Source organism: Coccinella septempunctata, chromosome 1 (genome assembly GCF_907165205.1).
Source record: "Coccinella septempunctata chromosome 1, icCocSept1.1, whole genome shotgun sequence".
NCBI classification, from domain to species: Eukaryota; Metazoa; Arthropoda; class Insecta; order Coleoptera; family Coccinellidae; genus Coccinella; species Coccinella septempunctata.
Genome location: NC_058189.1, coordinates 219,986 through 740,510, shown reverse-complemented (window position 1 = coordinate 740,510; position 520,525 = coordinate 219,986). Strand labels below are relative to the sequence as shown.

At 35.6% G+C, this 520,525-nt stretch overlaps 6 protein-coding genes, 3 long non-coding RNA genes and 1 other non-coding gene across 17 annotated transcripts; 6 read left to right on the top strand and 4 right to left on the bottom strand.

Annotated features, from left to right (window-relative positions):
- The first annotated feature begins 2,722 nt into the window (after positions 1-2,722).
- Positions 2,723-3,286, top strand: LOC123321676. Its single transcript, XR_006538906.1, has 2 exons — positions 2,723-2,840; positions 3,041-3,286. It is a non-coding gene; the product is annotated as an uncharacterized LOC123321676 (long non-coding RNA).
- Positions 3,287-34,146: 30,860 nt separating this feature from the next.
- LOC123316792 (discoidin domain-containing receptor 2-like) lies at positions 34,147-355,220 on the bottom strand. 6 transcript variants are annotated; one of them, XM_044903031.1, is made up of 15 exons: positions 354,998-355,220; positions 313,081-313,229; positions 195,757-195,862; positions 149,276-149,507; positions 121,078-121,225; positions 96,036-96,212; positions 82,936-83,078; positions 76,062-76,269; positions 58,998-59,329; positions 56,535-56,628; positions 52,271-52,919; positions 48,304-48,396; positions 40,197-40,335; positions 39,398-39,547; positions 34,147-35,427 (listed from the first exon to the last, which is right to left on the bottom strand). In XM_044903031.1, the coding sequence occupies exons 2-15, from the start codon at positions 313,214-313,216 to the stop codon at positions 35,275-35,277; spliced, it is 2,760 nt and encodes a 919-aa protein (XP_044758966.1). In that variant the 5' UTR covers positions 313,217-313,229; positions 354,998-355,220; the 3' UTR covers positions 34,147-35,274. The 6 variants fall into 6 exon arrangements, with proteins under 6 accessions (XP_044758966.1, XP_044758982.1, XP_044758958.1 ...); XM_044903047.1 differs by lacking the exon at positions 354,998-355,220 and adding an exon at positions 350,449-350,609 and having other exon boundaries at positions 52,271-52,808; XM_044903023.1 differs by lacking the exon at positions 354,998-355,220 and adding an exon at positions 350,449-350,608.
- LOC123316825 lies at positions 68,546-70,464 on the top strand. Its single transcript, XR_006538099.1, has 2 exons — positions 68,546-69,054; positions 70,364-70,464. It is a non-coding gene; the product is annotated as an uncharacterized LOC123316825 (long non-coding RNA).
- On the bottom strand, positions 310,821-311,282 carry LOC123316830. The gene is made up of 2 exons (XR_006538100.1): positions 311,085-311,282; positions 310,821-310,866 (listed from the first exon to the last, which is right to left on the bottom strand). It is a non-coding gene; the product is annotated as an uncharacterized LOC123316830 (long non-coding RNA).
- A 33,700-nt stretch (positions 355,221-388,920) lies between the features above and the next one.
- Positions 388,921-406,693, bottom strand: LOC123313351. The gene is made up of 5 exons (XM_044898212.1): positions 406,467-406,693; positions 402,365-402,730; positions 397,039-397,150; positions 395,685-395,866; positions 388,921-389,219 (listed from the first exon to the last, which is right to left on the bottom strand). The coding sequence occupies exons 1-5, from the start codon at positions 406,525-406,527 to the stop codon at positions 389,146-389,148; spliced, it is 795 nt and encodes a 264-aa protein (XP_044754147.1). The 5' UTR covers positions 406,528-406,693; the 3' UTR covers positions 388,921-389,145.
- A 7,519-nt stretch (positions 406,694-414,212) lies between these two features.
- Positions 414,213-425,609, top strand: LOC123313126 (serine/threonine-protein kinase PRP4 homolog). Of its 2 annotated transcripts, XR_006537723.1 has the most exons (8): positions 414,213-415,527; positions 415,592-415,897; positions 417,864-418,096; positions 418,349-418,617; positions 420,945-421,321; positions 424,307-424,526; positions 425,183-425,293; positions 425,351-425,609. XR_006537723.1 is itself a non-coding variant. In XM_044897855.1 (6 exons), exons 1-6 carry the CDS (start codon positions 414,370-414,372, stop codon positions 424,508-424,510), a joined length of 2,547 nt encoding a protein of 848 aa, XP_044753790.1. In that variant the 5' UTR covers positions 414,213-414,369; the 3' UTR covers positions 424,511-424,688. The 2 variants fall into 2 exon arrangements, 1 of the variants encoding a protein (XP_044753790.1); XM_044897855.1 differs by lacking the exons at positions 425,183-425,293; positions 425,351-425,609 and having other exon boundaries at positions 424,307-424,688.
- A 20,183-nt stretch (positions 425,610-445,792) lies between these two features.
- LOC123313136 (zinc finger protein 502) lies at positions 445,793-470,515 on the top strand. 2 transcript variants are annotated; one of them, XM_044897879.1, is made up of 3 exons: positions 445,793-446,137; positions 462,139-462,990; positions 468,797-470,515. In XM_044897879.1, exons 1-3 carry the CDS (start codon positions 446,050-446,052, stop codon positions 469,762-469,764), a joined length of 1,908 nt encoding a protein of 635 aa, XP_044753814.1. In that variant the 5' UTR covers positions 445,793-446,049; the 3' UTR covers positions 469,765-470,515. The 2 variants fall into 2 exon arrangements, with proteins under 2 accessions (XP_044753814.1, XP_044753805.1); XM_044897870.1 differs by having other exon boundaries at positions 462,139-463,074.
- On the top strand, positions 457,430-457,502 carry Trnav-cac. Its single transcript has one exon. It is a non-coding gene; the product is annotated as a tRNA-Val (tRNA).
- Positions 470,516-486,925: 16,410 nt separating the features above from the next.
- On the top strand, positions 486,926-500,147 carry LOC123314835 (forkhead box protein biniou-like). The gene is made up of 4 exons (XM_044900219.1): positions 486,926-487,971; positions 497,993-498,073; positions 498,844-499,179; positions 499,860-500,147. Exons 1-4 carry the CDS (start codon positions 487,416-487,418, stop codon positions 499,877-499,879), a joined length of 993 nt encoding a protein of 330 aa, XP_044756154.1. The 5' UTR covers positions 486,926-487,415; the 3' UTR covers positions 499,880-500,147.
- A 17,123-nt stretch (positions 500,148-517,270) lies between these two features.
- On the bottom strand, positions 517,271-518,898 carry LOC123316401 (fork head domain-containing protein crocodile). Its single transcript, XM_044902464.1, has one exon. The coding sequence runs from the start codon at positions 518,635-518,637 to the stop codon at positions 517,552-517,554; it is 1,086 nt and encodes a 361-aa protein (XP_044758399.1). The 5' UTR covers positions 518,638-518,898; the 3' UTR covers positions 517,271-517,551.
- Positions 518,899-520,525: the final 1,627 nt, after the last annotated feature.

The following is a 520,525-nucleotide window of genomic DNA, read 5'->3' as shown; positions in this document are numbered from 1 at the left end:
ATTCTCTATTGAAGCATCAACTGTTAGGTTTTCCGATATCTACAAAACAACTTCTATGCACTTCATATCCTCGGACAGTAGTAAAACAACCTGGTTTTTAGACAGAAGTGCAAATAGGTCATTTTAGGGGGTCTAACACCTCGATCATTATTGACCCAAAAATCGAGATTTTACAGATAGAGTTTTTGTGCTAGGGTGGAAGCCTAGGCAACGCTGATTATAGAACTTGAAATCCCAATTTAATCAGACGAATATAAAAGGACTTATCGCTGATTGAAATTTTCAGTTTTTGAAAAATGTCTTTTCGAAGATTTATTTATTTATTTATTCATTCAAAAAACATGGGTACAAATAGGAAATATTCCCATAAAAGACCCACAAATACATTCACATAATTGTAAATTATAAAAAAGTTGAGTGGTGAACAGTGAACAAGGGTGCAATCTAACAGATCAACTGCAGTAACAAAAAAACATAATGATCATTTATCTCTTATCTAATAATAGGTATTAACACAGCTGAGAAATATTCTTAGTAGTTTTTTTAAACGTTGTACTCATTAAACGATTCACACATTCTGCGAACTGGTGAATTCTTATCGAGATTGGTGTCTCTTAATCTATGGACGTTATACATTGGATTCCAAATACTACTGGCAAAATTTAGCCTACTATGGATGAAAGCGTAATAAAATGATTTAATAGCATCCTCATCATCGAAATTTTTACACATTCTACACAAGAAACCTAAAGTTCTACTGCACGACGAAATGAAGGTTAAAGGATAGCTTCTTGTCAAAGATCACGCCTAAGTCCCTGACACTGTCTACCCTAGGAATATTCGCATTATACAAGTAGTACTGAAACCCAATGCTCGAAGTATTTCGTGTGAACGATATAACCATACACATTTCCGAGTTCACTCCAATTTGTTGCGACAACAATACTCCAAGAAGGCCTCAAGGTCCATCTGCATCCTCACACAGTCTCTAACACTCAATATTTGTTCGAAAATTTTCAGATCGTCTGCATATAAGAGTATACGGCAATATTTGAGAACATGCCTTAAGTCGTTCAAGAATATGAGAAAAAGCACAGGCCCAAGATGTGATCCCTGCGGCACTCCCGATGTTACCACAAATTTGGAGGATTTGTAACCATTCACCGAAACAAGTTGTGACCTCTTATACAAACCAACTCAACAGGTCACCCTGAATGTCTATATCGGAAAGTTTGTGAAATAGGGGATTGTGGTCGACCCTGTCGAATGCCTTACTAAAATCTGTGTAGACACCGTCAACTTTTGAGATCTGTTATCCAAAGCCCTCACGATAAATTCTGTATAAATAACTAAATTTGTTTCGACTGATCGACTGCTGTTCTTGTATAACACAGGCCAACAAAATGAAAAAAAAATTAGTGCTGGAAATCTAACATCTGATTTTAGATGTTTTTAATGTGCTGATTCCAAAAATGCCACCAGATTTTTTCTATCAGCTCTAGTTTCTGAGATACACGTTACAGGTTAAATGAATGGCGCCTTTTTATTGACAGTTCAAAACGTAGTTAGAAATGTGTTCTTTTACATAACGGTAACAAATATGGCTCAACTCCTATTGGTCATTCTACTACCATGAAGGAAGAATAGCATTAGTTTTGAGAAAAATTAAATACGAAGAACATCAGTGGTCAATTTGTGTTGATTTAAAAATGATTAACTTCCTCCTTGGACAGCAGAGTGGTTATACAAAATATCCTTGTTTTTTGTGCCTTTGGGACAGCAGAACTAAAAATGAGCACTGGGTTAACAAAAATTAATACCATATCAAGCTAGGCCTAATGAAGCAATTTGTGAAGGCTTTAAATCGAGATGGAAATTGTTTTGGGTATTTGTCACGTAAATTTCCTGGCATTAGCACGGAAAAACTAAAAGCTGGTATATTTGATGGTCCTCAAATAAGGCAACTTGTTAAAGATCCACAATTCACCACATCATTGAACGAGACTGAATCTAACGCTTGGAGTTCATTTGTTCAAGTAGTACAAAATTTTCTTGGCAATCATAAAGTAGAGAATTACGTAGAATTAGTGGAAACTATGCTTTCAAATTTTAATATTCTCGGCTGTAACATGAGTATAAAAGTTCACTACCTCCACATCCACCTAGATCGTTTTCCAGAAAACTTGGTGATTGTAGTGAAGAACAGGGGGAAAGATTCCATCAGGATATTAAAACTATGGAAGATCATTATCAAGGACGATGGGATAGCCACATGATGGCGGACTACTGCTGGAGCCTTCAGCGAGACTGCCCTAGTAAACTCCATTCTATAAAATCGTATAAAAGAAAATTTTTATGTGATTAGTGACTAATGTAATTATGTAAATTAAGTTTTTGCAATAAATACATAAATCCATGTGTCTTTGTTTTTTTTAACTGTCAATAGTAATATTATATATTATAACAGTTATAACGTAAATTATATACACAATTTTTTTTAAAAATCTCAAAAACTAGATCTGATAGACAAAATCTGAGAACTTTTTTACATTCTGCATCCAAAAATTACTCAGGAACAGTTGAAAAATCGCAGGCACCAAAATGTGTGTTGGCCTGTGTAATTATTGGTTTTAGATTAAAATCTAAACGAAAAAATGAGTGAAAAATTTAACGACAATTCAGGTGATTATCCCATGTTCATTATTCGAAAATGATTTTTATTATGGCAATAAATCTGATTTAATGAGAGTGGCGAATATATTTTTCGAATTTCATGAAACTTTTATTGAAAAAATTCTCATTAGATAAGTTCAGTCATTATGATGAAGTTCCTCTTTCATGTGAGTAGTTTCGAATAAAAAATAATTTTCGAAAAATATGGTCTGATTCTTTTGAAGTTCATAATTTGAAATGAATATTTATCCCGAAGATGGCCTTCTTATGAAAGTTTGCATAGTGATCTATGGGATCTGATTTTTTTTATATGTACCATCTGGAAGAAATTTCATCGATATTTTTCAGTCACCTTTCCTATTTATAGGTTCTTCTCATTGTTCTCTTGGTGTATGATTTGGCAGACGCTTGTTGTTGTCGGAATCCCCCAGTTAATGATCCTTTTATGGTGGGCGATGGACTGTCTCCTGGTCCTCGATGTGATTAGACCAGAAAATGTTATACAATCATGATATATGAGTATATGGACGGAACGAAAAATGATATTTCGAATGAATTATACAAAAATCTATTTGTAATAAGATAAAATTGCTTAATAAATGTTAAAGACCCATCCTTGAGTTAAGGTTGCTTATTTTGTTTCCTAAGTTCAACCCAGCGTGGTGTAAAAAATAATATGATTACCTGAGTGCCAGAGCAAGAAGAAACATGCCTGTTTCACCGAGATTCTGAAATGGTATAACTCACTCTATTTCTATTACAATGAGTCAAGACAGAGTGTGATGTAAGTCTTTTTTTTAATTTTTAGCATCTGAATAAAGCAATTATTCATAAGAAGTTGTGAAGCATCTAGTAGAGCTCCTGATGCCCACTTTGAACACTTTTTGAAAAACTCGATTCAATAAAACGATATTTTAAAATTGGTTTTTTTCTCTCGTATTCTGTCATTATCAAGCCCTATAGTTATAAAGTTAATAGTTTTTAAGCGAATTTCAAGTAACGACGTGAACTTTAGCACTTTTGTAATTAAGAAAAAAGCTTAAAATTAATTTCTATTACATTGAGTCAAGACCTTTGTTACAAAAATGCTAAAATATAATTTATAACTTGAAAATATTGATTTTACAACGTTGGAGTTCAATAATGAAAGAAAACGAGAAAAAATAACAATTTTAAAATATCGTTTCATTGAATAAAGTTTCAAAAATTATGTTTGAATTGGCCACCAAGAGTTTTGATACATGCTCTATAGTCTACACTTTCCTATGAATCATAGCTTTATTGCATATCAACAATTTTAAAATGAGTATCGTTTCATTGAATTAAATTTCACGAAAGATGCTCTAAGAGGCCACCATGAGCTTCAGTACATGCTCTATACCTTCTTATAGATTATTGCTTTATTCTGATTGCATTTCTCATTTTAGCTACTAAAAATTTTAGAAACAGTGTTCACATTAAACTAGGCCTCAACTGATTGCAATAGGAATTTATTTTGTATTAAATGCTGAAAATACAGAGAGTTATACCATTTCGGAATCTCAATGAAACGGGCATGTTTATTCTTGCATTGGCTCTTAGGTAACCATATTATTTTTTACACCGTGCTAAGTTGAACTTATGAAAAAAAAAAAAACGGAAAAGTTGAGTTAGACCGTTTCTTCATGCGCCTCAAAAATAATGAATTACATTCGATAGATCATCTATCCAGGAATCCATGAATACTATCCAAAAAACAGTTTGAAAAATTTCCTTCATTTGGAGTTTTGCCTGCAAAACGAGTGGCGAAGGGTGTAATTCTCTTGAATTTTCGAAAATCTCCGATATCTCGAAAACCAAGCCACTTTTACTGAACGTAAAATATATTTTTCTGAACCGCCATAGAGTCCTCTACCCTCAGGCTCCATATTATCCATTCATTACGCCACACCCTGTATATGTATTCCCTTAATCGAAAATGTGTGGGATGGTGTCAAACTTGCTAATAATTCAAGAATAATGGAATATATATATAATCTTTCAGCAAGCCGAAACAATAAAAATCAGCTATAATATTTACAAAAATCAGTTTTTTTGAATTATCTCCTTTCCTGCGTTTCAAATTGTTTTCGCATTCATTATGAAAGTTGTAGAGCATAACATTTTCTACAAATTTTGTCCGAAGAAATTTTTTTTACGTCTGAACCTTTTCGAGATATATGGCGATGAATGTACATTAGGCTGGGTTTCTACATTGACCTTGGCATTTCGCATGTGTGGCTTAGCTCCTCGCCCTTATCGGCCTATAACTCGAAAACGGCCGAGTAGGCAAAATTGCTTCAGACAAAAGTTGTATAGAATTTTATTATCTACGACTTTCATAATGAAAACAGAAGCGATGAGAGGTACACGAAGGGAGATATTTTTAAAAAATGCCTTGTTATCATCTTCAAAGTGTCAGATTAATTTTTTTTTACCATTTTCAACTGTTCAGTACTGCCACCCACACCACGCAAACTGTCAGATTAACATGAATTTATTATCAGAGACACATAGGGCATATTGGCATATACAGTATTTTAATCTAACACGCTCGAGTATGTTTACCTTACGATTTTTTTACATCTCTGAGAACCTGCAGACGCTCTCCCCACGTCTGAAAGTGCATATATATATCATGGAACCATTTTTTTTTCTACCATATTATCCACTACCATCTTATCCATTCGGTAACCACGATGCTCGGGTAAATCCTGATTTAGCATCGTCGGCTCCCCAACTAGAAGATTGGGGCTTGTGAATATCGTCATGAATCATAAATGGTGTCCTATGAGTATTCTTCAGGCCGTCTAAGATGAGGAATTTCATCAGGATATTTTTTGAATTTTTACGATAAGTTTACGAGGTAATTAGAAAATATCCATTACCTTCAATCCATTTGCATTATAGTACCTAATCAATATTAAGTGGCTAATTAAAAATCCAATTGAAAAACAATAATTGGATTAGTATTTCATCAACGGTATAAATTCAATTGAAAATAAACAAGTGGGTGAGTCGTCTACGTTCGATTGAGATCAAAATGTCGAATTTTATTTTCCACGTAAGTATATGAATTTTTCTTATCAAATCCTATTTTTCGTCTATTCTTTTTGGGACAGGATAAACTGAAATGCATTCAAATAGCCAAATGTGAATAATCAGTTCTTATTCTTATTCATGTATAATGAACCCCTGAATTTATGCATGATGAATAAATCTATAATAAATAAATGAATAAATATTAACAAGTTTCCAAAAACTTTGGTTTAATATTTTGAGTTATTAACACACTCACAAAATCGTTTAATTTTATTAGTTCTCCCAAATCTCATAATCAGGAGATAATTCCATATAATGGATGAAGAAATTAGTAAAGCTTCATTATTTACTTTGACCAAACTTAGTTAGCCAGATTTATTATAGAAAAATGCATTTTTTTGGTAACCATTGTTGACGATATCTGAACAGTTCATCTCAAAATAATCATCAGATAATTGTCCAAACAAATTTATTACTTCTGAAAAATCAAATCACATTTCAGGGACTCTTCATTATCCTTCTGTCCAGCTACCTGTTCACTCAAATTTTGGCATACTATCCATCGGACCTTGAGATTGAAATTGATACAGCGCCAGGATATGGGGGATATGGTGGATCTGGGGGATACGGGGGATACCGGGGATGATTTTTGATTTTTTGCCAAGGCATGTAAAACATCCAAACAATGAATTCAAATGATAAAAAACAATAAAGTTTTCCCCTTAAATATTAATTATCATATTGTCTCAACAACCTATGGATGCTTTTCCTATTTGGCATTATTTACAGAATTAAAACTATCTGAACAATTTTATACAGCAGTCTATATCCTTCTAAAATGATGAGTTAGTTTTGAAGAGTTCGTTATTTCTTTCATGAATGAAGTCATGAAGTCGACATATTCGAGTTTTTCGAAAATTAAAAAAAAAAAAATCACACCGTTTGCCACTGTTCTTCGTAAGTATTCCTAGATAGATGTGTTATTGAATGTAATTCATGATTTTAGAAGCCGATGCATAGTTTTTTTTTCAAACAGATATCTTACTAGAAATTTTCATATTTGCCATAAACATGAACATGAATACGAACAACAACATAAAGATGTTGCTACTATACTTCATTCAAATTTATTTTAGCAGTCGGTTGGCCATGAAATAATTTTCTCAAGTTTTTGTAACTAGAACGGAGTAAGGTTGGCACTCATGAAATGTCGTTAATATCATAACGCCGTGGCCACAACTAATATCAATTTTTATTACGAAAATTCGAAAATGCCGAAAGTGATTGAAAAAAGAGACAGGGTTTCAGGAAGTGCTTTTTAGAATTCAGGTCCGCTCATTCAAATAGTTATACCCTGATATTCTAAAATCCACAATACGTCAGACGATAGCGAACATATTCAATGTAAGAGAATTTATATAATGTTTCATCTGAATCTAAACGACTTATATTTCAGCTGAATATTTCCACAATCAGAAAAATTATGACAAAGAATTTCCTTCTATTGGGAGACCCAAAAAAGTGGTGGCATTTGGGAATTTTATATTTGAGTGAATTAATGCGAAAAGTTCACTACAGGATTTTCGATAAATGTCATCGGATAATAAGTTCCCTTAAATGGATTTTTCTGTTTTTCATTTGACTTGTCCTATACAATGTAAATGTCTTAAGGTACTAATTAATACCTAATTATTATAATTACATCAATGTATTAAGATGAATAGCCACAAATACGCGCAAGTTGCCCTGTTACTGTTTATTCATGTGAAATTTTTGTTCAACAGTGAAGTTGCATCTTAACTTGAAACTTCCTTCAACTCCTTTTACTTATATTGATGCAAGATGATTTTTGTTGAAAAATTTAACATTCTTGTAATTATCTGTTAATTCCTTCGGGAGATACCCATTGCCAACCACTGCATCATATGCATTTCATCTTCGGGTTAATATTTTTGAAATCTACAAATGTTGTAAGCCAAAGAAGATAACGAACATCAACTCTCCTCAAGCTAGTGCATATTATGATATTATACTGATCTCTTGTATTTTCCATGCAAATAACTGGATTTGGTATGCCTTCAATCAGTTTGTATAAACTTCAATTATGTTCGTCACATATTTTCCGAAGAGATTCGACATTGTGATAAAAGACGTAATAACAGAAACTTTTACGTGGAACGGGCAACATAGCGTTGATTTAAAACCCAAAAATGTTTTGACAAGCTTCATAACCCCACATTTTCGTACTATACAGAGTGAAATGTGTCAAATTTCCATGGCCAACCGACTGCTAAAATAAAGTTGAATGAAGTATAGTCAATTTTTGGGCTTAGTTTAGACAGGAACCAGAAGAAATAGAAAATGTTGGAAGAAATTTTTCCCTTTATCATAGGAAAACAGTCCCAAAATTTTAAATGTCAGAAAATCAATGTTCACTTCCTAGTCTACTGAGTGCAGAAACATCAAATGCCCATGAATATGCTTAATTCAACGGGTTATTGGAAATTAAACATCTATTTTCAACAATATATAGAAGACCAATTGCCAGTGCCCAACTCATCAGGTTCCTCATGCTCATTTGTAGAGCGAATGCCTCATTGTGCTCAATAAGGGGGGAACCAGAGGCGCAGAACTTATGAGAAAATTGAATAACAGCGAAAACAATCCCGACAATGCTTCCCCAGTTGAACTTCGCCATTATCCTAATTATAATTCATAATGCCAGCAATATTTTTGCATTTGTTCTGGCTAATGAGAAATAGGGAGTTCAAAGAAATAGGAATCACGAGATAACTGAACCGGCAGATTTCGTCATTTCTATTAGAGGAATGGTTTGTGTATTTTACGCCCTAATCAACATGGAGTTGAACTTGGCCCATTGTTTGAGACAGCGAATATGGTATCAGGGATAAGTTCTTGATAGGGTGATGATTGTCTTCCATCTGAAATTTTAATGTGCATCCTGGTTCTTTATTTGCTTTGTTCCACTGGAAAATTTCGCTAAACTTAAGTTATTTCCCCAAGACCCAAACTTTCAGTCGATTATATTATCATCTCACAGGATATTTGAAGATTTTGTTGGAAGGCTTTGTTAAAAATCAATGAGAACTAACATGAGTATGACGTTCATAGTAGGTACTGGTCCAGTTCGATGAGTCTCCTTATTTTAGCAATGATGATCAAGGAAAACTTGGAGATTGTCCAAACCTCCTGTTACTGGTGAAGAGATATTATTACGTATATTCGAATATGCAAGTTTTTAACATAATTTGCGATGTTACAGTGATTAAGACTTTGTATGTAGGCATGTCGGACTTCAACTTCAGAGGATTCCGCACTATATTTGAATGGAAAATGGCTTTCGGTTTTCTTCGACTTCCCCGACAAAAGTGTTCATGGGCACAAAAAATAGTAGATATGCCTATACTCCATTCACATTTATTTCAGCAGTCGGTTGGCTATGAAATAATTTTCTCAAGTTTTTGTAACTATATAGAATGGAGTAAGGTTGGCACTCATGAAAACTCGTTAATGTCATAACGCCGTTGCCACAACTAATATCAATTTTTATTACGAAAATGCCGAAAGTGATTGAAAAAAGAGACAGGGTTTCAGGAAATGCTATTTAGAATTCAGGTCCGCTCATTTAAATAGTTATACCCTGATATTCTAAAATCCACACTACGTCAGACGGTAGTGAACATATTCAATGTAAGTGAATTTATATAATGTTTCATCTGAATCTAAACGACTTATATTTCAGCTGAATATTTCCACAATCAGAAAGATTGTGAATGAAGAGGATGACGAAGAATTTCCTTCTATTGGGATACCCAAAAAAGTGGTGGCATTTGAGAATTTTATGTTTGAGTGAATCAATGCGAAAAGTTTACTACAGGATTTTCGATGAATGACATCGTAGAATAAGTTCCCGAAAATTGATTTTTATATTTTTCATTTGACTTATCCTATACATTGTGAATGTCTTAAGGTACCAATAAATACCTAATTCTTAATATTATATCAATGTATTAAGATGAACAGCCACAAGTACGAGCCAGTTGTCCTGTTAAATGTTTATTCATGCGAAATTTTTGTTCAAAGGTGATGTTCATCAGGAATTGAAACTTCCTTTAATTCCTTTTACTTATATTGATGCAAGATGATTTTTGTTGAAGAATTTAACATTCTTGTAATTTTCTGTTAATTGCTTCGAGAGATACCCATTCCCAACTACTGCATCATATGCATTTCATCTTCGGGTTAATATTTTTGAAATCTACAACTGATGTAACGTATTCAAACTTCAGCCAAAGAAGATAACGAACATTAACTCTCCTCAAGCTAGTGCATATTATATTATACTGATCTCTTGTAATCTCCATGCAAATAACTGGATTTGGTATGCCTTCAATCAGTTTGTATAAACTTCAATTATGTTCGTCACATATTTTCCGAAGAGATTCGACATTGTGATAAAATACGTAATAACAGAAACTTTTGTAGAACGGGCAGCATAGCGTTGATTTAAAACCCAAAAATGTTTTGATGTTCTTTCGGTGAAACCGTTTGTGAGACAAAACTAAAAATCAAATTTTTTCATGGTTTTCTAACAGTATGCATCTTATAAACCAAGCTAATTCAGAAAAATGACATGGGAGAAAAGTGTTTCTTTTGATCTCAAGAATCTAATGTTAAAATATTTGTGAAAGTCAAAGACTCGCCCTGTATAGGAACCAATGATGAGACCGTGGGGGAAATAAAAACCTATTTGTATGTTGATAATGCCAATGCTAGCACAAGAAAATAACTTTGAGGATGTGTCTGACGGAATCAAAAAAGCCATGAACAGGATTAATGGTTGGGGCTTGGTCTAGTACTGAATAGGATAATATTATCGTCTTCAACAATCAATCCCATTATTGATCCCAATAAATTGATGTTATGAATATCAACGAAACTTTTATATTTTCAATGGAAATCATGGGCGTAGAGAGGTAGTGGCCAGGGTAGGCACCATGCACCCAAATCTTGGTGATAGCCCGCCACATATATTGAAATCGACCATATTTTTGCGAGCAAGAAAACAAAGAATTACGTTGAGCTGATTTCTGGCTGATCCAATGATGACAATTTATTAAAACTGTACGCAAGCGATATTTCGAATATGGGAACAAGTCCCCCATTTGATGATAAATGATGGTTGTTATGATAGATGATATCAACTACTATGTTTGTCTAAAGTTCCACCAGGAATAGTTTCAAAGTTCCGAATCCCAAAGTTGAGTACAATCCCCTCGTCTTGCTCCAAATTGCGCAACATATACAGAAACAAATGACAGGCCAACCGCAGGGGATGCGATGTTCTCACAAAACATTGTAGATGATTGGATTGAAAGATGTTGTTGTCAAGCGATTGATATTATTCGTAACTAAATCGTTACTTTCAGCATTCCTTGAAAGCGAAAAATTTTCAAGTGGGAAAAAAATTTCCTCTTCTGAACAACATTGTCTCAAAAATTGTGTGATATTTTCTTGATTTTCACTAATCTTAAAGTTTATGTAGAGCATAGTGGTAAAAGAAAGGAAAGGATCATGTTCTATATCTCCCTTGTGACAATAGTGTCACTCCTTTTGACCAGAAAGTTGTATATACATATGTTAGATTTAATAAAACACGTGGTTGGTACTTTTTATTCACAAAGTAAGATGGCGGTCGGTTATCTAGCACGTGGAGGTGCTCTAACAAAGGGTCAGGTACAAAGCGTACCGCCCGGCAAGGTAGTTCAAGTAATCGTGTGCTCGGCCTGTGCAAAAGAGAGAGCAGGTAACATTGGAGCACAGAGTTCACAGAGCATAGGTTCTATACTCTTATTCTTCCTTCGACATTCGTCGTCGGACATTATCAGTATATTTTAAGGGGGGTCAAATTAACATTTGCTAACACATATATCTTACTCTCCTATCCCAACATAAGTACAAGGAATTAACGGACCATCCTGTATATAAAAAAATTAATGTCAAGTAATTTCCATCAAGTTTGTGGAGTTCATCTAAGTTCAATTGTACGCTCAATTATCATCAGGGAAAATAACAGTGGTTAGTTCAATATTGATCGAATTGAAATATTTTTTGTCCGTCCCTGTTATAGAGCAGAAAACGAAAAACTATAACAGGTGAAAATCACCGTGACATTGAAAAATCATTGAGAAGTCGCATTCCAACAGTATACTTCATTCAAATTCATTTTAGCAGTCGGTTGGCCATGAAATAATTTTCTCAAGTTTTTGTAACTAGAACGAAGTTAGGTTGGCACTCATGAAATGTCGTTAATGTCATAGCGCCGTTGCCACAACTAATATCAATCAATATTACGAAAATTCCGAAAGTGATTGAAAAAAGAGACAGGGTTTCGGGAAGTGCTATCTAGAATTCAGGTCCGCTCATTCAAATAGTTATACCCTGATATTCTAAAATCCACAATACGTCAGACGATAGCGAACATATATTCAATGTAAGAGATGTTAGATCTGAATCTTAACGACTTATATTTCACTAAGCTGAATATTTCCACAATCAGGAAGATTGTGAATGAAGAGTATGACAAAGAATTTCCTTCTATTGGGAGACCCAAAAAAGTTGTGGCATTTGGGAATTTTATGTTTGAGTGAATTAATGCGAAAAGTTTACTACAGGATTTTCGATAAATGTCATCGGAGAATAAGTTCCCTAAAATGGATTTTTCTATTTTTCATCTGACTTGTCCTATACAATGTAAATGTCTTAAGGTCCTAATAAATACCTAATTATTATTATTACATCAACGTATTAAGATGAATAGCCACAAATACGCGCAAGTTGCTCTGTTACTGTTTATTCATGTGAAATTTTTGTTCAACGGTGAAGTTGCATTGAAACTTCCTTCAACTCTTTTCACTTATATTGATGCAAGATGATTTTTGTTGAAAAATTTAACATTCTTGTAATTATCTGTTAATTGCTTCGGGAGATACCCATTGCCAACTACTGCATCATATGCAATTCATCTTCGGGTTAATATTTTTGAAATCTACAAATGATGTAAGCCAAAAAAGATACCTCTCCTCAAGCTAGAGCATATTATGATATTATACTGATCTCTTGTATTTTCCTTGCAAATAACTGGATTTGGTATGTCTTCAATCAGTTTGTATAAACTTCAATTATGTTCGTCACATATTTTCCGAAGAGATTCGACATTGTGATAAAATGCGTAATAACAGAAACTTTTAGGCAGAACGGGCAACATAGCGTTGATTTAAAACCCAACAATGTTTTGACAAGCTTCATAACCCCACATTTTCGTACTATACAGAGTGAAATGTGTCAAATTTACATGGCTAATCGACTGCTAAAATAAAGTTGAATGAAGTATACATAGGCGTTTTGTCAATTCTCGAAATTGAGAAAAATTCTGTGACGAAAACTGCGTTTCATCTTTGACACCCTTTCTCGAAAACTATACTCCGTTCACTTTTCTTTTAGCACTCTGTTGGCCATGGAAATTTGACACATTTCACTCTGTAAACTACGAAAATGTGGGGTTATGACGCTATGACAAACTAACTGTATAATTCTGGTATTTGTACTTAGTACCGCCCAGCTTTGGATAAGATAAAATGTTGCTATAACCATAATGAAAAATATTTATAAAATGAAGTAACGAAATTCCTGCACATCCTGCTTCCGCCATGACCCCGGCAATATTATCATGTCCCCAAGAATATTACCTTCATAGTTCAGAGCCGCTTCGCTGGCCAACGTAAAATAACTCGGGGAATTTGCAGATTCCTTTATCGGAAAGGAATTCCTATAGGAGCAGCACCCTTTCACCAATATGAAAGCAGGAGATACAACTAGGTTTAATAGTAGATTGTTGTTTGGAATGTGTCCTGGATAATGTACGAGCGCTTGTAGTAACGGCGTAATTTTGAGGAGGAATTTCGGAAGTTGAGAACGGACGCTAAATATAATATATTGTTTTGAGTCCCGGCGACGATTTCTCGCACCATTAAATCGCAGCTCTGCGGTCCGTGTCGTTTAGTGGCATTACGCTGGGAAATCGATAAAGACCAGGTCAAACGCCAGATTCGGAATATTGATATTGTAAGGGTTATTCCAATTACTTTCCGAAATGGTCGTTTTCGTGATTCTACACACTACCCAGCCACAACATCATAATGGCCGTTCAAACTTAATAAAGGCTGTTTTTAGTGTTTTTTTTTAGAATCAGACGAAATACTTGAGACAGAATGTGAATTTTTTCTTTCATCATGTGCATAACTGACAATATCACTTAGGCCCGTAAGATTAATGGTAGTTTAAACCAAGAATGAGGGTTTAAACTTTGGATAACGATTATTTCTTAAGATCAAACATAGTTAATCCATCAAGGATGGTTTAAACTATCGATTAGTTTAAACCTTCGGGACGGTAGGTTTAAACCATCCAAAAGGGATTAAACCCTATATATTCTATGAAACTATTTTTTACCTGCTTCTATAAAGTTTTTTGAAGTTTCTTGTTTGTTTTGATTGAAGAAATTGTGTTTAGGTTTGCGTTGCTGGTTAAAGAATTATTGAGTTCAATGTTTGAGAATGAACATGGAATTGGAATATGATGATTGGAAGTGATTCGAATTCAGATATTGAAATCTTGCACGAGCTGAATGATTTCAATAAGTATCATGATAGACCATATATTATCCGTGATCAAGAAAATCATTGGGATACATGGGATGATATCGAATTCGATCTCCAAAACTTCTGCAAGAGCAATTTTTAGTGAGATTGAGAAAAAAATAAGCCCACCTCAAGGTGAAATATCAACATTCAATTTCGTATTTTGTCTCTCTTGCAATCCATATTCTGAATTGCTATATGTTCAAAAGCAATTCCTTATTTCCACTTCGAAATGTGCCTTTCGTTAGATACCTACTAAATATAGATATTTTCAGAAACGAAGCACTGAATGCTATGTATCAACCATAGGTTTTACCTCACACCTTAATAATATAACAATAATAATGCTGATACACAGATCGCAACAGAATAAACTGATCGCTGCAGTCTGACAGAAGCACTGATCTAAAGATTAACACAGAAAACTAAGAAATGACAATCAATGAATCACAATTAGTTCAAATAGCCAACTATTTTGACAACTGCACAGGATTAGTTAATCTATTCTCATTTCGTACTTGATCTTAACACGACGGTTTAAACCATAGATTAACTTTAATCGGAGATTTCTTAATCGGAAGTTTAAACTACGATTAATCTTACGGTCCTTAGTTGATCAGCGAAAGTATGTGATCCTCCCTCAGTCCTATTATACAGAGTGGTCAAACGAAAACTTAACACTTCGATTTTCTGGCTTTAAAATGAAAATCACTCGGACCCGTTTCTGACTCGAGAAGGAACAACTTTTCCGCTCTTTGCATCCCCGTAACTGCAACCCCCTAACGGGGGTGAGTACAAACCGTTGATTTCGAATAAAGCCTTCAAATAGATATCAGCCTGTAGGATGAAATTCTAGAACAGGTCAAGCAGTTCAAATACTTGGGAAGCTTCATAAATACTAGGGCTAACCTAGACACGGAAATACACAACGGCATCAATTCGGCAACACGGGCATTCTGGAAGCTAAAAGACAGAGTTTTTCAAAATCACGACCTCAATCAGAAGACCAAGCTGTTTACAAAGCAGTGGTCCTCCCAACGCCCAACAGGCGACATATTAAACAGCTTCAACAAACGCAACAACGTCATCTAAGACAAATAATGCACATCAGATGGTTCCGCAAAGTTTCGAATCCAGTAGTGTTGCAATGCGCGAGTTGTCTAACTAAAGTAACGAGGGCCCGACTGAGTTGGAGCGTCCACATTCTGAGGATGCAAGACACAAGACTCCCCAAAATAGCTCTGTATGGTGAATTCACAGAGGGAGCTCGAAAACCAGAAGGCCAGTATAAGCGGTATAATTTCTCAATTACTAGCTCAAGAAAAGGGTATGTTTTTAGTAACCCTTCATATATTCTAGAGAGTTCTTAGCGAACTCCTCGATTATACATGAGAAGTTGCGTGATTCATTATAAATAAAAAACGCAACAACGTCATTTAAGACAAATCATCAGATGGTTCCACAAAGTTTCGAATCCAGAAGTCTTGCAACGCGCGAGTTGTCTAACTCAAGTAAAGAGGGCCCGACTCAGATAGAGCGGCCACATTCTGAGGATGCAAGACACAAGACTGCCCAAAATAGCTCTGTATGGCGAATTCACAGAGGGAGCTCGGAAACCAGGAGGCCAGTATAAGCGGTTTAAGGATATACTGCATCAACCCCTAAAATCATGACTGGGAACAACTAGCGTTAGACAGGTTATAGTGAAGGTCTTTGGTCCACAGTTATAATGGAGACTCGAGAAGAATACAGCGACGGCCAGATCTGGTTGGTGACTGTCCATGCCCGAAATGTAGAAGGATCTGTGGGTCACGGTTGGGTCTTTTCAGTCACAGGAGGGCACACAGTTGCAAGTAGCCCTAAGAAATTATAAGTTTGTTCGCAACGATAGTTTTCTTCTTGTTTTCTTTTATAGATTTATTCTTTATAGAGCAATGAGTGAATGAATGGGGATTAGGAGTGTTGCGATACTAAAATGACAGGTGAAATAGTGGAAGAGTACTTACTTTTGTGATGATAAGTTTATTAAATGTTGGAAATGGCACTATTCACTCCTATGTAATAGGAGTAATATAATTTCTGCTCAAAACATCCATGTACATTATTCAGGATTTCTTGTGTAATTTGACGGCATTCATTAATGATTCGAGTTCGCAAATCATCAAATGACTCAAGCTGGGTAGCGTAAATCTTGGATTTCACGTGACCCCATAGAAAAAATTCCAGTGGAGCCCAATCAGGTGATCTGGGTGGCCACTCAATATGTCCCTTCGATCCAGGCGTGAAGAAAATTTTCATCTAAGAACAGACACACCGGTTAAACGAAATAAGGTGGTGCGCCATCTTGTTGAAAAATTATCGTTTGATGGTCTTCTGCATTCCCCAATACATGCACGAGAATTGGATAAATAGCGTTCTCCAATAGATCTAAATAAATTTGGCTATGGAGATTACCGGATATAAGAGATTTCCATGAAAACCCGCCCAAACATTTAATCTTCCTGGAAGCTGAGTATGTACGTCACGAAAAAATCTTGGATTTTCATCTAACCAATACCGACAGTTATGCCGGTTTACAATGTCGTTAAGGCAAAATGAACACTCTGAACCCGATTGTTGTGCGTGAAACACCAGATACATCGGACAAGTTCCTCATACTAAGGGTCAGATCCATTGCTACATGACCCAAAACTACCACGTCCCTGGTTTCGTCTCTGCACCCTCTTTTTGTTTCCGACCGAACCAGTAGCGTCAAATTTGGCAACCAGTTGCATAACGAAAGCAGCGGATACATTTTGTCCAGGATGTCGTTCGTTAAATAAAGCAGTTGTTATTCGTGCAGAGTCGTTATTTCTAAAAAATAATCTCCATCATTTTCACCTTTTCCTCTACGCAATACAATATTTTGATTTTACTACAAATTTACAATCGCTTTGACACACTTGTAACGTTCTTCAAAATTCACGATAGACTAAGGTAAATCGGACATATGGTCCGTCTACTTTTTTAGACTTTTTTGTAGAATTTGCTAGAATTTCAAGAAATCAAGGTGATTTCATAAAATGGCGATATTTCTATAGCAACGCATTGTTGTATAGGTATCTGAAAAGTGGCGAAGAGGCCCTGAGGTGTGTGACCTAACAATCACCTCGGCTTAAAAAAAACTATGTGAGGCCCTTCAATTTGGGCAAATTCTTCGCCAAAAAACGAAAATTTTTGGCTGCCTTACATTCACCTGTTCAACAAGAATAGATTGAAAAAAAAAAAAATTACCTTGTGACAGTGGAATATAGGCGAAGTATGAGAGTATAAGGCCTTACTTTTCGGAATGAAAATCTATTATAATTAGCCAAACTTATTTGTTGCTTAGTTTATTACCAGCCCTTTTTGTGTCAATGTTTCAACTTTTTGGGGTAGGTACCTTTTATGCAACGTACTCGTAATTCATTCATCACAAGTTAATTAAAGTTAATGATAAATATATATACTTTGATGATTGGTTATCGAGTCAAAGAAAACAATGTGGATAGATTCCACTGCCTACGATACAAGGGATTAGCGCAACCCCGAGATTTTGGTCCACTGAACGGACGAGTGAGAATAACGATCTTTGCGTAGTGGGCGGTCACTTTGATTATCCATGTGAAGTTACCTAATGGAAAACGGGCAACTATCGTGAATTTATTGGGTACTCGAAAGTCGATTAGCATACGAATAAATTTATCGTTATTTTTGATGAACGAGTCTGTGTTCCACGGGATCTTCCTCGGGTCATCTTCTCAAGTGTCCGACGGAAATTACCTTATTCATACAGGGTGAGTCTTTGATTTGTTCATATATTTTAACAGAAAGTTCTACATGACGTTTCAAGAACTTTTCTTATTCAACATAAAAAATTGGCCATTTCTCCTCTCGATATAGGGTCGATTTATGCTGATATTGATGACAATATCTCTAGCCCTTTCAATTCGAAAACGTGAGGAAAGTTGCTTTCTACACAGCCCACATCTCAGAAGGGTGCATATTTGATCCCATGTGTCTTCGGACAAGGTATCACCTCCTGTATTTTCCCCGCATCTTGAGTAAAGTATGAAACCATTCATACATACCGGGTGTTTTCATAGGTGAGGCTTTTTTGTTGAAAAACTGTAGAACTCATCACAATAAGTCGTTTAACCAAAAATTGTCTATATAAATTATCCAAGATGGCTGAGATACAACCCCTAGAAGTTCGACAAAATTTCAATTCAAGTACGGGACTGTGGAAGGTGACTCCGAAACAGAACATAAATATATGGCTGGACAATGAATGGTTCAGTACCAAGTTCATCGGATTAGATGCATCAGGTCTCTTTTGAGAGAATCGTAATTGTTGCATTGTGCAATTTAAGGTAAAAACCTTTTAACCTCAGGACTAAACCTGCATTGTACAGAGTTTTTAAACGTATTTATTGTTTATAAGGAAGAACATTGAATTATGGAGACCTAATAGGACGTTGCTCGAGAAGAGTTAATGTTGGTTATCTTCATGGCTAAATGTTGAAGGCGTTATATTGGTTGTTGAATCAAAAAAATCAACCCAAAGATGAATTGCATATGATGCAGTGGTAGGAATGGGTATCTCTCAAAGGAATTAATGGATAATTACTAGAATATTGTATTTTTCAACAAAAATCATCTTGCAATCTCCCAATAGAAGGAAATCCTCTCATCCTATTCATTCACAATCTTTCTGATTGTGGAAACATCCACACGACGGTCTACAACCGGATATGGCCGCCGCGTCGCCGTATCCTTCTCGAGTCTCTGTTATAACTGCGGACCAAAGACCTCCACTGTGACCTGTCCAACGCTAGTTGTTCCCAGTTATGATTGACATTAACTGATTTTAGGGATAAACCGCTTATACTGGCCTCCTGGTTTCCGAGCTCCCTCTATGAATTCGCCATATAGAGCTATTTTGGGGAGTCTTGTGTCTTGCATCCTCAAAATGTGGCCGCTCCATCTGAGTCGGGCCCCCTCTTTACTTGAGTCTCAATTGTTGTACAACTAGCACGCTGCAAGACTTCTACATTCGAAACTTTGTGAAACTATCTGATGTGCATTATTTGTCTTAGATGACGTTGTTGCGCTTGTTCAAGCTGTTTAATATGTCGCCTGTAGGGCGTCCAGCTTTCGCTTTCGTGAAGAAGCGTTGGGAGGACGACTGCTTTGTAAACAGCTGTCTTGGTCTTCAGATTGGGGTCGTGATTTTGAAACACTCTGTTCTTTAGCTTCCAGAATGCCCGTGATACCGAATTGATACGGTTGTGTATTTCCGTGTCTAGGTCAGCCCTAGTATTTATGAAGCTTCCCAAGTATTTGAATGAGCGACCCTCAGCTCTAAACACCACCTCCTGATACTCTGTTTTCCCTCTTTTTCGATAGCTTTCGGCATTTTTCAGTATTAATTAACATAAGTTGAGGCAACGTCGTTATGATATTAACGACATTTCATTTGTGCCAACCTTACTCCGTCCAGTCGTGAATGATAGGTTGCCCGACCTGGGTTTGCCAGGCGTTTCTTGTCTCAGTTACTAGCGACGCCTTGCGGGTAGGAAAAAAACTCTTCGTCTTCTAATCGTCATAATAATTTCATCATCGGACGCTCCGAAAGTTTTCTTTTAAAAACAAATATCGCCGCAGTTATTTGTCATCTCTATTTTTGTGAAATAATCTACTTTAATAAAACAAGAGTGATATTGAGCAATTTTCAATGGAATACCCTGTGTCCTCAGAAAGGTGGAAGCCATGAATAAGCTTGTACGGAAGGAAGGTTGGTTCCAGTGGAGATTCGCCTAGGTTTCTTCCTAAGCCCTGAGGGGTAACTAATTGCATTTTCACCTGTTCAGTTGCTTATAGGTAGATACCTATGATTTGAAATGGATAATATTAATTCGAATTCTGCTTGCAGACTGCAGTGCATATTTATTTGAACATGAAACAGATTTTACGATTTTCACAAAAGGAGTTTTTGAACCAAGACACGCGTTTCGCTATCACAAAACCATCTTCAGGTGGGTGAAGTAAACGAAACACGTGTCGTGATTTGAAAACTCATTTTTTGAAAATCGTATAATCTGTTTTGAGTTTAATTATGGATTTTCATCAAGTATCGTCCACATCAATTCATTATATTTTTGTTTCCTGAGATATTTCCGTTGCCCAACTTACTCCTATGGTCTACTAGCCCAGCTCCTCCCAACATGAATCATTATTATTTTTCTCTGAATGTATTTTTGAATGCACGAAATTATTAATGTTTATGCAGTATTACAACATTCTGCATCTTTAATACTTTAATTGAGTTTCCTTAGGGTGAGTAAACGATTGCAAACTTCGCTTACTTGACATCTCCGACACGGCTATACTCCTTCGTCATCTGTTCAAACTCAGCATCAGATATCGGGCGTTTCTCCGAAATTAAATCCGAAAATTCGATCGGATAACACGGTTGATGACTCTGTTACTGCTCCTGTGGAGCCGGCCGAATCATGTTGGTCTTCAAATGGTAACAATGAGTAATATATTATAGCGATATTAATTTAAAACGAGTCAGTTATCTCTGGCTGCAGACATCTGAGAGACGATGCGAACCTATCGCCGCATCTCTAATTTCCTTTTTGCATATCGTTACGAGGGAAAATGCCAGCAGAATCCATCATAACGATAATACTGTTGCCTCTCACCATTAACGGAGCGTGCTGGGGGGGTTGTTACGGCGCACTATCTCGCGTCGAAATTATTAATCGACGGACGTGTCTCTTATTTTTCGTGTAACGCCCGATCGTCGTAAGTTTTGAAGTTATTGTGATAAGGGCCGACGAAAGAATAAGCAATTTGGATGGTTGAGGTATTTTCGAAATTTCCTGTTGAGTTGTGATAACCGGCTTCGGGGATGTTTTTAGTCGAATTGAGGATGCTCATTAATAACAGGTTGTTTTATAACTATTTTCCCATTGCATTCGCAGATTGTTTGCACTCCATGAAGATAGAGTAGATTTAGAGTTTTTTCTTTGACTATTGAAGAAAACGTTCTTTTTGTGAGTGAAGGAAAATTTCATCAATCCCTTGATGCATTTTCGTACCGATTTCCATTAAAAAAATAAAGAGTACTACCTACAAACACTCTGTGAACGGTGACAATTTCACTACTACCAAATCAGACATGTGTAAATAAATGGACTGAACATACCCACTTCTATCTGTGGATGAAATACTTTGGAGAGTAGAGAGAAGAAGAACGATCGATGCTTTGAAACCAGGGATTATTTGTCCCCTAAAATATGTACCAATAGGTATACTCCATTCGCTTTTATTTTAGCACTTGGTTGGCCATGGAAATTTGACGCATTTCACTCTGTATAGTACGGAAATGTGGGGTTATGACGCTTGTCAAAACATTTTTGGGTTTTAAATCAACGCTACGTTGCCCGTTCTACGTAAAAGTTTCTGTTATCACGTATTTTATCACAATATCGAATCTCTTCGGGAAATATGTGATGAACACATTTGAAGTTTATAAAAACTGATTTAAGGCATACCAAATCCAGTTTTTTGCATGGAAAATACAAGATATCAGTATAAATATCTTAATATACACAAGCTTGAGAGAGTTAATATTCGTTACCTTCCTTGGCTAAAGTTTGAATACGTTACATCAGTTGTAGATTTCAAAAATATTAACCCTAAGATGAAATGCATATGATGCAGTGGTTGGGAATGGGTATCTCCCGAAGGCATTAACAGATAATTACAAGAATGTTAAATTCTTCAACAAAAATCATCTTGCATCAATATAAGTAAAAGGAATTGAAGGAAGTTTCAAGTCAAGATGAACTTCACCTTTGAACAGAAATTTCACATGAATTAACAATTAACCGGACAACTGGCGCGTATTTGTGACTGTTCATCTTGATACATTGATATAATAATAATAATTAGGTATTTATTGGTACCTTGAAACATTTACAATGTATAGGACAAGTCAAATGAAAAATAGAAAAATCAATTTTCGGGAACTTATTCTACGATGACATTCATCGAAAATCCTGTAGTAAACTTTTCGCATTAATTCACTCCAACATAAAATTCTCAAATGCCACCACTTTTTTGGGTCTCCCAATAAAAGGAAATTCTTTGTCATCCTCTTAATTCACAATCTTTCTGATTGTGAAAATATTCAGCTGAAATATAAGTCGTTGAGATTCAGATGAAACATTATATAAATTCTCTTACATTGAATATGTTCGGTACAGTCTGACGTATTGTGGATTTTAGAATATCAGGGTATAACTATTTGTATGAGCGGACCTGAATTCTAAATAGCACTTCTTGAAACCCTGTCTCTTTTTTCAATAACTTTCGGCATTTTCTAAATGAAAATTGATATCAGTTGTGGCAACGGCGTTATGACATTAACGACATTTCATGATTGCCAACCTTAATTCGTTCTAGTTACAAAAACTTGAGAAAATTCTTTCATGGCCAACCGACTGCTGAAATAAATGTGTATGGAGTATACCATGGGCATTTTCTTATGCCCATGCTCATCCCCAAATTTTTGGTACTGTTGAATCTGGAAAATTATCGATGATATCGATGAGTTTTGAGTGTCGACGAAATAGATGATGTTGAAAGCATCCTCCATTTTTTCCACGCACCTCTTTTGTTGATGGAGACCGTTCCATCCTGAACACGTGAGGATAAATTTGTTTTTTGCATGATTTATAACATCCAAATTCTTGCGGTGTCCTTATCACCCCTGTACACGGCCCGATGAGGCATAAAATAGGTTTTGTTATCGTCATTTTAGCCCCGTGCATGTTTTGCCCTATCAATCATTGTGTTTCCATAGCGCTATCTCATTCGCAGGCTTTACGACTGCTCATAAGTTTTCCCCTCATTGTCTTCAACATGTTGAGCGGTGTTAATACAGCCGCGTGAATAACCGTTTTGTATAGTTGCATACTAAACATCGATTATCCTCTCTGCCGAACCATTAGCCCTTGGACTTCCCAGAATTAGAAATTTGGCCCAAGAGTAATAACTGTAACTTATATCTCTGAGGGGGAGATGCATGATATGGGATTTTGGCCGAGTATAAGCCATTAAATTATTGCTATTAATTTCACTCATTCGGAATGTTTAGTGGAGTTGGTTATCCTTACGAAAAACTATTTCGGGATTAGGATTTTCGGGATGAAATGAAATTTGCTCCTAAGATACTTATTGTGAAAATTCTAGTTATAGTGGCTAACCTGTTGTAGTTAAGTTCGGACGACCTAAGATCTTTTTTAACATGGTAACTGATTAGATTTCGTTTTTCCAATTTTGAGAATATGTTATAAATTTCGTTTTTTCTACTGTAGGTAGCGCGTATTTAAAAGGGTTAAGAGGTAAGCAGATTTACGAAGATATGCTTAATACCCTTGGTGATCAATGTCCTTCGTATGCGACCGTGAAAAATTGGACTGCAAGCTTCAAAAGAGGTAAATTTTCTATTGAAGATGATGACCGATCGGGAAGGCCAGTTTCTGTCTCAGTCCCCAAAAATATCGATTCAGTTCATAACATGATTTTATCAGACCGTCGAATTGGGCTAAGACGGATATCTGAAGCACTGAAAATTTCATACGAACGCGTTCATCATACAGTTCACGTCAATTTGGACATGAGAAAATTGCTGCAAAATGGATAACCAAATGTTTGAATGTTGACCAAAAGCGTGCAAGGGTAGAAGCATCGCGTTCGATCTGTGCTCTATTTGAAAACGATGTAGACTTCTTAAACCGAATTGTTACTATAGATGAGACTTGGTACATTTCTACGATCCAGAAACAAAGCAATAATCGATGGGATCGCGACTCTCTGGTTCTCCAAGACCTAAGAAGTTTTATGTCCAAAAACCTGCTGGAAAAGTTCTTGCTTCAGTTTTTTGGGATTTCCATGGAGTAATCATGATTGATTTTTTGGATGAGGGTAGAACAATAACCAGAGATTACTATTCGACATTACTGACTCCTGTACGGGAAAAAATTTAAGAGAAAAGACGCGCAAAGCTATCCAAAGGTGTTTTGTTTCTGCAGGACAACGCCCCTGCACACAAATCTCATGCTGCCATGCAAAAAATTCGTGATTTAAAGTTTGAATTACTAGAACACCTCCCTTATTCACCAGATTTGGCTCCATCCGACTGTCATCTCTTTCCTCAACTGAAAAAAAGTTCAAACGAGGAGGTAATAAAAGCAGTGGAGGTCTGGTTTGCAGAACAAGAAAAAAAAATTGTTTTTTGGAAGGTCTAGAGACGTTCCAGGTTCGCTGTAATAAATGTATCCAATTAAGAGGAGAATAAGTTGAGTAATAAAATATTTTGACATTGAAATTTTGTTTGGTTCTATACTAGGCTAAGAATTTTTTAATATATCCTCTGATAAGCGATTATTGGTGTTTGAGATTTCATTAGTTTCGAGAAAGAGCGTAGAGATTTCATTTCTTCAACATGTAGTCGTTCAGTGTTTTTTGTATGGACAATCAAGAACTACAGTTAAGAATTCGCTGTTGTTTAACAACCACCTTTTCTTCTTGGAAAAACCAAATCTCAGATGTCTGGACGGATACAGCAAACAGTTTTATGGCAACTTTAGCAATATATCTAATATAAGGCTGTATTGGAAATACGTAATGTCAATTGTAAGCATGTATGAAGAAACAGAAATACAAGAATCTATTTGAGCCTGTTCTTCAAATATTCTTCACGAACACAGTGAAAACTACGTTTCCGTCAACTCAATACAGGTTGACATACCTACCTTTACTATTGATTGACATAATTAGAGAAGATATACCAGATGCTCGTAGTCCTTACACCAAATTCAATCTACTCAAATAAAAACGGAAACAATAATTGTGTTATCAACATGTTATATTGATAACATCGTTATTTGTGGGGAGCACTTAAGTTAAAATTGAAAATTTTTTCATTTATTCATTTTATCTATTCATTTCCTTCATCCTATTTTCTATAATTTATTCATTTTTTTACTCAATTATTCGTATACTTACTTAGTTTCCTTTTTGTGTAGGTTGTACTCTCCTTATGTACCAGTGGTTCGTGAAATAGCTTATTATCACAACCAATTGAGTAAACAATCAATATTGAATATTGAATTGCATTATAGAATTATGAAGAGTTTCACCCTAGTGGCACCAGCTAGGTTATATTAAGGCTTCCATCTTATTAGATATTGATCTATTAAAAAAAAAACTATTGCCACATTTATTTTTTTTCTTCTGTGATAATGAAATCAGCCTGATAGCATAATCTATCCTACAGATATAAGCTCCTATAAGTGAAATATCGAAGTAATTTGGTTTGCATATTGGGACATGTACTTGAGTAGAGAGGAAAGAGGAAAGAGGGCTTATAAAAAAAGGATTTTTGTTTACTGAATACTGTTTATTGAATGTACATAATATTGTATAAGGCATGAAAATTGCGGAAGATGAAAGAAAGCGTTCAGCTTACAAAACTACAACTAATCATATTATCATTCTTACTATTGCCACTAACTATAACTGGAAAAATATCAACAAATTCTGACAAGGTAAGCATGAATCCAGATAATTATTTCTAGGTTGAAAGTCCAGGTACTTAGGTACAATCGAAAAATGATCCCCAATTTCGAACTCATCCACAACAGCCGTGTCCAAATCGAAAAAAATGATATGCTCATTTAATTTGATATCATAAGGCAACTACGGTGTAGTTTACAAAAATCGGTATAGGCTCTAGCGAGGTTGAGGAAAGAACAAAATTTGTGAAAGTCTATAAATCTGAGCATCTCGAACGAGTATATCACCAGTCGATTGATCGAAGAGTAATGGAGATACCAGAAAACTTTAGATTTTTTGTGGTTAACATCTTTTTTACAAGAACGAATCTTGTCAGTGAAATATTATCAGAACCACAGATGTCCTTCGAGGAATAAGAACGAATTACAGTACTTATAATTAGTACAAACAGTGCGATTCGTAATGGAGTGGTATATTTTTTTGACTGCATTCAGATGCTGAACTGAAAAACAGGATTTTCATAATGGTAAATTATTTAACCAACTATCAAATAGCATCAAATATCCTTCCAGTCTGCATGGCAAAGCTTGGTGCCCACAAAAATATTAATACATGGGTAAATATTGTTGGATCAGAGTTAAAAGTGACGACTGCTTCTTTCGGGTTCATATGGAAACTTTCACATTTCTTTATGAGCATTATCAGCAATTTGAGAGGAAACTACAGTCTTCGTTATGCGCGAAATTTCTTATTCCATTTTCTATGTTTCCTTTTTTGTGGAGAACATTATCACAAGATATCAAAAATGAATACAACTGTTTCATAAAGGAATAATGGCGATTCTCATACTGACAGATGAAATAATGGATAAGTAAGTTACTACGAAATAGAATGGTATTGAGAAATTAGAAACAAGAGACAAGTCCGCAAATATTTTGAACGTGGAGAAAAATTTCGATAATTTTGATATGTAACAGAGCATATTAATATAATTGCCGCATGAACTGCAAACGACAAGTGACTGCAAATAGGTATTCCAGTCGTATAGAATGTTTGGGGGTAAAACTATAATAATATTCTAGGAGCTGTAGATAACGCAGTGGGGAGAATAGCTCTAAAGGTGGAACAATAAACCTTAAAAGGCCGCAGTAGATATAAAGTACCTTTCAGTAGAGTACAATATCGATGGCTCTGTACCATTTGAAAATTCTTATTTCATATTTACGTACTTTTGAGTATTGTATATTCTCTCTATCGCAATACAATCGAATAACATTTTATCGTTATGTACAAACAATGTGGTCCCAAATACCATTTTTTCTCCTTAAAAAAATTCTTTTTATGAAGCTCGAAAATATGAAGAACCGATGCGTTCGCCAATTTGCAGCGCACACCATTGAATTATTTATCTGTTATCAACATCATATCTCATCTCTCATCAGGCTCATACTAGCAGTGTATATGCCCCATTTAGTATTTTCGAGAGTTTTTTTTTCATTTAAAATGTTACAGAGCTATCAATACAAGGTATATACACGGAATTTTTGATATTGAAAATCTCAGATCTCTTACATATCAAAACTGCGACATGTTTCATAACACAGGATTTTTTTCAAACAAAATTTGCGTATCGTACGAAAACATGTCCAGAGATCAATTTTTTCCTAATATAAACAAGGATTCTGATATGTTTCATCTAATAATTAATGGGACGTTAATATTTAAACTAGGTTTACTACTTATCCACTTTGTTTATGTGAAAATGGTAAATGTTAAAATATAAAGGGTGAGTCTTTGGCTCGTACAAATATTTTAACAGTAAGTTCTTGGGGTCGAAAAAAAAACTTTTTTCTTCACCATTTTCTTCTGAATCGGCTCGGTTCAAAAGATACCAAAAAAATGTTATTTTCAGTTTTAGTTTACCACAATTTGTATACAGGGTGGAGCGTAATGAATGGATAATATGGAGCCTGCGGGTGAAAGGACTCTATGGCAGTTCAGAAAAATATATTTTATGTTCAGTAAAAGTGCCTTGGTTTTCGAGATATCCAAATGAAGGAATTTTTTCAAACTGTTTTTTGGATAGTATTCCTGGATAGATGATCTATCGAATGTAATTCATTATTTTTGAGGCGCATAAGTTCAACCTAGCGCGGTGTAAAAAATAATATGGTTACCCGAGAGCCAATGCAAGAAAAACATGCCCCTTTCATTGAGATTCCGAAATGGTTTAACTCCCCGTATTTTCAGCATTTAATACAAAATAAATTCCTATTGCAATCAGTTGAGGCCTAGTTTAATGTAAACACTGTTTCTAAAATTTTTAGTGGCTAAAATGAGAAATGCAAGTAGAATAAAGCAATCGTCTATAAGAAGGTATAGAGCATGTACTGAAGCTGATGGTGGCCTTTTAGAGCATCTTTTGTGAAATTTAATTCAATGAAACGATACTCATTTTAAAATTGTTGATATGCAATAAAGCTATGATTCATTAGAAAGTGTAGGCTATAGAGTATGTATCAGAACTCATGGTGGCCAATTTTAACATCATTTGTGAAACTTTATTCAATGAAACGATATTTTAAAATTGTTATTTTTTCTCGTTTTCTTTTATTATTGAACCCCAACGTTGTGAAATCAATATTTTCAAGTTAATTTCAAGTTATGAATTAAATTTCAGCATTTTTATATTATAACAAAGGTCTTGACGCAATGTAATAGAAATTAATTTTTAGCTTTTTTCTTAATTACGAAAGTGCTAAAATTCACTTTGTTACTTGAAATTCGCTTAAAAACTATTAACTTTATAACTATAGGTCTTAATAATGAAAGAATACGAGAGAAAAAACCAATTTTAAAATATCGTTTAATTGAATCGAGTTTTACAAAAAGTGTTCGAAGTGGGCATAAGGAGCTCTACTAGATGATTTACAACTTCTTATGAATAATTGCTTTATTCTGCTAGGAAGTCACATTTCAGTTGCTAAAAATTAAAGAAAAAGTCTTACATGAAACTCTGCCTTGACTCATTGTAAAAGAAATTTATTTTTTATGTAATGCTGAAAAGCGAGAGTTATATTTTTTCGGAATCTCAATAAAACGGGAATGTTTTTTCTTGCTTTGGCACTCATGAAACCATATTATTTTTTGCACCACGCTAGGTTGAACTTAGGAAAAAAAATAAGCAAAACGGAAAACTTGAGCTAGATCTTTTTTTATAAAAAACTGTTCATGCGACCCAAAAATAATAATTTACATTCGATAGATCATCTATCCAGGAATACTATACAAAAACCAGTTTGAAAAAATTCCTTCATTTGGAGTCTTGCCTGCAAAATGAGTGGCGCAGGGTGTGATTTTCTTGAATTTTCGAAAATCTCCAATATCTCGAAATCCGAGGGACTTTTACTGAACATAAAATATATTTTTCTGTAGCGCCTTAAGGTCCTCTACCCGAAGTCCATATTATCCATTCATTACGTCACACCCTGTATGTTGGATAAACTCATATCTATCTATCTATCTATCATTGCCGAATTGGAAAAAATGGTACAGGAAAAATGTGATTCTCTGGACTTCAAGAATCTAGAGTTGAAAAAATATTTGTGAGAGTTAAAAACTCACCCTGTATTACATAAACATACACTTCGGGTATGACTGAGGTTTTGAAAACAATTGTAAGTGCTGATCAAATCTCTGCGAAATGCGAACGTGTGGAAGAAGTCTGATAAAAAGAAAATTCCACGAGGATAAAATGAAAAATGTAGATCCTGAAATAATACAGAAATAACTGAACCACGTCCACCGGTTGGAAACCACAGACGAAACGAAAAATAGTTCGGAATGAAAGTATTTAGCGTTTCATTGTGGACGTCACGACCCCAGGAATGAATGACCCGCGCATTCTACCGTCAAGGTACACAAATAATAAAAGTGAGGATTTTCATTTCATCTACTTTCATGGCGGATTGCCTGCAGGGAAATCACGCTCGTTGCGTGGGGAGTGTTGGAGCTTTTTGTTCCGCTCTAAATTAGTGGCGCTACTCGGCACGATTGAGTGGAAATAATAACGGATCCTTGATGACACATGCAGATTGCAGAATGCATAACCATCGAGGTTACGTATTCATTTCGTGGATATTGCGAAAGTTTCTCGCTGCAGCTTGGTGTACACACGAGCCCTCCGAACGAAATGAGAGATTTATTATTTCGCTTTATTCATTATTCATGGCAGGCTCGTTGCGGAGCTTGAAAGTTGAATGATGCCGATTCGAATTTCGTTCGAGATGACGTTCACAATCACAATTTTACTGTCCGCGGCATTGTTCGATTTTTAATAACGAACGTTTCAGTGAATTCGTCATCCCATGGACTCAAGGGTTGTTAGCAGCTATGTGTTAGGACACATACGACTTTACGAAGGCGTAGAAGGGCCAAGGAATTATTTTTTTTCCGCAAATCGCTAGGAAATCATGACATGCCAGACAAAATTTCTCAAAGGAAAAGTCAAGGTTTTCTAACTATCAGGAAATATTTATTTTCTTACTGTGAGGAAATGATGTTTCTTTACAGTTGTTAGTGTTCTACATAAATGATTGAAGACACGTTATCTATAACTAAATATTTGATACTTTGTAAATCTCGATGCATTGCAGAATGAATTTTGAAGTCAGTTTGTTATATGAACCCCCGGTTTCACAAAGCTTGATTGGGGAATCAACGCTTGATTGACGAATAAACGTCAATTTGTTTTCAATCTATAATTCAGTCACGAGCATTCAGAATATCATTCTCGCAGCAAATTATGATCTATATACATCCATTAAATGATTCTCAATTGATTCTTCAGAATATTCAGAAATGCAATGATTTCGTTTTGGAAATGGAGTGACAATGTCAAATCATTCATCGGGCAATGAAAGTTTTGTGAAACCTGCGGTTACAGTTATTTGACAAGAAGTATGCCATCACAACATTTTCCGAGAAAGAACTCGTGCTTCTACTCTTGCGACAGTCCATAAAACGTTTTATGTATATTCGTACTTTTCTCTTGGTTTTTTTGGCAATAATTCCAGTGAAGCAGTATCTACCAGCTCTGGAGGAGTCCCAGAAATGGATAATTCGTCATCACTTATCATTTTACACTGTTTTGTTTTCGAAAACACCAGCAATTATTAAATTTATATGCGTCAAGTTTGACAATTCAACATTAATACGTTTCCATAGTAACGCAACCAATTTCATTACGAATTTCAGAGCACCATTCATCAATGAATGAAATAATCCGAGATTTTTTCGGAATTAATTAATAGCTGTCGAATTTTGTCGATTTGCGGAAAAATAGTATGTTTAACTCGTTGGAAAAGCCACATTCCTGGACGACTGTGAAGTTCCTCGAGATATAAGTTGGGATTATAACCTATAACTTTCGAATTTAAAGCAGTCGTACCATTTCTTCGGGGTTATGAACATGTTAGAATAACCATACAGAATACAGAGTATTTTATCAAACCCTTTTTGTAGGAAGTGAATGAGGCCACCACGCTCCCCAGGCATGACACCTTCAGATTTTTTCCTCTCGGGACATTCAAATTTGTTTATCTATAAAACACAGACCCAAAATGCAGAGGAATTGAAAGTAAGAATACGCACAGCATGCTGCTAAACTCAAGTTGAAATTCTCAAAAACCCAATTTAGGGAAAAACAGAATAATGGAAATTTCCGCATGTGGTCGAAATGTCTGGATATAGTTGTTAAAACTTGATATGTATGGGAACCCCTTTTCACTCTGAAGCCTCTTAAGTTGTATCTGTAAATGGTAGCAACTAATTTTTTTGCGTGAAGATATCATGCCCAAATAGGTAACGATAGCTAATAGTAGAGTGTTGGTGGGATGAACATTTTGAGAACAGCAATTCTTCTTTTACGAACCGAAAATTGGTTCATGTCTCCATAACCCATGGGAGAGTTGAACAGAGGGAGACAAGGACTTGACCATAAGTTTGTTTATCAGGAAAAACATTGAAAGAAAACAATTTCCAATGACGAACGATTGTCTATGTCAAGGTTTTCATCATCAGATGTATCAGCGTATGAAATACATATTTTCTATCTCAGAGTCACTCTCATTTATTTCCGAGATGTTTTTTACTTTTCTGAACCTTTGTATATTTTTATGTTTATTTCTATTATTCAGTTTTCTTTTTTGAAGCAATCTATTGTCTAGGTTCAGTGCGGGAAACTTGGACCATTTATTATGTCTCCCGACCATAGCTTGGGTCAATGTTTTTTTGAAACTTTTTCAACTTTTATTAAAAAGGATCATCGTTTGTAAAACAACATTAATCAATCAATAAAACTGAATAACACCACGCACCTATTGAACTTTTCAGACAGTGTAAAAAACAAAAATTATTCAATTTCCTACTTCCTAACAACAAAATCACATTCAACCCTCTCACTCCCGAACTGTTCTGATGGCGGCCAAAATGGAGCCTCTACAAGTTGTGACTTGTTACGAATATATCACAAGCTGTTTACGATATAGGTAGCGCTAAATTTGAATTGAAATATTTGAGGTGGTTCAAGTCTCCTACTTCCTTCCGGACTCCCCCTAGTGAGTTTAGGTGAATTTTCCTCGAATTGATGAACTCAAGATGGTGGTTATTCCAAGATGACCGTTGATGAGCTTCGGGTCAAGGCTATCAACTATATTTGAAGCAAGAGATTATGAATCTCTTGTAGATTCTTAACTTTTGCTTGAAAGGAGTTTAACGTTTAAGTGAATATTGTTAATTTTTTTATAAATCGATATGTAACCCTCTGATTTTGTAGACTTCTTCCTACTGAAGATACTATACTTAAATGTAAGTGCATTATAATACCAGAATATTGAAAAGGTATGTTTACTTCATATTTCGCTGACTACAGGGTGACAATTTAAAAACTTGCCAGGCCAATTATGTCGCGACATAGATGTTTCAGAGAAAATGCCGGAACAGGTCAATTTTTATTCGGAGGGTGACCTATTTTGACCAAAATTGTGAGCCGAAATCTCCTCAACACTAGGTGTAGGGGCTATCACCCCTAAATTCTTAATAGGGAATAGGGGGTGAGATTTACCTCAATTAAAAGATCATTTGGCCCTCTACATGAATACTATGGTTTGCAAATTTTTATTGAGTCCTTAGAGTAGTTACAGGAGGTGACAATTTGAAAACATGCCAGGCCAATTATGTCTCGACAAGTAAGTTTTCAAAGAAAAGCCGGAATAGGTCAATTTTTGAAGGAAGGTTGACATATTTTGAGCAAAATTGTAAGCCGAATTCTTCTCAAACCTAGGTGAAGGGGGTATCACCCCTAAATTCTTTATAGAGAATAGAGGGTGAGCTAAACCTCAATTGGAAGACAATATGTCCCTCTTCATAATACTATTGTCTTCCAATTGAAGTATAGCTCACCCTCTATTCCCTATTAAGAATAACCCAAGATTGAGGAGATTTTGGCTTACAACTCTGCTAGAAACATGTCCGCCCTCCGAATAAAAATTGACCTGTTTCGCCATTTTCTTTGAAAACATCCTTGTCGAGACATAATTGGCCTGGCAAGTTTTTATAAATTGTCACCTCCTGTAACTACTTCAAGGACTCAAAAAAAATTTACAAACCATAGTATTCATGTCGAGAGACAAGTTTTCTTTCAATTGAGATATAGCTCACCCCGTATTCCCTATAGAGAATTTAGGTGTGTTAGCTGATGCACCTAGGTTTGAGGAGATTTCGGCTTACAATTCTGCTCAAAATATGTCCCCCTACGAATAAAAATTAACTTTTTCCGGCATTTTCTCTGAAAATATCCTTGTCATGACATCATTGGCCTGGGAAGTTTTCAAATTGTCACCCTGTAGATCTCAAGATTCCCGGATAATTCAATCTGTAAAACGCGTGAAAATTTTTTTTTGAGGTTATTTTTCTGATATCTTCTTCAACATACAATTGGTGATATGCTCTTCGAAACCTTGTTGCATGAGATGAAGAAAGTTGCTGTCCCCTTGCCTGCTCGATATTATTTACAAATGAGGACCAATTACAGTTTATTTAACTACTATTACATAGTATATTCACTATTTCCGAGAAAGGATACATTATGTTCGATATTTTACAAAACTGTTACAACTTGACTTTATTATATTCAATAATAGCGTTAACCACAAATCAACCATGATATACCTATACATCAGTTTTGAATCTCGTCACACGGTAAAGACACATTCATCTTCACGAAAACTGGGGAAAACGAACGCGGAGGTCAGAATCATCATAATCCATTCATCTACGAGTATTGGTACACAGTCAGTTTTTTGAGTGATTTTCTAATGATTTTTCTACATCGAATTTATAACCTGCTTACATTGAAAAGGTATTCATTTTTTATCAAATCAAATCTGTCTCGATAATGATTCTTGGTTTTAATCGGTCATTTTGAATTCAAAATTGAGATTATCATTTCCATCCTCATAAAGTGAAATTATCTTACCAGCACCGAATTTGAACTCCCGTAAAATCTGAGTGCTTCTTTCAGGTTCGAGAATCCGTATCCACAACACTCAAGCTACCCAGCGACTTACCCTGTATGAGCCTATTCAGATCCACATATAATATCGTCGAAATGATTGTGATATAGCTGCTGTTTCCTCGATATTAAAAATAAAAAATTCCAGCCTCTCATGCAGAGTCCAAATATCGATGGAAACACTTTCTTCTGCTCACCGGAACAAATATTTGATATTTTCCGAAGAGCACCTGTAAAAACACCCGTTGCCACTGCTCCAGAGCGAATATTTGTTGTGCTATACATGTAATAATAGTGATGAGGACCATTATTAAAATTGAGAATAACAATTCTTGCATTGCACTTTCGGGGATTCAATAAACGTCAACTTCATCGGTGCCCTATTTACATTTCGGCGTTTTTTTACTTAATAGTCATTCGCAATCACAAATTCACATCTGCCGGTGGCGCAACACCACGAATACTATAAAAAACTGTTCGGATCACAATTTCAACAAATATACAATAAAAACAGCTTCGCGCCAAGAGTTCATGTCGACCGATGCAACATATAACCGAATAACCTACTGATATGCCGCTATTACTTAAAATTATCGTTTTATTGTCGATGAAACATATTGTCGTTGCGATGATGACTCAATGAAAATCGGGATTGTAGCCCAGTATTTTCTTCTGGAGGAAAAGATTTATTTCCCGGAATTTTGGCCTGTCAACGTCGTTGCGTTGCCAGCACTCGCACATGAGTTCGTATATATCCTTGGGACAGTTCACCGGGACACCGAGCAGGACCTGGAATACAAAAAAAAAACATTATTTAACAAAGTGCAGACAGACGTAGATTTATCTTACTCGTTTGTGGAAAAAAGCGGGAAAAGATTGTGCAGTTTAGTGAGAATTTAACAGAAATCGACAACCTATACTGGATTCATATTTATTTCAGAAGTCGGTTGGCCATGAAATAATTTTCTCAAGTTTTTGTTACTAGAACCGAGTAAGGTTGGCACTCATGAAATGTCGTTAATGTCATAACGCCGTTGCCACAACTTATATCAATTAATATTACGAAAAAGCCCATAGTGATTGAAAAAAGAGACAGGGTTTCAGGAAGTGCTATTTAGAATTCAGGTCCGCTCATTCAAATAGTTATACCCTGATATTCTAAAATCCACAATACGTCAGACGGTAGCGAACATATTCAAGTAAGAGAATAGAGAATTTATATAATGTTTCATCTGAATCTAAACGACTTATATTTCAGCTGAATATTTCCACAATCAGAAAGATTGTGAATGATGAGGATGACAAAGAATTTCCTTCTATTGTGAGACCCAAAAAAGTGGTGGCATTTGAGAATTTTATGTTTGAGTGAAGTAATGCGAAAAGTTTACTACAGGATTTTCGACGAATGTCATCGTAGAATAAGTTCCCGAAAATTCATTTTTCTATTTTTCATTTGACTTGTCCTATACATTGTAAATGTCTTAAGGTACCAATAAATACCTAATTATTATTATTATTATATCAATGCATTAAGATGAACAGCCACAAATACGCGCCAGTTGTCCTGCTAATTGTTTATTCATGTGAAATTATTGTTCAAAGGTGAAGTTCATCTTGATTGAAACTTCCTTTAATTCCTTTTACTTATATTGATGCAAGATGATTGTTGAAGAATTTAACATTCTTGTAATTATCTGTTAATTCTTTCGGGAGATACCCATTCCCAACCACTGCAACATATGCATTTCATCTTAGGGTTAATATTTTTGAAATCTACAACTGATGTAACGTATTCAAACTTTAGCCAAAGAAGATAACGAACATTAACTCTCCTCAAGCTAGTACATATCATGGTATTATACTGATCTCTTGTATTTTCCATGCAAATAACTGGATTTGGTATGCCTTCAATCAGTTTGTATAAACTTCAATAATGTTCGTCACATATTTTCCGAAGAGATTCGACATTGTTATAAAATACGTAATAACAGAAACTTTTACGTAAAACGGACAACATAGCGTTGATTTAAAACCCAAAAATGTTTTGACAAGCGTCATAACCCTACATTTTCGTACTATACAGAGTGAAATGTGTCAAATTTCCATGGCCAACCGACTGCTAAAATAAAAGTGACTATAGTATAGCAAGACAAATTCACTAATTATACAGGAAGTTTTAGAAGTTAAGGCATTTTTTCGAGGTCATCAAAATGAGTCATTTCACCAAAAATTCTCTATACGCGGTGAGTCTTTGGCTAGTACGAATGTTTCAACAATTGATTCTTGAGGTCAAAAGAAACACTTTTTTCCCCTACCATTTTTTCCGAATCCGCTAGGTTTAAAAGATACAGGCTGTGGAACATCCATAAAAAAATGTTATTGTTAGATCTCACAAACGGTTTTATCGAAAGAAATGAACTTCGGAATATTTTTTTTTATTTGATGAATCTTTTTCGAATACAAGATATCACCCACGTATTCCAGTTTTCTCATTGTGACTATTACGTACCATAAAAATATCAAAAAATCAAAAAACCCAACTCATGAAACTGAGTTGAATGCTATCTTATGATTATTCGAACATTTATTAAGATACAAGGAATCTTCATATTATCTCGTATAATGCGCCGTTTTCGAGTTATTTGATGTTGAAAAATTAAAAAGTATCTGTGAAATTTTAAAAATTGGGTACTTTGGCTACATACAACACTGCTTAAAAGATCCACAGGCGTGTAGTGTCACAGATTTAGCTAGTTATTCTGGAGGTAATTTTGTTTTTCCAGGTGTGGCTTATTATGCTCATTATGAAAACTTCAAATGGCTATATCTTTTTATCAGGGCCGAATAGGAAAAAATGGTATAGGATTAAAGTGTTTCTTTTAATCTCAGAATCTACTGTTAAAATATTTGTACCATTCAAAGACTCACAGTGTGTATAAAATATCCAAGATGACAAAATTTCATTGAATTTCAAGTACGGGACTGTGTAAGGTGACTCTGGCATCGGGAAACCGAAACAAAACATAAACATATAGCTGGACAATGAATGGTTCAGTATCAAGTTCATCGGATTAGATCCATCAGGTCACGTTTGAGAGAATCATGATTGTTGTATCGTGCAATTTAGGGTGAAAAAAATGTAGAAAATTGAGGCAGTTTCTTGAAAGTGCTTATGCAAAACATGAACATATGGTTGAACAATGGATGGTTCAGTCTAATCAATTACTGGAATCAAATTACTGAAAAAAATAAGTTGTATCTTGCGATTTAGGTTGAAGAAAATTGAGACAGTTTATTGAAATTGCTTAGGTTGACAAAGTATTGTCTCCCAGTTCATCCCATTTTAACGACGATTGTTGGAGGATTCGAAAAAGAAGAAGATTGTAATGACCATTGTGAAAAAATTTGTGAATAATTTAGACGAATATTATTACTGAGATTTTGAACTAATACCTATTCTATTTTTTTACACTTATTCCTAAGTATTTGTCTGTCAGTTGGTATCGAAGTGAGCCATTTCATAAAATCGTTGAAGTTACTAAATAATGAAAAAAATTCGATAATCCTATGTAGCTAAACGAAACCAATTGTTGATCAGTCATCATGAGATAAGCTTTCCCATTGATTTGCGATAATTCAGCTAACAAACGGTCTAGTGTCGTATTAGGAACTTTTTCAGTAATCATTTTCAAGTTTTTTTTCAACTTTGTCATTTTGAAAGTTTTCTACAGGTGATTTTTGGTGAAACGCTTCAATTTGACCAGTTCTACCTTCTGTTAAAAAAGCCCCACCTTTAAATACACCCTGTATGTCATTGTAAAAATAAAAATAGAGTCTTCTATGATGAATAGTTATCAAACGATCATTGCTTGTTATTAGTACTAATCATAAAGAAGTATAGAATGAAAGAAAATTAAAATGGTGAGAACAGATTGCTTTTTAAGTATATTTTTGAACTGTTGGTGAAAAATCGAACAAAGTTTTAAGAAATTCTCCAGTTAGAAAGTGATGAATACAATGTTTTTTTAGTAATTCTAGTAATTGTTTTGCAGCTTCAAGAATCTTATCTTATCTGAAGGTCCATTGTTTCGAGAGCTATCGACTATCAGGGTCAAAAAGTGGAAATCATCCTGCAGCCTTTTATATCATCACAAAGTAAAGGGCTAAAGGGCATTCAATTATTTTGATATTGCAAAAAATAATCATAAAAGACTCAGATTGTTTTCAAGAGTTTTCATAAAATTACCGGCTTCAGAACAGTGGTAATATCTAAATAGATAGTTAGCTTCTTATTTCCTGTTCTACAATTTCCTTTTGATTTGAAGCCTGTTGAAATCGAATATCATCACCTTTATTTCTTGTATATTGTTTCGAATAATCCAATTTCTAAATTGATCGTTAAAAAACATCCTCCTGATATTGAATTTTCACACTTAAATATTACCTACAGAGGACGAAAAGAAATTTTCGTCAATTATAATTTAATCCTCCATTGATAGGTGTTCATACCCCTCTTATTGGAGGATTAAAATGTTGATGGACCATTAAATTATTTTTGAACTTCATTCAATTCGGCGTAAATTCGATTAAAAGAATCTAGAGCATAGAAATTTACGTGGAAGTTGTGAAATAGAGATAGTTTTTGAGTTCAATGATCCTCACAATAATGGGAAATTACTTCAATAAATTCCATTCGAAAGTTGAAGAAAAAAGTGGACATCGAAGAAAAAATCTAAAAAAATATGATAAAACTACTCACCGGTTTGTCTTCGTCTTCGTAATATCTAGTCACATTCTCCATCACCTCATCGTTGCTCAGTTCTTCGAAAGGCTGTTCTCGAGCGAACGTCAAGATCTCCCATAACGTTATTCCAAAGGACCAAACGTCGCTTTTACTCGAGAAATGACCCTGAGAATTATCGCACATTTTAGTTAATGAAGTCGAGATAAATGGTGCAGAAAATTTTCCGGTTTAGAGGATATGAAAACATCAGTATGACGGATAGTCGCCATCATTGAGCGGAGGATCCTCTGATAGAGTGATATTTGAAGTGCATACACCATTTTGTGAATAATAAATGATGGAAGTGTTTCTGAATATTCTCATTAATCATGATAAAAATCTTGAAAAAGCTTTAATGCCATACTTTTCGGATTCTGACTGTTTTTTCTATACTTCCTGCATGGCATATACATATTATTGGACTGCTCTGAAAACGTTCAATGATGTTTTCAATATCACAAGCAATCGAATAGATATTGAATAATTTTTTATTATCAAGAAAAAAACGTTCTGAAGAGATATATCGTTTGATATCAAACTGTACCCAAAAATTATATGAAGGTCCAGTTGTCCAGTTTTAGTTCAAGAATAGGCATTTGAAGATTACAATTTGTCAAATAAAAAACACATGGAGTAGGAGCTCAAGACCATTTTATAATATCTATTTTGACAGATTTCTTATTTGGCTTAATTGGTAACGATATCATTGATAGTAACCACCCAATTTTACTAATGTATGAGATACATATGGAAATATAAAAAAGTTCTAACTTACCGAAATAACACTTTCCCATGCCATCCAACGTAAAGGCAGGAGAGATCCTGCAATCTGACAGTAATCGGAACTGTAGATTTGACGACATGATCCGAAATCGGAAATTTTTATTTCGTACCGTTTTCCGACTAGGCAGTTCCTGCAATAAGAAGATTAATTATTAGATAAAAGAGTATATACGGCAAAATAATATTGTATGATAACATGTAAATTTCCCTATATATGATTGTCTAATATTTAGTGGAGAATGAGATATATATAGATATATTCTTTTGAATGAGATGATAATCCAAACTTGGAGATATACACGGTGACTTTTTTACTCGTACAAATATTTCAACAGTAGATTCTTGAGGTCAAAAGAAACACTTTTTTCCTATACCATTTTTTCTGATTCGGCCCTGATAAAAAAGTAAAGCCATTTTAAATTTTCTCAATGAGCTGTGCCATCCTGGAAAAACAGAACTACCTTCAGAATATAACTAGCTAAATCTGTGACACTACACATCTGTGGATCTTTTGAACAGAGTTGTTTTCAGCCAAGCTGGAAAAGTTCTTGCTTCAGTTTTTTTTTCTATGGAGTAATCATGATTGATTTTTTGGATAAGGGTAGAACAATAACCGGAGATCATTATTCTACATTACTGACCACTCTACGGAAAAAATTAAAGAGGAAAGACGCGGAAAGCTATCTAAAGGTGTTTTGTTTTTGCAGCACAACGCCCCTGCAAACAAATCTCATGTTGCCATGCAAAAAATTCGGGATTCAGGGTTTGAATTACTAGAACGCCCCCCTTATTCACCAGTTTGGCTGCATCCGACTATCATCTCTTTCCTCAACTGAAAAAAAAGTGTGAAATATCGTAAAGTTTCTTCCAACGAGGAGGTAATAAAAGCTGTGATGGTCTGGTTTGAAGAGCAAGAAGAAACATTTTTTTGGAAAGGTCTAGAGACGTTGCAGGTTCGCTGTAATAAATGTTAAAAAATTAAGGGGAGAATATTTTGAGTAATAAAATATTTTGAAATGGAAATTTTGTTTGGTTCTATAGTAGGCGAAGAATTTTTCAATATACCCTCATATATCTATCTATGTATTTAGGACATTCTTAAAAACGAAAATTTAATAGCAAATTCCACTGAATTTCACTGGAATATGATGAAACCGTCGAAAAAATTTTGAGGTCGAATTTTATGGACGCTTAAATTCAACATATTTTTCTCAATTGCAAACATAATTGCATCGAAACAACCAAGACACACTAACATCAGGCACGTATTTATCTGAAATTACAAAAGTAAATCAAGATGCAGATACAGTTTTTGAATAGTGATTCACAAGATACCTACAACTTACCCTTAACTAATTCGCACGATAATCAAAGATGGAACCCTATTGAACTTCGGAAACTATGTATTGAAATGTTGGTTGAAACTTGCCGAGCAGAATCATAAAACAAAACATCAATTGCTGAATCATCCTTCGAACAATAAATCTGAGAGATTACCTCTCTCGCGCTCTGATCTAACTATGTACATCTCTTCCTTTTGTTCATCACAAAACAAGACTGAGAACGTCCATTCAACCGAGAGGAATTCAACGTTGAAGAGCAAACGTACACCATCTAACCTTTCGCCATTTGGCCACCAATAAATTAATTTCCTGGCCGTATTGTGCGCTATAAACATTATTAGCGACCAAACTCCGCCATGTTGCAGATTGGCTCAGTCCCTTCGGAATTCCTTTTCAATGCACAATATCGGATTCCTGTTCATAAGTCATTGAAGTTCTGCCTGAATGCACATTAACATGCAATACGACCATAATATTCCAGACTATGGCCGTTCTTGTGAAGGAGATATTGTCCGGCTTACAGTCAAAAAGATGAAATATCCTCTGTGAAGTGGAGTCCAACTCTAGCAGTATATTTCTTTCGATCCTGTTCGATATGCATTCGAGATATAATTCGCAGACTAATGCATCCCACGTTAGATATTTTCCTATTTGATTTACGGTTTATATGTATTAGGTATACGAGGATATATTGAGAAATTCTTAGCCTACTGTAGAACCAAACAAAATTTCAATGTCAAAATATTTTATTACTCAACATATTCTCCTCTTAATTGGATACATTTATTACAGCCAACCTGAAACGTCTCTAGACCTTTCAAAAAATATGTTTCTTCTTGCTCTGCAAACCAGACCTCCACAGTTTATATTACCTTCTCGTTGGAGGAAAATTTACGACCTTTTCACCTTTTTTTCAGTTGTGGAAAGAGATGATAGTCGGATGGAGCCAAATCTGGTAAACAAGGGGGGTGTTCTAGTAATTCAAACCCTAAATCAGGTAATTTCAAAATTAAATGAATCAACGTTTCTTTGCAGTCTCTGTTTCTGTGTGTTGACAATTAATGTCAAACAAAAGCCACAACTCAGAAGATTTTTTGAAAAATAGATTTTTCGTCTGATGAAGGAGTCTGATATAGACTCCGAAACGTTACAGAATTATAATTTCAACGTTATTTATTTTGAGTTCATTGTCAGGCAACAATTTTTTCTAGTTAATTTGCTCCTGACAAATTAGTGCAAGAATTTACGCAGGAGCAAATCGTCGATTTCATTTTTAATTGATTTTGTTTCAGATATTGGGAGTGAAAACCCTAAAAAGTTTATGAAGAAACATGAGATTTGTGTGCAGGGGCGTTGTCCTGCAAAAACACAACACTTTTGGATAGCTTTCCGCGTCTTTTCTCTTTATTTTTTTCTCGTAGAGTGATCAGTAATGTCGAATAGTAAGTAGTTCTACCCTTATCCAAAAAATCAATCATGATTACTTCATGGCAATCCCAAAAAATTGAAGCATGAACTTTTTCGGCAGATTTTTGGACACGAAACTTCTTTGGTCTTGGAGAACCAGAGTGTCGCCATTGCATAGATTATTGCTTCGTTTCTGGATCGTAGAAATATACCCAAGTCTCATCCATAGTGAAAATTCGGTTTAAGAATCTACATCGTTTTCAAATGAGCACAGATCGAACGCGATGCTTCTACCCTCGCACGCTTTTGGTCAACATTTAAACATTTGGGGATGCATTTGGCAGTAATTTTTCTCATGTCCAAATTGACGTGAACTATAATACTATGATGAACGCGTTCGTATGAAATATTGAGTGCTTCATATATCCGTTTTAGCCCATTTCGACGGTCTGATAAAATCATGTCTAAACTGCATCGATATTTTCGGGGACTGACACAGAAACTGGCTTTCCGATTGGTCATCATCTTCAATGGAAAATTTACCTCTTTTGAAGCTTGCAGTCCAATTTTTCAAGGTCACATACGAAGGACATTGTTCACCAAGGGTATTAAGCAAATTTTGGTAAATCTGCTTACCTCTCAACCCTTTTAAATAAGTACTGGTACTTGATGATGGCTCGATACACCAATTTTTCGATTTTAACAATTTCGGTGGACATCTTCTTTCTTTTAATTTACTGAGTAACTCTGGTTTGCTACTTTGACCTCAAACTTCACACTGACACTTCTAATGACTTATTGTTCGTTGCTATGGTAACGCAATATCTTTTTTATGCATGGAACTGGCCTAGGCTAACTAGATATCAATACATCCTCGTAGAGCAAATAGCCATTGTTTTTGTTGCTTTGATAAACATAGGGACTGATCTGACAGAATTAGACCTTAAAATATTTGTGTTTTTGTCTCTTTATTTGGATAAATCTTGTACAATTTGAGTTTATTTTTCCCGGGGAAAATTTTCTGTCTCATGTGAAAACCTATACTGCAATTTTAATTATTTGAAATAGTTTTATGTCAATTGCTCCCAAAAAATTAGCGCAAGCATCGCATATTCAAGGTTTTGCTACATATCGGTATACAAGGTTCCCCAGTTACAAAACCATGTTTTTTGTCCATAATCAGCCAAGGGGTTTAAGGTTTCAGCTGTGGCCTGGAATCATCAAAGTCCAGTTTTTGTCAGTCTAGGGAAACTTGAGAACATTGAACATTTTTCGAAGAACTTGCAAAAAGATGGGGTAGAATATAACAAAAGATATCCCAGATTTAAGTTTGCAATTTTTGATTGAGGCCATCTCGAAGATGATAATCTAAACGTAGACGGAAATAAGCTCAGGGAATTGTTCGGAATTGATTCAACGTATTCGAAAACCAATATCTACAAACCGAACTTTCGGATATCTAACAATGTTTACGAGAAAATCGATTTTTTTGTTTTTCCTCATTTTATTTTCGAGGTTACCTTGCAGAGCTTTGTGAAGTATAATTCTCTGTTGAAGCAGAAAACTGTTTGATTTTTTCGGAATCTGCAAAACAACTTCTATGCACCCCATATTCTAGGATAGTAGTAGGAAAACCTGCTTTTTAGGCAGAGTTACAAATAGGTGCATACAGCCTTCATCAAAACTGATTCGAAGACTTGATGATAACTTGTTCTCCACTTGCACTGTGACAAACATAAACTCTGCGTCTAAAATTCTTTGTTTCTTTTTGTGGAGGGTCACACTCGTAGTCAGAAATCTTTTTAGTATTGAAAAAATTGATAATATTCCACATCTTGCTTTTGACCGAGGGTCCAATCCTTCTGCTCTTCAGTTGTTCGAGGAACGCTACAGGACCCTTATATTGGGTAATCATCTCCCATAGATATATCATTGGTTATTCATTAGAAAAAAGGAAAAAAACGAGAAAGAAATTCAAACGTTTTTTGACACTACATGCAGACAAGACTTGAGAATCTTTTTCAACGAAGTAGGATTATACAGGCGAAAAATCCATTAACCGTGTTCCAGAATACAATATTCTATAGGATGAAAATTCCTCCGTGTCTTGGAATTCCACGAAATCAAGTCCTCAGCTACCTCTTTGTCTGGCAACCGCATTTTTAAAATTGATGCGAATTTGAGTCCATATAGACGGCCGGGTACGCCGTTTTTGTTCATCCCCCAAAGTCGCCGTTGTAAGTGGTGGAAAATATATTCGACAAGGGAGCCCTAAATTCAACTTCAACCGGGAAATAAATTATCATTTCGTTCCTTAAAAGGTTCATGTATCTACGTGAATATTCTGACTGACGTAAAAGGCCCTAAATTCGTGCTGGCACGGCGTGGAAAATTACGGTTTTATTCTACGCTATCGGTGGGGGATTATTGGTAATGCATTTTTAATAATGTTGGAGGTTATAGATTCCCCGTGTCGATAAACGTGTCTTTGTCGTAATCGATGTTTCGGGAGTTTGGAGTGTGGAAGCTTAGCAGCGTTCGGTTTTGTCAATCAATATACTCTCAGCGGTCTGAAACTCTTAACACCAAGAAGATGTGGAATTTTTTTTAAAGAATTTTCAATCAAGATATTTATATGACTGAAATTTGGAAATATATGTTAATTACCATTTTGTCGATTCTCTTGAGGCATTATCAGATTATCGATTTTCAAAAGATTATTGATGGCCAAAACAGCATCCCTACTTTCTTACCTTCTTTTTTTTCAAGTTATAAGTGAAAACTCATTTTTCGGCTCTTCGTATTGGTGCCTTTATTTCATAAAATATCAGTGATATCGAAATACAGATGTTACATTCTACAATTTTTCATGTAGAATGCAGTGGCGTAGTCGAAGATTTTTTTCCGTGCGTCACTTCAGTGATATAGTGGTAACTTTTATTTTTTCAAATATAAACTCTATGTCATTTTTACAAATTCCAATCCCACATTTTTTTCTGATTCAGAATATATAATATATGTCGTATCTATAATTGTTCTTCCAATAAAAAAACTCAAACACTAGTTCGGTCAAGTTGGCAGGTAATTTTCATTGATAATATGAAAATGAACTTCATGCTCCTATGATGTGTCAGGTTATGAGACATTTTGGAGATCAATTTCATTCCGGATATTCGAGAAGATATTCAGAAATGAGGAAGTTATAAGAATTTCCAGGACTACTTCATATTTACCAATTAACCTCTACTAGTAGTGGCACAGCCTTATTTGTGAAGGTGTTTGAGAAGGCTGTCGTACTAGTATTTAGATTATCTACTCGTTGGAAAGGTTTTGGAACATATTCAGTTGAATCCAGGTTTATGAAATTCCCTGAAAGTGATTCATTCCATATTGAGAAATTTTTCATCCTTTCAAATATCCATAATGAGAGTGATCTCCAAAATCTCTCATATTGTCATATTGTCATTTGTAAACGTCAGTTTCCAAAAACACAATATTAATCAAGAAAGTTTATTTTATCAAGTCACTAACTTGTAAAACTGACAGTTAACTTGCAAAATTTTTTACAAGTTAGTAGTATTATTTACATTAGAAAATTTTGTTTTATCGTCATATATGTTGAAAATCATGGCACAATTGATATTTCCAGTAACACCGATTTTTGATGATGAAAGAGTTGATACTGATGATGATGAACCATCTGTTGACTCAGAAACTGCTGAACTCGAGGACTGCAGAACATTTGTACTCTCCTTACTACCAAATAATTTGCTAGACATTTCGATTTTTTTGTTGACCGAATCATCGACATACCTCATCGCAATTTCGGTGCTCTTCCACCCTCCTGCACGATTTGGTGCTAAAATATCTCCACCCGAATCCGCAACCATAGTGGCTCCAGTTCTGCGAAAAGAGTGGCCGGTGTATAACTCTGGGTCTTTTAAACCTAAATATTTCGCTATTTGCTTTGGGACACCACCAATAGTGTGCTGGCCAACATTAAGGGAAATGCACTTTCCACATCGGCAACATCCAAAAATCCCAAATATTGTTACAATTTTCGCCAGCAACCACTGTTCATCAGGAGCATGTAAAAGAAATTGTTCAGCCTCTTCTTTACTTAATACCTTGGCCTTTTTGGCGTATAACGCTCATTTTTTCGTTTCAGAAATGCTATTACCTTTTGAAATCTGCAAATGACAACATAATTTTCAATAAATTTTCTTTCATTTCCAAGCAGCTTTTCAGCATAGACCATTTTGCCCATAAAGTATTAGGGCTGAATCTAGCTGATAGTTGATTCAAGTAGACCAACAAAACATCTTCAGTTACCCCTATCACAATATTTTTGTTTTGCCACTTTTTGAAGTCGTATTATTGTCGCTCGTACCTTGAAGCTGATTTTGCAGGTAATAACTTGAAGCTACACTGCTGGCTGCCTCAATAATTTCTTTTGGTACATTCATTTTCGCTTTCGCCAAAACAAATGTAAAGAAAAATAAACAGACATGTTCATGGCAACGCTTCCATAGCTTACGACGTTTGCGACAAATTATTGAGATTTTTTTGGAATTTATCTAACCTTTTTACAAATGAGAAACAAATAAAATATAAAACAATACACCCAAGGTAACGGGTTTTACTGGCTCAAGGAGGTAACTGACTCGCCTGCGGCTCGTCAGTTATATCCTCCATTCGCCAGTAAAAACCCTCTTACCTTGCTAGTAATGTTATATACTATGAAATCTGAATAATAAACCTAAGGAAATCCACTAAAGGCAAAGTCTGTATCATTCACTAACCTGACACAATTTAGGAGCCTAAAGTTCATTATCATATTATCATTGAAAGGACCTGCCAACTAGATCGAACTAGTTTTTGAATTTTTTTATTGGAAGAACAATCAGAGACACGACGTATGTTATATATTCTGAATCAGAAAAAAATATGAGCCTGGAATATTTAAGGGTAACACAGGGTTTATATTTGAAAAAATGAAAGTTATCACTATACATATCACTGAAGTGGCGGACTGAAAAAAATCTTTGACTACGCCACTGCATTCTACATGTGGAGAAGCTCAAATGGTCGAAATGAATGTAGTGAATATGACTTCTCTCAGAATACTGAGTAGTACTGCTTGACGAATATGGCTGGCTATATTTGTTTGTGTTGGTTTTATTAAGCAAATAGTGTCATCGTGAACAGATATTTGAAATTTTATTTACGACATCTGAAAAAACGGATATCATCAATGCTGTCCATATTCCACATTTTTTAGTGATATTATGTTCATATAAATATAGTTGCAAGTTTCACTCATACAATTTTTTTAAGAGTTGGACTTACCTAGCAGCTAAGTCTTTATGCACAAAACGCTGTGATTCTAAGTACTTCATTCCAGCGGCAATCTGTGTTGCCATGTAGATCAGGCATGATAAACTGTGAAAAAAAAATCAATTCAGTATTGGGAATATACTGATGTGGAACTATAGGAAGGGAAGATGAGATTCAGGAATACTTTACTCTCTACTTTTATAATATTCTATAAATTTATCAAATTTTTTCAAATTTCATAAATTCATTTTGAATGATTGAAATCAAATTAATTCATGTTTTTTTCCTTTTCATAAAAAATGTTCTCAGTCCAATTCGATGAATGTGGGCAGTTATAACAAGTCAATTAATAATCAAATTTTGTATTATGATCTGATATGTTGTTTCGTAGTAAATTGATGATGTTTAATTTTCTTGGCAGAATTTTATTATTAAATACCTCCTGTATTATCTGTGAGATATTGAGTCATTGATTACGTTTTGAAAATATAGGTACAGCAGATTTTAAAACATTTATGAAGAGACTAGGAACGCAAACATAATTATTGTGTCATGATTACAAAGTGAATTGAGTTCGTTGTTTACCACACTTAGCCGCTAATTAGTGGGAAATCCTGTGATGACAAGTTATTTGCGATTCCACTTTCTACATCAAAGAGATCCTAGACCAGCGGTCCTCAACATTTTTCGCCTCGAGCCACATTTGTATGTTTTGCGAAACTCCATTCTAAAGGGTTACATGAGCAACGCAAAAAGCTTCGCTCATGGCTGGTTGAATTATATTACTCTAACTTCTATCCACCTATCTAAAATTTTCAAACGGTGGCGACGTATAATTTTGTCCACAAACACCGTTCATTTTAGAATATGCATTTTATAAATATTATGAAGGAGTCGATACATTGCCACGAAACGTGGGTCCGAGCTGAGGATGTTTTCACTTCCGAAATGATTTGCAAATAATTCAATATTCAACAGAGTTGAAGCCTGTTCCTCTTAGCAAGACAATGACGTCACAGAGCGGGCACATCAGCTTAGGGAGCACAGAAAGCTCTTGGAAACGTTCACAAAACTAGGGCATTTCTGAAGCTTGTGTTGTCTTCTTGATGTTTTGCCAGGTTGTCGATCTGCTCGATTTAATAGTATGTAAGCATATGTTTTTCATTCGATTAAGATGTCTGAAAACATGGTTTATGTACTGATTAGATTTTGTTTCTGAGAATAATATGGAATAAGTTTCGTTTTTCCCACTGTAGGTAGCGCTGTTTATCAATTGACACAATTGGTGTTCTACCCGCTGTGAAAACTCGAAGGGAACAGAAAGCACTTAGGGATGAACTGCCGTTCCTTTTTCCTAACTTGCCAGTGTAATCTCTACTATTAGTACGATTCTCTGATGGTGTGAAAACCCGGGGGGAGCAGAAAGCACTCAGAGGTGCACCGTCGTGTTTCTGTGCCGACTTTCTCGAACCCTATCGGTGTTGAGTTCCAAGTTCATTGCCTGTTGAGTGTTGGTTCTGGCTGGAGAACAAATCCGTAACGCCCGTGGCGCGTTTGAGATCGGATCCCCGTTTTTTTCCGGTCAGCTCATTCCGTGAAATCATCTTTTATCGCACTGTGATTTATTTCATATCTCTGCAAATCGGTGGATTCTTGGAGTTGTGTAATAGTGTCTTTCTTTGATAGAACAACGAATCGAATAACATAGTGGCACCGCCACGAAACAAATCTCTTATTCTTGGTTTTGTCAAATGTCATTGGATTCAGAAATTGACTAGTGCGTACACCATGTTTTTAGACATCTCACATTCGATATGAGAATTGTTGTAGGTTATTTGGTTATTTTTGATAATTTAGTTGTTGATATTGATACCTCAAAAGAAATTGTTCTATGAAATTCTGAAAAAACCTACATTCATACCTTTTAAGCTTTTTCAATGGGTTTCCTTTAACCAATTCGCCATTATCTATTTCAAAGGAATATGTACTAACTGACAAAGAAACTGCAACACCCAGAAGAGGCTGTTTAAATTGAAAATTTTTTTGTTAAAACATAAATAGTAGACATGAAGTACAGGTAGATTGGGATAGTAACCCTCAACAAGAAATAGACCATCTTCTTGCATCAATGCCAAGACGAGTTGGGGAGTAAATAGATAACAGCGGTGGACAAACACATTATTTACAAATTTAATAAAAAAATTTGTACACCCTTCGTTTTTTTTTTCAAATTTTTATCATTTACTGATTGCTATACTATCTATGTTTCACCAAAAAGATTTAAAACTTAAACAGCTCCTTCTGGGTGTTGCAGTTTTTTTGTCAGTTAGTACATACTTGGGGAGACTTGTGGAGAATGAAATTTTGAATGGTTTTCAAAAAGATTTTCGTGGAAAATATTACAGAATTATGGTTAAATATTTCAAACGTCAAGGAAAATGCTGATAAACTTTTTGAAGACCCATATTAAGGAAATAAATATACAGGGTGAAAATGAATAGTTACTGAGAAATTCGAGGGATGATTCCTTGTGAAAAAAAGGTTAAGGTCTTCTATACAGGGTGTTCCTAAATTGAACGTACAAACGAAAAGGGGAGATTCCTCAAGTGAGTTTAAGAAAAAAAAGTCCCATAAACATGGGGTCGCAAACGTTTCGTTTTCGAGATACAGAGTGTTGAAATTTGAATTTTTTTCAAGTTTTTTTCTCATAGATTCTACACTTCACAAGATATTAAACTGAAATTTGGCATAGATATTACATTTTAGAGTTCTCACCACGTGACATGGCAATTTAGATAGAAGATCTACAGGGTGAAATTTTTTCTGGAACACTGCCACCTGTTCTTCTGCAGAACTTTTTTTTGGTGAGCAACTGTTAATTTGAAAAAATGTAAAAAGAAGCTTTGTTCTTATACTAAACTTTTCGGTTTCTTATAGTTTTGTCGTATCTACCAACGATTTCGAGAAAAAAAATGTTGAACGATTCTCTCGAAATTCTCGTAACTATGATAGAAAGGCCAGTTTGTAATCTGTGGTGAATGAATCATCGCTACAGATCAGGAAAATTTCCATAAAAACTGACACTGAATTCATTCACCACAGCTTACAAAGTGGCCTTCCCATCATGATTTGGATTTTCACGAGGATTTCGAGAGAATCGTTCAAAATTTTTTTTCTCGAAATCGTTAGTAGATATGACAAAACTACAAGAGACCGAAAAGTTTAGTATAAGAACAAAGCTTCTTTTTACATTTTTTCAAATTAACAGTTGCTCACCAAAAAAAAGTTCTGCAGAAGAACAGGTGGCAGTGTTCCAGAAAAAATATCACCCTGTAGATCTTCTATCGAAATTGCCATGTCACGTGGTGAGAACTCTAAAATGTAATATCTATGCCAAATTTCAGTTGAATATCTTGTGAAGTGTAGATACTATGAGAAAAAAACTTGAAAAAAATTCAAACTTCAACACTCTGTATCTCGAAAACTAAACGTTTGCGACCCTATGTTTATGGGACTTTTTTTACTTAAACTCACTCAAGGAATCTCCCCTTTTCGTTTGTACGTTCAATTTAGGAACACCCTGTATAAATTTTTTTTGGGCAATCCCTTCCTACAGCACCTGAAAGGCACTTTTTAATTTATTCCTTAGAAACCAGAAAACTGGTAGAAATAAAATCGAGCAGACATTTTGGTGAAGATGTCATTGCCTTGCTGAAATACGTAGACTATACTGCCCAACTCCTAGTCATTGTCCTTCAACTTTTGGCAAAATATCTCTTGTTCCCCTTACTGCTCGACTTGCCAACAATTTCGCGATCATCAATCAAAGAAAAATGAATTATCCGCCACTCCACGTTCGGAATTACTCAACCTATTTAAGGCACACTTTTAGCGTAACAAATACCCCGCCGGGCCATAACGTGTGAGAGCTGCGTCTGACGCAATAAATCTCGGGATTCGGACTCTTAGCCTTACCAACCTTAACGTCCTCGCAGTCGATGTCGGAGATTTCGCAGTTTCCGCCACGTGATCTTGTAAAAACTGACACAAATCACCGTGCGGCGTGTACTCGCGAATGGCGCAAATGGGCTCGGAGTCCAGACATGCCCCCAGCAGCCTCGCTATATTTGCGTGTCTCAATCTCGACAGTACGTTTACTTCCGCGTTGAAATCTGTTCTGTAGCATTCGGCGCGGAGGGTGTGCACCACCACGAACTTGGTGTCGCCGCGATGCCACCCGACGTCCCTATAGCTACCCACTATCTCGCACAGGTGGATGTCGCAGAACTGGCTCACGCCGAACTTCTCCACTATGCGTAACTGATCGCGGGGGAAGCTCTCGATCTCCGACAGGTTCGTGTCCCAGAGGTCCTTCGGCGTCGGGGGCAGTTTGACCAGCTGCTTCTGCTTCAACACCTCGTAGCCGCCGGGCTGCTGGTGGCGGGACAGGGTGTTCAGCGGGCTGGACGCGATGCTTCCCACGGTCTCGTATTCGGGCAGGGCGTCGTCCAGTTGGTCTGCAAGAAAATTCAGAGAGGGTCGTGAAGAGCGTTTTTTCTTTGACGGGGTGGTGTGTCTTTGCGGCGACGCCTGCGGCGGGAATTCTCTGCAAACCAGATCTGGAACATCTGGAATTGAGCGATAAATCGTACTTAGTTCATCGGGTACATTCACGGACGTTCGGCTACTATACTCCATTCACTTTTGTTTTAGCACTCGGTTGGCCATGAAATAATTTTCTCAGACCCGTTTGCACCAAACGCACTTAGTGTTAAGTGTCCCTTAAAATGAACCCTTAACTTAAATTACGTTGCACCAACTGTTAAGTGACATTCAAATGACTAAAGCTAGCCTTAAATTTAAACTCCCTTCATTGACCACTTAGGTATTTAAGGGCGAGATTCTAACCTAAAATAATTTGTTGAACTCATAAACTGGCTGCAGAACTGCTGTGGTTTTTCTGATAACGTCAAGTACCTTTTATTTGAAGATCCATTTCATTATCAATAATAATGCTAATTCAGCAACAAAAAGTTGTCACTCTTTGATAATAATATAATAGTTTACTTGACACTGACTGACAATAATGTTAGGTTAATGAAATGACAACGATCATCTTCAACCGGCCAACCAATGAAATGGCTTTATTGGACTAGAATGAAGTTGCACCAAAATAAAAAACTGAAATATCACTAGATATCAAAACTTAAGGGCCCCTTACTAAAGATTCTGTTAAGACGCAGTCGTGCAACTGGAAATAAAATTAAGCGTTCATTAACTTTAAGCTACGCTTAGTTAAGTACTCATTTTAAGGGGGATTGGTGCAAATGGGCCTCAAGGTTTTTGTAACTAGAACGGAGTAAGGTTGGCACTCATGAAATGTCGTTAATGTCATAAAGACGTTGCCACAACTAATATCAATAAGGCCCGTTTGCACCAATCCCCCTTAAAAGGAGTACTTAACTAAGCGTAGTTTAAAGTTAATGGACTCTTAAGTTTATTACCAGTTGCACGACTGTAGCTTAACAGAATCTTAAGTAAGGGGCCCTTAAGTTTTCATATCTAGTGATATTTCAGTTTTTTATTCTGGTGCAACTTCATCCTAGTCCAATAAAGCCTTTTCATTGGTTGGCCGGTTGCCGATGATCGTTGTCATTTCATCCACCTAACTTTATTGTCTTGTCAGTCAGTGTCAAGTGAACTATTATATTATTATCAACGAGTGACAACTTTTTGTTACCAAATTAGCATTATTATCGATAATGAAATGGATTGTCAAAGAAAAGGTACTTGACGTCATTAGAATAACCACCGCAATTCTGTAGCCAGTTTATGAGTTCAACGAATTATTTTAGGTTAGAATCCCGCCGTTAAATACCTAAGTGGTCATTACAGGAGCGCTTAAATTTAAGGCTAGCTTTAGCCATTTAAATGTCACTTAACAGTTGGTGCAACGTAATTTAAGTTAAGGGTTCATTTTATGGGACACTTAACACTAAGTGCGTTTGGTGCAAATGTGTCTAAATACAACAACCATGCCGAAAGTGATTGAAAAAGAGAGAAGACAGAGTTTCAGGAAGTCCTATTTAGAATTCAGGTCCGCTCATTTAAACAGAAGATAACCCTGATATTATAATATCTACAATATATCATACGGTAGCGAACATATATTCAATGTAAGCGAATTTATATAAAGTTTCATTTGAATCTAAACGACTTATATTTAAGCTGAATATTTCCACAATCAGAAAGATTGTGAATGAAGAGGATGACAAAGAATGTCCTTCCATTGGGAGACCCAAAAAAGTGGCGGCATTTGAGAATTTTATTTTAGGGTGAACGAATGCGAAAAGTTACTACCGGTAGATTCGGGTGACTTGGGACAGTCCTGTTACTTGGAAGATTTCTTTGTTTCTTACCATTTATGAGTGAAGGGACAAACTTATAAGATTGTGTGGCGTCTTTTCGGTTAGTTTAACAATCAATTCCTGTTGAGTTTGCCGTGACCAGAGCGTTTGAATTGACAGGAAAAATTAACGAATTCAGGAGAGTAAAAGCGCGTTTTTTTATGTCCCTCATACTTTCTAGTGTCCTGTACATGTGTTTCACTTTGTGCATGTGTAATTTTTCTTCTAGATACGTGGGATATTAGATATGTCATGAAACAAGGTTGTTTACAAATCAAACGGCAACACGGATCTCATTCATTCATTTTGTTGTTTCATAGGTTGACTTGGGACAATGCCGAATAGATACAAGCGGCGCATTGGCAGTAAGAAATATGCCGATTCTTCGCAGAATATTATTATTTACGTTATTTCCACAATAAAATCACCAATGAATGAAAGAAACCAAAGCTCCTTTGTTTTGTTCAGTTTTTTTACATTTGAGTTGCACTATATATATTTACTTGTAATAGGGGTTTATCATTTAATTTCCTTAACGAATTTCAACCATATAATTACAAATTCAAATTTTCCAAAACTATACACCGTCCCCAGTCGCCAATTTCATTGGAGAGTTGAGAAATCAATAGATTTTAACCAAAGACTTGATGCTTCCGAGCGAGATTTGTTCAAACAGGGCGCACGGATGCAGTCGAACATGTTTCATTTTTGGAACAGGATAATTCATCATAATTTGGAAATCGTTCTGGGGGAACATTCCATTGTCCTCCATGTTCGTGTCAACAAATGAGGCGATTATTCAGTAGGGTAGGTGGTGGACAAATAAAATACCTCGTTGTGCACACAAACTGCCGTTCCAAGATATACTCCCTAGCTTATTCATCATCGTTTATCTTTTCAATGAAGCATGATGAATCAGCAGTTCGTATCGCGGCCATTACCATCTGTTACACTGCTCCCCGAATTTTGGGGAAATCGTAAATTTTAATGAATGTGAGGTTGATGACTCGAACTGAAACTCCGTTAGCTAACACAAAAATGCAATATCGCCATGCTATTATTTCAACAGAATTTCATTACAGAGAAGTCATCTGATAACCTTATGTTTTCCCCAAAAATCGAACTCTCATTGTTTGGTATCATAGGTGGCAAATGAGACATCGCACAGACTGAAATAATCTATTCTTTGAGATCTCTGACATAATTAAGTCAGTTAACTCAAAATTAATAAAAACTGCATAAAATGTCTAGAAGATCTGCTTCATGAATCAGGAAATTTCCTCCTGAGTTCTAAGGAACATTAAATGCACACTATTGAATTCGACTGGGAGTTGATGCATTTGGACAAAAATGAAATGAGATTAACCCCGGGTTTCATAAAGCTTGATCGGGAAATCAGCGCTTGATTGACGAATGGATGTCAATTTGTTTTCAATGGATAATTAAGTCATGATCATTCAGAATATCATTCTAGCATTAAATTATGACCTTTATACGTCCATTCAATAATTCTCAATTGCTACTTCTTCAATATATTCAGAAATGAAAAGGTTTCAGGGATTTCATTTCAGAAATCGAGTGACTGTCAAATCGTTGATCGGGCAATCAAAGTTTTATGAAACCCGCTGTATGTTTTCGAAGGATGATTTAATAAATGGACAACTAAGAATTGAACTGTTTAGGTATCTATAGCAATTTGTTCATATATTACGTTGAGGACTATCGACAGGATAAATATACTTATGATATTCTTGGAGGATAACATCGGATATCCTCACACATACACACATAAACATGCGACACTATTAAGGTGCTGTTTGTGACTACACTACTCACCAGTGAAATCTCCTGAATTATGTTTCTTCGAATAGAAGCTGGGCCTGAAAGTTGTGGGAAAAAGCGAAGTTTTATCGTTGGTTTCCAACCGCATCTACAAAAAAAAAATCAGATCTGTAGATGATAATAGTGATTGTCATATGTTCCTCTTCACAGAGGAAGAAAATGTACTCTTTTGTGGTACTCGACTATCAGAAAAACGGTCCTATCTGTACTCGTCAGTGGAGAGTATACTCCATTCACATTTATTTTAGCAGTCGGTTGGCCATAAAATAATTTTCTCAAGTTTTTGAAACTAGAAAGGAGTAAAGTTGGCACTCATGAAATGTCGTTAATGTCATAACGCCGTTGCCATAACTAATATCAATTTTTATTACGAAAATGCCGAAAGTGATTAGAAAAAGAGACAGGGTTTCAGGAAGTGCTATTTAGAATTCAGGTCTGCTCATTAAAATAGTTATACCCTGATATTCTAAAATCCACAATACGTCAGACGGTAGCGAACATATTCAATGTAAGAGAATTTATATAATGTTTCATCTGAATCTAAACGACTTATATTTCAGCTGAATATTTCCACAATAAGAAAGATTGTGAATGAAGAGGATGACAAAGAATTTCCTTCTATTGGGAGACCCAAAAAAGTGGTGGCATTCGAGAATTTTATTTTATGTTGAGTGAATTAATGCGTAAAGTTTACTACAGGATTTTCGATGAATGTCATCGTAGAATAAGTTCCCGAAAATTGATTTTTCTATTTCTCATTTGACTTGTCCTATACATTGTTAATGTCTTGAGGTACCAATAAATACCTAATCATTATTTTTACACCCAAGTATTCAAAATAAACAGCCATAAATACGAGTCAGTTTTCCTGTTAATTGTTTATTCATGTGAAATTTTTGTTCATCTTGACTTGAAACTTCTTTTGATTCCTTTTACTTCCATTGATACAAGATGATTTTTGTTGAAGAATTTAACATTCTTTTAATTATCTGTTAATTCCTTCGGGAGATACCCATTTCCAACCACTGCATCATATGCATTTCATCTTCGGGTTAATATTTTTGAAATCTAGAACTGATGTAACGTATTCAAACATTAGCCAGAGAAGATAACGAACATTAACTCTTCTCAAGCTAGTGCATATTATGATATTATCTTGTATTTCCATGCAAATAACTGGATTTGGTATGCCTTCAATCAGTTTGTATAAACTTCAATTATGTTCGCCACATATTTTCCGAAGAGATTCGACATTGTGATGAAATACGTAATAACAGAATCTTTTACGTAGAACGCGCAACATAGTGTTGATTTAAAACCCAAAAATGTTTTGACAAGCGTCATAACCCCACATTTTCGTACTATACACAGTGAAATGTGTCAAATTTCTATGGCCAACCGAGTGCGAAAATAAGAGTCCATGGAGTATACGTATCACCATTCATCACGCTGTATCCTACATTGCTTGATTTTGGCTGTTTCTGATACTTCTGCAGTACATAAGTGGAAACCGCTTCACGATATCTTCAAGATATGAAAAAATTGTAATATTTTATCGATTTATATCATCATAATCAGCGTTGCCAAGGCTTCCACCGTAGCACAAAATCTCGATTTCGAAAATTTCAATTTTTTGGGTGAAAACTGAGTAGGGGTTTAGGGCCCCCTAAAATGACCTATATACTTGCACTTCTTCTAAAAACCAGATTGTCCTACTAATGTTCAAGGATATGATGTACATAGAAGTTGTTCTGTGGATTTCAGAAAACCAAACAGTTCATGATTCAATAGAGAATTGCACTCCAGAAAGCCGTTCAAAGTGAACTCGAAAATGAAAAGTGGAAAAACGAAAAATTCGATTTCCTCTCAGACAGCGATAGATATCCGAAAGTTTGGTATGCAAGTATAGGTTTTTCAATACCAGTTGAATCTATTCCGAACAAATTTGTGAACCTATCACCCTTCGTTTAGATTTTCATCGTTGAAATGGCATTTTTACAAAAATGGCAAATTTCAACTACCTACCCTCGAAAAATTCCCAAAAAGATGGTGCCAGTTAAAACTTCTTCAAGACCGAATGGTTGCACCGAGGGGGATGAAATTTTGAAGTTTATTATGAGAAGAGTTGCTCTTTCAGAATATGTATAGCGTTGAGACCATAGACAATGTTGAGACCTACGAAAATTTTTCTAGGAGATACGCGTGCCAAAATCCGATCTTGGAAAAATTCCCAAAAACATGAAGTCAGACTTCGTCAAGACCGAAGGGTTGCATTGAAGTGGATGAAAATTCGAGATTCATTACGAGAAAAAATGCTCTTTCAGAATATGTACATGGCGAAGGGCCTAGGGCACTTATTTCCGTGAAACACCTACCTATATCCAATATTCTCAACTACTGACGAGCAGTTTATGAAAAAGCGAAAGCGCGAAATACGTGTCCATTCCAGCAACCTACCTTCTCGTTTCCTATCGGCTTATCCTCCACCACCGGAGGTCTGGAAACACTCGAGGTCTCCTTGAGCCTATAATTCCGGAAAATGATAAACCCGATCGCCGCCAGCAGTATCATCATGGCGACAATCACGGTACCGATAACGAAAGCGATATACTGGAACCCCGTCCCCTCGTTGAACTTTGGCTCGCTAAACGTCGTCGTGTTGTTGCTATGGTACCTCGTGTGCAGCCTCTTGCCCTCGTCCCTTTGCGGCGGATATTCCTTTGAATTGTGGAGCGAGGTTTGATTCGCGCCGTTCTCAGGTTGTTCCGTGGAATTGTTCGTGGCAGGCTCTGCAAAAGACAACTAATTAAGATTTCTGTGGGTCTGAGCTCATGAAACGTTGCCGCCTGTTTCGCAGGCCACACATTACACAACGGGGTTTCGGGTTATTAGGGGAATCGAGACCGGTGACATCTCTAAGCGGATTATCTCTATAGCTTCATTTAATCCCGCCATTCGTTAGATCTGCCGCTGACAACAGGTGTGTTTCAAATTGTTTTGAATGCGCGAGACGTAGGGGTGAGTAGGTACAACCGTTTCAGTTTCTGAGCACTGAGGAAAATTGTAGCTCTAAATCAACAGAGATTTATTTAATGACGAACAAATTTAAAAATTAAAACGTCGTTCGAAAAAATTCGTCGTCAAGTAGGCATTCATGCATTGTTGCATCCCGTTACCGGAAATAAATCTACAAAAAGACTTACAGCGGGTTTCATAAAACTTTGATTGTGCGATCAACGATTTGACAGTCACTTGATTTCTAAAACGAAATCACTGAAACCTTTTCATTGCTGTATATATTGAACAAGTATATTTAATGGACGTATAAACATCATAATTTGATGCGAGAATGATATTCTGAATGATCATGACTTAATTATCGATTGAAAACAAAACAAATTGTCGTCTACTGTTGGTCAATCAAGCGTTGATTCCCTGATCAAGCTTTATGAAACCCGAGGTTATACTTTTTTAAGGCTAATTGCGACTGTGTGCCTTCCTGTGACTGAAGAGACCCAACCGTGACCTACAGACCCTTCCACACTCCGGGCATGGATAGTCACCAACCAGATCTGGCCACCGCTGTATTCTTCTCGAATCTCCACTATAACTGTGGACCAAAGACCTCCACTGTGATCTGTCTAACGCTAGTTGTTCCCAGTTATGATTGGCATTAAATGATTTTGGGGATTGATGCAGTATATCCCTACCGTTCATACTGGCCTCCTGGTTTCCGGGCTCCCTCTGTGAATTCGCCATACAAAGCTATTTTGGAGAGTCTTGTGTCTTGCATCCTCAGCTCCATCTAAGTCAGGCCCTCGTTACTTGAGTCTCAATTGTTGTACAACTCGCGCGTTGCAAGACTTCTGCATTCGAAACTTTGTGGAACCATCTGATGTGCATTATTTGTCTGAGATGACGTAGTTGCATTTGTTCAAGCTGTTTAATATGTCGCCTGTAGGGCGTCCAGCATTCGCTTCCGTACCACTGCTTTGTAAACAGCTGTCTTAGTCTTCAAATTGAGGTCGTGATTTTGAAACACTCTGTCCTTCAGCTTCCAGAATGCCCGTGATGCCGAATTGATACGGTTGTGTATTTCCGTGTCCAGGTTAGCCCTAGTATTCATGAAGCTTCCCAAGTATTTAAACTGCTCGACCTGTTCTAGAGTTACATTCTCCAGGCTGATATCTGTTTGAAGGCTTTCTGACAGACTTACCAGGATTTTGGTTTTGTCGATATTGAGTCTAAGGCCTAAAGCTTCGTATATATGTTTATAAGTGTCCAACATTATCTGTAGATCCTCTGAGATGCTAGCGATAAGTGCGCAGTCGTCTGCATATTGAAGTTCAGCGATAAACTGTGTATGGGTTTTTGCTCTGTGGCGCTTCAGGTTTAGTAGGCCTCCATCAAATCTGAATCCAATACCTCTTACAGGCATACTCATGTCAGCAATTATCCAGACACCTATGGAGAAAATATTGAACAGTAATGACGCGAACTCGCATCCTTGTTTTATTCCAGTGTTGGAAGCAATGGTCGGTTGTAGAGCCTTTCTGCTGTATTCTAGCGGTGTTGTTGGTGTGGAGGCTTTTGCACACTGTTAAGAATTTTTCTGGTACTCCAAGGCGTCCCATGACTTTCCATAGCGCTCTCCGATTCACCGAGTCGAAGGCCTTACTTAAATCGATGTAGGCTGTATAGATCCTTGATTGTTGTTCACGGACCTTCCCTTGCAGCTGTCGCAGTGTAAAAATTAGGTCCACCGTACCTCGATTTGGTCGAAAGCCGCACTGGGATTCAGGTAATAGCTTTTCTAAGAGTGGAATCAGATGATTAGCCATCATAGAATTTTACCGGCCCCACTAAGTAACGATATGCCCCTGCAATTGTTCCAATTTGACGTATCGCCTTTGTTCTTATAGAGGTTGATAACTTAAGCGTCTTGTGGCACATCTCCTTGTTCCCAGATCTTGAGGAATAGTGTTAGGAGACTATTGACAATGTCTTCGTCCAGGGCTTTGAATATCTCCGCTGAAATGCCGTCTAGACCAGGTGACTTATCATTTATCATATATCTTATTTTTTGTCGCAAGTAGGCTACATTATATGCTCCTCGGTTTGTCGAAATCTACAAGCTACGATTGTAGAGGATGTTTCAGTTTATTTTCGTGCTCGACTCCAGAGGTTCATTATTGGAAATGATGTACCGAAAGGCAGTTCAATATGTTGCGCTTTTCCAATAAATGTCATCATACAACATCATAAGACGAATGTTTCATCGATACACAGGAAAGAGGGGAAGCAGTCAATATGTCTTTCGAAATCGTTGCAACCCCTAATCGAAACTCAGTGACATATCTGAGGAAATTGAATCTGGTAACATCTGCAGGAGGATTATCCTCATATAGCTTAATCTGGAGTCTAGGGTCCTCATTCATCTCTCATGCGACAGACAACAGGTGCTATAGGGAGCAATATACGAAACGGAGGACTGATCAAAATAAACTTTGCTATGACGAGCAACGAAAAACAAAGCACTGCAAGTAGGATGGGGATGGGAAAGGTTGATATTCTATATGGAAAGTTCAGCATGTCAAGTGCACGATTTCGATTTTGTGAGAAATTCTCTATCTGTGTTTCGAAGCCATTTGTGGAAATGAAGTTACTTAAAACACTCTCTATTCTCAACGAACTCTTGGAGATCAGATCACATGAAAAGAAGTACAGGCTTCAAGATACTCAACTTCAGGATGGGAGTTTTTACAGCAGGTGATGTAATAATTGATCACCTTTTTTGTCCCGTTCAAATGGTCTGACTCTTATATGTTTAGAACTTTCGCACTATAAGGTGTATTATTCTCGTCTTTTTTCATATTTCTTTTCTTTTTTGTTTCAGATACTCCAAGATGAAGAAGAAAAGAAAATATTTCGATTGAATGAAAAATATAATAAATCACAATAAATTTTTATACATATTTCAAAAACAAAATTTCATATATTATCATTAAATATGAGAATCATTGTCAGACTAGTCGATTGCTAGAATAGAAATAAAGTAGTGGACCATGTACGTATCATTGGGCCACCCTGTATGTATTTCTCATACAATCAATTCATTTTCGTCCATTTTTGTCACCTGGCATATTGTTTGACGTTTAAAAAAACTGTAGGTATTATGCCTACTCTCTATACTACCGAAAATCAATAATGAATTCTGTATACTTGCGTTTGAAATCTTTAAAAATTTGTTTTTTCCCATCACTTATACAGATTCGAAATTAATTCTTGCCTTTCCACGTTATGAGAATTGATGTTGTTGTTGGCGTTTTCCTATATTTTATGTCAACGATAGTTTCAACCTAGTTTTTGATTCTCTATTGGAATAACATTTCAAAAGACGCAGTTGGCTATCAACAGAAGCCGTAAGAAAAATTCAATTTTACTAGAACCGTGAACAGAGTTTCTAAAACTTCCAAAATACAAATAAAATGCTTGCCTCACAATACACAACCCATCTAAGTGCCTCCATATATGCATCACATAAATATTATACTCTCTTTCACTCCGATAAATTTTAACCTCGCAGTGAAATGAGTTGAAGATAGGCATTACACGTACTCCATACACAGCGACAAAATATGCTCATTGTTGTATATGGTCGAAATCTCGGGAAGCAGGATTCGATTATCGAATATTTATGGGTAATATACACTGAATCGAAGGAAACGCAACGGCACTAGGTAGGTAATATTCGGTGCAGCTACGATCTATAAACACGGCGGTTAACGAATAGTTTCGATTTCCGTCAACTTCGAATATATCGCCCTATTCATCATAAACGCTGTTTGTTCTATTTTAAAAGTGTTTCTAGAGGAGAAAAGTTATAGGTTGATAAGTTGAATAAATACATACCCCAATACAGGGTGAGTCTTTGAATCGAACAAATATTATAAGAGTAGATCAAAATATGCTCAAAATATATCTACCTCCGGATGAAAATTGACCTGTTCCGGCATTTTCTCTGAAAACATACTTGTCGTGACGTAATTGGTCCGGCAAGTTTTGAAATTGTCACCCTCTGTATTCATAGGAAAACAATACGATATGAATTAGTTTATTGTTCCAAACACTGAAGACACCAATCTGCAGTTAGAGGCTCAATTCAAGAGTCAAGTTAGAAGCAAAGTACTGAAATCATAAATAGAAAGAATTTGACGACATTCCATAAGTGAGTAATAATATCCCAAAATATTTTGCTTCCGCTTAAGTTCACTTTATAATTTTTCGAAGCTTCAAATTCAGTTATTCTATTTTCCATTAACACCATCTTCACGGTCTTAGATCTAACTGACGTTATTCACAGTCACAGCAAGAATTATTATCACCCAAGAACTTCCAGCCTATTTGTATGGCTCTGACGCACGTGGCTGCATTTAACAAGAATGCAGCACAGCGTGAAACAACCAACCATTTTCGTCTACTGTCTTCGGGACCCACAGCTAAAATCGCATTACATTCAAGGGAGGGTTATTATTTCGAATAATGGATGAATCTTTAATGGAAGCGGCCCAACTTTTGTTTGATTTTTCGGTGAAAGACCAACAGGAGTAATTGTTCTCACCATTTAGTGCATTAAAAGTTGTACGGTTGAGTTTTGAAAGTTGGAGGGAGCACTCATTTATATTTCGTTAACTCGACGAGGAATTGAATTGTACGTTTACAATTTCTTGTGTTAGAGGATCCAATGTGATGGAGAACATATATAAATATTTGACTTTTGTGAGTGTTTTATTTCACAGTCGACCACAGTCAACCCAGAGGAGGTTGGCAAAGGACGTTTTCTAGATCTAAATTTGAATTTGCTTTATTTAATATCGAATAAAATTGGTCTGTTCGATAAACGAAATAACTAATAATTCTTTTCACTTAAAACTAGGACAATTCATTTAGAACACAGAAGTTATGTACATTAACGACCATCAAGTTAAATTTATTTCTGTACCTACTTTGGAGAATTACCAATAAACCAATAAGAAGTGTAATTCATAGATGTGCTTGCGACTGAATGAGTGATTCCTAAAATGCGCTGCCTTCCATCTATTTGCGATGATATCACGCAAAAATTTTCTCCTTGCACTGACTAGATTTTATGTAATTCTAATCTATGTTCTCAATTAGCAGGCTCCGGTATGGTTCATTACAATCGATATAATCACAAAATCCAGGACTTCCCAATTAATGTTGAATCATTAAATGCATGCCATATTCTAAATCAACAATTGCATACATTGCTCTCTATTTCCTAAGTTCTATATTCTGATAAATAATACAACCTTCTATCTATCATGGCACGTGCATCGGTCATCTGACTCCACTTATTATCCAGATGTTATAAATACTGGGGATACAGTTGAACTTCCAGCGAATAAGGTCATAAGTGAAGAATAATTAATTTGTAAATTTCGAGTGAATGTATTATTTTCGCCAAAATACATAAATAACCATTAATGTATTATTCATATCATTTCAAAACGAATGGGAAATACAAAAATTGGTGATACAATGTAACGTAAATACATGACAATTTACCCAAACTTGCGTTAAACGAATTTTGCCAGTTCACGAGATACAGAGTGTGACAGATATTATTATTATAGTTGCCTAAACTGAAAACGAGAAAATTCTATAATTCGACAGAAGCCTAGAGTTATCTCGGCGAACTATGTATTTAAAGATGGATAAATAGCAATTCTGAAAAATATAGAAAACTTTGATAGCAAGTACCTATCTCGAAAACGGATAAGACTTATGATATCGAGTCAGGGTACATTTCCTAACAAAGATGGGCTGTTCTTTTATAGTGGGTTCATGAAGAGTTCCTAAGATCTAAGACCTAAGAAATTGACCAATCTAATGTTCACGTGACTGTCATCTGCTGATCAGATTAGTCTATTTCTTAGGTCTTAACTCTTAGAGCTTGTCCAGATGCGGCGAGAAACGCGCCATTCACTACGCGCGTATCATTTCATGTTGCGTCCACATGTAGCGTTTGTCTACGAGTCAAAACGCGAGTTTCCAGTCCAGTATTCCCTATTATTGAATCCTTGGTTTTCAGTGTGGATGGTTTTTTCTCTTTTGAATTACTTCCTTCACAGAATATTTCAACAATTTCTTCCCAACATGTATTTTTAGTAGGTATTCATCGATTGGAATATTCCGGAAATTCCATATCCCACAACAGAATTATCTTTTTGCAATTCTGACATATAAAGTGGCACTTTTTAGAACTCATTGACGTTTGAAACGTAATACAAGAGACCGATTTGCTGAATATTTTGTAAATGAGTCAACTGCCCTGACAAAATCAAATGGTTTAATAATTTATGTATTGTTCCTAGTACCGCAGTACATTTTTATTCCGTATAATCCTACTTTGCGCACTATTAAAAATGGTTTACTTATCCAAAGCTCTTTTTCCTCTTCTGAATCACCTTCTTCAGAAAATCTATAAACAATTTCTTTCCAACATTTTTTCCGAATACGATTGAAATATTTGGGTGATTCCATATCCCACAACAGAATTTCCCTTTCAACTTCATCGATAAAAAGTTCAATATCGTTATCGAGTTCCATTTCGAAATTTCACTTAATCCGTCCTCACGCAGCAACCAACGCATGTGTACTGGACGCTACCATTGAGACCCTAGTATCTCGACACGCGCGTAGAACGCGCGAGTCGAGATCCCTGCGATTGCTTGCGTTGAACTTGCGATTTTATTGCAGGCGCGTGTGCATGTGGACGGGACCTACTGTGCTCTAGTATCTCGACACGCGCGTTTCGAAACGCGCGTAGTGAATCGCGCGTTTCTCGCAGCATCTGGACAAGCTCTTAGTAACGCTGCAGCAGCGTTCATACATGTATGAATCCACCCTAAAAGTGGGTTTACACAGAATGCCTTAAAACTGATACCTAGAAATGAATCAATAAGATTGTTCCTTTCTCCGCATAAACCAACCATCAGTTTTTGCATAGATTTGTTTTTTTTTCAATGTAATCATTATAGCAATATTTCATTTTTTTAAACTTTCACAGTCTACAATTTGGTAGGTATCTAAAATATTTTCATGTGTAGTATTACCTGTTTCTCGATATCCTTTTGGTTTTGACCCTGTATATCAATATGAAAAAGTAGACATCATTATGTTTGATTAAATTTTGATGTTCGTTCATCCAACGAGGAAATGAAACATTTGTTTCCTCAAAGCAATATTGAATAAAACTGCTTGAAATAAATTTAAAACTACTATACTGGGTGAGTCACAAATATTTTAACAGTAGATTCTTGAGGTCAAAAGAAACACTTTTTTTTATACCATGTCATCCGATTCAGCAGTGATAAAAAGATATAGCCATTTTAAGTTTTCACCCCAGGAAAAACAAAATTACCTTCAGAATAACTAGCTAAATCTGCGACACTATATTATATATCTGTGTATCGTTTAAACATAGTTGTATTCAGCCAAAGTACCCAATTTTTCAAATTCCACAAATCCTTTTTAATTTTTGAACATAAAGTTACTCGAAAATGGCACATTATATACGAGAAAATATGGAGAATAGTTTTATTTCACAAAACGTTCAAATATTCATTAGATAGTGTTCCAAGTTGAGTTGGGATTTTTGAATTTTCGGTATTTTTACGGTACGTAATGGTCATAATGAGAAAATTGGAAGACGTAATAGTTATTTTCCTATCAAGTGCGGAAAGTGATACTTGCCCGCACGAAACTGCCGTTGCCCGAACGATGCGAAGCAGAGTTCGGGTAAGCAGTTGAGTGCGGGCAAGACACTTTACGCAAGAGTTAGGAACAATATTTTTTCTACAAGCGCTTGAAAGATATAAATATATCCATTTCACGAAACAGATCATATCTCATTTGATTAATTCATATATAATGACAGACGTAATTCTGCATGTCATTACTATGGGTTTCTCATCGTTGACGTTCTATGCATAGAAACATGATAGAATTCAATTTATTCTATAAGATTTGCGTGCAGGAAAAACCCCTGCTAATCCATTCCCGCACGCATTTGCGTGCGGGAAAGAAATAGCAGGCGTTTTTCCCGCACGTTTTGGGAAAGTGACTCTTTGCAACTTGGAATGCGTGCGGGAAAAAGAATGAACGCGCACGATTGTAGAAAAAGGATATTTTATGTTCGAAAAAGATTCACACAATAAATGAGAAACTATATTCGGAAATTCATGTAATTCGATAGAACTGTATGTGACTTGCAATTTTTTATGGTTTTTCAACAGCTTGTATCTTTTAAACCATGCAAGTGTTTCTTTCAACCTCAAGAATCTACTGTTGACATATTTGTACGAGTCAAACACTTTTCCTGTATGTATGTTTGAAATGAGAAAAATGTTGAATGAGGTAAATCACATATAGTGCATGAAACATGTTTTTGTTTTCTGAAAAACTGGAGAAAATGTTCAGAAATATATTTAAATCGTTTAATTTTGAGACGAATTATAATTTGCAGAATTTTTTTTTAAATCGTTATTTTTACTTTCCATTCCTTTAGTCGATATTTTTTTCGTTAGTATATTTGTATAGTCTATTACAATGAATAATTTAACAATACCCAAGGAACTCGAAGCATCTGAATCTTTATCAATGTTTTCTGATTGTATATTGAAAAAATTTCCATTAATACTGCTGTACAATTATCACGCTAGAATTATACAAACTTAGCCGACTGAAGTAGCCGACATCCAATATCCCAGCGAAAAAATATCGCCTACTCCTTTCCATCCCCTCATTCCTAATTCCCCTGGAGATCTTTGTGACTGATTGTTATTAAATTTCGACTGAACTCAGCGTCCATACAAAATACAGGAAATTAAGCACCCGTCTGCGAAAAATTCCCCAGGCCATGCAAAAACGGAGTCAAACATCTCCTCAAACTGGCTGTATCCTTCCTCGCGGACGTTTTTGCGAACGGACCTCCTCTCATCAATTCTTTTTCTACTTTGAAAACATAATACGACTGGGATAAATTAAACGTTCCAACAAAAGCGAATTAATGGAAATAAATCGAGTTCGGCTAGTCTGGAGATTAATGACTATTTACTTTGGGCCAGAACAGTCAAGTGTTTAACTTGGAGGACCTTGACGGGCCGTGGCAGTATAACATTAGTTTGGCCGTTCGAGATGGGAAGGATCACTATTCGTCAGAAGTTCGTTGGTGCAGTTTCATGATTCTCACACTTACGTACATATCAGCAAGATGAAGATTTTATTTTTTATCGTTCTAGCGATATCGCTTCAATTCGTTCTGATGGGAGTTGAATGCCAAAAAAAATTCAATGTGTCGGATAACAAGGATCATGTTGTGATGAACGTTAGGGACGCCCCTCTGAGATGTCCCGAAGGCACAGTGATGACTTTCAATAACCAATGCATCGAACCCTTTTGAAGTTGACAAACGTACACTAGGTTTGAGGTGAGTTTCGCAATTTTAGTCTTAGATTTGAATGAACTGTCTCCGTCAAGTGCACAGGGTTTTTTACACGACCAGATGAGAGTTTAACAAGGTGTCCATACTGTTCATTGTGTACAAGCATTGGGTATTGAGTCAAAGGTACAAGTTAACATCATCACACATTTTTTCAGAGGGAGACTTATTTGATGAAGTTTAAATATCTCCAAATGAAATAAAACATTTTTTTTAACGTTTTATCAAGAATAGTTCAAGTCCCCATAAATATTCAAAACTTTCAGGGTGAAAGCAAGATCAGTTGAAATATTCATTCAATATACAGGATCAGTTTTTATGACTTGTACAAATATTTAAACAGTAGATTCTTGAGGTCTGAATAAACACTTTTTCCTATACCATTATTGCCGATTGGGCCCTGATAAAAAGAGAGAACAAGCTAAATCCATGACACTACACATCTGTGGATCTTTAAAACAGAGTTGCATTCAGCCGAAGTACCCAGTTTTTCGAATTTCATAGATACTTTTTTATTTTTGAACATCAAATTACTCGAAAACGGCGCATTTTACTAGAAAATATGAAGAATACTTTTATTTTAAAAAACGTTCGAATATTCAGTAAACAGCGTTCAACTTAGTTTCAAGAGTTGGGCTCTTTGAATTTTTGGAAGTTTTGTAGTACGTTATGGTCACAATGAGAAAACTGGAAGACTTGGGTGATATTCTGTTTTCCGGTATCCATTTCATTCGATATAACACTAAAAACGTAGATAGAGGAAGGGGAAGATAACGTAAACAACAAGAAAAGTGTGTCCAACATCTCTATGTTATTGTTGACATTTACTGTGCATCTACTCCAGGTTTGTTTACGTTTACCCCAATATTTGAATGTTTATTATCGTATTTGTGTTCGATGTAATAGTGTTTCGTGCGTTTTAAGACTTGAGTATCAAGAATTTCGGTGTTGAAATGCCAAGAAATTGTGTAATTTGTGGAAAATATGCCGAAAAAGATAGATTCGGATTGGGGTAAACGTAAACAAAAACAAGTTGATGTTGGACACAGAGAGCTCTCCTTCGTAGCTGCGCAATGCGGTATCTTCTCTTCCCTCTATCTACGACTTAAAATAACATTTTTTCATGGTTATTCAACAGCTTGTATCTTTTGAACCGAGCTGATTCGGAAAAAAATGGCAATGGAAAAAAGTGTTTCTTTTGACCTCAAGAACTTCCTGTTAAAATATTTGTACGAGTCAAAGACTCACCCTGTATATCTTCATCGAGAATTCATATTGATCATCATTCTTTTTTCAGGGCTGCAACAACTAGTACTGTGATGGTTCAGCCGAAACTTATGAATCTACTGATTCGCTAGATGGAATATATTTTTGTATGAGAATAAACGTTACATCGAATTGTTTGTTTTTTAACTTTCCTTAAAGTTCCCTCCGTTTTGTTAGGTGAGTACCAGAGTACCACTGCCATCTCGATTTGTTTTTACAATGGCAGTGTGAGTACGTTTCAGAGTTTTTAAGTAGCTTTTCCAAGTTGCTTGATTATCATAAATCTTTTTTGACCTCTCACTTTTATAGGGTAAGCTTTCTAATGCTAAAAAATGATTTAATCAGTTTCACTTTGAGAAATATTTCTCCTCCTCAGAAACAGAGGGTTAATGACAAGAAATATATGTAAGTAGATAATGTTGTGTGAATTCCGCTCAAATGAAATCATCGAAAAGATTTATAAACTGAAAAAAAAACGAGAATATGAGTAATGTGAATTAATTCTTGTGTTTCAGTACAATGGAATTTTTTATTATTATTTCTGGTGTTCATGTTGGGAGAGAAAGATCAACCATACATAGTGTTGAATCTTAGACTCGTACATGAAAATATTTTAATAGTAGATTCTTGAGGTCAAGAGAACCACTTATTTTTCATACCATTTTTTCCGAATTCACTCGGTTTAAGAAATGCAGGCTCTTGAATAACCGTAAAAAAATTTAGTTCAATCTCACAAAGGTTTTATCGAATAAAATGAATATATAGTAGATAGTTTTTCATTTATTTGATTAATCTTTTTCGAACACAAGGCATTAACATCGTCTTCCACTTTCTCATTATGATCATTACGTATCATGAAAATACAAAAAATTCAACGAACCCAATTCTTGAAAGTTGGACGCTATCTAATGAATATTAGAACGTTTTGTAAAATAAAAGTATTCCTTATATTTTCTCGTATAAGGCTCCGTTTTCGTGTCATTTGATGTTCAAAAATGGAGAATAATAAAACTCTGTTCAAAAGATCCACAGATGTGTATTATCACACATCTACCTTGTTAGTCTGTAGGGAATTTTGTTTCTCTAGGGGTGTCATAGCTCATTATTATTATCAGGGACGAATCGGAAAAAATAGTATAGGAAAAAAGTGTTTCTTTTGACCTCATGCGGTCAACTGTTTCTGGGATAGAGGGCAGAGAGTGCTCAGACCTGTAATGCAAGATCAACTGTGAATCTCTGCGCCTTATTGCTTGTATTTACTTATCAAATCATTAACAATGATTTGAAGGGGATTACAACCCTATCCTAAAACAAAAGTGATGACGATCCATGAATAATAATCCATCTGTTGCTGCGTTTTCTGTGAAGTCTCCTCCATTGTAAATGTTCGAAGTGATTTTTTATGTGCTCCACAAAGAAACAGTTTACTCTGATGAATTAGCATGATCTTGGGTGTAGTATGTAGAAAGAAGTCTCTTCAGTCTCTTTGCCGTGGATCGTATTGAGTAAGGCAAATAATCTAGTGACTCATTATTTGCTCAAACGATTCAACGTCGTTTAACAGCTTTACGACGAGGGTGTTTTCATGACAACATGAAGTCGGTATGGCGTGCAAGTTAAAAGTTTTCCTCACGATTCACGAAGCGAAATACCAATATTTCCATGCGCTATAAACTTTTATTATTGGTAAAGGAAAAACTCTTTTTATCGAACTTATAATGATGCGAGAGCAGAGATTCACGCATCGTCGGTTTTCCAACTGAAAATATTTTTAGTTCATTCAGATATCGTGATCGGTGGATGACTTGTTCGTCTGTTCGCTAATCTGATTTTCTTTCACGCGATGTCGTCTGTCTGTGCATGTACCTACACGAGATTATATTTGGAATGAATTCGGGAAATGTATTATTACAGGAAAATGCCAAAAACGTACCTTTTCATGGAGAGATCAGGCGAGCTACATGATCATTTCAAAGTTGCCAAATGCGAGGATTTATTGAGAAATTCTTAGCCTACTATAGAACCAAACAAAATTTCAATGTCAAAATATTTTATTACTCAACATATTCTTCTCTTAATTGGATACATTTATTACATCGAACCTGCAACGTCTCTAGACCTTTCAAAAAAAAATATTTCTTCTTTATCTGCAAACCAGACCTCCACAGCTTTTATTATCTCCTCATTGGAGGAAAATTTACGACCTTTTAAACTTTTTTTCAGTTGAGGAAAGAGATGATATTCGGATGAAGCCAAATCTGGTGTATAAGACGGGTGTTCTAATTCTAATAATTCACACTCTAAATCACGAATTTTTTGCATGGCAACATGAGTTTTGTGTGTAAGGGCGTTGTCCTGCAAAAACAAAACACCTTTGAATAGCTTTCTGCGTCATTTCTCTTTAATTTTTTCCCGTAGAGAGTTCAGTAACGTCGAATAGTAATCTCCGGTTATTGTTCTACCCTTATCCAAAAAATCATACATGATTACTCCATGGCAATGCCAAAGAACTTAAGCAAGAACTTTTAGGTCTTGGAGAACCAGAGTATCACCATTCCATCGATTGTTGCTCTGTTTCTGGATCGTAGAAATGTACCCAAGTCTCATCCATAGTAACAATTAGGTTTAACAAGTCAAAGTCGTTTTCAAATCGAGCACAGATCGAACGCGATGCTTCTACCCTTGCACGCTTTTGGCCAACATTCACACATTTGGGGATCCATTTTACAGCAATTTTTCTCATGTCCAAATTGAGGTGAACTATATACCTAATGAACGCGTTCGTATGAAATATTCAGTGCTTCAGATATCCGTTTTAGCCCAATTCGACGGTCTGATAAAATCATGTCAAGAACTGCATCGATATTTTCGGGGACTGACACAGAAACTGGCCTTCCCGATCGGTCATCATCTTCAATGGAAAATTTACCTCTTTTGAAGCTTGCAGTACAATTTTTCACGGTCGCATACGAAGGACATTGATCACCAAGGGTATTAATATCTTCGTAAATCTGCTTACCTCTTAACCCTCTTAAATACAGGTACTTGAAGATGGCTCGATACTCCAATTTTTCGATTTTCACAATTTCGGTGGACATCTTCTTTCTTTTAATTCATTGCGTAGCTCTGGTTTACATTTTTAGTTTTTTCTCGGAATATTCGACATTTCGACTAATGCAACGATTTGATGAAAAATATATTCTGAATTTGATAAAAAGTCTATAATATCAGAAACGAAAAAATAGAAAAAAAATTTTGAAGTATTTATCTCCATACCCTGTATAAACTGAAAGTGATCAGGATTCAAGACTATTTTAGTACAGTAGATGATGTCGAACAAAATGATAATCCCAATTTTCAGATTTCAAATATGTCCAGTTCTCCAGAGACTTCTAATAGGCAGTCGAACTTGGGACATCCTGTACATATCCAACTTTACACGCCGTATAATTCGTGCTTAATTAAGGATTATTAGATCGATATTGTCGAAATGCTCGGGCGGGCTAAATGTAAGTAAGACATTGCATCGGTACAAGAGAAAAAAAAGCAATATCTCCATATCGATGGGGAGATGTACATAAATCTCCTCAATCCATTTTTATCACAGGTCTATTTCATCGGAATCGCTCCTCTAGCGTCGACAACACGATCCTCGTCATATTTCTTCGGTGAAAAACAACGTGAGCTCCGATCCCGTTCTCATGAGTATTACGTTCTGTTCGGATCCAACACGTTCTGCAGAAATATTCTGATCTCTGAGATTTATTCGCCTTTCTAGAAAAGAAATCATCCTTCGAGTACCAATCCGTTTCATACCATTTTCGCACTGCGATGTAGGATAATTGGAAATTTGTTTGTTGAACTACGATTCATATTTCTTGATCAATAATGTTGCTTCCATAAATTCAGTTTTGAAGTCTCATCAAAGCCAATGATTTCCATTGATACAAGGAGGAGGTCAAGAGGAGATAACGTGAAATTCGTAAATTTCATCATCCAATCTGAGAAAATAGACTCAACATTTACGAATTGAAAAATTTTTGAGTGCCTATGAATAACAAACTGTTATTGAGTCGAAAAAGGTCTTAAACCATTGGCTCGAACAAGTAACCCTGAAATTTGACAGCATAAAACAAGCTCATTGATATGGATACCTAAATACGAGGATGTATTGATATCTATAGTTAGCCTAGACCAGTTCTATGCATAAAAAATATTGCGTTTCCATAGCAACGAACAATAACTCATTAGAAGTGTCAGTATGAAGTTTGACGCCAAAAAAGTAAACCAATGTTACGTAATAAATTAAAAGGAAAAAGATGTCCACTGAAATTGTGGAAATCGAAAAATTGGAGTATCGAGCCATCATCAAGTACCTGTATTTAAAGGGGTTAAGAGGTAATCAGATTTACGAAGATATGCTTAATACCCTTGGTGATCAATGTCCTTCGTATGCGACCGTGAAAAAATGGACTGCAAGCTTCAAAAGAAGTAAATTCTCCATTGAAGATGATGACGGATCGGGAAGGCCAGTTTCTGTGTCAGTCCCCGAAAATATCGATGCAGTTTATGACATGATTTCTTCAAACCGTCGAATTGGGCTAAAACGGATATCTGAAGTAATAAATATTTCATACGCACGCGTTCATCATATAGTTCAAGTCAATTTGGACATGAGAAAAATTGCTGCAAAATGGATACCCAAATGTTTGAATGTTGACCAAGAGCGTTCAAGGGTAGAAGCATCGTGTTCAATCTGTGCTCGATTTGAAAACAATGTATGCTTCTTAAATCGAATTGTTACTATGGATGAGACTTGGGTACATTTTTACGATCCAGAAACAAAGCAACAATCGATGGAATGGCGACACTCTGGTTCTCCAAGACCTAAGAAGTTTCGTGTCCAAAAATCTGCTGGAAAAGTTCTTGCTTCAGTTTTTTGGGATTGCTATGGAGTAATCATGATTGCATCGTTTTGGTAAGTGTAGAACAATAACCGGAGACTACTATTTGGCATCACTGATCACTCTACGGGAGAAAATTAAAGAAAAAAGACGCGAACTGATGTTTCGTTTTTGCAGGACAACGCCCCTGCACACAAATCTCATGTTGCCTTGCAAAAAATTCGTGATTTATGGTTTGAATTACTAGAACACCTCCCTTATTCACCAGATTTGGCTCCATCAGACTATCATCTCTTTCTTCAACTGAAAAAAAGTTTGAAAGATTGTAAATTTACTTCCAATGAGGAGGTAATAAAAACTGTGGAGGTCTGGTTTGCAGAGCAAGGAGAAATATTTATTTGAAAGGTCTAGAGACGTTGAAGGTTCACTGTAATAAATGTATCTAATTAAGAGGAGAATATGTTGAGTAATAAAAAATATCCTGACATTGCAATTTTGTTTGGTGGTATAGTAGGCTAAGAATTTTTGAATATACCCCAGTAAGTCAAAATCGTAAAAGTGGATTGGTGAAAATCTAAATTGCGGCTGATGATAGCACGTTTCATTCCCTTTCCCTTCTGAATTTAGATTTTCATTAGTGTATTTTCATGTTTTCAAGATCTGAAAAGAGTGTTTATTTGAAGAGCACTATCTTCAAAAGACTGATATAAGATACCACTGGTACTCCCCAGTAGTTCCTGCGGTTATGAGCATTCCATCAATCGAAAAATGTTTTAAATTCCATTTGGTATGGAAAGTACAAAAATAACATTGGGTAGTACTTACTCGAATCGAAGGAAACTTCACTGAGCAAAATCCATCTGGATGCGAAATATAGTTGCAACTTGACCCATTTACCGATGCGATGATGAAGCTTGATCGTGACATTTCTGGCGTGTTCTAACACCAAATCCGGCATGTAAGAGAAATGAACGGCTTCTCCATCGAAGACGTTGTTTTCGACGCTGAAGAAAACTTTGGCATGCGAGAAGACCTGTGTGGAGAAAGTAAACAATTTAAAATAGAGAACAACTAAATAATGCCGTGGGATTCACAGGGTGGGCAAAAATTCGATGGGATTGAATGACAGCTATGTAACCGTAAGAGCTAGGGAGAAATGGATGGCACCTCTATCATAGGCTTTCCATGTCACTGGGTATATTATGCCTAGAATTTCGGTCCCCACTCATAAATTGATTATGTGGAATATCCATAACTGATGACCCGTAAGGAATAACTTCATAAGTCACCTCTGGATTCTTGATTTCACGACTGCACGGTCTGGCGGTTTCGAATAAAGCCGAAATAATTCATTTCCCTCGTGAAATACTACCTGTTCGGAGTCAATAAGATGCAAGTATGTTTGCGCTATATGGAAATTTTACGATCGTAAGCGAAAATCGATTCAATGTCTCCAGAAAGTTGGCCGTACCAACCCGATTCTTCCGGCTCGTTGAACATCAAACAATAAAATCCTGGTGTTCGGCAGGATCGTATCCTGGAATTGAGGTATCACATGTTCCGAAAAAATACCGAGGGGTACATTGTGTCTAGTACGAAGTGACTCCTGCATAATCAGTCATCGTTATGACTGCCTAATGAAACGAAGATAAATGAATAGGCTCTCTAGAAATCTGGTAAAAGTAGGCAACGTTTCAAACCATTACGGAAGGTTAATATTATCCAAATTGATTCATATCATGATGGAGAACTGAAAAATGATATTTCCCTTGATCTACCATACCGGGAGAGTTGAAATTTTGAGTAAACAAGTCACCGACAAATATCAGAGCAGAGTTCCAGAACATTCAGAGCAGTTACAGCTACTTTGAAAAGAAGTTTGAACTTTCATTCCACTTCGAGAGTTTTAGTACCCATTCGATATCTCTGGACTACTAAAAATTTCAGTTTTTTTTCCGGATATACACTAGAATCTTTAATTACCCCTTTTCCTTCTTATGATGAGTCATTTATAGAAACTCGTGGGATATTTCAAACGAATATTTGAATTGAGTTATATTTTTATCGCAATCTCTGCTAAGCGCGGAGATGCGAGTATTTCATACATATTTTGGGCAGAATGAATTCCTGATGTGGGCTGAATGGAACGTATTTCAAGAAAAGCTCTTTGCTTTTATCTCTACGCCAGCTGTTGCGAGTAAATATTAGTTGTAATTAATTATTCGGACGTTCACATGGGGTATTTCAATCCGGTTTCGCTTTTTGTAGTCTGGAAAGGTGAAATGAGTATATTTTTGAACGAATTTACTGCTTTATAGTTAGTATATAGGATACCTGGGAAAGAATGCGACAAACGGAAAGCATAAATAGCCCCGTCATCTAGGTGGATTCACATATCAAAAGGTCCTAATTGCAGGACTTTTGTTTAGGTTATACATGGTGCTAATCAGCACTGAAACAAGAGGTCGGGGACCAACTCCTTCAGAGAAATTCACCGAGTTAAAAAAGATCTCTAGAAATCATTGGCCTCTTTATTTTCTAATTTTCACTGGAAAAACAAAACGTTTGCCAACAACATTTCTGCTGAATCAATAAAGGATAGGTAATGGAAGATTTTTCATAGGATACAGAGTGAATTAGTCCGAGATTTATTGAACTTTGAAATTTCACTTAACATCTGATCAGGTTCAGGTATCACCCTATATTAGGTGAGCCCAGATATTGATGATGTTACTGGCCACATCCGAAGTCTATTGTCTCTCGGAACACTGATAGTACTGTTCAGCAATATCGGAACTACCCCTGTATATCCTTAACGGAGACTGTCTGGCAATGGCAATTGAAGACTCTTGATGTGAGTCCACCTTGATGTCCCCAGTTTATGGTTGCCCTTAGTTCATTCTTTCTGGGACACATTGTATATAGAAGTAATGGAAAAATGTCATCTCCTATCTAGATCCAAGCAGTGATGGTTGAGTTCAGTATCTTCACCCATGTTAATCAATGAAATAAATGGTGCTATTGCAAAATGGCGTATGCGCTGGTCTAAATAGTCTAGATAACAAGGAACGCTTGATTCTAGTGAGCTTTATAAGTCTGCGCCAAAAAGATTCGGTGCAAAAAAAAACGAAAAAGAAATTCAAGAAACTTCTGATACTTCATTCACAATTGTGTTCTTTATGTTCAACAATAATTTACTGAAGTAATTAGCGTGTCTACTCGTATTTTCCTATTTTCAATGAATAACCAATGATATATCTATGGCAGATGATTCCCCAACATAATGGTCCTGTAGGCTTCTTCGAACAACTGAAGAACAAAATAATCATCACCAACTTAGTCGAAAAACACTCCCCGTCAAAAGCAAGATTTGGAATATTATTAATTTCAATACTGAAGGGATTTCTTATGATGAGGGTGATCTTTCACCAAAATCAACAGAGAATTTTTGATGCAAAGATGATGTTCTTCACAGTAAAATTGAAGAACAAGTTATGTACCTATGATTTATTATTTTTTCCTTAGTTATCATCAGCTCTTCGAATCAGTTTGACGAAGGCTGTATTATTTACTTTTTCTGCTCTGTTTTAATGTTTCATACATATCTAATTAAGAAATGGAGAGAGGATAAAGAGATTTTTATGTCAATGGGAAAGAAGTCCTATACCTACTATTAAAGCTTATTCCATAAACAAATTTATCATTATCACACTACCCCCGGAGAGACAAGGTTTTTTAACTGAGGTTTTTCCCTAAGCTTTTGTACCATAAGACGTATTGTATGGTACCCTGTTATTCAAACCTCTGTTAAAACTCATACATTTGCTATATTGTTTGATAACTAAAAATATATTGCTGACATTCTAAAGAATACATTCTTCACCTTTTCCCAACTCACACCCTCAAAGAGAAAAACGGTATCATCAGCATGAGATATTCTCGTCAACTGTCAACAAGGAATTCATATACAGGGTGACAATTTGAAAACTTCCCAGTAAAATTATGTCACAAGAGAAAATGCCGGAGCAGATCAATCTCTATTCGTATGGGGACATATTTTGAGCAGAATTGTAAGCCGAAATTTCCTCAACCCTAGGTTCAGGAGCTAACACCCCTAAATTCTCAATAGGGAATAAGGGGTGAGCTATACCTCAATGAAAGATCACTTGACCCTCTACATGAATGCTATAGTTTGCAAATTTTTATTGAGTTCTTGAAGTAGTCACAGGGGCTGACAATTTGAAAACTTGCCAGGCCAATTATGTCTCGACAAGGATGTTTTCAGAGAAAATGCCGGAACAGGTCAATTTTTACTCGGAGGGGGACATGTTTCTAGCAGAATTGTAAGCCAAAAGCTCCCCAATCTTAGGTGGAGGGGTATTCACCCCTAAATTCTCAATTTAAGGTGAGCGGGTGAGCGATACCTCAATTGGAACACAATAGTATTATGTAGAGGGACATATTGTCTTTCAAATGAGGTTTAGCTCACCCTCTATTCCCTATGAAGAATTTAGGGGTGATAGCCCCTTGACCTAGGTTTGAGAAGATTTCGGCTTACAATTCTGCTAAAAACATGTCCCCCTCCGAATAAAAATTGACCTGTTTCGGCATTTTCTCTGAAAACATCCTTGTCGCGACATAATTAGCCTGGCAAGTTTTTAAATTGTCAGCCTGTAGATTATAAACAGTAGCATTCATAATGCTGTTGCATGAAAGTGTTGCTTCATGAACTAGTCAGTCGAAGATTTCATCTTACAAGTGAAATGGGCGCTTTATTGAATATTTATTCATAAAAACTGAAAAACGTCCCCTTCTCAGGAGAATGACATCGTGCAACATGAGAACTTGAAACTCGCTGATTTACGAGTTGAATTCTGCGATGTTACCACCTCGAAACGGACGTTTTGCCCGAGACACGACTGACTCCGATGACGCAGACCAGGAAGCGATGTACGAACATATTAAAAAGGAGAATTTATACCTATTTCGTATTCGTCGGGAAGTTCAAAGGCTCGGAGTAGGGAGACGTCCCCTGTTGAATTCTTAATTTAGTTCCACCCTCAAGTAGCTGGTCGGGTTAATTTGGCTGAATATAAAATATAATTGGCCACCATTGTCTCTCGCCTTGCTTAAATCAATATTAATGTTTTGAGAAACGTATTATATTCCTGACTATAACCGCAAGGATGGGGAATATTGAATTTATCATTCAATCTTCGTGGCCCATTCAGGTTACTTATGGGAGCTTTCCTTTTCTTCGTCACAGCCACTGTATCTTATACAGGGTGTCTGTAGATAAATGCGAAGGACTCAAGGACAGTGATTAAAATTAGCAGAGGTCGTTCATATAATTTTTTTTCAAAATCAAACTCCATTCCAAGATGCAGTCTTTAAAAATCGTTGACAAGTTGATGGTTTCTAATTTTTTTTACGGTTTTCCTTGTTAGGGTTCAGTTGATGCCTTCAAAAACAAGGACTAGAAACCCCCAATTAAAGATATCATAAATGTTTGCTGGAGGTGTCATAAGTATATCCTTCTTTCATTAATTTAATAGGTATACTGACGAAGAAATAGATGGATTATGTCGATATCTTTGCTCTACAAACCCCATAGTCAACTTTACTTCCTGTAAAAGAATATTAAGTCAACTGAGAACCCTATCTACTATCTGTTCCACAGGGCCTGTGTATTGTTCTATCGCTGCCTATAGCAATAGTATATAACATTACTAGCAAGGTAAGAGGGTTTTTACTGGCGAATGGAGGCTCCTTGAGCCAGTAAAACCTGTTACCTTGCGTGTATTGTTTTATATTTTATTTGTTTCTCATTTGTAAAAAGGTTAGATAAATTCCAAAAAAATCTCAATAATTTGTCGCAAATGTCGTAAGCTATGGAAGCGTTGCCATGAACATGTCTGTTTATTTTTCTTTACAATTGTTTTGGCAAAAGCGAAAATGAATGTACCAAAAGAAATTATTGAGGCAGTCAGCAGTGTAGCTTCAAGTTTATTAGCTGCAAAATCAGCTTCAAGGTACGAGCGAGAATACGACTACTTCAAAAAGTGGCAAAACAAAAATAGTGTGATTGGGGTAACTGAAGATGTTTTGTTGGTCTACTTAAATCAACTATCAGCTAGATTCAGCCCTAATACTTTATTGGTAAAATGGTCTATGCTGAAAAGCTGCTTGGAAATGAAAGAAAATGTCCCTGTTCGCAGGTTTGTTTTCCTTAAAAAATTTATTGAAAAAATGAGCGTTATAAGCCAAAAAAGGTCATGGTATTAAGTAATGAAGAGGCTGAACAATTGCTTTTACATGCTCCTGATGACCAGTGGTTGCTGGCGAAAATTGTAACAATATTTGGGATTTTTGGATGTTGTCGATGTGACGAAATTCTCTCCTTAAACATGAATGATGTAGGAGATATGGGAAAATACGTTATTGTGACATTGCGGCAAACAAAAAATTTAACAAGAAGATTCACCATAACCGATGATGGGTGCAGCTTCAAGCTCTGCATGTTATACAGAAAATATGTGAATCTTCGGCCTCCTGGAACAGAAAGTCTGAGATTTTTTTCGACATATCGACATGGAAAGTGCATTTCCCTTAATGTTGGCCAGCACACTATTGGTGATGTCTCAAAGCAAATAGCGAAATATTTAGGTTTAAAAGACCCAGAGTTATACACCGGCCATTCTTTTCGCAGAACTGGAGCCACTATGGTTGCGGATTCGGGTGGAGATATTTTAGCACTAAAGCGTGCAGGAGGGTGGAAGAGCATCGAAATTGCCATGAGTTATGTCGATGATTCGGTCAACAAAAAAATCGAAATGTCTAGCAAATTATTTGGTAGTAAGGAGAGTACAAATGTTCTGCAGTCCTCGAGTTCAGCAGTTTCTGAGTCAACAGATGGTTCATCATCATCAGTATCAACCCTTTCATCATCAAAAATCTGTGTTACTGGAAATAACAACTGTACCATGATTTTCAACATATATGACGATAAAACAAAATTTTCTAATGTAAATAATACTACTAACTTGTAAAAACTTTGCAAGTTAACTGTCAGTTTTATAAGTTAGTGACTTGATAAAATAAACTTTCTTGATTAATATTGTGTTTTTGGAAACTGACGTTTACAAACGAGAAACAAATAAAATACTTTAGAGCTTTGTCTTGTGAACTTTTTATTTTTACTATGGGTCAGCTGTTTTTCCTTTGTTGATTCCTTTATTACAATTTATTCTCGTCTTAGCTTATTAGTATAAGGTTGCTGGTAGTTTCTATCCATCAAAAGTGTTCAAGCAGTGAAAGGAACTGAGTGTGATGTCGACAAATTTCCCTTCACACAAATCTCCATCAACTGGTTTCATTATTTTCATAAATAGCAACCGTCGTCGAAAATAATATCACTCACGGTTTTTTCATTTATTCGAATATGCTCCCTAGTCCCCGTTGGCTGAATTAGACGTTGAGCACGAACGGGGTTGTAATTTGCATAGGCCGAGTCATGAAAGTTTTCGGTGGAAATATATGTCAAGTGATTTACTTGAATAACGATAGCGCCCCAGCTATCGCGCCCCATTGAACCTTCCTCGCTTAATTAAGGTAAACACTGGCGAGATAATGACTGACCCTTCGGTGCTGACGCGGATGCGAGAATCCGAGGTTCATGAATACTTCAGAAATTCTTTACCTGCACGTCCATGCTGAAGAGATTGTTCGTGTGAAGATGGACAGCTGAGAAGTTCCTGACGACGTCGAATTCGAACAGTATTTCCACAGACTGGCCCGAAGCTGATCCAATGGAGTCGTTGCGCCAGCCGATCCATTCGTAACCTGTAAAAAAGACGAGGCGTCAAATTTCTGCAGAAAATACACTGATCGGCAAAAAACTTGGCCACCTAAAATTTGGCTGAAGTCCAAGAACTTTATTTTTCTTCGATTTCAATTGTTTCTACTTTCTTCTTTTAGTTTTTTTCTTTCCTTTGATTTTCCGCGAGTGCCTGAAACAAAGGAGGTAGGTCCCCGTCTGTACCCTTCAGTTTCTTTGTTAGACCTACACCGGTTACCTCTTTGACTTTGACACTGCTGTACTGTATCGCTTTCTGTTGTATTTTATTGTTCTTTACCCTGTTTCGCGAGTCTGACTTTTCCCTTCGCTATCAGTCATGGTGCGCAAGCCCTTGGGGTACTGAAGGGAAAGTCCCGTCAACCCCCTTGTCCGCGTTCCGCGTCATAAGTGTTGAATCCGAAATCTCTTCTTTTCTATCAGTCATGGCGAGTAAGCCCTTGGGGTAGAGAATAAGAGATACCGCCCGTAGTCAGTGAAATCCCGTAGTTGCGCATAAAATAGACCTTTTCTTCGCTATCAGTCATGGTGCGTTATAGCCCTTGGGGTGGCGAATAAAAGTCTCGAATAGATCCACCCTGGTTGTGTTTCATTTCTGGAGAAATACAACTACCTCCCGATACCGTATAGCAAGTCCTTAGTATTCATTCCGTCAGTTCTGGTTGGCGCATTTTATTGAACCTTTGATTTTTCACTGCACCTGGTATAAACTTTATAAAGTGCCCGTGACCGGATAGAATTTCCCAAATGTATGTTCGCTTATAGATTCGCTCATATTTCATACCTACACATATATCTCCCTTGTACATATAATCAGTTTCCGAAGGTGTGAATAAACTTTTACATCATTTGATTTTGACTTCTTCGTTATCGCTACCACCCTAGATAACAGCGAACTTTGTCTCCGACTAGCAGCTACTCTGGTAGGTTTGCTATTCTTCCTAATGTAAAGAATAGCTGGCGCTCGAGATAAGTTTTCTCCGAGGTAACCACGTTACACTACTCTCAGTTAATAACAAAGAAATGTTTCAGTTTTTATCTCACCTTGATATCTGTATTTTTTTTTTGAAGATACACATATTCAAATAAAAGCCTATTATTGTATCAGGGAAAAATTTAATTTGTGTTGTTTTAATATTCAACAGTATTGTTATTATTATTTGAACCGGGGTCGTTGTGGTTCGGTCAGCCTTTCAGGAACTGCGACCACGTAGATCTTTTGTTCTCTTCCCTACTCATTCATAGGAGCCCAAGGAGGCCGTCAATGATGTTGATAAAACCGACAACATCTTTGAGGGCCTTAGTCGTTACCTCGTGAGTATCCAGGACCGGATTCCCCATATGAGTAGTTTTTAGGTCCGCCAGCTCTGGACACTTGCTTACCATGTGTTCAGCTGTTTATGCTTCTGATCCACAGAGCCTACAAGTCTCATCTGCTGACTTTCCCATACGGTACAAATGATATTTGTACCGACAGTGCCCTGTCAGCAGTTCCACCATCACCCGGAGCTCAGCTCGTGACAGCTTCAGCAGCTTTCTGGTGTAGGTCGGTGAAATCATCACGATTTTCTTTGACTGAGTAAGTCCAGGAGTGTTCATCCAGAAGGTTATTCTGTTGTTCAACTGCCATTGTTGGACCGCTGCCTCATATTGGTATTTTCCAAGCCCAAACAACGGCTCAGGCCCAGCAGGTGTTAACCTTGATGCCCATTTTGCAAGTTCATAGGCTTTCTCATTGCCTTCAACACCAAATAGTAGAGTCACTTTTTTGTCTCTGATCAGTTGCTTTATCGTATTACGCCACTCCCATGTCAGCAGAGATCTCTGGCAGTGTGTTTCCAGGGACCCCCAGCGTGGCCTGGCTGTCCGTGGTGATATAGATATGCGCCCCTTTGAGGTTCATTTTAAGACACTTCTGAGAGCATACGTAAGCAGCCAGTGTCTCGGTCTGTAAAATAGAGAGTTCACTCCCCAGTGCTTTATGGATGCTCAGTTTAGGTCCATATACGCCAATGCCGGTGCCCCTTTCTGATTTTAATCCATCAGTAAACCACGTGCATGACTTTTTGTCCAAACGATTTACGAAACTTATTGCACTAGGACGGTTAACTATGACCGTTTCAAAGGGCGTTTCGAAATAGAAGATGGTTGGCATGACATCCTATGGTTTTGCCAAGAGTTTTGAGTCTAGTTGATTCAATATCCTCATATGTCCAACCCAGTTTCCGGGTAGGAGATTCTCGTTAAGGGATATTCTTATTGGTTCCAGAAGGCTACATTTCCTCAAATGGGGGGTGTAGGGGGAGGGCAGATCAAGTATGGCCTCAAGCGCTGCTGTAGGAGCTGTGTGCATAGATAGCTCCCGTAACACCAACACAGGACAGCCTTTGCAGTTTCTGCAGCCAGTTGCGTGTGGTGACCTCTTCGGTTTTTGACCACCATGCTGAAGACGCATAAGTGACAATATAGGGATTACTACCGCAGTGTATAGTCACAGTAGCATTTTCGGCTTCGTGCCCCATGTCTTTCCAAAAAGTCTTTTCCAAGCCCACATGGTCGCCGTGGCTCTGGAAAGAGTCTTATTCCATGTGCTTTCTCCAGTTGAGTTGGCTGTCCAGGATACCACCTAGATATTTGCACTCACTGGAGAACTTTAGAGACTGGCCGTTCGGGACAAACGCTCTGAAATCGAGATTTCTTTTTCTTGTGAACGGAATCAGTGTTGTCTCCGAGGGATTGACAGTTAGCCCCTCCTCTTTGCACTCTTTCGATAATCCTAAGAGCGGTTTGCATTTGACTGCTCAGTAGAACTTCATGCTTGCCTCTAAGGCCAGGCGCAAATAGAAACGCAGGTTAGTGAGGTGACGCAGCGTGAGTTTTTGTAAACATAGAAAAGACCAAGACCGCGCAAATAAAGCGTGACAGTGACTTGTCAGATAGTACGTGCATCGCAGGAAAAAGCTGCGTCACCTCACCAACCTGCGTTTCTATTTGCACTGGTACCTCTTCAGAAGACCGTCCGTGACCAGACTCCACAGCAAGGATGATAGTACCTCTCTTTGAGGGCATCTCCGGCACGTCAACAAGGTCACTTCAGTTTTCCCCAGGTAGGCTGTGACAGTTCGCCCTTTCAACATACCTGTTATCCACTTAACAGTGAAGGGTTCTATCCCTTTCCGTTCAGCTGCATCACATATGGAAATATGTAGGATATTATCAAACGCCCCTCCAATGTCTCCAAACATTGCAAGCAGAATCTCCTTTGCTGCAAGGGGTCTTTTACCTCTTCAAGAAGATGGTGAAGGGCGTCTACAGTAGTTTTACTCGCTGTATAGGCAAATTGTTATGGAGCTTTAAATTTCCCCTTATACTCTTAATTATTTTCTCCATGGTTTTCAGGAGAAAGGAAGTGAGGCATATGGGTCGATAGGATTCAGGCTCTGGGGAGCCTTTCCGACCCACTTTGGGTATAAATACTACCCTTGCTTCCCTCCACGATTCTGGGATGTAACCCCTTGCATAGCTGGCCTTGAAAAGTTCAGCTAGGGGAGTTGTAATAAATTCAACACCATTCTGAATGATGGCTGGAAAGATACCATCCATGCCAGCTGATTTGCAGGGCTAACAGCTCTTTAAATAAAGAGTACAACAGTAATTTGAAAGAAAAAGAGAAACGTAATTGGCATTTTTCTATATTTCACGCAATCGCCGAGACACAGAGTGTGTTTTGAGGTTTTCAAACAAACCTTGTTGTTCTGGTCGATCCGAAACGACAAGCTCATAAATTTCGAGATAGGACCGATGAAATGTTTTGTGGAAATCAACGTGATTCTATAACTCGCTGATCTTGATACGGAAGGTCCGAAATTAATATCCTGAATCGGTGAAATACGTTACGCACTTCGCTGGATATGTATTGCCCGAGTCGGACAAAACTCAGTTGAATAAATCACCGACGATGGCCAATACACAAATATCAACGGATTTATCCCATTTCGAATCGACGTAAACATCAATCGTTCGAAAGGCCCGGTAATCATGAAATGAAAATACAGGGGGAACCTTGAAATTAGGATATATGGAAAGCGTGATATTCTACTGATTAAGTTACTTTTTGGATTTCTGGGTCAATTTTTGCTAATTGTAGTTGAATCGATGGAAATTTTGAAGCGAAATTTCACTATTAGATAGAACTCGATAAGATTTTCAACATGAGGTTATCACAAGACTCCTCGTCTCTATTTAAAAGCAAGGAGTTGTACTCAACCCCGTTAGGGGGTTGCATTTACTGGAAAAGTTGTTCCCCCTTTAATCAGAAATTCACGGGTATGACCGATTTTCCACATTTTCATTTCGAAAACGGAAAATCGAGGTGTTAAGTTTTCGTTGAACCACACAGTATGTAGGCGTTCATCATATATAGTCCGCGTCAATTTGAACATGAGAAAAGTGCTGCAAAATGGATCCCCAAATGTTTGAATTGTGACCAAAAGCGTGCAAGGGTAGAATCATCGCGTTCGATCTGTGCTCGATTTGAAAACGATGTAGACTTCTTAAGCCGAATTGTTACTATGGATGAGACCTGGGTACATTTCTACGATCCAGAAACAAAGCAACAATCGATGGAATGGAGACACTCTGGTTCTCCAAGACCTAAGAAGTTTCGTGTCCAAAAATCTGCTGGAAAAGTTCTTGCTTCAGTTTTTTGGGATTGCCATGGAGTAATCATGATTGATTTTTTGGATAAGGGTAGAACAAAACCGGAGATTACTATTCGACATTACTGACCACTTTACGGAAAAAAAATGAAGAGAAAAGACGCGGAAAGCTATCCAAAGGTGTTTTGTTTTTGCAGGACAATACCCTTGCACACTATTCTCATGTTGCCATACAAAAAATTCTTGATTTAGGGTTTGAATTACTAAAACACCCCCCCTTAATCTTCAGATTAGGCTCCATCCGACTATCATCTCTTTCCTCAACTGAAAAAAGTTTAAAAGGTCCTAAATTTTCTTCCAACGAGGAGGTAATAAAAGCTGTGGGGGTCTGGTTTGCAGAGCAAGAAGAAACATTGTTTTTTAAAGTTCTAGAGACGTTGCAGGTTCGCTATAATAAATGTATCCAATTAAGAGGAGAATATGCTGAGTAACAAAGTATTTTGACATTGAAATTTTGCTTGATTCTATAGTAAGCTAAGAATTTTTCAATATATCCTCGTATGTACCATTAAAATATCTTACATTAGTTGCGGTCGATTTCAGTTGCATCATATTACACTTGTGTGTGATATAGACACCGCATTACGACTGTGGTTGTAACTTGTAACCGATTACTTACCGTGTGAGTGCTACGATGCTTTTCCCTAATATGTAATTCGCCAATCTTCACAGGTGTACCCGACAGTTTGTGGTTGGAATGTGGTACGTGTTAGCATTGAGTATTCAATTAATTCTCAATTTATTCCCCCAGATAAAAATGCTCTCTCGACATAGCAAAACTAGTGAATCAGTCTACGAGGATATATTGAAAAATTCTTAGAATACTTACTATAGAACCAAACAAAATTTCTATGTCAAAACATATTCTCTCCTTAATTGGATACATTTACTACAGCGAACCTGCAACGTCTCTAGACCTTTAGAAAAAAATGTTTCTTCTTGCTCGGCAAACCAAACCTCCACAGCTTTTATTAATTCCTCGTTGAAAGAAAATTTACGACCTTTTAAACTTTTTTTCAGTTGAGGAAAGAGATTATAGTACGATGGAGCCAAATCTGGTCAATAAGGGGGATGTTCTAGTAATTCAAACCCTAAATCACGAATTTTTTGCATGGCAATATGAGATTTGTGTGCAGGGGCGTTGTCCTGCAAAAACGAAATACCTTTGGATAGCTTTACGCGTCTTTTCTCTTTAATTTTTTCCCGTAGAGTGCTTAGTTATGTCGAATAGTAATCTCCGGTTATTGTTCCAACCTCATTCAAAAAATCAATCATGATTACTCCAGCAGATTTTTGGACACTTCTAAGGTCTTGGAGAACCAGAGTGTCGCCATTCCATTGATTGTTGCTTTGTTTCTGGATCGTAGAAATGTATCAAAGTCTCATCCAAACTATTCGGTTGTACGCTTTTGGTTAACATTCAAACATTTGGGGACCCATTTTGCAGCAATTTTTCTCATGTCCAAAGTGACGTGAACTATATGATGAAAGCGTTCGTATGAAATATTCACTGCTTCAGATATTAGTTTTAGCCCAATATGTCTGATGAAATAATGTCACGAACTGCATCGATATTATCTGACACAGAAACTGTCCTTCCCGATCAGTCATCATCATCAATGGAAAATTTACCTCTACGAAGGACATTGATCACCAAGGGTATTAAGCATATCTTCGTAAATCTGCTTACCTCTTAACCTTTTTAAATACAGGTACTTGATGATGGCTCGATACTCCAATTTTTCGATTTTTACAATTTCAGTGGACATCTTCTATCTTTCAATTTATTGCGTAACTCTGGTTTACTTCTTTGACCTCAAATTTCACACTGACACTTCTAAAGAGTTATTGTTCGTTGCTACGGTAACGTAATATTTTTTTATGCATGGAACTGGTCTAGGCTAACTATAGATATCAAAACATCCTCATATAAACTCGATGTGATGGAAATTTTTCAGTTTTTCCAATTCAAAAATGAGAAACGATGAAACTTATTGTTGATTTTATCTATCGTGATATCTGTGGCATAGAACGCTGAAATACCTACCCGTTTGGAAAATGAAAGGCTTCGTACGTTCCCTCATAAACGTCGACGTCCTGCTGATACCTCCTCATAAAAACTGCGTAGCGAAGAAACGGCGATAAGTTCGTAGCAACAAAGTCGTATAATAAAGTCGGGGGAAATGAAAATCAGGTGTACGGTGCGGGGAACACATACGGCTTCATACATTCCCCGATGAAATATGCGATATGGAAGGCAGAAACGGGACAATGTAGCAGGTAAATGGAGTGAGAATCTTGCCAAGTTTCATATTCGCCTGCAATCTATCGAACGGTTGACGTATCACCGGGTTAAGTGACTGATATTACAAATATTGGGATGGATAGTTCCAATAAGTAGGAAGAGATTCAAAGCTAATTGGAAATATCAGACTGTATCTACGTCGAGATGGAACATTTAATGAAAATCTGAGAGTAGTTCGATATGATGAGTTCGTTCCAACTGAATGAGCCTAAATACGGTGTGATCCAACGAAAACTTTACACGTCGATTTTTTCGTTACTTTAAAAATAAAAAACCCCAAGAACTATATACTTCATTCAAATTTATTTTAGCAGTCGGTTGGCCATGAAATAATTTTCTCAAGTTTTTGTAACTAGAACGAAGTTAGGTTGGCACTCATGAAATGTCGTTAATGTCATAACGCCGTTGCCACAACTTATATCAATTTTTATTACGAAAATGCCGAAAGTGATTGAAAAAAGAGACAGGGTTTCAGGAAGTGCTATTTAGATTTCAGGTCCGCTCATTCAAATAGTTATACCCTGATATTCTAAAATCCACAATACGTCAGACGGTAGCGAACATATTCAATGTAAAAGAATTTATATAATGTTTCATCTGAATCTAAACGACTTATTTTTCAGCTGAATATTTCCACAATCAGAAAGATTGTGAATGAAGAGGATGACAAAGAATTTCCTTCTATTGGGAGACCCAAAAAAGTGGTGGCATTTGAGAATTTTATGTTTGAGTGAATCAATGCGAAAAGTTTACTACAGGATTTTCGATAAATGTCATCGGAGAATAAGTTCCCTAAAATGGATTTTTCTATTTTTCATTTGACTTGTCCTATACAATGTAAATGTCTTAATGTACTAATAAATACCTAATTATTATTACATCAACGTATTCAGATGAATAGCCACAAATACGCGCAAGTTGCCCTGTTACTTGTTTATTCATTTGAAATTTTTGTTCAAAGGTGAAGTTCATCTTAATTGAAACTTCTTTCAATTCCTTTTACTTATATTGATGCAAGATGATTTTTGTTGAAGAATTTAACATTCTTATAATTATCTGTTAATTCCTTCGGGCCCAAACAACACACTTCCGTCTAAATGACATCTCATTTATGTCAAAAGGGATCTAAAATGATCTTGCTCTGAGTTATGATCAAAATTAGATTATCTAAATAAGACGTTTTCTATGAATGATGTTTTTGAAATTTTTTTTAGATGTCTAGTCTTATGCCTGGCAAAATTCTTATGTCCGTAAGATATCTGAAAATAGATTAGTTTCCAAATATACATCTAAAAAAGGTTTATCTAATATCTTATTGTATTAATCGCGAAAGAATCACTGGGCAGACAACTAATAGATATGATATACCATTCCAATATTAGACATCAATATCTGACTTTATTAAGACATCTAGATTACATATAGAGAACATCTAACTAAAATGGTCGAAAACCAGTGACCAGATGAATATCTTTCAGATATATCATTTTGTATCGTCTATGAACATTAGAATTCAAATTGTACCAAATATCTCGATTAATATCTTCAAAGAAGACCATATATTGAAAAAACGTTTATTGGATATCTTAATTTTATAATAATGATGAAATTAATTTTCAGACGGGAAATAGATATCATATACTATATCGATATGACACATCAATATCTGACTCTGTTTAGACGCCTAGATTACATATATAAAACATCTAAGTAAAATGGTCGAAAAACAGTGAACAAATAAATTTCTTCTAGATTTGTCATTGCTAGATCGTCTTTAAACTTAACGATTCCAAGTGTCCCAAATATGTCGATATAAGAAGTCAATGTCATCTATTGAAGTGACTTCCGAAATTAATTATTCATAAACCATATTTCTACGATAGTCAAAAAATTTTGGACTAATCAACATCTTCCTAGTGTATTTTTCAAATTCATATTGTGTTTTATCATCTAAGTATCAATGCTAAAAAGCACATGTAAGTCTAAGTATTCGTATTCTTACTGATGGGGATGTTTTTCTAGGAGACTTAGTATCAGGATATTGAAATTTGTGAAAATTTTCATATGATAAAACTGATTGGACAATTTTTTCAATATAAATCGAGTATGAATATTGGTACCTGTTTCAAAAACAATAATGGTGAAGAATGATTGACACCTAAATTCAATATGTTAAATATGAACTTTAGAACGAAATTATTGATTAACCCAAGATACTCTTGAGAGTCTTGAGGAAAAAGGATATTTTTCCGAGTTTGCAGAAAATAGATGTTTGGTTGAAGGTATTCGATCGAGAGATATGCGATGAAAAGGGCTAGACAAGAACTACGATCGGGTTGGATCGCTTGGTGGCGAACTCTTATCGCAATTCGCAAGAAGCCGCGAACCGGCCATGGGCCAATAGAGTTAAAGTTCATAGTGCATAGCCATTTGAACTTGAACATTCAACATTTCCGTTAGTATATACAACCCTTCTTTGTAAGAAGGTCAAGTCGGCTAGTGATTGTGTTCGTTTTTTGATTAGTGATTTGTGCTGTAATAATTGAACAAGGTGAGTGCAATTTCTACTTAGGGTAGTTACAGCAGGTAATCCCTTCAGACATTAATCAAATTGCTTGAACATAGGAAAATACTATTTACTTCGATATGGTATTAGTTTGGATTTGTGCTCTCTGTTAAAAATGATATCCAGTTATCGTTTTCAAATACTTACCTGAATTTTTGGCTACAATAAATTGAAATATACGTAGATTTAAAATAGAAATATATTTCATAGATCAATCGTCTAATAAAGTCTATTAAATGATATTTTTTAGATAACCATTGACAAGTCAATACTATTTTGTTAGATAGGTACTATTAATGGTACATGGTACATAAAATGCGCTCCTCTGAGGAATATCAATCTGAAATTTGACGAATAATCGAATATACAGAGTTTGAAATCTTCGAGGAAATGTTTAGATGTTTTTTAGATCATTTAAGAATTCGAATATTTTTTCGTATTTCGATGTTCGAATTGAAAATTTTGTATCAATTAATCCATAGGAGTTCATTATACAGCAGCATTTTCTATTTCTATGTAGAATTTACTTGGTGAAGAGGGTTATCTGAAAAAGTCTAATGATAGACATCTTCTAGACATCGATTCAGAAGTGAATTTTGAATCACTTCACTCAGAAAACTCTTGCTGAATAATGTAACCCTTATTATAAGTACTAACAAAACAGGATTCAATCTGAAATTCGACGAATAATTGAATATACGGAGTTTGAAATCTTCGAGGAAATGTTTGGATGTTTTTTAGATCATTTAAGAATTCGGATGTTTTTTCGTATTTCGATGTTCGAACTGAAAATTTTGTATCAATTAATCCATAGGAGTTCATAACAGCAGCGTTTTCTATTTCTATGTAGAATTTACTTGGTGAAGAGGGTTATCTGAAAAAGTCTATTAATAGACATCTTCTAGACATCGATTCAGAAGTGAATTTTGAATCACTTATTCACTCAGAAAACTCTTGCTGAATAATGTAACCCTTATTATAAGTACTAACAAAACAGGATTCAATCTGAAATTTGACGAATAATTGAATATACGGAGTTTGAAATCTTCGAGGAAATGTTTAGATGTTTTTTAGATCATTTAAGAATTCGGATGTTTTTTCGTATTTCGATGTTCGAACTGAAAATTTTGTAACAATTAATCCATAGGAGTTCATTACAGCAGCGTTTTCTATTTCTATGTAGAATTTACTTGAAGAGGGTTATCTGAAAAAGTCTATTGATAGACATCTTCTAGACATCGATTCAGAAGTGAATTTTGAATCACTTCACTCAGGAAACTCTTGCTGAATAATGTAACCCTTACTATAAGTACTAACAAAACAGGATTCAATCTGAAATTTGACGAATAATTGAATATACGGAGTTTGAAATCTTCGAGGGAATGTTTAGATGTTTTTTAGATCATTTAATAATTCGAATGTTTTTTCGTATTTCGATGTTCGAATTGAAAATTCTGTATCAATTAATCCATAGGAGTTCATTAGAGCAGCGTTTTTTATTTTTAAAAAATACTACAGGGTATCAAAAGAGTACCGAAATTGAATCCTATTGATTTATAATTTGTATCTCCAGGTTTTGGTTCATCGCTTTCTTTTCTTCAAAAGATTATTTTTTGCATATTTTCTCAACTTGTTATTGATATTCAATAAATAGCTATTTGTAATTTATGTTGCTTCCAGTGGCTGTATATGTTCTCTTCGAAAGTGAAACGCCAGCAGACTTAAATGATGCTGTCATAAAACGGGGGCCATTCAAGACTGGTTATGACTAGCCAACGGTACGAATATGAGAGGAATAAAAACAAATAGACAATAATTTCATCTATTTATATTATGTTTTTTCCAATTTTATGAATTATGTGTTATGTTTTTGAATAATATTTATTTTTGTTTTTTTTTATTATAAATATATTTATTCATCAGAACCTGTTTTTTCTCTTCCAACTCCCATACGAACTGTCAACCATTCCGTATAAATATGAACTCGCCCATCACTAATCTATAGATTCTCAAGTGGTCAGATTTTATAGATATGATTCTGAGATGTGGATCTTGAATCTATGGAACGTCCATTTTCTTTCACATGGACCCTTCTTCGAAACATATCTTGTGAAATAAATATGTCTAGTTGAGAGGTCATTAATATCACGTTTTTTAAATTATCCTAATATAATTCGAAAGTTGACAACAATTAGAGGACAAAAACTGTACATACAATACAAGGTCATTCTAGAAATATCTAACAAACGTTCATCTTTGATCATCTAAAATAGGTGAGTACTAACACCATCTTTTTCAATAAAAATTTCCTCTAATAGACATCCGATTTCTTCAACGAAAAAGACAATGCTCCAAAGTCTAAAGAAGATCTTTGGTGCTACATGATTTAGATGTCCTGATTGTCCATGTTTTTCAGATCATCTATATATTATCCGATTTTTGATCGAAGAAAAATGTCAAAAATCTAATGATATATAAACGTTATCGAATGATATTAATAAAGTACATCCTCAAACGTCTATTATATATCAAACAAAATACCAAATCAGGATAATCTCGAGAATATCAGAAATCGTACTTGTTATAGAGACAATTAGAATTACGTCGAATAGACGTCTAAAGAAGTGATACTTTTCAACGTAAATCTCGCGGACATTTTTCCGTCGAATCTAGGTTAAAGGTTCGATACTTTCTGATGTTTTATAGATCATCTAAAAGTCTATGAGGTATGGTCTATAAAATGTTTTAAATATGTGTGTGTGTTGTTTGGGGGAGATACACATTCCCAACCACTGCATCATATGCATTTCATCTTCGGGTTGATATTTTTGAAATCTACAAATGATGTAAGCCAAAGAAGATAACGAACATTAACTCTCCTCAAGTTAGTGCATATTACGATATTATACTGATCTCTTGTATTTTCCATGCAAATAACTGGATTTGGTATGCCTTCAATCAGTTTGTATAAGCTTCAATTATGTTCGTCACATATTTTCCGAAGAGATTCGATATTGTGATAAAATACGTAATAACAGAAACTTTTACGTAGAACGGGCAACATAGCGTTGATTTAAAACCCAAAAATGTTTTGACAAGCGTCATAACCCCTCATTTTCGTACTATACAGAGTGAAATGTGTCAAATTTCCATGGCCAACCGACTGCTAAAATAAAAGTGAATGAAGTATAGTTTCAATAATTACGATTCTTTTTGAATGAACGAAAGCCTCAAAAGTCCTACAGTCTACAGTCTTAAAAAACAATTGTGCAATTACACACTGAATTACAAGTTTTATCTTTCACCCTTAGTGGAACACCCCTGTGAAAATAAGCACGTTTTCCGTTCGACTCACCTTTGCCATATCCCGTCAGGTCAACTCTGAAATTATCCTGACCGACGTGTCCGTCCACGAGCTGTCCCAGTCCCTGGAACACATGTCCAGCGTCCTCTAAGCCGTCGTAGGTCTCATCTCTGAGATCGAGTTTTCCCTTTCTGGTACCCTGGGGCATGCTGTAGCTCAGGATGCCATCTGGAACGGAGAGAAAATGTTATGACGTGATTGTATACGAAATAGCTTTTTCGACTTTGATTCGGTCATGTAGAAACATGATGGCGCAATTTGCGTCCTCGCTGTCACCATGAAAACGAAGGCGACGTTTTGAGGGTCTCGGTCATCGGGGGTACCAGCATTGAAATTTTACGGGTGGATTTATCATGAGTTAAATTTATTAGAATTGGGGTTTCTTTTCTCACCTCGATGTGAGGGTATAACGGTGTAAAACGCAGGAAACTGCACACGTGGATTTTCAATCAGTCAGTCTTTAAAAATTTCAGAACGTGTGATAACCTTTCATTCCCTTTTAGGCCCCTAAAGATGGTACCGGAAAACCAATTCTTAATTTTTTCTTAGTATCATAAATTCGGGTGAGTTGGGACGATTGTTGCATTCAACTTGTCATATTTTCAAAACGGTGACCTATTTTTATCTGAAAAAGAGGTTCGAATATGCTTAATGACTCAGACTATTGAGTAGGATATATACCATGCTTCAGAATTCGGATATAAATTTTGAAAAAATAAAATATACTTGTCCCAAGTTACCCACCGATTTGGGAGGCTTGTGACACAAGTTGAAATCTATTTATTTCTCAACTCTCAAATGAAATAGGTGACTTGGGACGGTATATACTTTTGAGAAATTAGAATTTGTGATTATATAGTTGAAATTCGGTAAGGAAATTAAATGATAAACCCCTATTACAGAGAAAGTAAATATATAGCAACTCAAATGTAAAAAAACTAAACAAAACAAGAGAACTTTGATTCCTTTCATTTTTTGGTGATTTCTTTGTGGAAATAACGTGAATAATAATATCCTGCGAAAATCGGCATATTTCCTGCTGCCAATACGCCGCTTGTATCTATTCGGCATTGTCCCAAGTCACCCTATGAAACAACAAATTAAATGAATGAGATCCGTGTTGCCGTTCGATTTTTAAACAACCTTGTTTCGTGACATATCTAATATCCCAATATCCTACGTATCCAGAAAAAAATTACACATGCACAAAGTGAAACACATGTGCAGGAAGTATAAGGCCCATAAAAAACACCCTTTTACTCTCTTGAATTTGTTAATTTTTCCTGTCAATTCAAACACTCTGGTCACGGCAAACTCAACAGGAATTAATTGTTAAACTAACCGAATAGAAGCCACACAATCTTATAAGTTTGTCCCTTCACTCATAAATGTTAAGAAACGAAGAAATCTGCAAGGGGGGTAATTGTCCCAAGTTACAGGATTGTCCAAAGTAATCCGAATCTATCGGTACTTCATCAGAAACCTTACAGAAATAAAATTGAGTGGACATTCTATGGAATCATATAGGCAGGCAAAAAAAAACTTGTAGTTCCCCTACAATATAAGCCTTATATACGCCCACTTATTGAAGTTATGTTCGAATATAATTCCAGCCTATACGACTCACTCTACGTATCTGTTGATAAAAAATTTCCCTTCCTCGACAAATTACAAGATATTTGATCAAAATGAATCAAGCTATCAGAAAACTAATATTTCAATGGTATATTATGAAAAAACTTCCTTGCGATTCAAATTTCAGGGGTGGGTTTTCTACTTCCTGCAATTATAAGGGAATACCAAAAAAAATTATTTCCTTCTGCTGAATTTTATTCGCTATTTCTGTTAGAAGAAACCCATTAAAAATTATTGTATAGATATTCGTCCATTTCTTTTTTCTTTTGTCAAAACTGCCGGACTAGATTCTCCTCCAAGTTCAATTCAATTGTCAATATTATTTTCATGCAGTATAGCAATACTGTTTTTGTAAAGAATCCTGCCTACTCAGTTGGAAGCATTTCATGCAAAAATATGATGTGTATTTTAGGAGCTTAAATAAATTCAGTCGAAAGTTATAATGTTTCTAATATAGGTATGGCTGATTAACTCAAGGTATGGGTAAAAGTTAACTACTCAATTAATGATATAACAAAATCTTTTAGACCCGTTTATTATTTATTGCTTTCATAATTATTAGAAATAAAAACAATATTTCCGTCAGGAATGAATTAATTAATACAATAAAGTGAAAAAATAATCAGAATCTAACCTCCTCTCTGGATACAACTGAATCGGTATTGAGAGAAGGCCATGGCTGATTAAAAAAATACTGAAAATAATTTAAATTCTACAAAATCGATTCCAATAGGTATTAGGAATGAATTGTTGTTCATTGCATTTCTTGTGCTCTTCTCTTATTATCTTTTCTTGTTGTACCACAGACACATGTTCCTTTGGCATTGCAATGTCCACCACCTACGTATCCTTTTTCAAGACAGCTGATGCCACAATTGAAATCTTCACATGTTGATTGCCTGGATAATCCAAGGAATCTTCCTGAAAAACGAGTAATAAGAATATATCCAAATATTCATTGATTCATTGATTGTAATTATCATGTTACAATGAATCATTATTATTATTAGTTTCCTTGATAAACTAGAGCCGACCAACGTTATTCAAATATATATTTTATGTTTGAAAAATGAAATCCTCTAATCTCATAGAATAATACAAAAATCATTATCCTACCTGCATCATCCTCGGGTGCATCAGACCACGCACTAGTAGCAAAGGTAATTAGTAGAAAAAAAGTCGATACGATGAAGACACACTTCATTTTGAATTGAAGAAAATCGATGTAACCTGAATGAAAATCGACGGGTGTATCCGACGAATTTGTTCATGAGCGAACATTTGTATGCAGTTGTTGTGATTCATTCGGTCCGATAAATAAATAAACAGTCTATGATATACAATAATTTCGATCGAATTTCGGCTAAAGTAGTACTTAGAATTTCGGAATATAAACAATAATGTTATTAATCGCTGATATAGTTCTTCTATGATAGTGACCTAGAAATATAATACACAACCTTGAATATCTGCACTCTCTGTCTTATCCTAGTCGACGAAATCATTTCGATAAAACAGAATTCTTTGAAATCAAAAGATGCTCGAGATTTGAACATTGCGAATTAATTGATGAAACTCAGTCAAAAAAATTCCGTGAAATAATTTAAATCGAACTCCACATTCCAGGTCCAAGGTGATATTTTAATTAATTGCGAAATTTTCCAGTGGAAGAAAAAAACATTTTATATTCGAATGTTTTGAATGAATATCAACCTAAGAGAATGAAAGTCTGAATTATCTTCCATGTCCATTGATGGGAGGAAAATGTTTATGAAATTTGAGCGGTTATTGAATTCAGTCACAAGATTTTTGTACCCTACAAATATGTGATGCGAAAAGTTTACATTCAAAATTCATTTAGTATTAGTGATAAGGGTTCTAAAGTTGTGAAAAATGTAAGCACAATGAAAATAAGTAGATAATATAACCTTTACTTTAATAATCTGTAATCCAAAAAAAACAAATTTTCAAGCCACTATTACTTCTGAACTTCACCTTGTAGTGAACTAACGAAGATGTATTGATATCTAGTTAGCCTAGACCAGTTCCATGCCTAAAAAAAATATTGCGTTTACATAGCAACGAACAATAACTCAACAGAAGCGTCAGTATGAAGTTTGAGGTCAAAAAAGTAAACCAGAGTTACGCAATAAATTAAAAGAAAGCAGATATCCACCGAAATTGTGAAAATCGAAAAATTCGAGTATCGAGCCATCATCAAGTACCTGTATTTAAAAGGGTTTAGAGGTATGCAGATTTACTAAGATATGCTGAATAACCTTAGTGATCAATGATCTTCGTATGCGATCGTGAAAAATTTGGACATGAGAAAAATCGATGCAAAATTGATCCCCAAATGCTTGAATGTTGACCAAAAGCGTGCAAGGGTAGAAGCATCGCGTTCGATCTGTGCTCGATTTGAAAATGATGTAGACTTCTTAAAACGAATTGTTACTATGGATGAGACATATGGATGAGACTATGGGTACATTTCTACGATCCAGAAACAAAGCAACAATCGATGGAATGGCGACACTCTGTTTCTCCAAGACCTTAAAAGTTTCGTGTCCAAAAATCTGCTGGAACAGTTCTTGCTTCAGTTTTTTGGGATTGCCATGGAGTAATCATGATTTATTTTTTGGATAAGGGTAGAACAATAACCAGAGATTACTATTCGACATTACTGACCACTCTACGGAAAAAAAATGAAGAGAAAAGACGCGGAAAGCTATCCAAAGGTGTTTTGTTTTTGCAGGACAATGCCCCTGCACACCATTCTCATGTTGCCATAGAAAAAATTCTTGATTTAGGGTTTGAATTACTAGAACACCCCCCTTATTCACCATATTTGGCTCCATCCGACTATCATTTCTTTCCTCAACTGAAAAAAAGTTTAAAAGGTCGTACATTTTCTTCCACCGAGTAGGTAATAAAAGCTGTGGATGTCTGGTTTGCAGAGCAAGAAGAAACATTTTTTCTGAAAGGTCTAGAGACATTTTTACATTTATAATGTCAATATATTTTATTACTCAACATATTCTCCTCTTTATTGGTTACATTTATTAGAGCGAACCTAAAACGTCTCTGGACCTTTCAAAAAAATGTTTCTTCTTGCTCTGCAAACCAGACCTCCACAGCTTTTATTACTTTCTCTTTGGAAGAAAATTTAAGAACTTTTAAACTTTTTTTCAGTTGAGGAAAGAGATGATAGTTGAATGAAGCCGAATCTGGTGAATAAGGGGGAGTATTCTAGTAATTCAAACCCTAAATCTCGAATTTTTTGCATGGCAGCATGAGATTTGAGTGCAGTGGCGTTGTCTTGCAAAAACAAAACACCTTTGGTTAGCTTTCCACGTCTTCTCTCTTTAATTTTTTTCCGTAGAGTGGTCAGTAATATCGGATAGAAATCTCTGGTTATTGTTCTACCCTTATCCAAAAAATAAATCATGATTACTCCATGGCAATCCCAAAAAACTGAAGCAAGAACTGTTAACTTTTAAGGTCGAACGCGATGCTTATACCCTTGCACGCTTTTGGTCAACATTCAAACATTTGGGTATCCATTTTGCAGCAATTTTTCTCATGTCTCATTGTCCAGGCTACTAATCTTCGAATTCAGTCGAATGAGTTTTATGGTAAGAAAGTATTCTGTGAACATGCCGAAGACTCAGCCTGTATATGGAAAAATACAGTCTGAACTTCGAATCGTCTTGATTCCGTGCAGACCATACCTACTTGGCAAAATCCATTATGATAAATATTCTTGGAACTATTTTAGCGTGGAATTTTGTAATCATCGATTCCCTGACACAATTCAAGTTGGAAAAGAGCGAAATGTTATCATTTTCTGCATTTATCGAAAACATTCACTACTTCATGCGAAACGATGGGAATTCGAAAATGAATCATCCGCTGTATGATACTCGATTTTATGTGGACTGTCACAAATTTCCAGAACCAACTCGCTCAAAAACATAAAAGGCGATATCGAATCAGTAAATAATTATTTATCTATGGATATCAGCTATTCCATGATAGAATGTCCCATTAGGGCTGGCCTGGCACTTGTGACTGTCGCACAATGGTTAACGATAATACAAAACGTTGTGATTATTCTCCCGTATATACCATAGGCATCAACTCAAAAACTCTCCTATGTGACCTATATTATGCCAGCTGAATTGCGTACATCAAACTGGATTTTGTGTTAGTTGCTGGATTATTCGCTTTCACGAAGTGGAATTGGCTGTGACTTTTTTGCCATTCCAGGAAATTTCGGGATTTTTGTTTGAGTCCATTACAGGTTTTATGATTGGTTCAAATAATGAATTGGACTGTCGTTGTTCATTAAATTTAGCTAGAAGGTTCATTTATCCAGCGTGAGTGGATATGTGTGAAATATAGATACAACGACTAGAAATTCGTGAGGATCATCGGTACACGAGGATATATTGAAAAATTCTTAGCCTACTATAGAACTGAACAAAATTTCGATGACAAAATATTCTTCTCTTAATTGGATACATTTATTACAGCGAACTGCAACGTCTCTAGACCTTTCAAAAAAATGTTTCTTCTTGCTCTGCAAACCAGACCTCCACAGCTTTTCTTACCTCCTCGTTGGAAGAAAATTTACCACCTTTTAAACTTTTTTCAGTTGAGGAAAGAGATGATTGTCGGATGGAACCAAATCTGGTGAATACGAGGGGTGTTCTAGTAATTCAACAATTAAATCACGAACTTTTTCCATGACAACATGGGATTTGTGTGCAGGGGCGTTGTCCTGCGAAAACAAAACACCTTTTGACGTCTTTTATCATTAATTTTTTTCCGAAAAGTGGACAGTAATGTCGAATAGTAATCTCCGGTTATTGATCTACCCATATCCGAAAAATCAATCATGATTACTCCATGGCAATCCCAAAAAACTGAAGCAAGAACTTTTCCAGCAGATTTTTGGACACGAAACTTTTTAGGTCTTGGAGTTCAATTTTTCACAGTCGCATACGGAGAGCATTGATCACCAAGGGTATTAAGCATATCTTCTTAAATCTGTTTACATCTTAACCCTTTAAAATGCAGGTATTTGATGATGGCTCGATACTCCAATTTTTCGATTTTCACAATTTCGGTGGACATCTTCTTTCTTTTAATTAATTTCGTAACTCTGGTTTACTTTTTGGACCTCAAACTTCACACTGACACTTCTAATGAGTTATTGTTCGTTGCTATGGTAACGCAATATTTGTTATATGCATGGAACTGGTCTTGGCTAACTAGATATCAATACATCCTCGTATTTCCCCTTCAGTGTCGTCAAGCATTCAAATACATGTCCACCACATATACGAACTACTAAAGGAGTGAATTCCCTGTAGAACTGCATAAGGATCGCGGTGAAGACTTGTTTCCTTTGAGGCTAACCAAATATGTACTCGCAGGTACGTACGTCAAATCTGCAATAAGAGGAAATAAAAAGTGCGTCCGGCACGAGTAACAAAAATGCGATTGCTTCGGTTGCAGCAGTACCTAGAGAATCGAATATGTTGATGGAGGCGTGTATGTCGGGAATATGCTCCTGGGAATAGCTTTCCATATTCGCGAGGACGATCTTGGCGGTATTCGAAAGAATTATTATTGTATGAGTCTCTGACGGGCGGCGTTATTCAATTCCAGAACGGCGAATCGAAAATTTGTGTCTGAAGATCCAGACATATTCAACATTTTATCACGGGTAGTTAAACATTGATAACCAATTTCGTCACGTACAGCGGCGAACGCAAATTTGTTTACAAGCAATATAAAATCAATAAACCGGTCCTGCGAAAGTTTCAGCGAACGTTGCTATTAATATTCAACAAGTAAAAAGAGGGAAGAGCGGAGTAAGCCGGGTCTGTTCGACACGCTGACGGGATAACTTTGTTACCCATGCAGGCCGGCAATTTTTGTCCAAAGGAAAAGGGGCTTTTCACAGAGGAGTTGGAATAGTTTCCGTTGCATTATACAGATCTCGGAACAAGAAGAAATGCGGCCGACGGAACTTTGATGTGTCACACACCCTTTCAGCGGGGTGAAATCATATGATTCTGACGGGAAAAGGTGCAGATAAATGTGCCTGCGGGTGCATGAAGAAACACAGAAAGCATTTCAGGATGCCTCTTTCGGGGCGGACGCTTGAAATCCTCCATCAAAATGGGGGTTTATGGTAGAAAGCCTTGTTCACTAGCGTGTAGTCTTTGGCTCGGTGTTCAAGTTACTTATTCAAGACCTTCTAGAGATAGAGCTTGCAACGTCGCAAATTACACATACTGTACGTCCGTAAAAACACCTCCTCGTTTAAAATTGTATCTGCTCCATTACGTTAGTCAAATTTTTTACAGTGCGATTTGCTCATGGTCAACCTTTTCTTGATTAGGTCAAATTTCAGTTTTACGAGGATATATTGAAAAATTCTTAGCCTACTATAGAACCAAACAAAATTGTAAATAAAAGTTTTTCATGCTTTTACACTGCGCAAAAAAATTAACGCACATTATGGAAATCTCAAATTTATTCTACAACTGAAGGTGTTCTCAATGATAATTATGTTTATCAGAATTATGCATGCATATGTTATCCACTTTCAACGGTTTTATTCAATACAGATGTTTTTTCCCAGCAGGAATAAAAAAATATGATATTATCAGATTTTGAATGTATTGGCTCCATTCTAAAATCAGTTGTTCTCGATCAATTCTAGTGATCAATAGTTTTTCTTTCGTTTGATTTTCTACACTCGATCGCTATGCAACGCGAAACACGCAATTTGACCCAAGAGGAATGTGCCCAAGCGGTAGTTTTGCGAGAAGAAGGGTGGACATACACAAGAATTGCAGAAAGGTTTCGAGTTTCCCATACAAGTGTGTCCAGAATGTTGCAGCGATTCAGGGAGACAGGTATGAATAAATATGATTTAAGGCCTCGTGTCGCGCCAAGAGGCCCAGCTCTTACCCCAGCCCATCGAAGGGCGCGTTTGGATTTTGCGAGAGAGCATATCCATTGAAAAGAGGCCGATTGGGAAAAAGTTCTCTTCACAGATGAGTCTAGATTCTGCCTCTACCATTGTGATCGACGTTCACATGAAAGATGTGCTCAGTGCAATTTCCTGAATACTACTGGTTTCGGGGGAGGATCGATTATGGTATGGGGTGGAATATCTTTGACTGCTCGCACAGACCTAGTGGTCGTTGATAATGGAGCTATGAATGCTGATAAGTATATAAGGAACATTCTTGAAGAGCATGTGGTGCCATTTGCCCCATACATTGGTGAAAATTTCATTTTTATGGACGATAATGCCAGACCCCATCGTGCGCGCATCGTTCAGGAGTACCTTGAAGAGGTTGAAGTCTCTCGAATGGAATGGCCAGCAAGAAGTTCAGATCTCAATCCGATTGAGCAGGTTTGGGACAACCTCAATAGAAGGCTGAGTAGTTCAGAAAATCATCCAGCTACTCTTAATGACTTAGGAATCCAACTCGGAGAAATCTGGGAAGGATTAGATCAGAACATTTTAAGATCACTCATTTTGAGTATGAACCGTCGTTGCCGAGCTGTAATCAACGCAAGGGGTGGAAATACCAAGTATTAAATCACTTATCAGCATTTCAGTATTTTGAAAATTGTTCATTTCTCTTCTTTCACATAAGATTCGGTGAAATCGTGAATTTTTCTTCCATTTAATGTGTCTTGTTTCATTCAAAACCTTCCCGAGAGAACATAAAAAATAAGTCATAAAGTCAATGTAGAGTTAACTTTCATTAAAATTGAGATTATCAGAATGTGCGTTAATTTTTTTGCGCCGTGTATGTTTCAGTTCTCCAATCATGAGCAAATTTCCGGAGAGTTGTAGGATTTTTCTCGTGCTGTATTCTATTATTGAAAATAATTGGGAACGATCAACTCCTTGCACATAGCACAGATTCACGATCAGCACTTATCGTGACAAGGAAGGGAGGGATACTTAGCCCCATTCTGGCTTGATGTGAAATGATGGACTTTGCTGCTGGTGTTCAAAACTCACAAAGGGAGTATATATACGATAACTTACCTCGTTTAAAACGGAAGAGCTCATCATGGGGCGTATAAGCGCCCCACAGCACTCGCACCTGTGTCCCCCATCGTTGGATTACTAATGGTAATTAATAATCCCCCCACATCGTACAAATAACTATATCATTAATCACTGTTAGTCAAGCCCACGCTTATGGAAATCCATTCTTCGGCATGAAGCAAACAGATTGTACCGCTTAATTTATTATGAAAAAGGGTGGATATTCGAAATAAAGAGAGAAGAGGGCGATGCATCATCGCAGCATCTCCGGGACCGATCCCGCTGAATCTGATCGTTAAGCTCAGGTGAAGAGATCCTGAAAGCATGGAGGATATTCAATAATTCGGGATAATTCGGGAACTCTGAGCCTGGACTTCCATTCATTCTACCTCATCCGACCAGCGGAGCTTTTTTAATTTTTTGTCGATTACGGTGGTGGCGGTTGAAGTACTTTGTATAATATAGAAATTCTGAGCACATCGCTAATTCCTTTCAGGAACTTCGGAAATGTAAAGAGTACAGACTGAGTAAAAAGTAACGCACATAATTCACATCTTCTGTATATACTACTTTGTGGAAAAATGCTCAAAAAGTTCAATTTCCATTTGACATTACGCAACTTCTCATGTATTATTGTGGAGCTTGTCATGCACCCTGTACGGGTAGTTGAATTTTTGTAAATGGTAACTCTATAACTTTTCGCGTCAGAAATGGATATATTTCCTAAAACTTTTCAAGGTTTTCAGTCCCAATCTCTGGAACAAAATCGATTAAAAAAGTGAAATAAACGATTTGCTCCTGCGTAAATTCTTGCACTAATTTGTCAGGAGCAAATCAACTAGAAAAAATTGTTGCCTGACAATGAACTGAAAATAAAGAACTTTGAAATTATAATTTTATATTGTAACGTTTCGGAGTCTATATCAGACTCCTTCATCAGACGAAAATCAATTTTCGAAAATCTTCTGAATTGAATCTTTTATTTGACATCAATTGTCAATATATAGAAACAGAGACTGCATAGAAACGTTGATTCATTTAACTTTGAAGATCATATTGAAATATGATCTATTCCTACCGAAGAATTTGCCGAATTATTATTTTGATCCAATAAAATACACGTAGACTCTTTAATCTTTCGTTTATAATGGATATACCTTTCGTTATCGACGACGATTTGGTTTTTCTATTAACCCTGTTTTATCAGAGCCTAATGGTAATAATAGGTATGTTTCAAAAATGGTTGGATGAAATTGCAGCTGAGGGGTTGAAGTAAAGCCCACTCAATAATCCATAATTTAAAAGATTCAAAGAGCTCGTAAACTAGTAAAATAAGGTATTTTTATCATCTTATATGATCCAACTCCACCTCAAAGATAAATATATGATGGAGACTATTTGTGTGTATTTCAATCCGAGGGCTTATTGTTCCCAGAATCGATGGAATATTTTAACTTTGAATATTCCAAATTGAAATTTCCAGTCGCAAGACTACCTATATCTACAGACATACAGACCGGGCATACGAATACCTATTGATTGAACGAAAAGTTCGTCTACTGCTAGACACAGAAATCAGTGATGAGTTATTTTTGAGGAACTGATGCGGAAAACATTCCTTTGTATTAAAACTCGAGTTAAAATGAAATTAGAGAGGGCTCAACTGAAACTTCTACCAAGCCCAGGTGCTCATTTATATTTTGTTTGTCTTTCTTCATAAATTTTAACCAATTTCCCCCTTTATTGGCTACTCCCCATGTAACCCAGATGTAAACAATCCGACCTATTTAAAAGATAATATGCCCGCAAAATTATCAATAACACTTAATCCTTTCAGATTATCCCTAGTTGCGTATCCTCCTACGAACACCGGGGGTTGATAGAATCTCATTATGAAGGGACAACGAGGGGTAGAAATTAATAAAAATTTGAATACCTAATGAGTCCAACGAATAATTTGAAACATATCAGCGCAGACAAGAAAAATTGATAATTCATGCAAGGTGGTCCAGAATAACATACATTATTTTCTAGAGCTGGTAGCACGCTTTTCTGAAACTGAATAAGGTTTACCCCAACTCACCTCCCTTCGAGGGAAGGGTGGAAAATACACTACGCTGTATTCGTAAGGGTTGGAATGGGTGGTGACATAAAATGAATTATGCTATAGTGCCTTATCATCACTCATTGCGGCATAAAAAATCGTTTGGGAGATATTCAATAAGGTTTTCAATTCACGGTCCTGATAGTTCATACAACAGCAGTTCTAGAACGTCTGTGATTTTTGGATTTGCCAAGAAGAACCCAACGACCACCGTGTCAAAAAAGTTCTTACTTCTTTTGGCGTATTTTCCAACTGGGTAACATATTGAAAATCTACTACTAAAACATGCTATTAAAAATATGCAGAATTCATTAACAAAAATAGATAATAATAAATAAAATGATTTCAGATAAGTAACATCCATTGAACAACAAAACTTATGATACAAATCGAGCTAGCCAAGCACCATGGTCGAAAGTATCAACAGGTGATGGTCCTTTCAATCGATGCCAGTAGTCGCTACTGGGTATGAATATATCCGAGCGCCACCTGCTAGTAAACGAGGTCCAACAGATTTCCCAACTCTCAGAGTGAAGATGGTAGCATGTAGCAATTTGCTACGAAGGTGAAGCTTTTTTTGACACAAGGTAGAACTCATTAAAATAAGTCGTTCAACCAAAAATTGTCTATATAAAATATTCAAGATGGCTAAGACATAACCCCTAGAAGTTCGACAAAATTTCATTGAATTTCATGTACGAAACTGTGGAAGGTGACTCCGGCATCGCAAAAACGAAACAAAACATAAACATAGGGCTGGACAATGAATGGTTCAGTACCAAGTGCATCTGATTAGATACATCAGGTCACTTTTGAGAGAATCATAATTGTTTTATCGTGCAATTTGGGGTGAAAAAAAATGTAGAAAATCGAGGCAGTTTCTTCAAAGTGCTTATGTTAGTTATTTTGAAAAAGTTCTATGATGTTTCCCCATTTCATCCCATTTTTACATCGATTGTTGGAATGTTCGAACAAGAAGATTGTGATGCCCATTGTGAAAAAATTCTTGAATAATATAGACGAATTTTATTGGTGAGATTTTGAACTATTATTCTAATTTTTACACTTGTGTCGTAAGTCTCTTCTGTCAGTTGGTATAGAAATGAGCCATTTCATAAAATCGTGAAAGTTACTGAAAAAAAATGAGAACAATTCGGCAATCCTAAGTTTCTATTTTCATTACCACGTAAATATCGAACGAGCCAATATCCTAAACGAAACCACATGGTCGAATCAGGAGATAAGTTTTTTCTTTGCGATAATTCAGCTTACAAACGGTTAAGGATCGTATTAGGATCTATTTCAGTAATCATTTTCAATTTTTTTTCAACTTTGTCATTTTGAAAGTTTTGTATAGGTGATTTTTGGTGAAACGCTTAATTTTGACCAGTTCTACCTTCTGTTGAAAACAACGCCTCACCTTCAAATACAACCTGTATAAAAATTTCACCATTTTTATTACTTAGTAGCAACTATTCTCTTTATTCACGAAACTGTTTCTAATTTTTCGCTTCTAGCCTGTGCTAATATGCCACTTTCAAAAGGTCTGTCCATTTCGATTCCTAAATTTATGTCTGTTTGTTCCTTTATTTTGTCTCGTAGGTTCCAACCCTCGAAGCAGCGCATGTTGTCGGAAACAACAGCCTATTTTGACCGTTAGGCGGTAAATCCATCAAATCAGAGAACGGCCTCAAATTTGTGACGTTCGGCCAAATGGCTATAGTTTTTCGGGCGCTGAATGCTAAACGGTTTCGCGTTCAGTGTCTACGTAATGGTTGGAAATTTCTAATTGAACGATTCTCAGAGTTCCAGTCACAATGGAGCGAGATTGTTCAGTTCTGTAGTAATGAACGCCTTCCTCGAACAAGGGAACTATTGTGTCATCCGTGAAACACCCCATTTGTTTTCGGATTCAGTACGTTAGCGAATTCAGCATACATTCTGTTTCAGAATAATTCATTGTTGCTGAACAAACATACGTCTTTCGCGAGCTCCGCTGTGGAAAAAGAATGAATTCCGAAGCATAGCTGTGACACCGAGGAAAATTTTTCGGTGTCATTGTACTGGGTCGAATAAAATCTTCGTGAATTGAAAAAATTTCCATAAGTGGAAAAAAAGTATTCGAGATTCATTATTTCAATGTAAAATTATGAGTGTCACTACTTTCAGGAATAACACTGCGCAAAAAAATTAACGCACATTCTGAAAATCTCAATTTCAATGGAAGTTAACTCTACATTGACTTTATAACTTATTTTTTATGTTCTCTCGGGAAGGTTTTGAACGAAACAAGACACATTAAATGGAAGAAAAATTCAGGATTTCACCGAATCTTATGTGAAAGAAGAGAAATGAACAATTTTCAAAGTACTGAAATGCTGATAAGTGATTTGATACTTGGTATTTCCACCCCTTGCGTTAATTACAGCTCGGCAACGACGGTTCATACTCAAAATGAGTGATCTTAAAATGTTCTGATCTACTCCTTCCCAGATTTCTTCGAGTTGGATTCCTAAGTTATTAAGAGTAGCTGGATGATTTTCTGAACTTCTCAGCCTTCTATTGACGTTGTCCCAAACCTGCTCAATCGGATTGAGATCTGGACTTCTTGCTGGCCATTCCATTCGAGATACTTCAACCTCTTCAAGGTACTCCTGAACGATGAGCGCACGATGGGGTCTGGCATTATCGTCCATAAAAATGAAATTTTCACCAATGTATGGGGCAAATGGCACTACATGCTCTTCAAGAGTGCTCCTTATATACTTATCAGCATTCATAGCTCCATTATCAACGACCACAAGGTCTGTGCGAGCAGTCAAATATAATCCACCCCATACCATAATCGATCCTCCCCGAAACCAGTAAGTAGTATTCAGGAAATTGCACTGAACATATCTTTCATGTGGACGTCTGTATACAAGGGAACGTCGATCACAATGAAAGAGGCAGAATCTGGACTCATCTGTGAAGAGAACTCTTTCCCAATCGGCCTAGCTCTTCCCAATGGATATGCTCTCTCGCAAAATCCAAACGCGCCCTTCGTTGGGCTGGGGTAAGAGCTGGGCCTCTTGCCGCGACACGAGGCCTTAAATCATATTCTCTGAGGCGATTTCTTATTGTCTGAGTGCTAATTTGCACCTCATGAGTTTGCTCAAGCTGAATTTGAAGAAGGCGAGCGGTTGCAAACCGTTGTCTCAACGAAGAAACTCTCAAGTAACGTTCTTGAATGGCAGTTGTTACCCGTGGTCTACCCTGTCCTGGTCTTCGGACATTCATACCTGTCTCCCTGAATCGCTGCAACATTCTGATCACACTTGTATGGGAAACTCCAAATCTTTCTGCAATTTTTGTGTATGTCCACCCTTCTTCTCGCAAAACTACCGCTTGGGCACATTCCTCTTGGGTCAAATTGCGTGTTTCGCGTTGCATAGCGATCGAATGTAGAAAATCAAACGAAAGAAAAACTATTGATCACTAGAATTGATCGAGAACAACTGATTTTAGAATGGAGCCAATACATTCAAAATCTGTATTGAAGAAAACCGTTTAAAGTGGATAACATATGCATGCATAATTCTGATAAAAATAATAATCATTGAGAACACCTTCAGTTGTAGAATAAATTTGAGATTTCCATAATGTGCGTTAATTTTTTTGCGCAGTGTAGATTTTAAATAAACTCTCTATCAAATGATTACATCAATCGATGTATTACTGTGACATTCTCTATATTCACCATAATAAAGGAACAGTCTACTCCTCATGTCTGGTACCTGGAGGGCTCCACTGAAATTAAATCTAGGTACCTACTCGAAAAACACAACCCCCATTTGTACATAAAATAATTCGGAAATTTCCAGGCGAACAAACCAAGTTTCAATTATGTTGACTGTATGTCTGGGATCATCACAGCAAATTGTCCTAATCAAACAGGCCCAAGGCAAGATGCTGCTCTTTATGTACCTATGGGTCTACTCTTCGTGTATTACAGGGCCTGAAGAATTCGATTTTGCCAAAAATCAGTTTGCTCTCTTTCCGCAGCGAAGCTTATTTGAAGGAAGCCGCCATGTGGTCTATGAGTACATTTCAGGGAAGATCTGATAGTGGTTCATCGAAATTAAGATGTGAATTAAAGGTGAGGAAAGTAATCTGAGAAAGAAAAATTCTTCAAACATAAACAATGTTTATATTTCACTATTGATTTCTTCTTGGGATCGAAAAATGTTATATTTATTTATTCATTCAGGTAGAACAAGATAATGTCTGATATTTACTAATAAACATGTATTTTTTATGAGTCAAAACGTCTATCCGAAATAACCGATGAACGGAAGTACGATTGATACGATTTTTAAATATCGAACTTTCGTAATCAAGGTCAACTATTTATTGATTATTATGTTTACTTATGAATCGAATGTGATGTGTTTATGACATCAAATTTTGATGATTCCTAATTTTATTGTCAATCGATCAATCTTACGTTACCAGATTAGAGTTTCTGTAATTAGTGCATTGTCCCAAATATTTCCCATTTATAACATTGGCCCTAATTGATTCAATAACTATTTTAATTTTCTGCATTCGAAACTAGCTTACGTTATTCAGCTATGAATGTATGGTATCTCCACACCATAAATTGATTATGAGGTCATACACCGTAGCTTCCCATGAAGCGACAATATGAGCACAAAAAAAAAACATCTTAACGCGTATTTTTAAAACACTATTAGATTTCATCCTCATTATTTCATTAGTCCTTTCAAATTCATTAGATAATTCACATTAATGAAAATGCTATTGGCCTAGAAACATACGTATAACATTTCTCTGCTTTCAAGCTCCACCGCTTTTCACCGTTTTTCAGAAGATTGTCGTCAATATACTAACTGAAATTCAATCAATCAAAAGCGTCACACAGTTCGCAATTCCATTTCTACTACAGCCAGAATAACCTGTGGAGAGCCGAGAGGCCATCTAATGATTATTCATGGACAACCTAAGTCCTCCTTTGAGAGGAGTCAAAACGAGAAACCAATCAGTCATTTGTAGCAGTAATTCCTCTTTGTTAGGTCGATTTTGAATCGAACCTTAGTCACGCAAAGTGACCCATCTACAGGACAATAAAATTCATTGAATTTCCATTTAAATCAGGTCGTCGTTCAAACCCAGCTCCGGACTGCGTTTTGCATAGAATGAAAAAATTTAAATTCGTATAGGAGACGGTTTCTTTTGGCGCGAAAGGAGAACTTTAATTTAGTCCTCAGGTTTGAATGATACGAATTTTGCCAAGTAGAAGCATTGTTTTATGGGGAAACTCCGCACTGTTCTCTGCCAAGGACTTGATTTGCATTTATTGCATCGAGAAGATTGGTGGAAGTGAGTTTGCCACTTTTTGCGTCTGGAATTTCTGTGGAGGTTTTCTCACTAATAAAGTTATTGGCCAGCCAATATTTCAAGGATTTGTGAGTTATTAAAGTGACATAAAATTTCATCTTCAAAGCCACAAAACTGTTGCAGCTTAATACGAGGATGTATTGATATCTAGTTAGCCTAGATCAGTTCCATGTATAAAAATATATTGCGTTACCATAGCAACGAACAATAACTCAATAGAAGTGTCAGTGTGAAGTTTGAAGTCAAAAAAGTAAACCAGAGTTAAGCAGTAAATTTAAAAAAAGAAGATGTCTACCGAAATTGTGGAAATCGAAAAATTGGAGTATCGAGCCATCATCAAGTACCTGTATTTAAAAGGGTTAAGAGAGAAGCAGATTTACGAAGATATGCTTAATACTCTTGGTGGTCAATGTCCTTTGTATGCGACCGTGAAAAACTGGAGTGCAAGCTTCAAAACTGGTAAATTTTCCATTGAAGATGATGACAGATGGGGAAAGCCAGTTTCTGTATCAGTCCCCGAAAATATCGATGCAGTTCATGACATGATTTTATCAGACCGTCGAATTGTGCTGAACGGATATCTGAAGAACTGAATATTTCATACGAACGCGTTCATGATATAGTTCACGTCAATTTGGACATAAGGAGAATTGCTGTAAAATAAATGTTTGAAAGTTGACCAAAAGCGTACAAGGGTAGAAGCATCGCGTTCGATCTGTGCTCGATTTGAAAACGATGTAGACTTCTTAAACCGTTAGTATGGATGAGACTTGGGTACATTTCTACGATCCAGAAACAAAGCAACAATAGATGGAATGGCGACACTCTGGTTCTCCAAGACCTAAGAAGTTTGGTGTCCGAAAATCTGCTGGAAAAGTTCTCGCTTCAGTTTTTTGGGATTGCCATGGAGTATTCATGATTGATGAGGGTAGAACAATAACCGGAAATTACTATTCGACATTACCGACCACTCTACGGGAAAAAATTAAAAAGGAAAGACGCGGAAAGCTCTTCAAAGGTGTTTTGTTTTTGCAGGACAACGCCCCTGCAGACAAATCTTATGTTGCCATGCAAAAAATTCGTGATTTAGTGTTTGAATTACTAGAACATTCCCCTTATTCACCAGATTTGGCTCTATTTCTTTCATCAACTGAAAACAAGTTTAGAAGGTCGTACATTTTCTTTCAACGAGGAGGTAATAAAAGCTGTAGAGGTCTGGTTTGCAGAGCAAGAAGAAACATTTTTTTTTGAAATGTCTAGAGAAGTTGCACGTTCGCTGTAATAAATGTACCCAATTAAGAGGAGAATACGTTGAGTAATAAAATATTTTGACGTTGAAATTTTGTTTGGTTTTATAGTAGGCTAAGAATTTTTCAATATATCTTCGTATATAAAACCAATGTTACGCATTTCTAGAAGAATAATCGATAGGATACTTCTATGTGCATGACTTTTAGCATTAGGTCACTTGAAAAAATTGTTGTAACGTGCAATTGAGTTTGAAAAAAGTGTAGAAAATTGAGACTGTTTGTTGAAAGTGTTTATAATGACAGAGTGCTATTATTGTTACTCTTTTTCATCCCATTTTTAAGACAATAGTTGGAAGGTTCGAACAAGAAGAAGATTGCGATGACCATTATAAAAAAATTAGTGAATAATTTAGACGAAGGGTGAGATTTTGAACTAATATTTTATTTTTTCACACTTGGTCCTCAGTGTTTTTTTGTCAGTTGATATCGAAATGAGCCATTCCATAAGATCCTTCAAGATATTGAATAATGAAAAAAATTCGGCAATCCTAAGTTTCCATTTTCATTCCCACGATTTTGAAATATTGAAACATCCTGTATTCATTCAAGTGAATTCATAATTTTTATCTTACATTTATGGATTGAATACATCTGGTAGAAAATTTGCTGACTTCATAAAATTTCAGTAAAACCAACCATAAACCATGATTTTAGTTTCGGAAACTGTGTTTCTAATCTATCCCTGATGATTTAGAAGAATTTTAAGCTTAAGTTTCCTCATGGCCAGTTTTATAATCTCAATCGGTTTGTTTCTCGTTATTTTTTTCAGTTAAATAATCCGTTCAACTTAATTTGTGGATCTGTGCAGGCTCTATACCATATGGAATTAGCGGTAAGGATTCCTCAAAGAGTGGAATCAGCAGTATCGACTCAATTGAAATTACCTGAACACGGTTGTATTCGATTACAGGCATGTCACGTTGAGATGTTCTCTTTGTATTCCGGTTTGCTAGATACTAGGTCACGTAATGACGGAACAACCAAAACCAATTAGATCCTGCACAATTCAGATGCGAATTCAATTTTTGCAGTGCGAGATGCCCTTCGATAAGAAATATTTCAGCTTATTTTGTAAACAGTCTCATCTTTCACAATCCACTACTACACGACTACACCGTATCTTATACACCTGCTATAATTATTTCACGTCAATAACATAATTCTTTTACATTCGCGAAGATTAGAAATGCAGCAAATGATCCAGAGTTTCTGTCAGTTGATTTTCAAATCACGCCAAACTTTATTTTTGTATTGTTATGCGTACATGTATGAATATATTTGAATAAAATTGCGGCATTTCCAATGCGCATATATTATTTCTCTGAATTTCTTCAGTGCGAACTTTTATGGCCGGAACTACCAATCTACGTCTTCAACCGAACGCTTTTGAAGAAAGGTGATGATGAAACAAAGGGAAACCGGTTGTCAACGAATAAAGAACCGTTCGAAATATCTCAGCTTCGGTTGAATGCATTTATTCATTGAATTTCAATGAGGCGGTTCACCATTTTCTCCACTTAAGGGTATTTATGTTTCCAATTGTGAATCAGGGAGGGTGGAATTAAATGTCATGCTCGGCATGAAAGATTCAGATTGCCCGATATAGAAAAGAAAAAATGGGATTTATTATTCCTTGGGGTGGCTTTCGTGGCCACGTTTAACTGGAAATTATTTATAACGATAATGCGATTTCCCATTTAATTCAACATCGTTTTTAATTCGATTTCTTTCCAGGTTTCCTAATCAGTTTTTTTTTATTGATGCGTCATAATGGGATTATTTTCTAGTTCTTGATATTCTTAATGATATTAATTCATTTCACTGACTTCGCATGACCATTATTCATCATATTTTTGTAATTCAAAAACGAGCAATAAGATCCATTACAAAAATGAAAGCTAAAGAAAGTTGCAGAGGAGTCTTCAAGAAACACAAAATTCTTACAATATACGCTTTATACATCTATGAGTGCTTGATATTTGTCTCACAAAATACCAGCGAATTCCAAATTAAAAAAAGGCATAGTTATCCAACGAGAACCAACGACATCATGTATCCAATTCATAGACTTACACTCACAGAAAAAGGTACACACTACAGATGTATCAACTTTTTCAATAACCTACCAAATAGGCCACAAAAACTAAGACCACATAAAACCTTCAAGCGAGAGCTACGAAAGTACCTTATTGATTCAGAACCCTATACATTGCAAGAATTTCTGGATTCAAAGTTTTTTCTTTTTGACACAATTTCATGCAGTTTTCATGCTCCTCGAGAATGTAACTCTTAGAAATAAAGAAGCTTATTTATTTATTTATTACAATATTGCATTGGGTGCAAAAAAGACACGAAAAGTGCGTTTTATGGTTTGTTCCAATTACGAGGGATGTATTGATATGATATCAAGTTAGCCTAGACCAGTTCCATGCATGAAAAAAATATTGCGTTACCATAGTAACGAACAATAACTCAATAGAAGTGTCAGTGTGAAGTTTGAGGACAAAAAAGTGAACCATAGTTACGCTATGAATTAAAAGAAAGAAGATGTTAACCGAAATTGTGAAAATGGAAAAATTGGAGTATCGAGCCATCATCTAGTACCTGTATTTAAAAGGGTCAAGAGGTAAGCAGATTTACGAAGGTACGCTTAATACATTTGATGATCAATGTCCTTCGTATGCCACCGTGCAAAATTGGACTGCAAGCTTCAAAAGAGGTGAATTTTCCATTGAAGATGATGACCGATCGGGAAGGCCAGTTTCTGTGTCAGTCCACGAAAATATCGATGCAGTTCATGACATGATTTTATGAGACCGTCGAATTGGGCTAAAACGGATATCTGAATCAACGAATATTTCATACGAACGCGTTTATCATATAGTTCACGTCCATTTGGACATGAGAAAAATTGCTGCAAAATGGATCCCCAAATCTTTGAATGTTGACCGAAAGCGTGCAAGGGTAGAAGCATCGCATTTGATCTGTGCTCGATTTGAAAACGATGTAGACTTGTTAAGCTGAATTGTTACTATAGATGAGACTTGGGTACATTTCTACGATCCAGAAACAAAGCAACAATCGATGGAATGGCGACACTCTGGTTCTGCAAGACCTACGAAGTTTCGTGTCCAAAACTCTGCTGGAAGAGTTGTTGCTTCAGTTTTTTGGGATTGCCATGGAGTAATCATGATTGATTTTTTTGGATAAGGATAGAACAATAACCGGAGATTACTATTCGGCAGTACTACGGAAAAAATTAAAGAGGAAAGAAGCGGAAAACTATCCAAAGGTGTTTTATTTTTGCAGGACAACGCCAATGCACACAAATCTCATGTTACTATGCAAATAATTCGTAATTAAGGGTTTGAATTACTAAAATTACTAGAACACCCTTCTTATTCACCAGATTCGGCTCCATCCGACTATCATCTCTTTCCTCAATTGAAAAAAAGTTTAAAAGATCGTAAATTTTCTTCCAACGAAGAGGTTATAGAGCTGTGGAGGTCTAGTTTGCAGAGCAAGAAGAAACATTTTTTTCTGAAAGGTCTAGAGACGTGGCAGGTTCGCTGTAATAAATATATTCAATTATGAATAGAACATGTTGGGTAATAAAATATTTTGACATTGAAATTTTGTTTGGTTCTTTAGTAGGCTAAGAATTTTTCAATATATCCTCGTATATTGGATTTTATCTCCTCACCATCTGAAACATGGTCTTCGTATGCTGAATTTTTTTGATTCTGATAAATTGTGTATGATTTTTAATGCAAGAGCCATTATTTAAATCAATAATTTTTTATTTGCATTCAGATGTTAGAAGAGACGAACACATAAATGTCCAAAAAATTCAAAATATTTATCATGAAAAGATCAAGTGAGAAATATATTCAACATACAATATCAGATGATATTCTCTAATCATCTCCCCAATACAATTGAAATAACGCTCGTAATTTTCCATCAAACCGCACCGTGGTTACGGTTTGATCAATTATTACTATTCCGGCCCTTTGTTTCGTATTGTGCGTATTGGTTAAAGCGTACACGTCAAATATATCATATTTCATAATCCGAACACGCAGCTGAGCCTCCCGTAGATGTTGTTTTATGAAGCTGATTTGTATGGGAGATACGCGTCTGCAGCGCCGTGTAGAGCACATGAGCCCCGAAAGATTCTGCATGTCTGGTGGGTTTAGCGGATCAGCCTGTCCTACATTGACCTTATCGGGGAAGGTGGGTGTATGTTCGATAGGTCGCGTACTACGTTTACATGTTGAATTCCGCAATAATTTGAAACTGTCACAAATACGATTAAAGGATTTAAAGATAACAACAACTGATGTGTATGAACCAACCAATAAAACGAAACCTATTGCAGGGAATTCGAATCTACGACAGGTTGGGTTAGAAGTCACTGGTTCGGAATAAAATGCAGAAATCTACAGTTTGTTTCACACATAACAGGATTAATTACTTTAACTTCTTCGAAGGCCAAGGCAGAAAACAAACAAAATTTGGAACTGCAGTTTTTAAATGTTTGCCTCCGTACCATACCCCATAGAGAATGGGAAAGGAAAAAAGTCTTTCTTTTGACCTCAAGAATCTACTGTTGAAATACACTGCGCAAAAAAATTAACGCACATTATGGAAATCTCAAATTTATTCTACAACTGAAAGTGTTCTCAATGATAATTATTTTTATCAGAATCATGCATATACATATGTTATCCACTTTCAACGGTTTTCTTCAATACAGATGTTTTTTCCCAGCAGGAATAAAAAAACATGATATTATCAGATTTTGAATGTATTGGCTCCATTCTAAAATCAGTTGTTCTCGATCAATTCTAGTGATCAATAGTTTTTCTTTCGTTTGATTTTCTACACTCTATCGCTATGCAACGCGAAACACGCAATTTGACCCAAGAGGAATGTGCCCAAGCGGTAGTTTTGCGAGAAAAAGGGTGGACATACACAAGAATTGCAGAAAGGTTTGGAGTTTCCCGTACAAGTGTGTCCAGAATGTTGCAGCGATTCAGGGAGACAGGTATGAATGTCTGAAGACCAGGTCAGGGTAGACCACGGGTAACAACTGCCATTCAAGAACTTTACTTGAGGGTTTCTTCGTTGAGACAACGGTTTGCAACCGCTCGCCTCCTTCAAATTCAGCTTGAGCAAACTCATGAGGTGCAAATTAGCACTCAGACAATTAGAAATTGCCTCAGAGAATATGATTTAAGGCCTCGTGTCGCGGCAAGAGGCCCAGTTCTTACCCCAGCCCATCGAAGGGCGCGTTTGGATTTTGCGAGAGAGCATATCCATTGGGAAGAGGCCGATTGGGAAAGAGTTCTCTTCACAGATGAGTCTAGATTCTGCCTCTACCATTGTGCTCGACGTTCCCTTGTATACAGACGTCCACATGAAAGATATGTTCAGTGCTATTTCCTGAATATGTACTAATGGTTTCGGGGGAGGATCGATTATGGTATGGGGTGGAATATCTTTGACTGCTCGCACAGACTTAGTGGTCGTTGACAATGGAGCTATGAATGCTGATAAGTATATAAGGAACATTCTTGAAAAGCATGTAGTGCCATTTGCCCCATACATTGGTGAAAATTTCATTTTTATGGACGATAATGCCAGACCCCATCGTGCGCGCATCGTTCAGGAGTACCTTGAAGAGGTTGAAGTCTCTCGAATGGAATGGCCAGCAAAAAGTCCAGATCTCTATCCGATTGAGCAGGTTTGGGACAACCTCAATAGAAGGCTGAGAAGTTCAGAAAATCATCCAGCTACTCTTAATGACTTAGGAATCCAACTCGGAGAAATCTGGGAAGGATTAGATCAGAACATTTTAAGATCACTCATTTTGAGTATGAACCGTCGTTGCCGAGCTGTGATTAACGCAAGGGGTGGAAATACCAAGTATTAAATCACTTATCAGCATTTCAGTATTTTGAAAATTGTTCATTTCTCTTCTTTCACATAAGATTCGGTGAAATCCTGAATTTTTCTTCCATTTAATGTGTCTTGTTTCGTTCAAAACCTTCCCGAGAGAACATAAAAAATAAGTTATAAAGTCAATGTAGAGTTAACTTTCAAAAATTGAGATTTTCAGAATGTGCGTTAATTTTTTTGCGCAGTGTATTTGTACGCGTCAAAGACTCACCCTGTATAAATGCCCATTCGTTTCGAAAAAAAAACCTTACACAAACTGTGCCACTGTAGTCCAAAACATGTAGTACAACGGCTCATTATTTTATTGTAATATTAATCAATATTATAGGCATTACAAACGGCAGGTGCGGAATTGGGGTAGTTAGTAACACTAGTGTTACTAACGCATACAGTAATGCGATTTAATACAACTGAATTTCACAAATAAAAGGAGAATCGAACTATAGACAAACTCGTTTGGAATGAGGTTGCCTAGCAACTTTCAATTCAACTCGTTGATATTTTTTTCGGAATAATTCTTTCACTCACCCTTCCAGGGGCATCCCACCACTTCAACACGCATACAAACTGTCCGTACGTGCTCGCTGTAGGGAAGGAAACGTATCTTGGATGCGATTATCGGAGGGTCCAGTTTCTGTTCCATAATAGTGTTGGTATTCGAGTTTCCTTTCAGCAACTGAAAAAAAAATGGTCCCATTAATCTACTCTTCCACGTCTCATGGAAAATTCAGGTTGATGAATGAGGATTGAGAAGTGTCTACTTTGTAATCTAGATACAGGTGGTCCAAAGAGAACTTGGAGGAGTATTTCGATAACTAATTTTTAGGATAGTTTCGAGTACTATCTAACCTTAAAGTTTCGTTTCAAAATATACATCGATAGTGAAATAACTGCGAAAATAGTTTAAGAGGCAATGTGAAATTTATCTGGAGAATATTATTCGTATCTGACACATTTCAAAGGTATTTATACTCCATTCACTTCTATCTTAGCACTCGGTTGGCCATGGAAATTTGATACATTTCACTCTGCATAGTACGAAGATGTGGGGTTATGAAGCTTTTTATGAATTTTGGGTTTTAAATCAGCGCTATGTTGCCCGTTCTACGTAAAAGTTTCTGTTATTACGTATTTTATCACAATGTCGAATCTCTTCGGAGAATATGTGACGAACATAATTGAAGATTATACAAACTGATTGAAGGCATACCATATTCAGTTATTTGGAAGAAAAATACAAGAGATCAGTATAGTATCATAATATGCACTAGTTTGAGGAGAGTTAATGTTCGTTATCTTCTTTGGCTAAAGTTTGAATACGTTACATCAGTTGTAGATTTCAAAAATATTAACCAGAAGATGAAATGCATATGATGCAGTGGTTGGGAATGGGTATCTTCCGAAGGAATTAACAGATAATTACAAGAATGTCAAATTCTTCAACAAAAATCATCCTGCATCAATATAAATAAAGGGAATTAAAGGAAGTTTCAAGTCAAGATGAAATTCACCTTTGAACAAAAATTTCACATAAATAAACAATGAACAGGACAACTGGCCCGTATTTGTGGCTGTTGATCTTAATACATTGATATAATAATAATAAAATTAGGTATTTATCGGTACCTTAAGACATTTACAATGTATAGGACAAGTCAGATGAAAAATAGAAAAATCAATTTTCGGGAACTTATTCTACGATGACATTAATCGAAAATCCTGTAGTAAACTTTTCGCATTAATTCACTCAAACATAAAATTCTCAAATGCCACCACTTTTTTGGGTCTCCCAATAAAAGGAAATTCTTTGTCATCCTCTTCATTCACAATCTTTCTGATTGTGGAAATATTGAGATGAAATATAAGTCGTTTAGATTCAGATGAAAAATTATATAAATTTTCTTCCATTGAATATGTTCGCTACCGTCTGACGTATTGTGGATTTTAGAATATCAGGGTATAACTATTTGAATGAGCTGACCTGAATTGAAGGGTCTGATGCAATAATCGGCTATGTGCGAAATCTCAAATATTCAGTATTCACAAAAAACCTTTCACACAGATATTTCACGGAGAATTGTTGAAAAAAAATTTGTCAGATCATCTTTGGAAAGCCAATCAACATGTTTTAATATATTTTTTTGGAATATTGAATTCTGAATAGAAAGAAGGAAAAATAAATGTTAGCCGTTTATTGTACCCAAAATAAATTTTATTTTTTTGAAGCTTAAAAAACTTATCTCAAATGTGAGGAAAAAATTATTAAATAATGGAGAAAAATTCCAATTTTTTCGAAATTAAGTATTTCTCACCACGTAGCGGCACTTTGTAAAAGTAAAAAACTTTTTTCGATCTACATTCTGTGCATTCAAATACATAAATATTTGAGATAAAAACGCAATATTTTCCACATGGTCGTTCAAAGCTGAGAAAATTATTCGATACGCTGCTTCTAAAGATTGTTTATTTGGAGCAATAAGAGGCTCCGGGCTTCACACAGCCGCTTTTGACATCAAAGGATTTCTTTTTTCTTCAAGATATTGAGATACACAGACTGCTCTTGCACCAATTTTTTACATATGAAACTCATTTTTGACCAATTTGGCGTTTAGCCGGTTTTTGTACCAACCCCTTCAATTCTAAATAGCACTTTCTGAAACCCTGTCTCTTTTTTCATTCACTTTTATTTTATGTTTTATGTTTCATTTCTGCAGGGAGCAGAAATTTCATTTTCGAATGATGATCCATTTGTAAATAATCGTTAAGATCAACGAAATCGCCAATTTCTGATACTTTCACGGTTGAATCTGCTCTGCAATCGATACGAATGCCAATAACTCATCCACATGGAAGATAATTTTCGCAACAGTAATTATGGGGGAGCGGAACGTTCCCCCAGATTCCGATTATGGCTCTTAGTGACGGAGATATGAAGGCATGTCTGCAAAGCCTTCCACCACCCATTGATATCGTCTATACGAGTGCCACTTCAACCTACGCCAGTCTCAATGGAAAAGTGCGTTTTCAATCCATTCGTCTCGCATTATTCCGGATCATTGAGTCTCGACGCTCGTTACGAATCTGGCGTCGTCGTTACTCGTTATGTATGTCTTAAGTAAAACATAGAAGTCCTGGAGAGTTCCAGGATATGACTAAGGTAATTGGACTAAGGTATTGGAGGGTATGACAATTGGTACTTATGGAAAAGATTTCAGAATTCAATTAACACAAAAATGGGCATCCCGAAAAATAAAATAAAATTGTGATTCTCATCCCAACAGTATCGTTTTTTCTTCGAATCTGATGATTTTAATTTGTCGAATTATCCACTTCAGTTTTGAGCTGTGTATACACGGTGTCTGTGAACAAATGCGAAGGACTTAGGGAGATGATTCCTCGATGAAAATAAGCAGGGGTAGTTCCTATAAATTTTTTTCGAAATCGATCTCCCTTCCAAGATACAGCCTTTGGAAGGCGAACACGAGTTGACGAGTTTTAATTTTCTTTTGGAGGTTCTAAAAAACACTGATTCTAAAACTATACATAATATGAAGCACTAAGTAGATGTTACTCGCACAGTTTTTTTAGATTTCATAACATTATTATTAGGGGTTGAAAATAACAACCCCTCATTATTTTCCCTCAAAAATTATTTTCGTGGGATAGTTTTTCGAAAAATAAAATTCTCTTATGGTTTCCCATTCAATTCTTGAGAAAAAGAGTCTCCTGCAAAATTTCGATACAGTTGATACTTTTCTCGGAATAAATAAAAACTTACAAGCAGTTACATAGAATGACTACGTCCCGCTAAAATACATGCATCAACTCTGCCTCATAGACCTTCGTATACTGCTTGTAAGTTTTTATTTATTCCGAGAAAAGTATCGACTGTATCAAAATTTTGCAGGAGACTTTTTTTCTCCAGAATTGAATGGAAAACCATAAGAGAATTTTTTTTTCGAAAATCTATCCTACGAAAATCATTTTTGAAGGAAATTCATAAGGGGTTGTTATTTTAAACCCATAATAATTTTAATGACGAAGCCAGAACATTATAAACGAAAGATTAAAGAGTCTACGTGTATTTTATTGGATCAAGATAATAATTAGGCAAATTGTTCGGTAGGAATAGATCACATTTGGATCAATTTACTAAAGAAGGAACTATCATCCGGTAATTTCAAAACTAAATCATAAATGCATCAACGTTTCTATGCAATCTCTGTTTCTATGTATTGACAATTAATGTCAAACAAAATGTACAATTCAGAAGATTTTCGATAATTGATTTGCGTCTGATGAAGGAGTCTGATAGACTCCGAAACGTTACAATATAAAATTATAATTTCAACGTTCTTTATTTTCAGTTCATTGTCAGGCAACAATTTTTTCTAGTTGATTTGCTACTGACAAATTAGTGCAATTTCGCAGGAGCAAATCGTTTATTTCATTGTTTAATTGATTTTGTTTCAGAGATTGGGAGTGAAAACCCTAAAAAGTTTCAGGAAATCCATAATAATGAAGTCATGAAATCTGAAAAAATTGTGTTTTGTTCTAGTTTCTTCAAATTTTGAAAACATGTACATAATTGTTTCAAGGAAAATTAAATAGACCTATTTCATCTCAATTCTTCCACTGGAGCATTCAATAACAATTAGCAAGCGATATCAATTTCGAAAATCACTTATGCACATATACAGCCTCAATTTTTTCTGGAAATGACAAGAAGGTAACTTAAAAATAACAACTGAAATGGTCTGCAGCTATAAAGAAAGGAACCAATGTAATAAGCAATTACTAATATTGAAATAATTATGAATTGAATAGTTTTGATAATTCATCATTGAAAGTTACTTCAAATCACTTTCAGGAATCCAAGTTCTTAAAAACGTTAAACGTTAAAAATTTGTGCAGTGAAACTGTCTTCGCGGAAATTTAAAGCACACATCAGTTCAGTTTTTTGTGGTCTTTCCACATATTAGAACAGATATTCACAATTTCTATTTACAGGGTGTTGTTTCGAGGATTCAAACGATTCATAATTTTTTATCAACCCGGACCTGGATTATCCTTGCGGTTAGTGCATGATACGATTGAGCTTTGAAAAAGAAACACGTTTGCCAAATATGAAGAAAAAATACCGGGTGATTCGCCTGATATGGCCTCAGGAAGCAACGAACAGAATTCATAAAACATCCTATATCTCTGAACTCTCTGGCGCCCACCATTACTATGTATAAGTAGGAAAAAAAAAGCCTTATTATTGTTGAATCTATTTATTAGAAACTACAAACTCCTGTCTCCTCGACTTGTTTCGATGACTTTTCATCATCATTTTCAAGAACTGAGAACTAGACAGGGCGCAGCAGCCTAGAACAATTCTCCAATTGAGCCGAATTCGACTTCGAGAAATTGTTTTGAAGATGTGCCTTGGTCAATTTGGCTCAATTGGAGAATTGTTCTGCACTCTGTCTAGTTCTCAGCTCTTGAAAATGATGATGAAAAGTCATCGAAACTAGTCGAGCAGACAGAAGTTTGTAGTCTCTTATAAATAGATTCACTAATGATGAGGCTTTTTTTCCTACTTATACATCCCATATCTCGGATAAGAAGACAGTGAGAGCCAATTAATGTGGTATCTCCAGAACAACCACCTCGGTGCTACCTAGTAACTCCATTTCCCCAAAAATGGAAGATTTTACGTGAAAGTAGAAGGAGAATGCTCCACAACAAGAGATATAGAGGCTGGAGTACCCCAAGAGTCAGTACTTGGGCCACTTCTGTACAACATATATATTCACGATATTCCGAAGAATCCAAGAACTATGCTAACGTTATATGCTGACGACACAGACATAGCAACTCGACACCGCAACCCAGAAGTAATAGAACGAGTTCTACAAGAAACGTTTGAAGAAACAAATGACTGGTGCATAAAGTGGAAAATCAAGCTCAATGGACAAAAGAGCAAAGCAATATTACTACAGAAGAGAAGACTGCGACTCACAACGAATCTAGAAGTTGACGGCGAAGAAATCGACTGGAAAAATGAAGCCAAATATTTAGGAATAACGCTTGACAAAGGACTTACTTGGAAAAGTCATATCAAACAAGCAATCGACAAAACGAAAGCAGCGATGAATAGACTCTACCCTTTAATAGGAAGAAGAAGCCACATGTCGAAAGAGACAAAATTGAAGATAATCAAAGCCGTTGCTAGGCCTCAACTGACTTAGGGATCAGTTGCCTGGGGCTTCGCGGCAAAGAGCCACATCAAAAGAATTCAGGCCACTGAAAGCAAGCTGCTACGATGTGCAATAGATGCACCTTGGTTTGTCAGGAATAGACAGATTTATAGGGACCTAAAATGGGAAACCATAAAGGAATTCATGAACTGAAAAGCAGAGAAAAACAGCGAAAAACCATCCGAATCACGAACTCAGGAGACTAGTGGACTACGACCCAGAGGAAGACAAAAAGAGAATGTGAATTTACCGAAGGAGACCAAGAGATCAATTAAAAAGAGATTAAAATAACAACAGAAATTTATTGAGAAATTCAATAAAGTGTTAATCCAATAGAGGATAAACACATAAATCCCAGCACGATAGTGTGCGAGAAGAAAACCGACTAAGAGATGAACGGTTTATAGGCAGATGCCCGGAATCAATATTCAAGAAGCAGTTGAGGGTTTTTAGTGGGTCTCGAGCTCAGAAGAGTGAGAATCCCCACACTTGTTTCCCCTCAGGAGAGGATAGCTCGTCTGACTTGCAGATTTCCCCCCTGCTACACAAAAAAAAAAGAAAAAAAAATTCCATTTCCCAATGGAACACCATGTATCATCACATTTTCCAAGGTTTACCGGACACCCAGTATGTATTCCTATCGAATCCGATTCGCAAAATCTTCGAGACACCTCAGGACATCCGATGCAAATAACTTCGAACACGGACACGACGACGTTCCAACGATGCCCCCTTCGCTGGGGTGGCTTAAAATCGGCTAAGAAAACAACCAGCAATCTGATCAAGCGGCTTAACGACGGAATTTTCGAGTTGCAGGGGGACCGCGCCGCGCGGCCATTAGAGGAATCATTTCGACACTGCGTAATTGGAAACCACGAAAATAGAGAAATCTAATCCCCATAACGAATTAAGTCGACGCAATGTGTCGCACCCGATGCTGACGGAGGCGACGAAGCGTGGACTGCATCCCCGCGCGGTGGGATTCCTGGAGAAGTCACGCCAAGGGAGCCGGGCACTCCGGGCAGGCAAGGGTGGCAGGCAGTGCACGCTCGAACGGACACACGGCGATGTTGCCGAATAAAGAAGCATTTACGTGATTGAAGTGTTTAGATGGACGAAATGGGGAACGGGTCACTCGGTTTGAACGCAATCTCGATCTGACATCTCGAATCCAGTCGGCATCGGGTGAGATGGAAGGAATTCTTGGCGAACGGTCTTCCGACTGAAATTTTTCGTCGGAATTGGAGGAAAATGCGCTGGTAGTTCAGGGTCAAACTTATTTGAAAGAGAAACAATTCTTAGCAGAATGTGGTTTATCGGTAAACTTGGTGAGAGTTCCGAAACAGGAGTACTTAGGTAGATGTGTTTGAAGGTCATGAATGATTTTTACGGTTTCCTACTGAACTACGAGGATATATTGAAAAATTCTTAGCCTACTATAGAACCGAACACAATTTCAATGTCAAAATATTTCATAACCCAACATATTCTCCTCTTAATTGAATACATTTATCACAGCGAACCTGCAACGTCTCTAGACCTCTCAAAAAATGTTTCTTCTTGCTCTGCAAACCAGACCTCCACAGTTTTTATAACTGGTGAACAAGGGAGGTATTCTGGCAATTCAAACCCTCAATATTGAATTGTTTGCATGGTAACATGAGATTTGTGTGCAGGGGCGTTGTCCTGCAAAAACAAAACACCTTTGGATAGCTTTCCGCGTCTTTTCTCTTCAATTTTTCTCCGTAGAGTGGTCAGTCTTGTCGAATAGTAATCTCCGGTTATTGTTCTACCCTCATCCAAAGAATCAATCATGATTACTCCATGACAATCACAAAAAACTGAAGCAAGAACTTTTCCAGCAGATTTTTGAAAACGAAACTTCTTAGGACTTGGAGAACGAGAGTGTAGCCATTCCATCGATTGTTGCTTTGTTTATGGATCGTAGAAATGTACCCTCATCCTTCTCATCCATGGTAACAATTCGGTTCAAGAAGTCTACATAGTTTTCAAATCGAGCACAGATCGAACGCGATGCTTCTACGCTTGCACGCTTTTAGTCAACATTCAAACATTTGAGGATCCATTTTGCAGCAATTTTTCTCAGGTCCAAATTGAGCTAAGTCCTCCAGAAAGCCTTCAACAGATATCAGCCTGGAGGATAAAACTCTAGAACAGGTCGAGCAGTTCAAATACTGAAGCTTCATAAATACTAGGGCTAACCTGGACACGGAAATACACAACCGTATCAGTTCAGCATCACGGGCATTCTGGAAGCTAAGGGACAGAGTATTTCAAAATCACGACCTCAATCTGACGACCAAGACAGCTGTTTACAAAGCAGTGGTCCTCCCAACGCTTCTTTACGGAAGCGAAAGCTGGACGCCCTACAGGCGACATATTAAACAGCATGAACAAACGCAACAACGTCATTCAAGACAAATAATGCACATCAGATGGTTCCACAATGCAGAACGCAGAAGTCTTGCAACGCGCGAGTTGTACATCAAATGAGACTCAAGTAACGAGGGCCCGACTCAGATGGAGCGCCCACATTCTGAAGATGCAAGGCACAAGACTCCCCAAAATAGCTCTGTATGGCGAATTTACAGAGGGAGCTCGGAAACCAGGAGGCCAGTATAAGCGGTTTAAGGGATATACTGCATCAATCCCTAAAATCCGTTAATGCCATTAATAACTGGAAACAACTAGCGTTAGACAGGTCACAGTGGAGATCTATGGTGCGCAGTTATAATGGAGACTCGAGAAGAATACAGCGGCGGACAGATCTAGTTGGTGACTATCCATGCCAGGATTGTAGAAGGATCGGTTGAAATCTTAAAGAAAAATTACTATTGATGAATATACTAATTTCGTAAGTACCGAGTGGGAGAGGCAAGAGGGGAAAATCAGCTGATATAGAGGTTTGGGAAATCTCTTTTTCTTCGAAAACCGCTGCAAGTCTATGTCCAAGAAAAATGCCAAGCGAAAGACGAACATCCGGAGCATGAGCACCTACTACTCTCGAGTAAGGAAACAGATAGGAAATAAGAAAGAAAAGCCTCAGAAATTCGAGATTTTGCAACGCGAATGTAAACGCATACAGCTTCGCCTAGGGCCTGTTGTCGTTTCTTATAGTTTCGGGAGGAGTTTTATTATTCCTGAGAACTTACCCTCTTTTTTATACGAAATCAACCTGGAAACGCCTACTAATAGCAAGAAAATCATTCTCCATAACCCATAGCAGGATCCGTAATCCACATTCGAGCGCAAACTATCGAGATACATTGAGAATGTTGAAAAATTCGAGATCACTTCGTTCGGTTCACTCAAGTTGATAAGGTCAAACTTTTGCAGAAAGCCAAGCGAGATCAACACATCAGCTGACATGTGCCTTACCTCAATCAGCAGCTGAATCCTTCTTATTTTCACTACCCAACATTTTTTTCCCATGCCTTTTATATATAGTAAGTTCAAAATGGACCTATCTTTAAAAAGTGAGAGATTTGTTTCGTAAACAAAGATCAACACTTCTTGTAAATTTATATGATTTCACAGATTCTTTCTTGCAAGAAACCTAGGAACTATAATGTCAAGATTGAATTGATCGAGTTTGTGAAGGAGGTAAAAGAAACGAAACATCTATTTAAAATGAATTGATGTTCGAAATCGCATTTAATCTGTAATATTCTAAAGATTGGAAAAGGATTGAAGGAAAATTATTCAACGTATACAAGTTGCTTTTGCATTTTTCCTCCTTCCCCAAGACCAGATCAGCTTCGAAAGAAACAGTGTCGTGAGTAGGGACGATATAAGGTCTTCTTATATCGTTGCGTGATTCAGAACGTGAGAGGACATAACTGGTATTTAGTTTGGGGCCGTGCGTGCTGTAGGACGCTAGAGTATCGGAGTCGCTAATAGGAAATCTTCATGTTCATACTCGAAATGGGAATAACAGTTAAGCCATGCTCTAATTCTCCTTCGAATTGCTAGTGGTTAGAAGGAATGGACGGTTCACGTCATCTATAGGGATTCACAGTGCGAAGAGACGTATATGGGCAGATGAAGCCGACTTGAATGATCTAATCCTGCTGGTTCTGTATCGAAATATGGGATTGGAGCTTTCTGTTTTTGATTGTACGTATATTTCATTCACTTTTATTTTAGCAGTCGGTTGGCCATGGAAATTTGACACGTTTCACTCTGTATAGTACGAAAATGTGGGGTTATGAAGCTTGTCCAAAAATTTTTGGGTTTTAAATCAACGCTATGTTGCCCGTTCTACGTAAAAGTTTCTGTTATTACGTATTTTATCACAACTCTTCGGAAAATATGTGACGAACATAATTGAAGTTTATACAAACTGTTTGAAGGCATACCAAATCTAGTTATTTGCATGGAAAATACAAGAGATCAGTATAATATCATAATATGCACTAGCTTGAGGAGAGTTAATGTTCGTTATCTTCTTTGGCTTACATCATTTGTAGATTTCAAAAATATTAACTCGAAGATGAAATGCATATGATGCAGTGGTTGGGGTTGGGGTATCTCCCGAAGGAATTAACAGATAATTACAAGAATGTTAAATTCTTCAACAAAAATGATCTTGCATCAATATAAGTAAAATGAATTGAAGGAAGTTTCAAGTTAAGATGAACTTCACATGAATAAACAAGTAACAGGGCAACTTGCGCGTATTTGTGGCTATTCATCTTAATACATTGATGTAATAATAATAATTATAGGTATTTATTAGTACCTTGAGACATTTACATTGTATAGGACAAGTCAAATGAAAAACAGAAAAATCCATTTTAGGGAACTTGTTCTCCGATGACATTTATCGAAAATCCTGTAGTAAACTTTTCGCATGAATTCACTCAAACATAAAATTCTCAAATGCCACCACTTTTTTGGGTCTCCCAATAGAAGGAAATTATTTGTAATCCTCTTCATTCACAATCTTTCTGATTGTGGAAATATTCATGCAGCTAAAATATAAGTCGTTTACATTCAGATGAAACATTAGGTATATAAATTCTCTTACATTGAATATGTTCGCTAGCGTCTGATATATTGTAGATATTAGAATATAAGGGTTACTTACTATTTGAATGAGCGGACCTGAATTCTGAATAGAACTTCCTGAAACCCTGTCTCTTTTTTCAATCACTTTCGGCATTTTCGTGATAAAAATTGATATTAATTGTGGCAACGGCGTTATGACATTAACGACATTTCATGAGTGCCAACCTTACTTCGTTCTAGTTACAAAAACTTGAGAAAATTATTTCATGGCCAACCGACTGCTAAAAAAAAATTTGAATGAAGTATATGAATGAATAGTGCCAGAGAGGTGATGTATAGCTTACTTATCTTCTCTATATGAGAATGCATACATGTCCATTTCTTCTTCTAAACCTATTCTAATAAGGTAGTTCCAGAGAAGGCAGTGCTCTGTAAAAAAGGCAGTGAGTAGGCGTAGCATATTTTAACTGACATTCTGAATCGCTTTATATACCACAGTTTGAAGTTCCGAAGTAATTTCTGTGAGGAATATTCCGCCAGTGTTTCTCTTTAGGTTTCTCCCTTCTCTTGAAACTATAACATGTAGGTGCTTTTTCCTAGACCTTCTACGATGAGGTTTCGAGCCAATAGAATACCAATCTCATTGGCAAATGCCTTATAATCGACATGGAGTAACATCGGAAAATTGTTGGTAGATATGGCAAAGCTTTCCAGAACAGCTTTGCATGGTTGGGTATTGAAATATTAGAAATTTTACTACACTTCATAAAAGATAAGTCAGAAAAACATAGCCAAACTACGTACCTCTACAGAGACCACTTTTTCCTGAGATTGCTATTGATTCATCACTAGTATTCGTGTCCTAACTTCTCGAAATATTCAGTAATAGCTAGTGGCTAAGAGGACTGGGGAAATAAAATCCTTTATGAGATGCCGACGTTTCGACCTTTATTTCTGGTCTTTATCAAAGCTAAAAATAGAATTTACAGCTTTAAAACATAGGGCGTAACACAATGTCATAAAATCTTTACAATAAAAACAATATAAGATAATATAGAAAGCAAGTCAACAAACGGCAAATTGTTTTATTATAAAGATTGTAAAGATTTTATGACATTGTGTTACGCCCTATGCTTTAAAGCTGTAAATTCTATTTTTAGCCTTGCTAGAGACAGAAATAAAGGTCGAAATGTCGGCATCTCAAAATGTCGGCATCTCATAAAGGATTTTATTTCCCCAGTCCTCTTAGCCACTAGCTATTACTGAATATTGCTATTGATGGTATTCTATCTGAGATATCTGATATACAAGATCTTGAAAGCACGTAAGAGAAAATTGTATTTGTCGAAAACTACAAAAAAGGGAAGACCAACATATCGATTGAAATTTATTCTTTCAGAAAAAATAAGAAGAATCGGTTTGAAGTTCAACATACGAACTGTTTTTAAAACGCAAAATGATTTAAGATCTATATTAACAAAAACTAAACCTTTGAACGAAAAACAAAAATCAAATAATTGTATTTACAACATACCCTGTATTTGTGGTAAAACATATACAGGTGAAACGTCCAGACCTCTAGAAATAAGAAAACGCGAACATAAAAATAATATTAAAAATAGAGAAATTATACGATCACAAATCGCAGATCACATTTGTTCTAATACGGGAGACCACATGATGGATTGGGACAACACTAAAATTTTAATGACGGAACCAGACCATTTTAAACGAAAAATTAAAGAGTCTACGTGTATTCTATTAGATCAAGATAATAATTTGGCAAATTGTTCGGTAGGAATAGATCATATTTGGATCAATTTACTAAAGAAGGAACTGTCATCTGGTAATTTCAAAATTAAATGAATCAACGTTTCTATGCAGTCTCTGTTTCTGTGTGTTGACAATTAATGTCAAAAGCCACAATTCAGAAGATTGTCAAAAAGAGATTTTTCGTCTGATGAAGGAGTCTGATATAGACTCCGAAACGTTAAAACTTAGAATTATTTCAACGTTATTTATTTTGAGTTCATTGTCAGGCAACAATTTTTTCTAGTTAATTTGCTCCTGACAAATTAGTGCAAGAATTTACGCAGGAGCAAATCGTTGATTTCATTTTTAATTGATTTTGTTTCAGAGATTGGGAGTGAAAACCCTAAAAAGTTTATGAAGGTGATGTATAGTTTACTTATCCTCTCTATATCAGAATTCATACATGTCCATTTCATCTTCTAAACCTATTCTAAGAAGGTAGTTCCAGAGAAGGCAGTGCTCTGTAAAAAAGGCAGTGAGTAGGCGTAGCATATTTTAACTGACATTTTGAAACGCTTTATATATCGCAGTTTGAAGTTCCGAAGTATTTTTTGCGAGGAATATTCCGCCAGTTTTTCTCTTTAGGTTTCTCCCATCTCTTGAAACTATAACCTGGTTACGAGCCAATAGAATACCTTCTTGCAATCTCATTGGCAAATGCCTTATAAAATCGATATGGAGTAACAGCAGAAAATTGATGGTAGATATGGCAAAGCTTTCCAGAACAGCTTTGCATGACTGGGTATTGAAATATTAGAAATTCTACTACACTTCATAAAGGATAAGTCAGAAAAACATAGGCAAATTACGTACCTCTGCAGACCACTTTTTCCTAAGATTGCCATTGAAGGTATTCTATCTGAGGATAGATCACCTGCTGATCCTGAGCCTTTCTGTGTGCTTACCAATATAAGGCATCGGTCCAACAATCGGAGTTGAACAAAAGAATTACCCTCTGGAGAAACACTCCTGGACTTACTCATACTCAGTCAAAGAAATTCGTGATGATTTCACCGACCTACACCAGAAAACTGTTAAAGCTGTCATGAGCTGAGCTTTGGGTGATGGTGGGACTACAGACAGGGCACTGTCGGTACAAATATCATTTGTACCGTCAGCAGATGGGATTTGTAGGTTCTGTGGATCAGAAGCAGAAACAGCTGAACACATGGTAAGCAAGTGTCCAGAGCTGGCGGGCCTAAGAACCACTCATATGGGTAAACCGGTCCTGGATACTCACGAGGTAAAGACTAAGGCCCCTAAGAATGTTGTCGGTTTTATCAACACCATTGAATTGACGACCTCCTTGGGTTCCTATGAATGGAAAGGGTAGAGAACAAAGAAGATCTACATAAATTTTTCAATGTATCTGGTGTTGCAAACACAAAAATCGTTAGAATCTGAAAAAAAAATTTAAAACTGTTAGACATATGACGAGTTCAGAGCTTTGCTATAAACCAGTCTGGTTATGAATTCGAACAACCGCGCCAAAACTCCGGAGTTAAAGTCACAAGATTCTTCATTTTTATAATTCACAATAACGCCTTAAAATCCTCCTGTGTTCTGCAAGCTGCTCGAAACAAATCACCCCCGCCAATACCGAATACGTATTCAGATTCATACTGCCATTAATCTGTTTCAATTCAACTGCTGTTCTGACACGTCGATTATAACCCCGTTCGTTCTAAAATCCACCCGCTCCCTCTCGTAATTCCTCAATACATGAATCCAAGATGACGGATATAATAATCCCGTTTTGAAGGACCATGCCGCCGAATCAACCCCATCCAGAAGTTATATGTCAGGGAAAGTCCTCATAATTCGAGACTTGCGAGTCAGTGCACCGTCTTGTTGAACGTTTAAACTCGCTCAAAGCACGTCTTTCATTAATTGCGACCTAATATTCTTGGAGATATGAAAATATTGATCTGCCGCCGGTTACCGGATTGGTATCGCCCCTCTGAGGCTTCGGCTAAGACTCTTGTTTCGAAATTGTTTGACGAACGAGAGGGGATTACTTTATAGGTAATACGGTCGGGGAGAGCTCTAGTGATCTTGATGGGTCCTCACTCATTAAAATCGAGACAGGGCGAATTATTCAAATGTCGAATAAATGTGGCCATAGTTTACCTTACATGAGTTACGCTGCATAAAGTTGTATGAATCAGCCTATATGAACTGAAGTTTAATTTTTTCTACAAAAATGCACCCTCAGTTTAAATTAACTTTCTTGTTTTGATAGTTAATTGGCATAGTTTTAATTTCAATTCAGAATTCAAACATCGTTCGAAACTGTAAACATTCCGGACAGTTTGTATTCCTTTTTCAGTTCTGAAAAACGATGTGGCATCGTGAAAAACATCCTGAATTGGGAAATAACCGAGTTTTTTTCGCTGTTAACGATAAGCCAGAGTTGAGGCATTTTCATCGAAGCGAATTTTTCCTATTTTCGGCACATGGGAGACATTCCATTTCTGGCTGGCGTGCAAACCCGTTGGGAGTCCCGTGCGAAAGCAGTTCTGTTGTACATTCCATAGTTTAGTCAGTTGAGTGCCTCTAGGAGACATGTGTTTTCTTCCTGGAGCAAATCTCCATTTAGTCCATTTAGCATCGTAAGGCTCTTCTAAATAAAGACTTATGTACAATATTGAAGTGAGCAATTATTAAATAATTGTCTGCATGCCGTTATATTGTCATATTTTTTCATTCTAGATTCCTGAGGTTTAATGAAGTAATAATGTGAAATGGCACTTTCTCAAAATCGATAAAATCGAATTGTTGTCTAGACTCTGGAGAACCATAAATTTCAATGTGGAATACCCCAAATGAATGCTCATAACCAAAGACGAAACATTGTTATGTTATCCGTCCCCCAGATGGGCTTTCGTTAATTGAAAGCTTTTTACCCGACGAAATATACATAACGAGCAATCCGACTGACATGTTAGGAAGTCGCCATTGGGACAAAAATTAATTATCGTTGTATAATTTTCACGTAACCTAATACGATGCGATACTCTGTGGCTCCCCATTACCTCTGGATGAATCGAACAACCCCTCCGCAACCTTGCCATTCTATTAGAAGCCATGTTTTGCGGTGTATCCTTTCAACCTATCGAATACCCTCGCTGAAGACATTGCGAGTATGGTTTTTCAGTCATGTCAACTGAAATAGGAGACGGTTGGGGTGGATTGTGTCTCGTTTTTTATTCATCCGACAGAAATCTCTAAAGATAACGGATTTACTGCGTCAAAAAAGCATCAGGAATCGGTCCAAGAAAACAAAATATGACATATATTATTCTTCCTAATTTGTTGTTTTCCCTTCAAAGCTAAAGGAATACCCCAATAATCAATTTTTTCCACCTGAAAAAAATATTCTTCAGAAGTGAAATGGTATATTATTTCATAAGGAGATGTGGCTAGTTAAGGTTTTCATCTTCTACACAACAACACATTTCTCTCTGGTGGAGGAAAAATGAAGCATCGTTGACATAGCAACATTTTTCTCTCCGGCGAAAAACTTCTCGATGATCTTGTCTGTCAAAATATGACGTTGTTATTGTACGTGGAAAAAAAACATCTTTCGCCGACCTCAACAATAAATGATATTTTATGAACTAATTTCCAAACGAAGTTTTTTTCGAAGGCAATTATTTTTCGTCCGCGGACACTTTTCGTCCGTAATTTCTTTTCGTCGAGAGAACGAGAGCTGCCGCTGAGTCATTTTCGTGAATCTACGATTCGATGAAAACATAAGTGCATGTCACAATAGCTATCGTTTGCTGAGTGAAATTATTTCTATACGAAATCCCCTACATTTTACCAGAGTGACCAAAAAACTTGATTTGAAGATTAGTGAATCATGAAAAATTAATAGTGACAGCGATATGGATATCAGTAACACTACTCCAGAGCTGAAGGAATTTGTAAATATACGGCATAACTCTTACTTTTATGAAGGTATGTGTAGTCGACGAAAAAATGTAATATAGGTACACCTCGGCAAAAAAAAAACTGTCTATATTGTCTCGCCTACTTGCTAGCCTCAGCTCAACTATAATTGACAGTTTTTCGACCTTGGTATACGAGGATATATTGAAAAATTCTTAGCCTACTTCAGAAGCAAACAAAATTTCAATGTAAAAATATTTTATTACTCAACATATTCTCCTCTTAATTGGATATACTTATTACAGCGAACCTGCAACGTTTCCAGACCTTTCGAAAAACATGTTTCTTCTTGCTCTGCAAACCAGACCTCCACAACTTCAATTACCTCCTCGTTGGAAGAAAATTTACGACCCTTTAAACTTTTTTTCAGTTGAGGAAAGAGATGATAGTCGGATGGAGCCGAATCTGGTGAATAAGGGTGGTGTTCTAGTAATTCAAACCTTAAATCACGAATTTTTTGCATGGCAACATGAGATTTGTGTACAGGGGCGTTGTCCTGCAAAACAAAACATCTCTGGATAGCTTTTCGCGTCTTTTTTCTTCAATTTTTTCCCGTAGAATGGTCAGTAATGTCGAATAGTAGTTTTCGGTTATTGTTCTACTCTTATCCAAAAAATCAATCATGATTACTCCATGGCAATCCCAAAAAACTGACGAAAGAACTTTTCCAGCAGTTTTTTGGACACGAAACTTCTTAGGTCTTGGAGAACCAGAGTGTCGCCATTCCATCGATTGTTGCTTTGTTTCTGGATCGTAGAAATGTACCCAAGTCTCATCCATAGTAACAATTCGGTTTAAGAAGTCTACATCGTTTTCAAATCGAGCACAGATCGAACGCGATGCTTCTACCCTTGCACGCTTTTGGTCAACATTCAAACATTTCGGGATCCATTTTGCAGCAATTTTTTTCATGTCAAAATTGACGTGAACTATATGCACGATGAACGCGTTCGTATGAAATATTCAGTGCTTCAAATTTCCGTTTCAATCCAATTCGACTATCTGATAAAATCATGTCATGAACTGCATCGATATTTTCGGGGACTGACACAGAAACTGGCCTTCCCGATCGGTCATCATCTTCAATGGAAAATTTACCTCTTTTGAAGCTTGCAGTCCAATTTTTCACGGTCGCATACGAAGGACATTGATAACCAAAGGTATTAAGCATATCTTTGTGAATCTGCTTACTTCTTAACCCTTTCAAATACAGGTACTTGATGATGGCTCGATACTCCAATTTTTCGATTTTCACAATTTCAGTGGACATGTTCTTTCTTTCAATTTATTGCGTAACTCTGGTTTACTTTTTTGACCTCAAACACTGACACTTCTAACGAGTTATTGTTCGTTGCTATGGTAACGCAATATTGGTCTAGGCTAACTAGATATCATTACATCCTCGTATAAAAATATTCTCGAGATGATATAGTTTTGTGGCTACTCCATTATGATCCTTTTTGCGGAATTCTCATTGAATTTTCGCGTCTATCCAACAAACAGAGTCGTAAAAGGCACACCCCGATAGCTACTCGTTATCTCCGCAAGATATACTGTTCAATCACTGCGAAAACAATATGATATTCGCCCTTACAGATGACCTTCGTCTTTTATGTACTCCCGTGGAAAACGACAAAATCAATATAGCTACCTACCTTGCGAGCGAAGTAGAGCCTTCGTGTAAGAATATAATAACTAGTAACTTTTCCGTTTATCACGGAACCCGGGTCGCATATATTTTAACGTGCATTTATACGTATGGCTCCTGAAATAAAGTATTGGATGCAGTCTGTACACCTCTAAGATATTGAGATATTGAAATTTTTATTGCACCTATATTTAAGGCTATAGAATTTTTCAGTACCTATATGACGCTACCTGTTACGTAGTGGAATATTTTTCAAATCATCTATTCAAACATGTTCTTAAGTGCTAAATCTTATGGAATGGTGTATCAGCCACATGACACATAACATGTTGATTTATACAGGGTGTTTTCAAAGGTGAGACATTTCTTTAAAAAATATAGAAGTCATTAAAATAAGTCGTTTAACCAAAAATTGTCTACCTATATGAAATTATTATTATATATGGCTGGACAATGAATGGTTCAGTACAAAGTTCATCGAATCAGGTGCATCAGGTCACTTTTGAGAGAGTCATAATTGTTGTATCGTGCAATTTAGGGTGAAAAATAAAGTAGAAAATCGAGGAAGTTTCTTGAAAATGCTTATGTTAGTTATGTTGAAAAAGTGCTATGTTGTTTCCCCATTTCATCCCATTTTTACGACAATTGTTGGAATGTTCGAACAAGAAGATTGAGATGCCCATTGTGAAAAAATTCGTGAAAAATTTAGACGAATTTTATTGGTGAGATTTCGAAGTATGTATTATTCTATTTTTTACACTTGTGTCCTAAGTAAGTCTCTTCTGTCAGTTGGTATCGAAATGAGCCATTTAATAAAATCGTGTAAGTTGAAAATAATGAGAATAATTCGGCAATCTTAAGTTTCTATTTTCATTATCACGTAAATATCGAACCAGCCAATATCCTAAACGAAACCACATGGTCGAATCAGGAGATAAGTTTTTCCCACCGCTTTGCGATAATTCAGCTAATAAACTATATAGAGTCGTATTAGGATCTTTTTCAGTAATGATCTTCAATTTTTTTTTTAACTTTGTCATTTTGAAAGTTTTGTATAGGTGATTTTTGGGGAAACGCTTCATTTTGACCAGTTCTACCTTCTGTGGATCTTTTAAAAAGAGTCGTATTCTGCCAAAGTACCCAATTTTTCAAATTTCACAGATACATCTTCAATCAAATCACTCAAATACGGCTTGAAACTTAGTTTCAAGAGCTGGGTTTTATGAATTTTTGGTATTTTTATGGTAAGTAAGGGTCATAATGGGAAAAACTGGAAGATGTGAGTGATATCTTGTGTTCGAAAAAAATTAATCGAATAAATATATTCCCAAATTCATTCCATTCGATAAAACCGTTCTAGAGAACTAAAAGTAATTTTATATTAATAAAATTCACAGGGAATTGGACAATAGTTTATTCTCAAAGTTGTACTTATAACATCGCCGACGTTTCGGCGATGTGAATTTTATTAATATTAAATCAACATGGACATGAACTATGAAGAATAAAAATAATTTTTATTATGGTTTTCCAACACCCCGTATCTTTTGAACCGAGTCGATACGCAAAAAATGGTAAAGGGAAAAAGTGTTTCCTCTGACCTCAAGCATCTATAGGTACGATCAAAATATTTCTACAAGTTAGACTCACCCTGTACCTATAATGCATAATTGAACTTAGATTCGTGGATTAAAAATTAATTTTCGTGAAAATCGTACACTCAGTCGGTTTTAAGTCCAACAAGATTGAAAAATGAAATTAAAAAAAGTTGTAAAAGTATCATCGTTTACTATGAAGGCCCAGCATTCACATGAACATGGATTCAGCAAAAACTCACAAAATAGACCGTTGTCTAGAAACAGACATTGAAAATGTGCTTTTATTACCTGTCATCAGTTCAATGTTTGCTTTCCAACTAGTCAGAGAATGTCACAACATGTATCTTATATCTATATGTGAGGGAAATCGAAAGAAAAAGTTGAAAAAAGAAGTTTCTTTGTTCCGCAAAGACAAATATACAAATGAGCATCATGAGAATTCTCATATACACTCATTTTTCATTAAATCCAAGAACAAGGAACAACGAGAACGTTACTGATGCTAAAAATCCCATGGTAGGGATAATTGAAAAGTTATGGCGAGAAAGTTGTGAATTTACAGTTCTTTGGACGTAATATGAGCCACCCGAAAAAACTTTCGGCTAACGTCGTACACGTAAATCATAATATTATTCCGAAAACTGCGAGGGAACTAATAACCCTCCGGAGTCTATAAAGTGGAAAAACGCAAAGGAAGAGGCACTTGGGGACCGCGCGACTCTAATGAAACATAGGTGTTTGTTGATGCTTTTATAATAATCTCGCATAATTCGGTTTCAGAAATAGTCTGCTCGAAGATACATCCACTTTTTTAAGGATCGATATCAAAGCAGTTCTTTCATCATCAGAAACAGATAAAAATAAGCAATCGAAACTTATTGACGGACTGGGGTTAGTTCAAATACACTGCGCAAAAAAATTAACGCACATTCTGAAAATCTCAATTTTAATGAAAGTTAACTCTACATTGACTTTATAACTTATTTTCTATGTTCTCTCGGGAAGGTTTTGAACGAAACAAGACACATTAAATGGAAGAAAAATTCAGGATTTCACCGAATCTTCTGTGGAAGAAGAGAAATGAACAATTTTCAAAATACTGAAATGCTGATAAGTGATTTAATACTTGGTATTTCCACCCCTTGTGTTAATTACAGCTCGACAATGACGGTTCATACTCAAAATGAGTGATCTTAAAAGGTTCTGATCTAATCCTTCCCAGAGTTCTCCGAGTTGGATTCCTAAGTCATTAAGAGTAGCTAGATGATTTTCGGAACTTCTCAGCCTTCTATTGAGGTTGTCCCAAACCTGCTCAATCGGATTGAGATCTGGACTTCTTGCTGGCCATTCCATTCGAGAGACTTCAACCTCTTCAAGGTACTCCTGAACGATGCGCGCACGATGGGGTCTGGCATTATCGTCCATAAAAATGAAATTTTCACCAATGTATGGGGCAAATGGCACTACACGCTCTTCAAGAATGTTCCTTATATACTTATCAGCATTCATAGCTCCATTATCAACGACCACTAGGTCTGTGCGAGCAGTCAAAGATATTCCACCCCATACCATAATCGATCCTCCCCCGAAACCAGTAGTATTCAGGGAATTGCACTGAGCATATCTTTCATGTGGACGTCTGTATACAAGGGAACGTCGATCAGAATGGTAAAGGCAGAATCTAGACTCATCTGTGAAGAGAACTCTTTCCCAATCGGCCTCTTCCCGATGGATATGCTCTCTCGCAAAATCCAAACACGCCCTTCGATGGGCTGGGGTAAGAGCTGGGCCTTTTGCCGCGACACGAGGCCTCAAATCATATTCTCTGAGGCGATTTCTTATTGTCTGAGTGCTAATTTGCACCTCATGAGTTAGCTCAAGCTGAATTTGAAGGAGGCGAGCGGTTGCAAACCGTTGTCTCAACGAAGAAACTCTCAAGTAACGTTCTTGAATGGCAGTTGTTACCCGTGGTCTATCCTGTCCTGGTCTTCGGACATTCATACCTGTCTCCCTGAATCGCTGCAACATTCTGGACACACTGTTATGGGAAACTCCAAACCTTTCTGCAATTCTTGTGTATGTCCACCATTCTTCTCGCAAAATGAGAGAATGAACGAGGGCAACCAGCCCATCGAATCAAATGTTTTATTCAGTGTATAATGACGAATTGGCGTAATTTCTAGGAATATCAGTCATTAGTATAACCCATATTCACCATTCTCCTAATCCACTTTCCTATCCAATTAATATTCGAAGCTACGTTGACAAGACAAATTTCCAAATGCAATTTAGTGAATTCGGTTAAATTCTATAATTAACGTAGATTCCACGAACACTTCGATATTCAAATCATCCATTCTATAGCCTATCATTATGGCCGTAATTCTGGAAAAACCGTTCTCAGTTCATGAAAAGTTGCGAAAGAAATAAGATACTCTGATCGATTATCAATTACGTTAGCAACCAATCGGAAGTTCGGAGAGTCGAAGGTTCGAAAAGTTTTATTGAACCCTTGAATATATAACGAAAATTGGGAGGTTCGTTCCTGACGATTCGTTCGCGAGAAATGAATTATTCGATATTTTATTTATCCGTTATGAAATAGACCACGGGATATTCCCGCATACGAAAATTGGAACTTTTTGTTCTACATTGCGAATGAATGAATTATTGAATTGTTTTTCTACCATTAAAATCGTTATTCTAATTTTTCTTTTCTTTGGTTCGAATCGAATTTATCAATATGCAACAAGGATTATTACTCCTTATAATCGATTTACTATGCTGGGAATTCCCACGTGAAGTTCCTTAATGGAATAATAATAAGTTAAGTGTTTTGGATAGAGTTGAAATTTCTACTCTATTATTTAAAATCCAAAATGAGTCAATCGAAGCTAAGATTACCATCACCAGATGGCACTATGTTTATACAAGATTTCTTCTACTCGTCATATTCTGGCTGATTGATTTCTCTATCCGTATATTTTAACTGTAGATTCTTAGGGTCAAAACAAACACTTTTTTCCTTTACCATTTTTTCCAAATCGGCCCGGTTTAAAAGATACAGACTATTGAAAAACTCCATCTCATAATCGGTTTTATCGCATGAAATCAATTTCGGATTATACTTTTTCATTTATTTGATTGACCTTTTTCAAACACAAGATATCACCTACGTTTTTCAGTTTTCTCATTATGACCATTCGAAAAACTCATCTCTTGAAACTAAATTGGAGGCTATCGAATGAATATTTGAACGTTTTGTAAAATGAAAGTATTCTTCATGTTTTTTCGTATACTGTAGATACGGGTGACTTGGGACAGTCCTGTAACTTGGGACAGTTACCCACCTTGCAGATTTCTTTGTTTTTTATCATTTATGAGGGAAGGGACAAACTTATAAGATTGTGTAGCGTCTTCTCGGTTAGTTTAACAATTAATTGCTGTTGAGTTTGCCGTGACCAGAGAGTTCGAATTGACATGAAAAATTCACGAATTCAGGAGAATAGAAGCACGTTTTTTTATGGCCTTATTACTTTCTAGAATCCTGTACATGTGTTTCACTTTGTGAATGTGTAATTTTTTTTCTGGATACGTGGAATATTGGGATTTTAGATATGTCATGAAGCAAGGTTGTTACAACTCAAACGGCAACACAGATCTCATTCATTTATTTTGTTGTTTCATAGGGTGATTTGGGATAATGCCGAATAGATACAAGCGGCGCATTGGCAGCAGGAAATATACCGATTTTTCGCAGGATATTATTACTTATTTATTTTCACAAAGAAATCACCAAAGAATGAATGAAATCAAAGTGCCTTTGTTGTTATTTTTTTCACATTGGAGTTGCAATATATTTACTTTCGCTGTAATAGGGGTTTATAATTTAATTTCCTTACCGAATTTCAATCATGTAATCACTACTTCTAATTTTTCAAAACAATACACCGTCCCAAGTCACCTATTTCATTTGAGAGTTGAGAAATCAATAGATTTTAACTTGTGTCCCAAGCCTCCCAAATCGGTCGATGACTTAGGACAAGTATATTTTATTTTTTCTAAATTTATGTCCGAATTCTGAAGCATGGTATATATCCTAATCAATAGTCTGAGTCACTAAGCATATTCGAACCTTTTTTCAGTTAAAAATAGGTCACCGTTTTGAAAATATGACACATTTGTTTTCCAGGGGTGGCACAGTTCATTATGGAAACTTAAAGTGGCTCTATATCTTTTTATCAGGGCCGAATCGAAAAAAAAACTTTTAAGAAGAAAGTGTTTCATTTTATCTCAAGAATCTACTGTTGAAATATTTGTACGAGTTAAAGACTCACTCTGTATAGAAGAGTGGATAAATATCCTCGAAATGGCAGAATTATTCTTGGCCAATGATTTCTCAAGGGTGATCCGAATTCAATGTTCATGCTTTGGTGATTAGAGTCAATATATTGAAAGAATCTGATTTTTTTTGCTCTAAGAAAAGCTTATTTAGTTATCTGCATACCTACAAGAGATCAGTGTTCAAGTATATTCATTTTTGCTTTGACACAGAGTATTAAATTATTCACACATAACATGCAGATGCTTGAAAATGGTTAATGTTGGTTATTCTTTAGGACTAATGGTTGAAGACGCAGCAGCTTCATCTAGGATCACAAATCTGATATTTTCATCTAAACATTTATATTGTGAAAAATTTCGCAAGAAACTAATTCTGGCTGTAATCACATGCTTTTATTTACATATAATTTTGTGTTTTCTCTGTATATTTCACAAAACTCACCTTTGAAAAGCAAACACGGTTGATACTCAAGATACCTGCCTTTTTAATAAACAATAAAATATCCTAGTTATAAATTTTCAAAGTAGCAAAAAATTGTCTACTGAAAATTAGTAACTCGATGGTTTGAGCTAGCTTTAGAGGCTCTTTCTTTTTGGACTTGCTCAAAACCTAAGTCTGAGATGTCTTTATCGACAGCTTCTCACTCCAAGAGGATTTCGATATAAAAATGATCGAAGTGATTTAATATGGAGATTGGACCACGAAACAAATAGGTAGAACATCAAAGGAATTGTAAAAGTAGAATTATACCACCCTAATCTAGATTCCTATACCCACATTGGGAATTTCGTTGATCCCTCTGTAATTTTCAACACTGAAGAAGCTGCAGAGTAGGAATGTATGGAAATTTCTTTCCACCCCATACCACAACAGGCATCAAATGAATGCTTCACGGTTTTGTGAACTGCTCCATCATAGCTGTGAGTTGTGCCTTCAATGGAATTCCATTTAAACAACGCCACATTCATAAGCCCAGCCCTCAATAGAATTCCGTTCGTGTTACAAAGGGTTACCTTATGAATTTTAGCTTTCATATTATCACCTTCACATTGTTGTTGTATTTGCTAATTTAACCTATGCTCCGCAAATTACGGTCTTTTGTTGGAAAAACAAATATTGATCCCAATCAACTGCTAGAGTGGAAAATCGAATTTTCAATCAAGAATTGAAAATTCGGAAGGTATTCTAGAATTATGAGGTTATCCATTTACTGTTATACGTTTGGCTTTTCTGCAGCAGACAGCGAAAAATTATTTTGTTGAAAAGTATGGAGGTTGAGATATGGATATTGGTTCTAATTGCACTACACAATAATTGAAATGGATATTTGAGAGCAAACTTGTTTTTCCACTTGAATTAATTTTTCAGCAATTCTATACAGGTTGGTCAAAATTCGATGTCCACTGAGGGGATCTTGAGAACTATAGGAGCTAGAAGAAAACAGAGCTCCTTTTTGAGAGAAACAAAGAATGGTGAAAACCGTAGCCTCCTACGATTCTTCGTTTCTGAATCATTAACAAAACATTAGATTTCGACGATTTTGAAAAGATCTCATAAGTTTTTTGTCTTTGAAGCTACAGATCTGAATCTGGAACCTTCTACAGGCACTTTTTTAGGTACAATCCACTGACCAGCTCAAAATATTTTTTCATTTCGAATCAAAATATAAAATTTGGTTGTAGCTTCAATACAAATTAAGATATCGTGAAGCGGTTTCCACTAATTGACTTTTCACTAAAATTGAAGCCAGGACTCGACTCAACGTTTTTACCTATCTAGTCCGGAAATAGTAGGAACAGTCAAAATCAAGCCATTTCGGATACCCTGTACATTGGATGTTGAAGAAAAATTTCAATCAGATAAACTATTCTCAAAAAAAATTAATTTCAGAGAAAATATCACCTCTTATTATATCGAAAAAATATACTATAATATACAGTGTTTTCAAAGATGAGGCTTTCTTTTGACAGAAGGTAGAACTTTTCAAAATAAGTCGTTTAACCAAAAATTGTCTGTATAAATATCCAAGATGGCTGAGATACAACCTCTAGAAGTTCGACAAAATTTCATTGAATTTCAAGTACGGGACTGTGGAAGGTGACGGCATCCCATAAACGAAACAAAACACAAACACAGGGCTGGACAATGAAGGTTTCAGTACCAAGTGCATCTGATCAGATGCATCAGGTCACTTTTGAGAGAATCATAATTGTTGTATCGTGCAATTTAGGGTGAAAAACAAAATGTAGAAAATCGAGGAAGTTTCTTGAAAATGCTTATGTTATTTTTGTTGAAAAAGTGCTATGATGTTTCCCCATTTTTACGATGATTGTTGAAATTTTCGAACAAGAAGATTGTGATGCCCATTGAGAAAAAATTCGTGAATAATTTAGACAAATTCAATTGGTGGGATTTTGAAGCATTAGGTACTCTATTTTTTTACATTTGTGTCACTTCTTTCAGTTGGTATCGAAAGGAGCGATTTCATAGAATCGTGTAAGTTACTAAAAAATAATGAGAACAATTCGACAATCCTAAGTTTCCATTTTCATATCGAACGAGCCAATATCCTAAACGAAACCACATGGTCGAATCAGGAGATAAGTTTTTTCCCACTGCTTTGCGATAATTCAGCTAACAAACGGTCTAGGGTCGTATTAGGATCTATTTCAGTTATCATTTTCAATTTTTTTTCAACTTTGTCATTTTGAAAGTTTTGTATAGGTGATTTTTCGTGAAACGCTTAGTTTTGACCAGTTCTACCTTCTGTTGAAAAAAAGCCTCACCTTCAAATACAACCTGTACAATATCATTAGGTATTAAACCCCATACTCAATGATAATATATAGGTACTTGAATCAATTGCTCATCAAAATTTTAGCCCCCTCTTCTGGTCAAATTACCACGAGCCACCACTGGTGTGAAATTATTCTTCTTAAGTGTGATTGTGTCCATCGTGTGAGTCCCAATAAACCCAATAGAAGGATGAAAAAGATTTTTCGTTTCGAAAGATTTCCATTCTCAGAATTTGGTACTAACTTTGAAACTCTAGTTCGAAGAGGTCTAACAGTTCAAATACTTGGGAAGCTTCATAAATACTAGGGCTAACCTTGACACGGAAATACACAACCGTATAAATTCGGCATCACGGGCATTCTGGAAGCTAAAGGTCAGAGTGTTTCAAAATTACGACCTCAATCTGAAGACCAAGACAGCTGTTTACAAAGCAGTGGTCCTCCCAACGCTTCTTTACAGCTTGAACAAAAGCAACAAAGTCATCTAAGACAAATAATGCACATCAGATGGTTCCACAAACTTTCGAATGCAGAAGTCTTGCAACGCGAGAGTCGTACAACAATTTAGACTCAAGTAACGAGGGCCCGACTCAGGCGGCCACATTCTGAGGATGCAAGACACAAGACTTCCCAAAATAGCTCTGTATGGCGAATTCACAGAGGGAGCTCAGAAACCACGAGGACAGTATAAGTGCTTCAAGGATATACTGCATCAATCCCTGAAATCAGTTAATGCCAATCATAACTGCGAACAACTAGCGTTAGACAGATCACAGTGGAGGTCTTTGGTCCACTGTTATAATGGAGACTCGAGAAGAATACAGCGACGGCCAGATCTGGTTGGTGACTATCCATGCCCGAAGTGTGGAAGGATCTGTAGATCAGGGTTGGGTTTCTTCAGTCACAGGAGGGCACACAGTCGCAATTAGCCCTAAGAAATTATAAGTCTGTTCGGATCTGTAAGGATCTGAAAACTTGGAGACGCCCCTAAACTAGTAATCCTGAGTATAACAGTCTTGTGAGACAGAAGACTATTTTGTTCATTCAATTCTTATTAATCCTTAAATTTCAAATATTCCCGAAACTCAAGGCAGGTAACTGGCACTGAAAATTCAAAATATGTTTACCCGTATCCCTGTTTCTGCCTTCACGTAACAAACCGAACCAATATCGACGCTTCCTTTTATTCAAATGTTACGTCAACAGCGTCTCTCCCTTCCCCCATATTCGAATTAAACCCACCGCCTTATTATTCACAATATCGGTTCAGTTCAATCCGAGAATAAAACCAATCTTACCTCTCTTCCCGATCTGTTTTTCCACCGCTTCCATTCTACTAATCCTGGCCTCCAATAATCCACCATGTACTCTTCGGCGTACTCCCTACCCTGCCCGTTGCCATACCTCCCCTGTGTTCTGGTTTCCGTTATTACATGGAGTTTTTCCAGATCGATTTCAAGGTATTCCTTGGCCTCCCTGGAAATTATATTTCTGGGACACCAGGCACCTCCGTTTTTGTTGTTGCGTAGCCTGAAACAGAGAATAAAACCGTAAGTCTACTTTGATGTCGCAAAACAACACTAGAGGACAGTCTGAAGGGTTTCACGAGTTTCGCTGAATTAAGTACGTAAATGGGGGGAATAATGAAGCATGAAATGTGAGATGGAACTTTGCTGGGATTATTATATCCCGAAAAACATTAGAAGTCACTGGAAACGTCTTGCCAGATTTTTTACTTTATATAATTTGGAACATGGTTGGGGGCATTGTTCTCAATGTTGGCTTTGTTCTTGTGATTTTTTGCGGAGCGGTTCTTTTGAAGGCTCAATTTCTGCTAATTGACGTAATGAAGTATTTATTTTTAATTCATTTCAGACAAGAGTCCTTGGGAAATGGGTAAGTAAAGTAGATGTGAGTAATATGCACTAAATACCAAGTTGAAGGATTTCCATGAATTATAAAACGAAATTTGCAATCATGAAAGAATATTCGAGAGGATTAAGATAAGTTCTTCCAAGGTAGTCAAGCAAGTAAAGTGTATATTAAAGTATTGATATTGGATAGGTGAAATATTTCAGGAGTCCTGAAAGATAAAAGGTTTCCTTGAAAAAGAAAGGAAGTTCTACATTTCCAGCTTTATTTCAGCGGCGCAATCTGTTGACCATTTCATTTGAGTACATCGGCCAACACATAGACGTGAAAAAAACTCTGAATTATTCAAGTAACGCTACTATTATTATTCATTATTGAGAAAACAACAAAATATCGTTAGGAAATACATTTTCTCCTAGTTTTATAGCAACGTTACCACATCACGTTGATTTTGGTTTGTTACACGTAACAACTATCCTCTTTGTAACCAAAATTCTACGGAGAAATAACGTTTCAAATTAGTTTCGAAATAACTCTATTGAGATACGAATTCTAGACTCTAAAACAACATTTTTCTTAATTTGTTGTGGTTACTGATTTCGAACAGTTTCATATTCAACGCTTACGCTATGTTTCTTCTATTATTGCTAAGAAGTAGGGGAAATGCGGACAAAATTAAATACAGTTTTGGTTTACATTTATGAATTTTCAATAATCGCATCGCAATAACAATTTCGGTAGTGAGTGCAAACATTGATCCTTTTTTTTCAAGCTTTGTGAGCTAAAAATTGAATTAGACCACAAAACTAAGACATGAAATAACTTTTTTTGCCTTTTAACGAGATCCGTTTTGTCCGTAGTGTAAGGACAAAATGAGATACTGCTATTTAATTGGCCTTGTGGTTTCACCATCGTAACTTTTTTGAGCATTATGTAATGTTTTGGTTTTTCTCTTTCTTGAATGGTCTAACGCAGATTCTTTAGCTTTGTTTTTTTAGAAATAGAAATTTGGGGTTTATGTTAGTCGTTAAGTGCAAAAATTGCAATGTTACCCCCTTTTTACATCTAAATTTTACTATGTTGTTGAGTTCGTCATCAACCGAATCTTAGGCCAATAGCGCTGATAGTAAAAACTTTGGAGAGTAGAGGGTAGGAGATCGCCGTACTAAAAATGTGTCTTCAAAAACGGGGAAAATAGGAGGCGCTGTGATCGCTAAGTTGATCGATAAGGAGTGGGGATTTAAGCGTCAATTTGAAATGAACAGCCTTAATTTTATTTCAGGTTATGTGTCATCGAAGATTTTTCTGATGATTTTTCGGATACGTTTCTTCAAATCTACGATAAATATGAATTTTTTGAATTATATGCAATAAAATACAGTTCATATTATAAAGGGGACTAAGTAATCAGCTTGATTCCGTCATAATAAATGACGAAATCATTTAAATTCAAAAGAAATCACTGATCAGAAAATCGATATCAACATATGTTTATCATTGTTTATTGAAAACAGGATATGTTAGTTGGTTTGACATAATCTTCAAAATTATATACATTTGCAGTGAGGAGTAGAACATATCAAGACAACTAAAGGTAGCAATCTCAGATTTAAGACTAATTAGAGTAGATTCTGTTTCCAATGCTCAGCTGAGAACCATTATGAACCATATATTATGTTATGCCAACAATCGGTTCGATATTCAGCATACAAACTGTTTTAAAAACGCAAAATGATTTAAGATCTATATTAACAGAAACTAAACCTTTGAACGAAAAACAAAAATCGAAAAATTGTATTTACAACATACCCTGTATTTGTGGTAAAACTTATACAGGTGAAACGTCCAGACCTCTAGAAATAAAAAAACGCGAACATAAAAATAATATTAAAAATAGAGAAATTAATCGATCACAAATCGCAGATCATATTTGTTCTGATACGGGAGACCACATGATGGATTGGAACAACACTAAAATTTTAATGACGGAACCAGACCATTACAAACGAAAGATCAAAGAGTCTACGTGTATTCTATTAGATCAAGATAATAATTTGGCAAATTGTTCGGTAGGAATAGATCATATTTGGATCAATTTACTAAAGAAGGAGCTATCATCCGGTAATTTCAAAATTAAATGAATCAACGTTTCTCTGCAGTCTCTATTTCTATGTATTGACAATTAATGTCAAACAAAAGCCACAATTCAGAAGATTTTCGAAAATAGATTTTTCGTCTGATGAAGGAGTCTGATATAGACTCTGAAACGTTACCACATAAAATTATAATTTCAAAGTTATTTATTTTCAGTTCATTGTCAGGCAACAATTTTTTCTAGTTAATTAGCTCCTGACAAATTAGTGCAAGAATTTACGCAGGAGCAAATCGTCGATTTCATTTTTAATTGATTTTGTTTCAGAGATTGGGAGTGAAAACCCTAAAAAGTTTATTAAGAAAATTTTCCAAGAATATCCACTTTTAAACCAAGTAGTTTTATTGGTTAGATATTCATATTCAGAAGAGTCTACTTCTCACTTCTCTTTCGATTTCGTTTATAATAAATCCATCATCTTTTTTTATATCTTCATCGCAAAAGTGCACTTGACACATAAATTGATTCGGAATCGAAAGGTAAAGTTTCATTTCAATTTTCTTTAAAAAATGCACTCTGAAATTTTATCTCTTCTCCTTTTCTTTTCGATGCCAAACCACTCTTACACTAGCGCACGCTTCAACATTTCATCATGGTCATATGTTGTTCTCTTATCAAAAATCGAAAATAATAATATTCTAATCATCTGTCAACACTTAGCCAACTTCAAGTAGTTTAAATCAAAATTTCGCCATCCTGTGATCGCCAGCGCGTCTATTGGCAAAAACATGAACTACTTATTGGTACATATTTTAGGGGACAAATACTCTGTGGTCTCAAAGCAGCGATCGTTCTCCTTCTTTCCTAGTAAAAACTAATCTTTTCGTAATTTCAAATGAGAGCGTACTTATAGCTCTAAGAAGAACTGGAAAAAGATCCTACGTGAACGATGCACAGAGAAGATGCGAAAGCAGCCTTGGAATTATGATTTTCGCGCCCTGTTTATTCGTGGTTCGAAATTCCATTTCCCACAATAAAATGCAGATTTGAAGGGGCAATAACGCCAATTATTGGAAATATTGAACCCCGTCCTCTTCGGCATATCCTATCCGATCGGTCCATATGATTCTCCCTGAGAATTCCGGGTATTTTTGTATATCGAACAGCAGCATCCTTTCATATAATTCTCGTCTAAAATTCAAGTCACTTGACTGCAAAGATAGGGAAGTGGTGAATTTATATTCATGCCGTCGCTTCGCATTCAATATTCCCTGTATTGACGAAAAGAAACGCTCGAAGCACCCTCCGCGTGAGTGATGGATTAGTTTGGATACAGGAAGAATGTGGCGCCCATTTGTGATGTAATACTCGTTCTGAATTATTTGTCGCGGCACTTCGGGCCCATTTTACATCATTGTACACACTGGTGAAGGGATATTCAACTGATAAGGAGTCCTTCGTGTTCAACTTACCGAGTGGTATATTAGTTTTCCGCAGATCGTTAGGAAATTTTGACAGTCCAGACAAAATTTCGCAAAGGAAAAGTAAAGGTCTCCCAGCTGTTAGGAAATATTCATTTCCTTACTGTAAGGGAATGATATTTCCTTACAGATTAGTTTTCTACATAAATGATCGAAAACACGTTGATTCTAAGGAATTAAAATCTCGATGCACTGCAGAATACATTTTGAAATCAGTTTGTAATATTTTCATGTATTTGAGTGTTAACTGCGCAAAAAAATTAACGCACATTATGGAAATCTCAAATTTATTCTACATATGTATTGGCTCCATTCTAAAATCAGTTGTTCTCGATCAATTCTAGTGATCAATAGTTTTTCTTTCGTTTGATTTTCTACACTCGATCGCTATGCAACGCGAAACACGCAATTTGACCCAAGAGGAATGTGCCCAAACGGTAGTTTTGCGAGAAGAAGTGTGGACATACACAAGAATTGCAGAACGGTTTGGAGTTTCCCATACAAGTGTGTCCATAATGTTGCAGCGATACAGGGAGACAGGTATGAATGTGCGAAGACCAGGACAGGGTAGACCACGGGTAACAACTGCCATTCAGGAACGTTACTTCGGAGTTTCTTCGTTGAGACAACGGTTTGCAACCGCTCCCCTCCTTCAAATTCAGCTTGAGCAAACTCATGAGGTGCAAATTAGCACTCAGACAACAAGAAATCGCCTCAGAGAATATGATTTAAGGCCTCGTGTCGCGGCAAGAGGCCCAGCTCTTACCCCAGCCCATCGAAGGGCGCGTTTGGATTTTGCGAGAGAGCAATGTTATTTTGATTTACCCTATGCACATTGTTGAGTCCCAAAGGATTAATAAAATTATTGTATTCTATTCTATTTTTTTCATATCCATGGGGAAGAGGCCGATTGGGAAAGAGTTCTCTTCACAGATGAGTCTAGATTCTACCTCTACCATCGTGATCGACGTTCCCTTGTATACAGACGTCCATATGAAAGATATGCTCAGTGCAATTTCCTGAATACTAGTGGTTTCGGGGGAGGATCGATTATGGTATGGAATATCTTTGACTGCTCGCACAGACCTAGTGGTCGTTGATAATGGAGCTATGAATGCTGATAAGTATATAAGAAACATTCTTGAAGAGCATGTAGTGCCATTTGCCCCATACATTGGTGAAAATTTCATTTTTATGGACGATAATGCCAGACCCCATCGTGCGCGCATCGTTCAGGAGTACCTTGAAGAGGTTGAAGTCTCTCGAATGGAATGGCCAGCAAGAAGTCCAGATCTCAATCCGATTGAGCAGGTTTGGGACAACCTCAATAGAAGGCTGAGAAGTTCAGAAAATCATCCAGCTACTCTTAATGACTTAGAAATCCAACTCGGAGAAATCTGGGAAGGATTAGATCAGAACATTTTAAGATCACTCATTTTGAGTATGAACCGTCGTTGCCGAGATGTAATTAACGCAAGGGGTGGAAATACCAAGTATTAAATCACTTATCAGCATTTCAGTATTCTGAAAATTGTTCATTTCTTTTCTTACACATAAGATTCGGTGAAATCCTGAATTTTTCTTCCATTTAATGTGTCTTGTTTCGTTCGAAACCTTCCCGAGAGAACATAAAAAATAAGTTATAAATACAATGTAGAGTTAACTTTCATTAAATTTGAAATTTTCAGAATGTCCGTTAATTTTTTTGCGCAGTGTATATGTTGTCAGTGAACTTGTGAATTGTTTTCAATTGAAAAAATTTTCTGTAAATTCCTTCTTTCATATTTCCATTTCCATCAAGTGAATAGTGACTCAACTATTCCAAAAATCCGTCAATTTCGTACAAATTCTGCGAAACGGTCGTTAAGAACTCACGCATCATCGAGAAAACTTCCCCGCCAGCTTCTCCCAGAAATTTCACGGGGATTTTACTCTCTAGTAATGGCAGCAGCGCCGAAACTTTGAACATAGGTTCTGTTGAAACTGAAAGTTTGCTACTGAAAGCTATAATCTCACTTCGTTTCCATGAACATGACTTGTTCCTGACCTTTTGATTAGTTGAATGGTCCTTTCATGAAAAGTTTCAGATTGTTCTTCCCAAATTAGTTAACAAAACAGTTAGAATATGGAGTACATTCCCTTGTCGAGGGGTTGAGTGAATGTGCAAAATGAGTTTGGGATGTTGATGTTAACCTGGTTAAGAAAATCTGGTTGAGTTCAACTGATTCGTTTCGGATGCAAAATGATTTATGATAATATTCTCAAATCTCGAACTAGTCAGTTCAATAGAGGCTGCAATCAGTTGATTCATCAATACACTGAATGAAATCTCAGTTTTTAGATGGCCTTTCTCAAATAGAGAAGAAAAGAAATATTCATCCATACACTCAATCATACACTGCGAAAAAAAATTAACGCACATTCTGAAAGTCTCATTTTTAATGAAAGTTAACTCTACATTGACTTTATAACTTATTTTTTATGTTCTCTCGGGTTTTGAACGAAACAAGACACATTAAATGGAAGAAAAATTCAGGATTTCACCGAATCTTATGTGAAAGAAGAGAAATGAACAATTTTCGAAATACTGAAATGCTGATAAGTGATTTAATACTTGGTATTTTCACCCCTTGCGTTAATTACAGCTCGGCAACGACGGTTCATACTCAGAATGAGTGATCTTAAAATGTTCCTGTATAATCCTTCCCAGATTTCTCCGAGTTGGATTCCTAAGTCATTAAGAGTAGCTGGATGATTTTCTGAACTTCTCAGCCTTCTATTGAGGTTGTCCGCAACCTGCTCAATCGGATTGAGATCTGGAATTCTTGCTGGCCGTTTCATTCGGGAGACTTTAACCTCTTCAAGGTACTCCTGAACGATGCGCGCACGATGGGGTCTGGCATTATCGTCCATAAAAATGAAATTTTCACCAATGTATGGGGCAAATGGCACTACATGCTCTTCAAGAATGTTCCTTATATACTTATCAGCATTCATAGCTCCATTATCAACGACCACTAGGTCTGTGCGAGCAGTCAAAGATATTCCACCCCATACCATAATCGATTCTCCCCCGAAACCAGTAGTATTCAGGAAATTGCACTGAGCATATCTTTCATGTGGACGTCTGTATACAAGGGAACGTCGATCACAATGGTAGAGGCAGAATCTAGACTCATCTGTGAAGAGAACTCTTTCCCAATCGGCCTCTTCCCAATGAATATGCTCTCTTGCAAAATCCAAACGCGCCTTTCGATGGGCTGGGGTAAGAGCTAAGCCTCTTGCCGCGACACGAGGCCTTAAATCATATTCTCTGAGGCGATTTCTTATTGTCTGAGTGCTAATTTGCATGAGTTTGCTCAAGCTGAATTTGAAGGAGGCGAGCGGTTGCAAACCGTTGTCTCAACGAAGAAACTCTCAAGTAACGTTCTTGAAAGGCAGTTGTTACCCGTGGTCTACCCTGTCCTGGTTTTCGGACATTCATACCTGTCTCCCTGAATCGCTGCAACATTCTGGACACACTTGTATGGGAAACTCCAAACCTTTCTGCAATTCTTGTGTATGTCCACCCTTCTTCTCGCAAAACTACCGCTTGAGCACATTCCTCTTGGGTCAAATTGCGTGTTTCGCGTTGCATAGCGATCGAGTGTAGAAAATCAAACGAAAGAAAAACTATTGATCATTAGAATTGATCGAGAACAACTCATTTTAGAATGGAGCCAATACATGCAAAATCTGATAATATCATCTTTTCTTATTCCTGCTGGGAAAAAACATCTGTATTGAAGAAAACCGTTGAAAGTGGATAACATATGCATGCATAATTCTGATAAAAATAGTTATCTTTGAGAACACCTTCAGTTGTAGAATAAATTTGAGATTTCCATAATGTGCGTTAATTTTTTTGCGCAATGTATCTGGATAACTTGAGAATATAAATCGGGATCTTCTTCAGTATTTTATATCTATTTGTCGAAAATTGATCACGATAGTTACTGTGTATTCCTTTTTGGACTTTTCTTGACTTTTATTTTTTTGTTTCGACAATAAAACGACTTTGGAAATTTCGATAGTTCAGGTAAATCTCCCTTTGATTCTTATTGCTTCTTTCAAAGTCAATGTTAATTTCAATAATTTCTTATTGAATTTCTCAGAGTTCCAAAGATTTTATTGATAAAAAAACATCTTTTTCGTCTACCTCAAAAAAAAATTATATTTTGCGCACTAATTTCTGAACGAATAGTCGGCTATTTTTCGTCCGCAGACACTTTTCCGTCCGTAAACACTTTTCGTCCGCCGTCGTCACTATAATGGTACATGAATGCCTGTGAAGAGATCTTCTACTTCCTATGATTTCTCTAAGATGTTCATACATCAGTGATTTCCCAAATGCAAACCGCATCATAGTGATGTGTTCCTGTCAAAATAAGGCCACAAACTCAACTTACAACTCAGAAAAGAACCCCTCGCATCAACATCAAAGACATTCCGTGAATAATTCGATTCCATCCATCCATTTCAATTAACCCCAATTTTCCCATTCTCATCACATCTCCATGAAATATGGTGTGAATTTAAATTGCTATAATAAATTACTTAAGGCGGATAAATCAAATCTAAGTTGCGGGCTGAAAGATTGCCGGGGGATTTGTAAACGCTGTCAACGGAGAGTGAGGGCACAAACAGCTTTTAATTCCCCCACATTCATAAGTCGATCAATCAAGCGTCTACGCCTTGATGATGCGAATCTTCTTGTTTTTGTTTCTGACGATTGAATTTTTTGACGCATTTTAATGGCAGCGTCGATTGGCAATGAATGTAAGCAATGGTTGTTTAAACGAGCATTTGTATTCAACATTACCTAAAATGAATTTATTTTTCGTGAATGAATTGATGTAGCAGAGACTTGATGAAAAAATACATAAATGAACTAAAAAAACTGAAGAAGGATTTTTACTAAAGAAGAAATTTTTTGACTGTTTGGTTCAATTCTTAGTACACTGCGCAAAAAAATTGATGCGCATTCTGAAAATTTCAATTTTGATGAAAGTTAATTCTACTACATTGACTTTATAACTTATTTTTTATTTTCTCTCGGGAAGGTTTTGAACGAAACAAGACACATTTTTCAAAATACTGAAATGCTGATAAGTGATTTAATACTTGGTATTTCCACCCCTTGCGTTAATTACAGCTCGGCAACGACGGTTCATACTCAAAATGAGTGATCTTAAAATGTTATGATCTAATCCTTCCCAGATTTCTCCGACTTGGATTCCTAAGTCATTAAGAGTGGCTGGATGATTTTCTGAACTTCTCAGCCTTCTATTGAGGTTGTCCCAAACCTGCTCAATCGGATTGAGATCTGGACTTCTTGCTGGCCATACCATTCGAGAGACTTCAACCTCTTCAAGGTACTCCTGAACGATGCGCGCACGACGGGGTCTGGCATTATCGTCCATAAAAATGAAATTTTCACCAATGTATGGGGCAAATGGCACTACATGCTCTTCAAGAATGTTCCTTATATACTTATCAGCATTCGTAGCTCCATTATCAACGACCAACGAGCAGTCAAAGATATTCCACCCCATACCATAATCGATCCTCCCCCGAAACCAGAAGTATTCAGGAAATTGCACTGAGCATATCTTTCATGTGGACGTCTGTATACAAGGGAACTTCGATCACAATGGTAGAGGTAGAATCTAGACTCATCTGTGAAGAGAACTCTTTCTCAATCGGCCTCTTCCCAATGGATATGCTTTCTCGCAAAATCCAAACGCGCCCTTCGATGGGCTGGGGTAAGAGCTGGGCCTCTTGCCGCGACACGAGGCCTTAAATCATATTCTCCGAGGCGATTTCTTATTGTCTGAGTGCTAATTTGCAACTCATGAGTTTGCTCAAGCTGAATTTGAAGGAGGCGAGCGGTTGCAAACCGTTGTCTCAACGAAGAAACTCTCAAGTAACGTTCTTGAATGGCAGTTTTTACCCGTGGTCTACCCTGTCCTGGTCTTCGGACATTCATACCTGTCTCCCTGAATCGCTGCAACATTCTGGACACACTTGTATGGGAAACTCCAAACCTTTCTGCAATTCTTTTGTATGTCCACCCTTCTTCTCGCAAAACTACCGCTTGGCCACATTCCTCTTGGGTCAAATGGCGTGTTTCGCGTTGCATAGCGATCGAATGTAGAAAATCAAACGAAAGAAAAACTATGATCTTTAGAATTGATCGAGAACAACTGATTTTAGAATGGAGCCAATACATTCAAAATCTGATAATATCATCTTTTTTTATTCCTGCTGGGAAAAAACATCTGTATTGAAGAAAACCGTTGAAAGTGGATAACATATGCGTGCATAATTCTGATAAAAATAATTATCATTGAGAACACCTTCAGTTGTAGAATAAATTTGAGATTTCCGTAATGTGCGTTAATTTTTTTGCGCAGTGTATTATCACAATAGTTTCTTCAGGTGAATGAGTGTTATGAATTATCTGATGAACGAGTTGGCGAGTTACTGTAGATACAAGAATTTATTTTCTGAATTTTTATGCTTAGGGCGTGAATAGATTTCATGTAGAACCCATGAAAATACGTATAGTATAGAATAGTATAGTCTGATGACTTTGCAAACAATAGCTTGAGATAATGTTGAACATATATATTTTAACAAATAATTTTTTACTGTACCATTTTTTCGATTCACCCTAGATGTGGCGATTCCAAACAACAACAACCTACTAGATAGACATAAAGAAAATATTTAGAAATACAAAAACCTCGAGGAACGAACCTGGAGACAATGGAAGTTGAGAGACTTAAAGCTACTCAATGAAAACAGAATCCCTAAGCATAAAATGCTCAATGGTAAGTTATAACTCCATTGTTCAATATGAGATGACTGTTGATGACTACCAAAAAAGCAAATAACTCAAAACAGTATACACATGTTATCCATGAGTGGAAAAAGATGATGTCAAGTGGTGGAAGATTGCAATCTTCAAAAAAACCTGAAAGAGTTGTATCATCCACTAAACGTATATTGCAGTTCAGAAAACACTTTGGTCCAGTAGACATCTCTTGTCTACAAGTACTCAAAATTAACTAGGCCTTCTCTGACCAAAATGTTAAAAGTTAAGTGCAGTCTCGGCAAAAATCAGAAACGTCTATGGCATCAATACATATTCCGCTTCCTCCCCTCAACACGCGTGACCTAATCTCGACATGAATTTCCTTCTGTCATCCCGAATTCATCTAATTAAAGGACTACATGAATAATACTCTACAAATTAATGGTAATGCAGGGTGTAGAAGGTGAAAGAAAAGGGCAACGGGGATATGAATAGGAATGGAGTCGTACGCCGCCGTGCTGCTGCGTAAGTTTGGGGTTGACGATGTTCTCCCTGAGCTAATGTTGTGAATATGCAATGAGAGTGGCAGAGACAAGCTTTTGATCATGGAACAGAGAGTGAAAACAGTGTTCCTAAGTAGGAACTTCGTAATGAGATTGCTGATTCGAGTCCGACTCTAATAGAAAACACAAATTTTTGACTAGATTCTGCCAACTTCCCTCTCGAGTGACATAATGGGCTTGCTGCCAAGATGGTAGAGAGATTGAAGAGGATTCTTTCATGTAGAATATTATCAACATTCAATCAATTTATTCACTTTATATATATATAAACAGAGTGAGTCCTTGACTCGTACAAATATTGCAACAGTAGATTCTTGAGGTGAAAAGAAACACTTTTGTCCTTAACCATTTTTTTCGAGTCGGTTCGGTATAAAAGATACATGCTGTTGAAAAACCATAAAAAATGTAATTTTCTGTTTACTTACAAACGCTTTTATCGATTGGAATGAATTTCGGAATATAGTTTTTCATTTATTTGATGACTATTTTTTCAACACAAGATATATTCCACGTCTTTTCCCTTGATTTCTTTGGCAATAATTCTAATAAAGCAATAGTCACTGCCTTAACAAGCTCTGGAGGAGTCCCAGAAATGGAAAATTCGTTCATTTTACACCTGTTTTCTTTTCGAAAACATCAGCAATTAAATTTATATGCGTCAAATTTGACAATTCAACATTAATACGTTTCCATAGTAACACGACCAATGTCATCACGAATTTCAAAGCTCCATTTATTTATGAATTAAACAATTCACGATTTAAACGATTTGCTGAAAAATAGTCTGTTTACCTCGTAGGAAAAGCCACATTCTTGGACTCTGTGTTGCTAATTGTCTAGGACTGTTAGGCTTTTCCTACCTGTTAAACAATGTACCTACTATTCAATCAAAAAATGGTTATCTAACGTTTTGCAATGTCTCTGGCGATCGTTGATGATTCCGTAAAATCTCGCAGACTGATTTATTGTCCCAATTTTTAACCTAAATGATATATCGTGTCAGTGAAGTTGTTGTTTTCAATTGGAGAAATTTTCTGTAAATTCCTTACAAGCGCTTTTATCGATTGGAATGAATTTTGGAATATAGTTTTTCATTTATTTGATGACTATTTTTTCAACCCAAGATATCATCCACGACTTCCAGTTTTCTCATTATGACCATTAAGTACCATAAAAATACCAAAAATTCAAAGAACCCAACTCTTGAAACTAAGTTGGGAGCTATCTAACTAATATTTGAACGTTTTGTGAAATAAAAGTATTCTTCATATTTTCTCATAGAATAATTTGATGTTCAATAATCAAAAAGTATCTGTGGATTTTGAAAAATTCGGTACTACTGTGTGAGATGTTTAGTATCACAGATTTAGATAGTTCTTCTGGAGGTTATTTTGTTTCTCTAGGATCAGCACAGCTCATTATGAAAACTTTAAATGGCTATATCTTTTTATCAGGGCCAAATCGGAAAAAATGATATCGGAAAAAAGTGTTTCTTTTAGCCCCAAGAAATACTGTTGACATATTTGTACGAGTCCAAGGTGATTTCAAAGGCGAGGCTTTTCTTTCGACTGAAGGTGGAATTCATCAAAAAACTCGTTTAAGCAAAAATTTTTTGTATAAAATATCCAAGATGGCTGAGATACAACCCCTAGAAGTTTGACAGAATAATTTCATCGAATTCTAAGTACGGGACTGTGGAAGATGACTCCGGCATCGCAAAAACAAAACAAAAGATAAACATATGACAATGAATGGTTCGGTACCAAGTTCATCTGATTAGTTGCATCAGGTCTCTTTTGGAAGGATCATAATTATTGTATCGTGCAATTTAGGATGGAAAGGAATGCAGAAAATTGAGGCAGTTTCTTGAAAGTGCTTGTGTTAGTTATGTTGAAAAAGTGCTATGTTGTTTCCCCATTTCATCCCATTTTTACGACGATTGTTGGAATGTTCGAAAAAGAGGATCGTTATGGCAATTGTGAAAAAGTTTGTGAATAATTCAGAAGAATTTTATAGGTGAAATTTTGAAGTATTATTCTATTTTTTTGCACTTGCGTCCTCAGTCTGATTCTGTCAGTTGGTATCGAAACAAGCCATTTCATGAAATCGTGTGAGTTACTGAAAAATAATGAAAAAAATTCGTCAATCCTGAGTTTCCATTTTCATAACCACGTAAATATCGAACGAGCCAATGTCCTAAACGAAACCACATGGTCAATCAGGAAATAAGTTTTTTTTTGCGATAATTTAGCTAACTAACGGTCTAGAGTCCTATAAGGATCTATGTCAGCAACCATTTTCAATTTTTTTTTCAACTTTGTCATTTTGAAAGTTTTTTATAGGTGAATTTTGGTGAAACGCTTCATTTTGATCAGTTCTACCTTTTGTTGGAAAAAAAGCTTCACCTTCAAATACACCCTGTTTATTCTTGTGGTACAGAGCATTACAATTTTTAACAGCGAATTATTATTATATAAGAAATATGATATAGGCATCACGGCACTGTTTTGTCTTTATTTACCTTGTATACAGGGTGTCCCAAGTTCGAGTGCCTATAAGACGTCTGATAGGCACTCGAACTTTGCTAAAAAATCGGCCTTGGAAATTTTTCAGATCAATTCAGAAATACCCTGTATGATGACTCATAAAATATTCTGACAACTCTTTGTCTAAAGTCTAAGGTAATTTACTTGTACTTACACTGTATCAACCTTATAGATGACTATGAAAAAATACGGTTGATCATGAATTCAATGTCTCAATTGTCAAATTTTGAAAGAATGAGCCATTAATTCGTCAGATTCACTAATTGGATGAATTTTGCTGGGTTGGCCATTTTTGAAAAGATGCGTATCACTCGATCTATACTCCCCATTGCAAAACCTGGGCGAGAAGCTTTGGACTCCAGGTATCAGTTGAAACATGAAACGAACAAAATCAATTTTTAAGAGAAAAAATAACATGTTCCAAAGGTTCCAGAAAAATCTGGAGTGGCACTATTTCATTCTGATTGGGTGAATTCAACTTCCCTTGAATTACTCTCTCCATAAGAAAAGTATGATACCTTTATCTCAGCGATATTTTCAGTTGCAACTGTTACCACCTAATATACTCAGAACAATGCTTTTGAAACTCCGAAAGGAAATTACGCTGCTCATATATTCGGTCCTATTCAAGCCATTCCAGCAAATCAACAGGATAGCTTTAGGCGTCTCAAAATCTGTATTAACGGCTATGGCATTCAGTTCAAGAAAACGCATTCATTACGCTAATGAAAAGAACATACTTTTTACATTTCTCGATTAGGTAAATTACGTTATAAATAACAAGCAGCAGTTTTTGCCCCCCCTTATAGTCAGAAAATGAAGGCCCTCGCCTTTCAGCACGCATAGCCGGCACAGTTCTCGATTTGAGTCAAACGAACGAGAAAATTGGAGATTTCTGCAACAGACATCGACACTGATAAATTTGTTTTGAGAAAAGTAGTTTCGGTTCGAGCCCAAAGCGTATAATTTCTGGAATAGCTTCGATGCCAGGGGTGAAACGGTATCTACATCGATGTATCGAAAATATCGAAGTATGAAGAAATTAAACTCCCATGGAATGTGTCGAGTTAAATTCCATTCAGCTAAAGTGACAGACTATTATGGGTAGGTATACTTCTCAGATTTCTGTAGTCAATGAACGAGTTCAGAAACGCTTGGCAACTTTGTAGGTATTCGACGAAACAATTACAATTGAAATGCCTTTTTTTTAAATTATTTGTTGCTTTCGATTGCCTTGAAAAAGTGCTGGGATCAATTACAAGTGATGATACGAAATTTATATTTTATTTTCGATAATATTCGGTTGATTTCTCTGGTTTTGTTCTTACATATATGTAAGATCGATAAAAAACATGTTTTTTATTGATCTGAGTTTTCGACACAAAGCACTTCAACTATGGATAGTAGAGAGAAGGAGAACCACTTTGAGACCACTAATTATTTGTCCCCTCAAATATGTACCAATACATATTAGTTAGTCCTCTTTATAATGTGAATTGTATTGAATTGCATAATAAAATATAAAGAAAATTAATTCAGATTTAAAAAATCATCAGAAAAAACTACGATCAACTTAGCGATCGCAGCGACTTCTATTTTTCCCATTTTTGGAGACACATTTTTAGTAGAGCGATCGTTCTCCTACTTTCTTCTCTCCATGATAGAGTCTATGTACACAAAACACACAAAAAATTTTAAATGATGTCAGAAAATGTACCTCAAAAGCACAATATGAATTTTCTATAATATTACTTGGATTCGATAGCCGACGCTTCTCCAAGGATTGTTGAATGAAAACCGAAGGACATAAATTACACCCAAAAAAAATATGTTTCCATTGTAAGTGTTTTTGTCGAATATTCGCAAGGTTGGCAAGCATTGCAGATATCTGAACGCATAAGCATAGAAATATAGGTGACAAGTTTGTCAAGCTAGTTAGCTATGGTCTGCAAGCAGGGATCCTTCTCTCTACCATTGTATAAAGACCACCAAGTCTTTATACAATGTCTCTACTCTCCATATTTCGACCTCTCACGAAGCAACTCACTGTTTTTTTCGTGCAAATTCGAATGGTAGTTTTTTCGAAGCCTTTGCTTTTCATAATCCAGGAATGTCCAACTGAAAATTCATTTATTCAGCGACACTGATCCGGCGAGCAAGTTCGTTATTAAAATTCAATTTAAAGCACCAGAAATGCAATCAATGCACGAATTGCCACGTCCGTGCATGCACTACCTGCGTGACTAGGAATGTGTATCATTATTACATCAAATATATATATCGACATTTCCATAACCTGCGGCAGTAGAATAATTCGAACGGTTCGAGATAACATGAAATCGGGAAAATCCATTAGGCACTTAAGGACTCGGACTTACGACTGGAAATAGGGATGTTTGGGTATCGACAAGCATTTTGGTCGTGTGAATGTCGATATATATCGAATACGGATCTTCTATATATCGCATGAAGGGATATCCCTTGAACAGTCAGTTTTTTTACTCTATTCTTTGAAATGCGGAATAATTGTATTTCTTTTAGTTGGGTATAAAACTCTAGATTTGTTGGTGATTTAACGTAGGTAAACATAGCAAAAAACAAGAAAGATAAATATTGAATAAAACAGGAAATAAAAAATAATATCTGATTCTACAAAACAGTTAATTACTTGTTGCTTTCACCAGATTCAATTTTCAGTATTGAGATTACTGGGAAGGCAGTGACTACAATGATAACAGATGCTGTCTAGACGTTGATGGGTGAATGGATTTAATTAATATTCCAACTCATCATCCAATGTTAACACTTCTGAGATTTCGATTAATCGATTTCACATTTCTTTGGAAGTCGTTCAATTAATGCATTCAGATCTGATTGATTTTATCTATTTCATATAGAAAAACATTAATTTACCGAATAACTTAAAACCTGACGTCAGGTTGTTTACTATTTCGAAGAGGAAGAATAGTTTATTTCTTTATCACCTTCGAAAACTTGAGATATATTTGTGAGAAATATTTTCTGGTTTTCTCAACGTTTAGGAGAACATAAACTGTTTTTCTGAACTGGGTATGTATCAGAATAAATTTCAATTTGGGAGCACTACTCCAAAACCAGAGATGAGATAGATATTTTGTAGAAATTTCAAAAATGCTCATTATCTAGGCAACAGTGAAATTTTTCATCGAAGTGACATTGTGATGTTCTAAATGAACATGACCTTCTCTGAAACTAGATTGAATATTTTATGTGTGTTTCACATAAAAGTGTTTTTTTTTGGCTTAGTGATTGATTTAACTATTTGAATAAGTATATTTTTCACAGGGTATGCAAATAAGTTGTAGAAAAAACTATGGAAACTCATGAGTTACAACAGAAAAAGAGTTTTCTTCACAGGAATAAATTCTTCCAATTTGAGTGGTACTCGAGAACTGCGCATTATACATTGAAATATGAAGAATATTTTGAGTTTACAAAACGTTCAAATATTCATTATTCATGTTTTTATGGTACGTAATGGTCATAATGAGAAAACTGCAAGACTTGGGTGATATCTTGTGTTCGAAAAAGATTTATCAAATAAATGACAAACTGTGTTCCGAAATTCTTTTAATTCGATAAAATCGTTTGTGAAATAGAAGTGAAAATAACATTTATTTGTATGTCGCATTGATTTTAGTAGTACCTAGCGGGTGCATTGTGGAGGTTGCTGAAAAATTGTGATGGTTAGACAGTAATCAATATATCTATGTACTACAACTCCAGCTTCCACCAGTTCCACACATTCTTTAACAGATGTTAAAGGGATCGATATCAATGTGATTTACTCAAAATGTCACAACTCGAATATGCCCTCTATAGACTTCTCGAATTGATCGATCGGCCGCATAAATATCAACATTCCGATATGAACATAGAAAATTTATAAAGTGTCAAATTTGATTGGGTATCGAAAAATCTTGTAATCAACTCGTTTATTAATTAAGCGATTAATGATATCGAACATATCTCAATCATTAGTCGCTTGCATTAATAACCTAGTTGATTAAATAACTATTTTTAACGTTTTATAACAGCTGCACCTTTTGAAGAATTTATACTGTTGAAATATTTGTACGAGTCAAAGACTAATTTCTTCCGAAAAATATTTAGATAGCCCTAGAGAAATACTCATACTAGTACTCATATTGATGGTATCACTTTTTCAATTTTGCTCAACGTATAAAATCCAACACGTCTAGGTGAAACACACTGTATATATTGTGACGGATATCATTCGAAAAACAAATTCTGATATCGAACGACATTTTCGTTATGAGAACGCTGGGTGCATTTGGTTACCTGCATTCCAGAGAACAGGAGTAACGCCAGACAAAGAACTGAAGCTCGCGGCAACTTTCTTCCAACAAAGCAACAATGCATGACATCTCGAACTTCTCGCCCGATTCTCCAGCCTCATTATCAGAAATAATAAACCGAAGAAAAAACGCGCCCTTTTGATCATACAATTCCGTGCTTCCTCGCGAACAAAAATAAATTCTCGGCCGATGAACAAAAAAAAAACCAACGAGACAGCGCGAAGAAAGTTGTTCCGGATAATCCAGCGGGCGACTCGACGCAAGCGTCGAAAAAGCGACGGGCCAGATACCGTAGGATCAAAAACATCGTTCGAAAACGTTCGGCAGGAACGAAAGAGGGAATGATTCGTCCAATTTTGCTTCAAACAAAGCAGCGAACCGAGCATTGAATAAGGGGTCCAATTATGGCCCCCGGAGCGTGCGGAATACTGAAGGAAGAAATAATTCGTGGTACGGAACCGGCAATCAGTAAACATCTGAAACAAGGAGCACAAATTCCACGTCGGGGCATTCCGACTATCCTACGGGAGTCCAGGATCGTTCCGCCTAATTTATCTGCGAGTAAAATCGGAGCACTCAAGGAACCTGGAATCGATGAGTACGTCATTGTCAGAACGAACAAAAAGAGTGCAGCTCCCGGATCAATATACCCGCAGAATTTGATGATTCTTCGTGTCGGCGGTTAGGAACAAGCCAGTGCACCGATTCAGACTTCTATTTATATTTCCATTGTACCTCCATCAGATAAACCAAACAAATAAACAGAATTAACCAATGTATATTTGAATAGAATGATCGGATAGATCATAAGAACGGTAGATCAAAAAAATCGTAGACCAAATGAACCGGCTCCAGTTGAGGTAGAGTCATTCGGGGCAACTGTGCGCACTTTTGCCTTTCAGGCCATACCCTGTTTCAAATGTTGAAGCTAGGAAAATTAATACATATTCATAAGATAGAGAATTTTCTTATCTATAAAAAAACATCAAAAAGTAAACAAACAAAAACGATTTTCTTTCGCGAAAAAAAATTTAATAGAGAAAGTCGGAGTACGTTCACATGCCCCGTATTGCGGGTAAGTGTGCGCACCCTCACGGGGTAAGTGAACGCAGTGCTTAGTGAACCACACAATCAAAACAAATTACAAAATAATGTCATCAAAATGTTACAATATTAGAGAAAATGCTGTTTATTGTCAATACAGAAGCGCCTTTTTACAAGCACTGCATTATTGTTCGTGTCACAATTCTTGATGAACACAACACTTGATACATTCTCCTGTTGGTGGCTCTTCATATTTTTCCGAACAAATAGAACAATATTGATCGAGTCTCAACCAAGAAAATCAACAATGTCATAATTTATTCCTCACTGAACTAATACCCATATAATGAATCTATGCCCACACTTACCCGTGCACACTTTCCCCAGTAAGCCAAAATTTGAATTGACGTTCTTATAGAGTTGAGCAGCTAAGAGAACCTAAAATTTCTAATTATATATTTAGATCAATATGCCCATAAACGAATAAAATATTGTTTAACACTGGGAGACTCGGAACTTGGACCTGGCAGAATTTGCAGAGATGCTAAAAATTAACAAGAAAATTTGGTTGATTGCAAATAAAAAGTTAAAGAAACGTGGCACGGCGCACTCCTATGAAAAACTAATATGGCGCCCTTGCTTCACCCAAATGAACCCTTCTTTCATACATTGCATAGTCGAGATATACGCACTGCGCACACTTACCCACTGCGCTCAGTCACCCCGAATGACTCTATATAAAAAAAATCTGGGACAAGCGAAGAACCAAAACAGTCTATAGGGTACCACAAGGAGCTCTACTGGGACCATTATTATTTCTAATATGGTGTATTGGTAATGTTGAGCAATATTTCTAGGGACGGTAGATCCCCAACAAATAAGAGCTGCCATAAAGGGTCCTACAACCTTTTGATTATAGGTTTTTTCTTAATAACTTGGAAATGGTTGGTTTATGGATAAATATATATTCTTTTGATTGAAGCAGTACAATTTCCAACATATATACATCATACAAGAGATTAGGAAAAAACCCCAGTAAAAACCCTTTCTCCCCGTCAGTGCGGTGCACTACATTCTGTTTACAAAATAAGCTCAAAATATTTCATATTGAAGGGCCTCTCGCACTGCAGAAATTGATCCTTTCCTCGAAGAAAAAGAAAATCCAGGGAGGGAGATTGATGATCACGCTCAATTTTCTATATTCCTGATGATTATTCAAATCGAAACACGATACCTCGGCTTTATTTGGATTAGGACGCAAACGCCAATCGAAAAAATAATTCCTCAAAATTTCAAAATCTGTAGATATAGATTATTCTCTATACATCTTAAGTCTGAAGGTAATATTCGTTAAATGAGCTTGCTCACAATCGTTTACCGAGTGTACAATCCTCAGATAGAAGGGTTTTCTGGTACCTAATTGTTCTTTCCTCAATAACTCGGGAAAAGTTCATTTATGGATAATACCTAGTATCTTTTGTCATAAAAAGCTTCGAAGATAATAGCTGAATCCGTACTTTCAACAATTTTTCTTCGTTTTCAAAGCTCATCGTAACTTTCAGCTTGGCAAATATTTCAGAAATGAGCTGATGACGATCTACCAAAATTTAATGTATAGAATAATATAAGATTCAAAGAAAAATTTATAATCAAACAAATATAAAATGTGTAACTGCATGAAATGGCAGTTCAAGACGTACAAATTGAAAGGAGAAAAGAATATCACCTTAATTTCCTGAATGGAAAGAATTTAAAAACATGCCCCAATATATTGTAATCGAATGATGTGGCTTTGGAATCATAATGACTAAGAAACAAGATAGATAAAACACAAACTTTTCGACATTAATGAAAACAGCGATATAAAATTTTATATGAAAATGTGAACTGAAGAACTGCATGATCTATTTCGAAATCCATGCTTCACATCCAATAACTTTTTTTTAAAAACTGCATGAGAACAGCAATGAATTTGAAGTACATGTTATGAATAATGTTCTGAATTCCACAGTGAATATATCAATTTATTTTGAGTTAATCAAAGAAAAAGTGAATATGGACATTTGGCATGGTTATAAAAGGAGTATTGTAGATATCAATTTGCCTCAAGTGACTCATACTCATAGTAATCAACAAAGCTCGATATCCATTTTCATGGATATCAGCTATCATTCCACGTTTATGTTGAATAGTATATTATTTTATGATTATCTCCTCATCATTCGACGATGTGTACACTATTTTGTGATACACAATAGTACTGTAACTTCATTGAAATACCGCTACTTTAATGAAATTGGGAAATTGTAAACATATAATGGGTAACTTCAATGTCATACAGAAAACTCCTAAACAAAAATAATTATTTCTCAGATGAAAAAATGATTTCACTCGAAACTATAAGGCAATAAATACTGCTACTATACCTACTCATTTGAGAGCAAGGAATAATGAAATGTTTTTGAAGAAGAGTCCAAATCTCTTTCATAAACTGACTGGGCAGGATGATGTGTTTTAATCCTAATAACCATCAACATTCCATAACTTCACCTCAAGTGAAGAACTGGTAATTTTTCTATCAATATGGAAGGAATATTTATGGATGAAAAATTTCATATTCTCAAATCTGTTTTCGCCCTTATTTACTGAAGAACCTACTGTATAAATCCCTCGAGTGAAAAATAATGTTCTGATTTGTATTCACATCGACTTTTTCTCTTATCGGAAATTGTGGAATGATTCCAGTAATATTCTACTTTTTTATCTCAGTCGTTCTCGTCAGGACCAGCAATTCATCCGGAATTCCTTCCAGAATAGGTGAACAAAAGGGGACGATTCTTTGGTGGATTCGACCCCAAGAAGAATTTTGTTCGGATGCTCATCCTATGCGTTGATCAGACGAATAGAGATCATTGCCTGTCATAAAACACTCAATAGTAGTGTCGGATTAAGCCTCCCATGAAATAAATTCGCATTCGAGGCAGTAAAACCAAATATATGTCAGAGCCTGATGGAATCTGTTGAATCCAGGGAATTTAATGTGAAACAGAACTCTCCTAATTGTGATTTGGAACAAATGTCAGCACAGCGGTGCCTGTATAAAAGCGTCGTTAGAGGCATCGATGGCCCTAGGTGAAGTATCGCTCTAATGTTAGTGGAAATGGACGCAGTAGCATTTTCATTCGTCTCTCTGAAAAGTTTCGCATTTCTGGGACACCGATTGTGGACTTTCTCTGGAAAGTGTTTTAATCGATTATGGAGTTTCGCCCTTTTTTTACAGCTGAACCATTAGCCTGTGAAACTGTTTTGAATTTAACTTCCTAATGGAACGGATAGATCATCGAATGTTCTCAATATCGAACTGTTCGTTTAGCCATATAGCGTAAATGATATTGGGTGAGTCTTCGGACAAGGTATTTTCGAGGGTGAGGCTTTTCTTGATAGAAGGTAGAACTCATCAACATCATTCGTTTAACCAAAAATATCTAAGATGGCTGAGATACAACCCCTAGAAGTACGACAAAATTTCAATGAATTTCAAGTATGTGACTGTCGAAGGTGACTTCGCCATCGCAAAAATGAAACAAAACATAAACATTTGGCTGGACAATGAATGGTTCAGTACCAAGTTCATCGGATCAGATGCCTCAGGTCACTTTTGAGAAAATAATAATTGTTGTATCATACAATTTAGAAAAATCGAGGCAGTTTCTCGAAAACACTTATGTTAGTTATGTTGAAAAAGGGCTATGATGTTTCTGCATTTCATCCCATTTTTACGACGATTGTTGAAATGTTCGAACAAGAAGATTGTGATGCCCATTGTGAAAGAATTCGTGAATAATTTAGACGAATTTTATTGGTGAGATTTTGAAGTATTATTCTATTTTTTACACTTGTGTCCTGAGTCGCTTCTGTCAGTTGGTATCGAAATGAGCTATTTCTCAAAATCGAGTAAGTTACTGTAAAATAATGAAAACAATTCGGCAATCCTAAGTTTCCATTTTCATCGAACGAGCCGATATCCTGAACGAAACCACATGGTCGAATCAGGAAATAAGTTTTTTCCCACTGCTTTGCGATATTTCAGCTAACAAATGGTCTAGAGTAGTATTAGGATCTATTTCAGTAATCATTTTCAATTTTTTTTTCAAATTTGTTATTTTGAAAGTTTTGTATAGGTGATTTTGGTGAAACGCTTCATTTTGACCAGTTCTATCTTCTGTTGAAAAGGAGACCTCACCTTCAAATACACCCTGTACTTTAACAGGAGATTTCTGAGGTCAAAATTCCACCCAAATCTTCCAGTTTTTTCAATATGACCATTACACATAGTATATAAATATAAGAAAGTCGAAGAACTCAACTCTTAAAAGTAGGTTGAGAGCTAACTAATGCATAACGTTGGAAAATAAAAGTATTCTTCCTATTTTATGGTATAAAGCGCCGTTTTCGAGTCATCTGATATTCAAAAATCAAAAATATATATGAAATTTGAGAAATTGGATACTTTGAAGCTGAATGCTATTTGTTTGAAAGATCCACAGAATTAACTATAGAGAGAAGAGAGAAAGAAAACGATTGCTGCTCCTAGACCACAGATTTCTTGTCCCCTAAATCATGTACCAGTAGACAATTCAGTTTTGATCGGATAGATGTGCTAGTGTCGCCAGAAGGAAATAATTTTGATTCAAACTAGTAAAAGTTGGCTGAAATTTCCAGTAGTCGTGACATATTATATGATTGCTCAACCAATTTTCAATTTTTTCTATGCAAAAGGTGATTTATTGTTTCAGTTCACTGATCGAACTGAAAAGAACAGAACAGAAGAGATTTCGAAACCATTATTATTATTTTGTAAGAGGTTTTCTTTCCGAACAGTCATCAGCAATTGAAATTATAAGTTATCGGTACATTAAGTTAGTTCCTTATCCTGAGTTAAACAAACAAATATATTCCTAGAAGTTCTTCCTAATAAATTTATTAACACTAGGAGATGTGTTTTCTATGTCACTTTTTTATGAAGAGCATTTTTTCGAGATTCATGAATAGCATTTGTCAAATGCAGTAGGTGAACTTCCGAATTTTCGTGTAATTTATTTAATTCAATCGGAATGATGAACGATATGAAAATCCTCCCTCACTATCACATATTTCCATTTCTGCTTACCATATTTATTACGCCCAAACAATGGGGTAAATTACGTAGCACACGGAGATCTGGTGGCTTCCTTCCCTTTATGCATACCAACAAAAGACGTTCAACCCTGTGTTTGATATTTAGAACCCAACGCGAAAAAGTGGGGAAGTGCCAGTACGAATGTCGTCCCAGTTTCGGCACACGTATAACGTTGGCATTTCCGCACTGAAAGAGATAAATTAAGCCGTTTCATCAAGGACATGTTGGTTCTCTTCCGAAATATCAATTCGACGGACGTCTGTGTCACGACCATCCCCAGATCGATCCGCATTTGTCACTGGATGTGACCTACAATTTCGAGCTGTAGGTTTCACTCTAGATTTTTGTATGGAGAGTCTGAAACATTAATTAGTAGTGCGTGAACTGAATTATAATTTGCCGACAGCCACCTTGGTGCATTTTCCTTCAAAATCAAGAAAAAATTTCATCCCAGACAATTTTTTTTTGCTGTAGCAGGAGGAGAACCTGCAAATCAGACGAACCACCCTATCCTGAGGGGGACCAAGTGTGGGGATTCTCACTCTCCTGAGCTCGAGACCAACTAAAAACCTTTAACTGCTTCTTGAATATTGGTTCCGGGCATTTGCCTATAAACCGTTCATCTCTTAGTCGGTTTTCTTCTCGCACACTATCGTGCTGGGATTTATGTGTTTATCCTTTATTGGATAACACTTTATTGGATTTTTCAATAAGTTTAGTTTCTTATTTTAATCTCTTCTTAATTGATCTCTTGGTCTCCTTCGGTAAATTCGCATTCTCCTTTTGTCTTTCTCTGGGTCGTAGTCCACTAGTCCCCTGAGTTCTTGATTCGGATGGTTTTTCGCTGTTTGGAATAATTTCTCTGCTTTTCTGTTCATGAATTCCGTTATGGTTTCCCATTTTAGGTCCCTATACATCTGTCTATTCCAAGATGCATCTATTGCACATCGTAGCAGCTTGTTTTCAGTGGCCTGAATTCTTTTGATGTGGCTCTTTGCCGCGAAACCCCAGGCAACTGATCCATAAGTCAGTTGAGGCCTAGCAACGGCTTTGATTATCTTCAATTTTGTCTCTTTCAACATGTGGCTTCTTCTTCCTATTAGAGGGTAGAGTCTATTCATCGCTGCTTTCGTTTTGTCGATTGCTTGTTTGATATGACTTTTTCAAGTAAGTCCTTTGTCAAGCGTTATTCCTAAATATTTGGCTTCATTTTTCCAGTCGATTTCTTCGCCGTCAACTTCTAAATTCGTTGTTGGTCGCAGTCTTCTCTTCTGTAGTAATATTGCTTGGCTCTTTTGTCCATTGAGCTTGATTTTCCACTTTATGCACCAGTCATTTGTTTCGTCAATCGTTTCTTGTAGAACTCGTTCTATCACTTCTGGGTTGCGGTGTCGAATTGCTATGCCTGTGTCGTCAGCATATAACGTTAGCATGGTTCTTGGATTCTTCGGAATATCGTGAATGTATATGTTGTACAGAAGTGGTCCAAGTACTGACCCTTGGGGTACTCCCGCCTCTAAATCTCTTGTTGTGGAGCATTCTCCTTCCACTTTCACGTAAAATCTTCTATTTTTGAGATAATTCCGGATCAACTTGCATATTTTGATCGACTATCCAGCACATTTCATCTTATATATCAATCCTTCATGCCATACTCTGTCGAATGCTCTGGCGACGTCTAGTAAAACAAGACCTATAGCTTGTTTATTTTGAAATCCCTCTGTAATGTATTCTGTAAGCATTAATTATTGTTGCTCTGTTGAATGCTCTCTTCTGAATCCGAACCATCCCAGACAAAAGCCCACAGCTTTGAGACGAGTATACTTCAAACAACCAATAGCGAAGCCGCAGAAAGTGAAACTGAAAAGACAAAATTATAACACGATAAACCACATCTCTTTCCTACTTCAAGTTGCGTTCCTTCATGATTGGTAAGCGAATTTCCGAATGACCCATTAAAATCTCGTATTCCGTGTAAAAAGCAGTCCTCGATTTTCCACGCACGTCCTAGTCGATAGAAATCCATTTAGGTACAAAGAAAATTTCCCCCGTCGCACAAAGAATCCAGCAATCACTCCTGACAGATGAAAAGAGTTTAATGTATTCATGCGAACCAGAGCATTCATGGAAGAGAGGCTTAAACACATAATGAGGGCTAATGCATATTCAGAAGAGAGATAAGGTAAGAGTGGAGGAGCAGGTGATGGGGTTCAGGAGTGTCTTGGCAGGGTTTTTCTTCGACGAGTGTCTCTTTTCATCTGAGGGAAAATATGACAAATCTGTTGCTTTGTGTCATACCAAGATACAAGCCTTGGTTCGGTTATTGAGACGTTGACTTGGAATACTCAAGGAAAACTCTCGAATAATTAAGCAAAGTTTGCATGACAACAATCAAAGCTTCTTTACAAAAACCTTTCAAGTTCAAGGTGAAAATATCATGTTGTTGTGAGAATTTTTTCACAAAGCCTCCAACATATTTACCGATTTTTGAAAATCTTGTTTGGTGTTGAAAATTGTGCGATACTTCCGACCTTGCTCTTGTCTGCGCTCCCGTTCCAAACGTCAACATAGTCACTCTGAAACTGTCAGAACTCTAAGAGTTTTCCAAAGCAGAAAACTATTATTTTTCTTTGTTCTCTTTCATGAATTTATTTTTCTCGTGTTGAACTCGAATGTTGTGAATTATCTATCAGTTCATCTTATTTAAGTAAGTCTCCTTAAAGTCCTCCCGTTCAATTTTGGTAATAACTAATTCTTGGCAAAAGGTAATGTACTCTCAGTCTTCTCAAAATTATTAATTACTCTATTTTGATGTTTTTTATGCTTTCTTTATGAAAAGTGTCCACGTGCGAGATTATAAAGAATGTTCAAACAGATTTGTAATCCTCACTCAATTGATATGTTCACTCGAGTCAACTCATTTATGTTCCTCCTCGTGAATATGTATATTATAATATTTTACAATATACATAGATTTTCAGACCTCTCTAGATTTTATCATATGTAATGTGTATGTTGCACCAGAATTGAACTTTCTCATGTCCTTCCATTTGATAATGAATAATGATTTATTGCCTGCTCATGCTCATCTCACTGATTTGAATCAGTTTATTACATTTTTCAAGTCAACTCTGTTCTTAACCTCTCATTTACATATGTATAACTAATTACTGGTATCGAGTTTCAGACTAATGAATCCTCATGTTCTCCAGAGTGGACCCTGGATTTAGTTGATTTCCCTCAAAACTCGATGTCTTCTCTGATATGATTCAACGGTTAGTAATAAGCCATGGTTGACAGTCTCTTGTCCTGGTTCCACCCTGGAAGGTCTGGTCTGGTGAGATTACACCATTATGTACTCTGTCAGTTGGTATGGTCCTTATTATACTTTGTATTCTCATAGATATATTCTTATATTCATTCATCTTGCTCGATATACAGATTAAATCTAAAGCCCTCTACTCTTCTCGTAACCAACGATTAGTGGTTTCCCTCATTAGTACTCTCATTTTGTAACTCTCAAAATTTATCATTTGAATCTCCTACTTTTCTGATGGACGTTCTAATCGTGCTTACTTGTAAGCACTTTCTGATTTTTTTGCGGAATTAAGAGGCTCTAGCAATAAACTGTGATTGCCCTGTCACTGTGAACGTTGAATTTGTTTCTTCTCAGTGTCTGAGTCCGACTTAAAGTGACTTCTCATTTGAACTACTTCAGATTATCTCTGTTTTTAGTTGAATAATGTCACTCTGAGTTTAAAGATGTTGTTAGTATTTGTATTTATCACTGTATTAGCTCAATGCGGTTGACTTAGAACCAGAATTCGTTCTTCATTTGAGCTGATGAACAAATAATAGAAATAATATAGAACTTTTTCCTCGTTCATCCGAATGTATCGGAAAGCTTCATCTGTCCCTAAAATTCTAATACGGCTCCCTTAAGGGAAACCAAACCAAAGTACTCAACAGAAGCAGATGCGGTTTACTGGAGTAACTCCATCATGCCAGAATCCAATTTGTCATAAGACACTGGTGAATTTTATCTTGTAACGTGAATGCGGAAGCAACCACTCTCTGTGCTCGTTCCAAATTCCTTAGCTCCACTGATCTTGCTGTAATAGTGGGGGACCACAGTAAAGCCAGGGGAGGGTGTGGATTTAAGGGGTGTCTAATTGAATTCGGGTCAGAAAGTCGATATGTAAGGGATGAAACCGTTGCAGTATTCATTAGGCTGGGGATGCTCAATAAACACCGGGCATTTTATACATGCAGCTCTTTTGATGCGAACGTTAATTTTTTTTTATATCCATCCTATTCAATCAATCAATTCTGCTTTTTGTGAAGAAAGATTTAGGCTTCACTCCTGGAATGATGAATTGAAATAAATTGAATATTGGTCAGATGTTGAAACTAAAAAGTTTCACCTCGCTCAGAATCGCCACGGAAGAAAACCATAATTCATTATAAGATTGACATCTTCATTTCTTGGAATGCAAGATGGTCCGAAATACTTCGAGAAAGAATGATTAAATTTTTCACTTCGGGGATTATTAAGAATTATTCGTTAAATTCGATGACTAACTTATGTCAGGAACTAAATGACCATCATTAACCATTCCTAGAACAAAACTTCACTAATACAGGGTGAGTCTTTGACAAATTGTCAAATTGTACAAATAATTAACAGTAGATTCTTGAATCTTGGTGAAAAGAAACTTTTTTTTTATTCGGCTCTGATAAAAATATATAGCCATTTTGGAAAAATAGAATTACCTTCAAAATAACTAGCTAAATATGTGACACACATGTGTGGATCTTATATACTCCATTCACTTTTATTTTAGCACTCTGTTGGCCATGGAAATTTGACACATTTCACTCTGTATAGTACGAAAATGTGGGGTTATGACGCTTGTCAAAACATTTTTGGGTTTTAAATCAACGCTATGTTGCCCGTTCTACGTAAAAGTTTCTGTTATTACGTATTTTATCACAATGTCGAATCTCTTCGGAAAATATGTGACGGACATAATTTAAGTTTATACAAAATGTTTGAAGGCATACCAAATCCAGTTATTTGCATGGAAAATACAAGAGATCAGTATAATATCATAATATGCAATAGCTTAAGGAGAGTTAGTGTTCGTTATCTTCTTTGGCTAAAGTTTGAATACGTTACATCAGTTGTAGATTTCAAAAATATCAACCCGAAGATGAAATGCATATGATGCAGTGGTTGGGAATGGGTATCTCCCGAAAGAATCAACAGATAATTACAAGAATGTTAAATTCTTCAACAAAAATCATCTTGAATTAATACAACTAAAAGGAATTGAAAGAAGCTTCAAGTCGAGATGAAATTCACCTTTGAAAAAAAATTTCACATGAATATACAGGACAACTGGCGCGTATTTGTGGCTGTTCATCTTAATACATTGATATAATAATAATAATAATAATTAGGTATTTATTGGCACCTTAAGACATTTATGTATAGGACAAGACAAATGAAAAATAGAAAAATCAATTTTCGGGAACTTATTCTACGACGACATTCATCGAAAATCCTGTAGTGAACTTTTCGCATTAATTCACTCAAACATGAAATTTTCAAATGCCACCACTTTTTTGGGTCTCCCAATAGAAGGAAATTCTTCATTCACAATCTTTCTAATTGTTGAAATATTCAGCTAAAATATAAGTGGTTTAGCTTCAGATGAAACATTACATAAATTCTCTTACATTGAATATGTTCGCTACCGTCTGACGTATTGTAGATATTAGAATATCAGGGTAGAACAATTTGAACGAGCCGACCTGAACTCTAAATAGCACTTCCTGAAACCCTGTCTCTTTTTTCAATAACTTTCGGCATTTTCGTAATACATATTGATATTATTTGTGGCAACGGCGTTATGACATTAACGACATTTCATGAGTGCCAACCTTACTCGGTCCTAGTTACAAAAACTTCAGAAAATTATTTCATGGCCAACCGACTAATAAAATAAATTTGAATGGAGTATACACATTTGTGGATCTTATATAAACAGAGTTCTATTCAGCCAAAGTACCCAATTTTTCAAATTACACAGATTATTTTTTATCAAATTACTCGAAAACGGCGCATTATACGAAAAAATATGAGGAATACTTTTATTTTACCAAAAGTTCAAATAATCAATAGATAGCATCCAACTTAGTTTTAAGAGTTGGGTTCTCTGCTTCTGATCGAAAGATTAGAAATGAAGGATTTTACTTTGGAATTTTCTACACCTATACTAAGTACTGCTTAATTAGTGTTGAGTAGAAGTTTTCTAGATATTTGGCAGCAAAAAGTACAATAGAAAGACGAATTTTTCCCCTATGAATTGATTAGGGAGTAAGCACATAATTCTATACCATTTACATTTATTGCTATACTGCACTTTTGTGTACTCATCGGCGAAACGCTCAAATTCAATAGATATACATATTTGTAGTTCTATGCCTAAATAGAAGATGAAAAGGTAACAGCCACTGAAAAGAGGATTCGATGTAATTTCTCTACCCACAGGTCACTAGAAGATGTATTTCGAAACAAATGAAGCCAGCGCTAGTATCCCTACAAGTGAGTTTCTGCCAAGTCTCGAAAAACTTTTCTCCTGACCCCCAAACTTTCGTTTTCGGATTGAAGCACCGCCAGACCCAAACTTCTCGAGTCGGCAAACTACAATTTATCAATACGAATCTCCGTATAAATAACCGAACGCGAAATGGCAATAAATCATCACCCGATACAAACCACCTCAAAGTAAGCCAATCAATACAATACCTCTCCAACTGAAATTAGGCAGATTTCTAGTTCGAAACTGGGGCTTCACCCGTAATAGTTCGAATTGTGATGTCACAGGGTGAATAATTACTATTTCCGGAAGCCGGGATGATTTAAGGTCGATGATAAGATCTGAAACATCGACTTGGATGTTTCCACGGAAATGGGAAAATGAAAATACACAACTGCTTTCATGACGGAACAGTTCGTGATGCCATAATAAAAATGTTTCTCTGGAAACATTCGATACCACTCGGAGACAGATTATTGTTCTGTGTCACGTAGGATCGTGTAGATACACAACCAATCCAAACTCATATGGATTTATCCTTAGTGGAGTTTCATAGAAAGGAATTAGACCCACTCAAAAAACACATTTCAAACGAAAACTGAAATTGGAATCACAAGACCTTGATAAAGTACTAGTTAGCCTAGACCAGTTCCATGCATAAAAAAAAATTGCGTTACCATAGCAACGAACAATAACTCATTAGAAGTGTAAGTGTTAAGTTCGAGGTCAAAAAAGTAAACCAGAGTTAAGCAATAAATTGAAAGAATGAAGATGTCCACCGAAATTGTGAAATCATCAAGTACCTGTATTTAAAAGGTCATCAAGAACCTGTATTTAAAAGGTCATCAAGTACCTGTATTTAAAAGGGTTAAGAGGTAAGCAGATTTACGAAGATATGCTTGATACCCTTGGTGATCAATGTCCTTCGTATGCGACCGTGAAAAATTGGACTGCAAGCTTCAAAAGAGGTAAATTTTCCATCGAAGATGATGACCGATCGGGAAGGCCAGTTTCTGTGTCAATCCCCGAAAATATCGATGCAGTTCATGACGTGATTTCTTCAGACCGTCGAATTGGGCTAAAACGGATATCTAAAGCAGTGAATATTTCATACGAACGCGTTCATTACATAGTTCACGTCAATTTGGACATGAGAAAACTTTCTGCAAAATGGATCCCCAAATGTTTGAATGATGACCAAAAGGATGCAAGGGTAGAAGCATCGCGTTCGATCTGTGCTCGATTTGAAAACGATATAGACTTCTTAAACCGAATAGTTACTATGGACGAGACATGGGTACATTTCTACGATCCAGAAACAAAGCAACAATCGATGGAGTGGCGACACTCTGGTTCTCCAAGACCTAAAAAGTTTCGTGTCCAAAAATTTGCTGGAAAAGTTCTTTCTTCAGTTTTTTGGGATTGTCATGTGGTAATCATGATTGATTTTTTGGATAAGGGTAGAACAATAACCAAAGATCACTATTCGACATTACTGACCACTCCACGGGAAAACAGTAAGGAGAAATGACGCGGAAAGTTATCCAAAGGTGTTTTGTTTTTGCAGTACAATCCCCTGCACACAAATCTCATGTTGCCATGCAAAAAATTCGTGATTTAGGGTTTGAATTACTAGAACACCCCCCTTATTCACCAGATTTGGCTCCATCCGACTATGATCTCTTTCCTCAACTGAAAAAAAGTTTAAAAGGTCGTAAATTTTCTTCCAACGAGGAGGTAATGAAAGCTGTGGAGGTCTGGTTTGCAGAGCAAGAAGAAACATTTTTTTTAAAGGTCTAGAGACGTTGCAGGTTCGCTGTAATAAATTTGTCCAATTAAGAGGAGAATATGTTGCGTAAAAAATATTTTGTCATTGAAATTTTGTTTGGATCTATCGTAGGCTAAGGAGTTTTCAATATATCCTCGTACATTAAAAAAACAATTTAAAATATGTATCCCCATTTTCTTAAATGAATGCGTATAACACATGTTTATGTAGCAATAGTTCATTGACCTCTAATTCTTTGGCACCCGGTATTTTTGAAACGATAACCTTGTCAAATTGTGCTAAAGAAGTTTGCAAATTTATTCCTGTTCAGGGACTTATGCCGCGAATTGTATTCGCTGTTTTTACACTACATTATCCCTTTCCTGCTAGACTTGGTTGCACGAGGATTAAGCTTGTCCTAATCCTTATCCCCCTTATATTTCGTACCGGATCGGGCAGCTTTAAGCCTAGCTTGTCTTTCACGGTCTCTCAAACGATCGATTCGTAGGTCATCAGATCAGTAAGACCGGTCTTGTTCTCCTCCGACAAAAAGGCGTTTTGCCATTCTCCTATCCCACAGTTGTGGTGCCCCAAACATCATGCTAATTGATCGATTTTGCTTTTAATAGATTGATATGGATCTCTTAATTGTTGTGTGTACGGTATCCATCGATTGGTTTTTCCTCAATTGCCTCCTAGCAGAGTTCTCCGTCACGAAGTAGCTTCGTTCTTGTTCCTACTGGTGGTGCACTAAGCTTTGATAAAGTGACTTTGAAGTTCTGGAAGAACCAGCGACAAGTTTGTACTAGCTATTTGAGGAGAATTTCACAAAGGATATAAGAGGAGATTTGAGGAAACTGGCGTTAAGAAAAGAAACTACTGCAATAGACATAGTTTGCTTCTTTAATTCAATTTCTTAAATCAAAACTTATCGCTACGAAAATCAGTTTACAACTTTTTTTATGAGCAAGTGTATTTTTCCATCTAACAAATGTTTTTATTGATTGCAGAGTGATGCAACTTAAATTTCATATTTTGCAAGAACCTGACAAGCTTTATTTTAGAGTCGAGTGAAAATTTTCGTCAGATTAGAATGTGTATTTTTTTGGAATATTGGAAAAATATTTTTTCTTCTAGGAGACAAGCCTCTCGAAAGGAGTTCAGTTCCTAGATCGGTTACATCTACTTATAAATTTGAACACGTCAGTGCTTTCTTTCAAATTATTTATTATTTCCGTTAGGATTTTCTTAAATCTATGAAAAGGGCTATTATGATAATGAATAGATAGGAACTTATAAGACTTTCATTAACTGTCCTCTACATCATGAAATCATAGACTCTCGATAACTCATAATACAACATAGACCATTTTATATTCCTGTCTGTTTTGAAATTTTGGATTCAGTTCAGTATACTCTCATATAATGGATTCGGGATTGCATGATGCTAGTGTGTGTTTGCCACTTTTGTATCAACTCGCTTTCGAGTCTATTCAGGTGAAATTTTAGTCATAAATTATTCAAGCACTTACCGGCGTCAGATCGAGCTGAAATTGGGGCATGTTCCTATCATTTCGGTGAATATATTTCGGGCAAAAAAAAACTGGCAACGACGAACGAATATTCGATTGCAGTTATATTTATTTCAAAATGTAAAATTATAAATTTTCCAGTTCGGAAATTCAAATTGGATATTGGATATCAAATATGCGAACTCGAGTTCGATACCCATGATATAATTATTGATTTCAAGATTAACGTGATGCACACTTCCGTAGACCGAGTCTAGAGGTGAGACAGAACTCCGTACTTTTACTTGGGAACCTCAGTTTCAACCCCTTATGCTACCTAGTTCTACGACTTCTGGGAGTACGATTTTCTGGTTGGAGTACAGACCCGTTGGATGCAGAAACCAGAGTGTTGAATAATTGTACACACTTTTCCCTTATCCTTTTGAGTTTCTCTTCGCTGGAAGTACGATTTCTGGTTGGCGTGCGAACCTGTTGGAAGCAGAAATCAGAGTAGAGAACCGTTTCCCAAATTACTTTGTTTCTCCTCATTCTCCAATCCCGTAGTTTGAAAGTGAGCCCAACTCCATTGCCCGTTAAGGGTAGACTGTTTTTATTCCACCCATTGTATTGCGCTTGACACTCGACTGATTTTATAATAGTGCCTGGTGTGTTCTTATTGCGAGTAAACGAATGAAATTTGTATACTCTGATTTTGACTTCCACTGGTTGTCAATAACACCTCAGATAACACAGAACCTTGTCTTCGACACGAAGCCAACAGGTTTGCTATTTTCTCTATGTAGGGTCGAGATATTCGGCAAAACGTAGTTAGAAGACATGCAGTGCTCTGAGTTTTCAAAGCTTGTACAATTAATAAACTCTATTAAATCATTTGATAATTATAAGGACCAATTGAAGTATTACGATGATATATTTGAAAATTCTTAGCCTACTATAGAACTAAACAAAATTTCAAGGTCAAAATATTTTATTACTCAACATATTCTCTTCCTTACTAGATACATTTATTACAGTGAACCTGCAACGTCTCTAGACCTTTCAAGAAAAATGTTTCTTCTTGCTCTGCAAACCGGAACTCCACAGCTTTTATCACCTCCTCGTTTGAAGAAAATTTACGAACTTTTAAACTTTTTTTTCAGTTGAGGAAAGAGATGATAATCGGATGGATCCAAATCTGGTGAAAAAGAAGGGTGTTCTAGTAATTCGAACCCTTAATCACGAATGTTTTGCATGGAAACGTGATATTTGTGTGCAGGGGAGTTGTCCTGCAAAAACAAAACACCTTTGGATAGCTTTCCTCGTCTTTTCTCTTCATTTTTTTTCCGTAGAGTGGTCAGTAATGTCGAATAGTAATTTTCGGTTATTGTTCTATCCTTATCCAAAAAATCAATCATGATTACTCCATGGCAATCCCAAAAAACTGAAGCAAGAACTTTTCCAGCAGATTTTTGGACACTTAGGTCTTGGAGAACCAGAGTGTCGCCATTCCATCGATTGTTGCATTGTCTCTGGATCGTAGAAATGTACCCAAGTCTCATCCATAGTAACAATTCGGTTTAAGAAGTCTACATCGTTTTCAAAACGAGCACAGATTAAACGCGATACTTCTACCTTTGCACGCTTTTGGTCAACATTCAAACATTTGGGGATCCATTTTGCAGCAATTTTTCTCATGTCCAAATTGAAGTAAACTATATGTTAAAAGCGTTCGTATGAAATATTCAGTGATTCATATATCCGTTTCTGCCCAATTCGACGGTCTGATAAAATCATGTCATGAACTGCATCAATATTTTCGGGAACTGACACAGAAACTGGCCTTCCCGATAGGTAATCATCTTCTATAGAAAATTTACCTCTTTTGAAGCTTGCAGTCCAATTTTTCACGGTCACATACGAAGGACCTTGATCACCAAGGGTATTAAGCATATCTTCGTAAATCTGCTTACCTCTTAACCTTTTTAAATACTGGTACTTGATGATGGCTCGATACTCCAATTTTTCGATTTTAACAATTTCGGTGGACATCTTCTTTCTTTCACATGTAAGAAGATAACATACATATAGGTTCATATAGTGGAATGACAATCAGTTAGGAAACTGTTTATGGAATACTACGTGATGAACCAAAAGGCTGATTTTTTACGACATGACTTTTAGTTCTATATCTTCTCCACATTTCCTGATATCGCAAAAAGTATCCATCCAAGCAGAACGAGATAAAATAATCACTCAACAGAGAAGGGGATATCTCCCGTCTCATCCTGTGACAGCCTCCTTCTTCCCGGTGAAGGGAGAACCTTTCCTCCCACTTTTCGACATTGAAATACAATCCACGAAAAAGAAATAAATGTAAAATTCAGGTTCCGTGCCTGGCTGCACTGCCGAAGGATCACGTGAGGGCTCTCCTAAGTGAGTAGGATTAGAGGACTATTGAATATTTTCGACTCGAGCGAGACAACCCAGACGCAGGTAGGTATACACGGTGTGCGTGCGACACGAGGAGAAAACGCAGAGCACAGGTACACGACCGCAGATTTACGGCCAAATAATTTGGTTAACAAACAACCAACATGTTTCAATGTTGCTTCGACCGGCTAGGGAGATATACCGCCTCCATTTTTTATGTTTTTTTTGTGGAAAATCTGGTAACACCTCGATGAAATGTTATAAACTTCTATTATCGACTCATTCACATATCAGTCAATCATCGATGAAGCCATAAAACTCTTAATTTACGAGGATGTATTGATATCTAGTTAGCCTAGACGAGTTCCATCCATGAAAAAATATTGCGTTCCCATAGCAACGAACAAAAACTCATTAGAACTATCAGGGTGAAGTTTGAGGCCGAAAAAATGAACCATAGAGTTACGCAATGAATTAAAAGAAAGAAGATGTCCACCGAAATTGTGAAAATCGAAAAATTTTAGTATCGAGCCCTCATCAAGTACCTGTATTTAAAAGGGTTAAGAGGTAAGCAGATTCACGAAGATATGCTTAATACCCTTGGTGATCAATGTCCTTCGTATGCGACCGTGAAAAATTGGACTGCAATCTTCAAAAAAAGTAAATTTTCCATTGAAAATGATGACCGATCGGGAAGGCCAGTTTCTTTGACAGTCCCCGAAAATATCGATGCAGTTCATGACATGATTTCATCAGAGCGTCGAATTGGGCTAAAACGGATATCTGAAGCACTGAATATTTGATACTAACGCGCTCATCATATAGTTCATCTGAATTTGGACATGAGAAAAATTGCTGCAAAATGGATCCCCCAATGTTTGAATGTTTACCAAAAGCGTGCAAGGGTAGAAACATCGCGTTCGATTTGTGCTCGATTTGAAAACGATGTAGACTTCTTAAACCAAATTGTTACTATGGATGAGACTTGGATACCTTTCTACGATGGAATGGCGCCACTCTGGTTCTCCAAGACCTAAGAAGTTTCTTGTCCAAAAATCTGCTGGAAAAGTTCTTGCTTCAGTTTTTTGGGATTGCCATGGAGTAATCATGATCCATTTTTTGAATAAGGGTTGAACAATAACCGGAGATTACTATTCGACATTACTGACCACTCTACGGGAAATAATTTAAGAGAAAAGACGAGAAAAGCTATTGTTTGCTATTGTTTTGTTTTTGCAGGACAACGCACCGGCACACAAATCTCATGTTGTCATGCAAAAACTTCGTGATTTAGGGTTTGAATATAGAACACCTCCCTTATTCACCAGATTTTGCTTTATCCGACTATCATCTCTTTCCTCAACTGAAAAAAGTTTAAAGGGTTCGCAGAGCAAGAAGAAACATTTTTTTTTGAGAGGTCTAGAGAGTTTGCAGGTTCGCTGTAATAAATGTATCCAATTAAGAGGAGAACATGTTCAGTAATAAAATATTTTGACATTGAAATTTTGTTTAGTTCTATAGTAGGCTAAGAATTTTTCAATATATCCTCGTAATGATACCCCTACAAAGCTGTCCCAATGGAACTCCAAACGAAAAAATATCAAGTCTATGGTCAAAGATTATAGAGTAGAAAGATGGGAAACGAAGCGACTAAAGTGATGTGAGCGCCATCATTGTTTCAAATGTATAACTAAGATCCTAAGACTTAAAATATTGCTTAAAATATTAATTTGAGGGTCATTTGGAGAACCATATAAAATGTTGTAAGATTTCAGAGAGCCATTTTGATCAGAGATTTTGAATGTTTTGAATGTTTTGCTACTCGTAACGCCTTTCATGTATCTAGCTCCTTCTAGTTGCTGATTATTGATTTTTTGATACACATTCAACTAAGTTCATCAATTTTAAACAATCAGATCAGTTCAGGTCACCATATACTTTTTTTTCGATGTCCTATTCGAAGCTCTTTTGTTGTCCACAATTTTTAATTTTGTGAATTTTTCCTAGATTGCAAATAAAAATATAAAACATCTGACAGCGTATTTCATTGATATCAATTGATTCCAAATGATGTTCAGATTAAAAATAACATCTTGGACACAAAACAAAACCATACTTTTGTTTTGTCGCTCTACTTTGAACTCAAAGTTTCCAAAATGAACCAAATTGTTATGTTTCAAGCAAAAAGACCTAGGAGTCATCTGTAATATAGAAACATAATAAGTCCTTTCGTTTGCATAAAAAGTGTAGCACTTTTCTACACTCGATTTGATTTACACCAGTGTAGAGGAAGTTTAGTTTATCTACACCTCCTCTACACTGGCGTAAATCAAATCGAGTGTAGAAAAGTGCTACACTTTTTATGCAAACGAAAGGACCCAAGTATATTGTCTTATCTCTAGTATTCATGTTGTCCTGTTCTATAAACAGCAATCTCCCTATTAGCCCTTATATGCATATGAAAATTTCATGTCACATAAGCACTAATAGAATATTTCACACCCCAATTCATGAACCTTCGATGCACTCTCCAGGCAGTTCATACAGCCCGGTTGGGTCGATGCCAAACTGTATCGCGGTCGCTATATAATTCAGATCATGCACCCCTTTATTGGATTTGGAAATTTGGCTACTTATTTAGAGTTTTAGTTCCGCGACGCGGTGGATGTGATCTCCCTTCCGAAAATATTGTGCATTATGGTCTCTACCCGCCCTCCGTCAACTTAGTTAGCCACACTGCGGGAGAAATGAGCGAAGCAGGGTTGCATCCCCTCTCATTGAGTAGTATTATCAGACTAACGCTGATGCCGCTCCGTCCTAATTAAGAATAATCCGTATTTCTACCTGTAATGAATTTTTTGCCCGCTCGAAATGAGATGAAATATTCCCGGTTAGCGGGAGGGTCGGTCGATGATGAAAATTTAATTAATCTAATCAGAGTTGCATCGTCCACTTTCCTGTTTTCATCAATCTAGATAGTGCGGCGTCCCCGACTAAGATAACAATTTTCAATTTGTTGGTGGTTGGCTGCAATTGAGCAGGACTAGGTATGAAATGGACGGTGCAGGACCGCGTCTTCACAAGGTGGATAGTGAATAATGTAGATTATACTTGTATGAATTGAACTCGGAATTAAACAAGCAATCAAAGTAGCATGTTAATCCAAATATGTCGTACGATGTTTCGAGTGGCAACAACTTCATTTTAAAGGCTTTCAAATTATATTTATGTATATACAGGGTGACAATTTGAAAACTTGCCAGTCCAGCCTCCTGTAACTACTTCAAGGAATCAATAAAAATTTGCAAACCATAGTATTCATGTAGAGGGTCAACTGATCTTCCAATGGAGGTATAGCTCACCCCCTATTCCCTATTAAGAATTTAGGGGTGATAGCTCCTACACCTAGGGTTGAGGAGATTTCGGCTTACAATTCTGCTCAAAAAATGTCCTCCTACGTATGAAAATAGACCTGTTTCGGCATCCTTGTTGTGACATAATTGGCCTGGCAAGTGTCAGATTAAGATACGGTTTATGGCCTACGTGTCTCTGATATAAATTCATGTTAATCTGACAGTTTGCGTGGTGGGGCTAGCAGTACGACTGACGAGAAAATCCAAAAAAAATCAATCGTTACTTGTACATACTCGAGCGTGTCAGATTTTCATTCAGATGGTTAATCTCAGTGTTGCGGACGTGTTGACCCATTAAAGTCTGACACTAATCAGGGGGGGTTTTCTTAATCTGACAGTTTGAAGATGATAACCAGGCATTTTTTTAAATATCTCCCTTTCTGTACTTTTAATCGGTTTAGTATTCAATATGAAAGTTGTAGATCATAAAATTCTATACGACTTTTATCTCAAGCAATTTTACATATTTTCAACCGTTTTCGAGTTAGAGGGCGATAAGATCGAGGAGCTTAGCCACACATGCGAAAGGCCAAGGTCAATGTAAAAATCCAGTCTTATGTACATTTATCGCCATATATCTCAAAAACGTTTCAACGTAGAAAAAATTGCTTCGAACAGAATTTGTAGAAAATGTTATGCTCCACAACTTTTATAATGAATGCTAAAACAATTTGAAACCTAGGAGAGGAGATAATTCAAAAAAACTAATTTTTGTGACCTTCATGGCAAATTTTTATTGTTTCGGCTTGCTGAAACTGTCAGATTATATTTTTTCCGTTATGCTTGAATCATTAGCTTCAAAATAGGAAAAAAAGCCACTTTTTTTTATGTAGCAGGGGAAAAATCTGCAAGACAGACGAACACACCCTCTCTTGAGGGGAAACAAGTGTGGGAATTCTCACTCTCCTGAGCTCGCGACCCACTAAAAACCCTAAACTGCTTCTTCATAGGTTCAAGGCATTTTGCCTATTAACCAGTTGACTCTTATGGCTTCTGGACTCTCACACGATCCTAGTCGTGTTGATAGTTGTATGCTGCCTATATCTTTTATAGTTTAAGCTCTTCTTTCGTTACATTTAAATCTCGGTGTTCGGTGATAGGTTCTTGACCTTCTAGCTTCTTCTGTTGGATCATAGTCGACTAATCTTCGTAGTTCCTCATTTGGATGTCGTTTGGCTTTGTCGAATATCCTTTCCGCCTTTCTCTTCATAAATTCTGCAACTGGTCCCCATTCCAAGTCCTTGTAGATTTGTTTGTTCCTAACAAACCAGGGTACATCCATCGTCATTCTAAGGAGTTTATTCTCAGTGTCCTGTATTCTCTTGATGTGGGTCTTGGCTGCGAAGCCCCATGCCGCCGATCCATATGCGAGTTGTGGTCGCGCGATAGTTTTAATCACCGTCAACTTGATGTTCTTATTCATATGACTTCTTCTGCCTATGAGTGGATGAAGTCTACTCATTGCGGCTTTTGTTTTATCAACAGCACATTTGATGTGGTTTTTCCATGTAAGTCCTCTGTCAAGCTTCACTCCTAGGTATGTGACTTCATTTTTCCATTCAACCTATTCTCCATCAACTTCAAGGTTTTCTTCCATCCTCAATCTTCTCATTTGCAGTAATATTGCTTGAGTCTTTCTTCCATTGATTTGGATTTTCCATTTGAGTAATTTATCTATGGCTTCCTGCAGTCTCTGGTGTATGATCTCTGGGTGTCGATGTCTGAACGCTATTCCTGTATCATCTGCGTACAAGGTGAGCATATTTCTAGCATTCTTCAGGATATCATAAACGTATATTACGTAAAGCAGAGGTCCAAGTACCGATCCTTGAGGCACTCCCGCTTCCAATTGTCTGGTTTGAGAGGTTGCTCCATCTATCTTCACATAAAAGTTTCTATTCCTCAGATAGTTCCTTATAATCTTGTACAGCTTAGTCGAATATCCTGCTTTTTTCATCTTGTAGATTAGGCCTTCGTGCTATACTCTACCAAAAGCTCTCTCGATATCCATCAGAACTAATCATGTGGCCTGTTTGGTCTGCCTTCTTTCGGTGACGTATTCTATGAGTTCAGTCGAATGTTCTCATCGAAATCCAAATTGTTCGGGTGGAATTATCTTCAACATTTCTGTTTCCTCATTCAGCCTTTTAGCAATAACCCTCTCGACGATTTTTCTCAGTAAAAGCCACCGCGTTTGAGAATGTACACGGGACGATTTTTTCTTACAAGTTTGCAGCCCTCCCACACATTTTCGTCACGTTTAAATTGTCAGATTAATGGAATGTAGCCTTTTAAATTTGTAATTAACCACATATATCTTAATGTGACACGCTCAAGTATGTACAATGTTCGTTTTTTTTACTATTCTGACAGGGTGTCCTAGACAATTCCTTCTATATACAAATCTAATTGTTGGTAGAGGTAGGTACATCTGATACTCTCGAGTAAATCCCGAATTTCCCTCTTCGGCTTTCCAACTTCAGGTATAAAATATTCTTACGATTCCATAACAAGATTGCTGGACATTATTCAAAATAATGGAATATTCGAAAATTATCTGAATTTAGGAACTTTGTCACTTTGAACAGTTCATGTCTTTCCACATATTTTTTTGCTGCAATTTTTTTGATTTGGCAGACTCTGTAGTTCTACAGGTAATAAATCTTTTCGTACAATCTAAAATACTATGATAAATGGTGGGGAATAACTCGAAGTACAGACTCATGGAATAGAACACCAACGTGGAAAATTTGTAGCATTTTTTTTATCTATCGAAGATACCAACAAACGACCCTGGCAACCGACTGCTCGCCAATTCCGGCGAATTCGTTGTTCAGTAAAACATTTATCGGAATCCGAAATGATGCTATATTTCACGGACCTTTAGTTGGCATATACATATCAATCGTTTTAGTGCCCATAAAACGCAGATCGTAATAACCAGATTTCCGCTGTTGGATACACGGGGACGATTCGCGTTTAGCGACGGTTGATCGGGAAATTCAATTATGTCACTGTTGGTGATAATTACGGCGGGTAAACCACGATAATGAGAAGCACATTCCCCCCAAATGAAGTTATATAAATATGGATACGAATAGCTCAACTGCGCTTGGGATATGAGTGCAGAATGTTTTTATTTCTATTCATGTTTATGATGGCTTTCCATAACGTGCACTCATTTTTTCCAAAAAAAATATGGTTTCTTTATCCCAGCAGGATCTGCTCATAATGAAATACACTGCGCAAACAAATTAACGCACATTATGGAAATCTCAATTTTAATGAAAGTTAACTCTACATTGACTTTATAACTTATTTTTTATGTTCTCTCGGGAAGGTTTTGAACGAAACAAGACACATTAAATGGAAGAAAAATTCAGGATTTCACCGAATATTATGTGAAAGAAGAGATATGAACAATTTTCAAAATACTGAAATGCTGATAAGTGATTTAATACTTGGTATTTCCACCCCTTGCGTTAATTACAGCTCGGCAACGACGGTTCATACTCCAAATCAGTGATCTTAAAATGTTCTGATCTACTCCTTCCCAGATTTCTTCGAGTTGGATTCCTAAGTCATTAAGAGTAGCTGGATGATTTTCTGAACTTCTCAGCCTTCTATTGAGGTTGTCCCAAACCTGCTCAATCGGACTGAGATCTGGACTTGCTGGCCATTCCATTCGAGAGACTTCAACCTCTTCAAGGTACTCCTGAACGATGCACGCACGATGGGGTCTGGCATTATCGTCCATAAAAATGAAATTTTCACCAATGTATGGGGCAAATGGCACTACATGCTCTTCAAGAATGTTCCTTATATACTTATCAGCATTCATAGCTCCATTATCAACGACCACTAGGTCTGTGCGAGCAGTCAAAGATATTCAACCCCATTCCATAATCGATCCTCCCTCGAAACCAGTAGTATTCAGGAAATTGCACTGACCATATCTTTCATGTGGACGTCTGTGTACAAGGGAACGTCGATCACAATGGTAGAGGCAGAATGTATACTCATCTGTGAAGAGAACTCTTTGCCAATCGGCCTTTCCAATGGATATGCTCTCTCGCAAAATCCAAACGCGCCCTTCGATGGGCTGGGGTAAAAGCTGGGCCTCTTGCCGCGACACGAGGCCTTAAATCATATTCTCTGAGGCGATTTCTTATTGTCTGAGAGCTAATTTGCACCTCATGAGTTTGCTCCAGCTGAATTTGAAGGAGGCGAGCGGTTGCAAACCGTTGTCTCAACGAAGAAACTCTCAAGTAACGTTCTTGAATGGCAGTTGGTTCCCGTGGTCTACCCTATCCTGGTCTTCGGACATTCATACCTGTCTCCCTGAATCGCTGCAACATTCTGGACACACTTGTATGGGAAACTCCAAACCTTTCTGCAATTCTTGTGTATGTCCACCCTTCTTCTCGCAAAACTACCGCTTGGTCACATTCCTCTTGGGTCAAATTGCGTGTTTCGCGTTGCATAGCGATCGAGTGTAGAAAATCAAACGAAAGAAAAACTATTGATCACTAGAATTGATCGAGAACAACTGATTTTAGAATGGAGCCAATACATTCAAAATCTGATAATATCATCTTTTTTTATTCCTGCTGGGAAAAAACATCTGTACTGAAGAAAACCGTTGAAAGTGGATGACATATGCATGCATAATTCTGATAAAAATTGAGAACACCTTCAGTTGTAGAATAAATTTGAGATTTCCATAATGTGCGTTAATTTTTTGCGCAGTGTATTATATGAAAGATCTAAACTATTTTTTGACGACGAATCACCCCTTATGATTCCTTCATACTTTTTGGAATTTTTTTTTAACTTTCGACATGCGTATATCCCGAAAAAATCATTCTAGATCTAAATGTGATACATATTCTGGGAGAGCAGCTCTTCTAGTAATAAATCCGAGAATTTCATCGAGCTCGGTAAAACCGTTCGGTCTTGACGAAAATTTTGTTACCCCATTTTTTTTTTGGATTTTTCGAATGTCAATTTTCGACAAGCGTATATCCCAGAAAAATGCATCGTAGTACTAAATGTTACGCAGTTTCTAAAAGAGCAACTTTTCTAGTAATGAATTTCGAAATTTCAATGACTTCGGTGCAACTGTTCGGTCTGTAATGAAGTGTTCGGTGAACAAAAAAACAGCAGCAATATTGTGATTTTAGAACGACAAATAATACACGGTTGAATCCGCTGTTAAGAAACTGAGACTCTTCGACCGATCGGATCGATAAACTGCCGGTATATTATCTTGGCCAGAATTTCACAGAACGTCAGTTCGGTAAATAACCGACCCATTCATTCCACCTCGAGTTGGACTAACTATCGCTCACCAGGCATTATCGAACGAACTCATTTACTTATTCATCTGCATCATTTGTTAATTACTTAATAGGTAAATATGCCATCATTTTCCTGCTATTTCAGATCGCGGAACAATTAAGCTCTAGCAAATAGTGGATGCATAATTATTAAGGTTCCTTATCTCATGGTTTCAGTCCAAATTTTAGTTTTTGTTATTGTGCTCAGTTCAGAAAATTTGATTGAATGAAAAGCCAATGGAAAGTACCACCAAGATTGAGACACAAATTGTTTTTATGACCTCAACAAAACCGGTAGACCGGTTTCGGGATCATTGTCCCTCATCAGTACAGTGCACTGCTAGATATTTCAATCCCAGGATTTGGCCTAATATCTACCACTACACTGTACTGATGAGGGACAATGATCCCGAAACCGGTCTACAGTTGTGTTTAGATGTTTTCAACTTCCCTGGGATTTCCTATGCTTCTTCATGACTAACTCGCATTATTGGAGCGACAATTTTGTCGTTCTCAAATTGTTTTTTTAGCAATTGTTCGAAAAAACCTTGAATCAGCTCAATCTTGGAATAATTGCGACATTTTTTTAGTACAGCATTCATTATTTTTCACTAGATACAATTTGATACACTTGTGGGTTCATACCCACAAGTGTATTTTCAAAGAATGTGACTCAACGTCACTTCAATCTGGGATTCTGTATAATTTACATAGCTTACCTTCCATGCTGAGGTCCAACACTACTGAAGTCATATACTGAGCTTGCTGTTATCGAGGAGTTCTTTATGGCTCCGGACTCCATTCCCAATGGAGAATCACATGAATCTGGAAGGAATTGAGAAAAAAATTATTCATCATAATGAATGAATTTGATATGAAAAAAATTTTGTCGGCTGGTAATATTTTACTACTTCAGAAATTGCCTTTTGGCATTGCCTTGAAATTTTCTCTCAAGGAACGTTTGAGAAATTACAACTGCATAGATTCAGAGAGACTTCGAATAATATGAAATTTCGCTGAGAAGAGAGGCGCATAGAAGTACTCTAGGGCAGCGTTAAAAATCGCCTTCTCCGACCTTGCTCTTTTCTACGCTCCTGGCGACTTCCCCAGGCCACAAATATAATAGGTACCGCTTATTCTATGGTGCCTTGTAAACCGCTAATTGACCGACGCAGAAGCCCCACTCTGGAGCTGTTAGAATTTTCTGATTCCGCCAGAGCGAATATCTCTTTTGATGTTCACGTTGTTGAATTTAATTCTCTCGTGTTGAACTTGAATATTGTAAATTGAATATTGTAAATTGTAAATGTGCTTCCTCATGAATAAATATTTTATTATATTTCTCAACTTTATCATGTATTTCTCTTCGTTAATGAATAACAATTTATTGTCTCCTCAAGCTCATCTCACTAATTTGAATCAGTTTATTTCGTTTCTCAAGTCAACTCGGTTGTCAACCTCTCACTTGTATATCACTAATTACTGTTGTCGAGTTTCAGATGAATCAACCCTTATGTTCTCCATTGTGGACTCTGGATTTACTTGATTTCCTTTAGAACTCCTCTATTATGGTTTAATGGTCAGGAGTAGGCCTAGTATGGTTAACAGTCACTCGTCTTGATTCCACCCTGGAAGGTATGCTCTGGTAATCGTGTATTCTCTCAGTAGGTATGATCTCCTTTTTATACTTTGTATTCTCATAGATAATATTATCATACTTATTTATCTTGATCGATATACAGATTATATCTCAAGCCTTCTGTCCTTCTCGAAACCCCCAATTTTGAATAGGAGGTATTTTTCAGCCTTTTTCATGACACGACCCCCATATCAAGAAAAAATTATTTCTTTTCTGCAGCTGAAGAAATTTCTGCCAACAAATGATATAATCACGTTAAGTCAACACAACATGGCTGATTATTCATCGGGATTCAAGCTCACATGCCATTCGGAAGTGGGTGAAACATTTATTCTTTTCTTTTTACACTGACCTGATCGATCGGTTAAAAACATTGTTTGAGCCAAACAAAGTTTGCAGTTAGACCCACTATCTCATTTTCCAATAAACCAACTTTCCCGAAGTTTGATATTAATCAGGATTTGCGAAGAATAAATTCTATTTTCCGTGGCTCCACTCCGAACGAACTTCGTAACTCACACAAATTATTTCCCACTGATGAGGATTTACAACATGCTACAAGAAAGTCTTGGTTGTTGACCGAGTCACTTAGAAATCGTTGATCACAAAAGTACGCCAACTGTTCGAGCAGTCCCATAAATAGTCGGGAAATCTTTAACAGGAGAAGGATCAGGAGACATAATCCGTTTCCAAGAAGTTCTAAGGATCGCCGGTTTTCCAGAAGCCTTGTGATTTGGTTTGACTTTCGATTTCGGATATTGTTATGTTGTCACTGAAGGTGCAGTTTACTTTGAAATATTCACATCAGACAACCAGATGAGGAGACATCACAGAGTGTCGTTTTTTGAATTGAATAACACCGGAAATAAATAGCTGACTGAAGTATAGCCATCTAACTACTCTGGACTGAAGTCACCCACAGTTTATGAGTCATTTTTAAAAGAATGAAGCAGCTAATCCACTTGCATGTTGTAATCGTTTCACGACAACATTCACTTGCAAGAAATCAAGATCCATTTCCATAGATGAGAACTCAATTTCTGAGGACGTCAATGTCAACAGTTCGAAGAATATTTATAGCCTTGAGATCATTATTGTTGACAGTTAATGAAGGTCATTCATGATAAATATAGTGATGTTTTGATTGATTCAGATACTTAAAATCCATTGATATAAAAATCAACAAACGTTGCGATCGAACTAGCTAAAAACTTTTCCTTATGAAAATGAGATATTTTTTGAATATGGATGACGAATGGTTGCCAATACATTGGATAGAATAATTCAAAGTAATAGAGATCCCAGCTAAATTCTTGAATAAGAGTTTGCGATTCTTCAGCGTATTCTCATTAGGGCTTTTACATCTAGGTAAATACATGAAAGATTCAAGGGATACAAAAACTTTTCTCATATCAACGGACTTAGCACAGCAGAGAGAGTTCACCACTTAATTAAATTTCAAAATTGAATCGGAGTGAGTACATACATTTCCAAAGACCTCACTAATAACAAACTAATTCGTGTATTTCAGAAGCTTGCCTGAATGGTCTAATATGGCCGAGACATGTACAAGGAGAAGAAGATTTCATGGCAAAATGAAACTGGCTGCGAATTTGGGAGCAAAACTCGAAGATAGAGAACAACATCAACATGTTTTTGTTTACGTCATCATTGTCAGCAAATTTGCCGCCAATTACACAATTTCCAACCATGTCGACAACGAAATTTTTGATACTCATGTTTTAACACGAACAAAACACTATTATACCAAACACAAATACGATAATGAACATTCGAATATTAGGGTGAACGTAAAAAAAAGAAGAGACCTTGTGATATTGAGACGTCTTCGAATAGGACAAACTAGGGTTTCACATAACCACCTTCTGGTGAAAGAAAATGCTCAAAGAGGTTCTACATGTGATCAGATCATTTTTAACCGTTAAAGCAAGAAGCAAATCGAAATAATTCTCAATCAAATTAGTCTGTGACTAAATGCTATTGAAATACAAAATTTGTGTCCCATCTACGAACCTTGCCGAATGTAAAAAAAAAACTGCAAAAGTGCCATTTTATTCACGACTAGCAAATATGCTCAACCTTCCCTATTTGAAAAGCCGCCGAGATATCAGACGAGTGTAGCAGCATCATCGCGATTTAAAGAATATTACACCCGCTTAGGAGGGTCATTATTGAAAAACCAGTTAAACTTACGGTTGAAAACCTCATGTATGCTCAGGGAATGGAGCCCATTACGCGAACTGAGTCGGTGTTAATCTGTTGATTTTTGCATGCTGTCCGACTGTTACAACCATTTTATCCCGGAGGTAAATTTTATCTCGGTAAAGTGTTAACAAAGTTGACAGTTTGCGAGTGTTTAATAGTCTACTCGATAAGATCTCGCTCGCATAGCCAAATGGCCTATTGTCCCATCAGGTTTCCACTCCTGCGATTCAGAGAGGAATAATTGTTTACCCTATAATTTGCTGGAGTTTAAAGTGTGATTACATCTACTAACTGCTCCTATTCTATTTCTACATGTTCCCTCTTAGTTTGATCTGGTTTAATTGAATTTCGCGATATCTCTTCTATTAGAAACAGGTAGATAGTGCTGAGATCAACTGTTATGCCAGTATTAATGGCTTCTATCTGTGTATATTTGCTGAGAGGATCATGCGAATGGACTTTAGGATTCTCAAAGTGATTAGTACATTATTTAAATGTTAGCAGAGGATTCATAGAAATTTGAATGCTAACTTATCACTTATCCTTTTGTCTTCATTTTCTTCCTCATATCATATGAACTTCTGACTGAAATTTGAAATAGACATTAAAATTTCTAGTTAATGCCATCTGACATGCCGATTTCGATTGCAAATCTATAAGAATATATTGAAAAATTCTTAGCCTACTATTGAACCAAACAACATATTCTCCTCTTAATGGGATACATTTATTACAGCGAACCTGCAACGTTTCTAGACGTTTCAACAAAAATTTTTTTTTTTGTTCTGCAAAACAGACCTCCACAGCTTTCATTCGCTCCTCGTTGGAAAAAAATTTACGACCTTTTAAAATTTTTTTCAATTGAGGAAAGACATGATAGTCGGATGGAGCCAAATCTGGTTAATAAGGGGGGTGTTCTAGTCATTCAAACCCTAAATCACAATTTTTTGCTTGACAACATGAGATTTGTGTGCAGGGGCCTTGTCCTGCAAAAACTTTGAATAGCTTTCCGCGTCTTTTGTCTTCAAATTTTTCCCGTAGAGTGGTCAGTAATATCGAATAGTAATCTCCGGTTATTGTTCTACCCTTATCTAAAAAATCAATCATGATTACTCCATGGCAATCCCAAAAAACTGAAGCAAGAAGTTTTCCAGCACATTTATAGACACGAAACTTACATCGATTGTTGCTTTGTTTCTGGATCGTAGAAATGTATCTAAGTCTCATCCATAGTAACAATTCGGTTTAAGAAGTCTACGTTTTCAAATCGAGCACAGATCGAACGCGATGCTTCTACCCTTGCGAGCTTTTGATCAGCATTGAAACATTTGGTTTGGGGATCCATTTTGCAACAATTTTTCTCATGTCCAAATTGACGTGACCTATATGATGAACGCGTTTGTATGTAATATTCAGTGCTTCAGATATCCGTTTTAGCCCAATTCGACGTTCTGATAAAATCATGTCATGAACTGCATCGATATTTTCGGGGACTGACACAGAAACTGGCCTTTCTGATCGGTCATCATCTTCAATGGAAAATTTACCTCTTTTGAAGCTTGCACTCCAATTTTCCACGGTCGCATACGAAGGACATTGATCACCAAAGGTATTAAGCATATCTTCGTGAATCTGCTTACCTCTTAACCGTTTTGAATACAGGTAGTTGATGAAGGATCGATAATCCAATTTTACGATATTCACAATTTCGGTGGACATCTTCTTTCTTTTAATTTATTGCGTAACTCTGGTTTACTTTTTTGACCTCAAACTTCACATTGACACTTCTAATGAGTTGCTATGGTAACGCAATATTTTTTATGCATGGAACTGGTCTAGGCTAACTAGATATCAATACATCCTCGTATAATTGGTAATTGGGCAGTTTATCATACATCATGTACTAAGATTGGAGGGTAGCTCAGTGTTTTCAAATGGCAACCCTAACTTTTTGTGCCAGACCTGGATAAACCTTTCTTTGCTGGGAATAATTTGATCATTGATGAGGTTTTTTTTTCGAACTTTTCGTCTTATAAGAATAAAATGGTTAATATTATTGAATACGAACTTTTATGAGGTCAGCGTCATAAACTTCAGGAGTAATTGATGTTCTAGCTAGAAGAATAATCGAAAGCATATCTTTTTCGTAGGTTAATTATTGATGAGTTATCGAAAATAAAAATGACAATTACAGTTATACTAGAAGAACGCATGTATATACCTATAATGACTTCAAAACATCACTTCTAATGTGTTTGTCATAGAGTTGAACCATTTCATCCTGCTGTAACATTCTATTCATAAAATTGTAAACATCGAAGGTTTGAGTTTTGATCCATACTTTTTTCTAACTTTTTTAAGTTAAAAAAAATTGATGTCCGTACTTCTGTACGGTCATCAATTTCCCATTCTCTCAGGAATATTGTGTCGACAACGCGTAATGCCAATACAGTCGGAAATTCCTTATCAGACATCAGAATGCTCGATAGATCTCTGAAAACTCTTCATCCGTCAAAGTGCGAATAAAATATTGGAATTTTCGCACCTGCATTCACCGTCTCCAGAGGACAGCTCGCTCGAGTCGAAATAATCTAATACGTTCCATCTTCCATTTGCGGGAATATAATATAGTTCATACATACGTGAGCAGTAGGGGAAGAAATACCGATGTATGGGGGGGAAAATAGGCGGATGGGAATGTTTCCATTGTGACGGGGGTGTTCCATCCGATTCGCTGAACTATCGAAAAATAAGCGAACGAAGAAATTTCACCCGAGACGGTAGTGTCAACTGAAATTTTTACGAGTTTGGAATTGTGGAACCTATAAGAAACTTCACGTAAAAATTAGAATACGTGACATCTACTTAGATCCGTTTGCACCAAACTCACTTAGTGTTAAGTGTCCCTTAAAATGAACCCTTAACTTAAATTACGTTGCACCAACTGTTAAGTGACATTTAAATGGCTAAAGCTAGCCTTAAATTTAAGTGCTCCTGTAATGACCACTTAGGTATTTAAGGGCGGGATTCTAACCTAAAATAATTTGTTGTACTGGCTGCAGAACTTCCCATTTTTGATAGATTTTGAAAATTGAATGAATTCATTACTGAATACCAAGCCTTTTCTTTCGTCTTTATTGTAATGCCATCAGTCTTTTTTAATTTTCAATTTGGTGTCACAAATCATACTTTAGTTAGCAACAAACTCTTTTCTTCTGTTGAGAAGTTGAGTGCCCTTCGTAAATTACCACCACTTGCTTGGCAATCATTCACCGTATTCGTACTAATAAGGGCAATAAGGATATTCTCTTCACGTTCCTCTTCAACATTAGTAAAACAAATTCACACAAGACCTTACAAAGAAAGTGTTGTACTTATATAAACTTAGGTACCTTTTATTTGACAATCGTTATCATTATCCATATTAATGCTAATTCAACAACAAAAAGTTGTTACTCTTTGATAATAATATAATAATTTACTTGACACTGACTGACAGGACAATAAACTTAGGTTAATGAAATGACAACGATCATCGGCAACCGGCCAACCAATGAAATGGCTTGATTGGACTAGGCTGAAGTTGCACCAAAATAAGAAACAGAAATATCACTAGATATAAAAACTTAAGGGCCCCTTACTTAAGATTCTGTTGAGACACAGTCGTTCAACTGGGAACAAAATTAAGCGTCCATTAACTTTAAACGACACTTAGTTAAGTACTCGTTTTGAGGGGTTTTGGTGCAAACGGGCCTTATAAGCTTATAAGAATTTTGAATTTTCCTTCGTGGGGATTTTAGTACCTGTATAGGGTGTTTTTAAGGGGTAGCCTCTTTTTCAACAGAAGGTAGCACTGGTAAAAAAGCGTTTCACCACAAAAACACCCATTCGTTTTCGAAATATTCACATTTAAATTTCCAACAACGTTTGGTTTTCCCTTCAAGCCTGCTGAGTAAATCCATTTATTTTTCACTTATTTACAATGCAGTTCCGATAATAAATTTGTTGTATGTTTCACGCACTGGTTATTTTTAATCAAGAAATATATTATTTCAATCCTCTGTCAATGAAAAAACTATTAAACGGGGTGTTTCACGAGTGGTTGGCCATAGGCAGCTCACTAAGGCCTTTCAGAAAGTTGCTTGTTTAGACTATTAGTTTTGGAGATACAGGGTGATTTATGGATTTTAGCCTTATTTTTTATATTGATTACTTGAGAATGAGTGATCCGATTTTAATGAAATTTTGTGAGTCGTCGACTATGCTAACCGTTCGTGAAACACCCTGTATAACCGGTCTTTTGACTCCTGTTGCTACAAGTCTTCGCTTTTCTATTTTATTCTTGTTACGAATACCTGAATAATGCTTTGTATACTGGTAGTTTTGGGTGACTCGGAACAGTCCTGTAACTTGGGACAATTACCCCCTTGCAGATTTCTTTGTTTCTTACCATTTATGAGTGAGAGGACAAACTTATAAGATTGTGTAGCGTCTTTTCGGTTAGTTTAACAATTAATTCCTGTTGAGTTTGCCATGACCAGAGCGTTTGAATTGACAGGAAAAATTAACGAAGCAGAAGAGTAAAAGCGCGTTTTTTTTATGACTCTTATACTTTCTAGTGTCCTGCACATGTGTTTCACTTAGTGCATGTGTAATTTTTTTTTCTGAATACGTGGGATATTGGGATATTAGATATGTCATGAAACAAGGTTGTTCACAAATCAAACGGCAACACGGATCTCATTCATTTATTTTGTTGTTTCATAGGGTGACTTGGGACAATTCCGAATAGATACAAGCGGCGCATTGGCAGCAGGAAATATGCCGATTTTTCGAAGGATATTATTATTTATTTGGGTTCATATTGTCATCCATGTTATCGAATCAGTAAAACTACTATCAGGTATTTGGATCATCTATTTCATCACTCCCTATTCAATCATTACACCGACGTTTCGATCGCCAATCGGACCTTTTTCAAGGCTGAAAAATTTTTAAAATTTAAAATACATCAATAGACATGAAACAAAACTTCGATACACTTACATAAATGATCTCAAAGAAGTTGAGTCAAAAATAATAAAAACTGCACACAAGGTTTCATTAAAAGCGACTTTGAACTCCAGTGAAATTTTCTCAAAATTTTCTTTGAAACAAGTCAATAATTTGTAGGAAAACAGAATAATCTAGGTTAGATATTAGAATCATAGAGCATAATTTTTGAAATAGAACCATTGAAGTTGGTAGGAAGAGAAGAATCTTGATCATTTTCTCAAAGGTATTAATAGACTATTATAAATTGTACTGAGTCCACTGACGTCTTCCCTATAATTTACCGTTTTGTTTAGTGTTATGTGAATCATTTCGCTTATGTTTCTACGGTAACTGTTGTTTTCATGGTCGAGTACTGTTGTTCCCTCGAAATGAAACTTGTGTCCTTCCCTGTGTGTATGTGAAGTGAGAGCAGTTTTATCCCTATGTGTGATGTTGTTGGAGTCTGCTCTGTGTTGTCTAATTCTGTCCTTCAATAGTTGTTTCGTCTGTCCGATGTAGGTCTTCTCGCAATTAGAGCATGGAATCTTATATACCACTGACGATTGTGACATTGTCGGTATACAATCTTTTAATTTCGTGAAGTATTTTCCCGTTGTGATCTTGTTGTAAAATGCACCAGTGCAACCAATCCTCTTGAAAATTCTTGAAATCTTCTGTGAGAGGCCGGGTATGAAAGGGAATCTGTAATATTGTGCTGGTTCTTTGTTCCTTTGTTGGGTGTTGTCCAATTTTTCCTTGGTCTTATTCACAACTCGTCGAATGACATATTTGGGGTAGTTGTTTTCTCTCAAAATGTCACAAACTCTCTGTGTACTCTCATCTCTGAATCTTTAAGTGACAGCAAATTCAGAGATGAGAGTACACAGAGAGTTTGTGACATTTTGAGAGAAAACAACTACCCCAAATATGTCATTCGACGAGTTGTGAATAAGACCAAGGAAAAATTGGACATGAGAAAATGATCAAGATTCTTCTCTTCCTACCAACTTCAATGGTTCTATTTCAAAAATTATGCTCTATGATTCTAATATCTAACCTAGATTATTCTGTTTTCCTACAAATTATTGACTTGTTTCAAAGAAAATTTTGAGAAAATTTCACTGGAGTTCAAAGTCGCTTTCAATGAAACCTTGTGTGCAGTTTTTATTATTTTTGACTCAACTTCTTTGAGATCATTTATGTAAGTGTATCGAAGTTTTGTTTCATGTCTATTGATGTATTTTAAATTTTAAAAATTTTTTAGCCTTGAAAAAGGTCCGATTGGCGACCGAAACGTCGGTGTAATGATTGAATAGGGAGTGATGAAATAGATGATCCAAATACCTGATAGTAGTTTTACTGATTATTATTTATGTTATTTCCACAAAGAAATGACCAAAGAATGAAGGAAATCAAAGTTCCCTTGTTTTGTTTAGTGTTTTTACATCTGAGTTGCAATATATTTACTTTCGCTGTAATAGGGGTTTATTAATCAATTTCCTAACCGAATTTCAACTATACAGGGTGATTCCGGAGGAGACCGTCAGATTTTAGGTGAAGTATACACTAGTTAAGGCAGTTTCGAAACAATGATTGGTTTATGGTTGGGGGCCTTCATTGAGAGTCTACAGGGTGATTTGTCCGATTAGACCGATTTTTCTTTTATTCATAACTTTGGTATGGCTTGATCAATCATGATGAAATTTTCAGTGTAGAACAATATGATTATCTTCTTTCAATAATTCCAACACTTGTTCAAAAATACAGGGTGGGAATTATGATAAGTTCAGATTAAGTTTGCAGGTTGAAAAAACACCCTGTACATTCCGTTTTCAGAAATTTTCTACTTGCTTCAGATTCTACCATAAGTTTACATTACTGGAGCGTTTTCATTTTATTTGGCACACGTCCATTTTTCCTAGAAAAATTTTTCAAAGATGAACAATATCGTTTTTTCGCTCCAAGGCATTGAGAATATTCTGAACTAGATGGTAAAGCTGTATCGTCCAATAATACAAAGCTCTTCCTGAGTCCTAAAATAAATTTTCCAAATTCTTAATTCATTTTTGATCGCTCATATTCAGATGTATAAAATCATTTAATTCAAAAAATTTCTTTATACGTACGTCAAATTAGTACCGAATTAGGAATTTCGCAGAGCAAAGTGAGCAAGACTTTGAAGAAAGAACAATTCCACCCATACCACTACCAAAAGGTGCAAGATCTGCCCCAACGATTACAATTTTGTCGCTGGGTTATTAGTCACCAACGAACTATTTTTCGTATTCTGTTCAGCGACGAGGCTATGTTCACTAAGAATGGAATTTTTAATATCCACAATTCCCACGAATGGGCAAGAGACAACCCGCATTTGAAGAAGAGTCATAATACACAACACAGATTTTCTGCCAATATTTGGCTTGGAACAATAGACGGAACATTAGTTGGCCCTCACATTTTTGCGGAAAGATTAAATGGTGAAATTTACCTAGATTTTTTGGAAAATATTTTACCAAATTTATTGGAAAATGTTCATATCCGCTCTATGTACTTTCAGCATAACGGAGCACCACCTCACTTTGCATTGAATGTGAGAAATCACCTGGATGTAAATTATCCGAACAGATGGATTGGTCGTGGAGGCCCTATTGCTTGGCCACAAAGATCGCCTGATTTGAACCCTTTAGACTATTTATTGTGGGGATATCTGAAAACAAGAGTTTATAAGGTTGAAATTAGAAGTAGAGAACACCTAGTTAAAAGGATTTCCGAGGAATGTAATATCTTGAAGCAAAATCAATCCCTCATTAGAAGGTCAATTGGAAATTTAATAAAAAGGTCTCGAATATGTATTCAAAAAAGGGGAAATCATTTCGAACATTCTATGTAAATTTTGTGTTATTCCTTAGTTTTGCCGTTCATGATGTGTTTCGAATGTTTATTCTGTATAAGTTGTAGATTTTTTGGTATAAGTAGGTAGGTATACAGATATTTTCTGGATTAAATGATTTTATACATCAGAATATGAGTGATTAAATATGAAATTCGAATTTGAAAGAACTACTTTAGAAATCAGGAAGAGCTTTGTATCATTGGACGACACCGGTTTACATTCTAGTTCAGAATATTCTCAATGCCTTGGAGCGAAATAATGATATTGTTCATCCTTGAAAAATTTTTCTAGGAAAACTCGATGTGTGCCAAAAAAATTAAAAACGCTCCAGTAATGTAAACTTATGATAGAATCTGAAGCATGTAGAAAATTTTTGAAAACGGAATGTACAGGGTGTTTTTTCAACCTGCAAACTTAATCTGAACTTATCATAATTCCCACCCTGTATTTTTGGGAAAGTGTTGGAATTATTGAAAGAAGACAATCATATTGTTCTACACTGAAAATTTCATCAAGATTGATCAAGCCACACCAAAGTTATGAATAAAAGAAAAATCGGTCGAATCGGACAAATCACCCTGTAGACTCTCATTAAAGGCCCCCAACCATAAACCAAACATTGTTTCGAAACTGCCTTAACTAGTGTATACTTCACCTAAAATCTGACGGTCTCCTCCGGAATCACCCTGTATATTCACGAATTCAAATTTTTCAAAACTATACACCGTTCCAAGTCACCTATTTCATTTGAGAGTTGAGAAATCAATAGATTTTAACTTGTTTCCCAAGCCTCCCAAATCAGTGGGTGACTTGGGACAAGTATATTTTATTTGTTTCAATATTTATATCCGAATTCTGAAGCATGGTATATATCATAATCAATAGTATGAGTCATTAAGCATATTCGAACCTCTTTTTCCAATAAAAATAGGTCACCGTTTTGAAAATATGACAATTTGAATTCAACAATCGTCCCAAGTAACCCGAATCTACGGTACTACGACTTTTAATTTTGAGGCCCTTCGCTCCACATTTGAAAAAAAAAATTAACTTTTTGCCCAACCAAATATATGAAATAAATACTTCAACCAGCTTCAACAGACTGTACTGAAAAACAAATACAAAACAAGACAAATAGAACTGAAATATTTCCAGGGGTAGATGCTTTCATAAAAAACGATGTGACAATATTCATTACGGGACATTAGAGTAATGAACAGACGGTAGGTATGGGGACGAATGGCACTGAAAAGATTGTGGTAGTAGAGTTAATAAAAAGTCAATTGATGCCTATCCTTATGAACTGAATGTGACATTAACGAGGTCAATACTCGCAGGGGTTGACTCCTATTCTCCAATGCTGAGGGGAATTGGCGCCGAACGTATGGGATCGGAAATATATCAAAGATTGTGTCGGTGAACGGAGGTTTTGTGTGCCATAAGCGGCCAACAAGAGTCGTTATTATATGCGACGATCTAGGCCCTCCGACACAGTGGATATCGCCAAAAAGTACTAAAATTCTATTATACAGGATTAATGGGAATAAATTTGGATATAGGTTCAGAACCTCGAAATGAGACGAAAAGTTCCTATGGAGTCATGCCCGGAAACGCTCCGTTAAAGAGTTACTTTGATTCAAAGATGACGACTTGTTTATGGATTTATTCAACTTTTTCAAAGTGGAAGAGACATATACAAATAAAATGTAGTAGTGGTATTTTCCAAATACAGATACGCATTTCCCATAACTTCAGAGGGGTGAAATCCTTTTTTTTAATTTCCACCATAACGTTGAATATTTTCATTGAAAAGACTAGTTTACTCGTTGTTGCTGCTATACCACAAGTAAGAATCATTGTATATTATAATTATATCAACATTCCGAATTTTATCTTGTAGTTGGGGAGCCGACGATGCTAAATCGGGATTTACTCGAGCGTCGTGAAGACCTAGTGGATTTTGAAGATCAGATGGTAGAAAGAAAAAAAGGTTCTATAATGTATGCACTTTCAGCGGTGGGGAAAGCGTCTGCAGGGTCTCAAACATGTAAAAAAAAACTGTCAGGTGTACATACTCGAGCGTGTCAGATTAAGATACTATATATACTACGTGTCTCTGTTAATGCATTCATGCTTATCTGACAGTTTGCGCGGTGGGACTGGCCGTTACGGAAGAGTTGGAAATGGTAAAAAAACAAAATTTTTCAAGCGTGTCAGATTTTTGGAGGATATGTTAATTGGACCCAAAGGAAGCTACTCTTCAAGGGACTGACAATTTGGACGTGACGCAAGGTCACAGCGGTCCTTTGAAAATGTAAAAAAAACATCGTTACTTGTACATACACGAGCGTGTCAGATTTTCATACAGATGGTTAATCTGGGTGTTGTAGACGTGTTGACCCATTAATCTGACACTAATAAGGGGGGTTTTCTTAATCTGACACTTTGAACATGATAAAAATCACTTTTTTTCGAATATTTCCCTCCTTGTACCTTTAATCGTTTTTGTATTTATTATGAAAGTTGTAGATAATAAAATTCTTCACAACTTTTGTCTGAAGAAATTTTTCATACTCTCAACCGTTCTCGAGTTGGAGGGCGATAAGGGCGAGAAGCTTAGCCACACATGCGAAAGGGCAAGGTCAATGTAGAATCCCAGTCTAATCTACATTCATTCAATTGTCAAAATGACAAGGTATTTTTATGAAGACAATTTCGAAAATTGTCACGAAAATTTTAGTGTTGTCTGTGACTGAACCTTGGAATATACTATTTTCCAACGAGTGAATTTTCGCTTCAGCATGTATCGTTAAACACCTTGCATTGATCGCCATATATTTCAAAAACGTTTGAACGTAGAAAAAATTGCTTGGTACAAAATTTGTAGAAAATGTTATGCTTTACAACTTTCATAATGAATGCGAAAAAGATTTGAAGCCCGTGGAAGGAGATAATTCAAATAAACTGATTTTTGTGACCTTTATGGCCAATTTTTATTGTTTCGGCTTGCTAAAACTGTCAGATTATCTTTTTTCCGTTATTCTTGAATCATTAGCTTCAAAATAAGAAAAAACTGTACCGCGATCGACAATGTACACGTGACTTTTTGTTTGCAACTTTGGCGCCCTCCTACACATTTTCGACACACTTAAATTGTCAGATTAAGAGAATATATACTTTTCAACATGTAATTAACCACATATATCTTAATTTGACACGCTCGAGTATGTACAATGATCGTTTTTTCTTTACTATTCTGACAGGCTGTCTTAGACAATTCCCCCTATATACAGGTCTAATTTTTGGAAGAGGTACTCTACAGGATCCAAGGTATCTCCCCTTATAGTAATCTGACACGCTCGAGTAAATCCCGAATTTCCCTCTTCGGCTCCCCAATTATTACTCTTTAGGACTAAAGATACTTCGAACAAACTCACAAATTTCCGCAAAACCTCTCATTTCCGTTTGAATTTTTAATTCTCTTCGTACTGACATTAAAAAGCATGTAGATCTCATTTTTAAAATGGAATAATTAAATCGTCGACAGTTTGGACTTGAATCAAACGGAGTTGGGCAGAACACAAGTCCGAAATCTTGAATTTAATCCACATTCCTGGATTACTCCGTCCCTCAGCAGTATCCGAAACATCTCGCAATGAAAAAGTTACAATTAAGTTTCTCAGATTTTGTGGAAGTTCCTCAGTGGCATTGATCTGATTATTCACTAAAGAAAATCGGGGAAATGAGTTCTTTTGTGGAACTTTTCTCATCTCTATTAGGATTCATTTGTGCTTTCTCGGTATCCCAAAGAGCTATGCGAAAAACCAATTGGAACTAATGTTTTCTTTCTGACGGCATTTCAATTTTCCCAGCTTCGGAAGTTCCTCCCTCAACAAAATCTCGAAACTATCGAGGGAGGGAATCTTATTTTTGAGGATGTTGTGAAGTCTTGTCAATTTCCTTTTCATGTAATTGAACATTGGAGAATCGCATTAGCAAAAGTGTTAAAATTCGAAGTAATTAATGATTTCTACTCCATAAATATATGATAATTCTCGTCGCCTAAGTCTAGACCGGGTTAGAAAAGAATTTCTTCAATTTGTATCCGGCAGTCTATCAGTGATACTGATCTTGATAGAATCCGAGAGTTGCAATGAATATTTAAGTTCTTGTCTAGTCTATAGCCTTGTGGAGTAAAAGATGTATAAGTGTATGAGAATGGGTCTAGCAGAAAATGTGGATTTTCATTACTCACCAATGATAAGTAAATAGAAAGTTTTCTTTACTAAGGCCCGGTACTTTCACCTTCGAATAAATTTTATTCACTGTCAATAAGTATCTGTCAAATAATTTCCTATGTGAAGGATACCTTATTTCGATGCTTTCAGATGAAATTATTTGACGAATAACAATTCTGTGAAAGCACGGTATACAACTTTTCACTGATTAATGTAAAATAAGACACCGCATTGTTGAAATTGTCATAATTCCAACTAGAAAGCAAATATTTCATGAAAATCACACAAAGAATAACCTAATATCAAGAATCTAAAAAATTCAACCAATAATGACGTACCGATATTCGATCTATGACAAATAAAATCTTATTAACGAGTTTCAATGACAGATTTATTCGATGAATAACACTATCTGAAAGTGAAAAGACTGCATTTTTACTTATTCTGAGAATAAGACTTATCTATCGAATAAATTTAGTTATTCGCACGTAAAAGTGCCTAAATATATTATTTTTAACGACCAATCATCCGATTTGGACCAGCTCTGTTATTGCTCTTGTATCTTCTTGTTGGGTACCAAATATTTCAGTTTACTTTCACTCACCTGATGATATTATTGTATTGCTTGAGAAACACGTGTTGTCGTTGAAGAACTCATGTCAGTGAAAATCATATATGTAATTCTGTTGATAGTTCAGTTATGGATATTGATCAAGTTTCGGCCACGTCAATTCAATATTTTTCATTGGTGTGATGAATCTGAACCTTTTCAATGGTTACCTTTCAAACTTTGTTTCCCATGTTCGTAGACAGACTGCATTCTTGGAACTCCTTTACTGACACATTTCCAATTCTGTCTTATATTCCACAAAGTATGATTTCAAGACTGAATCCCCAGTACTTTAATTCTTCGAATAAATTTTGACTATATGGCGAATAAGTATCTGTCAAATAATTTTCTATCTGAAGGATACCTTATTTCGGTGCTTTCACATGAAGTTAATTGACGGATATCAAGTCTATGAAAACACGGTATACTATTTTTCACTGATAAGTGTGAGATCAGACACCTTATTGTAGAAGTCGTCATCATTCTAATTGGAAAACAAATATTTCTTACAAATCACAATGTGAATAACCGTACATCAAGAATCTAAAAAATCCTACCAATAATGAGGCAACGACATTCGATCTATGTTCATATTTGACAAATAAACTCTTATTCGTAAGTTTCCACGACAGATTTATTCGGCGAATAGGGATCGTTTATTCGATGAATAACACAAAAACACATAACTGATAGTGAAAAAACGGCATTTCTACTATTCCTAAGAATAAGACTTAACTGCAGAATAAATTTAGTTATTCGCAGGAGAAAGTACCGGGCCTTACAGAGAGTGGCATTCATCGAATAAATCTGTCATAGATCGAATGTCGGTACGTCATTATTGGTTGAATTTTTTAGGTCCTTGGTTATTCTTTGTGTGATTTTCACGAAATATCTGCTTTCTAGTTGAAATTATGACCATTTCTACAATGCGTGTCTTATTGTACATAAATCAGTGAAAAGTAGCATATACCGTGTTTTCATAGAATTGTTATTCGTTAAATAATTTCATGTGAAAGCACCGAAATAAGGTATCCTTCAGATTAAAAATTATTTGACAGATACTTATTCACCATATTCATAGATAAGTACAGTTCAAGGACGTTGCAGTAGTATACTTTTCCAATGGAATTCAGAAGAGAAGCCTAGTTGTGAATGCGGGGAACCAAAAGAAAACATAAGACATTTGATTAATCATTGTCCCATTCATAAATTTCAGGATGATTTTAGAGCTATTCATGCAGTTTCCGAATCTTTTTCGAATTTGGTTGTGAATCTGATATGTAGAACATAATTTATCATCTTATATTTTTCCGCTTTTGTTTTTTTTTCTATTTCAGATTAAATTTTTTGGTAACTTGAAGGACACTCTCTGGATTTTCTTGTTCTTCGGAGAAAGGTTTAATTTTTGCAGTGCGAGATGCCCTTCTATATGAAATTTTTCAGTTTTTTTTTGTAAACAGTTTTATTTCTTACAATCCACTACACTCACTGAGAGTGTATCTTCTTAGTTTCTTTATTATGGTAACTAGTTCTGTTCATATACGCCAGAGCATCATCAGACCAGTTCCACTGAACTCTCTACTAGATGCTTCAATTATTAAAAAAGTACAAGGATTATTACAACAATTCTTGTACTTTTTTAATAAATAACGAATAATAATAATAATAATAATAATAATAATATTTATTCAGAGAAATGCAACAAAATACAAAAAACAAGTCAATATAAATTTTTTGCTCAAATTCTGAACAAACAATGTTAATCCACATGGATATCCGCTCGTGGATTTTGCAATATATGGACAACATAAATTCAATTCTAATCTTTACAAAAATTTCGAGATCATACATACATCATATTATAAAAGAACTACGACAGTAATTTTGCACAAAATCGGGTCTACTAAGCATTTATCAATGAATATTGTTATTTTTTAAATCTATCCGAGAATGCACAAGATGCCTAGGGGTTGAATCAATATATTTTCGTAATTGCTTCTTGAATATTGTTGGCATAATAATTTTTTTCATATTTACTGGCAAACTATTAAAAACAAGCGGCCCCAGAAATATATGACTCCGCTGTCCAATTGTTTTATTTATTCTAGGTACTACCGTAGAATACAGTTTATATCTGGTGTTATATTCATGATTTATCTGTTTATGTTTATATATTTGACTGTGATGATTTATTAGGAGTGACTGATAATATAATTGTCTTAAGTCATATATCCCACTTTCTTTATATAGCAAATCGGAAGGATATCTGAATGGTTTGGAGAATATTATTTTCAATATCCATTTCTGTGTTGTCTCGATTTTATTTGAATGCACATTCATCAATCCTCCCCATGCTAGATTGCCGTATGTCAAGTGAGACTGAACAAGAGCATAATACAAAATTTTCATTTGTTCAGTAGTACAAAAAGTTCTAAATAATTTGAATTTAGGAATTAGAGACCTCAACTTTTTCACAATTTTATCGGCTTGCCCTTTCCACTGAAGTTTATTATCGATATATACTCCCAAATATTTCACAGAATCTGTGGATGTTATTTCTATAGGTGTACTGTGGGTGGGTATGATATGTAATTTGGTCATCTGGGGTAAGTACCGGGTAAGGCTGGTGAAAGCAACAAATTTAGTTTTCTCGACATTTATGGTGAGTAATTTATAGTTGAAAAAGTCAATAATTTGTGCAAAGTCAACTTCAATTTTCTTTTTCAGGTCGCACCAGTTTGTATCTTGGTAAAGTATGGCAGTGTCGTCAGCAAAACTTACGATATCACCGACCGATGGTAAGTCAAAGAGATCATTTAAGTAAATGATAAAAAATAAAGGTCCAAGCACCGTGCCTTGAGGCACTCCATACTTTACCTCTCCCACTTCATCTCCAATTTTGACAGCTTGTGATCTGTGACATAGATAACTTTCCATTAGCTTCAAAGATTTACCCCTAAAACCTATTCTCTCCAATGACAACAATAATTCATTATGACAGACCGTATCGAAGGCTTTGGCGAGGTCGACGAATACGCAGACAGCTGGCATTTTATCATCAATAGCTTTATACATTTTTCCAGTCAAATAGGCTATTGCATTCTGCGTCGACTTACCGGCTCTAAAACCGTATTGTCGCTTTGAAATCAGGTTATATTTATCTAAAAATTTAGTTATTCTGACATTCAAAACTTTTTCAAATATTTTTGAAATTACAGGGGATATTGAAATAGGTCGATAATTTGAGCATAACGATCTGTCCCCAGACTTATATAAAGGTAACACAATCGATTTTTTCAGAACATTAGGGTATTGTCCCACCTCAATTGACTTATTGATAACAAATGTAATAGGCTTAACTATGAACTCTGCTGTATTTTTTATTATTTCTGTTGTTATCTTGTCCACTCCCGCTGATTTACTGTTTTTCAAAGAATGTATTATTTTAAGTACTTCAGCTTCATCAGTCTCCAATATAACTATTGAGTTAACATTTCTTCTTTGTTTGAATTTAACGCCGCTATTTTTTATCCTTTTTGCCAATTTTTCACCTACACCTATGAAGAATTCATTAAAAACCTCAGTTAATTCTTTTTTGCCAGTCACCTTTTCCCCTAATTCATTTACCACCGATGTTGGTTGAATTTTGGTTGTATCGTTTTTGTCAATATTTCTTAAGACTTTCCAAAGTTGATCTGGATTTTTCGCATTGCTATTGAATCTATTCGATAGTTTCAGTGGAATTGGTCTGATGATGCTCTGACGTATATGAGCGAAACAAGTTACCATACTAAAGAAACTAGGAAGATACAACCTTCTTTTATCGAATAAACAACTTCCTACTTTGATAGGTTTATTGTATTTTCATATTTTTTTGTATAATGCGCAGTTTTCGAGTAATATGTTGTAAAAATATCAAAAAGTATGTGTGGAATTTGAAAATTTGGGTACCTACTTTGGCCGAATACAACTCTGTTCAAAAGATCCACAGATGTGTTGTGTCACAGATTTAGCTAGTTATTCTGAATTTTGTTTTTCCAGGCGTGGCATAGCTCATTATAAAACTCAAAATTTCTATATATTCTCATCAGGGCCGAATCTAAAAAAAAAAGTACAAGAAAAAAATGTTTCTTTTGACCTCAACAATCTACTGTGAAAATATGTGAAAGTCAAAGTCTCACCATGTGTAATAATGAAATTGTAGTGAACACAATCATATTATTTTTTCAATCACAACCAACTCAGAAATGAAGCCTTCATTAACCCCACCAGAAATTCATCACTACCTGCCGATCGAGGAAATCATTCCAAAATAGGCATGCAGAACGTTCATCGGAAAAATTGGCCCTCGGCAAATGGGGCACTCCAATTTTCAACGGCGATAAAAAATTCAATAACCCATTCAAGGGTCCATCGTCATATTCTCCGTCGATCGTCAGGAAATGACAAATTTTCTCATAAATGTTTCAATGCCATCTCGTTGCCCCACTTTCGGTGAATTCTTCGCAACTAATCGTTCCGAAAATCCATCACTCGATGTCTACCCCGGCTCTTTTCTGGATTACTTGGCCATTTGGTTCAGAAGTTGGGAATGTCGACTGTATAGGCCGCGAGGCCCCTCAAGATCGATACATGAAACTCACACGAACCTTAAAATTGCGGGGTCGCAGAGGCGTTCAACTTTCTTTTGTCCCCGCCGTCCACGTTATTGGTTTCAAAGTTCCCGTCTCGAATTTTTTTCCGATTTTCTTCGCGTTATTAGCTTTGCGAGGCCCTCTTGCTGTAAATATTTTGTCTGCGGTTCTGTTATTAATTGAGTGGTTTATTTCTTTGTCTGCGAAAAGTTCTATGGGAAGGGACGTTATATTTCTATTTATTTGCAGAAGTTGCAATGGAACTCTTTCGATACTTGGAAGTTCAGTCAGGTTTTGCTCGGAGATCGAGGAAAATAAATACAATGCGGCCATTAGAAGTTAACGGAGAAATGTACATTGGATCTCAATTTCCTCTCAAGATATGAGGCGAACAAACCTTCATTTTTTAAATATTTTCAGCTATTTTTGACATTATTCCAAATATTAACTTATTAGCACATTTTTCGATTCACTAATTCTACTATTTTTTAATTTCTCATTCCTTTTACATATCTGGAATGGTTTTCCAATTATTCGTCGATAATTTTTTAGGAATGCATTTTTCAACCTCATAACTTCCATGAAATCAGTTGCAGGAGATACATCAAATGTAATTTTATACAGGGTGAGTCCTTGACTCATTCAAATATTTAAACAGTAGATTCTTGAGGTCAAAAGAAACACTTTTTTCCTTAACCATTTTTTTTTCGATTCGGCCCTGATAAAAAGATATAGACATTTTAAGTTTTCATAATGAGCTGTGCCACCCCTGGAAAAACAAAATTACCTTCAGAATAACTAGGTGAATCTGTGACGATGCAGATCTGTGGATCTCTCAAGCAGAGTTGTATTCAGCCAAAGTACCCAATTTTTGAAATTTCACAGATATAATATCTGATGACTTTCTGGCAATGCAAAGCTTTATGAACTGTATATACAATGTGCTTTCAAAGGACTTTTTTTGACAAAAGGTAGACCTCATCAAAATAAGTCGTTTAACCAAAAATTTTCTATATAAAATATCCAAGATGGCTGAGATAAAACCCCTAGTTCGACAAAATTTCATTGAATTTCAAGTACGGGACTGCGAAAGGTGACTCGGGCATCGCAAAAACGAAACAAAACATAAACATATGGCTGGACAATGAATGATTCAGTACCAAGTTCATCGGATTAGATGCATCAGGTCACTTTTGAGAGAATAATAATTGTTGTATCGTGCAATTTAGGGTGAAAAAAATGTAGAAAAACCAGGCAGATTCTTGAAAGTGCTTATGTAACTTATGTTAAAAAAGTGCCATGATGTTTTCCCATTTCATCCTATTTTACGAAGATTGTTGGAATGTTCGAACAAGAAGATTGTGATGCCCATTGTGAAAAAGTTCGTGAATAATTCAAACGAATTTTATTGGTGAGATTTTGAAGTATTATTCTACTTTTTACACTGTCCTAAGTCTCTTCTGTCAGTTGGCATCGAAATAATATATTTCATAAAATCGTGTAAGTTACTAAAATATAATGAGAACAACTCGGCAATCCTAAGTTTCTATTTTCATTACCACGTAAATATCGAACTAGCCAATATCCTAAACGAAACCACATGGTCGAATCAGGAGTTTTTTCCCACTGCTTTGCTATAATTCAGCTAACAAACGGTATAGGGTCGTATTAGGATCTATTTAAGTAATCAATTTCAATTTTTTTTCAAATTTGTGATTTTGGAAGCTTTGTATGAGTGATTTACGGTGAAACGCTTCATTTTGACCAGTTTCACCTTCTGCTGAAAAAAAAGCCTCAGCTTCAAATACACAAACTAGAAACTTTCAAGGTAGATTATGGATATGCAAATGCACCAGTTGAGTAAAAAAATCCGCTCGATGACTTCGGAGTTATAGACATCTGATTTTTTTTTCCCAATAATTCATAGCTAGATCAAGTTGAGATTTTGGAACAATCTTGAAAAAGCTATTTCATAGCCACTAGTCGGATCACCATTATCTATTTGAATTATTTGGGCATATACAGGGTATTCCTAAATGAGTGTAGCATAATACAACTAGATTCTTCACGAAAAAAACATTTTTTTCGTCTCCCATTTCGTTTTGAGATAGAGGATGGCAAGAAACAGTTTGACGAAAAATTCTAAGGCGCCAGTCATTTTTGCACGAGAGAGATCCTTCTAGTTTAATGCTCCAAAGTCAACCGTTTCCTGAAAAATCAACCCTTCGAGAAAAAAAACTTTTTGTGAACAATAACAAACGTTTCGTTCAATGTTCTGAAAATCTTTCTAGATTTAAAAAAAAATAGTTATACCTAATTAACAATTCCATGGAAAGTTTCTGATCTTATAGATTAGAACGAAGACATTCGTTTTTGTGTAAAATTCATAAACGCTTCAAATTGCACTCAGCAAGTTCGAGCAAATGGTAGAAATTATTTTCATTCAATTTATGACGATTATGAAAATATTGTAGTACTCTCAGAACTACAGTTATAAAGAATCGTGAGGTAAGCTTAAAAGAATCTCTTCATAAACTTTTTAGGGTTTTCACTCCCAATCTCTGAAACAAAATCAATTAAAAATGAAAACCCTAAAAAGTTTATGAAGAGATGCAGAATCCTCCCAGAATAAATTTCAATCGAAAGCTTAAAAGAAGTTTATCCCATAGAACTTTCTCATAGAACAATAGTTATCATTTTCATCTTCGTCGAAAACATGGCAGCACTTAACGAACGTCTTTTTCCAATTTCACCAGGACACGAATTGTAGCCAATGGCGAGACTTTTCGAGAAATTTTCTGATGTGGAAATTCATAGAAGAGATAATTTCACCTCGGAAAGATGATAACATGGATGAATATTTGTTCGTCAATGAAAAATTGTTTTTATTTTTTTTTCCGTTTGACGAATAACAAAATTTTTGACTTTTCGAGATGACGAACTTTTTGAATCGAATTATAATGAGAACCCCATACGAATTAGTGGTTTCTGACGTAAGATATTCATTGTCTCTTTTTGAACTCACCACTCAAACGGTGTAGATCCCTCTTAAACCACCGCTACATTACTTTCTCTAACCTCTACCGATCTTCTCAAAACGTCGTTACAGAAATGAGGGGAGAACGTCACATACATAGAACACGGTATTCCAATTCCATACAGCAATAAGTTCAGTTCAAAACGACCCTGACACATTATCGACCTTTGTCAATAATTGCAACGGACACAGTTTTCGAATAACCGTACGTTGTGAACATACATGCTAAAACATAACCGCGTAATTTCCAACGTCTATTGATTGAAACTTACTTCCTGGTGCTCCAGGAACACTTCGTCATAAACCGCTCGCCAGTCACGGAACGCCAATCAGTTTTATGTTGAGCCGTTCGAAATTTCATTATTCCAAGAATTGCACACGAGAAGTTATGTGTGAAAAATCGATTCTGGGGTTGCCCACAGGGAATTCTACTCAACACATAATGAGAACTTACATAATGAGCGATGAATATTGGTGTTTGAACATAAATACTCCCGCACAGAGATGTTTCTGTGTTTATTTGTCATAGATCGAATGTCGGTGCGTCATAATTGGTTGAATTTTTTAGATTCTTGATATTATGGTTATTCTTTGTGTGATTTTCACGAAATATTTGCTTTATAGTTGGAATTATGACAATTTCTATAATGCAGTGTCTTATTTTACATTAATCAGTGAAAAGTAGTATACCGTGTTTTCATAGAATTGTTATTCGTCAAATAATTTCATCTGAAAGCACCGAAATAAGGTATCCTTCAAATAGGAAATTATTTGACAGATACTTATTGACATTGAATAAAATTTATTCGAAGGTGAAAGTACAAATTACCAGTATGCTTTTAGTTAATTTGATAATATAATATATGTTTAGATTTTTTTATTGCATTAGGTGTGTACATAAAAAATAGTAAGAGGTGTTCTTATGAATGACAGCGTAATCATTTTGCCCAAATGCCTTCAAATTTCGAGTTTAAGGCAAGATATAGACTAAAACGATTGAGTAGGCCCTATTGATTAAGATTCCGTGATCAAATTCATAATGATAAACCAAGGTTCAAAACGCTTTCTTCGCAGGATTTCATAAAAGGTGGGTACATTTCTGAATCCAATACTCAATTTATTATTAAGAATTTTTAGGTCCCTTCCTGAATCCAATACTCTATTTATTATTACACTGAATTTTTTCCCTCAGCGCTTTTCATTGTAATTTTGTCGGATCTTGCAAAGTATGAAAGCATCAGACTTCCTTCATATCATCTAATAAGATATGCCAGGGATGTGTACTTCTTTTAATATGGCACTCAGGTAATAAACGGTAGCCATAGCTAAGCGAAAAATGGCTTAAATTAATTCTTTTCATCTTCATCTTTTCTATTCATCTGCTCATTACATTTTCCTTCACTTAACCAGTTCAATGCGAGAGCAGGAAACATATTTATTTTTGAAAAAATTCTTATATTTCCATTGAATTCGAATATGCTTGATGATGTGAGAAATGAGTACAATTTCAAATAATACCTGAACTTTAAAATTCACAAAGAATGATTGCTAGAGAGAAATAAAGAGCCATATTTTTTAAGAAAGAAACATTCCTTCACAATTTCAGATTATGTGATCTAGTAAAAAATTTTTTATTTCATGCTGTTCTTGAACGAATATAAGGGAAACTTCGAATGTGTTTTTCACGTTCAATAATTTATAGAAGTCCATAAGTTTGATTCCATGGGGTGTTTTTACACAAAGATCACGGTAGCCAGAATATTATTCGACAGGCTTGAAACAGTGATATCAAAACCATGTAACATCAAACTGTTCGACAAGTAGATAGGTATATATGATGTTTGAAGTGTCTTCAACAGGGAGTAAATTAACAACTAGAAACTCTGCCCTTAATCAAGAGATATTAGTAGGAGAGTAGATGAAGTTGGGATTATTAACCTATTCACTTTAACCGTTAACCTGTTAACACAGGAATTACTCATTCATGCGTAATATATGCACCGATGATTGGAAGCATTGTTTTGCTCATAATCATTCAACCTGTATATTCAGTGTGCATGTTATGAGCTTACGGTCAGTCAATCTCTGAGACTGACAATACAATATGAAATTATACATTATGGAATTGCTAATAGAGAAAATTCGAATAGGTATTCAACGTTTTAGACACATATACTGGGAGTACTGGACTGAAAGCTATTGGGATTATTGGGAATCCATACGATGTCTTTTGTGACATAAATTTCCATATTCAGTGGTTGTCCATAACTGTTCTAAATGTGGGCGCTCTTTGTAATGAATGAAGAAATAAACTACTCCTACACTGCGCAAAAAAATTATCGCACATTCTGAAAATCTCAATTTTAATGAAAGTTAACTCCACGTTGACTTTATAACTTATTTTTTATGTTCTCTCGGGAAGGTTTTGAACGAAACAAGACACATTTAATGGAAGAAAAATTCAGGATTTCACCGAATCTTATGTAAAAGAAGAGAAATGAACAATTTTCAGAATACTGAAATGCTGATAAGTGATTTAATACTTGGTATTTCCACCCCTTGTGTTAATTACAGCTTGTCAACGACGGTTCATACTCAAAATGAGTAATCTTAAAATGTTCTGATCTAATCCTTCCCAGATTTCTCCGAGTTGGATTCCTAAGTCATTAAGAGTAGCTGGATGCTCAATCGGATTGAGATCTGGACTTCTTGCTGGCCATTCCATTCGAGAGACTTCAACCTCTTCAAGGTACTCCTGAACGATGCGCGCACGATGGGGTCTGGCATTATCGTCCATAAAAATGAAATTTTCACCAATGTATGGGGCAAATGGCACTACATGCTCTTCAAGAATGTTCCTCATATACTTAACAGCATTCATAGCTCCATTATCAACGACCACTAGGTCTGTGCGGGCAGTCAAAGATATTCCACCCCATACCATAATCGATCCTCCCCCGAAACCAGTAGTATTCAGGAAATTGCACTGAGCATATCTTTCATGTGGACGTCTGTATACAAGGGAACGTCGATCACAATGGTAGAGGCAGAATCTAGACTCATCTGTGAAGAGAATCTTTCCCAGTCGTCCTCTTCCCAATGGATATGCTCTCTCGCAAAATCCAAACGCGCCCTTCGATGGGCTGGGGTAAAAGCTGGGCCTCATGCCGCGACACGAGGCCTTCAATCATATTCTCTGTATAACTGAAGAGTCAGGAAGTTGAGTGTAAAACGCTGCATTGCTTGAATAAGCAAATATCCCAAAAACAACATTGAATAGTCAAAATCAATCGAAAAAAAGTTTATGTTAGATCAATTTTGTTACCGATTATTGACTATTTGAAGTACCTATGTGAGAAAACCTTGATCCTGACATGCAAATAAATGTCTTCTCGTCTCCCCGAAAGGTTTTCGGGAAGAGGAACATTCCTCTTTTCAATAACCAGTTTTCTCGTGAAATAAAATTCCGCTATTAAACTTTCCAAGTAATGCGTTCCGCTATGTTTTCCCGGGATTAACATTCAACAGTTTTCCACCCTCGATTTATTGTTTTCCGTCTTTCTTCCGAATACTTTCAAACTCGTTCTTTCTGCCATAGAAGCGAGAACTCGGGATATGCCTTCATGGAAAAAGTTGAGAGTGACGTCCTTATCGGCAACATTCTTTCTCTGCGGAAAGTTTGATGACACAATTTTGGCAATATATGATGGTTTCTTGAGGCTGCGGACCGACGTTTGCTCATTCAGCGGAACTCCGAATAGATATTCTTGGGACATCTAACTTTCCGAAGTGGATTCGTCAGCGGGAAATCCATAAATACATTATCAAAAGATGTTTTCTATCGAATTTGCTGAAATCTTAATATTTATGATCGTCTGATTCCCTATTCTTACGAGAATCCTGAAATAGTAAATATCAATTCAGACTTGCTTTTCAAGATGAAATGCCCATTTTTTTTCAACTCAACTATTCCTTGGAAAATCTCATTCGAATATTGCTCTGCTGTTCGTTTTAAAAGCATCACGTTTTTCTTTTGAAGCAGAGAAAGAATTGCAATTGACATCCAGAAGTTACACTCGACTCGGAAGATTCAATCTGAATTCGTAGAAATAGCGTGAATCCTACAATTCCTTCATTCTTCAAATATAATTTTCCGCAAATCGCTAGGAAATTTTGACATTCCAGACAAGCTTCCTCAAAGAAAAAGTCAAGGTTTCCTAACTGTTATTAAATATTCATTTCCATACTGTAAGGAAATGGTATTTCCGTCCACCTCAACCTTATTGTGAAGAGATTCTTCGATATTTCCTTCAGCAACGTTTGATGATTTCCATGCCTCTTTAAACAAGTTAGGTGGGTACCAGAGTCAACCAATATTGTTAAGAAAACATCTGTTGAATATACTAGAAAGGAGTGCGGGGGACTTGACCCATGCTATGGTCGGAGACATAATCGGTGGTCCAAGTTTCAAATAAAGAAAATTGAAATTATTCAATTTATATTAATAAATGAATGTTAAAAATATACAAAGGTTCAAAAGAGTAAAAAAAATGCCGGAAATAAGTGAAATAGAAAATATGTATTTCATACGCTGATACATCTGATAATGAAAACTTTGACATAGACAATCGTTGGTCATTGGAAATTGTTTTATTTCAATGTTTTTTCTTATGGCCAAGTCTCTCTCGCCCCCTGTTCAACTATCCCTCTGGTTAGGGAGACATGAGTGATGTTCCTAAAAGAAGAATTGCTTTACTCAAAATGTTCATCTCACCACTACTTTACTATTATCTATCGTTATCTATTTGGGCATGATATCTTCACGTCACAAATGAGTTGCTACCATTTACATGCAGATACAACAAGTGGCTTCAGAGTGAAAAGGGGTTCAACTCTTTGGTATAATTTGTTTCATAATTCAATAAAAAGTGTGGAACGAGGGGATGAAACTCACACCTTCAATTGCGAAAAATTAATTAATTAGGAAAACTGAGTTTTTGCATAGTTTATGGCAGGGATGTTCCAGAATTGAATTTCGTTCAAAAAATTTGAAATCAAATTCAACTTCTCATATTTCAAAAACGGTGACCTATTTTCATGTGAGAAATAGGTTCAAATATGCTTAATGACTCAGAATTTGGATATAAATTTAAAATAAAATAAAATATACTTGTTCCAAGTCACCCACCCATTTTGAATACAAGTTGAAATATAAATTTCTCAACTTCCATGCAAATGGAATAAGTGCCTTGGGACGGTTTATAGTTTTGAAAAATTAGAATTTGTGATTATATGGTTGAAATTCGGTGAGGAAATTAAATGATAAACTTCTGTTACAGCGAAAGTAAATATATTGCAACTCAAATGTAAAAAAACTAAACACAACAAGGGAACTTTGATTTCTTTCATTCTCTGGTAATTTCTTTGTGCAAATAACGTAAATAATAATATCCTGCAAAAAATCGGTAAATTTCCTGCTGCCCATGCGCCGCTTGTATCTATTCGGCATTGTCCCAAATCACCCAATGAAACAACAAAATAAATGAATGAGATCCGTGTTGCTGTTTGATTTGTAAACTTGATTCATGACATATCTAATATCCCAATATCCCACGTATCCAGAACAAAATTACACATGCATAAAGTGAAACACATGTATAGGACACTAAAAAGTATAAGTCCATAAAAAAACGCGCTTTTACTCTCCTGAATTCGTTAATTTTTCCTGCCAATTCAAACGCTCTGGTCACGGCAAACTCAACAGGAATTAATTGTTAAACTAGCCGAAAAAACGCTGCACAATCTTATGAGTTTGTCCCTTCACTCATAAATGGTAAGAAACAAAGAAATCTGCAAGGGGGGTAATTGTCCCAAGTTACAGGACTGTCCCAAGTCACCCGAATCTACCGGCACTTGAAAAAAAAAATTGTAATTTCTTTGACCTGAATGAACAATTTAGTGACTGTAAAATTTAAAGCCTGATTCGCTTTTTGCGCCGATACCAATAAGAATCTTTCGTACACCTACTCGATTTCCGAGATAATAATCCCACGAGTTCGTTAACGAGCTCCACATTAATTAAAATCACAACGGCAGCTGTTGCTGATCCGGCCATAAATGAAAAGAAATCCCGAACAGACGACGACAAACAACCAAGAACCACAATAATGGATGCAACTACGTAAATGACGTTCGCGGTTCGTCGCAACGACGAACTTCCGCAGTTCAATGGGGTCCTCTGCATTCAGATGTCCCTCCCGAATCATGATTTGGTTTGAACTTTTCCCATGAAGTGCTCCAACTTGCGCCCGTAAAACATTTGTCTTTTTTTTACCCCACGGAGTTGGACGAGTGGCGGAAAGATTTATTCCTCCTTTCAACAACAAACAACCAAACAGAATAAAATCATGATAATATATTCAAGAAGTCGGTGATGAAAGCTAATATTCATGTAAATAAAGTTTGCGAGGAGAGATAAATTAAATTATTCGGATGAGTAATAGAACATTCAACTTTTTATATGATTGTCTTTGATTAATGTTCAGAAATGAAATCGGAAAATGGTTGAGTTAATTAGTGCTTCAGGAATTCAGAGTGAAATAAGACACAAACGTTGTTGTCTGAATGTTTTCTCCCTACTCGAAAGGATATTTAATAAATTCAATGTCGCGCCAATATTGGAATGGAGGTAATGGTTAAATTTTTTCATTTCATAGGGAGTTCCATACAGGTCGGTTTGTTCAATTTGATTCTTCTGAAGTCACTTAGTTTGAGATTCAAAACTTTCTGTTTTCTGATATTCATATTGAAAAAGTAGTGAGTAGCACTCACCTGAAGATGCTATTGTGATAGCGAAACACGTGTAGTGCTTTGAGAACTCATCTTGTGAAAATCGTATGATCTGTTTCAAGTTCCAAAAAGTAGCAATAGAAAATCTTTCAATATACATTTGAAGACCAGGGTATCTCTTCGACCCGTACAAATATTTGAACAGTAGATTTTTGTGGGGAAAGGTTGCAAGGAGTTAAAGTGTTATTATTCCTCAGTAATCTCCGAAATTTTTACAGAAAAAAAAAGAGAACGATGACTTTGACTCGTACAAATATTTTAACAGTAGATCCTTGAGGTCAAAAGAAACACTTTTTTCCTATACCATTTTTTCCGAATCGGCCCTGATAAGATATAGTAATTTATAATTTTCATAAACAAAATTACGTTCCATATAAAAAGAATTGCATTAGGTCAAAGTACCAATTTTTGGAATTTCACAGATATTTTTTATTTTCGAACATAACTGAAAAACGGTGCATTATACGAAAAAATATGAAGAATACTTTCATTTTACAAAACGTGCAAATGCTCAAAATATCGTCCAAGTTTGTTTCAAGAGTTAGGTTCTTTGAATTTTTGGTATATTTATGGTACGAAATGGCACAATGAGAAAACTGAGAGACGTGGGTGATAGATAACTTTTAACCTGAGTTCGAAAAAGATTCATCAAATAATTGAAATTTTTTTCATTCGATAGAACCGTTTATGAGATTATATTTCTTTATGGTGTTTCAACAGCTCTTATCGTTCAAACAGAACCAATTCAGAAAGAACGGTAAAAGAAAAAAGTGTTTCTTTGGACCTTGAGTATCCACTGTATAGTTCGACACAAAAAGAATACTCCGATAACTGAATTATCGATGGAAAATGACTTGATATGGATCCACCGATGAATATTGTGAAATTTCATCGATAGTTATTTCTATTTCTAAGCATCCCCTTGATCTTGACTTCCAATTCCCGACACCCAATAATATACAGAGTGTCTGTAAACAAATGCGAAGGACTAAGGGAAATGATTTCTCAATGAAAATAATCAATGGTAGTTCCTATAAATTTTTTTTCGAAATCGACATCCCTTCCAAGACACAGCCATTGGAATGGCGATGACGAGTGGACAGTCAATTTTTTACGGGTTCCTTAAACACTGAGTCATAAAACTATACATAATATGAAGCACTAAGTAGATATTATTCACATAAATTTTTTAGATCTCATAACTTTATTATTAGGATTTCAAAATAACAACCACTTATGATTTCCTTTTAAAAATTGTTTTGGTGGGATAGATTTTCGAAAAATGAAATTCCTTTATGGTTTTCCATTCAATTCTGGAGAAAAAAAGTCTCCTGCAAAACTTTGATACAATCGATACTTTTCTCTTATAAATACAAACTACGAAGGTCTATCAGGCAGAGAGTTGATGCATGTATTTTAGAGGGAGGTAGTCATTCTGTGGAACATGCGATGAAATGGAATGAACAGTCATGAGAACTGCTTGTAAGTTTTTATTTATTACGAGAAAAGTATCGACTGTACCGAAATTTTTCTAGAGACTTTTTTTCTCCAGAATTGAATGGGAAACCATGAGAGAATTTTATTTTTCGGAAGTCTATCCCATGAAAACAATTTTTGAAGGAAAATTATAAGGGCTTGTTATTTTCAACCCCTAATAATGAAGTTATGAACTCTAAAAAAATTGTGTGGGTAACATCTACCTAGTGCTTCATATTATGTATAGTTTTATGACTCATTGTTTTAAGAACCCGTAAGAAAAATCGAAAACTGTCAACTCGTCATCGCCTTCCAAAGGCTGTATCTTGGAAGGGAGGTCAATTTCGAAAAAAATTCATAGGAACTTCCCCTGCTTATTTTCATCGAGGAATCATCTCCTTCGCATTTGTTTACAGACATCCTGTATATGCAGATGCAATTGGAGACGTGGAGCCATTCCAACTTGTCCAGCTCACAGTTCGGTTTTTCATTAATTTCGAGTAAGTTATCAACTGCAGCCAGATCAGAAAACTGGCTAATTATCGCAAACTTAGTAGCAATTGCGAAAGTAATCATCCATTCAATTAGGAGCTAATGGACTCTGTTCCTGACGTCACGAGCTTCAGACTTCCTGGCACCGTACTCCAAAAGTTAACTGCCCCAGCCACCACGATCCAGTTAAGCTTCTCAGGAACTATTACTTATTCAAGATGTAGCCGTCGAAAACGGCATTTCTTGAAACAACCTAAATGAAACCATAAATCCGGAAGAAACCATCGGGCACTACTTACATATTCATTTTCATTATAAACAAGGTACATTATGGCCGGGCATCAACCCAGATAAATATTTAAAACATGGGGGGGCTTAGCTGGCTGCTAAAACTTAGAATAAATCTACCGGCCAGGCGGACTCACGTATCGTCGGGAGAACAAGCAGGGAAATTAGTTATTGCTCCATATAGAAGGCTAGTTCGCTGTACACTTGCCAAATTATAGCGGGGGGAGTTGGGGTTAATCCGAAATGACAGTGGCGGACTCGATATTTCTCTGGTCCCCCTCAGGAAATTTTGGTTTGGCTTCCTCTGAAGGGTTTTTCAAATTGTGTTTTTGAAAGTAAATAATTGAAAGACGTAGAATTTGAATTGAAACTGAGAAAGTTATTACTTGAGTTTATATGGATTATTGAAAGGTCTACTGGATTTCTCTTGAAGACAACCTCTTGGCACTTGCAGAATGGCAAGTCAACGTTTTTGACGGTGACTTGCCTTTGAAAATCTCTTTTTCCTGATGAGATTAGAAGCATCGCGTGAAGCATTTCTGAGACGGACAAATCAACATGAACGTAAACAGAACTAAGTGCTTGAAAAATGGGGTCTTGTTTGTTATCATTTAATAATAGTAATAATAATAACAGCCTTTTATTTCATAATCACCTTACATACACAGTGTAAACAGAAGTGAAAAGAAACAAGATGTCTATACAGGGTGTGGCGTAATGAATGGTGCCTGCGGATAGAGCACGTTATGGCGGTTCAGAAAAATATATTTTATATTTAGTAAAAGTCCCTTGGTTTTCGAGATATTGAAGATTTTCGAAAATTCAAGAAAATCACACCCTTCGCCACTCGTTTTGCAGGCAAGATTCCAAATGGAGGAATTTTTTCAAAACTGTTTTTTGGATAGTATTCCTGGATAGACGATCTATCGAATGTAAATTATTATTTTTGGGGCGCATGAATAGTTTTTCATAAAAAAAAGATCTAACTCAAATTTTCCGTTTTGCCAATTTTTTTTCCTAAGTTCAACCCAGCGTGGTGTAAAACATAATATGGTTACCTGAGTGACAAAACAAGAGGAAACATGCCTGTTTCACTGAGATTCTGAAATGGTATAACTCACTCTATTTCCAGCATTAAATACAAAATAAATTTCTATTACAATGAGTCAAGGCAGAGTTTGATGTGAGCCTTTTTCTTTCATTTTTGGCAACTGAAATGAGACTTGCAAGCAGAATAACGCAATTATTCATAAGAAGTTGTGAAGCATCTAGTAGAGCTCCTGATGCCCACTTTGAACACTTTTTTTTAAACTCGATTCAGTTGAACGTTATTTTAAAATTGGTTTTTTTCTCTCGTATTCTTTCATTATTAAGACCTATAGTTAAAAAGTTGATAGCTTTTAAGCGAATCTCCAGTAACGATGTGAATTTTAGCACTTTTGTAATTAAGAAAAAAGCTGAAAATTAATTTCTGTTACTGAGTCAAGAACTTTTGTTACAAAAATGCTGAAATTTAATTCATAACTTGATATTAACTTGAAAATATTGATTTCACAACGTTGGGGTTCAATAATGAAAGAAAACGAGAAGAAATAACAATTTTAAAATATCGTTCCATTGAATACAGTTTCACAAATGATGTTTAAATTGGCCACCATAGCTTTATTGCAAATCAACAATTTTAAAATGAGTATCGTTTCATTAAATTAAATTTCACAAAAAATGCTCTAAGAGGCCACCATGGGCTGCAGTACATGCTCAATACCTTCTTATAGATTGCTTTATTCTGCTTGCATTTCTCATTTCAGCTGCTAAAAATTTTAGAAACAGTGTTTACATTAAACTCGGCCTCAACTGATTGCAAAAAAAATTTATTTTGTATTAAATGCTGAAAATCCAGAGAGTTATACCATTTCGGAATCTCAATGAAACGGGCATGTTTTTTCTTGCATTGGCTCTCAGGTTACCATATTATTTTTTACACCGTGCTAAGTTAAACTTATGAAAAAAAAAAGCAAAACGGAAAAGTTGAGTTAGACCGTTTCTTCATGAAGAACTATTCATGCGCCTCAAAAATAATGAATTATATTCGATAGATCATCTATCCAGGAATACTATCCAAAAATCAGTTTGAAAAATTTTCTTCATTTGGAGTTTTGCCTGCAAAACGAGTGGCGAAGGGTGTAATTCTCGAATTTTCGAAAATCTCCAATATCTCGAAAACTAAGGCACTTTTACTAAACGTAAAATATATTTTTCTGAACCGCCAAAGGGTCCTCTACCCGCAGGCTCTATATTATCCATTCATTACGCCACACCCTGTATATGTATACAGAAACACAGAAAATAAAATTCATGAAAATATTTCGAATAGTTCTTCGTATAATTCTGGGTGATGTCTTTGTATATCAAACCGTTCCATTTGACGGAAGATTCTTGAACAAATTCTTGTTTTAAATTCGACATCTCGACTCATTAAGTGCGTAATAGTTTCTAATAACTATAACTATCATTTTCACAGACATAGTTTTATTTTGGGGTAAAATGAAACGACAAAACGATAGAATATGTAGTTTGGCCACACAAACTTTCAAATCACAATAAGTTAGCTTCTCGTGAAGAAGTCTAGTCAATCTAATTCATGCTTCATTCCACTAGTTATTTGATCATTTCGTTTTTATCTGAAAAGTTGGAATACATTCACGCACCGTGTTCAACAAGCAACATCACATGATTTTAATTTAAAATTTGCTCGTATTTTCAATTTCGTTCTGCAGGAATGGCAACCTTCAGAAAAGAGCAAACTGGAGAGAGCAAATGGGAATTAGCACTGAAATATGAAGAATGCAATATCACGTTGTACTTTTCACTATTTGCCTTAATAACGAACCATATATCTCGAATTTAGACACTTATATTCCGTATCATAGCAACACCCCAGCGACCAGGTAACTCATGCATTCGTTTTCACATAAACCGGTGAAATAGTTTCCTCCTTCTCTTCAAACGGCGGGAACAGGAAAGGTTGTTTCTATCGATTAAGGTCATCCCCGGTGATATATGCGGAACATTTTTATTCCCTTTAATTGACTGGATAGCGTCTGCGTCAGAACTATCTCGGCATAAAAAAAAGGCGCAGCTGGCAAAACGAGAAAAATCCAGCGGACAGAATGGCCTCAAAGGAAGCCTCCTTTACATTATTTGATTTTGAGGTGAAGGAATGATGTACTCAGACATGCATTTGAAGTCTACTTCTATGTATATTGTGAATATCGTGAAGCATTAATCTTTTATTGAGAAATAATGGAGAAAATTCTGTTCAGGAATACTAAAGTTTCCATACTTGAAGAAAAAAAGAATACCGATAACACAATTATTGTCTCTATTGAGAGGAAAGGTCTAGGTCCAGGGGTGGACGAATGAAGGCTGAGCAAGAAGAAGAAGATTGATTCGCGTACCTTTTCCTAATTTGGCTGAGAAAAATCACAAATCATTTTTTTCATTAGATGAACTGAGTTCCTTCGGGGAAACCCCGTTATTTTTTCAGACGTACGAGGATGTATTGATGTCTAGTTAGCCTAGTTTCATGCATACAAAAAAAAATATTGCATTACCATAGCAACGAACAATAATTCATTAGAAGTGTCATTGTGAAGTTTGAGGTCAAAAAGTAAACCAGAGGTATGGTAAGCAGATTTACGAAGATATGCTTAACACCCTTGGTGATCAATGTCCTTCGTATGCGACCGTGAAAAATTGGACTGCAAGCTTCAAAGGAGGTGAATTTTCCATTGAAGATGATGACCGATCGGGAAGGTTAGTTTCTGTGTCAGTCCCCAAAAATATCGATGCAGTTCATGACATTTTATCAGACCGTCGAATTGGGCTAAAACGGATATCTGAAGCACTGAATATTTAATACGAACGCGTTCATCAAATAGTTCACGTCTATTTGGACATGAGAAAAATTGCTGCAAAAAGGATCCCCAAATGTTTGAATGTTGACCAAAATCGTGCAAGGGTAGAAGCATCGCGTTCTATCTGTGCTCGATTTGAAAACGATGTAGACTTCTTAAACCGAATTGTTACTATGGATGAGACTTGGGTACATTTCTATGATCCAGAAACAGAGCAACAATCGATGGAATGGCGACACTCTGGTTCTCCAAGACCTAAAGAAGTTTCGTGTCCAAAACTCTGCTGGAAAAGTTCTTGCTAAGGGTAGAACAATAACCGGAGATTACTATTCGACATTACTGACCACTCTACGGAAAAACATTCGAGAGAAAAGACGCGAAAAGCTATCCAAAGGTGTTCTGTTTTTGCAGGACAACGCCCCTGCTCACAAGTTTCATGTTGCTAAGCAAAAAAATTCGTGATTTAGGGTTTGAATTACTAGAACACCCCCCTTATTCAACAGATTTGGCTCCATTCGACTATCATCTCTTTGCTCAACTGAAAAAAAGTTCAGAAGGTCGTAAATTTTCTAGGTAATAAAAGCAGTGGAGGTCTAGTTTGCACAGCAAGAAGAAACATTTTTTTTTAAAGGTCTAGAGACGTTGCTGTAATAAATGTATCCAATTGAGAGGAGAATATGTTGAGTAATAAAATATTTGGTCATTGAAATTTTGTTTGGTTCTATAGTAGGCTAAGAATTATTCAATATATCCTCGTAAAGTACATCTGATTGATCTAACAATATTTATTCACTGCAGGGCAAGAAACAATGTTGTGACTTTTAAAGTCAGTAGCAATATCGATTCAACTATACTAACAATCATCGTAGTTTCAACCGTTAATGTCAACGTTTCTTTATTTCTGAAATTAAACGTGATGTTATTTCAGAATCATTTTCAACGTTTAGAATTCGTATGATAGAACAAATTTAACTAAGTTCATCAATGAAAACAATGTATTGCACATAAATCACACCTTTGATATATAGCAGATCACCATATACCTTTGTTGCCTATTCAGAGCTCTATTTGTTGTCCATAATTGAAAATTTTTATTAATTCCGAATAAAAATATAGCACATCCGACAACGTATTACATTGATATCATTTGACTCCAGACATTGTTCAGATGAAAACTAATATCCTGTTCACCAAACAAAACCATACTTTTGTTTTGTTGCTCAGATTATCTATTTTGAAGTCTCAACAAACTCGATATTGAAATTCAATACAAGGAATAGAATTAGAATTTCGCGCCCTTCAATTATAAAACAGAAAACTGTCATTAAACAGATGTTCTGCATAGACAGTGCGTTTTCAGCGCACTCTCATTGTCAAATGTGGCAAACACAGGTTTTCAGTATCAAAGATATATGAGGGCGTTTCCTATCTTTCTGTTCTATAATCTTTGATTTTTACATTTCCTAATCAAGGAAGATCCAGCTGTCAAGATTCAAAAATTTTGTCAAATCGGAACTGGCAATTATCTTGAACTGACATTATTCTTAAAACGAAAAAAATATTCTTGTTTTCTAATTTCTATCTGATTTTATCACAAACGCGTGTGGTCAAAATATGCAGAAATGATATAATAATATCTGTGTGATGTAGCAGTCATCAATAATTTAAAATAAAATGATATAATTGGATTAGAATTCATTTTTCATCCATTTTATTATTCCACTTGTACGAAATTGTGTACTTTAATGTTCGCATTAATCATTTTAACATCCACTGAACCCTTCCATCCCATACAATAAAAATGAAATCATGAAATACACATCGCGGAAGTGAAAAGAAAGGTAGCCGAAACTCAAAGCTGGAATTCTCCAGCGTCCCGCGTTAAATGTCATCATCTGTTGATCGCCGGCATTTTCTCATCTCGCACAAATATGTTACCGCTCATTTCCAGAAACAAAGTTGATGGAACGTCGGCCATTCCCCCAGTGATATGATTCTGTCACGAAGGGTTCGGATATTTCACACTAGCGAGCAGGAGCCCATCTCGCGTAATTCATTTCTATTCCAGTCAGCGCAGACACAAAGAGTTACCGGATGTACACCTTCCGTTGCAATTAAAGTGATCTGCGAAATCTCGTGTTCTCTCATAATCCCGGCCTGTCGCCTCTGCGGAAAGGTTTCACCTTTTACTTTCGGCCATACCTCATCCCTTTTATCCATTTTCCTGCGGAGTGACAGGGGCAGCATTAGCCGGGGATCATCTGTAATCGAACGTGGCTGCTCCTAATTCCTCTATTAAGTCGCCAGAAAAAATAGTGTTGCTCCCTATGAGGCTTAGATGCTGCCATGTAATCCATTTTGCACCTTCTGTTCGATATATTGCGAACTCTTATATACAGGATGTCCCTGGAGTAACTGTACATGCTCATCAGAAAGAGTAGGACTATAAAAACGTGCTTTCTGGCTCTCCAGAGAAAGCTACACGATGATTTTCGAAATTCTTGGAAGTACTGAGACCATTATCAAAGCCAAACTTATCTACGGGATTTATTGAAACTTGGGAGGTTGTTGACACATGCTGACATCGAGTCTGTCTATCAGTCAGATATCAATTATTCAAATATTCCAGGGCCGGAGTCATTAATCCTCATTTAAATTTTTCAGGGTAGAAATATCACTTTGTATTTTGAATTTCAAATAATTGTTTCGCTTTTTTGAAAGATCCTAAATGAAGCTTCAATACGTGGTGCCTACCACTCACATCGTCTCATCTACTATTTTTTTGTTAGGAATATTAGAAATTGTCGAAGTTTGACTCAAAATTCTTTCGTATACAGAAAATAAAATTTCGAGATAAATCCATTGCATTTTTTCTCGTAATGACCTCAACTTTTGATATATTTGGGAGCGAAACACATAACCAATATTATTTAATAAATAATAAAAAATTCCAACATTCTTGAATTCTGAAATATCCTATTTCCATAATTGAAATGAAAAAATAAGATTTCTTTTCCCTACAATATGAATGTTATGGTATGGAAATGCTCATGTAGTGTTTCTCCTCACATACAGTGTACAATCTCCTCGTGAGGTCATTATTTCTTGGAAGTAAAATTGTTACAGTTTTTCTTTATATCACTAAATATTCAAAAATCGACTTTAGCCTGGCTGCTTTCCAGAAAAATATTAATACGTATCCCAAACATCTTGTAGAATTGAAGGATTATGCTTTGTTGGTTTTTATTCTTTTTCCAATACTATAATATAATAACGCCTCTTTTCGATTTTCCTATTTGAAGCTATAGGTACATGGTGAGTCTTTGACTCGTACAAATATTTCAACAGTAGATTCTTGAACTCAAAAGAAATCCCTTTTTTACCATTTTTCCTGAATCGGCTCGGTTTAAAAGATACAGGCTGTTGAAAAACCATAAAAACATGTTATTTTTAGTTCTCACGAAAGTTTTTCAGGATGAAATGTATTTCGGAATATAGTTTTTCATTTATTTGATGAATCTTTTTCGAACACAGGATATCACCCACGTACAATAAAAATACCAAAAATTCAAAGAACCCAACTCTTGAAAGTAAGTTGGAAGCTATCTAATGAATATTCGAGCGTGTTGTGAAATAAAAGTTTTCTTCATATTTTCTCGTTTGATGAGCAGTTTTCGAGTAATTTGATAACAAAAATTAAAAAGTATCTGTGAATTTTGAAAAATCAGATACTTTGGCTGAATAGGTACAACTAGGTATATTCAAAAGATCAACAGATGTTTAGTGTCACAAATTTATTCTGAAGGTTATTTTGTTTTCTGAGGGAGGTACAGATCATTATAAAAGTTTAAAATGGCTATATCGTTTTATCAGGGCTGATTCGGAAAAAATGGTATAGGAAAGAAGTGTTTCTTTCCTATTTATAAGACTCAAAAACTCACCCTTCATATGAATTAACCTAAGAAATAAAAATCTTTTGATTTTGCGTTCAAATTTGTAAGAATTGCGATATTATTATAAGATCCTGAATTAAAACAAAAGTTATTCGAAATTCAAATTATGAATTGAAGTGATATTCAACGAGCATTCAGTGATGATATCAGCAATTACTGAATAACAAACCAATAAAATGAAAATGTCACAGTAACTATCTCATATTTATATTCAATTACTTATCAGTAGATTTATTTATGACAAACCCAGTGGTTTCACAAGAAAAATCAATTATAAATTCAGAAGATTAACGAGTTATACTATCCATAAAACTGACAGAAACCTTTATGATAGAATCAAATATGGAAAATATATATTGTTTATGTAGTATGAGGAAACATGAAACATGATTTTAAAATATCGTTCAGAAGGTTCGCGTTCAGAAAAATAATAGGAAAAAGAGATTTTTCCTCAATGTCGACTAAATATTACAGAAAATCAGTTCTGGATCCCCTGAAGAAAAAGATAGAATAGATTGACTTTACTGAAGTGGGAAAATTAACCTTACAAGCTCGAAAAATCCAGTATATTTTCTGAGAAAGGTATACAAACAATTTCTGAAAGGAGCTGATGATAATTTTTTGACGATGGAGATAACATACTTGTATACGATGAAATTGGTAGTGTGAATCATCAATTTTGGGCGTATTTTTGGAATTTGCAATAGAGAACAACGTTAGTTATATAGGGTGACAATTTGAAAACTTACCAGTACAATTATGTCACGACAAGGATGATTTGAGAGAAAATGACGGAACAGGTCCATTTCTATTCGTAGGGGGACATATTTTGAGTAGAATTGTAAGCCGAAATCTCCTCAACCCTAGGTGTTGGGGTGAGCTATACCTCAATTGAAAGATCACTTGACCCCCTACATAAATACAATGGTTTGCAAATTTTTATTGAGTCCTTGAAGTAGTTACAGGGGTTGACAATTTGAAAACTAGCCAGGCCAATTTATGTCTCGACAAGGATGTTCTCAGAAAAAATGCCGGAACAGGTGAATTTTTATTTGGAGGGGGACATGTTTCTAGAAGAATTGTAAGCCAAAACCTCCTCAATCTTAGGTGTAGGAGTTTTCCCCCCTAAATTCTTAATAAAGAAAAGAGGGTGAGCTATAACTCAATTGGAAGACAATAGTATTATGTAGATAGAGGGACACATTGTCTTCCAATTGAGGTTTAGCTCACCCTCTATTCCCTATGAAGAATTTAGGGGTGATAGCTCCTACACCTAGGTGTGAGGAGATTTTATCTCACAATTGTGCTCAAAATATGTCTCCCTCCCTTTAAAAATTGACCTCATATGGCTTTTTCTTTGAAAACATCCTTGTTGCGACATAATTGGCCGGGAAGTTTTCAAATTGTCACCTTCTGTAACTACTCCAAGGACTCAATAAAAATTTGCAAACCATAGTATTCATGTATAGGGTCAAGTAATCTTTCAATAGAGGTGAATTTCACCTCTATTCCCTATTAAGAATTTAGGTGTGATAGCCCCTACACCTAGAGTTGAGGAGATTTCTGCTTGAAATTCTGCTCAAAATATGTCAACCTACGAATAGAGATTTACCTGTTCGAAATTTTCTCTGAAAACATCTTTGTTGCGACATAATTGACTTGGCAAGATTTTAAAGTGTATGAAATCGACAAAAAACTTTTCAGGACGATAAAATACCGAAAAATAAAATGAATTACTTAGTGTTTTGTAACTGTTTTGGCTGTTTCTATAGTGTCTTTGGTTTTTATTTTCAAATATAATGTTTGTAACGAATTAAATTTTTCCCATTTGAAAGAAAAGAGAACTTCTGAAATAGTGCTGAAAAGTACCAAATTATCGTACTAGTACGGTAATGTATCCCATTACGAAAATCACGTCAATATCGTTATATTACATATTCAAAGTAAGTATCCTTTTTTGAATAAAAGTTTCATCTTCTTTCCTTCATTTTTCAGCTTCTGCCTGGACCATTTGCTCGCACTGGAAGGTTCGGAATGCCCTTTATGAGACCCCATCCAAACCTGTCAAATTCAATTCGTGGCACGCTCAAATCCTCAAACTCGGCGGAATGCGCGCGTACATCAGCGGGAACAGAAATTAATCATTGCAAAATACGGGGTGGCCTAGAGTCGCATTCCGACCGACGAGAATGATCGGAAACTAACAGAGGAAGTCGGTTATATTAACGAAAACAAGCGGGGAAATAATTGAGCGCAGTAATCAAAGGTGCACGGGCACGGAACGGCAGAAACCGAAAATATCCAATAAGCGCCCGGATAAAGCCCGTCTAACGCCCGCGATGGAAGCAAAGTGAATAATTGAGAGGCATAATTTCGGTCGGCCGGTGGGTTCGGAGAAGAATAGGTGATTACGCCGGTAATGTTTCGAGAGGGTGAGACGTCGGCGTCGGGCTGAGGGATGGGGAGTCGGGGAAACGGCCTTTCAGCCGAATTGAACTGCGATCTAGAATTCACTAACACGGTCGTTAAACGTAGGTGAAAAAGCTACCCTATACGTTTGTTTCTGGAGTGATGGGGACAATCTCCGGCCAATTATGGTGAATAAAAATGTCGAGAATGTTGGACGGGACGACCAGCGGCGATCGATGTCTCGAGTGCTGTTTCTTAGTGTCCGCTAATTCCGGGAATAAACCTCGAGGAGGGGGAGAATCATCCCATTATCGATACCGAACGATCCAGCATCCTCTAATGAGGATTCTGTGTTAGCTGTAATAGTGATGGAAAACGATACGGCTTTTAAAGATCGAACAATAGTTATTTTCTGTTTTTTGACGTGAATACGTCTTTGATTTCACTCACTATCAGTTATCTCCACATTTAAAATTCAGTTACACCACTGACCACTCGATAAAAAAGAATGAACTTGGGCACAAAATCTGGAGGATTCCAAAAGTTAGAAAAAACGGATGACACATTTCCTAAATTTTCATGGGTTCAGATGAAAATTCGTCAAGACCGAACGGTTGCGCCGAGATGCATGAAATTCTCAGATTTATTAAGAGAAGAGTTGCTCCTTCGGAATGTGCATCACTTTCCGATCTGTGATGATTTTTCTGGAAGATAAGCGACCTTCGAAAAATTCCTAAAAAGGTGGGGTCAGTTAAAAATTCGTCAAGACCGAACGGTTGCACCTAGACTTATGAAATTTTCAGATTTATTACTAGAAAAGTTGCTCTTTCAGAATATGTATCACATTTCTATCTACGGTTACTTCGATTGAAAGATAAACTACTCGAAAGCTGACCTTCGAATAATCCTGAAAAAGATGGGTCAGTTGAAAATTCGTCAAGACCGAACGGTTGCACCTATACTGCATTCACATTTATTTTAGCAGTCGGTTGGACATGAAATAATTTTCTCAAGTTTTTGTAACTAGAACGAAGTTAGGTTGGCACTCATGAAATGTCGTTAATGTCATAACGCCGTTGCCACAAATTATATCAATTTTTATTGCGAAATGCCAAAAGTGATTGAAAAAAAGAGACAGGGTTTCAGGAAATGCTATTTAGAATTCAGGTCCGCTCATTCAAATAGTTATACCCCGATATTCTAAAATCAACAATACGTCAGACGGTAGCGAACATATTCAATGTAAGAGAATAGAGAATTTATATGATGTTTCAGCCGAATCTAAACGACTTATATTTCAGCTGAATATGTCCACAATCAGAAAGATTGTGAATGAAGAGGATGACAATGAATTTCCTTCTATTGGGAGACCCAAAAAAGTGGTGGCATTTGTGAATTTTATGTTTGAGTGAATTAATACTAAAAGTTCATACAGGATTTTCGATGAATATCATCGTAGAATAAGTTCCCGAAAATTGATTTTTCTATTTTTCATTTGACTTGTCCATACAGTGTAAATGTCTTAAGGTACCAATAAATACCTAATCATTATTATTATATCAATGCATTAAGATGAACAGCCACAAATACGCGCCAGTTGTCCTGCTAATTGTTTATCCATATGAAATTTTTGTTCAAAGGTGAAATTCATCTTGATTGAAACTTCCTTTAATTCATTTTACTTATATTGATGCAAGATGATTTTTGTTGAAGAATTTAACATTCTTGTAATTATCTGTTAATTCCTTCGGGAGATACCCATTTCCAACCACTGCAACATATGCATTTCATTTTCGGGTTAATATTTTTGAAATCTACAACTGATGTAACGTATTCAAACATTAGCCAAAGAAGATAACGAACATTAACTCTCCTCATGCTAGTGCGTATTATGATATTATACTGATCTCTTGTATTTTCCATGCAAATAACTGGATTTGATATGCCTCCAATCAGTTTGTATAAACTTCAATTATGTCCGTCACATATTTTTCGAAGAGATTCGACATGTGATAAAATACGTAATAACAGAAACTTTTACGTAGAACGGGCAATATAGCGTCGATTTAAAACCAAAAAATGTTTTGACAAGCGTCATAAACCTACATTTTCGTACTATACAGAGTGAAATGTGTCAAATTTTCATGGCCAACCGACTGCTAAAATAAAAGTGAATGGAGTATAGTTTAATGAAATTCTCAGATTTATTACTAGAAGACTTGCTTCTTCGGAATGTGCATCACTTTCCGATCTGGATTTTCTTGGATATCCGAAAGTTTGGTATGCAAACATAGGTGGTTTACGAATACGCTGATGATAAATAGAAATAATTCAAATTACCTATACAAAGTGAGTGAGAATTATTTTATCAAATTAATTATTCTACATGATCAAGAATGCTCATCCGCCACTGGAACTTTTTGAAAATGCCTCGGGCTATTGTTTGACTGAAGAAATAGACAAATGTTCATTAATTCTCCAAGGGTTCCCTCTTTCCGTCAGGTAAACTCAAATCTCTTCAGCCTTTTCCGAATAAAGTTTGAAATCCACTTCTGAGCTCATCCAGTCACTTCGAAGAAAAGCTATTTGATTAATTGACCACCTCAAACTGACATGAAACATGCAAAGTTTGATTCTATTTTGATTGCAGATTTGGCGCGTCTGAGTCTGCCCAGAAATTGGATTATACGAATCCCATCCAGTGGTCTGCTTATTTCTGATTCACTCGACCAATTATTGAAATAACGGGCTGCTTTATGTGGCTGGTCAACATGGAGTAACGCACGTCCGAAGTACTAGACGACAAAAAAAAACAACTATCTGGATGTTGAAGCCATCATTCATTAACATAATGCACGGAATGAGATGAGATCCTCATTTTAGAATGAATTTTCTTGAAATTCTTGTTTGTATTTATTCATGCAAAATACAGTATTGGTGTATGTAACCAATGTTTGCGCAATGACTAGCTGAAATTTTCGGAAAATATTATAAACGTTTATAATGAAGAACAAACTGATCATTTTCGATTGAAGACTATTATTTTATACCTAATGGATAACAAACGCAGTCATCAATCTCATAAGTTACAGAAGTCGAAAATCGAATGGCAATTAACTATGAAATTATAGCCATATGTATATTTCAAGGGATTCAAAGGAGTAACCGCAAACGGAACAGAAAATAATTGATACTACTGGCATCAACGTATGGCCAAGAACATAATAAATATTCCACTTCTCATGCCTAATGTCTTTTTTATTGGGGAAAACAAGGTTATAAATTGAGGGGTATAGATGGACAGAGATACTTACTGATAAGCCATCAGGCGGAATCGTTATTTTCCTTCCTAAATAGCATCAGCCTGGTGGATGTATGGAAAATACAAGATACAAGAACGTTTATTGTTATGGATTTTTCATTACGGTTCTCCAATTCCCTACTACACAGCCACTCATGTTCGAATTTCGAGGCAAACATTAGAGTAGGAAATGTACATGGTATAATCATCTGAGTATACACCTGAGTCCATTCATCAGAAAAATGGCTGCCCATAAGCTAGATCATTTGACCTGGTATCGTGATCAGCATCGAAATAAATAATTCAACCAAGACAATGAGCTGAATGTGACTCTCAAACTATCGTAATATATAATTCAAAATAATATTAGGTATCGATACATCATGTCACAAATGACCTACACTGAATATTACAGTGAAGGCGGGAGGTATTTTCGTCGTTTTTGGGAATTAACGGACATTCTAAGAGATCCACTGGAATAACTACTTGGGAATGGCCAATTGGTAGATTAACCCTCTAATGCCCAAGTTTTTTTTCCTTTTTAAAATTATTTCCGTATAGTTTCAAATTAGCTTATGTAATCTACATCTTTTTTTCGCAAATAGTTAACTGATTTACATTAACACCTGTACTCACAAAATGAACCTATACTGAAGGCGGACATGGGCAGAATAATTTTGTATCCACTTATATGCAACCAGTCTCAAGGCGGATTTGGGTATTAGAGGGTTAAGTGATATTATTTATTTTCTTTATCATTTTTATGTACGAGAATGTATCGATATCCAGTTAGACTAGACCAGTTCCATGCATAAAAATAATATTGCGTTACCATAGCAACGAACAATAACTCATTATAAGTGCCAGTGTGAAGTTTGAGGTTAAAAAAGTAAAACTAGAGGTACACAATAAATTAAAAGGAAGAAGATGTCCACCGAAATTGTGAAAATCGAAAAATTTGAGTATCGAGCCATCATCAAGTAACTGTATTTAAAAGGGTTAAGAGGTAAGCAGACTTACGAAGATATGCTCAATACCCTTGGTGATCAATGTCCTTCGTATGCGACCGTGAAAAATTGGAATGCACGCTTCAAAAAAGGTAAATTTTCCATTGAAGATGATGACCGATCGGGAAGGCCAGTTTCTGTGTCAGTCCCCGAAAATATCGATGCAGTTCATGACACGATTTTATCAGAGCGTCGAATTGGTCTAAAACGGATATCTGAAGCACTGAATATTTCATACGAAAGCGTTAATCATATAATTCACGTCAATTTGGACATGGGAAAAATTGCTGCAAAATGGATCCCCAAATGTTTGAATGTTGACCAAAAGCGTGCAAGGGTAGAAGCATCGCGTTCGACTGTGCCCGATTTGAAAACGATGTAGGCTTCTTAAACCGAATTTTTACTATGGATGAGACTTGGGTACATTTCTACGATCCAGAAACAAAGCAACAATCGATGGAATGGCGACACTCTGGTTCTCCAAGACCTAAGAAGTTTCGTGTCCAAAAATCTGCTGGAAAAGTTTTTCATTTAGTTTTTTGGGATTGCCATAGAGTAATCATGATTGAGTTTTTGGATAAAAGTAGAACAATAACCGGAGATTATAATTCGACATTACTGACCACTGTACGTGAAAAAATTAATGAAAAAAGACGCGGAAAGCTATACAAAGTTGTTTTGTTTTTGCAGGACAACGCCCATGCACACAAATCTCATGTTGCCATGCAAAAAATTCGTGAAATAGGATTTGAATTACTAGAACACCCCTCTTATTCACCAGATTTGGCTCCATCCGACTATCATCTTTCCTCAACTGAAAAAAAGTTCAAAAGTTATTAAATTGTCTTCCAACGAGCAGATAATAAAAGCTGTGGAGGTCTGGTTTACAGAGCAAGAAGAAACATCTTTTTTGAAAGGTCTAGAGACGTCGTAGGTTCTATGTAATAGATGTATCGAATTAAGAGGAGAGAATATGTTGAGTAATAAAATATTTTGACATTGAAATGCCATCTTGACCTCGTTTATTTCAACTCGAATGGAAGGAATGACTTCGAGAAAACACTTGTTTAACAGTATTATTAACTGATAAACTTTATTTGATTGTGATTCGATTCATATTCTTGTTTACTTGTTTATTTATTCGTTTGTTTATGTCTCATCGTTTTTATTTTATTTGACCTAAACACTATTTTCAAACTAACATAAAACAGGATCATACTTTTCGACTCGATAACACCTACATTCAAATAAAGATAGTTTGTCACTCATATAGTGGTTCTAAGACTCTCAATTCACCTCCTCCAGGACTAATACCATGGGTTTTTACGAATTGAAATTTTGTTTGGTTCTATAGTAGGCTAAGGTTTTTTCAATATATCCTCGTATATAAATCCCAACCCCTATGACAAAACGTCCATTGGCGATGAAATGTTTCGAATTTAAAAAACGAGCGAACTGTCAGTTCGAAAATATTCCGTTCACACTCGCGGGGCACAATCAACACCACCGCCGCTACTTTTCGAAATGAAATTAATGAAGTTTTGAGGGATTCATCAATATTGAATTTGCATCGGGTGCTCTGAACGAACGTCCTGATTAAGGATTCAAAAAGGGTTCACGGGAAAAAACGTAATTCGCCTGGCTTATGGTCGGTAATCGATAAAGTTTAATAAATTTTCAGTCAGCCTTCTCGACAAATGGTATTTTAAAATTATAAAAACGATTATCCGGATTATCCACGCAAATTCCCTACTTTTTGCGAATAAATTCTGGCGATGGAACGGATGAAGTACTACATTCTGCCATTAATCATTCAGTTCATTGGAATCAAATCGGCAGATTTTTCGGTGATGAAGCCCATTCGTACTGCACTTTTATTGTTCATTGTTGAGGATTTTTAGACCACTAGATGAATAGAGAGAACTCACGTGAGAGTTGGAAATAATTTAGAGGGTCCTCCAGAGTATTATGCATAAATTGGAGAAATTTCAACATATTCATGATTATTAGTACCACAAGTGATGAACTGTAATAAAAATTTGAATTCTCGAAAATAATTCTGAATTTCCAGGTCCATACGGACATGAATTCTTCACAAAAGATACTAAGGTCAAACATTCCTAATATAATACTAAGAAAAACGTGAATCCATGCGTCAAAAATAAAATAGAAATCCACTTTTTCATAAACTTTTTAGGGTTTTCACTCCGAATCTCTGAAACAAAATCAATTAAAAATGAAATCAACGATTTGCTCCTGCGTAAATTCTTGGACTAATTTGTCAGGAGCAAATTAACTAGAAAAAATTGTTGCCTGACAATGAACTCAAAATAAATAACGTTGAAATTATAATTCTAAGTTGTAACGTTTCGGAGTCTATATCAGACTCCTTCATCAGACGAAAAATCTATTTTTGAAAATCTTCTGAATTGTGGCTTTTGTTTGACATTAATTGTCAACACACAGAAACAGAGACTGCATAGAAACGTTGATTCATTTAATTTTGAAATTACCGGATGACAGTTCTTTAGTAAATTGATCCAAATATGATCTAAAATTTTAATGACGGAACCAGACCATTTTAAACGAAAAATTAAAGAGTCTACGTGTATTCTATTTGATCAAGATAATAATTTGGAAAATTGTTCGGTAGGAATAGATCATATTTGGATCAATTTACTAAAGAAGGAACTGTCATCCGGTAATTTCAAAATTAAATGAATCGTTTCTATGCAGTCTCTGTTTCTGTGTGTTGACAATTAATGTCAAACAAAAGCCACAATTCAGAAGATTTTCAAAAATATATTTTTCGTCTGATGAAGGAGTCTGATATAGACTCCGAAACGTTACAACTTAGAATTATAATTTCAACGTTATTTATTTTGAGTTCATTGTCAGGCAACAATTTTTTCTGGTTAATTTGCTGACAAATTAGTGCAAGAATTTACGCAGGAGCAAATCGTTGATTTCATTTTTAATTGATTTTGTTTCAGAGATTGGGAGTGAAAACCCTAAAAAGTTTATGAAGAGATGCAGAATCCTCCCAGAATAAATTTCAATCGATATCTGAAAAAATCCACTTGTTTCAAACGTCAAATCAGAGAAATAAATGAAATAATGTGGGGAAATAAGAAATAGATACTTCCAATAGCATACTAACAAGAATTGAGTTATAAATTTGAGACATAACTGGGATGATAAGTGATAAATGAAAATTATAACGGAGGATCCAGATAATTTGAAGATTGCTTGATAGCTTTCTCAAACGTTTTTTTCATTCGCAGTTTTTTAACTCTACAATATATCACTGATACATTCAGTTGCAGGGACAATTATGCCCCAAAATATACCTACCTTATACTTTCTAGTGTCCTGTACAGGGTGGGCAAGATTCGTTGTCTACTGAAGGGATCTCGAGAACTATAGAAGCTAGAAGAAAACGGACGATACATTTTATAGCTCTTTTTTCTTGACTAATCCAAAAATGAAAGCAGATCCAGCCTAGTAGATTTTGAGTTATGAACGAAAATTGAGAAATTGTCATTTTCAATTAAGCTGAATAACTCGCTTATTTGAACTCATATTCGAAATCCGTTGTTACATTCTACAGGCACTTTTTTCATGAGGAATTTGAATATGATATTATTAAATTTTTTGATACGGTCATTTTTGAGATACGACAGGGATTTCTGATTTTTCAAATGTAAACTATAGTTGAAAGATCTTTCATTCTGCTGCAATTTTTTTGCTGATTTTAAAAATGTATCATATGTCGCTATTCACATGAATATAACGTAAGAAAAAAATTCAATACTTTTTCCTGCTTTTCGATTCTCTGTTGAATTATAAGTAGGCCGGCTTACCATAGCAACCGTTGAATATGCATTATCTTTTGTGAACCTGAGCCTCTATGATTGAAATCACGGATTGCTGAATGAATATTTCGATGATTAATTTGCCATCGTTTGTTCTCGAGATGTTTGGCATGCTTATCTAACGATGGTTCACAATTCGAACACTACCGTTGACAGAAGTACCTATTTTTCATCATCGTACTTTTGTAAATATTATAATTATATAGGTAACTATCGTATTTTATTTATATTACTGACTCTTTAAGTTTTTTTCATAAATAAAAAAACGATAAAGGAATACATTTTCTTCTTCAATAATCAGACGAAAGTCTTCTACTCTCGTTTAAAGGGTATCGATGTATAAAAAAAATAGTTATTCGACAGTAGGTGATTTCTATCACAGAAGGTTGAGTTCACATAGTATGTGGAGTTCACGAACCATAATGCATTTGCAACGGTCGCTATGGTTATCCCAGCCTACTGAAAATTCAACAGTAAATTGAAAAGCAGGAAAAAGTATTGCATTTTTCTTCTCTATTTGTATTTATTAGAATAGCGACATATGATACATTTTAGAAATCAGCAAAAAAAATGCAGCAAGTTGAAAAAACTTTCAACTACAGTCTACATTTGAAAAATCAGAAATCCCTGTCGTATCTCGAAAATGACTGGATCAAAGAATTTGATATCATATTCGAATTCCTCATAAGAAAGTGTCTGAACAATGTAACAACGGATTTCGAATATGAGTTCAAAAAAGCGAGTTATTCAGCTTCATTGAAAATAGCAATTTCTCAATTTTCGTTCATAACTCAAAATCTATGAACGTTAGGCTGGATCTGTTTTCAGATTTGTTTTTCCAACAGCCTGTATCTTTTACACCGAGTCGATTCGGAAAAAATAGTAAAGGCAACCTCAAGAATCTACTGTTGAAATATTTGTACGAGTCGAAGTCTCACTCAAAGTTGCCATGTTTCAAAAAAGACATTCAACTGAAACAATCGTGTGTATAAATATATGCATGAGAAAATCGTTTACGTTTGCCGAACAAATCTAACATTCGAGTCAGAAATTTCACATGCATATTCATGAAAGCCGCAAAGTGACATGTTATGAATCTTCGTTCTCTGAGTTCGAGCCCAATATATCTGATAGACTGACAAGCTGGCTTTCATTAAATGGAATGATCCGAGAACCCTTCCTCACTCTCGACATTGATTATGAACGCAACAGAGGAGCTGCCAAGTTGCGACAAGGAGAAATTTCAGTGGTTCGCCCAAGCTCATTTTGATACCTTCTCGCCATCTCGAGATGCAAGATGTGACAGACGACTTATTGCAACTTTATCGTTGGCACATACTGGTGTTACTGAATTGTTTCACCGATATTACGCAGGGTGAGTAGTCTTCCACTATAATATTTCAAGAGGACTACATGAGAATTAAGCACCAGGCAAAAACGTAGTACCTCATATATACGAGAATATATTAGAAAATTCTTCGCCTACTATAAAACCAAACAAAATTTTAATGTCAAAATATTTCATTACTCAATATATTCCCCTCTCAAATGGAGATACATTTATTACAGCGAACCTGCAACGTCTCTAGACCTTCAAAAAAAATGTTTCTTCTTGCTCTGCAAACCAGACCTCAACAGCTTTTATTACCTACTCGTTGGAAGAAAATGTACGACCTTTTAAACTTTTTTGCAGTTGAGGAAAGAGATAATAGTCAGATGGAGCCAAATCTGGTGAATAAGGAGGGTTTTCTATAATTCAAACCCTAAATCAGTAATTTTTTGCATAGCGACATGAGATTTGTGTGCAGAAGCGTCGTCCTGACAAAACAAAACACTTTTGGATAGCTATCCGCGTCTTTTCTTTTTAATTTTTTCCCGTAGAGTGGTCAGTAATGTCGAATAGTAATCTCCAGTTATTGTTCTACCCTTATCCAAAAAAATCATGATTACTCCATGGCAATCCCAAAAAACTGAAGCAAAAAGATTTCTAGCAGCTTTTTGGACACAAAACTTCTGAGGTCTTAGAGAACCAGAGTGTCGCCATTCCATCGATTGTTGGTTGCTTTGTTTCTGGATCGTAGAAATGTACCCAAGTCTCACCAATAGTAACAATTCGGTTTAAGAAGTCTACATCGTTTTCAAATCGAGCACAGATCGAACGCGATGCTTAAACCCTTGCACGCTTTTGGTCAACATTCAAAAATTTGGGAATCCATTTTGCAGCAATTCTTCTCATGTTCAAATTGACGTGAATTATATGATGAACGCGTTCGTATGAAATATTCAGTGTTTGATAAAATCATGTCATAAACTGCATCGATATTTTCAGGGACTGACACAGAAACTGGCCTTTTCGATCAGTCATCATTTTCAATGGAAAATTGACCTCTTTTGAAGCTTGCAGTCCAATTTTTCACGGTCGCATACGAAGGACATTGATCACCAAATGTTTTAAGCATATTTTTGTAAATTTGCTCACCTCTTAACCCTTTTAAATACAGCTACTTGATGATGGCTCGATACTCCAATTTTTCGATTTTCACAATTTCGGTGGACATCTTCTTTCTTTTGAATTATTGGGTAACTCTGGTTTACTTTTTTGACCTCAAACTTCACACTGACAGTTCTAATGAGTTATTGTTCATTGCTATGGTAACGCAATATTTTTTATGCATGGAAGTGGTCTAGACTAACTAGATATCAATATATCCTCGTAATTTTGGTTAACATTTCTAGCCTCAAACTTCAGGCTCATAAAATAACTACGAAAATGTTAAAAATGTGTCAGTGTTATCTTCTGTCAGGCTGTTTTTCTTGGAAATGGTTAGTTAAGAGCAAGCAGAGTACTACTCCTTTTCAAAAACACTCCAAGCTTTCAGGGAATGTGGAAAGCCGCTTAAAATTTGCGAGAATAGCGAACGAATGGATATCCCAAATAAATTTCTTCATTAAGGATCGAAAAATTGGATTTCATGGTGATTATAACTGCTTCTATACAACTATAAAGCTTTGTGTTTGTGGTGCAGAGGGGTGGATTTATATCATCCCTTTATCGAGAACAGAAAATCATCCAGGTATAAGGATTTCCCATAATTATATTTTCCCTACCTGACCAGACCCTTTTTACTTTCAATGTGTTTAAAAATTCAAATTTCCCAGATTGATTTTAATCGGGGTATAATCACAAGAAATATTTACATATTCAAAACCTGCGGATATGAGGAGAAAATCCAAGTGTATGGAGGTTTTAATTTCCCCACCTTTTTCTAGACGGCAAATACAATTCTCACATTTTCATAAGCCCAGTTAATTGAATTTCCTTCTCGCTCTGGAATACATCGAAAGTGTGGAAACGAAGAATATTTGATTAGGCGACATCAAAGGAAGATCGTCAAAAATGAATCTCATAATTAGTTGAGTAAAACTTCATCGGGAAAAATTAGGGTTCAAAAATCTGAAATTCTCTCTCTCTCCAGTCTCCAGTAGAAAAGTTTCAGCCGGTTCGGAACTTCCAGATGAAAGACAAGTGTATAAAGTGACGCATATTGCAATGACAGGCGGGGGATATGGAACTTTGTGATATTTCCATCAGTTCGCGGAAGGAGAGGACCCTACATTATGTTTTTTTAATTTGTGCCAGTCTTTTAGCAGTCTACCTACTTTCAACCCTCTTTGTTCGCAATCTCTTTTGATTGCTATACTATAGGAAGGTATCAGATTTACTACTTCAATTTTTAATTTGACTTTGGTTCGAAGTTTTCTATTAATCGTTGTCCACATCGAAATTTGGGGCCTTTAGTTTTACTCATGAGGTGTCCATAACGATGATTAAAAAAAAAAAAAATGGTACTGGTACTGGAGATCATTTCAGATTTTACAGCTCTTCATCTTGTGATAGATAAATTAGCCATGAGGCCATTCTGAGGGAATCAGAAGGTTTGGTGTTTTGTTGATGAAAATAGTAATAATTTCAGAATTTTGAATAATGGTCTTCTACAAGGACCAGTTTCAGCATCTATTCTTTTCAATTTATATTTGTGTAATATTCCTAATACTTCTTCTGAGAAATTTAAAGACGCTGATAATATTGACCTCGTTCATTCTGAGGTTTCGTGTTTCCATTTGAATAATCATCAAAAATAATGGAAATTTTAGAGTTGTTTTTGGTAACTTCTGTTGACAACATAATTTCAATCCATAATATCTGGTAGTTTAGCTGGAATTCTCTCTGAATTTCAAAGCCCACTTGGAAAATTTGCGTCTGAAGTTGAAAACTAGAATAATATCCTGCATAAACTAGGTGGTAGGTACTTCATGGGAGGCTGATGCAACTACTCCTCGACTGACTGCCCTAGCTTTGGTTTTTTCGGCTTCTGAATATTGTTGCCCTGTTTGGGTTGCTATTGTGTAAATAATGGATACACAGCTAAATCTTTCTTTCAGAATTGTAACTATTAGATCTTCACCTATTCAATGGTTACCAGTTCTTTCAAATACTTTATCGCCCTATATCCGTAGACAGCGTTTCCTTTTTCTTCGAGATCAATTTTTTCAGTACGAGATGCCTATTTGATTGTTTTTTTCCTGTGCTCGTGTCATACACAAAATTGTATGCATGGTACCCCGTTACGCTAATCTCTACTACGAGGATTTATTGATGTCTAGTGAGCCTAGACCAGTTCCATGCATAAAAAAAAATATTGCGTTACCATAGCAACGAACAATAACTCATTAGAAGTGTCAGTGTGAAGTATGAGGCCAAAAAAGTGAACCAGAGTTACGGAATGAATTAAAAGGAAGAACATGTCCACCGAAATTGTGAAAATCGAAAAATTGGAGTATCGAGCCATCATCAAGTAACTCTATTTAAAAGGGTTAAGGGGTCAGCAGATTTATGAAGATATGCTCAATACCCTTGGTGATCAATGTCCATCGTATGCGACCGTGAAGAATTGGACTGCAAACTGCAAAAGAGGTAAATTTTCATTCATCATCATTGATGATGAAGGCCAGTTTCTGTGTCAATCCCCGAAAATCTTGATGCAGTTCATGACATGATTTAATCAGATCATCGAATTGGGCTAAGAACAGATATCTGAAGCACTGAATATTTCATACGAACGCGTTCATCATATAGTTCACGTCAATTTGGACATGAGAAAAATTGCTGCAAAATGGATCCCCAAATGTTTGAATGTTGACCAAAAGCGTGCAAGGGTAGAAGCATCGCGTTCGATCTGTGCTCGATTTGAAAACTTAAACCGAATTGTTACTATGGATGAGACTTGGGTACATTACGATCCAGAAACAAAGCAACAATCGATGGAATGGCGAAACCTCGGGCGAAACTCTGGTTCACCAAGACCTAAGAAGTTTCTTGTCCAAAAATCTGCTGGAAAAGTTCTTGCTTCAGTTTTTTGGGATTGCTATGGAGGTAGAACAATAACCAGAGATTTCTATTCGACATTACTGACTACTCTACGGGAAAAAATTGAAGAGAAAAGACGCGGAAAGCTATCCAAAGGTTTTTCGTTTTTGCAGGACAACGCCCCTGCACACAAATCTCATGTTGCCATGCAAAAAATTCGTGATTTAGGGTTTGAATTACTAGAACACCCCCCTTATTCACCAGATTTGGCTCCATTCGACTATCATCTCTTTCCTCAACTGAAAAAAGTTCGTAAATTTTCTTCCAACGAGGAGGTAATAAAAGCTGTGGAGGTCTGGTTTGCAGAACAAGAAGAAACATTTTTTTTGGAAAGTCTAGAGACGTTGCAGGTTCACTGTAATAAATATATCCAATTGACAGGAGAATATGTTGAGTAATAAAATATTTTGACATTGAAATTTTGTTTGGTTTTATAGTAGGCTAAGAATTTTTCAATATATCTTCGTAAAACTCTATCTTATAAACATGCTATAATTATTGGTCGATGTAAAAAATTGTTATGTTCTTCATCAAGGGAATATAATAATAGGTAATATTTAGGATTCCTACTCGGATTCCTATAAATTGAGTTGAAACAGAGTTTATACGTAGGTACAGACTGGAAAAATTTAATGCTGTGAAGACTCCCCTCCTCGTAAGGGTAAACATTTCGTTAGCAACGCCAACATTAATGGCCAACCTTCACATGAACATATTCGAAACAATATTAAATTTAATTATTCGATACGCGACACCATACTCGTAACAGGAAACTCCTACAAATCATGTGAAAAAAAAAATGTTTCCACTATGTTGAATTCATTAATTAGCAGCGTGAACTGAAAGGAGTCGTTCCTATTGTCTTATAAATTCCATATTCACGTACCTTTCCTCTTCCACAACAGAGAATCCATATCAACTTCCCAATTAAAAATGTCGACGATCGGCAAATGAGCCTCTCTCCTTTCATAGGAACGAAATGATGAATAGATTCACATTTCAAGAGCTCGAAACACAACGGTTAACTGATGTGTAGCTTCGTCAACCCTTCTTATAAGCGACGTTCAACGTCAAAAACATACCTTTCTTTTTACTTCCATTCGAATGAGAACGGGATACATCTGTTTTGAAGGGTTCAGACGGAACGTTCGGAGAGAAATGTACAAACGTTCAGCTAGTAGAACGCGAATGAGTTATGATCTACTTAATGAACGCAGTAAACTAACAGAAAATAGTAAACAAGAAGATTTAGTGTTTGCACAGGGTGGAGACTTAACTGGGGAGTTCATCATTCAGAGCTCAACAAGCGCTAACAAACCTTCAAGCCGAGATGAGGATCATTAAGATTTCGAAACTATCGTATTTTTTGTTTGATTTGCAATATTAAATACACGTACATCATTGGTACTACGAGTTGAATTTTGATTTTCGACCTAATTCTCTCGTATATGCAGAAAAAGTAACCTTCTCGAACATATCAAGTCTGAAATTACTGAGCCTATAACAAAAAATGCCTATTCACCAATATGTATCCACAAAACTTTGAATCATTGAATGGATCTATCATAATTTCTCTGAAATTCTCGATGAAATTTTGTTACCATCGATATTGAACTTACGATGACGTTGACCCAGTTGACCAGGTTGATCTAACTGCATTTGCTGAAGTTGTACATACCTGCAAGAAGAAGAACATATTTTACTCATAATCAAATCAATAAAAGCTTATTTTTCAACGAAAAATCCATACAATGTACTACATAAATAAGTATGTATTAAACATACATACTGAAATACTTTTTTTACGCTTGTGTGTTTCGAATTCATTCAGGGTGTGCAGGTTATTTCTAGCCAAATTTCATAAAGTGATTCTACAGGTCATTCGCAACGAAAACGTTCCTATAAGTATGGTCCAATTACCTTCCGTTGTAAAGTTAATATTTTGTAACGTTTAACAATTTTTTCACTCAAAACAAGGCATACCTTGAAAACTTAATCCTTATTGGGTATCTTTCCTACGGTTCAAATCAATCTTTGATGAAAGTTCCCAAGTTATACTGTTTTTAGTGGAAAAATTGTGGAATATGACAAAATATAAGTTTATATCGGAAGATAATTGGCCATACTCTAAAAAAACACTTCACATTGTGAAATTTGAATAGATTTTGGCGATTTGGCCAAAGTTCCTTCCAAAATATCCTCTGTTATCATTATTTAAACATCCAAGAGCTTAATTCGAAAAAATTTAAACAGTTCTTCACGAGTATCAACTGACGAATAAAATTGAAAAAAAGGTTGATTTTTATCAAGAGAATATAATATGAAGTAGGTATTGAGTTTTAACTGAAATCCATGTATTGGAAGTAACAAGTTCGAATATTAAAAAAATAATAATTTTATCTGTGATATTTCAATATCATCAATCTGAATTAATGATGGATCAAGGGAGTATTCCACGAGTCAAAATTATGGAAAACACTCTGTATATTCAATAGAATGAACTCACAATTGACTGCTTGATGAAGCGGAGCATTCTTGCCTAGTATATTATCTAGATACAATGGTTATTCATATATTCCGCTCCATATTTCGCCTATACTTAGTTACAGAACCAGAGAGATTTTACCAATAATTGATTTATTGGTTATTCATTTACATGGATACATTTCATATTATTCACTACCTGAAATATGGCATCAATTCGTTCGAACAATGCATGGTAAAATAATTGTTCATTTTAAAAAGCATTAGCTTATGGGCTTGGTTTATTATGGAAATGTTATTTTGAACAACGTATTCAGAGTCAGATGAACAATAATTTTATAATGAAATTTTTGAATAGACATGACTGATAGGTGATATCGCTCATAGTCTAAATTTAGTTATACGATATGGATGAAGTTTCATATTGATTATTTCACAATTATTATCCAGAATTGGACAGTGTGTTTGAGACATTTAATTGATGTATAAGAATAAGTTTTAGAGGAAGAAAGTCTGGGTTTTAAACAAAACCACTCTCTCAAAAACAACGCCAACTGGTTTCAACTTTATTTTAAAGTCTTCTTCAGGGCTCTGAAATGGACAAAGATACATCTTTGTGTGTATAGACACACCGTCGAAAACAATCGCTTCTTTCAATGAAAGAACTTGTATAAAAAGATGAGTATGAACACTATGATCTATCTCTTATGCTTTTTCAGGATCCATCCAGGATCAGTGAATTTGTTCGACGACAAGAAGAAATTTCTGGCAATCCAACATTTTTTAAAGTGTCCCCTGCATGTGCATGCCAATTACTAGCAATATAGGATCGCTCGGCAGCGCTAAGCGAGTACAGCTGCCCGGCCGTTCTTTGAAGTTTCGGCCAGTAATGGTCAATTATGAAATGTCCTTCTGGCGCCCTAAATGGTCTGGAGAGATTTCAGCAGCTTCATCGTTTTCGGAAGCCTGCCTTTCCAAAGTGGTCTGTTCCACTTTTATGCCCTCATTTGTTATAGCGACTAGGTATTAGAGCCGGAGTCGTTCAAATGCCGTGCGGAATAGGGTCCTGAAAATTGAGGACGACTTAAACGGCAAAATCCGCTGTCAAGATTGTATTTTTCGTTTTATTGGAACAGAATGGTCCTATAGCTGGTGCAGTGATATGCATAAAAAAGACTTCTAACATGATTTTGTATTCGACGAATTTCATGATAATTTGGAATAATTAAACTCGTTCCTTCCTGTTTTCTTCAAAAAGATCATGACCTGAAGACAAGGAAATATTCAGATCGACCGCGAGAAAATCCTTCTTCCCTATTTGATTTCAGTTTATTTTTTAATTCGAGTGCATTGACTACTTTTGTTCTATTTTTATTTTGTTTGACTATTTTGATAATCTGATTTCTTTTCTGTATCCTTTGACTTGTCACGGTTACATTAGGCACGTGAGCAACTACTTGTACAAGGATATATTGAAAAATTCTTAGCCCACTATAGAACCAAATAAAATTTCAATGTCAAAATATTTTATTGCTCAACATATTCTCCTCTTAATTGGATTCATTCATTACAGCGAACCTGCAACGTCTCTAGACCTTTCGAAAAAAATATTTCTTCTCTCTTTGCAAACCAGACCTCCACAGTTTTTATTACCTCCTCGTTGGAAGAAAATTTACGACCCTTCAAACTTTTTTTCAGTTGAAGAAAGAGATGAAGATCGAATAAATCCAAATCTGGTGAATAAGGGAGGTGTTCTAGTAATTCAAACCCTAAATCAATTTTTTCCCATAGAATGGTGAGTAATGTCGAATAGTAATCTTCGGTTATTGTTCTACCTTTATCCAAAAAATCAATCATGATTACTCCATGGCAATCCCAAAAAACTGAAGCAAGAAGTTTTCCAGCAGATTTTTGGACACGAATTTCTTAGGTCTTGAGAGTGTCGCCATTCCATCGATTGCTGCTTTGTTTCTGGATCGTAGAAATGTACCCAAGTCTCATCCATAGTAACAATTCGGTAAGAAGTCTACATCGTTTTCAAATCTAGCATAGATCGAACGCGATGCTTCTACCCTTGCACGCTTTTGGTCAACATTTAAACATTTGGGGATACATTTTGCAGCAATTTTTCTCATGTCCACATTTACGTGAACTATACGATGAACGCACTCGTATGAAATATTTAGTACTTCAGATATCCGTTTTAGCCCAATTCGACGGTCTGATGAAATCATGTCATGAACTGCATCGATATTTTCGGGGACTGACACAGAAACTGGCCTTCCCGATCGGTCATCATCTTCAATGGCAAATTTACCTTTTTTGAAGCTTGCAGTCGCATACGAAGGACATTGATCACCAAGGGTATTAAGCATATCTTCGTAAATCTGCATATCTCTTAACCCTTAAATACAGGTACTTGATAATGGCGCGATACTCCAATTTTTCGATTTTCACAATTTCGGTGGAAATATTTTTTCTTTTAATTTATTGCGTAACTCAGGTTTACTTTTTTGACTTCAAACTTCACACTGTCACTTCTAATGAGTTATTGTTCGTTGCTATGGTAACGCAATATTTTTTTTTAGGCGTGGAACTGGTCTAGGCTTACTAGATATCAATACATCCCCGTATACTCTGTATTTCATTAAAACCTATAGGATTATTGGGAAACACAGTCAAGGTTGGGACATTCAGAATATTCTTTTCAAATCATTCGAGCTTTCGCTAACTCTTTCATTAGCATATTCAGGAATCTACTATTATGGAAACCTTTATATAATATCAACAGACGCTGATATGTATAAATATACCTTAACGCCACCTGACAGGGAACGAGATCCAACTCAATTCTCCTTCTTAACTCAAAGTTAGATTTCGTCTAAATTTTGTTGTTTAATTAAATATTTCAAAAATGCAAATAGTAGTGGGCTTGATCCTCAAAGAAAAAACTGTCGTCAATATTGAGATCTATTGCATACGAACTAGACTACCAGAGAAACTGATTTAATGGCTTGCTAGGTATGTTCCTACATACCTGTTCAGGTTGCTTCGCCTGTACAGGTGACCTGTTCAGGTAAACCTCTCCGGTAAACCTTTACGTGTGTGCTCGGCCTTATACAATTGAACGTGAACCTGTACAGTTACATCCGATAAAACGTACAAGATCGTACATTGCAATCATTCGCATCCCGAACACGAATAAGCATTCGTACTCTCATAATAATATAAAATACCGAAAAACGACTAACGCTATGGAATAACTGTCACGAACCGTGTTTAAAAATTTTGAGATTCATGCATTTGCGAGATTAGGGACGGTCACGTTCGTGACAGCCGAGGTGACAGCGTTATTCTCTATCGTAAATTGGCGGGGTTATTATCAAAATGTATCTCTCTTGAATGATTCATGTTCTGCGCAATTATGATAAATGAAAGAGGTGATTCTATGGATGAGAAGACACGACTTTAAGAGTAAATTTGTTCCCAGCTTATGATTTTGCCATATAGGGGGATACCGTACCTTCCAGATTGTCAGATAACTTATTTTCAGTCATACACATATACAAGGTGAGTGTTTGACTCATAAAAATATTTTAAAGGTAGATTTTTGACGTCAAATGAAACACTTTTTTCCTTTACCATTTTTTCTAGATCGGCACTGTTTAAAAAGATACAGCCTGTGGAACAACCATAAGAAAGGGTTATTTTAAGTTCTCACATACGGTTTTATCGAATGAAATGAATTTCGGAATTTAGTTTTTCATGTACCTATTTGATTAATCTTTTTCGGACACAAGATATCACCCACGTCTTCCAGTTTTCTCATTATGACCATTACGTATCATAGAAATACCGAAAATTCAAAGAACCCAACTCTTGAAACTAAGTTGAACGCTATCTAATGAATATTTGAACGTTTTGTGAAATAAAAGTGTTCTTCATGTTTTCTCGTGTAACGAACCTTTTTCGAGTAATTTGATGTTCAAAAATTCAAAAGTATCTATGAAATTGGTAAAATTGGCTACTTTGGCTGAATGCAACTCTGTTTAAAAGATTCACAGAAGTGAAGTGTCACAGATTCAGCTAGTATGTAATTCTGAAGGTGATTCCGTTTTACCAGGGGTGTCACATTATGAAAACTCAAAATTGCTGTATCTTTTTATCAGGGTTGAATAGGAAAAATGGTATAGGAATAAAAGTGTTTCTTTTAACCTCAAGAATCAACTGTTAAAATACATATTTGTACGAATCAAAGACTCACCCTGTATAATATTAATATATTCGATTCATAGTGAAATTAGAAGCATATAGCTCTGTATTACCAATCACTTTTTCGATTAAACCTACCCAAATGAAGGGTTGTTTTCGGCAGGACCTATACACAATATATAAGAGCTGGCTTTGCCGCTTTCTGGGGATATTTATCCATTCCTCTATTCCTCACCGGCTGATATATTCAGGCTTTTTACTCCCCTGTCATATTCCGGTTTAGTTTATGTGGCACTCCGACGTTTTTTTTCATTCCGAACCGAATTTATCGTTCCCCAAGGAATAATTGGACAGTAGTAATGTTCGCCCTGTTGTTTTAGTGAAATTAATTTTCGCTTTCACAGGAATTAATGAAGAACGGCTAGATCTACTAGATTACTAGAAGTACTTACACTATAATCCATCTGGTCGTGTCTATTACCTATTGGAAGGGATTATTGGAAACAAGTGTATAATTTCAACCCAAATTCAAACCCAAAAACATGTTTTGGCATATTTCATTCCCATATTACTATGTATATGTGTCAATCATTGAAATTCTAAATAAACGAATTTGCGTTTTCCACCGATGTAGTTTCGAATTATTCATGTTTCGTATGAAATCGATTAAACTTTCATCAGAGATATTTCCAGCTGTCATAAGCTCAAACATATATTCCACCCAAAAATGTAGCCGATAGTTGCACAGCAGCAGATTTAAATAATTCACAGATTAATCCTTCCGTCAAATTATTGAACGATGGTGAATTTTTTCATCTGTGTAACAAACAGATGTGAATAGTAGTGGGGTTAACGAAAATGGCTCGTGGAAATAAATTTCAAACATTGATCCAGTTGAATTTTCCCAAACAGAACAACGTTTTTGGTTTTATAGCGAGAATATCCCAACTTCAATTTATTATGTATTAACATTTCATGTTTACTAAAATTATATTCGACAAATATTCCAATACTACTCAAAAATTGGGATGACCTGCTTCACTTACTCATACATTGAAACTAGCATAGGTACACCTTGAATTTGATTGAGTAGCCATCATCTTGTATATTAGTCACCTTTTGAACTACATTTGGTTGGATGGTTTTAAAGTCAACCGTGTGAAGAAGAATTTTTTGGCTTTTGCTCATAGAGCCTATTTTGCTCGGAATACTTCAGAGCAATAAGCCAAGAGAAATCTTTTCGTGTATAAATCATGAGCCTTTTAGAATTTGCCATCTTAATGTCAATTTATCCGTTGATGTCAAAATTAGTAGAAAAAACCCTCAATCTCCAATGAATTCGGATAGGGTGCAAAAAAGTAGCTGCTAAGAGTTGAAATCTCTGTGTAGAAGCACACAAGTCGTGTAGTTCAAAAGCTTCGTAGGATATTGGCAAAAAATATAATAAAAACTTTCTTGATACTCTGTAGCTCGAAATAGAACGACACCTCTGAGAGAAACATGGAAGAACAAGAGAGATATTAAGTAACACTCCGTATGGCAAATTATGATAATCATTTCTTGAAATGATATTGGTGGATATCAACTTATTTTCGTAACTCCTCCATCAAAATGCCATATATGGCACAAAACTTTTATTTCTACAAATTAGCATATTCATTTCTCCAATTCGTTCAAGAATTGAAGGATGAATGTATATACTTCATTTAACAATAACATCATTCAAAGAAAATATAGTTGTTTTTGCCAGATTTCCACATTCCATACCAAAGCGGTATATTATTTAAATTCTCAGAAACTGTCTAATTCTACGTAATTTTATTCCATTGAGAATTATTGCCGCTTTTATTCACTGAAACAGGAAAATCTGAATCTCAACTGAGAATTTAGTTCGTCACAATAGACATTATTTATACCAGCTGCTGTGTTATTATCAATCCATTATTTTATTTCATAGGAGAAATTCAATTAGTCTGAAACGTGAGCTGAATTTCCAGGAAGAAGAAGTCTTGGTGAATCTATTTTAAGACTTAGTAGAAGAAGGTTTCATTACTGTTTATGCGAATTTGTTATACATTTACGTATTCTGATGAAGTAGCTGAGTTAGTTGAATTTATGTAAGAGACAAAATTGTAATCCGCACCAATAACCTATTCAAAGGCATTGGGGGAAGATTTTCATAATTATTGTATCTTTTTCGATCATTTGGATTATGTCAACGTTTCGGCAAGCATTGACAAGCCGTCCTCAGGGATTCACTTGATTACTTGATGTAGTTTGCCACTGATGTTATGAATCTACTCGAAACACAATATTATAACCAAATCTTCCAGTTTCTTCGTTATGACTATTAGATATCATGAAAATACCAGAAATTCAAAGAACCCAACTCTTGAAAGTAACGCCAGAAGAGTTTCAAGTGAATGGGGAGAAAAGGGCAATTCCAAAAAAAGGAAAACTCAAATAGTTTCTTCATCAAATATGAAAAGCAATATAAAAATATAAACAAACAAAAAATTCTTAGGGTCACCCCTATAAAATGTCAGATTTTCAGGATTCATATAGCTGAATATGGTAACTTGAAAGGGGTAAAGGAAAAAAGTGTTTAATAAATCAAAGACTTATGGTGAATACTATAGCCTGTTGAGTACCTTTATGGGCAGAATCCAGCCAATGGTTTCGGAATTACAGACATATAATTCATGAAATGATCACTCCAATTTGGAAGGAAGTTGTGAGTAGCCATACCAATAATTGTAAAAATGTTTTTTGCATTGCTATATACAGGGTGTCTGTAAACAAATACGACGGACTTAAGGAGATGATTCCTCGATGAAAATAAGCAGGGGTAGTTCCTATAATTTTTTTTCGAAATCTACCTCTCTTCCAAGATACAGCCTTTGGAAGGCGATGACGAGTTGACTGTTTTTAATTTGTTTTAAAAAACACTGAGTCACAAAATTAAACATTATATGAAGCACTAAATAGATGTTACTCACACATTTTTTTTTGATCTCATAACTTAATTTTAGGGGTTGAAAATAACAACATGTATTGTAGCGGGATGTATATAGTCATTCTATGGAACACTTATACGATGAAATGGAATGAACAGTGAACAGAACTGCTTGTGAGTTTTTATTTATTCCGAGAAAAGTATCGACTGTATCGAAATTTTGCAGGACACGTTTTTCTCCAGAATTGATTGGGAAACCATAAGAGATTTTTCGAAAATCTATCCCACGAGAATAATTTTCATCTCTTTTTTTGATTTATTCTCGAGTCTCCATTATAACTGTGGTCCAAAGACCTACACTGTGACTGTGACGCTAGTCGTTCCCAGTTATGATTGGCATTAACTGATTTTAGGGATTGATGCAGTACATCCTTAAAACGCTTATACTGGCCTCCTGGTTTCCGAGCTCCCTCTGTTAATTCGCCTTACAGAGCTGTTTTGGGGAGTCTTGTGTCTTGCATCATCTTAATGTGGCCCCTCCATCTTAGTCGGGCCCTCGTTACTTGAGTCTCAACTGTTATACAACTCGCGCGCTGCAAGACCTCGCATTTGTAACTTTGTGGAACCATCTGATGTGCATTATTTGTCTTAGATGACGTTGTTGCGTTTGTTCAAGCTGTTTAATGTATCGCCTGTAGGGCGTCCAGCTGTCGCTTCCATGAAGAAGTGTTGGGAGAACCACTGCTTTGTAAACAGCTGTCTTGGTCTTCAGATTGAGGTCGTGATTTTGAAACACTCTGTCCTTTAGCTTCCAGAATGCCCGTGATGCCGAATTGATACGGTTGTGTTTTTCCGTGTCCAGGTCAGCCCTAGTATTTATGAAGCTTCCCATGTATTTGAACTGCTGTTCTAGAGTTTCATATACATTCATATATATATATCAGAATTTTGGTTTCGTTAATATTGAATCTAAGGCCTTAAGCTTCGTATATATGTTGATAAGTGTCCAACATCATATGTAGATCCTCCTTGCTGCTAGCGATAAGTGCGCAGTCGTCTGCATATTGAAGTTCCATGATGAACTTTGTACGGGTTTTGGCAAGCCTAGTACTTGGATGAATGACAGCTTGGTTTATTTTAGTTTGAGACTTGGAACAAGAGCCATTTATCACTGGTTCATGGTTCTTCCTGTCAATCAGTCGAAAATAAAAAAATTATTCACCGAAATGAGTTTTTCCAATGATTAAATAATAACATGATGGATCACATGAATAAAAAATAATTAACTTCTAAAAACTACATGTATCCTAGATTTCCGTTGCCAATTAAAATAATTTCAAGACTCATTCGGCTCCTTATGTTTTCTCGATCCGCAGACCAGTCTAGCAAGTATTTCAGATCCTCAGATTATACCAGCTCGAGTGGGATGAATGCGAAGCCTTATGCTGGGCTTTTCTAATCAATCCCGAATCTCCCCGGCATATTCCCGACGTAACTTGGGGGGTCACGTTGAGGCGTAACGCAGTAGTGCTAAGCTAATTAGTACGTCTTTGTGCGTGACTTTAATAGTCACGCGACTAGATGTAAGTGTGAAACGTTGGCTAACGCCGCAGAGGAGAATTCACGAACTAAATGGGCCCGATGTGTTTTCATCCGGAATAATCATCGGAAAACCCTGCAATCGATTTTTGTGTTTCACAGGCGAAGAGAAAAACCACAATGGATTGATGAAGTTGAAAACATGTGACAATTATTATTCGAAACAATAATGTATGGTATAAGCTATGCAACATTTCTGATTTCTGGGTGTTTGAATTGATGTTTCAAGGCTTATAATAATATTTAATCATATTATTATGTATGTACATATTAGTTTAGTCACAGCGGAAGGTTAATCACGGCTTTATAAATCGAAATTCATTTCGATATTTATGTGGAATAAATACGCCGATCCTTGAAATAACGAATTATTCCTAAATCTCCTTTGATTCCGCTACTGAACTTATAATTAGCATAATATTAAAAAAAAAATACAAACGACACTTCGATAGCAAGATAAAAAAATTCAAAAATAATTTTTACACTGGAAAAGAAAGTTTCAATACGAAGTTGTTTTTGAAGACCTACACAACTCATTCTTGAATAAAAATAATTAATATTTTGATAATAAACTGAACTTCATTTGAGACTCCAATCATTGTTTAATGAAAGGGTGCAAACGGGTATTAGTGTTGAAAAAAAGCTCAAGACAACTTTTGTGTCAAACACCCATCCTTTTTTCCTAATTGAAAATATTATTTCTGTTTCTATTCTCTCACTCTTAGAGAGAGTTTCGGTTTTATTTACTGGTTGATCCCGTGGCTATATATACAGGCTGAGTCTTTGACTCGTACAAATATTTTAGCAGTTGATTCTTGAGGCCACAAGAAACACTTTTATCCTTTGCCATTTTTTCCGAATCAGCTCGGTTTGAATGATACAGCCTGTTGAAAAACCATAAAAAATTTTACTTTTATTAGTTCTATCTCATAAACGTTTTTATCAAAGGAAATGAATTTCGGAATATCCTTTTCCACTTATTTGATTAATCTTTTTCGAACACAAGATATCACCCACGTCTTCCAGTTTTCCTATTATGACCATGATGTACCAAAAAATACCGAAATGCAAAGAACCCAACTCTTGAACCTAAGTTGGACGCTATCTTTTGAATATCTTTCTTCATATTTTCTATAATTTTATATAATTAAAATTTATCTGTGAAATATAAAAAATTGGGTATTTTGGCTGAATACAACTCTGTTTAAAAGATCCACAGATGTGTAGTGTCACAGATTTAGCTAGTTTTCTGAACGTTATTTTGTTTCTCCAGGGGCTGCACAGCTCATTATGAAAACTTAAAAGGGCTATATCTCTTTATCAGGGTGGAATCTGAAAAAATGGTTTAGGAAAAAAGGGTTTCTTTTGACTACCAGAATCTACTGTTGAAGTATTCGTACGAGTCAAAGAGTGCACTATAAAACATGCCATTACTTATAGAGCTATACCCACAGTGGATTTTCCCAAAACTCTTCGAAGCCATAAATTTTCATTTGTAGGACAGTCCCCATCATAATTTTCCGAGAGTTTAAAACTATTTTTCTAAAGATTTCAAATAGAGTCAAAAGACACATTTCAATCTGAGTATATTCTGAGTAGAATGGTGGATCACCTGAAAAGATAATTGTAAATATTTTATTACCTTTCACGAAGAAATTCTCAACCTAGGGTAAAATAATGGAGGTAAATTTCTGTTGAAGTGTTAATTTTTATTATTCTTCTTTTTACAGAATAAAAGTCCCAAATCACAATGGATCCAGAATGGCAAAAATACTGCTGTTCCCATTAGCTTTCGAAAGTGTTGACCTCAATCAACTATTTCATTAAGCTCCACATATTACAATTACTGATGATAATGAGGATTGAATATGGCCATTATATAATGTATAATCAACGGCATGCTAGCATGTTTGTACCCATGTCAGACGTGTCGTGATCTAACAATTACAAATATTGGTAAATTGGTAACGGATACATCAAACCATTAGCAGACCAATACTTCATCAAATCTACAATCGAATTCAAGAGTAGAACTGACATTTCAATCAGGAACATGGACAGGTGATTATTTAATCTCAGATTGAAAAGTCTATAATGAAATTTCTGAAAGTTCTTTCATTTCTGCCTGAACTATTTCATATTCTGCCTGCATATCACATTTGATCCATCAATTCGAAGAGTTGATTTTAGCACAAACGGTCTAGGGTTATATTAGGATCTATTTTCAATTTTTTTTCAACGTTGTCATTTTGAAAGTTTTGTGTGAGTGATTTTCGTTGAATCTCTTCAGTTTGACCAGTCCTACCTTCACATAGAAAAATAGCCTCACCTTTAAATACACCCACACCCCACATATTGGATATTTCGCCAATCAACTGCGTTTTATTGAAATCATATTGAATTCTGTAATTCGAATAGGTCTGTATTTTGCCCAGCTCTGGTTGAAATGTTTTGAAATTCACCCCTCTATTATTTCACATCGAGAATCAACGATCCCGGAAATAAAAGGAGACCTATTTTGATTTTATTTTCGCTCAGTTTCCCATTAGAATGGTATCGAACTTCAGTTCTGAGTGGAAACCGATGTCATTTCAGTAGAATCTAGATATAGGTCATATGAACCCTTGTTAATTCCGTTTTAGGAGCTAGCGTGTCTGGATGGAATTATAATTTCACACTCCACTTGAAAGATTTAGTGTTTGCGGTACTCGATATTGCAGTATTTCTCGATACAGTGTACGCATGGAGAGAACGGATTATTGGCGTGAAATTTCCTGGAGAAATTTTGCGACTAGGCGTATCGAGAGTGATTCCCACCAATTTACAGTTTTTCTCCGATGGTTTTTCACCACCATAAATGTTTAAAGTTTGAACTGAAATCTGACAAACAAGCAACATTTTAGAAGAATTGGAGGTTTTACTCTGCTTAAAGCATACAAGGCAGAGCTGGCACTAGCCAGCTATTTCTGTTGTTGCAAAAAATGCTTTGGTAGTGAATTCTATACAAAGTGAGCAACGCCCAATATTGATGCATATCTTCGGTATTTACTGACTTTTGCAAAATGTGAAACTCAAGTGTTTTATTTCCTTCATTAGTACCTATATAAAAATAGAAAAGAATTTGTCATGCAACTCAAGTGAGGAAGGGTAATCCTAACTTTTTGAGCCAGAAATACTTATACCTTTTGTTGCTTAGGTTGATACGGTCATTAGGCTTTTTTATCAACATTTTTTTGTATGTGGTTAAACTTATTGAAGTCGAATTTCAATGTTGAAATACGGGGTGTTTTCGAAGGTGAGGCTTTTTTTCTGACAGAAGGTAGAACTCCTAAAAATAAGTAGTTTTTTCACAAATTGTCTAAATATATAAAATATCCAAGATGGCTGAGATACAACCCCTAGAAGTTCGACCAAATTTCATTTAATTTCAAGTAGGCGACTGTGGAAGGTGACTCCGGCATCTCAAAAACGAAACAAAACATAAATATTGGCTGGACAATGAATGGTCCAGTACCAAGTTCATCGTATTAGATGCATCAGGTCACTTTTGAGAGAATCATAATACAGCTTTGTATAGGTGATTTATGGTGAAACGCTTCATTTTGACTAGTTCTACCTTCTGTTAAAAATAAACCTCACCTTCAAATACACCCTGTACAGCCCACTTATTATTATATAAATTCGTTGAACTGTTAACTTTCCATATTCGATATCTAAATGTTAAAGATTTCAAGGCAAGGTTGGAAGCTTTGTTGTTGGAAAATTATTATTCTGTTGGTGAATTTTAAAATGAAGCTATCAATGATTGTATGTATACTCCATTCACTTTTATTTTAGCACTCGGTTGGCCATGGAAATTTGACACATTTCACTCTGTATAGTACGAAAATGTGGGGTTATGAAGCTTGTCAAAACATTTTTGGGTTTTAAATCAACGCTATGTTGTCCGTTCTACGTAAAAGTTTCTGTTATTCATTATTTATTTGGTTGGGAATGGGTATATCCCGAAGAAATTAACAGATAATTACAAGAATGTTAAATTTTTCAACAAAAATCATCTTGCAATTTGCATCAATATAAGTAAAAGGAATTAAAGGCAGTTTCAAGTCAAGATAAACTTCACCTTTGAACAAAAATTTCACATGAATAAAACAATTGGTGCGTATTAGTGGCTGTTCATCTCAATACATTGATATAATAATAATAATTAGGCATTTATTGGTACCTTAAGACATTTACAATGTACAGGACAAACCAAATGAAAAATAGAAAAATCAATTTTCAGGAATTTATTCTACGATGACATTCATCAAAAATCCTGTAGTAAACTTTTCGCATTAATTCACGCAAATATAAAATTCTCGAATGACACCACTTTTTGGGTCTCCCAATTGAAGGAAATTCTTTGTCATCCTCTTCATTCACAATCTTTCTGATTGTGGAAATATTCAGCTGAAATATAAATCCTTTAGATTTAGATGAAACATTACCTATATAAATTCTCTTACATAGAATATGTTCGCTACCGTCTGACGTATTGTGGATTTTAGAATATCGGGGTATAAGTATTCGAATGAGCGGACCTGAATTCTAAATAGCACTTCCTGAAACCCTGTCTCTTTTTTCAATAACTTTCGGCATTTCGTAATAGAAATTGATATTAGTTGCGTTATGACATTAACGACACGTCATGAGTGCCAACCTTACTCCTTTCTAGGAGTAAGGTTGGCACAAAAACTTGAGAAAATTATTTCATGGCCAACCGACTGCTAAAACAAATATGAGTGGAGTATACTAACGTCGTTAATCTCTGATTTATCTCATAAGTGACTTCATGTCTGAAGAGATCAATACATGATTTAATTATTTATAACTCATGATCGACTGTATAAAGTGGAGGCAAATTTGTAGGTCATTCAAGATAAACTCCGGGTTATAGTGATACAGAGACAGAAACATAAAGAAGAGACCAAAAACGCAGATGCAGTGTGATTCTATTCTGAGGCAGTCTGAGGTATAGCCTGAAAGAAACTCTTCTTGCATGTTGATCAGAATTATCACAGATTTCGATAGTTCGAGGCAAGATACAGCTAAGAATTATGAGGATGTGCAATTGGCTAATGTTAGTCTTGTTACAGAGAAGCATATGGACCTTGCCTTCTTTGGGCTAGATCCAGTGGTCCAGAGAATAATGGTAATTGTATTCAGGTACCCGCGTTATAGGGAAGAAGGGCCCAATACGGTGTTCATATTTAGCATAAAAAAAAAACAAACTCTGCCCCAAACCTTACAACTTTCCATTACCGTTCCACATGGAACTTCCTGTACGAAACCCTGGAATGATCCGTTGCTCGCGCAGTTTCCCGTGTACCAATTCGACCAAACATAACTTTCCAATTTCATTTCATATATGCCGATCACCTGCGAGCACCAGTACATAATGTTTCGAGTCGATTGTGTACCGCCGGGGAGCAGAAAGCCAATTTCGTCGGCCTGACGTGAAATTTCCAACGGTCTGCCTCCCCCGCGGTACGGTAGACGCGTCGCGGCGCTACGCAAATTGCAATCGGTTAAGGGCCGACTCCAAGGTGTATCCGGTGATTGTTGCTACGCTCAATATTTCATGGGGAGCCTAAAGAACCTTTCAATATGCACAACATAAAAAATGTATGGGGCGAAACGAAATTGTGTATCTCGACTGACTGAAGGCCGGAATACATAAAACGGTGCCGAACCGGAGTTCGGATTACTAATACATTAGTTCTGCTGGATCCGGGAGGCCCAGGCAATAAGAATACCTGAAACAGAATAACCGTGAAGACGTATGGATCATGAGCCCTGGGCCTTTCCGACTCATTGGGATGGTCTTGGTTTGTGCACACAAAATTGCGAACGTTGAAAGCGTCAGTCTCAAGCGGTTGCTTTTTGAAATTTTCCATGGTTGGCTTCAGAACGAAAAATACCGTACCATGCACCATTAATGTTTGCTGTTTTCTTGAAATAGGTATCGGTCCATAACAACGCTGGCATGATTTAACAAGGTCGATAGGAGACATCTAACATCTGGAGAATGAGTCTACAACCAAAGAGGTTGGATTTTCTGAAGGGTGAAATACAAGGTATTGAATCATCGTTCACTAAAAGTTGGACAACTTTTCAGAGATATTTTGATATACAGGATGTCTGTAAACAAATGCGAAAGACATAGGGAGATGATTCCTAGATGAGGATAAGCAGGTGTAGTTTGTAATGATCTCCAGTTTTCTGAGAAAAATTGGAGTTCATTTTAGTGCATTCCTTTCATTTCACATTTCCGCCTTTGAAAATATTTAATTCTCAAATATTCAGTACGTTCATTCCGATAGGCAGAGTAAATGTAAAAAACCGTTTATCAGTGTTTAACGTTGTTTTTCTTGCATGCCGTTGAAGATTTCGACGTTTTTCTGATGTTGATATGCGATAAACCGGAGCTGACGACGTTTTTCATTCTTGTCGCATTCTGGAATTTTCAGATTTTTAACGTGTGGGGGGATTTGCCTATAAAAGCAGATTTTCCCCCGCGACGGTCACTTTTACTTTGACTCTTTTACTCTTTAGACACTTTTAGGCTCCGTACTCTCTTTTCTCTGCGATTCGACTTTAATTGTGTGCACGACAAGCCGTTCAACGAATTTAGAAATAATTTTGTGTTGCAAGGGTTAGTGCTCTTAGGAATTAATTTTTAGTTTTCGTTTGTTTTCCGCGAGTGCCTGAAATAAAAGAGGTAGGTCCCCGTCTTTACCGTTCAGTTTCTTCATTAGACCTACACCGGTCACTTCTTTGACACTGCTGTACTGTATCGCTTTCTGTTATATTTTATCGTACTGTTTCGCGAGTCTGACTTTTCCCTTCGCTATCAGTCATGGTGCGTAAGCCCTTGGGGTAGTGAAGAGAAAGTCCCGTCAACCCCCTGTTCGCGTTCCGCGTCATAGGTGTTGAAATAGAAATCTCTTCTTTTCTATCAGTCATGGTGCGTAAGCCCTTGGGGTAGAGAATAAAAGTCTCGAATAGATCCGCCCTGGTTGTTTCTTTTCATTGGAGAAATACAATTAATTACATCCCGATACCGTATAGCAAGTCATTTCACTTCGCGAGGTCATCCTTAGTAGGATTCCCTTGAAAGGGAAATCGATTAAAAAAATTATAGGAACGACCCCTGATTATTTTCATCGTTTTTCATCTCCCTATGTCCTTCGCATTTGTTTATGGACACCCTGTATATTTTCTGATGATATTATATGACTGGGAAATCATAGAACACCTCTCTAAAGAGCTTATTTTCTGAAAGTTGGACACACCTTCCTTGATAGGGAGCACTTATTAGGTCACTTATGAAGCCACCGAAATTTCAACGCTATCGTCACCAAAGAAATTCTTCCCCAGGAGTGTAGAATCGAGTGTAGAAAAGTGCTGCACTTTTTATGCAAACGAAAGGACCTTTAGTATAGAAAGTGCTTATTCTTTTCAGTGATCAGAGTGCATTTATTGGCATATTGCTCTGAAAATACAGTATATCAACGCTGGGTAAGACTGCGCGAAGATTAAAACAATTTTTGTGAATGATCTAGAGTAGACCAATTCTATTCGTGAGTTTTTGTCTTGAGTCTTTTTATGTAAGTAACAAATTGAACCATATGACGAAAAATAGCCTAAGTTATGATATAGAGATGAAACGGATATTCAGAAACCGAGTATGACAATTCTGCAAACGGAGTCATATGTTTGATTCAGTCATCACAAGATCAATTATTGTTTCTCTTGATGTTACTTTTTTCCCGCGGCTTTTCGATTACGATCTACTCATAGGGTCGTAACGTAAGGATCAATGTTGACGACCATTTGTCAGTTTTCTTGAAGATTATGTAAAGGTTATTTTCAGAGACATGATTTATTTTTATAAGATCCACTATCCTTCGTAAACAATTTATACGGAGAAAATTTGATGAAAAAGATGTCCTACTTGAAACCGAAATAAGATGGATCGTCGTATCCCATTGAAATTACTCGTCTTCAATGAGATTCCAAATACTTTCCTCGTTTTCCACCTTCCCTGATTACGGATATTAATACCGAGATTTAATTATCTTTTTTTTCAGCTAAATATTTCCTTCATTATTTTCTCATCAAAACATCGAACAAATTTCCACCCCGTAATCACTGCGAACTTAAATATTGCGGGGTTCGCTGTTACTGACCACCTTCAACAAGAAATTTTAATCAAACTTCGCGAGGGTTGAAATACGATCTTCATTCCGTACGATATACCACCGCTCCGGCATAGGAGAAAACTTGGGACAGATTGCGTGGTATATTAGAACATTTGAACTTTCTATGAGTTCATTTATGCGAATTCCAGTTCGTTTCGTATAAAATAAGTTAGGTATCTAAGCTCTCGCGGAAAGTTCAAATGGTTGATAACGAAGGGAAACTTAATTTGCTAAAAAATTTGAGGAGTACATTTTTTTTCGGGTTTATAACGAGATTTTGGTCCTCTGGCTGAGAAATTTCCACAAACATAAAATTAAAGACACTCAGGTCGGTTATATAGTTCAGGTTTAAGTCGAGTTCAAGGTTGAACCAGCACAATTTTGACAGGTTGAGCTGGGTTCAATGACGAACTCGACTTAAATCTGAAGTTTAGAACAGAATGCTATATTCACCGTGAGACACCTTGTATATGGAGTTTGGAAAATTTCCTTGAGATAACTAATACTTCGAATATAGAAGAAAAAATTCAACATCCGATATAGGGTGTCGTTATCTAGTGATAAAACCCTTCATTGCGAACAAAAGACAGTTCACCATGAGTATAAATTGCCGTTTCCCTTTCGTTGTTCTTTCTGCTGAAATCACCGTCACAAAGCCGGGGTAACGACTCGAATGAAATTGACAGCACGACATACAATTGGAGAAATCTGAGACGCGCAAGAAACAGAAAATTTCAAAAACATTCCTCGTCTGGTTCTGTGTACGATCCATTTGATTCAGCTCATGTCTGTTATGTAGGAGTAACAAAATTTGATAAAATAACATATTGGATCGCAAAGCTCTCACTCCATCTAGATCGGATTAGGATCGAGAGCTGACAGGTAATTTCACACAACAGATTAATATCGATGCAACAGCTGGAATGTTGGGTAGGATTCACGCCCTCTGTTGTGAACGAGGGTGTGAATTCAATTAGTACTATATCAATATATAACGTTCTATTTGATAGTCGTATCGATAACTCTTTAATATTCGAAATGTCACAGGTGCTTGACGAATATAACTATAGAGAGTCGTCGAACGATATTTCCTGGATAGTACAGCAGTTTGAGAAACGGAGTAATGAATATCCTTGAATGAACACCAATATTTGTTGAATATTGACGCTCTCCTGAAAATTCTGAAGTCAAATCAGTTTTTTCCTTTCCACTTCATTTTCATGTCATATGGGGCAGCAGCTTACGGTCCCTTTAATTTAAGAGTTATTCAGTTTTTAGTTTAACTGTAATTTCCACGTTTCTTCCCGATATCGAATTTTCGCCAGTTGTTGAAAATTGAGCGATGCCCCATCCGACCTTGCTCTTGTCTACGCTCCTGACTGGTCCGAAAAGCTGATTGACCAATGCAGCAGTCCGACTCTGGAACTGTGAGAACGAGTTTTCCGAAGCGGAAACTATTCATACCCTTCTCATATTCTCTTTGTTCACGTATATGAATTATATTCTCTCGTATTAAATTTGAATATTGTGAAACTTCTCTATCAGTTCATTTAGTTTAAGTAATTCTCTTCAAAGTCTCTCTCGTTCAATTTTGATGCTTACTAATTCTATGCAGAAGGTAATGTAAGTACTCTCAGTCTTCTCGAAATTATTAATTACTCCATTTCCATGTCGTTTTCATGATTTCATTATGTGTCCACGTGCGATATTATGAATAATCTTCAAACAGATTCGTAATCCTTAATGGTGCTGCTCAATTAATATGTTCACTCGAGTCAATTCATTTATGTACCTCCTCAAAATAATATATTTTATTATATTTTAAAATTCACATAGATTTTCAGACCTCTCTAGATTTTCTCACATGGAAATGAATAGGTACATTCTCATGTATTTTTCATTGATAACGAATGATTTATTGTCTTCTCATGCTCATCTCATTAGGTTGAATCAGACTATTTGATTTCTCAAGTCAACTTTGTTGTTAACCTCTCAATTAACATATGATTAATTACTGTTATCGAGTTTCAGATGAATGAATCTTCTCCAAGGTGGACCTTGGATTTAGTTATTTCCTTCAGATCACGATATGGACCTCTCTAATATGGTTCAACGGTCAGTAGTAAGCCATGACACTGGTTCACAGTCTCTCGTCCTGAAAGGACCGCTCTGGTAATCGTGTACTCTCCCAGTTGGTATGATATCCTCATTATATTTTCTATTCTCATAGATATATTCTCATATCCATTCATCTTGCTCGATATACAGATAAGATCTAAAGCCTTCTGCTCTTCTCGAAACCAACGATTAGTTGTTTACCTCATTAATACTCTCATTTTGTAACTCTCATAATTTATCATTTCAATCTCCTATATTTCTGATGGACGTTCTGATCATGCTTACTTGTAAGCACTCCCTCTCTGTAAATGTTGTATTCATTGATGAATTTTGCACTCTTCAAGATCATCGTTGTCTATATTAATTATAATATTATTGGTGTACTCATATTTATTGTATTGTTTTCATTGATGACCCGACTTGGACAATTTGGCTTTCCCCTCTTGGCCTGCATCATTATTACAACTCAGCTTTCTCATTAATATCCATTATTCTAACCTTCTCTCTTTTTCTGGCGGAATAAAGAATCTCTCGCAATAGATTTTCATTGATTAGAGCAATCAATGAAAACTGTAAGCGTTCGGGTAATATTGAATTTGTTGAAATTTCTCAGTGTCTAAGTCTGACTTCAACTGACTTCCCATTTGAACTACACTAGATTAGCTCTAATTTTAGTTGGATGATGTCACTCTTAGTTTATAGATTTTGTTGGTATTTGTATTTATTACTGTATTAACTTCATGCGGATGACTTATCCGTTCTTGTTGTACAGGATGTGAAAGTGGGAGATCGAAAAATCTACTGATTTTTAGTCCATAATGATGACAGTGCCAGCGTGTGTACAAATCCAACTCACAATCCACTAATTCGTATATTCCTACGATTCTAATCAGTGTTAGGAGCGAGCATTCTGCGAAAGCCACCAAGGCTTTATTCACGAATGTAACAGAAGTCGCAGAAATATCCCAACTAACAACGCTAAGCCTTATAAATCACTTTTCCATTATTGTAAAAGCATTCGAACACAGGTTCGATTCGTACAGCCTCCGATAGAACCATTTGGATTCGATTATTCACCTGCGCTACCCTAATACACTAATATATTCGGAAATATTCCGAATGCAGACCATTATCCATCAAGCTTCCTCACGGGGCTACACATAAGGTCAGCCACAAAACAGCCTATGCAAAATAATATTAAATTTCGCTTGGGTGGAAAATCCCTTTACAGAGTCAGCGTTTTCGCACAATCTGTTAGGGCCAATTCCGGTATTATTGTTTTCTCGAACATTCATAAAAGCATCGCATTCGGACTCTTATTGGAAAATCATTATTTGTTTATTTTTTATGACGTAGCCCTCCTATTATGAATTTTGACTGCAAACTGCGTATATTGTGACTTTTTTACGATCGAAATATTTCGAGGATATTTACTAATTCAGTTTTGAAACCAAAAGTCACCATATTGAACAGTGAAAACTATATATTCCTTCGGCTGAACTGAGGTTCTTGAGAACACGTGTTTTCCATCATTCGAATGAGAGAAAACTGTAACATCAGATCGACTATAAAAGAAAATTTATTTCGGGAACCTGAAATAAAAAATAACATTTGAATTTTGTAAAGATATAAATATATATAAAGGGTTGTGATATATTGCATAAATACTAACTGTGATTTCGCAAACTATTACTGAGTGTTTGTTTATTCTACTATTTATATATGTATTTATCATTTTTTATGTCTGTAAATATTTTTTTTCAAACAAAAATTCATTTATTCTATTTTTTATGTATTTCATGACCTTGGTAGTCGAAGCCGCATATTGAAACCTAGCCTTAAATATCCTCTCACTGCTTGCTATGAAAAAATTAATCCTAAAACTTGATCATTTGTGCTAAGGCTCCAGCATGTACAATAATTCATGAATGTTGAATCCTTTCTTCTCTAATTTCCAGAGTGCAAATATGAACTTTCTCATAATATATGAGATTAGAATGTTAGAAACCATTACAGCTGTCACAGATGATTGAATTGTTTCAGCCATCACACTTGAATAATTGAGTAATTGCCCGAGTTCATTTCAACACGACATGGAGAGAAAGAATATTTCATTGAAAAATAATGAGCTTCAGAAGATCGATTATAACCTCATAGTTTGTGTGCTTTTGGTTATTGGTGTTTTGTTTAACAATTTAACAATTCGGTGTAAAGTTCTGTAACTACTAAGGTAACTAGTTGAGAGTTACCTTACTGGACGAACGCAGGTGGTGGTCATAGATGGAATGAGGAGTAATCCTATCGTGGTGGAGTCAGGAGTGCCACAAGGTACAGTGCTCGGTCCTATTCTGTTCATCATTTACATGAACAACCTCCTCCAGCAAAGAACACAGGGCAAAATTATAAGTTTTGCAGATGACACGGCTATCATTTATACATCAGAATGTTGGGAATCTTTGAAGTCCAAGGCGGAGAGTGATTTTGCTAAATTTCAAGCTGTGGTTAGATAATAATCAACTGACTCTAAATTGTAGTAAGACTAAGTATTTGACCTTCACTTCTTATTCCAACAGTCTACCTGAAGCGGTTCCCCTTGAGGTGGGTCCGAGCACTTCTATACCGCCTGCTGAATCTGTCAGGTATCTCGGTGTTATAGTTGATAGACACCTCAGATGGGACTTGCACGTGAAAAACCTTAAGGGCAAGTTAAGAGGATTGATTCAGAAGTTTAGATTTCTCAGAGACTTTTTAGATCGTAGACATAGAAATATCCTTTATTATGCATTGGTACAATCGCAGTTAACTTACGGAATTTCAGCTTGGGGTGGTGTGAGTGACTGTTATCTGCGAAGTTTGGAGGTACCACAAAAGTGGATACTAAAAATTATTTATGACAGAGGAATCCGATTCCCAACTGATCGACCGTATACTGAAACGGGGATTTGTGATTTGAGACAGTTGTTTGCTCTAGATCTCTTAATGAACGTAAGTAAAAAAAAATTAATTTGAAACGCATTCAACATTCACAAGGAACAAGAATGAGAGAAGATGGAGTTATTATCCCTAAGACTTCGAAGACCATTGGGCAGAGGTGTGCGCACTTTATTGCTCCCAGATTGTACAACGTAATTCCAAAAGAATTGAAGGCCTCTATACATAAGTGTAATTTCAAAGGAAAAGTGAAGGAGTGGCTAAGAAGAATCGACAGAAAGATCATACATGACTTGGTTAATAATAGATGACATCCTGAAAATTGGAGAAGATGTATGATGAAAGATGAAATGTTGCGATCCTGATGTGATGTGTTTGTGTGAATTTTTTCGAGTAATTTACCTGGTTACCTATTTTTTTGTGTTGCATTTTTATATCTATTTTATTTTTTGAAAAGTTGGAGTGAATATGTAGGTCACATACAAGTAGTTTAACACTGCTTCTGTGACCGCTGTTTTGTCATTATTTATCATTATCATTATATCATTATATCATATCATATCATTATACTCGGTATTTATACAGGGTGTTTTCAAAGGTGAGGCTTTATTTTAACAGGAAGTAGAATCAAAAATTATTTATAATAAATGTCCAAGATAGCTGAGATACAACACCTAGAAGTTGGACAAAATTTTAAGTACGGAACTGTGGAAGAAGATACCAGAATCGCAAAAACGAAACAAAACATAAATATATGGCTGAACAATGAATGGTTCAGTACCAAGTTCATCGGATTAGATGTATCAGGTCACTTTTGAAAGAATCATAATTGTTGTATAGAGCAGTTTAGGGAGAAAAAAAAAATGTAGAAAATCGAGGCAGTTTCTTGAAAGTGATTATGTTAGTTATGTTGAAAAAGTGCTACGTTGTTTCACCATTTCATCCCATTTTTGCGACGATTGTTGGAATGTTAGAACAAGAAGATTTTGATGCCCATTGAAAAAATTCGTGAATAATTTAGACGAATTTTATTGGTGAGATCTTGAAGTATTATTCTATATTTCACACTTGTGTCCTAAGTCTCTTCTGTCAGTTGGTATCGAAATGAGCCATTTCATAAAATCGTGTAAGTTACTAAAAAATAATGAGAACAATTCGGCAATTCTTAGTTTCCATTTTCATTACCAAGTAAATATCGAACGAGCCAATATCCTAAACGAAACCACATGGTCGAATCAGGAGAAATGTTTTTTCTTTGCGAAAATTCAGCTTACAAACGGTCTAAGATCGTATAAGGATCTATTTCAGTAATCATTTCCAAATTTTTTATTTATTTATTCAACTTTGTCATTTTGAAAGTTTTGTATATGTGAAACTCTTCATTTTGACCAGTTCTTCCTTCTGTTGAAAAAAAAAAACCTCACCATCAAATAGCCTGTATATTTCATAATCAAAACTATTATAATAGGAAAATGGAATATTGAAAATACGCGGGTATATTGAATTTGATACCCGCGATTTCACGAAATGCTCAAGTAGCGACGCACCTTCAACTGGAACCCATTGAGATAAGGGACGTCGAAACAAAAATAAGGGAAAATACATTTTCGAGTGCCAACCTAATAGAAAACTGTCAGGGAAGGATGGGGAGAGGTGAATAATGTAGTCTGGCTCTGGGTTACCCTTAGCCCATAGCCGTGAGAGAATTATAAATGGCTGCAACGGGTTCTAATTTCTACCTGGGGGAGCTAGAGCGTTTGAAAAATTTCAACTGAAGACTGATATACTCATACTTCCATATGCTCACCATTTCAATAGGTTCCAGAGTTATTCCGGATTATTGAATATCGTTCAATAGATTTTTTTTGTTTGTAACTTATCAGGGGTTGAGTGGAGTAGCTCATGCTAGACTTCGCCTCAAGTGTATTTTTGTTTTTTTTTCCAAATAAAGACACTATTATTAAAGACTCACCCTGTATATACTCGAAGTGAACTATAATGATCACAGTATCGAAATGAATGCTCACAATATCCTGTGTTTTCTACAGGCTCAAATAGAATTATTAAATTCCTCTTAAATTGGATTTCTCAGAAGTATTATGGATGGAAAATGTAATTTTAAGAAAAATGTGTAAAGAATTCAATTTCTGCTCGACAAAGTGGAAAGGTGCGTTTCTTCTTCGTGTCACAATTACTTTCTGAATCGATCTACTTTTCATTATATTTCTCCATACAGTCTGTTTGTATTCTCTCCCGAATATCATATTGTCCCCTGCTGTTCCAGCCCGTTGAATATTTTTCCTAACACTTAATTATCGCACCCCTCCTTCTTGAATGCCAGTATATTTTCTTTCTCCCCTCTTTCTGCTACACGGCCACCGTTTTTCGAATTTACTCCGTAGGAAAGAAATTTGAATTCTTCTGGCGTCTAGCGAAAGTACTTGACGCTTCAGTATGCACTAGAAACCATTAAAATATTGCTACAATGGAGCTTGCTATTTATGTATACCTTATTCGAAAATTTCAAAAGTCTACTCTAGTCAGTATTCTGTTTTGATGGAGTGGTTATGTATAACGTGCCTTAGAAAATTCGTCGTCAAGTAAGCTTTAAAATATAAGAACGATATTTTTTGTCTAAACATAATTCTTAGACTCTGCAGAAGAAAATAACTTAATCGGAAGATGTCCAATTGACCAACGACCAAGGTCTTTCAGCCCTCCTAGCTTCTGCCGTACCATTTACAGGTAAACTGTCAAGTTAGTCTTCTTATTAAATTTATAAAGATGGTTCTCACCGACGTGCAAACGTCATTTATTTTTTAATTCTGTTTCAATACTCTGTTGATGACTATTTCAGCGTTTTTCAGGATCGACTATCTCAATGTCCAAATGTTGCTGTAGATCATTCATCTATCTGATGAAGCTTGGTTTCATCTTTCTGATGAACTTTTGGTTCAACACTCAAAATATGAGGATATGGAGCTGCACGAAACCAGCATTGTTTTTTGAAAGACTCCATTTCATTCTCAATAAATTACAGTTTGTTGTGCTATCAGTCAGATTGTGAATTGTGGGATATATTTTATTTTATTGAAGAGCAGATCGTTATAATTCATAGCTGAATTACGAGGATATATTGAAAAATTCTTAGCCTACTATAGAACCAAACAAAATTTCAATGACAAAATATTTCAGTACTCAACATATTCTACTCTTTATTGGATACATTTATTACAGCGAACCTGCAACGTCTCTAGACCTTTCAAAAAAAAATGTTTCTTCTTGCTCTGCAAACCAAACCTCCAGAACCTCCTCGTTGAAAGAAAATTTACGACCTTTTAAACTTTTTTTCAGTTTAGGAAAGAGGTGATAGTCGGATGGAGCCAAATCTGGTTACTAAGGGAGGTTTTCTAGTAATTTAAACCCTATATCACGAATTTTTTGCATGGCAACATGAGATTTGTTTGCAGGGGCGTTGTCCTGCAAAAGCAAAACACCTTTGAATAGCTTTCCGCGTCTTCTCTCTTTAATTCTTCTCCGTAATGTCGAATAGTAATCTTCGGTTATTGTTCTACCCTTATCCAAAAAATCAATCATAATCACTCCATGGTTATCCCAAAAAACTGAAGCAAGAACTATTCCACCAGATTTTTGGACACCAAACTACTTGGTCTTGGAGAACCAGAGTGTCGCCATTCCATCGATTGTTGCTTTGTTTCTGGATCGTAGAAATGTACCCAAGTCTCATCCATAGTAACAATTCGGTTCAAGAAGTCTAAATCGTTTTCAAATCGAGCACTGATCGAACGCGATGCTTCTTCCCTTGCACACTTTTGGTCAACACTCAAACATTTGGGGATCCATTTTACAGCAAGTTTTCTCATGTCCAAATTGAAGTGAACTATATGATGAACGCATTCGCATGAAATATTCAGTGCTTCAGATATCCGTTTTAGCCCAATTCGACGGTCTGATAAAATCATGTCATGAACTGCATCGATATTTTCGGGGACTGACACAGAAACTGGCCTTCCCGATCGGTCATCATCTTCAATGGAAAATTTATATCTTTTGAAGCTTGCAGTCCAATTTTTCACGGTCGCATACGAAGGACATTTATTCAGCAAGGGTATTAAGCACATCTTGGTAAATCTGCTTACCTCTTAACCCTTTCAAATACAGGTACTTGATGATGGCTCGATAGTCGCAATTTTTCGATTTTCTCAATTTCGGTGGACATCTTCTTTCTTTTAATTTATTGTGTAACTCTGGTTTCATTTTTTGACCTCAAACTTCACACTGACACTTCTAATGAGTTATTGTTCGTTGCTATGTTAACGCAATATTTTTTTTATGTATGGAACTGGTCTAGGCTAACTAGATATCAATACATCCTCGTGAATTTGGTCCGATAGTTATTTTCAACAGAACAGTATAGCCAGAGCACACACAGCTGCATAAACCTCAGCTACTGGATCATTAGACTCAATGCCGAACATGAATTTTCTTCTTTTGTATTCATTTGAAAGAGATTATTTTATTATTATTTATTATACCTATCACCAATTTGGACTAATTGAAAACTAGAATTAAGGAGAGGAACGGGATTATTGAAATCAATAAATCGTCTCATTTTTATTTCACCTAGTGATATGCCCAACGTATCATAATGGATGCTTATTGGCACAGACAATTTCTATGGCGTTGGCTCGTCATTCTCTTCCTTTATTATTTCAATTGGATCTGTAACGCCTATATCTGAAACTCGAATGATTTATCAATCACGATTTTCGCTTTTCTTCTTCTAACTCGTGTCTGATCGAGAGAGAAGGGGCTCTTTTATTCTTCAGATACGTGACCTTTGAATGATGCGAAAATCATCCGAATTCATCACGTTTGTTTTTTGAGAGGGGCGCTATACCGTGGGCCTCTCGTTTGTGTGCGTACGAACCTCTTTCCGTTTATTCAACACATTTTGTATTTTTGCCTAGAGCACGGATTATTATTTTTTCGATCGTAATCTTCAGCCCCAGTTTTCAGCTCCGCTGTTGTCATTCCATTCTGTTTGTTTGCGATCCGCTTTCAATATTTGCACGAATATTCCGTTCGGAGTATGTGTGTATTTCATTTATAAAATCATTCGGACTGGAGATGACTGCAAATAGTTCGGATGGGAATTTTTTTCGTTTTCATCGACCTAGCTTTCTCGTATCGGTCATATTTCAGTCTTTTAAAAAACCGTGTTTTTTTTTGATGATAGGATAACTGAACTTTTGAACTCATAGGTACCCGATATCTGCAGAACATATGAAATGTTGGAGTTTTAACACCTCTTCTTTTCAATTTACATCCGTGTGTTATCCCTACTACCTACTTCTTCTGAGAAATTTATATACGCTGATATACGAGATCTATAGAGAATAATCTATCTACACATTTAGAAATTTAGAGGAATTACTTCTTCTACAAGCGTTCGCGTTCAATCTCTTTCCCGCACGCATTTCAGTTGCAAAAAGTAACTTTCCCGCACGCAAATGTTGGAAAGTGAATTGAATTCTGTCATGTCTCTATGTGCTGAACGCCAACGATGAGATAACCATGGTAACGACATGCAGAATTACGTCTATCATTATATGAATTGATCAAGTCAAATTTGATCTGTTTCGCATGTCTCTATGCTCCAATCATAAAATTCAAACGTTTCTCTATGCGACTAAGGGCACAAAAATATAATTTTTTATAACGTCAACTTCAAGACTTTCAGTGAAGGTGTTTCATTTACCCTAGTAGGAAAAACATTGCTGCTAACTCATGTGGAAAGTGCCTTTTCTTCACTCTATAGCTTGACCGAACTGCAGTCCCTTGCGAAAAAGTATCACTTTCCACACTTGTGGAAAATAAACTATTTCGAGTGGCGTTTGCGTCCTGACCAAAATAAAACTAAGGTTTTGTGTTTCCATTTGAACAATCATCGAAAATATAGAAAATTGAGCGTAGTTTTTGGTGATTCTCTTTTTGAACATAACTTCAATCCAAAATATCTAGGAGTTAAGATGGATTCCCCGCTGAATGTCAGAGCACATTTGGAAAATTTGCGTCTGAAGTTGAAAACAAGGAATAATATCCTTCGAAAAATATACTCCATTCACTTTTATTTTAGCAGTCGGTTGGCCATGGAAATTTGACACATTTCACTCTTTATAGTACGAAAATGTGGGGTTATGACGCTTGTCAAAATATTTTTGGGTTTTAAATCAACGCTATGTTGTCCATTCTACGTAAAAGTTTCTGTTATTACGTATTTTATCACAATGTCGAATCTCTTCGGGAAATATCTGACGAACATAATTGAAGTTTGAACAAACTGATTGAAGGCAAGAGATCAGTATAATATCATAATATGCACTAGCTTGAGGAGAGTTATTGTTCGTTATCTTCTTTGGCTGAAGTTTGAATACGTTACATCAGTAGTAGATTTCAAAAATATTAACCCGAAGATGAAATGCATATGATGCAGTCGTTGGGAATGGGTATTTCCTGAAGGAATTAACAGATAATTACAAGAATATTAAATTCTTCAATAAAAATCATCTTGTCTCAATGGAAGTAAACGGAATTGAAGGATGTTTCAAGTCGAGATGAACAAAAATTTCACATGAATAAACAATTAACAGGACAACTGGCTCGTATTTGTGGCTGTTCATCTTAATGCATTTATATAATAATAATAATTAGGTATTTATTGGTACCTTGAGACATTTACAAGGTTTAGGACAAGTCAAATGAAAAAGAGAAAAATCAATTTTCGGGAACTTATTCTACGATGACATTCATCGAAAATCCTGTAGTAAACTTTTCGCATTAATTCATTCAAACATAAAATTCTCAAATGCCAACAATTTTTGGGTCTCCCAATAGAAGGAAATTCTTCTACATCCACTTCGTTCACAATCTTTTTGATTGTGGAAATATTCAGCTGAAATATAAGTAGTTTTGATTCAGATGAAACATTATATAAATTCGCTATTCTCTTACGTTGAACATGTTCGCTACCGTCTGACATATTGTGGATTTTAGAATATCAGGGTATAACTATTTGTTTGTCTCTTTTTTCAATCACTTTCGGCATTTGCGTAATTAAAATTGATATTAGTTGTGGCAACGGCGTTATGACATTAACGACATTTCATGAGTGCTAACCTTACACCGTTCTAGTTACAAAAACTTTTTTTTCTGTTTTTGATTTTTTATTTCAGATAACTTGGATTTTGTTTTTCTCCGAGGAAAGCATCATTTTTTGGAGTGCGAGATGTCCTTCAATATGAAATATTTCAGCTTATAACTGACAGAAAAATACTTAGAATCAAGTGGAAGAGAAAATACCAGCTCAAAATCTTACCAATAATTCGTCTAAATTATTCACAAATTTTTTCACAATAGTCATCACAATCTTCTTCTTAGTCTAACCCTCCAACAATAGTCGTAAAAACGGAATAAAATAATAGCACTTTGTCAACATATACAAACACTTTCAATAAACTTTGTTCAAATCGCAACAATTTTTTCAAGGGACCTGATGCAACTAAACAGGTAGACTCGAAGGTACTGAATCATCCATTGTCCAGCCATAGGTTTATATTTTGTTTAGTTTTTTTGATGCTTTCCACAGTTCCGTACTTGAATTCAATGAAATTTTATCGAAAAATTCTAGGGGTTGTAGCTCAGCCATCTTGAATATTCCATATAGATATGGAATTCTTGGTGAAATGACTTATATAAATGACTTCTACCTCCTGTCGAAAAAATGCCTCACGTTTGAAGGCACCCTGTATATATCATTTCACTCTTCTTATCTCCTGAAAAATAGATACTCAGAATTGGTATTCTGAGTAGGATCCGAATTACACTTATGAGAAAGGGGAGTGAGTCTCTTCCGCGAATTCACGCATGGGTGACATATATGTATTCAAACATATTCTTTGTTATATAATTCTGCATGGATGGATGGAAGCAGACGTAGTTGACTCGACTCCATTCAACAGGAGTACGCGGTTATTATGAATCTGAAGAGTTTAAGCCGAGCCATAGCTGGGTGGAAGTGAAACCTGTCACGTGTCAGAGTATTATTTGAAGGCACTCCGGCTCGTCCTGAATAAGAAATCGTATTTCTCGTATTTTATCCGCCTCAGACATCTTATCTATTCGGATTATCCATGAATTTCGAAACGAAGAATGGAGTGGAGGCTCACAGATATTTGTTTGGGAATGATATCCTGTTGGAGCTATTCTTCGGATCGCTTATTTCGTTGGGGATTCTTTAGAATTTTCAAGTGATTTGATACGGGGAAAATCTGTTTTTTATTGGGGATGTTTCTGGATTTTCAGAGGCCGAATTATACCGGTGAAGGTAGGCTGCTATAAAAAAACGCGGAATATTATTCGAAATATTTGGGAAATATACTGATTTTGTAGGGCTATCTATATTGAACCAAGTCTGCTTTGGTATCTTGGTTTAATTCATTTCCTTCTATGCTTTTTTCCGATAATAAAGCTTTGAAATCAAGGAAGCAACCACTTGTGAAAACTATCCACCTCTTCACCGTCTGGAAATTATTGGGAGGAATTCCTTGAAATATGGTAAACAAGGAACAAATCGACAAAGATCGACCCAATCTCTTTGTCCAATCTATTTTGAGGGTTAAAATCGAGGTAGAAAATATAAAACTAATAGACGAGAAATAAAAGAACACAATTATCAAATAGATCGAAATATTCAGGAAACGATTTCCATGTTCTTCCTCAAACCTTCAGAACAAGTTAGCTGAAAAGGATATGCTGTAGAAAAATTATAATTCACAATGAAAAACAGGAGACGCGCAAAACAAGAAAGAGAAAACATTGGTGCCATATTGATAAGTAAGCATGTATCGGAAGGGAACAAGAAAATAGACAAAAAGGGACGAATAGGTACATAATATAGAGAACTGAGAGCTGATGAAACATTATAAATATCAAAATATTTGAATATTAACGAAAAGTAGTCACAATTATCAAAAATTGAATATAATTAATACTATAACGTTGATAAAAAATGATCACTGAATCGTATCAAATTTTTTGCCATGTTGAAGTGTCGGTTGCGGGTATGGGAAATTTGAAATGGCGAGCGCCGAAGGCGCGTGGCCGGGTAGAGCGGTACATGGATAGCTAGAGGAAGAATCGAGCTTTCCGAAAATGCCTAGATCGTATTTTTACCCCGTCTAAAAGTGTCCGAAAATTGAATTAGAAAATCGCGAAATTCACGATTTTCGCGAAAAGGTACCAAATTGATTTGATTAACTTGAGGGATCCGCGGTAGCTCGAGAGCCGGTATGGGTGTCGAACTAAGCTCGAAGGACCCGAAATTAAAATAGGCCTGTTTTTTTTCCCGGAGCCTGAACGATATTACCTAAAAAAGCGTAAGAATTTTGAAAATTTTTGACGTCTATTAAAAATCGAGTGACATTCCACAAAATTAAATTATTTTCTATTGATTATCAGAGAAAATTAAGTGAAAGTGCACTTTGACAATCGATGTCAGAGTGTGATTTAAAGGTTAACGTCAGTTTTGACGGCTTGGCAGCGATCACAGAACGAGGTGCCTTAAATCGATCGGGCTTTTAAAAAACGTTTTTGGCCTAGATATTTATAAAAGGGGAATCGAGCGAGGGCCGAAGGCCCGAGCTACGAACAAAAGGCGTATCGCGAGGGCCGTAGGCCCGAGCTACGTACGAAAGGCGAATCTGCCAGTAAAGGTGAATCTACCTACAAGGTGGATCTCCTGGCTATACTAGTTAATACTATAACGTTGATAAAAAATGATCACTGAATCGTATCAAATTTTTTGCCACGTTGAAGTGTCGGGGGAGGGTATGGGAAATTTGAAATGGTGAGCGCCGAAGGCGCGTGGCTGGGTAGAGCGGTACATGGAACGCTAGAAGAAGAATCGAGCTCTCCGAAAATGCCTAGATCGTATTTTTACCCCGTCTAAAAGTGTCCGAAAATTGCGTGAGAAAATCGCGAAATTCACGATTTTCGCGAAAAGGTACCAAATTCATTTGATTAACTTGAGGGATCCGCGGTAGTTCGAGAGCCGGGATGGGTGTCGAACTAAGCTCGAAGGACCCGAAATTAAAATAGGCCTGTTTTTTTTCCCGGAGCCTGAACGATATTACCTAAAAAAGCGTAAGAATTTTGAAAATTTTTGACGTCTATTAAAAATCGAGTGACATTCCACAAAATTAAATTATTTTCTATTGATTATCAGAGAAAATTAAGTGAAAGTGCACTTTGACAATCGATGTCAGAGTGTGATTTAAAGGTTAACGTCAGTTTTGACGGCTTGGCAGCGATCACAGAACGAGGTGCCTTAAATCGATCGGGCTTTTAAAAAACGTTTTTGGCCTAGATATTTATAAAAGGGGAATCGAGCGAGGGCCGAAGGCCCGAGCTACGAACAAAAGGCGTATCGCGAGGGCCGTAGGCCCGAGCTACGTACGAAAGGCGAATCTGCCAGTAAAGGTGAATCTACCTACAAGGTGGATCTCCTGGCTATACTAGTTAATACTATAACGTTGATAAAAAATGATCACTGAATCGTATCAAATTTTTTGCCACGTTGAAGTGTCGGGGGAGGGTATGGGAAATTTGAAATGGTGAGCGCCGAAGGCGCGTGGCTGGGTAGAGCGGTACATGGAACGCTAGAAGAAGAATCGAGCTCTCCGAAAATGCCTAGATCGTATTTTTACCCCGTCTAAAAGTGTCCGAAAATTGCGTGAGAAAATCGCGAAATTCACGATTTTCGCGAAAAGGTACCAAATTCATTTGATTAACTTGAGGGATCCGCGGTAGTTCGAGAGCCGGGATGGGTGTCGAACTAAGCTCGAAGGACCCGAAATTAAAATAGGCCTGTTTTTTTTCCCGGAGCCCGAACGATATTACCTAAAAAAGCGTAAGAATTTTGAAAATTTTTGACGTCTATTAAAAATCGAGTGACATTCCACAAAATTAAATTATTTTCTATTGATTATCAGAGAAAATTAAGTGAAAGTGCACTTTGACAATCGATGTCAGAGTGTGATTTAAAGGTTAACGTCAGTTTTGACGGCTTGGCAGCGATCACAGAACGAGGTGCCTTGAATCGATCGGGCTTTTAAAAAACGTTTTTGGCCTAGATATTTATAAAAGGGGAATCGAGCGAGGGCCGAAGGACCGAGCTACGAACAAAAGGCGTATCGCGAGGGCCGAAGGCCCGAGCTACGGACGAAAGGCGAATCTGCCAGTAAAGGTGAATCTACCTACAAGGTGGATCTCCTGGCTATACTAGTTAATACTATAACGTTGATAAAAAATGATCACTGAATCGTATCAAATTTTTTGCCACGTTGAAGTGTCGGTGGAGGGTATGGGAAATTTGAAATGGCGAGCGCCGAAGGCGCGTGGCCGGGTAGAGCGGTAAATGGAACGCAAGAGTAAGAATCGAGCTTTCCGAAAATGCCTAGATCGTATTTTTACCACGTCTAGAAGTGTCCGAAAATTGCGTGAGAAAATCGCGAAATTCACGATTTTCGCGAAAAGATACCAAAATGATTTGATTAGCTTGAGAGATCCGCGGTAGCTCGAGAGCCGGGATGGGTGTCGAACTAAGCTCGAAGAACCCGAAATTAAAATAGGCCTGTTTTTTTTCCCGGAGCCCGAACGATATTACCTAAAAAAGCGTAAGAATTTTGAAAATTTTTGACGTCTATTAAAAATCGAGTGACATTCCACAAAATTAAATTATTTTCTATTGATTATCAGAGAAAATTAAGTGAAAGTGCACTTTGACAATCGATGTCAGAGTGTGATTTAAAGGTTAACGTCAGTTTTGACGGCTTGGCAGCGATCACAGAACGAGGTGCCTTAAATCGATCGGGCTTTTAAAAAACGTTTTTGGCCTAGATATTTATAAAAGGGGAATCGAGCGAGGGCCGAAGGCCCGAGCTACGAACAAAAGGCGTATCGCGAGGGCCGTAGGCCCGAGCTACGGACGAAAGGCGAATCTGCCAGTAAAGGTGAATCTACCTACAAGGTGGATCTCCTGCCTATACTAGTTAATACTATAACGTTGATAAAAAATGATCACCGAATCGTATCAAATTTTTTGCCACGTTGAAGTGTTGGGGGAGGGTATGGGAAATTTGAAATGGCGAGCGCCGAAGGAGCGTGGCCGGGTAGAGCGGTATATGGAACGCTAGAGTAAGAATCGAGCTTTCCGAAAATGCCTAGATCGTATTTTTACCCCGTCTAGAAGTGTCCGAAAATTGCGTGAGAAAATCGCGAAATTCACGATTTTCGCGAAAAGATACCAAAATGATTTGATTAGCTTGAGAGATCCGCGGTAGCTCGAGAGCCGGGATGGGTGTCGAACTAAGCTCGAAGAACCCGAAATTAAAATAGGCCTGTTTTTTTTCCCGGAGCCCGAACGATATTACCTAAAAAAGCGTAAGAATTTTGAAAATTTTTGACGTCTATTAAAAATCGAGTGACATTCCACAAAATTAAATTATTTTCTATTGATTATCAGAGAAAATTAAGTGAAAGTGCACTTTGACAATCCATGTCAGAGTGTGATTTAAAGGTTAACGTCAGTTTTGACGGCTTGGCAGCGATCACAGAACGAGGTGCCTTAAATCGATCGGGCTTTTAAAAAACGTTTTTGGCCTAGATATTTATAAAAGGGGAATCGAGCGAGGGCCGAAGGCCCGAGCTACGAACAAAAGGCGTATCGCGAGGGCCGTAGGCCCGAGCTACGGACGAAAGGCGAATCTGCCAGTAAAGGTGAATCTACCTACAAAGTGGATCTCCTGGCTATACTAGTTAATACTATAACGTTGATAAAAAATGATCACTGAATCGTATCAAATTTTTTGCCACGTTGAAGTGTCGGTGGAGAGGGTATGGGAAATTTGAAATGGCGAGCGCCGAAGGCGCGTGGCCGGGTAGAGCGGTAAATGGAACGCAAGAGTAAGAATCGAGCTTTCCGAAAATGCCTAGATCGTATTTTTACCCCGTCTAGAAGTGTCCGAAAATTGCGTGAGAAAATCGCGAAATTCACGATTTTCGCGAAAAGGTACCAATTTGATTTGATTAGCTTGAGAGATCCGCGGTAGCTCGAGAGCCGGGATGGGTGTCGAACTAAGCTCGAAGAACCCGAAATTAAAATAGGCCTGTTTTTTTTCCCGGAGCCCGAACGATATTACCTAAAAAAGCGTAAGAATTTTGAAAATTTTTGACGTCTATTAAAAATCGAGTGACATTCCACAAAATTAAATTATTTTCTATTGATTATCAGAGAAAATTAAGTGAAAGTGCACTTTGACAATCGATGTCAGAGTGTGATTTAAAGGTTAACGTCAGTTTTGACGGCTTGGCAGCGATCACAGAACGAGGTGCCTTAAATCGATCGGGCTTTTAAAAAACGTTTTTGGCCTAGATATTTATAAAAGGGGAATCGAGCGAGGGCCGAAGGCCCGAGCTACGAACAAAAGGCGTATCGCGAGGGCCGAAGGCCCGAGCTACGGACGAAAGGCGAATCTGCCAGTAAAGGTGAATCTACCTACAAGGTGGATCTCCTGGCTATACTAGTTCTATTAATTCTGATATTGTAGGTCAACAAATATTTTAATATTTTTAATGTATCCTGGGCCCTTAGCTCTTTATGTGTATTTGTCTCTTTTTTGTGTTTCCTTGTTTTCTTTGTGAATTATGATTTTTTGACATATAATCCTTGTTTTCGGCTATCTCACTCCGAAAAAGTGATATCGTTTTCAAGAAACTGTTAAGTATACAGGGTGAGTCTTTAATTGGTACATCTCTCAAAAGAGTAGATTCCTTAGGTTAAGATAAAAAAATAATTCATTTGGCATTCTTTTTAATTCGGCCTAGATAGAAAGATAAAGCCACTTTAATTTTCATAATTAGCTATACCACCCCTGTAAACCCGACACTGCATTTTTTCCAAACATTAAATATACCATTTTAACCTTCTGAATCTACTATATATAAAAGAAACAAGCATAGACTCACTTTATGCATTCTTTTCGGTGAAGGAAGTAGTATTTATGACACAATAAATGAGTAACTGCAATTTTGCTTCCAATTAGTATTGAATAATATTTTTCTTTTAATTTGTATTCCATTTCCGATAATAATAACGAATTCAACAACCAATTTTGGCTCTGTATTCATATTGGATATATAATAATTTATTATCGTATTTTAATTTATTTCGTACAATAGTTACCAGATTCATGTATATCCAATCCATCGAACCTTTCATTTCATATCATAATTTTTCTGTGAACGTTCTCTTTGACCAGTTATCAAACATAGAACACTATAATGACAACAAAGTTCTTTTCAGAATAACAAGCCAAATCTATTTGATACTATATACACATCTGTGGTTCTTTTAAGCAGGATTGCAACCAATTTCTCGAATTCCTCAGATATTTTTCGAGATCAAATTTCTCGAAAACAGCATATTATAAGATAGGATACGTTTATTTTCCAAAATGGTCAAATATTCATTATAGTGAGCGTTCAACATACTTTAAAGTGTTGAATATTCCTAATTTCTGTTATTTGTGTGGGCAAAATGAAGAAACTGTAAGATTTAGATGGAATTTCGTGTTAGTAGAAGATTCATCACACCTAAGATGTCTAAAACACTGGTGTGTGCACTTGTCACATTTTGCAAGCATCAACATTTCAGAAAATCGGGGATATGGGATCAGTTTCGTGGCGGCGCCACCATGTCATTTGCTTCGTTTTATCCTTGTTCTATCAAAGGAAGTCCAAGATACTCTCTCGTTTTATTTTGTTTTGCGTTGATATCGAATATCGATCAACGAGTGCAAAATATGAACTGGCCCATTTTGACAGCTGTTAAGGAATATTTGTGATTTACAGTTCAATTTTCGTTGTAAAAATTTGTCAACATTTCAACACTACCGAATAAGGGTTCAAAGGAGTATTTACTGTTCTTCTTCAAGATAATTTCCGTTTGACAACTTGAATTCGTGAGGGGGTAATTCAATATGATTTTAATAAAACACAATTGATTGGTCAAATATCCAATATATTCAGTTGATGGAAAGGTAATTTTCACTATATCTATTCAGGAAGAATATTTGAAGAACAAACTCGAATAGATTTATCAATTTCTGATTCTCAATACATGTCCACAATCCACACATTACGTATTTCCAATACAGTTTCTTTGAAATATTGCTGAAGTTGCCATAAAACTTAGCTATATCCTTCCCGAATGTTCGTTCATCTGATTTTTTCTGCCTCAAATTCCAACAACACCGAATTATTAGCTGAAGTTCTTGATTGTCCATACAGAAACCTAAACTTACTGAACGACATGTTGGTTAAATGAATGTTCTACACCCCTTTCTCGAAACTAATACATTTTCACACACCAATAATCGCTTATAAATACAACATATTCGTTAGTCGTAGGAAAGTATTCAAATTATTTTCAAATATCAATTGACAATGCTCTGTCAAATTCTAAACAGCGCTACCTACAGTGGGAAAAACGAAACTGGTCCGATATCCCCACGAAATTAAAAACAATATCGAATCAGTGAATACACCAGAGTTTAAGACATCTTAATCACACCAATGAAAATCTACATTCCGAAAATCATTGCATTCCATAGAATGGAGAATTTTCAACAGCCTGTATCACCTGAACAGAGCCAAATCAGAAATCAGGTATCTTCTGTTAGTTCGGTTGAAATATATGTATAGGTCAAAAACACACTCTGAGTATGACACTAAGATAGTCCTTATTTGTGAGCCATTTATTCTGCACATCACATAATTTCTTCTACATCTCATGAAAAAATTGAGAAAAAATATCCACAACATTAAAATATATCCTTAAATACAAAAGTCACAGTTCTAATTCATGCTGAGTTTAAGTTTGAACTAGGTTCAATGTTCGGTTACTTTTTTATGACTCAAGTTATGCTCATGAAACATGTGCCTCGAAGTTGCTTCATTTATAAATTGAATTCGAAAATCCGCTCAACTTGTGCCGTTAATGATTCCAACCAGTTTTCCGTATCAAGGCTATTACTTAATAAGGGGACGACAAATTTCCCCGATCACAACTAATTCGATTTTTATCGCTTGACTCTAGTCAGCATTTGCAAATTCATTACGGAACTTGGAGAAATATAATTGTTCGCAGGCGATAAATCGGTCCCCATTCGGGGATTTACAGTGACAATAATTATTATTTATTCATTTCGAAACAACGTTATTAAGTTGGGGTGCAGAAAAGCGATAAATACTCTCAAGTTGATGGTGCCTCAACTTCTCCTACAGCCCTCTGTCACTGCTGCAGCTGAGGAATTTCGTATCAAGATTAGGGATGTGACAAATAATTCATGATCGTTATTTTCCACGCCTGACAATCAAGACTGTTTACAACCTCGATTTAATTATATTAATTCTTTCCACATTCAATGAGGTAGGAGGATGAGTGAGGATAAATTAAGTCGAGTTTCTGATAGTTTACTGTGTTTGCATATGTATTAAAACGAATCATAACGTATTTTTATAATTTGATATCATGAAATAATTATTTCCCATTTTCATTCGAATTATTTTCTGCTCAATTAGGCTCGATATCAATTACAGAGATATATTTTCAAATGAATGATCATCATTTCAATAACACCTGCTGATTTCAATCAAAATTCGATGATGGGACTGAATGGCAGCACTGTAACTGTTGAGCTTGGGAAAAATGGATGGCACATTTTCTATCTCCATTTTCAAAAGCTGGATAATGGATAAAACTGCATCCCTTCATCTTATTTTGTTTTCAAATTATAAGTGAAAGCTCATTTTCGGCTCTTCATACTGATGCCTCTATCAATCGAAAAACAAATGTTACATTCTAGAAACACTTTTTCATGCAGAATGCATTGACGCAGTCTAAGCTTCTTTTTCAGTCCGCCACTTCAGTGATATAGGGGTTTAGGGGTAACTTTCATTTCATTCATGTTTACGTTATTCTTACGTAGGTATTCTAGTTCCGTATTTTCTGAAACAGAAGAAATAATATATGTCGTGTCTCTTCCTATGGTTCGTCCAATAAAAAAAACTCGAAAACTATTCAAGTTGACAGATCATTGATGATATACTAATGCTTCTATATTATGTCATGTTATGAGAGATTTTGAAGATCACTTTCATTCCGGATAAACGAGGAGAGGCTCGGGAAATAAGGAAATTACGAGAATTTCCATGACTACTTCATATTTACCAATTAACCTCAACGAGTAGTGGCACAGCCTTATTTGTGAAGGTGTTTGAAAAGGCAGTGTACTACTATTTAGATTATCCACTGGTTGAAAAGATTTCGGAACATACTCATTTGATTTCAGTTTTACAAAATTCCATATTGGAAAATTTTTCATCCTTTCAAATATCCGGAATGAAAGTGATCTTCAAAGTCTCTCAAAATAGTAATAAGATTGTTACAATATTTATATCTGAATAATAAACCTAAAGAAATCCACTGAAGGCAAACCCTGTGTTTGGACACATTCAATAACCTGACACAATATAGAAGCATAAAGTTCATCATCATATTAATCAAAATATCGTTATCCTGAATAACCAGTATCTCGGAAGAATATGAAGTGCATAGAAGTTATTTTGTAGATTTCAGTAAACCAAACAGTTCATGATTCAATAGAGAATTGCACTCCAGAGTTCAATGTAAACTCGAAAATGAAAATTGGAACAACGAAAAATTCGATTTCCTCTCAAACGGTGATGAATATCCGAAAGTTTGGTATGCAAATATAGCTTTTTCAATAAGTTGAATCTATTCCGAACAAATTAGTGAGCCTATCACCCTTCGTTTAGATTTACATCGTTGAAATGGCATTTTTCCCAAAATGTCAAATTTCAGTTGAAAATTCATCAAAAGGGGGAGTCGATGAAATTTCGAGATTCATTACGAGAATTTCTCTTTCAGAATATGTAAAGCATTTGGACCTAGGATGATTTTCCTGGGAGATACGCGACTCGAAAGTTGACCTTCAAGAAATTCCCAAAAAGATGGGGTCAGTTAAAACTTCCTCAAGATCGAACGGTTGAGCCGAGATGGATGAAACCTTGAAATTTATAACGAGAAGGGTTGCTCTTTCAAAACATGTATCACGTTTAGATCTATAATGACTTTTTTTGAAAATACGTGACTCGAAAAGTGACCTCCGAAAAATTGCCAAGAAGATGAGGCCAGTTAAAAGGTCAAGTCCGAACGGTTGCTTCAAGATCGCTGTAGTTCTCAGATTTATTACTAAAAGCGTTGCTTTTTCGGAATGTGTATCACCTTCCGATCTGTGATGATTTTTCTGGAAGATACGCGACTCGAAAGGTGACCTTAGAAGATGACCCAAAAAGATGGGGTCAGTTAAAACTTCGTCAATACCTTCAAGATCGCTGTAGTTCTCAGATTTATTACTAGAAGAGTTGCTTCTATGGAACGTGTATCACTTCGTCAAGACCGAATAGTTGCGCCGAGGTCGATGAAATTTCGAGATTAATCACGAGAAAAAAAATGCTCTTTCAGAGTATGTGGATGGCGAATGGCCTAGGTCGGCCAAGACTGCTAATCAGCCACTGCATGAGAATATAACCTTATAACCTCGGAATTTCATATTTTGAATGATTGTTTAAGTCCTGCAACTGGTAAAATGAGAGAGATGAATAATAATTTTTTGTTCAACTAAGATAAATACTCAGTAAAAATTTTACCAGACACGTTTCTTGTCACTTCCAAAGATTACTGATACACTGAGTGGAAGGTTGATTGAACAACAGGGTATCCTATTTCAACACTATTCAATTTAGGTTAAATTGCCCTACTTGTTTTTCGCTAAAACAGATCTCTACTTGTGGAAATATTAAAAATCATTTTTATTCGGTCATGCAGCAATGGGTGAGTTCGGCTCTTGGATGGACGACCGCTTTGGTTATGAGTTTAAATAAGTGAACTTCTGACTCACGACAGTGGTATTCCTTTTCTTTTAAAAACAATAGGTCATCTCCAAACAGATTTTTAAGTTTCGTGAGATGTAATATGTATTTAAGAAAAATTTTTGTCCTTCGATTTGGATGGTTTTTCGTTGTGAGATGAACCAAAAACAAAGGATGCGGCGGAAAACTTCCATCTTCTTCGAGATGTCGAGTGTATTATTCGAGCTGACCTCATAACGCCATCAATCTCTCATCTCCTGTATCGATATTTCCGATATACTTCTGGGCATTGCCACCACCCACCCCTCATCTGGATGAAGGATGCCAATGCCAACAGATACAGGCAATACCCTGCCGGATTTCGGACGTAGGGGTCGGCGGGGAGCTGACTCACCAACATACGCAAACAGAACGAAATAGAAGCATGGTTAATATGCCTTCCGTAACGTCAGCAACAATGGTTCATATGTTTCATCCCTTCAGGTAACGATTTATTGCGAGGGACCACCCATAAATACAAAGGCTTTTATGATGTATGAGTGGGAGATTTTTCCGATCAGGCGGCCGATTTCTGGGCAATTTCAATTTCGCCGTCCGGACAGACGATTGAATCTGTCGGGGACAATACGCGCGGGCCGATAGTGGAAAGTTTCTGATCGGACTACATCATCAATTTCATTCGCTGTCATTCCGCAATGAGGCACGGGATGAAACTGTCGCTCAAAAAATTCGCAATCGGGGAGGGATCCAAGAAATTAAGTCGAATGAAGGTGTCGGACGCCATGTTCGTATGGATGGGGTATCCGTTTTGGTAAATTCAGGTGGCCTGGGCCTGAGGGAGCTAACAAATTGATGGGTCGGAGCATAACGTGAAGCTACATCGAAAAACTGACCGGTTTTTGTAAAATTTATAGGGGTATTTCCACCACTTGTAATTATTCCTTGCAATTTTTTGGAAAACAGTAGCCAGCTATCTACTCACCTATTCACTTCATTCGAAGAAATGAAACAGGTTTTCAGATTCGACAGTTCCTTTTATGAAAGTATCATCAATGAACTTGTTTTTGAAGTTTGGATATGTTATTATTCTATTTTCAATTTGTCTAGAGGCCTTTTGCAGTTGACAATTGAATATACGAACTAAAGTTTACTTCCACTTCTTCAAATGTGTATTTTAAATGAGACATAAACATGGGATTCAAGCTTATAATCATTAAATTGGTTTCTTTTTATTTTCTACTCTATTTGTTTCTATTACTTCGTGGCGACTTTTATTTTTTCTAACTAGAGTCTCTTTTTGCTTTATTAATTTTTGCTCGCTTATTCTCAAGGCTTAGTTTGTACAATTAGACAGCAATATCCAAAGTGAAAATATTTCCCCAACTGAAATTTGTTCTACACATACGGGGTGGGTCTTTGACTAGTACAAATATTTCAATAGTGGATCCTTGAGGTCAAAAGAAACACTTTTTTCTTTACTATTTTATCCGACTCGGCTCGGTTTCAAAGATACAGGCTGTTGAAAAACCGTAATGTTTTTTTTATCTCACAAACGGTTGTATCGACTGGAATGAATTTCGGAGTATAGTTTTCCATTTATGTGATGAATCTTTACCGAACACAAGGTATCGCCCAAGTCTTTCATTATCCTCATTATGACCATTAGGTAAAAATACCAAAAATTCGAAGAACCCAAATCTTGAAACTGAGTTGGATGCTATTTATTAAATATTTCAACGTTTTGTAAGAAAAATACTCTTCAAATTTTCTCCTATAATGCGCCGTTTTCGAGTTATTTGATTTTCAAAAATAAAAAACTGGTACTTTGACCGAACACAACTCTTTTAAAAAGAAACATAGATGTGTATTGTCACAGATTGAGCTAGTTATCCTGAAGGTAATTTTGGTTTTTCAGGGGTGGCATAAATTATTATGGAAATAATGTCTATATCTTTTATCAGAGTGGTATAGGAAAAAAGTTCTTTTGACCTCAAGAATGTACTGTTAATATATTTGTACGAGTCGAAGGCATCACGGGCATTCTAGAAGTTAAAGGACAAAGTGTTTCAAAATCACGACCTCAATCTGAAGACCAAGACAGCTGTTTACAAAGCAGAGGTCTTCCTAACGCTTCTTTACGAAAGCGAATGCTAGACGCCTTACAGGCGACATATTAAACAGATTGAACAAACACAACATCGTCATCTAAGACAAGTTATGCACATCAGATGGTTCCACAAAGTTTCAAATGAAGAAGTCTTGCAGCGCGCGAGTTGTACAACAATTGAGAATCAAGTAACGAGGGCCCGACTCAGATGGAGCTCCCACTTTCTGAAGATGCAAGAAACAAGACTCTCCAAAATAGCTCTGTATGGTGAATTCACAGGGGGGAGCTCGGAAACCAGGAGGCCAGTATAAGCGGTTATAAGGATATACTGTATCAATCCCTGAAATCAGTGAATGCCTATCATAACTGAGAACAACTAGCGTTAGACAAATCACAGTGGAGGTCTTTGGTCCACAGTTATAATGGAGACTCGAGAAGAATATAGCGGCGGCCAGATCTGGTTGGTGACTATCCATGCCCAGAGTGTGGCAGGATCTGTAGGTCACGGTTGGGTCCCTTCAGTCACAGAGGGTACACATTCGCAATTAGCCTCAAGAAATTATAGGTTTGATCGCACCGTTCTTTTTGTTTTTGAGTCTTTTTTTAGATTTGTTCTCGGTAACGGGATACAGAAACAATGAGCAATGAAAAGCAATAAATTGAACGAGTCAAAGACTCACGCTGTATATTATTGAGCAAAAAGTCTCACAATTGTGCGTCAGGTTTTGGGGGAGTGGGGGTGGAAATACAACAATTTTTAGTTCTCCCAAATATCTTCTCAAAAGCCACCAATCTGGAAAAATGGTTCTAAGTTCCCAGGCCATATAAACCTGTCGCACTGAGAAGTTCAGAAGAAAATAAACTGATCGAGGGTTTATTCAGAAATACTGAGGACTGTTACCTACTATAGGAACCAATGTAATGGGCAGATGTAAGTTGTTTTTTTCTTAGTCTTAGTCCTAAGTAACTCTGCACGAACTAGACCAAAAGACAGAGCTCAAATTCTTCATCAACTTTCAGAATGTTAATTTAGAGACAAGCAATAGTTTTCAGTTTGACCGTTCTGATTATAAATTCGAACTAGTGAAGTTAGTATCTTTAGTAATGAATACAATGCTCCGATTTTAATACCTTTTCTGGGATAATCTTTCGACATTTATGAGATTACAGTGTTCATCATTGGTTACGTTTCTCTCTGTTTTCCCCTAGTTCCCCAAACTTTTCAATTAGTTTTTCTTCTTCTTCCGTATTTTAGCGAATTATAGATGCTCTATTATGAAAGCTTCTGTTACCATTTACAAACACTGATGGAAGAGTACCAAACACTAGCATCACAGGGAAAAACCTAGACACAAACAATATTCCAGGATATATTGAAAAATTCTTAGCCTACTTTAGAACCCAACAAAATATTTTAATACCCAACATATTCTCCTCTTAATTGGATACATTTATTACAGCGAACCTGCAACGTCTCTTGACCTTTCAAAGAAATGTGTCTTCTTGCTCTGCCTACTAGGCCTCCACATCTTTTATTACCTCCTTGTTGGCAGAAATTTACGACCTTTTAAACTTCTTCTAGTAATTCAAACCCTACATCACGAATTTTTTGGACATTGATCACCAAGGGTATTAAGCATATCTTCGTAAGTCTGCTTACCTCTTAACTCTTTAAAATACTGGACTTGATGATATCTCGATACTCCAATTTTTCGATTTTTACAATTTCGGTGGACATCTTCTTTCTTTTAATTAATTTCGTAACTCTGGTTTACTTTTTTGACCTCAAACTTCACACTGACACTTCTAATGAGTTATTGTTCGTTGCTATGGTAAAAGAATATTTTTTTGTATGCATGGAACTGGTATAGGCTGACTAGATATCAATACATCCTCGTGAAAAAAATATCATGAATAGTCGATCTACAGAATTGGATTATTTTATCAGAAGATCTTTCCAATTGCTAAACTGAATAGATTTTTAAGTGCTTCGCTTAAAACAGTCCAATATGTTTATAGTTTTCTCAGTCTACAATAACTTTCCATCACATAAGAGGTTTTAGTTGTTATCCAATAGCACAGGCAACTGCCGATATTGCTTCAACCCCAGAAATCCCAAACAAGGTCCCGTTCCAGATCTAATCCGATATCTGTTCGAACTGTTTACAGTCGAATAGATGTGCCCCTAAGACACAAATCTAATTTCCCATTTCCTACAAAATCAAACGCCGCACTAGGTATAACCTGCTGCCAATCTAGCATGAATATACATGCAGGTTTTGATCCATACACCACACGATACCAGATCTCCCTGTACGAGCCGTCTGCCTCCGTGCAGATCGATGAAACAATTTACCGTTGAGCAATTGATTAGGTGAGGCATAAACACCTGCGTCTGTACCAATCCATGTAGTCTCCTATACAGCACCAAAGCCATAAATGCAATTAATGCAAATGTGCGATGCAGGTCCAATATTCCGTTGTCATGTCCGATGTAGGCATATGCGAGTGAGGCCTCGTCAAGTGGTGCGTGCACGTTCGAAAAATTAGTCATCTGGACATAACAAGGAGGCGCTTGAACTATTGCTTGTTCGTTTCTTGGTCATGTTGTGGTTAATTGAGCAGGGCTATGGTTCGTTAATATGCACATTGAAGAGCACTTGTATTGAGAAATGATAATTGACGACAACGATTTTAATTATTTGCACTCCATGTAGAAATGAAAATGGTTATTATAAAGCATGAAGGGATTTTCTGAGCTGAGGAGATAAATTTTCAACATAAGTCTACCATACATTTTCTATTTCAAACCTTTTACTTTTCATTAAATATCTCAAAAATGGAATAATTTTAAGGAATTATATTATATTTTGTTACACTATAGTGTTGTCACAAGAAGTTGAAAAATTCATACATCTTATGTTTTTCAGCAGTCTTCAATACGACTTATTTTTTCTGCTCGGGCAGTGGCGGATTTGCTTTGAGGCCAAGTAGGCCAGGGCCTAGGGTGGCCAGTTATTAGGGGCAGCCAATCATGACAACCTATCACCTTTCGTTTAGATTTTCATCGTTGAAATGGCATTTTTTCCAAAAATGGCAAATTTCAGTTGAAAATTCGTCAAGACCTAACGGTTGCACCGAGGTTGATAAAATTTCGAAATTTATTACTAGAAGAGTTGCTCTTCCAGAACATGTATCGCATTGAGATCTTCGTCAATTTCCTTGGGAGATACGCGGGTCGAAAGCCGATATTAGAAAAATTTCAAAAAATATTGAGTCAGTTAAAACTTCGTTAAGACCGAACGGTTGCATCGAAGTGGAAGAAATTTACGTATTCATTACAAGAAGAATTGCTCTTTTAGAATATGTAACTCATTAAGATTTACGATAATTTTTCTGGGAGATACGCATGTCGAAAGCCGATCTTCCAAAAATTTCGAAAAGTACGAGAATTTATTGATATCTAGTTAGCTTAGACTAGTTGGATGCATAAAAAAAGTATTGCGTTACCATAGCAATAAGCAATAACTCATTAGAAGTGTCAGTGTGAAGTTTGCGGTCAAAAAAGTAAACCAGAGTTACGCAATAAATTAAAAGAAAGAAGATGTCCACCGAAATTGTGAAAATCGAAAAATTGGAGTATCGGGCCATCATCAAGTACCTGTATTTAAAAGGGTTAAGAGGTAAGCAGATTTACGAAGATATGCTTAATACCCTTGGTGGTCAATGTCCTTCGTATGCGACCGTCAAAAATTGGACTGCAAGCTTCAAAAGAGGTAAATTTTCCACTGAAGATGATGACCGATCAGGAAGGCCAGTTTCTGTGCAAATCGATGCAGTTCATGAGATGATTTTATCAGACCGTCGAAGTGGGCTGAAGCGGATATCTGAAGTTCACGTCAATTTGGACATGAGAAGAATTGCTGCAAAATGGATACCCAAATGTTTGAATGTTAACCAGAAGCGTGCAAGGGTAGAAGCATCGCGTTCTATCTGTGCTCGATTTGAAAACGATGTAGACTTCTTCAACCGAATTGTTACTATGGATGAGACTTGGGTTCATTTCTACGATACAGAAACAAAGCAGCAATCGATGGAATGGCGATACTCTGGTTCTCCAAGACCTAAGAAGTTTCGTGTCCAAAAATCTGCTGGAAAAGTTCTTGCTTCAGTTTTTTGGGATTGCCATGGAGTAATCATTATTGATTTTTTGGATAAGGGTAGAACAATAACCGGAGATCACTTTTCGACATTACTGACCACTCTACGGGAAAAAATTAAAGAGAAAAGACGCGGAAAGCTATCCAAAAGTGTTTTGTTTCTGCAGGACAACGCCCCTGCACACAAATCTCATGATTTGTGATTCGTGATTAAGGGTTTGAATTACTAGAACACCCCTCTCATTCACCAGATTTGTCTCCAACCTACTATCATCTCTTTCCTCAACTGAAAAAATGTTTAAAAGGTTGTAAATTTTCTTCCAACGACAAGGTAATAACAGCTGTGTTGGTCTGGTTTGCAGAGCAAGAAGAAACATTCTTTTTGAAAGGTCTAGAGACGTTGCAGGTTCGCTGTAATAAATATATCCAATTAAGAAGAGAATATGTTGGGTAATAAAATATTTTTACATTGAAATTTTGTTTGGTTCTATAGTAGGCTGAGAATTTTTCTATATATCCTCGTATGGAGTTAGTTAAAAATTCGTCAAGAACGAACGGTTGCGCCGAGCTCAATGAAATTTCTAGAATAATTACAAGAAGAGTGGATCCTTCAGAATAGGTATTGCATTAGGATCTATGATGATTTTCCTCGGGAATACGCGTGTCGAAAGCCGACTTCCGAAAAATTCCCAAAAAGATGGGGTCAGTTAGAACTTCAACCGTTGTGGTGGATGAAATTTCGAGATTTATTACAAGAAGGGTTATACTGTTTTAGAAAATGTGTCACTTTCAGGTCCAACGATGAGACAATAGAGAATTGAACTCCAGAGAACCCTTCAAAGTTAACACAAAAATGAACAGTGGAAAAACGAAAAATATTAGTTGATTGTTTTGTCAATAATTTGATTGGATTGACTTTTGATGGGATAAAAAAGTTTTTCGGGTTCATTTTCACTCAAATTTCGTACACTGGAATATATAATAGTACCTACTCACTAATCAGTTTAATGCACTTCATCGGGAAATATTTTCCTGAAGGATCGCTGCTGTATATCTATACCATTTGAATTATATCCTAAACGAAGCGAAATCCGGCTCTGCTCCCATAATGTAATTAGGACTAATACAATCATGGATTTTATTGAAACTCTAATAACGTGCGGTAATGAAGTATGGTTTTGATTGATTTTGAAGCAACCGTGCTTTCGTTCTGTCGAACAGGCAGGTTCAATTGATTGATGATAGAGAGTTAATTGATTGAATGGATTAAAATTAGCCGTGATTCCACTTTGATTTTACAGCGGTATTGGAAGACCCACAAAAAGGGCTACCAAGTGGAAACTATCGGAACTTTTCTATCGATTCACTGCATGCTCTCATCGAATTCGATAAAGGTCATGTTTAAACTGTTCCAATATTTAACCAGCGACCTTAAAAGTGTAACCACCAGAAGAAATGAAAATTTAGGAACATGTATTCTAAAAAAAAATTTTTTGGCTGAACATACATGTACAGAGTGGACAAATATAGATGGAATTTAATGGCAGCTCCATACAGGCTGACAATTTGAAAACTTGCCAGGCCAATTATGTCTCGACAAGGATGTTTTCAGAGGAAATCCCGAACAGGTCAATTTTTATTTGGAGGGCCACATGTTTCTAGCAGAATTGTAAGCCAAAATCTACTTAATCTTAGGTGTAGGGGTTTGCACCCCTTAATTAGGGTGAGGGTGAGCTATACCTCAGTTTGAAGACAATAGTATTATGTAGAAGGACATATCGTCTTCCAATTGAGGTTCAGCTCACCCTCTATTTCCTATGAAGAATTTAGGGGTGATAGCCCTTACACCTAGGTTTGAGGAGATTTGGGATTACAATTTTGCTCAAAATATGCCACCCTTCCTTGAAAATTCACCTGTTCCGGCTTTTTCTTAGAAAACATCCTTGTCGAGACATAATTGGCCTGGCAAGTTTTCAAATTGTCACCTCTTGTAACTACTTCAAGAAATCAATAAAAATTTGCAAACTAAAGTATTCATGCGGAGGGACAAGTGATCTTTCAATTGAGGTATAGCTCACCCTCTATTCCCTATCAAGAATTTAGGGGTGATAGCTCGAACACCTAGGGTTGAGGAGATTTCGGCTTACAATTCGGCTCAAAAAATGTCTCCCTCCGAAAAAAAAATTTACCTGGAATTTTCTCTGAACACATCCTTATCGTGACATAATTGGCCTGGCAAGTTTTTAAATTGTCACCCTGTATAACCGCTATGAGCATTTACAATGTTTCAGTAAACAAATATTAAATTCCAATGACACTCTTTTACAAGGTTGCGCAAAAGTAATATAGGGGAAGATATTACAGAAAAATAATTTTCGTGACTTTACTGGGGTTTCGTGTTGCAAATTTCCAAATTATATGTGTACTTCAGGTTATTCTTGAACGGTTGAATAATTTTCTTCGAAAAGCAAAAAAAACCCACTGAAGAGGTTCCAGATGACGTTTGACACACTTCTTTTCTGGAACTGTCAGAATATAGGTACGCTTTTCAACAATAGGCTTCATACTATTCTTACACGATTACATTATTTTATTGTTATCCCATCCTTTCATTTCAAAATGGTTGTATGGAATTTACTACTACCAGTTTTGACCTAAATTTCCGACCATTCATTTTACTTAAAAACTTTTCGACAACATCTTCGGTTAGATAATTCCATCATTTCTTGAAAACAACGTTGACTTGGGAGAATTTGCCTTAAATTCATGATAAAAAACTGACTTACTTCGAAGTTATTTTGAAAACTTTGAAATCATTAATTCGAAAACTTTTTTGCAAGTGATCGGCTTAAATTAATTGGAAATCAATCTTTTCTCTAACCTCATAAGTTATTCAAGAATAACTATACTTCATTCAAATTTATTTTAGCAGTTTTTTGGCCATGAAATAATTTTCTGAAGTTTTTGTAACTAGAACGAAGTTAGGTTGGCACTCATAAAATGTCGTTAATGTCAGAACGCCGTTGCCACAACTAATATCAATTTTTATTACGAAAATGCCGAAAGTGATTGAAAAAAAAAACAGGGTTTCAGGAAGTGCTATTTAGAATTCAGGTCCGCTCATTCAAATAGTTATACCCTGATATTCTAAAATCAACAATACGTCAGACGGTAGCGAACATATTCAATGTAAGAGAATTCATATAATGTTTCATCTGAATCTAAACGACTTATATTTCAGCTGAATATTTCCACAATCAGAAACATTGTGAATGAAGGAGATGACAAAGAATTTCTTTCTATTGGGAGACCCAAAAAAGTGGTGGAATTTGAGAATTTTATGTTTGAGTGAATTAATGCGAAAAGTTTACTACAGGATTTTCGATAAATGTCATCGGAGAATAAGTTCCCTAAAATGGATTTTTCTATTTCTCATTTGACTTTTCCTATACAATGTGAATGTCTTAAGGTACTAATCAAAGATTATAGAGTAGGTCTCTATAATCTTTGGTACTAATAAATACCTATAATTATTATTATTACATCAATGTATTAAGATGAATAACCACAAATACGCGCAAGTTGCCCTGTTACTTGTTTATTCATGTGAAGTTCATCTTAACTTGAAACTTCCTTCAATTCATTTTACTTATATTGATGCAAGGTGATTTTTGTTGAAGAATTTAACATTCTTGTAATTATCTGTTAATATTTTTGAAATTTACAAATGATGTAAGCCAAAGAAGATAACGAACATTAACTCTCCTCAAGCTAGTGCATATTATGATACAATACTGATCTCTTGTATTTTCCATGCAAATAACTGGATTTGGTATGCCTTCAATCAGTTTGTATAAACTTCAATAATGTTCGTCACAAATTTTCCGAAGAGATTCGACATAGTGATAAAATACGTAATAACAGAAACTTTTACGTAGAACGGGCAACAAAGCGTTGATTTAAAACCCAAAAATGTTTTGACAAGCGTCATAACTCCACATTTTCGTACTATACAGAGTAAAATGTGTCAAATTTCCATGGCAAACCGACTGCTAAAATAAAATTGAATGGAGTATAGTACAATTCACAGCTAATTAGTTGTCAGCAAGTCCTTCTGCAAGTTAATTACTGAAGCTACTGGTTTCTTCTCGTATCCATAATTTGTTATTGACCAACTTCTCGCGTGTCATCATTTAAAATGATGCAGTTCTGTGGCTCCTCTATACATATGCTCATTTCAATCCTTCGTTTTCGACAGAATTGTCTCGAACATCAGAAATCCGACAAAAAACGTAGCCGTTGACCATTTCAAAAATTCAACACCATAATGACACATGTTGCACGTAACCTGTCAGTTTTATTATGGCTGAATTTTATGTGTCTGGTGCGTCAGTAAAACCCGCCCCACGTGAAACACGGAGAAGGCATCAAAAAAATATGAACAGTATCGATTTTCCATCAGTTTGAAATATTCAGGAACCGTTCACCGATAAGTTATTTATACTGTTTCAGGCACAGCGGCTCTAATGAAACTTACGGAATCGACTAGTATCAATAATGGAATAACCCCAAATTACAAACCGGTGGTCTGCTAGACGATTAGCTCTCAGCGCTTCCCCGGCGCAAATTCTGTTTCCAGAATTTCAAAGAAATGGAGTAATGACGGTAATTGTTCGGGGCAAGTTGAATCTGAAGGGAGAAAAGTTTCCACAAATGAGCGGGACCAAGATCTAATTAATAAATTACGGGAAAACCTTTTCCCGAAAGACGCAGCCTGCTTCTGAGAGTTATTCCCGCGGTCTGGGCTGCTAGACAGCGAGCCCGAGGAAACTGGCAATTGGAGTGTTGTAAAACAGCCACTAAAAAGTTCCATGTCGATATAGAGGGCTCGGATTGGATGCGCTTTTAATTCTTTTGAAAATACATTTCATCCGGGGGTTTCTAGGGCTTCCAAACATCGTATATCAGATATCGAATGAATAGAATATCGTATTGGGTTTAGAATATTGATTCCTCCTATGCAGGGTATTTTTAAAATTGATTTTTTTACAGCGTTCGAAACCGAAATTCATTCATTCATTTCGGTTCAGCTTGATTCATTATTCATTATTTGGCAGTGATTCTTGATTGGCAATTCATTCTTCGACATTCATTACTTATTAATTTTTTTCTAAATTCGAAGACCCTGTGATCTGTTCTTGGTGGTGTAAACGTACCGGAACAAACCGTAAGTCTTGATACCGCATACTTCTTGATTCAAAGTTGCATTCTTTTATTTCTCTGACTTTTGTCGCCTGGTTCTCTGGTGAACCAAGACCAATCGACAGAAGTCTCGAAGTCGTTCCGCTGGTAATGCTTGGCGTGTACACCCAAGGTTGCCACGGAAAGACCACAGTAACCTATCCTGTCCTACCCCTGTTGTGTTCCGTTTAGATTTCCCGTTTACCGCAGACTTCTGTCGCCTGGCTATCTGGTGACGGAAACCAATCGGCAGAGGTCTCGAAGTCTTTCTGCTGGTAATGCTTGGCGTGTACACCCAAGGTTGCCACGGAGAGACCACGATAAACTACCCCGTTATCTTGTAAATTGTTGCATTGTGTTTCACCTGCATCAGACCCGTCTCGTTTATTGAATAGCTTCAATTCTGATTGGCCTGTACAGGGTGGGCAAAATTCGTTGTCTACAGAGGGGATCTCGAAAACTATAGCAGCTAGAAGAAAACGGATGACATGTTCTCGAGCTCTTTTTTCATGAGTAATCCAAATCTGAAAACACAATCGGCCTATAATTATTAGATTTCGAGTTATTAACAAAAATTGAGATTTTGACGATTCCGAAAAGTTCTCATAACTTTTATGTCTTTGGAGTTACAGATCTGAAACTTGAATCTTTTTAGGCACTTCCATGACGACGTTTCACAGAGTTTTGCCATCTGCTTCTTTAGGCTTGCAAAAAGTTTCAAGACATAAAACACCTAACAACAACTACACTCCTTTCACTTTTTATCTTTTATAACAAAAAAAATCTCTTCGATGCAGACATGAATTTTTTCAAAATTTTTTTCGAAATAACACCACAGAGTTACGTTTCTGAGGATCACGGTAACGAATAAATAAAATGTATCTTTTCTAGCGCTGATATATTCTTCATTGAATACTCCAATAAATATGCTAAACCGTATGAATAGTGGTGAACTATAATATGTTTATCTTCACAAAGAATATTTTAACAAGAAGAAACTAATGAATTTGTTTAATTTATAAGCGGTAGTACAAATAATGTTAACTCGGTGTTGAAAGAAGCGTTATTTTGAAAAAAAAGGACACCTTCGCAGAAAAAAGAAGTATTTTTTTAGAGTCGCCAATAGCTCTTCTATGAGGTGTTTAAGGATTATTAATTCATTCTGTATATAAGTTTTTTTTAGATGAAACTTTATAGAGTGTTGTCCAACGAAAACTTAACACCTCCATTTTCCGGCTTTGAAAAGATGATGTCAATTTCTATTGATGGTCTTGAAACTAATGACTCTGGAGATTCGTGTAGCAGGGCTCAACATAAAGACTTGAGAATTTTTTTCTCAAAGTCGATTTTGACTATAGTTTCACCCTGTTAAATCAATATTATTCCGAACGAAATGGAAAAACCTGATAAGAGCAATGCTGTCTCCGGAACTAGCGCACTTTAATCAGAAGTTCGCATTCCGAAGTTAACTTCCCATCCGAACAACACAGATGAAACTGCTGCACGAAAAATTACGATTTAGCGAATTAATTTCATGAGCTCATTCCCGGAGTATCAAGAGGGATATAAAACTAAACTTCTCCCACAATTGAATAAATGTTCTAGATTAGCGGATTCAAGAAATTCAGTGACCGCATGCTCGTACGAACATTCGAGTCGAGAACTTTTTGATGAACAACATTCCCAGGGGCTCCTAAAAATCGAGGTTATTAAATAGTTCTACGCTTTTCCTGCTGAGTTGTTATGAGCTTCAGGAAAATTAGCTGTTCGTTAACCACTTTCATATAGTTCTGGAGCGTTTACACGAATATGCACCTTTGTTCGTATGTTTAAATTGAGTGGATTGTACATACCTGGGTATTTATGCTTAAACATTGTGGAGCGAGATGCTCCATTGGCCTAAAATCGAAAAATTATTGAGATTCATTCATTCATTGCTGCATCCCGTTACCGAGAATAAATCTACAAAAAGACTCAAAAACAAAACTATCGGTGCTATCAAACTTATCATTTTTTAGGGCTACTCGCTACTGTGTGACCTCCTGTGAGTGAAGAGACCCAACCGTGACCTACAGATCCTTCCACACTCCGGGCATGGATAGTCACCAACCAGATTTGGCCGCCGCTGTATTCTTTTCGAGTCTCCATTATAACTGTGGACCAAAGACCTCCACTGTGATCTATGCAACGCTAGTTGTTCTCAGTTATGATTGGCATCAACTGATATCAGGGATCGATGCAGTATATCATTGAACCGCTTATACTGTCCTCCTGGTTTCCAAGCTGCCTCTGTGAATTTGCCATACAGAGCTATTTTGGGGAGTCTTGTGTCTTGCATCCTCAGAATGTGGCCGCTCCATCTGAGTCGGGCCCTCGTTACTTGAGTCTCAATTGTTGTACAACTCGCACGTTGCAAGACTTCTGCATTCAGAACTTTGTGGAACCATCTGATGTGCATTATTTGTCTTAGATGACGTTGTTGCTTTTGTTCAAGCTGTTTATTGTGTCGCCTGTAGGGAGTCCAGCTTTCGCTTCTTCAAAGAAGCGTTGGGAGGACTACTGCTTTCAAACGCCTGTCTTGGTTTTCAGATTGAAGTCGTGATTTTGAAACACTCTGTCCTTTAGCTTCCGGAATGTCTGTGATGCCGAATTGATACAGTTGTGTATTTCCGTGTCTAGTATTTATGAAGCTTCCCAAGTATTTGAACTGCTCGACCTGTTCTAGAGTTTCATTCTCCAGGCTGATATCTGTTTGAAGGCTCTCTGGCTGACTTACCAGGATTTTGGTTTTGTCAATATCGAGTCGAAGGCCTAAAGCTTCGTATATATGTTTATAGGTATCCAACATTATTTGTAGATCCTCTGAGCTGCTAACGATAAGTGCGCAGTCGTCTGCATATTGAAGTTCCGTGATAATCATTGTACGTGTTTTTGCTCTGAGGTGCTTCAGGTTAAACCGGCCTCCATCAAATCTTCCAACACCTCTTACTGGCATACTCATGTCAGCAATTATCGAGACAGCTATGGCGAAAATATTGGACAGTAGAGGCGCTAACACTGTACTTTTTTCGAAGTTTTCATCTCGACAACGAGGCACTTGTTAGGAAAATAACTATTTTTCTCAAAAACCGTTACCTTGAGCGAGAAAGTACAATTAAAACTATTTGTTCGAAATGAATCAAGCAATCTTAAATTGTTATACCTATGTATATAGTTGGTCAATCAACATTTAGGGAACCTCAATGAAATTCATGTATAGCACCTTTAGAACAAAGAGAGTCAGATAAGAAATAGCTAGTATCGGTCAAGGAACCAAATCAAAGAATACTATTCCTTCAGCGACGTTTCGGCACCTTTATTGGGCCTTCTTCAGGCTACAAATAGAGAAAAACTCATAAAAAACAAAACAATATACAAATATAAAATTACAATGATTAAAAATAAACATGAAAACAATAAAATGAAATAATATGAAATAACAGGTCGACAAGAACAATTAAAGATGGTCAATTATGACTAAATATCAGAATGTGAACAGACATGTGAATAAAACTACGAAAAAGCACCAAAAAAGGCCATTCCACAAACTCACCATCGGAATACAAGAAAAAATCAAAAAATTGAATCTTTCATTAAAGAAAATCGTCTGCAACATAAAATAAGCATTTAGGTATAACAAGGATCAAAATCATCGATGTACACAGAATCAACACGGTTAACACACAATGGAGATATCCGAGAGTCAACTGAACCCCAACATCACAAAAACAGCACCCACGCATGACAAACCACGAGAACAATTTTCAAACGTACAGTGGCGGATCCAACGTGTTTCAACGATTTCATTTGAACTTAATTTTTTGAATCAAATTTGAATAAACAACACTCAAGGAGCCAATATCACTATTGTTAAATCAATCAAACATAAGATCCTCAACTTATCACATGTATCCTTTCACAAGAAAAATTTTGACGAACAAACATCGTTGTTATTAAGGAATGGCTACCCGAAGTACTTAGTTAAAAAGATTTTTAACTCATCGAGTCGTAGAGAACCACACGATTCTGCTGCAATTAGCCAAGGTGAGGGTAATGTTGTTTTCTGTAGGCTGCTTTATGTACGGGGGTTGTCGGAGAGGATGAAGGGCATCATGAGGCGGGGCACTAATCAGGTTGTGTATTACTATACGAAAACGGTACGTTCTTTATTTTCTAAAGTTAAAGATAAGGATTCCAGACAGAAATGTTCGGGAGTAGTTTACAGAGTAAATTGTAAGGATTGTGATGCTTGTTATGTGGGTCAAACGGGCCAATATTTGGGACATAGAACGGCACAACATAGACGTGACTGTGAGAATAGAAAGGAGTCAACTGCACTGGCTTGTCATGTTCTATCACTTGGGCATAGTTTTGATTTTGAGAATGTTGACGTTTTAAATCGGGAGTCTAATTGGTTTAGGCGGGGGTTCAATGAAATGATCTATATTAATAAACATCCTAATGCAGTTAATTTCCGTTCGGATATTGGCTCCTTGAGAGTTGTTTATTCAAATTTGATTCAAAAAATTAAGTTAAAATGAAACACGTTGGATCCGCCACTGTACGTTTGAAAATTGTTCTCGTGGTTTGTCATGTGTGGGTGCTGTTTTTGTGATGTTGGGGTTCAGTTGACTCTCGGATATCTCCATTGTGTGTTAACCGTGTTGATTCTGTGTACATCGATGATTTTGATCCTTGTTATACCTAAATGCTTATATTATGTTGCAGACGATTTTCTTTAATGAAAGATTCAATTTTTTGATTTTTTCTTGTATTCCGATGGTGAGTTTGTGGAATGGCCTTTTTTGGTGCTTTTTCGTAGTTTTATTCACATGTCTGTTCACATTCTGATATTTAGTCATAATTGACCATCTTTAATTGTTCTTGTCGACCTGTTATTTCATATTATTTCATTTTATTGTTTTCATGTTTATTTTTAATCATTGTAATTTTATATTTGTATATTGTGTTGTTTTTTATGAGTTTTTCTCTATTTGTAGCCTGAAGAAGGCCCAATAAAGGTGCCGAAACGTCGCTGAAGGAATAGTATTCTTTGATTTGGTTCCTTGACCGATACTAGCTATTTCTTATTGAAATTTGGAACGATACTAAAGGTTATCAAAGAGAGTCAGAGTTCACAAAAATAGGTATTGTCTGTCGGCCTCTGTATAAACATGAATTTTCAGTTTACACTAAACTACCCTGAAATTTTCATATTTCAGTGCCTTCGTTCCATTCGAATCGTGACGATTATGCTCATTTCGACTCAACTTGAAATCATTTAATAAATCATAATAATTCATGGGTAGCTATATCAATATATCATTATTTATAACAGTAAATTCTCGGCTTATGCCAAGCCGCGGCTCGCATGATCCGCCGGTATTTTCTTAAAACATCTGACGGAATTAATGTTCGTCAGGACCTGGCGGGGCGGCACACGATAAAAACGTAAGAAATCAATCCCGCATCGGTGTATGTGTAATTAGAAACGAACCGAACCACGCAATATCGAAATGCCGTGGAAAATTAATACTTGGGAAACTTACCTAGCTCCAGTGCGCCAAGAACACGGGGCAGGGTGGCCAGAATGAGCAATAGGGCGACAGAGGTCGATGTAGCAATTGCTGATGCCGAACCGATAGTGGCCATGATAGCTGTCGACCATGGAGATTCGTGTTGCATGCCAAAGTAGTCTCTGAAAGAAGGAAAACGGTCAGTCCGGTGGTCCCTGATGAAATATTGTGCAGTGGGTATTAGTTTATCGTGATCTCTCGCTATATGGTTTCTTATAGGCTTCGTGGGACTAAATGAAATACGACATTTTTGCCGTCATCTCGTCATATGTTAGAACATATTGAGAAAATCACTACAGAGCGCGTCTCTTACTTCTGAATTCTTTTTGTTGTAAACATACTCAGATAGGTGGATTAGTAAATAAAAGTTCCTTCAGAATAACAAGCTTAATCTATGACACTACACATCTGTGGATTTTTTAAACAGAGTTGCATTCTGCCAAAGTACCCAATTTTCCGAATATCACAGATATTTTTTATTTTTCAACATTAAATTACTCGAAAACGGCGCATTATACGAAAAAATATGAGGAATACTTTTTTTTACAAAAAGTTCTAATATTCATTAGATATTGTACAACTTCAATGCTGGATTCAAATGCTGGATTCCTTGAATTTTTGGTATTTTTATGGTACGTAATGCTCAATATGACATAACTAGAAGACATGAGTTATACAGTGTGTTTCATGAGTCGTTTTTCATAACCTAATGGTGAATGCAGGTCATCCACGCCTTTCAGAAAAGTTGCTTATGTTGTATCCTAAGGCTAATAGTTTCGGAGAGTTTGCGGCAGCCATAACTCTGGAATGCAAGGTCCAATTTCGATCAAATTTTATGAGTTTGTTCACTTCAGAAAACACTTCCAAACGGCTCATGAAATATCAATATTTCAAAAACTCACCATGTACAGGGTGGGCAAATTTCGATGTTTTAGCACTACAGCTTTCAAACCAGTGGAGATAGACAAAATCTGATACCCCATTCTCGTTCTTTTTTTTCTGAGAAACTTACAATAGTAGTAGTCATTTTTGGCCACCTTCTTTTGTTTTCGAGTTATAAGCGAAAATTGGAAAAATGGCGATTTCGAAATAAATTTATATCTCCGCTAATACTGATGATAGAGCTCTGAAATTAAAGCATTATACAGACACTTTTTTAAGTAGAATCCAGTGGCGTGCTTGCCTTTTTAGCAGGATTTTTAATTACGAAGCTATGACTCAAAGTTATGTTTTTTTAAATAGGAACACTAGATTTCTATGCAATTTTTTTTAAGCTTAATTTTCACTGATTTCAAAAATATATCATCAACATCATATGGTTTGTATCAATATAAATAATAGAAAATGGTTAAATACTTATTTTCTCAATATTTCTATGGTTTCAACTTTGGACGAACACAGAAAAATAGAACTTCCCATAACGAGAGCAGTCTCCTTCCGGCAATGTCATTCTTTCTATGCTTTTTACCAATTTCTACAAAATTTGAATTTTGGAGAAATCGAATAAGAAGCATAGAAATGAAAGAACTAATAGAAGGAGACTGTTATAATCATAAGATGCTACATTTTTCTATTCTCATCAAAAGTAGAAACCATAGAAATATTAAGAAAATAAGTTTTTGACCATTTTCTATTATTTATATTGATAGAAACCATATGATGTTATATATTTTTGGAATCAGTAAAAATTAAGCTTTCGAAAAATTGCACAGAAATCTAGTGTTCCTATTTAAAAAAAACATAACTTTGGGTCATAGCTTCGTAATTAAGAGTCCTGCTAAAAAGTCAAGCGCGCCTCTGGATTCTACTTAAAAAAGTGCCTGTATAATGTTTTAATTTCAGAGCTCTATCATCAGTATCAGCGGAGATATAAATTTATTTCGAAATCGCCATTTTTTCAATTTTCGCTTATAACTCGAAAACAAAAGAAGGTGGCCAAAAATGAGTACTACTCACGTTACTTTCTCAGAAAAAGAGAACGAGAATGGGGTATCAGATTTTGTCTATCTCCTTTGATTTGAAAGCTGTAGTGCTAAAACATCGAAATTTTCCCACCCTCTACAGGTATTCTTGAGGTCAACAAAAACACTTTTTTCATTACCAAATATTACCCTAAACCCAATTCGAAAAATAAATATGCGGAAAAATTAACAGTAATAAGATACCGATGATAATTACCATGATAATATGATTATCATGTTTTCATTGTGAATGAAATAAATTTATTCCTTGAATGTAATTATTCATCTTATTCAATTTAGTGAAGATTATTGACAAAAGCGAACTTCCTTTAAAAAAAAAAAAAAGATTCTGAGCAATTTCGAATAATTTTTTAATTTCACATTTTATGAAATCAACTGCTCACAAAGGGAGAATCGGACAGAATAAAAATCAGTTCTACCTTGAAAGAATTCATTACACAAATTGCAAACACTGGCTATAATTTAAATCTGGGACACAACAATCGAGAAACAGAGATTCGTAGAACGCTTATATTCCTAAATTCATTTCCACCTTGAAATGTTGTTCGGCTTAGCCATTAGAATGATTAAATTTAAGCCACTGAGCCTCTGAGGTTTCCTTTTTGATGCAACGTAATGTGGGTGGATTAGAAATTACTGAAGTCCTCCTCTTATAAAAGTAATGATATAGCCAGCGTTTGAATGCGATTAAGTTTTACGGAGTGAAAATAATGAAGAGATGCTTGGGAAGACTGTAATATAAGTCTCTCTCTTCTGGATACGATGAAATTTTATTACTTGTTTACCTCATTGATATTGAAAAATTCATTTCTTACTCCATCGCCATGATTTTGTCTGCGACGTTATTAAATCTGGAGGTAATTAATATTCCCCTTCACCAACAAATTTGAACAGAACTCAACTCATCTAATTGGTCAGAATAATGAGGAAACATATCTATCTATTATCTAAAAATATCTATCGTTTAAACAAATATCACAAGTCATGGATCATTGTGTATATCGTTAGGATATTTCAGTTACCAAAAAAAAAATCTCGGACTGTATTTTCCATTATTCCAGCAATGATGGGAGATCAGAGTGTTGTCAGTTGTTTTATGAAAACAAATCGATGTACCCACCTGATATATTTATGAAGGGACGAATGGAGGAAGTAATTCCCAATAGAATACTCAAGGCAGCGAAGAGGAGGAATTGGATAACTTATTCGTCAATAATATGGACGGGAGAAATAAACCTTTGTGGGGTCTCAGAATCCCGAGATTAAGGTGCTCTCCGAAAGCGGAGAACGATCTTATAAGTTTACACAAGGAACAGGATGACGAGTATTTATGAAGCGGAATACAAGTAATTTGGTTTTGATGGAAAATAAGGCAGTTCATATGTCTTCATGATTTTACCCATTGCACTTTGTTTGCAAAATGCGAAGGACTTAGGGAGATGATTCCTCGATGAAAATAAGCAAGGATAAATTTTTTTAAGGGTTCTAAAACACACTGAGTCATAAAACTATATAAAATATGAAGCACTAAGTAGATATTACTCACACAATTTTTTCAGATCTCATTACTTCATTATTAGGGGTTGAAAATAATGATTTTCCTTGAAAAATTGTTTTCGTGGGATAGATTTTCGAAAAATGAAATTGTCTTATGGTTTACCGTTCAATTCTGGAGAAAAAAAGTCTCCTTTTGATCGTATGAGTCTTCCATAGAATGACTACCTCCCGCTAAACATGCATCAACTCTCTGCCTCATAGACCTTCGTATACTGCTTGTAAGTTTTTATTTATTCCGAAAAAAGTATAGACTGTATCGATATTTTGCAACAAACTTTTTTCTCCAGAATTGAATAGAAAACCATTAGGGACAACTCTATGTCAACTCGTCATCGCCTTCCAAAGGCTGTATCTTGGAAGGGAGGTCGATATCGATAAAAATTTATAGGAACTACCCCTGCTTATTTTCATCGAGGAATCATCTCTCTCAGTCCGTCGCATTTGTTTACAGACACCCTGTATGATGAGTGATGACCTGCTTTGGATTTCAATTTTGTAAGATAACAGTTTTTCCGAATGAAAACATTTAGAAAAGCTTTAACTGTTTTGAAGAGAAGAGTGAGTAAAGAGTGTAACCCACAAAATTGATATATTTGGCAACATATTTTGTAGCACAAAGCGCGAATAGTTCAACTTTTAAAGGAAAGTTTATTTATTTTCAGGTGAATGACATACACTTCGATATTTGAAGGGTTATGGAAAACATGCCATTTTTGTAGGATAGTAATTGATGTTTTTCCTGAAATAATATTCACAATTACGAAAAAAACAAACAAAATAATGAAAAAAATAAACAAAAATTTGAATTCAATAAGTGAACAGTTTAGTCCCTAAAATGAAAAAATTGTTAATAAAAAGCCTCTATCAATGACCAAATCATCCTTAGCAATAAATGGTCCATCCATTTGTGGTACAAAAAACTAGTTTACTATTAGTTAACATTTTAAAAAACTAAACTACCCTCCATTCCTCGTAGGGGGTGCATTGGAAACTCTAGATTTATACATTTAAAGTTGCGCAATGTAACTTTAAAATTGAACTTTTCGAACATTCCTCTCCAAAACAGTAAAAATACTCAAGATAAGTATCAATTTTGTGTGTTGCGTTTTAATCACTTTGTATAGAAAATCATTGTATGGCATTCACCTCAAAATAAATAAGTATAGTAAGGCCTCCGTTCAACTATTTGATGTCTACAATGGAACAAGAGTTGATTAAAAACGTCAGCAAAAAAAAAAGTTAGGGTTGCAGTTTAAAAAAATAGTTATTTTCCTATCAAGTGCGGAAAGTGATACTTGCCCGCACGAAACTGCCGTTGCCCGAACGATGCGAAGCAGAGTTCGGGTAAGCAGTTGAGTGCGGGCAAGACACTTTACGCAAGAGTTAGGAACAATATTTTTTCTACAAGCGCTTGAAATATATAAATGTATCAATTGCACGATACAGATCATATCTCATTTGATTAATTCATATAAAATGACAGACGTAATTCTGCATGTCGTTACCATGGGTTACTCATCGTTGACGTTCGGTGCATAGAGACATGATAGAATTTAATTTATTCTATAAGATTTGCGTGCGGGAAAAACCCCTGCTAATCCATTCCCGCACGCAAATGCGTGCGGGAAAGAAATAGCAGGCGTTTTTCCCGCACGTTTTGGAAAAGTGACTCTTTGCAACTTGAAATGCGTGCGGGAAAAAGGTTGAACGCGCACGCTTGTAGAAAAAAAACGTTTCAGAGCTTTTTTCTTGAAAACATTCGACAAAGCAGTTATTAATTTTGTTTCTTCCTTTATCTACACACCGTATAATAAAGAACCAACATAGAGTATTTCTCATATCATTTCTCTCGAATTACAAAATTTACCAATAACATATGAATGGCTTGAGTATTAGAAACAGAAATTTTTGTGTGAATATTTCAAGCGGTATCTTGTCAAAGAATAGTTGTTAGGTTTTTGACCTAGGGTTTATAGAGACTAAGGGGTATGTTCTGGAAGGATTTTCAGGACAGCAATCCCGCTCTTCGAATACCTCGCGCAGCCACATCCTTCCTGAAAGAATTCCTTTTAGACTCGTCCTACCAACTTAGGGCTGTCGTACGTCGACTTATTAGATGTGATCTTTACGCCACCGAATTCTCCAAATTCTAACTCAATCCCAGACCATCGTGGGTTAAGGGGATGGCGGTCTTGCGGTTTTCTTGATTGAATAACTCGCAAGCCTCGTGGCTTTAATTTATCTCAGGATCTAACCGTAATTAGAATTTTTATTCTGCGCGATCTACCTAGCCGAGTCGTGTTCATTCTGTAGAATGATTCATTGTTCGAGGGAAATTCCGAAAATGCCTTGCCCACATTTCCAGAGTTTCAGGAGAGGTTCAAGGGTTATACAAGGTATTAACGCAGGTGGAAAAATTGCGTAAAAATCTTCAAAACTATGGAAATTCAAGATAGAGCTATAATAATTTTTTTCCTGTCCGATTCTGAAGATTTATTGTTGAATATATTCCAACAAGCAGTTATTACTTGCAAGATTGAGAAAAAAACAGCTTATGAATTCACATTATAATGTGAAATGAAAGGTTATTTTTGCGCATAAATTTGTTTTGATATGCTTTCATAACAGACACATGAACCACGATTTAAAAAAACCATATCATGAAGGAATCATAAATAAACCATAAAGAAACTATACTAGCATACATGTCTTACTTGTATACCTCAAGACATGTATGTAAGTACAGTTTCTTTATGCTTTTTTTATGATTCCTTCATGATATGGTTTCTTTATGACACACTATACAAAGACTCGCTGCAGATTTCACAAAACTTTGACTGCTCTATTAAAGATACCATATACAATTTGACGTGTGATACAAAAGCTTAGGGAAAAAACCTAAGTTTAAAACCTTTTCTCAACATCTGGATTGTAAAAATTGAAATTGATTCAAAAAATACAGTAAGTCTTCTCCAAATGACCAGAAACTCTTATCTGAAATAGAAAAATTTGAATGTGAAAAGTGTGAAATAATAAAATTGAATATTATATGTCTCATTTTAGGTTGAAAAAGGATCAATGCAATGAAATAATCATGTAAATTTGTTATCCAATCATCGATGACGCCACCTATATGTCGTATCTGCATAGGCCTGCATCAGTGTGGATTCGATTTTCGCTAAGAACACAAAGGTGAGGTAGGTCACTGGATGCAGTGGACAATCCCTTTGAATAGTTACTGATAACGAGGTATCTATGCGGATGCGGAATATCGACAGCATTAGCTTTGGGTATCGCGTCTCAGATGAGGATCTACCTGGACCGTAGGGCAGCACATTGAGCATCAGATTGAAATTAGCCCTATAAACGTCAAAGTTCACTTACGGTTCAATCGGAATTGCAAAATGGAACATCCACTGAAATTGACGGGTCCCTTTTGGATTTATCATTGGCAAAGGGAATTTGGATGCAAAACTGTCTTTTACAGAGTGATTCCCTGGTTGATTATTTTCTTCAATTGTGCATAGAATTGAGAGGATTCGTAAATTATTGGGTCATAAAATTGGTTCTATCGTTGGCCATAGAAATGCTCCTTTTTCTCTTTTTATTTAGAACGTTCAGATCATCAAACATGATTTCAATATTATCTCAAGACGATAAGACATTGCTTTCATAGAGCCACCTCTATGTAATAAAATGTAAAAACTAAGGTTTTCACAGGGTTTCTAAGAAAAAGAATTTCAAACATTTCATTTTGCAAGGCTTGTCATAAAATTGACTATATCTAATATTTCTTCAAAGTTTAATCGAAACCCTTCTACAGTAGTTACAGGAGTTCATATGGAAAAGTAAGACAAATAATATTGTTTCATTGTTATGTGTATTTCTTATGAACTATTTCATTTCGACATCGAAAATACAAAATATTTTATAATTTTCTTATTTTGAAATATTTTATGGTTTTCAGCATAACAGATATTTTTATCTAATCATCACTCATATTATCTGGAAATATGAAGTCGTGCAGAATCCTATTAGAAGTAATTTCCTGTCATATACAAAATCGACCTGAGATATACAAGGTGGGAAAAGCAGCCTAACAAACATCATTGCAAAATTGAAAAATTTATATATTCTGAATTAAAAACCAAATATCTATTTCCACATTTTTATTGATATTTTGAGGATTTTTCACGCATGTTTCACGATTCCAAACAAGTCGTTTTTTAACATCTTAACGGTCTTTATTGTTGAATGTTTAAACAACCCGTCCCAAACGAAAACTATAATCAATATGACTTAGAGCATTCGCCATTTTGCAATCTTCATGTAATGTTTCACTATTTTTCACGTTTTAACGTTTGATCAGTTTATGACTTCGTTTAGAAAATTCCCATCACATGGATAAACTACCAATAATTAAAAAGTTTCAACAACTCAACATAGGTGAGGAAAATCATAAAGTAACTGACAAATTTTCAAAATATTCTAACAACATACTGCGAGCTATATAATGTTCCTTCAATTTTTCAGCTACACGACAGCGCCCGAAAAAAAACCCATTGCCTTTTTGCTTTTCTCTCTCGGCAGTGTATATAAGGGAAATATTTCATAGAAATAATTAATCAACGTTGCTGTCATGATGACGTTCATCCATCGAGTTAATAATATAATATAATAGATAATGTAGACGAACTTAGCTTGCTATTCCTAGAATATTACGGTATATATTCTTCAGACTGCTCCTAATGAAATGAAAATAAGAATTAATAGATGCAATCTTGCTTCAGCTTTTGTCGGGCACTTAGCGAGGCTTTTAATAAAGAGCAACAATTTTTTACGGATTGGCTGATTACAGAAGTACAGAAGACTTCATTTTCGTTCGTTCGAAGAATAGATATAATACCGTTCCCTGGAGTGAAAAATATAACGGAGGAATACAATGATCACTGAGTGCTATTCCGAAATTATAATGGGATCAAAAATCTACTCGATCTCCATCCAATTTAAATTTCATGAATGGACTTTGATGCCTTCTGAACTGTATGAAATCTGGTAAAACATAATATCGCAAATTAAAAATAAAAGAATCTGAGGGTAGATGATAGTTTTCGGTTTTCGATAACATCGAGGAATAAAGATTTTATTATGAACTTATTGAAAGTTAATAGATAGTTTCATTTTATACATTATTTTACGACCGATACTCCCATTACTATACCTACCTGTAAATTGCTCTTACGTTTCCGGAAATTACCATTATTAGCTCTAGTCAAATGCTTGTTTCTTAGCCTACTATAGAACCAAACAAAATTTCTATGTCAAAATATTTTACTTCTCAACATATTCTCCCCTCTTAATTGGATGCATTTATTACAGCGAACCTGCAACGTCTCTAGACCTTTCAAAAAAAATGTATCTTCTTGCTCTGCAAACCAGACCTCCACAGGTTTCATATCCTCTTCGTTGAAATAAAATTTACTTTCTTCCAGGAGGAAAGAGATGATAGTCGGATGGAGCCAAATCTGGTGAATAAGGAGGGTGTTCTAGTAATTCAAATTCAAATCACGAATTTTTTCATGGCAACATGAGATTTGTGTGCAGGGGCGTTGTCCTGCAAAAACAAAACACCTTTGGATAGCTTTCCACCTCTTTCCTCTTTAATTTTTTCCCCTAGACTGGTCAGTGATGTCGAATAGTAATCCCCAGTTATTGTTCTACCCTTATCCAAAAAATCAATCATGATTACTCCATGGCAATCCCAAAAAACTGAAGCAAGAACTTTTCCAGCAGAATTTTGGACACGAAACTTCTTAGGTCTTGGAGAACCAGAGTGTCGCCATTCCATCGATTGTTGCTTTGTTTTTGGATCGAAGAAATGTACCCAAGTTTCATCCATAGTAACAATTCGGTTTAAGAAGTCTAAATCGTTTTCAAATCTAGCACAGATCGAACGCGATGCTTCTACCCTTGCACGCTTTTGGTAAACATTCAAACATTTGGGCATCCAGTATGCAGCAATTTTTCTCATGTCCAAATTGACGTGAACTATATGATGTCCGTTTTAGCCCAATTCGACGGTCTCATAAAATCATATCATGAACTGCATCGATATTTTCGGGGACTGACACAGAAACTGGCCTTCCAGAACTGTCATCATCTTCACTGGGAAATTTACCTCTTTTGAAGCTTGCAGTCCAATTTTGCACGGTCGCATACGAAGGACATAGATCACCAAGGGTAATAAGCATATCTTCGTACATCGGCTCACCTCTTAACCCTTTTAAATACAGGTACTTGATGATGGCTCGATACTTCAATTTTTCGTTTTTCACAATTTCGGTGGACATCTTCTTTCTTTTAATTCATTGCGTAACTCTGGTTTACTTTTTTGACCTCAAACTTCACACTGACACTTCTAATTAGTTATTGTTCGTTTCTATGGTAACGCCATATTTCTTTTATGCATGGAACTGGTCTAGGCTAACTGGATACCAATACATCCTCGTATATATTTTTGTTTTGCTGGCGAATATTTCAGTCCACTTTAGTGATAGCGAAACACGTTTCGTGGTTTGAAAACTCATTTCGTGAAAATCGTATACACTATTTTAAGTTGAAAAATATTTTCTGGATAGGGTACGATACGGTGGAATCACTCAGGAGACAGCATCCGGCTGGAATGAAGACAAATCTGGGGGTTTCGGTTGGATAATTCGCGCGCCTCTTCCGCGCTCTCTAACTTCATTCATTAATCCATGTTCCGAGTAAGGAATGAGGAAATCCGAGTCATATAGCGGACTAAGAATTTTTCCACCTTTCCGCGTTACCTCCCCCGGTATTCCATTTCGCGGGATTATAACGGATCCAGTCCTCTCAGACCATAATTCAGGAAACGAAATGGAAACGGGAAACTTTTCAAAACTCTGTTGCTTTCTGGAACACCGACCGCCAACTGAAACTCGCGCATGTACGCGAAAGATCGATTGCTTAAAAAGCATTTGTTCTAGTCATCCTCGTATTAGCATGTTAACAGTGACATATGACATCTGACTATTTTAGGTCCTTTTTCCTGATGGACGTGAACGTTGGAAGAATTCGGGAATTGTTGGGTTTGTTCCGTTGAGGAATTCATTTCGGACATTCTTCGGTGGTATCGTTGTTACCTTTCCTTTCAGTTTATCTGAACAAGGGTTTAACATCTTCTGGTTTTTTGTTTACGAGTAACACGCACCGCATAATTTACAAATTCTTCGTTTATTCCGTGCGCAGTTTATTTTTGCGGAGAACACTTCAATCATCCCTTGTTTCTCTGGTTTATCCTCTTATTGAAGAAAATCCCACCAAGTTTGAAATAAGTTAAATATCAGGGCAGGGCATACAATTTTTTCATCATCTACCTGTAGAAAAATAGGACTCTCAAAGGCGGGAATCTATTGCCTAGGTACTAAGGCTTATTATTCTATTGATACATCGGTGATACCACTACTAGTTTGAGCTTACGTATTTTAGTAAATTTTGAATCATTATTGTATACGGTGTCTCACGATTTATTTATTTATTTATGGATGATACTGCAAATCAACATAAGCGTTATTATCGCAGTTATACATTTTTAAGATATATACAAGAACAGAAATGAATACTGGCTTATTATTATAATTCAATATATGTCCTTAGTTTTTTCTTGAATTTATGTAGGGATTCGGAAAGTCTTATTGTCTTCGGAAGTTCATTGTAGAGATGGGCTCCTGAATAACTAGCAGCAGGTTTCATAAAACTTTGATTGTCTGATCAACGATTTGACAGTCACTCGATTTCTAAAACGAAATCACTGAAACCTTTTCATTTCTGAATACATTGAAAAAGTAGCAATTGAGAATAATTGAATGGACGTTTGAACATCATAATTTGATGCGGGAATGAAATTCTGAATGATCATGACTAAATTATCGATTGAAAACAAATTGACGTCTATTCGTCAGTCAAGCGTTGATTCCCCGATCAAGCTTTATGAAACCCGGGGTAGGTCTTCTTCTGCCGTAATTTGATCGAACGGTTTTATCTAAATTAAACTTGTCTCTGTGCCTTGTGGGATATTTGTGTGGTGACTTCTCAAAGGTAATATTACTTTTTAAAAGATTAATGTTTATTTTGTATACAGAAAACGGACAAATGGAAATCGTGAAAAGAGGACATTAAGATGAGTTCAAAAACACCCCTTATGGGGGGCTAAGCTACTCCGTTTCCGTTATACAGGGGGTTTTCTGAAATCTCGTAAATTTTCGTTTGGCTATAACACCTGAAATTCTCGATCAATTCGACAGAAAATTTATATTTGGGTTAAAGTTATTAGTTTCAATGAAACAGAACTGTTAAATTTGACAAAAATCAGGACAGGACTCAGAGAGGATTCATCCAACTTAAAACTCATGAAAAACACCCTGTATGTATTTTTATCATAATTTTAACATTTTCGTTATCAGCATGTATAACTGCCTCAAAATAAATGAATCATTGGTATGCCCCACCTGTGGATCATGTTTTATAAATAATTGTTTCATGATCAGTCGCCTCTAAGGAATATACATAGAGCACTTTATGGAAATGGATTTAGAAATTTTTAATTACCATTTTTTCTTCAACAAGTATTCTCTTGAAAGTATTTAACAATTACCAGTTGGGGTGACTTGGGACAGTCCTGTAACTTGGGACAATTACCCCCGTTGCATATTTCTTTGTTTCTTACCATTTATGAGTGAAGGGACAAACTTATAAGATTGTGTAGCGTCTTTTCGGTTAAATTTACAATTAATTCCTGTTGAGTTTGCCGTGACCAGAGCGTTTGAATTGACAGGAAAAATTAACGGATTCAGGAGAGTAAACACGCGTTTTTTATGGCCCTTATACTTTCTATTGTCCTGTACATGTGTTTTCACTTTGTGCATGTGTAATTTTTTTTCTGGATACGTGGGATATCAGATGTGTCATGAAACAAGGTTGTTTTCAATTAAAACGGCAACACGGATCTCATTCCTTTATTTTGTTGTTTCATAGGGTGATTTGGGATAATGCCGAATAGATACAAGCGGCGCATTGGCAGCAGGAAATATACCGATTTTTCGCAGGATATTATTACTTATTTATTTCCACAAAGAAATCACCAAAAAATGAATGAAATCAAAGTGTCCTTGTTTTGTTTAGTTTTTTTTTTACATTTGAGTTGCAATATAATTACTTTCGCTGTAATAGGGGTTTATCATTCAATTTCCTTTCCCAAGTCACCTATTTCATTTCAGAGTTAAGAAATCAATATATTATTTAACTTGTGTGCCAAGCCTTCCAAATCGATGGGTGACTTGGGACAAGTATATTTTATTTTTTTCAAAATTTATATCGTAATCAATAGTCAATAGTCATATCAAACTTCCTGAAACTCTTTTGGGTTTTCAATCCCAATCTCTGAAACAAAATCAATTAAAAACTGAAATAAACGATTTGCTCCTGAGTAAATTCTTGTTTTAAATATTTTCACCAACAAAATTATACTACCCTCTCACCCTACTATATGGCAGTGAAGGGGCTGGTACAACAAACGAATATTGTTCGAAGAAGCTTATATGAGTTGAGTTCTGCTAGAGGCTTCTAAGAACTGCATTAATGCCTCAAAGCATTGTCTGCTCTCAGGTAGATTAATTCAGCCTTTCTCATCGAATTCCCGGAAACTTGAGCTCTGGACTTATCTGGATGATGGACCAAAATAGATTCACACTAATTCACGCTCATTTCTTACCGTAAGCGCCGCTCTACCAGAATATTTTTGTGTGAGTACTTGTTATGAAGCAAGCTTTCTATGAATTCGGTTCATTATTCTCAATCATCATGATTATTAGAAAAAAATTTGTTTCGATACGTCTCGATAAGGATAGCTGATAGCTTTTCTTCGAACAGTTTCCTTTCATTCTCCAGTATACATTGGTTATTTGTGTAATCCCGTTGTTGTTTTTTTTTTTTTGAGTTCCGCTTTTTTGAAATATGTATCGTTGAAGATTGATACAAAAACCAGATACTTGTCGGAGGCACAGGAGGAATTAGTGGAATTACTTCTGAATGAGTTTATTGCATCATGAAATATATTTCTTCATAAAAAAATAACACGGAACATTCAAAATCTGCTTTCTATTCTATTCCCTGCTGGAGAATCATTCAGTTGTCAGAATATTCATGAGCTTTATTTTCTTTCAAAGCATTTTTTGATCTTCGAGAGGTAAAATCTACGGCCTACCTGATTATTAAGTGTTTTGTAGTTCATGTGAGGATTTATTGGTTTGATCTATGTACAATATTATTTGTTCTTCAGTATAAAAAGAATAAATTTTTCTTAAAAAAAGTTCCCTCTTGCCACTGTCAGGATATTCAACAAGTAGCTCCATATTAATGATTGTTCTTGCAAGTCACGGCGACCTCAACTTCGCAGTTTATTTTTTAGCGTAGCGACATATAACTCAAAGTGCACGAGAAAAACCTTCATTACGTTTTTCTTCTCCTCTTTCCTCCATGTAAAAAATATTTTATAGCGGGGAAATTTCGTGATATAATATTGCTTTCATAATGTATTTCGTCACTCGAGTCTAGACGAAAAAGTTAATATTAATCCCACACTAATATAGGTAGTCCTCAGAAAAATGGTACTAGTTGAAGAAAAATGAAAATGAATTGGTTTTCCAGCCAGGTTTTTGGGATAGCTATTCAGTCAAATCTCAGTATTGATTATTTTCCAACTTATATTTTTCAGTCTTTTTTTTTCACGATGACAACTACTATTTTAAGAATAAATCCGTTGACTAAAATTTTTGAATATACAGGGTTTCTGTATTCTTCAAATTATATCGAAGATGAAATGCATATGATGCAGTGGTTGGGAATTACAAAATGTTAAATTTTCCAACAGAAATCATCTTGCATCAGTCAAAAGAATTGAAGGAAATTTCAAGGTTCCTGTATAATAGGCGAATCTTGTGGCTTCCTAGCAGAAATGAACAAATCGACACCAGAGAGGTTTTCTCAAGGATTTTACACTTACCAGGCTACATGTAAGTAAAGCCCAGACTTCATTATGAGGATATCATCTATCTGAAGAGTTCAATATTCTTTCCCCCGATAGAAAATTCATTCATTTATCGTAACCCGCACCACTAAGCGAAAATCAATACCGCAAGTATAAGATTTCAGCCAATAATTGTATTCAACCTACAGCAGTCGTAAAGGGAAAACCCTACGAAATTGAAGGAGTGATTCATCATTCTCTATTTTGTCCAACAGTTACTTCGTGTTAGTCGGAGGACAGTAAAAAATGGATTACGTCCGGATAAAAGGATCCTCTGGAGGTTTGGACGATCCTGAGCGTGCGAAGGAGATGCCACCTGTATAACTATTAGAAATTCTAGGAAACCTTCTGTTGTCTTCACACTGCGTGTCCCCTCCCATTCTATGGACAATGTAACACTGTTGATAGGGCAAAATAAAATTAAACTAATTAGTTCAGATGCAAAACGTCTGCCCATATTGAATCAACAAATGTTACGACCTAAATCGACCTAGCAAACTACCATCAGTCAACGTATAAACAGAAATACCACCTCGTAGAGAAATAGTAGATGTTCACCATAGTTTTGGTGTCATTTGACCCCATCAGAGCAACACAACTCATACCTCGATTAAAATGGGATGAATTGATAGCCACTATATTCGATGTCAGTGCTGGTATGATGTAGGAATACGAGTATGTATTGATATTGATATTGATATTGATATTAGCCCGGACCAGTTCCATGCATAAAAAAAATATTGCGTTACCATCGATGGAATGGCCACACTCTGGTTCTCCAAGACCTAAGAAGTTTCGTGTCCAAAAATCTGCTGGAAAAGTTCTTGCTTAAGTTTTTTGGGATTGCCATGGAGTAATCATGAATGATTTTTAGGATAAGGGTAGAACAATAACCGGAGATTACTATTCGACATTACTGAGCACTCTACAGGAAAAAAAATTAAACAGAAAAGACGCGGAAAGCTATACAAAGGTGTTTTGTATTTGCAGGACAACGCCCCTGCACACAAATCTCATGTTGCCATGCAAAAAATTAGTAATTTAGGGTTTGAATTACTAGAACACCCCCCATATTAATCAAATTTGGCTCCATCCATCTATCATCTCTTTCCTCAACTGCAAAAAAAGTTTAAAAGTTGGTAAATTTTCTTTCAACGAGGAGGTAATAAAAGCTGTGAAGGTCTGGTTTGCAGAGCAAGAAGAAACATTTTTTTTAAAGGTCTAGAGACGTTGCAGGTTCGCTGTAATAAATGTATCCATCAAAGAGGAGAATATGTTGAGTAATAAAATACTTGGACATTGAAATTATGTTTGGTTCTATTGTAGGCTAAGAATTTTTCAATATATCCTCGTACACCCAAGCGACATCTGACGGGAAATGAGACCCAACTCGGTTCACTTTCCTAACTCTCAAAATGAAGATGGCAGCATGTGGCCATTTTCTCAAACTCTAAGATTGCAGAAATCGCAAGGAAAGACAGCTCGGAAAGGTTCGAATTCATAGCAGTAACCGTTAATGGTTAACGCCTTCAAGAGTAACGAAGGTGAATAAAAAACGAAATTAATTAAGATGCATAACCCTCCGATTTTGAATCAAAACAAATGGGACGAAAATCGATCTAGATATATGTAGATTTAAATCTTCAGGAATGAATGAAAAGTTGAAAAATTTGATAATTACAAAAACTGGCAATTGTTCAGTCCTTCACAAAAGTAGGAAATAGCTTCAGATCGATCGCAGTATGAACCCAACTTCTATTAAACTTCAGATGGAATTGTAGAAATCTACGACATTTCAGTTGTTCGAAATAACTACTGAATGTGAATGAACTTCTGAGAGAAATTGAATTGGTTGCGATCGTTTGCGAAATTAACTGAAGCTCTGAACCAGATTGTCGATCGCTAAGTTGTCCTATACATTGAAAGTCCATTTGCTCTTCACAGTGCAGTTGATACACCATCGCATCCGTCAAAGAGACCACTCCTAGGTCAAGACGAATTCCCTGTATTCAGGAATAATAATAGATCCTTATGAATGTCCTAGAATCCAGAATATTGATAACGTTAATATGATCAAAGCAATCTTCACTACAAGGAAGCAAGTTATAGAGAGGTTATAGAGACGTTATAAAGAGATTAATTTTGTCGTATTGAAGCATTACCTCATCCTCTGTGAGCTTATTTGTGTGAGTTAGTCCTCCTGATGGTTTCCCAGAAGGCCAGTAATGTCCTAACTTTTTTGCAGAGTTGGAGGTTTTAATTATGTACTAGAACTATATCGGAAGTGACTATTAGATCTATTAGAGCTCTCCTACAGACACGCAAATAATGGACTTTTTGAATATATTCATGGAAATTCTCCGAGATGTGTTTATTGCAAATGATCGTTTTGTTCTCGATAAAAACATATTGTTTATCACCCTCCTCTGCCCGTCTGATGCCAAAAAGCGTTGAATCGGAAAATGAAGCGAGTAAACAACAATGACATAGAAAAATATTCGAAGGATTCACCATGAATATCCAATTACGTTTAATCGAACGAAACATTTTCAGATTCATGCTGAAAAATCATTTTTCCATAGAACTGATAACTGATAACCTATTATTCCAATCATATAGTAGGGATGCCCTGAAGAGATAATTGGAAAAATCCTCTGCGCAAATAGTACATGAAAATATTCCGCGTTCATTCAAATAAAAGTGGATGAATTCAGACATGACGAATTCGCGAATGAACATATGTATGTTATCCCAATATTGCGAAAAATTTCAAATAAAATTCCTATCGATACCTGCGAACACAACTTCGCTGTTCAATGCATCATCGAAATGGAATACAATATTGAATTCAAGAATTTTGCATTTAGTATTTAAGTATATCAGAAAGAAACTGAACAAATTCAACTGAGAAATGAAAGAAAAAATTTCAGATTGCAGCATCCTTCAGCTAAAAATTCTTGCATTCAGTTTGAGTAATTCATTCATTCATAGTTCTTTCGAACAACCTTCCATCATGAACGAAAATTCTCAATGACACAAGAGCTTTCAATTGATTCTGAACATAAATGGAGGGTTTTCCAAATACAAACACGCAATATTATTCTTCAAATGATGATCTTTTCCAATATTTATAAATTCCATTGGTTTCAACAGCGATTTCAAAGATTAGAGTACAATTTATATAGTATCAACAATTCATTATATACAGCGCAAAAAAATTAACGCACATTCTGAAAATCTCAATTTTGATGAAAGTTAACTCTACATTGACTTTGTAACTTATTTTTTATGTTCTCTCGGGAAGGTTTTGAACGAAACAAGACACATTAAATGGAAGAAAAATTCAGGATTTCAACGAATCTTATGTGAAAGAAGAGAAATGAACAAATTTCAAAATACTGAAATGCTGATAAGTGATTTAATACTTGGTATTTCCACCCCTTGCGTTAATTACAGCTCGGCAACGACGGTTCATACTCAAAATGAGTGATCTTAAAATGTTCTGATCTAATCCTTTCCAGATTTCTCCGAGTTGGATTCCTAAGTCATTAAGAGTAGCTGGATGATTTCCTGAACTTCTCAGCCTTCTATTGAGGTTGTCCCAAACCTGCTCAATCGGATTGAGATCTGGACTTCTTGCTGGTCATTCCATTCGAGAGACTTCAATCTCTTCAAGGTACTCCTGAACGATGAGCGCACGATGGGGTCTGGCATTATCGTCCATAAAAATGAAATTTTCACCAATGTATGGGGCAAATGGCACTACATGCTCTTCATGAATGTTCCTTATATACTTATCAGCATTCATAGCTCCATTATCAACGACCACTAGGTCTGTGCGAGCAGTCAAAGATATTCCACCCCATACCATAATCGATCCTCCCCCGAAACTAGTAGTATTCAGGAAATTGCACTGAGCATATCTTTCATGTGGACGTCTGTATGCAAGGGAACGTCGATCACAATGGTAGAGGCAGAATCTAGACTCATCTGTGAAGAGAACTCTTTCCCAATCGGCCTCTTCCCAATGGATATGCTCTCTCGCAAAATCCAAACGCGCCCTTCGATGGGATGGGGTAAGAGCTGGGCCTCTTGCCGCGACACGAGGCCTTAAATCATATTCTCTGAGGCGATTTCTTATTGTCTGAGTGCTAATTTGCACCTCATGAGTTTGCTTAAGCTGAATTTGAAGGAGGCGAGAGGTTGCAAGCCGTTGTCTCAACGAAGAAACTCTCAAGTAACGTTCTTGAATGGCAGTTGTTACCCGTGGTCTACCCTGTCCTGGTCTTCGGACATTCATACCTGTCTCCCTGAATCGCTGCAACATTCTGGACACACTTGTATGGGAAACTCCAAACCTTTCTGCAATTCTTGTGTATGTCCACCCTCCTTCTCGCAAAACTACCGCTTGGGCACATTCCTCTTGGGTCAAATCGTGTTGCATAGCGATCGAGTGTAGAAAATCAAACGAAAGAAAAACTATTGATCACTAGAATTGATCGAGAACAACTGATTTTAGAATGAAGCCAATACATTCAAAATCTGATAATATCTTCTTTTTTTATTCCTGCTGGGAAAAAACATCTGTATTGAAGAAAACCGTTGAAAGTGGATAACATATGCATGCATAATTCTGATAAAACAAATTATCATTGAGAACACCTTCAGTTGTAGAATAAATTTGAGATTTCCATAATGTGCGTTAATTTTTTTGCGCAGTGTATTAGTACGAGTCAAAGACTCACTCAGTATACCTTGAAATGATCAAGAAACAAAACAATTTACTTGGTTTCATACACATTCTGGCAACGATGTTCTTAACCGATTCCTGAGGTCATTGCTTTGCCAAAATAAACAATCCATATAAGGGGTAACTTGGAGAAGGCATATAAGATGGACTGATATCGTGGTTTCTTATTCAACAGCCTGTTTTTTCGCACGCGAATACACGGTTCTTGAAAGCACATTCCATACGCGTCACCCCTCAAACTTCATAAAAAAACCATAGACGCGCTCGGCCGCATTCAATCCGAAAACTAAAGAATTATTCAAATGAAAGAGAATGTTGAATTCCCGACAGCAGGAGCGCGGTGGACATGAACGTGAAGCCCGCACAAATAAATCTGCATACCCTGACTGACTGGAAAAGCTATTTCTTTTATGTTTCGTCCTGAAAACCCGCAAACAGAGGTGAAACACAAAGGGCGCGGGGATTTTTCATCGTGAGGCATTTGGATTCCTTATGAAGTTTATTGTTGAATTGAGGCTGTATTATTGGGGATCTGCCCTGGGTATTTACGAGCGTGTGTGTTCGGTTGCTTCGGGGTGTTCGGAACGAGGAACGAGCATATCCCAACGTGGAAAATATGGTCAGTATTACGACCGAGTCAATACTGTGGTTTTCCATCGGCATCTGACATTTTTCAGTGATCTCGAAAATCTATTTGGATTTTTACGACATGCACGTGTTTGTTCTTTCCGGGAGGATTTACGTCTATAAAATACCTGATGGGAAAAAACGCGGAGAACGGGATGGGAGATTTCTGTTTGACTTCCCATCTGTTTTTCAGTATTTACCGATCTGAGGAGTATATTTTTGTTTTCATTTTTTTTTCGTACCTATCCCCAGGCATTCGTCCTGGAAACTTTTGCAATATATTAGTGTCATACGGTAGAAAAATCTCCAGTATTAAACGGAATAGATCCACATTTTAGAAATATCAAATGACAATACAGGGTGTGTCTGTCTACCATTTTTCCGAATCAGCTCGGTTCAAAAGATACAGGCTGTTTCAAAACCATAAAAAAAATTTATTTTTAGTTCTATCTCACAAACTTTTTTATCGAATGGAATGAATTTCGGAATATACACTGCGCAAAAAAATTAACGCACATTCTAGAAATCTCAAATTTATTCTACAACTGAAGGTGTTCTCAATGATAATTATTTTTATCAGAATTATGCATGCATATGTTATCCACTTTCAACGGTTTTCTTCAATACAGATGTTTTTTCCCAGCAGGAATAAAAAAAGATGATATTATCAGATTTTGAATGTATTGGTTCCATTCTAAAATCAGTTGTTCTCGATCAATTCTAGTGATCAATAGTTTTTCTTTCGTTTCATTTTCTACACTCGATCGCTATGCAACGCGAAACACGCAATTTGACCCAGGAGGAATGTGCCCAAGCGGTAGTTTTGCGAGAAGAAGGGTGGACATACACAAGAATTGCAGAAAGGTTTGGAGTTTCCCATACAAGTGTGTCCAGAATGTTGCAGCGATTCAGGGAGACAGGTATGAATGTCCGAAGACCAGGACAGGGTAGACCACGGGTAACAACTGCCATTCAAGAACGTTACTTGAGAGTTTCTTCGTTGAGACAACGGTTTGCAACCGCTCGCCTCCTTCAAATTCAGCTTGAGCAAACTCATGCGGTGCAAATTAGCACTCAGACAATAAGAAATCGCCTCAGAGAATATGATTTGAGGCCTCGTGTCGCGCAAGAGGCCCAGCTCTTACCCCAGCCCATCGAAGGGCGCGTTTGGATTTTGCGAGAGAGCATATCCATTGGTAATAGGCCGATTGGGAAAGAGTTCTCTTCACAGATGAGTCTAGATTCTGCCTCTACCATTGTGATCGACGTTTCCTTGTATACAGACGTCCACATGAAAGATATGCTCAGTACAATTTCCTGAATACTACTGGTTTCGGGGGAGGATCGATTATGGTATGGGGTGGAATATCTTTGACTGCTCGCACAGACCTAGTGGTCGTTGATAATGGAGCTATGAATGCTGATAAGTATATAAGGAACATTCTTGAAGAGCATGTAGTGCCATTTGCCCCATACATTGGTGAAAATTTCATTTTTATGGACGATAATGCCAGACCCCCATCGTGCGCGCATCGTTCAGGAGTACCTTGAAGAGGTTGAAGAGTCTCGAATGGAATGGCCAGCAAGATGTCCAGATCTCAATCCGATTGAGCAGGTTTGGGACAACCTCAATAGAAGGCTGAGAAATTCAGAAAATCATCCAGCTACTCTTAATGACTTAGGAATCCAACTCGGAAAAATCTGGGAAGGATTAGATCAGAACATTTTAATATCGCTCATTTTGAGTATGAACTGTCATTGCCGAGCTGTAATTAACGCAAGGAGTGGAAATACCAAGTATTAAATCACTTATCAGCATTTCAGTTTTTTGAAAATTGTTCATTTCTCTTCTTTCACATAAGATTCGGTGAAATCCTGAATTTTTCTTGCATTTAATGTATCTTGTTTCGTTCAAAACCTTCCCGAGAGAACATAAAAACTAAATATTTGATTCTTTCTAGAAATTTGTGGCATAAACGACAAAAAATTCACTAGGTACTAAATTAACACAAAGCCCCTCTTTACTTTTTTCAAAAACTACCAGTGAATATTCGAGATGAATCTTACATTTCATGTTCTTGAATCAAATTTTCAGTATTTCTGTACAGGACGTCCCAAATTGCTTGATTTTTGCTTTTTCTGGTACTTCCAGACTAGTAACGTTCATGATGCAATCGTTGCTCTGAGGCTCAATTTCGGTACTATAAATGGACATGTTTTGATACGATTTTCAGAATATAATGAAAACATTTTTACGAAAGATGTTTCCAACACCGCCTCATATTGTTTATTGGATACTTGTGATCTGACAAAATGACAATATAAAGGTTAATGTCATGATTGTGTAAGTTTATGAAGATGACGTAATTCAAGAAAAGACAACGTTCAGTCATAGAACATCAACCTTTAAAATTCCATAGCCTACTTGAAATCTCGAAATTCGTTGGTACCTCCAGTATAATAGCGGCTCAAAGTTATGTGGAAGTACTGAAATAACTTGTTCTAACTATATGTTTCATTTAAAATCTGGAAAAATCAGCAACCAACTGGGCAGATTCGAAAATCAGTCGCATTCATTGTGCATTCCATTCCAATCACAGTAATAGGCCTTCTCATTAATTTTTGAGTCTTTTTTGAGAAGGCATATAATCAGAAAATCAAAGAAAATCCCAGTTAAAGCCTTACAAGGCGGATTGAAAGCCAACACATCGTAAAATCATAATTCCTCCCTTCGGTTCCCCTAAAAGTCCATCCCCTTACATTAGCCCTAATATATTTCATTCGGATCTTGTTCTAAGTCGTAAAATCAATGCGAATTCATAATTCTATCGTGATTCGTCGAAAATTCCTTGCTTTAATGGTTCTCCCTGCCGCTAGTCCGATAACTTTATTATCGGAGTTAACCGGAATATTCTTTCCATAATTCATGAGATCTAAGGCAATGCAGGGATCATTTTCGGACGAGGAATCACGTTGATACAGTCATTACGTTCAAGTTTTGAAAAATGATCGGAGAAACCTCAGTATACTCGTATACGTGGAGCATGTGTATCAAGGCTGTTCTGAAATCACCAGTGAGCTGATAGAAAAAAGAAAATATACGTTTGAATTCAGGATCACAAAACTTCCTGAAAGTTATACAATCTATATTGGAATGAAAGTGATCTTCAAAGTCTGCCAACTTGACAGAACTAGTTTTTGATTTATTTTTACTGAAAGAACAATTATAGATACGACGTATATTATACAGGGTGTGTGTGAACAAATGAAAAAGACTCAAGGAGATTATTCCTCGATGGAAATAAGCAGGGGTAGTTCCTATAAATTTTTTTCGAAATCGACTTCCCTTTCAAGATAAAGCCTTTGGAAGGCGATGACGAGTTGACAGTTTTTAATTTTTTTTACGGGTTCTAAAACACACTGAGTCATAAAACTATACATAATATGAAGCACCAAGTATATATTACTCACACAATTTTTTTCGATCCCTTTAATTTATTATTGTCATAGACAGACAATATCTTTTTTTCTCCAGAATTGAATGGAAAACCATAAGAGAATTTTATTTTTCTAAAATCTATCCTACGAAAACAATCATAATTGGTTGTTATTTTCAACCCTTAATAATGAAGTTATGAGAAAAAAAATTGTGTAACATCTACTTAGTGCTTCATATGATGTACAGTTTTATGACTCAGTGTTTTTTAGAACCCGTAAAAAAAAATCAAAAACTGTCAACTCGTCATTGCCTTCCACAGGCTGTACCTTGAAAGGGAGGCAATTTTGAAAAAAATTTATAGGAACTACCCCTGCTTATTTTCATCGAGGACTCATCACCCTAAGTCCTACGCATTTGTTTACAGACACCCTGTATATTCTGAATGAGAACAAAATATGTGAAAAAAACTTCGGGTGTAGGTATATTTAAAAAATGAAAATTATTACAATATTACTAAAGTGGTGGAATGAAAAAAAATCTACTACGTCACTGCATTGTCTGCATTCTACATGAAAAATGGTCTATAGAATGTAACATTTGTTTTTCGATATCACTGAAACTTTACGAAACAGAGGCACCAATACTAAGAGTCGAAAAATGAGTTTTCATTTATAACTTGAAAACTAAAGAATTTAGAGGGATGCGGTTTTGGCCAATATAAATCTTTTCAAATTCGATGTGCTATACATTTTTCTCTAGCTCCCACACTTACAGAGCTGTCATTCAATCCCATAGAATTTTGCCAACCCTGTACATCTTTCTATCGTTAGATTGCTGATTTGGTGACAATTTTCAACCTTGCGGGTGAAAAACTCAACGGTTTAGGGCTTTTGGGATTCTGCTGAAAAAAATGTTGAAAACTGAATATCACTCTTGATTTTCAAAAAAATCTTCACCATTTTCTATTTTAACACTATTTACTGTTCGCACCGTGTTTATGACAAGATCATCGAATCAATCAACACTCAATATCTTCAAATTGCAACCTCTATTTTTTATTATTTCAATCGATTTCATGTTACTCTTTTCTACGTTTCAGCAATACATTTTTAGGTATTAAACAATAAAGCATATGTATGAGTTTTAGCAAAGGTTGGTGTAACGGGGTACTATTTTAATACTGCATATTGACAACAAAAAAAAGGATTTTTTTCATAAGATTCAAAAACCGTTGAGTTTTCACACAAGGCTGTTGAAACTGTCAGCAAATCTAAAGATGCCAAGATAAACCGGGTTTCCCTTTTGGAATAGGAGGTTTCCGGTATACCCAGAGGTTGCAGAGATCTGAAAATATTTTAGGGAGAAATTTCATTGATAAAAAAAGAATAACACTAACACATACCATTAGCGAATGACTTGAATTTTTTGTTAAACTTAAGTCTACACTTTTCTTGCAAGAAATATATCTTGGTTTTTCGATTTCATCAAAAACCAATACATCATATTAATCCTAAAAAATGGATCAAAATGAGACTTTTCACTTCGCTGAATAAGTTGAGCTCAATTCAGATAATTTCAAAAAAAAATAATTTATCACATAATTCTGAACTATTGGGGATCCAGAAATTCTAATGCCAACATAAAGAATTCACTGCACATCATCGAACCTAAATTCAACAGTTCCCATTTTTATTCTGATTCATATTCATGAATTCCAATTGAGAATGGTTCAATATCCCACCGAATTGCATCAACTTGAAGTAAAAATGAGAAAGCCTTCACAACCGTAGCCACTGTTACAAGGTCCTTAAAATTCCGCATATGAAAACAGAGGATTGAATCCTCGGAGCTCCGCGGGAATGAATGAACAATAAAATTCTGAGAATTCACAAAATAAAGAGCTACGACCCACCCCCATCTTTTTAATTCTTAATTGCTCCGCTACCGGTATGAAAGCATCTGAGAGAAATTTCATAATTTTCTCACTCTTTTAAATTGCTCGAGAGTAGCCCGGAAATTTGAGGCTTTCCCCCACGTCTTGAGCCACTTGAGCAAATTCCGAAATAAATTGAATTTTAGGAAATGTGCACTGCTCCGGAGGTTTCACGCTAAGTTATGCGTGAAGCGTACCTTGAGCTTTTTCACAATCTTCTTTGATTCTTTTTGCATATTTCTACGGAGAGATTGTTCAAAATATCGGACTTTGATTCCAAGTTTCCCAACGACAATTCATTCATAGCCCTATAGTATAATATGCAATTGTGAAAAAGCGTTTAAAATTATACATAAAAGTTATATATAAAAGGTGTAAACAAATGACGACAAGGGTTAAATGGGTGTTTCGTCTTCTCACCGGAAAATCAACTTTGTCGCACAACACAGGTCAGTCTGATCAAAAAACATCGTTGTCGGAAGTGATTTCAGTTGAAATGAATAAATTCAGTGCTGGTTTCTCAGAACGACAAAAATTCTACAAGCTTTGAAAAGCACCACCGGCGGTATCCTTTTTGTACGTCTTCGCGAACTGTCTACAGAAGTTACCCTAAAACTGCCTGAATGCATGGTATTCGCTTCGAAGTTTCGCCTAGCAACTATTTAAACTTCGGGATACATTACATCTTCCAGACATTTATAATTCTATATTTATTCTAAAGGATTAGTTTACGAGGCAAGTAGGATAGAAAAGTGTCAAATGTAGACTATTCGCATCATATCAAGAAAAATTTTGGACTAAGTATAGAAAGAGAGAACTGTGAAAAATTCAGGCAGCATAATATAATATGTTTGTCTATTTCAGTCCCGAAGATCTATCATTGGAAATAACAAATCATAGCATGTACGAGTATGTTGTACTTACAGAAAAATTATTGCACACAATAGTTATTATGGGATACTTCCCATATTTCCTGCTAGTCACAACTGTAATGATTATTTATTATTCCATTATCCATAGATAATGCCCCTACACAATGTGCTTTCGAAAATGCATGATGATTGTTCTGATTGGACACAGATTATGGTCGATGAGAATAAGGCTTGGTGGATATGGACAATTTGGAACTAATGATGGTTTATATTATACCTTGCATAAATATATTCACTCAATGAAGAATGTTATGTGAATATAACTGTGAAAAAGCTTCTACGAAACAATCATCCAATGCATATATTAAGTGCCAAAATAATTACTCTTTTGTAATCAAATATGACAAATCCTTGAAAATGAGCCCATCGATTTTGATGAAGATGTGTCATAGTACGTGAATTCACAGAACAGGATCTTTATGAACATCGCTGTGGGCTTTGAATTACTCTGTGCTGCTCCTTATTAAGACGTTCCAAATATGAAGAGTAGAGAGAAGGAGAACGATCGCTGCTTTCAGACCACAGATTATTTGTCCCCTAAAATATGTACCAATAGATAGTTCATGTTGTTGCCAATAGCCGCGCTGGCGATCTAAGGATGGCGAAATTTTGATTTAAACTAGGTGAAGTTTTCTTCCTGATGACAGATGATTAGAATATTATTATTTTCGATTTTTGACAAGAGAACAACATATGACCATGGTGAAATGTTGAAGCGTGCGATAGTGTAAGATACGTGCGCATCGGAAAGAAAAGGAGAAGAGATAAAATTTCAGAGTGCATTCTTGAGAAAAAAATGGAAAAAAACCGTACCTCGAGAATCGACTCGGAATCAATTTGTGTGTCAAGAGCACTTTTGCGATGAAGATTAAAAAAGATGATGGATTCATTATTAACGAAATCTAATCTGTCATCACCAAGTAAGTGTCAAAAGAGGTATTATTCAAACACTTTATGATAGAGCTAATTTAATTTCATCTACACCCGAAATTAGAAATAATGAAGTTGACTTCATTAAACATTTTCTTAAGGATAATCAATACCCAGAATATTTTATTGAAAAACCAATATTAAATTTAGAGAGAAAAATGACTAACCAAAATCGTAATAATGATCAGGAACAACCAACAAACTGTCAAGAACAACCAAATTTATTGAATGTAATTCCTTATGTTAATGGCCTTTCAGAAAAAATAAGAAGAATCGGTTCGAAATTCAACATACGAACTGTTTTTAAAACGAAAAATGAGTTAAGATCTATATTTACAAAAACTAAACCTTTGAACGAAAAACAAAAATCAAAAAATTGTATTTACAACATACCCTGTATTTGTGGTGAAACTTATACAGGTGAAACGTCCAGACCTCTAGAAATAAGAAAACGCGAAGATAAAAATATTATTAAAAATAGAGAAATTAATCGATCGCAGATCATATTTGTTCGAATAAGGGAGACCACATGATGGATTGGAACAACACTAAAATTTTAACGACGGAACCAGACCATTATAAACGAAAGATTAAAGAGTCTACGTGTATTCTATTAGATCAAGATAATAATTTGGCAAATTGTTCGGTAGAAATAGATCATATTTGGATCAATGTACTGAAGAAGGAACTGCCATCCGGTACTTTCAAAATTAAATGAATCAATGTTTCTATGCAGTCTCTCTTTCTATGTATTGACAATTAATGTCAAACAAAAGTCACAATTCAGAAGATTTTCGAAAATAGATTTTTCGTCTGATGAAGGAGTCTGATATAGACTCCGAAACGTTACCACTTAAAATTATAATTTCAACGTTATTTATTTTCAGTTCATTGTCAGGCAACAATTTTTTCTAATTAATTTGCTCCTGACAAATTAGTGCAAGAATTTACGCAGGAGCAAATCGTCGATTTCATTTTTAATTGATTTTGTTTCAGAGATTGGGAGTGAAAACCCTAAAAAGTTTATTAAAAAATATCTAACCAATAAAAGTACACGGTTCAGAAGTGGATATTCTTGAAGAATTTTGTTGACCTAACATAATATATGGTTTATAACGGTTCTCAGCCGAGTATTGGAAACAGAATCCACTGTAATAAGTAAGAAATCTGAGATTGCTACCTTTTGCTGTCTTGATATGTTCCACTCTGCGAATGTATATAATTTTGAAAATAACATTAAACCAACTAACATATCTTTCTGCATTAAATATGTCTTTCAATGATAGATAGGTATCATTCTTTGATCCGTGATTTCTTTTGAATTTCATTGATTTCGTCATTTGTTACGATTAAATAAAACTAGTTACTTTGTGATTTGTATTTTATTGCATATAATTCAAAAAATTCATATTCATTATAGATTTGAAGAAACGTATTTGAAAAATCATAAAATGAAGGCTTATCATTTCAAATTGACTCTTAAATCCCTACCTTTATCGATCAACCTAGCGATCGCAGCGACTCCTATTTTCCATGTTTTTGGAGACACATTTTTAGTACGGCGATCGTTCTCCTTCTCTCTACTCTCCGTAGTTACAAAGTAAATATCATAGAATTTCAAAATTGACGCAAACTTCTTTACAATCATTCATGAAGACCCTGTTTTTATCCTTTTAAAAATTATCATGTAACATTCTCATTTTAATGTGGATGTCAAATGTTTTATATTTATTGGAAAATGAAAAAAAAGTATTGACGTGATGTCAGAATTTTTTTCGCCATTGTCACTCTGAAGGTAATATTGTTTTTCCAGGGGTGTTACAGCTCATCATGAAAACTCAACTCAGTTATGGCTTTTTATCAAGACCGAATCAGAAAAAATGGTATAAGAAAAAAGTGTTTTTTTTTTACCTCAAGAATCTACTCTTAAAATATTTGTACAAGTCAAAGACTCACCTTGTATGAAAGACCCCCTTATTTTTCGACAAGTAATCAACTCTCAAATATTCTCACAAATATTTTATGTCCACTCAGTTATCAGTTATGTTCGCAAATCCAACTCAAGTGGGTAACGTCAAAATAAAGAAAATGACAATAATAAACTTTGCAGTCCAAAAGACTTTAATCTGGTTGAATAAAAAATTTGATTATCTTAAAAACGATCCCATCAATATGTCGCTGATCACATTCAATATGAGGACTATTGTATTTCAACCTGTATATCAAAACAAAGAGAAAACTTTTTCAATCAGCTCAGCCCCTTTCTAGCTACCACATCAAGAACAGATATTTCTTAAAAGAACTCTCATTTTTGACAGCGTTTCTTGCCAAGGTACAAACGGGTATCCTTCAAAACCATTGATGTTTCAGATCACCCCCTAACCCTACCCGCTAGAATACCTCCCCGATGTTTCCCTTCATCTCGTCGCAGATAGAATCTCCCGAGTTATAAATATAAATCCAGGCTGGGAAGAATGAGACCGCATCACTTATGACGTTACCTTGGATCTTGAACGAGAGATCCGAGTTGTTACACACCTAGATAAGGGCTATTTATGTGGAGGATCCTCACTTGTTTGCTTCTGCAGACGTGCGGTACAGGTCCGTCCCGCTGAACTTGCAAGATGCGGTTCAAAGCTTTCAATTAGAAATGAAAACAAAGGAGCACCTTTGACGAGGCATGAGTTTCTCATTAGTCACTCGTAAAATCAGGGAAGTTTGGCGAGGTAAATTAGTTCCGCTTTATGTAGGTATTGCAGTGCAACTGTTGTCTAAATATGTTTAGCCCGTCGTCTTTTGTTCATATGCAGAATGCTATTCGAAACTCCGCTAATTTGCTCGTTCCACTGGAATTGAATTCTGTCGAGTGAGCTGGAATTCGGATAGTCTATACCTCTATACGTAGTTGTAGAGAGAAAAGGTGAACAAAGCAGATAACATAGTGACTAAATAGCGAGTCAAAGATTGTTGTGATACTAACCTAAGGTGGCTATATAACAAACGCTACACACTTATACCATTCCACTTCAGATGCACCGCCAATGGAAATAGAATTTCTTATACATACGATATATTGAAAAATTCTTAGCCTACTATAGAACCAAACAAAATTTCAATGTCAAAATATTTTTTACTCAACATATTCTCCTATTAATTGGATACATTTATTACAGCGAACCTGCAACGCCTCTAGAATAATAATAAATAATGTTTCTTCTTACTTTGCAAACCAGATCTCCACAGCTTTTATTACCTCCGCGTTGGAAGAAAATTTACGACCTTTTAAACTTTTTTTCAGTTGAAGAAAGAGGATGATAGTCGGATGGAGCCAAATATGGTAAATAACTGGGGTGTTCTACTAATTCAAACACAAATTTTTTGCATGGCATGACCCAAGTCTCATTCATAGTAACAATTCGGTTTAAGAAGTCTACATCGTTTTCAAATCGAGCACAGATCATCGCGATGCTTCTATTCTTGCACGCTTTTGCTCAACATTGAAACATTTGGGGATCCATTTTGCAGCAATTTTTCTCATGTCCAAATTTATGTGAACTATATGATGAACGCGTTCGTATGAAATATTCAGTGCTTCAGATATCCGTTTTAGTCCAATTCGACGGTCTGATAAAATCATGTCATGAACTGCATCGATATTTTCGGGGACTGACACAGAAACTGGCCTTCCGGATCGGTCATCATCTTCAATGGAAAATCTTTTGAAGCTTGCAGTCTAATTTTTTACGGTTGCATACGAAGGATATTGATCACCAATGGTATTAAGCATATCTTCGTGAATCAGCTAACCTCTTAACCCTTTTAAATACAGGTACTGGATGATGACTCGATACTACAATTTTTCGATTTTCACAATTTCGGTGGACATCTACTTTCTTTTAATTTATTGCGAAATTTTTGATTACTTTTTTGACCTCAAACTTTACACTGACACTTCTGATGAGTTATTGTTCGTTGCTATGGTAACGCAATATTTTTTTATGCATGTAACTGGTCTAGACCAACAAGATCTATGTGAACAACATAGTTGATAGTCGAGGGAATCGGAAAAAAGTTAAGAATTCCAACAATAAAAAACGAAGACTCACCACCTCTTCAAAACAGACTTTCCAACGTAAGAATCAACGATTCATAACATTTCTCAAAAGTTATCAGCCCGCGTTTTAAAAGCCGATCGAAATACTCTGAAACGTCTAGCCATCAAAGAATCCTTTCTAGTAGCGCATGGACATAAATGATGAAGCGAATGGGGAGACACATCTGACATTCATTTACATGAGCATCCCGATCAGATAAAGATGATTTGTAAGAGATCACTCTGAAGAGATTGTTAGATAACAAAAATGTATAATTTACGTTTCCTCTAGCTCATTTATGAATTTATGGTCTATTAATAGCCGTTCGGGATGCGCTCAATGGATGATTTAGAGCTATGGTACCCTTATTTGTCAATTGTCACTTGTCACTTATCTTTGGGGAACGAAACAGGTTTAATGCATTTGAATTTAGAACGCATAATGAAAGATAGAAGTTGGAATGTTCTCCTCTCGTTTATGACATGGTGACCATGTTATTGAATTTTTACATTTGAAATGGATAAAACAGATTATGCCTACTCCAATATAAGTTATACCATAATTGACTAATATTAGGAAGTGATGTGGACAATACTTAATGAAAATCCATAATTTCAAGTATGGGACTGTGGAAGGTGACTACGACATCGCAAAAACGAAACAAAACATAAACATTTGGCTGGACAATCAATGGTTCAGTTCATCGGATTAGATGCATCAGGTCACTTTTGAGAGAATCATAATTGTTGTATCGTGCAATTTAGGGTGAACAAAAAATGTTGAAAATCGAGGCAGTTTCTTGAAACTGCTTATGTAAGTTATGTTAAAAAAGTGCTATGATTTTTCCCCATTTCATCCCATTTTTACGACGGTTGTTGAAATGTTCGAACAAGAAGATTGTGATGCCTATCGCGAAAAAATTCGTGAATAATTTAGACCAATTTTATTGGTGAGATTTTGAAGTATTATTCTATTTTTCACAATTGTGTCCTAAGTCTCTTCTGTCAGTTGGTATCGAAATGAGCCATTTAATAAAATCGTGTAAGTTACCAAAAAATAATGAGAACAATTCGGCAATCCTAAGTTTCCATTTTCATTACCACGTAAATATCGAACGAGTCAATATCCTAAACGAAAGATATCGATTGAAATTTATTCTGGGAGGAATCTGCATTCCTTAATAAACTTTTTAGGGTTTTCACTCCCAATCTCTGAAACAAAATCAATTAAAAATGAAATCAACGATTTGCTCCTGCGTAAATTCTTGCACTCATTTGTCAGGAGCAAATTAACTAGAAAAAACTGTTTAATTTTGAAATTACCGGATGACAGCTCCTTCCTCAGTAAATTGATCCAAATATGATTCCTACCGAACAATTTGCCAAATTATTATCTTGATCTAATAGAATACACGTAGACTCTCTAATCTTTCGTTTATAATGGTCTAGTTCCGTCATTAAAATTTTAGTGTTGTTTCAATCCATCATGTGGTCTTCCGTATTAGAACAAATATGATCTGCGATCTGTGATCGATTAATTTCTCTATTTTTAATATTATTTTTATGTTCGCGTTTTCTTATTTCCAGAGGTCTGGACGTTTCACCTGTATAAGTTTTACCACAAATACGGGGTATGTTGTAAATACAATTTTTTGATTTTTGTTCTTCGTTCAAAGGTTTAGTTTTCGTTAATATAGATCTTAAATCATTTTGCGTTTTAAAAACAGTTCGTATGTTGAATTTCGAACCGATTCTTCTTATTTTTTCTGAAAGGCCATTAACATAAGGAATTACATTCAATAAATTTGGTTGTTCTTGACGGTTTGTTGGTTGTTCCTGATCATTATTACGATTTTGGTTAGTCATTTTTTTCCACTGCTTTGCGATAATTCAGCTAACAAACGATCTAGGACCTATTTCAATAATCATTTCCAATTTTTTTTTCAACTTTGTCATTTTTGTTGTATCTATAGGTGATTTTTGGTAAAACGCTTCATTTCGACCAGTTCTACCTTCAGTTGAAAAAAAAAGCCTCACCTTCAAATACACCCTGTATAAGTGACCCTGAGATGAACTGCTAAAGCCACCGTGACTCCTCTTCCACACAATAAGTCGCCATCTCTTGGCGACCCCGCCAACCCATCTCCACCCCATAACGGATAAAATTATATAGCGAAGAAACAAGTTGAACCAACCAACATCGGAGATTACAAGAGAGCGGTTGAGACCGCTTCGAGGAACTATTCGAGGACCTCTGAATCCAGGACCGCAGCAGATAAGAGGTCGAAAGGAAGTCGTGGGAAAGTTTCAATAGTACAAAGTACCCCGTATCGACCTTCCGAGGTGAAATTTGTAAGCTATCTGTGTTCGATTTCCTCCGCAGCAGCTATGACGAATGGACCTGGGGCTGATTCAAGAGGGGCACTCGAGAACTCCGAACTTCTAGGACAGAATAAAATTGACCGTTCATATTGGGGTTTTAGGTAGCAAAAAACGCACAATGGAAGATTGACGATGGATAAACCTAACGGGGGCCTTGTTGAATCGGAAGATGGACGAATCGGAGGAGGTGCTGAAAGGACCGTTATCTAAAGTAGTTTGTGGAGATCGGCTTATTGCTCGAAAATAACAAGGCATCTTTTTTCTAAGATGTAAAATAGAATTTCTACTATGTGAATTGCGTAGTGATTTTTACCTGGTAAACAAATATTGTATATCGGGAAAACTGTCGAGCATAAAAAGTTATTACGAAAAAACAATTTTTCAAACGAAATTATTCTGCGTCTGGCTTTTAAAATTGAATATTGTAGAGAATTTTTTTTTTATTTCAACTCCCAATTTTACCCAAAGTGGCAAATATTTTTTTTTTCATAGTGTAACCAGTCCGGCCCTTGCGGTCGGACCTTTCGAGAACCAGAGCGGTCGAGAGCTTCTAGAATAACCGCGAAGGTACCTGAATGTTTCCGGCGCCTATATAAGCCCAGCGGAGGAGCAGGTAGAAAAAGTACAAGTATAGTTACAGTGCAAGCGACTAGTGGAAATAAATACGAGTGGAAATAAATAGTAGTGAAATAGTTAGTTTGTGAGTTATAAGTGTATTAAGTGTAAATAAATAATTTTAATCAGTTGGACGTTTTAATCAAGCGAAGAAAACGTTACAATAGTTTCAATACTGAATTCCAATATTTACAAAAATTTAAAAGTTTCAGATTTATTTCGGGCAATTTAATTCAGAATTACCTACCTTGAGCAAATTCAAAATCGAGAGCAGGAAATTTTTCTATGGATATAACGAGTTTTTCCGAATTTCTACTTAAAATTTCCTCAATAATGATGAAATGTGGACATAATTATTGTCATTCTTCATAATAAATCCCCAGAAAAATTTCATCAGATAAGTTATCTTATGACCGTCTAGCATCAATTAATTTTTTGAGAGTGTATTTTTACTTTTGGGAATTCATGGATTTTTTCTAACAACAGTCCCTGGCCATATTATTAGACGCATTGATTCGATGCAAAATCTCAATATTGAATTATTAAATTGAATGTATATGTTACATATACTTCATCTGTAAATGGTTTTCACATATAATATATCATATTCAATAAAAAAATATTGATTTATTGATGATTAAACATGAAATTCTAATATTTTGCTGAGCCACCCTGTGTAGCTATGAGAACTTCATACTGTCAATGCAAAATTGTTCGGTTTGTTGCATTCGAGGATAATGATTTCATATGTGGATTATCGAAATAACGTCCGAACCTGCAGAATGCAAGACGTCCATTGGAAGACATAGTACCGATTCATACTTAAGTACTAATACTATAATACAACATCAAAAATAAATGCCGAATAGAACAATTTAATGAGAGTCGTAGATAAAACTGACATACTGTGGAAATGAAATTGAAATATTCTGCTTTTTCCTCGGTAAATATAAAAAAAATCCTCAGTGCGCCTAATAAACTGGCCAGGGACTGTATACTATCAAATCAGCAGAAATTTTCTTCAATAAAGTGAACATACAAATTTATTACGGAATACCTATTATGATACCAGAAACTTTTTCAAACTAGTTCCTGATGCAGAATATTTTCCATAGATTCCAAACCTGACCTCAGATTTGTGATAACCATTTCCTGTACCTATCTGCTGATGCCAAGTATTCAATAGGGCAGATTACATTTTTTTTCAAAATTGAAGAATCACTCAGTATGTCATTAATGAGTTTAGATAACTGTATATGGCATATATTGGCAGTCCCTATGACCCCGTTTCGTTGATTTCAAATTCCGGCAGCCTGTATATTCACATTTATAATTTATTAAGAATACAAGAAATACGCAAAAAAGATCCAAATATATTGTAGAAGAAATGTTTCGCCCATCTCGAAAATTCCTTCAATCAGAATACCAATTTTAAATGAAGTTATATTATAATAGAATTAATCAAAAGAGAATTATTTCCAAAGAAAGCAAGGGTCTCAAAGAATGGCTTTGAATTATTATCTCAAAACATTCCATAATAAAGATCTGTTAATTTTTAAATTCTGTAGCTCTTTGGTACTTGATCAATTCAAAAAAAAACAGCAACGTTCAATTCAGAGGTGTGTGAAAATAGGGTAATTGTGATGGGAGATGAAAATAGCTTAAACTATTTAATGAACTCAAATTCATTACAAATTTAAAACAACAAAAAAATCGAATATAAATATTCCTCACTAGATAAGCAGTTATCCAACGTTTGTATTGAATGAATCAATTCACATTTTATCTGTTTATGGTTTTTTTTTTTGAAGTATTTAAAAGCTTCTTTCAATTGGTATGCTATGACGCAACTACATATCTCAAGCTTGGCTTTTTCTTTTATCAGGGTGTATTTGAAGGTGAGGATTTTTTTCAACAGAAGGTAGAACTGGTCAAAATGAAGCGTTTCACCAAAAATCACCTATAGAAAACTTTCAAAATTACAAAGTTGAAAAAAAAAATTGTAAATGATTACTGAAATAGATACTTATACGACCTTAGACCGTTTGTTAGCTAAATTATCGCAGAGCAGTGGAAAAAAACTTATCTCCTGATTCGACATATTGGCTCGTTCGATATTTACGTGTTCATGAAAATGGAAACTTAGGATTGCCGAATTGTTCTCATTATTTTTTAGTAACTTACACGATTTTATGAAATGGCTCATTTCGATACCAACTGACGGAAGAGACTTAGGACACAAGTGCAAAAAATAGAATATTACTTCAAAATCTCACCAATAAAATTCGTCTAAATTATTCACGAATTTTTTCACAATGGGCATCACAATCTTCTTGTTCGAATATTTCAACAATCGTCGTAAAAATGGGATGAAATGAGGAAACATCATAGCACTTTTTCAATATAACTAACACAAGCACTTTCAAGAAACTGACTCGATTTTCTACATGTTTTTTTCACCCTAAATTGCACGATACAACAATAATGATTCTCTCTTAAAGTAACCTGATGTAACTAATCCGATGAACTTGATACTGAACCATTCATTGTCCAGTCATATGTTTATGTTTTGTTCCGTTTTTGCGATGCCGGAGTAACTCTCCACAGTCCAGTACATGAAATTCAATGAAATTTTGTTGAACTTCTAGGGGTTGTATCTCAGCCATCTTGGATATTTTATATAGACAATTTTTGGCGAAACGACTTATTTTGATGAGTTCTACCTTCTGTCAAAAAAAAAGCCTCACCTTTGAAAACACCCTGTAAGAAATAATATGAAATATTCTCAAATCGTTTTTTCGAAACAACTTATATCAAGGAGCTACTTTCATAAGGTTTTTCTCTCTTATATTGCGTCTTTCCTCTCTGGGTCATCTAATTAATTTGAAGATAAGACTCTAGCCTCGTATTTGTAAAGAACCATCCCATGAATACAGGTATCATGTTTTCATTACTTATAAATTTCTACATTCCCTGTTAAATAAAATTCTGTACCTCGGTAAGAAACAGCAGCTATCAAATTCCTGGCTTACAAACATCCGGATGGAGTTCCAGAGAACACGAGCCTTATGAGTCATAAATTATCGTAACTTTTCTTCTTCTTGGTCTCGCCGCTGCGACCTCCTTAAAAAATAATGGAATTAGGATTCGATGAATGCCCTCCCTGCCTCCCATTCATAATACAAGCGTACGTGCCCAGCCTGACGAACGAGAAAAAGCTCCATTATAATCATGTAATTAGAAATACCAACTACGGGTAAACATCGCTGCGAATCTGAAACCGGCAAGCACATCGGAAAAGAAATTTGTATTCGGGAGAAAATTTGCTCGGGAGAATAAAGGAGAGATTGGAGAACCGATAGGGTCCGCTGAAAGGGCGGTCGGTTTATTTTTGTCTCGTCTCTTATTAGAGTTTCGCCAGATTTTTGAATTTTGAAGGTCCATTCAGCGGGGACAAATTCGTGCTTTCCTCGTTATTTCCATATCGATTTCCGAGGAGACTGTTTGCCTTACCGACGAAACCAACCTTGTTTGAGGTTCGAGAGGGTACATAGAAAATCGCCCAGAATTTGATTAATTTGATCCCTGAAAATAACACGAGATTATCGATTTTTGATACGAATTTCGCTGAGGTTTTTCGTTTTTCGTTTTTCGTGAATAATCGTGAATATTGGATCATTATTTCCAAAAACTACGCTTATACAAATGACAAACTAAACGACTCATTTATTTCATTTCCGCATATTGAAAATACTTCATATTGATCTTCAGTGATTTTCTTGGTTTCTCTGATTTTATATTCAAGAAGAATAAGGAATATCTTTCGAACTTGAAACAGATTATACGATTTTCACAAACTGAGTTGTTAAATCACGACCCGTGTTTCGCTATCACAGTAGCATCTTCAGGTGGGTACTTTTGGTGAACTGTCACAGATTTAGCTAGTTAGTCTGAAAAAAATTTCTTTTACACGAAGAAACTATACTAGTCTTATGTCCAGAAGTTTCAAACTGACACGAACATAATTGTTATAAAGAAAAGGAATTGATAGACCATTGAATAAAAATAATAAAATTATGCCACTGAATACAGTGATGTCAAAAAGGATCAGCAGAAGGCCAAACGTGAAGATTAACGATGGTTTTCAATAAACTATCTATCCTTCGTTTCAGTTACTGACGATGAAAAGTATTCTGAAACCTATTTACAGATAATCATATATAAACTATTTATTTTTTATTCCTGCAAGTATTTTTATAACTTGAGAACACATGTCACACACACATTTTTTAGTGCTTCCATTTGTACATATACTTCATTCAAATTTATTTGAGCAGTCGGTTGGCCATGAAATAATTTTCTCAATTTTTTGTAACTAGAACGAAGCTAGGTTGGCACTCATGAAATGTCGTTAATGTCATAACGCCGTTGCCACAACTAATATCAATTTTTATTACGAAAATGCCGAAAGTGATTGAAAAAAGAGACAGGGTATCAGGAAGTGCTATTTAGAATTCAGGTCCGCTCATTCAAATAGTTATACCTTGATATTCTAAAATCCACAATACGTCAGACGGTAGCGAACATATTCAATGTAAGAGAATTTATATAATGATTCATTTGAATCTAAACGACTTATATTTCAGCTGGATATTTCCACAATCAGAAAAATTGTGAATGAAGAGGATGACAAAGAATTTCCTTCTATTGGGAGACCCAAAAAAGTGGTGGCATTTGAGAATTTTATGTTTGAGTGAATTAATGGGAAAAGTTTACTACAGGATTTTCGATAAATGTCATCGGAGAATAAGTTCCCTAAAATGGATTTTTCTATTTTTCATTTGACTTGTCCTATACAATGTAAATGTCTTAAGGTACTAATAAATACCTAATTATTATTATTACATCAATGTATTAAGATGAATAGCCACAAAAACGCGCAAGTTGCCCTGTTACTTGTTTATTCATGTGAAATTTTTGTTCAAAGGTGAAGTTCATCTTAACTTGAAACTTCCTTCAATTCCTTTTACTTATATTGATGCAAGATGATTTTTGTTGAAGAATTTAACATTCTTGTAATTATATGTTAATTCCTTCGGGAGATACCCATTCCCAACCACTGCATCATATGCATTTCATCTTCGGGTTAATATTTTTGAAATCTACAAATGATGTAAGCCAAAGAAGATAGCCAACATTAACTCTCCTCAAGCTAGTGCATATTATGATATTATACTGATCTCTTGTATTTTCCATGCAAATAACTGGATTTGGTATGCCTTCAATCAGTTTGTATAAACTTCAATTATGTTCGTCATTCGACATTGTGATAAAGTACGTAATAACAGAAACATTTACGTAGAACGGGCAACATAGCGTTGATTTAAAACCCAAAAATGTTTTGACAAGCTTCATAACCCCACATTTTCGTACTGTACAGAGTGAAATGTGTCAAATTTCCATGGCCAACCGACTGCTAAAATAAAAGTGAATGAAGTATACTTTTGCGAATTGATTTATCATTGAGTTCGTCATAGATATGGTAGTTTCATATCAGATTTAATCAACTTTTATGTACCTACTGCAGCGTGGTGTAAGTTTGATATACATGAAGGTTTATTCAGAATATATGTTGTTCAATTCAGAATATCTCTTTGAAAGAGAATCCTGAGTATTTCTGACATGACTAATTTTGTTGAAGGTAAGTAAAGCATTCGATCTGGAAATAATAGTGCATGGAATGAAACGAGTATATAGGCAAATCGATTTTGTTTTTGGTTTCGTCGGAGTCTGCATGTAGTGTTTAAATTATTATTTATTACACCAATGAAGTTAATTGAATCAATCACGAACGAAGGTGAGTTATCGAATGACTAGTACGGATCTAGAGATCCAGAGGAACAGCCACTGTTGTGACGCCTGTGCCAGAGGTTAGGTCGAAGGATAAGGTGGGTTAGACGATTGCTGATGTTTTGATATTTGATCAGGCTTCGTTAACATGTCCTCAGGCACTTCCGGCACATGTTTATGAAATTTGACTATATGCTGTCCATCAAATTGCATATAGAGACCGAGAGCAACATCTGTTTATAATTTTGAAACACAGAATTTCGTTCATAGTTACTTGTTTCCTATTATGTATTGTCTTCATTCAAGGTATCATTGTTTCTGAGCAGTTGGCGATATATTATTGGATGAAAACCATGGATTAACTTCTGTAGAAGATAGAGAAACAGGATTTAACGTTAAATTATTTCAGGACGTGACTTTAGAGGTGAAAAAGCTATATCTCATCCTAAAAATGCGATCCTCAAGCATGAAAAACAACAAACAACAACAATAATTTTTATTTTACTGAAGTTGGATTGGGAGGAAAATTTTGATGACAGATGTATTAGTGAGATGATTTATATCAACCTACATGATCATGTAAATTCTAGGATGAATATCCAGGCAGTTCAATTTAATGTTAATCAGTAAGTATGTACTTAGAAGTCCAAAAATTCGTAATTTTGATGTTTAAGGATTCACAGTTCTGTGTGGATGCCGGCTGTCGTTGTACCCGATGTATTGTTGTTTGTTGTTTTTTATGCTTGATTCTGTCATTCTTAGTCGTTTCTTGTTGTGGTGGTATCTTGAAGATTTTATTGATGAATTTGTTGTTTCATTCATGGTTTTAGTTTGTGACAGTTTAACTAATCTTACATTCCTCTAACGGTGTTCTCCGAATTGTTATGTGAACAACACTGAACAGCATTTAACTTGCGTGTGTGAATTTCTTTTAAGTATTTGTCTGTAATTTATTTGTTCACCTTGCAGCCTTGAAGAAGTATATGGACGAAACATCGGTTTTGTTAAAAAGTTGTTTAATTAAGTGGTCCTAACCCATATGAAAAATTTTTTCATTAACTGAAATTTATTTCTGATAATTAGAAAAACCGTTAGGCAGGTGACACTCAAATTTTGTACCAACCTCCAGAACGTTATTTTAGCTACAAGTAGGTACTGTTTTTTTTTAATGTGGCTGAAATATTTTTTTCCTGGGAGACTTCAGTATGTAGATAATTGATGATAGCTTTGGTTATGGATTTGAATAAACGCGAAGTAGTTTATTTTTGTGTTTTTTTGCTCTTTTCTTCAGAAACTTTCGGAGAATAAAATGAAAAGTCAACCGAGACGTCAGAGAGTACTTATATGTAATTCTCTGCAATTATTTCCACCACTGGTGAAAATTGTACTTTTTATGACAGTAGGTAACAAATTTATTTTGGCATAATAAAATTCTATCTGTAAAATTTTGAGGAAATGATCACAGCTTTTTGGGGGTCATGATGAAGAGGCACTCTAACTACCCCAGGAGTGCATTCTACGATCTGTGTTGTCTGTTAATCTCTTAATAAATATGGTTTCAATATTTCATGCGTTTAACATTGAAATTCCTCGAATTAAGTTTATTTTTAGCCTAGGAGTGATTCCAAGTTGAACCCTTGACTTAACAGATGCACCTGAAAAAAAATTCGATTCGAAACTGACAAAGTTGTACCTTGTTCCGCAAAACTTTTCCCGAATTTTTCGGGGGCGCAGTCTAATGAAACGGGCCACTCCGAAAAAATCCAGTAGTCCTAGAGCACGGATCACAACATAACCTCGACGAAATGTTCGAACTTTAACGTACGTATTGACAGCTACAGGTCACGCGATAAACACGACTTATATATCCCTCATGGCAGAGCACCCTAAGCAGTCGGCACGCGACAATACGCGGTTCACTCCCACGCACGACTACGAAGGATCGTGGAAGGAGCGCGACTGGCACCGTGGCGCGAACTCACTGCGCCTGTATATTTCCAGATGGCCACAACAGGAGTATTTCCTGGCGATTTGATACTTATCCCTTCAGCTTTCCGTCTATACGACTTTTTTTCATTCATCATTAGTGGGACGCGAATAGTTTAATCTCCGAATCTAGACCCTAGGCACACACGGCGAAAAAAAACGGGCAAGGCTCTCTTTGTTGCTTTAAAGAACTCGTTCACACGACCGAAGCCAATCGGTGCGGTGGTGGGCTCGCTAATCCGCACATTGAAGGTATACTTCATTCAATTTTATTTTAGCAGTCGGTTGGCCATGGAAATTTGACACATTTCACTCTGTATAGTACGAAAATGTGGGGTTATGAAGCTTGTCAAAACATTTTTGGGTTTTAAATCAACGCTATGTTGCCCGTTCTACGTAAAAGTTTCTGTTATTACGTATTTTATCACAATGTCGAATCTCTTCGGAAAATATGTGACGAACATAATTGAAGTTTATACAAACTGTTTGAAGGCATACCAAATCCTGTTATTTGCATGGAAAATACAAGAGATCAGCATAATATCATAATATGAACTAACTTGAGGAGAGTTGATGTTCATTATCTTCTTTGGCTTACATCATTTGTAGATTTCAAAAATATTAACCCGAAGATGGAATGCATATGATGCAGTGGTTGGGAATGGGTATCTCCCGAAGGAATTAACAGATAATTACAAGAATGTTAAATTCTTCAACAAAAATCATCTTGCATCAATATAAGTATGTAGAAGGAATTGAAGGAAGTTTCAAGTTAAGATGCAACTTCACCATTGAACAAAAATTTCACATGAATAAACAAGTAACAGGGCAACTTGAGCGTATTTGTGACTATTCATCTTAATACATTGATGTAATAATAATGTATTTATTAGTACCTTAAGACATTTACAATGTAAAGGACAAGTCAAATGAAAAATAGAAAAATCCATTTTAGGGAACTGATTTTCCGATGACATTTATCGAAAATCCTGTAGTAAACTTTTCGCATTAATTCACCCAAACATAAAATTCTCAAATGCCACCACTTTTTTGGGTCTCCCAATAGAAGGAAATTCTTTGTCATCCCCTCCATTCACAATCTTTCTGATTGTGGAAATATCCAGCGGAAATATAAATCGTTTAGATTCAGATTCAGATGAAACATAATATAAATTCTCTTACATTGAATATGTTCGCTACCGTCTGACGTATAGTGGATTTTAGAATATCAGGGTATAATTATTTGAATGAGCGGACCTGAATTCTAAATAGCACTTCCTGAAACCCTGTCTCTTTTTTCAATCACTTTCGGCATTTTTGTAATGAAAATTGATATTAGTTGTGGCAACGGCGTTATGACATTAACGACATTTCATGAGTGCCAACCTATCCCCGTTCTAGTAACAAAAACTTGAGAAAATTATTTCATGGCCAACCGACTGCTAAAATAAATTTGAATGAAGTATACATAGAGTGCGGTATCAAAAAGCTTTAGACTTTTTTTTTTATTTCTTCAACTTTTCGCTTCTTTCAACACCGTAACTTCAAACCCTTGATTTTGAATAGAAATGGGGGGTGTTGCGATAAATAATTTGTAAGATCGTATCGATTACTATCTGACACTAAAATTTGGTTTCAAAATATCCATCGAGAATGAAATAACAGCGAAAATAGTGAAAGAGGCAATGTGGAATTTATCTCAAGAATATTATTCGTATCCTATACATTTCATAGGTATCTAGTCTGAATCCCAGTGCGGCTTTCGACCAAATCGAGGTACTGTGGACCTAATTTTTACACTGCGACAGTTGCAAGAGAAGGCCCATGAGCATCAATCAAGGATCTATACAGCCTATGTCGATTTAAGCAAGGCCTTCGACTCGGTGAATCGGAGAGCGCTATGGAAAGTCATGGAACGCCTTGGAGTACCAGAAAAACAGTGTGCAAGAGCCTTCATACAAACAACACCGCTAGAATACAGCATAATGGGCTATACAACCGACCATTTCTCAACCAAGTCTGGAATAAAACAAGGCAACGTGTTAGCAAAGAGTTGATACTCTTTGGTGTTAGCGCCTTTACTGTTCAATATTTTCGCCATAGCTGTCTCGATAATTGCTGACATGAGTATGAATGTAAGAGGTATTGGAATAAGATTCAGATTTGATGGAGGCCTGTTTAACCTGAAGCTCCTCAGAGCAAAAACCCATAGACAGTTTATCACGGAACTTCAATATACAGACGACTGCGCAGTTATCGCTAGCAGCTCAGAGGATCTACAGATAATGTTGGACACCTATTAACATACATACGAAGCTTTGGGCCTTAGACTCAATATTGACAAAATCAAAGCCCTGGTTAGTCCGCCAGAAAACAGATATCAGCCTGATGGATGAAACTCTAGAACAGGTCGAGCAGTTCAAATACTTGGGAAGCTTCATAAATACTAGGGCTAACCTGGATACAGAAATACACAATCGTATCAATTCGGCATCACGGGCATTCCGGAAGCTAAAGGACAGAGTGTTTCAAAATCACGACCAAAACAGCTGTTTATAAAGCCATGCTCCTTCCAACGCTTCTTTACGAAGCGAAAGCTGGACGCCCTACAGGCCACATTAAACAGCTTGAACAAACGCAACAACGTCATCTAAGACAAATAATGCACATCAGATGTTTCACAAAGTTTCAAATGCAGAAGTCTTGCAGCGCGCGAGTTGTACAACAATTGAGACTCAAGTAACGAGAGCCCGACTCAGATGGAGCGGCCACATTCTGAGGATGCAAGACACAAGACTTCCCAAAATAGCTCTGTATGCCGAATTCATGGAGGGAGCTCGGAAACCAGGAGATCAATAAAAGCGGTTTAAGGATATACTGCATCAATCCCTAAAATCAGTTAATGCCAATCATACCTGGGAACAACTAGCATTAGATAGACCACAGTGGAGGTCTATAATGGAGACTCGAGAAGAATACAGCGGCGGCCAGATCTGGTTGGTGACTATCCATGCCAGGAGTGTGGAAAGATCTGTAGATCGCGGCTGGGTCTCTTCAGTCACAGTCGCAAGTAGCCTTAGAAAATTTAGGGTTTGATAGCACCGATTTTTTTTCAATCTCTTTGTAGGTTTATTCTCGGTAACGGGATACAACAATGAATTAATAAATGAAATAAAGGTTGTGGAGGTCTGGTTTGCAGAGCAAGAAGAAACATTTTTTTGAAAGGTCTAGAGACGTTGCAGATTCGCTGTAAAAAATGTATCCAATTAAGAGGAGAATATGTTGGGTAATAAAATATTTTGACATTGAAATTTTGTTGGGTTCTATAGTACGGGTAAGAACTTATCTAAATGGAACCTTGTACTAAATTCACATTTTCAGTCAAAAATTTAACAGGTCAATAGTCTGATGAAACGAATCGTTTATTCAATCATCAAGAAGAACAATCAAGAATTTTGTTTTCCTCATGTTTTTCTTGTAGTTTTCCAATAATACAAATGATCTAGGTCCGTAGTGGGATATTTTTCAACGACAAATTTTCCAACTTCCATTATCCAGAAAATTTGTAGAGGTAATTATGGTAAAACGGTTTATTTTGTACAAATCTTCTTTTGTTGAAAATAAAGACTCACACATTCTATATTTGTGAATGTAGATACATTTCGTTCAACAGTTCCCATGAAGTTTAACGGGCGGAAAACTATGGACCAGCTGAATTATAAAATTTCACTTCGCCAAAATAGCCTGAGTAGAATTAAGAATCCAAATGCGCCTTCCACGAAAGAATAAATTTCACCACGAACTCATCACGAATTAGAATTCTATTTACTGTGCAATCTGGCAATTGTGGCGGACAAAGTCCCGCGGCTCCATGTGCAGAATTACATTTCGGTACCTTCATTGTTTTATCACACAACGCATGTGGAATTATTAATGTGCATCTTCCTCCTGCAGGACGACTCCTCCTTTTCTGATGAGAATGGGCCCCATCCTCTCGTAAATTGTCTGAAATTCGTTTAGTGTTACGCTAAATATATCCAGGCGATATTTCTTTCCAGTCAAATCGGGAATTTACCGAGACCACTTCCAAAGTGAACCACACGCCTCGCATGAGTGCCAAGAAATTATCAGCTACCGTCATTTTCTTCCTCTTACCTAATTACATTATTCTTTATCACGCTGTTGAATGACCTTAATGGCTGTATGTGCACCTCTTGCATATTTTTCTGGGGGAGAAAATATATTTTGGAAATGTTCCCTGAAATGTGGCAATTTCTCTTTCAGACTAAATCGTTTTATTACATCCGGCCTATGTATATTTCTACTAAGTAGTACTGAAGGTGACGTGAGTTATGGTCTACTCGAAACGAAAAGAGTTGCTTGAATTATTTTACATGGATTAAAATGTGGGGAAACGTATTTACGAGTTTCAGCAGAACGAGGAAATGGTAAACTGGATTTTAATGAGAAGAAATATGAATCGTAATTGTGAAGAATTCATTTCAGAAAGATAATCCACTAAAATCGCTGAAAATTCCTGCAGACTTGCTCAGTTAGAAGGCTTGAACCACCTCAAATATTTCAATTCAAATTTCGCGCTACTGGTATCGTAAATATCTTGCGACATAAAACAAGGCACAACTAGTGATGACTCCATTTTGGCCGCCATCAAAACAGTTCGCGAGTGAGAGGGTTGAACGTGATTTTGTAAGAAAGAGATGTAAGAAATGTAAAAAGTTGAAAAAGTTTCAAGAAAACATCTGTTGAATAGGCTAAAAGGGAGTGCGGGAGACTTGACCCATGCTAAGGTCGGGAGACATAATCATTGAATAATAGAAATAAATATACAAAGGTTTAAAAGTGAAAAACATCTCATAAATAGGTAAGTGAGAATGTCTCTGAAATAGAAAATATGTATTTCATACGCTGATACATCTGATGATGAAAACCTTGACATAGACAATCGTTGGTCATTGAAAATTGCTTTCTTTCAATGTTTTCCTGATAAAAAAACTTATTATACTCCATTCACTTTTATTTTAGCACTCGGTTGGCCATGGAAATTTGACACATTTCACTCTGTATAGTACGAAAATGTGGAGTTATGACGCTTGTCAAAACATTTTTGGGTTTTAAATCAACGCTGTTGGCCGTTCTACGTAAAAGTTTCTGTTTTTACGTATTTCATCACAATGTCGAATCTCTTCAGAAAATATGTGACGAACATAATTGAAGTTTATACAAACTGATTGAAGGCATACCAAATCCAGTTATTTGCATGGCAAATACAAGAGATCAGTATAATACCATGATATGTACTAGCTTGAGGAGAGTTAATGTTCGTTATCTTCTTTATCTAAAGTTTGAGTACGTTACATCAGTTGTTGATTTCAAAAATATTAACCTGAAGATGAAAAGCATATGATGCAGTGGTTGGGAATGGGTATCTGCCGAAGGAATTAACAGATAATTACAAGAATGTTAAATTCTTCAACAAAAATCATCTTACATCAATATAAGTAAAAGGAAGTAACAGGACAACTGGCACGTATTTGTGACTGTTCATCTTAATACATATTGATATAATAAAAATAATTAGGTATTTATCGGTACCTTGAGACATTTACAATGTATAGGACACGTCGAATAAAAAATAGAAAAATCAATTTTCGGGAACTCATTCTACGATGACATTCATCGAAAATCCTGTGGTAAACTTTTCGCATTAATTCACTCAAACATAAAATTCTCAAATGCCACCACTTTTTTGGATCTCCCAATAGAAGGAAATTCTTCGTCATCCTCTTCATTCACAATCTTTCTGATTGTGGAAATATTCAGCTGAAATATAAGTCGTTTAGATTCAGATGAAACATTATATAAATTCACTTACATTGAATATGCTCGCTACAGTCTGACGTATTGTGGATTTTAGAATATCAGGTTATAACTATTTGAACGAGCGGACCTGAATTCTAAATAGCACTTCCTGAAACCCTGTCTCTTTTTTCAATCACTTTCGGCAATTTCGTAATAAGAATTGATATAAGTTGTGGCAACGGCGTTATGACATTAATGACATTTCATGAGTGCCAACCTTACTCCGTTCTAGTTACAAAAACTTGAGAAAATTATTTCATGGCCAACCGACTGCTAAAATAAATGTGAATGGAGTATACACAATTACTCAAAAGTTACAATTGAGTGTATAGCTTTAGATAGAACCTACACCAAACAGGCATAACTCGCGAATGCAATGTGTAATAAAATTCGGACCTGGTGTAATGAATTGTAATAAAATCAACAAATGGTACTATGCCTCCGGTTTTGTTAGGGTTTTAGGGTGGTGCAGGTTTGAGTCACCGATAAAGAAGAAGAAGTATTCGATGCAAAAATTTAGGTAATTCGATATCGAAATATGCATATACAATAGACTTTTTCAGGATAGTCCATGTAAGAAAATTCCGTAGAGTATATTCGAAATCAACGTCGAATAAAGTTGAACGCTTGATTCTATCTTCCCTCCTAACAAATTGGATGTTTCATAATTCATAAATGAACTCTGTGTTCTATGACACTCTTCCGAGTGTACAGATATAAATTATTATCCCATTTTATATCTTGTATGCGATACGAATATTACAGCCCTTTCCGCTGCATGAATGCAGCTTGACGCAATTCTGGAATGAAACTACCAATTAGAGTTCTTCTCTAAAGAGATGATTTAAGGTCCGGGCTTTTTACCAAAGGAAAAAGCTTTGAAATCTGCACATCCACTACATGGCCAAATGCCAGCGATGTATCAGAATTGCAGCGGTGGGTAAGAAATCATTTATGTATATTTAGTTACACCATCAAAGACTGGGATTTATTGTATGACGTAGATATATCATCGAGGGAAATGAGTTCTCTGTAAAATTGGGAGTTTGAAATGATACCGACAGTTGCTGCATGTAACGAGCAGTCTAAAACCGACAATGTTATGCGGACCAAAAAAACCATGTCCAGCAGTGCATATGAAAAAGTGCTTTTAATTAATGCTTGATTGCTGCCAGTTTATATGTACAGGGTGACAAATTTCGATGTAATCGAGAACTGAAGTGATGCTGCAGCGCCGGGGTTAAACCAAACCAAACTCATTCATACGGAATCAGCCAGTATTTTACAAATAGAAAGTGGGTACAACTTCTTTCGAAAATTTACTGTAGGTGAACATACCAGAAAGTTAGACTTTCATGTGAATTTCAAGAAACACTTTAGGGCGAAATTCTCTAATTTTACAATTTCAAATTTCAACCTCAATCTAAGCACAAATTGCTTAAAAATCTTCTCAGAAAAAATCAATTACTGTTTAAGGGTGGTATTTTCGATTACCAAAAAAAGTTTTCCTTGAATTGTCCTGTTTTCATAGGGTTTGTTTCCGCTTGATAAACTCTTACTTTGACCATATGTCAAAACTTATTATTATGATTTCAGCCTTGCTTCTTTCATACTCCTCGCCAGAGGAAAATTCCTTGTCCCAGATATCGAAAGGATTAAGCTGTATTGGAATCCTTACACGGTTTTCGGGTTTAAGCAAACTTGCTGGAAAAGTTCTTGCTTCAGTTTTTTGGGATTGCCATGGAGTAATCATAATCGATTTTTTGGATAAGGGTAGAACAATAACCTGAGATTACTATTCGACATTACTGACCACTCTACGGGAAAAAATTAAAGAGAAAAGACGCGGAAAGCAATCCAAGGGTGTTTTGTTTTGCCAAATCTGGTGAATGGATTGGGGATCCATTTTGCGGTAATTTTTTTCATGTACAAATTGACGTGAACTTTATGATGAATGCGTTCGTTTGAAACATTCAGTGCTTCAGATATCCGTTTTAGCCCAATTCGACGGTCTGATGAAATCATGTCATGAACTGCATCGATATTTTCGTGGACTAACACAGAAACTGGTCTTCCCGATCGGTCATCATCTTCGATGGAACCTTTACCTCGTTTGCAGCTTGCAGTCCAATTTTTCAAGGTCGTATACGAAGGACATTGATCACCAAGGGTATTAAGCATATCTTCGTAAACTTGCTTACTTCTTAACCCTTTTAAATACAGGTACTTGATGATGGCTCGATACTCCAATTTTTCGATTTTTACAATTTCTGTGGACATCTTCTTTCTTTTAATTTATTGCGTAACTCTGATTAACTTTTTGACCTCAAACTTCACACTTATACTTTTAATGAGTTCGTTGCTATGGTAACGCAATATTTTTTTTATTCATGGAACTGGTCTAGGCTAACCTAGATATCAATACATCCTCGTTATTATTTAATAAGTGCTTAATTTTCACAAGATTTGTTCATAGCTGTCCTCATTGTTATTATGTTTGAGTAGTCCAATCCGAAAAAAGAATGGAAAATATAGTAGTAATAATATAACTGTGACCAAGAATGATGCCACAAGTGATATCTGGGTTAAATTCTTCACACTTTCAATGTGCTTCAGAATTCACCAAAACTACACTCCTGGACACCACAGGGTGTTCAGAAATTTAGACCAGGAGTATATTTCTGAAATTTATTCCCTGATTTCTACATTTGAGATGTTACAGTCCTTTGGTCTTGTATCACAAGAACCAGAATCATGTTGAATTCAATATTTGACTAATATGTAGCATCTTCCAACGAATTCATGAAAAGTCAAGAAAAGAATAGCAATCATCATAAGTGGTTACGTATCGATCAATTCTTGCACTAAAATCTCATCAAACTGATCATATTCGAACCAAGTTGGTTGACTTTTTTCATGGAAATCAGAACATTAATACCTACTGCATTTTATGTCACTCCGTATATAAAAATTCAGATTTCTTCAAAACATGAATAAACTTTGTATCAGAAAAATCTCAAATGAATTGGCTTCAAAACCTTCTGGTGAAAAAAGATAGATTATATTTGCATTCTGAATAGGAACCTTCGATAGGAGAGAATAACAATCACCAACATTGTTCAAGGCAGGGTTAACGAAAAATATGAAATCCAGATCCTTTTAATATCCACATTCTACCTCGTGATTAAAGTAACAAACTGAAATCATATAATTCCACAGTAAAAAGAGGTACCTATTCCAAAAATTGTTGAGGTCGATTGAAAGATTCGGATGATTAACTTCTTTTAAAGATGAAATTAGCGTGATAAGGTGAAAAACGTGGGTATAATTCTTTATCAGTTGACCAGCCCAAATTTTCGTGAACCGCCGAGTACATGATGGCTGAAATTTTTCTGTATATTCATAATTTTAGCGAAAGATCCTCGTAAACGATAGCCACTAATCATGTACCGACGCTCCTTCGAGAAACATTCCTCAAAAGCATGTCGACAATGGCTCAAATTCGCCACTTTATCTGGAGACCTGATTGTTCGACGATTGGAATATGTTAATGAAAAGCCTTTTTTATGGGAACAAATTCGCTCGCGTGCGTTCAACTCGCATGCAGGATTCAATTTGACATAAACTAAAGATCGATATAACCCACTATCGTAAATTTTCAGTCATTTTTTCCCCATAATTCATGAAATAAGAATGAAAAATCCCATGTCCGAAACGAAATTATAGGATTTAACATATAATAAGATGGAGATCTCATATAAACAGGTCGACATTCAATTCAACCATATAATTTCACTTTAAAATGAAAGTTTTTAGTCACTCAATGCATGGGAGAAAAAAGCTATTTTCTCCTCCTTTCTGGTTTCAAAAGTTAATTCATTCATTAGTTTTTATAACTTATCAATCCAAATAAGTGTAGCAACTTGATAAAATACAAAGAATAGTCGATAGTAGTGTTTACATCTCTACATAGCTCTTGGTCTTGTGATAGATAGAGGTATACTGCATTCACATTTATTTTAGCAGTCGGTTGGCCATGAAATAATTTTCTCAAGTTTTTGTAACTAGAATGGAGTAAGGTTGGCACTCATGAAATGTCGTTAATGTCATAACGCCGCCGTTGCCACAACTAATATTAATTTCTATTACGAAAATGCCGAAAGTGATTGAAAAAAGAGGCAGGGTTTCAGTGCTATTTAGAATTCAGGTCCGCTCATTCAAATATAGTTATATCCTGATATTCTAAAATCGACAATACGTCAGACGGTAGCGGACATATTCAATTTAAGAGAATTTATATAATGTTTCATCTGAATCTAAACGACTCATATTTCAGCTGAATATTTCCACAATCAAAAAGATTGTGAATGAACAGGATGACAAAGAATTTCCTTCTATTGGGAGACCCAAAATGGTGGCATTTGAGAATTTTATGTTTGAGTGAATTAATGCGAAAAGTTTACTTCACAATTTTCGATGAAGATCATCGTAGAATAAGTTCCCGAAAATTGATTTTTCTATTTTTCATTTGATTTGTCCTATACATTGTAAATGTCTTAAGGTACAAATAAATACCTAATTATTATTATTATATTAATGCATTAAGATGAACAGCCACAAATACGCGCCAGTTGTCCTACTAATTGTTATTCATGTGAAATTTCTGTTCAAAGGTGAAGTTCATCTTGATTGAAACTTCCTTTAATTCCTTTTACTTATATTGATGCAAGATAATTTTTGTTGAAGAATTTAACATTCTTGTAATTATCTGTTCATTCCTTCTGGAGATACCCATTCCCAACCACTGCATCATATGCATTTCATCTTCGGGTTAATATTTTTGAAATCTACAACTGATGTAACGTATTCAAACTTTAGCCAAAGAAGGTAAAGAACATTAACTCTCTTCAAGCTAGTACATATTATGATATTATACTGATCTCTTGTATTTTCCATGCAAATAACTGGATTTGGTATGCCTTCAATCAGTTTGTATAAATTTCAATTATGTTCGTCACATATTTTCCGAAGAGATTCGATATTGTGATAAAACACGAAATAACAGAAACTTTTAAGTAGAACGGGCAACATAGCGTTGATTTAAAACCCAAAAATGTTTTGACGAGCGTCATAACCCCAACCGACTGCCAACCGACTGCTAAAATAAAACTGAATGGAGTATATATGTATAATTCCAAGAGACCAACCATGGAAGGTGCGGTTACCCTCCGAAGTAGTTGGAAAGTTGGTTTTTCACCAATTTGCTCTATTCAATCCAATCCCACCTGCTCAAACATGCAAACCGAAAGCTGTTCGCACTAATTACTGGAAAATTTAAAGAATTCATTCGAACAACCATGAAATTCTCTCATCGGAGTCTTCCCTACGTTAATTAATTGTGTAGATATTCAACATTCACCCGCGAAAATTATCTTACTTGTCCCCCAACAGAATGAGTCATTTAATCCAATCGAACCCAGGTGGTTCGTAGAAATAGAAAACAGGGATATTGGGGTTTTCGAGGGAGGATAGCAAGTATCCGTCAATTTGCATCTAATTTACTGACTTTGTTCGGACTCTGAGATACACAGGGTGAGCACTGTGGCGCGTGCTGAGAAGCTTCTTGGTTTTCCACTTGTTTTATGCAAACAAGTAACCCTGCACCCTAAGAAATAAATCGCATTTCTCATGAATAAATTAATATTTCAAGAAACATTTTTATATAAAACTCAGTAGACGCACAACAATTGATAGGATTAGGATTCAGGTGTCCTACAACTTTTTTTGGTATTTTTCTGGAGCCATGGTATAAAAGACTTTAGTTCCAAAGAACATTGGCTCTACAAGTAACTGAAGGACGAATGATACAAGAGCTTATAGAAAAAACCCTAGTAAGTGTAGTAGATTGTAAGAAATGAAATTGTTCACGATATAAGATGAAATATTTTATATTGAAGAGCATCTCGCGCTGCAAAAATTGATCCTTTCTTTGAAAAAAAAATATCCGGTAAGTCTTCTCCAAGATACCAGAAAGTTGTATCTGAAATAGAGAGACAACAAAAGAGAAAAATCTGAGATAATAAATTAGGTTCTATATATATCTGATTGACCTGAAATTCACAAGCCAATTCAAAAAAGATTAGAGCTTAACTAGCTCTGAAACTATCCTGAAATTCATAAATGAGACAATGATTAACCAGATGGTTTATGGTTTCTACTGGTTCCCCGTATTCACAACTACGGCTCTCAACTGAATCACATCGGAAAAGAATACTGTTGCAACGTCCGTAACCTGTTCCTATTCGATTCAAAATATACCATATTTTCCTGGGAAGATAAAACCAGGAACTTTATTCGAGGGATCACTGACTAATTCTTGGTTGAAAATAGAGCACGTATTCTATTCAGATGGCCAGATGTCCTTTTCCTTAACATTTGTATTTGGATTTGACCATAAGGGTTTCCGCGACTTCAGTCTGGGAAGCAAATTTTGTGGAATATAAGACAGAATTGGAAATGAGTCGAGAGAGGAGTGGAATTTATTCCAAGAATTTATAACTGCACTCTGTCTACGAATATGGGGCTGTACAATGTTCGAAAGAACTGGTAACCACAGAATAGGTGAAGATCTAATAGATCCAGTAATAATTATCATAAAAAATTCAGCTGTGCATCAATTTTGTGCACATGAGCACTATTAACCCAAACGGGGCAACAACAAGCTAGGTCTGCCCTTCGAAGAGTAGTTGCATCAGCACCCCATGAAGTACTAACTATTTGATGCAGGATATTATTCCTAGTTTTCAACTTCAGACGCAAATTTTCCGAATGCGCTTTGAAATTCAGCGAGGAATCCAGCTTAACTCTTAACTTAATTTCAGCTGCCTATAACTCCGAAACTGTTAAGCGGATTGTGCCTGTTGTCCTTCGGATGTTAAAGTGTAACAGAGATTTGGGCAAAGTGATAACACTCTTGATAATTTTAGTATATTTAAAATCTTTGCGCATCATCCCTGCCAAAATATTGTGAACTGAGGAAAATCATTACTAATTTCTGTAGTCTGAATGTACAAATGTGAAAAAAAATATATGTTACTCTCAGGCTATTAAAATACTTAAAAATACATAAATAATGCAAAAATAAATTGCATATGTTACGGTGGTTAGGATAATGAAACCAATCTTACAATTTCGTAAAGAAATTTCTGTGTGAGACAAGTTTTATTCAAATGTGCATATTACTATTGCAAGCAAAATCGAGTGATAATTTTGAATAGTTATTTACTGAAGCAGTCTGTTCAGTTGCTTCAGGACCTAGTATTCCAAGAGGAAGAGAAGAGCAGCCTTGTTGCTTAATATTAGGTAACCTTAAATACCTATACTGCATTCACATTTATTTAAGCAGTCGAATGGCCATGAAATAATTTTCTCAAGTTTTTGTAACTAGAACGGAGTAAGGTTGGCACTCATGAAATGTCGTTAATGTCATAACGCCGTTGCCACAACTTATATCAATTTTTATTACGAAAATGCCGAAAGTGATTGAAAAAAAAGACAGGGTTTCAGGAAGTGATATTTAGAATTCAGGTCCGCTCATTCAAATAGTCAAACCCTAATATTCTAAAATCCACAATACGTCAGACGGTAGCGAACATATTCAATGTAAGAGAATTTATATATAATGTTTCATTTGAATCTAAACGACTTATATTTCAGCTGAGAATATTTCCACAATCGGAAAGATTGTGAATGAAGAGGATGACAAAGAATTTCCTTCTATTGGGAGACCCAAAAAAGTTGTGGCATTTGAGAATAGGTGAATTAATGCGAAAAGTTACTACAGAATTTTCGATGAATGTCATCGTAGAATAAGTTCCCGAAAATTAATTTTTCTATTTTTCGTTTGACTTGTCCTATACATTGCAAATGTATTAAAGTACCAATAAATACCTGATTATTATTATTATATCAATGTATTAAGATGAACAGCTACGAATACGCGCCTGTTGTCCTGTTAATTGTTTATTAATGTGAAATTTTTGTCCAAAGGTGAAGTTTATCTTGACTTGAAACTTCCTTTAATTTCTTTTACTTCCATTGATGCAAAATGATTTTTGTTAAAGAATTTAATATTCTTGTAATTATCTGTTAATTCCTTCGCGAGATACCCATTCCCAACCACTGCATCAAATGCATTTCATCTTCGGGTTAATATTTTTGAAATCTACAACAAGATGTAGCGTATTCAAACTTTAGCCAAAGAAGATAACGAACATTAACTTTTCTCAAGCTAGTGCATATAATGATATTATACTGATCTCTTGTATTTTCCATGCAAATAACTGGATTAGGTATGCCTTCAATCAGTTTGTATAAACTTCAATTATGTTCGTCACATATTTTCCGAAGAGATTCGACAGTGTGATAAAATACGTAATAACAGAAACTTTTACTCAGATACTCAGAACGGGCAACATAGCGTTGATTTAAAACCCAAAAATGTTTTGACAAGCGTCATAACCCCACATTTCGTACTATACAGAGTAAAATGTGTCAAATCTCCATGGCCAACTAAAATAAAAGTGAATGGAGTATATCTATTCGTTATCAATATCATAAAATATATTTTCTGTACCTTAATCCTTATTTTTATTTGAATATAAACCATTTCATCTACGAATACATAGAGGCGGTCAAGAAAACGGACCGAGATGTTTTGACCCTTCACTTAAAACCAATCAAATGGTTTGATTGGATTATCCAATAAGCATCAATCAAAACGAAATAACAAACCTTTCAAATCCGTCAAAGTTAAGTGATCACAGTTAAGGCAGACTGTTCATCACCGCCTCCATTTTCATTAACACCCTCTGATAATTTCTGCTTTGCATATCGTGAACCATAAATCTATATCGTAATGCATACGTTTTTCATTGCAGATTCACGAAATGAGAATTTAAAAGGCATTCCTGATGGGTGGCGACATTTATTCCATCCACAAACAACGTATCGTGCTGGTGCTGATTGAAGAAGTGTTTGTCGAGGACCTTCGTCGTCCATTAAGCGCAACCTACAGGCAGAAGATTCGACGGATATGAGGTGTGCAAGCATACAGGTGTGGCAGTTTGGGTGCAGCATTTAAAGATCTAATTAATGAATTAATCCACAGAAAAACGTTGCTATTCGAATGGGAAACGAGGTTTCAATTTAACGTGGAAATAATTGCGAATTCATCAAGATGAGGTGAATGTTATTCATCAGATAATTGAAATTTTTTTGTTGTATTCGGTTAATTATGATTGAGTCACGTTCATAAAATACGCGTTCGATAAATCGATGCGTTTTTCTATTTGAATATGGACGAATTGGTTCAACAACTCATCGGAAATGAAACTCGGGATTGATCAGTGGCTCAGACAAAAATCAGACAAATCACCCTGTTAAAACACACTATAATTTGTTACAATTTTATAACGATCCATTATACCAGTTCCTAATTTTGTTACACTTCCAAGATATGCCTGTTTGGTGTAGATTTGATCTAAAGTTGCACCACCCAATTATGATAGAGAAATGGGATTTGAATTTATTACAAATTTGTTACAACTGACTCATGAATTCATATCCCAGTTTTGATCATACGAAGGACGTCCTTCGATATCAAATATTCTCAAGTCCTATATCCCATGAGCAACTATAATTAGAGTGAAATATTTTATTATACCAACATCAGAGCACCTGATGCTGAAGGTTCATAACACCCTTTATGATGTGATATTTGTGATGACCAACCGTTTGTCTGAAGAAAAATGTGAATTTATAGTATGTGTGTGAATTTGGACCAGCACTTTTCGATATTAAAATTTTTTTTGTGCTGAATTGTGCTAGGTTTGCGCTGCTTTGTGCCTTGGATATTTTTTCAAATTCCATACGGTTCTCAAGATAATTATTCCTCAAAATGTATGGAATGGGCCAGTCGAGCGCTTTTAGAAAATATCAAATATTAAATGGCTGAAATAGATTATGCTTTTCATTTATACTGCATTCATATTTATTTTAGCAGTCGGTTGGCCATGAAATAATTTTTCTCAAGTTTTTGTAACTAGAACGGAGTAAGGTTGGCACTCATGAAATTTCGTTAATGTCATAACGCCGTTGCCACAACTTATATCAATTAATATTACGAAAATGTCGAAAGTGATTGAAAAAGAGACAAACAAATAGTTATACCCTGATATTCTAAAATACACATACAATACGTCAGACGGTAGCGAACATATTCAATGTTAGAGAATTTATATAATGTTTCATCTGAATCTTAAAGACTTATATTTCAGCTGAATATTTCCACAATCAGAAAGATTGTGAATGAAGAGGATCACAAAGAATTTCCTTCTATTGGGAGACCCAAAAACGTGGTAGCATTTGAGAATTTTATGTTTTAGTGAATTATTACGAATAGTTTACTACAGGATTTTCGATGAATGTCATCGTAGAATAAGTTCCCGAAAATTGATTTCTCTATTTTTCATTTGACTTGTCCTATACATTTTAAATGTTTTAAGGTACCAATAAATATCTAATTATTATTATTATATCAATGTATTAAGATGAACAGCCACAAATACGCGCCAGTTGTCCTGCAGTCCTGCTAATTGTTTATTCATGTGAAATTTTGTTCAAAGGTGTTCATCTTGACTTGAAACTTCCTTTAATTCCTTTTACTTATATTGATGCAAGATGATTTTTGTTGAAGAATTTAACATTCTTGAAATTATCAGTTAATTCCTTCCGGAGATAAGCATTCCCAACTACTGCATCATATGCATTTCATCTTCGGGTTAATATTTTTGAAATCTACAACTGATGTAACGTATTCAAACTTTAGCCAAAGAAGAAAACGAACATTACCTGTCCTTAAGCTAGTGCATATTATGATATTATACTGATCTCTCGTATTTTCCATGCAAGCAAATAACTGGATTTGGTATGCCTTCAATCATTTTGTATAAACTTCAATTATGTTCGTCACATATTTTTCGAAGAGATTCGGCATTGTGATAAAATACGTAATAACAGAAACTTTTACGTAGAACGGGCAACATAGTGTTGATTGAAAACCCAAAAATGTTTTGACAAGCGTCATAACCCCACATTTTCGTGTGGTCAACCGACTGCTAAAATAAAAGTGAGTGGAGTATACTCAGTTGTTCCTCGAATTTTTTCGAGATTTTTTCTCATTTTCCGGAAAATCGAAAATGACGAACAAAGTTAGCACACTTTTGTTGTTTGTTCCTAAAACTGAGTGGGATAATTACATACGATGTGGAAATAAAGAGGTAATTAAAGTGGTGGTGAAAATCACATCGCAGAAAGCTCTCCGTTGTCGAAATATCTGGAGTAAACGTCATTTAATCATAGAAACCGGATGCAGCAGGAAGAAGTCGCAACGTTTAATTTTGCACCGGACCTAGTGAGAGCCATGCAGGAAAAAAGTAAATTGAAAAGCGTGTTCGAAATCTAATAGCCGAAATTCGCCATTCAGATCACGTGTTATTTTTCCCGTGGGTATAAATTTAAAGGTGGTAAAGTTTCGTATCCAGCATTCCACAGATCACACGCTCCCTTCCTTTCGAATGTTACTTTTCGGGAATATGGTATGAGATATTGCATTCTGAGCGGAAACGCTGTATGGACTGTGATTTTTTCCGCTTTTATTGAACCGCTTGATATATATGATTTTGAGCTTTGGCCCCTTTCGCCGACTTGGAGAGAAATGTTGAAATTTCCGTCTGGTGATTGATTCGGTTCAATTGCCCACGTCTTCAACTTCGCCGTTTTTTTCTCGAATTCATGCTGCTTTATTAATATAGTCGGAACGTTGTGTGAATACTCATCAACGGAAAAAAGCGTTTCGGATACATAAAACTGACTATGACTGCTGGACGTAGACTAATCGGCTCAGAAAACGAACACCACATTTTTATCTTGTTTCTCGATCTCAAGCTGACAACCAGATAAATTAAAGAGGGAGTCTAGTAGTACTTGTACATAATATATTTCAACAGTATATGCCTGTCATCGAATTGAATTTTTTAATTTACCATTTTACCACATTTGGTTCGTTGAAATTTCATAAAAAATTACTTCTATCCTTTTATTCTTCAGGGTGAATCTTTGACTCGTACAAATATTTTAAGAGTAGATTTTTGAGGTCGAAGAAAAAACTTTTTTCCTATACCATGTTTTCCGAACAGGCCCTGATAAAAAGGAATAGCAATTTTGAGTTTTCATAATGAGATATGCCACACTTGGAGGAATACAATTCTCTTCAGAATAACTAGCTAAATCTGTGACACTACACATCTGTAGATCTTTTAAAAAGAGTTGTATTCAGCCAATTTTTCAAATTTCACTGATACTGTTTTAATTTTGAGCTTCAAATTACTCGAAAACAGCACATTTTACGAGATAATATGAGGAATAACCATATGAATTTTTGCTGCATGTTTACCCAACACCTAACACCCTATATGAGTAGTTCAGATTCGAATGAAACATAATATTAATTTACTGGCATTGAAAATTGTCGATAGTGTCTGATATATTGTAGATTTCAAAATATCAAGGTTGGTATTAGACTCTTGTCCGTTAGGCAAGAACTGTAACAACAAAAAATAACATAATCTCAAGTTAAATAGTTATTTCCGCCGACCTCTTAATAATAGCACTGTTTAACGTACACGAAATTAGCTGTTAATGAACCCTTTTATTGGTTAATTTCCTATTAATGCATTATTGTCATGGGTAATCGAACATAGAAGTATTCAGCAGCTTCCCAAATAATTATTTTATTTGTATGTCGCATTCATTTTCATAGTACCTAGCTGGTGAATTGATAAGAGATGAATTGTGGAGGTTGCAGAAAAATAATGATGGTTAGAGAGTAATTAATATATCTATTTACTACAACTCCAGCTTCCACCAGCTCCACATATTCTTCAACAGATATTATAGGCAATGATATCAATGTGATTTACTCAAAATGTCACAACTCGAATATGCCCTCTATGGACTTCTCGAATTGTTCGATCGGCCGCATAAATATCAACATTCCGATATGAACATAGAAAATTTATAAGGTGTCAAATTTGTCTAGGTATCGATAGAAAATTTTTGCAATCAAGAATTCACATTCAATTCAAAATGTGGTCGACGGAAAAATCTTGTAATCAACTCGTTTATTAATTGAGCGATTAATAACCTAGTTGATTTTAACTAATAACGATGTCATTTTTAATTAAACGTCATTTCAAGAGTGCCAACCTTACTCCGTTCTATATACAATAAATTAAAAAAATTATTTCATGGCCAATCGTCTGTTTTAATAAGTGTAAATGGAGTATGCATATCTACTACGATTAAAGTTGTGGTTTGAATGAACAAAACGCTACTAAATTTGCAGAAAAGTCGATTTGAGCTATTGCCTTATTCGGTATTACATATATTTTTCTGAAAATGTGAATAAATTCCATTGGATGGACTCACAATTAGGACAATGTAAATTTTTTGACCCCTTATACCTAGATATAATATATTTGAGCGCGTTCAACGTATCATTTCCAGAGCCTGACAGCTCATTTAGTCCGACCGGATCGCGAAGCTTTGTGATAAATTACCAGCAATTATTGCCAGAAATACCTCAACCTCCCCAAAGGCAGTAAATGGAGAACATGAAAGTAAAATTCCAAATGTTTACATCCAGCAACAGAGTCATACGCCAATATATCAATCGTTCCAGCTTGCGGCGTGTAACACGCCCCCTAGCGTCCGCATTTAAAGTGTAAGCTCGTGTTTCAACATCAGATGTCCCAATTTGTGGTGTGTGAAAGAAGAGTAAAATAAATGGAACTCTGACATAATTCCTGATCCCCTGCGAAATCCTGTCTCTCCCAGTCAGATTTACGAAGAGATGCTGAAAGGAATATGGTTGATAAGATTGGAATTTCAACCGAGCCAGATCTTCAGTGCGGAAGTCCGATTCTGTGGACTTGGTGGAATGTCCATTGAAATTTTCAACTACTGGTTTAATATTTAGTGGTGCAGCTCGAATGAACTTCACGAAAGGAATCAATTTTCTATGAATTGCATTGGACTGATAGAAAATTTCTTTCTTTTCAGTATTCACACTAGTTCACACTTTTTAACGAAATTTCTCTTTAAGTTTTTTCCGTAGAATGGTTAGTAATATCGAGTAATAATTTCCGGTTATTGTTCTACCCTTATCCAAAAAATCAATCATGATTACTCCATGACAATCCCAAAATAACTGAAGCAATAACTTTTCCAGCAGATTTTTGGACTTTGGATTTTTGTTTCTGGATCGTAAAAATGTACCCAAGTTTCATCCATAGTGACAATTCGTTTCAAGAAGTCTACATCTTTTTCAAATCGAGCACAGATCGAACGCGATGCTTCTACCCTTGAACGCTTTTGGTCAACATTCAAACATTTGGGGATCCATTTTGCAACAATTTTTCTCATGTCCAAATTGACGTGAACTATATGATGAACGCGTTCGTATGAAATATTCAGTGCTTCAGATATGCGTTTTAGCCCAATTCGACGGTCTGATGAAATCATGTCATGAACTGCATCGATATTTTCGGGGACTGACACTGGCCTTCACGATAGGTCATCATCTTCAATGGAAAATTTACCTCTTTTGAAGCTTGCAGTCCAATTTTTCACGGTCGCATACGAAGGACATTGATCACCAAGGGTATTAAGCATATTTTCGTAAACCAGCTTACTTCTTAACCCTTTTAAATACAGGTACTTGATGATGGCTCGATACTCCAATTTTTCGATTTTTACAATTTCGGTGGACATCTTTCTTTTAATTCATTGCGTAACTCTGGTTTACTTTTTTGACCTCAAACTTCACACTGACACTTCTAATGAGGTATTGTTCGTTGCTATGGTAACGCAATATTTTTTTATGCATTGAACTGGTCTAGGCTAACTAGATATCAATACATCCTCGTATTCAATAGTGAGAATGGGAAGGAGTAAATTCGAAAAGATACTTCGGCGAACAAGGGAAGTCAAATAAAAGAATCCTTTCAACAAATCAATCATGCAATTTACAAACCGCAAACTGTATATTCGCCTGAGTCAACGGAAAATGGGAGTATCCGGGACGTTAATATCATCAATTTCTATTTTCGGTTCGTTTTTGTAACCATTTAACATAACCCAATAAAGGGGCATGTGATTTATGAACTATAAATTTCGCCTCTTAAAGCCGTGACATAAACAGCTTCCAGTTCTTGAAATAATTAGAGAGATTTGAGTGGGTGGAAATTGCTACAGACTGGAAGGATATATATGTTCGTTTTCAGGTCAAATACTGACCTGTTTAACAATTAAATTAGTGACTGCATATGGGGTGATCAGATGAATACTTTTATCACCTGGTTTTCAAAGAATATTTCTTGTGAGAAAGTTTCCTATCGTTGTAGTACATTTACTTTGCTTGACTGGAAGTACAAAGATCCCAGTGCACATATCTCCAGATCCAAATTTAAATTATCACACCTAGAAAATATGTTGAACAAAAAATTTTATTTTTCTTTGAACCTTTTTTCTTATGTGGAATCTTGAGGTGTCAATTTACAATTTTCCGAGCTCATTTTCCCTGTATATTCCGAATCAGAACAAATCAATATATCACTAATAATGGACTGAAAAATACTTCGACTATGCCACTGAATTCTACATGAAAAAGTGACACTAAAATGTTACCGGTAGATTCGGGTAACTTGGGACTGTCCTGTAACTTGGGACAATTACCCCCTTGTAGATTTCTTTGTTTCTTACCATTTATGAGTGGAGGGACAAACTTATAAGATTGTGTAGCGTTTTTTCGGTTAGTTTAACAATTAATTCCTGTTGAGTTTGCCGTGACCAGAGCGTTTGAATTGACAGGAAAAATTAACGAATTCAGGAGAGTAAAAGCGCGTTTTTTTATGACCCTTGTACTTTCCTGTGTCCTGTACATGTATTTCACTTTGTGTATGTGTAATTTATTTTCTGGATGCGTGGGATATTAGGATATTAGATATGTCAAGAAACAAGATTGTTTACGAATCAAACGGCAACACGGATCTCATTCATTTATTTTGTTGTTTCATAGGGTGACTTGGGACAATGCCGAATAGATACAAGCGGCGCATTGGCAGCAGGAAATATGCCGATTTTTCGAAGAATATTATTATTTACGTTATTTCCACGAAGAAATCACCAAAGAATGAAAGAAATCAAAGTTCCCTTGTTTTGTTTAGCTTTTTTACATTTGAGTTGCAAAATATTTACTTTCGCTGTAATAGGAGTGTATCATTTGATTTCCTTACTATATAATCACAAATTCTAATTTTTCAAAACTATACACCGTCCCAAATAAGTCACCTTTTTCATTTGAGAGTTGGGAAATGCAATAGATTTTAACTTGTGTGGGTGACTTGGGACAAGTATATTTTATTTTTTCAAAATTTATATCCGAATTCTGAAGCATAGTATATATCCTAATCAATAGTCTGAGTCATCAAGCATATTCGAACCTCTTTGTCAGATGAAAATAGGTCACCGTTTTGAAAATATGACAAGTTGAATTCAACAATCGACCCAAATCTACAGTACATTTGTTTTTCAATATAACTGACTCGGAGCCAGCAATTCCAAGAGCTGAGTTTTCACTTATTACTTAAAAATAAAAGAAGAAAGTGGTTTTTGGATTTTGCTCACCCTGTATGAATTTCTGACAGTGTTGAATAAATTATTGTTTAGTTAATGGAAAACTTTAACTAACCGCATGAAGTAACAACCTCACACGAAATGTTCTACACTGAAACATAAAAATTTTCCACCCAGATCATTTTCAGAATGAATAATCTCCTATTTTCGACCAGTTCTGTACCGACCATATTTTCATACTCGTATATGATGGATTAGCGAGGTTTTACACTTTTTATCTAGGGAAGATAGTTCGAAATACACCATTTTCATTTCCACGGACATAATCCGGCCGGCGTTATCTGCTTCGCGTGTATCGTTTCCAGCTGTCATCCGGAACCCCCAAACATCGAACATAATATATCGATCATCGAATCAATCACTTCAACGACGCGCCTCGACGAGCGTCCGCTGAAATCTCGCACCGCTAAAACAACCCATTTTCTGTCATATCTTCGCCTGTCTGCTGGTGTCAATTTCGATCCTCTCAGAGCCGAAGTCGGACGAACAATATGATTATTATTGTATTTCACACATCCGTCTGGATATCTGAACCATTAGATGGCGGAGAATTAAGCCGAGAAAAGTTTCCGGGAGACCTAATTGATTGTCAGATACTAAAAACAAGAGAAAGCATTGTCAACGTCTGGGAGGATATGTCTCGTCCGAAAACAGTCCATTTGTGGTGGAATGAAGTTACATCCTCTTGGCTGGAGATACTTGTGTGTTATTTCGAATTTGTGTTAGATCATGTAGAACGATAATAGGACTTTTCACAAATGAAATTTACTGATCATTATAGTGCATTCGCTTCTATAAAAGCAGCCAGTTGGGTTTAGAAATTTGACACATGTATAGGACGAAAATGTGAGGTTATAGTTATAATGCTTGTCAAAACATTTTTCGGTTTCAAATCAGCACTATGATCCTATACTGCATTCATATTTATTTTAGCAGTCGGTTGGCCATGAAATAATTTTCTCAAGTTTTTGTAACTAGAACGGAGTAAGGTTCGCACTCATGAAATGTCGTTAATGTCATAACGCCGTTGCCAAAACTAATATCAATTTTTATTACAAAAATGCCGAAACTAATTGAAAAAAGAGACAGGGTTTCAGGAAGTGCTATTTAGATTTCAGGTCCGCTCATTCAAATAGTTATACCCTGATATTCTAAAATCCACAATACGTCAGACGGTAGCGAACATTCGATGTTTCATCTGAATCTAAACCACTTATATTTCAGCTGAATATTTCCACAATCAGAAAGATTGTGAATGATTAGGATAACAAAGAATTTCCTCCTATTGGGAGACCCAAAAAAAAAAGGTGGCATTTGAGAATTTTATGTTTGAGTGAATGAATGCGAAAAGTTTACTACAGGATTTTCGATTAATGTCATCGTAGAATAAGTTCCCGAAAATTGATTTTTCTATTTTTCATTTGACTTGTCCTATACATTGTAAATGTCTTAAGGTACCAATAAACACCTCATTTTTATTATTATATCAATGATGAATAGCCACAAATACACGCCAGTTGTCCTGTTGATTGTTTATTCATGTGAAATTTTTGTTCAAAGGTGAAGTTCATCTTGTCTTGAAACTTTAATTCCTTTTATTTATATTGATGCAAGATGATTTTTGTTAAAGAATTTAACATTTTTGTAATTTTCTGTTAATTCCTTCGGGAGATACCCATTCCCAACCACTGCATCATATGCATTTCATTTCGGGTTAATATTTTTGAAATCTACAACTGATGTAAAGTATTCAAACTTTAGCCCAAGAAGATAACGAACATTACCTTTCCTCAAGCTAGTGCATATTATGATATTGTACTGATCTCTTGTATTTTCCATGCAAATAACTGGATTTGGTGTGCCTTCAATCAGTTTGTATAAACTTCAATTATGTTCGTCACATATTTTCTGAAGGGATTCGAAATTGTGATAAAAAACGTAATAACAGAAACTTTTACGTAGAACGGGCAACATAGCGTTGGTTTAAAACCCAAAAATGTTTTGACAAGCGTCATAACCCCACATTTTCGTACTATACAGAGTGAAATGTGTCAAATTTCTATGGCCAACCGACTGCTAAAATAAAAGTGAATGGAGTATAGTTATGACCTAATTACTCACAATGAGAAGTTACTCCGAAAAATAAATGATCTCAATCCGTTTTATCGAATGAAATGAATTTCGGAATTTAGTTTTTCATTTATTTCATTAATCTTTTTCGAACACAAGATATCACCATGCACGTTTTCCAGTTTTCTCATTATGACCATTAAGTACCATAAAAATAACAAAAATTCAAAGATCCCAGCTCTTGAAACTGTGTTATACGCTATTTAATGGATATTTGAACGTTTTGTAAAATGAAAGTATTCTTCATACTTTCTCGTATACGAGGCTGTGTTGATATCTATAGTTAGCCTAGACCAGTTCCAATCATGAAAAAAATATTGCGTTACCATAGCAACGAACAATAACTCATTAGAAGTGTCAGTGTGAAGTTTGAGGTCAAAAAAGTAATCCAGAGTTACGCAATGAATTAAAAGAAAGAAGATGTCCACCGAAATTGTGAATATCGAAAAATTGGAGTATCGAGCTATCATCAAGTACCTGAATTTAAAATGGTTAAGAGGTAAGCAGATTTACGAAGATATACCTAATAGCCTTACTGATCAATGTCTTTCGTATGCGACCGTGAAAAATTGGACTGCAAGCTCAAAAGAGGTAAATTTTCCATTGAAGATGATGACCGATCGGGAAGGGGAAGAATGGGTCTTTCAGAATATGTATCACCTTTAAATCTACGATGACTTTTCTTGAAGATACGCGTATCGAACTGTGTTTTTCGAAAAATCCCGAAATAGATAGGGTCAGTTAAATATTCGTCAAGTCCTAACGATTGTACCGAGCTCGATGAATATATTTCACATTTAGATCAATAATGATTTTTCTGGGAGATACGCGTATTGACAAGTGACCTTCGAAATATTCCCAGAAAAATGGAGTCAGTTGGAAATTATCTTCAGTCGGTGCATAGATTCACTTATAATACCTACGTTTATAAATCTTTGTTTGTTCTCAATACCAACCTGAATTCCGCAACAAAAAATCTCAACTTATGGACTATTGCCAAATTAAATTCCATAGCCACCTGAGATGTCAATCATTCTTGGATGTACTATATATTAATTCTCTTCGCCATATGAATTGCTTTGATTTATGTTATGTTATGGTTTGTGTATAATATTTTGTATGAAAAATGATAGTGGCGTGTGATCAAATGAATCAATTTTTTGTAGGTACTCAGGATTCAGGCAAGATTGGAAAACACAGTTATAATGGGCCAATTTAAACATTTCTGCTCCCAATATTTCATGACAACAGATCCTTGTAGCTCTTTGTTCTCGGAGCGAAAATATCCAATTCACCCGCGGATCCTAAATTGAATCCAATTTTTTTCTCGCAACTTATTATTCGACTCCCAATCATTTTTCGTTTAGATAAACTCGAGACAACAGACGGCTCGAAAATCGATGTATATCCAATTGATTGAACATCGATGTTTTCTGAATTCGCCATTTCTCTTCATCCACCCTGTAATCCCATTCAATAATTTCATCAGCTTAGAATTCACGGCTACAGTCTCTATTCCACATCGATCGTCTTCTTTCGTCCAATCACTTTAACCTTCTGGAATTATATATTCCATCATTCGGTACTATCATTAATCTTTCTTCCATTCTTTTTCCACTGTTTCCCAGTGAATTGCTATCTGAGTTTTTGGAAGGGAGTGTGCCGCCTCTCGGGCTACAGGTATATATTAGAATTAATAATTTAAACAGTGGGGAACTCCAGGGTTGTCGTGTATTTCTATTCCGAATTTTAATGTACGAAAGGAGCACACTGCACAAGGAGATATTTGATTTAACTCAAAATTGTATATTGCTAAACAAGCATTGAATTATACCCATTTTCCACGGGTTTGATTTTCGTTTGCGCAATTTCTGGAGAATATACGAGCGAGAAATGAACATACGTACCCCTTGTCGAGGGCTTTCATGTTTGTTGAACCTTAGATCATTATGTCAGATGATAAGGTTATGAGTATTCAGAAGAAGTTACAGTTTTCATGTTTTTCGAAATGGTTTGTATTCTACAGTAACTTTTCCAAATATGCAACCACATATTAAGGAAGGATTGTTCCATAGTGCAACAGTATGCTGTTCGAGGTAAGTAAATTCCTCCATTTTTTTCTACGACGGCTATATTGGAGCAGTATATTTCACAAATGCACCGTAAAGGGAATTTAAAATTTGTGATCATGTGATCTCTTGAGGCCTGTATATTTTACCGCGGGTGAGGATTTAGTTGAATACTTCCACCAGGAAGAATAAAAACAAGATGTATGAGAGTATATTTGCACAGCTGAAAGTTCCATTATAGATGCATTTTCTACATAGCCCCTGCATGTTCATGAAACATTCAAAATGTGAGGATTTATTCATGTCCTTCGACCTTACTGGCCTGTTATTTCAGGGAAAAGAGCACTCAAACTTAGATGTAGATATTCCGATACACTATTGGAAGTTTTGACTTCTGTGTCTAAGATTTAGTAAAAGAGTCAATAAATGGTATTTCTAGCTTCAATTCACGATCTGCAATGAATACGAGAAATATTTTGTTGAAAGGATTTGATTGCGAAAACAAAAAATAAGAAAGTGAGTGGGTTTTTTCGCTGATTCAAGTGTTCATTTTCGATTAATAATACACGCAGTTATTAAAAAAAATAAGAGGATATATTGAAAAATTTTTATCCTACCATAGAACCCAACAAAATTTCAATGTCAAAATATTTTATTACTCAACATATTCTCCTCATATTGGATACATTTATTACAACGAAACTTCAACGTCTCTAGACCTTTCAAAAAAAATGTTTCTTCTTGCTCTGCAAACCAGACCTCCACAGCTCTTATTACCTTCACGTTGGAAGAAAATTTCCGACCTTTTAAACTTTTTTTCTTCTGAGAAAAGAGATGATAGTCGAATGGAGCCAAATCTGGTGAATATGGGACGTGTTCTAGTAATGCAAACCCTAAATCACGAATTTTTTGCAGGGCAACTTGAGATTTGTGTGCAGGGGCGTTGTCCTGCAAAAACAAAACACCTTTGGATAGCTTTCCGCGTCTTTTCTCTTTAATTTTTTCCCGTAGAGTGGTCAGTAATGTCGAATAGTAATCTCCGGATATTGTTCTACTCTTATCCAACAAATCAATCATGATTACTCCATGGCAATCCCAAAAAACTGAAGCAAGAACTTTTCCAGCAGATTTTTGGACACGAAACTTCTTAGGTCTTGGAGAACCAGAGTGTCGCCATTCCATCGATTGTTGCTTCGTTTCTGGATCTTAGAAATGTACCCAAGTCTCATCCATAGTAACAATTCGGTTTAAGAAGTCTACATCGTTTTAAAATCGAGCACAGAGCGAACGCGATGCTTCTACCCTTGCACGCTTCTGGTCAAAATTCAAACATTTGGGGATCCATTTTGTAGCAATTTTTCTCATGTCCAAATCGACGTGAACTATATGATGAACGCGTTTGTTCATGGAAAATTTACATCTTTGGAAGCTTGCAGTCCAATTTTTCACGGTCGCATTGACATTGATCACCAAGGGTATTAAGCATATCTTTGTGAATCTGCTTACCTCTTAATCCTTTTAATTACAGGTACTTGATGATGGCTCGATACTCCAATTTTTCGATTTTTAAAATTTCGGTGGACATCTTTTTTCTTTCAATTTATTGCGTAACTCTGATTTACTTTTTTGACCTTTGAACTTGACAGTGACACTTTTAGAGTTATTGTTCGTTGCTCTGGTAACGAGGTAACGCACTATTTTTTTTATGCATGGAATTGATCTAGGCTATCTAGATATCGATACATCCTCGTAGATGCAAAAATGGGCATATTCGAAGTCATCAGAAGAAACAATAGGGGGTATATTACTAGGTATTTGATGAAGAAACATGAATTCAAATGTTAGGTCCTTGTAAGATATGGGGGAGTTAAAAATGGGAACTTTTCTCCCGATAGTTATAGGATCGATACCAACTCTAAGTTTAGAATCAATATACAACTAATAATTGGGGTTTTATCCCATTTATGAATAGTATAACGTAACATTTTATGCACTAGTGGAATAATGGAAAAAACGATCTCAAATCAATAACTTTTAATCATTTATTGAAAGAATCGAAAAACATTTCGTTTTCGGATTTAACATTTTTGTCAGTCAAATTAAATAAATTATTTCTTGATAACTCTAGAATAAATAAGGTAAGACTTATACGGTCTTCACGGTTCTATTTGTAATTCGATAGATTATGAAAAATTGAAAGAATATAAAGGGTGTACCATTCAAAATAATATGTTTATAAGATATTTTGGAGTAACGGTGCACCCTGTATACTTGTAATCTACTTATGTAGATAGCCTGAATTATTCAGAAAAACTTTCATTCAACATTTTTGTGAACCTAACAGAAATCAAAATATTAGCAAGTTATGTATACACTTTTACATGTGTTTTTAGATACCTACGTTTTAGGCAATTGGAAAAATTGAATATTCTTGCAGTCTTAATCACGATACGATAAACAAATGATATTTTACTGTTTATTTCCATCGAGTAGTTAAAATAGAACTTTTAAATTAAGCAATCTTGTAGTAAAATTAAAAGTTAATTTCAATGTGACTAATTTTCTACCAAAAATATTGTTCTAATGGAACCATCGCGAGTGCATGAGTGACATACAATAAAAATACTTATCAGCATCAAACCAATCAGATTCACCCCACAGATAATGTCCGGAATCGTATTTGAAAACACAAGGAACATTAGTCCAAAATTATGTGTATTCAGATCATTGACAATCACGCACCATTGTCGCGATCATTCATTCCTCATGTTCATGTTGATGAACATTAAAAAGTAATCTTTCCGTTGTTGTCTCCTCATGCATTTATTATCGCCAGGACCGTAATTGATTAAACATTACGGCACACGGACTCGAAAATCTCCTCAGCCGCTCTGTCGGTTGATCGGTGTCACTGAGCAATTCCAATTCAACTTTCCTCATTTTCGCATTCCGTCAGAAGTTAATCCGGAGCTATACATCGGTAATTTAAAAGATTCAGCTCATAATTTAGATTGCGAACTGGCTGCGAACTTATATTAGACAAGATGGAAGTAGCTACTAGTTCAAATAAGAGATTTCCTGGTTCGGGCAAAGGAAAAAAAAGAGAGGTAGATATGAAACGACGTCGTCTACGAATAGCAACCTGTAAATTGTAGAAGCGATATTGAAGTTCAGCATGAATTTTTTTCGACCCAACTTTGCCGAAATATTGAACAACCAAAAGGCAGTAATTTATTGAAATTCGGAAGATCCAAATGACACCGCCACTTAAAAGTTTAGTCAGTTTATCATTAGCTGTATGTTTTGCTTGTTTTTGTACAATTATTTCATTGTTCTTGGTTTTGACTTTCCAAAATATTTTGTATGATCTTGGCATCAGGAATAACACACTGAAAATGAATTCATTGGAAAATTCTCCGAATTATTTTGGGTCTATAGCAGCACATGTTTTTTCTGAAAAGTTCCAACTATTCCGTAGCACCTTATGTGAAGCAATGTCCGTCCTTATTAAGATATATATCAACTACACTTCACAAAAAAATTAACGCACATTCTGAAAATCTCAATTTTAATGAAAGTTATCTCTACATTGACTTTATGACTTATTTTTTGTTCCCTCGGGAAGGTTTTGAACGAAACAAGCCACATTAAATGGAAGAAAAATTCAGGATTTCACCGAATCTTATGTGAAAGAAGAGAAATGAACAATTTTCAAAATACTGAAATGCTGATAAGTGATTTAATACTTGGTATTTCCACCCCTTGCGTTAATTACAGCTCGGCAACGACGGTTCATACTCAAAATGAGTGATCTTAAAATGTTCTGATCTAATCCTTCCCAGATTTCTCCGAGTTGGATTCCTAAGTCATTAAGAGTAGCTGGATGATTTTCTCAGCCTTCTATTGAGGTTGTCCCAAACCTGCTCAATCGGATTGAGATCTGGCCATTTCATTCGAGAGACTTCAATCTCTTCAAGGTACTCCTGAACGATGCGCGCACGATGGGTTCTGGCATTATCGTCTATAAAAATGAAATTTTCACAAATGTATGGGACAAATGGCACTACATGCTCTTCAAGAATGTTCCTTATATACTTATCAGCATTCATAGCTCCATTATCAACGACCACTAGGTCTGTGCGAGCAGTCAAAGATATTCCACGCCATACCATAATCGATCCTCCCCCGAAACCAGTAGTATTCAGGAAATGGCACTGAGCATATCTTCCATGTGGACGTCTGTATACAAGGGAATGTCGATCACAATGGTAGAGGCAGAATCTAGACTCATCTGTGAAGAGAACTCTTTCCCAATCGGCCTCTTCCCAATGGATATGCTCTCTCGCAAAATCCAAACGCGCCCTTCGATGGGCTGGGATAAGAGCTGGGCCTCTTGCCGCGACACGAGGCCTTAAATCATTTTATCTGAGGCGATTTCTTATTGTCCGAGTGCTAATTTGCACCTCCTGAGTTTGCTCAAGCTGAATTTGAAGGAGGCGAGCGGTTGCAAACCGTTGTCTCAACGAAGAAACTCTCAAGTAACGTTCTTGAATGGCAGTTGTTACCCGTGGTCTACCCTGTCCTGGTCTTCGGACATTCATACCTGAATCGCTGCAACATTCTGGACACACTTGTATGGGAAACTCCAAACCTTTCTGCAATTCTTGTGTATGTCCACCCTTCTTCTCGCAAAACTACCGCTTGGGCACATTCCTCTTGGGTCAAATTGCGTGTTTCGCGTTTCATAGCGATCGAGTGTAGAAAATCAAACGAAAGAAAAACTATTGATCACTAGAATTGATCGAGAACAACTGATTTTAGAATGGAGCCAATACATTCAAAATCTGATAATATCATATTTTTTTATTCCTGCTGGGAAAAAACATCTGTATTGAAGAAAACCGTTGAAAGTGGATAACATATGCATGCATAATTCTGATAAAAATAATTATCATTGAGAACACCTTCAGTTGTAGAATAAATTTGAAATTTCCATAATGTGCGTTAATTTTTTTGCGCAGTGTATTTTGTATGATCTTGGCATCATGAATAACACACTGAAAATGAGTTTATTGGAAAATTCTCCGAATTATTTTGGGTCTATAGCAGCATATGATTTTTCTGAAAATTTTCAACTATTCCGTATCACCTTATGTCAGGCAATATCAATATCCGCTCTTATTAAGATATATATCAGCTATATTTGAATGGCAAGAATCCCGAACGGAAACAAAAATTTATCGGACGCAATGAGCGGGGTGATTTCCCGGCTTTTCGTCTTCGAGAAAACGGTTTTTCACGACATCCATCATAGCAATGTACTATGGACGTATTTTGTCCAATCGGGAAACATTTATCACCAGAATTTATAGGCACTCTGCTTGAATATGCTCCGGAACATCATGAAAAAGAAATAGGTAAGGGCTGAAGGGGTTTCCGCCATCCATCATGCGAAGGTAAAAGCCGCTATGTAAATTGGCGCAGAATCCCGGAATATTCATTGAATAAAGAATGGAGACGAGAGAATCGGACCATCTCATAAAGAAAACAAATGGCTTATTATTTATGCAATTCATAGGGACGGTCTGTCATTTCGGTCAGAGGTGATGGTGGAAATGAGTAATGGGCTTTTGGAAATAGTGTGAATTAATGATTCCCATAATATGGAGCCATTTTCAGTTATATATAATGATCAAATTTCAAACTAATACTCAAAAGCACAATGAATATTCAGGTTTACTTGTGGAATCTGTGTCTTGTGAACTACCACAGAATCAAACAGACATCAGCCTGGAGAATGAAACTCTAGAACAGGTCGAACAGTTCAAATACTTGGGAAGCTTCAAAAATACTAGGGCTAACCTAGACTAGACACGGAAATACACAACCGTATCAATTCGGCATCACGGGCATTCTGGAAGCTAAAGGACAGAGTGTTTCCAAATCACGACCTCAATCTGAAGACCAAGACAGCTATTTACAAAGCAGTAGTCCTCCCAACGCTTCTTTACGGAAGCTAAAGCTGAACGCCATACAAGCGACATATTAAACAGCTTGAAAAAATGCAGCAACGTCATCTAAGACAAATAATGCACATCAGATGGTTCCACAAAGTTTCGAATGCAGAAGTCTTGGAACGCGCTAGTTGTACAACAATTGAGGCTCAAGTAACGAGGGCCCAACTCAGATGAAGCGGCCACATCCTGAGGATGCAAGACACAAGACTCCACAAAAAAGCTCTGTATGGCGAATTCACAGAGGGAGCTCGAAAACCAGGAGACCAATGTAAGCAATTTAAGGATATACTGCATCAATCCCTAAAATCAGTTAAGACCAATCACAACTGGAAAAAACTAGCGTTAAACATCACAGTGGAGGTCTTTGGTCCACAGTTATAATGGACACTAGAGAAGGATACTCGGCCAGATCTGGTTGGTGACTATCCATGCCCGGAGTGTGGAAGGATCTGTCAGTCACAGGAGGGCATACAGTCGCAATTAACCCTAAAAAAGAAGTCTGTTCGCACCATTTAATTTTTTTTTCTTTTAGTAGATTTATCCTGGTAACGGAATACAGCAATGATGATGATGATGATGATGAGGACCACAAGATAGACACTTAATAGAGAATAGCCTTCATTAAATGAGGGGTCTAAAACGACTACAAAATTTTCAACCATATAAAAATCTGTGTGAACCGTTGTAAGTTAGGGGAGCCGGAGTTTGCTGAACTGAAAGAAATAGCAATCTTTTTATTTCATTAAGGTAAGTACAACATATCACAACAATCTCAAATTTCAATGGCAAGAACAAATTCTGACATCGAATCATTTCAACAGCGTTATTTGGTTTGACGACTAGATAATATAAAAATATCTTTGCAAATAAAAATAAGTAAAGTTTACTCTGGTTAACAATAATCAACATGATTGGTGGCTCCTTCTCTCTTCTGGTAGATATTTTTATTGAAGGAATACAATCAAAACCCAGAATTGTAGGAGCAGGAAGTTCAATTGTGGCCTCATGCTGAAGTTATCTGAAAGAAAAATAAAAAAGGTTATTTCCGAGGATGATACTATAGCTGTATCAAAGGTCAGTGTCATTATCAAACTTAAACTCCCTTTAAGTTTAAAGCTTCCTTCATTTTCATTTTCAGTAGGGTTAAAGAAAGAGCTCTAACATTAAAGCAACTTTAGGTATGATTATGAAACCGGCTTCTTTGATCATGAAACTTGACGTACTGGGCTATTTTTCTAAATTTCAAAATATATGTCATTAAAATTCTTTTGACTCAAATACGGAGATGTATTGATATCTAGTTAGCCTAGACCAGCTCCTTGAATAAGAAACATATTGCGTTACCATAGCAACGAAGCATAGCTCATAAGAAGTGTCAGTGTGAAGTTTGAGGTCAAAAAAGTAAACCAGAGTTACGAAATAAATTAAAAGAAAGATGCCCATCGAAATTGTGAAAATCAAAAATTGGATTATCGAGCCATCATCAAGTACCTGTATTTAAAAGCGTTAAGAGGTAAGCAGATTTACTAAGATATGCTTAATACCCTTGGTAATCAATGTCCTTCGTATGCGACCGTGAAATATTGGACTGCAAGCTTCAAAAGAGGTAAATTTTCCATTGAAGATGATGACCGATCGGGAAGGCCAGGTTCTGTGTCAGTCCCCGAAAATATCGATGCAGTTCATGACATGATTTTATCAGACCGTCGAATTTGGCTGAAACGGATATCTGAAGCACTGAATATTTCATACGAACGCGTTCGTCATAATATAGTTCAGGTCAATTTGGTCATGAGAAAAATTGCTGCAAAATGGATCCCAAAATGTTTGAATGTTGACCAGAAGCGTGCAAGGGTTGAAGCATCGCGTTCGATCTGCGCTCGATTTGAAAACGATTTAGACTTCTTAAACCGAATTGTTCCTATGGATGTGACTTGGGTACATTTCCACGATCCAGAAACAAAGCAACAATCGATGGAATGGCGACACTCTGGTTCTCCAAGACCAAAGAAGTTTCGTGTCCAAAAATCTGCTGAAAAAAGTTTTGCTTCGGTTTTTGGGGATTGCCATGGAGTAATCATGATTGATTTTTTGGATAAGGGTAGAACAATAACCGAAGAATACTATTCGATATTACTGACCACTCGACGGTAAAAAATTTCAGACAAATAGAGAAAAGACGACTCTTTCGAGGAACTAAACCTAGCTTACTCAATATAGTATACATGATAGCTGGTCTTCGTCTTTTTCTGTACGAAATATTTTTTATCTATTCAATTTTTCTCGCACAAATAAGGAGAAATTATTTTTTTAACAATTGTACCTGAAACTAATTTTGTATTCTAACTAAATTCTTACTGAGAACTGTTTCGTACTGAGATACTAAAACTTTTCAACTAAGAAAATCAATGGCCAAAGCAGGGATAGTCTCCTATTCATATTCGAATCAACCACCATTCGGAAGAAAATTAAAATTTCCACAGAGACTTATTTCAGTTATTCGCGTGCTCTCAATATTATTATTGAAGCCGTGGAGGATAAGGATCGAAGCTAATACGGTGAAATGAATCTTACTGTGATTCCCATTGATGGACATCTCATGAATTACAAATTTTTCCTCCGTTCGCAAGAGACCAGTCGCAAGGGGGAATTCATTTTATGTCAGGATTGTTTTGACAATGTAACTCTGCTCATCTGGAAGCAGGTCGAATTAAGTTCGTCTTTTTTTTCTTTCCATAATTAGCCGACGAACTCTTTAGTTCGGTTTAGCTATTTTATAGAGTCCTAGAAAACTTTTACTGATGCTGATGAGCTTCTCTGAGACAGCCTGACATTCGAGTGGTCGGGTTTCTGTGAAATGAATATGTTCTATACCTAAATTAAGCTTAATTTTCAACATTGCTCCCAAAATTGGAATTAAACAGGAAAGGTCCAAATCTTTTTGACCTAGGAATGTCATGACTTGCTGAATTGATTCATAAGTTTTCGAAAGCTCAGATGCTCATCTGAGGCGTCTTCCAATGGATCGGAAGTTAATGGTACATATATAATAATGATAATAATGATATAGTTTATTCTGAAAACTACAGGATAAACATCTTTCACAGAGGCGTGAGCCTGTACGTGTTAAGCATTTCAACCAAAATAATTTACAGTTTACAGTATCCTCAATAATGTAAGATCAATTTGGAAAAGTTTCTGAGCGTCATTTAAAGATATTGTTCTATTTTGTGAGTGGTTACAATTTTTGTCTGTATTCACTGCTTACTTTTTTGTGATCTCAATGATGTTTTATAAACATGTCAAAGAAGCTTCTACCTTTTTCGAATATCCAGTTCTTCATTCCTTTTTTATGGCTATAGGAGTTCTTAATTGTTCTCAGTTTTTCAGGAGTAATGGAATGTATATTTGTGAGTATAATGATTGATGATAAGCTTTATTTCTAAGAGATGTGTTGCATGAGTAACTTCATCACTTCAGAAATGAAGCGTCCAACCCTTCGCCACTCGTTTAACAAGCAAAACTCCAAATGAGGGAATTTGTTCAAAATGTTTTTTGGATAGTATTTCTGGATAGATGCGCTATCGAATATAGATTATTATTTTTGGGGCGCATGAATAGTTTTTCATAAAAAAAAGATCTAACTCAAATTTTACGTTTTGCTTATTTTTTTTCCTAGGTTCAACCCAGCGTGGTTACCTGAGTGCCAAAGCAAGAGTAAACATGCCTGTTTTACTGAGATTCTGAAATGGTATAACTCTCTCTATTTCCAGCATTAAATACAAAATGAATTTCTATTACAATGAGTCAAGGCGGAGTTTGATGTGAGCCTTTTTTTTTAATTTTTGGCGACTAAAATGAAACTTGCAAGCAGAATAAAACAATTATACATAAGAAGTCGTAAAGCATCATCACTTTGAACACTTTTTGTAATACTCGATTCAGTTAAACGATATTTTAAAATTGGTTTTTTTCTCTCGTATTCTTTTATTATTAAGCCTAATAGTTATAAAGTTAATAGATTTCAAGCGAATTTCAAGTAACGGAGTGAATTTTAGCATTAATTTCCATCACACCAGTTACAAAAATGCTGAAATTCATTCCATAACTTGAAATTAACTTGAAAATATTGATTTCACAACGTTGGGGTTCAATAATAAAAGAAAACGAGAAAAAATAACAATTTTGAAATATCGTTTCATTGAATCAAGTTTCACGAATGATGTTTAAATTGGCCACCATGAGTTCTGATACATGCTCTATACCTTCTTATAGATAACTGCTTTATTCTGCTTGCATTTCTCGTTTCAGCTGCTAAAAATTTTAGAAACAGTGTTTACATTAAACTAGGCCTCAACTGATTGCAATAGGAATTTACTTTGTATTCAATGCTGAAAACACTGAGAGTTATACCATTTCGGAATCTCAATGAAACGAGCATGTTTTTTCTTGCATTGGCTCTCAGGTAATCATATTATTTTTTACACCACGCTAGGTTGTACTTATGAAAAAAAATAAGCAAAACGGAAAAGTTGAGTTAGATATTTTTTTCATGAAGAACTATTCATGCGTCTCAAAAATATTGAATTATATTCGATAGATCATCTATCCAGGAATACTATCCAAAAAACAGTTTGAAAAAATTCCTTCATCTGGAGTCTTGCCTGCAAAACGAGTGGCGAAGGGTGTAATTCCCTTGAATTTTAGAAAATCTCCAATATCTCGAAAACTAAGGCACTTTTACTAAACGTAAAATATATTTTTCTGAACCGCCATAGAGTCCTCTACCCGCAGGCTCCATATTATCCATTCATTACACCACACCCTGCATAACGTTAAAAGCAGAAAAGAGGAGGCCATTTTCCAACGAGCGAGGAAGTAAGAAGTTGGAGTATATCCTAATATATCTTAGAAAAGCGAAGGAATATAACATTATATTGAAGGATTTTGTGAAAAAGATAGAATAACTAAGAAATTCAACCTAGAGATTGGAAACAATAGGAGAGGTATAGTCCCACTTCATTGATCAATATCTGCTTCTCTCTAATTTTATATATTTTCACTGAAATTCACAAAAATGTAGGAAATATGGAGAAAATTGTAATTTACGTTCCTCGTTCTGGGAGCATTACTGTAAGAATCAACAAATATGCAGGGTGTCTTACTGTGATGCTCAAAGACACAAGCTGAAAACTTGCATGTTGGGGTTTTCGACAAGGAATTTTCGAATACAGTTATTTCAATTAACTATCCTCGATATAACGAAATAACGCTACCCCACCAATTCCATCAAGTCTCATCTAAACACATCGGGTTCAGTCTCTCCCTCCGAGTGCGGTCTTCCTTGTCCGAATACAGATCATAATGAATTCATGGCTGATTTCGTGGAGGCGGCAAGAAAGACGCGGAGTTGGCAAGAGAGTGACGTGCCGCCTCCAGCTTACTAGTTGAATTAGCCCATCCTCGCTCACTTGGCCGCTTCACTATACACGTCTGCATTCATTTACATTCGTTTGTTTCCCGTTGACTTCTGCGCCCCAACCCTCTTCTGCAACACTTCAGCCGAATTCGAAGGCTGTTTCTTGACATCCGTCGAAGAAATCTGAATTTTCCGGCGGAATTCGATATTGTGAACACGGAACTCTGAGATCTATGGAAATGTCGAAAGAGGCCAGAAGATGAGGATGCAAGAGCGTAGTGATCACAAGTCGAAAAGATGGGGAGGAACTAAGTCTGTTCTTGCTGATTTCCACAAGATTCACTCCATTTTATCAGTTATCTAGTTAGCCCAGACCAGTTCCATGCATAAAAAACTAACCAGATTTACGCAATAAATTAAAAGAAAGAAGATGTCCACCGAAATTGTGAAAATCGAAAAATTGGAGTATCGAGCCATCATGAAGTACCTACCTGTATTCAAAAGGGTTAAGAGGTAAGCAGATTTACGAAGATATGCTTAATACCCTTCGTGATCAATATCTTTCGTATGCGACCGTGAAAAATTGGACTGCAAGCTTCAAAAGAGGTAAATTTTCCATTGAAGATGATGACCGATCGGAAAGGCCAGTTTCTGTGTCAGTCCCCGAAAATATCGATGCAGTTCATGACATGATTTTATCAGACCGTCGAAGTGGGCTAAAGCGGATATCTGAAGCACTGAATATTTCATACGAAAGCGTTCATCATAAAGTTAACGCCAAGTTGGACATGAGAAAAATTGCTGCAAAATGGATCCCCAAATGTTTGAATGTTGACCAAAAGCGTGCAAGGGTAGAAGCATCGCGTTCGATCTGTGCTCGATTTGAAAACAATGTTGATTCTTAAACCGAATTGTTACTTTGGATGAGGCTTGGGTACGATTCAGAAACAAAGCAACAATAGATGGAATGGCGACACTCTGGTTCTCCAAGACCTAAGTAGTTTCGTATCCAAAAATCTGCTGGAAAAGTTCTTGCTTCAGTTTTTTAGGATTGCCATGGAGTAATCATGATTGATGTTTTAAATAACTGTAGAACAATAATCGGAGATAACTATTCGACATAACTGACCACTCTACAGGAAAAAATTAAAGAGAAAAGACGCGGAAAGCTATCCAAAGGTGTTTTGTTTTTGCAGTACAACGCCCCTGCACACAAATCTAATGTTGCCATGCATAAATTCGTGATTTAGGCTTTAAATTACTAGAAGAACCCCCTTATTCACCAGATTTGGCTCCATCCGATTATCAACGAAGAGGTAATAAAAGCTGTGAAGGTCTGGTTTGCAGAGAAGCAAGAAGAAAAATTTTTTTGAAAGGTTTAGAGACGTTTCAGATTCGCTGTAATAAATGTATCCAATTAAGAGGAGAATATGTTGAGTAATAAAATATTTTGACATTGAAATTTTGTTTGCTTTTATAGTAGGCTAAGAAAGTTTCAATATATCCTCGTATTATTTTGAAAGGAATTAAACAAAAAAATAATTCAAACCCTGGTATGAGATGAAAAACCCTACTGTCCCTAATATAGAAAAGAAACCATTGTTTTGGATTCATTCTGTTTCTGAATAAGATATTTCCTGCTGAATCTAGTCGACAGTTAATTTTTACTCTACCTCCTAGTATACTATTATACAGGGTGAGTCTTTGACTCGTACAAATATTTTAACAGTAGATGTTCGAGGTCAAAAGAAACAGGCTGTTGAAAAAACATTAAAAATTGTTATTTTTATTCTAAGAGCCCACCTCTTGAAACTAAGTTTATATCAGGGCCTTATCGGAAAAAATGTTATAGGAAAAATTGTTTTGAACTCAAGAGTCTACTGTTGAAATATTTGTACGAGTAAAAGACTCACCCTGTATACTGGACCAAATAATTTGTTAATGATCCTCATCAATAATGTCAACCATCCACTACACTGATAGGTGTTCGAAATTTGATTTTTTCCAACCATGTTCTTTCACAAAACAATAAAAATAGATTGACTTATGTTTAATTAGTTATACCTTTCGAAAACAGCCTAGTTTCGGTAATTTCGTATTCAGTGCCTGGTATTTTCATCACACAGATGAATTCGGAAGTTGAAATCGTACTATCATTTTCAAAAGTTATGGTGATTGCTTTGTTGTAGAGGCCATTCTCTTTATCAACCTCTTCTTTGATGTCTGAAGGATTATCTGTTATATTCCTGAAAAATAATTAAGTAAAATAGAGAATGAAAATATATCCAATAAAAAAATGAAATGTTTGATTAATTGCCATAGGATTGGGAAATGTAGGTAATTTCAAGTTGCATAAAAGGAAAGCTCTGAAATGTAAATAAGGGGTCTACAAATGGAACATATTTCTGTTTAGCAAAAAGTGTTTATGTCCAATTAATTGTTCATGACTTGCAGTCACTGCAATGCAAATGAGCGTATTTCTGAGCTTTAGTTTTGCCATCATTAAAATCATCTACAGAATTTTTTTATTTGCTCGCAATATCCTATACATTCTTTCAATTATTATATGATAAATAATTCATCAAAAATTTGACATAGTACAATGCTGCACACCACTTCTAAACAGACAAAGTAGCCCACTTAATGAAGAATGAAAAGGTCGTATTTAAATTTGCTAAAATGACTTATACCTAAACAACTATAAAAAATTGAATGTTTCGGGACTCAATATGTTGAAATATCAAACACATGATTTGTCATTTAACCAGGTTGTTCTTGTACTAAACTCTCCTGATTGCGAATTAGCGTTTGACAGAATAACAGAATAGTTTATATATACGTATTTGCAGGGTATTAACACAAATGAGTCCCTAGAGACGATGAAATTATGTCCTCCAAGTCGATACCTACTAAGTATAGAAATCAATAATTGAATTAATCTGCGAGTAGTCATACCCAGAACTCTATTCGACCATCAATTTGCATAAGCCACGTTCCGATTAGGCCAATTGTTCCATTTGTCACTGCCCCAGAAGTTGACATTACCGAGTTTCCCATTCATATAACAGGAGATCTATCCAAGTTTGTTTCGATGTATCAGATGAGCTCACTTCATCAAGCCATGAAGAGAAATAACATGAATCATGATTCAGCTGAAGGCTAAATTGCTCAAGATCGTTCCGAATCTGTATAATTGAAGAACGTTTCAATTTTACCATTTCTCACTAGTTTCAAAAGAAATTTTCTTGTCATTTGAAAACTCAGGATCTTTTTTTCTTGTATCCTGAAACTTATGTAGTCCCATGTCAAATGAATTGAAGAACAATGTGAACAAATTTCTTTCCCAATACAACAGTTCAACAGTTTTGATATACTCAACGAAATGCTTAAAATGTTCGATAGTTCTTCGATCACTCACCCCTTTTGAATCACAAGTGATACTGAGGGCTCTGGGAAAACTCCGTTAACTGAACAGGCTGCAGAAAGGTCTTCTGGAGTAACTGTTAAGTTCAATCCTTCCGTAGGAGGCACTGAAACATGAATCATACAATTGATTCACTTGAAATCATGAAGAATTGTCTAAACTGTAAATTTTAAACGAAAGGAATCATCTACCATACAAATTTTATATGGTATCCGAGTAGTTCAGTCAGTGAACTGCCAAATTACGACATATTGGTATATACCGAAACGAAACACTCTTAAAATAGTACGAAATTGGTTTTTTCAAATTCTTCTAACACCTCTCTGGTAAGGAGGGCTCAAAATTTAGAACAGTTCAACTGACACATCATTTCGTAGGTCTTAACAAGCTGATTATGGTACTAGATGGGATTTTTACAACTTGATCGAAAACAATAACAGTACTAGGGTACTGAATATTGTATTCCAATAATTTCAGAAAATTTATGCATCAGCTCTAGATGCTCTTCTTCTGGAATAATTCAAGGCAAAACAGCCTTTCTGAGAAGTAATAATAATGTTTGTTTCATTGTTTCAACAAAGAAATCCTTATTCCGACTGAATACAAAGAAAATACCTGCACTGGCGCTTTCACCATTTTGCATCTATGATACGTTCGATCAATAACACAATAATTGATTGAATTCATTCGGATTTCTTACACTTGAGGAAAAAGATAGCAGAAGAAGGAAATGGGAGACCTACAAAGCTTTCAAAATACATACAGGGTGTGGCGTAATGAATGGATAATATGGTGTCTGCGGGTAGAGGACCTTATGGCGGTTCAGAAAAATATATTTTTTGTTTAGTAAAAGTCCCTTGGTTTTCGAGATATTGGAGATTTTCGAAAATTCAAGAAAATCACACCCTTCGCCACTCGTTTTACCAGCAAAACTCCAAATGAAGGAATTTTTTCAAAATGTTTTTAGGATAGTATTCCTGGATAGATGTGCTATCGAATGTAAATTATTATTTTTGGGACGCATGAATAGTTTTTCATAAAAAAAGATCTAACTCAAATTTTCCGTTTTGCTTATTTTTTTTCCTAAGTTCAACCCAGCGTGGTGTAAAAAATAATATGGTTACCTGAATGCCAAAGCAAGAGAAAACATGCCTGTTTAACTGAGATTCTGAAATGGTATATCTCACTCCATTTCCAGCATTAAATACAAAATAAATTTCTATTACAATGAGTCAAGGCGGAGTTTGATGTAAGCCTTTTTCTTTAATTTTTAGCAACTGAAATGAGACTTGGAAGCAAAATAAAGCAATTATTCATAAGAAGTTGTTAAGCATCTAGTAGAGATCCTGATGCCCACTTTGAACACAATTGTTAAACGCAATTCAATTAAATGATATTTTAAAGTTGGTTTTTTTCTCTCGTATTCTTTCATTATTAAGCCCTATAGTTATAAAGTTAAAAGTTTTTAAGCGAATTTCAAGTACGAAGTGAATTTTAGCACTTTCGAAATTAAAAAAAAAGCTAAAAATTAATTTCTATTACATTGAGTCAAGACCTCTGTTACAAAAATGCTGAAATTTAATTCATAACTTGAAATTAACTTGAAAATATTGATTTCACAACGTTGGGGTTCAATAATAAAAGAAAACGGGAAAAAATAACAATTTTAAAATATCGTTTCATTGAATATAGTTTCACAAATGATGTTTAAATTGTCCACCATGAGTTCTGATACATGCTCTATGGTCTACACTTTCTAATGAATAATAGCTTTATTGCATATCAACAATTTTAAAATGAGTATCGTTTCGTTGAATTAAATTTCACAAAAGATGCTCTAAGAGGCACCATGAGCTTCAGTACATGCTCTATACCTTCTTATAGATGATTGCTTTATTCTGCTTGCATTTCTCATTTTAGCTGCTAAAAATTTTAGAAACTGTGTTTACATTAAACTCGGCCTCAACTGATTGCAATAGGAATTAATTTTGTATTACCTAAATGCTGAAAATACAGAGAGTTATACCATTTCGGAATCTCAATGAAACGGGCATTTTTTTTCTTGCATTGGCTCTCAGGTAACCATATTATTTTTTACACCGCGCTAGGTTGAACTTATGAAGAAAAAATAAGCAAAACGGAAGAGTTAGATCTTTTTTTCATGAAGAACTATTCATGCGCCTCGAAAATAATGAATTACATTCGATAGATAGGAAAACTATCCAAAAAGCAGTTTGAAAAAATTCTTTCATTTGGAGTCTTGCCTGCAAAACGAGTGGCGAAGGGTGTTATTCTCTTGAATTTTCGAAAATCTCCAATATCTCGAAAACCAAGGCACTTTTACTAAACGTAAAATATATTTTTCTGAAACGCCATAGAGTCCTCTACCCGCAGGCTCCATATTATCCATTCATTACGCCACACCCTGTATATATCACAGACCTCTCCATGTGATACCACAAAAATGTTCGATAAGAGAATGTTCAGAAGATCAGAGTTGCAATGGCAAGGAATTAATGTTATTTTTCATAAATCAGTAAAAGAATTACACCCCTGGACAAACAGAATGTTAACCGAATTCATTTCAAAATACCTTCTTAAGGTATGCATCAATTTTGATAATTTTGTTGTCCATTTGTAGCCTATTTTATCTAGTTTACCACCTGATACAGAGTCTGCAGGAATTTCAATTGAATTTGATGGTATACAGGGTTGAACTGAAAGTTTCAATTTCCTATCAATCCATGCCAATTAATAATTATTGGTAGTGTCTATGAATTACCCTACTGAGTTCAAATTTGTTTGTCAAATATACTCGTAGCATTATTTACACTAATGAATGCTTGCATGTATGGCACAGAAAGAACACTTCAGAGTCCTACAGATGAAATATCCCCCAGAGGCATACATCCATCAACAGATTCAGTACGATTGAGTAGTCAAAACAAATCAGAGCTCGAAGCCAGCAACAGTTGATAACGTATCTCATTAATTTGCGCTTTGCTCTCCTCCTTGATACCGCCAACAATGAATGTCCCACAATCATGTTATATTCCCGGTAGTCCCGGTGTACTCACTCATCCTGGAAGCGATTTCAAAAGATACGTCAATCCGTATCGGGAGACCTTTAGGACGTCCGTCCCACATTACTGATTTATTCGAGCATATGTTTTTGACGTTACTGAGTATTAGACTGATGAATGAATGAACTGCTCGTCAACAGTTGAGAATATAGAATCGAATTTTGTTTTCTCTTCAAAAACAAGCAATTTCCTTTTTTACTATTTATATGTATAGGTTATATGATGTATTGCTTGATTTTGGCTGTTCTTGGTATTTCTACGACATAGACATAGAGACATGGACTGAGCAATGTCAGCATGAAAATGTCTTTTTTATAGAAAGAGAGAAATGATCGTCGGGAATTTACCTGTCTCTTTTTTGTTCACATAGAGGTGAGTGTGGACCAATCAAAATTCTAGAAAAAGACAACTGCATTCCCGACGTGCGTTTCTATCTGTCACTTTTTTTGACCGTATTTCATGCATAGATATAAAGGGAAGGCACAGTCCATGTCTATATGTCTATGTTCTACGAGGATGTATTGATATCTAGTTAGAATAGACCAGTTCTATGCATGAAAAAATATTGCGTTACCATAGCAACGAACAATAACTCATTAGAAGTGTCAGTGTGAAATATGAGGTCAAAAAAGTGAACCAGAGTTACGCAATAAATTAAAAGAAAAAAGATGTCCACCGAAATTGTGATAATCGAAAGATTGGAGTATAGAGCCATCATCAAGAACCTGTATTTAAAAGGGTTAAGGGGTAAGCAGATTTACGAAGATATGCTCAATACCCTTGGTGATCAATGTCCTTCGTATGCGACCGTGAAAAATTGGGCTGCAAGCTTCAAAAGAGTTGAATTTTCCATTGAGGATGATGACTGATCGGAATGGCCAGGTTCTGTGTCAGTTCCCGAAAATATCGATGCAGTTCATGTCATTATTTTATCAGACCGTCGAATTGGGCTAAAACGGATATCTGAAGCACTGAATATTCCATACGATGGCGTTCATCATATAATTCACGTCAATTTGGACATGAGAAAAATTGCTGCAAAATGGATCCCCAAATTTTTGAATGTTGACCAAAAGTGTACAAGGTTAGAAGCATCGCGTTCGATCTGTGCTCGATTTGACAACGATGTAGACTTCTTAAACCGAATCGTTACTATGGATGAGACTTGGGTACATTTCTACGATCCAGAAACTAAGCAACAATCGATGGAATGACGACACTCTGGTTCTCCAAGACCTAAGAAGTTTCGTGTCCAAAAATCTGCTGGAAAAGTTCTTGCTTCAGTTTTTTGGGATTGCCATGGAGTAATCATGACTGATTTTCTTGAATGAGGGTAGAACAATAACCGTAGATTACTATTCGACATTATTGACCACTCTATAAGAAAAAATTAAAGAGAAAATACGCGGAAAGCTATCCAGAGATGTTTTGTTTTCGCAGGACAACGCCCCTCAAAAATCTCATGTTGCTATGCAAAAAATTCGTGTTTGAATTACTAGAACACTCCCTAATTCACCAGATTTGACTCCATCCGACTATCATCTCTTTCCTCAAGTGAAAAAAAGTTTAAAAGGTAGTAAATTTTCTTCCAACGAGTAGGTAATAAAAGCTGTGGAGGTCCGGTTTGAAGAGCAAGAAGAAACATTTTTTTTAAAGGTCTAGAGACCTTGGAGGTTCGCTGTGATAAATATATCCAATTAAGAGGAGAATAAGTTGGGTAATAAAATAGTTTTGACATTGGAATTTTTTTTGGTTCTATACTAAGCTAAGAATTTTCCAATATATCCTCGTAGAGTAGGTAAAAACAGACAGTAGATTCTACGTATAAAAGTGCCTAAGAAGGTTCAAGTTTCAGATCTGTAACTTCGAAGAGAAAAAGTTATGAGAACTTATCGAAATCATCAGAATCTTAATTTTTGCTAGTAACTTAGAAACGAAGAACCGTAGAAGGCTACGGTTTTTACAATTCTCTGTTTCTCTGAAAAAAAAATTAGAAAATATGTCATCCATTTTCTTCCAGCTCTTAGAGTTCTCGAAATCCCCTCAGTAGACCACGAGTTTTGCCCACCCTCTACTTTGGTTTCGTGTAAGTGATCGATTTGAATGTTATTTTTCTAAGTGCGATTTTTCATGTAAAATCGAATGGTACTACTCTTAATCTTCTTCTTCTTCTCCGTGCGATGCCAGATTATTCTAAGTTTCTTAAGAAAATTACATAATGGTAAGTATATACTCACCATAAATTGTCAAGTTTTTCGTTGCCGTTGCCTCTTCAGTATATCCCGACACTTTACACGTGTAACTCCCAGTAAGTTCGTACGTTACATTAACCAGCTTCAACGCCCTGTACATCGTCAATTTGTCATCGGTCGCCTGGAATGTTGCGTCGATGTTGTTTTTCAGCGATCCCATAGAAAATCCGGGACTGTTAGTTCCGGGTATCCACTGATAAATTTGATCTTTGTCTCCATTGTAAAACCACTTCACTTCTACACCTTTCTCGCCTTTAACTTCGTATTCACAGTCTAGAATAATTTCATCGACATCGCCACTCCTCACTGCGGTCGGCACTTTGAGTTCTTTTATTTGCAGCAAACCCGACACTGAAAAAGGTTGAATAATGAACAAATGGATCAATGTTCAATAATACAGAGATATGCCGACCTTCAGAACAATTATGTAGGTATTATTGATGACTTTCAACGAAATTCATGAACCGAATAGACGATTATCATTTTTTCAAGCCAAATGTAAAAAAAAAATTAAACTTATTCACGAATAAGAAGTCCTTTAGTCATATATCATTGGTTGCACCAAGCTCGATGAAATTTGGAGATTTATTACTGAAAGAGTTGCTTTTTCGGAATGTGTATATGTTAAAGCCTATGATGAATTTTCTGGGAGATACGTGTGTCGAAAATGGACCATCGAAAAATTTCCAGAAGGTTGGGTAGCTAAAAAATTCGTAAAGATCGAACGGTGAAATCTCGATAAAATTTCGAGATTTATAAAAAGCAGAGTTTTTCTTTTAGTATATGTATAACATTCAGATCTACGATGATTTTTCAGGAAGATACGCGTATCAAAACTTGACCACCAAAAAAATTACCAGAATATGAAGTCTGACAGAAATGAATTGAACATTCTATGGAGCGATAAGGCAATAAAAAACATTTCTATGGTGTTCTTCTATCTCCAAGGCATAGAAAAATTCACCCTTCAAATTTGTTTTGCCAGAGACTTTCTTCCTTACTCATATTGTACCTTTGAAAAATTGATATTCAATAGATGATTCGTTTCTAACTAACACAATCAATTTTTTTTTTATTTTCGCCCTGCTGCCATAGAATGTCTGCTCAATATAATATCTTCATTCAGAATTCCTTCAAGATATACATAAACATATCGCCAAATGATCATCCACACGGATTCACCCACAGAATATTTCCAATTTTCTGACAATTTTTAGTGGGACCAAATACTAAATGATTTTCCATATTTATAAAACCATCCTTGTTTTCTTTCCCCTAAGATTGGACAGCTTGTAGAGAACCTCATGTATAATGACAAAATGGTATGGTAGCTAATTACAACATTCCAATAAAGAACCTAAACTATAGAAACCACAAAGAGACGGATTTTTTTGAAAGCCCAACATAATAATAATAAATCTTACATAATATGTAGGTATCTATTTCGATTGCGTTTATCATCGTAAATCAATCGCAGGCATTCAGTTCAATGTGCTTTGATATTCCGAATGTCCCCTCATATCAACTTTGTCTCTATTATTCATTATATGCTTGCCAATTATCGTTACTGTTATCACAATGATATAGGTAATCAGAAAATATTACTACAAAGAACATAAACAATCCAACTATTCAGTAACATTTGGAGGAAAGAACTAACCATTATTTATAATGACTAATCTTGGTAAATGAACGACCGTACTACATACTCTTGTTCTTGCTGCTGCTTTGAATTTCAATATAGGTAAGTTGAAAACTTCAAATTCCAGTAATGGTACTGGTAATAATACTTTTTAAGCTGAGGAAAACTCAACGATGCATTGAAGAAATTTTCATGCTTTCGCCTTCCTGATTGCTCTTCAAAGCGAACATTTAATTTGTAATTATGGAAAACATTTTGAGGAAAAGTTATGTTTTGAGTCCATTATGATGTTTGAAAAATGGTTATTCCATTTCATTCATTCATCTCGGACACACATATTAATGAAAATATTTTTTTTATTCCATAGCAAATTTTCACCTTCGTGAAGATTCTTAACACAATCAAAATTCAAATGAGAAGTTATATAGACTCCTGAGAAAAAAGAGAACATTTGACAAATTTGACTAGATACTGGTAGACTTGGGACAGTCCTGTAACTTGGGACAATTGCCCCCCTGCAGATTTCTTTGTTTCTTACCATTTATGAGTGAAGGGACAAACTTATAAGATTGTGTAGCATCTTTTCGGTTAGTTTAACAATTAATTCCTGTTGAGTTTGCCGTGACCAGAGCGTTTGAATTGACAGGAAAAATTAACGAATTCAGGAGAGTAAAAGCGCGTTTTTTATGGCCCTTATACTTTCTAGTGTCCTGTACATGTGTTTCACTTTGTGCATGTGTAATTTTTTTTCTGGATACGTGGGATATTAGATGTGTTATGAAACAAGGTTGTTTACAAATCGAACGGCAACACGGATCTCATTCATTTATTTTGTTGTTTCATAGGGTGACTTGGGACAATGCCGAATAGATACAAGCGGCGCATTGGCAGCAGGAAATATGCCGATTTTTCGCAGGATATTATTATTTATAATACGTTATTTCTACAAAGAAATCATCAAAGGATGAAAGAAATCAAAGCTCCTTGGTTTTGTTTAGTTTTTTTACATTTGAGTTGCAATATATTTACTTTCGCTGTAATAGGGGTTCATCATTTAATTTCCTTACCGAATTTCTACTATATAATCACAAATTCTAATTTTTCAAAACTATACATCGTCCCAAGTCACCTATTTCATTTGAGAGTTGAAAAATCAATAGATTTTAACTTGTGTCCCAAGCCTCCCAGATAGGTGGGTGACTTGGGACAAGTATATTTTATTTTTTTCAAAATTTATATCCGAGCTCTGAAGCATGGTATATATCCTAATCAGTAGTCTGAGTCATTAAGCATATTCGAACCTCTTTTTCAGATAAAAATAGGTCACTGTTTTGAAAATATGACAAATTGAACTCAACAATCGTCCCAGTCACCCGAATCTACGGTAGTCAAAGTTAAAAAACTATGATGTTGGCACTATGGGGATAGCAAATTCATTACGAAATGACTAGAAAATATGTATCATCAATAAAAGTAATAGGTACAACATGATTTTAAAAGATATCAGTCATGGAATACAGGAGGCAATTGAATGATTCATTAAAAATTACTTGACTTTAAATATTGCTATCCCTAATTCATTGGATAAACAGGGTGTCTCAGCACCACATGGCTTATTCTCAGGTGTGCATAAAGTATATAAAGTCGAATCAGGAATGCTTTAATTTTTTCCTACAACGCGCCCTGCGAAGTTATGTGCCTCCAAATGGTACTCCCATGATTCAGCTTTTTTCTGATATCTTCCAAACGACTGAACCGACTCTGGTAATTTTTGAATCGATTTTTCAAATTGTTACGGGGCACCTGAATAATGGGAGTAGGCATAGGTTTATTCCTGCAATGGGAGTCAAGGGAAAAAAAATTAAAGCCTTCTTGACTCGTTTTTATACACTTTATTCACTCCCCAAAAAGTTTTTCGTAGTGCCAGACACCCTGTATATGAAGGGAGGACAATAAAGTTTCTGAAAAATCAAGAAAATTCAAATCATTTCTGCATCATCATCAGATATTCCTAAAATTATTCTCATGTTTCAAAAAAATACACCTGCTAGTGGAATCGAGTATTTTTCGTAAGTTAAAAGTCATTTTTTAGTTTTGATATCTCATATATCCTATTTATATTAAATTGGAATTGTGCAACCGCTGTGTCGAAAATAAAGCGGCTATAAAGAAGGATGAGGTCATTTCGGATTATAATTTGTCGGTTGCTAAAAACCCGTAAACCTTTACTAATTTTGGGTCCGGAGTGAACTCATTTCATCGTGATGAAGTCAAGATTACGTTGGTTCTGTTCTGTTATTAATGAAACACTTGTTTACACTCGAGCTAAAAATATCAACGGGAAACCACCAGCCTCCATCGCAACGCCATTTCCGCGGTGAATGAAAAAAAAATCATGAGGGAAAAGCGTCAATTCGGAAAAGCACCAAAACAATTCAGACATACCTGAAGCGACGAGCAAGGAGGCGCCAAATAAAAACGGAAAAGCGTAGTCATACTTGATCATAATGCGACCAAATTCCGATACTAATAATACCCACGAAATCTCGGAAAATGCCTATCGACTATTTAAAACTTTCGGCATCGGCTCAGAGGTTGTGACTTAGCGGCGAGTTTGTACGGAAACTACTGAGCAGCAGTCGCAGACGCCATTTGCGATGCTCCTCCACCGGCATAAGGCGCGGAAGCAGCCAAGCATAATGTTTTCGTTGAAGGTACCAAACAACCTACTTATCTATGCGTGAACACTTTCATACTGCTTATCTAGGTAACTGTTTCGTGCCAACTGTAACGTGAAACAAGCAAAAAGCAAAATTCGTTCTTAGAAATGTTTGGAGAATGGCATTTATTCTTCTAGATCACCAAAGGTTCCACGTACGTGCCCCACAAAGCATATAATCATTTTTGTCATCATCATTTATCCGCTACGAAAATATTTGGGTCCGCAGAAATTAAAGAACTTCGTTATTCCAATAAATGGGACGCCCTATATATTTATTATCACGTTTTTTGCTCCTCTAAACCCATATGAGTATCTTTGTCTAGTACTTCCCTATCCCTATTCTTACTACGAGGATGTATTGATATCTAGTCAGCCTAGACCAGTTCCATGCATAAAAACTATATTGCGTTACCAGAGCAACGAACAATAACTCATTAGAAGTGTCAGTGGGAAGTTTGGGATCAAAAAAGTAAACCACAGTTAAGCAATAAATTAAAAGAAAGAAGAAGTCCACCGAAATTGTGAAAATCGAAAAATTTTAGTATCGAGCCATCATCAAGTACTTGTATTTGAAAGGGTTAAGAGGTAAGCAGATATGCTTAATACCCTTGGTAATCAATGTCCTTCGTATGCGACCGTGAAAAATTGGACTGCAAGCTTCAAAAGAGGTAAATTTTCCATTGAAGATGATGACCGATCGGGAAGGCCAGTTTCTGTGTCAGTCCCCGATGCAGTTCATGACATGATAGGTATTATCAGACTATCGAATTGGGCTGAAAACAGATATCTGAAGCACTAAATATTTCATACGAACGCGTTCATCATATAATTTGGAGATGAGAAAAATTGCTGCAAAATGGATCCCCAAATGTTTGAATGTTGACCAAAAGCGTACGCAAGGGTAGAAACATCGCGTTTTATCCGTGCTCGATTTGAAAACGATGTAGACTTCTTAAACCGAATTGTTACTATGGATGAGACTTGGGTACATTTCTACGATCCAGAAACAAAGCAACAATCGATAGAATGGTGACACTCTGGTTCTCCAACACCTAAGAAGTTTCGTGTCCGAAAATCTGCTGGAAAAGTTCTTGCTGTAGTTTTTTGGGATTGCGTGAAGTAATCATGATTTATTTTTTGGATAAGGGTAGAACAATAACCGGAGATTAATATTCGACATTACTGACCACTCTACGGAAAAAAATTAAAGAGAAAAGACGCGGAAAGCTATCCAAAGATGTTTTGTTTTTGCAAGACAACGCCCCTGCACACAAATCTCATGTAGCCTTTCAAAAAATTAGTGATTTAGGGTTTGAATTTCTAGAACACCCCTCTTATTCGCCAGATTTGGCTCCATCCGACTATCATCTCTTTCCTCAACTGAAAAAAAGTTTGAAAGGTCGTAAATTTTCTTTCATACGAGGAGGTAATACAAGTTGTGGGGGTCTGCTTTGCAGAGCAAGAAGAAACATTTTTTTTTTGTCTGTAGTCGACTCAATCCAATTAAAAATTATCAAAATGATAATATTAATTACCTAATTCTTACTTCTGAATCAAAGCTGACGATACCTATCCGCGTATAAGAAATATGATATTATGTCCTCATTTCGCATAGTCCAAAACTGTAATATGAATATCATTCAGGAAGGAATATAATAATATTGGAATGGAAAGAACTGCCGAGGCCAAGCTTTTGTTGCCACTTAAACAAAAGACGACATAATGTAACTCATGTTTCGATAGGTACCTACCTGTATGATTGAATTACAACTGAAACACGTATACCTCAGGCTGTTAGAACAAATGAAAAGATAGTTCCTTTTTCTTATAAGAACTGGGTATGGATAGGTATGATGAATTTTAAGTAATGAAAATTTCTCTTCAGATTTGTTGAACAATTCGATTAGAATAATAATGATTCATAGAAACACAAAACGTTTGTTATTCACGATATACAGGGTGGGCAAAATTGGTTGTCTACTGAAGGGATCTCGAGAACTATAGCAGCTAGAAGGAAACGGATGACACATTCTCGAGCTCTTTTTTCCTTACTATTCCAAATCTGAAAACAGATCCAGCCTAACGGTCATAGATTATGAGTTATAAACGAAAATTGAGAAATTGTCATTTTCAATGAAGCTGAATAACTCGCTTATTTGAACTCGTATTCGAAATCCGTTGTTACATTCTACAGGCACTTTTTTATGAGGGATTCAAATATGATATTAAGAAATTTTTCGATCCAGTCATTTTCGAGATACGAAAGGGATTTCTGATTTTTCAAATGTGAACTATAGTTGAAAGTTCTTTCATCTTGCTGCAATTTTTCTGCTGATTTCAAAAATGTATCAGATGTTGCTATTCACATTAATGTTACACGAGAAAAAAATTCAATCCTTTTTCCTGCTTTCCGATTCTCTGTTGAATTATAATTGGGCTGGGTTACCATAGCAACCGTTGAATATGCATTATTTTTTGTGAAACTGATCCTCTTTGATTGAAATCAGGGATTGCTGAATAAATGTTTCGATGATTGATTTACCATCGTTTGTTCTCGCGATGTTTGGCATGCTTATCTTACGATGGTTCACAATTTGAACACTACCGTTGACAGAAGTACCTATTTTTCATCATCTTACTTCTTTAAGAATTATAATTATAGATAGCTATCGTATTTTATTTATAATATTACTGACTCTTAGAGTTTCTTTCATAAATAGAAAAACGATAATTGAATAAATTTTCTTCTTTAATAATCAGACAAAAGTCTTTTACTCTCTTTAAAAGGATATCGATCTCGATATCGATATATAAAAAAATAATTATTCATCAGTCGGTGATTCCTATCGCAGAAGGTTGAGTTCACATGAGATTATGTGGAGTTCACGAACCATAATGCATTTTCAACGGTCGCTATGGTTACGCCAGCCTACTAAAAATTCAACAGTGAATCGAAATGCTGGAAAAAGTATTGAATTTTTTTTCTTACGTTATATTCATGTGAATAGCGACATGTGATACATTCTTGAAATCAGCAAAAAAATTGCAGCAAGATGAAAGAACTTTCAACTATAGTTTACATTTGAAAAATCAGAAATCCCTTTCGTATCTCGAAAATGACTGGATCGAAAAATTTCTTAATACCATATTTGAATCCCTCATAAAAAAAGTGCCTGTAGAATGTAACAACGGATTTCGAATACGAGTTCAAATAAGCGAGTTATTCATCTTCATTGAAAATGACAATTTCTCAATTTTCGTTCATAACTCAAAATCTATGACCGTTAGTCTGGATCTGTTTTCAGATTTGGAATAGTAAGGAAAAAAGAGCTCGAGAATGTGTCATCCGTTTCCTTTTAGCTGCTATAATTCTCGAGATCCCTTCAGTAGACAACCAATTTTGCCCACCCTGTACATTATAGCTTCACTCATCTGAAAAATGCTAGTGTGATCCGATCGTACAAAAATCAAGCTAATGGATATATGCATATTCTACATATTTTCAATGGACATTGTGAAAACAAAACAACGTGGCCAGAAACTGTTAATAAAGGTTAGAGATAAAAGAGTCAAACATGTCCCAAATTCGAAATTTAACCTACTTGTTATGAAGGTTTCAAACTTTCCGACAAAATTCTGCGTTCCTTCAAGTGTTCAGATCGTGAAGATTCAAAACTAATAAAATGTATGATACTTCTGAAATGTTCCTTTGTAGCTCTATCTTTCAATGAAAACTTTCTAGTGAAATGAATGAAATATGTACTGAAATAAATCACTTGTAATTTTTTCATCCCAATGAATTAAGGTATATTTTCTGTGTCATTATTACTTGACTTTACTCATACATATTTGTGATGTCTAAAGGCATCAATAAAGTAATATTCAATATGAATTCATTCAAAAGAAATAGAAACACAAGACTTAAACTCACCTTAGTCATAAAGAGGTCGGATAATTAAAAAATTATTATTGAAATAAATATTACCATTATAGAAATAAAAGTCTTTATACAATAATAATAGGCCAAGAATTGTGATAGGTACCATTATTTGGTATATTTGGGATTTTCAGGCCTAATTCAGTAACTTACCTAATGGGAAATATAAATTTCATCATTAATATGTATCTATTATTGATAACGCCCAGGTTGAAGGTACTTACAAGTTGAGTAGGTTTCCGTTTGAAGGAAATAGAAAATACATTATACTTGGTATGGGCATCATTCTAAATGTCTTGCTAAACCTGATGCGTGCAAAATCTATGGAATATTCGAGATTACAATATTCAAAGATTGTCTAGAGCTTTTCCTTCGACCCGAACTCTTTGAAACGTCATATCCGGATTCGTGTTTCAATACAATTGTTCACCAATAACTCATCTTCAATTAATTGACGTAGGTACGGTATAGAATCCCTCCCGTATATAGCAATCCTCGAAATAAGGCCCAAATAATTAGGTATTATTAACCGATTTATATTCAAATCACACGTTGTATGCCCGAAATCGAGGAACAATAATATATTCGTCTCTTGCAACGCCACGAATTTGCTGGAGTTTCCCTGATTTTGTTATTCCTTTGATATAATCCCTCTCAGGAAGGCTGCTAGCACAGCATTCTGTCAGACGTTGCTTTATATGGGTCCAACTTAACCCCATAAAGCCTCCGGATCTAATTGGGTGTCATTTATCCCGAGAATATTTATACGTGGGTTTCAAGTTGACAATGGCCTCCACTTTATCAAGAAATAATTAATTTTCTCAAGTTCTGATTATCGTAAATAATAATTGAAATATTTATAATATTCTCGAAATTTTTAGATAACTTATTATGACCGAATATCTCAATTTAACTGAATCAAAAGAGCTTTCTAACGATTTTTCACACGTTCTATTATAGATATACAGAGTGAGTCTTTGACTCGTACAAATATGTAAACAGTAAATTCTTGAGGTCTAAAGGAACACTTTTTTCATTTGGCATTTTTCCCGCATCGGCTCGGTTTAAAAGATACACTAGATACAGGCTGTTAAAAAAACATAAAAAAATTATTTTCAGTTCTATCTGACAAACGGTTTTATCGAATGAAATGAATTTCGGAATATAGTTTTTTTTTTATTTGATGAATATTTTTCGAACACAAGATACTACCTACATCTTCCAGTTTTCTCGTTATGACCATTATCATAATAATACCAAAAATTCCAAGAACCCAACGCTTCAAACTGAGTTGGACGTTATCTAATGAATGTTTGAACGTTTTGTAAAATAAAAGTAGGTATTCCACAGATGTGTAGTGTCACAGATTAAGCTAGTTATTCTGAAGGTAATTTTGTTTTTCCAGGGGTGGCACAGCTCATTATGAAAACTTAAAATGGCTGTATCTTTTTATCAGGGGCTCACCCTGTTTAACGCCATTTGAATCTGGAGCTACCTCAGTGAATGAAGGATGCGATGGTAATTACTCTATTCTTACTACTACCAGAAAAGGTCCAGTGTAGGTACTACATTTTGAAAATGCCTTATCTTTAAAGCAATTTAAAGCATTTTCATTAATGATTTTAGGGGTTGGTATCCCTACAAATTGATTGGAACCAACCATATTGAATGTCCCCCTAAAAACTTTAGTTTACTTTTTTTTGAATTTTTTACGATTTTGCATAGGGAGCTGAGATATTAAGGGTGGCAGTAGTGGCACTTTTTCAAATTGGGACACTGTATAATCCGGACAGTATTTTGTCTGATTGTAATCGAGTCATTTTGAGGATTTCAAAGATTTCCTTCGATTATTTTTTCGTGAATAAATAATGTCTGGACTCGTAAATTATGAAATTTAAATGAATATTTTTTTCCGTGATGAACTCAACATGAAAATCAATAGAAATGTGTGACCGAAAATAAATACATAATCATATAATGATCCAACCAACGAAATGAAATAAGGCAATGCCAGTAGTCAGCAATAAACATCAAATATTTATTCAAAATCAAATGAAATTCAAAGGAACATTGTCCTGGGAATATCTGTAACGAAGATCCTAATCCGAAATAAGGAGTTTTTCATGAATAATCAATGTTATTTCATTAATTATTGAAGTGCTCAAAGTGCAGACTATAATTCCTTTCGCCTTGTAGAATAATTCATTTTCTGAATCGCTAAAACTGAATTCTGCAGACTGAAATTATCCTCCTCTACGAACTAATTCAGGAACAAGAAAAAGTTGAGAAGTTCACTGCTGAATTCGAAATTTCTATCAGTGTCCATCTTTCTTCTGCCATTATTTCGTTTTACTACTCTCCATGGGACACAAAACTCTATCAACAGGTCGGAAGGAAGGAAAACTCTACCTTTTCATCATTTTGGAACAGCGTTCCACAAATGATGTGGTTTGTTTCGTGTTTCAAATGAATTGAAATGTAAAACGTTTGCAACCAATCTTTCGTTAAAAAATTCCTGAGTAAAAAAAATAACAGTTTTCAGTTCACTCACATGATCTTTCATATGCACCTGAAATAATCATTTCAGGTGTGCGCATCAAAAGTACTTATAAGCAATACACATTTTCCACGTAATGGTGAAATAAATAAAAGATTGACGCTCAGTTGCAGGAAAGCCCGTTACAATTTAATGCTCCATTAAAATTGTAATAGTTCTATTATTACCTGAAAAAATTACAGTTTTAAATTTCAATGTGGCTTCAAATTTTGATGGACGTTCCACATTCCTGCATTTGGGCATGTGGCGTTATTATGACTGTACCTAATAAACGGGTTTTTCAATGACTAAAATTTTATTCCTTTCAGTAATATGCTGAAAAAAGCATGATATGTGTATTGGCCCCTGAGGTTAGGGACTCCCAAACGCTGACCAGCAAACTTCATATTAAATATTTTGAATTTTTTTCTAGATGGTCCAGTAGGGTCAATACAATTTTTGCAATAAAACTTCGTTTTCTCTATATCATAGTTTTGATTGATTTTGAATTCATTTTCCTTTGTGATTTATACACTGCTCACTGAATGACATCTAAAGCTTCACAAAAATGCGATATCCATTTGGACGACGCACGTGGAGCTTCATCAGAGACGAAAGCAAAGTCGAAAATTTATAGAAATGAATTGTTCAAGTGCAAGGCTAAAGATAATGCATAATTCAGCCGCTAGAACAGAAAGTAATGTCAATGTAATCTTAACATTTGAATCCGTAAATTCAAACCAGAAATGCAACTTTGAAGCATTACATTCTTGCAACCGCTAAATCATAAATCTACGATCTTGAAAACGAAACAATCTACCTAACCTATTCAGTTTGTAAATTTTCCACCAGGTGGCTTATAGATGAATTCTCATTTTGAAGGTGCCAACAAAAGAAGAAGATGAAACCATAGAAGTGTGGAATATAGAATCGAAAAATAATTTGCAGGTTAGAAAAACGAAAGACATCATCAAATCAAAGCTTTATGAAAAATATTAGGTCTTGAAGCTTGAAGTTTCTAAAAGCTTTGGTACTTATAATAAATATTTATGGTTCATATCTGCCTCCTCTTGAACGAATTAATTTGAACTTTTGTTTACCAATATCCTAACTCATCATTGTACTTTTTTGATGAGGATATAGTTATATTGATATGCTAGACATGGAAGAAACTACTAAGAAAAAACATAAGAAAGAGCATAAGCACAAACACAAAAAGCATAGTTCAGAAAAGTCCGACGCCAGTAAAAAACATAAAAAGCATAAGAAGCACAAGACCAAGCATAATGACTCTAAAAGTAAAAGTGATACTAGTACTGCAAATGAAAGATATACCCCTGAAATTTCCCCAAGGAAGTCTCTGGATGACAAAGTTGAGAAAGAGGATTGCGTTATTGAAGAAATTCCTAAAATCGAATTAGATCCTATTGATGTTGTTAAAGATTTATCATGCGGATTGGTGGAAACACATTCACTTGAAATAATATCATCGGAAAGCGATGAATTGCCTGAAGTTGATTGTGACAGTGACGCTATAAATGTGGATGTAATCGAAGCTGATATGGATTTAGAAGAATTGATGAAACAAAAGGAGCTTCTTCAATTAGAAATTGCTAGAGCTGAACTGGAGAATAATGGAGGTAAAAAGGAAACTAAAATGGTTATAGATGAAGTCATTCTTTTAGACGATTCAAGCAATGAAGCCCCAATAGTTTTTGGTTCTAAAAAAAGGGAACGGTCTAATGGTAATGAAAATAGAAGAGAAACGAAAGTTCCTAAGTTAAAGTTGGATAATAAAAGAAAAGAACGTTCATCTAGTAGAGACAGAGCAAATAAGCACAAAACATATAGGGAAAGATTAAATAGAGAAGATAGAAAAATAGATTTAGATAGATCGAGAGAAAGGAGAAGTGAAGATAGACAGAGAAGGGTAATGGATTCCAGATCATCCGATAGATATTCTAGGGAACGTTCCTATGCTCAAGAACATGATCATCACAGATATGAAGATCATCGGATGAGAAATAGGAGGCTAGATGATCTTAGATATTCACGGGATAGATCAAGGGGTAATAATTATAATTCCAATTCCAAAAACGGGTATGATAAATCCAGAGATAGATATGACAAGCATCATCGTTCACATAAATCAGAGAAACAAGATAAGTTCAAAGATTCTTTGAGTGAAGGGATGAAAAATAAGCAGAGTGAAAGTAGTGACTCTGAAATTAATGTCGATTTCAATGAAGAGGAGGAAGATGAAGAGCAAATTATTGAGAAAAGAAGAAAACAGAGAGAGGAACTTTTAAAAGTAAGTATTTAAAGCTATCACGATAAATTTTAAAAGAGGAACATTGATATCTGTTTTATTCTAGAGACTTGAAGGTAACACACAATCAAATGAAGATTCTAACACGAATATATCGGAACCGTCATCACCAAAGCCGCAATTGAAAGAGAATTCTTGTTTGGCTCAAACCGATAAAGCGGAATCGGAGGATGAAAATTGTAAATCCAAAGAAGAAGGAAAGCAAATTAGTATTCACAGTGAAGAATCACTCACGCCTCCTCTGCTGCCAAATATGAAAGTTAAAATTGTGGAAAAGAAAGATGTGAAAACTATAAAACCACAAAATAACTGGGATATGTTTGCTGAGCAGGATAGCTATAAAGCAAATTCGGTAAGTACCAGAAGTTCATGTTATTAGTACAGGACCTTTATAAATGATTAGGGTGTTGAAATATTCTCAGTTTCACAAACTTTCATTAAGAATTATTGGGAATATAATAATTAAATGGTTTGACAAATAATTCGAAGCCTGCTGTAATGTTGCAATAATTTATAAGGAACCCAGACTTTGTATTTGTATGATTTGGTTAATTATGTTTAAAATGGAGGTTTTATTGAACAATTTTTTGTTTAACGGACTATTACCTATGATGCAGAAAAATTGCATTTTTCAACAGTTCCTAACAATTCTCTACTAAATCTCAACTCTACAGAAAATATATGATTTCTATTTTGGTTTCAATTTCAGCTGAGGAATGATTTAATTATGAAGAAATTAACTTTTTTTCTGTAATTTCATTAATCTCAGATTCACATCGGTCATTTTTACTGTGGGTGAAGTGTTTTTCGAAATGAAGAGATTTTTGTTGTTGTTAAACAGATTTTCATTTGAAGTCGGCAAAAGAATTTATTATTTTCCGCAATTTTCCCACAGTAAACTATAATCAATAGTGAAAGAAGTCAAAAAGAAAAAATAAAACTCAAAATGTAAATTTTCCATTTTTTCTAAATTTTCCACGGCAAGATTGCCTGTAGGTTAATCTTTATATCGTTCTCAAAGCCTACTTTTGGGTAACAAATAACTGGCTGATGAAAGCAGATTTTTCTTCAGAAAATGATGCCATATGGCAATATTGACTGAAAATTTGAAAAATATATTACTTTGTGTATATCTTGATCAACTATATAGACTTGGAAAGTTATAGATGTTTGAGTTGAGCTTTTTTCTTATACGGGGTGAGTCTTTGACTGGTACTTACAAATATTTTAACAGTAGATTCTTGAGGTCAAAAGAAACACTTTTTTCCCATACTTTTTTTTTCGATTCTTCCCTGATAAAAAGATGTCGCCATTTTGAGTTTTCCTAATGAGCTATGCCACCCCCGGAGAAATAAAATTCCCTTCATAATAACAAGCTAAATCTATGGCACTACACATCTTTGGTTCTTCCAAACAATTCAAACAGAGTTGCATTCAGCCAAAATGGCCTATTTTTTTCTCCATTTTTTGTTTTTGGATTTCAAATTACTCGATAATGGCGCATTATTCGAGGAAATATGAAGCATACATACTTTTATTTTACAAAATATTCAAGTATTCATTCGATAGCCAACTTAGTTTCAAGAGTTGGTTTCTTTGAATTTTTGGTATTTTAATGATACGTAATGGTCATAATGAGAAGACTAAGTGACAAGGGTGATATCTTGTGTTTGAAAAAGATCCATTGAATAAATGAAAAACCATATTCCGAAATTCATTTCATAGTATAAAACCGTTTATTAGATAGAACCGAAAATAACATTATTTTATGGTTTTTCAACAGTCTGTATAATTGAAATCGAGCCGATTCGGAAAAAATGGTTAAAGAAAAAAGTGTGTCTTTTAACCTCAAGAATCTACCCTCAAAATATTTGTACGAGTCAAAGACTCACCCTGTATAATTGTTCAAATGGTCTTTCTTCGCACGTGATACAGCCATATAATATTTTCTCTTCACTTCAGAATATATGTTGGTTTAAATTCAGGCTTTACATTAGAAATGAAAAAGAGGTTATCTAGTTGTTTTTTCAAAAGGAGTATATTCTCTGTAAGTGGAAATCTTCTGGTTCTTGTGTTAACCTTCACCCTCATTTTGGGGAAGCATTGATAATAAATGTACCTATTCGAGAATTTTCCCCAGGCTGAGTTCACATCATCTGTATCTGCGAGAAAATCATTCCAATTTTCACCTTGAATCTTATTGACGAAAATTTCAGCTCTATTGTTGTTAAATATTCTTTTTTCATTATAAATATCTCTTTCATATAAGTGTTTAGTGTTTCAAAGAGATGAAATTATCGATACTGTATATTTTTCAGTCACCTAGTACCATAATTTCGAAAGGTTCTGGTGCGGAAAATCCCGCATTAACAGATAATTGGGACGATGCTGAAGGTTACTATAGAGTCAGAATCGGTGAAATTTTGGATAATCGCTACATGGTATATGGCTATACTGGTCAGGGAGTATTCAGTAATGTTATCAGAGCTAGAGATCAAGCAAGGAGCAATCAGGATGTTGCAGTTAAAATTATAAGGAATAATGAGATTATGTGAGTATGAAGAAAGCAGTCATTGTCTAGTATTTAAGTGATTTTATAGGTATAAGAATTATGAACTACTCAGCAAAAAAAGTCTACAGTTTTGTTAGCATTTTTAAATTGGGTAATTTCTGACTTTCTTACACTGCCTCCGAAGTTTAACATATTCAATAATATAATACTTCATTTCTTATTCCTTTTGTACAGTTCATCTGCCCTTTCAATATCTTTGAAAAATCTATAATTTGAAATGAATTCTCGCAGGCACAAAACCGGATTGAAAGAACTCGAGATTCTGAAGAAATTGAACGATGCAGATCCGGAAGATAAACTGCACTGTTTGAGACTCATCAGACACTTCTTCCACAAACAACATCTATGTATGGTTTTCGAACCTCTGGCCATGAATCTTAGGGAGGTTCTCAAGAAATATGGAAAAGATGTTGGCTTACATGTGAAAGCGGTGCGTAGTTACACCCAGCAGTTGCTGTTGGCCTTGAAGCTGCTGAAGAAAACCGGTATCTTGCATGCAGGTAGGTGTCATTCGTCCTGACTTTGTCCTATCAGAATCTGCGAACTGGCGGTGTGAATTTTAAATCTTTCATTTTAGTAATAAAATTGTTCAACAAGGTTTCCTGAAGTAACACAGTAAGAAAATCAAAATTGCTGGCTAGGTATAGCCATATTCCCCTGAAATTTTTTTAACTGAACTACAAATCTGGAGGTTTTAATCGCCTGAGTGGGATATACAGGGTGATGCTCATTTAACAAAAGCTCTTGAACAAATCGACCGAATGATTTAAAATTTTGAAGTTTTGTCACCTTTATTATCTCGTACTGGGAAGATTTTAGACTTTTCTTATTTTCGTGAATAGTGGATCACCCTGTTTATGGACATTATATGATTTTTTTTCTGTTTCCCTAACCACAAAGAATTAATTCAAAATAAAAATTCTAAATCTCTGCTTGGCAGTGTCATACAAGGTGATCATTAAATAAATCTTGAACTTATGGGTAAAATTATTTCAAATTTTACAGTTTTGTCACCTTTTACAACTGCACTACTTGAAATTTTTATCAAATTTGAAAAACATAACCGGACTAAAGAAGTTTGCATGAATGAAACGAATTTATTCGAGAAAACTAACAGTCAACATACTGGATGATGTAAATAATAAAAAACAGCAAATAAATTGAATGAAAAAACATTGATATAGTTTTTTCACAACTTTTCTTCCGTATTCCGTTGTGATTCAATAATTTTTTGTAGCAGTTGACCCCCACTGTTCATCTGTACTGCATAAAAAAATAATCCAACGGTGTCAGATAAGGGGATCGAGGAGGCCAAGCCACATGCCTCACAAAAACCATACATAGAGAATCATATCCGTATATTCTTCTCGAAAATATTCAAAAGGTATTTCGTAACTTTTGACCTATAGGTTGTGAAAAATTTCAACACAATATGGAATATGTACTCCTTCTGACGAAAATGATGTATTTTTTATGAAATATCTTTGAAACGTCACATTTTGGAACAACCATTTCAACCGTTTCCCAAAAAAAATTATTTAGGCCCAGTTGCAGGAAAGTCCATTAAGATTTGATGCCCTATCAAAATTAAAAACTGTCATTTTTGAAGGGGAAAATGGAGGATTAAGATTTTAATGAAGTATTAAATTTTAATGGACATTCCTGCAACTGGACGTTAAAGTACCTACTTAAAAATGATGGGTATTTAAAATTTGAAGCGTTTCGTTTTTATTGCACATGTTGGCAACATGGACTGAAATATGCGTTAAAAGACAACAAATACACTATCTTGATGAGATAGACAAAGATCTAGGCTGTCTATGAAGTCTGCGACGAACGAGGAAGGTCGTAAAATTTTATGGGATTTTTATAGCTCGTTGCTGTTCAGGCTCGCCAGTGATTACGCGCCTTATGATGGTTGTAAATGAACAGCTGTTATTTTATAAACAAGCCATCATTTTCTAGTAGGCGCTGTTGCCAAATAGTAAACTAGAAACGAAGCGATTTAAATTTTAAAACCTCATATTTGAAGAACGATTTTGAATAGTTTCCGCGGTGCATTTGAAAAATTCATGAATGAAACTCATAATAATTCAGTTCAATCTTTCATATGCTGTGATAACCCAAATTGAGGAGAATTCCCCATTATTTTGTTTTCTCAATTTGAAGGAAACTTCAAGAAAGGCAGTTGTAAAGGGTGACAAAACTGCAAAATTCTAAATAATTCTAACAATGAAGTTTCACTCATAAGGGAATGTTTATTGATCACCCTGTATAACAGTGTCAAGCAGTTTTGAATCAGTTCTTTGTGGTTACGAAAAGGAAAAAAATCATAACGTCCACGTACAGGGTGATCCAATATTCACGAAAATAGAAAAATTCCAAAATTGTCAGAGTACGTATCTGATTTATTCAGTTTCAGAAATTCGATTAATTTGAGAAAGCACCCTGTATATCAGAAACCGAGTACCTAAGACACACATATGAGGAGTTTTTGATCTCAGCTCAATGCCCTCTATTCATGGTTCGTTTGTCCGTTTAATCGTGAAACACCCTGTAGATCCCTAAAAAATAAACGTCAAGAGCTTTTGTTGTAAGATTCTTGGATAGTGTGGTCTAGAAATAACCATAAGGAGATATACTCACTGCAATTTGTACTTTAAGTCTCAGGATGAAAATCGAGAACAAAAACTGAAAACTTTTCAGTTCACATCCTTAACATTTCAAGTACATATCTAAACTACCTTAGAAAACTTGTAGGGTAAAGATTATGCCTTCAATGCCCGCAATGAAAGCTGATTATACTGATTATGAATGTTTATTTCAGATATTAAACCCGATAATATTCTGGTAAACGACAGCAAGTTGGTCTTGAAATTGTGCGACTTTGGTTCAGCCTCTTACGTGAATGATAACGACATCACTCCGTATCTTGTATCGAGATTTTATAGGGCTCCAGAGATAATCTTAGGAATACCCTATGATTATGCCATTGATATGTGGTCCGCCGCGTGCACCATCTACGAACTGTACACCGGGAAGATATTATTTTCCGGTAAATCCAACAATCAGATGCTGAAATTTTTCATGGACGTTAAAGGAAAGTTTCCCAACAAAGTTATAAGGAAAGGGGCGTTCAAAGATCAGCATTTCGATTCAAACTGTAACTTCCTCTACCATGAAATCGATAAGGTCACTGAGCGGGTAAGTGTATTTGAGTTATTCCCTTTTAATTTCCTTCTTAAGCAAATAATTAACAATTCATTATTCTCTACATTTGTCTATGTCTGCATCGAACAAATAATTAGGAAATTTGCTTCAAATATTTTCGACAAATTTTGTTCACGTTCATCACTGCTAACCGCTATAATCTCAAAATTTTAAAACGAGTATTTTGATGATTCTCAGAAAATCGTTTATTATGTGTGTGAAGTTGGCTCAGCACTTTTCGATTTTCGAAAAGAAAATTTGTGCTAGGTTTGTGCTGCTTTGTGCCGTGGAGATTTTTTTTAAATTCCATACGGTTCTTGAGATATTCCACAAAATGTATGAATGTTTGTTTTTCAAACGAAAACATATGGAAAAAATTGTGCTACTCGTGTACTAACTTTTGCCGTTGAAATTTTCACGAAAATTTTGAAATTTTCTTTTTTCGATTTTGGGAAAAAAGCACAGCACTATCGTGTTTTTTTGTTGAAAAGTTTTTATATAGTTGTGCAACATTTGTGATGACTTGTGCCGTTGAAATTTTCAGAAAAAGCTCCCAACTTTTTGTTCAAATGATGGATATAAGAAAAAATCAGTAGATTGTTTGAAAATCAGTGTACATGGCAACAGGCCTAATATTCATACACAACATATGACTCTTCAAAATTTGCAGTGTCATAAATATCAGAATAACAATGTTGCCAGAATTCAACTTTCAGATGAGAAATCTCTCTTAGATTTAGCTCTCTATGTAGCTTGGATAGCTGATGACTAAGGAAGTTTGTTGTACACTGAAAGTGCCAAAATAGTCCAAATATTGATGTGGCCGATACTTGATGAAAATCCATAAATGAACTTAGAACAGATTATACGATTTTCACAAAATGAGTTTTTAGACCACTAGACGACACAGAAACAATAACTATCATCGGCTATCCAAGCTGTAGTTCATTGAGCTCAATTTACGAGAGATTTCTCTTCCAAAAGTTGAATTCTGACAACATTGTTATTCTGATAATTTATGACACTATGCAAGTTTTGACATATGACATATTGACATATGACATTGACATATGTTGTGTGTGAAGGGTTGCCATACTCAACGGCCTGAATATTAGGCCTGTTGCCATGTACAGGATGGGCAAATTTCGATGTTTTAGCACTACAGCTTTCAAACCAGAGGAGATAGACAAAATCTGATACCCCATTCTCGTTCTCTTTTTCTGAGAAACTAACAAGAGTAGTAGTCATTTTTGTCCACCTTCTTTTGTTTTCAAGTTATAAGCGAAAATTGGAAAAATTGCGATTTCGAAATAAATTTATATCTCCGCTAATACTGATGATAGAGCTCTGAAATGAAAACACAAATGGTGCACAACTACATAAAAAAATTTTCAACAAAAAAACAGTGCTGGGATTTCTCCCAAAATCGAAAAAAAAATTTTTTTTTTCGTGAAAATTTCAGCGACACAAGTAAGTACACCTGTAGCACAATTTTTGCCATGTTTTCATTGAGGGCTGGGTTTTTTTCGATTTCGCAATTTCCCGAAAAATTCGTCAAATTTTTGAAAGAATATTTAGGTACGGCACAAGTCAGCACAAATTATTTCACTCATTTTTTAGGAACAGAAAACAAAAGTGCTGGGCTTAATTTTTTCTTCATTTCAAATTTTCCGAGAAATAAGAGTAAATTTCGCAAAAATTCCAACGACACAACTCGGTACATACACACAATTTATTTCAGCCATAAAAACTCAATTTTTCTAAAATTGCTGGACCATTCCATACATTTTGTGGAATATCTTGGGAACCGTGTGAAATTAAAAAAAAATTCAATGGCTCAAAGTAGCCAAACCTGGCACAATTTTTTTTTTCAAATCGAAAAATGCTGGGCCAACTTTACACACAATGTTTTTTTTTTCTCAATGAGATTTTCCTAAATTTGAGAATACAGGGTGTCTGTAAACAAATGCGACGTACTTAGAGAGATGATTCCTTGATGAAAATGAGCAGGGGTAGTTCCTATAAATTTTTTTCGAAATCGATCTCTCTTCCACGGTACAGTCGATGACGAGTTGACAGCTTTTAATTTTTTTTTACGGGTTCTAAAAAACACTGAGTCATAAAACTATACATAATATGAAGCACTAAGTAGATGTTACTCACACAATTTTTTTATATTCCATAACCTTATTATTAGGGGTTGAAAATAACAACCCCTTATGATTTTCCTTCAAAAATTGTTTTCGTAGGATGGATTTCCGAAAAATAAAATTCTCTTATGGTTTCCCATTCAATTCTGGAGAAAAAAAGTCTCTTGCAGAATTTCGATACTTTTCTCGGAATAAATGAAAACTTACAAGCAGTATACGTAGATCTATGAGGCAGAGAGTTGATGCATGTATTTTAGCGGAAGGTAGTCATTCTATGGAACTTATAGGATAAAATAGAATGAACAATGATCAGAACTGCTTGTAAGTTTTTATTTATTCCGAGAAAAGTATCGACTGTATCGAAATCGACACTTTTTTCTCCATAATTGAATAGGAAACCATTAGAGAATTTTATTTTTCGAAAATCTATCCTACGAAAACAATTTTTTGAGGAAAATCATAACGGGTTGTTATTTTCAACCCCTAATAATAAAGTTATGAGATCTAAAAAAATTGTGTGAGTAACATCTACTTAGTGCATCATATTATGTATAGTTTTATGATTCAGTGTTTTTTAGAACCCGTAAAAAAAATTAAAAACTGTCAACTCGTCATCGCCTTCCAAAGGCTGTATCTTGGATGAGAGGTCGATTTCGAAAAAAATTTATAGGAACTACCCCTGCTTATTTTCATCAAGGAATCATCTCCCTAAGTCCTTCATTCATATTTAGTTTGAAGTATGTTTAAGTATAAAAAGCTTTTTGCATACGTCACCTCCAACATTCAACACTATTTGTATGTAAAACTCCAATTTATCATTACTTTGTAGGAAAAAATAGTAGTTCTGTCGGTAAACAAAGTAACAAGAGACCTACAGTCCGAGCTAGTAGGTAGCCAAGTTCTGCCCGCCGACCAACTACGAAAAGTAACCCAGCTAAAGGATCTACTGGAGAAAGCACTGGCCATAGATCCGGTAAAAAGAATAAGCCTAAACAATGCTCTCACTCATCCGTTTATCCAGGACAAGATCTGAAATCAGGTTTGGAGAGGTAAACCAATGAGAAGACTACAAATAATAAAATTCAGTTCTGTAAAATATTGATTCCATAAGATTTCTTCATTTATTTGAATTTGAGTTGTAGTGAATGGGGTAATTCATTTACATTTGTATAAAGAGTTTTAGAGCAAAATAAAAGTATATCCAAAATGCAGTTGCAGTATTGTTGAATGTCGATTTAATAATTTATTCATTTTGATTGGTTACGATCTATAAGTTATTCTATGTTAATATTATAAATTTAAATTTTTATCTCAAAATTTTTATTCACCACTTTATTCTGTACAGAAGATGTTTCTCAATAAAATACACCTAAAAAAACTTGGTATCTAAAAAAAAAAAATAAGTATTCAAAAGAACATCTCTTTCTTTCTGTACTCTAGAGGTGCAATTAAAAAATCTTATGCCCGTTTGCAACAACGAATTTAAGGCTGGTTTAAAGTTAAGTCGTACTTATTTCAGTGATTTCAAGCAATGGAAATTGGCGAAATAAGTAAGCCTTAACTTTAAGCCTGCTTCGGGTTCAAACAGGCATTAGAGACATAAATTTTGAGTGGATCAAAATGTGCTAGATCGTGATATTTCATTTTCAGGTTGGATATTATCGAAGAGTAAATAGCATTACAGAAACATTTGATTTCTTTTCAGAATGAGTTTCACTTGGCGCGAATGCCCATGGGGACTTTGAAAATCGTTGAGAGACCTCCGAATTTCGATAGAATTTGAAGAGGTCCCGAAAGGGAAGTACTTTTCAAGACAGTAAGTATAGATTTGGCAACGTCGAACCGTGAAATTATGAATTTTTGATTTTTCCAGGAGGAGATAAATTGAATTCGGTAATAGGAAGTTTGAAATCAGGAAAAATTGTAAGCAAAACGATTTTGAAAGTGTTTTTCTCATTTTAGTGTTTCACGAAAATATTTAGCTGAATTATTGGAAAATGTTCAGTGAAAATATGGGAATTTAATCTATATGGACAAGAACTCAGTGAAGGTAATGTTTTTACTTGAGAACTGTTACAAAATTTATCCAATGATGATGACTGCTTTTCGGTCAGGTACGGGGATTTGATGCACTGGAGCTTCACGCTCGCGCTGTCACGGGGAAACGTCAAAACTAAACTGTCAAATTAAACTAACCTCACCTAAAACAATTTTCAAGCGAGTAACTGGTTACTATTGGTATTTACCAACTATATTCAAGCGCGTTTGGTCTTTGTGGGTTATAATCTCATGACGTCATGAACTAGCCCTTCAACTTCATCGTTTTGAAACGCAGATGACCTCAGGATACCATATTGGAAGCTGTAAAGGGACATAATCAAGGTCAATTACCGGTTATTCGCTTGAAATCGATTTAAATTTCCCAGTAAATATGACAAGTTTGGCATTTGACAGCTGTCATTGCTTTTAGCCCCGCAAATTCGGGTGATGCATCAGGGGGGGGATGGGAAACGCTTGGGACTAACGCGTCGCGTACTGCTGTCAAAATTAGGAAATGGTGCACCAACAGAGGACTGGAAACCCCCCAAATGGCTTGATTTTGGCTGTTTCTGGTACTTCTATACAAAATAGGTGAAAACGTTGAGAGGAGTTCTGGGCTCGATTTTCGTGGAAAGTCTGATAATGGAAACCGTTTCACGAGATTTTCATTTGTCTTGAAGATCTTGATCTTGATATTTCGTCGATTTCGAAAATGTGCCATAACTTCTTTATTTTCGAAAATAGACGGTATCTTAAAACGATAAAAACTTTCTATAGGCACTTTTTCACTGGGAATACGGTACTATATTTAATTTTTATTAGTTATATTAAGGGTGGAAAAAAATAACCTCTTTATTTTAAATACGGAAGGTATCTCTCTTTGATCTCATGTTATACAAAAAAAAAAAAATAGCTTTTCAAAAATATATAAATGTCGATGTATTACTTCTATACTCAAGGCAAAATTAGCATTTTAGACCCGTTTGCACCAAACTCATTTAGTGTTAAGTGTCCCTTAAAATGAACCCTTAACTTAAATTACGTTGCACCAACTGTTAAGTGACATTTAAATGGCTAAAGCTAGACTTAAATTTAAGCGCTCCTGTAATGACCACTTAGGTATTTAAGGGCGGGATTTTAACATAAAATAATTTGTTGAACTGGCTGCAGAACTTCCCTTTTTTTATGGATTTTGAAAATTGAATGAATTCATTACTGAATACCAAGCCTTTTCTTTTGCCATTATTGTAATGCCATCAGTCTTTTTGAATTTTCAATTTGGTGTCACAAATCATACTATAATTAGGAATAAACTCTTTTCTTCTGTTGAGAAGTTGAATGCCCTTCGTAAATTACCACCACTTGCTTGGCAATCATTCACCGTATTCGTACTAACAAGGGCAATGAGGACATTTTCTTCATGTTCCTCTTCAACATTAATAAAACAAATTCACACAAGACCTTACAAAAAAAGTGTTGTACTTATATAACTGAGGTACCTTTTATTTGACAATCCATATCATCATCGATAATAATGCTAATTCAACAACAGAATAAAATAAGAATATAATAATTTACTCGAAACTAATTGACACGACAATAAAAATATATTAATAAAATGACAACGATCATCGGCAACCGGCCAACCAATGAAATAGCTTTATTGGACTAGGATGAAGTTGCACCAAAATAAAAAACAGAAATATTACTATATATAAAAACTTAAGGTTCCCTTACTTACCGTCTGTTCCGATATTCCTGAACAGTACTGTCAGTATTTCAGAAACGATGCCTATTGGCCCAGTCGTTCGAGTTCTATTGTTATTCGATTGCGGGCCAGTACTAGCAGCAATATCGGAACAGGCCCTTAAGATTCCGTTAGGTGACAGTCATGCAACTGGGAATAAAATTAAGCGTCCATTAACTTTAAACGACACTTAGTTAAGTACTCGTTTTAAGGGGTATTGGTGCAAACGGGCCTTAGTGAAATTTTTATTGTCCCTAGATTTCTATGAAACATTGACCACAAAAATATCCCCTCTCCATCTCTATGATACGAATTGAATTGGTTTTCTAATCTCGTCCTTGTAATTGATCAACAATAGGTAATCTCAGCTAGTTAAAATTGCCAACGTTTCGAATCCTTATCGATATTTCATCAGGGCTACAAAGGATATATAAAATTATAATAATTGGTGATATCTCATTAGGAACAGAACACAACAAAAAACCAGTACAGCAAATAATTAGTATATCAAAGAACGACACAATATTAAGAATAAAAAAATCATTAAGCCAGATGAAAGCTGTCCAAGAAGTCAAAACAATAAGAGAGTAAAGTATATTCAACAATGGTCTTTGATCTTCAATCTAATATTCAGGGTGTCTGTAAACAAATGCGAGGGAAATTATTCCTCGATGAAAATAAGCAGGGGTAGTTCCTATAAATTTTTTTCGTAATCGACCTCCTTTCCAAGATACAGCCTTTGGAAGGCGATGACGAGTTGACATTTTTAATTTTTTTCACGGGTTCTAAAAAACACTGAGTCATAAAAATATACATTATATGAAGCACTAAGTAGATGTTACTAACACAATTTTTTAAGATCTCATAACTTTATTATTGGGGGTTGAAAATAACAACCCCTGATAATTTTCCTTCAGAAATTGTTTTCGTGGGATAGATTTTCTAAAAATAATATTCTCTTATGTTTTCCCATTCAATTCTAGAGAAAAAATGTCTCTTGCAAAATTTTGATACAGTCGATACTTTTTTCGGAATAAATAAAAAGTTACAAGCAGTATACGAAGGTATATGGCAGAGGGTTGATGCATGTATTTTAGCGGGATGTAGTCTATGGAACTATTATACGATGAAATTAAATGAACAGGGATCAGAAACGCTTGTGAGATTTTATTCTTTATTTTGCAATAGACTTTTTTCCTCCAGAATTGAATGGGAAGCCATAAAAGAATTTTATTTTCGCAAATCTATCCCATGTAAACAATTTTTGAAGGAAAATCATTTCGAATCAACTCGTCAGAACGTGTCTTTCACGGCGGGCAGAGCAGGGCTTGGTGAATTGTTGGTCCGGATTAACTATTAACGGACTTGGAGAGAATTCAACGAGTTCGTTATTAAAAAATTAGGTTAATTTAAAAGTTAATCCATTAGTGAAAATGTTATCTTCGTTAACGATTAATGGAATAATGAGTTAATGCCCAGCTATGATTGTTTCTCACCTTTTCCACAAGAACGACAACTTTATACTTTATTATTTAGCAGAAATGTCTGTAATTTTCGAATTTTGAGCTAAAATGTTGGATTGTTTGGGATTTCTGTTACCACACGCAAACTGATCCTGCTCAATTGTCTCCTTGTTGGATTTTTTCTAAAGCACCGCGCAAGATTATGTTTTTGATTGATCAATCAAATTCAAGTGCAAGAATTGTCGAAACATGCGTTTACCTTTCTCAAACATAAAAATTGTAAGTTGTCAACATCTTAGAAATTTAGTTTCTACGCAAAGCTTATTCTATACCCAGTTCGTAAAATGTAGTCGTATGGAAGAATAATCCGCTTGGCAGTTAATGGCAACGAAGGATTATAGAATCCTTGGATGACATCATGAATTTTCTTCGGGGTTATTAGAAGCTCCTCGCTTATATATAGGTCTTGGCAGTCTTCATGTGGCGTTGGCGATGGGAGAGCAGTACAAAATGGAGATGGACTACTAGAATCTACAATCAAGTGAAATGTTTGATTTTATAATTTTTCACTATAATAAAGATCTCGACTTTCAACAATTCAACTTTTGTTTCAATTTATAATATTTCCTGAACCTCGAAACGGAAGCAGTAACAGTTCAGATCATTCATATAAAATTAGTTATGATAAAAAAAAATTATATAACGACACAATGAACCAAAAAACTTAATAATAAGAATGAAATAATAATCCATACCAATAAGTCATTTCATTCTATAATTAATTAATTTAATTTCTTAACTTGAGATGAAAGAAACACATCAGTAACTGCAATTATTGCCTCCTCATGAAGCCCAATAATAATTTAAACAATTCAATACAGTTATGAGAGACGATACATTGAACACTTTTTTATTTTTGAGTCCTGTCTAGTAGAATCTGAAAGGAAACGGCTCTTATGCTTATTATTAAATATCAAAAACCCCCTGTGGATTTATTAAAACAAGTCAGTCAAACTCACCATCGTCCAGAATTTTTCTCTAGAATTACTGGAGATAGCTCATTGAAATTCAAAACACAAAATGGAGTACCTTTTATGAAATCAGGTATTGCGGAATTTTGTTGGAAAATTATCGTTTGATGGTCTTCTGCATTCCCTTAATACTTGCACGAGGGCTGGATAAATAGCGTTGTCCAAAATAGATCTAAACGAATTTGGATAGTGAGATTACCGGGTATGAGAAAGCCGATTATGTGATTTCCATAAATACCAGCCAAAACATTTAATAGGAGGGGAAGCTGAGTATGCATCTCATCAAATAATCTTGGATTTTCATCTGATAAATAAATCAAAAACAATGACGTTGAGCTAAAATGAATACACGTCCCAAAAACGGATATCGTACATGAAGTTTTGATTACATCAATTCGGCGATCGGGATCATCCTCATTCAGTTCCTGGACCAATCGTATCTTATAAAAATGGTACTTATGGTGTTTGGATTCTCATGATTGTTGTGCGTGAAACACCAGATACATCGGACAACTTCGTAGTACCAAAGGTCGGATCCATTGCTACATGACCTAAGAGAGCCACGTCCCTCGCTTCGTCTCTCTCATGCACCCTCTTTTTGTTTCCCACTGAACCAGTAGCGTCAAACTTGGCAACCAGTTGCACAACGTAAGCAGCGGATACATTTTTTTCAGAATGTCGTTTAAGCTTCTTTCACTTCTGTCATTTTTGGTAGGGTTTAAGGAAGCTTTTAAATTAAAGGGACTTTAGGTTTGATTATGAAACCGGCCGTTAAAGTCACTTTAAGCTCAAAGCTTCCTTTACTGTCATTTTTACGGCCGGTTTGATAATCAAATTTAAAGTCACTTTAAGCTTAAAGCTTCCTTTAGTGTCAGTAGGATTAAAGGAGGCTTTAAAGTTAAAGGGACTTTAGGTTTGATTATGAAACCGGCCGTAAGTTCATCACTTTACAAGAGGATGAAAAAGTAACACATATTCTGAGAAACGTAACCATTTTTCGAATTCGAATTATTAGTCTATGAGCGTGACGACCTAATATGTCAGTGTTTTTTTCATTCGTTTGCACAATCACACCTATAATCAGCTGATTTAAAGTGCAGTGTAAATTACACTACACTGAGAAACAGACGGAAGGACCTATTATAAATCTGCCATTATGTCATGTACAATTTTCATATTTCTAATTACAGAAGATAATTTAAATTTCATTCTTAATTGCAAAGCTCAACCACCCCCTCCCTCCATGCTCTTTCTTCACAACTAGTTTTTTGTCTATCTCTGTATTTCCCGCACCACTGGACGCGTTACAATGAGTGTTCGAGTAACTGATTTCCGCTATTCTTCAACCCACGTATTTTTTATTTTTCTCACAGAAATCAAACCGTATTGAAAACACGTAAAATTTTCAAACTGCCACCCATCTACGTTATTCATGGTTATTGGGCTCACACTATTTCATCCGTAACCTTAACACGTCCACCGGAATTGTTAAGTGGGCCGTAAACGTTCTGTTACGTTTATAGCTACTTTCATTAGTATTAAGTTTGATTGGAACAGGCAGGAAACATTTCCACTTCGATTCTTCGATATTTGATGGGTTTTCCAGTCACATTTATATGCGGAAAAGTTTTTAGGTGTTTGATCTGATCGGAAGCTTCGATTTGAATTTTGCTATAGCAACTTCGAGAATTATGCATCGAGAAATTTGATAAGGCAGTGGCGTATGCAGGGTGAGTCTTTCGTCCAGTTGCAGGAAAGTCCATTAAAATTTAATACATCATTTAAATCTTAATCCTCCATTTTCTCCTTCAAAAATGACAGTTTTAAATTTTGATAGGGCATCAAATCTTAATGGACTTTCCTGCAACTGGACGTTTGACTCGTAAAAATATTTCAACAGTAGGTACCTAGATTGAGGAATCACTTTTTTCGTATACAATTTTTTCCTATTCGTACCTGGTTGTCTTCATAATAAGCTGTGCTACCCCTGGAAAAACAAAATAACCTTAGCTAAATCTGTGTGTCACAGATTCACAGAAGGTAGAACTGGTCAAAAAGAAGCGTTGCACCAAAAATCACCTATACAAAACTTTATAAATGACAAAGTTGAAAAAAATTTAAAAGAGATTACAGAAATAGATCCTAATACGACCCTGGACCGTTTGTTAGCTGAATTATAGCAAAGCAGTGGAAAAAAACTTTATCTCCTGATTCGACCATGTGGTTTCGTTTAGGATATTGTCTCGTTCGATATTCACGTGGTAATGAAAATGGAAACTTAGGATTGCCGAATTGTTTTCATTATTTTCTGGTAACCTACACGATTTTATGAAATGGCTCATTTCGATACTAACTGACAGAAGAGACTCAGAACACAAATAAAAAAAAAAGGAAAAGAATATAACTTCAAAATCTTACCACTAAAATTCGTCTAAATTAGTCACGAATTTTTTCACAATGGTCATCGCAATCTTTTTGTCCGAAAATTCTAAAAATCGTACAATACAACAATGATCATTATCTCAAAAGTGACCTGATGCATCTAATCCGATAAACTGGGTACTGAACCATTCATTGTCAAGGCATATGTTTATGTTTTGTTTCGTTTTTGCGATGCCAGAGTCACCTTCCACAGTCCCGTACTTGAAATTCAATGAAATTTTGTCGAACTTCTAGGAGTTGTATCTCAGCCATCTTGGATATATTTATATAGACAATTTTTGGTTAAACGACTTATTCTGATGAGTTCTACCCTTTGTCAAAAAAAAAGCCTTACCTTTGAAATCACCCTGTATATGTACTTATACTTATACATACAATATGTATTGTGAAAATCCCAAACTGAAAAACATGAAAATTAATTCGTATTGAATTGGATTTTTTCAATAATGCATAGGATGCATGAATGTTGAGAGAAAAATTATCTTCTGATTGCTGGTTTTGAAGCAATATTTATATGTCTACAAAATGGCGAATGCGCGGATCAACTGACTTTACAGGGCGAGTCTTTGTCTCGTATTTTAAGAGAAAAAAAACACTTGTTTCTTTTAACATTTTTTCCGATTCGGCTCGGTTTAAAAGATATAGGCTGTTGGAAAAACAATTCAAAAGTGCTAATTTTAGTTCTATCCTGCAAACGTTTTTATCGAATGAACATAAGATATCATTCATGTCTTTCAGTTTTCTCATTATGACCATTACGTACCAAAAATTCACAGAGCCCAACTCTTGCCACTAAGTTGGACGCTATCTAAAGAATACAAAGTTCTTCATTCATTCTTCATATTTTGTCGTATATGCGTCGTTTTCGAGTAATTCAAAAATACAAAATATCAGTGTAAAATTGGGTACAAAAAGTGTTTCTTCTGACCTCAAAATCTCAAGAATCTACTGTTGATAATAAGGTTCAATTCAGATGCATACCACCCGCTGATATGAATATCAACAAGTGCGATCTGAATTGAACGATCTCAATTGAACTAGCCAATTTGCCATCGCCAAAGCCCCAAATGGAGTACGCCCCATCTACTTTTGATATTTGTACGAGTCAAAGGTTCACCCTGTATATTTAAAAAATAAAATGATTCAATGATGTAATTTTGGGATCCGAATGACTTTGACCAAATCGTTGATCAGATAATGAAAGTTTTGTAGAATCCCATGTTAGTCAATTTGATAATCAACTCATAGTTGATGCAATAAAAAATGGCTCTAACTGAATTAACAATTCATTATTAGTGGCGTTTCCAGCTGAAAAACCACCATTTATTCTACCTACACCATTCAAATACACTCAATAAAATACTGGAACTCAATCATTCGCGATAAAGCGTCAGTGTTCCAAGCAAGAAGTCCATTCTGTTCGGCAATTGAACCGGTTTTAATGAATTCTACAACATTTCAGACCCCGGGAAACCCCTTTCAGATCGCCCGTATTCATTTTGCCGAGTTAACGGTGGATAAGCTTACTCCTTATAGCGAGTGAAATTTGTGGGATGGAAATCGACGAGAAAAAAAGGGTTTTATTGCACAGATAAAGTTTGTCTGTAGGTACACTTATATAATAACTGGGTTATTCGATCTCGTCCCATATTTTCAATGCAGGAATCTGGATAGTTTAGGAAACTCGACCAACCCCTAACACCACTCCAAAAATTTGGAGTGTTTGCAAATTTGCAGCCGAAAACCTCATTATCTGAAAAGTTGTAGTGTTTGTCGAAAAAAGGGATTCTTGATCCAATGCACTCAACCAAGCCGTTTTCAAGAAAAACTAGAAAACGATGATGCATTTCAATGCATCATCATCCAATGCATCATCATCAAACATACTCAAAAGTATCAGGTTAGGATATTCAGTTAATTATGTTTGAAAAATGTATATTCTGAAAATTTGACAAAACGAGATGGATTGTGTTAAACTTGGAAAAAAAACGTTACTTGAACAATCTTGTGCGAGTTGGATTTTTTTGTATTACGAAGGAAATGATTCGAGAATATTTCATCATGAAAATTGTATATCATGAAATTTTGTCTGAAGCCATTTTTCAGACGTTTAAACGTTTGTATAGTAGCACTTTTTCCATATATCTTCGAATAAATCCATATGAAATATGATAAGAATCTAGAAAATACAATTCTTTTTTTTATCAGGCTCTGAGCTCGATTTTATTTTAGGTTTTTCCACATGTTATCTCAGTATTTATCAATTTTATCCCAAAGTCAAAGAACTTGAGATAAAAATTTCAGGAGGATGGCTTCGATATTCACAAGGCAATAAATAATAATCCTTGTTTTTAATAAATGCTCTTTCCATCTCACGTTCACACTAACACCTTTTGGGGCTCATCAAGCTCCCTGATCTATTGAATATGTGGTAGATTTTTAGGATCATTCTTAATTCATATCTCTGTCATTTTTTGTGAACTTTTATTCGATCATCTCACGTTTTTTTAGTTTCATTGAACATTGAAGTAATGTGGAGAAATGGCCCAATTGTGCAACCTCGTCCCAACAAAAAGTCGGTGGAAAATTATGATAATTCCCATTTGGAATGTCTGAAATTCTTGTCCATTGCGAGCGATGCACCCAACGATTAAAATTAGTAACGTATGGGAAAGCAAGAGTTCTTTGTTCGTCTGTCCCGGTAAGACGATGGTGCATACAACTACTACACCGGCTTCGAAAACGAAGCGATTGAGAAGGGAGTAGGAGAATTAAATTGCGAATACGGATGGAAGAAACCAGGCCGCGTTAAACCGTGCCAACTACGAACTACAAAAAAAACTCTATCAAAAGGAAACAGGTAACGAAAAACAAGCTAATACGATGTGAAATTAATGCACATTCATCAGCCAGGAACAGATTTATCGTTATTTAAAGCTGATAACCATCACTGATTTCATAAACTGATTATTCGATTTTCACAAAATGAGTTTTCAACGACACGTGTTTCGCTATCACAATAGCATCTTGAAGGTACCGGATAAAGTGGCCTACGTCAAAAAGACACACAGATAAGTTATCGACCGATCGAGTACTGTTAACTCACCCTGTATAAGATTTGACAGAAGCTCAAAAACAGCTTTTGTTGATTGGTGTCGTGAAATGCAACCGTGTTGCACAGACGAGTCGTGGATTTATCCATATATAATGAATGAACTTGGGAGCCATGAATTGTTGTAGGGTTCTGCAGAGAAAGTGAGGTTTGGTTCAGTCTTTGCCTGACAGGTGGCGCATCGGGATGAGAATTACTCAGAACGACGTCCCGATCTCGCTTAAGACTACCATTCTCCCGATTCTTCGTTCGGATGATTCAGATGTCAGTGCTATACTGACGAGGTTGCACAGTTGAAAGTATGTTATTTGTATGTTTCGACAACTCTGGGACTCCTACATAAGTCCTAAATTCAAGACATGCTCGCATTATTAGGAAGATGGAAAGACACTTTTTTCGGAATTGTTGTTTCCAATTAATATTCATGCAATACGGAATAGGCTAGAAAAAGTCAGTTTGGGTGTTTCAATGTGAGGAAAAGCTAACAGAAGTAACTCGATCTGATCTCGAAGCATTAAGAGCAAATAGGGGCATATTTCTAATCGTAAACCTCTGTCCTGTGGCAACTAGAGCTCTCGAAAATCGAATGTGGTGGAAGAAGTTTTTTACTAATTGAAAGAAACCAATCCCAAACAACATTTTGCATCACCTCAATTTGTGCTCATACACATCACAAGAAGCAGTAGTACAGTACCACCTTTGCAACCAGAGATTTTTCCATCAATTAAATACACAGGGTGTCTTTGACTCACACAAATACTTTAACAGTAGATTCTTCTAAACAGTTTTCTCACTAACCATTTTTTCAGAATCGGCTCGGTTTAAAAGATACCTGGTTTGATAATGCCCAAAATGGAAGAAGAGTAGGCACCACAAATGAAGTTCAAGATCGGCGTCTAAGACTTATGGACATTAGAGACCGATTTGCGACAACTCGATCTTTGGCTGATGAGTGGCTAGGAAAACAAGGCCATCCTGTAACTGTCCGAACAGTTTACCGCCGTATAAAGTCTTTTGGACTGCTGCAATATCGACCCCATCTTGTGTTACCTCTTACGGTTGAGGAAAGACGGCAATGATAACAGTGGTGCAGAGAACGATTGAAATATGGAATAGCATCAGGTTTCTCATCTCGATTCTCCTTGGGTGTACATGATGGCCGAAGAAGGATAAGACGACCACGAGGAGAAAGACGTGAACCTCCTTTTGATGTTGAGCGTCATGTACACCGGACAGTAGGCGTTATGGTATGGGGTGCTATCGCACATGGAAGTAGGTAACCTCTAGTCTTTATTCGAGGTAACATAACAGCGCTGCGTTACCTTCAAGAAATAGCGGAGCCATATGTTCTCTCTTACCTTAACCGGCTTGAGAATCCAATATTTCATCAAGATGATGCTCGACCTCATGTTGCCACAATTAGTTTAAACTTTTTTGAAGCGACCCATGTGAATCTTTTGCCATGGCCGCCCAGATCCCCCGATCTTTCGCCCATAGAGCATGTTTGGAACAACATGGGTAGAAGGCTTGGAAATTTATCCCAGCCTCCACGGACTTTGGCGGCTCTGAGACATGAAGAACAGGTAGCTTGGGATAGTATCCCTCAAGAAGAAATAGACCATCTTCTTGCATCAATGCCAAGACGTGGTGAGGGGTGTATAGATAACCGCGTTGGACAATCACATTATTAACAAATTTAATGAAAAAATTGTAAACCCTTCGTTTTTTTTTTACAAATTTTAATCATTTACTCCTTGCTGTACTATCTATGTTCTACCAAAAAATATTTGCTCCTTCTTGGTGTTGCAGTTTCTTTGTCAGTTAGTATAGTTTTCTTTTTTCATATTGATACTTGTACCTATTTTTCTTCAACCTTTCTTCAAGTCAACGGAAATTTTATCATTATCAATATCTTCCAGTGGGGGAAGAGTGTTTTCGTGCTGGACCCCAAAAATTCATCATTAGAAATGATGAATCTAAAACGGCAATACGCCTCCTGGCAAGAAGACGAGGTCCAGCATGCAACCACGCTCCGAAACAGACCTGATTGGGAAAGGAGTAGGAGAATTAAATTGCAAGAATCGTAGGCCGGGACCGGGAGCAGCATGCACCGACCGCGACCGGCTATTATTTTCGGTAGAGCCACTAAAGCCAGACTCCGTCCGGAGCAGCGGATCGGATGTCTGATGGATGACATTGCACCGGGCCAACAACATCACTTCGCGCGGCTCTCCGGCTGGGGATATTAGGCATTCGCGGCGCGGGGACATGTCTGCACGGGTGGGGAGCAGGACGCGCTATGCAAGACCATGGAGAACTCGAAACCCTTGAGAAGGTCGCGGTGACGATTTACGATCGACTGGCCTCGCTCTCTGACCGTTAATTTCGACTTTATACCATTTCGTATTGGTGGTGCAGGTGGAAAAATCGACTAATTTACCAGGAATTGAGCTAATTCACTCTCGATGTTTCATGCAATGAAAGGAAGGAGTCGATCATGATAACATCCAATGCAACGTCATGTCCAGAGCCATTTTTTCGAATATCCATTTTCGCTTTCGTAAAGCAAAATCAAGAATAACAAACATCAGTCACATGTCCTCTGCAAAACTGGATGCTTTTCAGAAATTAAAAACAACGAGGGTTTTCATGGAGTCTCATCTCTAGGCTTGTTTGAGATGAGACATTCTTGTGTGTCACTAGATTAACCATAATATTCGATAAATTTTTTGCAAGATTATGGGGTTGCTGTTTGCTGTCCTTAACGAGATCTTTCACTCAGCCCCACAAAAATCAAAAGGCAAGATCCCTGAAGATATGAAAAATTCTTAGCCTACTATAGAACCAAACAAAATTTCAATGTCAAAATATTTTATTACTCAACATATTCTCTTCTGAATTGGATACATTTATTACAGCGAACCTGCAACGTCTCTAGACCTTTAAAAAAAAATGTTTCTGCTTGCTCTGCAAACCAGACCTCCACAGATTTTATTACCTCCTCGTTGGAAGAAACTTTACGACCTTTTAAACTTTTTTTCAGTTGAGGAAAGAGATGATAGTCGGATGGAGCCTAATCTGATGATTAAGGGGGGTGTTCTAGTAATTCAAACCCTATATCACGAGTTTTTTGCATGGCAACATGAGATTTGTGTGCAGGGGCGTTGTCCTGTAAAAACAAAACATCTTTGGATAGCTTTCCGCGTCTTTTCTCTTTAATTTTTTCCCGTGGAGTGGTCAGTAATGTCGAATAGTAATCTCCGGTTATTGTTCTACCCTTATCCAATAAATCAATCATGATTACTCCAAGGCAATCCCAAAAAACTGAAGCAAGAACTTTTCCAGCAGATTTTTGGACACGAAACTTCTTAGATCTTGGAGAACCAGAGTGTCGCCATTCCATCGATTGTTGCTTTGTTTCTGGATCGTTGAAATGTACCCAAGTCTCATCCATAGTAACAATTCGAGCAGATTTTTTGACACGAAACTTCTTAGGAGACACTTAGAGTCTCGCAATTCTATCGATAGTTGCTTTGTTTCTGTATAGTAGAAATGTACACAAGTCTCATCCATAGTAACAATTCGGTTTAAGAAGTCTACATCGTGTTCAAATCGAGCACAGATCGAACGCGATGCTTCTACCCTTGCACGCTTTTGGTCAACATTCAAACGTTTGGGGATGCATTTCGCAGCAATTTTTCTCATGTCCAAATTGACGTGAACTGTATGATGAACGCGTTCGTATGGAATATTCAGTGCTTCAGATATCCGTTTTAGCCCAATTCGACGGTCTGATAAAATCGTGTCATGAACTGCATCGATATTTTCGGGGACTGACACAGAAACTGGCCTTCCCGATGGGTCATCATCTTCAATGGAAAATTTACCTCTTTTGAAGCTTGCAGTCGCATACGAAGGACATTGAACACCAAGGGTATTAAGCATATCTTCGCAAATCTGCTTACCTCTTAACCCTTTTAAATACAGGTACTTGATGATATCTCGATACTCCAATTTTTCCATTTTCACAATTTCGGTGGACATCTTCTTTCTTTTAATTTATTGCGTAACTCTGGTTTACTTCTCTGACCTCAAACTTATCACTGACACTTTTAATGAGTTATTGTTCGTTGCTATGGTAACGCAATTTTTTCCTCGTATGTCCACCAATCCCGAAATTTCTCCTGCAATAAAACCTGTGGCTTATAGCCTATAGCCTCATTCTGTTGAAACTAATATCATCCGTATCGTGATACTCAATTTTATACCAAAATAATCCGTTAACACGCGTTCATAACGACGAGAATCGAAAAGGGACCAATTACCAGACCACAGTCACTTTTTGTGGTGGCATTGCCTCTCTGTGGTAACTCGAGGGTTTCCAGTGTCCTAATTACGACAATTTTGTTCATTGACGTATGCGCCGAGGTAGAAATGGGTCTGGCTAAATGTCGTGAGGAAAATTCTGTTGGAGGGGTTTACACACTCACCCAAAAATGTGTGACTTGGAATTTTTAAGGGTGAAGGTGCTAATCTGAATGTAAAATAAGTCACAGAAAGCCATAAAACAATACCAATTGCTGAGCAAGAAGTGGAATTGACAAATTTGAGTCTTCAGATTAACTTCCAGCAACAGCTGCAACATTTTCTATGTTATTTACGATAATGCTAAAAATACTGTTCTTGTTTAGAATACCCGTAGATTCGGGTGACTTTGGACAGTCCTATAACTTGGGACAATTACCCCTCTTGCAGATTTCTTTGTTTCTTACCATTTATGAGTGAAGGGACAAACTTATAAGATTGTGTAGCGTCTTTTCGATTAGTTTAACAATTAATTCCTGTTGAGTTTGTCGTGACCAGAGCGTTTGAATTGACAGGAAAAAAAAAGATTCATCGAATAAATGAAAAACTAAAGTCCGAAATTCATTCCATTCGATAAAACCGTTTGTGAGATAAAACTTTAACGTTTTTTCATAGTTTATCAACAGCCTGCATCTTTTAAACTTTAAACCTAGCAGATTCTGAAAAAATGATAGGCGAAAAAAGTGTTTCTTTTGACCTCAAGAATATCTACCTAATGTTGAAATATTCGTTTGAGTCAAAGACCTTGTGTGGTATGCTAACAGTTGTAGCTTGAGATTCTTAAGTAGAAAGAATCATAACAAATTTTTGCCTCGGTTAAGGAGGAAATAAAGAAAATCCGTCTTATGGGTCTTACCTGTAAAAAAGACTTTCCCCAATATTTACGTCGACGGCGATCAATTATCGGCCACTGATTCGGAGACACCCTGTTTCATATATTTACATTTGACCCTACGAAATAAAAATGTTATCGGCAAGGAATCATCTCCTGCATTTGTCACACCTCTAAAAAAACCCTAGAAGTCTTAATAGCTCAAAACGCTAGCATTAAATCTGTCCGCGTGGACATTAAGTCTAGATGGTGGAGGAGAGACGCTCTTAATCAAGTAAACTCCTCTAGTTCAAGGAGAGCCCTACCCGATGAATCGTATCTAGTTCAGTTACGAGGAAATTAATGCAAGCAGTGTTAGATGCGCCATTAAATGGAGGCATGCAATTCACCTGCAACTAAGAACCAGTTTACATCCGCTCGATCATGTATTTATCTTCTAAAAATCGATCAAATATAATAAAAGGAAGCAATTCACGTCAATCAAGCTCCACGCAAACTTGCCCAGCTCCGCGATATTTAATGATTGGTTGGCGAAAATCAAAAATCGGTAAACCGTTCGTTCCATGTCCCAAGGGTGTGGGTGGTGGCTCACTTATAATTTCGCACATTTATCATCTCGTAGGTGATGAAACAGTGGGAAAGCGCTACTGGCAATTATTACCACAATTCAAGAACTAGATATCTGCATGTTCAATTGGGTCCGGCAACAGGATTTAACGTCTCTGTCTAGAAAAAGGATGTACATTTGGACTATCTAGTTAGCCTAGACCAGTTCCGTGCATAAACAAATATTGCATTACCATAGCAACGAACAATAACTCATTAGAAGTGTCAGTGTGAAGTTTGAGGTCAAAAAAGTAAACCAGAGTTACGCAATTAATTAAAAGAAAGATTAGATGACCTAAGAAGTTTCGTGTCCAAAAATTTGCTGGAAAAGTTCTCGCTCCAGTTTTTTGGGATTGTCATGGAGTAATCATGATTGATTTTTTGGATAAGGGTAGAACAATAACCGGAAATTACTATTCGACATTACTGACCATTCTGCGGAAAAAAATTGAAGAGAAAAGACGCGGAAAGCTATCCAAAGGTGCTTTGTTTTTGCAGGACAACGCCCCTGCACACAAATCTCAAGTTGCCATGCGTAATTTAGGATTTGAATTACTAGAACACCCTCCTTATTCACCAGATTTGACTCCATCCGACTATCATCTCTTTCCTCAACTGAAAAAAAGTTTTAAAGGTCGTTAAATTTCGTTCCAACGAGGAGGTAATAAAAGCTGTGGAGGTCTGGTTTGCAGAGCAAGAAGAAACATTTTTTTTGAAAGGTCTAGAGACATTGCAGGTTCGCTGTAATAAATGTATTCAATTAAGAAGAGAATATGTTGAGTAATAAAATATTTTGACATCGAAATCTTTTTGTTTCTATAGTAGCCTACTAGTTAGTGACCTTAGTGCTCCCTCTCTGTGCACCCTCCATGTGTTGGCCTCATCGTCCTCGTTATTTCCTTTTGTTCTCTTATGACCAGGACAGGAACCCAGATTAGAGAAACCTTGTTGATTGCAAGTATTTCTGCCAGAATTTCGGGACCAGCTCCTGTCATGGTTTTTGAACTATCTGAGTTCCATTTTATGGTAGTTGCTTTGATTTTGGGTGGTAGTCTATATACAATGATTTAACGGAAACAATAGGAATCAATTTCATCTTTAATAGTAGTCGAGGATTGGCAGATTGTTTTAATGTTTTTTGTACTTAATATTTGGGGACGAATATCTGGTCCCATTTTTGCTTACCTAGGCCATGTATATGGCAGAAATGAGGTTTTTTATTTGGTGCTTCCAGTATATTCCATCTTTGAGCTTTATGATGTTCTATATGAGCTTATAACTGAGTAAACTCCCTCAGAAGTTATTCGATGCAGCTGCACATCATTCATTCGCTTTCATATTTAATGGTTAGTTCTTCGACGGCAGATAGCAGCGTGAATTAAAAATGATGCTTCCTGTACTTCAACTACGACTAAGGATGTTCTAAAATAAATCACGTTAAGCGAAAGATATCAACGAAGCTCTTCCAGGAGAAGTTCACCAAATATTTCAGCTGTAAATCCGTCGAATTCTGGAAAAGTTCTTCCAACTATTGTTTCTTCTAATTACCAATTCGCAAAAAGTTGAAATAATCATAATTTTTACAGCCAAATACATAGGTAACTGCAAATTTCGAATTTTGAGCTGCAAACGATTGGGTGGAGTTGTTGATGAAGTATTTGTAGTCGAAATCAATAATTCTCTGTCCGGCCATCCGTAAATACTCCTAACTTCCGAATGAAACGGTTTTGCCTATAAAAATACCGATCCTATTGAACTCAACTGAACTAGTTACTACATAGTTTAAGAGTACAGAGAGAGAGTCGGAATTTTGATTAATTATCAATTAATTGCACAGTCGAATGTTAGTTAAATGGACAGGGAAATCAATTCAACCAGATGAACAAGATCATACTTGTATTGTAGGAAAGCTCAAGGGGAAAATTTGGGATTCACTCGAGCGTGTCGGACTAATTTACAGAGTGAGTAAAAAGTAGCGTACAAAATGCAATCTTCTCTACGAGGGATGGAGGTTAGTTGAGATTTTTTAAATGCCACACTAACTTCAGGAATGGATAGACCCTTCGTTCACTGACGAGAAGTAAAAATCATACCAGCCGAGAACCGGCAGTCGCCGGTCATCCATCCAGGTAATTAACATTAACTCACCCAAATATTTTATCAATGTTGGATCGATGCTTTAAGTCCTACGAACAAGCGAGCCAGAAGGATAATCTCTATGTATTTATTATCTCGATAAGAATTCTAGCTGCTTTTTAATTTGATGGCTTTTGGTGATATATGAAAAAAATACCGAAAATAGGGGTAACTTAAATTTTCTCATAAATTAAGACGATCTCCAGATACTTCGTGGAATCGATATCAAGGCGCCATCTCCAGTATGGCACCCGTTCCATTAGCAGACACTTAAAGCACGGTATTCCAGCCAACTGATTATCTGCAGTATTTTCAAGAGGAAAATCCCAAGATTAAAAACCAAGGAAATGAAACTAATGTGAGATCTGAAAAAATGACCCCATATTTTTGGGAATTTTTCGATAGTCAGCTTTCGAGTAGTTTTTCTTTCAGGAAAATTACCGTAAAACTAAATGTGAAACGTATTCTGAAAGAGCAACTCTTCAAGTAGTAAATCTGAGAGTTTCATCCATTTCGGCACAACCGCTCGTTCTTGAGGAAGTTTCAACTGACCCCATCTTTTTGGGAATTTTTCGATGGTCAACTTTCGAGTAGTTTTTTCCAGGAAAATTATCGTAGATCTAAATGTGATACATATTCTGGAAGAGCCACTCGTCTAGTAGTATATCTGAGAATTTCATTTATTTTGGAACAACTGTTTGTTTTTGAGGAAGTTTCAACTGACGCCCTCTTTTCGGGAATTTTTGATGGTCAACTTTCGAGTAGTTTTTTTCCAGGAAAACTATCGTAGATCTAAATGTGACACATATTCTGGAAGAGCAACTCGTCTAGTAGTATATCTGAGAATTACATTCATTTTGGAAAAACCGTTTGTTCTTGAGGAAGTTTCAACTGACGCCATCTTTTTCGGAATTTTTCGATGGTCAACTTTCGAGTAGTTTTTCCTACAGGAAAATTATCGTAGATCTAAATGTGATACATATTCTGAAAGAACAACTCATCTAATAGTAAATCTGAGAATTTCATCCATTTTGGCTCAACCGTTCGTTCTTGATGAAGTTTCAACAGACTCCATCTTTTTGGGAATTTTTCGATGGTAATTTTTCGTCAATTAGATGTCAAACTCTCGGACATCTAACATTGTTTATCAGAAAATCTAATTTTTCTTCCACTTTTCATTTTCTGGAGTGCAATTCTATATTAAATAATGAACTGTTTGGTTTTCTGGAATCTACGAAACCACTTCATATCCTCTCTGAGTGCGATTCCCAGTGGCAGGAATTTTTTGTCACGATTGTATTCCCAGTTGCACGACTGTGGCTTACCAGAATCCTAAGTAAGGGGCCCTTAAGTTTTTATATCTAGTGATATTTCTGTTTTTTATTTTGGTGCAACTTCATCCTGGTCCAATAAAGCCATTTCATTGGTTGGCCGATTGCCGATGATCGTTGTCAATTCAGTAACCTAACTTTAGTGTCCTGTCAGTCAGTGTCAATGATATTATTATATTATTATCAAAGAGTAACAACTTTTTATTGTTGAATTAGCATTAATAATGATAATGATTGTCAAATAAAAGGTACCTAGTTTATATAAGTACAACACTTTCTTTGTAAGGTCTTGTGTGAATTTGTTTTACTAATGTTGAAGAGGAACGTGAAGAAAATGTCCTTATTGCCCTTGTTAGTACGAATACGGCCAAGCAGGTGGTGGTAATTTACGAAGGACACTCAACTTCTCAACAGAAGAAAAGATTTTGTTGCTAACTATAGTATAATTTGTGACACCAAATTGAAAATTAAAAAAGATTGATGGCATTACAATAAAGGCAAAAGAAAAGGCTTGGTATTCAGTAATGAATTCATTCAATTTTCAAAATCCATAAAGGCTGGGAAGTTCTGCAGCCAGTTCAACAAATTATTTTAGGTTAGAATCTCGCCCTTAAATACCTAAGTGGTCATTACAGGAGCGCTTAAATTTAAGGCTAGCTTTAGCCATTTAAATGTCACTTAACAGTAGGTGCAACGTATTTTAAGTTAAGGGTTCATTTTAAGGGACACTCAACACTAAGTGCGTTTGGTGCAAACGGGTCTTAGTGTTCGAATTTGGAAATTTGACAGAGTCTTGCTCGCGCCAAAGTTTTTCTCATTTTGATTAAGAAAGTGAGGATTAGTTTCATAATTTCAGAAGTGATGCAACTTGATGTAAAAATCGCAGCGTTTTTCAGGATGATCACCCTCGAGGGAAATGATCGAAAGCAAGAATTTTCGAAGGTAGACACCTGTTAGATTGTGATAGGGAAAAAAAAGTAGCGAAGTATGAGTCATGATCCAGTAGTATCCGGCGAGCGTAGACGCGAGTTTGAAGAAAAGAGCGTCGCCGTAGACTGGCGTCCCGGTTGCAAGGTGCAAAGCCCGCTTCAAGTCGGGTCAGTTTTTTGTGATAATGTGTGATATTGATTCGGGTGCAGCAAGCCGGCGCGATGCACGTGCACCAACGGAGGGGGCGGGGGCGAGTGCACCAGACAAACGAATGCGGCGGCAACAGCGCTAACTCATCTCGCAAGATCACAGCAGCGAACCATGAGGTCGTCGGCTGCCGACGCTGGCATCCCCGCCACCGCCGTTTGCTTTGGTACCTCTTAGGCGAAATTGTATGCATCCAGCTCTGAAATCCGTGTGCCCACGACCGCTCGAAGATGCTGAATAGAGTGCATTAGTGCAACGCGATGTAAACAGTGCCATGTGCATATTAAAGTGTTTTTCTCCAGTGTGAATAATTGATGTCTGGACGTCGCCATGGCCATCAACTTCTCGGCCTCCTTCGCCGCCTGTCTGGCCGCCGGCCTCAAGGTGCCTCGCCAAATTATGTACTGCATCTCTCAAGGTAAGACCTACGACGTCGCGACGCGCCGCTCTCACGCACAATCGACGCGTATGCACCAGCTACTTGCTGCGTTTCCCTTCTTCGCCGAGGTTAGGGTTGCTGTTTCTCCACAACCTACTGACCAGCGCAAGATTCGCCTTCCATTAATCGATATAAATGAACCCCAAGGAATAAAAAAACACTGTATTAAAAAAATCCCTCCTATTGTTTTCCTTTCAATGCAGCTCTTCCAGTTCCCTATTTTCTTTCGATACTTGTGCATCATAAAAACAAAATATGACTTTTTCCTCCAAAACATCGATGGAATGGCATAAATAGAAAAAATCTTACCCCTTATCCTAAAATTCGACAAATATTGTTTAGGGGCTTCCTAATACCAGGTATCGATTGTGATATTTCATAAAATCAGCAATTTTAACGTTGCTTTTTCTGCAAGAAAGTGAAATTGGCGCTGAAGAAATTCAAAATAGCGTTCTTCCAGACGTGCCTCAAAGATTCCAAATTGCAACATTTGTCGTGAAACTATGGAACATTAATCGCTGCATTATTATCTCCAATGAATTAATTGCAACTTTGCAATTCAGTTTGGGGTTCATCGATCTTGAGGATCAAGGTTCTCGGAAATTGCCAAATATCGAACCAGAAAATTTAAAGAGGAAATGCGACAGACCAGAGTCTGTCGGATTCTTAGATTAGAAAATTTTCAAATCTTCATTGATCATTGTTGATGGAAGAGTATTTTGGGAGACCTGCATTTTTCTTGCATTTTCCTCACCCAACCCATGCAACACCTGAAATAAAAGGAATTGAAGAGATAATTTGTTAGCAACATTGTTTTGAAAAACCTGCTTCTAAATCTAACGCAAAAGCATTTTTTACAAACAATGTTTCATTGTGTAAAAATGAAAAATTTTGTTGTTGTTGGTGCACCTCAGAAAGAAAAAGTTATCCAGCATTTTTCAGTATTAGTTCAGTAAAGTATCTCGATAATTTATGTCAATTTTGGGTGTATGCAGTATTCAGATTCTCATTATCATAGTCAAGTTCACGATATCTGTAGGGTATCTTGATTAATTAACATTTTGATCTGCATTAGACCGTGAGGGGAGTAGGATCTCTGGTGAAATGTTAATGATTTGGCGTTCGTAGTGAAACATCTTTGCTTGTTGACCTAGCTTGTTATGCCAAGTGCACTGAACAACAACACAAACAAACATTCGTTTGTTTGTATTGATTTCGGCATGCATCTGGGCTTTCCTACATCATACGAAAATCTGAATTGATTTCCACATACCCGGATAACAGGAGTATCTATACAGGGCGACTCTGATTTGTACATGTATTGTAAAAGTAGATTCTTGAGGTCAAAAAAAACTCTTTCCCTTTTTTTCTAGATAGAATGCTACTTTATATATACAGACCCTTAAAGACAGCTGTGATTAGAAGAACAAGCATACACTCACTTTTTCCGCTTTTTCTGTTATGTACATTAGAGAAGTAAAAAAAAAATTATAATAGTTTTTGCAATTTCGTTGGTGATAAATATTGAATATTCCTATCTTGATTTGTGTTTCATTTTCAATAATAATAACACATTCAGCTAGCAACCACCCAATTTAGCTGATATTCATCTCCGATTTGTAATAATTCATCATCTTCGTTTATTTCGTTTCCTATAAGAGTTATCAGATTCAAACTAACCTATTAATAAATAAATGACATTTTCTTTAAACATTAAAATGTTTCTCTTCTGTATGGGGAGTAATACTCTTCATAAATTCTTTTTTGCCAAATTGACAAACATTGGACCTAGGACAGAACACTATAATGACGAGAAAATTCCTTTCAGAATATCAAGTTGAATCATACATCTGTTATGTGTTATGTTTTAAGGTTAATTCTGCGAATCACAGAGTTGAAGTCAGTCAAAGTTCCTAATTTTATGACGAAAACATTTATTTCTCAAAATAGCCAAATATTTATTAGTGACTGTTCAACTTACTTTTAAGGTTTGGGTTCTTTTCTGACATTTTTTTTAATATCATGAACAGAATAAAATGTAGTCATCCGCCTTTTGTTTTGTAGAGGTGCTTTAAATAATTCTAACTTACTGAAACCTTAGTTAGAAAACCTTAGTGTTTTTCCTAACAAAAGTACACTAGCTTTGATATATGAACCTGACCTTTTACAAGAAAACGAAATATCTCTTTATTTTCCAATTTCATCAATGAATACGTGGTAATAGCCATTTTTGACATGATACCTTGGAGACTGATTCAACAGGGTAGGTATCAGAAAAAAAAATTAAAATGGTCGCATTTCTGAAAGGCTGAATCCTAAACAACCTACCTGTATCTTGAATCAATTCAATGTTCTATAGAGTTTTATATATTTTCATTCCAACTTCCCGATAGGTGCCAAAACAATTGTTGAGTTGGTGACATTTTCGTATCGCCTTTACGGAATGAGTCAAATATTTCGATTGATATCCTCTTGGACCCAACCGGACAACTGTGATAAAAACCCATGTTTTCATAAGTTATATAGAGGTCCTATAAACTGAAGCTATTTGGCATTCCACATAATATTGTTTTTATAGCCTAATAAAAAAACCTGAGGAGAATAGATGGAAGTAAACGATGGAATAAAGCTATTCTGAGTGTTCCAATAATCCTGTCAATGACAATGACGATTGTTTTGTCCTTTTTCTGTGAATTGTATGAATTTTAATTTGGTGTAAACCTCGGTGTGAATCTCGGTGTGAACATTCGTCGCAGAATATAAAATTTTACATTAATCATTAATAGTTTTTGGTTAGAAACAAAATTTTTAGAAACGTTAATGAGTTTTAAAAAGTGTCACTTTATATGTCAAAATAAGAAAAAACCTTTCTTCTAAAACCATAAAGTGAAGATCCAAATATAATCAAAACAGAACAGTTGAAAAGCGGTGTTAACCAACTCCATAATTTTTTGGAATTATATTGTGCCATTTTGAAAAAAAAAAAGAAAATGAGGAGAACTTCCCATTTCCGACGCATTGCTTCATTTTGAACAAAAATAATGTTGCAACAAATATACATTTCTAATTTTGAAGCTTAAACATGTGAACATTTTTTTAGCTTGAACAAGAGCATGATCATCCCACAACTCTTCTGATGTATTCTTGATAATAATAATGAACCGGAGCAGTGTATAACAATTATGAAATTTAGTAAATAATACGCTCTAAGTCCGATATCCCAAAATGTTTTAATTGTTAACCTGAAAATTATTATTTACTACATTAATCAATAAATGTAGACTGCTCTATTTTATTATTCTTATCGAGAACTCACCAGAAGAGTCAGAAAATTATCATACTCTAGCTGAAAAAGAATAAGTAGCAGCCGATAAAGAATATTCTAGTTTTTCGATTATGTTCTGTTTAACCCTGGAAATGTGGATTTGTTTTAACGTTTTCTTCGTTTGAAATAAAGTTATCCTTTCTTCAGAATGAACATAATTCTCATTTGCCAATGTTTCTTCAATGATGTTCAACGAACACATGTTATGATCATTTTCTCAGACTTACAGTTGCGATTAATTGAAAAATTGAAAAAAAGAGAACATATATAAATCACCCTGTATCTTGGTAATGAAATTATACTTGTGGCACCTCGGTGTCATATATTACCCTTAGGACAACACAAAATGAAGGCAGATCTTTAATTCGTGTAGAGGACAGTAAAAAAATTCAAAAACCATGATGACCATTTGCAAATATTAGGTTTTTTTTCATGTGATTGCCATATATGAAGTATAGGGTGCAATTCGCACAGAATGCTTGCAATACCCACTCGTATGATCCACTCTACACTACTGCATCATTTGCTTACGCTCATGAGTGAGGAGGAAATGAGTGTCATTCCGTGCTTAACAAACAATAAACTATAACACGTTCCCCTACTAGAAAGCGGTCGGACGATTTAAAATCGCGATTGCCAATAGTCAACCCAGACTAAAAACGTCAGAGGACGCATAAAAGTCTCCACGAACTCCCTGTAGAATGAGAATCCAGTGAATCCACCTCTCCACTCACACGGGCCGTAAATATCACCCCAGACATCGAGTGCCAATTCAGGACGTTAAGTTTCGAAATTCTGCCAACCGTAAGTCCTTGGACTTAGGAATAGGCACTGCGTTGTTGCCATATGCAGAATTACCCCACCCCCGCAGACGTCCTAACTGCCTCTGGAGCATACATACTCAGTGACATTAGTAGTGTCCCACAGGGAATTCTTTCTTCAATTTTGGCGATAGGAAGACTATACAAGGTGAATCGGAAATGTCCAGCAATATTTCTGCGGATGATAAACCTCAAATGGGCCTAAAATTATGTCGTAAATAGTTACATCATAAAAATTGACCAGCCTAAAGGGTGGATCTACCAAAACACAAACAACTGGAAACAAAAATGTTTGCATGATAGCTTGTAAATTTAAACTTCAGTGACTAAACAATGGTGACTTTTTAACATTCCTTTAATATGATATTTCCACGGTATAATTAAGATGTTGAACCCAGTAGAGTACCTATACCAACAATTAGCCTTATATAGGGTGATTCATTAAGGGTGGCGACCAAAATCGATAAAATGCCAATATCTTCAGAACGACAAGAGATATGAGTTTGTGGTTTTGACAGGTCAATAGGTGATGCTATTTGGGTTTATAGCATTAAGATAGAGCCCTGTATTCCTAATTGAAACTACGTTAAAAAGTGCCTGTAGATGGTTCAAGTTTCAGAACTCTACCTTCAAGGACAAAAAGGTTATGAGAACTTTTCGAAATCGTCAGAATCTAATTTTTTGCTGACAACTCAAAAACGAAGAATAGTAGGAGGCTTCAGTTTCCACCATTCACTGTTTCTCTGAAAAAAAGCAAGGAAAATTGTCATCGGTTTGGCTCTATATAGCTACTCTAGTTTCCGAGATCCCCTCACTAGACATCGAAGTTGAGACACCCTATATACATGCCAAAGCGTAATAGAATCGCGAATGCCAGTCCAGAGTACATTCTTTGGTTCAATCAGAGATATCGGGATCAAAACTTTTCTGAACGGTTAAAAAAATCTGACAAGCTCTAGTATGTCCACCTCATGTAGCCTTTTTTTTCTACCATCTCATCTTCACAATCCACTATGTCTCCACGACGCTCTGATGAATCTCCATATAGCATCTTTGGTACCCCTACTAGAGGAGAACTCGGATTATTAAATAAATAAATTACAATTATTTTTTACAATGATTGTTGGCAAGTGACAGTGTCAAAATAATCATGCACGACCAAAGTTTTTTGAGTATTTTGAGATTGAAGGCTGGAGTTGGGAGATTTCAATATTTAAAAAAACACACACAAGTAATCTTCATGTCCCTCATTCAAAGCTAGGGGTGATTTTATAAATAGTAATGAATGGCCTGAAATGAGGATGGAAAAATTAGGTATTTTGAAAAAAAAAACATTACTTCAGAAACATTTTGAAAAACCTTTGAAGGAAAGATGGTTGCATGTTCATTGGTTTCCACTATTTCACTATCAGAGAAAATGCAAATAGTGCCCATATTCTATCACATTCTTTCGAGCAAAATATTCTCAAATAGGATAATAAATTGACATGAATAGGGCCTAAAATTATTATCCAAGGGAATTGGTTTTGGGGTGATTTGTCAAGTTTGATGATGGTTAAACAAACAAAATCCAGAATTCTCAAAAAACCTACATATCAGGAAAATTGTCAAAGGGTTTAATCAAACTACAGCCTCAAATGAGCCTTGAACTATGGTTTGATGAGATTATTTATAAATATTCGAGATATTCTGATTCTACCGAAAATTGACGGCAACACATTTTTTCAATAATGAATGAATACTAATTCAATCAATAGTCTGAAATTCCAAGGTGGTTCCTGTATACCTACTTTACAGCTAGACGGAGGTACTTATACAGGGTGAGTCTTAGACTCGTACAAAAATTTTAACAGTTGATTCTTGGGGTCAAAAGAAACATTTTTTTTCTTCACCATTCTTTCTGAATCGGCTCGGTTTAAACGATACAGGATGTTGAAAAACCATAAAAAAATTTTGAAGTTTTATCTCACAAACGGTTTTATCGAATAAAATGAATTTGGAATATAGTTTTTCATTTATTTGATGAATTTTTTTCGAATACAAGCTTTCGCCTACGTCTTCCAATTTCCTCATTATGGAAAATTTTCTCATGATTCTTTCTACTCAAGAAGCTCAAACTACAACTGTGGGCATACCATACATGGTCTTTGACTCGTACAAATATTTTAACAGTAGATTCTTGAAGTCAAAAGAAACCCTTTTTTCCTTTACTATTTTTCCCGAATCGGCTCTGTTCAAAAGATACAGGCTGTTGAAAAACCACAAAAAAATGTTAAAGTTTTATCTCACAAACAGTTTTGTCATGAAATTAGTTTCGAAATATAGTTTCTCATTTATTTGATTGATCTTTTTCAAACATAAGATATCACCCACGTCTTCCAGTTTTCTCATTATGACCATTACGTACCATAAAAATACCAAAAATTCAAAGAACCCAACTTTTGAAACGAAGTTGGGCGCTATCTAATGAATTTTTGAACGTTTTGTAAAATAAAACTATTTTTCACATTTTTTCATATAATGCACCGTTTTCGAGTGATGTTGAGTTGATGTTCAAAAATAAAAAAGTATCCATGACATTTGCAAAATTAGGTACTTTGCCTGAATACAACTCTATTTAAAAGATCCACAGATGTGTGGTATCACAGATTTGGCTAGTTATTCTGAAGGTAATTTTGTTTTTCCTGGGGTGGCACAGCTCTTTATGAGAACTTAAAATGGGTATATCGTTTTATCAGGACTGAATCGGTAAAAATATAGGAAAAAAGTGTTTTTTTTGACCTCAAGAATCTACTGTTAAAATATTCATACGAGTCGTGGACTCACCCTCTATACTCGCCCACTTTTTTTCGCGTTGTATCTTGATAAAATTCGATTGATCGTTTTATTATTAATGTCCACTCCAATGTGGTCATAATGTTCAGTCTATGTAATTATTCCTTCGGGATGTAACACTTCTAACGTAACACTGAGTAAAATATGTTTTCTTCATTATCCTACTGTTACCTTTTCCAGCGGATTCAGCCACGTAATGCGCGATATTAAAAATCTAAAATTGGATCAAATACAGGGGTTCAGAGTGAAATGGAATGAGCCAGGGGTCGGTCGAATAATCTGCTCCATTCAACCTTCAAGCCGGTTTTATGAAGGACAAGAGAATTATTCAGTGAACTAGAAAGCTGCGGGCAAAAACGATACCTTCTTTCGATACTTCTGAAAGGCGCTCGCGATGAATCAACCGTGTTTTGAGATCGCGAATGATTCAGACGGGATTATTTTGTTGTTTTGCACTAGGTGGAGACAATTATTTAGGAATTAATATTCAGTATGTCGCTATGAATTAAGGTATTTTGGTATTCGCATACCTCCGAAGTTATGGAAGTTGGAAAATTTTAAAATGCATCGATAGTACAGAGGAGGAACAATTTTGGAACCTTTAAGTACACAACCCTATCAACCCCTGAGCTTAGCCACCCCCAAATAAGAAATTCTGATGGCAGCTTTCTACATCATCTATTAAGAGTTCGTAAAAAATACTTCACAATGATAAGAGACAAAGTGGAGAAAAATATTGTAAAACGTGGAAATCCCGTGAAATTTGAAATCATCAATCTTCACTTTATTCGTCTGTAATCAGTCTTAGGAAAGGGTTCTTCGGGAATTGTTCAGATTCCATTTTACGATTCGCAATCGTGCCTGATCAATAGTTTTTGATTTATTGTCATAAACAATGGATTTTGTGATTGATCTACTCACAATTTTGTTGCTTTTACTAGCATTTCTATAAAAGCCTTTGAATGATGTAAATATCACAGATGGGGGGAATTTTTATGTTGGGGTGACTAGAGCGCAGTCTTGCTCAAGTGTCTAGAGGTGCCATTATTATTCCCCTCATTATAGTATTGAATCATTTTTCAATATTCTCTCATACATCTGTTAACTTCATATATGCCACTGGCAAGTTTTTGAAAATCCCCTCGTAACAACTACTCAAAAACAAAAATGGAATAAAGAAGTCTGAAATTCTTCAACAAATTGCCCTTGGAATTTCAAGAAGAAAGCGAATACACCCAAAATACAATATGTTGAAATAAAGAAAAAAAATTCGATATATTTGAGAAATGAGGTGTTTCTTCTGATAACCACAAAATTAAAAAACAACAAGGATTATGGTGGGTTTCCATTTTCCGCGAGCATTCCAACGTGCCCACACATGGTAAAGGTTTCCATTTGATAAGTTGTATGCCACTAAGGGGTTGAAGAAAAGCCCTCAATATCATTGCCAGGATATGAGTATATCCTTACTTATACATAATATGAGTAAAAATGATTTGAACTAAAACCAGATTATAAGATTTTCACAAGAATGAGTCCGTTAAACCATGACAGGCTTCAGCGTTTTCATGGTAGGTTATCGGTTGAAAGAATATTAATTTATAAAGAATTAATTCTATATTATTTATTTTTTCCTCAATGTTTCAACGACTCAACAGCCTGATGAGGTCCTCTGCGACTACCAATTACATAATTCTGTAAGTTCTAAATGAAACGAATAGATAAGTATACGAGTATATTATTAATACTTCTGAATCTTGATTGTTTCTGTTTGTGATGATGTCAACTGAATAGAAGACCTCTTTTTATGAATAAGACCTTTTTGCTTGAAATTGAACATAGTATTTCATGTAGAATGACAACGACCGCATGAGTTGAACTACATATGTAGTGCCTGATGATTAAAGTTTGACCCAAACATACCACTTGATCCTAGCTCCAAAAAAAACATTACGTCATAAAAGCCTCAAGGTTTTTCTCAGTTGATTTATTGTGGAATTTTCATGTGTATTTGTAGGTCCTCAGATATCATAAGATTTTGAAGATAAAAGTTCAATGCTGGAGGGGTTTGAATATGTATTTCTGGAGCCAAAATGACTAGAATTTTTATCAAACATTTTTCCCAAGATGCGCACAGAATTCGTAGAAAGAATGCACTAACATCCCTAGTTACAACGGTCAACATTGCTCCTGGTCTTCGATGAAATGATTACATGGCTGGTTTTTTAGTTCTATAGAGGATAATGAAACAAAATTAGAGGAATTCGAATAGTTGCATCATACGTCCACTTGAAAGTGAAGAACTGAGATTATGCCTCTCATTATTGACAATAAAGTAACCATTACACTTTTGACCAGCGCTTTCGCCAATTCGTACCGGAAAATCCGAAGTAGGTATGCCAAATATCTTTCTAGGTTCACAAAAAATAGTGGATTTTTTATCCCCAATCTATTACATTTTTGTGAATGGCGACAAAGTGAATAATCGAATTTTTCATCTATTAATCGTATATTATACTCCATTCATATTTATAAAAGCAGTGTGTGCGAGTACTGTCTCAATACACAACTGTTGCAAAGTTAGGAGTTGTCAAATGATTATGGTCATTTTGACATTAACGACATTTAAAGTGTACCAACCCTATTCCGTTCTAGTTACAAAAACTTGAGAAATTATTCCATCGCCAACCGACTGCTTTTATGTATGTGAATGGAGTTCCTACGAGAATATTTCGAGAAATTCTTAGCCTTCTATAGAACCAAACAAAATTTCAATGTCAAAATATTTTATTACTCAACATATTCTCCTCTCAATTGGATACATTCATTACAGCGAACCTGCAACGTCTCTAGATCTTTCAAAAAAAATGTCTCTTCCTGCTCTGTAAACCAGACCTCCACAGCATTTATTACCTCCTCGTTGGAAGAAAATCTACAACCTTTTAAACATTTTTTCAGGATGATTGAGGAAAGAGATTATAGTCGGATGCAGCCAAATCTTGTGAATGAGGGGGGGTGTTCTGTTCTAGTAATTCAACCATTAAATCACTAATTTTTTGCATAGCAACATGAGATTTGTGTGCAGGAGCGTTGTCCTGCAAAAACAAAACACCTTTGGATAGCTTTCCACGTGTTTTCTCTTAATTTCTTCATGGTTTACTTTTTTTGACTTCACATTGACACTTCTAATAAGTTATTGCTCGTTGCTATGGTAACGCAATATTTTTCTCGTATAGCAACTCTGTCGCAAGATTTAAACTCCCTTTTTCTAGTTATGTCATCCCGAATGATTCTCCATGCGTATTCATTCCTACAATCCTATGTGACATCGTTTTTGTTCGAACTGAAGATTAAAACCATTTCTCGGGTTATTTCAATTGCCAACTGAAAACAATTATCCCCAACGATTAAACCCCTCAGGTCTTGGGATTAGAACTACTAGAACATGCAAAAACTCGTTTGGAAGCCACAGGAATGCCGTAATGTTATGGAATAATTGATCGTCGAAGTGAACAAGCAGTAAATTAACGAATGATCAGAGGTCTGGTCTAGTTATATCATGTGAGAAAATGAGCATCTTAGTATAGGTACTCCTCTTATTGACCAGTTATTCACCTTTTCATAACCGCATAATTAATTCCTTAATTAGTAGGCCAAATTGAATCGCATTTCCGCTACAAACTGAAGACAATTCTGTTTTTACAAAGTGACAATCGCAACATCAAAGAAGGAAGGAATTTTCACCCTAGTAAATTGCAGTTGGAAATACCTGATTTTTATGGTAGGATTTATTGGGCTGATTCCATTTTTTTACCATCATTGTTTCCAACATTTTGGCAAACATTCCCCAGCAGTCTTCAGGGATGCTCTTATTTTCATCCGAGGAAGTTGTATTTATGTGCATTTTATATTAGTGCCAATGGAAATTCTTTGGAAGCTAAAGGGTTCTTTGGAGTAAATAAAGTGACTTCGTTTCAGTAGTTGAATGTTTGTTAGGTTAGGTGATATGATTATACGTTTATGTTTATCATCGGCCAGCAGAAGGGATATTATAATTAATTTGATATGGCAACATACAAAATCATCGAATAATTTTGTATAAATTTCCCTAATTTCTCTTGGTTTCACTTCTACATTTTATTTGAAATTTTTATGTTACATGCTGCAGAATTATTGATTAAGTGTATTTTTTTTATTCATTATTCAATAATTTCATCTTTTTACCTTTATATTAATACAGATATAACATGAGTAATTCATATTGTGCTTAAGGCTGACGGTCTTCATCAAGGTTTCGTAGTGTAGTGGTTATCACGTCTGCTTCACACGCAGAAGGTCCCCGGTTCGATCCCGGGCGGAACCATTCTTTTTTGTACATGAAATGACATCTGGAGTTATTTTGAATATCAATACTAAGCTTAAAATTTGTATTTTTAGAATTAATTCCGATATCGAGAATAATGTTAATGCAAACATCCAAAATTTAATAAGAATTTAATAAGTATATGGTTAATCTTCGACTTGTACATACATATGTATATTCAAAGAGTAGATTCTTGAGGTCAAAAGAAACACTTTTTTTCTCAAACATTTTTTTTCTACAAGCGTGCGCGTTCAACCTTTTTCCCGCACGCATTCCAAGTTGCAAAGAGTCACTTTCCCAAAACGTGCGGGAAAAACGCCTGCTATTTCTTTCCCGCACGCGAATGCGTGCGGGAATGGATTAGCAGGGGTTTTTCCCGCACGCAAATATTATAGAGTAAATTAAATTCTATCATGTTTCTATGCATAGAACGTCAACGATGAGAAACCCATAGTAATGACATGCAGAATTATGTCTGTCATTATATATGAATTAATCAAATGAGATACGATCTGTTTCGTGAAATGGATATATTTATATATTTCAAGCGCTTGTAGAAAAAATATTGTTCCTAACTCTTGCGTAAAGTGTCTTGCCTGCACTCAACTGCTTACTCAACTCTTGGAACTAAGTTGGACGCTATCTAATGAATATTTGAAAGTTTCGTAAAATGAAAGTATTCTCCTTATTGTCTCGTATAATAAGCCGTTTTCGTGAAATTTGATGTTAGAAAATTAAAAAGTATCTGTAAAATTTGAAAAATTGGATGCTTTGGCTTAATACAACTCTGTTTGAAAGATTCACAGATGTGAAGTATCACAGATTAAGCTAGTTTCTGAAGGTAATTTTGTCTTTCCAGGAGTGGCACAGCTTATTATGAAAACTTTAAATGGCTATATCTTTCTATCAGTCTAATGGTACAGGAAGAAATGGATTAGCAGGGGTTTTTCCCGCACGCAAATATTATAGAGTAAATTAAATTCTATCATGTTTCTATGCATAGAACGTCAACGATGAGAAACCCATAGTAATGACATGCAGAATTATGTCTGTCATTATATATGAATTAATCAAATGAGATACGATCTGTTTCGTGAAATGGATATATTTATATATTTCAAGCGCTTGTAGAAAAAATATTGTTCCTAACTCTTGCGTAAAGTGTCTTGCCTGCACTCAACTGCTTACCCGAACTCTGCTTCGCATCGTTCGGGCAACGGCAGTTTCGTGCGCGCAAGTATCACTTTCCGCACTTGATAGGAAAATAACTATTTCAATTCGGTCTAGATGGGAAGATATAGGTAGACATTTCAAGTTTTCATTATGATGTATACCGCCCATGGAAAAATGATTTGATCATGATTGAAGTTTTTCCAATCATTAATATAGCATTTTAACCTTGGAATTGAGCTACTTAGGGGCAATTTAACCGAACGGTGATCAATTTCGCTTAACTTGAACTCAGATTAAAATTGAAACAATCTCTTTTTAACATTGACATCTTCTTTGTCTATGAAATGAAGTAAGCAGGGTGGAGAAACCACAGAACACAGAGACAATCCATTTTGAGTCAAGATGCGGCATCGATATAAATTTTTTCTACAATCGTGCGCGTTCAACCTTTTTCCCGCACGCGTTCCAAGTTGCAAAGAGTCACTTTCCCAAAACGTGCGGGAAAAACGCCTGCTATTTCTTTCCCGCACGCAAATGCGTGCGGGAATGGATTAGCAGGGGTTTTTCCCGCACGCAAATCTTATAGAATAAATTAAATTCTATCATGTTTCTATGCATAGAACGTCAACGATGAGAAACCCATAGTAATGACATGCAGAATTACGTCTGTCATTATATATGAATTAATCAAATGAGATATGATCTGTTTCGTGAAATGGATATATTTATATATTTCAAGCGCTTGTAGAAAAAATATTGTTCCTAACTCTTGCGTAAAGTGTCTTGCCCGCACTCAACTGCTTACCCGAACTCTGCTTCGCATCGTTCGGGCAACGGCAGTTTCGTGCGGGCAAGTATCACTTTCCGCACTTGATAGGAAAATAACTATTCTTGACACCAGTTACGTCTAATTTCGATTTATATCCTTGGTGAAATTGGCCTTAATGAGAAAAAAAAACAACTATATGTGTAATATGTAAAAAGTTTAATTATTTCTGCAATAATCGGTTCTGGAAGAACTGAATAAGATGGAAAATGCGTTTCTACCAGATGAGAGGCCCAAATGCCAAAATTTTCGTAGATTCGCTCCGATCCTTTGAACTTATTGCTTTCAGCAGACGCAGTGCCGAAGGTGCAAGAGTACAAACTCGAGGGATAACTCACATTTTTGCCTAAAAATAGCAGATGTCGCGAAGTGCATCCACAGTTTATTTTAGGTAAAAATTTCAGGTTGTCAACTAATTCGGTACACAGCCAACGATCGCTTTCCAGGGCTGATTGAACAGAATGTGGCAGGTTTGTTCAGGGATACCACACATCGTAAATTAAGGTTCATAATTAAATCAAAATGTACTCCGTCCTTTGTGATTTACCTCAGAATAATTTCATTATTAGCTAGAATTGATGTCGGAATAATCATCATTCTAATGAAGCCAATATAATTTATTGTTTGTGATTGTGACTTGGTTAGGCAGGATGTAGGATGTAGGTACTTGTACCTCAAAAGGTTTTCCAGAAATTCCAGATTGAGTGGGTTGTCATAACTAAATGTTAAAACCATTCCATTTAGAAAATTGTTATGCATGAACTTCATAAAATTAAAGTAGGTACTTTAATTCTTTTTTCATTTATTTGTACTATTCAGATAAAATGTCTTTTGTATATTCTTATCAGTCGTTTCAAATGGAATTCGTTCAAAGAAGGAAGATTTCATTGGAAATATAGGCAATAAATAAGTATGAATATTTCCCATTACTCGTAAAAAAAAAACTGTTTGATGGAAAGCCAGTGAACTCAGCCATAAGGAATTCTCAATGAAATTTGTAGAACCATAATTTGCGCTTCCTATGTATCGATAATATATAGGAAGTTTCTGTTAATTTTCATTCTCAATATGTGACAAGGTGGACCCTTTATATCAGAGATTGATTTCAGGTATATCATTTAAGAGAGTAACACATAGTTGCTCAACATAGAGTTTGTCCAGTGGGACTGGGCAAAACTTTATAATTTCGTAAATTCTGAGTGACGAATATTGGAAAAAACCTAAGTGCCGAAAACCTCAAAAACCGTAAATATTTCTGAGGTGGAGATATGCAGAGAGTGTCTTTAATTTTTCATGGAAAACCGAAAAAGTGATAAGAAATATACGATACCATTCAATAAAACAAAGTTAGTATCAGTACAGCAAAAACTTAACACCCTGTATAATCGACAATATATTGTTGTTTGTAAAGCTCGAGCAATTTAAGGCCACGTTGTAGAATATTAGATAAATATATATTTCTTTATTGGAGATATGAAATATGAATTTCGGGATATATGGTTGTACATATTCTGCTTTTTATCTGTAAGTTACAAATCTGTAGCATACGATCGATCTGTCAGTGTCCGATCCATAGATTCATAAATAATGCAATTCTGGAAATGTTCCTGTAATTATCTTCTTTACAGTGGTAGTTTTGAACTATTTATCGTATACTGTAAGCTACAGATCACTAAAAACGTCAAGAATTGCAATTTTCCTGTAGGCTTATGAAAAGATACAGATCTTCTTACAGATGAAAGCAGAATACCAGCAATAGTTTTCCATTTATTTGATGAATCTTTTTCGAACACAAAATATCACCCACGTCTTCCATGTTTCTCATTATGACCATTACGTACCATAAAAATACCAAAAATTCAAAGAACCTAACTCTTGAAACTAAATTGTACTATTTCTAAGGAATATTTGAACGTTTTGTAAAATAAAAGTATTCTTCATATTTTTACGTATAATGCGCCGTTTTCAATTAATTTGATGTACACAAATTGAAAAGTATCTGTGAAATTTGAAAAATTGGGTACTTTGGCTGACTATAACCATGTTTAAAAGATCCACAGATGTGTAGTGCCATAGATTTAGCTAGTTATTTTGAAGGTAATTTTGTTTTTTCAGGGGTGGCACAGCTCATCATGAAAATTTAAAATGGCTATATCTTTTTATCATTGCCGAATAGTAAAAACTGGTATAGGAAAAAAAATGTTTCTCTTGACCCCAAGAATCTACTGTTAAAATAATCTACTAGTCAAAGACTCACCCTGTATATTATTATTTCAATAACTCAGGCAAATATTTTTTGAGCACTTTTCTTCCCGAAAAAATATTTTAATTTGATTACAGTGAATATGAGAACGAAAGTGTTCGAGTCCCAAGAATAAAATATTCCCACGCAATATTTCTCGGGCCTAGAAAAAAAAAGAAATTAAGATTCTTCAAATATAGGACTCTGGTGAATTCTCTGGTTCGTGGCCTGTTCTCTTTAGACAATTAGGTACTTGTCTAATACTTTTCCAAAGCAAAGAACACTCTATTTCAATCAAGTTTTCTACTTGTCCAAACGTATCAGAACTTCTAAGATTTTGATCACTCGAAGTACAAGTAAAGTACATGTTTTTCATGGTAATATTTTCGTTGCAGATACGGCTGCCCCTTACGTGCTGTACAAAGATGGAATGGACCGCACCCAGGGACAGTGGAGCATTCAAGAACCATACCCCACTGCGCAACCGCAACCGCAGCCGCAGAACACTCCAGTATCCGAAAACACCCAACAAATATGCGGTCCGCCGGTACCCTTGGGCGCAGAAGCTGAAGCAATTCCTACACGAGACCAAAGTTTACCATCCCCAGCACCTTCGCCCTATTCCGCAACTCAAGCCGAACCTAGAGAAGATGAGATCACGACGGAACAAACAAACATGGCGATGGATTCCAGACCGGCCTCCCAATGTTTTCCCACCGATCTCCACCATCAGACGCCCCAGCCTTACCAGCAGTATACGAGGCCTCCACCGCCTGCTGCGCCACCTCCTGTACCGGCCCACATGCTGGGAGCCGGCAGCTTCTCGGCCCTGCATTACTTGAAGCAGCCCGGAGTGATGCTTGGCAACATTTGCGGCGACGGCAACAATCACCTGGACCAGTTCAGTCAGAGTATGCCCGATTTGCGGTCGGTTCCGTTGCCGGACGTGGGCGACCAACAGCACAACCTGAAACCGCAGAAGAGCATGAGTGCGGAACTGAGGTTGTTCAAATGCTTAACTTGCGGCAAAGACTTCAAGCAGAAATCGACGTTGCTGCAGCACGAACGTATACACACCGACAGTAGGCCTTACGGTTGTCCCGAATGCGGGAAGCGGTTTCGACAGCAAAGTCACTTGACTCAGCATCTGAGGATACACGCGAACGAGAAGCCGTACGCGTGCGTGTACTGCGAGAGAACGTTCCGGCAAAGGGCTATCCTGAACCAGCACCTCCGCATCCATTCCGGTGAGAAGCCCTATGAGTGCCCGGAGTGCGGGAAACACTTCCGGCAGAAGGCTATCCTCAATCAGCACGTCCGCACACACCAAGGCGAGCGCCCCTCCTCAAGGAGGTCACTCTCGCAGCCCTGTGATGATTGTTATGTTGTGCCGCACGGGCGGTTAGAGTTGGCCACCTGCACTCCTTTTTTCACCCTCTGTTTGATGCCAGCTTTACGAGTTTATTGCATACAGATATTTTCTTCTCCTAGAATCTGGTTAGAGCAACAAGCGAATTGAAGAACGAAAACATCCCTGGGCCATACCTATGCCAAGACGTTGTAGATGAGTAGAAGTAGAGCGTCCTGTCCTTCTCTCTGATTCGTTTACGGTACCGGTAGATTCGGGTGATTTGGGACAGTCAACAATTACACCTTTTGCAGATTTCTCTGTTTCTTACCATTTATGAGTGAAGGGACAAACTTATAAGATTGTGTAGCGTCTTTTCCGTGAGTTTAAAAATTAATTCCTGTTGAGTTTGCCGCGACCAGAGCGTTTGAATTGACAGGAAAAATTAACGAATTCAGGAAAGTAAAAGCGCGTTTTTTTATGGCCTTTACTTTCTAGTGTCCTGTACATGTGTTTCACTTTGTGCATGTATAATTTTTTTTTTCTGGATACGTGGGATATTGGGATATTAGATATGTCATGAAACAAGGTTGTTTACAAATCAAACGACAACTCGGATCTCATTCATTTATTTTGTTGTTTCATAGGGTGACTTGGGACAATGCCGAATAGATACAAGCGGCGCATTGGCAGCAGGAAATATGCCGATTTTTCGCAGACGTCATTTCTGCAAAGAAATTACCAAATAAGAAATCAAAGTTCCCTTGTTTTGTTTAGTGTTTTTACATTTGAGTTGCAATATATTTACTTTCGCTGTAATAGGGGTTTATCATTTAATTTCCTTACCGAATTTCAACTACATAATCACAAATTCTAATTTTTCAAAACTATACACCGTCCCAAGTCACCTATTTCATTTGAGAGTTGAGAAATCAATGGATTTTAACTTGTGTCCCAAGCCTCCCAAATCGGTGGGTGATAGGTATATTTTATTTTTTCAAAATTCATATCCGAATTCTGAAGCATGGTATATATCCTAATCAATAGTCTGAGTCATTAGGCATATTCAAATTTCTTTTTCAGATAAAAATAGGTCACCGTTTTGAAAATATGACAAGTTAAATTCAACAATCGTCCCAAGTCATCCAAATCTACGGTAGTAAGAAATTGCAAGAAGATTTCTAACTTTTTTCCGTTTTATTTTCATTTAAATATTAATGTCAGTAACTGTGTGACCAAACTTCAGAAGAAGTTTCTATACGCCAGCTATTCTTTATCGGGGAAAATAGCAAACCTACCCTGGTGGTTCGTTCGCCAGCCAGAACCAAGGCACCCTTAACGGGCAATAGAGTCAGGTTACAAAGCTAAGGGATTGAAGGATGGAGGGAAACAAAGCACGACTTAAGGAAACGGTTCTCTACTCCGTTTTCTGCTCCCAACGGGTTTGCACGCCGGCCAGAAATCGTACTTCCAGAATTGATAGAACTGGTTGGGATAGGAGAAAAGACACACTTGTTCACGACTCTTGTTTCTGCTTCCATCGGGGGGACATCTCCTTGTGTACCCACCGGTGGGGTGTGGAAAAGGTATGCCCTTCATGTGCCGAAAATCAGTTGAATTCGCGTCGATGAAAATGTCTTGGCTTATCGGTACTATCGAACAAAAACTCTGTTTTTCTGATGTTTTTCACGTTGAATTGAATTGAAAAAGGAATAAACGGTCCGGCATGTTTACGTTTTCGAACGTTTTCGGAATCCTGAACTGAAATTGAAAGTATGCCAATTAAAAATCAAAACGAAAAAATTTTTCGAAAATGAGGGTGCATATTTGTGAAAAAAATAAAATTTCATCACAAATTTTTTTTTATAACTCGGTCCTAATAAAAAATTTTTCTACATGCCATGTTTCCCCATCTGACAACTTGTTTTTTATTGGCGCTACAAAAATATCAATGGCAGTCAGTATACGATACCGTCTGAATTTACTTTCTGGGTCGTAGATATTTTTTATTCCTAAATTTTCTACTCAAAACTCAGTAATATGTCATACTTGATTCCGTTTCAAACATAGTGAAAAAAATCTCATGTAGGTGTGTGATAAAGATGCCTTAAATACCATTGGCGCTGCTATGGAGGGGCTTTGGGGTTGCAGCCCCCCCCCCCCATTAAGATTCAAATGTTTTCCTAGTTCAAACATTGAAACTTTCGCCAAATTTCGTTATGGCTGCGCCACTGATTAACAGAACAGAAGATGTTTTTCACGATGAAATATTACTAAATATGGAACGTTACTTGAAAATTCTGAGTTGAAAATTGCGGAATAAAAAATCTATAAACTTGTATATCTAAGTCCATAAATTGCAGCAATCAGCATACCAAATTAATACCCAATAATTGTCTTGAACTGTAAATTTAATTAGCTTTCAAACGCTGCCACTGAAATTATTCTATCGTCAATGAATTGAAGCCTTCAGGCAAAATCAAATCCCAACTCCCAATTATATCGAACAGGGTTGAGTTTTCAAAGAACTTCCGATGTTTGGTTACTCAATTACTGACAATCCTGTATATTCTACAGTATCCATCTTTTTTCTATCGTTTATACTTATGGAACTAATCAACTCTCCAAGCAGAATTCTGAATTATTTTCTTTTGGATACTCTACTCCTCCTCCTGAGCATTCATAAAGAACGAGATAAGAGCTCAACAATTTACCAGAATCACAAAAATATCATTATCAGAAATTATATGTGTCTACTTATACATTTTCCTCATTCATCGCTTAATCCAAAGCATAGTTAAGAATTACAATGATCAAATTATCAATTAATACGGAAATGTTTGAGTTTATTTCGAATTAATGGATTTTTGTCTGAGCAGAAAATTTTCTGATAATAATTTTGTTCTAAACGGATACAACTGGTAATTCTGAATCTGTTTATTATACGCAAAAAACTCGTAAACCTGGCATAAAATATGTTGACTCGCATATCATACCTATACATTCGATATCATCACAGATCCATCGAAGCCTAATACAAAATTTTAAAGGGACGAGAAAAAGAAATTGCCATATTCTTGTCCGTTTAATGATATTGGAGGAATTTGTCATTAACCCTCTACGTAGGGTGGGGTGGATATTTAGTTGAGTTTTTCAAATATTAACCTCAACCTTTTGTGCCAAAAATGAGCAAACCTCTTATTGATACTATAATTTGAACAATAACAAGTTAGAAGTTTGAATTGAAAAACGCTTTCAAACTTGTCTGAGCATTGAAGATTTGTGGAAAACTACGTTTGCCATTGCGTGAATGCATCACCCTCGGGAGTAAACAAATAAACAGTATCAATTAGAGAGATCTGTCTTTTTATAAAATATAAGGTTCATTAACAAACAGGACGGAAGTTACATCTCTTTTTTGAACGGCCGGAATTTGAGTATATAAAAATAACAACTAGAAGGTAATTTCCGTTGGAATAATCCTTTTAGTACGACATATGTCATGGCAGCTCATTTTGCTTTATTTAGAAACACCGAAATTATTTCAGTGTGCATTTGATTATACTCGAGACACCTCGGCATTGTCTTGGCAATATTTTTATGGACCGTTTCATTTTATTCTCGGAAACGTCTTTTTTTTTCCTGTCTTGAGTTACACGAAAATACTGGATCTCTGAGGTTCTTAAACGTGAATTTTTTCAAAAACTTCAGGTGTGGGTGAATTGCAAAATTTATGGAAATTAATTTAACTAGTTAGCAGTCTGCGGATCAGTGATTCTGAAAGAAGCAAATTCTCGGTCAACGTTTAGCGTGATTTTAATCAGTTTGCTCAAAATAAAATTCGAACTTTTGCTGTTCTGAATCTAGAATCCCAGAACGAACTTATTTCCCAAGAGACTGATACGCAATTTGCAGCGAAACAGGAATTTCTACGACCTGCTCATTATCGACTATAAATGATCAGTAAAAAATTAATGGGAAATGGATATTGATCATTCATATTCATATCAACTCAATGTGTTCAATTATTGCGGTTCATCATCCTCTTTAGGACAAAACTGCATCTGCAAGCGTAAATTCTGTTGATAATTATGTACTCACTAGTTGAATCCCAAAGATTTGAATTTTACCGCAATATGCAGTATAATAAACTAAGCTGCAAATGATGTGGGGCACCTAAAAAATTTACCAAGACTAGTTATAACTTCGACATAACTTTGATGATGTTTGATTTTGATGCCGAGATGCAAAGCCTATATGCCACTGGCACAGGTTAATTTTTGCCCATCTCTTCTAGTTGTACAGGGTGTGAATGTAAAACAGCCAGAAATTTTCGTGTTTTGGACGAAGAATTTGGGAATATTAGAGGTCTTCACAATGTTTTTTCGATGCTGGGTGGATTTTTAGGTCAAAACCTCAGGACGTCTTAGCCACTTTATGAACAGAATACGTATATCGCCACTTTAAGCAATCACCCCTTTTTCCTGAAATTCTAGCTGTAACAACAATTCTTAGTCTTTATACGTAACTGGCCCAGAGTATTTTTTTCAAGGTTTTCGAGTTTTACAGGGTGAGAATATAGCGAAAAATTCAAATCTTTTGGCTGATAATTCAGAAACAGTTATGGCCTTACAAAGTTTGTAGTATGTCAGTTTGCTGGATCCAAAAAAAAAAATAAAAATTGCTTTTCAAGTACAGCAAGTGATACTCAAAAAATAAATTTATAAACACTATTTTTTTATTTTGAGAAACTTTTCATTTAGTGACTGTTAAGAGGAGTTTATACCATGGGAAGTTACGAATATTACAAATAGTTTCCACTTTCGTCGAAAAGATGGCAGGTCTTAACGAACGTCTTTTTTAAATTTCACCAGGATACGAATTGTAGCCAATAGCCAGACTCTTCGAGAAATTTTTTCATGTGGAAATTCATAGAAGAGAAAATTTCACCTCGGAAAGTTAATAACATGAATGAATATTTGTACTTCTATGAAAAAAACTTTTATTCGTCTGTCGAATGAAAAAAAATTCTGACTTTCCGAGATGACTAACTGATTGGTTTAATTATAATGAGAACCCCATATCAAATGAAGGTTTCTGACGTTAGACATTCATTTTCTCTTTTTGAACTGACCACTAAAATGGTGTAGACCACTCTTGACACATTAAAAAAAAAATTCAATCTAAGCTGTAAGAACTTGAAATCTATAGCAAAAACTACCTATTTCTTATGAAACAAAAAACTAGATACCTAATTATTGTCTGAATTTACAGATATAGTCTTCTTAAACCGACCTTTTGTTTATTATAACAATCACTGTTTATTGACAACAGTATCAGTCCTCAATTATATAATTATACATGAAAAGTTGCGTAATTCAAAGTACAATTGACCTGTGCCAGCATTTTTTTACAAAATAGTAACTACCGAAGATATAAATTTTGTGCGTTACTTTTTATTCACTCCTGTATAATAAACATATCCTTAAAATAATGCGAATAGGGGATTTTATCATAGATTCATTTTTGGAGCTTCTTGTTTTTGAGATAGAAGTTACCATAAAAGAACCAATTATGAGCGATATAAAATGGCCCCAGTAACCTGTTTGACGATAGCGAGTTAACTTTGTTCTTTGAAAAACCCCTAGTAATAAATCACCTTTCCTAGTTTTCAAATTTGTACTAAATTGAAACTTTTTCCACAGATGTCAGTCCTCATCTTGTATTCAAAAACGGCATCAACCCCACCTTATGGCCTCAGGACGTGCCTTTTCCAGCGGAAGAGGGCAAAGAAGAGGTAACGTCCACCTATGGCGATGGAGACGGGCAAAACGACAGGACTAACTGTTTCTCCCCTAGCAACTTACCGTCGAATCTACAATATCCTGCCTACTTCAAAGACACGAAGGGAACGAACCATCCTATTTTCTCATCCAGCAACAATTTTCCGTCACTGCAATACATCAAACACGCACAAGGTAACAAAGGTATGCCGGAACTCATACAGCATGGTAGGTCGGCTGGTATGCCCCTTTACGTCCGTTGTCCCATATGCCAGAAGGAGTTCAAGCAGAAGTCCACGTTGCTGCAACACGGTTGCATACACATAGAATCTCGTCCTTACCCCTGTCCAGAATGCGGGAAGAGGTTCAGACAACAGTCCCACTTGACGCAGCACCTAAGGATACACACCAACGAAAAACCTTACGGATGCGTGTACTGTGGTCGGAATTTCAGGCAAAGAACTATTCTAAACCAGCACCTACGCATACACACGGGTGAGAAACCCTACAAGTGCGGTCAGTGTGGCAAGGATTTCAGGCAGAAAGCCATCTTGGATCAGCACACGCGGACGCACCAAGGGGACAGGCCGTTCTGCTGTCCGATGCCCAACTGCAGGAGGAGATTCGCCACGGAACCAGAGGTGAAGAAACACATCGACAACCACATGAACCCCCATTCGGCGAAGACCAGAAGGGATTCCACTAGTTCCGAGAGGAAACACAGCACCAATGGTATGCTTCCCCGAGGACTGACGCCATCTGCCGTCGTCAAGCCGGAGTTGTACTTTCCACAGTGCTACACCTCCAGCTTCAATCCTGCTACGACAATTTCCCAGTTCCAGTCACCTCCTCCGGAATTTAAGCCGCCTAACAACCTTCCTGTTCAGTGACTAGCGGCCGGCTGGCAACTGGGACCTTGCATAGGGTAATCTTTGCCAGCATCTTCTGGGTAACACGAGCGATCTCACAGAGGAGTGCAATACTAGCGAACTGATTGACCGATTGAGTGACTGGTCGGGATGTTATGTCGTGAAAGGGACGACATTTCACGCTGTGATCGACCTATTTTTGAAGGCGCTAACCAAGGGTTCGAGCAACGTATCGAAATATAGTGATATTTTCATGCAGTTGACCCTAAGATATTCTTATGTGGGTATGATAATATGTTCTATTTATGAGAATTTAGAAAATATCACTTGGTGTTATCGATCGGAAATATCTGCTGAAAATTGTTAAACTTTGTATTTGTTTTTGTTTTTATCTTATTTTTGAGTAAGATATATGTGGGTGGGAAGTTGGCCCAGCACTTTTCGATCTTCTAAAAAAAAATTCGTGCTGAATTGTGCTAGGTTTGTGCTGCTTTGTGCCGTGGATTTTTTTAATTCCATAGGGTTCTCAAGATTTTCCACAGATTGTTTTTTATTTTTTCATTTTTTGTTTTTTTTATGGCTGATATAGACAGTGCTTTACGTATACTGAGTTGTGTCGAGATTTCCTCATATATCCCGGAAAATCGAAAATGCAGAAGGAAATTGGCCCAGCACTTTTGTTTTTTGTTCCTAAAAATGAGTGAAATAATTTGTGCTGACTTGTGCCGTGAATATTTTCTCGGAAATTCCTTGAATTTTCCGGGAAATTGAAGTACACATGGAAAAAATTGTGCTACACTAACTTCTGCCGTTGAAATTTTCACGAATTTTTTTATAGTTTTTCGAAAAATGAAGATTCTGGAGAAAAGTTAGCACAGCACTTTCTCTCATTCTCATTTATTCTGGGAGGATTCTGCATCTCTTCATAAACTTTTTAGAAAAAATAAGAAGAATCGGTTCGAAGTTCAACATACGAACTGTTTTTAAAACGGAAAATGATTTAAGATCTATATTAACAAAAAGTAAACCTTCGAACGAAAAACAAAAATCAAAAAATTGTACAACATACCCTGTAGTTGTGGTAAAACTTATACAGGTGAAACATCCAGACCTCTAGAAATAAGAAAACGCGAACATAAGAATAATATTTATAATAGAGAAATTAATCGATCACAAATCGCAGATCACATTTGTTCTAATACGGGAGACCACATGATGGATTGGGACAACACTAAAATTTTAATGACGGAACCAGACCATTTTAAACGAAAAATTAAGGAGTCTACGTGTATTCTATTAGATCAAGATAATAATTTGGCAAATTGTTCGGTAGGAATAGATCATATTTGGATCAATTTACTAAAGAAGGAACTGTCATCCGGTAATTTCAAAATTAAATGAATCAACGTTTCTATGCAGTCTCTGTTTCTGTGTGTTGACAATTAATGTCAAACAAAAGCCACAATTCAGAAGATTTTCAAAAATAGATTTTTCGTCTGATGAAGGAGTCTGATATAGACTCCGAAACGTTACAACTTAGAATTATAATTTCAACATTATTTATTTTCAGTTCATTGTCAGGCAACAATTTTTTCTAGTTAATTTGCTCCTGACAAATTAGTGCAAGAATTTAGGCAGGAGCAAATCGTTGATTTCATTTTTAATTGATTTTGTTTCAGAGATTGGGAGTGAAAACCCTAAAAAGTTTATGAAGAGACAGCACTTTCTTGTTTTTTTTTTCCTTGAAATTTTTTTATATAGTTGTGCCATATTTGTGCTGACTTGTGCCGTTGAGATTTTGAGAAAAATCTAACTTTTTCTTCGAATGATGTATATTAGAAAAAATCAGTAGATTGTTTGAAAATGTATATGGCAACAAGCTTAATATTAATACCGTTGAGGATCACAACTCTCCATACACAACATACGACTCGTAAAATCATCTGAAGTATATAACGATATTGTTATACACTTTAGATGACAGTGTGTTGCCTGAATTCAACTTTCATAAGGAAAATCTCGTAGATTTAGCTAGATGAACTCTAGCATAGATAGCTGATGACTAAAGAAGTTTGTCTTATCCTGAAAGTGCAAAAATAGTCCAAGTTAATTCTTCGACGATGCAAAAGAATTTTTAAATTTATTATTATCTACCGTTTTTTTCCAACATTTGCGGAAAATTTGAGAGCTTTTTCTGAAAATCTCAACGGCACAAGTCAGCACAAATGTGGAACAAATTATTTCACTCATTTTCAGGAACAAAAAATAAATATGCTAGGCTAACTCATTCCTTCTTTTTCCGGGAAATAAGAGGAAATTTCTCAATTCGAACGGCACAACTCAGTCGTATATAGCACAATCTATTTCAGCCATAAAAAGTATTTGTTCTAAATAAGTGCTGGGCTGGTCCATTCCATACATTTAGTGGAATATCTTTGGAACCGCATGGAATACAAATCCAATGGCAGAAAGCAGAACAAACCTAGCACAATCCAACACGAAATTTTTTTTTTCAAAAATCGAAAAGTGCTAGACCAACCTCACACTAATATCTGAAAATTATGTTGTGAAGTTCGAAAGATTTGACCTATTGGCTATTGGCTATATTCGCTATAACTGCCCCCAGATCAATGTTTCCCTAATGCTGGAGGAGAATTAACATTATGAATGTTAATCAAGATGCTTCACCATGTTATATTTGGCAAAATCTGGTTCAGCTCAAATCGACAAATTTCAACGAATTTCCAGAAGACTCGATTGATAACACCAGGAAATCAATACATCCATATACGTTAGTGAAATTGTGTTCACAATAGAAGCCTGTATATTTCACGCAGGCCTAGCAATTGCGACCGAAAAATTCTAAAGGTATCATACCAAATATCTCATTTTTGTAAGTTCCAATCGTAGATACATCTCAGATACCACATTTTAAATATCCTACACATTTTGTGACGACATATATTTTAACTATCTTCTATTTTTAATTATGATTCACGTCGAAATAGTGATATGAATTAGACAGGACTGAAGTATTAAAGAGAACGAGTATTCTGAATATTGTAGATATAATATACGATTACACTTGAAGATGAATACATTCTGAATGGAAGCTGCCATAAATATCGAAAAATTTTAAATATGCATGGACGGTAGGGTTGCTCGAAAGTTCACGGAGCCTTTTTCTATTTTAGAGCACTTAGCTGTAGAATTCGACTAATAATTTTTCTAGATACTCTTCAGGTTCGTGTATTGAAATCTTGAAATTTCAAGCTCCCTGCTGCGAAGCTACGCAACCGGCCATGCCGATGAAAAAAGCTTTATTTAACATTAAATCGTTTGTTTGTCTGTGATCAACAACTTCGTGGTTATGTTTATCAGCAATTTTGTTGCAGTTGTTGCTGATTTTTTTGATCTTTCATATTTTGTGAGATTGAGTTGAAAATTAACATTTGAAAAGGTCTAATTTTAATGTTGGAAACGTACTCAAGTCCTCTTCGTCTTTGCCTTCCAAAAGTGAACGGACTAATGTGAGAAAAGGGCAACAAAAAGTGATAAGGTGTGGATGTTTTCGAATTAGATCTTAGTTGTTCGTGATTTTTAGTATTTGTAGAATCATTTATAATCAACATTGCGAAGTTTCCATTATTTAACATTTCATTGGACGAATGACGAGAAAACGAGCATATTGCAACCTGTCAACTATTATGTCACTGGCTGACGACGTCAACTTTAGATATTGTTGCAAAAAGTCAATCAACCACATATCAATAAACTTTTAGATAAGCATGTTTCAACTACTGGAAAATGTTTTATATTTTTTTAATTTTTTCTCATTCATGGATTTCTATATTGCGTCAATCAAGGTCTAGATTATTCTATACAGGGTATCCCAAATTGCTCGATTTTGGCTGTTTATGGTTATTCCATACAAGATAGGTGAAAAGGTTGAGAGTCCTAGGCTCGACTTTCATGAAAAGTCCATTAGTGAAAATATATATTTCTTTATCTTGAAGATATATAACCTTATTTTTATATTTTGTCTATTTCGAAAATCTGCCATGAATTCTCTATTTCTGAAAATATCTGAAAACCATCAAAACTTTCTTCAGGCACTTTTTCAGTGGGAATACGACATTACTTTCAATTTTTTTATTTTTTGTTATGAGGGTAGAAAAAATGAGTTCCTCATTTCAAATAAGGATGGTATTAAACTCATAAAAAGTTCTCAAATTGAGTGCCATTATTCTTTAAACAAATTCGACTTTTTTCTTCAACAGCATAACTCGAGATATGTCTCAGATGGCGTTCCTGACTCTCTGCTCTAAATTAGCCCTATTTATGACTGGAGTCTTGAAAATTTTATTTTAACATCATCATGCGAAAACTTTCAAACGATTGAGATCTGGTGATCTTGCTGGCCAGGCTATAGAACCATGCCTCATCAACAGTAGTCCCTTATACAATTGAGTATTAAACTCAATGCTAATACTTATCTCATAATTATTATATTTGTTCTAATCATTATCCATTTAAAACTAATTTCTGAAAACTCCATCCAGTTCGTGAAGGCCAGGATGTGTAGTCCACTTTGTGTGTGTTTTTGGAAAGGTTTTTCTCCCCCGTATTTTGAATGAGATGTTCAGGTGTTTTCTGAAACTCACATTTGTTATTTTTCATCCACATTGAAAAAATCTTATCCATACTTTTTTTGTTCTACGCATTTATTACCTTCCCAACTTTTACAGTACTTCGATATCTTTTCGATAGTTTAATATTTGTGAGTAAAAACGGTCTTTCCCTTCAAATACAATTTTTCATGTCTTCATGAATGATCTCAAACACTAATGCATTTTGAAAATTTCGGAAAAGTCTCGAAATAAGATTTTGTATTTATTTTCATTTTATATTATTTTCTTCTTCTAATATGTTCCAGTGCCTTGGGATGTATATAATAATACTGGATGACAGCAATATTCAAGTTAGGACTAGGTATTTTAGTGCGATTCGGATTTTACAGTTCACTATCTTGTTTTTGTATCTCTTAACCAACGTCATTTCATGTTGTTTTAAATTTTTTATATTTTTCCATGTTATTTTTATAACTTTTCACTGCCAGTTCCAAATACTCTCTATACCTTACTGAAAGCTCAAAACAGCTTATTTTTTTGAATTATCTTAATTTTTTTGCATTAATTATTGTGTTAATAATTATTATGAGTGTGAGTTTTTCCATGATCAGAATATTCGAAGATTGTATGAAGATAAAGTGAAACTTTTTTGTGATAATAGATGGTGCTCTTGACAAGAAAGTATGTAATAATGCCCTACTTTTCCTTTTAGGTAGGTTTGTTGTATGATAGTGTCATCGTTTTAATTTTAATAACGTAGTATATTAGAATACCTTATTAGTACTTACGATGTAGAAATCATTCTTGAAGGGTTTCGTAATGATTTAGTTGCCTTTTTATTCTGGACTTTTCTTTTATCTACTCAACTCATTTGATGCAGTGCAATAATCTGTTCTCGAATTTTAAGTTCTTATGCAAAACCTCTTGTTTGAAAACGACAAAACTTGTTGTTTTTCCACTCAATCGAATTTTAGAAGAAAATGATAGGTATAATGATATGAAAATATGAATCGGAGTGATATGGGAGAGAGATTACACACTGAAAAACATTAAATTTTCTCGAAAACTCTAGCGAGAGAAAAGCTTGACGTTGGGAGGCTGTGTTACTTTGATAGTGTTTGGTATACGAATTTTCAGGGTATTATATAATTTAATCTTTAATCGAGTGATCTACGGAAAATTTACAATTATGAGTAGGATCATAATCAAATGAAAAAATTGTTTGCAATATATTTAAAGGTATCGCTTATTGTAGAATAGGTAGTTATATTCTGGCATTTGGCATCTTTGGTCACCTGCGGTTTATTCAAATCCGTATGACAGAAAATATATGAAATCTTTGAAGACTGAGAAAATAACAATGGACATTTTCCATCATCAGAAAGTTCGAACTCTGAAGCTTTTAAAGTGTTCACTGATAATTTTTGGTAAAATAAATGCACTCAATGCATTTCCAAATCTAGATATCTGATTGATCCTAATGTAGAAATTCCTAAATCGACATCCCAAGTTCCTTTTTATAATTCAATTTTTGATCTCCGTCAATATAATCCAATATTGACATGGTTGCAATATGCTACTTTTGTATGTTAAATTTCATTGTAAAAATATGATAGAATTTAAAATTCTTGACTTAAATTATTGATCTCTACTTTCGTCCCACACCAATCAAAATAAACGGCTTTGAACTTTTTGTTTTAGGATGGTGAATCTTGATTAAATGTGTGTTAAATTTCAGTATGTTGTAGGAAGATTTGTACATAATAGTTTTTGTTTGAAGACAATCCACATCTAATATTGAAGATATATATACTTGTAGTTATAAATGTTTGTAAATCGAAACAATTTTCGTCCAGAATACCTTATAAGAGAATCATTTCAGTTTTATTTCACACAATAGTATATATTTCATGTGCTTGTGGTGTTTTACTCATTCAGAAATCGAATTTGAATTTTATTTATAATAATAACCTATTTTATTATTTTCGTTGAATATTTCTGTTATAAAAATGTTGTTTATTTATTTTTCTTCCACAAAATTGATGATCGAAAATCATTTTTTCTTTATGTGACTATGTGACACTATATCCGATCAGTTTGTTGAATTTTTATCTTGTTTATTTAAATCCATTTTCGTTATAAATTATCTATTTTATCCCATTTTTTTAAGTTTTTGGATGGAGAATTAGATGAAAAACTCCACAAGTACGAAACAGATAACCTCATCCATGCCATTACTCAATGACAGTTACTAATAAATGCTCAACAAAATATACAATACTGATAATTTTAAAACAACACACATGCAATATTAGTGTTTTGCTCAATAGTACAAATGCTGTACATAATAGATACTGGAATCGTTTTATATTATAAATATATTCTAATAAATATGTTTGAATTGATTCTCTTTGTATTGCATTTTGAATAAAATATGAATGTATTTGTTGAAATTTGTTTTATTCAAGCCTATGAGATAAATTTTGAAGTTATTTTTTTTTTCTACAAAAAAAAATTTATTCCGGTTGTTCGTTGAATAAATAAGGTACTTCAGCGAAATTCACAGTTTGGTTCGTAGTTGTAATAAAAAAATTTCTTCTTTATCCTGATATGAAGTTGTTGGTGGTCCAATTTTTCATCCCAAAATTTTTGGATATTCATTCAAGTCCGCCACCTATAATTCTTTGTACAAAGGAGACATCCCTCGAAATCGTCCAGGTATTGAAAATTCTGATAGAAACTTTCTTCATCCCAATTTGAGTGTTTTTGCTCCCAACGACATGATTCTCTCATGAAGTTGGTAGAAATTTGATCCGTCCTTTTCAGATTTTTTTTTAAAAAGCAGAAGCTCGATCACACTGAAAACAGAACAAGTTTTGAATGAAAAAAAAACTAAACAATATGTTTCTATTACTTTGAACTCGACAGAAAAATAGTAACATTTGACGAGGAAAAGGAATAAAAAGCTGAGTACAGATTGAAGGGAAATCTATCATTTTCATTCCAAAAATTAAATGAAGAAATCAATAATGGAATATCGACAAATAAAATACTGGATGCGCTTATACTACAAGGAAAAGTTTGAACAAGATTCTATTATATATGGTGGAATGGCTCCTTAGCTTTAAAGCGTTTGGATATTGGCAGTATTACAAAGGAAGAGAAGTGTTGAAATGCACAAAAAGTAAAGGAAACTGTTGTTGAAAATTTGGAGATTGAATTGAATTTTTCTAGATCTGCATTTTATGATCAAATTGAAATTTATAGACTATGTTATTGTGATCATACATAGTTCAGCATTGCTACTTTGTCTGCCCTATACAAGATGGCGTTGTCTAGTTCGAATTTAAGCTTTTCCACTCAAAAAATCATCAATTCTTTTAAATGCGAGAAATCATCGTAGATGTTAATGTGATACATATTCTGAAACAGCAACTCTTCTAGCAAAAAATCTGAGGATTTCATCCGTCCCGGCGCAACTGTTTGGTCTTGATGAATTTTTAATTGAACCAATCTTTTTCAGGATTTTTCGAAGATCAGCCTTCGAGTCGTTTATCTCTCAATAAAAGATGAAAATGTGATACATATTCTGAAAGAGCAACTCTTCTAGTAATAAATCTGAGAATTTCATCAACCTCGATGCAACTGTTCGCTCTTGACGGACTCATAACTGATTTGTTCAATTAAAAATTCATCAAGACCGAACAGTTGCGCCGGGACAGATGAAATCCTCAGATTTTTCACTAAAAGAGTTGCTCTTTCAGAGTATGTATCACATTTCCATCTACGGTTACTTTTATTGAAAGATGAACAACTCGAAAGCTGACCTTCGAAAAATTCTGAAAAAGATTTGTTCAGTTAAAAATTCGTCAAGACCGAACGGTTGCGCTGAGATGGATGAAATTCTCAGGTTTATTACTAGAAGAGTTGCTCTTTCAGAATATGTATCACATCTCCATCTACGCTTATTTTTATTGAGAGATAAGCGACTCGAATGCTGGGTTCATCTTTTCAACGATTCATTCGGTGAAAAATATTCTTTAGCTCTTTAGGAATAGTCAAGGAAGTATTTTGATTAATCAATTTTTCATCCCAAATTGCGAATGGAGTCTGGATGGAAATGAAAATAAATGCCTGATGTACAAAATGAAATAGCGAAATACAAACGAACCTGAATATTTGGTTCAAAATTTTTGGTATTTTCATGGTACGCTAGTCATAATGAGAAAACTGGAAGACGTGAGTGATATCTTGTATTCGAAAAAGATTTTTCAAATAAATGAAAAACTATATTCCGAAATTAATTTCATTCGATAAAACCGTTTGTCAGATAGAACTGAAAATAATTTTTTTCAACAGCTTGTATTTTTTAAACCGAGTCGATTCGGAGAAAATGGTAAATGAAAAAGTTTTCCTTTTGATTTCAAGAATCTACCGTTAAAATATTTGTAGGAGTCACCCTGTATACGCATATGAGGCTCATAACATGCTCCGAAATTAGAATTTTTTGGCGATAATTCAGTTTTTAGGCTAGACAAATGTAGAAAACGGGAAAATATTAAGCATCGACGCACAAACGACCCTGAAGTTTTGGTTTTAAAATTCACTTTGAAGTGCCAACTTCACAAGGCTTGCAAAGAAGCCCTCGTTTTAACTATCGAACAATATCGTGTTTATTTTTCATTGGCACTGATAAGTGTATTGAATTCGGCAATTGCCATCAATAATATGTCTCTTCTGAAAAATATAGGTAGTCATTAAATGAAGTGATCATTGATTGTTTCCAATCTTTCGAGACATAAATAATATGCGTTGGAAAACGTAGAAGAGCTTTGATGTTATCGTTCGCACTTCGTTCAGCGATATATCAAAACAAAATTTCGGTCTTTCCGGTGAAGCATGTTCGAAAGGCAATCATTTTACTGTTGCTGATGTAGAACATTGCACTACCGCCACACATGTGGTGCGTCAATTTTGGACCACACGCGCATCAAGAATTAGGGTTTGCAGGCCCCACAAGTTGGATTACGTCGGCCCCATATAAATAGTGAAAAGATAGAGGGAATGGGCCGTTTAGGGTATATTGTTTATTGATATTTTGATCGTTACTCCTCCTTTTTGGTGATACACATAAATCCCGGTCCCTGTGATATTTTATTTACACAAATCGGTTTCTTTTTGAATTTCCCAAAGGGTCCCAAGTTGTCATGCTTCAAAGCGCGATCCGCTAATGGAACACAATGCGACTGAGGTCATCTGACTTTTCTGGCGTCGCATGGATTGGAGACAAATTAATATTATCGTTTTTCCTGGTGCAGCCCTCAAAGAGAACTTTGTTTTAACTAGGAAACACTAGGAATTTTAACAAGAGGCTCAAATAGTATACTAAACAAATACACTCACCGCCAAATTGTAGATAACTTCGTTGGTATTGAAGCAAACTACAGAAGAGTTTTCCAAAAATGTTGGTAAATTATACAGCGTATTTTCAAAGGTGAATCTTTTTTTGGCAGAAGGTAGAACTCATCAAAATAAGTCGTTTAACCGAAAATTGTCTATATAAAATATCCAAGATGGCTGAGATACAACCCCTAAAAGTTCGACAAAATTTCATTGTATTTCAAGTACGGGACTGTGGAGGGTGACTCCGGTATCGCAAAAACGAAACAAAACATAAACATATGGCTGGACAATGAATGGTTTAGTACCAAGTTCATCGGATTAGATGCATCAGGTCAATTTTGAGAGAATCATAATTGTTGTATCGTGCAATTTGGGGTGGAAAAAAATGTAGAAAATCCAGGCAGTTTCTTGAAAGTTTATATGTTAGTTATGTTGAAAAAGTGCTATGATGTTTCCCCATTTCATCCCATTTTTACGACGATTGTTGCAATGTTCGAACAAGAAGATTGTGATGCCCATTGTGAAAGAATTCGTGAATAATTTAGAGGAATTTTATTGGTGAGATTTTGAAGTATTATTCTATTTTTTACCCTTGTGTCCTAAGTCTCTTTTGTGAGTTGGTATCGAAATGAGCCATTTAATAAAATCGTGTAAGTTACTAAAAAATAATGAGAACAATTCGGCAATCCTAAGTTTTCATTTTCATTACCACGTAAATATCGAACTAGCCAACATCCTAAACGAAATCACATGGTCGAATCAGGAGATAAGTTTTTTCCCACTGCTTTGCGATAATTCAGATAACAAACGGCCTAGGGTCGTATAAGGATCTATTTCAGTAATCATTTTCAATTTTTTTTTAAAGTTCTGTATAGATGATTTTTGGTGAAACGCCTCATTTTGACCAGTTCTACCTTTTGTTGAAAAAAAATCCTCACCTTCAAATACACCCTGTATATAAAAAGAAAAAAAAAACAAGTATTTGTAATCCAATTTCTTGACACCCTGCGAAACATTTCAGGAAATTTGTAGAGTTTAAGCTTAGTTTATTACAAAGACCATCCTTTTATTCCACATTCCACCTTGATATCTTGATCTCTTTTGAAGATACAAACTTTCAAATTGAAGCCTGGAATTGTTTTTGGAAAAAAATTAATTTGTAATGTAACTGCATGCAATCACCGAGACATGAGATTAATGAGATGAATAATGCGATCTTGAAGAACTGCGTCATATTCAGATTGCAACAACGCAAAACGCAGCTCGTCAAGTGTTTCGGGTAGTATAGGTCGACTACGAATGTTTCTTTGGATTTCATACCAGAGATGTTCGATCGGATTCAGATCCAGGCTACATGCAGGCCATTCTAATCGTCTACGTGTGCTCTTGCTTTGTTGTGCATTGAAATGAAGTCATCTCCCTGTGTAAATAAGCTATCAATATTTTTGGTAAACTTTTCTGCAGTAGAAAAAATTGACGAAAGGAACTTCAGCAACATTTTATGTGGCCGAGTTTTTTTGCCGGTGATTATATTCCATAAACTTATGAATTAGAAGAGCTAGTTAGTTTTTTAGGAGCATAACTTGAAATCAAATTTGTGACATTAGTTGTGATAATAGTTGATATATTCAACTGACAGGCATGGGGTGTATTCTGTACACTTTCGGCAAATTTTTATGCCAATTTAATTGAGTGGTTTGCAAACTCAGCTCGTGACAAAGGTCAAATATACCTGACTGTTTGTTAGGGAATTAACTTATTAACCTTGAAGTTCGGTAAAATATTCAAACAACTTAGAACATGCCATCATCTGCATGAAAATTTAGGATTAAGCCCATCTTACACTCTACTTCATGAAGTGTCCCTATGCCAATTGATGGAAGTAGCCGATATATTGTCTATTCATAAGAAATGAGAAGATTTAGTAAAGCAACCTTTGAAAAATTCAATTCAATCACTATCCCTTACTATTGAACCCCTGTTTGCAAACTCCAGATTCTAAGATAGATCAATAGAAGCTTTCTCAATTAACCGTAAAAAAATGCATGCTCCGAAAGTTGATCCAAAAAATTTTACTGACAAGCTGAGGCCTCTTCGACAGTGCGTCTCACCTAGCGTTGTCCCATGTGCGAAGCTTATTTGGCTGCTTCAAATTCTACTGCATGGGCACTAGCGTACGTAGCGTATGGACTCGAGAATCGAACCTCTTCGTCATGAAGTCCTAGGACGGGCCAACTGATGGGTTTGCTGTGTATTCCTCATCTCTCAAACCATCGACGAAGGTCTTGACAGCGAGTTGTTCCAGGAAGCTATACGATGCTGTAGGGTAACCCAGTCTTACCAACCTTGATATGTCGAATTCTTGCCTGGTTTCTGCACTCTTCTGATGACGACTCTTGATCTCTGCGTTATACACTTGTTGGAGGTGTGCATCCCCATTTATCTCATCTGCAGTTTACTTGTTGAAGCTTCGTAATTTCCTTCTTGACTTGTAGGCACAGTCTGAAGGATATTCAGTGCATCTCCCCTCCCCGTAGTGCAACAATCATGGCCTTCACTTTCACCTCCACGTCCCAACCAATGGCTTGCATTGGCTGCATCTTCAAATTGATTTTGGTGCACTAAGTTGATTTGCCATTGAAGGTTCAGAAGGTTGGATCTTCATTTGACCTGTTTCACCCCTATCTTCTAGCGTGACAGAACAATATTTGCTGAATTTCCTGCTCAATGAAATGGAGGCAGGGACGTATTCAGGAGATTTGGAAGTTACGATATTACAAGCTTTCATCACACAACACTTACCAAAATAGATTGCTGTGGCGTTAAAAAAATCATTTTGAGACATTAAGATAAAATTTTAAAGCTCAAATTGTACAAAGTGCATATTTTATCTTATACTGAAAAAAGCAATCATATTTTCTGAGCAATGATTTTTATACATCGAAGTTCCATTTCAAGACATTTGTATTCCTGAATTAATTCCCTTTGAATGAAAATTATTAGGCTAATAGACGTATAGTCAGTTGATGGGTAAAATCACCCATTTGATATCTCAATGCCCAATAATCAAACTCAATCCCAAATTTCTTTTCGTAGCACATTCGTCCAGAGTCCGAAATTCCCTTTAAAATATTGTGACGTGAGTGACAAAACATCTCCACATAAATTATCTCGAGTACCGATAAATAGACCACTTGACAAGAGATACAGTCTGGTGCAAGTCTGAAAAGACCAAGAGGTAGCTTGCAACTCAACAGATGGCCATTGATAAAGGGATGTTGAAGTATAATTCTGGTAGGTATAATCAAGATAACGTATCTTTTCTTGTCTCCTAGTTGATTCCTGTAGGAGATGATTTAAGTTGTTGCTTCTGCGCTAATATTCAGAGTACGAAGAGGTTATACACAATCTGTTTCTTGTCGATATTTCTTCACAATTCACATGAATTATTTGATATAGAAAAATCTGTCGTGTTCTTATTCAGAAGAATACATCGTAGATAGGATAGAATTTTGTATTTATTTCTTATAAGTATGCTTCATTGAAATTTCAATTGAATTGGAGTAAATTTTTGGATTTCTGATAAAAATAAATTCATAATGAAATATTCATGACCTCATGCGATATATGTATAGAGGTATAAGAAAGATGAATTAACATGAAGAGACTCTAACATAAAGAGTTTTCATTTTTTAGAATTTTTTTTAGAAGTCTTCTTCAAAGGAGGTCATTCATTTCGTATTCAATTTTGGGTAGGTTTTTCCTCCATATCTTTTTCAACTGCTTATTTTTACTGAAAAATCTAATCAAATAGAGTATTTTCATTTTCAAGAACGAATAAAAATTTCGCCGTCGCCCAAAAAATGGTTGAAAATTCAAGCATCTTCTTGCAAAAGACGAGTTGAGTATATGGTACAGAAAACTAGTAGCAAATAAGAAATCTCAAAAATTCGTAAGAAATTTTGAATTGAACTGGTTTATATTAATGGATCTATCGGAAACGGATTATTTCTTCAAACTTTATACATGCAGTGCACCTTTTCGTGAATCTAAGTGAATATTTTGTGATCGGCGTTTTAATTCTGTGAGAATTATATAAACGCACATTCATTTATTAAAAATGTCTCTAATTTTTGACTCAGGATAAATTTCAACATAGAGGGAGTTTCGAAATTCAAAACAATAATTTTAGGGCTGTATTCTCCTGAGACAAAAAGTTAAATACATATAGTATATAGGTTCGCAAACGCTACAAGATGTGGAAAGTTTAATTTTTCCTCTATTCCATAGCTCCTGCAGAGGATTCGGATCATAAGAGGTGAAAGCCATTTTCAGCATTTTTTGTGAAAAAATCAAGGTTGAAATAAGTGTCTCAAATTATAAATTGAAAGGATCAAAAACAAAATGTAGTAGGTGCCTACATACACCTACTAATCTGAGTTGGTTAGAAATACAAAAATGTCAAGGGTTGAAAAAATTTGCATACGAACATATACCAGTTTTTTACGTCAAAAATATCCGGGGGAGATAAAGAGTGAACGACCTCTGATAAAATATCATGCTGTAGATTTTCATTATTATTTGGCATGTCCGACCTCTAGCTCAATGCTACCTGTATTGCCGTAAGAACATTTTTTGCCTTAAGAAAAACTATTTTCCTCGATAAGCTACTTGAGACATTGTGAATGCAAATATTCATTCTTTCCTTTCAATAAAAATTAAATTGGATATGGCCGATTGAAGAAGAATCTTTCATTTTCACAAAAATATCTTCCAAAGATGTATATTTGGAAAGAAAACAATATTTGACACTTTGATTTTTCATTAAAATTTTTGTTTTTTCAGTAAATGGTGAATTTGAGTATCGATATCTCTGCTCTATCTTGAAATATTCATCAGAAGCGTACAATAAGATAGTTCAAGAAAGCATAACAAAAATAAAAACTGAAAAGAATGAAATTCTAAGCTTAAAATGTACAAATTGAAAGATCTCAAATTTTCGCTTCTAATTGTCTACTTTCCGAATTTAATTTTCTATGTTCATCATTCAATATTGGCAAGAATATAAAATCATGTTCAATATGCGGCGTACGAGAAAAAACAGTTGCTTTTTGAGAATTGAGAAGTTTTTAATGCATAAAGGAAATAAATAGAAACTTTTCAACAGAAAAAATCTAATAAATACATAATACATTCACTGCAATTAGATTTAAATGGGTTAGATTGTTCTGTAAATAAATTATGAAATTCAATGGATCCACAAAAAAATTATATTATATTTATAATTACGTATTTGAAATTCAACATGTTTAATGAACCTGAAACTATAGTATTATTAGTTGTTATGAAAGGCATAGTTTCAAATTATTATTTGAAGCACGGCCTATACAGGGTGTCACACGGTGGGTAGCCTCTTAGGATTGTTCTGAAAATTTGGAAACTAGAGTTTACGCTTCTGATTTATACAGTGAACTCTGAAAAAAAAGCAAGTTCTTTTAGAGTTCACTGGATTTATATGACTAAAATATTTTCAATGTTGCGTTGCAATGTCGCATGTACCAAAAATAAACTTCTTCATTTCAAATGGGACATCCTATTTATTATATCTTTTTTCGCTTCTCTATCCCCATCTGAGTATTTATGTCATTTGACATAGAAAAGACTTCCTACTTTGGGAAGATGGAGTTTTTGAAATAGGTCACTGAGATCCAGAATATGAGTTGAGTGTAGAAAAATCTTAGTTTGTGATATACATAGGGTTTTCCAACATTCTTCATCTTGCCACTCGATACAAAAACGACAAAAAGTTCGTTTTTCCAAATGGAATAGGTACCCAACCATTCATCCGATATTTTTAGAGAAAATCAAAATACGCAGCTAATGATGCATCATGTTTCTAACCGTCAAATTTCTATTATAAAGTGAGGTTTTTCTTTTCCGACAACTGTTGCTACCGCCTAATTACGGTCACGTTAATTTCAAGAGATTCTCAAATCATTGAAAACTTGACTGAAGGTGTTCGTTCTAAAAACCCTCACATTCATTTTTGACTTTATTTTCGAAACAATGAGGTTTTCGAGTTAGATCATCAAATGCGTGTTTTGATTTTCTCTGAAAATATTAGATTGAAAGTAGGGTAAAAAAAAAGTAAAAAATCAAGTTTTTGCTGCTTATGTATCGAGTGAAGAGATGAAGAATTTTTGTACAGCCTGTTTGTCAAAAACCAAGCTTTCTAAAATGTAATACTTATATGTCTTTACTGTGTCTATTTGATTGGATCCATGTTATTGCCAACATTTTTTCGAAAAGCGTTAATATCATTGAAAGTACCTACCTATATGAAACAGGAATAGGAAAGAAATAGACAGAAACTCAGATGCGGATATAGTTCTATAGAAGCGAAGAATATTACAATAAATAAGGTGTCCCATGCCTTTATAATAACGAAACTGGAGTAGTGGTTAAATATCTTATCTAAGTGGAAATCATATCATTTGGTTTTCAGTGAAAGAGGTTATATTATTGTTAGGATTCTAGAGAAAAACGAAGGGGTTATTTGAAATGAACATGGTCATCCTCAATCTTTACGCCCTTTACGATAGAAAAAGAAAGGCAAAATATGTATACGATGAAAGAGATGAATTTTTGCATTTGATTTGTTCGAATTTGGCAGTACAGTATAGTTATACGCGATGATTGCTAGAATTGAAGCTCCCATGTCAACCTTTCTATTAAATTTTTTATAACCGGAATATAAATTTTTTTGGATCTCGGAGGCTTTTTACTAAAAACTTTAAATTTCACATTAGAGATAGATATAGGAAGACGTATTCAATATACAGAAGTAATGCGAAAAGTTTGAAACATTGAATTAGTTAATTGGCACACAAAGCACACACAAATTGAAGGAACTATAAGGTGTTTTTTGGGCCCCAATAGCTTTTCTAGTGCAGCAAATGAAACGGAAAATTTCGTAATATGAAGGTGACAACTACGTTTCCAAGTGGCAGCGGAACACCATTCTTGAGGCATTCATCTCAATATAGGCTCACTAATCGCGCTGAAAGCCATAAAAACAGCCCTGCTATGACCCGATATCTCGATGGAAATAAAAATTATTGCTCGCCTTAAGTACTTACTGAATCGGATAGCATCATTCATCCTTGAATGTGTTGAAATGTAAGTATTTCATCTTTGAAGTCTTGCATTGATTGAAAGAGAGCAGCGTACTAAGGCGGACCCAATGTGTCATAGAAGCCATTTCGTTTTGGACGAGGGAGGTAGAAACAGAACACACATACATATGCACATCCTGAACTGCCTAAATCCGTCTCGCTCTTATGGCACATTACCACTTTATTTCACTCTGTTCAGTGCGGTATCATCGAATCGAAAGCAAAGTCGTTGCTCGTTGGCCAAGTTTTAAAGTTGAGCGTGAGCAAAATCTGTTTCATATTGTTAGTGTTTCCTGTATCGAATCTTGTATATAAACTCCGGAGAGTTGTGTACCTTAACTACGAATTTGTATATACGACTCTTCATAACAATATTTGTGTACAAGATTAACTAGTGTTGAATGTTTGTGACTCAATAACAAAGGCAGAATTGTTACGCCCTAAAGCAATAAATGCTCAAATCATGAACGATCAAGATTTGGAGCTGAATTCGACTAGCCAGCAGAGCGCAATTGTTCACCAGTCCATCAGCTCGCATCTAGAGTCGCTGCACCTCCACCCTTCTAATCATGTGCAGGCCGATAGCACAAATTCGATCCCTGAAACGGACAACAAGCCTATCGTCAGCTCTGATAAGAAGTCGGGTAGCAGGCGGCAAGATAAGCCGCCTTATTCTTATATCGCATTGATCGTGATGGCCATCCAGCATTCTCCGACCAAGAGACTCACTCTCAGTGAAATCTACTCGTTTCTTCAGCAACGGTTCTCCTTTTTTCGCGGCACTTATCAGGGTTGGAAGAACTCCGTTAGGCATAACTTATCGTTGAATGAGTGCTTTATCAAGTTGCCGAAGGCGCTGGGAAGACCCGGTAAAGGACATTACTGGACCATCGATCCTGCCAGCGAATTCATGTTCGAAGAGGGTTCCTTCAGAAGGAGACCAAGAGGTTTCAGGAGGAAATGCCAAGCTATGAAGCCCCAGTGCCATCCTGGACCTTACTACAGCGACAAACTTGGAGGTAGGTTATATTTTGTCTCCAAATTGATAACCAAACGGCTGTATGTAGTTAGGTTCTTTCACTTGCATCTTGCATACTTATCGGAACCTCAATATTCTACGTATTTTCATTTTTCATCGATCCATTGCATGATGAATTCCAGAATTTTCGATATTTCTAGAAGCAACGCAATTTTTTCGCAATTTCTCCCAAAATTAATTAGGATAAACCACGCCTTTCTCCTCCCACTACTTCGTGGACTGCCGAGTAATCTGAAACAGGGTTTGCCTGCCAATTAGCAACTCCGGAGAAAGATGGCTACTCTGAATCTCATCAACTATTTTTGACTTTGAACTCTTTTTTGAAGGGGATTCCACTTCTCAGTATCTCTTGATTGTGTTATGGTTCCTAATTTCTTTGATGTAGTTACTGATTAAGGTTTTATTCTCTGAATGAATATCAATTTGTGATATCAATTTTCAATCTGATTGAAAACGAAAGGTTTGGAACAAAAAACAAGGCTTTTTCAACTCTTTTTCGATGAAAAATTATTAGACTTTTCCGAGAAAAAATTATGAATAAACCATTTGTTTTCATTTCAGTATTCGAAGAACTAGCTCTTTGATTCATACAAATATTTCAACAGTAGGTTTTTGTGGTCGAAAGGAACACTTTTTGTCTATACCATCCTTTCCGTTTCAGCCCTAATGAAAAGATATAGACTTTTCAAGTTTTCATAATGAGCTGTGCCACTCCTGGAAAAACAAAATTACCTTCAGAATAACTAGTTAAATCTGTGGCACTACAAATCTGTGGATCTTTCCCAAAGAGTTCCATTCGGTCAAAGTACCCATTTTTTGAATGTCACAGATATTTTTTATCAAATTACTCGAAAACTGCGCATTATAAGTGCGAGAAAATATGAGGAATACTTTTATTTCACGAAACGTTCAAATATTCATTAGATAGCTTCCAACTTAGTTTCAAGAGTTGGATTCTTTGAATTTTTGGTATATTTATGGTACGTTATGGTCATAATGAGAAAACCCTAAGACTTGGATGATATCTTATGTTCGAAAAAGATTCATTAAAAAAATAGAAAACTATATTCCGAAATTCATTTGATTCGATAAAACCGTTCGTGAAATAAAACTAAAAATAATTTTTTTATGGTTTTTAAACCGAGCCGATTCGAAAAAATAGTAAGGAAAAAAGTGTTTCTTTTGACCTCAAGAATCTGCTGTTAAAATTTTTGTAGGAATCAAAGACTCACCCTTTATGTATATTATTATCATTGTGAAATATTTGAGTACATCTGACCACCGAATACTGGAAAGTTATAACACCCTGAGTTATGTGATATTTGTGATTACCATCGATTCGGGTGAAGAAATTACGAAAAAGTGACGTTTTCCAAAGCTAAATATTTTATTACACAAGACCTCCTAATACTGAAGGGTTACAGCATCTAGTATTATGTTATATTTGTGATGACCAAAGATTCGGTTGAAGAAAAATATAAATTTTTCATAAATCCGTTTCGTATACACACCCAAATGGAGGATGTTCTGGTCAAAAGTTCACAATTTTGTCCAACCGAATAGATGGTCATCAAAAATAATACATAATACAGGGTGTTGTGACCCTTGAGTAGCAGGCGGTCTGGTTTGAAAAAATATTCATCTTTCAAACCCGTAGTTTTTCGAATACACAAAATTTTACATTTTTCTTGAACCGCATCTATGGTCATCACAAATGAAACATAGCAAAGGGTGTTGCATCATGTGGTCTGGTGTTGGTGTAATAAAATATTTTACTATGACAATAGTAGCTCGCAGCTCTTGGAATACACGACCTCATTATATGTAGCTGATGTCTTTAGAAAAATCAAAATTTGGATTTGAATTGATGAGACGATTGTAATAAATTCTGATCCACATCTCATTTCGCTATCATAATTACTCAAGGGTAGCTTTAGGTATTTAGAACCTGCTTCACCAAACAGGCATAACTCGGGAATGGAATATGCAATAAAATTTGGACCTAGTGTAATAAGCTATAATAAAATTTAACACATTGTTGTACACTTCCGGTTTAGTCAGGTTGATTTGTCTTGGCAGATTCAAGCCGTTTATTTTTTGGCTCCATTCATTTCACACCAACTTTAAATGTCATCCACGATGTTTAATTCCCTGTAAAGCTATTGCACATTATCTAATTTGAATATTTTGCTCTCTTAGTTAATTTTCAATAAGAATTCTGATTCTGCTATCAGCTTTGTACTTGGATACTTACAAAATGAACTTAACAGCAGATGAAGTTGAACAGCTGAAAAATTGACCCAAATTGGCTAGTTATAACTTCGTCATTAATTTGGTGATGTGATGCAAAGCATTATCCTTTGATTGTATGCGATTGGCACAGAGTAATTTTTTTTTGTCATATGCTCCCTTATGCAAGTCAACGCAGTTGATCATTATAATCATAATATGTACTGCTACAGCCCCAGCAATATAAAAAAGTAGAATTTTACGATAAAAACAGAATTTCATAAAATAGCTATATGTAGCAACGCAATGTTGTCCAAATGTCTAAACACAAAGAAAATCTTACTACGGGCTCACAATATTTCCAAATTGTTAGCCAAAAAAATTTCCGCTTCTGTATGTTCACACCCTGTACAACAATAAGGGCTTCGAAAAAATACCCTGCATCAGTTACATCATATGTCTTCAGAATAAAGTAAGAAAAAATATATCTCAAAATTGCGACAGACACCTTTATTATGTTTTGACTTAATTTGCATGAAAATTATTTAAAAAAGCTGATGCGAAAATCAATCAATTCTTCATCCTTCAGTTGAATTCTTCATTCTGGATTTTTCTCGAAAACGAAAACTACTGGAGATACTTCAATTAAGTTTGTACAAAATCGAGTGTGATCCCAACACGATGTTGAGTGATGCGAAATGAAATGAAAAAACAATTCATAAATTGCGTGAGCGCTTCAGGCATTTACATTGTCTACGTATTGTATAGAATACCGGAATATACACAGTTTTATACAAGATACAATTACCTCTGAAAGGACCAGAAAAAAGTCTATTTCTCTTGAATTCTAATTTTCCCTGGGGTGAATTATTCAAATGAGAGAAGCCTTAGAATGTCGTTCCATTTTATTTATTCAATTTCACACCCTATCTTCTGCTTACTTCTCTTCCAATGTTCTTGTTATGATTTTAATGAATAGACCAATCTTTGATTTTCATCCGAGAGATGGTACGAGAATTGGAAGTGCAGTGTTAGAAGGTTAGCTCCAAGTTGGTACCTACATGGAATTTTGTCTTTCTTAGACTGATAAATGATAAGACATAAAAATCAATTCTTTATTTTTGTTATGGTTGGAAAATCTTGATAAGATTAATACAATTTCCCATACTAAAACTTCAGTGAGTAATCCAAGGAATAATGCGTTCTGCCTACGTAGCAAATCATTATCTCTATTACAATAATTGATGATCAAAATATACTTCATTATCGCTATTTCGGTTTAAAGACTCACAAAAATATCAGATTTCATATTATGTGCCGAAAGGGTTCACCACAGCAGATTGATGAAATCCTTATCATGCCACGACAGTTCTGTCGTTTAGATAGCATAAAATCTGCAAAATAAAATCAAATGGGTCTACGTCATTATTAAGGGGTTGCTACTTTGTCGGGATCAATAAGACGTGAGTTTTCATAACCGAGGTGCAAGTATCATGTACAGGGTGATTCAGGGAAAACCAGAAGTTGAAGATGCTACATGCAATTACTTGCCGTATACGAATGTTGCTTATCTACGAAAATGGTGTGGAAACTGTTCTACAAAAATTGATAAATCGCTATAATAATTTTGATTACGGCAGTAGCAAATTGAAAAATTCCATCCGTTTTCCAAATATTTCCGATCAAAGCTTCACTGCAGTTAGACTTTTGTCAAATAATAGTATTCGCCTGCTATATTCATCTTTCTTTATATTTGTCTGAAAAAATATTCAATTCATGTATCTTTGTGAACTTGCAACATTTGAATAAGACAAGTTTAGCTTACGGCCGTTTTTAATTAACCTCTCTGTCCTTCCTTCCAGTTGCTGAAATCTATCTGATTTAATTTCTGGTTATCTATCTGTAGGTAGGTTTTAAAATGGTTTCCTCTATCGTCAGTAACTGAAACGATGGATAGATTGATAGATAGTTTATTGAAAACGTAATATCCCATCATAGTTTCAGCTTCAAAGCAACATAGTGCTCTATTATATTTCTTCCGTATTCCTAAGCATATTGGTATTGGTCTACGATTTCTTGTCAAGCTGAAATTGGAAACTATTATTCAGAATTACCATTCCTGCCAATAAAACCCTTCCGTCAACAGTTAATTCTTTTATGGTTACCATACCATCCGTGCCATATAATTCAAGGAAATCCTTTTTTTTTTTAGTATTTGGGAACCTTCATTTCCGTTATCCTCGACTATTAACCTTCTTTTTTTTTAATATAATGGGGTGGCTTGCATTTTTGTATGGAAATAAGACCAATGGAATAATCCTAAATAGTTCCTAAGTTATTGCATGAAATGGAGCATATACAGGGTGAGTTTTTGACTCTTACAAATATTTTAACAGTAGATTCTTGAGTTCAAAAGAAACACTTTTTCCTTTACTATTTTTTCTGAATCGGCTCGGTTTGAAAGATACAGACTGTTGAAAAACTATAAAAAGTGTTTTATCTCACAAACGGTTTTATCGAATGAAATGAATAACATTCAGGGTACACATTTCTGTGACTCGTACAAATATTTCAGCAATTGATTCTCGAGATCAAAAGGAACTCTTTCTTCCGATTCGGTCCTGATAAAAAGATAGAGCCATTTTAAGTTTTCATAATAAGCTGTGCCACACCTAGAAAAACAAAATTAACTTCAGAATAACTAGCTAAATCTGCGACACACCCATCTATGGATCTTTCAAACAGAGCGAAAGTACCCAATTCTTCAAATTTCACAGATACTTTTTAAATTTTGAATATAAAATTACTCGAAAACGGCGCATTATATGAGAATTTATAAGGAATACTTTATTATTCATTAGATAGTTCCATTTAGTCTCAAGAGTATTTTTATGGTACGTGATGGTCATAATCAGAAAACTAAAAGACGTGACTGATATCTTGTGCTCGAAAAAGATTAATCAAATAAATGAAAAACTATAATCCGAAATTCATTTCATTCGATAAAACCGTTTGCGAGATAAAACTAAGAATTTTTATGGTTTTTCAACAGTCTGTATCTTTCAAACCGAGCCGATTCGGAAGAAATAGTGAAGGAAAAAAGTGACCTCAAGAATCTACAGTTAAAATATTTGCACGAGTTAAAGACTCACACAGTGTAATGTTTACGCTTTTGCTTCAATATTAAAATTCCGTATCTCAGTACTAAACAGAGCAATATAAGAATGGACATCAGACATTATTTTCTCCGCCAAGTTTATTTCTTCATTTATTATATTATAATTAATCGGAATACATGGTGATTTCGGACCAATAATCCATCGAACAGTTAAAGGGGTACGCATAGAAGGAGTCAAAAATGTGCCCTCTAACATTTCATATGCCTATTAACAGTAGTTAGTTTCTGATACTGAGTGTTTCCTGAAAATCATAGAATATTCGAACTCCTATAATTTCTAAAATTTTCAGTCGATTTTGATGATATTTTCTAAAGCTTATCGTCTTTGAGACTGTCGAAAGAATCAAAGAGAGAAAATCGAAGAACGTAGGCCAAGTTTCACATAGTGTTTGTACAGGCAATGTGCAACAAAAAAGAATTTCCATGGAGCATGGTCCAATTATATCACAAGATATCACCTACGTCTTCCAGTTTTCTCATTATGACCATTGTGTACCATAAAAATACCAAAAATTCAAAGAAACCAACTCTTGAAACTAAATTCGACGCTATCTGATGAATATTTGAACGTTTTGTAAAATAAATGTATTCCTCATATTTTCTCGTGCAATGCGCTGTTGTCAAGTAATTTGATGTTCAAAAATCAAAAAGTATCTGAGAAACTTTTGTACTTTGGCTGAATACAACTCTAGTTAAAAGATCCACAGATGTATAGTATCACAGATTAAGCTAGTTATTCTGAAGGTAATCTTGTTTTCCCAGGGGTGGCACAGCTCATTATGAAAACTTAAAATGGCTTTATCTTTTTATCAAAGCCGAAACGAAAAAAATGGTTAGGGAAAAATGTATTTCTTTTGAACTCAAAAACCTACTGTTAAAATATTTGTACGAGTCAAAGACTCACCCTGTATATCTATAAAAATAAACTAGAGAAGGAGGTATTTGAAATGCTCTAATTCGGAGATAATTAGCATTTCGAACTGATAGAATTATTTTCCTAATTTTTTCGATTGATCAAGAACATAAAAAATGTACAAAATTCAAAATATCTTCAGTCAGTGCATAGACTTATATTTTAGTCTATGGATCAGTGTTTATTCCCAATATAATCCTGAATTCCGCAAGTCAAAATCTTACATTATGGGATATTACCAAATTAAATTCGATTACCCACAACCGCCTGAGATGTCAATAATTTTTGAATATAGTATATTTGTGTCAAATTGAAGAAGTTTCTACAGAAGGTTCTCTATAGGAATTTGCTCAATGCCACACGTTCGATTCCTACTCGAAATCAATCAACCAAAATTAAACGAGAGTTCTTTATGAAGTCGTAATTTCGAAGCCATGCTTGAAGAGGTAATTAGAAGTGACGGCGCTAATTGATCGGTAAAATGCGAGGTGTCGACAAATTTAACATGGCTCGATTCCATCCTGACTGCGTGCGATACAAGACAGAAGACATGCAGACATGCAGACGGCGGCGATAGATATGCCGCTTGCCTCCCAGTTTTTCAGGAAACCATCGATAGAGGATAGAGGCAAAGAGTTAGTCTGTTAACAATATTTCAACATGTGTGAATTGCATAAAAGTAACATAAAATTAACAGAAGCTATCCTGTTCCCTCCATAGACGTCTAAAGATTGACACAGATGTTGTGCAACGCTCTAGACGTTTGTCCTATTTTAGGATTATCCACTAATTTTTCTGAGCTTGAGTTTCTCAAAAAAATGTGAAAACTTGAAACTTCCTTAGAAATTGAGGAAATTAATATAGTGACAGTTTATTTCATTGTAAATTAATTATATAATTATTTTTACTTTGATCATTATCGTAATTTCTCATTCAAAGCATTCAATATAAAAATGAATTTTGCGAAAGAACAGTCACTATGTCAACTATTGTACAGGGTATCCCAAATTTATTTTCAAGATAGGGAGTCTAGGAAACTAGATGACCTTTCTTTTAGAAAAACAAAGAATGGCGAAAACCGTAGCCTTCTATGATCTATTACCTTCGTTTTCGAGTTATTAGCGAAATCTGAGATATTCGAAAAGTTCTCACTTTTTTGTATTTGAAGCTACAGATCTGAAACTTGAAACTTCTACAAGCACTTTTTACGTAGATTCTACTGATGATATCGAAGAATTTTTTCTTCTTCTATATTTCGAATTTTGAGGCAAAGTTAAGTTTTTTAAAAGTTAACTATTATTGAATTTGTCACCAATGAATAGAAAAAATTCGCGGATCTGAAAATATACTGATTTCTACTGGTTTCTTTTGAACATGGCTAAAACTATGAATTTTTGAGTTAACTGATCAAATTAGTATACTCTCATCAAGTTGGCTCTAATTCAATCCATAACAATAAGGCGAGCATAGAATTGGATGCCAATAATTGTCAAATTGTAGAAATTGTTCAGCTCACATTATTATTTTATAACTGCTTCGACAACTTAAAAAAAATGCCGAATGATTATGAAATTATTAATTTTTTCTTAAGAACCGGCATGCAATCTATCATAGAAATGTAATATTCGATTCCGACTGTATTTTGCGACAAGAATTATATTCGATGCTCTCTTTTTCTCGTGTGGCTTGTATTTCGCACGGTTACCGAAATAATGGAAATCTTGTAAATTTTTTTCAAACCGACCTAATATTTTTCTGCTGAGATGGCTTCTGTCAGGATATATTGCGAATTATAAACGCCTGTGCAATTTTTTTTTGCACGAATATATCCTTCGAGTATATAGTATTCTTCGAAGTTTTTATAATAATCCGCCATTTTTCAGACTTTTCCGTTTATTAAAGAAATAATAAGAAGCTGGACTAATTCTACATTCTGACAATTATTGGAAATAGCTAAATCGGATTCTATACTCACCTATCTATGTATCATATTCTGTGCTCTCTTTATTGTTATCGATTAAATCAAAGGGGACTTGATGAAAGTATGCCAATTTGAAATTAACTCAATAATCATGTTTTTTAGTCACGTTCAAAAGAAAACAGAAATTAGTTCAAATATATTTTTGAAATCTGCAATTCTTTCCAATTAAAATATGATAAACTCAATAATAGTTTACATTTAAACGACAAAACGTTAGCTTGTAATTTAAAACCTAAAAGTGAATTATTTTATTCTTAGTTGGTTCTACTTAAAAAAAATGTCTATAGAAGAATCAAGTTTCAGATCTGTAACTCCAAAGACAAAAAAGTTATGAGAACTTATTCGAAATCATCAAAATCTCAATTTTTGACAAAATAAAAGAAAAAATCGTTGTTTCCACCATTAGATTCAATGCCCATCGAAATGTAAAACTGTTATTTTTGTAGGGAATAGTGTAGGATTAAATTAGAAGGGACTTTCCTACAATTTATTGGACGTCAGTGTGAATTTCCAATTGAAAACAAAACGATGTTGATCCGGCAAACAAGTACCTACTTGATTTTACCGTTCAAAATATATAGAGCCCGTATCGAATAAAGAAGTCTTGTATACAAAAAAATAAGGCATGTACCACAGTCGAAAATTTCCCTTAACTATACCTAGTTCATTTATCGATCGAAATATATGAGTGAAATCAAAAGATTGTTGTACCTAGGTTAAAATCATAAAGTGAATGTTAGGAATGCGATGAACCATGGAAATTTTATGGGGCCAAGAAACACCTATTTCAGTTCTCCAATTGATTTACGCACATTTTATAGTCATGGTCTGTGCCGTGAAAGCGATTTAATCGCTCTTTTATTTCTGTAGTATAATACGGGTGATGGATGTATGAATTAAATTTCCTTAAATACAGTATCCATCCATACTTCAACCACATTGTTTTTCTGTTTTAATTTCCAATAAATATGTAATAGGTGAAGAATCATCGAAAATATTTAAGGGTGCAATCAAGTTTTTATCAACGGAATCTACACAATGTGAGATTCGAGTGTTATTTCACAATTTTTCAACGAAATGATTTATTAATGTTACGCATAAAGATTAGGTTTCTCTCTAGGCTATGAAATAGTTATAAAAATAAAATGCAATTTGTTGTTTTCGCCAAAAAGTAAATTATCCCTGCACAAAATGTGCAATTTCTATGACTATTACTATAACGTTTTAAACAAACTTTAGTCTTCGAGAATCTATGAGCGAGCTGTCAAAGTTGAAGTGGTTCCAAACTAAAACTCCCCTTGAACTGGAACTGTACAACTGGGCCTAGATGTTGTTTTTATACTAAAGAAGTATAAGGAGATCGTATGTCCTCAAATAAGTTAAAGAAAAAGAGGGAAAATCAAGCATGTAATGAATGACTTGTATAAACACTCAAAGAGTTGCTGTCACTTATACCTATGAAGGGTACCCTCCATACTTATACCTAATGAACGAGAGACCATAGACCTATAAAATATGGGTTATTTAGAAGAACTTCGGTGACCTCCATCTATACTCTGATTTTACGCGCATATCCCAATAAATCTTTCTATTAGTAGAATTTGTCATACCGTTTCATTCTTATAAAGCTTTTTTTTATGACATTTTTAGATATTTTTCAGCTTCGTTGAATTTCTAAGTGTATTTATTTCTTATTTCAGGTTCATATTCTAGATTATTCCATTCAAATAGGGACAATTCAGTGATGCGAATGACACAGAAAGGATTTTCAGAAGATCAAGGTAAACAATATCATCAATAATAAATAAAATTCTTACACTTTACAAATATTTTTAATTCCGTATTTTTCCTTTTCACTTTTCCACTTCATTGGGTTTGAGTATTTATGCGAGTACGTACAGGATCGCTTTTAGGTGGAAACAGGCTATGATCTCTAGTTGAAAATATATAATTCTTATGTCAGTCCAGAGGGACATATTTTTCTTAAAGAACATCTTCCTACAATGTTATCTCTTTATACAGCAATCCCAAACCTTGAAGTTGGAGTGGAAAAAAAGATTACGCGATTAATCATTAAAAAACATTGAGTGAGCTCTGAATATGAAAGCATTGATCAACCATCCAGATGAAGAAGATATGTAGATATCTTCGTTGGAAGATATTTCCAACGAAAAGAGAGTAACTTGTGGGAAGTAGTACCATCTGTGATACCAAATACAGGGCAGAAGAAAGAAACATATCGATATATTTTTGCACAATTTAAGACACGATATGAAGTTTTTCAAGAATATATAAAAATCTAACATTCCATTTCACTGATATCATTATCTCGCAAAATGTTACAAAAATTTTGGGTATCTAATACCTAAATTCCTGTAAATGCTCAAGCTGAGTGATTTGTAGAGGCATCGAGAATTTACTGGAAGAAGACAGGGCCGTACAAGGTCGCTCGTAGCAAAACGAAATATATACGACTTTATTGCATTTACCCTATACCCTTCACCTTGTATGGTTTTCTATACTTCCCTAAAAATCTGCTTATTATTTTCAGAGATACTGAACCAATCGAGTGAATACGATTCACAAACTTTATTGCATTCGCAAGAATACCCAACTTGCACATACAATTCACCATCAACAATACAAATACCTTTTTCTCACTATCCAAACTACGAACATCGAAACTACGAAGCTTATCAACAGCAATGCGAAAGAGATTGGAATATATCCTCCAATATGCTGCCTACACACCTAGAAACCCCAGGGATGTCTTATCCGAAGTCGGAACCAACCAACAGTATGGAAAATCCGACTTCAACCATACAACCCTCCATCCAAGATGTGTACAGTTACCAGTATTCTGGAATATATTCGCAAAACGATAATGGTAAGTTTAGTTTAGTTTAGAGATTTATTTTTTCTAGACAACTTGAAACTAAAATCTAAATCTAAATGTGATGCATTGAGATACATTGCAACCGTTTGGTCTTCACGATTTTATAAGAGACCCCATCCTGTCCGGGATTTTTCTAAGGTCAATTTTCGACACGCGAAATTTACAAAATCAATAAAACACTCTGTATCTTGATTATGAAAAGAGATAGACCCTAAAAATATAGTTTATTCTATCATAATCATCTATCTACCCTTAGCTTTTGCCCATTTACCAATGAATCACCTTGTATGTATGTAAATTTGAATATTTTCTTCGATGCAACACACCTAACCGCTACTCTGTTATATTGGTTGCCTAACGTGACTTTATGCCAGTAGACATTTTTAGGGAATTATTATTTCGATTTCATAGTGTTCCCAATTGAGTAAATAGATAAGTATGATAAAATTCGCAAATTACCGTATCTCAAAGCAAGAAATTTGAATTTCAGGAGGATACACAAATTCAAGAGGTGGCATTTGTACCTATTGTATATTTTTAGCCGTTAAAAGTCGAATCACATGGCTTTTCTCTCATGGTATCATCTTTACCAAAAATGTATTAACGAATACCATAAGTTGTTTCCTTACTTTTCAGCCATGATTCAAATAATTTATTTTTATTTATTTCAGTTATCCACCGACTTCACTAACTAAGGAACCAAAGATGGACCATCCGCCAAAAAGATATATATACGCAGAGTTGTCTTTGTATATATGATATATTTGGTTCATTTATTTCATATCATTCATATTGGATTCAGATTAATTTAGTAATGTTTTTTCGAACCTTCATAATAAGAAATTAGAAACTGATAGAGTGTAATATATTCTTGTAAATAATGTACATAAAGAAAATCAATATTATTCATGTATAATGGGCTAAATGTGATTTTTAACTTTTGCCATTGTAATCTGCACATTAACTAAATAAAACTATTCAAATTTTGATGTTTTTCTACAATATGATCATTCCATTCTGATCCCCAGCAAGTTATTAATCACAATTATTGGAACAAGAGTATAAATATGGATCTCTTGTAGCATTCAATTTTGTTCATATACTACTCACATTAAACATGCATTGAGGCAACTGTCACTTTCATCAGTAAATAACTCCAGTGATAATAATTCAATTTTCAACAGGCAAGCAAAAAAAAGAGCTGATGACTGAGAGTGATGACTTTTATTTATGAGACAGAATTGCTCTAAATGAAATCGAATTATATTTTAGGTATATAAAGTCTATTTGGGAAGTAGAATTCGGAATAAGGTGTACTTTATATAAAATGAATATTCCATAAATCTTATATGATTATAATTTTCTGAGAATTAAAATTTCTGTAAATAGCTACAGAGTTAAATGTAAAAAATATCTAGAAGAATAGTCACACTTTTCAAATGGATAGGTACATACGTATTTGTTGTCTTAGTTTTGTATAGTTTATTTTCTCTAATTCAAAATGTGTTTGCATAGTATCGCTGGATACATATACCGATACTCTAAAAACATTGGTCCCGAGTAGCTTGTCTCAATTCTGACTTAAACCACCTGCTCTCCGCATGTATTTCTGATAATATGTAGTTAGACTCAGATATAGTTATGACACAAGTAGAAATTTCAAATTTTGAATGAATATATTTTGTTCCCCTTTCTGGAAAGAAATTAATACTTTTTCTATTCTTTTTACAATTTATATTCTCTGTTTTTTCCATATGACTTTTGAACTTCCAACAGTTCTAACCAAACGCCAAACACACAGCGCAAAAGGCCCCCTTGAAAATGTTGGCAGGCAACACAGAATACAGGTGGATTGTATTTCTGTCAGAGGAGACTAAAATTACTGAGGGTCGTTACACGTGCATAACATACTAAGGATAGCAAAGATAAGATATTTCATGTGTGATATCTTTAATCTTTGAATGATAGTATGTAACATAAACAAAGAAGTGAGAATCATTACTAATTTGAAATATTTCCACCATAAAAACCAGAGCTAAAAAAATGAAGATTTAATCCGAATAGCCTGCTAGATTGAATGTGTCTCCTCCCTTTCTAAGTTACAGGGTGTTTTTATTCCATTTTCATTAGATCATTTTTGCCCCGTAGTTTGAAACCATTGGATGTATCATCCTGATTCCTGATATTTGCATGGACAATTTATATTTTCTAGTCTACTAGAAAATAAATATTTCTGGCTACTACCAGTTACGTTCGATAAGGGCTGGCGACTATTGGGCCTTTCCTTAACTCTTTGCCTCTGGCAATTTTATCAAAATTTTTCAATTCCTCAATACTTTCTTCGTAATTATTGTACTCTTTCCACTCTCAACCACATAAGTAGTCATTATTTTTCGGAATATCTCAAATGAAACATGAAGCTACCCAATTATGTTGATTTTTTCGCTTCATCGGATCGCTTTTTCACTGAAGTGATTCGTACAAAAAAAATGCTTTAATTTAGCGAAATCTCTGTTCGAAGTATCATTTGAGTAAAACGTGCAAACCGATAATTCAAAAAGCCGTTATAGTTAATTTATTCATATCAAAATAATTGTGCAGCTTCATATATCATATATTCATATCACATGAAATATCTCGAATAATTATTGCTATGAAAGAAATGATTCGGTGCATGCATTTGATAAAAAACTTGGATAGAAAGAAGGATTCAAAATCAACATATTCGAAGAAGAATCGAAGAGTGAACCATTACATACATTGTCGTTTGTAAATTCAGTAAATTGTTTCTCTCCAAGGGTGGAGATGTTGAGAAAATATTGCTTTTCAAGTAGAATGTGTCGTGTTACCTGATCCAAGTTTTGTCATATTTGAAGTTCGTATTATCTATATTAATAAAAGAGAATCTACTTCAAAATGCTTCATTGTTCAAACGATCTCACCAAATTGGACAATTCTTTTTTTTTGTTTATTATTGTTAGGGCAAGGTTTATATAACAAAATATTCCCAAAAAAAATTGTACAGAACAGAAAAAAAGGCATTCCTTTTTCTTACGACCAATCGAGCAATCACGATGAGTTAGTTATCATTATCTACCCTAGAAATAATTTAAATGGCAAAACTAGGTTTGCCGGGTCAGCTAGTTTGATATAATTGTGCAGGATTAAATTTGATTTCTAAAATAATTCCGTTATCGATAAAAGATATTGTAATTGAAGGCTTCAAATGTTGTTTCTTTGATATTTACAGGTAAACCGACAATATTGTTTTGTATATTGGTAAATAAAACTTTGAAATTCACAGAAAAACTCAATTTAGTCTTTTATTCATCCCCAATAAAAAGAACATGTTATATGTATAGATAACTCAAATTTCCTTATTGTATGTAGGTATGATATTTTAAGCTAGTGTTCTGTGTTGAATGCGGTCAGTACATTTCCCCGTTTTCTCAAACATCTTCCATTGAACTCATTAGGTTTAGATTACCTACATTTTCAATCATAACATTCGAATTTTACTCAATCAAATGAGTGACGCTTACGCAGTGCAAAATTAAGCTTTTTCTGAACCCTATTTCGGGAGTTGACTGAAAATACGGAAATAATATTCCTCAGAACTATTCAACACCTCGATTTCCAAAATTATCTTCGTTACATTTCATCTTCAAAGAAGCCCTTTTATATGGGATAATCTTATTGATGAGAAAAGACCTTTGTTACCTTTTCAGAACGGATTATTATCGGTTTAAGACTTGTCTAATTTGTTTATAAGGGTTTATGATTTGTTTTGAAATGAGTGAGTGCGTGAAACCTCACACGAAGCCCGATACCAGAACATATCCGACCAAAAGCAAATATTCTAACCGATGTTTATACTATAAGTAATAAAATTACTGCCGCATATGTTCGTTGCCAGGAACCTACTCTGGAAAAGATTCAAACAGAATTTTCTCAATGTTACAACCTTCCTTCCCACCATCCTTTACAATATGCAGGCCGTATCTGAATTATATTTCTCCATCAAAAATAATTCCCTAGGATTACACTTTCATATATATTTTCGTAGGATGTAAATGAGGAATCTGTCATTAGGTGCATATTGTTTACGTAGTGGAAGCTCATGATATATTCCTGTGTTGAGTTTGGTTAGGCTTTTTTTATATCCCAACGTGTATGTTTATTCAGTATGGGAATGTATAAAGGTGAACAAGATTACATGGAAGACTAAAGTCATTTTGGAAAGGAGAGAACACGGACGATTATAAATATGTACGGATATGAAAATTATACTGGGGAGCTCATCATGGATCAGAAGATTCTATTGAAAAAGGTTGATTTTATACACTTAGTCACTTTAGGAGTGTCCATCGAGAGGTACAACCTCAACAGCCGGTTAAAAGCAATTAATTTTTTATTATGCACTACAACTAATGATTCTAATATTCAAATTATACTTTCATAAATCCATTTCATCATTTTGATCATTAACAGATGAGTTTAAGTTATGAATAAGGAATGTTTTTGGTAATTCAAACTCTTTCTGAAGTCTTAATTCAACGTAACTATTTATAGAATCCTCTGTATTGTCGAGCAGGATTGTGGGGTTTTTGTGTGAGATACCACAAACATTTAGTCATATGTCTATGTATACTTACTTCTCGATTTTCTTTCTGGAAGAAACAGGCTTAGGTTGTTGCTGTATGCTAATGGATTCTAGTTCAGGAGTAAGGTAAGTTATATCAGCTTGATTATAAATTCAGCAATACTGAATTGAACTGAATTAGTTCAAAATACGTTCCATGTGTTCTAAGACCCTGAATTGGATCGGATGTATGGAAATATTTTCACATGTGAAATATTTTTCGAATGATCCAGCAATTTTCAAATAATTATAGAACTAGTCTGATTATATTTTCATCGAGTCTGCTTTGAAGTATACTGTCGGATGCAATTTATAACTCAGGAACAAAGTGACGGAAATGTTCCTGCTTCCTGTCCATTTCATCGAGATGTAATATTTTGGCGAATTCACAGAAGATTTGCCTCTAACGAAAATCCTAGAGGCTTTTTCTATATATGTATTCCGTTATAACTCTTTTGTTGGTCTGTAAATATGTGGAATACTGGAATGATAGATACACAATTTATAATTCTACAATTATTAAGAAGTAATGGTTTTCTTCAAGTGTGATATTTGGTATAGCTATAATGAATCAAATAAATATCTCAACATTTTGAAGTTGAAATCGCTCTATCTGCTAATCCTATCAAATAATGTCCATGAAAACATCATTACATTGAATATCCCAATAAAATAAAATATAAAAAAATAATATAATCCAAAATAATTTGTTTTTGCGTTCAAGAACATACAATATACGAGTAAGCTGCTTGTTTTGAAAGAATGTACAATTACAAGAACAACTCCGAATATTAGACATCGTAAAGATGTCATAAACTTGTCTTCTTCAAATTACATTTAATTTTGAGTTGTGTTTTCTTTAGTACCTATCTTAGATGATAATTTACCTTATAGATTGTAAGGTTTGCATTGTTGAAAATGGCAAAGGATTGTGATAGTTTTTCAAGAGTTAAGTATGTGTTATGTTCTATTTTTCCCTCTGCGCTGTTTTTCAGAAAATTGCTCATAGATTGTTAACCAGGAAGTTATCACCTTGTTATGTTTAGCATATTATTTTTCTACTGTAGCTCTTCTGTATCTGTGACAGTTTATTCTTGATTATTTCCAATCAGCTACATGAAATTGTTATTTTTCAAGTGAAGCGGTAGACATTTTGTCTTATTTCAATGAGGATATCCCTGTCCTGTATCATATAAAGTAGGTATATGCAGAGAAACTGTCAGAGTGAAGTTACTTTTTCGTAGAAAAATGCTTCAACAAGTCGATATTTAAATTAAATTGCGCAACTTTTTATGAATGAATGAGGTCATGCACGGTCTACTGGGAGTGGAGGATACCTATAGATGAGTTTTTTAAATGGCAACCCTATAACTTTCATCTTTCATCTTTAATCAAATAGGTACGTACTACACTGCGAAAATGACATGTTTTTGTTGAAACATCAGTCACGTAGAGTGGTCAGTAATGTGGAATAGTGATCTCCGGTTATTTTTTCACCCTTATCCAAAAAATCAATCATGATTACTGCATGGCAATCCCAAAACACTGAAGCAAGAACTTTTCCAGCAGATTTTTGGTCACGAAACTTCTTAGGTCTTGGAGAACCAGAGTGTCGCCATTCCATCGATTGTTGCTTTGTTTCTGGATCGTAGAAATATAGATACCCAAGTCTCATCCATATAGTAACAATTCGGTTCAAGAAGTCTACATCGTTTTCAAATCGAGCACAGATCGAACGCGATGCTTATACCCTTGCACGCTTTTGGTCAACATTTGGGGATCCATTTTACAGCAATTTTTCTCATGTCCAAATTGAATTATGAACAGATGAACGCGTTCGTATGAAATATTCAGACTGACACAGAAACTGGCCTTCCCGATCGGTCATCATCTTCAATGGAAAATTTACCTTTTTTGAAGCTTGCGGTCGCATACAAAAAACATAGATCACCAAGGGTATTAAGAATGTCTTCGTAAATTTGCTTACCTGTTAATCCTTTTAAATACAGGTACTTGATGATGGCTCGATACTCCAATTTTGTTTACTTTTTTGACCTCAAACATCACACTGACACTTTTAATGAGTTAATGTTCGTTTCTGTGGTAACGCAATATTTTTTTATGCATGGAGCTGGTCTTGGCTACATCCTCGTACATACTAAAGTCACTGTATCATTGACCTCAAGATCCAAAAAAAATTATTCGAATTCAAAGTTAAACTATTTCACCCCTAATATAATAGAATGTGACATTTCTGACACAAAACGTTAGGTTTGCCTTTAAAAAACTCCAACTTCCAACCTTCGTACAGGGTGCATGACAAACCTTTCACTTATTGTCTATGAAAAATTGCCTGATTTCAAATTAAAACTACTTGTTAGAAAAGAGTTACGTATTTTTCATGATGAATGGCATGCTGCGGAACTTCTTTCAGTAAATTACGAAATTAAACACACCTTGAATATTACCTACCAAGGTACTTGCCGTTCTTTCTGAGGAAATGCTGGAATATTTACTAATGAATTCAACCATTTCCATTCCCTAACCTAACCTTCATCTCGCCAAACCAATCTTGGAATAGTCTAATCTTTTTCCCAGAATTTCCGTTCGGTTTTGTGGAATCAGCAACAGGGGAAGAAGAAACGTTCCGACAAAGATCTCCGGAATGCGAATCCACTTGTCGAAGGATTTTTCCGTGATATCTCCACTGGATATTTATTTATGTTTATCAACCTCCCCGGCCTTATTACCATTTTCCCTAGTCCGATATGATTTATAATTCCTAGATCCGAACCGAGTTCTCTTCTGAAATAGATATTTCCTGCCTAAAAATAATATCGTACGATAACAATATTCACGAAGGTACGACGTTGATATTAGTGGACATGCCCTACAGCGTGGAGTTCCTAATCCCCAGAATGCCTCTGTTGACATTCTAGTCTCAAAGCGGACCGCCAAGAAAAACAAGCGATATTTCATTGAATACGTGATGACGATGAGGCTGGCTTCATCTGCTAGACTGACTGGCACCACACACGGAAACAGGAAACGTAATGAAAAACACCCTGTGCCTCCCTCATTCATCATTCGGTAACGAAATACTTTGGGAAGAGATTCGACTGGATGGAACACATGTGTTTATCATACTGAAAAGTGCTCATAATTGTTCGGGATTCTGTCGATTCCTTAAATGTTAAAAGGTCGTTTCTTGCTTAATGAAACCGTGACTGGGATGATTCATTAGGAACGTTCACGTTCTATTAATTTATTGTCTAGTTCTAATAGGTATTGAAAAACACCAGTGTCAGTAAAAAAGCACGGTATTTACCATTCTATATTGGAAAATGTACGAACAGGTCAATATTCATTTTAAAGTAGGTACATATACAACTTTTACGGCCGGTTTCATAATCAAACCTAAAGTAGCTTTAATTTTGAAGCTTCCTTTAACCCTACTAAAAATGACACTAAAGGAAGCTTAAAGTTACATTAAATTCGATTATGAAACTGGACGTTAATCTATAATCGAAGAGAAATATGGGCTTGAGTTTTTTGTTTCTGAATTAGAGAATTAGAATTAAGGATTGCCAAATTCACAATTGCCAACGTTTTTCATGATCGATTCTGTGAGTAGACAAATAGAATAATTGGCTGAATATAACTTACATTGTATACTCCATTCACTTTTATTTTAGCACTCGGTTGACCATGGAAATTTGACACGTTCACTCTGTATAGTACGAAAATGTGGGGTTATTGTCAAAACATTTTTGGGTTTTAAATCAACGCATGTTGCCCGTTCTACGTAAAAGTTTCTGTCATTACGTATTTTACTATATAATTTATCACAATGTCGAATCTCCTCGGAAAATATGTGTCGAACATAATTGAAGTTTATACAAACTGATTGAAGGCATACCAAATCTAGTTATTTGCATGGAAAATGCAAGAGTTCAGTATAACATCATAATATGCACTAGCTTGAGGAGAGTTAATGTTCGTTATCTTTTTTGGCTGAAGATTGAATACGTTACATCAATTGTAGATTTCAAATGGGTAGGGAATGGGTATCTCTCGAAGGAATTAACAGATAATTACAAAAGAATGTTAAATTCTTCAACAAAAATCATCTTGCATTAATGTAAGTAAAAGGATTTAAAGAAAGTTTCAAGTCAATTTCACATGAATGAACAATTAACAGGACAACTGGGACTTATTGGTGGCTGTTCATCTTAATACATTATGATATAGATAATAATAATAATTAGGTATTTATTGGTACCTCAAAACATTTACAATGTATAGGACAAGTCAAATGAGAAATAGAAAAATCAATTTTCGGGAACTTATTCTACGATGACATTCATCGAAAATCCTGTAGTAAACTTTTCGCATTAATTCACTCAAACATAAAATTCTCAAATGCCACCACTTTTTTGGGTCTCCCAATAGAAGGAAATCCTTTGTCATCCTCTTCATTCACAATCTTTTTGATTGTGGAAATATTCAGCTGAAATATAAGTCGTTTAGATTCAGATGAAACATTATATAAATTCTCTAACATTGAATATGTTCGCTAACGTATTGCGGATTTTAGAATATCAGGGTATAACTATTTGAATGAGCGGACATGAATTCTAAATAGCACTTCCTGAAACCCTGTCTCTTTTTTTCAATCACTTTCAGCATTTTCGTAATAAAAATTGATATTAGTTGTGGCAACGGCGTTATGACATTAACGACATTTCATAAGTGCCAACCTTACTCCGTTCTATTTACAAAAACTTGAGAAAATTATTTAATGGCCTAACAAACCTGGACGACTGTGAAGATTCCTAAGTAGAGGCGCAAGCCAAAATTTAGCAACACAGAGTCCAGGAATGTGGCTTTTTCTACGAGCTAAACACACTATCCGAAAATCGTCTAAAATTCCACAGATATTGATTGATTTGAAAAAATCACGAATCATTTCATCCATAAATGAATGGTGCTCTGACATTCGCAATGAAATTGGTTGCGTTACTATGGAAACGTATGTTAAACTGTCAAACTTGACGCATATGAATTTCTCTGGTGTTTTCGAAAACAAAACAGTGTAAAATGATAAGTGATGAATTTTCCATGTCTGGGGACACCGACAGAGTTAGTTGATTCAGTGAATACTGCTTCAATAGAATTATTGCCAAAAAAAATACGTATAAGAGTATAAACACTCGTTCTTTCTTGGAAAATGTTGTAATGGCATACTTCTTGTCGAATAACTGTAAATATAACAGACTGATTTTAAAATTTATTCTGCAATGCATCGAGATTTTCAAAATACGAATTAATTCCTCATAGACAACGTGGTTTCAATCATTTATGTAGAACACTAACAACTGTAAGGAAATTTCGTAACAGTTGGAAAATCTTGACTTTTTTTCGTAATTTGGAAGTACTGCTCAGAAAAAGCACGTTAGGAAGTTCTGTTTTCATATTTGAACGGCACCTGGATAAATGAAAAAAATTGATGGACAAACGACCCTGAATTTTTTCGAGTTTGGGGGTGCCAACATCAGAGGAGCAGTATCGAAAAATGTGGCTTCGTTCAGCAGAGATAAATCCAAGGCAGAAACTGTTCATGCGTTGTGGCTTGCTAGGGATATGTTATATATTCCAGTAACAGGAACAACTGTTCCCTGCAGGAATGTGAAAAATCAATATCGATGTGGCGCGGATCCTTACGAGGGATAGAAACTCTCTGTTTTACTGAATATTTCAGCTAGTGTTGTCTTTACTTGGCGTTCACCCCTTCTGGTTACCTAAGCAACAAGTTGGAATATCCAGATTACATAATCAACTCTTGGAAAAAAGAAGGACAGTTTACTTGAAGTTGATCTTTGAAAAACGAGCAGTTAAATCCTCTTGTATATTTGTAAGTCTATTTGATTCGAAGCCGAGGTACATATGCAGCTTCAAAAATGAACCTTTGAGTATTATGTAGAAGAATAACTTCTCACAATGATATGAGACATTGACAAACACCTGGAAATTAATCTCTTCGGGTTTTCATGTTAATTTCGAAAATTTTTCACATTTTTTCCGGGAGTGTGATTTAAGTTTTCAATATTCTCGATTTTCATTTTATGAAAGCTTTTCGATTCTTCGATTACTTGTTACTAGGAACAAGTTCGATATTTCCTTTCCCAAATAGCAATCTGTTATTTTCGAATTTCAAGCCGAATCCGAATATGGTCTCAGGTGGTTTTGCAGGTATAATAATCTGATTTTTTCCCAAAAATTCATATTCCCCTGATATTTATTCTAAAGTAAAATTTTTTCGAACTGACACCACACTTCTTGAGGGACTGATGGAAAAAAATAATTATCACATCAGAGTACACTTTCGATTTCATTCTAAAGTATAGTTAACTTGTATAATTTTCATATGATTTTTTCTAACCCTTGCCTAAGAGCGCTCTGTAATAGTTCAGTCACAACACAAGGTATGTCATTGAAGGTGGGTGAACCTATTTTAGGTGCCTTCGTCATTCCTGTCTAGATGACAGCGTTAAATATGCTCCAGGCCATCTGTAAAATACATCCCCAGGGACGAGAATATTTCAGCGCATCGATTTATATGATAAGTAAGATTTATTTATATTATGGGGTATTAAAAGCCCATCAAAATTCGTAAATATCTCAATTCTCCAGAAGGAAAATAATGAGCTAAAAATATAGTTGTTGTATTAATAATTCAAATGTCAGTTTAAGGTTCAAATTTTTCTTTCGAAATTCAATCATTGATTATGGAAATATGAGAGTAGTGAAATATTTTTTCTTCAATATGAAACACCAAGAACCAACAATCAAGTATTGCCTTAAAATTGCGAAAAATGTCAGATATTTCTCTTGTTCATTTCCATCACTTTTTACAAACAGATCACTAAATATACAGGGTTAGGAACAATTGCAAAATTGTTTCAGTTTTTCAATTATTTCAAAATATACAGGGGCTATGAAGAAAATCTTGTATTAAAGTTATAGGGCTGTTGAAATCTACATATGTATTTATATTATAATTACTTATTTGGATCGTCGGCTCAATTTGAAACATTTTCTATCAACGTAAATCCATTAGTTTTCTAGATATCATCTCATCTTGATAGGTTATCAAACACAAAATAAATTTCAAGAAACAAAGTATTAATAAACTAACTAAACTTGTAAGACGAAATTTTTCTCCCTCACATAAACCTTGAGCATTCTGCTACATAACTCGTAGGTGGAGATTACAGATGTCACGAAAAGTGGGTGACATTAAAAAATCTTTAGCAAAATACAATACCCCCTGAATGCTTTCTTATTATACTGCCCAATTCAGCTCCTGTTTCTTTTAATCAGACAAGTTAAGTGGAATGTTATGCCTGGTTTAGAAGCAAGTAATGAAATTCGATATTTCTGAGTGATCACAGATGACTAGCGCAAGATGATATCCTGCCCAACAAATTCAACTTCTTCCACTTTTTGATGAGAATTGGACTCGTGTGGCAATACCCACTGAATAATCTAATGATCCTGAGGTATAGCCTTCTCTTTTCAGCCCTGATGCTCTAGTTCTCGATCTGATTGTATGCAAGTATGCAATCGAATTGAGCTACACTCTTCAGGTGGAAATTTATGGTAAGTAACGTTTTGTATTATTGCACAGTGGCTAAATTTGATAGGTGATTTCCTCCAAGTTGGAAACACCTTTCATCAGATATAAAGATATTTATTAAAATCATCTTCTTGAAAACGTTGATAATATTCTATTCTTCTTTAATTTTGTAGAGGTGTCATTTTAGAGATTTTTTTTTGGTTTTCTTGAAATGTAGTCTGTTTTCAGAAACAAACGGGCGGCTTCTGGATATACTTTTATATTTCGTTGATTTCCAAATCTGCTGGCCGATTTGTATGGAGTGAACTTTCCAGTGAACGTTTTAACATAGTTTAGGAAGACATCGATGGTTTTCAATCCTGAACATCCATGTTTTCTAACTGAAACATCGAAATTACTGAAATATCTTTTGTATCGCTATGATGGATAGACCAAACCCTCATCCAAGAGAGTTTGACTCCCACTTGCGAGTTTTTTTAATAACAAGAGCGAACGATAGTTGGGTATTCGTGATTGGAATAAAGCCTTGCCTATTATAGTTTCTAAATACTTCAATCTTTGATTATTCCACGAACGATGTCGAAATATTTATTGATATCCGTCATTTATACAAATAACCAGCTATTATACAAATATACAAACTGTAGAAATACAAATTCAGGTATTTCTACAACGAATGGCGATGCATCGCCTGTCTAAAACGATTGATGATTACAACCACTTTGTCAGTCCACCCCAAACACAAGAATTGATAGCAACAAACAGTGGTATCTCTGCATATTTTCATGTTTTTATTCAGGGAATGGCAAGATTAGATTGATTGATGCCCGTTCTCACTAACAAATAATTTCAGACAGGTTTAACGTTAAATATAACTTATTACAGTGATTTCCATTGTTACATTGGCAAGTGCCATGGAAATCACAGAAACAAGTAGGCTTCAACTGAGCCTGCCTCGAATTCTTGATTAGGTATGAGAAATGTGAGTTTTAGAATTATTAGAGCCATTTGTTCAATTTTTTTAATCTTGAGTTTTTATAATCGATTCAATTGAAAAATACAAAACATAGTGTAATTGCTGTAATATGTAACCATTCTCATTCTCTGAACTATTGAAGGTTTTTTAGTTATTTCTCATGAAGTTATATTAATCATTATATTGCCTAGAATGTCTACTCAATTTAATTTTTTTCAGTTTTCTGGTTTTCAAGAAAAAAATTTGTAATTACTTCATAGGTGCCATCTTTAAAGAGCTAAAGAACTATTCATTTACACCCTATATGTATATTGTCCCAATTTCGAGATCTTGTCAGTGGTCGGCCAACTTTTCGTTTTTTAACGTTACTTGTTTCAGGCGGACATCTTGAAACAGTGTTTTAAAAATATTTCGAATTCTAGAAGAAAACTGCTAAATGATTGGGATACAGTGTATCAGTATTTCATAGACATACTTATCGAAGATTTTTTTAACGCTGATATACGAATTTATTTGTTATTTTTTATGCATATTCCAACAAAATATACATTTATTCAAATCATTCTTAATTTCAGAATGTATTGCCGTCTATCGAATTCATAAAAGACGGGTATAGTTTTTCAATGAGCTGGGATATTTAGATTGGGAATATGTATATGTATATGTATTTATAGCGGTATGATCCATAAATCTATCTCAGTAAATCTTTTCCTCCTATTGAACCGACGATATCTTTCATTTACGTAAACCGAAACCGATGATTTTCTGGAGAATATGCGGGAACGTCGGACAGAAATAAATTTGCATAACTCAATGAAATTTATGTAATCTGGAATTTCGATACTGTTCCTGTTGAACGTAAGAAAAAGTTTCTGCTGATATTCTGAGAATTTAGAGATCCCAGTTTTTGGAAGTGCTCTACATCCTCAATCATTGAGAACCATCTCGAGAATTTTAGAACGCTACACCTGAGGACAGAGTTCCAAGATCGAATAAGCACGACAAGTTTACTGTTTTTGATAAGAGGGGAAAAATTCCTGCAAACGCCCTGTAAAATTTTTATTATATTCCCAATCTCCTAGTTCAGAAACGTTAGCCAACCATATAAATACAAAAAAGTTTTAATCCAAACGTATTTTTTTAATTCTATTTGTGCCTTTCAATTGCCTTAATCATTTAACAATCTTTGAAATTGGATTATGAAATATTTATATTGTAGAAGCTATTAAAAATAGCTGCCAAATACTGGTTTTAAATGTGAATCCTCTCACTTGGAAATATCAAATTTGAGCCATTAATGAAGAATGTCTCACGAATATCACGAATACTGGTGAGCAGATAAAGTTTGATCATCCATTGAAAATTCGGACTAAACCTGTAGAAAAGACACCTTACCTACCTTGACGAGTCTGGTGGAAAGATCAGATGGTTACTTCCGAGCACGTACTAAATTAAAACTTCCGCAGCTTAACGTCATTCCACAAGAGAAATGTGTTTAGTATTATCGCTTTTGTGGGTCTTTCAAAGTTAATAGGGATAAACGAGAAAAATGAAGTCAACGCTGAATGAACTGCAGTGCGAACACACGAAAGGGTTAACCGAAGTTAGATCTTGCCGTTGACATATTATCCTAAAGTAATGAGCCTATCGACCGTGTCTGAAGTAAAATTTTTTTTTCTCACGATGTTTTGTCTTCAATAAGAACATTTTTTTCTCCTTCACAATAACCTCGAGAACAGGTTGTTCCATTTTCCTGTTATTCTGCTATTCTACATATCACGACTATAGACTTATTACCCCGATATTATTATTTATTATGTCTATGATCACGACAGTTTAATTTTCAAAATATTGTATTACCATTTTTCTCGAATCGAGTCGGTTTAAAAGATACAGGTAAAATAAAAGTATTCTTCATTCTTCATATTTTATCGTATAATGTGCTGTTTTCGAGTGATTTCATATTCAAAAATATCTGTGATGTTTTGGAAAATTGAAATAATTTTCATTATGAAAACTTAAAATGTCTATATCTTTTTATCAGTATTGAAACGGAAAAAATTGTATAGGAAAAAAATGTTTCTTTTGACTTCAAGAATCTACTACTGAAATATTTGTACGAGTCAAAGACTCACCCTGTATTTTAGGTACACATTTCAGTTAAGCTTTCACTAACTCTGCGTTGTTTGAATGTTAAATTTTCAAATTTTTTCAAATAATTCTGAAATAAAGCTCTGCTGTAACATAAATAACTTTCCATTAGAAAATTGTCCTTTTTGGGCCACCGTGTTTTCGTCACAATAATCATAATTACAAATCATGGAGTCACAAAATGGTTGCAATCTCGAAAACTCAATGTTTCCGAATTTGAACCCCACTTTTTCATGTCCTTGAAGGAATCTAAGGTAAAAAAGAATGTAGGTGTTATACTACGAAATATACAAATAAGCTTTTTGAAGAATTGAAGGAGATGTGTAATATGAGAGTTGAGTTAGAAGGTACATGAGTGAAATGAGCATTTTTTGAGACTTAGATTTTTTTTTAGACGCAAAAAATGTTCACTCTCACAACTCAAATGCCCTATAACTAAGTTGTTATCATGCTTGTTAAATGATATAGTATTTTTCTTCAACATCTGAAAAATTCAATTCTGCCTATAATAAATTCCTTTGGGTATGAATGAATAAACAGTTTCAAGAAAATATCATCTTTTGATAATATTACGCTGAACCGAGATAAGATGTTCCATCCTGGATTTTTCACATCCCTTGTCTGCAGTAAAATTTGAAGAGGGTCGAATATTTGGAAACAATGGCTCCCGAGAACCATAAATTTTATCATTTCGAGAACAGATGTGTGAGTTCCAGGGCATAAGGCTTGCATTTATCACTTGAATATTCAAGTGTTCCAACTAGAATTGCCTGTTAACCCTTCCATTCCAGTTCCTGATTATAAATTTCAGGCCAAACCTTATTTTGGATATTGATAGAGGTAGGAAAAGAGTGATTCTTTCATCAAATTACGGCTTATCATATTTTAGGTGTTGAATTTAATATGGCGAAATGCATACTTACATATAGTACTTATTGGATGGAAGCAATTATAAAAATTGATGTACCTACATGTCAAACATTCAACCCATTTGAATTCTCCTCAATCAATTACATCTAATTCTCAGAAATAACATATTAATTCTTTATTCCATTATTTTCATCAAAAATTCATTTTTGGACACCGATGCAGTAGAATATTTCACCTATTGGGTGAATCCTTCCACCTATTGGGATTTAAATTGTAATTAAAATAAAAGTGAGAGTGAAATCAGGAGAAAATAAATATGAATGTTTTCGAAACAAAGTTGAATGTCAGCTATGCATTTCACCGTTGAAAACTTCAGTCTTTGTTTCCAACTTTTATGATGGGACGAAGTGTGGGTGTTCTCATTGTAAAACATCTGTTTTGTCCCTTTCCGTCTTTCCTAGTAATCAAGTGTTTGCCTGATCGGTCCTTAAGTTTCACACAATATTGTTGGGACGGTGCTAAACCACAGTATAGACACCAACTTGGTGTCTATGGTGTCTATACTGTGGCTAAACATGCTATTTGGTAACTCAACCTAATTGACCCACTCATTCCTCAATTTAGATTTTGTATTTTTGATATTGGGGGGGAATGAACGAATAAAATTTTTAATGTGTTAACACCCAAGTTATTTTTTCAAGTCCTCAAAATATTGCAATTTGAACTATTCAAAATACATAGTTTGTTCAGAAATTTTTTTACCGGGCCTCCAATCACTAATTGGTGTCATGAGCTAATAAACTGTATAATTTACCGAATTTCCACTACTGAATGAAGGTAAAGTTCATCTTATTCAGTAAAAAGTACTGGTGTGGCAGTTTTATGAGTCTATACTTCTATACTTGACAAATTGTTGGATTTTAGCAGAAAGTAGGAGGACAATCGCTGATGGATACTGGATTTCAACTTCATTGGCTTCCGAAATAAGAATAAGAAAAACTTATATTAATAATAATAAACTAAGAATAATACTTTTTTCGATGTTTAAATGAAAATAGTGAATTAGAATCCGCTCATCTACTATTCAGGTATTTTACCAGAAACTACTATGTATATCATACATTGATGAAATTCCAGCAACAAAAGCCAGTATCAATGTGTGTACCGACTCAAAACTTTCAACTGCATGATTTCAGCCCTATTACCTTTCGAGTAATGTTTGAATTGTTCTACAATAAATTGTTGCTTTATAGTAGCAGTTCGAATATCATTTTAGCCGTAGGTAAAACTTTCAGCATTACCTAGAAGAGAACAAATCAAAACTATTGATAATTTTCTCAAGGAGGAATTTTAATCAATGTATCAAATTTGCTTTTTGAAATACATAAAATGTGAGTGAATATCGTGGACTGAATTTCCAAAACCAAAGAACCATTTAAACTTCAAATATGTATACCAACATACATAGTTCTGACTTCTTGACTGCAGTTCAATTTTACCCCTTTTATTCATTGATAGAAGCCAAAAGCTTGAAGGGTGTTTTTGGGGATTACCCGATTTTCACCAAACAATAGGAATAAAGAATTCTGAATACTTACCTTTCGAAACAATTAATTTCATAGCAGAGATATTCCATTATTGGAAGAATCAATACAATCAATTGATTACAAATCGATATTTGCATGATTCAAGATCAAGTATCTTTTCTTCATTGATAGTTCAATAATTTGGAAATAATGAAGGAGAGGATTAGGGTTGGAAAACTGTTCTTGATTGAAACGAGTAAAATAGTTTGTAAGGAGTACATAATATCTTTAATATTGAACGAATATCACATTTAAGTTTTCTTTCATATTCTCTTATAAACAAGGAAATCACTACCCAATAATGCACGGCTCAGACTCTCAGCACCAAAAAAAAAAAAATTGCCATTAACGTACTTACATAATCACATTCGGATGAGATGGGTTAAAGTCTTCAAATCGAATGACAAAAGCACTCAAATAATAAATAATAGGAATAAATGTACACTCATCAACCATTGTCTATTGCAATTTTATAAATAAAAACGTCCTAAACAGCACATTATTGATGATAATAACCTGCCGTCGTCTTGTAAGTGGGTGGGGTTGTTGAAACGCCGGAATGTCTGAAACTAGACAACTGACAGCTCGGACCGATGGCCCCGTCGAAGATGATGTCTCTGTATCCAGGTGTGGCCGTGGTGGATTCCGGCGAGGTCTCGGGGCTGTACCATGGGGCATACCTTGAAGCCGTTTCGTCAGCGATGTACTGATGTTGAGGACTGGTCGCACTCGAACAATAGGAATAAATTTCGGCTGGGGAATGCAGTCTTCCTGAGGCCGGATGGATTCCCATCTGGTCTCTGCTGATCATCAAACTGTCCACTGAAAACGCCGTAGATGGATCTATGGTCTGGATCGGCGGTCCCACGTCTCCCATGAGATGGTCCTGCTGATGACTCATCGGGAATTTCGCATCCACGTATTTGTTGTTCATGCAGGGCGTCAAGTCAGTGTCTAATTCTCTCTTGGATTTATATACAAATTTCGCTTTCGCCTCTTCAACCTTATGTTCGACTCTCGGCGATAAGACTGTTGTTGGAGGGGTTTCCGTCTTTAATTGTTGTCTTTTTAAAGCTTCTTCTTTTTCTCTCAGAGCGTCTTTTTTCTTGAACCGCCTACGTCTCCTCAAGTACGACCCGTTATCGAACATGTTGTAAGAGTCTGGATCGAGGGTCCAGTAGCTTCCTTTTCCCGGTTTCTTATCGTCCCTGGGGATCTTGACGAAACATTCGTTTAAGCTCAGGTTATGCCTGATGGAATTTTGCCAACCTTGTTTGTTCTCTCGGTAATAAGGGAAGCGTTCCATAATGAATTGGTAGATGCCGTTCAGTGTGATTTTCTTCTCTTTTGCGTTCTGAATGGCCATGGCGATGAGGGCGATGTACGAATAGGGAGGTTTTACCATGTCTTTGGTGTTGGTCATTTGATGCTGCTGATGGTGCCATGCTGCATACCCGTATCGGGAATACTGTTCGTAGGCATAGTGATTAGTCGAGACGTTTACTGCTGCAGCTGCTGCTGCTGTCGAATAAGGTGCGGCACTAGTGCGATAATATGCATTTTGATCGGTGAAAATCGTATGCATCGTCAAAGTGGATCGTCCGATAAACTTTACTCCAAAACTGGTTTTCTTTACTCAACTAGTCAACACTCAACTATTTCAACTGGATTGTTCGTATATTGTTTTCTCTCAAATCAATCTTTGAAAAATAAATTTGCTTTCACTAAATATTATGATACACAACATCGGAAAGTTTACACAAAGATTAAGTAGGTAGATATAAACACTGGCACATAGCTTCTCGATAGGGTACAATGTTACTAGACGAAACAGATGGTTAGGGAGTTGACTGGGTTATTTCAGAGGCGGGTCCAGCATCTGCGCAAGTTCTGTCATCAGCAACACCGCCTTCATTTCACCCTCCAATGGTAGGCAAACCGGATAATTGCCGACTCGAATTAGTCCGGGGTCCCATTGCTTTATGTCAATAAAGTACGCCCTCCTTACAAAGTCCTTTCATAGCAGCAAATGCCAAAAATCCCAGCGAGCGCTGAATCCAGCTGCTAAGTACCTATCTTAGCTACTTGACATAAGATAAATAAATGCGAAGGAAGCTGAGGAAGCGATTTGCGGTATCCCCCGATTTTGTAACGTAAATATCCAACAGTCCATCGATACCGAGATGATAATCTTTATCCTTGGCGGGGAATTAGTATGACAGAAATGCCTCTCCGCGTTAGAATGAGGGAGAAGAATTTTTTCGCGATGCGTACAAAATTGAATTGATATTCATGGAAAAGATAACTAACTAATCGATTCTTTAATGTTGCTTTCGGATCAGTGACAAAAGCTAAAGGTGGCGATAAGGATCTTTATGATCTGATTAGAGTTATCAAGTATGTATAATTATTAATTGAACGATATTGAAATTAAATTGAGGTAGGTGACCCAGTTAATTTTTGGAATTGTTTCCAATATTCGACTGAAACATTAATTAGCTATTTTAATTTAATTACAAAATTCGAGAAAGCTTAATTTTTCAACTTTGCAGTTTTTTCTAAACATCTGAAACACAAGATATAAAAAATTTCTAATTGTGGAAATTGTTCCTGCGGTAGAAGATTCTTCTATTTATCAGTAGATCAAAATTCTCCATAAGACAATATGTACCTACATTGAAAATCACCTGACTTTTTTCTTGATTTTTGCATTGTCAGGCTTTTTATTCAGAATTTTTTTCAAAATGTATTCTTGGAAATCATAGAAACACAAATTCAGTTTACTTGTAAATCCCCAATCCTATTCTGCTACAAATAGAGCTACAATACATACCTACATGATGTAGGTACATACATAATTTGAAAAGTTGGTGGACAATGTCTTCCTCAATTCTTCTTGAGTCGTTCAACCCTTAACTTCATTATAGTTTTGTAAAACTATAATGGATATAAAGGAATACAGTGAACATCTGTACGAATTTGTTTTTATTTTATACTTATCTCTCCAACATAATTAGGACAAAAAAATATTCGTTTCGCTAGTCAGTGCTCATAATTTCTATCGAAGATCGAAAGGTCTGTTCCTGCCACTTCATGCAATTTATTACTACTCATTATGGGCAGTAGATGCCTATCGTTAATCTTAAAAAAAAATATGGGCTCGGGAATGCTGGTTTATGTCCATTATCTAAACGACATGCGTCCCAAGAAATTCCTCAGTGTTTTTGCTAAACCTACTTTGATTTATGGTGCGAAGTCAACCATGAAAACTCTTTAATAAATAATTAGGCAGACCTCCTAGTAAATCCCCATATAAAAAAAATGAACAGCACTCCTAATTTCCAAGGAAAAAGACATTCCCGTTTTTATTGCACTACTTATAAATTATCTGCACAAAGCGCCTATCGTAAATCCTTCAAAGAAATGCACGTGCACGCAGGTTTGGCTGGTGGCAATTGAATCCATTATCTTAA

What these genes read in the sequence shown, in the direction of transcription:
- LOC123313126 (XM_044897855.1), top strand. Translation starts at nt 414,370, where the DNA reads ATGCTAGACATGGAAGAAACTACTAAGAAAAAACATAAGAAAGAGCAT. An exon ending in ATAGCTATAAAGCAAATTCG is followed by an intron (nt 415,898 to 417,863) that starts GTAAGTACCAGA and finishes TATATTTTTCAG; the next exon opens with TCACCTAGTACCATAATTTC. An exon ending in TCGATAAGGTCACTGAGCGG is followed by an intron (nt 421,322 to 424,306) that starts GTAAGTGTATTT and finishes ATTACTTTGTAG; the next exon opens with GAAAAAATAGTAGTTCTGTC.
- LOC123314835 (XM_044900219.1), top strand. Translation starts at nt 487,416, where the DNA reads ATGAACGATCAAGATTTGGAGCTGAATTCGACTAGCCAGCAGAGCGCA. An exon ending in CTACAGCGACAAACTTGGAG is followed by an intron (nt 487,972 to 497,992) that starts GTAGGTTATATT and finishes TTCTTATTTCAG; the next exon opens with GTTCATATTCTAGATTATTC. An exon ending in AGGATTTTCAGAAGATCAAG is followed by an intron (nt 498,074 to 498,843) that starts GTAAACAATATC and finishes TATTATTTTCAG; the next exon opens with AGATACTGAACCAATCGAGT.
- LOC123316792 (XM_044903023.1), bottom strand. Translation starts at nt 350,531, where the DNA reads ATGACTCATAAGGCTCGTGTTCTCTGGAACTCCATCCGGATGTTTGTA. An exon ending in AAAACAGATCGGGAAGAGAG is followed by an intron (nt 121,226 to 149,275) that starts GTAAGATTGGTT and finishes TTTTTTTTTCAG; the next exon opens with TTGCTGAAAGGAAACTCGAA. An exon ending in GGTGGGATGCCCCTGGAAGG is followed by an intron (nt 96,213 to 121,077) that starts GTGAGTGAAAGA and finishes TCTCCGTTCCAG; the next exon opens with ATGGCATCCTGAGCTACAGC.
- LOC123316401 (XM_044902464.1), bottom strand. Translation starts at nt 518,637, where the DNA reads ATGCATACGATTTTCACCGATCAAAATGCATATTATCGCACTAGTGCC.
- LOC123313351 (XM_044898212.1), bottom strand. Translation starts at nt 406,527, where the DNA reads ATGATCAAGTATGACTACGCTTTTCCGTTTTTATTTGGCGCCTCCTTG. An exon ending in GAAAAACTTGACAATTTATG is followed by an intron (nt 397,151 to 402,364) that starts GTGAGTATATAC and finishes TTCATGTTTCAG; the next exon opens with TGCCTCCTACGGAAGGATTG. An exon ending in TCACTTGTGATTCAAAAGGG is followed by an intron (nt 395,867 to 397,038) that starts GTGAGTGATCGA and finishes ATTATTTTTCAG; the next exon opens with GAATATAACAGATAATCCTT.
- LOC123313136 (XM_044897870.1), top strand. Translation starts at nt 446,050, where the DNA reads ATGGCCATCAACTTCTCGGCCTCCTTCGCCGCCTGTCTGGCCGCCGGC. An exon ending in TATGTACTGCATCTCTCAAG is followed by an intron (nt 446,138 to 462,138) that starts GTAAGACCTACG and finishes TTTTCGTTGCAG; the next exon opens with ATACGGCTGCCCCTTACGTG. An exon ending in GCACGTCCGCACACACCAAG is followed by an intron (nt 463,075 to 468,796) that starts GCGAGCGCCCCT and finishes CTTTTTCCACAG; the next exon opens with ATGTCAGTCCTCATCTTGTA.